The 576,716-nt window shown below is 36.8% G+C and overlaps 12 protein-coding genes and 1 long non-coding RNA gene across 27 annotated transcripts; 5 read left to right on the plus strand and 8 right to left on the minus strand.

Annotated features, from left to right (window-relative positions):
* Nucleotides 1-15,362: 15,362 nt before the first annotated feature.
* Nucleotides 15,363-140,061, minus strand: sipa1l1 (signal-induced proliferation-associated 1 like 1). Of its 5 annotated transcripts, XM_088648380.1 has the most exons (23): nt 139,808-140,061; nt 97,921-98,048; nt 85,098-85,376; nt 65,383-67,127; nt 61,986-62,116; nt 58,717-58,905; nt 58,114-58,288; nt 57,309-57,412; nt 56,597-56,754; nt 46,554-47,133; nt 43,938-44,212; nt 43,105-43,392; nt 42,662-42,817; nt 38,860-39,050; nt 34,754-34,860; nt 33,886-34,322; nt 30,260-30,481; nt 29,454-29,616; nt 27,396-27,621; nt 26,297-26,443; nt 25,769-25,877; nt 21,705-21,783; nt 15,363-21,364 (listed from the first exon to the last, which is right to left on the minus strand). In XM_088648380.1, exons 4-23 carry the CDS (start codon nt 66,863-66,865, stop codon nt 21,221-21,223), a joined length of 5,364 nt encoding a protein of 1,787 aa, XP_088504506.1. In that variant the 5' UTR covers nt 66,866-67,127; nt 85,098-85,376; nt 97,921-98,048; nt 139,808-140,061; the 3' UTR covers nt 15,363-21,220. The 5 variants fall into 5 exon arrangements, with proteins under 5 accessions (XP_088504506.1, XP_088504510.1, XP_088504505.1 ...); XM_088648384.1 differs by lacking the exon at nt 85,098-85,376 and having other exon boundaries at nt 38,860-39,002; XM_088648379.1 differs by lacking the exon at nt 85,098-85,376.
* Nucleotides 140,062-153,918: 13,857 nt separating this feature from the next.
* Nucleotides 153,919-156,264, minus strand: gpx2 (glutathione peroxidase 2). Its single transcript, XM_088648388.1, has 2 exons — nt 155,535-156,264; nt 153,919-154,514 (listed from the first exon to the last, which is right to left on the minus strand). The coding sequence occupies exons 1-2, from the start codon at nt 155,754-155,756 to the stop codon at nt 154,164-154,166; spliced, it is 573 nt and encodes a 190-aa protein (XP_088504514.1). The 5' UTR covers nt 155,757-156,264; the 3' UTR covers nt 153,919-154,163.
* Nucleotides 154,434-185,183, minus strand: rab15 (RAB15, member RAS oncogene family). Of its 2 annotated transcripts, XM_088648387.1 has the most exons (8): nt 184,792-185,183; nt 170,441-170,501; nt 169,517-169,577; nt 168,044-168,121; nt 166,853-166,942; nt 166,050-166,115; nt 163,060-163,222; nt 154,434-154,514 (listed from the first exon to the last, which is right to left on the minus strand). In XM_088648387.1, exons 1-7 carry the CDS (start codon nt 184,913-184,915, stop codon nt 163,064-163,066), a joined length of 639 nt encoding a protein of 212 aa, XP_088504513.1. In that variant the 5' UTR covers nt 184,916-185,183; the 3' UTR covers nt 154,434-154,514; nt 163,060-163,063. The 2 variants fall into 2 exon arrangements, with proteins under 2 accessions (XP_088504513.1, XP_088504512.1); XM_088648386.1 differs by lacking the exon at nt 154,434-154,514 and having other exon boundaries at nt 160,649-163,222.
* A 2,542-nt stretch (nt 185,184-187,725) lies between these two features.
* Nucleotides 187,726-203,706, plus strand: fntb (farnesyltransferase, CAAX box, subunit beta). Its single transcript, XM_088648385.1, has 12 exons — nt 187,726-187,948; nt 190,484-190,548; nt 193,852-193,924; nt 194,366-194,457; nt 195,454-195,600; nt 196,292-196,375; nt 198,685-198,771; nt 199,070-199,199; nt 200,390-200,522; nt 200,877-200,988; nt 201,882-201,996; nt 203,110-203,706. The coding sequence occupies exons 1-12, from the start codon at nt 187,850-187,852 to the stop codon at nt 203,227-203,229; spliced, it is 1,257 nt and encodes a 418-aa protein (XP_088504511.1). The 5' UTR covers nt 187,726-187,849; the 3' UTR covers nt 203,230-203,706.
* Nucleotides 193,756-196,272, minus strand: LOC148653413 (uncharacterized). The gene is made up of 3 exons (XR_015941661.1): nt 195,981-196,272; nt 194,941-194,995; nt 193,756-194,582 (listed from the first exon to the last, which is right to left on the minus strand). It is a non-coding gene; the product is annotated as an uncharacterized LOC148653413 (long non-coding RNA).
* A 1,592-nt stretch (nt 203,707-205,298) lies between the features above and the next one.
* Nucleotides 205,299-219,891, minus strand: max (myc associated factor X). Of its 4 annotated transcripts, none has more exons than XM_088648390.1 (5): nt 219,728-219,891; nt 219,431-219,457; nt 210,119-210,226; nt 207,452-207,575; nt 205,299-206,621 (listed from the first exon to the last, which is right to left on the minus strand). In XM_088648390.1, exons 1-5 carry the CDS (start codon nt 219,761-219,763, stop codon nt 206,440-206,442), a joined length of 477 nt encoding a protein of 158 aa, XP_088504516.1. In that variant the 5' UTR covers nt 219,764-219,891; the 3' UTR covers nt 205,299-206,439. The 4 variants fall into 4 exon arrangements, with proteins under 4 accessions (XP_088504516.1, XP_088504515.1, XP_088504518.1 ...); XM_088648389.1 differs by having other exon boundaries at nt 207,452-207,590; XM_088648392.1 differs by lacking the exon at nt 219,431-219,457 and having other exon boundaries at nt 219,728-219,889.
* A 13,060-nt stretch (nt 219,892-232,951) lies between these two features.
* srsf5b (serine and arginine rich splicing factor 5b) lies at nt 232,952-249,671 on the minus strand. Of its 4 annotated transcripts, XR_015941663.1 has the most exons (10): nt 249,357-249,668; nt 247,612-247,753; nt 246,697-246,767; nt 246,122-246,220; nt 244,895-244,964; nt 242,798-242,871; nt 241,606-241,710; nt 240,056-240,490; nt 234,969-235,552; nt 232,952-233,941 (listed from the first exon to the last, which is right to left on the minus strand). XR_015941663.1 is itself a non-coding variant. In XM_088648400.1 (8 exons), exons 2-8 carry the CDS (start codon nt 247,735-247,737, stop codon nt 240,250-240,252), a joined length of 786 nt encoding a protein of 261 aa, XP_088504526.1. In that variant the 5' UTR covers nt 247,738-247,750; nt 249,357-249,671; the 3' UTR covers nt 239,627-240,249. The 4 variants fall into 4 exon arrangements, 2 of the variants coding, with proteins under 2 accessions (XP_088504526.1, XP_088504525.1); XR_015941662.1 differs by lacking the exons at nt 232,952-233,941; nt 234,969-235,552 and adding an exon at nt 239,627-239,899; XM_088648400.1 differs by lacking the exons at nt 232,952-233,941; nt 234,969-235,552 and having other exon boundaries at nt 239,627-240,490; nt 247,612-247,750; nt 249,357-249,671.
* Nucleotides 233,461-239,310, plus strand: slc10a1 (solute carrier family 10 member 1). The gene is made up of 5 exons (XM_088648396.1): nt 233,461-233,891; nt 235,236-235,440; nt 236,086-236,264; nt 236,911-237,110; nt 238,197-239,310. Exons 1-5 carry the CDS (start codon nt 233,461-233,463, stop codon nt 238,253-238,255), a joined length of 1,074 nt encoding a protein of 357 aa, XP_088504522.1. The 3' UTR covers nt 238,256-239,310.
* A 1,329-nt stretch (nt 249,672-251,000) lies between the features above and the next one.
* On the minus strand, nt 251,001-279,480 carry susd6 (sushi domain containing 6). Its single transcript, XM_088648398.1, has 7 exons — nt 279,252-279,480; nt 272,159-272,318; nt 256,352-256,543; nt 255,642-255,836; nt 255,138-255,276; nt 254,355-254,728; nt 251,001-253,755 (listed from the first exon to the last, which is right to left on the minus strand). The coding sequence occupies exons 2-7, from the start codon at nt 272,277-272,279 to the stop codon at nt 253,730-253,732; spliced, it is 1,047 nt and encodes a 348-aa protein (XP_088504524.1). The 5' UTR covers nt 272,280-272,318; nt 279,252-279,480; the 3' UTR covers nt 251,001-253,729.
* A 180-nt stretch (nt 279,481-279,660) lies between these two features.
* acot20 (acyl-CoA thioesterase 20) lies at nt 279,661-294,585 on the plus strand. Of its 2 annotated transcripts, none has more exons than XM_088648395.1 (5): nt 279,661-280,106; nt 283,507-283,690; nt 288,138-288,614; nt 290,324-290,523; nt 291,752-294,585. In XM_088648395.1, the coding sequence occupies exons 2-5, from the start codon at nt 283,660-283,662 to the stop codon at nt 292,355-292,357; spliced, it is 1,314 nt and encodes a 437-aa protein (XP_088504521.1). In that variant the 5' UTR covers nt 279,661-280,106; nt 283,507-283,659; the 3' UTR covers nt 292,358-294,585. The 2 variants fall into 2 exon arrangements, with proteins under 2 accessions (XP_088504521.1, XP_088504520.1); XM_088648394.1 differs by lacking the exon at nt 279,661-280,106 and adding an exon at nt 283,112-283,327.
* Nucleotides 294,586-296,359: 1,774 nt separating this feature from the next.
* gpr176 (G protein-coupled receptor 176) lies at nt 296,360-315,838 on the plus strand. The gene is made up of 4 exons (XM_088648393.1): nt 296,360-296,789; nt 297,454-298,314; nt 307,562-307,814; nt 313,545-315,838. The coding sequence occupies exons 2-4, from the start codon at nt 298,080-298,082 to the stop codon at nt 314,656-314,658; spliced, it is 1,602 nt and encodes a 533-aa protein (XP_088504519.1). The 5' UTR covers nt 296,360-296,789; nt 297,454-298,079; the 3' UTR covers nt 314,659-315,838.
* Nucleotides 315,839-333,211: 17,373 nt separating this feature from the next.
* Nucleotides 333,212-436,673, plus strand: fsip1 (fibrous sheath interacting protein 1). Of its 2 annotated transcripts, none has more exons than XM_088648403.1 (12): nt 333,212-333,320; nt 334,156-334,334; nt 334,849-335,035; nt 335,867-335,911; nt 336,192-336,361; nt 336,468-336,549; nt 336,908-337,003; nt 338,096-338,232; nt 339,011-339,124; nt 351,992-352,159; nt 397,055-397,201; nt 434,457-436,673. In XM_088648403.1, exons 2-12 carry the CDS (start codon nt 334,167-334,169, stop codon nt 434,700-434,702), a joined length of 1,560 nt encoding a protein of 519 aa, XP_088504529.1. In that variant the 5' UTR covers nt 333,212-333,320; nt 334,156-334,166; the 3' UTR covers nt 434,703-436,673. The 2 variants fall into 2 exon arrangements, with proteins under 2 accessions (XP_088504529.1, XP_088504530.1); XM_088648404.1 differs by lacking the exon at nt 434,457-436,673 and adding an exon at nt 420,613-420,685.
* An 8,484-nt stretch (nt 436,674-445,157) lies between these two features.
* Nucleotides 445,158-458,423, minus strand: LOC148653421 (thrombospondin-1-like). Of its 2 annotated transcripts, none has more exons than XM_088648402.1 (23): nt 458,192-458,423; nt 457,958-458,050; nt 457,151-457,710; nt 456,833-456,908; nt 456,191-456,280; nt 455,816-455,925; nt 455,373-455,498; nt 454,501-454,597; nt 453,461-453,634; nt 453,176-453,352; nt 452,689-452,862; nt 452,196-452,323; nt 451,952-452,104; nt 451,496-451,714; nt 451,254-451,361; nt 450,542-450,701; nt 450,280-450,398; nt 449,167-449,401; nt 448,667-448,894; nt 448,286-448,557; nt 447,991-448,088; nt 447,691-447,830; nt 445,158-447,497 (listed from the first exon to the last, which is right to left on the minus strand). In XM_088648402.1, exons 2-23 carry the CDS (start codon nt 458,022-458,024, stop codon nt 447,490-447,492), a joined length of 3,519 nt encoding a protein of 1,172 aa, XP_088504528.1. In that variant the 5' UTR covers nt 458,025-458,050; nt 458,192-458,423; the 3' UTR covers nt 445,158-447,489. The 2 variants fall into 2 exon arrangements, with proteins under 2 accessions (XP_088504528.1, XP_088504527.1); XM_088648401.1 differs by having other exon boundaries at nt 455,816-455,928.
* Between the last annotated feature and the right edge of the window lie 118,293 nt (nt 458,424-576,716).

Below are 576,716 nucleotides of genomic sequence, written 5' to 3' on the forward strand. Positions count from 1 at the left end.
TTTCAATGCTTAAAGGCATATGAGAAATTTAGAAACTTACTGTATTTTAAAAAGTTTCTGAATGACTACAGAACAGCTCATCCATGAAAGCCTTATAACTGCATTCCAGACCAACCTGGGACTTTTAACAACATTTTTAACAGCTATGCTTTGTTTCCATGCCCCAATTCAGAATAATTAGATATTAAATTAAACCTAGGGCTATATTATGCTTCCTGTTCTCAGGATGTTGTTCAAGGCACATGACTAAAATCCACAGCAAAATAAATCACATTTAGGGCAACTGAACAGCTGCTTGTTTGTGTGACATTAAAAAGTGTCAAATATTGCCTCTTTGCAAAGAGTGATGGTTAGGAAGTATTCCATGGTTATGAGCTAATCCAGAGGTCATTTTTTCTCATTATAACCTTACCCCAAGGCACAATGTAATCAAGTTAATAGGTATTGATACTCTAAACCTGCGTTGGCACATTGAAGGCAAACTTAACCATCATACATGCTATGAGAAACCATGGCAAAGCAAAATGAAACATGGCATAGAAACAACATCGTAAAAAACTTAAACATTTTCAAATAGAATGTATCTGTCCACATTTGAGTCTAAGTGTATGATTACTTTCAGGGATGTTAAAAATTCATTAAATAACAGTGGCTCCTACGGTATGCTGAAAACATTCTCATAAGATTACCTCGGACTTATACATGCAAAACCAGCCAGCAACAGAGATCTCCTTTGGGAAGAAACTTACAATGTCCCCAATCAATTTATCACACACTTTGTCTGAATTGGCACGTGTCAGAGGCAAGTGAGTCAACTTGGATTTGAACTTCTGATTTCCAAGATGAAGGACTTAACCACGATTTTTTAAATCAAAATAGACATTCTTGAATGAGTTTTAAGAGAGGCTATTCCAATTTTAGATACTTTTATTGAATATAAAGGATTAACATTTCAGCTTTGTTCTTAATTGTGAGTTTTTACCACTAATGTTTTTTCCTGTAGCTTCAATGAACAAATAACATTTTTTTGGGTGTGGTTGGAGAACTGGTAGGTGGATGGACTTTTTTATTTCTTCGGTCTTGCCGTGGAGAATATAACAAAGGTAAATCTAAAATAAGACATAAAATCATTTGTTCTTTGCAAAACGAGCTTAGGTCTGCAGCTAAAAGTAAAACATTTGCAATCATTTGCTGCATGGTAACATTTAGGAACAAGTTAATATGGAAAATGTATTTTACTATTATACATTACTAAGGTCAATACAGTTTTTGGTCACAGGTGGATGACGTAAAATGATTGTTAAAGGAAATGGTACCGTATTGAAATAAAAACACCAAAAAATAATAAAATAGTCATTTTCTGCTCTCATATTGTAGTTAGAACTTTGACCTGACCACTCAAGAACATTCACTTAGCTTGTAGCTTTGGTTCACTGTCCTACTGAAAGGTGAATATTTGTCCCAGTTTTGGATCTTTAGTTGACTAAAGCAGACTTTCCTTTCGCATTTACATGTACTTTGCTTCATGCAACTGCCCTGCAGTCTTGGCAAACTCCCCAATTTCTGCTGATCAGACAAAGCCCCTTAACATACTGTCATGCTTTCACTTCCATGCTTGAGAGTAGGGATGTGTAGACTGAGTGATGCATGCACTGTATTGGGGTTGTACCTGATGTAATGCTGTACATTTAGACCAAAAATGTCCAATTTTGTCACATCTGACCACAGACCATTTTCAGTTTGCTCAGTAAATGTTTTTGTTCTGTAATGGCTTCCTTCTTGTCACTCATTGAAATTGCCAGCTCATGGATAATTTCTATCATCAGCTATTGAATTCTGTAGCTCTTTCAAAGTCACAGTTGGTGTCATAACTAGTTTCCTCCTTGCCTGACTGTTTAGTTTGGAGGGACAGCCTGATCTAAGCAGTATCAGGTATAATATTATAATTTCCATTGTCCAATGATCAGCTTTACTGTGCCCAGAGGGTGTCACTGCCTTTGATTTCTTATACTTTTTTCTCCTGTCCTGTGTCTTTCTGCAACTTTATCCGTCAATCGTATTAAATACTCCTTGGTCTTCATGGTTGAATCTTTGCTTGAATTCACTACCTGCCTGAGAAACCTTACAGAGAAAGGTGGATTTTGACATGAAAAACACAAAAACAACTATTTTTTTACATACAAAGAGGACATTCAATCAAATGTACAAATATAAGTTGTGTCATTGTGTGCACCTGAACTTATTTAGGCTTTCCATAGCAAAGGAGGTCAATTATTTGGATTTTCTTTGCAGTTTTTGTTGACATTAGACTTCGTTCACCCACAAAACTGGTCAGTTTCAACCTTCAGGTTTTGCTTAAAAATATGCCTGTTAAAAAACACACATCATTTGTAATCCAACAAATTGGGACATCTTTGGAAGGAAGTGAATACAGTATGTTTGCAAATCAGTGTACAAATAATGGTGAAAAACACTTTCAAACAGAAAATGAAATATGATATCTAAGAGAAAGAAACAGCTTTAGAAAAAAGTATTTATCTGACAGCAAATATAAGCAAAATCTGTTATTTTGCCAATTCCTTGATCTCTCTCTCTCTCTCACTTAAAACCCTTTATTGTGTAAATTAAACTAGATTCAAACAATTGTCTAAAAGTAGAAACTTAGGATCAGGGTCTTAAACAATAAAGCACATTTCTCAGGATTAAATAAAAATTAAAAAATGATAGCATTGGATACAGAATATAAACATCAGAAACTCACAATGACAAACAAAGGCTTATCTACCTTTTATTTTACCAAATCATGTCTTTCAAGCATAGTTTCTCAATTACAGTTTCTCTTGAATGGATACTATTAAAAAATCTGTCAGCATTCCACAAGAGTCATCTCAATCGCATTACCTTACAACTGTCCTGAGCCATCCTAAGATCATGCAGCACAGAATTCGAAGTCTCTTCATGCTTCTGCTCCTGTTATTGTAAGAACATCTTGATTGTGTCACAGATGATGGAAAGCATAAAAGATCAAAGCCCAGGAACATTTCAATTTGCTTATAGCAATGTAACCTTTGAGTTTAACCTTTATCACAATCGTCCAGCTTCTATCTAATGACTTTACCTGTTCTCCTCCCCGGAGTTCCCACACTCCTGGAATGTCACACGTCCAAAGCACATTAATTCCAAACCATCAGATTAAGAAATTGGGATGCATGGATGCACAGCATGATGTAATGTATTGAGAACAGTTTTTGATGTGGGCATTAATGTATAGTATGTCTCACCATTAGTGCTGCTAATGTGCTCAGTACCTGTGTTACCGCAATTACGTTCAATGTAGTAAGAGAATTGACATCTCCATAACCAAGAGCTAAAACATTTGTTGTCACGTTACAGTTTTCGCAGACCTGATGGAGAATTTCTCCTGGATTCCTTCACCACTTTACCTGCCATCGTCCACCCGAATCCACATCAACCCTTCAGACGAAAGCAATCACACTCAGACTGGCCATGTGCCCTCTGGCTAATGTCAGACTCATCCGCATGTTCCAGGAACTCATCAGCTGTAGACAATTTCATACAAACTCCACTCCTTGCATTTTTGTATTCATCTGTGACAGCCTGAAAAAACGCAATATTTCCAGCTTGTCAATCTGATGTGTTCCGCACATACAGTAACTCAACACTTGCCCAGTCTTGACCCAAATCCTTTTGCACAGGCTGCAATTGACAGGTATACATAAGGCAGATAGACAGGAGGGTATGTGGAGTCTTGCGTTATCTTTATACCAGTGCTGTTCCACTAGGGTATTCGTCACCAACTACAGTATTTGGGTCATTGTCGCATTCTCACATTTTATATAAGAAAAGCAGAGGTTCAAAAGAGTTGAAATATACAAATGGAGCATTTGCTGTATTCACAATGCACAGTCCTCCAGAAAGAGTTCAGTAAGGCACACCTGAACTTCCCTTCTCTCATGAAGCAAGCAAAACATTCCAGATAGGGAGCTACTCAATCCCTCTCCAAATATTAAGTCTGCCTTCATTTTAGTATGCTTATGGTAACTGTAGATGGGTGTCCTGTTATTTTAAATTCTGGAATTCTGTCCTTACAACAATGAATGCCCCCTTTAAGCAGTGAGAGGGATCATCCGCAAAAGCTGCTCAATGGAAGGCTGCCCATCTCAACCAGGCCATGAAATTAATTCCTAAAACCCAGAGTCTGTCTACACTGTTTCAACGACCTTGAAAACTATAGTCATAAATAAGATAATCTTAGCTCCAAGCACCTGCAGTACAGTGTCATGCCATATTTAGCCAGACTATCACATTGGACACAGGGACTCAGTCTGCCAGTATTGCACCTTGCTCTGTATGTTTCTTTACCTAAAAGCAAATCCAGTTCAGACAAAAGCTGTGGCACTTATGGTGTGACTTCCAAAACACACGAGGTTCCATATTTCTTCATACCATGGAATTTTATGCATAGAACATTTTGTTCCATAATAGGAAAAAAAAGTGTTGTAAAACAGGACAATTTATGGATTGAATTAAGGTTCTTGCTTCAAAAAAGGAAACGTTTTACACTGTACTCTTAGCACTGCACAGAACAAAGTCATATTTGTTACAAGTACAGTGAGTCCAGAAAACAGGAGGGTGATATTTTTTCCCTTTCCTGTACTTACTACTTTCCAAATCCTCTTCTGGCATGGATTAAAATGATACCTCCTGTAGCGTGCTGTGAGCAGGGATGTTTGACCATTCCTCCAAGCAATCTCTAGATCCTTCATATGCTTATGTTTGGTTTCCATTTGTGAACTGACTTAAGTTTTGAACTCAAGAAATGTGCAATAGAACAGTCAAGAGTATTTACAGTACTTTTGGAGATGTTAATTATTTCTTAGTCAGTTCAACTGAAGTTACAGTGAAAAAGGTTGGAGCTTCTTGGCAAAGGAAGCAGATTTCCTGGGTTTCTGGCTAAAATATCCTGGTACGTGTTGGAGTTCCTGATTCCCTCCATCTTAACGGGGATCCAGAATCCATATACAAGAAAGAACATCAAAACATAACAGATCCCCAACTATATTTCACAGTGGGATTGAATATTTTCTCAACATGAACTTCACCATTTTTAACACCAAACATAATATTAAGCCTATCCAAAATGTTCATTTTAGATTTTATCAGACTGTAAGACATGATTGCAACTGATATCCAGATGGTTTACCATCATAAGAGGCTGTAGTTTTGCAACATGGCTATCAATGCCAACAACATTAATGTAGGCAACAAATGGTACTTTTTTTTTTGTATCTGGAAGCTTGTCTCGCAGCTTGTTGTGTTGTGATGGGTGCAATTCATCTTTGCTTGAACCAGGACTAAATCACTGTTTTTTGCTGAATCAGACCACATACACCACCCCCTAGGCAGGGGCAATTTCTGAGATCTTCAGCCACAAAAGAATTCTGTGTGAAGAGGCCTGTTACAATGGCAAAATACACCACTATAAGTTGCAACTGTACCAGTAGCCCTACTTCTTAAGAATGGACACCTCAGTGAAAAGTGTTAGCTTTAGCTTTCTGTGGATTTTTTATAGCTATCCTCCAGCATATGGAGGTCAATGACCGTTTGCCTACAGTCTTTGGAGAGCTTTCTGACTTTAACTATGATAATGCATTCTACTGCTTAATGTATTCTGTATTTTACCTCCTTTTATAACTCAAGGAAATATGAAACCTCTGGAGGCTTCTGTATAGTTCTAGAGACTTCCATTTCAATACCAAAGTGCAGAATGTTAATGTAGTTCTCTTTTTGTTGTATTTTAATTTGAAGAAAAACCTAGAAGTTCAAATAAATGTGGCCTTTGTGTTTTATGGAATTATTTATGACAAATACTGGATGACTTTGCTCTGTGCAAAGCTATTATTATTACAGTATAATATTTTTAGAATTTGTTTAAAGACACATTATCCAAATCATAACTCACTGTCACATTTCTTGTTTCTATTTCAGCAAGGATATGACTAAATCTGTAAAGGTATACTGTGTATCAAAATAAACTTATCACACTATTTACAGTGCTGTACAAACATATTCTGACCTTGGCCAGTTTTCATATTTTGTTGCTTTAAACTTGCAGTCATGACACTGTGAAGTAGCAATTAGTATTTCTTAAATAACTAACCTACCCCACACATTCAAAGCAAAAGAATAAAATGAAAGAAGTAGATAATTAATGTGAAGGAAAAATTGAAAATTCATGATTGCAAAAGTATTCAAGCCATTTGCTGTGGCAAGCCCAAGTTAATTTACATGTAGGTGCACAAAATTACCGTAACAAGCCACATAAGTAGTTGAGTGGCCTCTGTCTGTATGCCATAATAGTGATGCAATTATTTCAGAATAAATACATTGTCTCTGTAAGGTCCTTCAGTCAGGTGGTGAATTTCCAGTACAGATTCAACCATGAAGACTAAAGACCTTACAAAGGAAATCAGGGACAAACGTAGAAAGGGAAATCCCAAGGAAAAGGTGAATCACCGGGGATGGTGGAGCCTTGTTAGGGATGCCACAGTGAGGCCAATGGCAGCCCTGAAAGAGTTCTATGGCTGTGATGGGTCAACCATATCCCAGTCACTCCACAAAGTGGCCTGGATGGCAAATTGGAAAACCCAGCTGAAGTATATTTAGCACATTCCAGAGATGAATATAGCTTAAATACCTACTGTAATACCTAGAGCTCATATTTACTGTAGCAAGCAAGTTTCAACGTTTTAAAGAGAGTCAAAGCAGCTACTTCCTTGCTGTTCGACAAGATTTAATAAATATTAGGTAAACATAAAACTAAATATGCCCAATAAACATAAATGTCTCATTTTGTAGCAACACTAATTTTATCACCTGTTGTACTGTACATTATTGTTGAACTGCGTTTCTTTTTAAATACCTACATAAAAATAAATACAGCCAAAAGAAAATAAGAAAGGGAGAGAGAACAAAGGGAGGAAGCCATCTGGTTGTCAGCGGTTTAATCATTCTTGACCCCCATCAAGATGATTTCTCCCAGAGTCTCAGCATTCATGTCTAATATCATCACTGTGGCACATCATCTACAGGCATAACTTCAGTTGGCTTTAAGAACAAAAGTTTTAATATTCCTGGAAGGTGCGTACAGGCTTCAATGTTAAGAGTCTGTGTCCTTTCAGTGGCAAAAAAATAATAAAATTATATATGAGAAAACTGCACGCCAATATCAGAGGTAGTCCTAAACAACGTCACCACCAGTCTTTAATCTTAGTATGCAGCTCCTGTTGAAGCCTGTCAATTTAGACTTGGCAAAACTGCACCAATAGCATTCTATCAATCAACTGCACTTGTATTATGGGACAACGTAGTGCAATGATTTCTTTATTTTAATTTATTTCTTATTTTGTCTTTTTCCATTACAGAAATAAAATGACTATTATTAACATGTGATGGTTGTTGTCAATAACTATAAGATATGCAACATAAAATCAGCACTACAGGCAGACTACGTAAATACTAGTTTACAGTGCCCATATTTTTAAAGTTAGTCATATCCAATTAAACTACAATGTACAGTTTAACTACATCTTTAACTTGCTACAAACTCACTTTCATAAATCCAGCAAATATTTAGAAGTATATAATGGGTAAGGTACTGTATAAACCAAGTGATATACAGTAGTATATAGATGAAATGTTGTGGGTGAGGCAGCTCATCTGAGTTACATAGAATAAAAATAGTATATAATCTAGGTATGAAATATATTTGAAAGACTACACACACCATAGAACAGACAAAGAATGACGCATGATCAAACTGGAAACTTGGAATGGCACGCCCCACCATTCCCCACCCAAAGACACAAGTGAGACATGACTCCATTTCCATTTGGTTTCTTCCAATACTGCATTGTGGTTTTGGATTCCCCAACCCTTGTGGACTACAAGGATGAAGGCTCTTGAGGAGGGAGAAATCTTTTCTTTTTTTCTATTTTGGAAGCTTGGACTTTATGTACAGTATGTTCACTAATGAGAGAGAGAGATGAAATAGCAAAAGAAAAGTTCTTTTTCATCTCATGCTGCTTTCACTGCATTATCCAAGAAACACTGTACAGTTAATGCAAAAGAGGTTTATTGTTCTGTAGGCAGTGGAATATGCCAAGTATATATTCCTGAATTGTGAAATGGTGCTGCAGTGGTTAGCATTGGAGCCCTTGAGGGGAGAATGGACACAGCCAAAGGTGTTTCCATCAAGTACTGACTTAGGGTCTGAACTTACAAAAATGGTAAATCCAATTTGTAAGCTTTCTTTGCAGATTGTGCTTACATTTAGCTTGTAACCATCAATCTCAGTGAGATAACAGTTTAAAATAAAAAATGAAAAAATATAAATATACATTATTTCTATATCATTACAGTTTAATATTTGTAGCAGTGCAATAACTTACTGTATGCAAGGCACTGAATACAATATGAACACTGGATATTATTTACATATTTGATATTATCTAAGGAATACTAGTAAATCCCACCTGACATTTGAGGACAAACATTCCTATAATAAACCTTGCAACAGTAATGGAGGAAAAAAACAACAACAAAAAAGCTAGTGAATGTGTAGATATAGTGCAAAGGTTTGCATACATACATAATTCCATAGCTTACATTGGCATATAGCGAATACAAAATGAATTTTTACTGCAGCTAATAAATCAGTAATCTCTCTTACATATAAGAGAAAATGGATAGCAGGCATCTCTTAAAACGACAGGACTGTAGATCAAGGACGTCAAGCTAAGTATGGATCAATCTCTGAAAAGTATGTGGCGTTTGCGCATACCACGATACATTCACTGCAAAAGCTGTCCATTTAATGTATTTACTCCCATACGGTATCTGTGAGTTCAGCAGAGTGCATTATGAAGCAAAAATGGAGAAGTCAGCAAATTAAGCACCAAAGATAAAGGCTGTTAGAGATTAACTGCTATGTCTTAATGCACTAGGCGGCATGGCGGCCTCCCTGGGTAGCAGCCACTTGTGGAGAGACAAATGGAAATCTTTTCTTGGGCAAGGAGGAAGTGCTGCAGTGCAGCAGAATTCCTTAACCCTTTAATTCAGCCAAATAACCCACAGCCGTCTAGAACATAAAAGAAGAAACTACCAAATCTGGAAACTATTATACTTCTTATTTTATCTCATCCCTCTGTTTCATTGAATTAGTGTCTCTTATTTTTATGGCTCACACCTATACGCAAACACATATTGTGTCTATATGTATGTTTACTCTGTTCTGTCACAAAACAAAATAAACAAATAAAAGGCAAGACTTCAGATGAGTCAGTTTCTTCCAGCCAGAGATCTTGCTGAGCAAGAGACAGTGTGTGAGACTATTGGTCCCAGACACTCTCAGGAAAACTTCAGAATTTCATAATCGTACCACAAAAAGACCCTTTATTAGAATCAATATTCATTTAGTGCAACAGCCAATTTGTTAATCTGTACTGTTCCGTGGATATACAGTGCCCTCTAGACGTATTCATGGCCCTAATGAAACAGGAACAAATAAAAATCCCTATTTTGGTCTCCTGTTTCCTTGAGACAGACATTCATTTGCAGCATTCATGCATAATCACATAGTCACTGATGTTGCGAGGTGGAGGAAAACCAGGACTACAATCCCTTTGTTGCAGCTGTTCCTTAAGAATTTGACAGTACAAAATAGCAGCTGATAAAATATTCATCGAGAACTTTCATTGAAATATAGGCGATTTTGTTGAGCCGCAGAGATGTGGAATTACTACAATAATAGACGCCGATTTCAAAACCCAAAGTAAAACATCTCTCCTGGGATGGAGCACTTTATGTGGCTGCTGGTTCGAGGGTTTGAAAGCACAAGCAAAGCAACTACACAACAGAATTCCCAGATTGGCTTTTCCCTCCTTGTGCAGTGAAGCGCTGCTTTTTGTAATCTAGTACAATTGTACATACCCAAGAATTTTGTGCAAGTAATTTAAGTAATTTAACCTTCTAACCTTTTAAAGAGCTGACTACATTTTTAAAGATAGAAGGAAAAACAATTTTTCTGTATGAATGATTTAACATGACAGATGGATAGAATGACAATGACAATGTCAAATGATAGGTCATACTGCATTTATTCTACTGCTGTTGTTTAGCTAAAAAAGATTGAATGAGAAACGTTTACCTTTTTGTCCGAGCAGAATAAATTGCAGTTTAGCTTTTGCATGTAATATAGTGCAAAACTAAGCAATTGCATTCATTCAAACAATAGTCTCACAAACTTTATACATATCAGCCTATTCATCTGGCTCTGCTGTATTTGTTAAGTACTAATGGACACAGACTGAGCCAAAGAAAATACATTTACCATCTGTCTTTGTAAACAGTAATGTATTCTCAAAGATGGGAGTAAATTGTAATAGCAAATCTAAGCTCTTCAAAATGGGGGATCAGAAACAGACAATGTTTAAAATATGTGTCTGAAATGCTTAAGTACCTTATTGCACACAGTATTTAGGTTAATAAAGTGAGTGTAATACTGAATGATACCAGTAGGTGGCACGTGTACATTTCTGCACATATTGTTTGGTAGGCCTAAAGTGTATGTACTTTAAATAAGGTTTGAGAGTTTGTTTTGGCTGCTCAGCGTGTCCAAGGAATGAAGTTAAGTTAGGAGCTCTTTATACTTTCATATTTGTCACATTTTTTTAAAAAAAAGATCACTGGGTAAAGTAGTACTTGTCCAATATAAATTCTTTAATGTTATAAAGATCATCATGCTTCATCATATGTGAGGAATAATGAACTGCTTTACCCTGACAAGAGCTTAGACATTTCAAAACAGAATAGAAAAAATGCCATGTGATCAAAGAGCTGGTGAAAAGAGCCCACGAGCTTTAGGACTAGAGTCTGTGTTCATCATGAATTTCAAGACATTATATTTAATGAGTCAGAACCCGCTACAGCTTAAGTGTGATGTGCTTCCCTCAGAAGTGGCCTTTTTTGTGTAATCTTCGGATTTCTCCTATGACGCTTTAGCGCCGCAGCTAATTAAAGGCAGCGCCATTCTGAGCTGCTGGGTCATTATCTTCACTTCTCCAGCTGCCTCCTCTACTAATCAGAGGAGGCTGCATGATTATGCCTCAGATGAGGGCTATGTTGCTAAGAAACAAGCTATAAATTTAGTGTGCATTCAAGAGCTCCAGCGTCTTCCCACTGTTCTTCCCCCTGTCTTTCTTTCTGCTTCCATATGGCTGTGGGTGTATAGTGCATTTAACACCTCTATGAGGTGCCCCATTGACCCCAGACCCATCAATAGAATCACACCTCCTTTAATGCCTATAGATTAACTCAGTGAACAGCTTCTTTAACTAGCTGCCAGGTCATTTTTAGATGCCACCACATTTAAATCTAAAAAAGTTATTTTTGATTGAACAAGGAAAAGAGAAAACAAGTTACTGCAAAACGATCCATATAGTCATGTCCTACAGTATTTGCCAAATGACCATTAATTGACCAATACACAGTAGAGCAGTATGGAATGAGATGTTTGAGTGGCTGTTGACTCCACTGAACCAAACCACGGATGCAGGCTGGACAAGTGGGTCTTATGAATGTTCATGTTAAACAAACAAGGAACAGAGAACACAGGTGGAAATTGCAAGGAGGTGCATGTAAGACTGAGAACAAGAGACACCTCTTTTCACAAGGGATAACATGAGTCTGAGCAAACAGACATTAAAGCTGACATGATGAGATCCTTCAGGAAACACTTTTTTAATTGATACAAGGATTTCAATAACAGCAACTGATGAGTGGAATGACCTGTTTTCATCTTCGTATGTTCTCTAACTTCATCACCCATTCATGACAATAACCCTTAGAATTTGTGATGCTAGAGAACCTCTATTAATTATTGGAAAACTGTTGTACTACTACTATATTTAATATAAATCGCCGGTAACCATATTTATGAAGCTTCTAAATTCCATATAACATGATAAGGCAGTTCTTTAAGAACAAAAAACAGAGAATAATGAGAAATTGCAAAAAGTAAACTTAGGAACGTATTCACAAACAAACTGAATATATTAAACAAAAATCTTCTTACTCAAAGACAAGAGACAACAATAAGCTCTGAAATCAGTCCTTTAAAACTAAAATCTACAGCAGCTACTGTAATCCATAGTTTGCATATTTCAATTACTATGCTACAATGCTGCAGTCTGCAAGTCTGTATTTTTATTTTTAAATACCCTTAAATGTTTTCCCCACAATACATGACACTAAGTGTAGTCTTTTGTCCCTGCCATCATCTTCAGATCTGTTAGAGATCAACCAGTCTAATAGGATCTGAGATACATTTTTACCAAAGTACAAGGCACAAGAGAAAAGCAGTGGAAAAGCCGTACCTACACACATTTAAATGATCTACCTGTGCTGTGATTTTCATGTGAATGATTAGAACAACACGTTGATATCATGAGTTGATAATGTGCGATGTCAAAACACATTGACGCATTTAGAAAGATTTTTTTTCCCCACCTTGGACCTAGGATATTCATAAATTCAATTTTGTATCCTAAGAGCTATTCTGTTCAGTGGCAGAGATTTCCCTGTGATTAACAAAAAGCAAAACATAAAGGCTTGCAGGCATTTCTGTGGGTGCACTTTACTGTATCAAAAATATTACGCCAGTACCAGTACATACAGTAGCTGCTGTAGTTAGAACTAAAACTATTAAGTCCTTAGGCTCTATAGCCAACTAAGTACACACAACAGAATTTAATACTGTGATTTAAACCTTTGGTTCAGAGTAAAATGACAGAAAAAAATATAATTATCCAGCAGATCCACAACAAAAGAGTATATTTCCAGTGCATTGATTTCATTAACTACAGAACACAGTCCAATTTATTCAGCACGCTGGCTTGAGATAATGCTTGTAATTTGTAGACAAACCAATGCAATTGAGTCTTAGCATTACAAGCGTCCAGTGGGCTCCATCTGTCCAAGTTTAAGTCCATTAGCAATACCTACTACATATTTAATGCCTCTATTTTGGTATAAAGAACCTCCCCATTTGAGTGATACTGGTTTATTCAATGGTTTGATGTACAGCTCAAGTCAGCCTCATTATTCTTAAAACTGACAATGTTAATTATCTTTATTGTTTACAATCCTCCACACGTACTGTAGGTCAGAGTCATTACAGGAAAAATGTGAAATGACATTTTTATAAAGTAAAGAGGAATTCATTAACCTCAGACTTGTTTCGTACAAATAACGGACTAAAACTAGGGCACAGCATACACAATATTCAGTGATCTGAAATAACCCAACATTCTGTGTCTGGAGAATGACGAGGACTGTTTCGAAGAATAATACTGTGGTGCAAAAGTAGAATTGACTGCAATTAGGTCAGAACCAGTAAAATGTAGAAATGCCCTTTTGACTTGAAGAACGGTGGCAAACTTTACCTCTCTTGTGAAATGCCATAATAATCTATTTGAGAGATCTATAAAGCGTGCTATGATTATGACGTTGCGATGAGACCATGTAAGAAAACTATCTTTTGGTACAGTATTTGAATTTGTATTAAAGTGCATCATTAGAAAAGAGTAGATTAAATATTACACCCTTAGGATTTAGAAGTCAATTAAAAAAAGATGAGATGCTTACCTCTGAAGGTGGACGGATTAATCAAATCATGAGCTTGACAGGAAGAAGAGATTTTCTGAGATGATGAACTTTCAGAGTTCAGGTGCAGAAAATTCCTTTAACTTGAGGCAGAACTGGAATCCATCAACACTGAAGAGCTGATGAAGCAGGTTCTCTCACACAACATGAATAATAAAAATCACCCATGCTCTATGTTAATATTGCACACTTTAAGCAACAATAGGCCACAAGAGAGAATCTCCTTGCTAACAAACAAGATTACCACTTGTTAGCAAAGTTCTGATACAGGTCAAATTTTTATTCTTAAAAACCCACAAGATTCTCAGTTGTACCACTAATGTTTTGCACTTATTACATTGACATTTGAATGGACATTATACATTTCAGAAAGGAGGAGTTCAACAACAACTTTCAAAATTTCTTCACTCTTTGCATTGACTCACTGTCAATTTCCTTGCCAGTTAATGAAAATGGTAAATTATATTGTAAACAAAAATTCAGTTTCTCTTTTGATTAACAGCTGTATTACAAATTAGAACTTAGCAACTGGTAGCATATAGAAGGCGTTTCAGACCAGAGCAAGGTAAGGATATATACTTATCAAGATAACGTGAGATCTACAGAAAACAATGACAATATAAGGATTACAATTGTCTTGATGATCAAGTACAAGCTTCTTACATAGCTTGTACAAAACTAGCAAAAAGTGATATAGAAGAACTACATAAAAATATAAAGAAATAAAGATCTTTAATAAAATAAAGACCTTTGTTTATAAAAATAAAGATCACATACAAAGTAAAATAACCTTGAAAACTAAACACTGCACATTTAAAGATTTCAGACGCTTTGTACAAAACAGCAATCAAGACCTGAACTACAAGGAGAAGTGTTTTGTTCTTCTCTGTACTGATTGCTGACTGTAGATTGCATTTATCAGCTGACACCTGTAGAGAAATACTTAACCACCAGAACTAGAATGCAAAAATAAAGAGAAAAAAACTTCAAATTATTTCTGACTACAAGAAACAAACATCAATATAAAGAAGACAACAAAAGGTCAAACGTCTTGACAGATTAACCAGATATTTGATAAATGTTCCTTGCACTATTACAGTGATTTGAGTACTACAGTATAATCAAAAACACACAAGAACATTAGTCAGGCTCTCCTAATGGAACATAAATTAATTTATTGACCTTGTCAGCATCTGAAGAGCACTTTATCCAATACTGCTTGCAAAGATTTATAGATAACGCCGATCAGAAGCCCATAAAACGCCAAAAATTACAGCAGGTTATTTTTTTTAAAGAAACTTTAATGCTGTGATCACTGCAAATGTATTTTTATTTAACCTCTACATTTTACAAAAGTCATAGAATATGTAAACAGTACTTTGTTAATTATACTCTTTAAGTGTGCATATCATTTGAATAAGATTTTAAGACATTTTCACTAGGAAAAAAAAATCAGAAAATACCAAAGCATTTTAAAGGCAGCATGTATAGAAAACAAGCTTAGATTATGTCCACTGACTTTATGTTTAAAAATATATACATTTCTGAAGCCACTTGGAGACCCACCATCAAGCTTCCATAAAGGGACAACGGAATAAAACCTAAAATAGCCAATGAGGTTCCACAAAAGTTTAGCTTTTAATAATCATTTGTACAAAACTGACAATGTGCAAAGAAAAGTAAAAACAGGAAAACATTCACATTTCTTTTTTTTAGCAATTTTGATTCTATTTCAACAGAAAGGCAGATCACCCTTGCAAATGCAACTGAACAAATCAACAGCTGAAAATCATGTAAGTTTTAGGTCTATTAAGAAATAACTCGATCACTAAAAACAGGAAAGCTCACTTCTTCAAAAGATGATTGCTTCTCATTGAAATAAAGTTGTAAGGTGCTTTGTCACATTTTACAAATGGCAATATGGAATATGAAAAAAACAGTTCAACCTAATATTTTAATCTGGACAACCTTCAAAATGAAAGACCTGTGAAACTCCACGCTCCTAGAAGAGAAGTGTCAGTAGTCTGTAGACAAAATAACGGTCTTTAGCAGAGTTATGATTCCTAGAACAGAACCATTGCTCTAAGAAACTTTCATCACTCTTGGTCAACAATTATAGAAGTGAGAAGATTCCATACCATGGACATGTGGTTTTTATGAAACCTGAATTCCCCCCCACCACCCAAGTCATTTTCTGAAGATTACTTTTCATGTTTTTTTAAACATGAAAACATTCTTGGCAGAGCCTGTAGTACATACTGCAGTGCAAAATTCTGCAGTGCTGCCTAACTTCAGTGTCAGCCAGAGCCTGTATTGCAAGTACAGTAAGTATCCTCAAAGCTTTTATAACAATACAACTATTCAGTAAATATATAGTTATTATGTATTTACTCAGTGAATGAAGCTATGATTTTTTTTTAATAGGAAGTTTCACAAAATGTTATAAAATATGTATAGTGAACACAAATTCTTAACAGCATTTTCCCAGTGGAATAGTTTTCTAATATTAGTCCATTTTGATATTTTTAATTTACCAAACAATACTGCAAATTATTACCAATTTGTTATACTCGTGTCTTTAATCCATGCTGTAAATGTGTCGTATGCTGTAAATGCTGTAAATGTTTTTTTTGTCAGAATTAAAAAAAACACACATTAGCATTACAGGATAACAAACCCAGCTGAACAGTTGCCTACAGTATGTTGGGCTTATTAAAATGCTCTGCACTTGGCATTTCAATTCTTTATCTGCTTTTGGCTATCTTTACTCTCATATCAACAGAAATAATAGCAACCAATACAAAAACAAACCCACAAAACAGATATTTTTGCAGTCTTGTTTTTCACTTGTGTGGGCTGAATGTGATTCATGATTACTGTTGAGCTGTGTGCTTATGTTATATTACAAGCATGGTTATATATAGCAGATATTTCTACATGAGCATTGCAGCAAAACAGCATACACTGGAGATAAGGTTATTTAACGAGGCCTGTTGGGTCACCAGTTTAAACCACAAACAAATCCACAGTTGCAAAAAACTGAAATAAAGAAATAAAAAGGGAATATCTATAGTTGGCTCAAAAGAACTAAAAACTAATTATTGAGATGACTTTTTCCAATCTTCTCTCTGTTCTTACCCCAGTTACTCGAACCCCACATGGGATCTTTTACAAGTCCAGAAAAATGCCATCATCTTCTCTGCTTTACAAATGAACAATTTCTCTCCTCAGGGCCAGCGGCTTTATAGAGAAACAAACCAAGACTATTGTTCTTCTTTGCCCTCCAAACCCAAGCTGCTTTAAATGTCTTAAAGATGAACTGCTCTCTACATTCAGTACCTGATGACTGCTCCTTGAGTGCTTATTCAACGCAGCAGCAGGGGAAAGCAGTCTGGTGAAATGAATAAACTTGGTCAGTTGTGGCCACCATGACAGAACACTCCTGACACTTGTTGTCATTTTGGCAAAAGAATGGATTAAGTATCTTATAAGAAGAATCAGAAAAGAAAAATAATTCCCAGTCCCAAACCTACTCTTTCTTCTACTACAACAATTATGTCTGTTTCAAGAACACCACCATTTTTAGATTCCCATCTCACAATTTCAATTTCAACAGCTTTCATCCTAAATGTTTAAAATTCAGCCTGGGATTATTTACATTTTGGACCTTTTCCATTTCAAATACTGGGATTAAATGTAAGAGGAAATGGAATTTTGTAATTTTTTCTAAAGAATACAGTATATCAAGGAATGCTTTGTAACAGGATATATAAAGGATAACCCTTTACACTCTAAGGTCTGGATAACAAAAAATTCATTGACCTGCTCATTTGAGGGCTGCCCAAGATAAGTAGAAAATATGTCATGAGGAACAGATCCTTTTTTATAATATTGCTTAAAGGTGTTAGATCCTGCCCTAACATTGTCTGTGGGCTGAGAATATAAAGAAGGTGTTCTTTTAACAGTGTTGGCAAATTATTTAAAATCAATTAAATAGTAACAGATAAAAAAAATGATTTCTTTGAATCTTCAAGGTGTCTTTAAAAAGAAAGCAAGACAACGCAGGTTAAAAGACATGACAGAAACACTGCCAAATGTTAGAGTGCATAAATTGATCAAACATGCCTTGAAATTCAAATTGAGGGACAGGCCTTTATTCCCCTGCCTGTGGTCCACAGTATAAATGAAATGAAAGCACCCCCTGTGGAAAAGTTTACAGTACATTAGTATCTAGAGTCATCATGATTGCTTTTTTCACAAGGTGCAGATTCACAGGACTGAAGGCACAACGTAAGAAGAAAATCACCTGACTAAATGCCACACAAATATTTTTCCTCATTTTTGATTCATGTGACTCCAGTCACCACAGTGTGAATGAATAAGTGATGAAAGCACTTCAGTTCCGATATATTGGTGACAATTCTGGTGAGATATTAGAGTTACAAGTGAAGTTTTCAGAGTGCCGCAGAGTTTGTGCGGTAGTCTTATGACAATCAATGGCCAGGACAAGCCAAGTCCCACCATAATGAACTTCTTCCTTACTTAACTTTAGAACGTCTATTCTAATGACCACGGAGAACAAAAAATGTTTTCATTTGATTTAATCAAATATATCAATTTTTGTAACGTAGCCCCCTCCCCCAATTTTGGAATCTCCAGCTGTTAATCAACCACGCTTCCTCCTTCAACACGGCACAGGAGGGATGAAAATGTGTGGTTCCCCCGATGTGTACACTCTCAGGAAACCCTGCCAGCCTTCACCCCTCTGTGGTGAAGTCGCCATTGAACAGAGGAGCTGCAGGTCTCTCCAGGAACACTGCTCGATCCCACACACCTGGAGAGCCACAGGAGCTGCCGCAACACAGCAAGCTGTGTACTGCAGCCAATGGAAATGGAAAATGGTTCAGGCCAGATGTGCCCTGCCACAAAGGAAATCCCAGTCACAGCTGGCTAAAGACAAAGCTCAGCCAGTGACTTACAGAATAGGAACCAATTTTAACCGTTCTGAGAAAGTGCTGTTACTGGCTTAGATGTCAGGAACCCTCTGAAAAACAACATAACTCAGTTGGATTCCACACAACAAAATATAATATTATCTGTCTCTCTGACCCACATGACCTTTTGAAGTGTTTCATCAGTTCTGCCTAGAGACAACTGTATTTCCTATCACAGCCCTAAACAGAAAACTACAAGATGACACATCCACACCCGAGTGAAGCATATCCAGCTCACGATCTCCAGAAAGGAGACATTTGCCACTTAAAGCAGTAAAGAACTTTGGCGGAGATAATTATGAATGGGAAAATAAAGCTTCAACTTTTGTCTTCATCTTAAAAGCACTCAATGGTTTTATCATGTCACATGAAATAAAATCAAACTGCAGTGATATCAGACTTGTTGTAACAACAGCTGTTCCGAGAACGTCAATGTATGATTACGAGCTGAGACAAAACAAGGATATCATTTAATGTTATCAACCTTGCAAGGATCAGATATTTCTCTGTGGATTTAAAATATATTCAATTTAGATTTTTTTTAACCATTTTGACTTTTATAGAGCACAGTACATATTTTTTATGTCAATATATGGTGCATCCGTTTTAACATCTTAAGACAGGAATTGCACAACTACAAATATTGCAAACATACTAAAAACATTTTTTGATAATAAGATCCATTTAGATTATACCAATGATCCATCTAAAATCACTTTTCTTTTATTTTAGACATTATTTGAAGCTTTACATGTTAGAACCAGATATCTTTTTTGTTTAGAATACAAAAAATACATTTGAAAATGATAAGTTCCATAACTAGCTTATCCATATACTGTATTAAAAGTCAAATATCAACATTCGTTACTGAAGTACTGACAAAGGACACTTTCAATTCATTACCTCCTTCAGAATTATACCACAGACCACTGAGATGCGCTGGCACAGTTTCTTTCACGTACTACTGAAAAACAGATGTAACACTAGAGCAACCTGTTGGCATAAAATAGTCCTAGAACTGTAAAGTAACCCCCTCTCAAGAAAAAGAAAATGATAACAAGAAGCTCCTCTGCTATTGCTTTTTAAGATTTAAATTACCATTACAATTTAATTACCAATTCTAGCCTTGATTCGCATCATCATCATTTTACTATATGGCACCCAAAGCAATATCTTTTTGCACAACAAAATGCAATAATGTGAACTGGAACGTTTTTGTTGTTTATGTGACATGAGAAGCTGGAGAGCAATGCAGAACTGTACAGCTGGAATGTACAGCAGGAATGCACTCAAAAAAACTGTGAAGTCAAACATATTACTAAAAACAGCTGCAGTCTAAGCCAATGGGGCATTGCACTGGCCACGTCACACCTCAATGTACTGAGGCCAAGAAAGCCTTAACATGTTGCCCAAAACTGCAGAGGGCATTAGATATTCTCCTTTATCTTTCCTAAAAAATTCAGAATGTCATAGCAGCTTTTTTCTGCCTGCATCATCAGACATGTATCAAGAAATAAATTGCTCTAATCATATGTTTAAGAACACCATCAACAAAAAAGAAAAAAATATACAAAAATATTCCCTCCTGTTGTACTATTAAAAACACAAGACCCTGTGGCTGCCAGCAACAAGTCCTCTGAGCTTGCACGACATTCTACAATGACCCGTGTCTGGAAGCTGGAAAACGTCTGGTCATTTTTCTTCACACTGAAATTATCGTAGCAGAAAACTGCGGACGTAAAAAAGCAACCAGGCAACGTTTGCATGTCATTTAGTCATGTCTGAGGTTTTCTCTGTCTTGTTGCAATCTCATTGGCTGAAAGACTTTCTGCCATTTTTAGAAAGAGTTTAGGGGGATCCAAAACTCCACGTTAACAGAGAAAAGGCAGCTCCCACAGTGAGAGAGCTTGATGTAAGCTTTCCCAAGGAACAGTTTATCTTCCAGACGTGCTGCTGATAAGAATGAAGGAAAACACAGTAATAGGTTTGCCAACAAAAACAACTTTGAACTTTATGATGAACGGAAGAGTGAACAATCCAGCTTTTGACGAATTACCAGTGGGATACTTCCATAACAGTTTTGTGAACCAATTTGTATGTAATTTACCATTCATTCCTGTAATGATCAGGTGCAAAATAAAAGAAGAACTTACTGAGCAGTCTTGAAAAAGAAACCTTCTGGTGAAAGGTTTATATTGTAAATAACAGACAATCTTCAGAGTTTGCGGCCTTTCACATTCAGCTATTTTCCATTTGGAAACAAGTAATAGGCCTCAAAAGAACCTTTTCTAAATTATTTTTTAAGTCATACCATAAATCTACATACATTAGTGCCTCAAATTAAGAGGCCTTAGCTCTCTTTCCAACTTCCCCTCATGCCCAGGGGTCTTCCTCTACATCTCTGGAAGCCACAGGACATTTCCTTCACACCCAGCCCTCACTGACAGCGCCTCTGTTCTCCCTCGGTCTGTTTGATCCACAGCTCAGTTCATGTCGATGGTGTTAAAAACCCACTCAGTGAATTTCTTCAGTTTGGCCGAAGCATTCTGAGACTCCTCCTGTAGCCTCTGGTTGTCCTCGCGGAGGCTCTGGACCTGGGCTTGCAAAAGCGCTTTGTCATCTTTTTCCTGTGTCAAAACACAGAAACCCCCTGGGTCAGTCTTACTGTGTCTCTGCTTGGTCAATCTCCCAAAAATCATCACAGTTCCTCTGAGACCCTAAGGCCCTTTCCCTCAAGCCACAATAGCACTGTAACACAACCAATGGATTTCAGTGAATAGACTGGATCTCTATAATAATTCAGCTAATTATTAATAAAGGTGGCAATCCACCCAGACCAAAGCACAAAACATTTAATTTAACTGAGAAGAGCAAAGAATGCTAAACAACAGTCCTGAAAAAGCCTGAGATTCTGCCAAAACTGTAATAACTTCGGTGGTCAAATGTGAGCACAGCGGGTCTTTGTACCTTTTTTAAATCTTCCTGAAGCAGTTTGACCATGGCTTCCAGCTGACTCACTTTCCCAGCGAGGCTGGAAGGAATTTCACTGCAAGTAAAGAAAACAAAGAATCTGGATGTTATGAAACCATGAATAATCAAAGAAAGGGCTCAACAAAGAATAGGCCGAACTGTACAGCGCCCGCTTCCTTACACTCCTTTGAGAAGGTATGTCAGCTCTACCCTGAAGGGAACAGTTTTCGCATTTCAAAGGCCATTCTGCTGGCCAGCAGCAAATTATACAGGTTTGCTGCAGACAAGACCAAGCTAATGTCTTGCCAAATGTGAAGTTCGTGCAATACAGTGCCTTGCGAAAGTATTCGGCCCCCTTGAACTTTTCAACCTTTTGCCACATTTCAGGCTTCAAACATAAAGATATAAATTTTTTATTTTATGTGAAGAATCACCAACAAGTGGGACACAATTGTGAAGTGGAACGAAATCTATTGGATTTTTGAAACTTTTTTAACTAATAAAAAAATGAAAAGTGGGGCGTGCAAAATTATTCGGCCCCCTTGCGTTAATACTTTGTAGAGCCACCTTTTGCTGCGATTACAGCTGCAAGTCGCTTGGGGTATGTCTCTATCAGTTTTGCACATCGAGAGACTGAAATTCTTGCCCATTCTTCCATGCAAAACAGCTCGAGCTCAGTGAGGTTGGATGGAGAGCGTTTGTGAACAGCAGTTTTCAGCTCTTTCCACAGATTCTCGATTGGATTCAGGTCTGGACTTTGACTTGGCCATTCAAACACCTGGATACGTTTATTTGTGAACCATTCCTTTGTAGATTTTGCTGTATGTTTGGGATCATTGTCTTGTTGGAAGATAAATCTCAATCCCAGTTTCAGGTCTTTTGCAGACTCCAACAGGTTTTCATCCAGAATGGTCCTGTATTTGGCTGCATCCATCTTCCCCCTCAATTTTAACCATCTTCCCTGTCCCTGCTGAAGAAAAGCAGGCCCAAACCATGATGCTGCCACCACCATGTTTGACAGTGGGGATGGTGTGTTGAGGGTGATGAGCTGTGTTGCTTTTACGCCAAACATATCGTTTTGCATTGTGGCCAAAAAGTTCGATTTTGGTTTCATCTGACCAGAGCACCTTCTTCCACATGTTTGGGGTGTCTCCCAGGTGGCTTGTGGCAAACTTTAGACGAGACTTTTTATGGATATCTTTGAGAAATGGCTTTCTTCTTGCCACTCTTCCATAAAGGCCAGATTTGTGCAGTGTAAGACTGATTGTTGTCCTATGGACAGACTCTCCCACCTCAGCTGTAGTTCTCTGCAGTTCATCCAGAGTGATCATGGGCCTCTTGGCTGCATCTCTGATCAGTCTTCTCCTTGTCTGAGCTGAAAGTTTAGAGGGACGGCCAGGTCTTGGTAGATTTGCAGTGGTCTGATACTCCTTCCATTTCAAGATGATCGCTTGCACAGTGCTCCTTGGGATTTTTGAAGCTTGGGAAATCGTTTTGTATCCAAATCCGGCTTTAAACTTCTCCACAACAGTATTACGGACCTGCCTGGTGTGTTCCTTGGTCTTCATGATGCTCTCTGCGCTTTCAACAGAACCTTGAGACTATCACAGAGCAGGTGCATTTATACAGAGACTTGATTACACACAGGTGGATTCTATTTATCACCATCAGTCATTTAGGACAACATTGGATCATTCAGAGATCCTCGCTGAACTTCTGGAGTGAGTTTGCTGCACTGAAAGTAAAGGGGCCGAATAATTTTGCACGCCCCACTTTTCATTTTTTTATTAGTTAAAAAAGTTTCAAAAATCCAATAGATTTCGTTCCACTTCACAATTGTGTCCCACTTGTTGGTGATTCTTCACATAAAATAAAAAATTTATATCTTTATGTTTGAAGCCTGAAATGTGGCAAAAGGTTGAAAAGTTCAAGGGGGCCGAATACTTTCGCAAGGCACTGTATATGCTAATCTACAAAACACTGAATGAGCCAAAAACAAGCAAGTTTCATTTTATGTGCACATAATGCAAGTGAACCCTCTGAAACAGCAAGTTAGACGTAACCTAAAGTGCAGGCCACTTTCCAGCAGTTTTAGTGGAACGTTTTGAATGCTGTTGACTACTTGCCATAGAAATATATAGTAAATTACAATCATAATTTTATTTGTAAAATAAGAAAAAAACTGGTCTCTGAGGATAGAAAAAGTCACATAATAGTGTACCCCTTACTTCTTGCTATTTGTAAGGTATAAATAAGTACAATAATTTATTTTTTAGAACTAATTATACTTGTGTTACTCCCTTTAGTTGGGAATCCCATTACTTTTGACACAGCAATTTTTATAGAAGAAAAATTTTAAAATTATGAGGTGGAGAATAGATTTAGACTTTACAGTCCCATAAATATATAAATATATACTGTATACAGTACATAATTTCTAGTCTTTTCATGAACAGCAAAGTATAACCATTTTCTGAATTTGGTATTTTGACACTATCTCACTAATACTTATATTAAAATATATTATTTTTGTTGAACTAGCTGTCAGGATGTTTCACTGATATACTGTATGCAGTATGCTTTCAAAATGTAAACAAAAAGGTGCAAAGCCCTCAAAACACAGTTTTTGTTTCCATCGGCAGGCAATATCCTTCACACAGAATTAACAGGACCTTCACTCTCATACAAACCAGCCCACAGAAGATCTGGCCCATGAGGAACACCCACAATCAGATCTGCATTCCTCTTATCCTCCCCTTCTACCCTAACATCCTTTCTATTCCCAAGTACAAAAAAAACTCCTCTGTTTTACAGAATGATTTGTATACAGACCCAGTAATCTTCTCATGTTTCATCCACCTAATCTAAACAGCCTTCATGTCCACAGTTCACTTAACTCTCCAAGGACATGCATCCTCACCAGGCACTTCTGGCTGTAACAGAAGTCAACCTACATCACCTGCAAAGACATATTCACACATATGCACGGCCACTCTGGCCATCTCAAGATCCAGAGTGCTTGTCCATTAATCTACTTTATTGCATCTCCTGTAGAAAGTGCCCTTTTGCAATGGAGAACCTGTAAGAAGACTGACCAAGCATTTCAATAAAAATTCAGGGAATGTCAGAGCAGTGAGGATCAAAAATCTCTCTAAGCCGATAACCTTTCCAGACAATGATTAAACTGACCTTTTACAGGATTCTACTAGAAAGACATCGTAAATTGAACCTTGGCTCACACTCCCCTCAATCAGCAAGTAATTTATTTCTAAATCTCTCCATTCATTTACACACTGCTGTCTCTCCTGGAATTCATCACTTAGGTTTCCACCTTCTCAGCTCCATTTTCACTTTCATTTTTCCCTGATCATACACAAGCCCTGTGTCTTGTATGTCTGCTCTCTTCCTCTCTCCTCCACAAACAAGGATACGCTACATGCCCTGAATGTTGTTTTTTCTTTTTTCTTTTCAGGGTTAAAATAACCTCTACTTGTCCATCATAACTTTGACTTGTAATGACACATGTCATCATCTCAAGGACGGGATTCTAGAAATGTATGTCAGCTCATGCTTTCTAACTTAGTATTCCTCCACACCTTGAGTGATACATTATTTGTATTACACTGACCTAGCTTCACCTAGGACTCATGCATCTAAACTTACACAGATAGGCTATAAGAAAGTGCCTCTATTTAACCTTGATCAGAAGAGACCGCAGGAAGATGGTTAGGGGCTACTTCACAGTCAAAAACTCATCAATGAGTCAGAGTCGCAGATACACCGAGGCCTGAAAACAGGCCATCGTCATGCAAAAGTTCATGGGTGTCTCAACAAAACTATCGGGCCATGCTGTGATAAACAAATCTCAAAGTAGTTGGATGAGGTTTAGCTACTACAGTACCAGCAAAACAAGTCAAATGAATCAAGCAACCTCTTCTCACCAATTATATAATTCATATGCATTTAATGCAACAGGTAAAAACAGCTCTCCTCAGACCTGAGAAACAGAGTCCTATTCAAAGCTATGAACCTACCATGAAAGAGTTAAAGGGAATATTTACCTGGGGGAATGTCTAGACTGAGGCTGAGGATCTGGCTGCTGAGGGCTGGACGCAGCACTCTCAGGTCTGTGGTTTACTTCTTTAGCAGCAAATAATGAGGCTCGCTGGTCTGGGGGAGAAAGAAACATGTAAATTTCAACCCTAAAAAGCAACAGCAGGGAGGACTTTTTTTGCATTTGCTTTGTTACTTCATCATTTGCATCTAAATGACAAGATGAATACTGACCCAATCAGTTTTTAGCAGTAATTCATAAGGATTTCTGAGTAAATACTTTTTAAAAAGTAAACAGATGTCTTGTTTTGAGGTCCGTTGCTGTGAGGATATTCTTGCAAAACATAAATCAAACGTTTCTTGAACTCAGGCTGCGATTTCCCAGAATTGAACTTTTTAAAAATGGCAGTGCTTGACAATTCAGTATCTGTGGAAAACTATTCAACAGCACTGCAATAACACTTGCATCTGCAACTATAGCTCAAGGGAGGTTTCTGTAATTTTGGATTTTTTTTTTGTTCTGATGATCTCCTTACCTTCAAAAGCTTTTGCAGCATCAACCAAGTGCGACCAGTCAAGGCCAGTATCGGTGTCTGGCAGGGGCATGAGGCAGGGTTCCTGCAGGGGCTGCCTTCTCCGGTCATGCAGCTCTGACAGAGAGGTGTCCGAGGCAGAAAGGTCTCCTGAAGACAGCATGACATTAAAGCCAATCATTACAAGCAAGCAAAGTCCCATACGTAACATACTGTATTACTTCAATTACATTACATCTTACAGGGACTTTGTGGACCCGGGTTTTAAGTTATTATTTAGCCTAAATAAGTAAAGGTTTATTCCATGCTGAAAAGAGAAGAAAGGAAACAACGTTTTTGGCTGTGGAGCCTTCTTCTTCACACCCGAGGGAGGCTCTACAGCCGAAATGTTGAGTTTCTTTTCTTCTCTTTTCAGCATGGAATAATGGAATAAACCTGTACTTGTTCCTTTGCAGCTTACGCATGCTAACGCAGCTACCTATTTGAACTAAATCAAGTCAGCCAAGTCAATTCCATATGTTTCAGTGTGTAAAATTGTCTCTTTTCCACACTAAAGAGCCGATATGTTTGAAATGGTCCATGTGTGTCAAATGTGAATATTTGAATACACTGACTTTCATTCGAACTCATTCTCCACCAACTTAACTTTCCTGATTAAAGAGTCATCAAAACATATTGTAGATTTTTTCAAGGTCTGTCCAGGTTCAGGATATAAAACCGTCACTTAAGATTTGGAAGGATTAAAAGCGATCTCTCCATGAACTGGATATTACATCACTGCACTGGCCAGTCAACAATAAAAGTGTGCTGGAACACATGGAGCTTTTTTTCTAACCAGTAACCAATATTTTTTAGTTACTGGGACCAAAAATGACCATTGGGATCATTTTGTTGTAGAAGTACTAGTTTCAGCACTTAAATAACATCACAAAGCCAAGAAAATAAAAAGTGACCCACTTGACGGCGATACTGAATGCATGTAAAGTTATGACTGTTTTCCTTAATCGGCAATACGTTACAATAGCTATTACAGGCAAGCCTCAACATAACAGAGGAAAAACAATTGCATTTTACAGATTTGTGTCCGGACCGGGGCATTTACCATGCAAAGACTTCACCCCCAGGGTGTATGAGGGGCGGCGGAGGGGCATATTTCTGGTGGTGGGGGAGCGGGGAACTGTGGAGCAGCTGAACAGCACATCATTGGGCAGCACCTGCTCCAGCAGGGAGCCCCCGAAAGTGGGGTCCCTCTGACCACTGTAGATGCTCTCGTCAGACAGAGTCCTGTGGATCGATCGCCTGCAGGAAGGCGTGCTGGGAAACGACGGCTGGAGAGGAGCAGGGAAAGCTAAATGTAACATGCTGCAAAATAAACTACGGAAATATTTGCTAGCACCTCAGAAAATGTCACAAGGTCAGACAGCATAACTAGTGCATAAATCATTAGAACATGGGCCACTGGTGATCTATTCTTCATGTATCCATCCTGAACGATTATCTGCTGAGATCAGGACAAGAGTCTGTCACATGTTAAAAATGTAAAACTAAAGGCCATGGTAGCAGCACAAAACGGCAAACGTTTACACAAAAACAAACCGATGATGTTTTACTCCAACACATTGAAGGTACTGCGCATTTAATTTCAACACTACATTGGTTTTGTTGACTACTGTAAGCTCTTTCTTTACTTTGACTAACCAAATACTAGTTTCTTTCTTTAAATTTACTAAACCTTTCCGCTTTTTAAAAAAAAAAAACAGTTTGTAGTTGTTCACTGCAGTACAATTATTCAGCACAGCTGGAGTCCTATGCGGATGTCTTCTTCAAAGTGCTTAAGGACAGGTCTATATAAAGATCGGCAGACTGCATTCTTATAGGAATGGTAACAGCTATGCACATTTCTATTTGACTACCATGTATAAAATGTCATTATGAAAAGCTGTCCTTTTAAATTGCCATTTAAAATTCTTAATTAGCAAGCAGTTCATCTACAGAATATATTCACATGTTAAATTTAGTTGGACATATTTGATTGCATTAAGAATTGCAGAATATATTCTGAAAACACTCTATTTAATAACCACTTCCTTTTTTATTAAGGGAACAAAGAATGTCAAATGTCTTCCATTCTGGCTAAATAAACATCTTTTACTTATTTTTAAGAACACAGTTAACATGTACTGTAAAAGACCGTTTTAGGAGAATGTTTTGTTTTTTTTACACTAAATTGCACAACTTTTTCTCAAAATTAAATGTCTAGAAGAAGCAAGCAAATTTACAAGCAAGTCTGATGATGGGACATGAGGTATGGCTTTAATCTGTCATGTCACTCTTTCACCTAAGCTCTGACCCACTGAGGTCAGAAGTGAATCCGATAACTGTGCGCAAAAGAGAATCTCTTCTCGCACCGCACTGTTTTGGAGCTGGTCTTTTCACACACTATATTGACATTTCCAGATTTTGTTTTTACTCAGAAAATGAGTAATTTTTATCATTTGAACACTGCAACCAGTTACAACACAAATGTCAACAGTAAAGGAGCTTCTTATCTACTGGTAACAGTATACTGCCTCCCATTTTCTAAAACGAAAATCTGTAATATGATAATCAGTCATTTCTTACTGTACTGTTTGACCATTTAAATCTGATGCATTTTTAAATTCATTTCTTCGGAATGAACTTGCTGGATGCTAAATTGCCATTGTAATTAAACATTAGAGGCATGTGAAGCAAAATTAACAGTTGGATTGTTTTCTGATTGTCTGGCTTTGTAAATATTAAAGCCCATGCAGTTTGATTTTATGCAACAGGTCAAAGACACAGTCATAACTCCGTTCTCGGAGGGACTCTATCCAGAAGGACTTCTAGGGCTCTATTATCAACAGCTGCAGACCTTTGAAAAGGGCTAAACTGCTCCAATTAAACTAAAGATCAGCGACATAATGCATATGAAAGTAGAGATGGAATGAAAGCCTGCAGACACTGTGGTCCTCCAGGACTAGCACTCGGTACAACTGCTACAGGCCTAAATTCAGTAATGCACAGCAGAATGGCAGGTGAATGCCCAGGCATGTTCACACAGAAATTCCTCCCCCCCAATTGTTTGAAGTCGTTCAGTACTGGGAGGACCCCTGAAAGTGCGAAGTACCGAAGGACGTACCTTGTGCTGCTCATCTCTGCAAGGGGGTGGGCTGTCCAGGGTGATCAGTTTCTTCAGATCCTCCTCCATTGTGGATTTGGTCAAGGGCTGTGGGGAATGCAGGTCCCTCATAGACGGGCGCATTTGGGACATGCCAGCCTCCAGACCATCACTTTGGTGTCGCCTGCAGCACCGCACATTTCTTTTTAGCATTTAAGCACGTTTCACACCAAACGTGGAATCAAAGTTAGAAGAATTTCACCAAACGAAGAAGGGATAATACAAAAAGATCAATTAACTCCAACGGGCTAATATAAAATGTAGACATTTAAATGTTGCTAGCAAGAATGGGATACACACAGCTGGAGCTGCAGCTTGGTGCATCATACGTAGGCATTTTAAAAATCTTAGGAAGTGGAAAAGATTTCAGTCTGGAGCCTGGACCTCATTCCAGTCAACAAAGTAAAAAAGATCTTCCTTGCAATGCTTTATATATCCACAAGGTGGAGCTTGTGCACATGCAATGGAGAATAGAGCTCAGAAAGATGTTCAGTAAATTCTGTGACAAAAGTATATGTGGAGTATAGAGTAGTGCTTAACGTGTTCAATATTAGGCAAAACCCAATACATTAATCTAAAGTCAACTCAAAGCTCTCCTAAAAATACAGAACAAATAGTACATATCATGGATTCTACATTATGAAATATCCCTCAAATAATGTTTCACAAAGAAACATTTTGGTATTTTACAACAGTGCATTCCTTTTCCTCGGGTTGATTCACACTGATATATTAACAACAACAATAACAACAAAAAAGGAGCTTACTTTCTTGTGTCCCCAAAGCCCACGGAGTTGATGGTGCCCCCTGGCTTCCTCCAGCCAATCAGGTACTTGCTGGTGGCGCCCTGACGGGGGTAGAAGGTCTTGGGGCCGGGCGACAGGGAGGACTGGGAGGAGGGGGAGGTGGCAGGAATGGACTCCTCTCGCGGGGAGCTGCGGCTGGAGCCCAGGATCACGGGGCTGCCCGAGTGCCGCGAGCTCAGAGTGCTGAGACCGGGGAGAGACAGAACACGCTCTGAAGTTAGACATTAGCCCTTATTGAGAACATCCTGTTGTGAGCAGCTTAATAGTGTTTTTTAAACACCAGGAACTGCTTTTTTGTGGTACAACTGTTATCTTAACAAGGTTCTCAAACTCAATTCCTGCAGGGTTTAGTGTCTTCTGGTTTCTGTTCCACCCACGTTCTCAGATAGCTGGCCTAATTATTTAATTAGCTGCATAACCGTGATACTCCTTACCAGGCTCTGAGGTGATTTATAGGTAAATGTAACTTGAATTAAGTGAATGTCTTGTGTAATCAACTGTAAAAGACCTTACAAAAGAAAAGATATAGAATACTATACAGTACATGACTACATTTGAAACTAATTTGGTTAATTGTTTGACTAGTCTGGTTAGAACAAAAACCAAAATAAACAACATCTTACAGGAACCCCTGATCTATGAAGATCCCTTTTCCCCCAGTGAGTTCAATCCTCCAGTTACCTCAGGATATAAGACTAGTCTCACTCATCTAAACATGGCCTTACCAGAACTTCCTAGCAATGAGAAAATCAACGACAATGAGAGCACTCTAGCTGCCATGCAGCAGCGATGGCCAATGAGATCCACAGGCCAACAAGTTTCATTGTTCTCTAGAATATCACAACTGTTAAGAATTTGGGAAGAAAAACAATAAACTGAGGTCTACTGTAGATTCCAAGGGCCTGATGAGGCTGCTAAATGACTGCTAAAAGGATAGTCCTCAAGTGTCCAGCAGTTTCTGATTTTGACTTCATTTATGCTTCCCATTTTTTGTTAATTTCTAGAGACCTTTGCTGTTTTTTGCACCAAAAAAAGTTTAAGGAGCAGTTAGAAACTTTGTATGTCTTTTTAACTGTAGCCACCCTTGAAGTTGCCCTTCTTGCCATCTTCAGGTTTCAAACAAGCATAAAAGTTTGCAAATACGGTGCACAGCTCTTCTCACACACTACACCTATAGCACTGTTATTGCTACTTCAATCATTTTTGTGTTCTGTTCACACAGCATGTGACTGTACAACATAACGCTTGGAATGTCTGGTGAATGGGGTTGTGTGGAGAAAAAGGGTTAATCTCCAAAAACGTACTCTTATTCTAGGCATGCTCTGAATACACCTTAGACTTCTCATTTTGAAACAGCAGACAAAGTATAAACAATGCTAAATTATACATACTGTATACACACAAAAAAGACTCATCAAAGGGAGTATTTGAAATAGTTGAGGGAATGTCTGTCTCTGGATTTGAAAGCACATATTAAAGCAGAAAAGCTGTTATCCCAAAGACGAAAACAAACCAAAAGCATTTAGAAGCATTTCTCCTTCAGATTTCCAGATGGAAAGCAATGATACCCATCCTTTGAAGAAAGTAACTGACAGGGACGGGCTCTCCTTTCTTAAACACGCTTGTGAGTTGAAATTTAATTTCTTCAAACATGATAGGACAGTAAAAAAAAAAACCTGATTCATTTATCATTAAAATTTTCCTATTTCATTTACAGAGGCGTATTTACCTGCACCTGTGCAGCCGCACAGAGAAAAAAAAAACGATATTGAAAGCTCTTAGAAACTGACAGCAAGCTGTGTACAAGAAAGGTTCAGCCCTCAGCAGGGTCCAAGTGCTCCAATTATACAGTGCTGCATATAGTGCATTAACATTAGCATTCCAATCATCTCCTAGCTGGGTAGAGCGCGGTGACTGACATTTCAGCACAGAATGATGAATGCACATTAATATGTAGCCCCCTCTCTGTCACTGGAAAGAAAATAGCCTGTGTGGCAGGATGTATCTGCAGCAGGAGAGGTGGAGCTACAGCAGGCAGTGATCACAGCAGCAGTTTGAAACGTCGTAGTTAAAGTCTCAACGCAATGCAAAGATAAAAAAAAAGAATAACAAAACTTTTAGAATCGGAAACAACTTTGGCATAAAAATAATTGGAACCTTGCGATCTGAAGGTATTTTATCGAAGCAGCGTGTTCTTTCACTTCATCCCTGCTGATTTACAGTCGACGGCCTTTTCTCATTACATCTGGAAGGGAGATAGGCTGCGACAGCGAGGGAGGGAGAGGGCTGTTGTGAGCCGAAGAATAAAGACAATACGGGGGTGCTGGGAGTGGAAGCACAGAGATACTGCAGGGGATTTGGGTCAGTTATGTAACTGCACAACTGGGATATCCAATTCCTTAACACACTCAAGAAACAAAACAATCGAATGGGAGGTGCACCATCACAGTATATCTGTGAAGTGTGAAATCCATAGAAAGGACCTTTTAAACTATACAAGAAAATAATTGACAATAACTCAGTTGAGAGGTCAGTGTTGCATAAGTCTATTTACCACCACTGCCGGGAGTTACCTTGTAATGGGAGTCATGACTCTCAGTTCTCTTAACACAACAGACTGAGCTCTCGCCTGCTGAGCCCCTAAACATGAGAATGGACTATTGCACGACTGCAGTGAACCAAACTACAGCTGCATGATGCAAACTGTACAGCTTAATGATGGGAAAGAGAAAGGTACAATTATGAGAGAAAAGTACCTGAAATTAAATTAGAATTTAGCTTGAGTATTCGAGAGCTCTAAAATGTGTAGCATTGGTCAGTGGGGTACTGTATATGCGGAGTCCTACACAGGCTTTACAGTCATTACATACTGAATTTGCACAAAAATCCTACTTTCAATTGCCTAAAAAGAACATCTACATTTTGAAATGAGGTGCTTTATGCAGTTAACGAAAGCAATAAGAGAAAAAGAACAACAAGGACAAATTCTCACTGATGTCAGTCCAATAAATGGGATCTGTTTTTTCTTTTTATAATAGTTTGGATCATCTACACTTAGTCAAAGCTTGAAGAAAAGAAAGGGGCCAAGTTTAGTGACACAGAGCAGTCCTTTTCAAAAGAAAAAAAAATGAAAAAGACAATGAGTATAACCTTGATAGTTTTCATGTTATTCTACCACTGCAGAGGCAAGGGAGAGCACAAATACAGAAATAATCTTCCATATGAATGTGTGCTTACAGTTTGGATTGCTTGGCATCAAATGTACTAGAAACCTGAGTGGCTAAATTCTATCATGCATTTATGTGTTTTCCAGTAACTACTGTAGCAGACAGCTCCAGTTTAAAAAAAAAAATCTCTGTCTTTATCTAAAGGTTCTAGCATGCTAACATATACTGTATTTGGAGACCTAGAAACCGTGCAAAATTTACCAGTGCCTAAATGGGAAACATATGTCTCGATGTTTATTGCAAACCAATACTAACAGAGTTTACTGCAGAAAAGAAAACCCTTTGTGTTTCAGTTGAACTGGATGGAACTTGTCTTATTCAGGGCAACAAGAAAGACCGTTCTGTGCTGCTGTGCAGTACCTGGAATGTGACGCCACATCGCTGAGGCTGTAGGTGCTGTTGTCCCGTACCAAAGGGTATGAGGAAGGGCTCTTCGTAGGCCCTTCGGTGGCAGTGCACGGAGGAACAGGGGACTCCGCGGCTGGGGGAGATCTTTCCAGTACCCTCCGGCCCCCCTCCACTGGGCTCTGCCATGGGGAGCCGGTCTTCTCTTTGGCACCCGGAGCCCCAGTGGTGAGAAGGGACACGGCACTGCCGTGGCTGGCGCCGTATGAGGTGGTGTCGATCCCGCTGTCCGCCGACGCGCCCTGCAGGTAGCCCCCGAAGCCGTTGAGCTCCGCGTCTGGCCTCTCGCCTGCCCCGCCTCCGATCTCGTACCACTTCTCATCGCTGTGAGCACTGGAGGCGTTGCTAGACAGAGTGTTGCTGCTGGAGTGGCTAGAATATGGAGCTTCTGGCTGTACAGCACAACGGAACAGATGGGGACGTGAGTCAAACAAAAGATGTCGAAAATGGTTTGGGAGGGTGAGTGTCAAATTCAATTGCTCAAGGATAAAAGTCGTGTTTCTGATTAAATCTGACCAAACCGTACCCAATTGTTCAAATATCTGAAAAGCCTGGACAATAGATTAGCCACTCTAGAAAAAAAAAAAACAGAACATGCAACTAAATGTACAGTACAACTGTGAAATGTAACAGGTACATAAACCTTCCACATAATTTTAAAGCTTTTGCAGTTATAAAATTAAATACAAATAAAACTGAAGTTTGTCATATATTATAAAGTGAGGTTTATAATGTACCTTAAAAGACCACCAATGGATTTATATGCTAGTGTACCTTGTACATTAAAAGGAGAAATGTGCTTGTTTTAGACCAATAGGCTTACCTGGCTGTTTTTGTTAGGAGAGAGGTGGATGACCTGCTCCTGTCGCTGGATACGTGGAGCACTAGATGGATCACGATAAGAGGGCCCAGACTTGGTGGCTGTGGACTCTGAAACACACAGGACCTCAGGGTTAGAACAGAGACAAGCTCATATAAAATCAGTGCCACTACCTAATTTCCAACTCACATCAGCTTTAGTCTTAGGAATGACCTGAAAGGCTGTCCAGGGTCATTTCTTTAACATGAGAACTACATATGTTACACAAAATTGTAAACAGTATAAAGAAGAAAATGCTTGTTTACTGTGAATTTCCTCTGTATATTTTTAAGATTTGATCTAATAAAAACTCACTATGATGAAAGCAAGGTGAAGGATAGGAGCCATTGTTATTTATAAATAACTATGATTTAATTGCATTGAGTTTTGATTACATTATTAAAGATTTACATAACTGCATACATTTGGGTTTTTTTTTGCCATTGGGATGTTGCAGTTGATCATCAATGCTATCTTCTTATAATGTTTTTTTAGAATAATTATTTTAATTAAGGTTTTGTAGGGTATGTACAGGCCCTTATTCTGCTGTAAGGTCACTGTGTTATGCATTGCAATGTGAAAAGAAATCATCTGTAATCTGCAGTTTGTCAAATACTGAGCCTAAGTTCAAAAGCATGGAGGGCTTCTCCAGGTTTAATATTAAAAATAAACTAAACAAACGAGTTCAGAGAGAAAGACTTAAAGCAATATAACCTCAAATAGTAGGCTGCAGAGCAACAGAAATCAGATCTCTTGGTCTTAACATGGAGATCTGAGGTAAACAAACACTCTTTGTTATATTACTGTTACATCACAGACATCACAGACAAACCGCCTCTACCTGCGAGACCCAAAAACACTCCTCATGAAACTCCAATTCTCTTCAGCAGGGACCTAATCTGCCATTCCCAACAAAATGAGATGAGAGCCCAGGCTTATATCCGGGATAAGGAGTAGAAAGAGGCCAAATGAATTATTTATCTTTGGCTGACACTAGTTTTAAATAGTGTTTTAAAGCAATAGTTTGGAGGTGTATATTAGTCACAATTACTATAAGCATACTATATAAGCAAAATACTATTACCCCAAAACCATGAATGTACTGATTTTTTATCATTTACAGATTTCATCACAGTACGCAATACAAATTACATTTTTCATAATCCCTTCTCATTTATAAAGAATAGATAATGTAAGTGTTTCTATAATGGAATATGATAATCAACAGTAAAATGCAAATTGGCAGACACTACTATATAGGGAACAGGAATGGGGAAGTACTTTTAAAAAAGAGAACAGGGGGCATGTTGAAAACATTTTATACTTTTTGTTAGATATTTCTGCTTCACTTGACACTACTGACCACAGGAGTTTAAATCATATGTAGCCTTGTGCTGTGAAGTTGTGCTTGTGAAGCTTGTTTATATTGGATGGGCTTGTTTCTTATCTTTAAACTCTAAGCCCATCTGTCTCAGTGGGCAAGTATAATTCTGAGAGGGATACTGTGTAGTGTCAGTGCTCCTCAATGTTCTATCATTGATCCTCTTCTTGTTCAGGCACTTAAGGAATCCATGACCAAACGTCAACCCCACCCAGTTGCATTGATGTTCTATCACCAGCTACCTTTAGGGGAATCTTGATAAAAACCAGCTTACGGCAGCTTGCGGATTCAAAGCCACATTCTCCTAAAAGAAGGGTCATATGCACATCTGGGGGACACCTTAACACCTTAAACCTCTCAGAATCACTCCATGAATTTAATGAAACTGTAATTAAAAAAGGCTCCTTTATCCTTCTTTTTATGGTATATTTCTTATTAACCTTAAGATTCCAAACTACCACTATCTGGAGTACCATTTACCTTGTTAACACCTGTTCAGAACACCTGAGTACAACTAGAGACGCAGTAATTCAGAACAAAAGAAATAAGTATTTTCAGCTTCTTGTTAACAAGAGAGGAATTTTAACTAGTGGAGCTATTTGCCAGGAGATTTCATAATTCCAGGCTCCACAGTGCATGAACAAATTAATGATCTGTAAAAGTCAATTTATGACTTCAAGGAGGTTTCTTTCCGATTCCATGATGGAACAAAGCAAAGCTTTGTTTTAAAAAGCTAAGCACAAACAGTATACAAGGAGGAAAAATAATTTACTGAGGACAAAATCAGTACAAAACACATCTGTTCAGAGAGCAGTGGTTAAAAAACCCACATAAAACATGAAATGGCACATAAAATAGACAGAGAGAGAGGCGGTCAGCTTATAAAAACCCAAAACTAAAGTGAAAAAAAGGAAAAGTCTAGTCTTAAATGTCTTATTTGAAGGCGTTTGGAAAAAGCTGGAGAAAAACTGAAAAGGAAAATGTGGAATGAAATGAAACTCTGGTAACGGATGGGAACACCCACTTTATAAAATATAAAATGAAAAAAGTGAAACGACTGGGAAAGCAGGGAACTCCACCCTGAAGGTAAGCAGGACAGACCAAGGGGGATAAGAAGTGATATTCCCAGACTCCACATATTCCAGATCTAGCTGTAAAAGGCCATAAGAATCAAAGCAAAAATCGATTTTATATTGATACTGCATTATGGTCTACTACCTACCATGTGTGATACCACACCACCTACTACCATCAAGAAAGAGCATTCACAACCTTCATCAGCATCTATCCTGCCTTCCTATTAAAGTTTTGACTTCAAACTCAAGATCATTAAAACACACAAGAAGAAGCTTTTGTGATGATCATTTTACCACACTGATGATTTTGCAGATTTGGCTCTATTAATGTGCTAGAAAAAAACACTAGAGGCATTGAAAAGAACATTAGGAAATTAGGTGTTAAATTTAGACACTTTAATTGTGTAATTTTCTCAGTTTAAAATGCAAAAAAACAAAATGAGTCCGATTGTTGCGGATGTACGCTTTCACAGAACGGGTGGGGGGGGTGAGAAGGTTGCTAAGGAAACCTGTAAAAACACGGATCTGAGGAATGAAGGATTCATGAAAGGCACGTGACGCAAAGTTAGTGCGCAGTGGGAGAGGGAGGAGGGGAGGTGGGGGGGTTCAAAGTTGATTTTATTCTAACAATAGAGTCAGCAGGGGATTCTGCCACTTTTCCCTACACAATGTTACCCCCATGCAGAATAATAGCAGGATTCCAACACTCAACAGATGGCTCTGAAAACAAAGCTTGGTATTATCTTCCAAACCAGATGCAAGGAACCGCAAGAGCCTCCAATTAACTATGTTAATTGCTAAAGCAGTCAGCATGACAAGAACATTTCTAACTGTATTCTAACTTTCCTAACCAATTGTGAGTGTTTTTTCTGAAATTTAAGGTTGAAAAGCAAAGAATGGTCTAAAATAAGCCATGAAATAAACACAAACTACAAAACTGAAAATTACTTGAAACAGCTGTACGTGATGATCTGGAGAAGCATTAGAACTTTTTTGGGGGTTTCTGTATTGTTGAACTAGTTGGGCACAGAACACTCAGCAAGCGTTTGACATACAGTATCTGTTGGCACTTCTCAGATATTGGGGCAGGCATTGCATGAAAAGAATTTCAGGCACGTAATTACTTTGAATACATAAAGGAATTAAATTATTATGAAGTCAAACAATGTACAACTGACTAAAACGACTACAGAAATCTGTAGTCACAATAAATAATGGAAGGTATCTGCAGAGGCCAAATTGCATTTGGAGGTATGATTCACCGGGCTCATGCTGCGGAGGATGTATATAAAGTACTTGACAAAGGCCAGTCCTAGCACCTTCATTTCTATTTAAAACATTCTGTACTGTAGCACCTGGACCAGGCAGCATGTAGCAGAAGGCACTACACTAATGGAACACTCACACACAGATCTGATAAGCAGCTGTGTGTGGGAGTGAGACACCTTAAATTAAATCTATCCCTTCTTATTATAGGAGGCATAATTAATGGAGCATTACGTATACACTCGCGTCTTCTTGATGATCAAATGACTGTCAGTACTAGCAGAACCAGTGGCCATGAACAATTCACCTGCCTAAAGACTTTTTCCAAACCACAGACACTGTCTCACCTGTTGGCGCTCTGTCTGCAGCAGTCCCAGTGCCACCTGCCTCTTCAGTCCTCTGCCAGCTCGGGGTGCTCTTGCCACTGCTGCCCATTTCCACCGTGCTCTGCCGATCCACCGAAAGAGGGGAGTGCCGGCTGCCACCAAACCTGTCAGGGAGCAGGAGTGAAATGGCGCACCTGTCTTCACGGGTTCCACTATTTCCAAAGGAGGAAAAAAGCAACTACAGTTCACTCCAAACATATTGGGGCAGCAAGGTCAACACTCCTCCTACTTATGTTTTAATCAATCAATTTGTATTTGTGATCATAAGATCGCTATGAATGCATATACAATAAATGTTTTATTTTGAGGCAATTTCGGGAATACATTTGATCATATTAGAACAAAAACATACTTTTTTTATGTTGAACCTGGTTGTTAGATTGAGTGTAAAAGTCAGTATTTGGTTGCATATCCATATAACTGCGTGAAGTTTGCCGCCACTGAGTTCAGCAAACTCTTTTTTTTTTGTAACTGTTTCAGATGCTTTGCTGCTGACACTTTGTGTTCTTTGACAATGGCTTCTTTTGGGTCATTGTCATGCTACACTGAGAAGCACCGCCCAAAGAATATGAAAGCATTTTTGTCTCTACAAGCTGACAAAATATTCTGTCAGGTTCAAATTCATTCTGCTGCTCAATAAAGATGGGTGAGCCAGTTCCAGAGTCGGGCACTTCACAAATGAAGTGGTGTTTTTTGGAGCTTTTGGAATTCCTTTCTTTGTCCATGCATTAACCTTTCCATCTCTTGGGATATCTTTGTACCTCTGAGCAAAATCAGAGGCCTGATGGAGGTAATACGAAGGTCTGATACACAAGACCACCTCTGGGAATGATGAATACAAGGTCAAAAAGTAATGTGTCCTGGTTCTGACATGGCAATCAATGAGCAGCTTGTCCCATTCTGAAAGACGACTCAGTAAAATACATATATACAGTGCCTTGCGAAAGTATTCGGCCCCCTTGAACTTTTCAACCTTTTGCCACATTTCAGGCTTCAAACATAAAGATATAAATTTTTTATTTTATGTGAAGAATCACCAACAAGTGGGACACAACTGTGAAGTGGAACGAAATCTATTGGATTTTTGAAACTTTTTTAACTAATAAAAAAATGAAAAGTGGGGCGTGCAAAATTATTCGGCCCCTTTACTTTCAGTGCAGCAAACTCACTCCAGAAGTTCAGCGAGGATCTCTGAATGATCCAATGTTGTCCTAAATGACTGATGGTGATAAATAGAATCCACCTGTGTGTAATCAAGTCTCTGTATAAATGCACCTGCTCTGTGATAGTCTCAAGGTTCTGTTGAAAGCGCAGAGAGCATCATGAAGACCAAGGAACACACCAGGCAGGTCCGTAATACTGTTGTGGAGAAGTTTAAAGCCGGATTTGGATACAAAAAGATTTCCCAAGCTTCAAACATCCCAAGGAGCACTGTGCAAGCGATCATCTTGAAATGGAAGGAGTATCAGACCACTGCAAATCTACCAAGACCTGGCCGTCCCTCTAAACTTTCAGCTCAGACAAGGAGAAGACTGATCAGAGATGCAGCCAAGAGGCCCATGATCACTCTGGATGAACTGCAGAGAACTACGGCTGAGGTGGGAGAGTCTGTCCATAGGACAACAATCAGTCTTACACTGCACAAATCTGGCCTTTATGGAAGAGTGGCAAGAAGAAAGCCATTTCTCAAAGATATCCATAAAAAGTCTCGTCTAAAGTTTGCCACAAGCCACCTGGGAGACACCCCAAACATGTGGAAGAAGGTGCTCTGGTCAGATGAAACCAAAATCGAACTTTTTGGCCACAATGCAAAACGATATGTTTGGCGTAAAAGCAACACAGCTCATCACCCTCAACACACCATCCCCACTGTCAAACATGGTGGTGGCAGCATCATGGTTTGGGCCTGCTTTTCTTCAGCAGGGACAGGGAAGATGGTTAAAATTGAGGGGAAGATGGATGCAGCCAAATACAGGACCATTCTGGATGAAAACCTGTTGGAGTCTGCAAAAGACCTGAAACTGGGACGGAGATTTATCTTCCAACAAGACAATGATCCCAAACATACAGCAAAATCTACAAAGGAATGGTTCACAAATAAACGTATCCAGGTGTTTGAATGGCCAAGTCAAAGTCCAGACCTGAATCCAATCGAGAATCTGTGGAAAGAGCTGAAAACTGCTGTTCACAAACGCTCTCCATCCAACCTCACTGAGCTCGAGCTGTTTTGCAAGGAAGAATGGGCAAGAATTTCAGTCTCTCGATGTGCAAAACTGATAGAGACATACCCCAAGCGACTTGCAGCTGTAATCGCAGCAAAAGGTGGCTCTACAAAGTATTAACGCAAGGGGGCCGAATAATTTTGCACGCCCCACTTTTCATTTTTTTATTAGTTAAAAAAGTTTCAAAAATCCAATAGATTTCGTTCCACTTCACAATTGTGTCCCACTTGTTGGTGATTCTTCACATAAAATAAAAAATTTATATCTTTATGTTTGAAGCCTGAAATGTGGCAAAAGGTTGAAAAGTTCAAGGGGGCCGAATACTTTTGCAAGGCACTGTAATGTAAATTAATTCCTATATAGAGCCTTTCATACATGGACATCTCAGAATGCTTTAGCAAAATTAAAATATGGTGTAAATCCAATGCAACTACTTTATATCCTATGCTTTCAAAGCTTAAAGTGTACCCAGGAAATCAAGCAGAAGAGGCAAGACTGAAAACTAGATGAAATGATGTATTAATAAAGAATGCAACATCTTATATTTAGAAAGGTAGATGACTAAATAAAAGGCATTTTAACAAAGTCATTAATAATTTGTAGCCTGCTCTCACAAACTTAGGTCTTTTCTCAGTGAGGAAATTTTTCGTATTACATAATTCTAAACAGAATGTTTAAAGAAGGCACAGTCAGCACTAGCATCTTCATTAATTTTATAGATGTTTCCTTATAAAGTCAAAGCATTTACATGAACAAATTTGCCAAATTAACCTCAAAGAGACTTGCAGTCACACACCTTTAAAACCAGAACAGTGGAAGGAGTCAATGCAATGCAACAGTTCTGCACTTTTGTTTATTTTCTTTAACTACCATGTGTGCAACAGGAACAAACACTGGACATTCCTGTGGTTTATCAATGTCACAGGAGTTTGCTGAAGCTCTCTGCCTTTTTTCCCCCCAAACAGTTCTAAATCCCTACTGCTTTTGTTTTTTGTTTTGCTTTTCAAGTGAATGCAATAAAAATGTCTGGTTTCTAGTTAAGTGAGTGTTTTTTAAACAGACGCAATACAATTCCAAGTGCTGGGAAAGAAAGAAATATAATAAAAAATAAAAGGCTAACTAGATTCTGTTCCCAGACATTCTGAGAACAGAAGAAATCAACACAATAGTTTGACTTTTCCCCATATAATTTTAAGACGCTGTTCCTTTGGATCTGCTTTTGCCAGTTCATAATTTATTGCACTTTATGACCTGAGCAAAATGCAATGCTTCCTTGAATGGAATGAGTTGAAGAATTATATAAGATGTAATTATAACAAATAAATGACAAGTAGGAAACTTTACCTAAGGCTTTTACTGTGGACTGGGTTGCACAGAGCTTAAAAGCTAATATTTTAATTCTAGAAGGTTGTCCTTCAAGTATTTATGAAATAATTGCTGAAAATGAAATGGAAAAGACTGCAGCAGAATAGCATGTTTCACGGCAAGGTTCCAGAATGAAAACTGCACAGCAGAACAGATAAAGCCTGCCAGGACCTTACCCTTCAGGCATGGATTTCTGGCGCCAGTGTGAGCTGCCTCCTGAGCCAGTATCACTGGAGTAGGAGAGGCTGCTGGGAGAAGTCCTGTTGTGCTGTGCGCGACTCATCACAATTGAGGACACCAGAGCGTAGTTACTCTCAGAACCAGGAGAGAACCTAAGTTCAAACAAAAAGGAGATCTGTCCTTTTCCGCATTTAACATGCCTTTATCTGCATCTACAATGAACAGAACGGTGACAATGTTCAAAACAATTAGATGGCCCACAGATTAATTGCAGCCCTTCGCCGTTATTATGTGCCATACCATTAAATCGGTTTGTAATGGCACCCATGCTTAGACCATATGACTAAAATATTTGTAAACAAAAACGGCAATGCACATGCCAAACTCCTCTTTGTATCTTCATATCTAATCTTGAGAACCTACAAAACCTCGACCCTACCTTTTGGGGTCGAGCGGGCGCCCATCACTAGACACGCTCCGAGGGATGATGCCAGCTCTTTCTGGCCTGTCTGGAGGCTGGGCCTTGCCCATGCTGCCCCCGAGAGAGACAGCACGGCTGGGTGTGCCCCCATGGCTCTGTGGGGATGAGGTGAGGGACTGCTGAGGGCTGGAGGCTGTGCGCTGCCACTTGTTGTTGTTCCGGAAAGGGAACTTGTACTCATAGGGCACCCCCTCATTATTGGCCTTGTACTCCACCACTGGCATCCGGTACATCTCAGAGCAGCCTCTGCAAAGTTTAATGATTCGGGAAGCTTGAAAGAAACATTTTGAAGACTGGAACAAAAAGTTAATTTTCCATTTCTTTTAAGAATAAAGAGTAAAGGTTGCCAAAAAAGCTCTCACCAGACTGAGGCCAGTATTTACATACTAACAAGAGTATGCTGTACAGTGCCAAAAAGCTCAAATGCATTAGTCAGCTTTAAAAACAAAATGTTATATCTCCCTCTGCCCTTCTTTAATTCAAAGTTCAAGATAATGAGTCTTATTTTTACACTCTGTAAGTTTCCTTGCGTAAAAAATCAAATCCTAGCTTTCTAAGATAACATGCATGAGCACAACAGAAGCCCGGAATTCACCATCTTGATAGTGGGGGCCTTTGCTGGATCCTAATATACAATTAAATTAATTAAACATATCTGTTGATCTATGTAAAGAGGAAAAAAAGGCAGCAAAAACTTTTTTGCAGACATTTGTAACTACATTTGTATTTAATATTTGTATTAAAATCGATCTAGAGCTGCTGGAAGAGGTGGTATTTGCTTCCCAGCGTACCTGCGGGGAGTGGCATCATCATGTGGCGGGATGATGACCACCTTCACGGTCACCGATGTCCTCAACAGGTCGATCATCTGCTCGTGAGACAGCGTGGCCACAGCGACCTTGCAGATCTCCACCAGCCGGCTGCCCTGGCGCAGCCCGGCCTGCCACGCATACCCGTAGGGCTCAACTTCGGCCACAATGCCCTCATAGTTCACATGGAAGCCCAACTGACCCAGCCCATTGCGCCGCAGCGTCATCTCCGTGGTCTCACACCCTTTTGTCAGGAACTGAAACCAAAGCATTTGTTTAAGGCAGGGTCTGTAAACGAGCTGAATGAAATACTCTAGGCCAGAATTCATATCTAGCTCAAGTGTCAGGCAGTCAGAATCAGTACTTCAAAATTGGATGTGATCTCCTGCACCAAATAAAGTCCAAGACCTAGTTACTATATTGAGAGAGAAAAAAAAATGCTGGATAAACAGGATTAACTTCATGAAGTCCTCCAGTGAGTTTACTGTCACTCACCGTTTTGCTGACAAAGGTAACCAAGCTGGTGCATGCTATGCATAATTGTGTAGACGCTGTCAAGAAACCTACTAGAGTCCTGGCCAAGAGTTAATGAGACATTAAATGACTGCTGATCACTCCCCAGGGTATCAGTGCTTTCTGGGCATCAGAAATAATTAAAGAAATCTAGAATATGGGAGAATTTACAGATCGTATAAAAAATTAGCAATTTCACATTTTTATAATGTATTTTTTCACAGTTGATCCATGTTTTGTGCCACAACAAACGTCAAAATGTCAATGAATTGTCAGGCATATCAGCTTATGATATAACAAGAAAAGTCATGAAACAATAATGACAGTTTGGATTTTTTTTTATATTTAACATGTGACTTGAACCCCAGAGCCCATTACCCACTGCAGTCAGCAAGTTCTTAAGTCTGAAAACTTCTTAAAAAAGCAACTTCTTAAGTCTGTAAAACAGTGAGGGAAGCCATAAGGAAAGCACTTGTAGTAAGTGTTCCTCATAGCCTAGAACTGCATACAACTGAAGTAAAAAATAAAAGGGTTTAGAAGCAAGGCAGAGAGTGCAATACTGCCCTTGGCTTTGATATGAGGCAGAATGCTAAAACCACTGCATTTGTCACTGGGATTGTGGAATTCCCGTTTGCTTTTAAAAATCTAGAACTGTCTCACAACTGATAATTAACTGGATCATCAGTATAATCGTCACATTAGCTCAAGAGGGATGTCAACCAAATGGATTTATCAGTCTGTCCATAATGAATAGTGATACATGAGAACACAAATGGAAACTATGTGGAAGTGCACAAAACAGACAACAGGAGGACTTATTGCCAGCAGCCATATCACCCTGCAACTCACAACTGGCAACCCACTGAAGCTAAGCAGGTGTGAGCCTGGTCAGTACCTGGATGGGAGACCTCCTGGGAAAAACTAAGGTTGCTGCTGGAAGAGGTGTTAGTGGGGCCAGCGGGGGGCGCTCACCCTGCGGTTCATGTGGGTCCTAATGCCCCAGTATAGTGACGGGGACACTATACTGTAAACAGGCGCCGTCCTTCGGATGAGACGTAAAACCGAGGTCCTGACTCTCTGTGGTCATTAAAAAATCCCAGGGCGCTTCTCGAAAAGAGTAGGGGTGTAACCCCGGTGTCCTGGCTAAATTTCCAATTGGCCCTTACTAATCATGGCCTCCTAATAATCCCCCTCTATGAATTGGCTACATTACTCTGCTCTCCTCCCCACTGATAGCTGATGTGTGGTGAGCGTTCTGGCGCACTATGGCTGCCGTCGCATCATCCAGGTGGATGCTGCACATTGGTGGTGGTGGAGTGGAGTCCCCATTACCTGTAAAGCGCTTTGAGTGGAGTGTCCAGAAAAGCGCTATATAAGTGTAAGCAATTATTATTATTATTATTATTATTTCAAGACCATTAACCATTCTAAAACAGAGGATTAGGGGACCAAACGGACTAGATGGACCCAAAGTGCCAGGAGCACTATTATTAAGACCTGGAGTAAAAAGGTCTTACAACACCATACGTCACATGGGTCTTATTAACTTTCAAGGCATTGACTGAAGACCTTCCTGCAAGATTTAACAACAAACAAATACAAACATTTTCATCAACTCTTTGTGTAATTCAGAATGGAAATATCCTCAAAGGACTGTGATACTGATGAAATATAAAAATCTATTTTTATAGTTAAGATCAGTTAGTGCCGTGCATTTGAAAGAAAAAACCTAACTAAAGGCAAGTATTTTATGTAGCTGTAGCATAATAGAACTAAGTAAAAACAGACTATTATCTACCTGTTTAAGGTTCATGACCCCAGGTTATAAAAAGGTAGTCATAGCGGGAACCCAGCATTTGCAATGTTTAAATACTGTAATTCTACCCCCAGACACTACAAACAGAGGCCCTCTGTTGTTCTGAAAATTATCCAATTCAGAAAATAATAGCTTACGGTTACATTTTATATATCTGATGACAGTTTAAATGGAAGGGCACTCTAACTTCATTTGAAGAGGCACATTTATTCTTCAGCCTTTTGAAATATATGTACTGTATACTGTACTCAGAGAGATGAAATACCTACCTCCAGGCGCTTGATGACCTCTCTGAAGTCCTCGGTGTTATTGTTCACTGAACGCAGCGAGATGCACTCCCCTCTCTCGTAGAAGACCTTCAGGGAGGCGGGGCTGCTCAGGGTCCAGCCGATAACGTCTCGCACAGAGCAGTTGAAGACCACGCTCTTCGCCTCCTGGTCGATGAGAACCATGAACTCGTTGGAGATGGCCAGTAGGCAGTCCAGCTCCGAGCCACAGCTGTAGTCTTCGGCATGTACCGGCCAAGAGATGGACCCCGAGCTGCGCAGCTCAGCCCCGCTGTACGGGCGACTCTTCTCCTTGCGCTTGGACGCCAGAGAGATGAAGGGGAACTTGCCCGAGGGGTCGATGGGGGTACTCGTGACATGCCGTTCAGCCAGGTCCCTCAGGTACTCCTGGCGTGTGCGCGTAGCCATGGCCCTGAATTTTTCCGACTTGTGTGCAGCGTTTTCCGCGTTGATGACCTTAGCTAACAGGAAGTCCCGGAACACAGTGGATTTGGGAAAGGTCACGTTCTTAGGGATTGGAGGCCCAAAGGAAGGCACATCTCGGGATCGAGCAACAGCCACACTGCAAGACAGAAGGACATGCTTAATCCCGAAGACCCTCAGCTCAATTTATTTGAAGAAAGCTGCGGCACTATTTTACAATTAGTTTCATTTACTTTGTCACCAGTTATTTTCTTCTGTTAATGCTCTGCTGTTTGTAATCACCAAATATTAACCAGCTAAGCTTACTGCTACAATTTTCACGCAAGCACAAGAGAGATGAAAGCAATACACACCAGCCATCCACAATGTGTACTGCATGGTCATTGTGTAATTTTCAGTTCTGAATGAAAAAAGCATACAGCACAGCTAAGGCATCAAAAAAGGACTGATGTAGCTACTAATCATAAATCTGCAAACCCCAAAGTAACTGGCACGCCACAGTGGTCACTGTTGCACAACAAAAACCTTCCGATGGCACTTACGCAATTCTGTGCTAGCAGCTGAGCAGTCTCTATCCCAATCAGGTAATGAAAACAAATCAGTCTGAACCAGCAATATTTAGACTACAAAGTGCAACAAGTATCCTGAATACAGGAGTTTACATGCTTACCTTCAAAATAACTCCTCTAGCAGAATTTTAAAAAACATTTCAGAACAGTCACTTATAAAAATACTCATTGTGAATTGTGAAAGGGCACAACTTCAGAATTTATTTTGCTTAGGGAAATTCTGAAGTTTGAAACCGTACAACCCTTGGTATATTAGTGCCACTTAAAAGTTCTAAAAAAACACATGGACACGACTACACAGACACCTTAAGCAAGAACTTGCATTTGTTTCAAAAACACTCCTCTGCAGGGTATGTTCTAACAAAATTGGAATGCCACAAAATGACAGATGATGACAACATTATAGTATATCACACAAACTGTATCTGCAGCTAATATATTGTGCCTAAGACAATAGCAGGGGAACCCAACAGGCATTTTCAAATTTTATAGATATACCAAATGCAGCTAAATCGTTATCACATGTACTTAATGCCACTGTTACTACATACCTAAGACAAATAACCATCATGACCAATTCAAGTGGGCTGTGTTTGGATAAAATCAACAAAAAGACCCTGATGGTGCCCTGCACCAGGGCTTGTAATGTCTCTAGACCATATTAGTAGGATTTAATGTTCACCCCAAGTGAAGACTTTTACCAGTGAAGTACCTCTGGAAACCAAATAAGGAGGATTATGTAAAGATATACTGCAACAAAAAAACTAAATATTTCCTTTGAACATTTAACAACTACTGTCTTGATGACACCTATGACAACTTACATTTAATAAAAGGGAATTACACATTGCATACTGTAAGTAAGATAAAACTAGGAAATTTATAACCAAGAATGTGAATGTTTTTTTTTTTTGCTTTTGTATACATCTTTAATGTTATACAATATCCAGGCAGATAAAAATCAAAATATTCTGAAAGCAGATTTTTTTCTTTTTACCATCCCATACTCTTAAGGTCTTTCCTAAATTACGATTTACACAATGAGGATTCAAATGGGGGCTGATTGGGATAAAACAACATTCTTTTTTAATAATGTGGAACACGCTATTGCACTGCCTTAACTTTCCCCTTATTTCATGTTTGTGGGATTCCTTTACAAGGTTTGCCGCCTCAACAAAGGTACCGCTACATTACTGCATATAAAATGTGGTCACATGGAGTGAGTTTGCCACCCCCACACACACACAAACCCCTATCCACACACCCACACATGCTTCCTTTCATTAATCTGCTGGAACGGACATCTAAAGCTTCCTGTATTGTCTGGTATGCAAAGAACCCAGTGCTGGATCTGTGGAGGGAAGGAATGAAATCTAGTTTGTTTTGACAATGTTTCTGGAAAAAAAAAACTGGGCTTCAAACTTGTCAAAGAGACAGGGGAAAATAGCGTTCCAATCCAGAGACCCCAGACCAGAAGTGTTTAACTCTCTGAAGGTAGCTTTGGTTACACAGCCCTGGAAGACATGAATACTGCTACCTCCTAAACCAGGAGGAATGCCAAAGCCCTGCTCAGGCAGAATAAATAACAAAAGCATGAGAAAGTAGAAACACTTTCGTCCAACACAGCACGGTAGCTTTTAGTTGGGTACCCCACAGAGGAGTTGCAGGAGAATGTCAATGAATGGCAGGGACCTTCATATTAAAGCCCACTTATTTAACAAATAAAACAAGAGGCTCCATCATTCTAAAAAAAGGGTCATCACTGTGTGCCAGACAATTACTTTGTATCAGTCTATATCTGACTGTAGGAGAGAAATTCCCTTCTGCAAACAACTGAAAACCCTGAGAGTTGAAAAGATGCAGACACTGAATTAAAAGAAAAGTTACTGTTACTTTGACTTAAGTTTTTCACAACCAGTACCAATTACATTATGTTTTGGTTCATCTGTTTGATTTGTTGTATTTCATTAACATGTCACATCATGGAAAAATGTATTACAACTCAACCCCCTGGAATACGTGTTTGGCAGTAAGACTACAAAATAATCAATATGGATTTAGAAATGGTAGGTCATGCTACAAATTCTCTGAACACTCAACAGCAGTAATGGAACAAACAAATAGAGCATATTTATAGTTTGTTTGAATTTTCGGAAGGCTATTGCTCAAGTTCCTTATAAAAGAACCAGATTAGGGACAACTAATGAGTGAATTCTCACAATGCGGTGGTGTAAAATCAGAAGAATTTAGACCACTGATTCTTCCACATTTATATCATACAGATTATAATCAAATTCACAGATTATAAAAAACAAACTACTGAATAAATATAATATTGGAAACACTGAGCATGAAACTCAGTATTTATGGAAATATTTTTTTATGTAGATATATTTATATTTAAGACTGGAACAAAAACACAAAAGGCAAACAAAGGATACACTCTTAGGATACACTGTTAATAGCAGATTTTAATTAAAATACAAACAGCAGAACCTCATTCAGAATACTATCCACAACTCTGGTCATCACCTTACATAAATAATCTGGAATATTCTCAATAATATTCTAGAATTACATAACTAATCTGGAAGCTGTCTAGATATATTCCCAGTCTTGTAGGTATGTCATGTCCTAAATGAATAGGCTAAATGAAAAGAAAATGTTTAGTCTTAAACAGAGAAAACTGTGAGGGAACATGACTCAAGCAAAGCATTCAAAAATCTGAAATACCCCCGATAACAATTACTAAAGGGAAAAGACAAAAGCGTATTTCAATAAATACTCTTTCATATATACTGCATATACCATACAAGTACTGTTTTAGCATTTCTGATATTTTGCTTTATTGCTTCAAGCAATTGAGTTAATGTTGACCTTTGACCCTTTAGTCTTAATATGGCCTTTACATGAGCTCAAGAGGCCTGTATGATGAGGTGGGCTACCGAATGGGGAAGCAACATAAACTCTTCTATTTCTATATATTTCTATTCACCTGTGTTAATCAAACAGTGCTCAATTGAGTAATTAAAAGTATTAGAGAGAGTTCTAAAACAGCATGGATTGGAAGATCCAAGGTTGCACACATCTAGTTGAGTAGTAAGGACTTGTATGTCCCTGAGGGATAACACTGAGTATCTAAAAAAAAGCTGCAAAGTGAACTACATTCAAGCTCTTGTCTACAAATCTGAAAGGCTGCTGAATAAAACCACTGCCCACAAGTTGTCTTTAGATTACTGTCCAACACGTCTCAAAATAAGCAGAAATGCCAGCAGCCCCATTTAAATCCACTGACATTTGGCTATATTAGATTCCTCTGCTGAGATGAATGCATATACCACATATTCCACACTTGGCTACGACAGGTTATAATTATTTACAATCACAGAGTGCAGCGGTCAAACCCGTTCCACTTAGGAAGCCCTGTTCCCTTTCAGATGCCAGTTTCCCAGGGAGCTCTACTGCTGTGGTGACAAGTGCAGAGAACAGAGATGTACTTGTACCTAGACAGAGGTAAGGTTCTTTGGTGAAGAACAGGGCGAAAGAAAAAAAAAAACTCAGCAAGGCTTTGGAACATGGCATGTCACTTGTCAACACAATCCAGACACCAGCTCCTCTGGGGAAAGGTGCAGTTGGCAGGAAACAAGGCTGCAGGCTTGCAGTTTCGCTCAATACGGTGATTTTGTCTGCAATAGGTTTTTGTCTATTTAAAATGCCACACGGTGCACTTAGCAAGGGAACAAGGCTCCCCAGGGGAACAATTAGACTAGTGCGTAATAAACCTGATTAGCAATTAGCATCCCCATTAGCTTGATGTTCTTGAGCAAAAGAAAGAACAATGGTGCTAGAAGTGACAGTCTGCCTTGTTTGCTGCTACTTCATGATTACAAAGCGTCCCTTTTTCTGTAGGGCTTAGAAAAAAAATAACATTTTAATTTGCTCTACTTCCATTTCTACTTGGTGAATTTCAGAGACTCTTCTATAAAGTAGACAAAAAAAAACATCTGCTAAATTAGTTTGAAGATGGTCTTTTATCGATGTCAGGGAAATTTCCCTATTAATCGAGAGATTTGCTTCCACAATAATTCGACCCTTTATGGCTATATTTTTCCCCCCCCCAAACACAAGCCTCCTAAAACAAAAACTCATGTATCCAAGAAACCTAGATCTGCCTCCACAACCACATAATTCATTTAACTCCCCTTTACCAACCATCCAATCAGTTAAGGAAAATTATTTGGACAAAATAATGAGTATCTTCTTTATTATTAAAGCCATAGTATTGCAAACAACTATTACTGTAAACTGAAGAGAAATTACTAATTTTACTAAAAAGATTCTTCAAAGGAAACCAACGCAATTTGATTTACAATAAAGGCAGGAAACTGAACACTGCAACCTTCCTCTTAGTGCCTAAAAGGGTCTTTAAAAAACTAAATAAATCATTATTTCTTTGCATTCCCATTGTTATTAAGTTTTTATATTGCATAATAGCAGTTTAACGTCCACCTTAGCAAGAATTTTACTGGTGTAAATCTGACATTTCACACAAATCTTTATTTAAAATACAAAATCCAAAAAAAAATTACATTTCAAACTGCAGAATATAACTTAAGTAAGCTAAAGCCATGCCAATATCATAGCCTGTGAGGTTTATCTGAGGTGTGAATGTTGTTTGTGAAATTGTCACTATAAAATACAACTTGGTGTTCAAGAGCACAAAGAAGCATTTTCATACACAGGAACAGTACAAATCCTGAATTGTCAAACTACATCAGAAAGTCAGTGGTGCTATACCTATCCCACGTCTATCAGTTACAAATCCTGCGTAAAGTATATTCCATCCTAGGGAATGCTTAACACCCTTAGATTAATTAATCATTTTCACTCACCTCAGAATGCAGTTACAGATTTCCCAATTTAAAAACAAACAGGTTTAAGTTTAAGGTTTAAGAACAAGATGGTTTTTGTTCATATGTCTATGTTCTGCTGTTTTCTTTTTGTTGTCTGCTGTGAAACAAATTGCCCCCTTGGGGATAATAAAAACCCTCTCTCTCAATCAAACTCTGAAATATTTTAAACCACCATGTACATGTACACATTTAAATAGTGAGCAGACTGACTGAGTAGGACTGCTTGGATAACATTTTGAGCTGAAAATGCCGAAAAGCATTGAGCAAGCAACTATATAAACTGCCATTAAAAAGGACATGATTTTAATTAACACAAGAACAGAAAATAACTACCATGCCCTGCTTGAGTTTCTGTTGGCTATCACCATGATTTATGGCTCCCTCTCCATGGAAAACACTGCAGAGTGAGACATTCAGCACAAAAAACCTTTTCGGTAATCCAGAGACACTAGGAAACTAGGAACTGTGAAGGACCGAGCACATCCTGAAGGACAGAGAATCACCACACTGGCCTGGGACCATCACATCAGTCTGTGTAATCATTCTAGACTGTAGAAGCTACAGCATTAAAATCTGCAGGAAGAAATAACCTGAGTATCAGTGCAGTGACTGCAGTGTGCCTTGTGCATAAAAATGAAGCACTCGAAGGCCATTCGGACATAAGAGGTTGACAGCTTTCTTAGTTCCCAGACGGGAACTGTTTTGCAGGGGGGACAAAAAAAGATGGACACAAGACATAATACTTTTAACACAACATGAATCTATAAAAATAAAAAAAACAGTCCAACATAAAATACATAAAAAGTGAGCGAAACAGATACTTAAAATACATACAGGTACATGATGAAAATAAAATATATCAATCAATTAATTACTTGCGCAAACTGAGCAGCCGTAGGAATAAAAGAGAACATCGTTCTATTGCACTTTAATCTAGGTAGTCTAAATCAACACCCTGATGCAAGGAGCTCAAACTTACTGTGCAAGGGGCAGTCATGGCAGTCAGTGCTTATACTGGCCTTCCACACTATTATGTAGATGTCAGCCAGCTGTAGCTGTTGTGCAGCAAAATCTCTACTGGCTACCTTCACTATCCTCCTCACTCTGATTTCATGACAAATACTAAAGTTACCAAAAAGCAGGCTACCAGTGAATGTTAAAACAGATTTAATCAAAGTTTTATGGAATAAAGTCATTGTACTACACTCAATTAAAAGAGCAAAGTTTTCTCAAGAAGAATAGTTGCTGACAGCTCTTCTTACATATGGCATCTGTATTTTCCTCAACGGTTAACTTGTCCTTCGACGGTTAAAGAGGCATTTCAACAACAGAGCCAGGCTATTTGTAACTGCTGAAAATGTCATGCTCCAAAATGACTGTTGATTTGACAACTGGTGGTTGCTTTCTATAATCAACAGATTATAGTTGTTAGACCATTCAACAAAAGAATCCGACAGAGTCCTATAGTCAGTGTCTACATCTTGGAGGAGATAAGGACAGCGTCATCATCAACTTTAATGAAGTTTAATGTTCCAAACCACTGTACTGTACGTACAGTTGTATGCAAAAGTTTGTTTGCCAAATTACATGTTTTGTTGATTTTCTAAGTGAAAAGAACACCATCTCTGCAGCAGCAAACTTAAACTTGACATATTTCTGCTAATTTTAATGCACAGTTACTATTTATTTGCTGAATTTAACAGATTGAAAAAAATAAAATAGTGAATGTGGCAAGTACAAAAGTTTGGGCCCCCTATCAGTCAGTACTTAGTAACACCCCCTTTAGTCAGAAATAACAGCCTCCAAATGTTTCTTGTAGCCAGCTAACAGTCTTTCTATTCATGTTTTGGAATTTTTTGCCACTAGTTTTCCCACTACATTTCTAGTTCAGAAATATTCTTAGGTTGTCTTGCATGCACTGCATGTTTGAGATCTACCCACAGATTTTCAGCAATATTAAAGTCTGGGGACTGTAAAGGCCATTCCAAAACCTTCATCTTTTGTTTCTTGAAGTAGTTTATGGTTGATTTTGAGGTATGTTTTGGATCATTGTCTTGTCGTAATATCTAACCTCTTTTCAGCTTCAGTTTCTTCACTGACTGTGGGACATTAGCTTCCAGGATTTGTTGATACTTAGTAGAATCCATTCTTCCCTCTACCCACACAATATTTCCAGTGCCACTGGCTGCCACACAACCCCAAAGCATAATAGATCCACCCCAATGCTTGACAATTGGCAAGGTTTTCTTTTCTTCAAATGCTTCTCCTTTTTTTCTCCAAACGTACCTTTGGTGATTGTAGCCAAAGAGTTCAATTATGACTTCATCGGACCACAGTACTTGGTTCCAAACTGCCTCTGGCTTATCCAAGTCTTGTGTTATATACTTCAGACGTTGACTTTTGCGATGAGATCGCAGGTAAGGTTTCCATCTGATGACTCTTCCATGCAGGTCATGTTTGTGCAAGCAACGCCACACAGTAGTGCACCACTACTCCTGTCCCAGCTGAACCTTCCTGCAGGTCCTTTGCAGTGATACGGGGATTTTGTTTTGCATTCCTGACCAGTCTAAGAGCAGTTCTATTGGAGATTTTTCTTGGTTTTCCAGATTGTCTTCACTTAAACAGCTCCCCTTAACTTCTATTTCTTAATGACATTTCAGAGAGTGGAAATTGCAAGCAGGAAGCGTTTAGATATCTTTTTATAGCCTTCCACTGCTTTGTAAGAGTCAATTATCTTTATTTTCTGATCCTCAGTCAGCTGCTTAGAGGAGCCCATGGTTGTTGAGTGTAAGCACAACACCCTGAGAGGTTCGAAGAGTCAGAGAATTTATTAAGCTCTGAATTGTCATCACCTGACTTAGATTAAGGCCTAACGAGTCAATTAAGTTCCGAGACCTTACAAAAAAAAAACAACACTAGTGGATCAACTGGAAGGGTGTCCAAACTTTTGTACATGCCACATTTAATGTTTTATTTTTTTCAATCTGTAAATTAAGCAAATAAGCAGTAACTGTGCTTATTTTGCATTAATATGTCAAGTTAAAGTTTGTTCACTGCAGAGGTTGTGTTAACTTCTTTTCACTTTTTAAAAAAACATGTAATTTGGCCAGGGGTGCCCAAACTTTTGCATTAAACTGTATAAAGAATGTACAGGATGGAGGATAGCAGAATGATTGCACATGATGGAAGAATCAAACCGCCCTGACATAGAAACACGTCTCTGACAGCAGGTGAGAGGTGGTGTGTTTTAGTTCCAATGACTGTAGCTTTGCCCATGACAGACCTAGTGGAAAATGCCATGATGACCATTATGCTGACTGTTGCTTTGATGAAGCCAACCAGCGGGGTCGATGAAATTCAATCATGTGAGAAGGTACACCTTTAATACCAGAAAACCTCTGATAGAGACTGAGGGCAACCTTACTGCAAAGAGGTACAGAGACAAAGTCCTATAAATAACAATGTTTCTGTTCCTACCTGCCAATACTTAAGTATTTCTTAATAGGGCAATGCAAGCTCCAATACAATATCCATGGAATCAACTTGCCCTCATCACCAACAGGAGACAACTGTGAGTGGCAAATCCTTACCAGCCGGCTGCAGCTACACAATAAGAGTGGCAGAATATTCCACAGCAGTCTCTCCAATGGATAATTAAGTCACTGTTGCAAGACCGTGTTAATGTTCAGGAAAAGTCATATCTTAAATTAGCTTTGTAATGTTTTTATTTTGACAGTGTGTCATACTTCAATCTAAAATTCTCTGAGCTTCATTTTTTCACAATTTCAGTGATTTTGATATCTAAATTTAAAACATTTGATTAACTATATTAGGTCTGAATGTTTCAGTTAAATACAGACATTTTTTTTAAATGGCGATTCCATTTCATCAAAGCTTTTATCCTGGTTTCTTTATAACCAGGATACAACAGAACATTTCTAAAACTATTGCATAACTAAAAATCCAAATTTACAGTCAAGTGAAATTGTATTTTCAACTATTGGGAAAACTTCAAAATGGCATAACCTGTTGCCTATGCACATTATTTATAAAATAGTAGCTGGATTGTGCTAAAATGAACCCAAAATTCAACTTCGTGCTCCATGGTTCTATGCTTTACCTGTAGCAGGTGTTGTCTGAGCAGGGGTTGTGTACCCGGACAATTACAAAGACGTGCTGAAAATGGGAGCGGATGTTCTTGGGGGTGAAGGGTTGGGCCCCAGGTTCCTGAAACACGATGGTCACGATGTCGTTCCCGATGTGACGTTTCCTCAGCAGCTGCAAGACCAGGAAACCTGTATCGGGTGCTTGTGTAGGGAGACTTTTTCAAATGGAACTATGAGCACTTCTTCTGAAACCTTAAATCCACTTCCTTTACAGATGGTGCTGCCTTGTCATTCTAAACCCAAACTGAGGTTACATTATACTGAGTAAATTATTACTAAGCAAATTATATAAATGTCTCTGTTGTGCAGAGCACAAAATATCACGGTGTGAAAATAAAAAATCTAACTATTGCAAGCAAGATCCAGCTTATGTAGAAAAGCAATTCTATTTAAATGCATTTCACCCTAACTTAAAAGACTTTACATGCAAAGGAAAACCTCACTGGAAGTATTCTAACAAACTAAAGAAGGGACTAGGAGGAAATAAAGGAGTGGACTGCAGTTACACATCGTCTACAAACAAGTTGAATGCTTTTTCCCTTTTAACTGAAACTCACTGAAAAAAAACTACATTCTTGATCCTTGCCTGTGAAACATCCCTGAGTATTCAAGTACACTTAGGCCTGATATGTGAAATACTACTGAATAAATGGGGTATAATGTTACCTGCTGTTTATTGTTAGGCGTATAGGGCAGCATGGTGGACACATGGAACATGATCTCATAGTCTTTATATGTCGTGTAGAGAGAGTGGGTCCCAGTGGAATCCGCTGTAATTAAGCAAGACAGGAGTTTCAATTCCACTTTATCACCACTAATGCTGGTATTTTTACATCTTCTGCACTTCTTTATCTCTCTTTGATTCTCAAAGAGAATAATCTCACCACCCCATTTCCTACCTCAAATTTCAAAACACAAACAGGTCAATGGCACTATACTTATAATCTATAATTACAATCAGAGTCATTGCTAAAACTCATTTTTGCTATAAACAGAGTAGTGGATCATGCTTGACAACTGTAGCACCAGTAAATACATTATTGCATTAGGAAGAGCTGCATTTTCAACTGTGTGGAAAGACCAAGGTAGTGCAATGAAAGGGCATTTGTTCAGTAAAGCCACTTGTAACAAACAGCAGCAAAGAAAAACAAGTATCCAAAAGACACTTGTTTCTGTGATTCTACAGAAAGCATTACATTTCTGACTCCATGATTCAATAAACTATTGAGAGTGTGTCTTAGAAGACTGCCTGTCAGGGTTATGTGATGTATTATGGAAATTTCATTTTCATCCTTTAGTTATTTATGGTTAGCAATTATCTAATTAAGCACCTGTACATGTCAACAGGTTTCAGATAAAATCTCTTCCTGACCTCACCTGTTCCCAGTCACAGCACACAGCAACTCTTAATTCTCTGAGCATCACCTCAGGCTGTAGCCTAACCCCCCCACCAGGCCCAGGCAGGACGTACTCTTGGTGTCGAGCTGTGCCCGGTACTTGGTGAAGCCCTTCAGTCGAACCCGCTCCCCCAGCAGCTGCAGGAACTCCTCCATGGCTGGTCCTGCTGACTCGTTGTTGTACATTTCCTCCTCGCTGCTCTGGCCCGCCTTGCAGTACATGATGCCCACCTTCAACTGAAAGCTAAGCTAAGGAAGGAGAACGCAAACAGACCAGTTAGGCTGATACAAAGAAAAGACTTATTCTTCTCAAGTCGGAGGCATCATTTTAACCCATGAAATACAAGGGATGCTTACATTTCAATGCAGCATGAAATTCAGCATGATTTTTTTAAAGTTATATTTTTTGCAGCACAATATATAAAAAAATCTATGCATACACTGTGCATATAAAGCAGCTCCGTTTTCTACATTCACCTATCCCATCTGTTCAACAACCCCATGCCGCAATTCTTTACTTTACTTCAATCATCTTGAATTCTAGACATGACACCAGGAGCTATTATCGTGTGAAGGTAGTTCGACAAGGCAACAAAAACTCCGCTTGTTGTTATCTCACTAAACAGAAGATGCATTTCTTTTGGGGAAAAAACAAACAGTGTTAATGTTTTTCCTACCCCCTGCTCATCTAGCTTCATCAGCTGCTCAGTAACCTTGGGCGTGTTGAGGGCGAGGCGTAGGCAGTGTACATTGAGCTCTGGCACAAGGTACTCCAGCACCTCTTTAAGAGGAAGCCCACGCGCTGTGCCATGCTTCGAAGTGGAGGGCACCGCATCCTCCAGGATGGACCCCCTCAATGTGGTCAGCTGGATTAAAAACACAGAGGTCAGCAAGTGAGAGGTTACAGAGCCATAAAGGAGAAGGGGAATGCCATTCAGTGAGACCAAGTATCAGTGGATCATGTAAAGCACATGACCTTCATCTTTTATGATTCAGAAAATGAATAGAATTGAACAGAGACTGAAGGAACAAAATGTCTTCTGTGTGATCATCTGTATCTCTGGGAATTTACCTCAATCACCTTTGCTAGGCCACATGATAAATGTAAACCCCATGAAAGCAATCCCTATTGAAGACATTTCTGGGTCCAGCACTATCAACAAAGGGCAACAGTTCTCACTTTACAACAGCCAAACAACTTGAGGTCACGGACTGCTACGAGGGTGTGGAACAGCCAGGAACTACTGTGCTTTGTTCTGCAAACCATTAAATGGATTATTGTGACCTGACAATAATGTGTATTATTCAGGATTGATTTTGGAACCCAATAGAAAAAGTATGTTCATAGTAGACTGAACTGTATATGAACTCTGGTCTCATATGCTGCTAGAAGGCAAAGACGTCTCTCTTGCACACCCTGACTCCAAACCACCAGCACAAAACAAAGGGATATTGTGCCCATGGTAAAAAGCCTCTTCCTGTGACATAAGAAAATCTACATTAAACCCGGCATCCAATTTTTGGGTAAAACAATTTTAGGTGAGAAGAGGCAATTTATTGTTTTCCAGGCTGCAGCTTTATATTCTCACCTGCAAGAAACCCTCTTCTCTCATGGGAGTGAAAGCAGATAGCAAAGATCCTGTTTTTCTAATAGATGGCCTACTTTAACCCTAACCTAATAAGATCCAGAATAATGGTACTGAAAGGCAGACTTCTCTTCTTTTGCAAACTACAGCAAAAAATGATGAGGCCTTAACAGCAGTTGACACTGCAGTGTGCTTACAAGGACAAACAGTTGCACTGTGTGAGTGAAGTAGATTGTTACCATTACTGATCTTATATCAGTCACTTAACACATGATGTCATGTTATAACTCTCCTCACATTCATCATGATGATGAAGAAGATCACTTTACTGGCCATATACAATTTCTTGTATTCGGAATTTGTCTTTTCGCATACCCCAACTTGCTCTCCATGAGACATACAGACAGGGAGAGGAGCTTGGGGTCAGAGCGCAAAGACAAATGTACTATCATGCAGTTCTATACAATGCTTAAAACAAAAAGATCTTTCCAGTCTTTCCATATCAAATTGCCCACTGTTTGCACATTTCAAGGAAATCCGTTCAGGTTAAATTTGCATTCCATAAAATGATTTGATAATGCATTTTATTTAAAAAATATTTTAAATAGCATACAAATATACACATATATTATAGATTTATATACTGTTTACAATCTGACCTTTAAGAAAATTGAGATACTACATTGCCCTGCAAAAGCAACTAGACTTTCTTATGGTAATACAAATTACAAAGGCAGGCATATGCATCTGTTTAAATGTAAAAAAAATTTCCAAAACCTAAAGATTCAAAGGACTTCTAAGGGTAAGAAAGCAAATGTCAACATGTTATGTGGAAAAAAAACAGAATTACTGATTGCATACATATTCAGACCTGTGATATTTGGTATCATGATCTTGATGAAAAGCAGAACTATAACACACTGCTGCCAACACCATGCTTGACAACAGGGACAGTGTTGACTGAGTGATGTACATTGCTGGGATTGCACAAGATCCAGTTTTATATAAAAAAGTTCCAATTTTGACATCTGACTACAAAACCATGTTTGCACTATAATTTAACTATAACGTGCCTTTTTGCAAACCCATGAAGGATATGAAAGTTTCATACAAGCCCCCTTTGTGGAGTGACTAGGATATTTTAAGACATGGACATTTTCTCCTGTCTCAGCCACTAAACTCTCGAACTGTTGTGATCACACATAGAAGCATCCCTAACCAGTTTCTTCCGAGCTCAGCTGATCAGTCTGGAGGGACATCCTGATTTACAGTAGGCAGAATCTGGGTGGCTTCTACTTCTTAATGATTGGCATCACTATGCTCAAATAAATATTAAGGGTTGTTTTACGACCTCCTGATCTGTGCCTTTATACAACAATCCCTGAGTTGTTCTGTAAGCTACTTGGTCTCCACGGTTGAATCAGTTCTTCCAATTCACTATCTGACTGAGGGACCATACAGAGAGGTACGTACATTTTTAATCCTGGGGCTGAATAAAGTATTTGGAATTGAATTGAATTAAACCACTATAATTGCTCACAGACAGAGGCAACATGTCAAACTGTATGGCTTGTTAGGGTAATTTTGTATACCAAATTTATTTAGGTTTGTCACAGCAAAGGGTCAGAATACTTGTGCAATCATGACTTTTCCATTTTTCTTTCTTGCTTTGTGGTGTGTGGAGTAGGTTGTATATATAACAAATGTTAATTGGTACTTCAACATGTCATGATGGCAATGAAATATGAAAACTGGGCAAGGGCCTGAATACTTTACAAAACACTTTAAATATCACATTAAATTGTTTTGTGTTTTAAATGTTTTAAAGGAAAGCTAACAAAAATAATTTTAATAAAATCTATATCAATATATAGAGCTATAAACTCAAAGCTAGACTCAAATTTAATTTTAGACCAGGGAAATTTTATAAACTTGCTGGACTATATAAAATGGTATAGCATATTAACCAGGTTAAACAAATAAGACATGCATAGTCAATTAACAATGTTTTTTTCCCCTACTCTGAGACATGGCAGGCTACCTCAGACTAAATTACTTAAAGTCTTATTTCTTTCTTGATGGGTGTCAGAATTACATTTCAGTTCAAGTCACTGCAATTTATAAATCAGGAGTAACACCTTTATCTTATGTTGTTGTTCTGTTAAGACTAATCATGGAATTACGCTGACTGAATCAGTTTGCTAAATTGTAATTATTGCAACTTTCACAGAATTCTCTTCAGATTTACTTCAGAAGAGGCTCCATGGATTCAGGAAAGTGTATCTGGAGCAGTGCCATTATCTGACAATGCTCTCCCTTACTGCTTAAGGCCCTGCAGGAGGCTGCAGTGTGGTTCCTACCTCACTGGTCCGGAAGATGACACGGAAATTGTACTGCTGTCCATGATCCTTATTGTCTTCGAGTTTCTCTCGGCGGAGACTCACGGCCACTGGCCCAATACTCTCATCCACCCCAAAGTAATTCCAGTGCTCTGGGAGGAGAGAACAGAGTGAGACACCAAGGGAAGACAAATCAGAGAAATAATAAGACAAGAGCCTGTCTTCCCTGTACACCAGAAAAGTGGTTAAATTAAAGACAGTGGGAAGTGATAGATAGGAATACAGGGCCCTAAAAACAGTCAACAGTTTAGACCCAGGAAATTGGGGAAAACGTGGCGATTAGAGCTGATGGATTGAATACAAGTGAATTCATTGGTAAGAACTGAAGGAAGAGGTATAGGACGTCGGTTAGAAATGAGGGAGTTTAATGCAAATTGCTACAGAGTTATAGAGTAAGAGAAAGAGATTCTTCTGCCTGCACTATGATGAACCAGATCGCTCCTTCTTGCCGGATTTCACTCCTTCTTAACAAGACTGGCAGCACAATTTTCTTTTCACTTGTGTTTTCACCCAGTCAGTGCAAGAATTAAAAAGGTATTGCTTTCATCAAGGAGCCAGAGACAGGCTGAGATGAGAGCTGAACTGCTAAGTAATGGGGCAAATTGTCTTCATGTCTATTTATTATGAGCGAACTGAAGGGAAACAGGACCCAGAGGGGCTGTTAGACACTCAGAACTAATTGCAGGCGATACCTAAGAGGAAAAACGATTCTGACAGGGTCTGTCCCTTGCACAGAGATTCCCTGAGGTATAGGAGTCAGGGGGAAATGGAACAGGCAATATGATATATGCTCCTCTGACAGAGCTTTCTTCCTGGGGCACAGACAAAAAGATGCCCGTGTTTCTTCAACTCAAAATATCTCCTGATGAACACAAGTCGTTTTTTCTAAAATGGTTAAATTATTCAATTTCTTAACTCTCTCATAAATGACTCACACTGGGTTAGGGGTTCCACATAATGTATATGATCTATCACATGATCTATGTGTTCAATCACAGAATCACAAACGTCAGGACTGTGAACAGTTCCCCATCCTCAAAAGAACGGTTACCCTTACTCGGTTAATTTTGATTACAGTACCTAAATACCTAAAGAATTAGGTGGCATAGGAGCTTAAAAAACATGTATTTAGATATCTCCTCCTGCAAGTTTTTAATCACATAAAAATTAACAGTTTTAAAATGCTGAAGCTTGCAATTTACGTCTGTCAATACAAAAGGCTGTAAAAAACAATGTTTAATCCAAGAACATCTACTGCATCACTAGTTATTTCATACTTTTTAAAATTTGTAAATGATAACATTTTTCAACAAATTCATAAATTAGTGCAAAATGTCTTAAAACCCAATTTAAAATGGGTCATTAGGAACCAACGTTCCTGAATGTTCCATGTACACAAAAGGTTTAGAACTGATTTTTAATGAGCTAAGAGACTTGATGATGAAGGAAGGAAGATCTTTATTTCTACCCGTCATAAGCAGTCGCTGCCTAGAAGTAGTGATGAAATTCAAAATGTACTGACGTCAAAGTTACGGTGCTCCCACCTAAACTACACCATTACTTATTACATGTTATTATTACCCATTACAAGCCGGACAGATACTCAATTGTAACTTTCAGGCACTGGCCCACTAAAAACTAAGCTAGAAAAATAATGTTACAAGACAGGCAGCTCAGCTCACCTGAAAGTCTAAATGTGCTTCCCTTCAAGCACTTGAGAAGATGAACAACAGATACGGAGACAAATATTTTTAAATACAATTAGACTAATTTCGGTGTTCACCATTGACTGTGCTCAAGGCTGATTACCGTATATAATACAACTAGAGGAAACTGATGCACCTTTTTCTCTAAAAACCACTAAAAAGAGCAGAGATATTTAGGACAATTTAAATTCATCTTTGAAAAATCCTTATCACTGAAATATTCAAGTGAAATTTTAACATAGACTGTACTTGTTGATCATATGAAGTTTGTCTGTGATCCCTTACGTATTCTCTGTCCATAAGGTACTATTGTGATCTTCTGACATGTTAACAGACTTGGCTAGTTTTTAGAGATAGGTTTTCTTTTCTTTGGCCACTATTCTATACAAGGATATTCCTTGTCCTCGCTTAGCAAGTGCTCAAGGAGGAGTACTAAAGGAGAACTGTAATCTTGGCCTCTCACAGCAGCTGAAAAACTTGTGGTTGGTGGTTGGATGGTCTCAGCACCACTAAAAAGATGCTGGTTTTCTGATATGTGACTATGCATTCCCTCTTCTGGCATCACTGGACTCCCATTTTGATATTTTTTCCTGTGTTATAATATACGTTTTTATGTGGCCTTAGGGAGGAACCAAAAAGAAGGAGGGTATCCACTCATAGCATGGGGGTTATCATTTATATGTTTTTACTTTTCTCAAAAAAATGTAACATTTTATACAAAAAGGTTCAGAAAAATAAAACAGAGAACTCAGAGTGGTATACTGAAACCAAACAGCATTATTATATTTATTCAGAGAATACAGCAGGGAAATTTACTAGGAAAGAAGAAGAAAGAGCTATCCATGGCCAAAGTATGAGTTTGATAAATCAATGTGTGCTTGAAAACCTACTGTAATAGTACTACTTCAAAGACAGACACTACTGAGACATGTTATGGTCTCAAGAGTCTCTCTCCTATCTTGCATGCAGAAGTCACTAACATCGAAAACATTCCATTATTTTTAGAGCTACCTGTAGCTGTAGGAAAAGAATAAAAAGCCACTGTTTATCACAGCATCACATTATACTTCTGTCCTTTAAAAGCAAAATCATTGCATCTCAACACTGCTTCACAGTGAAGCAGAACTCCATCCCCAAAGGCTAGGATGAGTCGAGAAGAAAAAAATAAATAAAATTCAATTTCTAGTACTTTGAAAGCTTCTTACACATAATTTACAAATTGTCAATTGTTCTAGTAACCGCTTGTGGCAAACTGTAAGCTAAGTTTTCAACATGATTTTGAAAGTGGGTTTTAATTAGGGGTTCAGAATGTATTCTTCCCCTCTCAAATTGGCAGAACCAAAGAACATGTGAAACATGTTAACTGGGAGTGTTGTCGTAATTGGAATACAGAGAAAAGCCAGGTAAGAATGTGGTCACTATTCTACTTAACATGAAAAGTGCCAGTGTAACATAGATCAGATAAAAAAGTAAAACATTTCTAGAGTAACATGTCATCCTTCGGCTCTGTGCAGTTTATTTTTGTATTTTTCACTAGCTATTCAAATTCGGGAAATCCTTACGCAATCGCTTAATGCTGAAGAAGTCACCTTCACAGGTATTTCGAATGCTAGATTTAAATTTACTGGTGTGACAGAACCCTGGACACTCACCTCTCAGATAGAAGAACTTCCTGTAGTAGTAGCAGCCAAGGTCAACATGCTCTACAATGTATCTCTTGACCCGGTCATTGTGTAGTGACTGGCTATCCTTGGGCACCTCCAGCACTGCAACTCCAGCATTAGTGCAGTGGGAGCTAAGAGAGGACTCAAAGGGGCTGGGCTCCCCTCCACTGCTGCCCGTTGCTCCCCCACTTCCGATAGTGCCCAGTTTGGACAAGCTTATTTTGCGTTCACCCTCTCCTCCAATCTCATTGCGGAAGCAGGGGCAGCTCAGCACCAGATCATTGCTCTTGTCATCCCCCGGGTCCAGACTGGGGTTATCCTTGGAGTTGAGCTCCTCCTGGCTGCCAGAGGGGGAGCTGTAGGCCCCACTCTGGCCCGAGGAAAGGGAAGAGGATGTGGAGGCTGCGGCCGCAGCAGCAGAGGCGCCGGTCGTGGTATTTCGGCGCTTGACAGCAGTCTGCCTGTTCTGCACTGCCTCATTCAGATCAAACAAGATGCTCTGGACGTCATAGTGGGCAAACCCTTTCTGGCAAGTCCACGGCTTTGGAGGAGGGCCGCCATCATCCGACCTCCCATCCTCCACATCAGAGCCTGCCCGAGAAGAATCGCCTTCAGCCCTGACGCTCCGCAGCTTACGGAATATCGAGTCGCCCCCCGTCTCCGACTTGGAGCGCCTCTTCAGGGGCTTTTCGCGGTCCTTCAGCCTGCTCGACGGGCTCCCCCGTTGTGCCCCAGATGACATGTGCCCATCTGGCAGGTCAAAACCACTCGCCTGTTTCTGTGCCACAGTGAGCAGCTCTCCCAGCTTCTCAGGCGCTGGACTGCGCTGGTCTGGCTTGTCTCCCTGGTAGCCCTTCAGCATGTCAAAGAAGCTTTCGCCAGAGGCTCCATGCTTGTCTATGGAAGAGGTGCTGCCATACTCCCGGTGTAAGGGGGACCACTTAAAACCAGAAGAACCCCATTCCTCCCCCCCATCACCACTGCCATCGAGTTCGCTAATGGTGATGTCGCTGTTGCTCCGCTGGCGAATTCGGCGCATGCCTTTGCGGGGTGAGCCCAGATAGCCGTCAGGCGAAAGGAAGCGACCATCCGTGCTGCTGGAGCTTCCACTCTGAGTTTTGTTCTTCAGAGTGTTCTGGATGTTACGCAGCATGTTCGAATCCTGTGGACTCATCAGGTGACCCAGTTTGGCCGATAAGCTGCTCTGAACCCCACCAGCAGTACTTGGCGAATCCGTTTCCACAGTCACATGCCAAACTCCTCCATCCTTCCGAGGGGGCCAGTCGGCAACCCTTGCCCGTACCCCCATTTTGGGGACCCCTGGGGTGCATCCTGAAAGGTGGGCGCTCTCGCTGCGGGGGGGTGGCGCCCCTCCGTTTGGTAGACGCAGGCGCCGGGTGTAGAATTCATCGGTGGCAGGGACGGACCCACCCACAGCCCGCTCAGTCTGTGAACGCTTCAAGCTGGTCATGGTCCCTAGTTGGCCTGGTGTTCAGAAGGAGACCATGTCTGCCAGTCAGGTAAGGCCACGCCCTCTGCACACAGCTCCCCAAGATCATGGGCCGCCACACAACTATCAAGGGGAGAGAGATTGAAGCGGCTTTCCTCTAGGTGAGCTCAATCCTGTGTGCGGTACTGCTGCATGCTGCGGTCTGTCCCACCTTTATTGCAACTGCTCACTATTTGAGTCTCTGGCACTGGATTTGTCCCATAGCACTACTGAAAACTCCAACCTTAAAAATAGAAAAGCAAAAGACAAAGTTAATTTAAACAGATATGCACAGTGCTGGTATATTGTTAGACATATAGGACCTATTTTATTCTAATTCCTGAAAATCAATAATAATAAGAACAAAGTAAAAAGGGCTTAAAATACTATATCAGCCTGAATTGCCATATATTATAACATTTGGTTCAGCTTTAAGATAACTGAATGCTATTTATGTCCTTTTAAACCACTGTTATAGGTCACAGGTATAGGTCAAATAATTACGTGGAGTCTCTCAATCAGAAATGTACATTATTCATTTCATAATAATACAAATAATGGAAGCACAGAAATCCTAAAACTGAATGAAGTGTCTTCTAAGTTTGTTTTATTTTCTGGGGTGGGGGGGGGGGGAACTGAGCAATTAAAGAAGAACAAAAACGCAAGAGAGACAGAGAAAACCACCAAGGTAATATTCAATCATAAAAAGAACAAATTAACATTGCCTGTGAATTCATTTTTAGGACCACACTTTAGGTTTTCTAATATTCCCCGCTTAGGTTATGTTTAATTTGAAATATTTTAACATGATTTAACCTTTCAAAACAATTGCATTACCTTATGAAAATGAGAAATTATACAGAAGGAATATCCTACTCATGCTCAGTATGAAAATTAATTTAATCAAAATACAAAAGTGAAGCTCAAACCTGCAGCTCACAACAAAAATGTTTATATATATTAAAATATAAATATACTTATATATTTCTATCATCCTTTTTTCATGTGCAATTTCACTGTAATGAACAGCTCTCACAACATTTTGTGATTGCTTTGCAAGGCGTATCTACCCCTGACACAGAAGTTTCATCTCTAAACCTCTATGACAAAGCTGATTTTGCTGCTTAAACATAACCTGCGAAGTTCTCAAGGGTAATATTCAGCACCCTGGATAGCTCTCAGTAGACTGGTCCTACACAAATCCTAGACAGCATCAACACTGCTCTCCAAACTGATGATGGTTTGTTTGAACTTGGGTTGTGCAACAAGGAATCCGGACACACCGGGTCAAGATGGAGCCAATGCAGACAGCACTTGGTGGATTCAGCAAAAGAAAACCTAAACGTGCCAGAGATTAGGTTCACCATTGATTAGTGGTGTGCCTGCCTTCACAAGAGTGGCATATTCTGGTTTGCTTGAGTATAAATTCTATATGTAAATACAGACTCTTAAGTTCACTGGAGAAGGTTTTTTGAAATTCACAGTTGACCAACAAACCCCATTGTTTCACAGTTTGAATTGAAAGTGGAGTTTTAAGAACATTTTCTCACCCATTCTGTTACCTATCATGTCACATACTGTGTAATTATAATAATAATAATAATTGCTTACACTTATATAGTGCTTTTCTGGACACTCCACTCAAAGCGCTTTACAGGTAATGGGGACTCCCCTCCACCACCACCAATGTGCAGCATCTACCTGGATGATACGACGGCAGCCATAGTGCGCCAGAACGCTCACCACACATCAGCTATCAGTGGGGAGGAGAGCAGAGTAATGAAGCCAATTCATAGATGGGGATTATTAGGAGGCCATGATTGGTAAGGGCCAATGGGAAATTTGGCCAGGACGCCGGGGTTACACCCCTACTCTTTTCGAGAAACGCCCTGGGATTTTTAATGACCACAGAGAGTCAGGACCTTGGTTTTACGTCTCATCCGAAGGACGGCGCCTGTTTACAGTATAGTGTCCCCATCACTATACTGGGATATTAGGACCCACATGGACCATGGGGTGAGCGCCCCCTGCTGGCCCCACTAACACCTCTTCCAGCAGCAACCTTAGTTTTTCCCAGGAGGTCTCCCATCCAGGTACTGACCAGGCTCACACCTGCTTAGCTTCAGTGGGCTGCCAGTTGTGAGCTGCATTGGTGATATGGCTGCTGGCATAAGAGCAATGTACAAGAGAGGATCAGTGTCAGGGATAATAAGTCACCCCTTACAGATTAGTCGTTTAATTTCCGGTTTAAGTTTAGTTGAAGCTAAGTAAAATTCTAATCCCTCAATTTATATAGGAGTGCTAAAGTAACATCTTCAAGCAATGTGCACTTTGAACATTTCCACAAGAGTGTATTTTGTGATTCATTTGAAAGGGATATCAGCTTCTCACATAGGTAATATTTTAGTCTGTTATGTTTTTCCACTCCTCATTATTCATTAAAAAGATATTCAACTCAAATGTGCAATTTAAGCAAATTTTCAGAGAACCTGCACAAAACCAATGGCTGTAAGCATAAAAGCAAAACAGATTCCAAGAAAGAAAAAAGCATCTGTGTACAATATCTTGCAGTTATTTACATAATTACTGTTGCAGCACTGACTAAAATTTGCAGTTTATGACATAGTGACTGCTCAGAATAAAAATCCCTTCTGGATTTGAACATAATTCAGATCTGTTTTTAGGCACCTACATATCTGTATCAATTACCTTTTCATATGCAACTTAGCTGACAAACAGTATCACGTCAGAAGTTAATAAATGGATACGTCTTCAAAAATGTCTAAAAGGTTGATCTGATCATATTTGATGAGAATATTAAGTTTAACCCTAATATTATAATATATATATATATAATGCAGGGCCTGTAAAATGTGTTTCCAAATAACATTTGATCTACAGAGAGATAAGAAGTGTTTTGGGAATGTTGAAAAGTCTGATTTTTTTTTGCTCTGTGGTGGGGAAGTCACAGAAAACAGGAGTGGATGTTCTGTGGTAGGATTATTGGAGATTCTATGTAAAAGGAAAAGCATATATTATAACAAGAGAGTTAATAGAACACTTGTGATATTTCATGCTTAGATTAAAAGTGTAGGAATTTATGAAGCCCAATATCTGGCTAGATGGGGGCATTGTAGGGCAGTGGTTAAGTCTCTGGTCTCCTAACTGGTGAATTATGAGTTCAAGTCCTTGCTGTTGTATCTTCACCAAGGTACGTTACCCCAGCTGCTCTAGTCCAACCAGCTGGATAAATTGGGACCAGTGTTGTTGGGGGTAATCCCCAAGTGGACTGGCATCCCACCTGATAAGGGTTGTCACATGCTCTTTCATCCACTGTCTTAGAAACCAGGATTAGCTCTGGGCCGATGAACCACTGTGGCTCAGATATGGAAATCATGTAACATCTGGTTGGACATCACTCCTGCTGTAAGACTATTCCCTTAGGTACAGCAATTCTCTTCAAAGCTCATCAGCTAAGCAGTCTAAGACACAGCTTTCATTTGTATTAAGAAGTAAAAACTTTGAATTAATATTATGTGCAATTTACTTTGCAAGCTCAGGTGACTCTGCAATAAATATCAAGTGAATACTATTGTTTTCACATTAAATATAGCGAGTATGACAAACTGGAACGACAAAGTAAAAGAAACTAAGCATGGCTTTAGTAGAACATCACATCAATTCAGAGTTCAGACAAAGAATAATTCAGAATTCAGAGTTCAGAACTGCCTTTGATAAAAGGCAAAAAGTTACCACATTCTTTTGCTGGACAAACTGATAGTGAAGATATTATGTACACAAATCCGAGTTTTCAGAAACATCAACATAAGTCATAAATGCATTCTGAAAGGTGGAAAATGTTTAAAATAAAAGTTTCAGATGTTAATATTAAAGGCCTTTTGGATGGATTTGAAGTGTTATGTAACTAGAAAAAACACTATGTGTATCATAGCAACCAACTGCCTATTAGTTTCAATTGCTGCACTGGGGTTAAAAGTGTTATGGAATAAACACAGAGCAAATCCAAACAATAATTAAGATGTAACCACAATATTATATAATATTTAATATATATATTAAATAATCTCAGTCATCAAAAAACATCTAATCAAAATGGTGATAGTAATACTTAAAATAATACTACAAAAAAGTAAAATTTTATAAGTAGCTTTATTTTAAGCAACATTTATATTACAGACTTTGAAAGTTGCATTATGTAACTGTCTGGTATCTGATATAACAATAACTCCTGTGAAATACAATTGAACCCACCTCAGAATATGTGACATAAAACTGAGCATCTTACTTAACCTCGAGATTTTCTAACACCACGAAGCATAAATATACTTGTTTTTCCAGCTCTGGTTTGCCTGGCTTGAGTATACTGTACCATGGTTATCACTGTCAAGACTTCTACATATGGCAAAATGTCTGCTTTTTGCAGTGCTATTATAGTGGTAAGAGATGATTTATTAAAAGACAATTACAGCAAAATCTAGACTTTGGTGGATTAATGCAAGAAGAACATGGTAATTAGTTCAACTGATCTTATTTTTAACAAAAACACTGTTAAAAGAACAAAGATATGGTTAAATTGTAATTTAAAAGAAAATATATTTTTTATTGCCCATTCTACTGTAATCGCAGTAAAATCTAGATTTTGGTGAACTAATGCAAGAGGAAGAACATGGCAATTAGTGAAACTGATCTTATTTTAAACGAAAACACTGTTAAGAGAACAACTATTGTTTCGTCATTTAATATCTCAGCAAAATCTTTTTATGCTAGAAAAGATGGGTGCCTGTCTGTAGCCTCTGTTAGTCTACTATACTTAATTTTAGGATTTAAAAAGTACAAAAAGGCATATCTAACTGTAATCCAATGATGTGTTCTGTTCTTGTCAACAAAGCATTATTGTCCAGTTTGAGCTCCTTCCCTGGTGGAGCTAGAGGTCATTTACCAAAGTCTTACTCAAGGAAAAGTCTGCATCTCTTAGTATACAACACGTGAATGTAAAGGTTTACAACACAACATTTCCTAAGTGCATGCTTTTATCCATAGCATTTAATCTAACAACAGCAATCTTAACAACAGTAACAGGATTTATTGCTCAATTTGCAGCCTCATTGCAGAGGACACTGTTCCCAAAGGAAAACGTGCAAGGTCATACCCATTAAAGAGAATTTCAGATTGAAGTTCGTTCTAAGGAAGAAAACAACAGATGTCCTCAATCAAATTAAGATTAATTTAGTATTTTTGATTTGCATCAATCAGTTCACTACATCAAAACCAACAAAATAAAAGTTTTAATTGCAAATTGAAAAATTCCTTGTATATTACAATCCAATCTGGCCTGTAATAAGTGGTATATTTAGGAACATTAAAATAGTAAAGGATACGAATATTTTCGGGTTTGTGAAATTTTACTAACTCCAAACTAACTCCAGTATCAAGAATGACTCTATGCTGTAAATGGAGAAAAAGAACATCAAGACAAACTCTTAATCAAAGCTACTTTGATCTTCAGTATTCAAATCCTGACCGTCTCTACCTGCTTAAGATGTTTAATTACCACCACTTCTGGCTATCTGAAATATGAAAGATTCCCTCCAAGATGAAAAACAAAATATTGCCCCCTTTACATATGATTACAATATACAGGTAAAATGTAATTTAAGAAGCCTTTACGTATCCTTTATGAAATAATATCACCGCCCAAATGCCAGGTTCTGGTCTGAAACTCTGTACTACAGAAAAGGTGTTGAAAAACAAAAATGTGGGGGAAAAAAGAAATGTGGGAAAAGCGCAGATGATCCAATTTAGCTAAACCTGAAACATCCTGTCTTTAACTTGCGTCCCCTAGTACTTTTCAGATCTCCCTCTCTTCGGGGACCCTTGCTTTTGAGTCCCTGTCCTTAATTTAGACAAATAAACAAAAAAAGGTCTCCAGCATAAGCCGTGCCCTGGTAAGTACTAGAGAACATGTTGCCAAGAGCTTTTATTTATTTAGTGGTGCACGGCAGTGGCGCACTTCATTTTAGTGCTGTGTGGCACGTATCCCGACAGAGGTGGGCCGCTGCCTAAAAGCAGCATCCCACATCCGCCAATTCAAAGTAGGCCATTTTACGACCCAAAGCAGAGCTTTTGTTTCCCACTGTCCCGGATCACACTTCCAAAGACAATCAGCCAGGGCTCCTGTGCGACAAGCTGTAATTGCTTCCCCCTCTGTTTCTAAGTTGAGTATTTTGGCTGGGACTTTGACACTACAGGGTCACCTTGTTTGTCAAAGAGGTATGTAGCACACTCTGTCTTGCTGAGCCCTGGTTTCTGCTCTAGGGTGGCGGACACAATGTCCCCTCTGTACTGCCCTGCTGGAGTCCCTGTGCTGCACTCAGGCCCTCCTCTTCAGCACAGAGAAACCATTGATAGGAGCCTGGCTCTGGGCACACAGAAGTTGCTGAAAGGAGTAAATCAACCGCCTCTGAGAGAGAGAGAGAGAGAGAGGGACAAGCAGACTGAGAACAGGAGAAAAAAAACAAAGAGAGAAATACAAAACTGAAGATTTTATTTTCATCTAGCCTCCTTAATTATCATTACAATTCACATCATTGTACCACATTTACTGTCATTCCTCATGTTCCCTGTACTATTAGAGAGGCAAGCCATTCCTGTCAACCTGTAAAAAGTGTATGTAAATTGCATTAACATGAGACTTTCAAAGCTTTCTTGTCCTTTATACTCAAACAGCATGAAAAAGAGAGGTCCATAAATATCATTCTGTCAATATTTAACCCATGATTTAAAAACAAAATTAGCAGGAAAAGCAAGGCCCTTACCCACAGTAGATTTTAACCTATTACATAGGATGCACATAATATTGTGAAAAATGTTATTCTCACATATATTCACAAATTTCATAATTTTGTGAATGAATGCCATAGTAATGAACTGATATCTGACATAACTGTCCTCTTTCATCAATCAAACATCTTATCTAATGTCACCTTTGGATGAAACGTGTAGCAGTTAGTTTACAGAGCTTCACCAAAGAATAGTTAAATTCAAAAAGAGGCCATTCTCCCCATACTGTATATTCTGTTTGGAAGTTAGGAGATAAAGGTTCCAAGGATCTCATCCAGCCATTTCTTTCAAAAGTCAGGGTATTAGCTTCAATAACATGGCTGGGAAGCTTGTTCCATACTCTCACTACTCTTAGGGTAAAGAAGTGCCTCCTTCTCTCAGTTTTAAATGCACATGTGCGTAGTTTCTGCATCAGGTCTTCTTACAATGTTTTCTTTTTGAGAGTTTTCAAGTTGCTTCAGCCTGTAAAGTGAAGGATATATCTTTACGCTCCAGAATTCATCTCTTCGCATTTTCCTGGACATTTCATCCAGACAAAATATATTTTCTATAATGTGGTAACCAAAATTATCAAGACGAAGTGGGTGATGTGTCAGGAAAAACAGAAAAAGAAAATTCTGTTTAGCATGGCTGACAGCTTTCTGAGACAGCAAACATTTCTTTTAATAAAAATGTTTAAAGGATTTAAAACAGATTTCAGGAGAAAATAACCTACGGGGCAGGGAACATATGAGAGGAAGGATGAAAAGCTGCCAGTCGGAATTCAGAACAAAAAGCAAACAAGGACAAGGAAGCGAGAAAAGGACAAGGAAAGTTTGTGAATGTTTGTGTGAAAGTTTATTAGGGGAAAACGATGTACAACTGTAATGGCTCCAAACAGGTAGATGTCCTTATTTGGCAGCTGCGATTAGCAGGTCATCTCCGGTTTAACAGCCGGAGAGCACAGTGTATGCCCGGCGGAGATTAAGCACTCTGCTTCACTCTTTTAAATAGATACTCAAGACTCTGCTTCCTTTCAAACTCTGAGGGGCAGTAATTTCTTCACTGTCAGGAAAATACCCCCGCAGAGTTTTAAATCTCTTCCTTTAAAAGCGTCAAAAAAGATCGTTATTATTTTCCTTCCACAAAGTTCATTACCACTTTTGTGACATCTGAGAAGTTGAACATGGTATCACGAGGTATAAAAGCCTGGCAACGTGAGAAGAAATGCAATGTCAGACACCGGAGAATCACCTCATTTGACTCGGCAGGAGAGATAAATACTGCTGCTCATAGAAGCTTGTTTTCATTCTTATATTTGTTAAGTCTCTTACGCACACTAAGCATTTCCGATTTCATTTAAGTAATACCTGCAGAATTTCTGCACTTTGAGCATATGTGTAGTAGTTTTGTTACTTTATATACTGTAGCTGCCATCTGGCTGTGGAATACCAGTCCAGGTTCTTTTCACCCCGTGAAGAAAATGAATTTAAACAGCAAAAAAATGTTTGATCTTAAATTTTTGGTTTATATGAAAGAGGAAACATCAAAAAGGGATGCAGTGATTAAGGGAAAGGGCTTGCAATCAAGAGGTTCCCATTTCAACCCCAGCTACTTATTTGACTCACGATATGCTACCATATGGAAATGCAACTTTTTGAGCTCTGCAGTAGTGATTCACTTGCTAGTCTAAGTCATGCTGGATACAAGTGTCTGCAAAAGCACTAATTGCACAAGTCACAAATAAATGCCGGATAACAACATTTAGATTAAGCAGCCTTAATTACTTACTGTGAATCAGTATTAGAAGGCATAGCACTTGTAAATTCAAGAGCTAGAGGCTTTTAGTGTTCTTCATCACAGAAAAGATGAACTGGAGTTCAATTTCGTTATTTTGCTGTTTACCATGCATAATATGCTTAGAGTACATTCCCAAACATTTATTTATTTTCTCATTGAATTACTCACAGAATATTTTTTCATGAAGGCTTGGCAAAACCGGTACTGAACAACATAAAAACCTAGTGTATTTGGAAGTGAAAAGATAACTCCCTACTTTTGATCTAAGAGCCAACAAATTCAATAAAGAGGTCTAATAAGGTGAGCAGAGAGCCAGTAAATTTAATACAGAGAGCTCAGAAGTGAGCCTGTGAAAAGCAAATCCAACAAGCCTAATAGTAATGTGTGAGCAAACCACTGAGATGAAAAGGTGAATGCCTTGAATTCCTCTGCCGATGAGAGCGGTCAAATTCTTTGTTGTGCAGAAATGAGATGAATTAGCTGTGAACTCCAAGTCCACATTTTGTCACCAAACAGAGAAAGAGAACTCTGATACAGACTCAATCAGCCAGCTGCAGCTCTAGCTCAATGAATCAATGCCACACACACACACACAACATAAAAGCCTCTACCACAAATGAGAAGTCTAATCCTAAATGATCAAGTGGGCACACATTTTCTCACACAAAATATGTACATATATACATTTACAGTTATGGAGATAATATGTACATTTACACTAAGAATTGTATTCTACTCCTCTTTGATGCGTGTTGCAAAATACCCCAAATTATTTTATTTTACAATATGCTCATGCAGCATACTGTGAGATCTTGATATGAACACAAAGACGCTCAAACTTTCGCAGACTGCAAATCTGTCTTCACCCTAGCCCTGTAATAATGCTGCCTGGCATTTGTTGGGTATAAACTGATTTTTTTATATAAACATATACTGCCAATTCAAGGTTCTTGGAATACTGGTCCAGCAAAGCAGTAGTTAGGGTCTAGCAATGATCATATACAAAAAGGATTGTTAATTTGCAACAGTTGTTAAAAATGATTAAATCGCTTGTAAAACTTGATTATTTCTTTACTCTAGTCTAGAGCACCCCAGAGTTCTATTCCCATCTAAACATGTAAAACGCCCTTTTAGTATTTTTAGCTCAACATTATCTTTCCTTTCAAGTGTGAAATTGAAAACATACTCAACACTCCTTGTCATCTCTGTCACAGGAGGAAATGGAACACTCTGGCTAATCTCTTCATATTACGGCTAAGCAGCAGATTAAGTTCCTGTGTTTGTGGGCACTTGACCAGAGATCTATGGGTTCTGCTATTTATACAGATAAAAGTACAAGAGTCACTGTGCAGCACACTGTAGTGTAATACAATAATGACACCAGACAAGTCTGAATTCCTTCCAGATAAAAGAAAAATATTATCCCAACATCCCTTTAGCTAAGCAGCCCAAAATACACGCAACAGCCCAACAGAATCAAAACATTTTGGGTAATACTTTAGCATTTGTGTTTATGCTACTCATATCTCTTCAAGCAGTCTCAGAGTTGGATTTTTATATTTCAATAAAAGAAATTCGACATCTGTATAAAATCCACAAGTGTCTTAAATACTCCACAAGCTAAGCTAAAAAGTCTTGAATTTATCAAGTACACAAGTTCATGTTTGGGTTTGTTTTATGCTTAAATAAAAGACAAGACCTTATTAGCAATGTGAATTGCCTCAGAGGCCTTAATTACAAGCATGTTTTATTTACATAAATTCCTTTTTCATAATCAAGTTCTCTCCAAACAGTAACAGTTTGTAATCTCACAGTGATTACAAAAACAAAGTGAGCTTATTCTTAAGGTCTCTCCGTTTTGCAAGCCACTGCATGCCTTTGATCTAGGTGCAAGTTTCTCTTTCCCCGAGCGTCTCTTAAATGGACAGTATTTCACTGTTCAATGTTTCTGAAAAAATCTTCTCAGACATCTTCCTTTCACAAGACCGAGAGATCAGTAAAACTAATTATTTACTCTTGAAACCTCTGATGTTTCTTTGGGAATTATCAGTGATTCTGAATTGGTTTGTCAGTTAAGATTGGGTTGAAGGTGTCTTGACATTTTAGTCTTCACTTCTTAAAATAAAAAAGGACATTTTTTTTAAGAGACCTCACCTCACTGAACAGAAAGTGGACCCAGGAAAGGGGCATTATTGTCCTCTCCCTACGAGTTCAACAGGGTAAAACAGTAAAGTCAATGCAAGAGAAGATGGAAGCCGCCTCAAATCGAAGGTAAAAAAAACTGGAATCTCAACATCTGCAGTGCAAATGAAACCAAACTCTCCACCTCCCTGCACTTCCCCGGAGCTCCAACATAAACCTGTCATTTTAAACAAATTGGGGAATCTAGTAACTCATGACAAATACACAAAACTTTTGGCAGACAAGCAATAACTGGATGCAACCTCAAAAAACGTCAGTGTGGAAGAGAGGATGTGGGTGGGAGGTGGCAGGGAAGCAGCGAGTCAGGACAGCCCAAGAGACGCTGAAAGTGAAAAGGTCAGAGCTGGCTTGCAAACTGCCTGTGTTAACAATAACAAACAAAAAGAATCAGATCAATATTTAGGGGTTTTCATTATCTCGTTGGGGGTTGCTCTTGTTCATATCTTCTGTTAAGAATTGAACAATGTTCCTATATAAAGTGTAACAAAATAAAACGATTAAAGCAGTTAAAAGAAATTTCAAGTTTTAATGCAAAACGAAAGGTTAATCCTTCTCATTTAAAAAAAACGAAAGAAATGAATATGAGGAACAATGCTACGAATGCAAATTCACATTTTCTAGCACATTTCTGCATGTATGTAAATGTGCTTTTATACAATATTTTAAGCAAAGCTGCTTCTATTTGGCTCTAATAACCATGTGATACATAACAAAAGTCAAAATGCTTATTGTAGTGCTGTCTTGAATTAAAACTATTATGTGGCACTAAAGATCAAATTGAATATCATGCATCAGTAACTAACAATTTATATAAAAGAATAAGAAGAAACATCAGTAAGTGCATTATTTCCAAAACCATCATTCATTTCTTCACTTTACATTCTTCTATTCTGTAGTATATAAACAGTCAAGAAAATGTAGCTGTAGCTGACAGTCATCCTGCAATTTCATATGATATAGACCCGCACAGTTAAATAACCATTGCAAAATCCTGCAAACATACCCTGTAATATTTTATCTTAAAGTGTGGAGACCAGGACTGTCACAATAATTGAAGAGTAACATGCTGATCACACTGTGATATTTATATGTCAAATATGTACTGTACATGATCAAAAACAAATCCTTTTAAATTCAAACATGGCTCCTATGAAAATGCAAAGCGAAACATTGGGCCACTAGGTAAACAAAACAACAGTATATACACTTACGCAAACAAACTGAGCTATTTTCCCCATGATACATTGGCACAAAACCTGGCACAAATGTATTGAACAAGAAAAGAATTCAAACATTTTCAAAGTTTTGTGGGAGCCATTTCAGTCTAGCTGCTTTGCCTGGGGAAACCCTCTGGTTTCAGGATAAAATGTCATATTATTCTTGTGGAAGACCATGCATATGCCACTGAAAACGAAATTCTGAGCTGGATGTGGTTTATGTGGTCTTGCTCTCTCAAGACTCACACATGACAAACAGGACCCAACGAATGAATAAAAATCTCTGCACCATTTCATTCCCCTGGTGCTGCCAATATATTAATCTACAACACCGCATGCATGTAAAGCATACTGACATATCAGTCACTGAGCACTAGAGATGGAACAGAAGCAGCACATTATTATCCAGGTTTAAAATCTAGCCACTCACAGATTTCCTGAAAGAAGTTCAGAAGACACATATTACTCATATTCAAGTATTTAGACTGTATTCTACACCAGCTGAGCACAATAAACTGTGAAACCTGACTAGGTTAGGTCTCTATATTAAGTTACCAATACTCTTAGAAAAGGCTTTAAAGACTGCTGAAAAGTATTTTTTCAACTTTGCAAATATGACTGTATAGGATATTTGCAAGATCAAAAAAGTAAAACATCTAACCTTGAAGAACACGGATCCAGAAGAGCAGAACACTGTGATACTGCATCCTTGGGGCTTTTTCTAATTTTAAAATGCTTCCACTTTCAACCTGTATTTAAATATAACTTGAATTTAAATTTGGTTTTAAAGGCAAACCCAGTGGTGTGAAGAGGTCACTTTCACAAGCTGAAATACACTATTCATGAAGCTTGTCTAACCCCTTCTCAAGTAATACATAAACATTTATCCTAAAAAGTCCAATTTAGCTCCTGTTTAAGCCTAATGCCTCCATTTAAAAAGGCTAAAAAAGGAAACGTGGAAATTGTTTAGCAATGCAGCTGTCCACAAATTGACAGCTGACACCTCAGGGTCTTCTTTTCTCCATTGTTTGCTTTCTGTTGCCCTTCCATTATTTTATCATGTTCTATTTCAGCTGTAATGTCACTTGTTCCATTTTCACACTCAAATTACTGTTATGAACTCAAACAAGTACAGAGTGAGACAATCAAAGCACTGTTAAGTTTGAGCAACAGTTAAGTAAAAGCGGTTTTCAATTCAGGCTCTATGCACAACAAAAGTAAGTTTCTTGAGAAATGAATTTTCCTGTACTAGTCTAAATTCAAAGCATAAAATACAAATGTGAAAAATGCACTAAATCATAAAATATAATTGTTTTCAGAAATTATTACAGTGTTGTAGTGGTGCAACTAATGATAATTTTAGAGAATAAAGCCTTACATTGCTCCAACTGTATTGTTATGGCACATCATTTGTTTTAATTACAGATAATTCTCTGTGGATTTTAAGTGTTCTTGACCGAGAACCTTATGTTACTCACCCCCCTACTGAAGATACAGTTTCTTCAAAGGCTTCGGTAATTAATCCTGCACTTACTTTAGAATTTGACAAAGTGTTTATACTTTTATATTTACAACATATACAACACATGGAGACAGATGTTAACACATCGAACAATTAGGAAATTGTATTGCCTCCAACTTTCTGAATTCAGATTGCGACACAACTTATTTATGAATTCTGGCAGTCATTAGCTAAAACCTACTGTGTGAGTCTTGAGCAGTGAACCTACTGTGCTTAGTCAATCTCCAGAAACCACTGGAAGCTGACACTTGAACCTTTTTACATTTTCTTTTAACAGCCATCTGAAGGAACAGCAGTACAATGTATTGCTGATTTTAAAACAGGCTCTGTGTTCTGCCACAAATCAAAACACAGAATTAACTCCAAGGAAATGAGAATCTGAACACTGTCTTTTATGTGTAAATGGTTTGCTTTCACAAAACAATTTTGAATGATCAGAGAATTAATTAACTAATTGGACATCAAAAATACAATCTGAAATAGCATTGAGCTGTGACAAGGATTCCACCTTTGGTTATTAGGTGTATTTCCTAGAGTTTTCCCAATAATTTTCAATTCAATTCACGCAGGGGCATAATTTTACTGCAGGAAGACTTCACCACCACATCCTTGGCTGGTACTGCTGATGTTCTTTGCACTATGTATATTACAAAAAAATCAACATAACAATTGTTAGTCTGTAGAGCACACTACAATTGGTCTGTGATGTCAATAAAATATTTTTAGCCACATATCTATTATGAGGTAGACACCCCGGGTCTTGCAGTATTTTACTCTGCAAATACAGCTGCATTGTGCCTGAGAACAAGAACCTTACAAAGACCTGAGACTCGAGGTGTGCTGAGGATGTAGCTCCTGGGTGAGATATTTCCTGTTCGGCATGATAAACTCAGTTCAGCGGTTCAACTAACAGAATTTGAAATTGACCTGCGGGCCCCCATTGGTCCATAACAACATTGAATAATTTGTGAATCGATGATTGGTTAGATGGAATGGGTTCGGAGTTCATTTTATTTTGGTGGATTTTGTTTCGCTGTTGAGCCACTCAGCGGGTCATTTCTGGCGCAAGTTTACGGTTGGGTAGCATCAAAATGTGTGACAGAAAATATGATAGTGCAGCGCAGAAACAAAAAGCACAGTTTTTCACAGGATTGAAAAGAGCAGTGTGAGCAGGATCTACTTAAAAAGATCCCCAGATTGAAAGGTTATTTCAAGTCTGCTGGATCATCATCCAGTCAGCCTGAGCCAGACCCCGACCCCCAGCTTACTGCTAACGTTGCAGCCAGTGCTACAACAACCAGTGCTGATAGGTTAGCTGCAGCTAGCCCTAGCCTGGGCGCAGTCCACATCGACACTGATCCTGACGACAAGCCAGCTCCCGCAGCTGAATCAGAGGAATATGACTCAAAGGCAGAGCCAACTGAAATGCCACAATCTCCACAAGACCAACGAGCCATGTCCGAGCCGCCGCCATGGCTGTTACACCTGCTGCCATTGAGCTAACAGAGGTAGCTGAAGAGAGGACACAAGAGCCGTAGGACACAACAGCAGCTCCTGGTTCCTATAGCTCGGATCCAGCATGCTGGGGTAAAATAGATGAACAGATGCAGGCAAACTGGGCTAAAATGGGTTTAAGATGAAGGACTGAGAACAGGAGGGATTTCCTAACACCGTCATGAGTGTTGGATGTAACGAACAACCCATGTTCTGGAAGCCATCTCACTGCCCTACTCCAAAAAACAACCTGACGATTGTCTTGAAGCTGTTCTGAATGGGTCTGTCATTTAAAACCCTGTTCTCACATTCAAAACCTCATTTCAATACACTTCAGGAAGTTGTCATTTTTGGTACAAAAGTATTTTTTAGTATAAAACGGCAAAGTAACAACATTTTGTAGACGGCAGTGTGAACAGACGGTCACAAAAATGAATTTGCCTTTCAAAGTGAATTGCTAGCAGTTTGATGCAAAATAATGCATTTCCATTTAAGAAGAGCAGGTGCATAAGAGTGTCTGAAAGAGACTCTGAGCACGGTAAAATTTACCATAAATGAATCCAAAATGTTTATCTCAAAGACAATTTTTTTAAAGCCAACCATTACACATCACTGAATATAAAAGCTAGTCTCATGCTACAGTCTCTAGTTAGACTTTGTCCTGTTTTTCTGCCTTTCTTCAAGCCCAGTTAAACCCTCACAGTACACACATGTTTTACTCTTATGCAACCCAACTCTGAAACACCCTTGTGCTGAGTGTTGCAAGCATTTAGGCATTACTCATACTCAGGACACCTTTCAGCTCCGGCCTCAACCTATCATCTTAAATGGGTCAAGTCAACTTGCTCTAATGGAACTTTCTGATCTTCAGTGAAGCACGGAAGGCTTGCATTATTTACAATTACAGGGTCAGAGAACCTCCTTCATTCAACTGCACAAGATATTTGTAGCTCACTTAAATATGTGTTCACCAACAAACAATTCTCACCTTAGCATCCACTTGGAGTGGTCACAAACGAATACAAAATCACAGGTTACCTCCAATATATTTACGAAGAGAAAATTCAAAATGAAATACATTATGAAATATGAAATGCTTCTCAAGAGCATATTACATTTTTAGAATAGAACAGCATTCATAAGGCCTCCCCTAAAGTTATCTTTCACTTCATATAAATGGAATTACAGCTTCAAAAGTCACCTCTAAAGTATCAAATATGAAAAAGACATCCCCTATGTTTCTTAAAGGAATTAACAATACAGCCAAGAACACGCACGCTATCGTCGCCTAATATACTCGGAATAATAGTTCCTATTTCAATAAATTAAAACAGAAAAAAACTCTGAAATGTTTTTAAGGAAGCAATGTATAATTCCCGAGAATCTTATTTTCTAGAAGTCTCAATTCCAGTTTTAACTGCCAACAGCCGCAGCTGTTTTATTAAGGATAAAGAGAAAGGAAAACTCAGACTTGTGTATTTACTGGCCTAATTTTTTCCAACATCTCCTTTTTTTCCCCCATTTAAACCTCATTAATAATTATGGGGAATATGGCCTTTGGTACCAAACTGAATCCAGTATCTTGTGAGCATCTGATTTCATCTGAAGCATTTTCCAAAATCAAGTTTCCATTGGCAAAGTGAATGTGGCTTTCACTTCATTCCAGATTACAGAGCAATGCTTTGTTTCAAAACAACTCAACACAAAGGAGGATTCAATTTGAACTAGAGTACAAACCCACCCTAAGACTTCAATAGTCAAAACTTTCATAAGCCCTATTCCATGACCTTGCAGGATCCAGCCAACTCACCAATTTTTCTAATTGATTAAGCAGAGCAGTGGCAGGCTGAGGGCAACAGTGCTTCCCTGTGTTATTGTCATACACAGGTGGTCTGGGAGTAAGAACATGCAAACTACAGCACATGTCCCCATGCAAATATAAACGTGGACTAATATCTTCCAAGTGTCAGGAATTAAACATGTATTTGTTATTGAGCAAGTAGACTCCCCTTGAGAAAATCATTCTCATTTCCAAAGGGCCCTAGCAACACTGACAAGGCAACAAGCGCAGAGAAGACAAAAATAGCAGTGATACCCAGCAGTATAATTAACAGAGTGGCTGAAAAACAGCCTGCACCATGTAATTCAGAGGGTTTGAGAAGCAAAGGCTGGTGAGGTGCCAAAGATCAGGCTTTTCAAGAAGCTGCTATCAAATCCATTTAAGACTGCAGTAATTCGCAATCAAAACAAAGCAAAGCATTCTTTTTAAAAACATTCTTCACTGCAAGATTGCACAGCTATCAGTGCCAAAACATAACTGAAAGTAACCTGGAGTGTCTTGAAGTAGCTGGCTTTTCATCATGTACATCATGACCATTATGCTGTGCCACATATCAGCTGAACAAATACTGCTAACAACCTATTGCACACTGAAAGCCACGTTTGAACCAAGCTATTTTTCTGCACTGTTACATAACGTTATCAGTCGCTTTCCCTAAAAAAATTTCAAGTAATTTATTTTATTAATAAATAAGCATACACTAGTCTTTATGCAAACAGGTCAAACAAAGAAAAGCTATTTCCATCTTAGCTCTGCCGCAAGCACAAGTCAATTCTGATTTATCCTCTGACAGTTAGTATTGAGCCTCTGCCAACAATCATTCATTTTACTTATCTTAGCTAAAACTCAAACCTTCAACAAAGCAGCATAAACAGCCCACAAACTAATATATTCATTATAAGTAAGGGGGACTAAAAGGTAAAAACCTTCATTGTTTTTCAAAACATCTTTTCACTGGAAGAAAAAAATTTGAGGAAATATCCGTGTTCCTCTATTTCCAAATTCATGTGGCTCTGTAGTGCATTTAAATATAGAAGTAAAAAAAAAGATCTTCCATAAATTAAAGGTCTTTATGCACCAACCTTAACTTCAGAACAGCTGGACCTGCTCCTCTTTCAAATAAACGTGGGAGAAATAGAGGTGGGTTACCGAACAAGAAAAAACTCAAACCCTTCAGCGGCAAATGAAGCACATCACATCTGGAAAATGTCCCCTTCTCCATTCTTCCACTAACTCTGCCTCTCCCTGGAAAGATGTACGCTATGAATGGAGGTGCAAAGAGCCAGGACAAACACTCACCCTGTTCCTTTCCCCTTCAGTTTTCCCTGGGCCTTGCTTCCTGAGATCTCAAACTCGAGAGTCTGGAAAAGGCTGGGCTTCCAACTTGTTGTCAGAGTTTCCTCAGGAATCTTACCGAGACACCAGCGCTCAATGAAGCCAGGCAGTTACCAGCCCGTGAGTCATCCTGAGCTGTGTAAACACAGCTGAACAACGGGAAACAGCTCGGTCTCTTATGCCATCCTCCTCCAGCAGGCTTTGCACTGTTCAGCCTGGGAGCCAGTCTTCTGGGCATTTCACCTGAGTATGCAGAAATCACACTTCTTGTACTATCCCACACAGGGTTACTCCTTGTCATTTGCTTTAACTAGGGAAAAGCAGCAGTTAGTTCCAAGAAAAGAGCTTTTAGTAATAGGAATTGAGAACTGCCAAAGTTTCAAGACAACAATCTCATTGAAAAAAACATTATTTAAGGGGTCAGAAATGGTTAGCCCACTTTGTTGACCTAAGGCCTTGAGTGGCCTTAACCAGCTCGGCATGACCCAATTACGAATTTTTATAAAGCAGCATAACAGTAACAGAAAGACATTTTCTCTCTAACATACGATGCAGCAGTGAAAACAGACCTTAGATACGTATTCAGATAAAACACCACATAAGCAAAACGTTTAATTTGATTAAAAGTAGTAGCTCCGACTCTGAAGTTATCAGGACCCAATAGTAGCAAATATTAAGAATGTTGTATCTGAAAAAAAGAATACCTGAACCAGAATTTAAACTCCTAGTAAGTTTTAAGCAGAAAATTAAATTTGAAGGGGACTGGTACTGGTGAAAACACAGGCTGATCTGGCAGTATCTGTGTCAAATCCCATTTAAGTATTCCGAGGTAACAGCGGCTGATGGACACAGATAAAATCATTTAAAAAACAACAGAACATGTAAATAGTTATTTTACTTCTGTAAATGTTTTCTCTAACACATACTCAACTAAACCACTGTGGTCATTAAATTACATCTATTTAGGAAATTCAATTGACTTCACACCTTTACAGAAATGTCACAACACATAAGCACCGATATCACCTAGTTTCAACATTCCTTTCTGACTGCGGACAAAGTTGAAAATATTGTATCATTAGTTCTGTGGGAAGAATACTTCTGCTAGACTGACAGATGTTACAACAATGCCTTATTTGTACATTCGAATTGGGTACCTAGCAGAACAATGCATACACGTCCACTGGGTGGAGCCATGACTAATTTTTTCTTCCACACAACCACTCATGACCAACCCGTAAGGTCATCATGCTAATCCTTCTTCTACCGGGAATATGAGCTGTCATGAGTGCTCTGAGCAAGCCCTATTCCTCAATTTGTGCATCTTCAATTACATAACATTTCAAAACCTTGCCTTTTCCAAACTGTGCTGCTTGAAAAGTCAGAAGTCAGAAGAGTAGTTCTGCTGTGGAAAGTTAGTAGGAAGAGTTGCCTAAGACATCCAAAAGAGCCAGCGAACAGCACGTGGGGGTTCAAAACTATAAAAACAGTAACTGCTGTCATCTGATAACAAGTGTGAATGCCCATTGTGACCAGACACAAGAGCAAAGAAATCCTTCCTGTTTACATAAGAGCCAAAGGGAAACATCTTCTTACAAACAGCATAATTTCGCAAGCTTGACTTAAAATTGTTTTGAGAAATACAGTATAGGAACACACAACTATGGTGCTTAACTGATTCTCTGTGCTGTAACAAATCTTTTTTTAATGTGTAAAAGATCTATTAGATTAGATCTATACTTTAAAATCATAATATACAGTATATGAACTACAGGATCAGGTTTTTTATTAATAAAACAAAACAAAATGATATTGCATCCCCAGAAAAGGCAATTCTAAATAGCTGGCAGCAACCAAAATTGAGCACAGCGATGCAGGACAAAGCCTCAGACTGAAATGAAATCATTTTTCACTCCGTGCCATAAGTGATAGATGATAGCTTCTCCTGTGCAATAAGAGGCACTTACTTTCTCATGTGAGCCAGTGTGAAAAGCTAGTGCAGTGGTCTGACATGCATTTAGGAAGATGGCTTTAAAGGGAGCCAACCCACTCCAGAAATAGGCTTTGCAGAGCACCAGACAAGTTTCACAAAGTACTGTGAGGTTACAGTACATCGAGCAACTCTTAACTATGGGTAAAAAAAAACTAAGAAAGTCAAATGTTAAAAAGAAGCCTGAGAAAAATCAAATCTAAAACGCAATTAAAAGAAGAGACCTAAACTGTCCACCATGCACCTGCGGGATGAAAAAAGGGAATTCTGGAATAAAGGAACTGGGGTGTTAACTCACTTAATTTATTTCACTTATTCTTTACCACATCTTACTGGAAAAGAAAATCAATTATTTTCAATGCAGGGAAACTTGCTGTTTCATTTCAAATATACCTTCTCTGGATATGTCAATCAGTGACTAGGAGAAAGTAGAAAAACTGTACCACTTGTCATCATTCAAAATGCCAATCTGTCACAATTAAAATGGGCACTCACTTAATCACTTTACTTCAATATTTACAGTATAATCGCTAAAAGCACAGTTGGTGTAATTGCTTAACCTCCCAGGTAATAACTTACCTTTTTAAAATATAAAAATAGTTAAGTCAGCTTGTTTTTAAAGCTCTGACATGACAGATGGCACTCGACAACTGGCAGGAATGAGACTTTTTTCAAAAAGTCCCACAGACCATACCGACTAACTCAGCAGCACCCCATAACATCTGAAAGGATTTTTTCTTGTCATTCCCATTCTTCTCAAAAAAGGCTGTTATCCATATGTGGATGTTCTGGATGAGATGTCAAAAGAAGACATGACTTAGTTTAATGGAAAGGGACTTTTTGTATTAATCTCTGGTCAACAATCGTCAGTCTGCGGCTTAAACATCCAACCCACCCACTCCATTCTGTATGCTCTCATACACTGACATGCACTCAGCTAGCAAGTCTTTTATTAAATCTTGAACTTCCCTCTGTTCTCAATGAGACAAGAAAATTACACGCTTCCCTAAAACAGCTGCTTGTTTGCCCTCTCTAACCATTAATCAACCTGGTGTCTCCTTCAAAACCGGGCTATGTCCTGAAATGAGTTGCAACTCAAAAGTAGCTTGCAGTGTGAGCAAGCAACTTTTCTGGAAGAAATAAGGGCATGGGCCCCTTTTTCCAAAACACACCGAACAGTAAACTGGGCTCGATACATTCAAAAACACTTCCCAAAATACAGATTAGATCAGATGTATAAACAAAAGCACACACTATTATTTAAATATCTTGAGGCTTAAGAAATTGAAAGGGAAACAGAAGATCTAAAACTATGCCTTCTCTAAGTCAATATACTCTCTTACAACTGGAAACTTCAACTGCAGGCTTTAGAAAGTCAAATTTGCCAAGAAAGGTAAATGATGAAGACGTGTATGTCATGTAGACCCACATATAAAGTATTTTAGAGCATGGTAGTTTCTTTTTAACACTACTTTCACATTTCAAGGAATTTCCATGACATAAATCAAATCATTCAAATGTAAAAAGGTTTTGAAATGGCTGATAAAAATTAACAATGTGCATTAATTAGAACATCTTGTTCTGTGTTTTTATAAGCTACCTGTCCTTTAAGACATTCATCAAGAATGGATTCATCATCCATCCATTTTTTAACCACTTTATTCAGTACTGCTGAGGGGCCAGAACCTACAGTATGCCAGCACACAACAGGCGCAAGGCTGGATCACCCTGGATGGAATGTCAATCCATCGCAGAGCACACACTCACAACTGGACCATTTTTTCTATAAGCCGATTAAACCTACCAGTATGTCTTTAGTTTGTAGGAAGGAAACTGGAGCACCTGCGGTAAATACACGCTAACACAGGGAGAACGCACACAAACCCTACTGAACCCAGAGCAGCGCGGCATCAATGCTAACAGCTGTGCCCCCATGCTGCCCCTTTTAGGATACGTTTCTTGCAAATTTCAAAGGAGAAAGACCCAAAAAAATCAGGTCATGAAGAACGGGGATGCACGTCTTCGGAATTACAGTCAGCGCAAAAGCACAGGGATTTTCTGACACTATAGATTTTAATTCTGCAATGTTCTGGACTAGACTTTTTAGAATCTGTCTGGATTCCAACGATTATGGTCTGAATCCTTGTCAGCCATATCTATCAAGGATACTCTGTGTAATTTCAGTCACAGCGTGAGACAGAGATGAGCACCGGCTAACTACCACTTGACAGAGACCAGATGATACAATTCACAAGGTAAAGGATAATTGTTTGAAATTTGCGGGGGGGGGGGGGATTTAGCATCATATAAAAACAGTCTAGAACAGTTTAATAAGTTTCAAGTGGGCAGTAAATCCCACTAAAATAAGCCTTTTAAGACCTCTTTCATAAAGAAAAATGGCTTATCACAGTGCAATGAGTTTTTTTAAGCTACTGTTTGCAATCGTAATGCAGCAAGAAAGTGAGAGGTTAAACACAACAAGCAAGATTCCCAAGGACGACAATTGCTTTGCAATGTGCTATAACAGTATACTGAAATGAGCCTGTCATGAAAACAAACCATTTTTTTCTTGTTTAATTACTGGAGACTTTTTATGGAGCTGTGTACACTTCAGTGTTTAACAAACAGCTGTTTAAACATTCAGCTGAGGCCAGACACGGCAGCTGTCTGGCTGCTGGCCAGTGGCTGCTCTTCCTCTTGCTGGGAGTGTGGGGATGCATGCAGGCCACACACCACACCAGGCCTCCCGGAAACAGAGAGGATTGTTTCCTACCAGTCAATCTCAGTGCACCAAATATCATCTGTATATAAAACAGGCACAAACTGCAGATCAGAGCATTGGGAAAGATAAAAACACTGTAAAAATCTATAAAGTCTGTTACCCTTTCTCATCCTGCATTCAAACAAGAAATGGATTAAATAAATGGGTTTGGTTACACAATTAATATTATTGATATGGGTCAACTTTTTCTGTAAAGCATCCAAATGTTCACATGTAAACTCATCATTCAAATTAAACAGTAAAAAGTAACAGTAATCATCCTGGAATGGCTAACAATATAGGACAGCACGATAGCACTAATGAACACATACAAAGGAGCACTAATATTCTAAGAGAGAGCAAGTGATCAAGCTGTCCACACACCACATTTAGCAAGAATGAGCTTCTTGAAGTTAATTTAAAATCCCCACAGACTTGGGCTCATTGTCAATGAGAATGGCTTATCGCATTTTTCTTGTTTTGGTCCCATTTAGTCATATGGAGTTTTAAAGGAGCAGAAACTTAGTAACGTACAAAGAGAAATTCTCAGCACATTTTTCTTTGATAGGTCACTCACAGCCAGTCAAGTCAAACCTCTAAGACCTCACAGGTTATAAGTCTAGAAGCGTATCAAGAAATAATAGCTGTTCCTATGGAACGTCTCCCCTAGCACTCTGTAATAAGATCTGAAAAGTAAAGGGAAAGCAAAACTGCAAGTGAGTAATATTTTTACATCAAATGAAAAATAAATTGTTACAAATTAAAAGGTGCAAAGGTCAAGAATAGCCAACAAGTGACTGGTATGGCCCACTGTGAAGGGAGAAAAAAACATGTATATTGAATGTGGTAATTTTAAAAGTCAAGAAGAATCCTGTTTGTAAAGTCAATGAAGCAATCTTTAGCAAGCCTTTTGTGTTTGGTTAATTGGCTCCCATTTCCTTTTCTCTATCTCTAGATTTGAATTGGTTAGCAAAAGGAAATATGCAGCATTCTCTATCGCCTCATTTACAGCAATATTTGTGTATTAGTAGGTCATATCTTTCACATGGTTGTTTAAAACAAAATGTACTTTCTGGCAAGAGTTCAATAAACAGAAACCAAACTGCAATAAATAAAACAAAAAACAGATGTTAAATTCATGGTTATCAATGTCCACAAATACTTTAATTCTTTGACATAAAGGTATAAAAGAGGGATTTCATAGTGCTATTGCCATTAAGTCCTTAATTTTGTGATCTCCCATTTTACAACACACAAATTAAGATCTGTTTGTCAGATCCAACACCTTGTCATGTAATATAAACATGAGTGACAAAATCAATTTCATAAGGCAATAGTCAAGAGAAAGGACAGCAAATAAAGCTCATAACAGCTTTGTTTCAACTTAGCGAGTACTGACGTTAATGCAGTGAAACTAAGCTGACAAAACTGTTTTGGCATTAACTCCTGTGTGTGTGGGCAGGAGCTTTGTCCCTAGTACAGGACCAAAACAAAAAATAATTGGGTTTTTTCATCAATGAGCAAGAAGAGGTTTCATGAATGCTCCAAAACATTTATTAGGAGTCCACTTAATATGGAGTTATCTCCCTTCATTGGTTTAATTGTAATTGAAAGATATGTATGCTTGTGCAAGACAAATTGTCAATGTCCATACCTACAGATTAAAAAAAAAACATTTACTGGATAAAGTAGTCTTGATAAAACAACCCTAAATGACCATTGGCAAAACTTTTCATGCAACAAGTGGTTTAATACAAATAATCCCACATAATTTTTTTAAAGGATTTTCTCCTTTCAAAAAAGGCAGATTAGCCTTTTCCCCTCAGGACCTTAAAAACAAGTCCATCCTCGAATGCTGTTATTATGGTACCTATTGCCTGTAATTTTCTCATGCCGATAACCTCCGACTCCATAATGCTCTCTTTTCATTTTTATTCTACAAAGCTTTAGTTGTCAAGGAAACGAACATCAATAACGCATATTTTTCATACAGTTTGAGAGGCTGTGTCAGAACATGATTTTTTCACTGAGCTGGGGAAGAATTAAAGGAATGGTAAAGCCACATTGCATAAGAGAGTTCAGGGGTACCATGGGGTACCAGTAGGTCACTCAAATCCAGAGTGATCAAAGGCAATGGTTTAAAAAGCATTCCCTGTATTCCCAATATCGCTATTGATTTATGAGTACAATTCATACAATGAATTGTGAATTCAGTTATGGATTAATGATAGACTGACAACACTAAGGACAGAAAACCATCTAGATGAATAATGGAATACTAGAAACACTATTAGATTTTAGGTTATCCAAATAAGCAAGTGTTAAGATGTTGTGTGTACACCATGCCAATGCAAAGTCACTAAATAGGGCATCAGGCCATCACATGCAGCCAGTGCCACATATACCTGCCACCGAAGAGAGTCTACCAGCTTCTGAAAATCTGCAATCTCCAGAAGGGATGTGGCACCATTCATCCATGAGAAAGCCATAAATGGCTAATGGAGATAGAAAACACCATAACAGGTGTCTTTCCAGAATATGCCATAAATGCTCATTTAGATTCAGATCTGGTGACTGAGAAGGCCATGGCATATAAATAACATCAGTGCTCACTCATCAAATCACTGGACAACCCACACCGGGCTCTGTGGATGAGGGCATTGTCACCCTGAAAGGTACAACTCCAAGAGGGAAACAAATACTGCAACATGGGTGAAGATAATCACTCAATGTTATTAAGTAGTCAATAGCATCGATCATGCCTTCTCAGATAATGACCACACCCAAAACATGCCAGCAAAAAGTGTACCACAACATTCAAGAACCACCAGAATTCTTCACTGTTGGAACCAAGCAGGAACTCAAGAGTTTTGGAGTTCTTAGCCACACTTTTGTGGAAGCACTTGATTTCAACATACATGGCGTTTCCATTTATTTGGCCACACTTTTTGGTTTGATAGTAAAGGGAAAAACACAGCAGTGAAACATTTAGCAGATACAGAAGAAACACAAGTCGAGTCAATCATAAAAAAAACAAATATTATGATATCATGGACTCTGTAGACTCACTCATAAATATTGCATTATCAACTTGCAACTCGGCAAGTTCATTGTGCATGACAGCAGTCCCTCGCCTTTCAAGAATAAAAAAGCAAGTCAAGTGAGACGAGCTACACAAAGCTGGCAGAGAGCCATCCTTGCTATACTCTGGAGTGCTACTGAAAAAGGTCACCACATCCTACTAGTGTGTGACTTCACAGGATCCTTACAGCACAGCAACAGAGTGGACTTTTTTTGTGACACCTTTTTGTTTCAATGTTGGTATCACTGAATATCTAAATTATCAAAATCTTTGTAATACAGAAAACATTAGACCAGCAAAAGTAGCCAATATGGTGATATCTTTCAGAAAAAAGTATACCTGGAGTGGAGTTGAAATCATAATGAATATTAGACACAGATCATTGTTTACATCTTTAAATTGCAAGATCTGATGCTGCATATTTCGAGGTTAATTTGCATCACAAACCTATTAAAAGCTTTCTTCTCTCTATTAAACAAATTGCTTTTCCAATGCACTTACGTGCAATTCTTTCCAAAAAAAAGCATTTTAATCAATTTATTCTCAAACAGCCAAGTAGTTTACATCAGAACCTTCCACATCCACACCTGAAACTGTCTGTTTTTCCAAAAAAGCTGCTTGCTTTTGTTTGTATAAAGCACAACTGTAAACCGAGTACTGCGTTGAATGTTTTTGTCGAGTATAGGCCCCAGGTCGAGGAAGAGAATTTAAGAGCTTCAGTGATTGCTTCAGTACCTGCTAATTTCAAAGCTGTGGGTGTCATGCGAAAGCACATTTGCTTTAGACAAAGGCCAATACACCATCATTAGGACTTCATTCTGCAGTATTGTGAGAGAGCCAAGGGTGGGCGAATTTCATCTAATCTCTGCCTTGGGGAATCAGGAGATCTGTCAGTCGACTGGGAGTCCACAGATGGCCCAGCGCGTGAAAAATCAGTTGGATGCTCAGCACATTCATACACAACCACAGACATACTCACACAGAGCTGGACTCAAGCCAAAGTTTAAAGAGTCAATCTTCTCAGTTATAAATCCTGCAGGAATTATGTCACCTTACAGCATTATTTTGATCCCAAACAAATGGGAAAAACCTGGGTTAAATAAGTCGAAGCTACTTTAAGCACGTTAGCTGCGTTGCTTGTATACACACATCTGTGTGGGCTGTTATGTACACGTATCGCTACAGCCACTAAGCTAAAAAGGACACATGAGTAGCTAATTGATCCAAAGATCGTATCCAGCCAGGTTCACAAAAACCACCAGGGTACAAGCTTCAAAAACATCACTGGATAATCTTTTTTCATATTCCCATAACCCAGTGGGTAAGAACTGCCTTCTGTTCTCAGTTTTAAATCCCCTTCCACTTGTGACCTCTGGTTCATGTTTTGGTGTTTGCGGTTAAGAAACCCACACAGTACGTTGTCGGTACTTTTGAGGATTTTGAAAACTTTTGACAGGTCCCCACGAAAGCATCTCCACTAAAGACCAAAAAGGTTTAGTTCCTTCAGCCTGTCAGTGCATGACATTCCCTTAAAACCCCAGAAGGTATCTGGTTGCTCTTAGGATGAGGATCCCAAGCTCTTAAAGGGTCTTAACATGATCAATTTTTCCAAAAATTAAATAGGATTTTCAGACATCCTAAAAGGGTGGATTCAATCATCAATCTCAAACATATACCTTAAAGTGAAATGGGTTTCAGTTTAAAAACTAACACATATTAAAGGATGCAAGTGTATTGCAGGGTACACGTACATGCATGTACTCCCACACGCACACAGAGGGCACCAGAGAAGTGCTATCAGGCCGCCACCTTCATAAAATGCGTAAAACTGGTTGCAACAGTGACACCTGTCAATAAGGCCCACTTTCAATCTTCCAGTTTTCAAAAGAAACAAAGAAACAGCCCTTTAAAGTAAAGGACTTTAAAGTCCAATTCAGATATATCTACAGCAAATCAAGTGTACAAATGTATCTACTGCAGAACAAGACTGATAGATAATGAGCCACACAGTCACAAACTCTTTTAAAAGCTTGGGTGGAAAAAACAGCCCAGTGTAAGCCTTTAGCAGCAGCCACAGGTTTCATCATTTTCTCACTAACTGCCCCTTAGACCTGTAATGATTCAGACGCATCACCTTCCCTGCCACAGCCTTTATTAACAAAGAAGAACTACTGTATTTCCATCGATCAGCCATTGTTCAGCGATTTTGCACAACGGCTCTTTTGTTTGAGCAAACTTTTGAAAGTTCAGATCAGCTGTGGATGCATTAATGTGAACACCCCCGCCCCCCTCCTGCCACCTCCTCACCCTCCTTTGTAAAGTTGAGCTCTCAACTTTAATTTGATGGTATGAGTGTTAATTAAAATGATGAGATGAAAGAAGGGACAATGGCAGTCCAAAGCATAAATTCAACTAGTGCAAATAAAGCTGCAAGGTTTTTTTGGGGGGGAACACTGCGTGTGTCCAATTACATAGTAAAGAATTTATGTAAAAAAACAGACATTCTGCAGTTCAGCATTTTCACTGACAAACTGCAAATATTCAGTGTCTGCTGCTGTCTGAAGATTGTTTTATACCAAGACATTTAGAATCCCTAATAAGCGAGTGATTTGAAAAAAAAGCAGTAAACGGACTTTATATATATTTTCACAAAGAAGAACATAGGGTTTGTGAATGGAGAAAATGGAAAATCAAGCACATTTCACCACTAGAAGCAATTCCTTGCAAAACACCCACTCACAGCCAGACGGTTTTTATTACGGTATTAAATATGTACAACATTATTCCAAACTCCTGCATAAATACGCCATGAGATTATTTTCCGATTATTCCTGCCAAAAAACAACTCTTATGTAACAATTATGGCAAAAAAAAACACTTCATGTACATGTTTGTGGTGCTAAATGTTTTATTAAATCAGCTTCTCATACTGTGGAGAACAAAATGTATCCCAGGAGATTAACACTAACAGTATGGAAGGGAACATTTTTTTTTCTCTGTAGACTGGAGAAAACCTGCTAACCATGTCATACGGTCTGGTTCGAACACTGCTTGAAGCACAAGACTACACTGAAATAGGTACTGGTAAAACAAAAGAAAGCAAAGTATCTCTTCAAAGAATGGGAGAGAGAGAACATAACCAATCCAAAGACTCAAGATTTAGATATGATGTCGATATACACATGCTAACTAAGGTGCAGTGGAAAAAATATCAAATGTGGCAGGCACAAATGTTCATTTGAATGAACACTATTTCATTTAAAGACGCGACGGAGAATCTGTGTGAAAATGCATCGTAAGCTCTGCAATACCATGTTTAGAAACACCAGTTTCTGAGAGACGGATCTCTAAGGACATATTCCTCAACAATCCTGCTGTACCAGCTGGCTTCAATACTATACTTCATGTGTCAATCCCAGATTAAAAACAAGACACTGGGCTGAGTAAATGCAAATTTTTGTTTCTGCAGTCTTCACTTTCCGTGCACAGATTATATTTGCATTGTAATCCTTTGGCATGATCATAAATCACACAATTTCAAATTACAAGATTTTGTGGATTAAATATTGTACTGGGTTAAATATTACACCTTTCGTGCAAAGCATAAAGGAAACATACAGGAAAAACTGGTTTATAGCAGTAACAAATTATAATCAGATTTACTGTGAATTACTACAACCTTCATAAATTCTTTTTTTTTAATATTAGAATTAGAATATGTATCATCTACTTACCACATGTTTTTAACCATTTGAAAATTCAGATGAGGTTCTGGATAGTAGGACAAACTACAGATCTGTGTGCATAACACGAGAACCGAAGCACATGAATGCCATTTTTTATTACACCAGTCATTTTCACAAACTGGAAATGCAAGTCTACAATTTGCAGAGCCTTCACACAAACCTAAGTAAAACAATTTCCTTGTGCAAAGTGAAATAATTATATGAAATAAATGACAATCCTCAGTCAAATTAAATAAATTAGAGACTTTGCAACTACTGTGTTACTATCTCTTGTATTGAAATGCACCAATCACCCAGGAGATGCATCTCTATAAGTAGAACAAAACCTCTGTACTTATGGACAGACCTGGTCAGAATTATCCAGTTTAAACAAAGCTAGTCTGAAACTTGCTTAGGTTTTGAATTCCTCTCCTTCGTGCTTAACAGTTAATCCTCTGAAATTTCAAGTTACTAAAAATATTAATGTTTGGTACACACAGATTAACAAAGCAGATTATAAATATCATCATAGTCAATGCAAAACTATGTATAGACTAAATTAATATCAATGATGTGGGCACAAAAAAAAATAAAAGAAAGGAAAATAGTTAAAAATAGTTTGGTGATGAGAGTTTCCTATCCTTTTAGTCTCAAGTCACAATAAAAGCAGGGTACATTCGAGTTCCAATGTGCATCAAGGAACAAAGCAGAGAGCCTTGCAGCAGAAGAGAAACATCCCGAGGTCCAGAAACATGGTGAGTCAGTGAATTTCTGACAGGACTGAAGGCATGTGGACTTAGCCTGCAGGTAGCGGACAAAAAAAATGCAAACTTGAGTAAATGAAGGGCACCAAGTACATGGAAAATAAGGACAACCACACAGGAAAGACATCAGTAAAGGGCAACGGCAGGTGGAAATGCATACTGCATTGTTTCATGAGCATGGTACTGATGCTATCCATACATCATGGACTTCTCAATCATCCAATTTGAACCCAATCAAGCACTCATGGGTTAGAAGTGGGTATATTCTGAAGCAATGCCTTATCCACCTCCACCAACCAGGCTTGGGCTGATCATGTTTGCAGTACAAGAAAGGTACTGCACCCCTCCTTCTGATAGTGGTTGAAATGCCCAATTAATTGACATTGATGTTTTCAGGTTTTTTGTCCACTTCCTGTACGGCGGTTATGTTTTTCAAATGATTTAAGTGCGGTCTGAAAACCATACCTCTATCCTAAATACAGCGCACTGCAGTCTTGGTGGTATCTGCCAGTATTCGGTCAGTTGTGTAACTCACAGGAAGGTTCAAGCCTCAATCCAGGCTCATCTTTGCTCTTTTATCCTTTCTGATGGATCTGAAAGAAAAGGAGGAACCAATAAAAATTTAACAGGAGCAAAGTCTGAGGTAACTAAATTAATAAATCAGGGATCTCCATACAGACTATAAAAGCCATCACTGACAGAACTTTGTTCTCCATCCGGAATTAACTTGCGTTGACTGGAATATACTTGCTAGGTATTTAATGTGTGCCAAGAACTACAGTAAATAGCGTATGCTGCTCATGTAGAAAAGTACCAAATACAACTATTTCCACTTCCAATTTTCTGTGGTTAAAAAAACACATTTAAAATGACTGACTAGGCATTTACTATATTACTCTTAATGTGCGTTTGGGCATCTATATTTTAACCAGATTTTGAACATATTAATACTCCTTTTTTCATGCATTTCAAGAAAATCCAGATCAGAAATTTGCTTTTAAAAATCTTTTTTTTTAATTATATAGGCACATACAACTGAACCGTATTACTGCAACATTTATGAAGGCTGCCAAAGACCAGGTCAAGCTCATTCACTATATATAGTATCTTATAATGTCTTCAGAAGGTTTCAGCAAACATGTCCTGTCATTTGAAATTACAAGAAAACTTTCATTAACTAAGTGGTGTTGAACTAACAAGAGGAGCTACAAGATATAAAACCTTCATGTAGAGTTCTGCAATGAGGGTTATGCATCACTCCTGTCCACTCCACTGAAAAAGATTTATGTAGCAAGGAACTTCCAAAATAGAAATACAATTCTCACACAGTTGAGGCAAGCAAAAACACGCAAAAGCATGTCAAATCTGGGCACAACTTCAGCACAACCTTCAGTGGCATGTAATGATGAAAAACCTATGAGGTTTAAGGTCAAAATGTGTATTGTTACATGAGAACGGAAAATCATTTTCTAGCAGCTTATATCATAAGAATGAGTAGGAATGTACTATTTTGAAAGGCAGTATCAATGCCCACAAGTACATTAAGACAAATACAAAAGAAACCACAACTTGAAACACCAAAAGAGACAAAAAATATTAAATATTTCAAAATGCAATGAAACAATGATAACATTACATGTAGTATCAACTAGCTAATATATAAATGAAGAAACTCTGGATGAATGGTCAAGTCTCAAGAAATTGTCCTTTCAGGATACTCAGGAAGAGAGTCCTCTCAGGAAAGTGTTTTTTGATCTTTATTACTTCTGTACTACACATACATTTGATTTTGATCTTTCCCCATAAGATTACTATTAAATTTAAAATCAATTTTCTGAATGAGTCCTGAAGGAACCCTGTGGTATCGTACACATTTTAAGTGCTTGTTTAAAATGTCATCAAAACACATCACCCTTCTTAAGCATATTTGTTCCAAATATTTGAAGAAACTAAAGCAGGAAATAAGAGCCATATAAACTTGTTAATTGCATGATTCATTGCATGACATTTTCTACAACATGAATAAAAAGGTTCTTCTATCATAAATCTGTAGCTTTGTAAACACAGGAACACCAATGTTCAAAAATTGTCTACTTGAATTACTGACCACAATAATATAAAGAAAAGAGATCAAGAGGCCACATGTACACTCTACTCCACACTAAAAAGATTCAGTTGTCTTTAGTCTGTCGAAGTACAACATTCCTGCAGGCAGGAATTAGATTGCTCCTCTTTATACTTCCTATAAATCAGCAACAATTTTTCTTGAAGCATAGTGACCAAAACTGGACGCAAACTTAAATGCACTATATAATTCTCAATGGCTTCCCTTGATTTAAATTCATACTGCTCATTCATACTTTATCATTTCTCTATACTGTCTCGTAAAAGAAAGTGGTGACGAGTCACAAAACTCCCCTATTTCTGCAGTGTTGGATCATTTGGTTAATTAAATAATAGAAATACATATCCTTGTGTTATACATTCGTAACATGAAGATTTCGTTCCATTTTTTGGACCAAACTTAAGAGACTTGCAGACGTTTTCTCTGCAGCATATGGAGAAATGTCGAAGAGAGCAGGGATGAGATACAAAGGTCTGGGGAAAGGCAAAGAAAAAGTGAGAAGGGGTGGGTAATAAGGACAAGCATGGTGGCACAGTAGTTAGCATTGTTGCCTCACTGATCTGAGGCCTTTGGCTTAATCCTGGCCTTGGGGTGATATCTGTGTGGAGTTCTCCTCAGCTTCGCGTGGGTTTCCTCCAGGTGCTCAGGTTTTCTCCCACAGTCCCAAGTTAATTTGCTTATAGGAAAATTGGCCCTGGTTTGAATATGTGTGTGTCTGCCTGAGATGGACTGGTGTCTCACCCAGGGTGTACCCTGCCTTGTGCCTGTTGCTTGCCGGGACAGACTCCAGCTTTTCCATGACCCTGAACTGGAAAAAGTGGTTAGAAAATGGATTGATGGGTAAATATTAAAAGAGGGCTAAAAGATGGAAATCTGGACATCAAATTTAAAGGAAAATACAGCTGTTAGCAACATTTTAATGAATAAAGATACTTAGGGGGAAACTAGTAGTCAATCCTTGAGTTGGGTGAATGCATTGATCTAGTTCAAGTACAATTTTGTTTTTTGATGCCTTTCTGATGTAGAAGTTGAGAAGAAGAATCTCTGTGAAAGGATGTAGACAGATCTGTCAGGTGCGATTACAGCTAGGAGAAGTAAAATGGGGAACTTGGACAGATGTTTGATTGCCACTGTACTGATAAAACTCACTCAGAACATTAGGACAAGACCTATTTGGGGTTTTCTTGTATGATATTTCCTATCCAGAGATAAATGTTATATTGACAGAAAATGGAGCAAGCTTAAGGAGGGAGTGTATTATGAGTCATGTTAAGAAGCCTTTATAACCCTGCATGCTAAAGTCTAGTTCTCCCATGTAATACATAATAGAAGAGACTATATTTCCAAGAATGTGTTTGGAATGAGATGGATGGTTGATGGTTGAAAGGCTGGGTTATTAGGCATAGATGTTGTCGATTACAGCAGTTTCTCAGGACATAACACAAAGGGCTAGTGAAACACAGTACAGTCTTTTGTGCCTACTGAAAAATGTGATGCTTCAAAGAGTGACTGGTGAAGAAATAGTTTTTTGGGAAAGCAGAGGATTTATGGGAAGGTACAAACTGTTGATTTGAAGTTTTTTTAATGGTTGGCAAGTAGTTTAGCCTTTCATCCTGAAAAAGCACATTTTTCTCTGTGTTATGACAGTCCTGAAATTTTGCTCTGCACACTGTGATCACTCCTGAAAAAAAAGCACCACAACACTCATACATAAAAGGAAAAATGTTCTGTTCATCCACTCCTGACAGTAGACATCAAACATAATGAAGACAGGCTGACTGTGATCAGCCACCCCCACTGTCAAAACTGTTCTAAAAATCAATACTTTAAATTTAAAAACAATCAATTGTTGTTATTTCACTTGCTTGATGTTAAAAAAAACTACAAAAAAGACTATAATGAGCAGATTTGTGACATTTTTAGGATTTATATTACAACTGCGTAAATGAACAATTTACAATTTTCTAGTCAATGTATATAATAAAAATGTAATAAACAAAATTAGCTTCCTTTAATAAGCTCATGGATGAGACTAACTTATAAATAGTGCCTCATAATTCAAACTACTTTTCTAATACATTGTTGAAAGACAATACTAAAACAGGCACACACTGCTGAGGGAAAGATTACCTTCTATCAAAGCACCCTTTTGTGTCTTTGATTTGAGTGATAAATGTTCACATGATTTAATCCCTCCTTCTCATTTTAGTGGCTGTAAACTGGAGTAGGGTTGGTAATTAAAGCAGGTAAAAACCAGCCCTTCTGTTATTGAACACACATCACTGTATGACATGCACTGGCCATGCAGTTTAAATTCCTTTTAGGGTACTGAGAAAAGATCTGCAGTATTGTCAGATTGGATCTGGTTTGTAAGGCTATCAATCTGCAGTCCTTGTGGGGCCAGTGACTTTTGGTATGCATTGATCTTTAAGCTCTTAATCACTTAATGAATCCACTTTAATTATTTCCTTAAATGAACACCTTTTGAACATTGCTTCCAGCCCTTATACGGCTAAAAGTTTAAAATGGAAACATAGTTCAAGATACTGTACTTGTAATGCAAAACTCATGTAGACCTAAAACAGAAACAGACAATATGTTCAACTGGAGCAATTAGCTAGGAAACTATCAGAGATGGGCATCACAGAAGAAAAGTTAGACCTGAAAGCCAAGGAAATTTGACCGCTTGCACTGAACACTGAATGCAATTACTTCGCCACAGGACACTGAAGCCTACCGTACTGATCCTGAAAATACCCGGCAAAGATCACAATCCAGCAGACTACAGTATATGAGCTCAGGGGTATCCCATCATGATTAAATTTATCAGACAATGGAACAGAAATCGGACTACTGGGCAAGACTGTAAAGAATTTCAGTGAACTGGGCATTTCAAACATTTGGGAGAAGACAAAAGAACAGAGAAGCAGGTAATCACAGATACTAGAAAAACCTTAAAGGTTCACGTTGGTGGTTTCTAAGATTGAAAACAAATTACAAATGAAACTCTCACATCTCCCAGTGATGCACAGGTTTTTTCCATTCTGATGCTGCACAGCTCTTCCAGGTTTCCACAAAGCATTGAATTCCAGATGAATGACAGAAACAAACAAAAGGACTGATATTCACATCTAACTTGCTCCAAAACGTTTTAAGTAAAGCTGAAGAATACATCCATCCATTATTTTCCTCTCCATTGTATAACTGTATTTCCTCTCGAGAACTTTGGCAGAACAGTTTTCCCTAGTATAGCTAAAGCCCAGATTTCACTTTATGTAGCCGTGTATCTTGCAACATTGGTAGAAAAGTTTTGCTTCGTTGAATATCAAGGACATTTACATATGTATTTTTATACCCTGCTCTTATGCAAGGTTGGCTTTTATGCTGGAAGGAAATGGTGCATGACATGAAGTGTAATTAAAACAAACTGAATCGGAACACACTGAGTGCCTTTCCAGAACAAAAGCTGAAAATAACCCAAATAATTCACTAGATAGCACAATTTGTTTCCAAAACAACTAATGTGTAAGGATTATACAGTGTTAAATCCTCGGCAAAGCAAAACATATCTAGTGGTGAGAAGATTTTCTGATTTTTAGACTACATAGAAAATTTAATCTCGCTTCAAGACACCATTGTCAAGTGCCAAATTGAAGTACTGAATTAATAAAAATCAAATCTTTTCTCTTAAATTCCTAAAGATTTTATGATAGAGTTAATCAATGCTAAACCTTCACATTAAAAAGGTCTAAAACCATTTTTTTTTATATGGTGCACGTCCTTGTTCCTTTGCTCTGTCCAAGTTCTGCATTTTTTTTCCAGATTCACTGAACACATCACAGCAGCAGAATGCTCCAGTATTTCCACTTATAAGCCTCATGAATGATGTGTATCCAAGTACTTTTGATTGTCTCTCACTCACACCCACGCACGTTCAAACTAAAATCATGCTTACAAACCACAGTCCAGCAATCAAATCTCTGAGAGTTTATACTCACTGCCTTTCATGCTGTTGTAGAGCAAATCCCATCTATGCTACTTAAACTTACAGCACAGCTTTCTAACCACTGAGCAGCAAAATTCAACTGCCTGCCCCCAACCACAGCCGAGAACACTAACCACAGAGCTCCTTAAACCCAATGCCACCCACACAGCCTCCTCAGCTGAATCCACCCATCAAACAAGCTCATTAATGTTGCACGGCAGTGCTAACCACTGATCCACTCAAGCCCACTGTGCAGTTATCATCGCAAAATCAAACTTTGTGGTCCACAGGCCATAATCTATCAATAAGATGTAGTCAAATTTATCCCAAAAATATGCCAGTCATTTACCCAAGACATCAATGTCCACTAACAAACACTGACAACACAGAAACTCCACATGTGCTACGCTGAAACTAAAGGGAGCAAACAAGGGGGTGCAAATAGGACTCCCACTGCATAACAATTTTACTCTATTATACATTTAAGAGCAGAAGGCTCATGTACAGATTGTACTTAGAAGCTGTATTGCTATTCTGCTCCATATTTTAACTCCATGCTTCTGTATATTTACTCAAAACACAGTACCTGCACAAGTACTGTATCTATGTCTCATAAAACCTAAGGGTCAGATTCTTTCTCAATGGAAGTCCTATTGGTTCAATATTAACCCACTGAAGGTAAGCAGGTGTGAACCTGGTCAGTACCTGGATGAGAGACCTCCTGGGAAAGCTAAGGTTGCTGCTGGAAGAGGTGTTAGTGGGGCCAGTAGGGGGCGCTCAACCTGCGGTCTCTGTGGCTCTAATGCCGCAGTATAGTGATGGGGACACTATACTGTAAAAAGGGTCCGTCCTTCAGATGAGACGTACAACAGAGGTCCTGACTCTCTTTGGTCATTAAAAATTCCAAGGCGTTTTTTGAAAAGTGTAGGGGTGTTATCTCGGTGTGCTGGGCAAATTTCCCATAGGCCTTTACCAAATCATGGCCTCCTAATAATCCCCATCTATAACTTGGCTTCATCACTATTTTCTCCTCACCGATAGCTGTGTGGCGACCAGACTGGTGAACTCTGGCTACCGGAGCATCATCCAGGTGGGGGCTACACACAGGTCATTGATGGGAGTCCCCATTAGGCACATTGTGTGGAGTGCCCAGAAAAGTGCTTTATAAGGGTAAGGAATAATAAGAACAACACCAAACCCGTTTTATGCCATCATCTGGCTATCATTGTTATCATCTGGTTCAACAGGCTGCCAGCTGATGAATCCTTCTAGATGATCCTAAAGCTTGACTTTTTAATAATGGGCATGGCAGGATTATGAACTAGCACTTTACTTGCTAGCAGTACCACACATTCAGAAAGAGTTAACTGCACATCACCCTGTCTCTGATCTGGACCAGCAGAGGAAGGATCCAGTCAGAGCAATGAATCACCCGGCGGGGACTTGTAAGGCGAGCGGCACTGCATCACAGCTGCGAAGGAGACCGCCAAACCCAGGAAAGGCACAACGTACAGGAGAAGCTGGGAAAGCAGAACACAAGGCTCCTCCAGAGAACAGTCTGTCTGCATTCTTTATGGAGGCAGGGGAGAAATCATATCTTGTGGTAGGGCGGTCCTGTTAAAGCCATAGCACTGAGAGCCTTCCCACCAAAGCCAAAACCACACTTTACTGACGCTTTCACGGCAAAGCTGCCAAAGTTATCAAAAGAGGCAAAATCTGTTCTTTGCATTCTTGAACAGCAGCAGGACTAATGGTTTTGTTTGAGTTGGCCACTCTGATTCTGTTTTTTTTTTTCTGTTTTCGTTAAAATTGAGGATTCGATGCCATTAACCTTCTCAAACCATACCAATGTTGATTTCTTACAGCCAGCCTGTTCTCTTCACCATTCAAACACTGCCGTATCACCAGACTCTAAATCACGATTACTCAGAACCTCCTCTTGAAGTCCTGGAAATAACACCCAACAGGTAAAGAAATCAAAATAATGTTTAAAGAACCTAACAACAAACCTAGATTCAGAAAAGGACACCCATTGTTAACTAGACACGCATACCTGTTAAAAACGGTTTTAACCAAAGAAAACCACAACCATAGCGACTGCTCTAGGCAAGGGAAAAAGGAAATAAAAAATCACCTGCTGGCAAGTGATTAAATACATTTCTACTCCTGTTATGCATTCCAAATCTTCTATTTTGTGGTTCAGAATAACCTTTATAATAGCTCATTTCAACTCTGGCTCTGGGATTTCTGAATGAGGGTGCAAACTGAAACAGATGGAGCAAGGTAGTGACATAAGGGTAATATTTAATTATTCAAATCTGAATACCTCCTGGAAGACGTGCAAATGAGCAATGCAACACATAAGCTAAGGAAATAGCTAGGGAAACCACATAACCTTGATATTCTAACTAAAAGACAGAGTGTTTCATCACATTCTCTCCAATTTGGGACTACATATCATTATTCTATTGTGTATAGCATAAAAACACAAAAGAAAAGTTTTCTAAAAAATCTAGTCAAAAAAGGTCAAATCGGTGTTAAACACATGACATTTATTTTCAAGCGTATCTCACTGCCCACTGAGACACTAATGAACTAAAGGGTTACACTCCACACACAGGCAGGAACCAAAAGAGCACAAGAATGTAATTTATTTAAATTCCACTAACAGACAGGACTTTTGCCCCCTCTACATTCTTGTGCACTGTGCTTTATATTATTCACTGAACAGAACAGCTGAGGAATCACATTTGTGGTGTAAAAAGAAAGGGCTGACATTATAATCAAGGCACTCAGATGGAAATAATATTTATCAACAATGTGCCTATTCACTGGTTTCTGGAAAGTCGATGAAATACTTGAACCAGTCTCAAGTGTGAAATGGGCCAAAAGAAACAGACAATATGCCCCTGCAATCTTTAAATGGGTCTGAGAAATACAAATGAAGTTGCTTTGAAGTCTTGTTTCATTATATGGAGAATATCATTTAACCTTTAATGCAATAATTTACAAAAATAGTAAACCTCTCAATTTTCCTAGGAGATCACTTCTGTACTTAACATCACATTTTACAGTGCAGAACATCTAGATCAGTCTGGAGCTTAGAATATTTGAAAGCCCGGGTTTGTGAACCCAGTGAGTGCTTTACTTGGTGTCTCTAACTTGTCTCAAAATACAGTACTGGCAGCACTATCTGAGAGACCACCTCTTCAGTAATCTCCCCCCTGGAAACAGCATGCCTTAATGAAGCTTACTGGAAGACTTTATTTCCCCAATAGTGAAAACAGCTGTTCGGGTGCAAAAGCCAGGTTTTAAAAAAAATACCAAAATAAACTGCTCATGTCGAGGTCTGTTGCACAGTAACTACAGTGACATATGCTAAGAGCAGTCAATGATATGCACGTAAATGATATTCATGTACAGAAACTACATTATAACTAATATTCTATTATAAATGACCATATACATATTCAATGAAATAGGAACTATATGATCATCAGCATTTCAATATAAATGAATTACTGTTTATGTACATATATCTCACTATTTGAGATAATGCCATTATTATTCATTATTTATTTACATTGAAAAAAAATTGTTCTGTGAGGAGCATCGACTATACAAATTAATCAAATTGAATAATGAATAACCACAGATAAATAATACATTTTAAGGTTTCTCTCCAATTTCTATTTTATGCTTAATGGCTGAAATATCAGGAACGCCCAACAACAAAATATGGAACTGCTGTGAGCTCAGCCCTCTTTTTTTCAAGCAGAATCTGATTGAGCAGAGGTTGTAATAAGACCAAAGGTATGCAGAAACAGAACTGTCTATCGCACCTCTTTCAGAATTCAACAAAACTGATATCTAGAGACTGTTGTGGCCAAGTAGAGCAATAAAAAAGTCTCTCATGTATCTCAAAACAGTAATGCAGTACTTACTACAGACACAGACTATTCATTTGACAAGGGGCTCCTAAACGAAACCTCAGGCACTGTTGTGTAGGTGTTTAAATATAGGAATTAAATCTATGTAATATTTTACAATTACCGTCTATTTGCATGATGAAATTCATGAAAAACTGGACTGCCACATTCAAAGCATCTTACATCTGAGCATGCATTTTCCTTAGAAATGTGTGAATAACACCTTTCAGCTTTTACACAAAGCCTGTACAGACTTAACCACAGCCAAAATCTTTTATGAATATTCACTTCAAAGCTAATTAATTACGGGGTATCGGACAGCGAGCTGAATCACACTGAAGAAGGGCTTGAAGAGGGCAGGTGCAGATATTTCAACACCTTATTCTTTTCAAGAACATTCCCAGACATTTGCACAGCCATCTCAACACCTTCATATTATAAATGCTGCAAAAGTACCCGAGTATGTTTATAAGCATCATTTAAACAGCATGCTGTTCAAATTATACCCATTATTTGGATATTCAATAGTAAATCTGAATGCTGCTTAAATTACCATACCTTAAATAAACTATTCTCATATGTGTTGATAATCTTCCAACACGCCACAAAAGTTCCTTTATAATAGATATGCCACACCACTATTATATAAGATCTGCAGTGAAACACTTAGGTTTGAAGGCTTCTTAATTTAGTTAAAACAGTGGTAGCACAGTGGTAGTGGTATGTTCAATCTTATTTAATTGAACTGCTATTACATTAGCATTACATCTTTTAAATTTTCTCTTTCACAGCTTCAAGCCTGATTGTTAGTTTACATGTCCCTCAGAGGAACACAGAATGTTTATAATCGATTTGTTTTTAAGCACCCAAAGTTAAAGACTGTGTAAACCTAAAGCTAATGTGAGGTATCATTATTCTGCACTGGTTGTCAAGGAAACAAGCAGCCACACTTTTGTACATTGTATGCCTGGGAACTTTTTGTATGCTGGGAACTATTATATCTGACACGGGCCATAAAGCCACTAGCAAATTCAGCCTGGAATAAATTGTTCGATACAAAGGAACGCTGCCAGTAAGCAAAACCTGGAATACCACCTCGAGTTAATTGTGTTTATTCATTCCAGGCACATGGGTAAGGCTGGAAATTTTATATAAAAGAAAACATAAGTACATTACCATTAAAAATCCTGGTTTCTTTTGAAAGTTAGCTTTTGTAAGCCTCCATTTCTCAAATGAACTCAACACAGACTACCTAAAGTAGAACAAATAATTTATCTAATCATTATTACAATTGGTTTATTGTTCGTGCATGCAGTAACTCATATGGATAGATAAGCCCAACTTTTTTTTTAAACTAGCAACAGCCTTCTGTGATCCAGAGCTGAAAGAAACAGCATCAGGAGTGAATCCATGTCATCCAAGTCACTGCACTGCAGCACAGTCACATTCACCTGGGTTCAAAAGTGCAGCCGTCTGCATAAATTATTTTCATCAGCTGGGAAATTGATGAGACAATGAAAGACTCGCTGAACACCACCTCTCCACCCTTATGAGTAAGATACTGCAGAGAGGTAGGGATTAAACTGAAGACAAGTGAAGAAAAGAAAACTGTGCCATTTGTATGCTGATGTACTACTTACAGTACTTTCCCAGAGCAACTCACGTGAGCAGAAACTTTACTTTCAATTTATTAGGAAAAAACATGGATGTTTGTAAAGAGGTTCAATGTAAAATCAGGAAATATGAATTAGTCTAAGATTTTCTTGGAGTTTCTCATATAAAGAATCTGCAACTGTAATTTCTTGTAAACATCCTTTGCAGAAAACTAGAAAACTGAGGTGTCCATTTTCTCCTGAATTGTGACCAGGGGTTACGGAGATTCACACACAGGTTTCTAGGAATGATTAACCTTGGGAATACTGCAAAGACCACCCTGCAAAAATGTAGCAAAGGATAGCAGTGTTTTTTTTTTTGTGGGCATCATATTATTTAAGATAATAACTCTGTCCTGAATCCTCCATAAGATCCCTCTGAAACACAGTAATGCTCTGTTAATGAACCCACTATATCAACCATAGATGTTAATCATTAATGCAAACTGGGATTTTCAGGTTGCTGCTCCTAATAAAATCTCCCAATCACTTTTGGGCTGAAACCCACATAGCTTAATGTCTCTTTTTTTAAGTTAATAACGCAAACCGCAAAGTAAGCAGTCCAGTCAGCAAAATGTACAAAATACAGTTTTTAACCTACTTTGCTTAGAGACTTACATTTAATGAAGCATCTCAAAAAGTGCTTCTTAACACACTTGAATGGTTCTCTGGAAAAAAAAACTAAACCTTCAATCCCTCTTCCCCATTTGGAGAATCTGAGCCAAGAATATGGTTTTGCTGTGATCCAGAAATCCATGGCTGGTGCTCTGATTTCAAAGGGATATTCCCACTGCTTAGCCCTAACAACTGGCCTGAAGTGTCTATTATCCGAAGAAAAACTACAGTACCAAATTAAACAACTACAGTTCCCCGCTGCATCCTCACCTGCCTGCAAGCTGCAAATATTAGAGCAGGTTAGAATATATACTGGGGCTACAGCTCCAATACCGGGCCAGAATGTCAACAGGTCAAGGTTATGGTCTAAAGCTAAGCCAAGCACTCGCATTCCTGATCTCAATCCACACTTTACACTGAGGACAAACTCGTGGTGTGGAAATTTATTACGTGCTTGGATTCCAGAAAGGATGTGGAACCTTGGAATAGCTCAAACAGGAAAAAATGGAACACTGGCAGAAACACAAGAAACAAACAATGCGAGTGATCCTTCCATTTATTAGTAATATCAAGCTTCAGTCACAAAGCACTTCAGTGATCCTATTCATGGATTTTTTTAGTTACATTCATAAAGCTTTCATGGCTGAAAAAAAAACATGTCCAAGGTCTGAGGTGCTAAGTGGTAGGAAGTGCATAACTATGTCCTGCAGACAGGAATATTCTCGTACCCAGTAAAGACAGACTAAAAAGGCATCATTGTGCTTGCTTACAGTAAAGACTAAGATGTAGCTTTTGGCTTTGGTCAGATGTCCTTCTGCCTTTGCAAAGTGAGAAAAATCATCAGCGAGCAGGGAGACAGTTTGACTGATGCCAGCAGCCATATCACCCTGCAACCCACAACTGGCAGCCCACTGAAGCTAAGCAGGTGTGAGCCTGGTCAGTACCTGGATGGGAGACCTCCTGGGAAAAACTAAGGTTGCTGCTGGAAGAGGTGTTAGTGGGGCCAGCAGGGGGCGCTCACCCTGCGGTCCATGTGGGTCCTAATGCCCCAGTATAGTGACGGGGACACTATACTGTAAACAGGCGCCGTCCTTCGGATGAGACGTAAAACCGAGGTCCTGACTCTCTGTGGTCATTAAAAATCCCAGGGCGCTTCTCGAAAAGAGTAGGGGTGTAACCCCGGTGTCCTGGCCAAATTTCCAATTGGCCCTTACTAATCATGGCCTCCTAATAATCCCCCTCTATGAATTGGCTACATTACTCTGCTCTCCTCCCCACTGATAGCTGATGTGTGGTGAGCGTTCTGGCGCACTATGGCTGCCGTCGCATCATCCAGGTGGATGCTGCACATTGGTGGTGGTGGAGGGGAGTCCCCATTACCTGTAAAGCGCTTTGAGTGGAGTGTCCAGAAAAGCGCTATATAAGTGTAAGCAATTATTATTATTATTATGATGTGAGACAAACCCCACACAAACACACTTCAATAAAAGCACTAGGATCCAATTTGCTCTCTGATGCCTTTCCCTAAACAGCTATCCTTCAAGTTTGTTGTCAGGTTTTAAAAGGTCAAAAAGTTATAAAGCCACACATGCAGAACCAAAGGCATCTGGGCAGTTCCTGACAAAATAAAACAATGAACAGCAGGGAATGGGGTTTCCTTTCTCTCTGAGCCATGCTGTGCTGACTCTGTACACTCCAAACAATCAAACCTGCTGCATACACAGAACACATCTTAGTCAGTTACAGAAACAAAAGCCCAACAGTCTCTTTTGTGAAAGACGTGAAGTGGATAAAAAAAAACTTCCAATTATTAAATACGTCTAATGGAATTGATGCATTTTCAAAAATGTGAATATCTGCATAGTGAGCAGAAGCTGCAAACAATTAATTACCATCTCAAATGAGATTGAAGAAATTAAGAAGGCATTTTACAACCCTAAATTCTTTCCCCTTAGCAAACAATGAACTTTTCAGGTTTGGTTGTCAGTAATTGGGTTTATCCCACATCCTGTGTAGTCCTGTTACTTTCTGCTTCATATTTCCATTTTGATGAACATATGAGCGGTTTCTTTTTTTCCTGCTTTATAATGCAGATAAAAGCAATGTATGTGTATGCCACCATCTGCACTACAGCCCACAAGTTAAAATCATATAATTACTGGTTCATATACCCCTCCAGATAGGAAGTAACGGCAATACTTTATTATATTTTTCTATGTGAAAAATGCCAAGCCTGCAGCAAAAGAATCAGACTATATATCCTCTTTTCCTTATCATATAATAACTTAAAACCCGAAATAAAACACTTTAAAGCTGAAACGTGGTCTGCTTGCACCATTACCATTCTTTATAAAAACATCCTATCAAGTTGTCTATTATGCCTTAGATTTAATTGTTGTTATATGCTTCAGTTTGGCTTACAGTTCAGTGTTTTTTTAGCCGAACTGGGTACTTTCAGCAAAAATGGAGGCCTGGAATTGTATTAAAATGCTGTCCCCCTTCCAAATGGTAGGTAGGTAAGTTAGGTCCCCTTTTCAGGCCATAAAGGCCCCTGAGGGAAATGGGGGCAAGGGCCACCATTTTTCGCAACCATCTGACACTGGGAGTGGAGGTGATGTGGTCAGCATCACGCTCCGGCTGGCCTATTACCCCCAGAAGGATTAACCCCGGTACTCACTTGGAAAGCAGGCTGAATGGACCTGGGAGCCGTCTGGAAGGAATTACAGCAAACTACATCACCTGCCCCTACCTGGGATTGAACCCGGGACCTTCCAGTCAGGAGCTAGACGCCCTTGCCGTCTGAGCTACCACGGCTCCCCCTGTTCCAAATGGACCTGCTGCACCTAGCCATCAGAAACCTTATGTCAACATTGAATTTCAAATTTCCAATCACTTAGCAATTCAAAAGTTTTTGTTAAAGCAGGACTTAATTTGAGGTACTCTTCCTGTCCTAAACAGGAACTGTATTGGATTTCCTAACTGGTGTTTAAGAGTGTAGGGATAGCACATGGTCATGCCCAACTAAGCATAACTATGTGGCTTTCCAAGAGCTCGGTTCTGCATCCTTCCCTCCACCCCATCATCACTCTTGCAGAAAACCCCCTGGTCGTCTCCACCTACTGCAGATGTTCTGATAGCCCTATCTTCATGAGCAGGCTGTTGCTGCCTGCAAACCAATCCCAAATGTTAAACTGAGCACGCATGAAACCCCTCGATGCCAGAGTTAGTCCTGAGCACTAAAAGTCTATGCATATAGCCCAGTTTAGTACCCTACAGAAATAAAAAGATGATAGGTGCTTTGAGATGCTTATACACATTCTGCACATCTTTACTGTGCTCATCAGGCATGACATCATTAAAAGAGGCCGGGGTGTTTTCACCTCCAAATCACCGCAAGGAGGTGTCTTCACAGAGCAGCACAATCATCGGGCGAGATCATACAAACAGCAATTACAACAGCAACATGTCTCATGATTCATATCACCTGTCAGTCACAGCGGATTCCGATACCAGTTTTATTTTACAAGAATACTATTAGAAAATTATACTACTACACTGCAGTGTAGACAATTTGAACACAATTCATAAAGGACATATAGTACATGTTAAAAGTCTAAATTATGCACTGGTAATACCTCATGTATAGTTTTGGTAACTCCAATGCAAAGCAGATATTGCTGCACTGGTCCAACCTCATTCCTGATCCTTTATAGGACCTAAAGGAAATATTCTACACTAACAAGATGAAGGAACTCAATCTTTTTCATCATAAATGGAGAATCTTGCAAAGGGTCCTGGTTCAATTATTCAAAATCATTAAGGTAACTAACTTAATCAACAATGAAACCTGAACCAGAGAACAACAGTAGAGACATTCAAGCAGAATGGAGACCAGGAGGAACTTTTTTGTAGTGCAAGTTGTGGGGGCCAGCCACGTGGTCAAAGCTGACACTCACGGCTTCTTGAGATCCTCAGATTAAATATCTACTTATCACCAAACCAGACTGAAGTTAAGCAACATAGAAGCCACTGTAAATGATTAACATTACTGTTAAGAGTAGTTCTAAATATAGTGCTCCTTGCTCTCTTGGTGAACTGCATTCATAGCAATATTTTAATAGAGAAACTGAACTAAAAACCTTACCTTGATTCTTGTCTCCCTGTTAAGAAGCTGACTAAGTATCATCTAGCACCTGCAGTAAATAACGACTGAGTGTTAACGACATTGTCTCAGCCAACACATTTCCCAGTTTCCACTAAGTCCATTATTGCTGGGAAATACCTGAAATCTAGTCTCACACACTGATCCTTGGCAGTTCCAAACAGGACATACTATCCAACTGCAATCTTTTCATCCAAGATTTACAATTATCTATGAAAGTTTATTACAGCATATGACAGAAGCTTTCCTGTTCTGAGAAGTACACGAGAAAAACAAGAAGAGAATAGTCGCACTAATGGAAAAGTTTTTTCCAGGTTACACAGCTTAAAAATGCATCAACAAGTGCGGCTTCGGTAAGGACACAGAAAAACGTCCAGCATTTCATGGCACTTGTGAAAAAAGAGTCAACTAACAACCATTGAGTATTAGATCAATATAATCTTGACACTACTCTATAATATAATCACTATAAATACAACAATATAATCTTGATCTTCTCCTACTGCCTATTTTGCCATTAGCAAATTCCAGGAAACAGCTAGCCATAGCTTCCATCAAAGGCAGGGATGGAATAACTCCAAACTCTTAAGTATGTGACCATTGTTTCCATATTTATTTTTAACCAAGCCCACCTCTGCCTTGTTTATCTCATGTTTGTTTTCCACCCTTAACCCCTGTACAACCAGTTTACTTTATAACTACTTAAGGATTCCCAGCCAAGATCAAGCACTATGTGTAGCTATGGAGTCTAATTCAAAATGTTCTGGACACATGCTGGATGTGAAGGCTTAAAACAGTGACCCCTCCTGAAATCACTTCAGTAGGGAGTGCCTTACTGGCTCAACAAGCTAAATCTCAAAGCCTGGTTGTAGAAGTTCTCATTAACTTAACATTAAAACTGGCCCTGCAGTACCTCGACTGAATAGGACAGAGATGTCTGGGAGTTCCCTGACTGGTCACATAACAGTAACCAGTGTTAAGTGGCTGCACGATTGTATGGTACCAGTGCAATTGGTGCATGTTCTCACGGTAGCAGTTAAGATGTACCATGTCCATTTCAGTTTATCAGTGAAAAAAATCTGACAGCTTCCTGTCTTACAGCAATTGTCTTCAAACAAAAGAGGTTTTCTTCAACTGACAGACAAGTTTTAATTTTTGTTAAAAAAAAGAAACGAAAGCTCATTTTCAGCCATGTCTTATTCAGCTGTATTAGCAACCCATGGGACCTGTAGTGATATTACCACTGGTATCACAGGACTGCCAAAATAACACATCAAACACCAGACTCCTAACATAAACCCCAATATGTGTTTAGGAGTACTATCAGTCTCCCAGGTACCTCTGCCCTGTTACATCCCGATGCATTAAAAACCTACTCGCCCTGATGTTGCACAAGTGGCTGGACTGGAATCTCCTGTTACCGAAAACCAGGTCCAGCCCAACCAAGTGACACATTCTGCATGTTCAGACAGCTCCTCTGTGGTTGTTGCTGTTATCTCAGCAAGGCAACAACTTGTCACTGGGGATGTGAAATATCCCTTTTAATATATCTTCTTCTACCAGTCACATGACTTTCACAGCATGTTGACCATCTGAAACGAAAATTACAACCTGTCTGGTTTCACTGCAGGGGCTCAAAACCATTTATCTTTCAGCTCAGAGAGGCACACAGTTATTGCTTCAAGAAACCGATTGAACACAATGTCCCATGACTACAGGCCGCACACTGGACAATTTTAAGTGGACTACATTCAGGAAAAGAAATGAGAGGTACTCGAAAAATAAACATTAATTTTCTTGTGTAAACACCTGTTCCTTTTTTTTAAAGACCAGGATGACCAGCTTTCAGGAGAAAACGGAAATGAAAAAAAAACATCAGCAAGTCTCAATAAAATAACATTTTTCTTCCTTTTTCAGCATCGCATTCTAGCATCTTGATGTTCATTAATATGTTTGCTCATCCAATAAAGAAAGATAAATGCCTTGGTCTTAATAAAATGCATTAGCTTCCTTTCTGACACTAGCTAATAAAAACACACTGGCCAATACAATTTATGCAGGATTCGTTGAAGAAAGAATTGGAACAGACTCCTGGACAATGCACTTAGCTGTGATTAACATCAGCCGTTAACAACTGGGGCAGAAACCTATGTAGAAGCATTTAAAGGAGACATCTAATTGAAAAAATAAATTTAAACTTCCTGACAAGGCAAAGTGCTTTCTGTAAAAAGAAATTTGACAGAATCGATGCACAGGCCGCAAAAAAGTGCCGACTGCTCAAGGAATGAGTGAGAAGAGGTAGGACCTAAGCTGCAGCAGACTCCCACACAACCTCACAACCTGCGCCAGCTTCACTGGAACCTCCCCCACTCTCCAGGGTCACATTCCTCCTGCCATCTTCCTACCCTGCAGCCACAGGAAGACCTACAGACCGCGGCGCTCACTGCAGAGCTCAAACAGAAATCCAAATCCCAGCTCATCAAGTCTTCATTCTTCCGGGGCAGTCAGGTACAGGAGGACAGTTCCTTCGTCAATGGAGCCTCTTTCTCCATCTCGTGACCTGCTTTCAACTCCAGCCCATGGCCTCAAGTCTAACAGGCTGTTTTTTTTTTTAACTTTAAATCAGAGAAGACTGGGGAAAAAAAAGTCTGCGTTTCTTGCTTGCCACAAGCACAGAGCCCGATGGATATTCACCCAAGGATTTTACTGTACTTTCTAGAAGCTGCCCAAGGGAGTGAGTAAAAACACTGAGCAGCTAAAGGCACCATGCCTAAATTTTACCCATACAATTAGCCCTTGTCTTTCACAACAATTTACTGTGAAAAAATACAAACATGAACGAACAGGCAGTGCACTTCCCTCTTCATCATTCTCTCTCTGTTGGACCGAGCCTCCTCAACAAATACCTTTAATACCTTCTTAAATACACAACATTGTTACTTTCAATCTCTTTCACAGTGCTTGCTGTTTGCTATTTATGTACAGTATATACTTTTTTTCTTAGCAACGCCGGTTTTTATTATGTTTTGTTGCCCCCCAGGGATTAATAAAATATTTTGAATTGAATTCTCTGTACAACCTAGAAGAATTTACAAATTGGAAAAGGATATACAGCTTGATACAATAACTTTTACTATACAACAGTGTTTTCAGATAATTCTGTCATACGCTAGAGAAACACAAAACATATTTTTGAAGTCCACTGCTTCTCCTATTGTTCATACCATTAATGTAAATTGAATGATTTACATTAACAGTATGAACAATGTACAGGCATTTGGTTTGCAAATTGTTTATATGAGAAAGAGGTGAAGTGTTTAAAGAGAAATCATTAAAAAACTGATTCTGTATTCATGTTAAACATACAAGTACTCTTGTTCCATAATTATACAAAGTAGGAATACTGAACAGAGGCTTATAAAAAAAAATAATCAGCCACTCATAGACACCCTATGTGAGAAGCGGGCAGCTCTTCTACAGTGTAGTTACTGTGGTGGTGCAGTAACTACTGCACCACCACAGTAAAAAAATTTTAAAGTTAGCTGCCATTAAAATGATTTTATCACAAGTTGTACTGTACTGCTCTGCTGAACAGCAAATTCACTGTATTTCAGCAACCTTTTAATATATAAAACCTAATCATTCATCTGTGTTCTTATTAATCAGCAGTTATTCTGCTCTTGCGTTATCTGTGCACATTACCAACAGAATGTGTGGCACTAAAATACAAGGTAACTCTTCCTGTAGACAGTTCTTGTGTTACTCAACAAAAGAGAATATGGAATCCACAGTTTCTTGCTAATTGCTAGGCCCTTTTTTTTACAAACTTAAAAGACATAAAGGGGAAAGTCTGCTTTTGGTTCTGATATTACAGACGAAGGAGCAAAAAAAAGCCAAGATTTAAATTCTAGGCTGAGACTTTGAATTAGCATATATTTGAATTCCCTTTATTGCCACTATTTAAATAAAAAAATAAAATCGAGATATCCAAACTAAACTTTTTTTATGCTTTTTTTCCCAAACTTTCGGCGGCACTGGTTAATTATGAATTGTGATTATACATGTAATGAAATCATTAGTTCTCAGAAAATACAATCAATTCTACAAAAATGAGTAGTAGGCAAGGAACAAAATCTGTGTTTAACAATTTTGTTTTAAACATGAGGAGCTACACACTTCCTTAAAGAGCTTTACTTAATTCATGCAGAACATATGTCTTCTTCCTTGTGCTTCTCTTTTTTAAAATGCCAAATTCATAAACTCCCAACACAGACAGCTTCCATCAAGGCAACACAAACGATAGGAAGGTTTAGCCTCCGATAACCTAGCACACTACAGCTTTCTACTAAGGTTTGTTATTTGGTTTGTACAAGCATGTTGTTGGCTCTTGTGTGCTGCCATGTTTCAGTTTAAAAAAACTAGAAACGTACTGTACTACTACAAAGCTCGTGGCTCGTTAACAAACTCTGTGATTTGCAATTACACAACTCAGCGATACCCTGTGTGCGCTTCGCCCCTCCCTGTTCCCTGGGCTCCCAGGTAGTTAATCATAGAGAGACTCATTCTAATGCACAGCCGCATCCCACAATTCTCATAAAGTCCTTGACAAGGCAGTTCCACTGTATGCCTCAGGCAGACCCAATATATCCAAAGGGACGTGTTGTTTATCAAAGTACTGTAACTGCAGGGGCTGGTTAAGTGGGTACTGATGCTACAGTACCCCACCACGTGCCAAGTTAATGGTGCTACTAAGAACTTTTTCCCCCTCTAGAGTTGCTAAATTGAGGAAAAAATAAAAAAAATCCAATTAATGGATATGGCATTAAAAACACAGCACTTAGATAAAACATGTTACTAATTACTACAATTCAAGAAGAGACCAAGCAATCAGTCTTTTAGTAATCATAAGCCAGATTACAGTTTGCCTGGCCTACTTAAAGTTTTGCCTGCATGCTTTTAACTTTTATGAGTTTAAGTGAGCTTGTTTTGTTAATTTGTTTTTGTGGTGCATACAATGCAGGGTTAGAAAAGTTGAGATTCGCTGACAAAGAAGGTAATGAGTCTTAGAGAAGGTACAATGCATGGTGATAATACCTGTTTCAGACCTACTGATGAGCTTTCCATCTCTTAGTCCAACTTTACCCAACTACAACAACTGAATGGATTGTACCACTTCCTAGTTACAACTGCCATCTTGCCTACTTAAGATTTATCTAAGGCAGATAAAACAGTTTGCACAGCTCCCCTAACAGAATGAAGTACAGATCAGTCCGGATAAGTGGCTGACATAACTATTACTAAAAAACCCAACACCTGTTATTGATAAAATAAATAACAGAGTAAGCTTTTTAGAAACAGTCCTACATATGGCCAAGAATATTTCTGGTAGGAGAATTTGTGGTTTATATTTTCCCCATTTGACACAATAAAAACTACAATTGTCCACACAGTACTAAAGAACAGCCCAAAATTGACCTTAATAAAGTTTCACAAAAATATAAGTGTCTCATCAATATATCTGCACGGTGGACACTTCTATGGATTTAGTAAAAATTTCAAAAAGATCAAATCAAACATAAATCAAAATGACATCCAGTGTGTGGGAGTCTTATGTAATTTAAGAATCAGCCTAGAAGGAAAAAAGCTTTGACAAACAATCCACTTGCAATTGCAATGATCCAGGAGACATCTCTTCTATTTCTCATTAACAGACTAAAACACTTACATAACTAGATGATGATTCTTAGCATTAATAATAATGTTAATTATATATTATATATTATATAAATATATTAAACATGATCAGTTCTCATTTTTCTATAAAAAATGTAGTGAAAACTAAGTCAGAACAATGGTTTTCTCTTAATTTGCTCAAGCATCTTCGTTGTTCTACTCCCTGTAAAGCTGGCACACCTAGGAACGTAGACTGACTTCAGTTACTTAAGGAACAAGTAATAGGTTTATTCCATGCTGAAAAAAGAAAAGAGAAAACACAACGTTTCGGTTGTGAAGCCTTCTTTAGGTGACACCTGCAGAAGTGCCATTAGAGCAGTGAATTAAAAGGCTCAAAATGATCTTGTAAGGGATTAAATGAAGTAGACTAGAGTGGGGAGATTCAGCTCATTATTTAAACATCTGCTTGAAATGGTGCAGATTTCCCCAACTCAAAAAGTTTCCAACTGCTTTATTAAAAATTCAAGATTGTAATGAAAACCCGATCTGCAAACGTTACTCAAAATGCTTTAATAAATTGAAAAAGTGTGCAGTACTATAATTAAAATGGAGTGCTCATTATGTATAACACAGAGACGTTTGTCAAGACAAGGGTGTTAAAAGACCTGTGTAATGTGATTTGAGTACAGAGAGTTCATTTAACTTTCCATACCAACAACAGACACAGTTCTTTGGCTACAGTGCTAAATAGCCCCCATAAATGTTTTAAGTCTCCTACTACGTGCCCTCTTAATAAATACATAAGCAGCTCACAAAACACTTCATGTGACTCACCCAGTATTGCACCCGAGACAGTGATGCGGTAGCAGGTGGCTCTAACATGCTATTACACTGCACAACACAAGCTGTTACTTAGGTAGAGACCCTTGAGGGTAAATACTCGTCTGTTTTTTATAGGGTACCTTCCAGCTGTTTCATGACACTCAAGATGCAATAAAATGTCTTAATCACACATAAGACCCATGAATGCACAACGACTGTCTTACTCACTCACTGAAACAGACGTGGCGTTAGACATATGCAGCCTGTCAAAGTGAAGTAGTGTTGTTTCTGATTAATTTTTATTATAATCCAATTCCTATAAACTACAGCAGACTAATGTACCTGACTTTTACAAACCAGTTAATCATCACAGATGGTTGTGAACACAGTTGCACTGAATTGTCTTTCTGGGCCCGAGGCGAAAGAAACATTTTGATTTTCACTTCCATTTGTTAGTTTACGAGAGGTTCCTACTGTACACACAGGCCCAGAATGTATTGGAACTCATTTCATTTCTTTTCTTCAGGAGCAATAAAAATCCAATTAAGAAAAAGCACCATTAATGTGTAACCTTCATGGAATACAGTAAGTGTGGTTTCAGTACACAAGCCTGTTGACTATTTCAGTTTTTTTAGCCAAAACCAGGAACAAGCACTCATGATCATACAAATGCAAATTTTACAAATGTATGTCAAGCTACAGAACCATCAGAAAAGCCAACCTAAATCATTAAGTTGTCTTGTCACTCTTTTTACTTATTCAACAGACTCCCTCTTCAACACACAAGATTTTAATTAACTTTGCATTACAATTATGAAGTCCCATTGCACTCAGGAATATGTGGCCTGTAAATAAGTTTTAAACTTAAGAGGAGAAAATAAATTCTGAGCTACAAGATAAAATCTAATGTAATTCCTACAAATTATGGCAATTAGGTACACAAAATACAACCTCAAAGATTACAGGCTACATGTTGCACCATAGCCAAGTACTTAGAAGCTACCTGCTATAGCAGTGCACCCCTGCCCATCGCACTGAAAAAAATAAGGACTACTAAAGATGACGTATCAGTATTATTCAAAGAGTACAAACTGTGAAAAGTATTATTTACAGTACACACTGGTGTCACATCCACTGTGTAGACCTCAGCCTGCCTGACTCACCACAGTCTTCCATATACATAAGTATATAAGTAGTTGCTGAAAATTTATGGATGAAGGAATATTTACATTACATACCTGTTTCTACTGCATAAGTCTTCATTTATTTTCCTTTTTCTTTGCAACTGAATCTTTCCTGAACCGAGCAGGAACAGGGTGAATAGTGAAGTGAAGCCATGTTGTAGGCCACAGAGCACATTATTTTGTTATTTTATACCTTTTTTATTTACCTTTATCAGTTAGACTGTGTTACTTCCTTAAATTATTATTCTAGTTATTGTATTTGTAATTTTAAGGGAGAAACATTTTATGTTTGCCATTGAACATAACCGCCTGCTTATCATTTACGGAAATATTTAGTGACCACTGTTTTCCCACTGTTTGCTATAAGTGGCATTTTCAGGAATTTAACCCTAGTGTTTGGTAAATGTGACCTGTACATACTTCAACATCTTAGTTGGACATTTCTTAAGTTAAGGTGTGGTTATTAACTAAAAAAATAAGAAAAAAAACTACTAACATTACAGACGAAATTACTGTAAATCCAGGCACATCCTACTTTACAGAATTACACCAGGTTGTTTTTTACCAACTTACAAAATGCAGAACTGTCTCAATTCTGAGCAAGGACCAAATCATTGGGGATAGAATTATCCGATCTCTAAATGAAATGCAAAAACTGTCACCTGTGGGACTCAAGTTGTATATAAACCTGTACTGCTGTAGTCAGTCATTGAGCCTATTCTGTTAATATCCATCAGCACATAATGCCTTGAGTTCTTCTGTCTGATGGGTAAAGAACATCTTTTCATGTCCATGAGCCACAAGATTTTTCAGCCACAAAAGTTCATTTTTCCGAGTGACTCCTCAGCTGTACATACACCAGTGACTGATGTCTTCTACCAACCTAGTGAAGCTCAACATTATCAGACGTATATAAAGAAGTTTAATATTAAGCAGCATCTTTAAAATCTTTCAGCTCCAACAGTGCCTGACAACAGCATACTTAAAAAGGACAGCAAAAAAGCAGACATCAAAACAATATAGCCAAATGAGTAATAACAGCTGAGGGTATTTTATATAAAATACTTTATCTTAGGTGATTAGGGTTTGCACCAAGAAATTACATTCCTTAAGTCATCACATCTCCTGTCTGTGGGGTAAAGAAAAAGGGTTTGGAAAGGACACCTGTTCGTGACCATGACCCACCAAGAGATATGAAGTTACTTTGTAATCCAACCTACAAGACCTGCTTGAACTCTCCTTACCACACTCAAACAAGCACAAAATGATGAGAAAACAAACACACTATGAGCTGTTCTTCACCTTAGGTGAACCGGATGTATAAATAATACTGTTAACTATGCTAAGCAAGAAATGTTCAGTTACAAAAACAGTATTCTTGCAAATTGTTGGAAAATATGGAAAATAGAACCTATAACAATTTTAAGTGTTCGCAAATATTCAGCTAAATATTATGAAATTAATTCATAATAATTCATGCTTAGATGGTGTCCTCATAAAGTGTCTTAGTCCAGTTATTACAGTTCTTGAATTAGGTTGTTTTTGACTAAATCTGGTTCATATTTTATCATAGCAGCACGACCTTTCCTTTAAAAAATGGAGACTGTACCCCTCTGTTAGATCAAAGATGAATACTACGGGGCACACATTTCGTATTCGTATGTATTTTTCAGTTAATATACTATGATTTTTGCAGATTTTCTCATGTCATTGACTTATTTAAAGCTTAAAAAACTATAATCTTGTACAGAATGGCTGTGGTCAGTGTGTCACCGCGAACCCTGAACAGCACCGTGTCGGTGTGGCCACAGCGAAGAAGTTGGTAGTCTGTCACACTGATATGCAGCCTGATGTGTACTTTTAGCAACTACCGGACAGTATAGTTTCCTTAGTCCATTCAGTCTAAAATCAGTCTATCTGCTTCAGATGCTCCCTGTGCTGGCTAGGTTTACACACTACTGAAAGACAAAATATCAGAGAAAATCATTTTTCTAATTCCCCAGTATATTCCACCAAGAGAGACTGAAACTTATATTGCGGCAAATCAAGAACAACTCAAAATATACAGAAATTGTACTTTAAAATTAACTAAGAATGAAGAGAAGTCAATTCTGTAGGCTGGTCCAATTTACACAAATCAGTATTTATTGATATACTTGGCTAATGCCTTAATCCAAAGCAGTGTACATTTTTACACATATTATACAGCTGGGCACTTAACTGAAGAAGTCTGACTGAAGTACCTTACTCTAGGGTACTAGGATACAGCATTGTCACAGCCAGGATTTGAACCCTCAGCCTCCCAGTTATGAGTCCAGAGGCTTAAACAGTCTAAACAGAATTTTTAATGGTTCAATTTCCGTATGTACACATAACTGAAGACTTTTAGTTCAGCACATATGAAATTAACTTACTATGTCATTCAGGTATGGAATGTCAATTGTACAAAATATGTCCTAGATTACCCTATTTAAACGAGCATCAAAAATGTAAATATCATACCTAAAGCTTTTATCTTTTCAGGATTTGAAGCAAAATATATTTGTCTTGCAGTTACTAGGTTAAATGGGTAATTACTGGGTAGCAGGTCTAACAGGAAGTATAGTAAAAGTTTTATCATTCACATGGAATAGGATACATGCCACTTGAAAGCTTCTAGTTTCCGATCCTAAAAAGGGTAATTCTGCAGCTTTCCATCTCCTGTAGCACCATGACATATCTGTTAACAGTCTTGAGTGAAACTCTCAAGCAAACTGACAAATCTCCTCCTGGCTTCATCAGCCTGACCTGAATTTCCACAGACAGCACTAGGCCGAGTGGTTATGTAAGAAAATACTATACAGTCCTCAGCTGTACACACACCTATGACCGGCATCTTCTGCCAACCACTGTAGCTCAGCAACATATTAAAAACACTTTTTAGGACTTTTTTTTTAAATACTTGTATAAATATTAGCTTGATTTGCGTTGAAGTTAAGTGGCATCAGAAAAACATGTTATCCCTTTCAGTGCCTGACAACATCATGAAGGAGAGCAAATCAGCAATTTCAATACAGCTAAACAAGTAATCACAGCTGAGAGCACTGTAGGTCATTTTTATAAAATACTGCCGTGAGTAAAGTATCCTGACAAGAGCTGGCACTGAGAAATGACACACAGCTACCATAATGAGCACTCATCTCCATCATACCCAGCCCAGATGTGTACAGCTTCTACAGTTATAGCCTTGAGAAACCCAGGGCACAGCAGAGCTCTCACAGATAACCTACTCAAAACTTCTAACACTGCCCACTGTACACCCACCATGCCAAGACCAGTTTCACATGAGATGCTCTAAAGGCTTTCTCCATGTATCAACACTTTTTTCATTATCTTCAACAATGTACTCGCCGTCTGTAAACAGCTCTTGGCCACAACATTCTTTTGTTGTTTGAATTTTATATTCACACCAAACGGTGTTCTGCTATTCAGAATCTCTATGTAGAAAGTGCAATTCTGAAGGTGAAACAAAATGCTGCATCACCAGGCAAAAAAGAAATAAACCTGAACACCCCCAGGAAAAAGAATGTTGCTGGCTGGTGTATTGCGACAATGCAGAGTAGTGTTTAGTGCTCTAGACTCCTAACAGGAAGGGTTTAGATACAACTCCTGAGTGGGGGACTACTGTTGCTCCCTTTAACAAGGCACTTGACTAAGACTGCTTCAGTAAAAATTCCAGCTGTTTCAATGGGCACAAACAGAAATCACTTTGAACTATATAAACCATTAGTAGCAGTTTTTACTTGACACATAACTAACTTTACTGAAAGCTAAAGTTTCAGTAAACAGTGGTCAAACAGTGGTTCAGTGGTCAAACACGATTTCTCATCCAACCCTATAAGGAGAAACCACAGGATATCAGTCCACCTATTGTGAGCCACTTCTCTGATGTAAAATTATGGATCTCATGGTTAAAGGCACTCAACCCTACAAACTGTTAGATGTGGTCTACTGCAGCCTTGAAAATCGAAATGTTTCTTTCACAATATTCCCTTGAATTTTAAACCTAGCTTTATAGTTCCTCCATTTTTAAACTCCAATAAAAATCAGACTGGAATAAAGAAGTGAGTTTAAGATGCAGCTTATATCCACAGTAAAAAATATGTTGACTCCACAGCAATTGATATAGTAAGTTACAACACCAGCGCTGTTTAAAGCTCACAGAAATAAAAAGCAGTGCATAGTTTGCTTGTGTCCTTCTAGACTAACACACACATCACTTCACACCTGCCTGTTCAAACAGTGAAAAAAACAATCATTAATCCCCACAGTAAATGTTTACTTAGTGTTTCTGTAAATTGAAAGGTACACACATGTGGAGGGGGGGGGGCAGGGGGGGGCAGCTAGGTTTGATTGTTGTTCTGTTTGCACAGCTTTCCTCAGCCCTTCAGAGCTGAAAGAGATGACCTCATCTCCATTGTGCACACTGAGCTCCGGCCTATCCTATCAGCTGGCACTCACAGACCACCCCGCCCTCACAGGCACCTGGGATTCCAAAGGTTGATTAGAAAACGTTATCAAAGACATTGCCGCTTCCACCAAGACTTGCCAGTGGGCAGGATATACCTTTGCCTTATTACTTGCATGGCTCGGCTTCTTTTTACCGCTTAGTCAGTTATACTAGCAATCCAATGAAGTATGACTTTCCCCAAATATTGAACACTTGTTTGTAGTACTCTGTAACCCTTCTGCTAGTAGGTCAGCCTTGGAGGTGGAAAGGTACAGACACATGCTGTTAATCTTTTACTTGCCAAAAAATACAATTCAGTTTGCATTCCATTCCACAATCTGGCACACTGTCCATACTGTTCACTGAGAGAAGATTCCAATGGTGAACAGTTCTGATTGATACGGTCTACTGCTAAGAAAGAGAATGATTCGGGAGTTTGCATTAAGTTAAGATTCCAGTGGTGTGATTTTGGAGTGGGGACTAAGAAAAGAATGGCACCTCCTACAGTACAGTGTCCCCTATTGGGACGGTAGTTTGGAAGTTTCAGTCCAAAGTCACTGACGGATCCAACATTCCCACTTAAAGCAGCAAACCGGATTTTCCTAGAGGTCTCTCATGCCAGTACTGACCAGGCCCATCCTTGTTTAGCTTCCGAGCTCTGACAAGATCGGGCTACAAGGAGATAATGCCATTGCCAAGCCTCTATCTTCCCTATGGCAGCAAAAACCAAACCATCGCTTTCCTTTCTACAGGCCAAACGTCTAAGCACTTAGCTCGTCAAATCAATGGCCTAAACCTCATGCCCAATGTCTGGAAGCATTTGCTCTGCCAATACTAGGCGCTTTAGCACTGTGCTGGAGGCAAAGTAGAAGCCACCCATTCCAATGCCTACTGGAGCAAAACAATGTACTTTCCAATGCACAACAAAAGCAGGACATTTTGAGCGGAATAATCCCTTATACTGCAAGCTGCATTTTGAGGGACACATTCCGACCACCCTACATCATTATCTTCTCTTGAATAAGAGCTTTTGTACGCTGAAAGGGCTTTCAGCCAACCGCCATTTGCTGGTATCAGCAAGTCTATAATAAAATGCATAGTATATTAGCAACTAGCAAACGGTGGCAATTTCCTTATAAAAAATTATTCCAGCTGAAATGTTTTGAATCTTAAAGTAGTCTGGGGAATATTAATGCACACACACTGACATTTCACAGGGAATTAAAGTTTACACATCGATTAACGTATATAATCAAAAATGTCCTTTTAAGAGCCTGAGGTTCATTGGTCAAGCTATCTACTACAATATGAAATGATCAGGTGTAAGATTTGTTAAACTGAGTTATATAACTGTTGCAAGATATCTTTTCAGAAATTCACACCTTTCAGTCTTCTAAGCTAGTACACATGGAACCATCAAAATTTCAGCAAAGTAAGTATCAATAAGAACTCTAGAAGAAAAGCCTAGCAAGCATTTGCAATGTGTACAGCTCATAATTAGAAATACTGTACAAATACAGTGGTGACTCGAAATTATTTCAAGCATTTTTTGTCAACAGGTGATAAAAAAAACAATAGACAATGCAGAACCCTTTAAACAAGATAAATCACTTAAATGCTTAAAACAACAAATGCAAGTAAAAAGTCAATGTGGACAAAAGATTCAGAAGTGCAAATCTCAAAGGTTTAGAATGCAACAGGCAGGTCTACTTCTGATTTTGTTTCAGAGCAAATAATTGATTATTACATTTAGTTTATTGAATTTTATCCATACTAAATGAAGTCTGCACAGGTCATACTACTCTCATACAAAATTAAAATAATACAATTTTATTAATGAGCACTTTTCCAGCAAACTTAAAGCACTTATAATACACAACAGACACAAAAAAGAAGGGGAAAAACCTCAAGTTAACTGTGAAATCAAGAGTAAAACTTCCTTACAAATAATTTAAAACGCTGACAGTCGCAGTCCCCAATGGATTTTGGCATTCAGTCCTACACACATGGTGCAGTATACGAGAAGGGTCTATGCCCAATGCACAGAGCCTGAACGTCTCAAAATCAACAGATTTCAGATTGAGAGGACTATACGTGAGCAATAAATCTAGAGGTACATGTACATAGGCAGACCTTGATATCCACTGTAAATTTCAGTGGAAGCCAATGAAATTTGGATATAAGCATGAGTTAATTACTGAAGTAGATTAGTACTATTTAGTACACAAACCATATAATTCTGGACATACTGAAAAATTGTTGATAGTCTTGGTCCTGGCAGACCCCTGTATTCTCTCCTGGTTTTTTGTCCAGCTACATTCTTGAAGTCTTTTTTGAGGTCTGTTTTCTTAAATTCCTTTCAGCTCTTAAAAATTTAATGGGAATTTGTGTTTGGTCTGCGACCCTATGCACATTAGTGAATTTCAGACCAGCCCTCAGTCAAGTTGGTGAGCTGAACTGCAACCTATTGGACTGACGCAAATGGAGAAACACTCACCGTGGAAACATCCGACACATTGTCATTCCCACCAGTGTTTGTTCAGCATAAACTGGTCACATAATAAGAGCCTGTTATTCACAAACAATGGAGCAAAATCTTAATTACAAAGTTGAAGAGAGACTTCATAAACTTCTGTATGCTAGCATTGTTGGAAATATTTTTTGAAACCGAGGCCCGATTGCAGAAAACAAAGCAAATGAGTTACAGACACCAACTAGAACCAGTAATCAAGGAAGTTGGAATGAAACCGATCAGAACAAAAAACAGCAGACAAAGGGGTCCTCCTGTAACACAATTGAGAGCCATACTAAAACATATAAACCAGTATGTAAGGCACTGCATTAATCTACTCCTGATGAAACAGAGGCAAGTATCAACATGCAGTGAAACAAGTGTTTGAATCAAAAGATCTGACTAAGAAGCTGCAAGTGAATACAAACAAGTACAGGTCACAACAGAGAACCCTGTGGAACACCACTAATAAACTACCCACTTTTTATTGCTTGGACACTCGTATCAGTGATTCTTGAATTGTTCTTTATTCTTATTTTGTGTTGTATTATAACATTGCATCATGTTAAATTCCAAACATTTCCTGCTAAATCACTCTACAATTTCCAATCTTTGAAACATTTTTACATTTCACTTTGGATAAGGCCATTAGGTCAATATTATTATAAATGACTAACAGTTCAGTTGAACATTAAACAAAAAGCAAAGACCAAAATAGGTATAGAGATAAAGAGATTGGTCCTAAAAAACTCTTGGCTAGCTCCACCTCTTAACTGAACGTCTACAACAGGATGACTGACCAGCATGTACAAATAAGATTTAGTGTGGCAGTGAAGAATATGTGACATTTCATTAAATGCCCTGTCTAGTTTCTGACTGCAGCTGCCACTATTTGCCCTCAAAACACGTTCATGAACCAATCATGTATTCTGTGTCAGTCTGAAAATTTGCCAATCACTTCACGCAATGCTAACTGGCAGTGTTATATCTATTTCTATATTATTATATATCTATTTCATTGTTTAAAAGAGCATTTCCTTCGGTACACAACAGAAGAATACTGTCTAATAACAGCTAAGTGAAACATCCCAGCCGACAGTTCAGTTCACATGTGCAAATTAAAATTAATTGTCGCTCCTAAGGTATTCTAACCTGAATAAACAGCGTTTGAGATTAGGTCTTCCACTTCTTGCAGACATAAGGACACTGTCACAAAGTTCGCCTCAGAAATGCTTTGTAATGAGGGAACAGCGTGTGCTGCTTTCTAGATTTCCACCCCTGAAGGGCACAACTGATGAAGAGATGCTGCACATCTGACAGATTTCCATTGCAAAGTAATGACTTTTACTCACCTTTCATAAATTACATGACAAACCTAACAATTACATTCAGCAATTCATTATTAACAATTAGTGTAATTGCTGCATGCTTATTTAAATTGGAAGCCACTTAATAAAACCATATTTTGTTAATGCAGCTTTTCAGCTGGCCTACTTCCATCACTGCACCCAGTTTCACCACTTCCATAACTTCCATAATGTGTACAGATTTCATCCTATTTATTTTTACCCCTTTGGATGTGACGCAATGTGAAGTCAAAAGGAATAGTCAAAGGGGAATAATGGGGAATTGGCATCCATGAAAATACAATGTAATTTGCCATGCTCATTCAAATCTAGCGCCTGTCCGAAGTATTGTTTTATATTATATAACAAGTATTTAAACATTAACTGAAGTGCTAGTAATTTTATTATGCAGACCTCAACGTCTACTTTACAGAACACGCGCTTAAAAAATTAAGACTGAAGTCCCTGACTCGCATGCAACTAAAATAAGAACATACAATGGGTCAGTTTAAGTGCCAGCATTTTGGTTTGGCGATTTAAATGGCAGTAACACTGACAACAGGAGATCTGTAAGCCTGCTCTGAACTACAGTACAGGTGCCAAGTGCACTTTGCCTCAGATACGAGCTGGCTGCTTTTTGGAAAGTGTCTGCTATATTTAAAAAGTTCTCAATGCATTGTAAGGTTAAAAAAAGGGAACAGAATACACAATGCTGTTGTGCGACATTCTTCAGAATTTGGAAAACCTTTGAGGTTTTTCAAAGCTTTGTCATTTTTTTACTGCACATATTTGAAGATCAGCAGCACTTGAAGCAACCTCCACTTTGATGTTCAACTCACTGAAACTTTAGATTACCAAGCAAACCCACAAAAAGAAGAGATGTTTGAATCTTTTCCAAATACCACACAAATAAACATAAAAGAGGCAGAGAGATTGGAACATGCTTTTATAAGCTCAGCTGTGATGCTTACTAAATTTAGTCCCTTTTGGAGGAAGGGGGAGGAAGGAAAACAATTATTTAAAACAGAACAATTTATCACAAGATAACACTTAGTAATTCATGCCTTTTCAGAGAAAGCTCACCAGCAGATGTATGGTTGTCAAATTTCAAAGCTTCTTGCTCCAGAGCAAATTGTGTTCCCAATTCTTTGTAAGCTTCTGCAGAAAAATCAAGGTCCTAATTTAGCCAAGGAGACAGGGTTGGCATGAAATATAGCTCAAGTTTTCACTTAAAATAAATTTTCACTGGATTTTACCTGAAAGATCGAAAAATGAAAAAGTCTGTACTGGAGCAAATATCTTGGAAATTATGCTGCTGGCATTTGTAAAGTCCCTCCTCTCATCTTGAAGACGTTCTCGAGGACAAAAGGCTCCAGTGACCAACCTTGCTACCACACATGACCTCATGGTAAGCAGACAGTTTGATTCAGGTCTATACAGAACAATTCAAACATTATGGAATCCACTTCAACACAAAAGTGTTAAAGCTATTTTTGGTGTGAAGGGCATCTACAGTTACTTTGACCAAACCTTTAACACTCGTGCAAATGAAAACAGTGCTGCCTAAAGCAAACCAGTCACATTATTTAAAAACAATGAAAACAACTTGTGCGGTATTAATGTATATAGAGCATGTAGCATTTCATTCAGACATGCAGCATCAGTAGAACGTTACTGTTCATTGAAGACACTTGGCACAATATTTCATTTTCTCTGCGATTTATTCATTCCCCTGTGCTCAGCTTCAACATCTAACCTTTTTACATTTAATACCATGTTCAGAAACAGAAAGAAAAGGTGCTGTTCTAATAGGTGCACTTTGGAGTTTTTTGGTGTTTATTTATTCAGCAATAATGATGACAGAGTAAGATCCAGGATTCAGCCTGTTGCAAAACTGAAGACATATGTACTTATGTGCATATTTGACCAATTGTCTACAACAAAAGCTAGAGTACTCACATAAACCACTAAATACAAATTTATGTACAAAGGATATGTTTTAGGAATAAGAACAAGCCCTAGAAAACCATTGGGCTCTGATATTCTAAAGCTTGGCAACCACAGATTTAGCATTTCCTGATTGCAAACAGAGTATGCTACTATAAATCCAGTTACACAGGCTTCTCCTTAAAATTTCCAGATTAAGTCTGTATTAAGACTGTATAAACTATTATCAGGCATAATGCAAGAAAAAAAGCAACAGAATTATGATATTGCGAATAACACTTCACCGAAACACTATGACCGCAATTGTTTACTTAGCCTAAGTAAACAATTTTAAGATATAAAGCTTTTTGATTCAGATGCTTCTACAAAACGACTTGTTCATAGAGACAGAGAACCTGTTCACGTTTGCAGATGCAAAACCAGTTGAAAAAAGATGCAACGCTCCATAAACCTTTCATCGTGAAATATTGTCATGCAATGAACAAATAAAATCTTGAAACCACTGTTTCCTTCACAATTTACACAAACTGCCCAGAATACATGAGGCAGACATTCAAGACAAAGCCGATATTTAAACTGTACCAAGCAATGGTCAATGTATCAGCACTTTAAAATGATGTCTCAAAACAAAAACTACAATTCTTAATTCACCTATCTTTTCCTGCTATCAGTCAATAGAAAATAATGTATAAATCATTACATTTTTACAGCTTTTTTAATCCCGAAGGATTCCAAAATGCTTTCCGAACAGGAAGAGCCCACTTCATTCACCACTGAAATCCACCTGGCATTCCCTAGCAGCCATTATGTGCCAGGAGGCCCACTACACAGCAGGTCAGGAAGAGAAGTGAAAAATAGAAAACACTGCAACTATTATTTTAAGGGAGAACTTTTTTAAGAGAGAATGTGGCCAAACTGAACTAGAATGGATCAGAATTTAGCCAGGTGGTCACTGAAATCACATACCTCCTCTTACAAACAGTGCCACTGGATCTTTAATGACCTTGCAGTCAGGATTTTGTTTTAACATCTATGGATTTGTTCCTGAGCAGCAGAGCATCACATCTAGTACTAATCCAGGGTGTGAATCATCTAAACAATGCATCACCGTGAATCTGCTTTCAGACACTACACCACTCTGGTCTGGTGTTAACAAAATTACATTGAGCCATCTGACTGGAATGAAGGTGACTGACACACACAGATATGTCAGACGTTACATTCAATTTCCCAGGCTTATGCTGCAGGGTATTAGTATTTTTATTCACATGAAGTGTCTCTGCATTTTCAACTTACAGCTCCCTAATTAATTACACTGAATTTACCTCACCTATCCAGAAAAATGACTCTCTTGTAAATCACTAGCGATGTCTCTAACGTCCATTCTATTACACTGTTCATAAAGACCTCAGCCTTCTTCTCAATAGGTGAAAATAAGATTCAATGAGTTAAAAAGGCTTGTTAGATATGTAGCAACACAAAATAAGCAAACAACACAAATTTGGCACAATGGACTCCTACCCTCAAGAAAAAGATACAATAATGATGCTTGCAACTAAAAAATCTAAACCATCTGAACTGTACTGATCCCCACACTCAGCAAACGTCAATAGTTAAATTGGGATCTAAGCCTAATGACAGTTTAAACTGTCATATCTTCAGCTTGTTTTACCACTCTCTATACTTTAAAAACTGCCTATACTATGCCTTCACTATGATTTTACTGGGCTCCACTACACTTTACTATGGCAGTTTTTACCTGGTATGCCTCAACAAAGTTTCACAAGGAACAACAACAACCCAGGACTAGAGTCATGTACAATCTAATCTGCCATGTATCATATTGGCAGAGACCATCAGGAAATGACTCTGAAATCTTTTTCTATGCTATTAAAGGGAAAGAATCATTCACATCTTCAATTTTTCTAAGAAGCCATTTTATACCTGATGATTCCATAATGGTGGAGCTACAGATTGTGCTGAGATTTTACCCCAAAAAAATAGCATCCATTAGGCAAGTCTATAATTACAGAGCCTCTGAGATTCTACGACGTTTTTCAACAACAGTGTCACAGAAGCTAATTAATGGCACAAATCTGCCTTCTGTTTGACAAGTAATCACAAATGCTCAATTTTTAATTATTTTATAAACAATTTGCTGGCACTTCAATGAATGTTGTTTCTTCTAACAGTTAAGAACAAACAGGCACTTGTTATGACAGAAAACAAGTGCTTCTCCAATGACAGTTTAAATATGAGCTGACCAGTGCTCCTCAACTCCAAGGTTTGAAAAACAACACCAGAACAAACATTTCCCCATACAGGACACTCCATGGAGGAAGCACTTTGAAGCACTATTATATTAATTAACTAGGTCATCTGAATCTATTGCATCAAATGTTCTGAGAACGTTAGTTGTTTTCAATAGTAAAAATATGATCAGGCATAGCTATTTAGAAAAATAAAAAGAGAAGTAAAAATAAGTAGTTTCCTGAGGAAGACCAGGGTCTGGTTAAAGATTATTTTACCTTACCCATTCATTACAAATCATGTCACTTAATGGTACCTTCTTAGTGCAGGCAAGTGAGAGGGTTCTGGCATTTGGAAACAAATCTTCAAATTCTATTTTTTTTAAATGCTTAGGACTAAAAATTGATTTAAATGGAGCCTAAGTATAAATCTAGTATCCCAAACTGAGTATGGATATGAAGAGATTTCTTTTTGCTTTTCCAAGCCAAGTGTTATTTGCAACAGTGTTTGCTAGAAGTCTTCCCCTGAGGTCATCGGTCCACTCAGAGAATGAGCACAGTAAAAAGTGAAGCACACAAGCCATCTGGGAGTCTGAGGGAAGGAGTGGGCCGACTATACCAGCTGAGAGCCACTTCCTATCAGTTTCGCTCATTATTCAGATATCCTCTCCACCTGTTACTTCCTTTCAGCACTGAAGGATTAGGGGACTGGTGCTGCAGGCATAATGAGGAATTCCCAGTATGATAAAACATTCAAAATAGCTGTCATCAGGACTCACAGGCCCCAAATTTACTGCTGTCTTTTAAATTCTGTATCCAAAACAGTAGCAAAGCTCCCTTTAAGCCTAAAGCATGAAAACAAGACTCTGCAGCATACTAAAAGAAGCATCAATGGGAGAGTCAGATGGAATCCTTCTCTTTTACTGAAGAAGCAGATTTTGTCTGTTAACTTTATATCTGGGGTTCACAGCACTGGATTTTGCCTCCATTAAAGCTTTATCCTACCATAAAAGCTTTAGCCCATCAGCGTTTCTTAATTAAATCAACAGATAACTTGATTTCAGGGGGATTTCAATCATTCTTGACAAATGGGATTTTAAAGGGATTATTGGTTTGCTCTTGTTGTGCAGGGGGTATGGCATGGGATTCACGAGAAGGTCGCAAAACTCTTTCAGGGCATCAAAGTGATTAAGCAAAGCACAAGTAACCCCAAAGCCCTGCTAGAATTAAATGGAAGGAAGGAAAGAACTTCTTCAAGACTGAAACAGCTGCCCGCAATGTATTCAGATATTTAAATTGAGAACAATGTTCTCGGTCCAAGTCATCATTCATCTATCCATCACCAGAAGACCGCTCGTCCTGCTGAGGGTTGTGAAAAGCCAATGTCTATCCCAGAAGTACAGGGAACATGGCAGGACAGACAGCAGACATCTGCTTCAGGAGGATACCAATCAATCAGAGGGCCACTGAACGAGGTACAATGTGGAACAGATTATCCACCCCAGCCCGAATGTCTTGGGAGGGTGGCTAGGAACCCACAGCCAAAACCAAATGAACATGAGAAAAGCCTGCAAACTCTGGATATCTAGATGCCTGAAACTGGAATAAAACCTAGGACCTTGAAGCTTTTACTGGAAGAGCCATTTTGAGGTAAAAGTGTTAAATGCCACAGCAGTGAGTAGCCCATAAGCTTGATGTGGTTCTGAGGTCAAAATGACAGGATCAAGAATCTCCTGTAAGCACACATTAGAAAGGCTCCCATAAACAAGGAACACTCTCTGACAAATCTTAAAAAGAATTGTTTTGGTATTTGTGGAATACAATTGTTTTTAAGAAAATGGGTTTTGGCAGGTTTGGTTTGGCAACAATTCAGACATTCCAGCAAGAATTTCAATTTTTTATATATTACCAAGAAAACAAAACACCACGAGCCCCACAGCATTTTTATTAAACGAGTAAAATACAATCTCTGTTTCTTTTACTTAATTTCTTGCTTGGTGAATTTCCCATTACGTGTAGACTGTTTGAAACTCTGTTTCTGCTTATATTATTTGTCATGCTAACTTACCAATGCAGAGCAAACATTCTGACTTCTCAAAGCTGAATTTGAAGGGGAAAATTTGTGGACTTGTATTTACTTTTTTCAAAGATTTTTCAACGGTATCCATTGCTTTTAAGGGTACTAATTTACTTACATTTCCTCAAAGTGCCACTTCCTATCTACTTTGATAAACGAAGGCTAGGGATAGTTTACATTCCAAGTTAAAACCTGTTAAAGACATATCACACATTTAAAAAAAACATAGTAACTGAAAAAGGCTAGTAAAGATACTGCCAGAAAATGCATACAATATAATCTAGTGTTTTAAATACCAGACAAGCCTGAAAAACAACACTGCCTTATTCTGAGAACCAAGGGCAAGGGGGTGTTGTACATATATCAAATCTGTTGTATACTAAAAAAAATGTGCGCTTCTTGGAATTTCAGGCAGCAACTTCAAATAATGTTATGCAATTCTGGTCAGTATACAGTTACATTTATCTTACATTTGCTGTTACTACAAGAGCCATTTCATTTTATCCATATCACAAAATCTGCACATGCTTTTATTGAACCTGGAATTGAAAACTTGTGGACAAAAATTCAATAAAGATTTATCACCTACACTTCACACTCAGTGCAGAAATTCTGTGACTTTTGCAAGAATTCAGCACTTGTTTATTGCTCATCTGTCATTGACTAAGTCTTCATTTAGCAATGGGAGAGTGTTGTACAAGACATGCACAGCCACCTACACTCCCTATTACATTGAGCTAATTAACATTTAAATGTGAATTACTACTAGTTCACTGCATCTTTCACATTCTTATTGAAATTGTAAGCACCGATTTTCTGGTAATTCTGCAAGAACAAGCCTATTTCTGGCTGTATCAAACATATCCATACAGGACAAAGTAAGATGTTAATGTATATGAATTATAATAAGGTTACTTGTAAAAAGAAACTAATATTATTGTAGATAATGAATTTAAATTTCATGCCACATTTTTATTATTGTTTCATCACATAATCCAGTTTAATTGGATGTTCATTTTTTTTTTTTAGTTTGAAGATGTTTTCATCACTAAAACATTAATGTTGTTTCCTGGGCAGCTCTTTCCTGATCCTATTTAACCTAAGAAATGCAACTAACTCTTCCAAGCACCCTGTGACTAGATTAGAGTGCAACAGATAGGCAGAAAAGACTGTCAATTTTACAATACTCTCTGAACAGCACTGTGCCCTATACATGTAAAATTGTGATGGACATTCCACAGAATTTAGAACAGTCTGTGCCCATTTGTGAAGGAATCTTACCTTAGCTCTGCACTATGTTCATTACCTACTTATTTCAGTGATGAGTCGTAAAGCAGAAATGTGTCTTCTCAACTTGCTCTATAATAAATAAACTGGTAGATGTGACAGGTACTGATAAGGCTATCCAATCAAAATAAGCTTGATGCAGGTAACTATTACCCATTTGGCACCGAGATAAAAAATGAGCCTACTAGAACAGTGGGTTAAGAAACTGAAAGACTTAAAATCGACAAACTGACCTTTATTGTGTTGGCGAGAAGCCACATGGTAGAGAAATTAAAAGGAAAAACACAGTGAGGCACATATTCAGAGAGATTTGTTGCAGGTAGCAGGTATACTTCCCTTCGCTCAACACATCCTCAAAAACTGAGCCAGGAGCATTATTAGTCATAAACTGGGGAGAACAGTATTGTACAAAGTTCCACCCTCACTCTCTTCCTTACTGGAGTACTATAAGCCTGTGCCCCTCTCTGATTACAGCACTTTCACTAAACCGCCCACGCACAGGAAAGCAATGAGAGAGGTGTAACTGACCTGAAAATTGCTCCTGGGGAGTTATTTAATCCTGATAACCTAAAGGACAAAAATAAGTGCACCCTACCTAGAATTCCAGTGGATCCATTACTAAAGTAAAAATAAATCAACCCCTGGCTGAACAAACCAACAAAATGAATTGGGGAAAAAATGTTCTAATGTTATAAAATGCAACATTAAAAAAGTAGCAGTCCCATCCACTATATATTATCCAACCACCTCCATCTTTGGGGCAGAAATGACTGATCATAAGGAAATAACTGTGTATTTAATATCCTGAGCTGAGCTCTCTTTAAAAACTGTCATTTAGGCAACCTTATCAATCTAAGATAAGATTATTTTTCTAATAATCAATAGACGTCCTCTATAATCCCTATCAGCAACAGACTGCAAGCCAATCACTAACAATACTCACAACCTGCTGAAACTGTGTGCTGTGTGAAAAGAAGTTACCCATTGAAAGAAAAAAATCAAGACCTCAAAATGTTTCAGAATGTATTGGCTTCTGGGTTTTCAAATCTTTTATTTCAGTCCCCGGAGACATACGTATGGTAACCTCTATATACCTAGTGTTATGTACCTACTGTATGACTAATGCTGTAATCCTGTTATAATGGATTGGATTCCTTACAAGCCTTATTACACATTCTGAAAAATCTGAATCCAATTTTTCTATATAACTTCAACCTGCGACTTATTAAAGACCAGAGTGAATTAAAAATGTCTAGCAGAACTATGCAAGAGTCACAATAAATCATGTACTAAATGAAATATTTTAACCCATCTTCATCTTCAGATGTGAAATGTATAGACATTTCACAAGAGTACACACTCATTCTCGGACTAATGAGTAATAACTTGGAGTTATTTTAGAACTGTACATAAAACGATGGTTTTACTCGTCCATGTGTCAGACTGATGTATTGTGAGGAACGGATACAACTAGACAAAATATTACAACACGTGCCCTTTAACCTGACGAGTACAAACCCGTGTCCATCCTCAGCCAGAATCACTCTGTGGCTCTAAGATTTGATAAGATTTGCAAAAGGAGTCTGTGCTCTATTACCCAGCTCCATAATTCATGCAATATTACATCTTTGGTCTAAAGGTCGCTGTCAAAATTCCCCGTTACTATTGATATGAAATATGCTAGCTAAAACAGAATTTATACAGCGTTTACACGAAACATTAATCAAAGATCGAATGGAGAAGTGCTAAACTGTCACTCTGTCCCTCTAATTGTAAGACATTGGTCATGACGTAGAAACAAAGCTAGCAATGTTAAAGAACGGGTAAATTAGAATAGATTATGACCAAAATAAAAAAACCGCATGTATAAGGAATACGTATAAACAAGACACGTATTGAAGAAGCATCAAAACCATTAAATCTCGACACAAAACACAAAGTGGAACCTGACACTTCACACCAAAATGACTTTCAGAAAGCGATTAAAGCGGGATGCACCCACAACCAGAAACCTGTTGTACATTCATTAGTGTTAGACTAAGTCAAGCGTGGCAAGAAAAAATAATGCATTAAAAAACTCAAACTTCTAAAACCCTCGGTTCCCCTTGGCACGCAGCACAAAGGAGCTTACCATCTCACCGGTAGTGGCACGTAATGATTGTCTAGGTTATTCATTACTACGTGAACTTCTATCCGTTTCCATCCCACATTAGCGTGGTCAGTATCGACCATCACACAGAGAGCCCCATCCATCGCTCCCAGGCGCTGCAGTTCACGGGCAACCCGTTTCCAACTCACCTTTTTTCTGCTTCTCCAGCCGTTTTTTGTCTGTGCACAAAATCCTATACGTCTCCTCTGCACTAACAAACGGTCCGACCCTGTAAAAATATGGACTGGAGTCCGCTCATCTTACGCTTCTCTCCATAACATCCCCGATTTTCCCCCCTCCCCAGTAAAAGTCCAGTTTGTCCCAGTATCTCGATGCAGTTGCAACTTGGAAGTTCGTACAAAGTTGCAGCTCCGCCTCGCTCTGCAGCTGCTGGAGAGATGAGGTCACTGCAATTCAGCTCCCCCCTCCCACTCCTATCGCAAATATCTCGCGAGGGCGGGAGAGCGAGATTTGGCTTAAACGAAAAGAAAAGAAGGGGAAAAAAACGGGGGATAGAGAAAGCTATTGAAAGCGTTGCTCTGGCAACTGCAAAACTGCACCGCTGCAGTCAGCGTGCAACTGGTGTTTTTGTCGGGATTTGCTACGCTTTCTTAAAAACATCAAGAGAAGCCTGGCAGATGCTGGTCACAATCACCGTGGAAGAAAAATGCACATCTGTCGGGGACCCCTGCTATCGCTGGCTTGCTGTCGTTGTTTATTACGATGTTTATGCGACTGCACCTGCATCTTTCCGTTAATTCCAGCTAAAATGAATAAACGCAGAGTGGTAAATTTGCGTTTAAAAATTAATAAAAAGTAACTTATTCTCGCTGCATTGTTGCTCACAAGAGGACTAACGCCCACGCTTCTCTTTTTCGTAAAATCAAATTCATAGTATTTAAAAGAAAGTTACGGTGGAAAGGTTAGAACTGTGAAGGAAATACAGTACTTCAGCGTAATAATGCACTTCTCGTGTCCCACCCATGAACTTGCCGTAGGCTTGTGAAGAGCTGTTTAAAGCCTTCCCTTACACATTCCTGCATTAACTGTTTTCCAATACATTAGTTCAAGTGGTATGACTGGTTTTGCCAAGCGTCTGATGAAATAAAATTTAAATTGTTTACTATTTTTAATGGGATAGAACTGGGAATACAAAGAGGACTTCTTATTTGTAATCCTTTTTGCATTCTTATATTCTGTGGTTATGGCAGACCACTAAGAAAAACAAAAGAAGTTAAAAGAAGGCTAGGTTTTGTTTTGTGCAAAACAGATGGGATTCGCCTTTCATTATTTCCTTTAAACAAGTTGTAGGAAGAGATATAGAAACACAGTAATGCATTCCTGATTTTCTCTGATCCATCTAGTTTTTAGCCTCTTCAACATGTGGTAACAGCCTTTCCAAATGAGTCCTTTTTTAAGTCTGAAAATGATAACAGATACAAAATGCTTTGCATTCATTTCTTTTTAGAAAAAAAAGTTCATCCCTGATCAATGCTACTTGATTTAACATCATTTCCAAAACTTATATTTTAAATATAACATTTTTTATTGTGCCTTTATGTGCCTCCTTGCCTTTGGAATGATCTTCCAGAGCTCTACTTTATAAAGAATTTTTTTTTTCATCTACATAATAAAGTATTTAGAGTATTTAGAACAAATACTCCTATCCAATTTTTAATTAAATTGGGAGCATTGAATATCAGCTTTCTTTGCTGGTATTCAATTGACTGGACAATTGCAGACTTGACTGCTATATTGAAACTGATAATAAAGCACTAATTGGCATTCGAACTGAAATAGACAAATGTCCCCCAAGCCTGGATTGTTTATTCCAGTGGAAATTCTTATAAACAGGATCGGCATGAGCTTTGTGTGCCATTTAATCAACCAACACATGATTATAATTAGTGTAAAAATGTCTATGACATTACAAATGAAGTGCCAACATTGTGACCTGCCTACATTTTCGGGCGAGCTAATATTGTGAATTTAATTGGTTCTTGCATAATGCTAACCAACACGTGTTCTGGTTGGGCACACTGACTCACACTTCACACTGTACCATCTGAAAGCATCTCCAGTCCTGTACACAAGCACATGTTTCCCAGACAGCCGTGCTACACATCTGTGGATTTTTAGTTTTATTTCATCCTCAAATATGATTGATAAAAGTAAAGTTCAGAACTCATCTGAAGAAACTGTTGAAAAGAAATGTAGTAGAAAAGCTCATTATTGCATTAGAAGTGGGGGGGGAAATAAAATTCATACTGAGTTGCTCATGCAACTGTACTAACAATTCTTAAAGAAAAGAGCATATGCAGTGAAAGTAAACATGCACTCTCAGGTTGAATTCCATATCTGAACGTTAGTAAGGATGGAAAATGAAGGATGTCTCTGGAAAAATTCAATTTACAGCACCTTGGAAAGCAATCTGAACAGCGTCCACACCAGAAGGTCACCAGCTGAATTTTTTTTTTCTGCAGTCCTTTGGATTCTCAGAAACTGTTAAGCCCCTGCATATTGGAGAGCCTATATAGGAAGGCCACAACCCTTACCGAAGGACACTTTTAATTGCTGAGATGTTCTGCAGGCACAAGCATGTATTCCAGTGTTTATTTGAACAAATCTGTCTGAAAAATTGACATGAGCTCTTTCCTTGTATATGTGTGCAAGTGACAGATGATAAGATAAAATACATTACTGTAGCACATAAGGTACCACATGCAACACAGAATCCTAGATATAGTACAGAAGTATTCACCAGTTCAAAGAGAACTATAAGCTCTCCCTAAACGACACAATTCTCCTAAATCACATTATGCCACGTCTCAGCTTTTGCGGACTAAGCCTTGTTTAAATCGGCATGAATTATGTTACCAGAAATATAGAAGACTCCGAAAATAAAGAGAGGTGTGTAGATTTTACTCAGTGTTCATTTCTTTAGAAAAAAAATCATTTTAGGAAGGCTGTATGAAGATTGTCTTGATATATCAAGGATGAACATATGCGGATGATGACTCATGACGGGCACCTTTGCTACTGTACAACCGATATTTCACCCACTTCAGAAACACATTTTTCCTGATCTTCTGAAAAGCTTCTATGCCTGAAACAAGTTACGACAAAAAAAATGTACAGTACTTCGTAGAACTACATGCTATATAGGTTTATTGACACGGATTACCGTCCTTTTAGAGATTAAGCACAGTCAAACATAAATCAATTGATTTGGTTTTAAAGTGTAGCCGCCCAGCAAAAAAACGTCTTGAAGCACTCTACAGTAAGTGATTTTCATCTCTGCTCCTGGAAAGGAGGGGCAAAAGGTGTCGATTATCATTTCAGACAAAGGAAAACTCATCCTTAACTCTTCTTCCCTAACTCTAAAGCAAGTGCGTTTGTGATTTGTCTATGTGCATTTTTTTATTTAAAAAAAAGTAAACGTGGTTAACAGCGGCAACGTCTAAGAACGTTTCTGGAATAGTGTGCTGCTCCCTCTAGAGTCTGACAAAATGATTGCATGCTTGACCTTTCCTCTGTCTGTGGAATTCCTATGTAAAGCCGTGCTGGATACTGCGAAGAATGCATCCATTCATCAACTTTTCTTGCTTGGCAGTCGCACTAATGCAAAATGACATGAAAATGTGACAGGTTGTTTATACCAAAACAGAGTCGTTGTAGGAAACTACAAGTGGCTTTGATAAGTCAGTATTTCCTATGACAAACGTTTTGTCTGGCAACGAAATCCCAATTCCACTGCGCGTCTATGTTAAAATAAGGCATTCACAGGAGGAAGAAAAGTCAAAGTAAAAAGGTGCTCTGTCATTTTAATGTATTTCATAGCAGTCCTACGTTGATTAAGAAAGTCCCAAAGTATTCCAGCATGTATTTATTAGCATTACTTTCCCAAATAATTGGAATCAAACTATTATTTTGAAACTGAATACTCACCTTTGCAAAATCCAATAACCTTCAAGGCTGAACTGCAAGACTCTATGTTCTCCAGAGTCAGTATAGTAAAAGTGGAACTTTCATATCTGACCACATCAAATGTGCTTTTTAACAACAAAATTATTTCCTCATTTCAAACATGGAGAAAGTGAATCTAGTCTTTAACAACTAAATATTTCCTCATTATCAAATTTGAAATTTGTAGAGAATATTGAGTTGCCATTTTGTTTGTGCAAAAATTAATGGAAATTTAGTGTATATATATATAAAACAACATGGCTATTTCTTATGAACTACTTAACATTTGTCCATAACTTAACCAGAAAACAAAAAAACAGTCACACAAAATACATTTGATTAGATTTACCTCCACACAGCCTTGAAGGCATTTTTACTGTATAATTTCAATATCCAAATTAAGCTATATCGTGTTATGTAGTTCAGTTCTCAAATGTTTTTGTGGTGCTGTCTTGTTAAAGGAGCATTCAGCTGTGATGGCTGATCACTCTTAGACCACTCCATTAACATCTTCACAATTTATAACATCACAACATATGATGTCATAGATACTGTATATCATTAGTATGATGAAGACAGTTTTACATCTTAAAATACCATCCAAAATGTCAAATGTTTACAGTACCCACATTGTGGGAAATTTCTAGTGCTTCAGAGCACCTGGGTGGTGTCCTGAAATGTAAAAATGATCTGGTTGTAGCCCTTCCTATCCATTGCAATGCAGGAGCCGAATGCATGAGACGCTTCATTTTGTAACTCTGCTTCTCACTGCTCATCTTTATTTTACATTCCTTCCTAATGCGGCTAAAGAAGATCTGTGATGTAAATAATCAGCGCGGGGGTTGTTCTGCAGTAATCCAATGAAAGATGCATTTAATCTTCTCTCTGGCTGTTTCTGTAGCAGGCCCACTTAACAGAAGATCTCAGTCTCAGTGACTGTCCTCTCTTTTCCAGCTGGCAGTCATCCTCTTTCTCTCTCCCTACTGTCACACCCCCCTGCCTGCTGCTTCATTTAGAAGAGTGGTCTGCAGTTGGGCCCGGGCTGCTACTCCTGCTTTAACACATGGATACTGCCACCTCGCCTTCCAATCCTGGGGCCTTTGACATGAGCTAAACTGATAATCAGCACAAGGAGTGACTGTTAGTGTCACTGTTCCTTGCTGAGAGCAGAAAAAAAGAACAGTAGAATGCAGGTAATTAAAATCCTTCTTTTTATTAAAATGTAAGAGAGGACATGGCTCTCAAAAAATATGTAAAACACACAAATATCTGAGCACGGCGGCTTTGATTGCTATTGCACCTCCTGGAACAGACCATTACAGTACGTGACGAAAGTACTTTCCCTCCCTCCAAACAAAGAAAACTTTGCAGACTAACAGTCAAGCAAGAGCAAAATCACAAGAGTTTTTTTTACACAAAATTGAAGTGAAATTCAAGTAATTATTTACCTAAATGTATTGAAATAAACACCCTTGTGTTTTCCAGACTAAAACTGTATGCCTGCAGCTATAGGTCCAGGCAACAATACCACTCATCAGCCCCCTCTGCAGAGCTATTTTCATTCATACTGTAGCTTCACACTGAGGCCGTCAAAATCAAAACATCTACCAGAATTGCTTTCTGTTCTCCACAGGCTTTGTCTTCTACTCAAAGGAATGCTGCCATTAAGTACCGAGATTGTATTTTGTGACTGGTTAAGTATTTCAAAGTTTTTTTAATTCGTGGCTTAGTCCTAAAATATAAGAGGTAGGTTTTTTGGCTTGTTGCGTCAATTTTCTTCTGTCAGGAAATTTCCTCTCCATTGAGTACATTCTAAATTGTTGCAATTTTATTTTTTCCTAGACAAAAACAACGAACATTTTTGTGAATAACAACAGTTTTAAAAATAATAAAATTCCGAAGTCTACACTGTGGCTTTCATCTAGAATAAATCATTTTGTACATTCAAAAATTAATACGTTATGGAGAACATGGTTTACAGATCCTAATATTTATTCCTGATGGGAAATACTAATACTCCAATTTCCTAAATGTTGACTTTTTACTTCTGTATTTAGTGTTCCAGCAAATTAATTTGATTTATCAAAATATTTCTGTATTATTCTGAATATGCCCACAGGAAATATACTTTGTATCTTTTTCTTCCTTCATAGTTTTAAAAAAATTGTAATACATTGAGAAATTAAGAATCTTTATAAAATTAAATTTACTAAATAAACTTTGAACTCTGTATGAATGTATAAGATCTGACTGGGTTTACTTGGTGAAGCTGTTGAAAAGGTGCTGTTCTGATAATAATCCTGTTTAATAATCCTCTCCCTCTTTCATTTTCTGTATATGTGTAGGTAGGTAATTTCCATATCTGGGCCACAGCTTATCCTGGTTTCCATGGCATTAGGCAGACAAGAGAGCATGTGATTCTCAACCCTCCTGGACAGGATGCTGCTCCCAGCTGGGTGGACTAGGGTAGAACACCTCACTCAAGGTACAGTAGCAGTAGGGTCTGCAGAGAGGACCTGAACCCTCAGCCCACAAGATATGAGATCAGAGACTTCACACACAATGCCCATGATAGACCGTATTGCTCGTGGGAAGATCTGTTGTATTAGGATGTTCTGTCAAATTAATTTAAGGTACTGGGAACCAAAATACAAGTCAGCAGCTCTAAAGATGTCCATCATTTTTTAAAGGATTTTCTTTTGTACAGCCAGATACATTTTGTTCAGGCAAAGTACTACCTCATTCTTATTTAACTTCAAAATATCTAAAGTAATTCTTACGTTTCTTCAGTTATCTTACAGCTGCTCTTACCCAATGTTTATAAATAGAAAGTACTTTTTTAATATATAATGCCCTTCACTGATAAACCTAAAATAAACTGGCGCAGTATATATTTTGTTAAGACAGATATATCATCAGTTTGCAGATTAAATTAAGTCATCTGGCAGAATAATCATGAGAAAAAGCATTTGTAGTCTCCAAAGAGTTGGTGGGTCTATAACTATTTTTGCCATGTGTCAAAAGCCTATCTACTCTGATGTTTTTGCAACATTCCATCTTTGTAGAGACTGAATCATATTTTATTCATTGGCCTAGATTTAAAATGGGCCTGAAGAAAGCCTGGTTCTGCCCTGGTTAATCTGATGCCAAGAGAAATAGAAAAATTCCAACCCCGAAAACACCAAGTTTATAGTATGTGAAGCCAGTGGAAGCATAAGACCAATGAATGTCTTGATTAATAATAAATGCTGTATGAAAGTTAATTTTAGGTACTTAGAGACTAGACCAGAGATTCCAAACTCCATTCCCTGAGGGCTACAAGTCAGAAGATTTTATAGGTCTCTGTCATCAATCAACAGCCTGAGATCAGAGAAAATACGCTTAAATTGGTCCAGATAAGTGTTAACAAGACTAATTTAACCCTTTCCTTTACCAAGTTGTTGGTACTGTAATTTATTTAAAGCACTTGAGCTTTTGCTCTGTGAAGATAAGGGTGGATAATGTCAGACAGAGGCCCAGTTTTGATTAAATGTACAGTCCAAAACTGGGTAATACATTTTCTGAAGAAATACTTATGGTAGATGTTTAAGTAAGCTCAATCTTTGCAACAGTGCTATCAAGTGTTACTGGAGTTAGAAAGAATGGCATCTTTGACAGTTAAAATAGAAGAGACCTCATCTCTGGAGGTGCACACCGACACCAGGACCACTGGAGTTGGAAAGCTGCTTGTCTTTTATTTTGACATAAGGCAGGAACTATTGGTTATTTTCCATACCATATGCAAAAAAAGAAAGTGACTTTGTTTCACCGAGAGAACAGAAACTAAGGGACAGACTTTGAAAGTAGAGTTAAAGGTGTCCTGTTTTCATTTCTCATGATAAGATCTTGCTGCTGGACTATCACTTTAAAAATAGAGTATCCATCATTTTAGCTTGCAAGAAGAATAACAATGATACACAGTTCTGTATAGTATAATTAGGTTGAAAGAAATATAAAAAATAAACCTAAACAGGTAATAATATCACCTTTCCTTTTTCAATCTTCATGGTTTTTAATGGAGCTGGAATTTTCAGACATCAGAACCATCCAGTACATTACAGCTTTCATTGCCATTCACAAATGCTTTATGTAACATTTTTATAAAACTAAGTGATGTCAGCTGCTACAGTTTTATTTTATACCCTCTTGTATCAGGAGGGGGACAAAAGTGGGAGTAATTTGTTGTTCGACTCGCTGTGAGATCTGCTTTAAAGGAGGCTTATCACCATCGCAGGAGTGACATGTCTCTCACTGTCAAGCTGCAGGTTGACAAACACCCTGCAGATCCTAGAGATGACTATCCTGCTGCATGTTGGCTATTTCCACATTGCCGTATGGGACATCCAAGTTACAGTCAATCAGTTATCTGATGTCATAGTGCAGATTTAAATCAGAGATGCCTAAACTGTAGGACTCAGCTGACCCTTAAGCAAATTGCTTTATTGGTTGAGCCACTGCATGACTGTTTTTAAACTGTTTTAACTGTAATTGTTTAAAGTTTCACACTATAACTACAATAGTTTAGTGGCAGAAATCTTCTCGTAACAGTGTCAAACCACAAACAATTCCAATTTTAAAAACTCATACATTCAAATATTGTTCTCTGATCTCCTCTAGAGCAAACAAATAAGGAATAAAGTTAAATTTATTAAACATTCTTATTTATAACTACCTCCTTATCTTTCACAGAAGATTTATTCTTGGAAAATATGTAAATTCATTTCTTTCTTGAAAGTTTTTTTTTCATAAACTCCCACTCAGAATCCTTCAGTAAAATTTGCATCTGAGAAAAATTAAATAAAATTAAAGTTTTAAAGTTTTTGTTCTAAAGAAGCATTGAATCCATTCACTAATTAAAGTAATTCATCAAACAGAAGTAGGGGATTATAGCATCTTGACCTGATCTCCCGGGATTTATAATTTATTCATTAACCTTTGAAAAGGGGTGGCTGAATTTCATTGATATTGGGATCAGCAAGTTACATAGAGCTAAACTTGACAGCTAAACACTTGTCAGGTGGCTTTAACGACATTCTAATATTAACCTGAGCACAACCGTAATGATCTCAGACCTTTAAAATGATGTTGAGCTGAAGAGTAGAGAAGGCTTTGATGTATAAAGACAAGTGCAAGTTTAATCTATTTTTATAAGATACAAAAACACTTGCCACTGCATTTGAGCATTGTGAGCAGTTTTCCAAATAAGCCTCAAAGTGTGGAGATCACTTTTTCACCTACAGTAAGTTTTTAAGTCTAGTAGTCTGCAGTCTGAAAATAATTATGCAGATGGTCTAGATGTGATATGATGGTCCTGGGACAGTGTGGTGACCTTCTGTCTACCAGGATGTGTTCTGTCCTTGATAGAGCTGGTTTCTGGGTTCTTCTGGACCAGTCTAGTGATGAAAATTTCATTCTTCAGGCAACTTTTCTCAAGAGACAGGCCACAGTCAATCATACTGGTGGAAACCAGATGCTCTTCATTGCGCAAGCAGGGAACTGTCATATCTTTCACTCTCCTTCTGTTAATAAAATTATCGAATGGCTGTTTAAACAGAGTTTTGATCCAATCATTTTAACTCAACTTAAAATCTGTAACAGTGAACATGAGGTTATTTTTCTGAAATCACGTGACTTGAGGTCAGCATTTTGCTAGCCAAAAGAACAACACTGCTCAAATAATCAACAAACCTAACTGCTCAGTATAAAATTTAAATAGCTTTAAATATGTGCCTAATGAGCTATTCATGTAAGGCCATTGCATTTGTATTGTGCATCAGGATAATCTGTACCTCATGGGTTCTATTGCTACTAATGTAAAACACAATGTCGCCTTTGTTAACTATACAATGTTGAAAACTCATCCTCAGAGAAAGGTTAATTAACCAAAATTAAAGGTCTAGATCTTAATGGATCCACATTCAAGGGCTAGTGGTTTCAAGGCAGATATGGTCAAGTCAGAGCAACATGGAGCCCCCTGGAAACCAGGGGCAGTTGAGGCAGTGTGAACATGGCATGCTGGTGTGGTTTACACCATAGAGATCTTGTGTTTACCATGATATACATTGACGGTTTGTTGGGGGGGTGGGATGGGGTGGGGGACAGTAAAATGATACAAAACATTTGCAATTGGTTAGGAGAAAAGATGGTTAAACCTGGAGAAGCTCATATTTATGATACCTAAGGAGCTTAAGATTCTGTATGACTCACTCTTGTGTGACTGCGCTGCGAGGAGGTGGGAGTGAAATGACATCACTCTGTTCTCTCAAAGTGCCTTGAAGCAGGACCCCCCGCCCACACACACACACCCCCACAAACTGCGTATCAGCTGAAAATAAAACAGAACATCTTTTTCGGGCTGTCCTGAGGAAACATTTTTTTATATGAAAATGCAGCAGAAGTGGAAGCACATGCAGCCAATAAGGTTGCTGATATCGGCTAAGGTATGACAGGATTTAAATAGGTGGACAAAGACTTCTTGGTACTGGCTGTCATTTGGCGACAGTCCTTTTTCTCAATTTCAGCCCTTTCCAACCCAGTGTGGGACAAGGTCCAACTCCTGGGATGAAGCGATAGCAGGGATAAAGGGCGGGTGATTAATCCACAACTTTTTCCTTGCAATTGTAACGTGATTCAGGAGAGAACATTGAAAGGAGATTAGTGATGGAGTTGTTTAATTATTTTTACCTTTTTTATTCAGCCTGGGTATTCAAGGTATTCAAGTGGCTTTCCTCTCTCGATCTCTTAGCAATTCCTTTTCCTTCCTTTTGTATGTGATGATCTATGTCTTGTGCAAACATTATGCTGTGATTTTAGGATGCTATTCACCCCACCCTGTTCATTAATCCTGCTGCTTTAATCCGCTCTGATGTAAAGCTGTTATCTGCTGAGAAAATATATCTTCAGTGCAGTCTCCATTTGCAACAGTGAAGCAGGCAGTGAAAATGCGACAGAGAGAATACCCTCTGCTGAGCAAAGCAGGAGATTTTTAATTAAGGCCAGAGCTCTAGGAGATGTTAGAAGCCAAAGTGTTAAGCTTGAGGGAATTCTCATTTCCACTGCTCAGTTTGAGAGCCTTACAGTTTTTATTATAATTCACAAGTGCACGTAACACTAAGTAGTCAAGCAATTCTGAGTAAAATATCCAGAATCTAGTGATTTGCTCTGGATAATCAAATGTGAGCAATCCTTTAACTCTCTTGCAGCTGTCCAGATGGGAAAGCCCAGGGGGACTCCTTAGCCAGAAGATGAAGGAAGAAACAGTAACATATATGTAACATTAAAATGCCAAGAACTGGTTTGACTTGGCTGACAACCCCTAGGCACCAAAAAGAATATTGCAGTTAATGTGCTGTGGCGATGTTTGACAGGATTCTAATTACGAAGCAAGCACTCTGCTCTGTTAGTAATAAGAAAGAAGGATATTCTGGAATTAAATTGTTGTAAAAGAATTAACAATATGATCATCCTGTCACAGCAATGATTATTAAGGGCAAAAATGTGGCATCTCCTCTTTGCATTTTTTGGTGATTGCAATTGATCATTTCAAGAGGGAACTATCCACATGCACCCCATCCGCATGCATTATGTGAAGTACAGGGCATTCAAAAATCAAACTCCATAAAAAAGATATCCCAATTACAAAAATACTTACACATCTTATTTCTGGATTAAAGCACTTAGGTAGAAAGTGTTAAAAAGCAAATGCGCACCAGCTATTGAAAACCAGAACAGTACAATTACTTGGCACAGCTGATAATACTAGGCAGATCAAGACAGAAATCATTGTCTATGCCTTTTATTCAGGTACAGTGTGACTGCTAAAATGTGACATCCAGTTCTTTGTCTGTGCCTTTTTGTTTTTGGCCTAGATTCATATACAAAAGGAACACAATCCTCCTGAAAGGGCAGACAGGGAGGCCTATGTGAAAGAAACAGAGATAATTAAATAAGACCCTTGATGTACCTTGGGGTTTTTCTGTTTAAACCCATTTCCTACCAAATGTACAGTATGTTGTCTTCACGTTTGTTTGTTCTTTTCAGTAAAAGGGCTTTGGAGAGCTTTATTCAGTTATTTTTTCCTTAAGAAATTTTACTCCAATTCCAGAACGAATTAAAAAAACACTCCAGTTGTCCTATTTGTTTTCATTTGGCTGAAGGAAAGACTCCTGCAAACAAATGCATTATAGTACAATTGATCAATTTATACTAAATTAAGTTCTCAAACTGCTTTATGATAACACTTATGTGGATAAAGTCAGAGGATTGAGAAAAGATAAAAGGATAAATACATTTAAAAACACCAACCACAAATACAGTATTTTTAAACATTAATTCAACTGCAATACAGCAAGATAAAAAATTGTGCGGGATTATGAAAATATTTTCCTTAATATTAATCCTTAGTATTATTTCTGTATCTGATTGTTTAAAAACCTAAATTCTATAAACACAGAATAAATCCAGCCTACTGTATAGTTACAAATCCTGCAAGTAATTCAATGAGTATGAGAGACTGCTTTAACTCATTTCAATCAATAATGTGAAGAAATGCAATCACCCAGATCACATAATTACAAACAGAACTTCCTTACAAGTTATGTGAGTATGAAAGATGTTTCTAATCTTTTCGGATTGTTCTGTCCAACTCGGTTTCATGTAAAAAAAATACAGTTTAGACGCATAATGATCACATCCTGCTATTCACTTTGAACAGCATTGAACTGAAAGGACATGTTAATCTTGTTATACAGCATAAAGACTGTAAATTAACTTTACAAAGCGAAACATCTACCTGGCTGCAAAACCTAAACTTACAGCTTTCACTGGAACTGATGCTGAAGTGGAGAATAAGAAGTAAATTAAAGCCCAGCCTTAAATAAGGTCTCAGTGGACTTTTACTAATGATGTGATGAGAGAGGATAAGAGGTTTCTCATTCTTCTGTCTATGTACCAGCTGCTTGAGACAGGGACCAAGTACATGTATGAAAGACTTGCATAGCTAAAGTAATAATGTTGTGGCTTTCAATAATGTTTTATGTTTAATATAAACTAATATGTTATGTGTGGATGATGTGGATATCATGTGTGGATGGTGGCTTGGTGCTTGGGGTCCTGGGTTCAATTCCAGACCTGGGGTGGTATCTGTACAGAGTCTGTATGGAGTTTGTACTGGGTGTTCTTCAGTGTTCGCATGAGTTTTGTCTGGGTGCTCTGGTTTCCTCCCACAGCCATTCTGGTAGGTTAATTGACTTCTGGAAGCCCTGGTGTGAGTGTGCATGTCTTTGTTTGTGTCTGTCCTGTAGTGGACTGGTGTCCCATCTAGAGTGTTTCTACCTTGTGCCTGTTGCTTGCTGGGATAGGCACCAGCTCCCCCATAACCATGTATAGGATAAAGTGATTAGAAAATGGATAGATGGATGTTATGTGTGGTTTCATAATATAGCATCCCTAAAGGGATATTACCACAATGGAACAAAGTGACAAAGGCTGCAGAAAAAAAGCTCCCTGTAGCTGAAACCGTGTTATTCACTAATTAATTTGGTTTAATAAATATCAGTAACTTCATTATTAATGATTATAATGACAAAGCTAATATTCCCCAGATTAGACGTATTCATTTTCCAAACTAACTAAAGGGATAGGTGATTAGGTTTCAATTAAACTGCTCATGTTCCCATGGCTTCCATTCTTTACTGGAGTTGTTGAAAACAACTATCAGATTACACAGTCAAATAAAGCACTCCTGAATGTAGGTCTCATACAAATATATGTGTGTATTTTATGGGTCATTACTTACCTCCTAAAATTTGTTTTTGCTTCAGTGAGGAACTACATTCAATCATTATTATAAATATTCTAGCTTTATTGTAAACTGTAAACTATTTGTAAAAGGAGAAAAATGTTTTAAACTCACAGACTTTCTTTAAAAAGCACATCAAAGCCCTACCCCTTCATGATAATGTGAAATGAGTATTAAATCTTGGACTCAAAGGCAATGTTAAAGTTGCCCCACGTTTTGATAAACAGAAATGTTACATTAAAGATGAATAAAAAATCTTAAAATGTTGGCTGTTGAATGTAATTGCTTTGTAAAGATACGGGCTATTATTGACCTTCTGGCTGTGTGTAATACAAATCTCAAATATTAATTTTAACCAGTAGTTGAATCACCAAATATATTATTTACACAAGGTCATTGATTGTATGTAATGGGGAGTGCGTAGTGTTCTATTATAAATTTACAATAATCCAGAGCTTGGGTTAGCTACATTTTTTATTCAGATAAAGTGGTGTTACAGAATGGTTTCCAGCAGTAAATTCCATAGTGTTTGAATCTTTACAAGGTTTCAAGTATTCTTCCCAAGGCATTTAGAACAATACTGTCATGTAGTAAGATTCAAGTGCACGAGGAAGCCAATTTTCTACTAGTCCATGTTGACGATATAAGGCCGGTGACTGACAAGCAGAGAAAACCCCTTTCTTTTTTTTCTATTTCTATTTCTATTTGGGTAGTTTCAACAGTCGTAGGATGTCAGGTTCGATGTCAATGGTTTTAAAGTTTTTGCTGTAGCGTTTGAAGGGTTCTCCTTCGGGTCCGATCAGAAACTTCTCGAAATTCCAGGAGATGTCTGTCCTGTTGATCGGGCTCCAGATGAGGAACCTGGGATCTTGGATGAAGGTAGTCGGGTCATCATCAGGGTATGGGAGTTTGTCTTTCAAATAGGCAAATACAGGGTGAGTGTCCTTCCCATTCACCTGACATTTCTCAAACATGGTGAAGTTGGGCTGGAACCCTCTTCCTGGCCGAACATGCTTCAGTGAGTTCAGGATTTCCTCATTGTGGCAGTTTTCCTGCCAAGAGGAAGGACACCTTGTGAACATTTCATTGTTCCATCTTATTAACCAGCCATCCATTTTCTAACCACTATATTAAATACAGGGCCCAGGGCCTATTCTGGCAAGCAACAGGCTGTTATTCATCACTTTAATTCAAATAATTATAAAAAGGAATAGCTGGGTCTTGTTGCATGATATTACATTTCTCACCATTTGGATTTCAAAAAGGACAATTAACTGAACTCCAAAACTCGGTGCAGTTTTGAACTAGCATTGTTTTTGTAGGAGTGAGGAAGAATTCCTGATGCTTTCCCTGTATGGACATTATTATTATGAATGATTAATGTTGATAATATTAACATTGACAACATTTTCAGACTGTTGTTCTTTCAAATCTGTTCTTACCATTTTTGACCACTTTCAAAGGTTTACAAATAGTTTATAAATATGGTTTAGAATCTTCACAAATTCCAATAACCTGTTTTTTAGTAAATGATTCTCTGATAAATTTATGGAAGAAAATTCGTATATTGCACATATAATATTTAATAATAAATACAAAATAATTTACCATGGTGTGTTTTATCTTTCTAAATGCTCAAATTGCACTTTTCAGTTTTGATAGCACGTATACTGTTGAAATTGTATGAATCTTTATTTCATTATTAAATGTAAATGGTTTCACATGAGTTATGGCTATTACTTCCCTTTATTCATTCTTGAATTACATGATTAAATGACAAGAAACACACAAGGAAAACCCAGCACGCAATGCAAAACGATACATAAAAATAAACTTTGACATCTCCCAAAGAGATGTTGCCTGGATTACAGGCCCTTCTTCAATCCTTGTTTTTCTTATAGCAGATATATTTTTCCTGTTTTAATAAAAATCATGCAGTTTCAGTATTTTCCGTTTCTCTCCAACTTTAAATACTGACCCCTGTAGAAGAACTATGTTCCCATACAGTTACAGTATGTGGAAACCTGTAATCAACAACATCTGGACCCTTAGTCACAGCATGTCTCACCAACCTGGTATCCAAACTGATTGCAGGGAAAGCCCAGCACCACCAGCCGATGAGGATATCTGCTCTGGAGGTCATTCAGATGGGTGTAATCCCTGGTGGTCGTTCCTCAGAGAGACGCCACATTCTCTATCAGGACCACCCTGCCTCTAAAGACGTTGAAATCCACGATCTCTCCCTCCAGTGTCTTGGCGGTGAGGTCATAGAAGGTCTTCGCAATGTAAGCCATCGTTTCAGCTGGGCATGGAAACTCTAGAATGCTATTCTCTGAGAAAATCTGTCTTGTTTAAATCCTTCTGCAGGTGATCACCTGACTTCAGGTACACAAGGTCTTTGTTTGGTTTCAAATGACCATTGCAGAAATCCGATATGAACCTCCTGAATGGCCAATAGAAGGAAGTGGGGTGACTTCAATTTTGCTAAATCATCACTACTTCGAAGTTAAAAAGAAATATATAAAAAACCACACCAACTCTAATGTTCTAGAATGTCCCATGAACATGTGTTGCTGGTCACAGTTTGGGGCATGATTTTGAGAACAATTTTCACAGCAAAGGTATAAAACAGAAACGTTGCAGGATTTCAACACCGATTTGTGCTGTGTTATTATTAGAGCTTTTCAAACAAAAAATCTGAAAACCTTTTTGAGCCTAAATGTTTACCGTAATGTACTTTTAAGACATTAGTTGTAGCTGTTTGGTTTCAATCAAAGCAGTACTAATGAGGTTTTATTCATAGTTCTACATTATTTAAAGTTATCTTTACATTTCTGTATGAAGACACCACACTTTTTTTGGCTAGTTTCTTTTAATAGTACAATAAAAATCCCAGTATGTGTAAACACTTAATATCAATATTAAACTAAATATCAAAATAGCAACAACAAACTGTTTTATGGATATTTTACGTATGTCAGGAAGAAACTGCTCAGACCCTTTAACACAGGACATAAGACAGGACTCATTCATCATTAACTGTTTAAGGCAGGTGTGGCCTTTGTAAAAGTTTGTGAGCTCTGTTTGTTTGTCAGTTTAACAGTTTGCAAAGCATTTCCCATTCCATACTATGCATTTCCTTCAGTTATATTACAGAAACACAAACATATATATTTTGTGGTAGTGCAGGTGGGTCAGGTGGGTCAGGCTCACACCTGAATAAGGCTCCACGGCTGAAACATTGTGTTTTCTCTCTTCTTTTTTTCAGCATGGAATAAACCTATTACTTGTTCAAATATATTTTGAACTCTTTAAATCTTCAGGTGGAAAATAACTTGACTACACAAAACTAGGATGAACAAAGTTCTGAGAGTGAGATACAGCCTCTTTGTTACATTTATTACTGTAAATCACATACAGCAGATGTGTTATGGGAATGCAAGGGGATTTGGCAATTGTATGTGTGACTAACTGTAATTACTACAAAGCTAGCAAACCATCATAATTGGGCATGATTTTTGCCTTCAATTGGGTCCCACTGGGTTGGTTTCAAGATGATTATACAGTGCATTCAGAGGTGAATCTGCTGTTATACATTATTATGGAGGAGATAAATGGTGAATAATTTTTATACCACAAATGATTATACAGTGTACTCTGCATTCTCCGGTTCCTGACCTCATTTCTTTTTGTTCCAAGTGGTACAAAGCCATGAGTTTTTTTTTTGTTCTTGTCGGCAAGATTAAAAGTCTTATTATACAGGTTAGCAGATAAAATCATTGATAAAATACATCACACAAAAATATATTTCTGACATCTCTGGATCTCTCCTTTAGATCAGGCACTTGCTTTGTACATCATATACCTTGGGCTGTGCAGTAATTCAATGACAGGTATCAGTTTCTTTGTTATAAAACATTCATTCTTTCAGAGAACTGTGCTGTTCTCCTCAGATGATGCGTTAAAAAATGCATGAGCACAGGGAACACACTATATCCACAAAATACTTTCTACACCAAGGTGTCTCATATAATTACAACTCTCAAGGCTTTTTTTAGATGTTTATACATACCAGAATAAAGATGTTTAGAGCTGGCCAGAATCATGCAATGCAGATTGTGATTATTGCATACAATTACAATGACTGTTTACTTCCAGCTGTTTCAAAAATGTGCTTGCTCAACAAACATTTAAATAAGACTATTGCCACTAGCAGTGAAACATTGGCAAAAAATAGCATCATTTTAATATTGGGTCAGATTTTCTATTTTAAATGCTACTAGATTACGCCTCTTAAGGAAGAGGAAATGTTGCATAAAAGTTACATATAGAACAGTAAATAGCAACATTGAAGTACTGCACAGAAGTACTATAGAAGTACTGAAGGCACATTGTTTTTGGGGGAAGCAACAGTATACTGTAACTCATATGAACAAGTAGGAAGCCCTATCGTTTTTTTCTCAGAGGCTTGTTAACTCATGATAATTGTAGCACATCTACAGCTGAGGTGACTTTTAAGAAGGGATGAAAGAAGCAATAACTTTTAAAGAACAGGAACAGGAAGACCAATTCCTGATCTTGACCCCTCTGATAGTGTGAAAATGAAAGCAGTACCGATTTTGAGGTTCATACTAGCAAAAGCACACTTGATTGTCTGTGATTTTGGTTTAAGTGATATTTGATGTATACAGTTTGAGCATCTATATCTATACACAGTACTCTACAAGCCCATAGTTTTTATCTTGTTTTTTGTGTTTTATTTCTTTTTGGTCATTGTGATGTTAGGCTGCCCATTTTCCATTGCAGTTTAGTGAAAAAAAAATTCAAAGATGGAATTGACTGGCTCTGGACTAAACAGAAGTCCACTATTAGTCCCATATCCTAGTGTTGAAGGCTGCATGTGTCAGAGTATTCGAAGTTCTCTTTAAATCAGCAGCACCTGAAGAGCTGGGTGTAGCTGATAGACTCCAGCTCCAGTTAAGAAAGTTACCAGTTGGTTTAGCCTGTTAAGAGCAGAATTGGAATGAAACACACACCAGCCCTCCAGGACCAGGACAACCATACATACTTCTGAAATTTGTAAACTGAAGGTGGAGGCAAAGATAATAGAGTGAAAACAGATTAATAATACTTAAAACAAACTTTAATATAGTACTGTACCTGTCTTTGGCAGACATGTCTGTCAGTAATATAGTTTTAAAGCACAAACTGTATAAAGTATGCTGTATAAAGTTTTGAACAGCAATGACCTCTGGTGGTCAAAAATATCAGAGTACATTTATACAACTCTCTTTGCAAAGTTTCCTTTTGGATCTCCGTCTTGGTTCTTGAAAAGGTATCGAGTCCCTGGTTCATAAAAACTGCATCAAGTTTATCAGAACTATCAGCTCTTACTATTCCTCTAACAGAAAGTTGACCAAAATGCAATGACAGTTCACATGGTCCAGGTTTCAGTGGAGAACGTAAATAGTAAATGTTCTAAATAAAAAGCACCACACAAGGTGCAAAGTCCAAGGTAAAACTAACTTCTTTCCATCAAATTATTTGAAGGTTATTAAATAATGCCTTAAATTAATACAAGCAATTAATTAATACAATCATATAACCTGACAACTGGAGGAATGCGACAACTTACTCATTTATATTTAATTAATGCTTAGGTTGCAACAGCAAACAAAAATAGCGTTTATAAAATTAACTAGGATGACTGAAAGAGGTCTGATATAACATTTCAGCTTCAGGTATGTTAATATTATAATGCAAAGCTAGACTCTAGCTGAAATTGACACTTATTAGAATGACAGTTTAGAAGCCATGATTGAACTTGTATTTAAATGCATAGAATTTACTGAATTTGTATTTAGATTTTCGTGCACTGGTGCTACAAACTGGTAAATAAGGATTACCACACCACATGAACATGCATGATCATTCATCAATAATGGCCTCGAGGTCCAGTACAGTGAGGGGGTTTGAGGTGTTGCAGCACAGTTCCAGGGAACAGTTCCTGCCATGGGAATCTTTTGAAGTTTCAGGTTATACTTCATCACATAACTGAGTAGGCTGAATTGGCTATGAGAAATTACCTTATGGCTGTGTGCTCTTAAATCAGTCTAAATCCTGTGCTTTCAAGAAAGGCTCCATCCTTCTGTAGAAAATGATACTTCCCAGCACCAGTTTAAGAGCAGCTTTTGGACAATGGATAAGTGTATGAATATGTGATAGGAACTCCATTTGTCTGAAGAGTGATTAATTTCTCTTACATGCCATCAAAACAAAAACAGAAGATGGAGACTAGTTATAGGGACACACTTATAAAGGTAAATATACACATATTGATTACAAAGGGGAAGGCCACCATACCAATATCCCTCAGTGTTCAATTCAACGGATTTTGGAGGCTGAACAAGGTAAGGTCTGGACAATACTAGGGTAGGAGACACCTAACAAAAATCAGGTTGCTGTAAGTGGTGTATTTGTACCAGTAGGTGGCACTCTTCCCTCTATTTAAAAATTCCAAAACCAATGCACCTGTTTGGTCACAGGGGATACTGTGTTATATGAGGTTCTATCCTTCAGATGAAACACTAATCCAAGATCTTGACTACATAGCTGTGCTAAGGAGACTAATTAGAAGAGCAGTCATTCTTCAATGGCTTACCTTGGGCATACCTTTATTTAACCCTTAATTCATCTAGTCAAGTATTTCCTCAGTTTTCCACATGATGTACTTTATAGTGAGGTTGCTGGCACACAACAGCTGCTGTTGGTCACTTAGGTAGGTGTTGCACTTCTGTTATAGATGAAGAGGGTTCCCTTCCATATTTAAGGGCTTTGGGATAACAATGTGGTATATCAATGCAAGGTATTATTGTTGACATAACAAACACATTTTGTAACTTCAATTCATCATAAACAACTACATATACATATTACTATGTCAGCTGTAAAGTGACCAATGAAGTTCTCAACTCATTTCTCAAAACATGGACAACAAGATTAATTTAGCTGTCCTCAATTCATCAAAGCAGGGGTTCTTAACTGGTTGAGGCTTCAGTCCACCATGCTCTCACTGCATTCACAATCATGGCAGATGTTCATGCATTGTCCACAACCACAGAACCTGAATGGCCATTTAGTAGTGTACTGTATGAGGGATTCATTATGCCTACAATAGCCCAATTAGTCATATTTCATGTTCTTTAATTGTAAGAATTTCACAGTCTTCAACATGTCCTTTACAGACTGATGAATAAGTAAACCTGTATAATATGCTCAAATATATTTTCTGTTACTGTATGTAGTCCACATGTGATTTTTTACCCTTTTCCTTTTTCACAATACACACAACAAATTGTTTACGTACAAATTCTTTACATAAAGCAATGTTGTATGTTTAGATATGTCCTAAATGTTGCAAAACAGACACCTTTTGAACATAACCATAGTGAAATATTTATTTGGATGCGTTTATTTTTAAATTGCGGCAAATAATGCATCTATGAAGATTATATCATAATCTCAAATGCATTTTTATATTTTCACAAATACCAAGATAAAATCCAACAGTATTTATAAACTGAGCACTTTTATCAGAAATGAGCTGTAAGAACACAGAAATACATTTTCTACAGTATAACCAGGGTTTCCATTCAACAATACACACTCTTATATAGATGGAATTAATCTAATAATAATCAATTCTTTACCAGCATAAAATACTAGGATGAACTGGTTCAAAAAGAGAATTTTTTGGCCTTCGTGTCAGATGTCAAAGTTATAGTTATATAGGTAAATGCACCCTTTATATCCATCAGAAATGAATGAAAAAAAATCACAAAACATGATTCTAGGTGGTGCAATTTTGTGATACTGTGAAAAGAATACTTGAAAAAATGTCTGTCTTATAGGAGGCTACAACAAGAATGTAATGGCATCCCTCACATGTGCCAAGATTAAATATGATCATTTAAAAAAAGTGATTATTTTGAACTTTTGGACCCAAAAATGTTTTGAAATCTAAATATTTATTCAATGTTTTATAAATAAGACACAGCTAATAAAATAAGTATGCAACAATGAATACATATACAATTTCACCTTTTTACATCCATACAATTTCCAGAAGTATTTCTGCTAGAAACATTACAAATTTTTAGAAAATGTTGCAAATTGTGTGGTAATAATAGTTTATTTCAAGCAAACACCAAAATAAAGGATTGTGTAGCCTCCCCCCACGTTTAACTGCCTTGAGATAAAAGAACATAATTTCCTTTGAAATCTTCAATGCTGTTAACTGATTCAGAAGTTACTTTTACATGCAGTTTTATTTAGGGTAATTTCAGTATTTCTTAACACTATCCATTGAACTGATTGTTCCACTGCCGACACTCATGATTACAATGGAGAATTGAGCTTTAGCTCAGTTGTCCAAAGGGTAATATACTTAGATAACATTTTAAACAGATTTACAGTGGCATGAACAGACACCTCATAAGATGGCTTTCATTGTGAACAAAACATATTCAGAAGACATAAATTGGAAAAGGACACAGAGTTAATGCTATCAGCTAGTCCACTGAATCATAGAACACTTTAACACAGTTAAGATCTTAAACAGTGAAACTGATTCCAATACAAAGGAATAGATAGACAAAACAGAAGGCTGGAGTTATGATAAAACAGGAGGAGGGTACGGTATGCTTCTCCAGAAGGACATTTGAAGCAGTCGTCCCTTCATTTCAAAGGTCTTAGAAAATCTGATCTTTGCAAAATTTCCATGTTCTTGGAAGTTAGTAAAAAAAGACAAAAATCAACTATAAAGTTACTTCATACATTTCACTTGCATTCTGACACTTCAGTCCATGCATCCAATACAGGGCTGGTGGAGAGCCGTTGTCCATTCTACCAAGCAATGAACACAAGGCAGGATACAACGTGGATGGGATGCCAGTCCATCTCGGGGCACATACAGTCATGAACACACATATACAGTACTCACACCAAGGCCATTTTTCCCAGAAGCCAATTAATTCATTTTTGGACTGTGGGAGGAAACAGGAGTGCCCAGAGGAAATCCACACAAACATAGGAAGAACATACGAACTCCACACTAAGAGCACCTCAGGAATTGAACCCAGGGTCCCAGTGCTGTAAGGTAGTAATGCTAACAACTGTGCCGCCCCATTCTGACACTTAACACAGTGCAATGTTATTTTTAACATTGTGTGCTGCTCTAGCTTATTCTTGTGAACACCTAGAACTTGAGAACATTTTCTACAGCAGAGAAGTGCTGCCCTCTAGTGGCTAAATATGCAAACTGTGGGACTGCATTATTAGGCAAACATTTTTTGATCATTCCATCTAGGTCACAGTGGTTAGAATTATAACTTACAAGCAAGGAAATGTGTGAAGTAAATGTATACTGTAAAATAATAGAGAAAAGGAGCGATACATGAGTAAGGCAGAACATAAAAATGAAGCATGTAATTCTTTGAACAAAAAACACAAATTATGACTGAATAAAATGTAGATGTTTTTTCTAAATATACAGCAGTTGCAGCAAGTAAGATCAACTCAGGGCATTTGTTTGTTTACCTTCCTAACACCAGCATGCTTTTTGAGAGTTAACACTTCTGTCCCTCTTGTTGTCATCATCCTCTAAGTCAGCAATATAGAGTTCATCGTTGATGGAGGCCCTCAATCCATCAAGCTCTTTCTTGTGGGCCTGCAGAACTAGCTCTGTTAATCGTGTGAAGGACTGTTGGAAATAGAAAAAAGATTGATCATCAAATGCAAGTCTCACATTTTAACACTAAAAAGGTTACCCACGTCCTAGCTCCCATGTAGATAAAAAAACATTCACTAGTGTTCCACACAATAAGGACACATGGAAAAGTCCTGCATAAGTCTGGGGTCAATATTCTTTGGGACTGTCTTTGAAATAGGTCCCACAGGATCTTCCCTGTGGAAGTCCTGGAGCTGCCTGCTGGAGACTTTTGATAATATAAGCCCGTGCATGTTTTTTGTACAAGTTAGGTAATAACGACTGAGCAAGTATGCCGATGGATCTTTTAATGTTATAAATGTAAAAAAGTGCAGGAGAAACAACTTATTTAATACATTTGGGGACTTAGAATGACAAGCTACATAGGAGCTCTCTGACCCCCTTCTGAGGAAGGTCCATGAACAAATGTCTACTCTTCACATTAAAAAGTTCAAGTCCTTGTTAGATCCATCCCGGTTTCTAAGGAGGAGGCATTAGGAGGACTAGAGAGCATGGGAGTCCCTCCGTATCACACAGGTTACCTCTCACCCCAGCAATGCTCTCTCTCATACAGCGGTGAGGAGGAGAGGGGTAAATCCTTTTCCATACAGTTTTCACTTGTGTCCTCTGGTTCTGAAGAAGTCCAGTGCAGTGACTATTAATACTTAAATCATTAATTATCTCATTTAGACAGTCAGAGTATTGACAATCCTTTGAGTCTGAGAATGTACCTGGTCCCTCTTCCATGGAGTGATTCCAGAGCAGCAACAGCTCTACTGTACAGTGGTGACCAAAAGTGTTGCAAATTTGACTAAATTACTAATAATACTGGAATCTAAATCATGGATATAAATTAAGAACAGCTGTGGTCCTAACACCAAGATCCTTGAGACACTGCACTAATTATATCACCCCAGTCTGAGCATCTGAACCTGTTCACCAACGTATTCCTAATCCAACTGCATGCACTACCTTGGATGTCTACTGAATGATAATGAATTGGTGTTTTTTAACTTATACCATATTCTATGACTGTTTGGCTATTTCTCATTCCTTGCTCAAAGAAATTTAACAAGTTCATGAAGCAAGACCTAACTTCCATTTTGGCAGTCACCCAGAATCCCGTTGTCATACGGATTATCCTGTAGTGTCACAGAAATTATGGTTTCTGTAACCTTATAAATAACAGTAATTAGATACATTTGTCAAAAATTACTTGGTTCAGTTTTGTTGCCCTCTTAGTGAATAGTTACATATTTCCTTTTCTTTGTCTAAACGTTTCCCATTATTATCTCTGAGACACTGTTTTATCCACTTCTCTTGCTGTGGCAATACTGAAAAATGTTTACAATTGAGCCTGTGTTGCAAGATTCATCTCTCCCTGCATTATAACCTTCAGATGTCATCACTGAACACAAATTTCCCATTTTCATCTTCGAGGCAATTTACTTCATTCTTCATTGTTGTTTTGCTATTCTAATGCCAAAAGAACCTGCCCTTGTAATTCATTATATTTCTTTAATTGGAAAAAAATATTGTTGTTTTTTTTGGAACAAGTAATAAGTTTATTCCATGCTGAAAAGAGAAGAAAGAAAACACAACATTGTGTTTTCTTTCTTCTCTTTTCAGCATGGAATAAACCTATTACTTGATCCTTTGCAGCCTTTGACGCAGCAACCCATCTGAACTACTGTACTTATGTTATTTTTTGCTCCTTTTATATTTAACCCATTTTATAAAGTGCTTTCTTTCTATTTTTTCATGAGTGGGTTATGACTGGACTACAGATTTTTTATTCATTTACTTATGGGATTAATCTGTTATGTGCTTCAAGCTGAATCTCTTTAAAATGCTGCTACAGTATCTATTATTCACTGAATCACTAACTGTCCTTTTACTTACTTTCCTAAACATTTGTCTCATTTCTTCATAGTCTGCTTTCCATAAAATCTAATCTTGTATCTATGAGTACAATTTCAAATTCTACTTAAAGAATACACCATCACAGTTTTCGAATGGTTCTCTCACATCTGTTTTCCTAGGTCTACTTAGATCATTAGAAAAGACTAGATCAACGCAGGCATTCCCTCTATGAGGTGCTCTGAAAAACATAAGAAAGCAGTCACTAACTATCTAGCATTTTCGTTTCAGCTGCTGATACTGTATATTTTCCTGATTTAAGGTGTACGAGGACAAATAATATCTCCCACGAAAATTATTTCTATCTTTACATATATGTTTCTCATTTCATTATAAAAGAAAGCATTAGAATTAATATCTGAATTAGGTTGCCTGTGGAAGGCTCCTAAGACTATGCAATTTGAACGTGTTTTGTAAGTCTGACCCATATAATTTCGGAGACACATGACCCATTTGGATTAGCTTCATTTGCCTGATTGCTCTTTGTGATGTACAGTGCTTCACCCCCATCTATTAATTCTTTACAGTCTCTCCAAGATGCCAAGTACCCATTAACACTGTATATTTCATCATCACTCTCCATTTGCCATGTTTCAGTGATTCCAATTAAATGATAATAGCATGCTAATGCAGTAGCTTTATCTTCTGTATGTTGCTCCTAGTGCTCTTGGCATTTAGGTATGAGCACTTAATCACCTGGTCCTTTGATGTTTTCGCCTAAAGTCTCTTTTGACTCAATTCTCTATGTAATTCTCTGGCAGTTTTTCTTTGGATTCTCTCCCCTTCCATTAAAGTTGCTTCTTACAGAACTGCAGTTTGAGACTGTGTTTGATAAACAATTCTCTTTTATACACAGTATACTTAGAGTAAAAGGTTGCAAATGAACAATGTTTTTTCTTACTTCCTTAATATTATGATTAGTACAGGCACTTGTCTCAAAGAAGTCCATTCCATATGTCTTGGCAAGCTGTAAAAATAAGAATTAAAATAATTAATAATGTGGAACCTTTCATATGTGGCACACCGGTACTGAGAGTGTTCAAGTAACTGATCCAAATTTCAGTATCATAATAGTTACTGAGTAACTGATCAAAATAGTATCATAACAGTAATTTTGAAATGGAAGAGAAGGACCGTTCCTAATTTATTTTAACAATTTAAATTTAAATTAAAAGCCATATTACTATTTCTTTTATGTAATACTTGCAGTGTGTCCTGTTCATCTCTCACTGGTTGTTGACCAAGCTGACCAGAACAAAATGATGAGGGGCCCAGAAAAGTTATTTCTTTCCTATAGGATCTTTGGGTTTTTGACAGAAATTTTATTGCTAAAATTCACATGTAGTAATTACTTAATAACTTTACTCCTGTGGGTACTCGGTTCCAATTTACACAGAATGTTCTTTTGTAACTTCACAATCTGACATGCATCCATAGATATTTTTATAAATATAAAATTTAGTATTGTTAATCAAGTGATGCACAGTAATCTGCTTTTATGCCATATAAGCACAGAACTGTATACCATGAGGTACTGGAAATTCAACAAATCAATAGTACTAATCACATCTTAAATGCCTCTTAGCATATACACAGTTAGTCATACCTGATAGTCCAAATGTATAAAAGGTGTTCAAGTCGTAAAAGTGTTTTTGATTTTTGTTTCTTGTACTTAATGAATAGAATCAAAGTATTATATCTGACCTTGTTTCCCTGCTCTGTGGCCACCTGTCTTTTGTCTTCCTCATCAGATTTGTTTCCAACAAGGATCTTCTGAACTTTCTCTGGAGCATACTGAAATAAGACAGGGCGAAGCAAAAGTGTCTCATTTACCATGCAAATAATCTAAAACACTGACCCTTTTAGATCTGAGCGAAACCACCACCTGTGGTACCTGTTGTTATTCATGATGATAAACAAAAAAACGTATTATAATTACACTAGATACCTGTAGTGGCTACAGGAAGGGTACTCTTGCTGACAGCTGGTTAATTGATACTAGTTTTCACTCATTTGATTTCTCATTAATATAGAGTAGCTCTTGTAGATGTGTGTTTAAATCAACCCTCAGTCCCATTAAAAGACAGGACATGTGAACTTCTCAGTCTGAAAGCGATCTCTGCTCAGTTCAATTTGTAGTATAATTTATTTTTTAAAGAGGACATTAATAAAAGTTTATGTTTGCTAAAGAGACAAATATTTCGGTTGATAAAGGAAACTGAATGACGGTGTTAAACACATATGAAAAAAAATTAGAAGTGGGAGCCTTGTCACATTGTTGGGTAGAAGAACAAGCACTATTTTTAATCAATAATGAAAACTTTGGCTCAACTTGTATAGATGTGGTGTACACTAGTCTACACTCCCTCTCCAAATGAGTTTTACCTTGTATGAAGTGGTTAGAGGGCAGCTGAGGTTAAGTATAGTGCTCAAGGGGGCTAATTTAGCCTGAAGAGCTACTGTATATACTGTACAGTAACAGCAATCTCTATTGGCACTGATTGGTAAATGGAGAAAAATAAGAAACACAATAACATGATTGTACACTCCTTTTAGCATGCTAGGGCTTCAGTTAAGGATAATTCAATTTAATAGCAAATTATTTCTGGATAATGGTGTAACTGAAGATCATAAAAACTTTCATTACACCATTGTTTGTTGTTCTGTTTTAAAAAATAATATGTGTGGATTGATATGTGAATGAAACTCAATGAAAAAAAAATGTGTTGCATATAGCCATATTGTACAGTATTCCATATACTAACTGCACTGGAATACACTGTATTAATGTGAAGAAAATATGTTGTAAATTTCAGGAAAGGTAGGACAGACAGATAGGTGGACACACATACAGACAGACAGGCATCAGCAGCACAGCAGAAATTAAGACCTCACCTCATCAACATCGCTAACCCACTTCATGATATGTTGAAAGGAGCGCTCGCTTGTGATATCGTACACTAAAAAGATCCCCTGGCAAATCAAGAATAAAATCATTAACTGAACAATCATGCTGCTCTAGACACAATAGAAGCATTTCAGTATCAGCGTCTTACTGATGACATTTAGAGTACAGTTGACAAGAAACCAAGACATGGTCCTCACTGACTGCAATTCGAACCTTTTCCAATTAGGGTGCTCGAGGATCACAGTCCAGCAGGTCTGATAGGGCTCTAGCAAACTGTAAGCTCAATCAGGCAATTGCGATTTCGATTTCAAAGGTGATTGAACCTACCGGAACTAAAAAGGTCAGAGCAGCAGCTCTCAGTGTATGGCGCCACGGGAAAGAAAACTGTTGTGTTTTCAAATTTATTTTATGGTGAAACGTGTCATCACTCCAACCTGATTTCCAATTTTGAAGTAAGAAAATCAGCACCAGCCCTCTTATGAACGTATTTATGTATATATGTATATAAATACATTCATGAACATGCACTGATGCAACAGTTTCTGCAACAGTGTTTTGCACTGTTTTGCAAATGTAGTTGTGAAGGTACCGAATACGAATTTCAAATAATTAAAGGTAAATGACCAAAGTTTATTAAGCGCACTTATCTGTTCGTTATGTTCGATTTCCGTTCTATCATAACAGTGTAAAATAATTACTATGCGGTGGTCCTCGGAAAGCTTGCAAACTAACAAATTAACGTGCGGCCTGCAGACTCAGAAAGGTTGGGATCTGATCAAGATTCCATCTTTACTGCAGCCATTTTAATTAGTGCCATGGCATCTATGTTAAACGGATCATAGCAACCACGGTGCCAAGCAAGAAAGGTTTCATTGTATATTTGATGTCCTACGTGTTTCAAACAAATCGCCTACAGTAGCTTCCATTAATGAAAAGCTGTTTTTTAAAAAGTTATTTTGGGGCTCGGTCACTGCTGTAAGTGAAGCTGCAAAAGGAAAGACGCATGTGACTTCGCTCTGCATGTCAAAATTGTTTGATATTCGCTGCCTCACAGAGCTGGCAAATGCAACAGTATCCTTGGTTTCCTGGGCTCTAAGAATGTTAGATATACATTTATATGTAATTGCCTTATTATTTCAATATTTCTTCATTATTACACATAATGTTCATTAATCAGAATTGAACAGCAACGTTGAATGTAAAAGATAAAAAGCAGCAATTAATTAAGGCTATAAAGTATTACATGTTTCGACGTTCGCACAAATGCTAGCAAGAACATAAAACAGCGCAGCAAAAGGTCTACCTATAAGTTTACATCATGTAACGATCTTTATTTTCTTTCTTCAAAACTTGGCATTCAGATTTTTTTCTGCCAATTATAATGCTCATGGCCCTAATTATAAAAAAGACTTGTAGTTCCACGTTCATGGTCATTACTTGCATGACCCCAATGAAATCACCTGTGCTCTCCTATAATACTGTTTGGTGATGGTCTGGTAGCGCTCTTGTCCAGCAGTGTCCCTGTCAGAGACACAAAGCTCAATGTCAGGCTGATTCAATAACAAGCCATACAACAGCCTAGTGTGTGAGGTTTTTGGGGTGTTGGCCTTGGTTTTGCTGCTACCCAAGAAGGAGATTCCCCAGGACAGCACACACCATTAAATGTCACAGAGTGATTATTCAGCCCTAAGGAAATATATTGCACAATATTTTATTACCCATATTGCTGTTCACTAAAAAAGATGGAAGATAGAAAAAAGAGTTAAGTAAGAAAACACAAGAGATTTTAATAAAAGATGAGTTTTCAAAAAAATACTGAGTAAGATTGTGCTCCAAAGAAGATGCTTTAAATAATTATTAAATAATTAACAGTTAATATAAACAAAAAACAGCCACTAAATGATATTAAAGAGTACAATTTAGGTTTTAATCTAATTTTTAAACATTTAAGACAACCATGAAAGAGGCATATCTAGACAATAGGCAAAGCAACAAAGTTTTTTTCTGAACACTTTAGAATATTTCCATAGAAAACAAGAGCATTGCACAGATGCTGTATTTGTCTGGGTAACAAGCTGCAGATCCACAGCGTGGGTGATTATGCTATAATGCAGCATAATTAAAAACAGAAAGCTGATCCTTGTCATCATAGAATAGTTTTCATATCTGTGTTTAATTTATCATCAGAAATTAGGTAGAAAACAGATGATCAGAAGATATATAAAAGGATATGCAAAATGAAAATTAAACACCAGATACATGAGATCAACAATTGCTCAAATACGTATTATTAATTCTTCTTGAGTTTTATTGATTTGTTTTGATTCAAATACTTATTTAATTGATAATCCATATATTTATTTATTCCATATCTGATTACTTACCATATTTGTATTCTTACTTTGATTCCATCTACTTCTAATGTCTTCATTTTGAAATCAACCCCTATAACAGAGGATGAAAAAAGAGAATTTTAACCACCACCGCAAGAGTTGGTCTGAACAGAGGCATGGACATTCTCAAAAAATGGAGGGAGTTCACTGTGGTACTTCTCTTTTTCAAATAATCAACTAGTAACCATGCAAGACAGTGATGCTGCTAGTTGCTGTTTTTGATTTCCAAGGACCATGAAAAACTGGCATGGAAACCAGTTTGTGTAGACTGTTCCATACACCCGCAGCTTTTTGCATAACAAAACTGCTTTCCTAAAGTCAACACCAAATCAGCCTGTACCTGATTTCCCTTTCTGCAATCTGGCCCAGTGTGTGAGCTGAAATTAAAGTCAACATTTGTTTGACTTTGGTCAGTGCAATTCATTCATTTAAATACTTTAGTCAAAACTTTCCAAAGTTCCCTTTTAAAGATAATCAAATTTTTAACCAGTCCGTACAAGATATGACTTACAGCCCTAAGACTGCTTGTTTGTTCTCTTCCCTGGACTATGTGGAATTTTATCACCATTATCTGTTTTTTAATGTAAACGAATTTTCTATGTCTTTGACTTTGATGTTTGCACCACATTATAAAACTTAGTTCAGAGAAACAATTATTTTTTCCTACTGGGATAGATTTCATCATATACTGTATATCCAAAAATGACTTAGATTACTTGATTAAAGGGTAGAAGAAATGTCCGTTAATGCTAAGTACTCCCTCTTCACTAAAGGAGTTTCCATGGAGACAATTCCCCTCTGTGAATCATGAATAGATGTAGAATAAAAAAAACATTAAAATATATCCCTTGCCCAGGCATGACTTCACTTTCAAACCTTAACATTTTCACTGCCACACTTTTAGCTTATGCCAGTGATATTTTAAATCAGACTGGGTAGATTTTCAAATTCTTCCCTATTGCATGTGTTATTTCTGTAGGTTACCTGCCAGGAAATATAGCTGAAGTGTTAGTGGAATGGATTTAACTGGGTATTGTTTATTAAGTATTTAATATACCATGAGATTTGTGAGAGCATAGCTCTAATTTTATTGTTTTAACTGAAGGTACTTAACCACAACACCCAGTGCATTGCATGTCACTAAAATACAACAGAGTACTGCATCATTACAGCTGCGGGGGACTTGAATCAGTCTAAAAAGTGAAATGTTTGATAACTAATAGAGCTTAGTTTAATACGATTTTAAAGTGTTGGTACTCGTTGGGAGTTCAAGCACACTTTTTGTGATGACATTTTAGGTGGTAATTAAGAAAATACAAAGCAAACATTCTAAAATAATTCTGTCAGAATTACAACATGTCAGAGCCTCCATCATTCCATGTTTTCTTTGTGGCTATTGAACTCAATTACAAGGACTTTGGTTTGACAATAAAGCTTTGCAAATATGATCTGATGAAAAAGCTCTATGGTCAGTTGGTTTCTAGCCAGAGGCTTTGAATAGTAATGAGAAGATTAATTCACTTTTTAATAGCTCACGGTGCAAAGGTTGCTTGGATACATCCTGAAATTAGACTTATAGAGCACACTAAAACTGTTCGCAGCATGTAGTTGCTACATCAAAGTCAACATGTATATAAAACAAAATTTACATTTAGTCATTTAATTAGGAGTCTTTCGAAAGCTATCTAGTTTACAATACAGTGGTATTTGTGCAAGCCTCTTGATAAAGTCTCTTGCAAATTGATTAAAGAAATCTTTTTTTAAATATGCTTTTAAAGTTTTTTTTTAATTATATCCTACCAATGTCCACAGAAATAGCTCATTTATTTAAAAATTAAAAGTATACAGTAGGAAAATAAACCATTTTTAAAAATAGTCCATCTGTTCACTCTGGCTCAAATCTGTATTGGCGTGGTCAGCTAGGCAAAATAACTTTTATTTCTACTAAACTTGTAAAGCATTATTTTAAAAAAATTGAGTCTCATTATTTAATATGATCAGTTGTATATCTTTGTCTTCCCAAACAGAACAAGAAACTGCAAAATGGGCCTTTATCTTTGACAGTGTATTATAAACCCTATAAACCCATTTTTGTTCCTTAATATGTATACAACAGATGACTCAGCCCAGGAAAACACAAAGTTTGAACTTGGGACTCAAAATTAAATGTCAAAAAAAGATTGTAGCTTGAGGTTCTGACTGAACAAAAAATTGATTTTTAAAGGATTTCCTGTCGTTCTACAGTATTTTGCCCTATGGCGCACATTTCTCAGCCACTCAAAGTGAAGTTTAAAGTACCGATTCATTTTCTCATTTCAAAGACATACAACACAACTTGTTTTTTTTCTGTTTAAATGCATGAAATAATGCATTTAAATAAGGTAATCAGATTAAGGATATCTGCACTTATTGAAATATTTCAGATCTTGCCAGGTAGTCCAACAAAATGTCATATAATCACCTGTGCCAACCAGGACAACTATTTCAATTAATTTCCTGACAGACACGCTGGAAAAGGTAAGAAAGCTCAATGAAACTTTTATGATTTGCTTCTTTTGTTCTCCTAATGCTCAGCGAATGAAGGCTTGAGCATATCTTTGAACACAATGAACTGCTCCTTCCAGATAACATGATCCTTTTCTAAATAAAATTATCAAATGGCTTCCCAGAATAGCATCATTTTTTCTGCATAACATTTGAGTGTGAAAGAGTCATTGTCAATAAAAGCACAAGTTCACCTTGATAAGGAAGTAATGCATCTTCATAGATGAGTTTTCAATAGAGTTTTCAAGAGCACAGCGAGGTTCTAATGAGCAATTAAAAAGGTGAATAACAAGAGGGGGGATTTTGTGGAATTAAATAATAATATATAACAAATTTATTTTATTCCTGAACTATATTCCTGAAGAGGTGCTGAATATAAAATAAGCGAATATTTAATAAATGAACCAGAACAATCTTTCAGAAGATACTTCACACATGGACAGAGAATAATTCTAATTATTTCTTGCTATAAACATTTTCAACAAATTTAAAAATATAAATATATGGCACATTTTACTGAACCAAGGTCCAGACAAAATGTTCCTTGCAGCTGACATTCAGAAAGTAGTATTATCTCATCTTGACACTACATCAGCACATGCTGCCTTAGAGTCTTCATTCCTTGATTAAGAATGCTACACAGGTTCTCAACATTCCTGAAACAGTTCCTAACTGGCCTCCAGTCTCAAAAATAGTGTAAAGTCCTGGGTTCGGTTTAGGGTTTTAGGCATTCATGTGTAGGAAAACAGAGCTTTCACTGGTCGATTATCAAACTTTATTGATAAAAAAAAAACTAGCAGACCAAGCAAGAAGAAGAAAAAGAATAACGGACACAGCGTGAGCCTGCATTCTCTCCTCAACTGTCCACACCACACTTTTCCCTGGGTCTGAGATTAAATAAAACTTCACTCACACCAAACTAAATACCACACACAAAACACTGAACACGTTAACCCAAATATGTCTCACAATAGCAATGAGTCAGTGCCAATGAAAGGGTGAAATAAAAAAAGATTGTTTTGTTCTAATGATTCTTTCCGACACCTTAAAACCCTGGTATTTTCCTATCCAAAGGCCAGGACTCTACTCTCAGTATGTCCACTGCACAAGGAAATGTCAACAGCGCCCCCCTGCAGTGTTCTGACAGACACACTGGTGTGTCAACACAATCCACCAGGGATGGAGCTGCTTGTCTAACATTCATTTAGACAACTGTGGAGTTTTGCTGGACATTTCTAAACACCAATAAAAAACGTATTTCAATATTTGTCAATGTAAAAGAGTCTCCTATTCATCTTCCACTTTATTGAGGTCAGATTACACGAAGACTTTCACATGAGCCTGTACATTATTTACTTCCTACTTTGCAAAAGGCACGATGATAACCCAAACCAATCATAAAATGAGAACAGGAAGCTTTTTGGCTCTAGCTTACTAAAATTTAATATCTTGAGTTAAGAATGTCAAGGAGGTTGTCCCCTTTTTTTGTTGTTATTTACCTACTGTCATCAAACTGAGATCACCTTTAAGACAGTGACAAAGATATCTGTAGGACAATATTTCTTCCAGGATGTTATCTGTATGACCCCTCTATGCCAAGAGTCTCAGCCGATCGATAACATACCAACAATGCTTATCTCTAAAGAAATCTGTAGGTTTTTTAGCTGAGTATAAATTGTGCTGGTTATACATTGAAGAAAAACATGCAGCCTGCATAACCTGTGTATCATGAGCATTAATAAAAAACAAATTAATGTAGAACAAAATCCCAAAAGAGCAATGATATCAGAAATGAAATTCATAACTTAATGCTTTGTGTACAAAATATATTTTTTTATTCTTGTTCTATAAATCCATTAAAAAATAAACATTTTTGGGATTTAGCTTCTTGCATAACTATCTCTATATGATATGTACACAGGTAACGGAACAAATATTGAGTGTTTCTGTCATACAACTAATTTGAAAATTATTTAGATGTAAGCAGTTTTTTTTTCCTCAAACATCAAGTTTCCATTAATATGTCAAAATAACGATTAACTGAACTGACCTAAAAACACTCTTTTTGGACTTTTTTCCAGGAACTAAAATAGGATCACAAAGCATTGCTTCCAGAAGATTTGCTATAAACATATTCCAAAAATATACTGATGGAAAAAAGAAACATACAGTAACATCTCCTCCACACTCTGGCCGTCCTGTCCTGTCTGCGTGGAACAGGCTGAAGAGTGACTCATCCGTGAAGAGGACCTGATGCCAGTGCTGACGAGACCATCGCAGCCCCCGTCTGGCCCAAGCCAGTCTGGTGTGACATCTAGGAGGTGTGTGCAGAGGCCCTCTGAGAGCTCGCCTTGCTCTAAGGCCAGCAGAATGGAGCCTCACTGTCCTGTCACTGATGCGGGCATTGTGTCTTCTGGCAGTTTCAGCAGCAGTACGGGTGGCAGATCTGAAATGATCTCTCAGATGGACCAGTCTAATGTGTCAGTCCTGCTCTGGTGTGGTCACTCGAGGGTGACCAGATCTTGGATGGTCATCTGTCTTGCTGGTCTGCTGAAACTTGAACTTGAACTTTATTGCCATATGTAACCGGTACTGGTACAATGGAATTCTTACTTACAGAAAGTCTCTCGATTGTAAAACAAGTGTAAAAAACAAAACAAAGTGCAAACAGTGCATCAAGACAATATACAAACAAACAGTAGACAATGTACAAGTAAACATATAGACAGTTTGAATGTAAACAATACAGACGTGTAAACAATGACTGGAGATGTGCAAAAGATAAGAAATCATAATGAGGTAGATGGTGATGGTGTAGGTGTGGTCCGAGGGGGATGGCTAAATGTGTTCGCCAATCTCACTGCTTGTGGATAGAAGCTATTGAAGAATCTAGTGGTGTCCGTATGCTCTTATATCTCTTGCCTGAGGGCAGTGGGGTGAAGAGCTCATGCCCGGGCTGGTGACTGTCCTCTGTGATAGCCAGAATTCTACCACGGCAGCGGTCCTCATAGAGCTGTTTAATCTCGGTGAGACCGCAGCCGATGATCTTCTGGGCCATATTGACCATTCTCTGCCGTGCCTTTCTTTCTCGCGAAGAGGTGTTGCCATACCACATGGTGATCCCGTTGGTGAGGACGCTCTCGATGGTGCAGCGGTAGAAGTTCACCAACACATGTATTGGCATCCCCCATCGCTTGAGGCACCTCAAGAAATAAAGGCGCTGCTGAGCCTTCCTCATGATAGAGTCAGTGTTCACAGTCCAGGTTAGATCTCCTTCTCTGCAATTGGGACACAGTGGAGCGGCTCACTCCATAGTGGCTGGCAATGCTGGCACATGACATGCCTGTCTGCAGCACACCCATGGCCCTCTCCCTTGCTTCTGGTGACATTCAAGGCATTATGGAATGCACAGAAAACTGACTAACTGTGGCCTTTTTCTTGCAGTGACCTAAACTTCGAATTAAGGTCTTTTTAAAGGTGATCTGATCAGGCATTCTTCCACCTTGACCTTGTTGGGTAAAAGTGCACCTAACAAGCTTTCGTGTGATTGGCAAGTTGCAATGCCTCACTGCACAAGCTGTTTTGCTGGTCAGAGGGTTTAAAACAAATTGACAACTTTGTGAAAGTACATAAGCTACAGTATAACTACTGTATAGTATTCACGTTCCAGAAAGTGTTGCGTTTCTTTTTTCCCCATCAGTATATATTCAGCACAAGCCAACAATGGCAGAAGCCATTCAGTTCAAGAGGGAAGGGTGCATACAGAAAATCCTAATATTTGCTCAAAATAACTTCTGAGCAAATACTGCAAGGAATGAAGGTTACAGTCGGCCATCAGCATTGGCAATAATAATTATAACACTGATAAACTTTAAAGGTAGAGTGATGCACACTTCCCTACATAAATGCCACATGATATCAGTGGACACCCAGCGATCAATAAGGTGCAAAAGGAATCCCAGTGTCAATTAAGCTATAATAAAATTGTGCCAAATTGTCAACTTCATGTCTCTTTGAAAGATACATCAGCTAACTTTTGCATTTTTTTTCTTGTTTCAGTTTGGCTCTATGAACTTATTAAACAATGTCACTTTACAGCAGGTTGAGAGCGTGGACTTTATATTTATTTCTATTAAAAAGCAATCCAGTTGAGCAATTCCAAACAAACACAGAATGTTGTTTAATTTTGAATTATTATTTTTTATATAATTAAAAAAATGCATAATACAAAAAAGGATATGCCTAAGTTATACAGAGGAAGAAAACAAAGATTATGTTTAAAAACGACATAAACGAATGTACAATCCATTTTCAATGTGTCCAGTGTGTCACTTCCTCTCTTGACTGAAAAGTAGAGCGTCATTTACTTACATTAAGCATCTAGGACCAGTAAACATGAACACCTTACTTATATTGCTGCCCTGGAGTCTGTCCCAAGAAGATCAATCAGCTACAGTATATTCCTGGGTTTAAAGGAACATCCTACATTGACAGGCTAAAAACCATTTTAATGAAAACCCTTCATAGTTTCGTTCAAATATTCACAAATCTTCAAAGACATTGACAAAGTCAGCCAAACATCTGTCTTCAGAATAAACAAAAAACACGAACCAGGGAACATACAATAAAACTATGTGAAAGTGCATTTAAAACTCAGAACATACAGTAAGGCAGTTTTTTATACACAAAGGGATGTGGGGGTCTGAAATGAGCTTCCCAGCCATATCGTTGAAGATGACACCCTGGCTTCTTTCAAGATACAGCTGGATGAAATCCTCAGATCACTTAGCTACTAACTACTAAATAAGCCAGGTGGACTGAATGTTCTCCTCTTGACTGTAACTGTTCCTATTTCTGTTCTGTCCAGGCTTTTCTGCATTCATTTACAGATTGCTGAAGCAGGCCTTGGTTGGTTTTTTCCCTTGTTCTCGTGTTAATTTAACTCTTATCATCTTGAAAGAACAGCTACTTGCATATATTCTTAATCTATTAATTTTAACTTCAAACCCAAAACACTGACCGCCTGTATTAATTCACATGACTTGAGCTCAATAGTTTGTCAAACCACAGAATGATACCAGTCAGTCTATGATATTGTTTACCTTATCTCCAATGTATTTAAATGAAAACAAAATTAAATATGTGTAATACCCTACTGGGCAACTGATGTAAATCTTAGACTGCTGCACTTTCACTGTGCATCAGCATGTTTCGTATCTTACGATTAGCATCTCTTAACATTTTAAGAATATCACAGCTTTGTGCATTTTATAATAACGATTTTGATAAAGTCTAATAAATCTGCTAAAAAAATGTATCTTCCAATCAAGACTTTTTAAATGTTTTAATTCTTTAATATTTTTAGTCGGTTATGAAGTGTAAACGAAAAGATGTCTTCACATCTCTCCATAAAACGTAAACAGAGAAAATTATCATTTACAGACAATTGTTTCTTTGACATTTCAAATTTTCCAAAAGCCTAACTCCACTTTTAGATGGTATCAGCATTCCATCTTCTTGTCTTTTAACAACAAAAGGATTTACAGTGTTATCCTCGGAAATCACAGAAGAATGAAAATGAATTAAATTGCCTTTGCAAATTATCTCTGGTGTGCTTTACAGGACTGACAGACGTACCGCTAGAGCACACAAAAGAAAACACGTTCAACTAGAAGCAGAAGCACAACTGCTAAATTAGATGTTTCAGTTGTGAGTGAGGTTGATAATCGTGAGATTTTCCTTCCTTGTTATGCAGAATATCTATAGAGATCAGCCAATTATGTGACAAAAGAGAAATATACCACAGGTCAAATGGTTAACATGTGGAAAAGCAAACTATTAATACATTACTGGCTTTTTACATCCGGCACTGCTTTTGTGAAATGGTGGATTTAAAGTTGCAGTCTTGGAGAATTTTTTGCAAGTGTTTCTTTCTAGGAAACTATAACCAAGCATGTTACTACCAAGTCAGCATAGTGTGGCTCAGGAGAAAGGTTTAGGTTTGCACAGCTTCAGTGACTGCCATTTCAAACATTCCACCACGAGTACAGATCCGCTGACAGTGCAGGCGACATCAGAAATAACTGCCTTTTTGGTCTATTAATGTCTCTCAGTAGAAACGTGCTTGATTAAATTCTAGAGAGGCACACAGGTACATATTTATATACATAAAAACTGCAACACTAAATGTCTGTTTTCCAGGAGATAGTCATTTGACTTTTAAAGAGTTGTAATTTTTGTCGAGATATTTATATTTTGGCTATGATTTTGGATGTCATGCATGTAGTAGGCTAATAATAATATAATTACTGTAACAACCTCATTATATCCTTTAGCAGTAATATAAACATTATTTATTAATATAAATATTGCTTGGCGTCATGGGTAAAACATTGATGTTCTCATAGAAAAGTAGCATTAAGACCCTAAAAACATTAAGCAGACAGCAAGTGTATTTCTGTTGCATGGTTTAACATTAGTTTACTTGCACTTTCACACATTCAGTTTGGGATTATTGAAAAGATTGTGGTTTATGCATCCTCACTGTTTCAACAGAAACCACAGTTATTCTGCTTAAAATATGTGGGGTGTAAAGACTCTTAGCAGGAGTATCTGTTATTCAGAAACTGAACCAGTGCTTGGAAATTTTAAAATGTAAAATTTTTAATTATTTATCTTTAAACTGTGTAGAAGAATGTTTACATTTAGTGTTGGATAATAAAATGAAGCTTTCATTCATGTGCTGTTGATGCATTTTCAGTGTTTTGTACACATTATTCTACTAATAAAGAAATCAGCAACAATCTAATTTACCACATTGTCTTAAGAAGGGATATTACATACACAGAGTAAGACCTTCTTAGGTTGGAATATATATTTGTATATATCCTTTCTTTCTTAAAAGGTACCTTTTAACAAAATGCACACATGGACATTTTTGCAGCTAATAAATCTAGTATAAACAAATTTGTCAAAATTGAGTGCTGGCAAAATTTCTCATTACGTTGTCCCTTGAAGAATCAATAGTAAAAGGGTTACTTGCAACAATAAAAAAATATATACTCTTTGTGGATTAAATTGTTTATCCAATGCTACAGCACCAGGCCAGCCTTTCTATAAATCAGGAGTATTCTGTTTTATGTTATGGTAGAAGAAACCAAGGTTAAAGATGAGAGAAACACTCAAAAGTTCAAAGAATATGTATAAAAATATAGCAGAAGATCTGGCATCTTGGTCAGGAATATAATAGAAGATAAATGTCAGGTTATTGACCAAAATGTCAAATAGGCTACATCTCCTATTGCTATAGACAACAGTATACTGTTGTACCTTCCAAGTGAGTGTTACACTATTCTTTCCTTCATTATAGTTTCTGCTTCTTGGCTACACTGCAGCACTCTTAACCTTAACTAAAAGATGAGAGAAAGTCATGTGGCACATTTAAAGCTCAAAAAACAAACAACTTTCTCTTTATTCATCACAGATACTGAACAATACTATGCACAGTAGTTATTAAAAAAGAATATTGAAGCTGCAAGGGGACATAATGTCAATTATGAACTTATTCATCTGCCAGAGACCATTTTGAATGTAGTTCTTTATCCACAACTCTCTCACTCTACTTAATACTTACAGTGTCATTACACGATTTATAGTGAGAAAAAGCATTCACTCATTCAACACAAGACCAGCTCTTTTAGGTAGCCATGCCACGAAGAAAGCTACTGTTATTTGCATTTTAATTGTTCCATAGGGCCACTATACTTTATTTGGCTTAGAATTTAACTTTATTGTTATTTCAGAAACTAAAAAAAAACAACAAATCTTGTGGTGCGGCGGCTCTGTGGCTAAGGATCTGCTCCTGTGGCTGAAAGGTTGCCGGTTTGAATCCCACAGCTGGCAGAAGAAACCTACTCCGTTGGGCACTGAGCAAGGCCCTTAACCCCACCTGCTCCAGGGGCACCATATAAATGCCTCACCCTGCGGTCTGACCCCAAGCTTCTCTCCCTGTCTGTGTGTCTCATGGAGAGCAAGTTGAGGTATGTGAAAAGACAAGTCCCTAATACAACAAAGTGATTTTATCTTAAAAATGAGTACTTGCCTTGTTGCCACTCTTAAATGAAAATACAGTATGGTCTTAATTGGTTCAAAAAGGAATGAAACAGGTGGGATAATACAGGAATGGAGGGCACTGGTTCAGTCATGAAAATAGTACAGGTGGCACCATTTTTACATGGAAAAACACATTCACGTTGTTGAATCCCATACCATTATTTCTTTTAAGGAGCGCCTGCAAGAGTTTCCCGGCTCAAATAGCTAGCAACCAACCGGGCAAACTGGATCGAAAGATCTTCTCTTGTTTGTAACCTTGTCTTTGGTCCTTTTCATTCTTTCCACACCTATGGATCTTGCTGTTTCCAATGAATGTTGTTCTCTAGTTATTCCATGTTTGAAAATAATTTCCAGTATGATGCTGTAAACTCTACTAAATTATGTATGCTACTCATCCTATGATTAGAAGTTGTTTTATTCATTTAGAAATGTACATTGCCTTTTCTTATTCAAACCTAGTTATCTCAGATAAAGTGTTGAGGTCAATTATTAGTAACACTAACTCTGTAAAAGAATTATCTCCAATATAAAAATCGCCACAGTCTGCAAACAGAATTGCTTTAGATTACAAATGCTTGCTCCAAAGCCCGAAGCTTTAGATTAATGGGAAAAACAATAATTTAGAGGACACTGGAAGAGGTATTTTCTTACACCAACAAGTAATTTATTTAATTGCACTCTAATGCCACCCCTCAATTCACTGAATTTAGAAGCCTCCTCTAGTCTTTGTTTGCCCTCAAATTCTGGCTGACAATAGCTAGTTAACACTGATGCATTTCCTGTGCGCATCTCCTCTCCCAATGTGCAAGAGACCATGTGCCATGACAATTACTGCAGGCGGGGTACAAAGCAAAACTGATGTTACCATGGAGAAATATTTTTTTAAGAAATAAGAAGCTGACTGTTTAAAGGGACTCATACAAGTTTTGACATCTAAGGGAAAAAAAACAACAAAGGGTCTTGTAAACTTAATGCAATACATATGTTAGTAAAGTTTCCTAGAAATAATCTTGAGATATGGGAACCCTCTGGAAACTTGGATGTGAATGTTGACAATATCTTATAATGGTTATGACTTTGATTTAGGAGCCTCTACATTTAGAAATGTGTAATGACTTATCACTTAAAAACCATCTAGATGAACTTACAGTTTTGGAACACAATGGCATTGTTTTTTTAAAAAATAATATTAAATTTAAACAATTCTTTTTACATATTTGCTTTGAGACACCCGATTCAAATCTGAAAATTACATACTGTGATCTACAGTTGTATTAAGGCGTTGTGAGTTTGTTCTACATAGTGTTTGCTGGGCAGGTAGTTCCTCCATATTCTGCCCCCACTCAAATGTACATTAGTAGTACTGCATCTTGCGTATTACATTCTAGCTACTGCATGCCACACTGCAGACTATCTTGTTTCCTGTGAAATGTATTCTGGATCTATATTTCACGTCTGTCTGGGCAATACTGTTCAGATGCATGGGAATCCATTCAATTCAAACAATACAACAATCACACTGATGAAAAGGGTATGAAAGAGTTTTCATAACTACAAGATTCAAACTCTCGGTTTAAATTACAACACAGCAGTTATTCTTCATCGTTGGCATGTCTTCTTTGGTTGTCATGGATGCACGCTTTTAATATGTAGGGTAAGATACGGTATCATCAAAGTGCATTCTACTCTTCTAATACTTTATTGATTGCCAAATCATCAACATATACCTGAGCTCCAGGATCAGGCTACTTAAGTCTTAATATTTGAAGCCCATGTTTGTAAAAGCCACAGTTGTGTATAAAAAACAAACGCTTACTAATTACCAACACATTAAATATTCCCATTTTTCATTATTTCATCAGAGGCCTACAGCTGATGGCTTTCACAGGAAACAAGCAAAATCTCCACTAAGAAGTTCATTAGTACTTTGGCTAAAACCTCACAATTGTCACCATAAGTCTTCAAACCTGAGAAGGTTGTGATGGATCACCTGCAAGTTTATTTCCTTCTGTTTTAAAAATAGAAAAGGATTCTGATGAAGGTTTCTTGTTTCCATCAGAAAATACCGATTCTACTCACATTGCCTGAAACAGTGTCTTCACTATGCTGTAAATAGAATGTAGTTTCCTTTAACAATCTAACGGAAAGTTGGCTCACTTTAACCCACAAGGATGGGTGTGATTTTGAGGTATTTTAATGAATACCAAAAACAGAATACGTTAGCAACATAGAATGCTGAGCTATGCCACTGAGTGAATTGCAAAGAAACAAGTACACGATAATTCCATACAAGGAGGTGATTTTAAAAAGGGTACTTTATAAGAGGAGAGAACAATTAAAAAGGTTGAATCAGTAACAATTAACCAACCAAGAGTCTGGCTGGAAAGATCACTTCAGGGATATAAAGTCCAAGAGTGAGAAGCCCTGCTCTGCTTCTGACTATGGCAATCACCTTTTCCTGTATTAAAGTATTGTGTAGTTGAGGTAATCATGCAAGCTGCTTAGATAAATGAAAGGGCTCCAGTATGTTAGTGTTTATAAACATAGATGGACTGGGATCAACTGGATTATCCATTTGGTAGAATACTGGCCTGTATATATAGACTGAGTTACCTGCCACAGTCTGCAAACAGACTGGTGTCAGAATTAAATACACAAGATCCCCGAGGTTTAATTCCACCTTAATTCACATTATACTATCAAAATGTTCACCACAACCATGGGCTACATGTATATCTTAAACACACCAAGAAGAATAAGGCTCCACACCCAAAATGTTGCTTTCCATTCTTCTGCTTTTCAGTGTGGAATTAACTTCCACTTGTTCCTTTATAGCTCTCCAGTCATAAATTTATATTTGGCTTTAATCATGTTATGGTGAATTAAAGCACACTGGTGTTGTAATTAAAACTGTGACTAACCTCTTTGCTTGTTATGGTAGGTTGCTGTTTGACAGCTTTGACTGATGAGTTTAACCAGACTCATAGCAGGGTAGCACTTCTATTTTATTTATTTTTTAAATTAGATAACATTGTGGGCAACGTGGAAAAAAAAGCAGACCTTTCAGAAATAACATGTTGAAGTTGTTTCTTTTGCCTAAAGCTAAAGAACAGTAAAACTTTATTCCATTTTTCATGAAAGAATGGTCGTCTAACGGATAACAGATTTAATTTCGAAATGAGAAAAATTTTAAGGATTCTTTAACTCCAGGTCGGTTTACTCTTATGACATCACACCGGCAATCTGAGCCTTCACTAGAAACATCGTTTGGTTTCAGTCATAAAAAAAAAAACCTTTTAAAATGCTAATATCAAATTATCATACAAAAAAAAAACTAATAGGTCTACTTATAATAATATTAATGTCTGTAAAAAACAGTTAGGTCAATACTTATAAAATAACATTTACATTAAGATTTTTTTTTGCCTTAATCAGAATCATAACGCGCAATCAGAAACCCAGTCCAATGAAACCTGGTTTATTTATATATTTCTTTCATACGTAAAAGAATTGCCGGTGTATCCCCCATTTCCAGGTAAAACAAAACATTTTTTTATTTCTCGCTAAGGGGGCAATGTAAACTGATATCTTTTTTATTTTAAATGTGACTCCGCCATCTATGGCTTTGAAAACATGCATGAAAGTAGAGGGGATGCGTACAAAATACGGGGAAGGTGCTTTCTTACCTATTGTAGAAATATGTGAAGAATGAAATTCATTGTCCGTGAATCTGCACAGCAAACAGGTTTTCCCAACCCCGGAATCTCCGAGAAGCAGCAGCCTGAACAGTACATCATACTGCTTAGCCATAGTGTACTAGGGGAAAGAGGTTAACTCTGCAACGAATCACTAATGCCGGCAAATTTATCTCCCATATCTGCCAAAATGTAAACAAAAGCCTTCAAGAGCCGATGTTTCCCAGAACCCTCTGGTTGCCTGTCCTTTTCTGTCAGTGCATCATCACAATACGCGGTGGTTTTCTTGGTTGTTAAAAGGGTGGATCCAATTTTCACGTTGTCTTACTGGGGTATGGAGAGCCAAGGATGAAAACCTGCCGTGGCTGTTTCGGCATCAATGACATCGCGCGAAATGGGAGGGGGAAAACGAGAAGGGGGGGGATATACCTGAGCAAAACATGTGGGTTTTTTTAATGACCCTTAAGGCATTCTTTATTTTTCAATATAACAGACTTAATGTATGCATTGTATCAGGTTTCTGGATTTTGTTGCTATATTGTCACCTTTCGCATTAAATAAGAGCACCACATTCCGTAGAGCGGAACTGTGTTGACGACCTTAAGTGTAATCAGTTTGGAAACGCAAAAACTGTCCTTTGGACCATTCTGTACTTTATTCCTTTAAACACCCTGTAATATTGACAATTAATCAATTCTGGATATAATGCGTTTATTTTAATTCAATTATAATCACTTAAATAATCAATAGCAGTAGTGAAAACGCATTATTCAATATGTTGGGCTTCACTTCTCACCTGACATTTCTAGAATAACAGCGGTATTAGCGCTCCTACTAATCTTAAAACTAATCATACCACACTTGCATATTTTTAACATCCACTGAAAACGATCAATATGCGTAAACTGGTGTGTCAATGGTTGTATTAACTGGATTGCAATAGATTATTTTTGCTAGAGAAGAGTTCAATTTAGGGCAACAGAATTATTATTGCATTGCGAAAAAGCTCCTCCACCTAAACTCTTTGAGCAATCCATGAGAAGACCTCTAAAAGGACACCTGAAACAATCTCCCGACACCAAATTACTTCGAGGTGAAGATGTAGAAAAACTGGCTGGCACATCGGACTTGTGCCTTTAGCTAAACTCATCAGACGTTCGTGTACTCGTGTTGAAAGTGCACGTCTGACAGGTGAAACTTCACATTGGTAAGAATGGGAAACATAACATTTTTTTGTATTTCTCTGTCTGTTCCGGGTTTTTGCTCCATTTGAGTTTATCGCAGGTCAATGTGTTTCCGTTTACCTCTTTGGGCATATTTTACAATTGGCTTTGGACGACTTGAATGACTATTGTAACGCAACGGGGGCTCAGGCGGGCGCCCTTGCCGCATCTGGTCGGCCCCATCCCGACTGGAGGCTCGAACCCGGGACTTCCGCGTCTCTCTGCAGCGACCTAGCCCCGTGAGCCAAAGAGAGATCTCCCTACAGCCCAGTAGCTGTGGTCCTGCTATCACAGGGAAGGGCGGTGACGTCACCCGCTCTGGTACGCCGGCTCTTACACACAGTGCTTGTCGGCCGTAAGCGTTACACTATTCTTTGTGGATATTGACAGTTTATATATTAAACCTAGTTAATGTTCGCGTCTTTGTTGCAAGTGTGCATTCGTAATAATAGTTAATTGTAATTTTAGTAGTTTTTTTTTTGCTCCTAAAGACATTTTTTAATAGTCCTTCGTTTTTGTAGATGCCTTGCGGTACGTTTACATACAGTAAGTGGTGCACTAGTAACATTCTGTAGATGAACTAACATATTGTTTGAATATTACTATTTTGCGCTGTGAAATTTGTCTGGTGACGTAGCAGACAATCTTGAAAAAACTGCCACACAATCTGGCAAAAAAAGAACTCAGTAGTTAAAGTGGTAGATATGGACAGTGCGTCTTACTGCAGACGGTTATTACTGTCCTTCACCTAACCTAGTAGAAAAATACAAAAATTGCAAGAATCCGTGTTGTGTCTGTTGGTTTATGAAGGAAAGCCCCATTGAGACCACAGGTCAATAGCACTGTCTTTATCTCCCGTTCTCCTCTGTAGATTTGTAACAAATTATCTCAGTTTACTCCAAGGTCGGCAATAAATAATTAATAACCAACAGAAAGTAATCTGGGGGCATTTTCCCCCAGATTAATCCAAACGCCAGGGCAGCTCTTTGATTTATAAATGTGGTTTCAATTCGAGAGGGTGCATCTGAGAAGTGCCTTTGGACAGAAAATTTAATAATACAGATTTTAGACATCGTCTTCTATTTAAAAGTGGATTAACAGAAAATGAGTGTAAAAATCACATTTAAAAGTTCGTATAAGTTGTGCACATTACATTTTTTACTCTTACAGCCCACTAATACCAAGTGTTTAATACGTTTTTTATCATTTGTATTTTAAAACGGGCAACTATTGTGTCTCCCATTGTGCATCAGCATTGCAATGTCATACTGTACCTTTAGTTATCGAAGGGTACTTTAATTTGGCTTTCAGTTACGAGTGGTTAAACTATTTTGGATATAACAGAATATGACCAGAATCGTGACTCATAATACACCCGTCCCGTGAATGTGTTAAAACATATTAGGATTATCCCTATATACAGTATTGCTGTGACTTTATAAAGACAATTATAAACATATAATATATAATACTGAACCCCGTAGCGTTACAATACCTTAATTAAAATATTTAAGATGTTTTGATTTCCATTATTGTTTCCTGTTAATAACATTAACTGAAAAATTCTCTGTACTTCAGTTAGCATTATAATTGTCACCACAGGGGGAGAACAACAACCTCTACAGTTCGTTATTGTACTCCAGTGGCCGTGTTGAAAAAAGCGTTTTGAAAACCACGACTGTCCTTGCTGACGTGCCGTACAGTATTTTCGCTTGTTGCCGCCCAGTTTATAGGAAGCCGAAAGAAAGTGGATCAGTTGTTTCAGAAGGAATTCAGAATTTTCATTTATAGTTACAGTTTTCACACATTTGTTTTCCATTTTAACTATGGAGGAGCCGATCTGCCCTTTGCGATGTCTTTCTGAAAACCATAAAATGGAAATGTTTAAGGACGACAATGTGGAAACGGTGACTTCAGTAGAACAGGTAGGTAATGTACCTGGTTAATGTTTTACTTTTGTAATTCTTTGGCAATCCCGACGTTCGTTAATTACATTTTTATTTAATTGGGATTTACTTCAAAATGCTTCTTATTAGATTGTTTTTTTATTGTGTTAATTGTGGGGGGTTTAGTGTCTACACGAGGGACACGTTGTGTTTTACCTGGAGCTTAGTTTTGTGCAGTTGAATTAAGCTTATCCCCGAGTTTAGCAGTGATTAGCTAAATACAGCTTGCTAAACCTTCGACGCACAGCATCTGCAAGGACATTAGCGCTGTTGTTGAGGGAATCTATAGGTTAGGAAATGTGCTTTGACTAAGTAATTCATCCATCCTGTTGCACACTGAACAAGAATCAAGAAACAATTATTTGAGTTTAAACCCCTTAATGTCCATTATATTGTGCTAACGTTAAGCCCATGACGGTTTATGTTGGGATAAGTCATGTTCCAGCACGGCAGGAAGCACGTGAATCGAAAACATTTCAAGAGCTTTGACCTGGCTCTGCTGATGACGTCATGTGTCGGGATCTGTCCAGCTGTTAACCTGGCAAGTGAAGTTCTCGAGTAAAACTCCCGCAATCTCCAGTTCAGTTTATTTCTCATATGCACAAGTGCAATGAAATGCTTATCTGCATGTATGCTCCAATACAAAGACATTAAGGAAACACCAAGCATAAACACAGAACAGCAGCAGCAACGACAACAAATACAACATAAAACTTTAATACAAGTCAACACAAGCAGTGGGCAAAAAAAAAAAAAAACATCACCGTGAGGCAGCGGTACATTTTACACCAATTGTATGAACTATGTGAAGACAATTAAAATGTTCTAGGGAAATGAGTCGTTACTGTACTAAAATTTAAATAGCATTAAAAAGAATGTATATCTCATCAGTTTTGTGTTGGAAGAGAAAACCAGTTTAGTGAAAGGGGGCATATTTTCCAAGAAAAGTCTTAGGTATACAATGATTTTATAATTTGTGTTCAGGATTTTATAACCTGTCTCACGCTGTCACAGTAAAAGTTGGTTAAGTACAAGTGGGAACATGTGGAAGATTGTTCACATGGACAGTGACAGTACACACCCATGCGGGCACTCCAGCAGTTCGATGTGACCATCTCTTGTGTCCATGATGACTTGCACGCATGAAATGTGATTCACAACTGCATAAAGTTTGTTCTCGTGTATCATATTTCCCTGTTCTTCAGTGTGAATACAGCTCAGTAAGCCAGCTAACATCAGAAGGAAGCTTCACATGTTTATCGTATTGTAACATATCTCAGGGGTTATGCTTTTTAACCTTCCTGCTGTGTTTAGTGTGTATTGGAAACATCACTAGTTGAGCTTAAATGTAGCGTAATCCACTCTTAATACATCTGCACCACTGAAATAATTATTGAGGTTAGTTTCACACCACTGTCGCAGAGAAACTTTACGTCAGAGGTGTGCAGCTGTAACCTTTGAGACATGCAAGATAGTTTGTTTTTCACTTGTGATTGAATTCATTATTTTTGCAGTTGGACCATTGTAAGCTGCTGACAATGCATAGTAAAAAGGAACTATTAAACGTATTGGACACAGTGCCCCTTGAGACCCAGAACCAAGAAGCCCAGCTTAATCATTTCATTGTTCACTTAAGAATATAAATGGGAGGAAGTAATTATGCTCCTTGATAATTTTCTGCATGACAGGCACTGTAGTTTGAGAGCACTATAAGTGTAAAATCCACCATTGCCTTATCTTAAAACTTCACTGCTCCCTATCCCGACTTAACTGCTTGAAGAGAGTAATCTTGTTTGTCCATACACTATCGTCACAAGACATGATCCCTTACTTGTCTTGTTGGAAAAACTGCCTGCGTTTCAGCTGCCAGTTATTTTAAAAGTTCTTCTGTCCCAAAGGCAACTGAAATCATTCAAAATTGAATTTGAAGATCTAATCATTTAAAAACTGAGTAATGTCCAGGTTCTAGGCCATAACCCTGTTCTTTGTAGTCTGGAATACTACAGCTCGACTTCCAGTCAGCCAGAGCTCTGCTTGTTTCTCTCCTGGGACTGCATTGCTTGGCACCTTCCTCTAGCTTCCTATATTTGCCCAGGTCAATTTCTTCATGCTCTCCTCCAGCACTTCTCCTCACCTTTCTTTTGTCTTCCTCCTACTTGTATCCCCTCACATCCTCTCCACATGCATTCTCTGCTCCCATGCCTGATCTGTCCCTCCTGCTCACTGCCATGAAGGAACAGACTTACCTGGAACATCAGCACTGCCTGTCCGTCCCCAGCACTTTCCTGGCCACACCAGTTTTGCAGCTCCTGCCATCTGTTCCTGCCTTGCAGCTATTGGTTTTTCTACTGCACTGCATTGCTACGATTGCATTTTACCAACATGTGCTTTGTTATACTACAATTTGACATGTACTGAATTCCTAAATGTATTATGCTGTTTACTCCTTTGTGGAATCGTACAATCCATTGTGTATTGTATACCAAAATGCATTGTATGCTTTGTGTTATGCAGAAAAAGGTCGAAGATAGCGTTCAGCAAGTGTTCAGTGCTTACCAGAAAAACCACAGATTAGCACAGTAAGTATTGGTCTGAATTGTTTTACTGCTCAGTTTCCTGTTGTGAAATCTAAAATCAGTTTTCCTATTTTATCCTTGTGATGTATAGTGATAGAGGCCATAACTCTAAAACGTGCTGCAGAGTAGCTTGATTGCAGCTGAAGCCTTAAGAGGAACAGGATACAGAAAAAAAGAAGGTTTTTAACTTAAAATTATTTCTTTTTCATAGGAGAACCATTCTATTAATGAGAGACCCACTTGGTTAAAAAAAGACCCATGTGTTTTGACATAATACCTTAAATCACACCTGCAAGCTCCATAACCAATCCACTTCAAATCAGTCAGGGTTCTGACAAACTATGAACACATGGTTCCTGTCTCTAATTTAAATTTTGTATTGTCATTCTTTGACAAAAAGCTGCTGTATTAAGACAGATTATTTTATAGTGATGAACTGTTCTCGCCTATCTAATAATATCCTACAGTGTGTACTGTATGTAAATTTGAACGTGCACTTAATTATTGTGTTATATAGATGTTTTAAAGTTGTACTTTTTAGCTGCTTTTATACAGGGTTTCGCTGTCTGCTTTATATTATAATGGTATTATTAAGGGTATATGTGATCATAGAAAATTAATTGCAAAAAGACAAAAAAATTAAGATGTCATCCTAGCCAGTACTACACATGTCCAGAATGAAGAGAATTAAGTGCATTATCAGCATAGAATGATAAATGTTGTGTATAATCGTAAATTACATAATAGTTTTTTGCAAATATCCCTGTCTAAAGTTTTGTGAAGATACAGCATTTATTCAACAGTATTATCAATCATTTCTCATCACAGTAATTCACGGTTAATTCTTGGGATTGTGAAGCTATAGTTTGTCGGCAGTAAAAATAAATAAAAAAATCCTTCATTTAGCAGGCTATCCATCTTTTAGAATTTCAAAAACTAAAAATTATCTTGGATTATGTTTTATATATATATTCTCAAATGTATCCTTAGACTATATAGTCCTGTGCTTGGTTTTATTAATTATCTTTCATTCAATACCAGGCTGACTCATGGGTTTCTATGGGAACTGTTATATAAAGTGAGCTCTGGTTCAATTGACATTGCTGTTGGAAGAGCATGACTCAGTCATTACTAGACCCAAATTGCACTCAGTCAGACAGTTTTTTTTAAAACAATCTTTGCTTGACTTTTTAAACATAAAGAAATTACCTGATTTCACACATGAGGAAAAATTGATTTTAAACTTTGGACTTTTTAAAAACTTTTAAGGTTCAAGAAACTTGAATCCTAAGATTCAGCTGCTCAGTTCTGATAGAAATCTGTAGTTTTAAAGGTAGATAAAAATGAGGTACAAAAGTAACTGAATTAATGCAATCCTTTTATTGTATCTAAAAGACAAATATGCATTCATATTACAGATTATGCTAAATAGTTATAGATAAAAAGTATGTGCTTTAAGTTCTTAAGAATCCCATTCAAGTTCATTTCAGAACCAGTAATGGTTCCATGACAAAAAAAGTTACTGCAAAATGCTATTTCGAACATGACAGCCTTGATTACAGCGACTAGCGCCCTTAACGTGTTAAATCGCTGCTTAAGAAAAATACAAATGACTGGTAATTCTCTGAAACATTGTTTGCATGAACTATAAACAGTTCTTTGTGATGTCTCTGCGAGTTGGCATTCATTTATTTCATTTATACCAAGGGTTTTTTGGGAATATAAAGTATCGATCCATCTGCAAATGAGTCGGTGGAAAATTGCCCTTATGACATGCATGGGCAATGAATTGCCTTGGTACTGCATGCCTACACACTTGTCCTGTTCCCAAGTGATTTGGCACATGCTGACATGAACTTTTTTACAGTTAAATGCCTCAGTGTGAATTTAGTCATTCGGATTTAACATTGAACAAGAAAGTAAAAATACTACTGTCTGTGCCACCAGTGCATACTGCTTGTATGAGGAATTCGACAGTGGGTGTTGTTCACTGACACGTTTTAGGATGCAGTGCTTTGCAAAAGTATCTCTCCTTCCTTCGTAATTGTAATGAATCATGAAGGATGTAAAAGATGTTTTTTTAAATGAATATTTTTCATTCAAATTTGAAAGCTCCAACTGAACACTTTTATTGCAAAACCGGAATTTGTTGCACACGTTTTGCAATTGCTGTATACATATAGACATATAATATATATACATACAGTACACATATGTACATATTTTGTGTTCAGTGCTGTTTGATAATGATCAAACATTTTTCAGATGGAATAACAGGAAGCAGTCAATGTTCTGTTACCGTGCAGTCCAACTTCTGCGGTGGCTTTCAATAAACTATAGGCTAAACACGACCTGTTGCATCTGCACTGGAGAAAGGGTTTTTGTAGTAAGAGTTACAGCTTATTGTAAATATCATCTTTAACCCTCATTTCTACAGTGATCGAAACTAATTTGTGCAAGCGGGGGTCTATTTCAATTCTTGTTCCCCCAAAACTATAGCTCATAACCAAGGCTACATGCACCTCGATTGTCCTTTTGTCTTAGAACACTAGTATAATCTTGTTGGTACTTAGTTTGTGCTACTAAATGTTTCCAGAGCAACCCCACATCCTTATGTATAATGGTCTATTATGTTAATTCTTTATTTACTTTGATACAAGGGTAATTAGAACTGTCTTATTATAGAGTTATAAATACTCTAATTTTAGCTAGCATCCATGTCTTTCTAATATGATACATAAAGTATGATGCATAAAGAATATAAATACTTTAGTATTTATTTTAGTTTTTGTATAAATTAATTTTATATGTTATATATTATATAATAATTATTTATATTCTAGTGTACATTGATGTAACCCATCATCAAGTTTCAAACATTTTGTTCAGACCTATTTTTCAAAATACCCCCAAGACTAGGGGAATAAGCAAGGCAACTATCATCATTCATCACTGTTACTGTTATTGTAGTTACTGCATCTAAAAACCTCGTGAAAAAGGAGGGTTAGCAGATCTTTTTCAGTTAACATTACATCTTAGGTCTGTTCATCCCTTCCCATCACAACTAAGAGCTTGATCGACTCCTTTTTCCAGCTTGTATAGTGATTAAAGATGTGGACTGAAATCCATCTGGAACAGACTTGAAATTCCAGACTTATTACACTGCAGATTTAAATTGGACTTGAACACGAAGTGACAAAGTTGTAGCTCTTTTCAGTTCTGCCTGTTTGCCAGCTAGCCTTCTCTCATATTCCTTTATTGAATTACATCTGGTACAAACCGATATACTGTTGCTTATTTTCTCAGACCTACTTTACAGCGGGAGCAGCACTATGTATATCTGAAGAGAGGTTTACGTTACCTTTCAGATGCCTACGAGGTAAGTTATTGTCAATCCTGGAGGCAGATACAGAGCTCACTAATGACCTTCTGCGTTTACTTAATGTCTGTAAATAGTATTCCAGCTTTCAAAAACTGCACTTCTGTAACAAATCTCCCCATCTAGCCTTATTTTTAAATTTGAAGGGTAGGGTATCATATATGATCTAGTAAATCAAATAACTAAGTCTGCCTCCAGTTCAAATCCATTTAAGGATAATAATGCAACAGTTTTAATATATAGTCATAACTGATAATCTATTTTTTCAACAATTTTCTTAATGCCTAAATATATATATTTTGATGGTCAGTATGATTTACCAATTTGCGAAGTAAATCTAACAACAGAAGTCATTTTGTTATGCTGTCCTTTGCCCTTTGGAGCTGTTTCTGGAATTCACTAACACATGTTCAAGCTTTTGCGTTTGATTATACTGTGCAGTGTCTTGATGCCAGCCGTCCTTGGCTCTGCTACTGGATCCTGCATAGCCTTGAGCTCCTAGATGAAACTGTCCCAGCCTCCATCGCCTCAGAGTGAGTAGAGAGAGCAAAGTGGACTGCAGCTGTTACAGATGACTCATCTCTGGGTCTCGGACACAGGGCTGGCCAGGCACGATTTCACCTGAGATTTTTTTCATGCGTTGTCTTGTTTTTTACTCCTAAAAACACAAGAGTGGGAAGAAACTTCACACCTGATTCTCTTTGCCCCATGTTGTTCTGCCGTTGAAACCCAGATGACAGAGTTGAGATTGGGAAAATATACTTTTACCTACACCTCGGAAATGCAGATTAATCTGTAACTGTTTATTTATCCACAGATAGATTAGATATAATTTCTTATTTCTTTAAGGTACCCATCTTATCTTAAAATTAAAACAGGTTTAAAATGTCAATGATTTGAAATATTACAGTATTCAAATTATGTTCTCCATTTAACAGCTTTATTTGCTCAATTTCTTGATTTTGTAGGCTTGAAACGTTTTCAAGATAAAACATTAAATAAAACCAACAACTCACCCTTTATAATGCTGTCTTCACTTAGTGGCAATCTTTTCTTCGGCAGTAAGCTGGACTGAGTTATAAAGAGGACAGCATACAGAAAGGAAGGTATAGAATGGTTTAGCAAGACCATTCTAAAACTTTCCCCAAACTTTAACAAACAATAACGAACGAGAACTGTAACTTATTATGTCACACCAATTTACCTTTCATTTTCTGGGATCACTTTTTTTCTTTTTCATTTTAACAATGAACACAAGCCCACATGTTCATAGTAATACTTTTGATATATTACTTACCCCTAAGAATCAGAAATTTATGGCATAAACTATACAGTATCATAATAACATCTTTTTAAGCATCTAAAATATTGTGATGTGCATCTCCAGTGTACAGCCCACTCCTACTGCATATTTTCACAATGTTATTGTAGCTGTATGTATTCTATACCTGACGTGAACACAAATATAGAGGCTTGCAGCTGGTGTTTTAGCTGTGCAGTGCACTGAATATTCCTTCCTTGTCTTCTAGTGTCTGTAAATTCCTAGCAAAGTGTCAGAGTCCCAAGGGGGGCTTTGCAGGAGGGCCAGGTCAGCATGCCCACCTGGCACCTACATATGCTGCTGTCAATGCCCTCTGTATAATTGGCACAGAGGAGGCCTATAACGTCATTGACAGGTAAGACCTGGCTGAAGTCTTCAGGAAAGTTTTTTTTTTTTGTAACTGAATGTGATTGGTGTAAATTGGAAGAAAAGTTTGCAGAATAAGAAATTGCACATGTAGTACTTGCAAGTTAATCTTGAAGATAAGTAAAGATAAGTATGATGTAAATACTGACCACACTGATGGCACAGATGAAACAGATACAGTAGATGATATTATCCGCAAGGTTTCGGACATGAGCAATTACCACAGTCAGCTATGAGAGTAGAGAGTGGTGGTTTGACGTCCTGCAGGGTAGTACCTACTCTTATCCTTATCCATTAGTCTTTCTGGAGCTCCTTTGTGAGTATGACATTCGCTCAGTGTTCTTTTGAAGCACAGTTAAATGAATTTACCGTAAAATCCGAACTGCTCCCAGCACTATTTTAGTTGGACTTTCAAGTCTGTGTAGTCTGCATTTGAGGGCTACAAATTGCTGTCTTCAAAGCTGCCCAGAGTTCTCAGGTGGCATTCCTAGAAATACCGTATGTTAATGTTCCCCATTGAAACAGTTCTCTGGTAAAAAAAAATGAGGAGCATTAAACAAAAACAGATTAATAGAGCAAAAGTGACAAAAACTTTAGAAACAAATGAAGTGAGCGTTTGCATTCTGTACTCATTAATACAGTTCATGTAACGATACTGGAATACTTTCGTTTCTTACCAGACAAAGACTGCTAGACTTCTTGTATTCAGTGAAGCAGCCTGACGGCTCTTTCATAATGCACGTGGGTGGAGAAGTGGATGTCAGGTACGTCCTGTTGCCTTGGTTTCTGTTTTCAGCAGACTGCCTTATCAGCAACAAACAGAGTTACATACTGTTTTCCCCTTTGGTAAAAACAACAGGAATCCGCTGCTTGCTCTGACCAGCCTTTTTTTTATTTGCAGTGTGTTTAAATTTGTTAAGAAGCATTAGTGATGGAAAAACATTGAAGTCTTAATACAGTTGGTAATTAATTTTTAAATTAAGAATTCTAGCCCTAATAAGTTCTTTTGTTCTCCCCCTTTTCTGTATGCTGTGTGTATTTCTCTCTGTTCTGAGCCAAATCAGCTTTCCTTGAAGTTCTGTAGATTTTTTTGAGCTAATGATTTTTGTGATAGACTGGCATCCTGAGGACGCCAGTCCAGGGGGTATCCTAGCTCTAGCTCCTTTTTCTGCTCACCGTGATCCAGTAATAAAGGATAATTTTTTTTATGCTAAATATTTGCTTTGTAAATTTTCAAAACGTACCATGCATTTTAACCATACATATATTTTTCTGCATTGTTAATTACTGTATTGGGTTTGCATTATATTGGGTTGGCATACTGTACATAGATTAATCTGTGTAGCTTTTTAGCTTTTTTGTCTATATAGTTCTATTAATTAGCAATGGAAAGCTAAAGCTCTAAAAATGAATATGGGTAGGGCTTGTAAGCAAAAGTGTCCAGTAGCTGTCAGTTCCCTTACTTGATACAAGTGCAGGTCTCCTGATTAGGACCAGTCGCTAGCTGTCACAGCTTTCCCATCCACACTGCCTGGTGCTCAAAACAGAATCGGCCATTGTCTTGACTGCTGTCAGCTGGCCTCGCTCAGATGCAGGAATTCATAGCGTATCTATAAATGCAATCACATTCTCTGAGTTTCTCCAAGTTCACAGTCTTCTGTTCAGAATATTCCCACTACTCTAAGGTCACTTCAACAGACAAATAAAATGAAATCCTTGCTTACTGAAAGCTTACTGCGAACTGGCAACATTCCACCCACGGGCGCATATCCTTACCCTCAGAGCCACTGCACCGTACCCAGAGATACTGCTGGCACACAGAAATATACGTGGGGTTACTTGGGTGATTTTATGGTAGCCATTATGTACCAACAGCCCCATTGCACATTAAATCAGGTAGAGATTTGAGTAATTACTTTCCCAGTTGAATTAAAGTGGAACTGCTATACTATTTTTACATTTCTGGGTTGAAATGAGTCAGCAATGATGAGTGCATTTCACACTGTAATGAAACTACAAAGTACGCGATAATGTGTACAAGATACGATGTGCATCACAAAAGTTTCAATGAATTCGTAGCGCCAAATTGCCTTTATTGTCTGCTGTTCAGAATGAGACAACTAAACTTTCAATGACATAAAACCAGTCCTATTACATTGTAAACCTGCTTTAGACCATGCGACATTTTGCTACCATATTAAAAGTAAATATTTTCATGAAACTGACACATATAAGATGATATGCTTTTTAGATAGTTTTAAGTATTGGAAAAAAAAGATCAACCTGCCAACCAATTAAAATACATTTATCATTATTAACTTTGTAGGAGACCATGCTTCTCATTTGCTTACAGTAACTAGTTAGCAGGGACTGTCGCTTTCACGTGACAGGTTGCACAAACTCGGATCTCACCCATGGCAAGACCAGCGGTTTCATGTCTGCCTGCAGCTACATGGCTACATTTTACACTTAATCTGAAATTTGTGGAATTTTGCAGTACCTAGGTTTCATAACCTGTCTGAGAAATTGGGACTGCAGTTCCCCTTGTAAGGAGGAAATGTAAGGAGTCCAGATTAAATATACCCAAAGTGGAATTGAGCCAGAGCACAGCACTGGTGTCAACAACCCTACTCATGAATGTTGTAGAATCTTTAATTGCCAAGTAGTCAATCTTGTGTTAACATCTCATCTGAAGGTTAGCACCTCCTACAGCACAGAATGGTCCAGAGGCCACCTATTGGTCCAGCACCACCTGGATTTCCCCAAACGTCTCCCATCCCAGTACAAACCAGGCCCAGCCTTGTTTACAAGATCTGAGATCTGGTGAGGTTAAGAGATGGTAATGCTGCTCTCTAAGTCTAAAAATAAATGTCATAAGTATGGCATGTCTTTGAGCAAGCTGAAATGACTGCACTGGAAATCAACAGAAATATTTATATGAGTGCAGATAAAGGGATGCTGAAAAGTAAAAGGAAAGAAGAGAAAATACTTTTCAGCTGTGAGGTTTTTCAGGTCAGGTGTTGGTCTGGTTAATAAGGGCCACAGTGTCAGTGAACTGTTTCTTGTATTTCAGAAGTGCATACTGTGCTGCATCAGTGGCTTCTCTAACTAACATCATCACACCTACGCTATTTGAAGGAACTCCAAACTGGATTACTAGGTAAGGGAATCTGAAATGCCTTGGAAGCAATGACTAAAAACCCCAGCATTTTGTGCTTCACTCCTGACTAAACATTGTGTGAACAGTCCAGTAATTACTGCATTATTGCTTCTGGCTTGTGTGAATGCCTTGTGTTTTACTATTCATGTATTAAAGTCATAGTTGTATAGCATTTTTAATGCTGAGTCAAATTCCTCATTTTGAAGAACTTTGGACGGAGTTATTCATCCTTCTTAATTTACCAAGATAGTTTGGTCGGACTAATTAAGCCTCTGCTCTGTTTTCTTGTTTCTGTCAGTTGTCAGAACTGGGAGGGGGGTATTGGAGGAGTACCAGGTCTGGAGGCCCATGGTGGATACACCTTCTGTGGATTGGCAGCCATGGCCATTTTTCAAAAGGAGCATATGCTAGACCTCAAATCCTTGTTAGTAAGTCTTGGCCTGCATGCTTCCAAAATATATCTCTGTGTACTAGATACAAACATCAAAGTGCATGACTTAAATGGAGGTATAAATGGTGCATGTGGAAGTGCATTTAAAACTGAGAACAGGAGGCACTTCTTTACCCAAAGAGTTGTGGGTGTATGGAACAAGCTACCAGGGTGTGTTGTTGAAGCCGATTCTCTGGCTTTCTTCAAGAAACAGCTGAACAGGCTATTTCGGCTAAGTGGCCTTGTTTTTAACTGTTCTTATCTTAGTATATACGCTTGAAACTGCTATCCCTTCTACAATTAATCCATTATCTTTCATCTTTAGTGTGAAACTACACCTTGAAATAGAATAGGTCTGTCGGATGAAAAAGATTGTTTTTGAATTAATAATTACATCAGGAATTATGCTGCTTCCAGGTCTCAGAATAGTAACTTTTTTACTATTTGATGGGAAAAGGCTGTACTATTCTGGAGCCTGTGATGGGTTTCCACTGCTCTGTGTATCATCTGATAAATGCAGATTTGTTTGCATTACTTCTGTTTTAAAAAGTTCCCTTTTTTGAAGTTCCCTGGTTATGCAGTAGGAAATGCTGCAGTGAATGCAGTTGGGTCTCCTTTTTTTATTTTTAATCTTAGAAGTACAATGATTGGATGGTACTTGAAGACCCATCATACCTGTAAATGCAACGGAAGGGTCACATAAAACCTAAGACCATACTGAATGTTTCCCTATGTATCAAAATAAGATTAGCTTTTAAAACAGGCCTTTACATGATGCCAATAATACATGCACTCAGAGCCTAGTTGTAGTGGTGTTTCATAAGAAGTTGGGCTTGATTAATTCTCCTGGTTCTCCTCTAAACACGTTATTCTAATGAGGAACTTTATACATTTTCCTTAAATGATGCTTGAACCCACAACAAAATCAATTTGTTCTAATTCCAGTTTAACCCAGTAGAATTGATTTTTAAAACACTGAATTTAGATTGATTCCTGCAATTCTAAATATTGTGTGTTCTTTCCCAGCATCATTTCAGAGCAAATGTTTCTTATAATATAGTGACATGAACTGGGTACAGTTTTTTAACCAGGTCAAAATATAGCAATTTTATTATGGTTTAATAATTCATAATGTAACTAGAACAATGTGAATTCTTCTATTCTATGTGCTGTTTTTTTGGACTGTAGCGCTGGGTCACGAGCAGACAAATGCGTTTTGAGGGCGGATTCCAGGGCCGCTGTAACAAGCTTGTTGATGGCTGTTACTCATTTTGGCAAGCTGGGCTGCTCCCTCTTCTCCACAGATCTCTGTTCAAAGAAGGTATTAACATTTATCAGGACCTCAATCCATAATTGAGCTCAATATCGGGAATTTAACTCACATGTGTCTCTGTGGGGAAAAATAGACACAGGGTAAACCATTTGTCCTTCATTGTTTCTGTGAGGTGGGCTCAGAAAGCCTTATCAATGAATTAGGCAAAATTGTTGACACCTTTTGAAGCTTATGTGTCACTCAAAAATCTAATTTGCAGTTGTGTATGGCACTGAATTTGTGTTACAAACTTAAGATTCAAATCTGGTTGAGTCGGAGTTTTTTCGATTGGCCAATTGTGGTGGTGGGTACAAACTGGGATTAAAAAGTCAAAAGTTTGGAATTGTGAAAATTCTGTTGCAGGAGACAAAGCGCTGAGTATGACCAACTGGATGTTTGAGCAGCAGGCCCTACAGGAGTATATCCTGCTGTGCTGTCAGAACCCGAGCGGGGGGCTGCTGGATAAGCCGGGCAAGTGAGTATTGGCGAAACGTGCAGGGCTGCATAGTTGTAGAGCAGTACTTGGTGAACTATGTGCACTTGTACTGAAACACATAAGGCTGTACAGCTGTAAAGCAGTAGATGTTTAGCTTAGTAACAACTCTTTTAAACTGCACTCTGTGTAGATGCTGGAAATGCAGATTTTTCTGAGTAATTTATAGGAAGGTTTTCATAATTGAAAATGTTATCTGTATGTCTGCCTACTAGGTTATGCTGCTCAAATAAAAAAGGCAACCTTTAGCAGTGACACATATGTTCTTTTTAAATAGTCTGCAGTTTGATTTTTCTGCAACTTTTCAGTTCAAGGGTACAGAACCATTTTCTTGGAAAGGATAGTCCTTGCCTTTTAAGCATCGGAGCTTCTTCCTTAGAGAGGACACAGAAGCTCTCCTAGAGACTTGTAATCAATACATTCAGACTGGATTGGAAGAATGTTGTGGATCAGGTTACAGGTGTTCTCAGAGGGGCGTCAGCTGTCACAAAATTGTGTTGATGACAACATTGAAGAAACGGTTAACAAGAACCAGACTGACCTTTGAAAGTAGTTGAAAGGCTAAATATCTAAACGGCTGTCTTGATTAAATAACCTTTTAGATCTTTTGGAATAATTTTCATAGCTTAAATATTCATTTGAAATCTTTTTTCAACTTTTTATGCATTAATTGGCACACATGGAGAATTTGACTTGTCAGTGAAGGTCAGCTATCGTATATTAAAGCAGTTCTTCTAAACTGGAAAAAATATAATGATGCCGCTCACAGAAATTGGGCCTTAGTGCTAGTTTTTATATAATCAGTGCTTTCACTCATTCTTTAAATGCTCTTTTCCTCAATGCTGAATCTATTCTAATTATCCTCCTTTACCTAGATCTAGAGACTTCTACCATACCTGCTACTGCCTAAGTGGTCTTTCTATAGCACAGCATTTTGGAAGCAGGGAAATTTACCATGAACTTATCCTAGGCAATGATGAAAACCGATTGGTAAGTTTCCTGGTAAATGTTTTTGAAGTGCACTCCACTAAATCGGTGCTTTTACACAGGAACAGTTGTTCTGAAAAGAGTAGAAAAGAGGAGGTACTCTGTGAAATGTTGTGCTGTAAAGAGAGTTCTGTTGTTTAGCTACTAGCAACCAAACAAACAGGATGGGCCAAATGGTCTGGCGTGTTTGCTAATGTCAGTGAGCTCAGGACATATTCCCGGTATGAATGGAGAAGATTACCAAGGGACATTGCACACCATCCAGCAATGTCATCACACCACTGCTTTCCCAGAACTCATTATGAGGTTTTAACTCATATGTTACGCACAGTGTGAACTTTAAAGTGCTGCAGTAAATCTTTTTTGTGATGGAGCCCCTTTTCACCTGCTTTTGTACATGGTGAGTTCATAGTACACCACAGCCTTTGCATGGCAATACATCTTTATAATACAAAGCACATAAGCTCTAGCTATTCCCAAGACAGGAATATTGCAGGTGGTGACATTATGTAGAATCTATTGGAAACCTAGAATAATGAATTTGAAATACATATGTGGTGCTACAGCACGTATAAAAAACACCTCTCTGCGTTTTTTACTTTAGATTGCCAGCAAACAAAATAATTACTGACTACATACAGCTTCTCTGGTGTACCCAGAAAGTGCTCTGTTCTTGACAAGGTGCTGGCAAACAACCTCCACTTAATGATACGAAGTCTTAAATAATTGTATAGACATAACACAAAATGAAGGTTGAGGTACACAAAGAAATGATTTAATATAAACCACTTGAGAATCATTGCAGTAGTATATGTACAATACAGTGCTTCTTACAGGTTCCAGAATTTCAGATTCACAAATACAAACACATGATATTCAGTATATACAAACTTTTACATCTCCATCTAGTGGTTTAAGTAGAATACTACCTGAAGTGAAATTGCCATTCAACCTTGAAATTAAGCCAGGCAAGCAGTATGTTTAAGCCTGACCCAGTGATGAGATGTTTATATGACATTTTAGTATTGAATTAAATCTTTTATTTTAAAGTGCTGTATGTTTTCTCCTTTAGCAAGATTGGATATGAAGCATTTCTCACTTTCTGTGTCCTAACAGGCACCGACCCACCCCGTCTATAATATCTGCCCAGAAAAGGTGGCTCAAGCCATAAGATATTTTCATCAGATGCCAGTCCCAGAGCAGAGAGCTACCACCTCCAGCACTCACAACCTCTAACAGACTGCAGGGGATATGTCCTTTCCTTGGGTTTGTAAGAAATGTAATATACAGAGTTTACTTCATACTGGCCTGGAACATAGCTGTCATTGTATTTGTGTATGGACATGTCAGGGAATGTCTACCAATGTAAAAGCTTTAACATAGGAAAAGAATGGCCATGCTTTCTTTTTGACTCCTTGGAGTAGGGCAAAACTTACTTCAGTAGCAGCCAATTTATTTTTAGAATGTATTACTAATAAACTTTTGGAATCCAACTATTTTCTCAGAAGTACAGTGTTTCAGTTTAATGTTTTGGATACCTTGATCTCAATTTGCAAACAGGTATATACTGTACATTACTGTTTACTGCTGAGCCCTTCTTGGACCCTTAATGTATATAAACTACTTCCAAAAGTGCTGATTTAATTTACAACTGCATTTTCCAGGTGTCCCTCTTGAAATATTTTTAATTAAACCTTTTGTTTTGGAAAAACACTTCCCGATTGCTCTCTTCTCTAAGTCACGTAAGATTCTTTTAACGTTTAAACATTTCGCATAGCTGAAAGCTAAACAGACAAGTATTTTTTTCCAGTGACATTTTTGCTAAGATCCACTTATTATAATTATTATTACATTCTGTATGTGCAGAACTTTTAAGCTAAAAATCTAGCACCTTCTAAACCATGAGGATTTAGTTTTGGTTTGTATCCATTTCCTGCAGAAAATTTAAGGGCCCAAAGCTATAAAGTATTTTTAATGAAGGACCAGTTTCACAATTTCCAATTCTATTTAAGAAGTATTTTCCACACTGTGGTCTTGAAAACAGAGACTGATATAACATTTTGATTTAACACAAGAAGGAACTGGATAAACCCTTAGCTCCTCAAATCATGCCGACTTTCCTGTTTAGTAAATCCCACTTAGTGCCTAGGTCCTGCAGTGGCCAAAAAGCCTAATATAGATCAGTTTCACACAAAAATAAGGTTCATACTAATACAGATCTAAGGAATAAAAACTTTTAATGCTAAGAAACAAGAATAAGAAGTTAATTCCACACCAGCATATAGAAAACATTTTTGCTTTTGAACCTTTTTTAGGTGTAATGGTGACAAAGAAGGGGCACAAGAATATAAAGCAAAAGAAAGCATGTAAGAATGGACACAAGAGGTGTGAAAGTATCAAAACAAGTCAAACTCTGGGGGACAAGATGTGAAAAGTTGAAATTCATAAATGAATGAAGAGAACATGCATAAAGAAGTAATTTAACATTAAGAGCTAGTGAAAAGTGTTATCCACGTTTAAGGATTTAGCATACAAACCGTGCCATTTGTGCCTGGATCTAACTACTTGCTAAAAACATGTTCATCTGCATTCTCAGTAAGGATGTTGAAGGGAAATCTGGTTTCATTTTAGTTTACACTACACCCAGTTTACAATTAATTATGTCATTATAATAAGCTATACTCTAAAGGAGCTCTAAAAGGCCCCAGAGAAATGCACAGATGATTCAATGGGCATGATGCATCAGTTTAATACCTCTCCTTTTTATAGCAGGGCAAGTATAGATGTTTTATAACCCAGGATGCTATTTCACAATGTCCAACCTGCCCAGTTGACTGGTATTATGGAACATAATCCAATTATATAATATCAGTGACATAATACATTCTGAAATGGGGAAATTTGGATTATTTTGGTAAAGTTTACACACTTTAAAAATGAAATAGAAATATTTGTGGCAAAGCTTATATATCAGGTACAGACATATTACGGCTCCACAAAAAATAAATTGGAAAGGTGTCAAGTAAGCGCATGCTGTCATAGCACGTACACTAAAACACAAGTGGAGAATGTAGCTACAAGACAAGCGACAAGGCTACACTGCCATTTGCAGTTCTTCCCAATTTGTCAGTGGCAATGTTTCAAATTTTGACCTTTTAATTACAAGTTCCAATTGCCAAACTCAAGCTGCAGTTTCTCTTGGCATTTAATAAGAAAAGCACAAAATTTACAAAATAAATGTAATACACAGGAGTCATATAGAATCATCCCGCCACTGCCCAAAGACCACCAAACACACCAGCACATAAGGATAAAATAGTTTTATTTATAGTCTCATAGTAAAGGTAGGCCTCAACTTGCAAGACAATTGTTGGCAGTATGTACAACATACCTGTAATTTCCATGGAATGGAATCAAACATGAACAAAGATCTATTTAGTACACTCTAAGTCCTATCGAAAAAAAAGGAAAAAAGACATACATATACACATCCCCTAGACAGACAAAACGCTTCTAGAGGCAGTCTTGTTTGTAGAATTTAAATCAGCAACATTAATAGGAGTTTACAGTGTAATGCACAACACACTGACATGGACAATTTTTTTCTTTAATAAAAAGGTATCTACCTTCAACTGCATTGATGAAACATTCAATAACTATTATATATCTGGGAGAACTATATGTAGCATTTCAGTAACTTCCCATGGTTTCATGAGAATAATGTAAAATACAAAACCTGTGAACCTGTGAAGAAAGATTCCAAATGATGATCTTGAAATCAGTTAGCCTATGACATATACCACAATCTAATTGTTTAACTAGCTCAAACTAAGGGACAAAGCACAATTTAAACTGCTTTGGAAGTCATTAAATACATCACTTTCAATATAGGGCTTTTTTTAAAAACATTTTTAAATGTAGTCTGATAACCATCTATGGGTCCAGTGGTGGGCTGCTCATTTTTAAAGTAACTTTGTATTTAGTGGAAAAGTACAAATATTAAAAAAAGGTCAACCGCGCCATGACAATTATTAGAGTACGTGTAAATTTCACAACGCTTTACCTCCTAACAGGTTCATACATATTATCAAAAAGTAGTATTTTGTTTTTGCTTTATTTGAAGCTGTACATCGGTCTCCCTGGGATGCTGCTACGACTACCGTGAGGATATAAAAGCATCAAGTCCGTAATAGCAAAGCTGCCACACTTGGGTCGAATAGTTGTTGCTGCTGAGAAATGAGTGCTGTATCGTCAGAAAGAGGGAGAAGGAAAAGAAAAACTGAAAGCCCCCTGCTCCCTGCTCCCTGCTCCCTCCCCCACCACCACACACACCTGTGGGCTTTTGTCCCTCTCCTGAGCCAGCGTGAAGGGCTGAAAGACAAACTGAAAACGGGAAGTACAAGAGAGTCTCTAGTAAAAGCACACCAGTTTCTTTCTGTGTTGCGCTTAGTTGGCATCAACGCGTGGCTTCTTCCTTCTCCCGTCCGACTCGGAATCCGAGCTGGAGTCGGAGCCGCCGTCGAAGGCCGACACGGCGCTGCCTTTCGGGTTGGTGTACAAGCTGCTGTCCGACGACGAATAGCTGGCCTGGAGCTGCGTGTTCCCCTTTGCCTTCTCCAGTGCACGAACTGTGTGAAACAATCAAAAACGAGCAGCTTTCAGGACATGTTTTCACAACGGCTCATTTGGAAGAACAGAGAATCAACTAGTTTACCTTTTACACCTTGTTCAAAGTAGACCGCATGCAACAGTGACTTCATATAAGGAACCTGGTTCTAATACTGCTCACGTCACTGTATCGTGTATATCACTGTAATTTTGTCCTCTGTTTTTCTTTCTCACTTTTTACCCAACTCGGCATAAAACAGGTTAAAAAATAGGTCTAGATTCCATTTAGGAGAAAGGTGTTCATTGTCCTTTTAATACTGGGTGTTTTCTTCATCATTATAACTTTTAAATACGTTTGTGATTACACTAGATCTTCGTTTTCTTTAAAAGAACAGTGTCAGATGTCTCAATAAACTAGCAAAAATTGTATATGGTTTGTTGGTAAAATGCTGGATGGGAATGCATGTTAAATAGGATCTAGGTTTAGTGATTGGCATCACCTGTAAATGCGGATCAGCGGATTGATGAGGAAAATACAACAGATGGTCATGACATTAAAAGAAAAAAGCCAAAAGGCCCGTATAAAGGATGCCACTTAAAAAATTCAGCAGAGTAAACAAAGAATATTAATCAAGCGAAATTACAAAAGAAACGTTTTAAAATCCATGTCTTTCTGAAACCATACATTTGTTTACATAGCAATGTATATGAAAAGAGAAAATGTGTGTTTCAACATCAGTTAACATCCAAGCTCGAGGGGGAAAATAAAACTGGCAAGGGAAGTTAGGTCGGTCACAGAGATCAACGCATCCTGCTACCTGCAACGCGCAGCAGCCCTGCACTCCCTCACCTTGTTGCTCCAGCAGAGCGTTTTGCCTCTTCAGGTCGTCGATGTCTTGCTGGTGTGTATGGTTTTTCCGTCTCATGTACTGGATATACTCTGTGGCTTTGTCTAGGATTTGAGCTCGGGATGCCTGTTTGATAGATTGCTGTCAGCAACAAGTTATAAACTAAAACACACAACGCAGGGTTATATTTTCCTTAGCTCATTACTACAAAATAACTTTTATTTCATAGGCCACTCTTACAATAACTATGACATGTTTAGGACATTTAGACATTTCCCTCCTCTTAGAGACATGTGTAACAGTTCCGTTCAAGGAAATAACCAGCTTACTGCTGTTCAGGAGATAATTATATGTTACACCATTCTGAGCCTCTTTACCTAAGGTGCATTGCAGTCTCAAATTAAGGAACAAGGTAGATTTCATATTCATTCTAGCTTTATGAAGCTGTGGTTTATCAGCAGAAAGACATGCCTTTTCACTCTTATCAGAACAATTTATTTAAAAACAATGTTGCTGATTTTCAGCTAACTGCCGTCTTCAACAGAAGAAAAGGCTTTATGAATGAAATGTTCTGAAAGAAAATCCTAACAAAAGGGCAGTTAATGCTAGTTCTGGCACTTGGCCAGACAAAATCCAAAAAAATTCAGGTTTAGTCACTACTGTACTGTCTGAGATAAAAGGGCAAGTATCTTTAAAGATTGTCACTTTAAAGAACTTTAATCTGATTAACATTTTTAAATGTTTTTTCTACTGCTGCCCAGCATTTTTTAAAATACTTAATTGCAAGCCATGAACATATATAATGCATTTCATAATATAAAAAAATGGGACAGTCCAAATTAAAATACTCATTCATTACTTAAAACTATTTCCAAATATTTGTACAACTTTGTTAAATGTGAATCATGCAACTGTATTTATAAAATGACACATATAGTCCTTGTCCCATCTTACCTTTAAAAGTGGACCCATTGGTTGTAGCTGGCACAGTTTAGGTTAAGTGCCATCTAAATACCTCTGTCTTTAATCTGAAACTGGTTTCAATCTCGCACTCTGTTGTCAAAAGGAGAATTTTCTACAGTGCAAACTCATTTTTAAACTGAGTTTGTCACACACTGTAACTCAAACTGATACACTGAAATAAAGAGTGTTAATATCATACAGCAGAACATAAATTCCATTAGAACATATTATAAAACCATACATTTTCAAGATGTACTTTGTCAACTTAGATTGAAAAACAGGAATGTAAAACTGAATTCCTTGAAGCTTTCATTCATTCATCACCATTCCTCTTACTATTCAGCCTTCTACTTTTTCTTGATGGGTTTTAATCCAGCAGATAAACTCTGCTACCTGTAGTTCAGTCAGATAAATGTTTAAATATTGCCCTGGTCCATAGTCTTAAGTGTGCATACATGAAGAAACCAATGACAGTGTAGTGTAATATACCTTGAGACTCTAAATAGGAGTTCTCAAATTCCAAAGAGACCCCTTAATAAGTTCAAAAACTGTAATAAAAATATGGTACGAGTATCTTTAATAATGTCTTATCTATTTTATGTGAGGAAATGGCGATGTCTAAGGCCTGTGAAAATGGTATTTTCTCCCTGGCAGGCTTTAACAACTTTAATAATGAAGTGAGCAATGCAGGGTTAGGAGGGTGTGAAACCACCATTTCAGTGGAAATTCCTTTATTGCCGTCTTTTTACAGTGAGCACAGCACAAATATACTGCTTCACTTGTTGAAAGGAAAAGGGTTACAATTAAAAGAGCTACATACAGTATGTTAGAAATGTCTCAATGTATGCATCACTATGAATAAACAGTTATTTGTTTATTGCAACAATACAAGTGGTTAGATTAACCCAATAAGTCTTCCAACACTTGATTCTCTCATTTTTAAGTTGTGCAGCAAAACTAATGTGTTCCTAAGACCAGAACTCTGAAGGTTAAATGATTTTTTTCCCCAAAGGTATAACAATTCACTAAGCCTAACAATTCTAACTTCAACAGATATAAAATATTAATATTTAATTATATTAGAGGTTTTCAAGGCCCTCTTTAAACACCTGTCTAAAGGAGTGATATCAATGATAAGATAATGTTTTTATGTTTAACAGTCATATAGTGATTCACAGTTCTAGCTATTGCTGCACTCAACCACAAAGTTTAAAAACATTTAAGTAGTAATGACTGGTTACCAGAAAGTTACAAGTACCTTAAAGGTACACAAAGTTGGAAATTAATTTTACAAATCCAGGAATGTTTGCTAGTACCATTTTTGTGATGTAAAGTGAAAAAAAAAAACTAATTCCTGTGAGAGAACAAGAAGAATTTATAGATGGTCTAAACAAAGCACAAAACTTCCAATTCCTTAAAATCAACCAAACAGAAATGTTACTAATGGAGGCAATGAAACCTTGTTGTTTTAATTGGGAACCAAATTTACAAAGGGATCAGCACGAACTGCCCTCTTCTTAATTGAAATGCTGTTATAGCTCTTCTTTTCCAGAAAGTGCACTACAGTTTTCAGGTGAACACAGCATGCTTTTCCTTTATAAAAATGGTGGTGGGGGCAGTAATCATAAAAATGTGCTGTACTCACAAACATTCCTGGTTTTACAGTGTACAAAATAATGGATCAGTAGTCCTGCCACTGTACTAACCTTTTCCCCTTGCAAAGCAGGCACAGAGTCTCGTAAACTGTGAAAGCTGTCTTTGATGTGGTCCCTACGTTTGCGCTCCAGCGCATTATGGTGTGCCCGTTTGTCTGCCTGAAATGAAAATGTTACATTTATTACAACCCTGTAAAATTAAAGAATTACTGAAGCCACAAAATGTGTCAAAGTACCTGGAGGGTTCCAGTTTGTGATAACAATGGATTTTGCTTTAATGGCCAATGGACAATTACATAAAGCCTGCAAACAGATTTTCCTTCCAATACTCCTGCATGCATCAGACTCCACTTTGACGCATATCTGATCAGATCAAATGAAATGATCAAAATTCTCCACAATTCTTTATTTCACAGTTAATATTACAGAACCTTTCTTTTTGATTTGGAACTTAATATATCCTTTTAAATCAGAAAATAAAAAGAAAAAGCACTGACACAATTATTGACACCCAAGACTCAATATTTGGTAGCACAGCCTTTGGTCAAAATAACTGCAATCAAGTGCTTCCTGTAGCCATCGATGAGCTTCTGTATTGGCAGTTTGGGCCACTCTTCCTGTGCCAACTGCTCCAGTTCTCCCAGATTTGAAGGGTGTCTTCTCCCAACTGCTGTTTTCAGATCTCTCCACAGGTTTTCAATGGGATTTAGATCTGGACACATTGCTGGCCACTTCAGAACAGTCCAGCGTTTTGTCTTGAACCATCCCTGGGTGCTTTCTGAAGTGTTTGGGATCGTTGTCGTGCCGGAAGACCCATGACCTTCGACAGATACCCAGCTTTCTGACACTGGGTATGACATCGCACTCCAAAATGCCTTGGTATTCTCCTGATTTCATGATGCTATACACATGTTCAAGGCACCCATTGCCAGTGGCAGCAAAGCAAACCCAAACCATCACAGACCCTCCTCCATGTTTTAATGTAGGGAAGGTGATCTTTTCTTTGAAGGCTTCATTTTGTTTTCTGTAAACATAGATCGTGTGCTTTACCAAAAAGCTAATTTGGTCTCATCTGTCTACAGGACATTCTCCCAGAAGGATTTTGGCATGTTCAGGTGTTTTGGAAAATTGCAGTTGGGCTTTCTTATGTCTCTCTCTCAGCAGTGGGGTCCTCCTGGGTCTCCTACCATATAGCCTCCTTTCATTGAGTTGGTGATGGTGCGAGTTGAACTATCATACTTTGTGACTGAAGGTCAGCTTGAATCTGTGTAGTAGTTGATCGAGGTGCTTTCTCCATCATTCGAACAATCCTTCACTGCAATCTTTGATCAAGTTTTCTCTTGCAGCCACGTCCTGGGAGGTTTGCTACAGTGCCATGGGCCTTGGACTTCTTCATAACATTACATACAGTGGAAACAGGAACATCAAGATCTCTGGAGATGGACTTGTAGCCTTGAGATTGTCCAAGCTTGGCTACAATCTTGTGTCTGACCTCCTCGGACAATTCTTTGGTTTTCTTTCTTTTCTCCATGCTCATTGTGGTACACACAATGACACAAAACAGGAGAAGTCCTTCGCTATATTCAAACTGGTTGAATGAGTGATTTTTATATTGCAGGCACATGCAACTCACCACAGATGAGTTCAATTCCAAAGTTAAGGAGAATCACCTGCTTGAAATCTAATTATCTCTAACTACTTGTAGAAGGTGCCAATAATATTGTCTGGGCCATTTCAGGATTTCCTGTGGAATAAGCTAAAATGTAGTAAATTATTCAGCTTTTTTATTTTGTTTCACTGCAAACCAAAGAAATACATATGTGGAGAATAAAAATACAATATTTTTGGCCACAACTGTGCAATACGTAAAGACCATATATGAGAAAGAAAAAATTAAAGTGTGACAAAGCAATGTATCATGGCTGCTCCATGCCAAGCAGGTGGACAGTAACAGGAAACGGGAAAAACAGTGACTTATATTTAAACAGATTATGTTATGAGTGCAAGAGAGACAGCACGTGATACATGGGGAAGGGCTATGTGATTTAGTTCATACTGTAACTGGGAGGGCAAGAATGATTCTGGCCAAACTTGTCAAACTGCTTTATAATGAAAAAGGCAACTTAGAGTTTAATAATCATCCTCTAGTAGAAACAAATGTTAAGGAGTTAGAAACATTTTACTTGGAGCCCTCTTATAAATGCACCTTTCACAGTATCTTAACACAAAATAACCACATACAGGTTAGGTAAGAAAAATTAAAATCACATTTCAACTGTTTCTACAGCATCAGTAAAAAAACTAAACTTGTTAAAAACATCCCCCAGTACAGAATAGCAAGACACCCTCCAATAATACAAACTCAGTACAACTGTTCACTTGCCTGAGAGAATCACACGTACCCAAGCTATCATACATGCAAACCAATGCAACGTAGAAAGGTGTATTTTAGGACGCAGATACCCATTCATCCCTAAGGTTTCACAAGACATATGGAACAGAAATGCATATTAACCGACATCATCATTGTCCATTTTCTACTCTCATGAATCTGGTGGACCTCACCAATGTAAAGCGCATGTAAAAAACATAGAAAAGCAGAAGACAGCCCTTTTATCTTCACTCTTGCTTTTCACCTGATAAACAAATTCAGACTTTGCTGTTCAGAAATAGGTCTTTTACACATTCCAACTAAGCTCTTCGCACCTCAAACCCATCTTGACTCTCAACACGTTTATCCTTCAACCCAGACCGGCAATCTATGTGCCCTGTAAGTACAATCACAGTGGGACAAAGTAGCATTGCAAACCGAGTATTTGGCTGTAATTAACTGTGCACCGAGCAGTTTGCTTCAAAGTAGAATTATGTTGACTTTCTCGGGAACTAGACAGAACTTTTTATTAAATCTGTCAAAATGTCAACCACTAGACAGTTTTTGGGAAGGAATATACCAATAAACCTACATGTTAACTCCCTCAGGACAACTAATAAAAAAAAATCCCCCAATTATAAAACTAAACATTTTTTTCCTTTCTGAAATAGCTACATCTCTGCTGTAGTTCAGGATTACTGTTCATAGCATGGAAGACAGCTCTAAAGTCCCACGTTCCATTTTATTCAGGACAGTCTGAATAGATTCTGTTCAACAGGACAAAAACGATCCATATCTGAATATTTAAAATGTAATTACAAACAGCTTTTCAGCAAATAATTGTATTCAACAAGGTTTCGAATTCTCACTACTTCTGGTCCAACTTCATCATCATCACCTTGAGGTTAAGGGCACAACTTAACTGTAGTGAATGCCAGCTGTTGATAAATGAAAAACAGCTGCTTTGAGCAAAGGTTTACTAGTGGCCCACCTATCACTTTACACAAGTCATGTTTGCTTTCTTTTTACCACCTGGGGTACGCTGGTATCCCAATACACTAGAGCTATACCAGGGTGGAGGCTGATGCAGTGTACAAAGGCTTAATAAAATGGTTACAAAAGAATAGATGTAAAGTGTAAAATGCTCTGTGCATGGGCAAGAGAAGTAAAACTCACACCAGCTGCTCCAATTGTTCCAGGCCATGTACACATTTTGTACAGATATGTACACAAGTTTAAGAAGACTGCCCTGACATTCCCCATTTTAAATATGTAAGTCCATACTGTGAATGAGCAGAGTAAGAAAACAAAGGGGAAGGAGAGCATGAGAATATCTAAAAACTGTACATTCCACTGACAGCCATCCTATTGAAGTAATCATAGTTAAAAAGCAGACAAGTCAGTTAGCCAGAATCATTCATTTTTACAGCCCGATTCACATTTCAAAGCCGAAACATGGGGCTCTCATCTATAAATGTAGAGTCTTAGACAACATGCTCTCAGAACCTGTCTTCAAAAAACACGGATGGATCCTCAACAAACTGCAGTGAGATTGAAAAAATACAAATTCATCCATCGCGACAGAACTGTAAAGTACAACTTTAAACAGCAGAGCTTTTGCACCTTTGACGCAGATGCATGCCATTTAAGTATGTCAATCATGGAAAAAAGCACCATCAGACCAGGATCTGTCATTAGTTAATTGTAAGAACTGTACCATAGCAAGTGTTGCTGAGCGATAGAACAAAGTTGGCTAAGAACCTGTCTGTGGACATTAAAAATCCAGTTCTTCTCTCTGCAGAACATGAGACACCTGTCTTGCTGTTCAGGACAAAATTTAAAGGAAGTCTGCCTACGTCCACTCCATCTATCACCACATCTGTCCACTGACTTCCTTGCTTGGTCATGAGTATTGGCCGTATGGTACAACTACACTACAGGTTCATTAAAACAGCTTCATGACAAATACCTGTAGCTGTTAGGTTCTCAGCTAATTTTCATACAGGAGTCAGGAGAGTAAGCTAAGATTCCTGCTCTTCTCTGATTTAGGTTCTCAATTTCAAGTCCTTAGTAGTTTTAAGTCTTGCAACATCTTCGGTTGCATAATTCAGAAGTATTTCAAATGGTTTCTGATACTACCTGAAAAAAAAAAAAGTATTATTCCACAGAGATGAAAATCTCTTCCTACAGAATAGATGAGTGGTCTCCATGATTGAAAATGCTGTTGCAGGAGGAGACTTTTCCTTATTTCCATCTTGATCAACAAGGTTTTGATAAAAACTGACAAAACACCAGTATTCTAAAAAAATAGGGACATTTTAGAAAAGCTCATTAGCTTTTTGGTGGTGCAAAATATTGTTCCACTATTAGCAAAACGGTTTTGAGGATCATATTCTAAAATAATTGAAATCCAAATAGTTCGAGGACAACAGATTCAGTCAAGTAATGGAACTTTATTCCACAACTTCGGGAGGCAAGTTCTGGAAAATGGAGGAGGGGCTGACATTTTTCCGTTTTGTTACTGAGGACTAGTCTTTATAACAAAATATTCCTTTGACAAAAACGTAGCAAGCTTTTCAAAATATTACAGAATTAAAATATTACTATCAAACACTTTCATCAGCCATATAAGCCATATACAAGTCACTTCACATTTCAAACATTTTATGGTTTATTGCCTGCTAATTTTACAAGGCTCAGATGCGATTGTAATAATGACAATGCCGCAACAGAACATACCGCCTTATTCTTCTTTTCATATTTTTTCAAAAAGTATGGAAAGAACGTGAAATAACAGTATTCTTAATAGGTCGGAAGGAATGTCATTTTGAACTCATTAATCATCACATCTCCCACTGTGGCTTATTAAACATATTTCATGACTCAGAAATAAAATGCATGTCACAAGAACAACACTTGAATGTATGGTATTTCCTCAAAACAGCACAAGAAAAACTTTACACTTTCATTTATGTAAAGTACTAGCCAGAAGTTTTTAAGAACTTCTTTATACAATTTGTTTGAAAGCAACTACCATGGTTTTCAAAATTAGACTTAAAATTCTAAGTTTTAACCCAGAAATTAGATCAAATTCCAAGATAACCACCAACTGCAAATCGCAAGCCCGTTACTTTGTTTAGTTTCCATCAGGTAGAATCAACATTTCAGAAAACTGGATTATACCGACTACTCCACATGTCATTTGAGAACTGAAAATACAGAGCAGTATTTACCATTAGTTTTCCTCACAAAGTAATGAAATAATTTTTAAATGTACTGATGCATTCTAATGACTAATATTCCAAATTTTGACTAATATCCAAATGTACAAAAATGTGTAATTCACTGCAATTCCCTTTGAAGATGGAGGCAGGCATTTGCATGCAAAATAGTAGCTCAAAGCTATATATATTCACAGAAACATTTTATATAAAGATATACAACAGCTTTTAGCAGATTACCACAAGGAGTATACTAAGCAATAGTACCAAGGGTTTACAGAATAGTAAACTGTAAGCAACAAAACCTCATTATACATCTCGGTTGTGCTCATATTGCAAAATAAGATCTCAGGATCTCACAATGTTTTGTGGTGCCTGCTCTCCGCTGCAGAGAGGAAATCCCTTTTTGCTTCACATCACATCCTTTTCAATCTAATTTAACATATGGTAAGCTGTGTTTGAGGCAACACTTTGAATTAACACAAAATATAAAAAGGTTATGAATGAACTGAGGTCAAGAAGCAATGATAACTGCTACTAACCTGTTACAAAACAAATCCAAAAGTGCCATTCTATTTGGGGACGATCAAAGGAACTACCGTTTTTCAAATGACCATAAGGTGCCTGTTACTGAACTGGCACAAATTAACCTGAGAAACCCACTGCATGCAAGTTAAGCAACACCATATGATGGGCAGTGTGTAAAAACTATTTCTATCCCCTTTTTGTAATATCATTCTACAGCATTCTTCCGCTGCACTGAAAGTCCAGCCTTACAATTCAATCTATGGTTTACACAGAAATCCATTTTATTATTTTAAAAAAATACCGCAGGAGTACTGCTAAGAACACTATTTAAAAAGTTCCAAACAGCTTGTTTTTCAGTAATGGTATGAATGATCAAATTAACTAACCTGAATTAAATTTAAAACTACACAGCAACTGTGAATTATTTGACTAATGCAAACCATACTAACAGAGCCCAGATTCCCATTGGGAATGTTTTGTGTTAATTTTTTTTTACTGGGTGTATAGCTCACTGACTTTAACCACTTGGTTTCACTGTTGTTTTAGACTGAGTCACAATCACAAGGCAACAAAATGTTTAACAAGACTTTGGGGTCTTCATAAACCTTTATCAAGGATTACTGCCTTAGGGGAGTCCTGACTCAAGGTCACCAAAGTCCTGGCCAAAAGGAACAGCAGTTATCTGTTGGAAATCTGTTGGAAATATGATGTGGTAGTGACCTGAATAACATCATTTCACAGACACACCTCTTTATTCCATATGATCGATACCTTGGCTTAACATTTAGCTAACTAATCAATAGGTCCAACATTCCCTTGGGTCAACACCTTCCTCCAATGTTTCTAGACCACTATAATGGTTTTAACATTTCTACTTTTGTCAGTGTGACCACTTTCCTTTATGACTGCAGCACCTGTAGCAATTATATTCCACGATTACTCTTTAACCTGAATCTACTGAATTGATAAATCCTGATTCACATGGACAAATATATCTTGAGAAGGGGCGTTTGAAGGGCATACTAACTTTATTCCATCGTTATGTTCATATTTAATGCTTCATATCAAGGTCTTCAAAATATACTTAAACACAAATCACGTTATGAACTTCTGTATCCTTACGAGTCAGGTAACTGTTCTGAACTTGGGTCTGGTTGCTAGACAAAGCTGTCTCCTAACAATTCCATCGGCTAGAGTAAAACAAATTTTTTTTTTTTTACTATATTCTACCATTCTAGTTCCTGAAGTTCCAATATTAGGTTAAGTGCCTCAATTCCACAACTTTTCTGTCACATTTCTTAGTTTAACTCATTCATTTTTGGCCCTTTTCTCCTAACCTGCCTTTTTTGAGCAGCTACCTTCCACATTTAGTTACTATACTACCAAATACAATAATCCTTTAACAACTTAAGTACCCTATTACAGAACTACAGTGCTTTCATGAATCTATATAATTGCACTTACTGCTTGCATTTAATTACTTTCTTTGTTGAACCCAATAGTAATTCAGATTTCCTTTAAAAACCTCTTAATAAAAGAATCAGAATCAGAAGAATGTCTATTTAACAGGACAACTCAAGGGGTACGTGAATGAGGACTCTCCAATGCTTTTATTTTCACATGCTGACCCTCAATCAACTTGAGAGTGAATCCCTAAATGAGCACTCTGTGCATAAGTTTTAAACTATTTGGTTTATAGGTGAACAAATACCAAATCACATCTCCTTGAGAGAAATGGTAAAGCAGACTACATCACAACAATGGAATAATACGTTTTTTTAATGTCATTTAGAAAATCAAATTGTAGCCTTATTCTATTCTAAAATATACCTTAGAATGTGACACAATCTAAGGCATAATAAGCAAAGCAGGCTTTATATAGTATTTTAAAAGGTATAATAACACTAATTCTGAATTTGATTTTTTTTATCGTTTCACAAAAAACATAAGCAGAGACCGGAAGAGCAACTTGTTATGTGTATTTTAACTATCGTTTTCAGTGTGTAATTGTGTTCTTGAATTTACAGAGTTAGTGCTAAGCATATCTTCTCTTTTCCTGTTAAGTGTATTACGCATGCGTTTTATGCCATTTAAAAAACACTTGTAAATAAAATGCATTGACAGAATGGAAGAGGGAACGTGCAAATCTAAACTGTAGGTACACAAAATGGCACGGACAGACTGCAATGTAGTCCCCGGTCTTTTAAAGACAAATCGTAGTACACCGATTTAAACATCAAAGTGACTGCACAGACACGTCAAATAATACAACAGCAACCGATCGTTTATTGCGCCGTCAATGTGAAACGGTGTTGAACACCAACGCAACTGAAGCACCTTTAACTTGCCCTGAACACCTTGTATTTCTGCTGGCCACTTCGTTTTTTTATGCTTATCATCTTTAATATTTTCTTTGCTGAAAGGTTAAACATCCTCTATTAATCCCCTCCAAAGATCGTAACCTGCATTCCAATTAAGCACTGTTTAAAGCAGTATCTACCGGTGCACCGAGATAATGGAGTGCTAAACCGAGCATTTAAATTCATGCAGAAAAAAAGGTATTCCCTAAGAAAATATTTAATTATACGTTGTCGATCTCTTCGGTATGTGCAGCTTAACTATTCCATTAAAGCAGGAAACGTTACTGCTGAACAGTAGCCTGATGTGCTTTTCGGGTTTTGAAAACAGCCTAATCTGATCTTCACGAAACGAAAGGATATGGTCGGTTCCTACTCATCGAAGCACAGGCAGATCCAGTTCAATCTGTGTATCTGACCTTTTTCCTTCTGATGTGTAAAGCGATCTTGAGCCAAAAACGGAGAAGAAACAGGCAATTTTCGTCTAGGCTAAAAATGGTACGCGCTGTGTCTTGTGGGTTGGGGATTACCCTTTGATGCGTAGAAAAATATTTCACTGTAAATTGGAGTTAAGCAAAACGGGCGTTAAGCAAAACAACGTGAGTTTTTATTTCTACGTCGTTGATTCAAACTCTTCTACGTGTTTTATTTTTTCATAGGCTTGTGCGGTGGCCTAGTAGGAGTAGCTGTACAACAAGGATGGTTCTCTAATCAGGCTGCTCTTCCGTCACCGATGTAGGTGTCCCCTGCAATTCAGGATCGCTGTCTCTACAGCCAACTCCTCTTTTCCTTTTACCCACCCGGAAATTATACTGAAATGTCAATGCAGTAGCAATTTTCATTTTAAAAAGTCTAAACGTGACAAAACGTTCCGTATATTACGCACCACAGAGTGAAATCTCGGTGATTCTTCCTGTAAAAAAAAACAAAACAGAAAAGTACAATTGTATAATTGTGAGTTAAGTAATTGCTTTAACTCCTACATATGTTGCTTGTATGTAAAAATAGACTCCTTTTCGATATGTTTTAAAGCCGAAACCGCGGAACGTCTCATTCAGTACTGCTAGTCTCTTCCTAGAACTCTACCAACCAGCAGTCCGACAGCAGCTCAAAATTCAGAAAAACACAAGGCGTTTTAATTCTAAATATTTAATATTCTTCGAAATATCTATCTTCCACTTACGTCACTATCGACCTCGATGTCATCGTTGTCGCTCATTCTTCGGTAAAATATTTGTTCTAATTAAGAAAAAGCTAAAAAAAATAAAATCAAGTACAAACCGAAACGAACAAACAAGCGAATCTCACTGCAGGGACGAAACGAGATCAACGGACTCTCCACACGTGACTCGCCTACACACGGACATTTACACACCGTGACACGCATGTGCGACAGCGCTTGGAATGCTGGGAAATGTGTTTTTCGAATAACAAAGCCTCTTTCCGTAATACACAAACATTACTTACTGGACTACATGACCCATACTCCCTGCAAATGGGCGCTTCCAAGGGACGTAAAACATGGACTTACCATGGACTTACACTCGCAGAAGGCGAGTGGGATGTGTAGTTTACTCAAAAAAATGAAATCGAGGGGCCATGATAGAGACACGTGGATGGCCATTTGCAAGCCAAGTTCTAGCTTGCTTGTCAAAATGCTGTGGGTGATGGCGGTCGTCCATTAGTAACGTGTTGCATAATACTTTTTGTTTATAATTATAGTGCTGTTGCTGTCATCCATTCAAGACAGCTTACCTGATACAAGTGTAAGTCATATTTGGGGAAGTCCCAAATATATATATTTTTTCTGGGTTATAATTCACATGATTGTAGATGGGCATCCAAATATGCCTGTGAAATAAATTATATTATTTAAAATTATAATTTCTAAAATTACATATAAGCTACATTTTCATTGTAGGTGGGAACATGACTTGTTGGAATTAAATACAGAAATCTCTATCTTGAAAAAGTGACAGAATAAAACAAAGGGTAAGAGGAGTATTGAAATCTCTTGGCACCAGAGAATACACTGGACATAAAATGTGATCAGATGCACTCCATAATAAAGTGAAAGGATGTGACAATATATAAAGAAGGGCATGAGATCAATTAGAAGTAGAAAACCCACCTGCCCACACATTTTAAAACCAACAGGCCTTCGCTGGGGATTTTTACACTGTATGAACTCAGGAAGCTTCTAGCAAAAAAAGGTTGCCATCAAAGTAATGCTTTGGAACTTGCATACAGTCACATATATTGAATCTGGATCTGATCCAAGCCAATATTTAAAAACCACAACAACAACAATAATAATAAAAATAAATGCCATTACTTTCAGCTTTTTACATTTTGAGGGACAGCTTCTCAGTCCTCGAAATCAAACTCCAGTGTCAGGCAAAAAGCAAGAACATACATTTTAAATATTAAAATAAAGTGGTGCTGGACCAGAAGAGCAAATCGTACTGTATATAAAAGGGATCTAGGTGTTTATTATGGCTCATCACTTTTTCCAGCTAAACAGTACAGGGGACACTCCATTCAAAGCACTTTTACAGGTAACGGAGACTCTTGTTCAACACCACCAATCTGTAGCGTCCACCTGGATGATGCGATGGCAGCCAGAGTGCACCAGTGCACTCACCACACATTAATTGGTAAAGACCAGGGGGAAATTTGGCCAGGGTGCCAGGGTAACAGCACTACTCCTCTCAAGACACTCCCTGGGATTTTTAATCCCAGTCAGGACCTCAGTTTTACGTTTTATGCAAACGAAAGTGCCTTTTTCCAGTATAGTGTCCCCCTACTGGAGCATTAGGACCCAGACAGACTGCAGGATGAATGTTCCCTAGCGGCCTCACTAACACCTCTTCCAGCTGCAAGCTTAGCTTTCCCAGGTACTGGCCAGGCTCACAGGTGCTTCACTTCAGGGGTTGCCAGTTGTGAGTTGCAGGGTGAAATAGCTATGGCTATGTTAAAATTATACAGTGCCTGTACCTCATCTGGAATATTGTGTGGAGTTTTGGTTAGCACGTCACAAGAAAGCCATTACAGCTCTAGAGGGCAACCAGACTAATCCCCTGTCAAAAGGGAATGCTGTACTGACAGATTAAGGAAAGTGAATGATTTTAGACTAGAACAGAGAAGATTACGAGGGTAATGGTTACAGTTATTCAAAAACCTGAAAGTCATTCAACAAGTCAGCTCAGGGGACATCTTCAAGGTCATTGATGACAGAAAACACAAAGCAATTCACTACATAGAGAACGTGCTTTCAAGTCATGATGTTGAAGCTGATTCAATAGGTTTCTTTAAGAGAGGGAGAAATAGAATTCTCAGATCATTAAACTAAAAGTAACTGAAAGGACAAGATGGGCATCCTGTCATTTGTAAACTTTCAGTCACCTGTCTCTGTAAGATCATTCAGCCAGGCATTGAATTTCAAGCAAAGATTCAAACATGAAGATCACGGAGCTTTCAAATGAATTCAGAGATAGAGTTGCATTGAGGCACTGATCTGGAGAAGGGTATAACACAGTTCAAACACACTTAATTCTCTGGTTGGTGAAGTTAATCGTTAAGAAGTGGAAGGCAACCGGATACCAAACCGAGCACCCGGGAAAGGAGGAAACATGTTTGTCTTGGTCACTCAACTTACTGGGCTTGCAAACTGAAAGAGAAAACATCTCAAATCCTGCATGGGGTTTTCAACAGCACCTAATTCATACTGCAAACATGTGGTAAAAGGCTTTGTAGTCAGACAAGAACGTTGTGGTCTAAACACAAAGTGTTAAATCTGGTGCAAACCCAACATAATGCATCACTCAGTCAAAACCATCCCTGCTGACAAGAATGGTGCTGGCAGCATTTTGTTATAGTTCTGCTTATCAACAGGGACTGGGAAGCTTATTGAGACAGATGGGAATATAGATGGAGCAAAATGCTAGTAAACTTCAGAGGAAAACCTACTTCAGAGCCAAAAATTCGCCTTTCACCAGGACAATGATCCAAAACACAAGCCCAAAGCTACACTGGAGTGTCTTAAAAATAAGATTGTGAATGTTCTTGAGTGTCTCAGTCAAACACCTCACCTTTATGCTATCGAGAATCTGTGCAAAGACTTGAAAACTGCTGTCCATGAGCAATGCCCACACAACTTGAGAGAGCTTTTAAAAATCTGCATAGAAGAATAGGTAAAACCTAAACTGAAACTGCAATATAATTATGACCTAATTCATGTGTACTGTATGGCATTTTGTGGATAATTTTGATTTAAGAACCTTATTCAAGGGTATAACATCAGCAGTGTCCAACACAAGATGTGATCCCTTGATACTTCAGTCCAGAGACCTAACCCTTCCTCCATGTTTCTATCCGAATAAGAAGAATCAAGGGACAGGAACTAAAAATGAATGTAAACCTCTGTAATTAATTACTATTTAACTTATAATGGTTTTATGCTTAGCTGTTAAGAAAAAGGAGAATTTCTGTGTGTCTATCAATAAACATAAATGTGTTTCTTGTGGTAAATACCATCAGACTTGGGCTTCTTCAATAAATTAGAACAAAACACTAAAAAAACAAATATTCCAAGAGATTTGTAGCTTGATAAGAAGATTATAGAGTAGATTGTAGGGGTGGAAGGTGGCATCAATAAAGCCCAGTGCAAATACACACAAAATCCTCTCAGTGAAGTTAGCTGTGCAAAAATATATTATTCTCCACCAGTTGTTTTTACAAAGTGAGAGTTTTGCAAAATAGTTATCCCAGCCCACTCATTTTTGGGTCTTTCAGTGCAAGCCAACTCACAAAGAGTTTCCAGAGGATTTCAATACGAAAACAGTAGGGGCTTAATGATTCATCATGGCATCCCACTTTGTTATGTTTCTCAGAATGAATATGTAATGCAATGCAGGTACTGTAATAACCATGTCTTCTACTTAAACATTTGATGCCCATACAGTGTGTTGTCTTCCTTTCACTTATCAAATGGATCACTGAGTTTCCAAAAAAGCTAAGCTTTTAAGCATTTGAAAAAAAATAAAAGCTCAAAGTGAGGGAGCATGAAACACTGACAGACAAACCTGTAATGAATGGACTAATGACTATTACACATTGTTAACTGGTCATAATCCCTTGAAGTAAATAAATAACTTTTGACGGCAAGTTTGTTAAGGAGTATGTTATATATATATAACATATTTTGAGGGATAACTACAGTTTTATGTTTTCAGAACGATGATGTAAGATTTCCCTTAATAGTATAGCAGTTTCTCAAGAGTTTCAACACCCAACAACCCTCTGGAACGCCCTGTATCGTACTACTGATATTACTTGAACGAATAACATGAGATGTCTGGAGCTATGGATATTTTTCATGTCCTTTTTCTTGTTTCTGTGTTAAGCATGCTTTTTCATTCTCTACCACAGAAAGCTCAGTAGAATTTATAAAGTAATTTGTGTCATTTAGCAGAAGGTGTGAAATCACTATGACTGAATGCCGTGGGAGAGAAAACCTTTATTTCTTCCTTGAACAGCATGTACAGATTATTTCATCATATCTTCCTTGTGCATTGGCAACAGGCTGTGTCGGTCAATGTTGAAAGAAAGCTTCTGTGCTTCTGTGCATTTTGCCAAACAGCAAATGACAAGAAGGAAATACCAGCCTAGCCTCTAGTGTTTAAACTTTCATATTGTATATTTTGTTCCTAATCACTGCCTACTCTATTTAAAAAAATGCCAGAATAGTACACATACGTACACCTCCGTGCAGCAATGTAACTCATGTATTTTTAGGTGTCATTGTTGTCAGACAACATTTTACTTTTATCCTTGACACATAGTTTTTCCATTTGCCTCAGCTTTCTTTTTTAACATGAAAGTAGAAAATGTGAAAGTGTTACATTTCTAGGAAGGAAACCACAGTGTTATGGATGAACAGGTTTATGTTTTAATAAATGTCTTCTGAAACCAGCAGTCATTCAAATAGCCTTATCTCCAAATCTCCCCAACATCAATTTCAGAGGTTTAATACTTAAAAAACAGAGACTAAACAATATTGCTGCTATTAATCATCACAGTGTTCTAAAATCCCATAAGCATTGATTTAGTATTTTCATTGTTGTTGCTGTTTTCAAAATCCCTTTGTTTCGTTCACCATGGTCTATTCGATGACACTGAGACCACAGAGTTGAAAATGGCTTCACTGCCCACCTGTTTTACTCAGGTAAATCCAGTGACGAGGTCACGCCACCAAAACTAGCTGTATTCTACCTTCCTCCTAGTGCAAATGATGGAATTTTCATTAATTTTGGTAATATCCATTTTACGCCCATATTGCTTTTTATGAAATGAAAAGGTAGAAACCCTGTGTTGTCACAAAGTTTATATAATTATGAGACCCCAGACGGCAGCCCTGTGTCCCCTCCACCATCACTGGTCTCTTTAGGTACTGTAACATCTTCAGTATTTTTAAAGGCCCCCTATATTTCACCTGTGTTAAAAAACTGGTGGTTTTATAAATTAACTCTGGCTCAGTGGCACCAGCAGGCAATTCCACCATATAATTAAATAAATAAACAATTATTTAATCCTAATTCATTACATTAATTTTAATTTAATGAAAAATTGACATAACTTCTTCCAGTTTTCTGGTCTGATATAAGCATAACAAATGGATGGCAGTCTGAAGCAATCTAATATCTTTTATATTTAAAGAATAGCAGGACCAGCAAAAATGCATCCAAGCAACAGAATAGATATGGTAAAGGAGGAAAGAGCTGATTTTAACTCTGAATTTGACTCAGATTTCTAAGTATCTCTATTTAATGAGACAATATTTGGATAAAAGGTTTAACATAACATAAACATTGCTCTATAGAATGTAGCATTTATGAACCCTACACTCGGCATTCTTCATAGTGTGAACAGTAGATCACACTGAACAAATCCAAAAGGAGTATTAAGTATTTCAAACGAATATTTACTTGATGCAACAATTGATGACAAAGATTGCTAATACAGAGAATATTAGTCTACTGTGTTGTGTTAATTTATATAAGCACAAGTCAAACATCTTTTTGTGAATCAATGGGCGCTTTCTTAAAATGTACATTTCCTTTATTAAGAAAATCAGTTCAGACAGCTTGTGTTTTTGAAAAACAGTGCAAATATTTACTTATAGGCTTATTTGCTGTTTGGGATCATCCATTAAGCTCAGGCTTTAATAGCACAGTACAATACTATAGTTATCTGTGGTGTTATAGGCCAAAGAGTGTTAATCCAGGAATATTAGACAGACATTTGTAATCCTGTAAATCCTAAATGTTGTGGCAATGTCTCTCTGCTGTTGTTAAGATCATTATTTAGTTTCTGATGTTGCTAGTCATGGACAAATGTATATGTACAGTATGCCATTAGTACATCTTTTGTTCTCACATCTTGAATGTTGCACTAACTTTCCACTCTGGTGTCAAACACAGTCCGGTTTTCAACTGGCATTGAACCTTGCAATAGGCTATGTGCAGAGCAGTTAATGGGAAGCTGATCAGAGGAACCTGTTGTGGCACCATGGAGACCACACCCTGGACACAGACACGGGCAGATTTCAGAACCCTAACAAGAATGCTTCTGACTGACAGGTGGAAAAGGGAGACCTGCTGGTTTTGGGGCCAGTTATGGATCTGAGAAGGTTTTGTTCCCATTGGCCACAGAAAGAAATCGAAAAAGCCAAAAGTTTGCTGTCAGGAACAGAGAAATTTATTTTTCAAACATTCAAAATACAGATTCATAACTTAAAATTACCTCTCTTCAACAATGTGATTTCCGCATTGAGGTGAAAACCTTCCTTAAATATTCAAATAAAAATCAAAGAAAAAACATTAAACAAGTGTTTAATTTTTAGTATAGTACAATGTGCTACGTGCTTATATCCTTTTATTGTCATTATCCTGTATTTGGCCTTATAGTGCTTAATACCTCCATGGTCTGAATGCTTGTATTGTCGTTACTGCGCCTCTTGAGTGAGTGTCAATTTAGTCTGCATACACAAGGGGGCGCTTGCACCCTGTGGGTTACCTCTGCATTTATTTATTTTTTAATTCAGACACAGTAAGGGGACATATCAAGCACATCACACTGAAGGAAAACACTCCATTTGCAAATATCCCAATACAACAATAACAATACAAACTCTACAGTATATTACTTAAGTATTATTTAAAAATAATCCCTATGTTTGTGTTTAAAATACAAAATAGCATAATATTCTGCATCTTTAACGACACAATGTAAGTAAACGTTTTACGAAGAGTATCAAGAGCAGGAAAATATGTTCAACATTTCAATACTCCAAGTTGGAGCACAGTTTGTTTTCCTTGATTAATCATATGTTGCTGACCTGCATTTTAAAACACAAATGTTAAAAAGAAATTCTAACTGAAGAGCAGGAATTTATAAGAATTTTCATCTCTTCAACAAGGACCTTTAAGAAGATTGTACCTGTTTCTTGTTCATTTAAAACAAATATTGAAAATTGCTTCAAATCAGGACAATTGCTTTGTATTAATATAAAATTGTGTTTTAGAAATCTGTCTGGGAAGGAGTCTTCCTTGCATATAGCAAATTGCATATTTTTGGTGGATATTGTAGTAAATCTTGTGTTTTTGCGTGAGAGTCAGATGACCAACCTTTTCAGTCAGCTGTTAGTGTGCAAGCCCTGGAGTGCACCACATATTCTTGCTCTCCTGTACTCCACATGAACCCAATGACCCTTCTGGATATCTGCTGAGATCTAGGTCAATTGCAACATGGAGGATTTCTAGGCAACGTCTGCCATTTCTAGTCTGCAATGCCTCAAGATATTGGTGAAAACAACTCACCTGAATATCAGAGAAAAGGTACAATTGTACACAGCCCACGTTTCGCAAGCAAGTCAAGCCCCTTTGTCAATCCCAAACATTCAATCTGCAATCATCTAAGAGCAGATAATATAACCAGGGTTGCTGACTTTGCACTTCAGACTGGCTTGACTGAATGCTTGAAAGAATGCTAGGAAACAGAACAACTTCTCCTTGCAAATTTCCCTAAAGTAAAATCAACAGATTGTGAACAAGTCATTTCAACCCCACTGTTATTGATTTATCCTTCCTTTCTATGGTTACAAAAATGATGTAGGCTACTGTATATTAGTGATGAACAACGCAATGTCAGACAAAAGAGATAATAGAACCATTTGCCTTTGTTGTGCCACATCAAAAAGCTCAGCAAATTGTAAAAAAAAGGTAAAGAGAGACAAAGTAAAACTGCGATAATGAAGTTATTGCACTTGCATTGTTAATTCACAAAGCTACAAGTGCAAAACAGCAAACAGCAAAGCTACAAGCAAAATGTCTACAGTAAACTTCTGTAAAACAGGACAAGGATAAATTCCCCCAGTGAATAAATACTGTATGTAAGTCTTAATAAAGATTTATGAATTCACAAAAGAAGATTAGTGTGAATAAAGCTAATGGGTGTCCAGGACACTGTTTACTGTCTGCGCAATTGAAGATGGCAATATTTTATGCTAACAATGTACATTTTGATTTCCTTTTTTCTTGATATCTAGGTATTCTAAATGACTCTGATAAGATGTTCAAGAAAAAAGGACAGATATATCTGCATCTTGGCCTTCCAGCTTGGGTAGTATTTGCAACCCAATTTAATTCCCTGATTGGGAAAACAAGGGTATAAAAGCACACTTTCAAACGAGATTCTCTTTGAACATTCAAGAGCACACAGAGAGCAGAATATCAGCCAACAAGGCAATTATTTTTGAGCATCACCTTTTAAACATTTCTATCAAAATGAAGAAAGTTGTAACTAATTTCCAAAAGATTTCTATTCAACGTATATCCCAGGCTTTGAATTCTCTGTGGAAGATTTTAATTTTCATATAGATTGGGAAAAATCACCAGGGACTCAGCAGTTCAAAGTGAATAGTAGACATGGCTAACAATTACTTCCTTTCTCAGTTTGCTGTTTTTCTCAGTTTGCTACTAGAGACAAAGAAGAAAAAGAACATCATCACTACAAGTAGTCTAATGATCTAACCCTAGATGTGAGTTCAACACGTCATTTTAAGTTTTAAAAAACACTTATTTTTATTCAAGAACCACAACAAATCCTGCCTTACAGATGAATTTTCAAAATGAGGTTCAAACCTATATTCAAAAATGTTTTGAAAAATATATCCCCTGTACTCATTCCAGTACAGGGAGTTAGTTTAAAATAGGATAGAGTGATAAGTCAGTTGTCATATAAAGAAATCCCCATTGTTTTTACAAATAATCTAAATGACACAAAAATACTTTTTAAATACCATAAGAATAACAGCACAGCATGATCATACAGTACACAAAATAAGAGGTGGCCCTGTTTCACATGTTATTAGAAGGGGGACTTGCAAAGAATCTCAACTAAATGATTCCTGTTACCAGAAATGTAATAACATTTCTTTCAGTTAATAACATTTACACACTGTTATTTCTGTCTTTGTGTTCACTTGAGCTTTTAATGATTCCTGCCTTGTAAAAGCACAGAAGAAATGAGTCTGTTAAGCTATGTCGACTTATGTTAAAGAAAGTTAAAACTGCCAAAGGGGAAAGAGAGACAACTCTTCCTTTCACTGCAGTTAGAGCATTACGTAAAACAGACGCAATTTAAAAGTCTGTAAAAAGCAATCAGATTTTGTGCCTCATTATTCCTTATTTTTGATACCTAGATCTTGCCTGGGAAGTTTTTCATGTGGCGTTTGTAGCCCTTGTCCCTGAGCTCTTAATGACTGAACAGCAGGAGCATTACTAACTACTCGGTTATGTAAACTGACAAGCTGGCAGTGCCAAGGGAAAGAGCTCCACAGTTTCACAGCCACAATCGAGCTCTGCCCAGACAATTGCCCTATTTGATGTGGAGCCGATTTCCCACGCTCGTCTTCCTCTCATTTTTAAAAAAGAAGCCACTGATAGTTCTTCATTGTAAATGCAAAAAGCATTAGATGATATAGAAAAAAAAACATTGAACCTTTGCTTGAAATTCACTATCTTAATAAGGGACCTTGGAGTATTTATTCTGAAGTCATTTAAAACACTATCACTGCACATGGACAGAGACTACTCAAGGAATGGTGTGACGAAGTAGTTCTGTGCAACTGATTTAGGTGTCTCATAATAAAGGGGATTTGCTTATGCATTCAACATGTTTTATTTTTTGCTGGCATTTAACATGTAAACATTCAGGTTTTTTACTTTACATTCATTCATTATTCACTTTAAAAAAGTGCTATAATTTGTAACTCAACAATACGGGACATCATTGGAAGGAAATTAATATGCTTATAAGGTACTGAGGATTTAAGACCTGGTGTGACTTTTGTATTGTCCCTTTTCTGGCACTTCTGAGACAGATCAAAGTTAATTGCCCCTTCCTCTCTATAGTGTATAAACATTCTTCCAAGCAACAGCATATGGGATATTGTTTACAGTTTCAGAATTAGTGTAGATACTGTATATTTGCAGTATGTTAACTTACTAGACAACATTTATATAATTTATTCATGACTATTAAATTTACTGATCTCAATATCTGTATTTAAAAAATGTGTAGAACCATTTGAAGAGAGGGCCATTAACAAAGTGGTCAGCCAAAACGAAAACTGGAATGTATTTCTCCCACTGCCTACAAAGCAATCTTATCTCCTCACTAAAGTTCTTACATTTTATAGTGTTTGACTAGGAAATCTGTTGGGACTTTGTCCATGAAATTGACATTTCTTCACAGCACAAAATGTTAGGAATCTATTTTTAATTTTAAACAAAAAGTAAACAAATTGAATTAAATGAAACAGTTAACTGTCAACGTGTCTACTGTCTTATACAGTAAAAAAAAAGCTTCTGCCATCTGATGGTGCATTTCTGAGATGAAAACAGTATACTGAAATTATTTGCTTAAAAATACTTTGCTTTTAGTCACTGGAAAAAAAAGTTTCAGGTATGGATTTCCAGTTACACAGTACTTCAGAGGAATTAATGTTACTGGACTGGATCAGGCACCTTATATACTGTATAAAAACCCTTAGGGCAAGGTGGAAGTTTAAGGATTTCAGACATCATATGAATGGATTTTAAAATATCACTTTTTACAAAAGAAGTATACACTCTTTCATGTGACCACTCTGCCATGTGATAAGACAGCCCATTGCTTGCTGTGAGCAAAGTTTTGGTGAAGAATGTGTGATTGCGGAGATGCAATTACATGCAGTCTACAGAACAAGAAAGACTAACAGCACACAGCAAGAGACAGAGCATGCACAATGAAGGTAGGAAATAGTTTTGGTCTATTTTGAAAGTTATGGACTCAAAGTTGTAGTGTTATAAAAAAGACACATAGACATTTCATCTTTTGCTTTTTATCCTTTTTTTTTTAAACTTAGTACATAACATTCTTGCCTTAAAGTAAAAAATTCGGTCTTAATCTAAACTATAACAAAATGCTTTTGATTTTTTTCCCCACGATTTAGGAAAATGATTTGTCAAATGATCAATTGAACCTGCAAAACTATTTATTGTTTTATAAGTTGTAATATTAGACCTCTTACTGTATATTGCAAAATATATTAATAGTCTGGTTTGGATTCATTTGTTGTATTGAAAATCACACAGTTCTGCACTGTTTCCACAAACTTATTTTTCTTTACCTATCCCTAAATGCCTTGAAACAAGTTGCTACTTTAAGGGTTTTAATACAAAAAAAGCAGGTGAGAAGATATTTTATTTATTAAATTGAGTAAATGGTCATTTTAATTTAAAAAAAAGTCATTTTACTGGTAGCAATAATAGAAGCATTTACTTTTAGTGCAAAATTGTTATTAAGTGCAAAAGGTGCAAACATCAACATCAGAGTCTTTGTGCTCATTTGGATTTGGAGTAAATTCCTTCTTCTGGTCACTTAACAATAACCTGAATAGTTGAGTCTGATGGTAAAATCACTTTGCCAAGGAGTACCTGTGGAACAATGAGTGTTCTACATTGGCAGCACATCCAATCAAGCACAGAAGCTGAATGTCATGGCAACATGGCTTTATGGAGCTCTAGCAGAGTTTTTCACAGAAAGGCTTAGAACTCACTGCAGAACAGAAACATAAAAATCCAAGGCACAGGAGCTAGTGTCAGAAAGAGGAGGACAGTTTTTACTAGTGATCTACTGAGAAGGTAAGGTGATCACCAGGATCAAAACAAGCACTGTTTTTAGTCTCAATGTTTTCTTCTGAGCCATTGGAATGGGTTTGGTACAGCGATCTGAGCTGTTATTAAAAAACAACAACTCTAAGAAGGCTTTAACATAAAGGAAAAAAGGACAGGGACTGATACGCAGAATTACCCAGAAATAAAAGGTGACATTCTGTACTTTTGCCTCATATTCATCTTTTCATCTCAAATCTGAACTGCTTGAGTACACAGCAAAAAAAGCAAATGTTGACTTCAGTGTCTCGGTACTTATGGATGGCACTTTATAATAGATAGATTTCTTAAAAGAACCTTAAAAATGAGGTGGATGAGTTAAAAATAGCAATATGTATCCGATCCTATGAGTTGTTGTTCTGAATGTCAGTATTTTGAGCAATTTTATGTTATCATGCCAATATGTCAGTCAAAAACTAGTATAAAAGTATAAATTATTCTTTACAATGTCTAGCATCATGTCAGTGAATGTGTGCTGGTGTACAAACTGTGAATGGCTGTCATAGAGACTGAGGGCAGTGTGCCCAGGAGTAGCAATGTTTTGTTGAAACAGTTTGAACAGTGGGATGAAACAGCGATGAAAGGCTTCTAACACAGTGCCTGTTCTCAGAAATAGTAGAAGCATTCATATCTTCTTTTCATTACTTAAAAATAACTAAAAAATAAGAAAGCCAGTCAAGACAGAAAGGCTAGTTCCGTAGGTCTATGTTTGTAAAATAGTAGATTGAAAAGATGCAGATTTCTTTGAAAGTCTTTTTAAGGCAACATTCAGCTCATGGGCTGCTGACTGGTCAAAATAATAGATTGAGCTCCCTGTATGTAAAGGAACAAGTAAACGTTTATTCCATGCCGAAAAAAGAGAAGAAAAGAAACACAACATTTGGGCTGTGGAGCCTTCTTTGGGTGTGTAACTTGGTCCTTTCTAGCCTATGCACACTGACGCAGCTACTGTACCTACTTGAACTACTCCCTGTATGTAGGTTTAAAGAAACATTAATTGATAAGAGTTATGATGTAGGCCTTGTCTGAAAACCATATTACAATTCTAAACATATTTTCTGTAAGATAAAGAGCAACTATATGAAGCTCTTTAACTGTATAAATATGGAAAATATTAATGAACCAACAAAAATGGAAAAAGAAGTATATTGAAACAATGGTGACAGTAAGCTTATTTCATTTTCACATGCATACATTTCTTGTTGGCATAAATGTATAAATGTTTTGGGAAGTTTTAATTCACTGGCAAGAAAGCACTGGACAGTGTCACATGGTTTTGAGTCTGAAAATAAATCAGAGCTTCCTGCTAGAGGATATGAACAAAGTGATGTTTTTCTAATCTTATGGCTTGCCTTCCATATTCATTTAAAAAAATACTAGTACAGGATACACAATGTGAACTATGAGAGTTAAAATCGTAGAATATTTTTGTGCCATGAGGTAACATGCTTGTTTAAAACTGTATTAATGAACTACTTTACTGTATTTCTGGCACCTTGAATGATATTGAACCTTTTTATTGCTTTCAGATTGCTGTTAAAACCTTCCATTATAAAGGTTCCAAATCTCCATATTCTTCTAACCACAACTATTAATAGATGAATACTGTTTGATTTTTGTCTTTAAAGGTCAATAATTAATGGTCAATTTCTGGATGGACAACATGATAAATCAGACAGAGTTGCAGTATACTGGTGACAGTCTTTGGTACCAGAACCACCTCCTCAATGTCTCAGTGTCCAATGTCTCATGGACCTTCCAGTCACCTTTTTCACCGGCTATGGACAAGGCCATTAGTGCCATTACCATCTTCATTCTGTTCATCACCATGATTTCCCTGGGTTGTACCATGGAGATCTCCAAGATTAAAACCCACATTCTGAAACCCAAGGGTGTAGGCATCGCTGTGGTAGCCCAGTATGGCGTTATGCCCATCACAGCCTTTGCTTTGGCCAAAATGTTTCAGCTTGGTGCTATTGAAGCAGTGACCGTTCTCATCTGTGGTTGCTGTCCAGGAGGAAACTTGTCCAACATCTTTGCTCTTGCTATGAATGGAGATATGAACCTCAGGTACAGTCATCCATGACATCACCTTTCTCATCAACCGCTGGTTATCATCTCTGTAAAAATAACACCATTTAATATGTTGACCCCTTCTTTTATGGGGTCTCTACTTTCCACAGCAAATTCATAGTTTTTGTAGTGCTCATTTGTTTTGGCGGCATCTGTTACTTTGCATTTTATCTACATAAAGTAAACATGTACTCATGTTGCATTTGTTGCATTTCAGCTTGTACAGAAGATCTTGAATTTCCTAATCAAAGTATCCATTATGGGTACCTCCTGTTTTTAACTGCAAATTTACTTCTACAACCATCATGGGTCCAGAGCATATACTGTATTGTAATTGTAAGGGCAAAAGTTGCAAATGCTCCAACATTAAAATCAATTAAGGTACAGAAATGCAAAACAAAATACATGATTTAAGTACATCAAAAAGAGTAATAACACAACTCTAAATACTAAGAAATACAGGATAATGCTGCAGTTACACCAGTAAAAATCAGTAGTCACCTGTGTGTATTTTTGTTATTAAATAAGCAAAAAATTGATGATCAATTCAGCTGATGACATTTCCATTGTCTCACTGTGATGGACTTACAGTGGCAAAACTTAAGATAAATTATTTGTAAAGCTTGGGGTCTCTTAAGGCTAGTGAATATAAAAACTTGCAGTTTAAAGAAAAATTCCTAGTATCAGTTACTTTTTACATTTCCACAAAGTATAAACATATTTTCAAACCTCACAAAGGTCAATAAATTAATAACTGCTTTGTGAATAATCTTATAGCCATATGACATATATTTAGTGCCTGAATGCAATATTACATGTTCAATAACCCAACCCATAACGTTAGTTACACGTACTGTAGAAATTAACCTATACCAACAAGTTTATTTTCGTTAAGTTTTTAATGATTAATTATCTTAGCATTTATTATTTCAGGCAAATCAAGTTTGTAAAAAGGCTAGTCCAGGCTCAATATGGATGCTTTTTTGTCTTTGAGCAACCATAAAAAGGCCACAGAGTTGAGATTTTTAGGATAGAAATATCGTAGCGCTGTGGCACGGTGGTTAGCACTGTTACCTTGCAGGACTGGAACTCCGGGTTCAATTCCTGGGGTGCCATCTGTGAGGAGTTTGTATGTTCTCCCCATGTTCACTTCCGGGTTTCCTCCCTCAGTCCAAAGACATGCTGGTAGGTTAATTGGCTTCTGTGAAAGTGGCCCTGGTGCGAATGCGTGTAAGTTTGTGTTTACATGTGCCTTGTAATGGACTGGCGTCCGATCCAGGCTTTATCAGGGAAAACAGATTGATAAGCTAAGAAAGGCTGTTTCTTGTGCCTCCTTTCCAGTATTGTGATGACAACATGCTCCACAGTGCTGGCCCTGGGAATGATGCCACTGCTGCTATATCTCTATTGTCAGGGATTCTCGAATTTGGAGAATGCAGTTCCCTATGGAGGCATCACCATGGCCCTGGTCATGACACTGGTCCCCTGTGCCATTGGGATAGCCATCAATGCCCGGGTGCCACGCTATTCGCAGATCATTGTGCGGGTAAAATGAATCCACCTCTCACTCACACCATTGTGCCAAACCCATTTGACTTCCACACTGCCTACACATTCTGTTCGTTTGCTTCACTGAACAACCTCCAGTGTAGGGCAATCTGCAGAAAGAAATGTGTGAAATGAAAAGGGGTCTTAAATTTACCTTTTCTATACAAAGTCTGTCTGGGGATATCATTTCAAAGTTAAAAAGCTATTTTCACCTAAATTAAAGTCCAGTTCGCTGCAAGCCACAAGAAGGCATCAGTCAAGTCTGAAACTGCTTTTCCTAAAATCAAAGCACTGCAAACCTCCCCGGTTTAACTGTTGCTCAGTGGTTCAGTCTCTTCCACGTATTCTCGTTTTGCTTACGTTTTTAATGAACAAGCCTAGAATGTGTTGAAAGGGATGAATGTGCTTCAAATATGAATTTTCAATACATACTTAACATTAAAAATCTAAACACAGACTTATTGCTGGTTTTATTCCAATTTCATATCCTATAAACTTTCCAGAAATGCAAATAATGGATTTAACAGGTATAAAAGCAGGATCGGTAACACTGACAGTAACGTAGACATGGATCAAAACCTAACGATGGCAATGGCTGATCTGTTTTCGGCGGTCTTGATGCTCAGTGGCTCTGTTGTTCCAGGTGGGGCTGGGTGCTCTGCTGATGGCCTCAGTGGCAATAGGAATCCTCTCTGGCATTACAATAGGGAGAACTGTCTGGGTGGTCCTGTCTCCTTCGCTCATAGCCACAGCTTCCCTAATGCCACTCACTGGCTACCTGCTGGGGTACATCTTGTCCTCCATCTTCTGCCTCAACGAGCAGTAAGAGAAAGTCTTTTTACATAACCCTAATCTTAACCCTATTTTTGACATTTTACAGCTGAAAACTACATCGAACATTTCTGGAATTGGAAAAAAAAAACGTACATACATACAGTTTCTAGACACATTAAAAACTCATAATACGTGACAAAACACATGTATGTATTTTATACAGTTTCTCTTTCCGACCCTTAACAGAAAATATCACATACACTCTGCTGGTAGCAACTTGTACAAAAAAAATATTTTTCAGAATAATTACAAAGATTGTGAAATTATTATGTAATTAAAGTTCTGGAAAAAAATCCTGAATTGGCTGAAGGAAATATATTAAGTTACCATAGCATTATTTCCATTTAATATATGCAATACCAAACCTTGTCTGCAAAAATAAACTTAAGATATCTTAACATTCACCAACTGCTTTTCAATTTGTATTGTGAGGAACTCCTTTGCTCTTGAAATGACTCACTACACAGTTACATAACACACAATGTACACATTCAAGGCCTGGTTTCAGTTTCAGTTCATTTGCCATCATCACTCATGAAGCCCAGACGCTGGTTTTTAATAAGTTACCATCTTAAAATTGTCTTCCAATTTCATTGCACAAAACCAGTGAGTTACTCTTCCCTCCCTTCCTCAGGTGTAAAAGGACAGTGTCCATGGAGACAGGCTGTCAGAATATCCAGCTGTGCTCAACCATCCTTAAAGTGGCATTCCCCCCAGAAGTAATTGGACCCTTGTACCTGTTCCCACTCATATACATCCTTTTCCAGTCTGGGGAGGCCATGGTCTTAATAATTGCCTTCAGATGTTACCGAAGGCTTAGGCTTCCTGTAGAAGGTAAGTCATTTAGTAATGAACATCAGAAAACAAGTTCTCATATTCTTATGAAAATCTGACAATAGTTTTACAGGAGGAAGCAGTCCTACTGGCTGGAGTTCAGTTCATTCTCCCCTGGTATAGCAGGAACACCTAGCAATAATGCCTGTGATATTCATGAAAATGTTAAAAATTTAAATTCTTTGTTAATGTGAAAAATATTTCACTTATGTTTTGGAGACTTCACATATTTAGTCGTGTTCTGAAAATGTAAATAAGACAAACACAGGAATGTAGAAACATTGTGTGTTATACAGGCATTTCTCAGCTTGCATTTAGCTGGCTAACAAACTTTCAACTCAAGTAGCCATGATCAGAACTAGGGGCATTAGTGAATTTAAAAAGCAGACTGGTCAAAGTTATGGACTGCCAGGTTTCTACTGTGATCCAATTTCCCCACAAGCTTTCTTTAAAGAGCACATTAGTCAATTCCGTTACTAAACTCCTTTTATTACTTCACCTATTTACTTAGTAATCAACTGGTCAAGTAGAATGTTTATTGGCAGAGTGAGAAATACCAGGGTATGGTACAGTACATTGCTGTGAGTGAGAGGTAGATACTTTTAATTATTGTGTTATCATGTAAGCAGTTGGGGCTTTTATGAAGGAAAGAAACTGTGTGTCTGTATAAATGTTTACATGACTCACAAGTCAATGTCATGGAGTGACTTTGGGGATCTATAGTAAATCTGAACAAAACATCAAAAGTAGTTATGAGTAAAAGCGCATAAAACATTATCAGAGAAAGACCAAAAACTACCAATAATGACTATCTAGTACTAAGTGTAGCACTTTCCGTTACCTTTAAATCCTAGCAATGACAAGACAAAAAGGAATTCTGTTCTGTGATCTTCTATCAGACTTCCAATTTAGGCAGTCTGCTGTACATCACTGACCCAAAAGAGCTACTGCACAGCAAGGCATGCAGGACAGGATTTCATCCAATACGTGGCTTAATATACCCGCTCAACACGGCAATTATAATAACAGCAATCAATGATCAATAAATAAGATTATTTCATCTTGCTTTCTTTCCTCCCACTTCAGAGCCACAAAAGACGACCTATGTGTCTGTCGACATCAATGCAGAAGAAATGAAGATATGAGGCTCCCATAAATACACAAGCAAATACGCCAGAGCAAGGTCAAACTGCATGCTAACAAATATATTTAAGTGAACACCCTTACTTTTTGTGAATCTCTAAGGATTTCGCTTAATAGTGCAAGAATAATGTCTGTTTTGTGAAGATATTTTCATGCAGCAGTGGCCTTATGAGGGGGCTGGACTGTAGAATGTAGAATACTTCATTGCACTGACCTTATTGTCTCTCAATTGTCCTCAGTTACACAAAGAATAAAACATGAGGTCTTTGATATGGACAAACCTGGCTATGTCACACCTGAACTATGAAATGGGAAAGTGAGATCAAAGTATCTGTTACTTCATAGTGTACTCACAGTTGGTCTAGAAAATCTCTTTAATAATTTCAGTGAAAATACAGAAAGCATAAAAGCACCATTTAAATATACAAAATAAATATGGGGTTCCTGGTTTATATAATGTTTTCTTCATCAATGTTTTACGTGGAGAAAATATAATTTGTCGGTATAATATGACCATCGAAGCTCTTAACAAATAATTTCTTTCCATAACTTCTGTAATTGGAACAATTTATACAAAACAGCAAAGGATATGGTATTTCAAATTAGTTCTAAAATGTTAAATTCACCCAGGCTTTGTTCCTGTTTATGGAACATTTTTTATAAATCCCATCTTTCAAACACTTAACCAAACTTGTGGACTGTAATTGTATATAAAGTTTCTCTATCAGTTATTAATGTAGCAGAATTAGTTCTTATTATTAATTACAGGGCATTAGATATAATAAACCAGAACTGTTATGTACCTGAATTAAAATCCTTGGGTTGTTGTTTTTTTTAAGAAATAGTATGCGATTTTCAAATTGGTATTTTCATTTCTGCACGTCTGAACTTGTATTTGCATTGTTAATAAGAGAACAACCACCGTCTGTTAACACCTGATTTCCAAATCACAGATGGAAGACAAAGTCCCACAGGATTTTACTAAAAATATTTTGTTGTTGTTGAAACAGCCTCTAGAACTGGACATTAAACATTAAAGTTATCCTTTGTGTAAAAATGCATAATTTCAAGATTCTTTCCCCATCAAATGTGCTGTAACTTCAAGTTTTATGAATTTCTAGTGTACTTCATTCCCATTAGTACATCCTTTCTATAAAGAATACAAAATGTTTAAGAAGTGTCATTTTAAATTTGTTACACATGATTGACTGCATAAGTAGACTAACTGAAGCCTTTTCCTGATTCTGACACCTTAAACAGAGATCCGATACATACAATAGGATAATATGTGGAACACCAACTTATTCAAACTCCTTATCCTTGATCAAAAAGCTTTAAAAGTTGTAACCCTAAGAGATACAGAACGACACTGGTTTGTATGTTTGTATTTATTCTTAAGTTGCACATAAAGAATATTTTACAATGTTAACTGAAACATTTTCCAGGATATGATGTAAAATGAATCGAACCATCAACTGCTCAAGTTGATTTTTATATCAAACAGCATGGGAAAACACAGAACCATTAAAAAAACCCCAAACATTATTTTACATCCCTCCAGCAGAGAGGAAGAACTGTTTGCCGAAAGTTTTCTCACAGGTCCATCAAGTCCTATCGGTTATTGAAAACGGCAGGTTTGAAATCAGCTTGCAGATGCGGGAAACAAAGATACAAATACAGAACCTTACAATCAATTTTAAATATGAAGTCAGAAAACAACAAATCTCACAGGGATTTTTGTTTATTGTGTTTAAATCAGTGAGCCCACAACCACTAGATTTCCAGCCCCTAAGTGGTCTTACCTCGTGCTGGCGAAGTGGTAAGATGTCAGTTCTCTCAGTCCACAGCACACTCCAAACCCCGTGACTGAGGACTACGGGCAGCGCCACCCGCGCCTGCATCAACAGCACGTCCGCAGAGCCCAGGGACAGAAGGCCCGTTAGAAGAGTGCGGACCTGGGCCAACGCAGTCCAGAGGCTGTGAGCCGCGGCGGGGCTCAGTGGCCACCCTCGGAGCGCGGCGAGTGCGACTCGGAGCGGGGCCGCGGACACTCGCCTGCGGGCGGAGAGCTGGAATGAGCCCGGGAGCCGTGCTTTGAGTCCTTGTCGCGGGTGGGAGAACCACTGGCCGACCGGGAGCGGCTGGTGGACCTGGAGCTCCGGGACCTGGAGCGGCTCCGGGAGCGAGAGCTGGACCTGGAGCGAGAGGAGCTGTCGGATCGCGAGCGAGTCCTAGACCTGCAGGAAAAGTGTCCCATTTTAGCAGGGGTCAGAAAATGAGAGAAGTGCATGCAGCCTCTTCGCCAGCAACCGTATCAACCTGCAACTCACAACTGACAACCCACTGAAGCTAAGCAGGCGTGAGCTGGGTCAGTACCTGGACAGAGATTAAAAACTAAGGTTGCTGCTGGAAGAGGTGTTAGTGAGGCCAGCAGGGCGGTGCTCACCCTGCGGTTTATGCCTCAGTAAAGTGATGGGCACGCTGTGCTGTAAACAGGTGCCGTCCTTCGGGTGAGACGTAAACCCGAGGTCCTGACTCTGTGGTCATTAAAAATCCCAGGGCGTTTCTCGAAAAGAGAAGGGGTTTAAGGCCAGCGTCCTGGCCAAAGTTTCCATTGCCCCTTACCAATCATGTCCTCCAAATAATAATCCCCCTCTATGAATTGGCTTCATTACTCTGCTCTCCTCCCCACTGATGGTGGTGAGCGTTCTGGCGCACTATGGCTGCCGTTGCATCATCCAGGTGTGGCTGCACATTGGTGGTGGTGGAGGGGAGTCCCCATTACCTGTAAAGCGCTTTGAGTACAGTATCCAGAAAAGCGCTATATAAGTGTAAGCAATTATTATTATTATTATTTTTTGCTTCCTGTGTCACAGAGGTTTCTGTGCTCCAAACCTGAAACAGCCTTGCAAAGTGCTAGAAGGACCCACAAACTCATGTGCTTATGAATGTAGTTTGATCCAGTGCCTCCCAAAGAGAAGTGGCCCATTTTGCTATGTTAAATCAGTGAGCCCAATCTCTCCAAATTCTCAGAATCTCCAATGACCTAAGTGCATGACTCAATTGCCTACAGGGCCAAACCAACCTTACAATTGTAACTGAAGACAGTTAAGCTTCTCGATCATGCAATGCTGTTTTATCCTGTATAATTACACACTATATAACTAAGTGGAAGGCTCCAGTCTTCTTGCAACTTCAAAAGACATCTAATTGGGTTTGATTGGCTACTCTATAAAATACCCCCCCGAGTTTACTCAGTGATCCCTGCTCACTGACCAAACATGCTCTCTCCCCTGGTCACCCATGGCACAGACAAGAACCACCACCAAGAGGAGCGGAGGAAAAGACTCACCTCCTTTTCAGTTCTGTGAGTTTGATTTTTCGCCCATTGATTTCTTTTCCAGACAGCTTTTCAAGAGCATTTTTCAAATCGCTGTAAGAGGCAAACTCTACCACCCTGTAGAGCAAGTAAAGCACTGTTAACCAACCATATGCTCCTCTCAGAAGATTAAAGTCAAGAGAAATATTACAAATACAGATGAAGTGTTCTAACACCACCAATTAAGGATTAAACAGGACAACAAATTTTAACATTTGTTTATGAAAACAAAGCAAGCAGGCAGCTTATTTGGACAAAATATTAATGTTTTTTTTTTAATACTACTATACTATACTACTTCTATCTGTAAGAGCTAATAGTATTTTTCTCATCTCAGTTCGCAGCTAGGAACCCTGTGATCTCACGCAAGGCAGGCTCCTCCAACTACCTACCTTCCCCTTTTCACCATAAAGACAAGCAACTCAGCCCCCTACCAGAGGCTAAGCACCAACTCGAAAGGTGACGTGTCCCTTAGTGACAGGGCTACACATGTGGTGCTGTGAGCTGAGAGTCCTTGCTGACTTAACCCACAATAACCACAATGGTTGTCCAGTTCATTCTGTCCTGCAGTTTGGGGAATTGCAGTCATAGTTAATTAATGATATGTCACAGGCTCAAGCCCATGTGCCAGTAAAGCCAACTGGAGCTCCTGGGAAGCGCAGTCTCTTTTAATGCTCCGTATTTCAACTGCATATTACAGACTGAAGGATCTTATATAGTGTTAAGACAATTTACAGAAAAGCTGAAGAAATATTTTGCTTTATGACTTGGTATATAGAATCATTTTTACTCATACACTGCATTACCTATGCTTGGCCTTCAAGGGAATGAAGTAGTGGAGACGTTCTCAGTTCCACAGTAAAAACTGCTTTTTACCTCCGAGTTAACGGTAAGTGTAGCACTTTGTATGTGCCATTAATGCATGCAATACTTATGCAAATGAAAAGGTTACAAACAAGAGAAGGCCATTTGACCCATCTAGCCCATTTTGTTGTAAGTAGCTAATCTTATGCAGCTGTTTATTGTAAGAATGCAGGGTATTGGCTTCAAAAACGTGGCTGGACAGCTTGCTCTATACACCCAAAAACCAGTATATAAATGTAATTAATATACAGTATGCAAGACAATAATGCATCATTAGACATAAGACATAAATAAATCTTACCCTTCATTAAGTTTAGGTCTGTGGGCATCCGCAAAAGTAACCTCTCCAGCCTGTCTCATGAAATCTTTCAGATCCTACATACAAGACCAGACTAGTTAGGGATGGTTTAATGTAAAAAGGTGTAGAATCAATGTATGTATTCATGGCTAACTAAAAGAATGTTAGGTATACAAAGATACAGCCTACCCTAGCTGGGGAAAGGGGTCCAAGAATTACCCAGATTAAGATTTCAGCTATTTTTGTTAAACAGATACTTTTAATTTATTTAAAAATAAATGTGACTCAGCACAGTTGTGAGCTAGTAATCTATATAAATATAATCATATTTACTCATGTTATGGTGCTACCCAGATCACTACTAGTTCCAACTTAAAATTAGCAATGAAGTGATTTCAATTAAAGGTAGTATTTATTACTTTTAGTTCTTAATTTTCTAGACAAAATAATTTTCAAAAGAAAGTTTTTCATAAAACAATCTAACAGCAGCACTGTCCAGTACTTATTTGTTCTGAAGGGCCAGGATAGTGCACCTTCCAGAGCTCCTGATCAGTGACATACAGTGTACAAGAACATTAAGTAACATCATAAATCTATAAAAACTAAGTACTTTCTTGGAAAATATATTGAAGAAATAGCTGCAACACACATTCTTATATTTTACATATAATCTTGAGAACACATTCACTTTAACTAGACCATAGGACTGAACAAGCCAAACTCTCAAGGCATTATTATTTACCTTTTCCCTTCCCAAAATTTGCCAAGGTTTGTCTATTTAGATCCTTAAACATCAATATCGCACACATTATTTACTTTCAGAAAGTCCTTTTAACACTGGCATGAAAACCTTCCAGTAAAACACAATAGAAGACAGTTACTTTTCGTGAGGCCAGAACACAGAACACAAATGCATAGTATGAAATAATGACCAGGAATTTAAAAAATGCAATAGCAGCATGTCCAAATATAAGAAAAAACTACTTGATTCAGAATATTTTACTTTATAAGAGTGTGGTGCAGCTATATCTTTCAAAGCAGCTCAGGGCAAAAATTTGGAATATTGAATTTAACCAAGCTTACATTCTTGGACCCCAAAGTTAGCACTATTGCATTTGAATTCTGAAAATTGCAAGCTGCATTAAAACATTTCTATTACTTCCTTTTTAATTTCCCCATAGGAAATGTAATTTAGCCCCAAATTAGCAGGGTGTCAGTCTTTTCCACCCTTCACTCAGTTTTACTGTCTGGCTGGCTCTGCAGCTGACGAAGGAAAGGTGGAAGTGTTCACTAATACCTTGGACCAAGACACGGGGTCTCCTAAAAAAAAGCTCGCACCTCGAATTTTCCTGTGTCACCTGGAACCAACTCGCACCACGCGGGGAAGGATTGGAGCTTCTCAAATTAACGAATCGATCAACACACACTCTCCCTCTCTGGCGCTTGCTTGATCGCAGCAAAGGGAACCAGACGGCACTTTTTGAAGGAAGTGCAGCCCGCGACTTTACAGCGAGGACCCAGCAAGAGCTCAAACGATCTGCAGGAGGCCCCCCGTGTCAACTAGGTGTGGTAGTAGCACAGACTGGCTGGTATGAACCACGTTCAACCCAGAGAGACCGACACTGAGGCCCTGAACTCCACGCCCGAAGGCAATCTCTTCCATACGAAACAACAGAGGCTGGCAAATAAAGGGGTTAACACGTGGTTAAAACAGAGGCAACAAGTAAAGAAAAAAAACTTCATAAATTAAAAAAGATGAATGTTCTAATGGACCCTTACATAAAATGTAATCTTTAATCCTGCTTATTTAAGGAAGAACTGTAACTGCTTGATCTGATACCAAGTCAGTGCACATGAGAACAGCCTTGTCAACAGTTTTCATATTATTTTAACTGTACAAATGTTAACAGTTGTGTTTTCCTTTCTGCCTGCCATTTAAAAAACAACCATTTTTTACTTTTACATAATGCTTTTATGAGTTACTGAAAATCACAATCTTCTTATGTTTTTAATAATTACGTTACACTTTGGAGATTTCTGAATAAAACAAACTCTGACAACTAATACTGACCTTAGGTAAAAGACTGAAATTAAACGCACCTGCCAGCTGACTCTGGAGGACAGATTTTCCACGATGAGCCTGTTTTCTGTACGAAGAGGAGGAGGATTCCTACGGGGAGGGGAATAAATTAACTGAAACATTAATATAATATAGTGTGACATGAAAAAGAAAGTACACCCCCTTATAATTCTATAGTTTTACATGTTTAGACATATTTGACCTTCAACTAGTCCTCACCAAGTTCTAACTGCAGATAAATCTAACCTCATGTGACCGATAATAAACACAAATTTCAATAAGTACTTTTAATAAGGTGGTAGGTCCCTTTTTAGGCCTTAAAGGCCCATGGGGAATGGGGGGCAAGGGCCACCATTTTTCTCTACCAACCGACACAGCTGGGCTATTACCCCCAGAAGGATTAACCCTGGTACTCACTTGGAAAGCAGGCTGAGTGGACCTGGGAGCCGTCCGGAAGGAATTAGAACAAGCTACATCGCTTGCCCCTACCTGGGATTGAACCCAGGCAAGGGCGTCTAGCTCTTGACTTTTAATAAAGTACTTTGTATTATTAAACAAGAAAATCAGCCCAGTATGGTCTACTATGGACCAGATCAATAAGAATCTCCAGAGACCTTTAGGTATCTAATTGAATGTGTTGCGCATGGCCAAATAAAAACTGATATTTGTTTTAAAAAATAGTTCATAATGAAATGGTAAATTTGTGTAAGCATGTATATGCGATTTACCCTTTGATTTCCCATTTGAATTCCCCAAAACTCCATATCCATGCAGGGAGGAATGAAGACAAAACACAATTAAGCCAAGGCAAGACATCCGTGTCTTTCCTCACTGTGAGCCCAGGACTGTAATGTGGCATGGAAGCCTTGACCCTGCTCTCACTGACGGCAAGTAACCAAGGCACCCAATCAGGGCAAAAAAGAAGCGCCAGAGGGTTTAAACTCTCAACTACACGAGAGGCAGAGAGTTTAATATTGACTTTGCCTGTGGTGTGCTACATCTTGGCATTGTATAATTGAGGATTATAGGTAGCCATCACACAGCAACAAAGTAAACAATCATAGCTCATAATTTGTTATCCATAGATCCATTTTCTAACTGCTTCATCCAATTCAGAGCTGTGGGGGAGCCGAAGCCTATCCTGGGGAGTAACAAGCATAAAGCAGGACATGCCCTTATTAACTACCTGTTGAGAAAATGCTTAGAGCCCAAAGAGAATAGGCAGGCCTGAGGCCAGGGCTGCATACCTCCGACTGTCCCGCGGCCTTTCGCTGTAGCGGTCCGGGAAGCGTCCTCCTCGTCCTCTCCCTCCACGCAGCCGCACGCGGGCATGCTCGATTGTAACTCTGACGGGGAAAAAAAATAGGGTGCATTAACTCTCCGTAAAATTATCTTTGGGCCTCCTCTCCTCCTACAACCAGAGTGACACAATCCAGCTTTCTGAAGGCCACTTTCACCTGAACCAAACTGATGGTCTATACTGCAGTCTTCCATTAAAAAAGGCAAATAAAAATGGACACTTTTAAAATGTTACATTTAAATGACCATATTTATAATTCTGTTCTCTTTTTCTTTCAAATTAATATTCTGTTCTACAAGACGAGAAAAAATAAAGACAGTGATTGCTGTCAGGACGCATTCTGACAATACCTCCCTGGAATTTCAGCAAGTCACACACGCCAATACTAAACAATACTCTACCAACTAAAAACTGATTTTTCTGCTCTTATCCTTGCTATTCTAGGATCTTAACCCAAATCTCATTTGGTAGGAACAACCACATTATATCCAGGTGGAATGTATTAGATTCAATCCAGCTGACCTCTCATTGCAGAGCTCTTTCCCGTCCAGTTCATACACTGCATCTTCTGCGTCACGAGGGTCATCAAATTCCTGCAATCAGCAAGCACCATCAGCGCAAGAGTGGAGACAATGTACTCTGCTGGGCTCACCTCATTGTCCGATGTTATTCCGTTACAAACAGGATTGACAGCACATAAAGTCAAACAGTCCAAAAGCCAAAATATAGGCTTTTGGCCATGTTTTTAAACAATAAGAACTTCATGTAAAATAATGAACAGTTTGGCATCAACATACTTTCCTGAGTGAATTCAACTCCAAAGAAAAAAGCTAAATCAGACTTCAACTTTGTCAATATACTGTATGTAAAACCTGCTCAGAGAGCTTGACTTGGGTATCAGGGTAAAGATGTACAGTGTGAATGTATGCCTACATTCCAATGTTTGCTCGAAACTCCTCCTTCCCACATAGAGCAGTCTCACATTGCTGAAAATCCTGAGTTACATATAATGTGTACTGTGCTTCTACATAACACCTTGTTTTACACTGTATTCTAAAAAACATAATCTACACTAAATAGTGTTCTGCACCAGTATTTGTTTCCAGTTCTGTAACTGACTCCTGAAGGTAAGTCCCTGTGAATAGCGCACAATCTCAAATAAAAAAAAAATATTTTTTTTATGTTTAAGATGCCTTTGCAAACTGGAATAATTGTGGTTGTTCAATGTGCTAACACTGTCTACAGAATTTGAAGAATGATGGATAAATGGATTACTGAATAATGAATTTGATTTCAGTCCTATAATTGCAATTACAGCTCAATAAATGGCATCCCACTACCATTACAGAGAATAATTCACACAAATTTTCATATTGTCTATAAAAAGGGGTGTGCATTCTGAAGACGGTTCTAAACCAGACCACACAGAAAACCTACCACAAAACCGAAGCCACGCTTCAAGTCGATGTCCCGAATTCTCCCGTACCCCTTAAAAAATTTCTCGACATCCTTCTCCCGAGCTGAGGGGTTAAGACGGCCAATGAAAACACGACAGCCACTCATCTTCAGGGGTTTCCTGCTGTCAATCACATAAAATCAAATGATATTTAAAAAGCTTTGCAAACTAAGTTTGACATCTTCATCATCCCCAACACGACCACCCCATGACCTCTGTCTCTGTTAGATTCTCAAACTGGCTTTAAGATCTAAATATGTGCATTCAAAACATACCTGGTCATCAATCATCATATATGGCCATCTAGAATATAATTAAATATAGAAAAACTTTTTAGTGCTCACCATGTAACCAGGTTACTGTAGTCACACAAAACTGTGCAGCCTTCACCAATTACCATTTGCAAAGTAAGAATTATATAACAAATGCTATATTTTTATAAATTCATGCCTACATAACTTTTATTAAATTAAGGGAAACAGTTCTAAGACTGTTAGCAATTGTATCTCAAAACAAAAAATGGGAATGTTCTGTTTTCTTTTCACAGAAGAACAGAAATCCAGCTGTCTTTGTAACTATAAAGGTTTAAATAATTGCAGTTCACATAAACAACTACAGTACAGATACACATATTTCATTGAATATATTAACTGTGATGCTTAAACAAAACGTGCCACTCTTTCAACTCTATAGGATAGCAAATGGAAATGGGTTCTTAGAATGCACCCAATTAGCAATTGTAATAAGAATATAGGCTGAAGCTAAACTATCAATTCATTATGCTCAAAGCTACATTGCACAACATATAAGCAATTACATCTCTTCCAGAAGCCAACACAGGCCCAGTATCTGAAAAGCCAAAAGTCAGGGATGGCTTAGCTTTACCGTTCCTTACATAGATGCAAAGCATGAAATCATGAAAGAAGCAACATATCCAGCCTTAACGTAATACATATAGATAAAAATATCTTATTCTCAGATTGTTCATTAGTTTCATAGAACATGTACTCTCACTTTATTTTAAACTATATTAAACGTTATCATTTTCTGAGCAGCAATAACCTTGTTCAGAAATGACAGCAATTATGTATAATCCACATTCATTTGCAGCTAATTCTAAACATCTGAGGTCGAGACAGTAATGCAAAACAGGTTAAATTAAAATGACCTACTTTCCCGTGCCATTGTATTCAACGTAGCAGTACAGGCTAACTAAAACTACGTAGATAGTAATAAAGAAACCATCCCACTCATTCCACCCCAAGCAGTCAAAACAAATAATGACAAATAAAAACTAAGAGAATTCAAAGCCACGTTAGATTTCATAAAAATATGTTTTCCTATAGATAGCGTGCTAAAATTAAAAAAATAGTTACCTATTTATCAGCCAGAAATGGACTTAATATCCAGGCTAGATTTCACACGTAAAATACTCTTTTGGAAAATATTACGTTAAGTATTCTTTTCTTACAGAACAGTGATTATTTGGCCGACAAACCTTTAATGTTAGTATGTTACTGCCACACCATTAAGGCCACGCACAAATTTATCAAAATGCCTGGAGTAAACTGCAATGACATAAATACGTTTAAAAAAAAAAACAAAGACAGTATCTAAATGATAGACGCAAGGTCTTTAAAAAAAATCAAAGGCATTAGTAACCACACGCCTATCAGAAACATGAAAGCTTAACTGTCGTCTAAATTGTTAAAACACAGTTGCTTACCTTCTGTTAAATAACCTCTTAAATGACGCACAGCTGCAAACACAAAATGGAGCCTGAACTATACAAGTCCACCCACTTCTTCTCCTCAGCCATTGGCTGAAAATGCTAACCCATCGGCAACAGCATTTCTGGCTCTCAATTCGTGATCTACAAGCAGCAGCTACGGAAAATGATAATATAGATATTTGCCACACCAGTAAAATGTGCTAGATTTAATTAGTATTTCGACTAAATCGCCGTTGACTATCGCATAGAACTCTAAAAAATTTGAAATGTTAAATAATTTTACATTATATGTAATGGTTGCAGTTAATTATGGTAGTCTAGAAACAGATATTGTCCCATTATAGTGTATATTCCTGTATTTGAGCCTCCGCCATGTTTTGTACGGTGTGCTGAGACACCTAACACAATGCTTTTTCCTCCACGTGGGCCATGCAAAGACTCATGTTACCCACTAGATGGAACTGCAAGCTTCATAAACCAGCATGTTGATCCAACACTAATATTTAGGAAAGCAGCTCTTCTTACACTAGTTAAATAGGTTTCTATTGAATGTGAAATCATCTAGACAACAGTTAACTTAAGCACCTCCATTCCACACAGCTACATGATATTGCATATTGTATAAAGTTAAGGATCAATACATTAATTGCTTAACTGAGGTGTTAAGGATCACTTATAATCAAGTGTCAATTATAACCAATTGTCAATCATTAGCATGAGCAAAGACTAGAAAGACTGAAATAGAAGTGCTGAACCCAATTGCAGGTCCCAAACCTGGTTCAGGAGGCAGCTTGCAAATATGCCAGATGTCACTTATTAAATGCTGCGTTTAATCAATAACAGAAAAAATTCCATACCCATGAGCAGAAACCAAAATTGGCCAGGTGTTCCAATGAGGCAACCTGGTAGCTCAGTTAAGTAATTAAGCCTACATGAAATAAAAAGCAGCAGGTGTTGGCCTCCAGGCCCATGATTAGGAATCCCTAATCATTTAGCACCACCACAAGGTCAAAGACTAAGGCAATGATGGTTGAATTGCATCATAAGAACTATTATAGTTACATTCCTGGAATGCCATAAGGACTATTGCTAGCTAGGAGAAGTTACAGGTCAGAGCTGAAGGATCAGCATAAGTATTACATTGGAATTTAGCAGAAACCAGTGGGGAAATCGGGCAAGCTACTGAATATTGGGATAAGTTGTTAGCAGGATAATTGTCAAGAAAAAACAAAAGACAAAATATAACCTTTGTCTTGAAAGTCCAAAGTAAAGCCAACAATCTGCTGGTGTGTATGGCAGGATGTGCAGAGGTGTACATGGATCATAAAGAGGACAAAAATAAGTGTATCATGAGCCATCTGGATGGCCAAAATATGATTAGCTGTCCTTGTGTGGTGTCAGTTGTCACTTTACCAATGCCATCTGGTGGTCTATAAAGGAAGTGGCCATGGTCTCAAAAATCCCAAGGGATGAAGAATCCCACTTAGCAGGAATGGGCCATCTGCAGCCAGTAACCTCCCAAAACATCCCCCATTCAACAGCTTCCATTTTGATATTTAATAATCAAAACATTATTTTCCACCACTCAGTATATCATTCCTATCAAACTTCTTGTTGGACTCAAATGTAAAAACACAATTGCACACTTCAAAAGAAATTTTTAATTAGAAATAGTTATATACACAGTAGAATTAAATTAAACTTTATACAAATATTAAAATACTATCTTCACACCCAATGCAATGTACAGGGTCCCAAAGAAAAACAAAAAATTGAAAGATTTTAAAGAATAATGATTAGCATTCTGTACATCATTAATTACACAATTTTCCATTGTCAAATTTGTCATTAAAACCAGTTTTTCCATTTTGAAAACATACAAGTACCAAGTCCAGATATGTCCATTAGTGGTGCCAAGAACATTAAATGACAAGTATTGGAAATGTGATCTTTAAATAATTGCAGCAAATCACTGTACAAGAGCAGTAGGTTCTTTAAATTTCACAACTTTTTAATGAATTAAAAGACAAACATCTTTAGGCTCTCAGGTTAAATAAAGTGAATAAACCTCTTTCTGAAGTTGCTTTCTTTGATAATGCTTTGGGAAATATTGTGTACACAGTCATACCACCAGCTAGGATATTTCTACTTAAGTTTGATTATTTAAAAAAAAAATCCTGTTGGTATTGAAGACAGTGCTAATGCATAGAAAAGAAAAGTAAGGCCATCAGAGCACATTAGAGAATATCCTTAAGTCTGTATCTTGTAAGATCATATATTAAGAGCAAGTCTGCATATATGAAGCTACTGTACATAACTTAAGGCCATATTGGCCATTGTTGATTACTCTGCCTTTCAAGGCATCTCAGGTAATCGGAAAACAAAGCAAATAGCTGACCCACCTTTGACTTGCACCAGCCTGAGGATATAAAAGAGCACATTTCATATGGCCTGAAGCATGAGTATCACAAAATTAGCACTTTAAAGACCAAGAAAAACTTCCTAGCCAACCTCAAGCCCTGAGAAGCTAAAATAATGTTACAATACAGCACTGTGCATTAAAGTAGCAATTACAATAAATGGTAAGTATATGAGCCATGCTTTTGACGTCTCGGAGAGGGAGAGCCTCTTCATTCGCACTTTATGAGCGCAGTGACAGGAAATAATTGTGTCTTGGAGACATAACCTAACTCAAAGGGCATATGGAAAAACAAACAAACATATTTGGAAAAAAAAAGTTGTACTGCACTATAATTTTTGTAACACCATGTTGATCAATAACCTATATTGATAAAAATAACTTACTTTTCTTTTTATACAAGGACTGAATTGTAAACATGTTGCAGATTACAAAAATATTCATTAATTAAAATTCAAGACAAAAAATGGCCATTACCTATTCTGACAATTAATCGTTAAAAAAAAAAAATCAACCCAGGCATTTAGAAATTGTACATTAATGTATGGGGCATTTTAGGTACAACTCCACAGCCGAAAAAAGTGGAAACTGTTTCAGTTGTATAATTCACAGAGAGTTCAAATAAATACCGATGTCAGATGTCAGTCAGAATTGCACGGATTTGGTCATTTAAAAGTGGTCACTGGTTAGGACAGGCCAATATGATCCTACAATGCTTATTCTAAGAAATCCCTGGGGGTAGAAAGATGCAAGGCTTATTTGCTTCTATATTCCTCTTTATGAGGAAATTAAAAATCAGCATCAAGAACGTCTACAAGGTAAGGGAAAGCTCTTGGAGAACTTTCCCTCATCCCTATACCCAACCCTCTAGGACCCAATCTCCATTCCGTTTCCTTGCCTTAAAAGACAAAGAAAGCACAATCATGTGATGGGAGATATTTGAATTTTGTGTAAACACACAAAGAACATTAATAGAACAGGGGAACAGCTGCTTTCCACAAGAATTAAAAATGGATCCCTTTCTTTACAAAACACTGAACTGTTTTTAGGCCAATAGCCTGAGATCAGTTTTTCTTTTGTAAGACAGCCATCTTCATTGCAAAAATTGGTGTGGTAATCCATCTCCAGCAAACACAGGCAGGGTTTAGTTTCTACTACAGGGCAGGAGATTTAATATACCCGTAACACTGAAAGTAAAATGATGGGGGGAAAACAGCTTTTGTAAGTAAAGAAATCCTCAGATTTCTTTGTGGATTAATACATTTTTTAAACAGTTTGTGTACTCTGTTAAAAGTGTACATATGCTGTGAGTAATCTCAGATACTGCAATGCGTGCCAATGTGGTGACTGAGCCTTCATGCATCATTCATAGGGTACCGATACACACATCTGTAGCTTTGATGCTTCTGTGAAGTGTGGTGTACATGCAAGATAGGGTGAGGGTCTTTAACAGGCACCCGTGATTCAAGATCATGATAAAATAATGTTCACAAGGTCAGAAAAGTTATATATTATCATATGAGAAATTAAATTTGGCAGATACAGATTTCAGCAGAAAACCTTGTAGACTGAGTGTGTTTTACATTTCTACAACTAATATAAATCACTGATATACATCACAGCCTCAAAGGTTATCTTTGTGAAAGCGTGTGGGCAAAAACAATAAAAAGGTCTCTGTTTATAGGTTTTTAAGCTTCAACAACTCAGTGCCTGCTGTTTGCTTGAAGCTTTCACCAAAAGGTGAGGTAAGCCGATCCCTCGAAGGCTTAGACTACAGTAAGAGCTCTTCATGGCGAGGAGCAAATCTCCGCGGGGAAAGTCTGTGTGCTGTCCTTTGGATTGCTGGCTGTGGGCGATTCAAACAAAGGCTTCAAACACCACAGCCTAGGTAAACCACAGAGGCAGCAGCAATGACGGTCTCAGTGAAGACTGCTGGCTTTAGCCGACTTCATGCTTCCTTTAGTAAAGGAATATCTAAAGGAAAAAGAGAGAAAACATTTTAAATATGCTTTGATTATTATGAGGCTATCCAGACATTAATATATCTTTAAATGATTTTACACTTTTGTAATCTTTAAAAACATTTTTTCAGTGCAAAAAGCAGGATTATAATTATAACACTGAATTCCGGCATGCATAATGTGCATTTTTATGCTCTCTTTCTGCCATCTCTCTACAGTATTTATGTATAAATACCTACAATTAGCCAGACTTCACATCATGGAACTGCCCATATAGAAGCTAACAGGTAAAGCAGTGTAACGGAACCAAAACTGGATAGAATTAGAAAAGGAAAATTCTAAAAGGATGTAGAGGTTTAGGCTGAGGGAAACTGAGAAAGCAACAGATTACTTGGGTAAGCAGTTAAGCGTCTATCCAAATAAGGGAAGGAGTATTTCATCAGCATTTGTGATGTTGAATCTGTCATTGATTTGCTCATTGAAGACTACAATTTAAATATTAAATGTATAAAAAGCTCCTTAAAGAAAGGACAATACTAAGAGTGCCAAGCTATTATGAAACAGTGTGACAGAGTCTTATAATTGTCATCTTTGAGACAGTAAAGAATTTACCATCAGCAAAATCCTCTGTGGAAGTAAGGGAGAGCAGGCTGTGCTGATCGCTGCTCTCCGAGTCCTGGCGCTGGGGTCGAGGGGCAGCACCAGGGGGTTCAGGAGCCCAGGAAGAGGATGAAGAAGATGAGGGCACCTGGTGTACCAGAACAGTCTCAGAGTGGTGAGAGGTGGAGGGGAGGCTGCACTCTGGCTGGACGGGGTCCTCTTCCTCAGCCTGGGGGCCCTCTGAAAGCACGATCTGCACGCGGGACTCCGAGGGCGGGACAAAGGCACCGCCACTGCCATACACTGCTTCCTCATAAGAGGGAAGAGATACTTGCACCCCCTCCACCACAATGGAGACTGGCTCACCAGACACACCCTGCTCACGCCTGCGCATGTAGGAGAAAAACTAGTTAGGGCAAGTTGAAAATTAACCTGAGCAAAAAGGTATACACAATTATGCCTGAAGTTGGTAGCTTCTTATGTTAAGTAAGCCAAGCTTTTTAAAGCTTGGAAGAGGAAACCTCATGTGACAAAACAAAAGTCTCTTGTATCGGAGTCTGATATCAGACCTGGTAAATGTAGTAGCTTGTATTAGGAGAAGAAGTAAATGAGATCGGTATGTAAACTGAGAACCTACAATGAGAACTCTAATTCCTGTGTTGGGAAAACTGGAGTCCTGCTAAGCTAAAAATATTTGTTTTGGCATTGGTGAAATTGCCTATCACACCTTTTTGTTTTAGAAGTGGGATTTATTAGCTGTGGGGAAGAATTTGAGAATGAGGTGCTGGTTTGTACCTGTTGTGATGAAAGGATTTGAGTTTTGGCTGCAGCAGTACAAACAAGACAACCAGCAGGAGAATGAGGGCAACAGAGCTGGCTGTAGAGGCCACGATGGATAGAGTTGGCACACCCAGTGGCGAATGTGACTCTTTATCTAAAAGACGGAGAGATACAAGAAAGCATTTGCAGTGTGCTAGTAATAAGTTAAAACTAAGAGGCATGTAATGAAGCAAAATATTTTTCATAAGAAAACACCAGCCCATGTGTTAAAATACATGTTGATATACAGTCTCATTATCAAAACCCTATTTGTGATAATAAGGACTTGAAGCTAGCTGCATTCTAAAGGAAATAAATTCAGCAATTGAGATTCCATACATCTTTAGGACTTCTTCTAATGCCAGTATGTAAACATGGTAAACTGCAATGCCACAGAAAGGTTTAGCTCTTCATGGCAAACTAGAATCCAGCCTTTCTGACAGCTTGTTTTACTGCAGAAGATTGAAACAATAGACTGACCTGGGCCCAGCAGACAGCTGATCTCCATAGTGGGGTCCCACTCTCCATTCTGGCAGGTGAGGTATTTGTACTCTCCCTTCAATGCATAACCCTCGTCACAGAAATATTCAATCACAGTGCCCTGGGCCAGCCGATGACAGGGAGAGGGGTGGCATGTGTATCCCCCATTCTCTGGCTCAAAAGGTGGTCGGCATACTGCAAACAGAAAGGCTCTTAAAAGGAAGGCAGATTGACTGATGCATCCTTATAAACAAACCAATGTTTAATATATTTTTATAATTGGACATTATATGTATAGTGCTCTATTCATGAAATGGCACTGAAAACAATAACCTTTGTTTTTCCTGATATATTGCATCAACACAAACATCAGCTTTAATACATTTAGAAAGTCATTTTTCGGAACCAGGAACCCTTATTTTCCTTAACTCTACATAATAGTTAAAATATTTTAGCAAAAATTCTCTTTACAGAAAACCAAATGTGACAAAAAAAATCATTTATACTTTGCTTTGACTTTGCTTTTTTTCTCTAAAATTTCATAGAAGAAGCACCAAAAAAAGTGCAAGATTGTAGAAATGTTGGCCTTACTGGTCATTAACTGAGTAATGAGAAGAGAGTCTCATTCAGAGAGGAGGGAAACAGGACCTAAGTGCATGCTGCTATATAACACCAGTCTGAGGGGGAGTGCTCAAGGAAACCTGGCTCACCATCTGCACGGATGCAGCGAGGGGGGTTGTCGGACCAGCTCCCCCCAGAGGTGCAGGTGATGGCACTGGGTCCTTCAATGGTGAAGCCCACCTCGCAGCTGTACTGCAGCGCTGTACCAACAGGGAACGAGCCCCGGTTCGTCTCGGTCAGATTTACTGAGCCATGAGGAATGGGCAATGGCCTGGAACATCCTGTTCAGATAAATAAATCAGTGAGGTTAGCATTGACAGGACTCAAAATTCGTTGCATCCATTTAAAACCAGAAAAAAAAACAGTTGATTCTGAGATGACTACTTTATCTACCAAAAACAGGAAGCTTTATCATTCTAGAGTGGTTTAAGTTTGCCTCTCCTTGGTAGCCCTATATTACTCCCTTTGTATATGGTGTATTTGGTGAACATTATACTACCTTAAGCATCTATATACCAGCATTATATCCATTTTCTCATGTATTTAATTTTTTTTTAATATTCTTAAATTCTTACACAAAATTTAAAGCTGTTAAACATTCTGAATTAAATGGTACCATAATCAACAGCAGTTGTTTGCTGTCATTTTATTGATCAATAATAAACAAGTGCATCTTTACAATACAGAAAGCAATCTAATGCTGTTTTGAAATAACTAGAAATGATGAAAGAAGAATAAACAGGAGACCACAGACTATACTGTACAAATTTTCAGATTAGCATTTAGACGTGAGATCTGAAAACAGCCTGGTGGGGAATAAACAAAAAAGATGAAAAAGAATAGCATCAAAAAAGGAATATTTCCAATTAGCCTTAAGGGGCTGTCATTAAGTACAAAGTAAAGTATTAAGTATAATATTAAGGGCAAAAGGTTAGGAACCTTCTCAAAGAATTCCTAGAAAAAGTAGCACCCTGGATTGTTTTTGTCTCAATATACAGAATAAAAGATTGAACTAGACCTATTTTTCCTAGTATCTGATTTAATGTATGTAATCAAACAGATCACTTTCATTGCTGTGTTGTAATCAACTCAACATGATACATTTTATTCTTTTGTTAGTGTGGTTCTTAAAGGAGATTAAGGCCTTTATTACAAAAAGTCCATTAAACTTGTGCCCGTCTTTGCTTTGACAATTGTAAAAGGAGTGTCAAAGCTGGTAATGAGATGCACAAATATGAATCACTAAAAGTAAACCATTAGTGCTTTGAAAGTACTTAAAAGTTGCTTTTTAAGGCACTATTGTATAAACCATACTGAAGAATTTCTACTTAAGCCTTTGGTGATTTCCAGATCACACAAGGGCTGACCAATGTAGCAAAAAACATTTCAATTTAACATATTAATCCAGGAAAAAAAAAACAGTCCTTGAGGTTTTACAACACTAAAGGTGGTCAAATAGAGGTTGAAAATTACTGAAAATTCAAAAGTTGAAATGGGGTTTGAAAATTGTCTCTTATCATAGAATTGTACAGAAGTCATTAGTATAAAGTCAGTCAGAATTTTACATTACCAAATTAAAACCCTTCTTGTGCATTTACCTAAATATTAGATAATTTTTTTGATCTAAGCAATAAGTTAACTGGTCTTAAGGGTGGCAAAGTGGTATGGCAGCTGCTGCCTTAGTGTCTTTTTGGTAGTGGGCTCAATACTAGACTGGCAAACCTTATGGATATATTTGCATGTTTTCCCCTGTACAGTATGTTTGTGTTTCTGACGACCTTCCAAACACATGCTGGATAGTTAACTAGTGCCTCTAAATTTATCAATGTGTGTGTGCCATACAGGGCACTTTCCTGCCTTCCACCTGGTACAACACAGAGCCTATCCCAGAAGCTGCAAACCTTACCAGGATTAAGAGGCTTTTCCGACGATGGATTTGTCTCAAAGACATAGTTAATCTTCTAAAAAGAAGCCTTAGATTTTATTTGGCGACTTCAAAACATATTACACCTCTACTTTAAATATGCAGCCAAAGAGCAACTACATGTCTCAGCATGTAAAGGTTTCAAAATTTCCACCATAGAACACTTTCATAAAAACTTTGCGCATATCAAAACTTTCAGTGTAAACCCTGTAGACGGAGTACACAAGGGACTAGGTAAAAGGTGACTTACAGTACCATTTTACATTATTTTTCTAAAGAAACTTCCCTTGGAAGTTTTTCACATAAGCCAAAGTCTAATTTTGAATTTATGAAAAAAAATCAAATTTATGCAAAATGGAATTCTGTTAGAACAATGTCATCAGCATTAATAGAACACTGACCATTGTATATTTCACACTGCACTCTAAGTTTTCTTAAAGTGATAAAAATAATCTATTATGTATAAAAGTATCAACGCATTTTGGTTAACAGAACAAATCAAAAACCTGTTTTCAGAATTACAACATATGCTATCGGATTAATCTGAAGATGTGCTAAAGAGCAGAGCAGAGCCTAGTGATGGATACTACATTCTGATTAAAACAGAAGGTATAAGACACCACAATTTTCAAAACCAGATCAGTGCTGCTAATAGTTTCTTTTCACTGGTCAGTGAGCTCACCTTAGAGGTCAATAATATCTCTGTTAGAATAACAAAAATAGATCCCTAATCTAGATTTAAATCTAAACTACACCCCAAAAACAATGCTTTTGTAAATATTTTTGTTTTTCCCTTTTCTGTTTTCATCTTTCCTAATCCTTCAGATTTAGAAGTCAAGCTGTCTTTCTAATGACAAAAAAAACATGCCTTCAATAATCCTGGTGCCCCAATAGAGTGGATTTACTTCTGGTGGGGTTGATTCAGTGGCTACAGATACACATCATGGACATTAGGTTAATCATCTTGTGGTTTTGTCGTTGGCTACATATGAACAGACTGCCAGCATATTTCTATTCCACGTTACTTTTTCAGGCAGGACTCTAAACCTGAGCTAAGAAGGAGGGGAGGTGTTACCCAGTTAATCCCTTAGTAATTTAGCAATGTTGGATATAGGATTTAAACCTATTTTTCAGGTTTTCAGAGTCCATTATAGTGATATTATATCATATTTGAATTCAGAAAACACTCTTTTCTCCATGACCTGGTTTAATTTGATCATTTAGCAGCAGTACAAGGATTTCAATGGATATTTGTAGAAAAAAAGTAAAATAGCCTGTGGACTGAATTCCCTGCGTCAAAAAGGATTAAATATACAATGAATAATCTGGCTACTTTTTTGTTCCATAAATTAAAATACAGTATAGGCTATCAACTGCTGTGCTTAACCTTTAAGGCATAACAAAATGTTTTTGTAAAGAACAAATCCTATTTCATAGAATCATCATCATCCAGACAGGATGTTTCTAGATCGAAAAACAAAACTGAAATGTTAATTCAAAACATTTAGACAAACTCTAAGGAATGTCTTGAATATATCCTTTTAAACTTCACAGCATTCAGCTATTGTACAAAAGTTCAACATTTCACCATTACTAGCTTCAAGACATAATATGGATGTTCCCTCCAATAATGCACTGAGAAACCTCATGCTAAATGGTCATGCGTGGCAATCTGCAGTTCAGATAACCTGTGATTCCATGTGTGGAAGTATCTCCACCGTTGTGTGCATTCTTTCTGTATGCAAAAGTGAAAAGGGGAACTTTTGCCGTTCTAAAAAACGTGAACAAGATACTCTTATTCCAGTAAACGGACAGACTTTCAATCAATTGTCTCCACGCTAACACACTTTCATAACAGGAAGCGTGGGGGAAGCAACAAGTCTATGCATATAAACTTGCATAAGAAAGCAGACTGATGCTTGACTGTCGCACTGTGCTGTGGCCTGACAAAACATTTGTTCGGTCTGTCAAACAGACACTGAAGCTCACGTTTCAGCTATTAGGATGGGTGTATGAGCAAGCTTAACTGGAAAGTTTTGGTTAGCTGGGTTAAACCTACATCTTCAAATTACTTCATAATAATTATTCAAAGAATCTTTTGTCATAACCAACCAGCAGACAAACCCCGTGTAACCCCCAAGATTACAATACCTCCCATCTTTTACAAGTGCATTAGCTAATTATCTGCAGCTTCTACCGCCTTGAAACAAAAACACAAAGATGAAAGAAGGTATGCCTGTTTACATTACAAGGGAGAAAATACAGAAGAGCAGAGTTTTCTTTGTTAGTCACCCCCCACTGCCAGTTACAGAGAAGCAGATGGTCTTCTGCTGATTGCCCCCCACCCAAATTCACACCAAGGGCAAGACCCTCCCCATAGGAGACAGCTGTGCAGCATAAATACTTCTTTTAGCTTTCGGTATAACAATGGGTCTATCACTCCAGGTTTCTCAGTTTAAGAAGCCCAATGTCTGTTTTAGAAAAATCAAAAAGACCCTCTACTACAGTCTAGTGTCATGCATTACAAGGATTTGTAGCAAAGGAGAGAAAGATTCAGAACAAAAGTACATGAAAGTTAACTGTATAGTACATCAGTAAAGTAGGGTTGGTGCATTAATCATGTTGTTTGGAGCATGCACTAGAACATACCAGTGTCATTCCTAGAACAGCAAGTCACAAGTCAGGTTTGACTCGCCACATCAAACCCTGAGCTAAACACCTCACTTGGATGAAACAATTATGAACAATGAGAGACTACATGAGGAACAAGCAATGCACCTAAATGCTACAATTTCTGTCATCTCTGGAAAGACTAATTTAGGGGACAAAGGCCTACAACTACAGTTGTGATTATGTAGGGATTGCTGTGAACTTATTACTAAAGTCACATTTATGAGATCCCTTCGATGACAAAAGGGTGAATACTGGTGGGGAAAAAAAGGGATACAAACTAAAGCTTTTATTAAGCTTATAAAATAATAAAAAGGGGTTGTGGGACATTTGCTTACAAGCTAAACTGTTCAACAAAAATAGAAAATGCAATATTAGTTCACATCCTTAGGATTAGCTAGAAATATGATGGGGTAGAAATGGACAATGATTATGACCAAATATGAGAATTATTTTATCATATAAACGAGACTCCCATTAATCATGGTCCTTTGGGCAAATATACTGTTGTAATTGCAGCCATATCACCCTGCAACTCACAACTGGTAACCCACTGAAGTTAAGCAGGTGTGAGCCTGGTCAGTACCTGGATGGGAGACCTCCTGGGAAAGCTAAGGTTGCTGCTGGAAGAGAAGAGGTGTTAGTAGGGCCAGCAGGGGGTGCTCACTCTGCGGCCCATGTGGGTCCTTATGCCCCAGTACAGTGACGGTAAACAGGCGCCGTCCTTTGGATGAGACGTAAAACCGAGGTCCTGACTTTCTGTGGTCATTAAAAATCCCAAGGTGTTTCTTGAAAAGAGTAGGGGTGTAACCACGGTGTCATGGCCAAATTTCCCATTGGCCCTTACTGATCATGGCCTCCTAATAATCCCCATCGATAAATCGGCTTCATTACTCTGCTCTCCTCCCCACTGATAGCTGATGTGTGGTGAGCGTTCTGGCGCACTATGGCTGCCGTTGCATCATCCACGTGTGGCTGCACATTGGTGGTGGTGGTGGAGGGGAGTCCCCATTACCTGTAAAGCGCTTTGAGTGGAGTGTCCAGAAAAGCACTATATAAGTGTAAGCAATTATTATTATTATTAATTGATTAGCTGATAGCAATAGACTGGAATGAAAAAAAAGAAAAAAAATGGTAGAAGTGGTCAGTTCAGCTTCTTTGAAATCTGAGGCATGTGTTTAACAAAGCTGATTAAAAAAAAATAATTAAGAGTTGGAGGGTAAACACACCACTCAAACAAAATGCCCTTTGTTGAGACCTAATGGCATACTTCTAGTTACTTGGTCTGTGCACGATAATGTATTATGTTAACCTGGTGTAAAACAGAAAGTTTATGCATTATCATATATAAGGAGCAATATGCAATAATGCATATTTGTAGATCTATAATTTAGTTTTGTAGTCAGCCCTTTTATCCAGATACAAGGCTTTTATTAGAATAAATAACCAGTGGAAAGAAAAACCAAAAGCAAGCTCTTGATAAGAAAAAGGAATTCATATTTACTCTGCTTGATGAGCCATGCTCCTAGTCCAACCCGTTTTTGAAAACTTTTAAAATGTAGAGTAATAGTAATCAATACAGATGGTTAGAAGAGAATTGAAATTGGTTTCCTAGTGTTTAAGCCACTAGACAATACAAATTAAATACAAAACGTTAAAACTTAGCCAAAAACCCTGGAGTAAAACAGTTAGGCAGACATAGAAGTGCAATGCCTGTGCTGCACAGAGTGTCCCGAGTTGTAAAAAAATAAAGAAGGTAAGAGATCTTTAAAACAATTCAGTGGCTTCTCACAGGCCATGACAACTCATGCCAGCTTCAAAAACAGATCAGTCAATTCTTCCTGATTAATACAACCATTTCATTTTAGCCACCAGATGGCTAAACTGTCGTTTTACTTGTCATGATGAGCTGCCTACTTTGTTCCATCGTTTTCCTTTCTAATTTGTTTTGGGCAATTTAATTAAATCATGGCAGATCAGGTGAGTAGCTGCATCAGCATGCGCAGGCTGCAAAGGAGCAAGTTTTAGGTTTATTCCATGCTGAAAAGAGAAGAAAACAACGTTTCGGACGTGTTATTAAATCATAGGCTAACTAAAATGATTTATTAGAGGGATATATATATATGGATTTCTTTTTTTCCTTGGATGCAATACCCTGATTTAGGGCAACCAAGCAGCTGTTGGCACACTCCAAATGTTTTCAGCAAAAAAAAGAAATCAAAGGACAGTAGAGATCAGTGTTATTCACATGTAGACATTTCAGCACAAAACTAAAAGTAAAACATATTGTTACCACATGCCACTTGTCATGTTAGAATATTCCTAGCATCAGCATTTCTTTAACTATTTTACTGCAGTGGCAATCCAAATATCCAAGGACATTTGGCTGACATTTATTTTTTACAATTCACACTGCTGCTGGAATGACACAACCGAGTAACTGCTTTCGTTATGCATATTCAGGTCCGTCCGTCACTGGCATACTGGGGATCACATGCTTACAATTTGGGGACAGTAAAAAAAAATGAAAGGAGTGTTATATTCTTTCAGAAGAGAAGAGGCTTCTGTGAAATAAACGTGGTCACTGGAAAATGCCGTCTGTTGTGTGGGATATTTAGAGTCACTAAATCCTTAAGAACAGGAAAATGTGTTCAATTGCTTATTAAACTGTAAGCAATTTACAAAATTGAAAAGGATCTCTCAGGCATGACAAGGATCCGTCTGGCAGTTTCACATCTTCTTACAACGAACAGCTGACAGCAGTCACTCCGTTTGCTATGATGACAAATTAGTAGTTTTATTGAAAGCCAGAAGATAAATGGCACTTTTGCAACTGCAACTCACTGGGTTCATTCCATTTAACATTTAAAGCATTTTAATTTCTCTGATCACATCAGAAAGACTACTCGGTTGTAGGAACAATAAAATGGCGGAAGCTGGGATCTCATTTGGTATGCACTGCAACTGAACCTCACAAGTCATCTTAGAAGATGAGAATTTAAGAGTTAAATTTTCAATTTAATAAGATCAAGAAAGCAGTTCAGTCTCAAAGGTCCCTAGGAGATCTGGAGCAATATGGTCATCCACAGCCATCTACACTGGTTTTATTTTGCATCAATTCTTCTAGTAATGAGAATTCATCTATTAGTAGAGCACTGTGTTAACGATGATAAAATAATCATCCTGTTCATCTGTGTAATCCTGAACCCCACTTCTCCAACACTCCTCCAAGCAGGAGCTTCCTGGGATAGCATCCAAATATCTCCTAATGAGGAGAAGAGTCCAGTTAAAAATAATTCTAGCATATTCATAGGTAGCCAAGAATCAATGTGGCCTAAACAGCCTAGAAAAGTAACAAACTTTATAGGTCCCTAGAGAAGGCATACCTCATTTGTTAAATACTTATTAGAGACATGGGAAATGATAGCCTTTTCTATATAATCCTTCTCCGTCTGTCTCTTTCACACTTGGCAGTTGCAGCAGTGATAAACTGTCCAACTTCTGAGCCACTATACCTTTTATGTAATACGCCTTTATTGGTACACGAGGATCAGAGCAAAAAACAATCCCCTTTAATACCGGGAGCAAGAATGAGATTATTTCCCCAAAGCTCCATCAGCTTATTTTTTTACAGTGATCCCAAACTAAAAAAAAATGTAATCATTTTATATCTTGCTTCAGTGTTGTTCCATATACAAGACACAAAACGCACACTACATTAAACTGTCAATTAAGTCAGTTCATTATTTTCTTCTCTAGGGAATTCCTCTCCACTTACATTGAAACCCAAAAATAAATAAAGTCTTGGATTTTACAAGAAACCAGAAGAAAAGCAATAAAATCACTATAGCATTAATGACCACAGCATTATAATTCTAAAACAGGATGCTTCTTCAAGGAAGAACTGCCTCTTCAAAACTGATAGAGACTTAAAAACAAAGGCTACAGGTTACCAATTAAAATAAAAGAATAATATTCAATACCACAAATTCAATGTCTGTTAAAGTACAGTGTTGCAATTATACAGTAGAGTATTGTGTATTTTAGAAATTCAGGCTTCTGTTTCACAAAAAACATTCACCCTGAACACAGTAATGTTTTATTCTAAAGGTCAGTTTACACGCATGTCCACATGGTGGATGTACTACATCTATATAAATCCTTTAATGCATTACACAGCTTCATATTTTGAAGTACATTAAAACTACTGCAATCAATGCAACAAGAACTATTACTATATTAAAAACCATCCATTATTATTGCATGGTATTTTCTCTGTACAAAGGAATGGATTGATAGCATTCATGTAGCAGGGAGAATACAAATCCTCATAATTATTCCCTCCCAACAAGACAGCTACAGTATATGTGGTCAGGATTTCCACTTGCTTTGATATTCTAAGCAGTTTTGGGGATCTTTCATCCTTGGTAATTATAATATGATGGCGAGAGAGCTTTTTTTTAAAGAAAAGTCACAAGAAATAACAGTATCATGTATGTCTTAATGCAGATTTTTTTCCAAATCCATACTAAAAACTATACTGAATCTTATGAAAGATCATGAACCTTGAACTTCATTAAGATGCCTTTTGAGGTTCGGGAACTGTTCTCAATTCTCAAACAAGGAATATATTAATTGGGAATAAACATTGCAAGCACTACTGGAATAATATTTACATGAAAAGAACAAATCTCTATAAAATGAAAGTTGAAATCTAAAACATTAATTCAAGATAAAGCTATATGTTGTTTTTTAGCTCTGGGTGTCTTGACTTGGAAGGTGACCAGCCTGGGGAAAAAACAAAAAAAAATAGACAAAATGCCCTATTCAATTAATAATCAGCCTGATGTGTAAGTAGAAGCTAGCAAGCATTACCTTCTTTAGTACAGGTACCATATTAAATCATGGGAGCTATATACTGGATAGAGTCCGTGTTTCCCTTTCATAATCTACCAGCATCAGCAAACAATGCAGTAATATCCCACAGTATTCATGTTATCTGAAATGTGTCACCCACAAGCAGAGATTCTTTGCAACACTGAAAATAAAAATAAATTTGTAATTTTAGCCCAGGCAGCCCATACTAATGTGAAATGTCTGCAGAGATCAATACTGAATCTATTAAATCAGCAGACAAATAGCAATTACAAAATGCATAGATCTACGGCAGCTCAGAAAGATTCGTCTTCACTCAGAAACTAAACATAATGCAATTGACAATTTTCAATACCAGCAAACCAAACACAAAAAAAATTAACATGGAATCTGAACTCAAGGTTAAGCATGAAGGCCAGTATTCAACAGCACATTCTTCCAAACAATTTTGAATACTGAAGTATTTAAGCAAAATAAATGCTGTATTTACAGATAGCTATTTGTAGAAAAAAATAGATTTTTGTCTGTAGACATACATTAAGAAGTTCATTTATACAGAAGGCTCCATCATTTGGATTATCTGATAAGTGGATATTACAAAAACCAAAACCACCACTCTCTCTCCTGGAATAAATTTAAAAAATGGTCAAATACTACTCATCTTGCAAGTGAGTTGGTATACAAACTCTCAGACCCTGAAATCAAAAGTATAGAATTTCAATAGAAGTGCCATTATCTCAGCTTACCACATTGCGTTCAAGGAAGGTAAGACTTAAGAGTATATTAAGGTGATGTACCCTGTAAAGAGCTTTGATGCACTCATCTTGAAAGTGGCTTCCTCATTTTGGGAACCTTGCTCCAATTTTATGAGGTGGGCCCACTGTAGAGACACTCCTGACAGAGTAGTTAGGCAGGGTATATGGCTCCATTTCTTATGGAATGGACAATATAGAATAGCTAGTTTTCTGTCATCCCAAACCCCACAGAACCACCCTCAGGTCTCTGCAGCTGGGGGACCAGTTAGCACTGAGCTCTCACACAATCTGTTCCCCCCCCAACTATATAAAAGTTACCAATATTAGCTGAGATAATGACAATATCACTAGTGTAATTGAAAGAAATCAAGTACTTGAAACTGTTTGAGAAAAACAAGCAAAAATAAGCAAATGATCTCTTGATGAGCCATTGCTGACAACAGCAGGTCTCCAACACAGATGAACACCTACAATAGTTAAGTGAATGCTGGAGCAAAATAAAATGGGGTGTCTACACTTCAACCCTGACCAGGATAATTACACATCACTTTGTGGTGTTGGAACGGTTCTTCCAATTCATTCGAAACAAGAAGAGGCCATCTGCCCATCACACCTGTTTTAGCAGCTAATTGAGCCAAGGATGTTATCCAGCCTTTTCTTAAGCAAATCCAAGGCATTTGCTGCAAATACATGGTTCAGTGGCCTGTTACTTAAGAGCATAAATGTTAAAAACAAGAGGTACTGGAGTAGTTCTGAAGCACCATTTTAAAGGGTACAAAAGCAGTATCTCAAGAAGGATTCCTACATCCCTTGCAAAATCTTTGCTACACAATCCAAGATGAAATCCCAGTTTGGGTTGGCAGTTATTCCTGGATACCAGTCAGACAGAAGTATGTCTAGAGGACAGCTATTCTGAAACCAAAGCACGGTCTTTCTGCCAAGCTTAGAATAAATGTAGCTTTTCATCATGCAATGGTAGAAATATTAGGTCACATTTAAGGTTTCAAATCTCCCCGTGTCACAATCACCATAACACTTACCTGGCAGAAAATTAAATTTCCTATTTGTTTTTTTTTCCATCCTTACTTTCCTGGAGTAACAATTCCAGAATTCTGGAACAGCATGATCACGAACATTGAAGCCAAGCTTTCCACTTCAGGTTTTGGAGCTGTACCCTGACCACAGGGCTCAAAATTATTTATATGAATCATATTTTACTGCCATCTTTCAAATTAGAAATACAGAATGTAGGGGTTTTAGAAGGACTACGTTCATATTTGTTGATCATCTTATAGGCGAGCAAATGAAAGTTGGAAATTGAGAAGGAGAGCGTGCCAGAGTTAGAGAGACATGAAACATGATAGAGACAAGAAGCTCTGCTATAATTAGTAAAAATATTCAGCCATTTCCAGCTCAGTCGCCAACAAAAGCCACCTTCCCTGCGGGAGCTCAGCCCCTTTCAGATGGTAATGAAACAAGGCTCTCTGGGGAACAAGGCATGGGACAAGGTGGTGTGAGGAGAGCAGCTGTTTCCTCCCACAGATGGCAAGGGGCTAGCTGGATCAGAAAATGGGACAGACTCCTTTTATCACTTACTCATCTCTCACTTAGCCTCAAAAGCAACAGCTCTGGTCAATGAAAGAAGCCATCTTATCTATCGCTCTCAAGAACATATAGTGATAGACATATTCAGTCACTCGGAAACCAGTCTTCTTCTCAACAGTATATTTAATTTTACATAGGGTCTTCCTTAATTTTAACAATTTCACTCCTCCTTGCTACATGGCACTAATATTTATGTGCCATTAATATGAAGATCATTAATTGTATGTCATCTTGAAAGAACTTATCTTAACTTATTATTACCCATGTAATGTTACTATTCTCCTCTTTTTCCATTTACAGTGTGGAATACATGTGCAATATTTAAGAGTGACAGAACAGCTGCATTCCTGGTACGTGTCTGTCTGCAATGTGTAGATATGATCTTTTTTCAAACTGTTAGTCTTACCACACACGTATATAATAACTGTTGCAGAACAAATTAATAGAGAAAAGAGAACTCCACAGAGCACTCTTCCACTTTCTAGCTCTGTACATTTTGCTACCTTTGGGCTGGAACCTTTTAATATAAAGGCAATTCTGTGCATTTAGAAAATCTGTTTTTTAACATCTGCAAAACCCAGAAAGCTTATATTGCCCACATCCTATTCTAGGTAGGAAGTTAAATGAGAAGCAAAACAAACATAAGGTTTGTATTCCTGCCAAAGGCATAATCTTTCTCTTTTGAAAGTGCCCAACATAAAATGTCGGTCTTAAGTGTTAAGTTATATCACTTATTAAATACCCAGTCAGATCCTGGGGCGTACAGAACACATCTATGAAGATGTAATCCATAAATAGTGTACCTGTTGACTGATTAGGGCACCTTTAAATATACAAAAGGGAAAGATGCAAGCATAGAACTTCCAGAAGTTCTGGAATGGCCAAACATCACTCTGTAAGTGGTGAAAGACATCACTTACGAAGAAAGCAAGACGTCCCTGCCTAGCAAGAAAAAAACTACCATCTTTTCATCCACATCACTGGTAAGCTGCAGCAACAACTTAAAATGAGCAAATCAAATCCTGAGGTCCTCCTCACCTTACAACAATCCAGCAGGGCAACACACTGCTTCTGCAATAGCCTTCTTGCAATATGAGAATATGACAGTTATTCCACAGATGCCCTACTTGCCAGAATTGAGCGCAATTGAACATTTTTGGGATGAGAGCAGATAATATGGCATCTAGGGCTCAGAAACCAGAAAACAGGCAAACACCTGACCAGGTGCAAAGAGAAGACCGTATCCACCATCTAGTGTTCTGTACAGACCCCATGTTGAACACAAATGTGAAACTAAAACCAGTTTTACCCATGTATTTGGTCCTCAGTATAATTACATTAGTAACATTATTCTTATCTCAATTCAGATCTATTAAGTAATGATTATAGTTCATTTCCTTTTATATTTCAATGTCATTAGTGCCCTAAAATAGATGCATTTAAAAGCACTATTTATTTGCAGCTACATGTATACCCTGTTCTTATAAATTCCAATTTGAAACCTGACTATTCACTAGCATCATTATTTTTAGACAGATATGTAGGAATTGTCCAAAATCTTTGGGTAATGATTCTGAAACAAGTATATAAGCAATAAAATGCTTTTAGAAAATCAACAACTGGTTAATAATTCAGCAGACAAGAATTATCTGCAAAAGCTAGGTTGTACTCTGCACAAAGAGCCTCAATCAGAAGACTTAACTATAGATGAGCAGAAGAACGTTCACAAAGATAAGATGCAATTTAAGAGAGAGAATGGTGGTTTAATGGAATAAATTAACAAGTCACTTTGTGGGTGGCTATTCATTATGATGCCATCTTCTGATTACAGGCTTGGAGAACTGCCATACAATCTCACTTGATTTAAAACATTACATTTTGAACATAAGTGCATACATTGTGAAAGAAAAAGCTGGGAGAAAGAAAAAAATATATAAACCCAACGATCCAGCAAAAAAGGCTATATAGCTATATAGTTAATAGGATATAGTATTGGAACAAGGTCACTTAGAATAATTGTAATTGATTAGGTATACCTGTATAAATTTAACAATCAACTATAAAAAGTAGTTGTTCGATCATTTATGTCACTCTTGATAAAGACTTGAAATCCATTTTCAAATGAATTGAAAATGAAATCCTTTTCTTTGGCTCGTTTGCTGTTTTTGATTTTAAATTCATCACAATACCTTGATGCTTCATTATGTTATATGAAAAGCAAAAGCACATTTTAAGGAATTTGCTTAACTATTGGGCACAGATTTAAAAAAAGGGAGAAGCCCTAATGATGTTAGTTTTGTCAGGCAGTAGAATTAAATTCTACATTTCTAACAGCTTTAGAAGTAAGTTTGCAAACTGTATAACACACTCCAAAAAATTATTCCATCCTTGGAAAGTAATTACTTAATTAAAATACATGGGAAAATGAATAATAAAATAGTTAACACCTTAAAATCCTTCATAAATTGGATGTGGAGCAGGTTTCCTGTTAAACAGGGCTTACATTAGATGGTTGCAAAAACTTTGTCCAAGTTAAAGCAAGTGTGAGAGCAAAAACAGCTGCCTTGTTATTTTTGACTTAAATTCAGTGATTGATTGCATCCCCACATCCTGTTCTCTGCTTCCCTTCTTATGTTCTTTAGCTTTTCACTTCCTGTGTAACCTGACACTGACGGGCAGCAGATGGACCCTCCTGGCACACAGTCTGTTAAGAAGGAGTGCTCCAGTTTCAAGGTCAAGGGTCAATAAATCATGTTAGACACTGCCTTTTCTTGCACTTGCATGTTGATGCAAAGAGATCCTAACATGTGCCTGTTTTAGAATTCAGGTGCCACAATTCCAGAACTAAACCCTGGTGTAAAGTCACTTAACAGGGCACGAGGCCACCATGAGCAACCAGTCCATGTATGCCTTAATGCACCATAGCACAGGGTCTACCAGCATCTGAAATTATGCACGGGGGGGGTATCTATCAGCTCATGACGGGAATAGTTCTTCCAGATTAGCCCTTAAATACTCAATTGGGTTCAGATCTGGTGAGCGTGTGTTTTAACATGAACATCCTAGGCAGCAAGAAAAAAAAAATAGACTTAACGTATTTCAAGTACAGGTATACCCCATGTACTGAATCTTACTTTTGCAATACCTGCGTATGAGTAATATAAGCAATATGTTGAAAACCACAATGAATGGTTAAATTTATTGTGAGTAATACAACTAAATAAACACAGGCAGCACACTGAAACTCGGGAAATATGGAGTGCTAAATTCCTTTTTGGAAACGTGTCTGCTTCCTCATTCTGCTCCAGAATACAGCTGTAATAAGAATGTTTTTGTTCAAATTACCTTAATCAAAGCAATGTGCTGTACAGGAAGAATAATACATTATGGACTGTTTTGGATAATATATTGCACCAAAGAATATTAACCCTAAAGACTTTCAGTTTCTGACAAGGTATAAAACGAACAGGTTTTTCATTCAAACCACTGAAACAGCATTCTAAAATAAAAATAAGCAAATCACTCACATCCGCTATATTAAAATTAGTAATAGTGAAAGCAATCACTAAGTAGCCTTAGTATTAGTGAAAAAACTTCTATACATAGCTGTAACATCAGAATACATAGACTCATCTACAGTACTACAAATTCTAGATAAATCCTGTATATTTCAATAAAAAGAAACCTGAAATGCAATCATCCAACTATAGTTATCCTTCCATGGAAAAAAAACTCCTATTTACTTATTTAGTAAAGAAATGCTACTGATCATCTTTACTTTTGTTAGATTTTTTTTCCCAGGCATCCCTTCCTTTACAGAACATAAATTAATCCAATTTCAACACATGAAAGAAACTCAAAAGTACAGGTTTCACTCCAGCTTTTCTTACCTGAAAAGATGGCAAACATCCCTGTGAGTGCGAGTTGCGAGTGTGGGGTGTAGGTTGTAAAATATGTTTCTTTCACAGTTCCATTTAGTACTGACAGCTAGAACAAAAGTAGGCTATAGCCGTGGGAGTGAGAAACCAGACAAAGTGAGTAATGCTGTGCAAAGTGTTTCTTCTTACCTGATGCCAGCCCTTGGGAGACAAAGGCAAGAAGCAGCAGCAGAGCTAGTGGGATTCCGTCATTAACAGGAGGGAGAGGGATGAGGGCTCTTGTCTTAGGTGCTACCATTCCATTGCACATCTTTTTCTGACTGCAAGGCAGGAACCTTTCAGGCTAAACCTGTGAAGAATGAGACACACTTAAGTCTACACACGGACACCAGAAGCAAAACGGCTACAATGGAAATAGCACATCTAACATCTCCCACTACCTCCTTAGATCACTTTCACTTAAGCTATTAAAATAGCTACATGGGTCAAATGGTCTTCCATCTGTAACAATTCATACATTAAAAAAAAACACCTTCAGAAAACATAAGGTACAAAGCTATCCAGGAAACGTAAATGCATGCAATATGACTTCAAAAACAATCACATACAATCTCAACAATATCAAGTTGTTTTTTTTTTAATCCTTAGTGTGTCTAGGTTCAACTGTATACATATTTATATATTTTGGTGCAACATCAATTAAACAACAAAACAAGGTCACAGAAAGTAATTAGAAATCTTAACGCAAGATAGAATCTCCTAAATAGTTGCAGTATGCGCATATACAGTACTATGCCTATGTATTGGGTGGCAACATAAATAAAAGGTTCTAAAATTACATTCTTATATCTGAAGTTTCAGAGACGCATACAAACCAGGAGAAACAGCACGAGATCTATTCCAAGCATGACTCTTGACAAAAGGTTTGCTCTATGATACTCTCTATTAACCTACTGTATACTACTTAATATAGAATATTAACAAATACCTCTTTTTCTAGCATGCTTTATAGCAATTATACTTTTTATTTGCAATACAAGTTGTTTATTAAACTAACATGGCTTTTTGCTATTTTAAAAAGGTTTGGTAACTTAGATGCCTCCCACATTCGCCTGAAAAACTAAACTTTAAGATTGCCATTTATTAGCCTTGCAATGGTAGGAGCATGGTCAAAATAAAAAAAAGCCATCTCACCATGACAATGAGTTTATGTTAAAATATTTTCTATATTTATATTTGTATATTTTAAAATTAAAAGGAGAATAACACAGAAAATGAGCCGCTAAGACCCAAGCTATTCCATTGTATAAAGAGAACAATCATACTGGAAAAAAACAATAATTTAAGGAAGCTCAACTGAGCATAATTCAATTTTCTTATTTATTAATTGCATGAAAGCTGAATAACTTTTGTACCAGACGCCTTAGTATTTAGCAATGCAAGTACAACAAAATTCCAAGAGGGGGAAAAAAATATCTGAATCATAGAAAGGAAACCAGTGACCATAAACAGACAATTAATCAGTCCTTGCAAGAACACATGAAATCACACTAAATACTTACCACGTTTCTTTGTACATTTTGGAACAAAGGCCAATCAAAGAAGTATTTATTGGCCAGACTAAGGTTTAGAGGAAATGAGACAACAGTTTGCCCTTTTTGTTCCACAACAGGAAAATGTTTGCAAAAAAAACCCATTCTTTGGCAACACTGTTAAATTATACCCCCACCCTCTGCTCCCCAGAGTCAACTGCTGTTTTCTAACTTCAGCCATAGCATTCTTAAATACAGTAAGTCTGCCTGTGTCCCATTTGCAGTTTCTCTGGTGTAGCTAATTTGGCAAACTTCTAAGATGTGCTGAAAAACCATTAAAAAAATGTATATACTTAAGTGCCAGCTAATGATTCAAAATAACCCTTTTTTTTTTACAATCTGTTCCATTAAAATTATTTGAATATTGACCACCTGCAGATATATATAACCCTGTAGAAAAAGGATATAATGACATCAACATCATATGGCACTCCACGTCTTAATATATATACAAACATTGTGACATCTTTCATGTTGCTTAGTTAATCCGTATTAACATTGTCTTATCACAACAGAATATTTAGTACTCCTTTTAATCAGCTACATTTGTCTGACTTGAGGACTTTCAGTCCACAAATAAACTATAACGCTTCCTCGACTATATCACGCAACACCTTTAAAATATGAAAAAAGCCTCCGTTGGGTAGGAGATAGTAAACAGTTAAACACTGTGTGGTAACATTGGACTTCCCAAGTTATCTATAGTGTAGCAGGAGAATGGCAGAGGAAGCAGGTATTGTTGCGTTTTATACTTCATACACCTGATATTTCATAATAACTTGAGGTGCTGTGAAACTCGTAAAAAGTCCAACGTAGGTTGATTATGCCATCAAGATTGTGTGTAAAAAAAGCTGTGAGAAAATGAATAATTTCCTTGAATGTAAAAAAAGCTTTTCATCCCAAAGCAGTCTACTGTATATACACATAAGAGTGACTCATTTTATCCAATACTGAAGTGCAGCACCCACCCAGGCGATACAGAGCAGAAAAGGAAGAACATCATTTTTTTTTAGAAGTCAGATTATAAAAACCCAGTGTGAAACTTTAGCTAAGAAGCTAGGGTTAACATTCCTACACTAAGAAGTTCTACAACATATTTAATGACAAAATACTCAAGCCCTCAGTAAGTGCAGCATCTAAAGGACTGTGGCTACTGTGCTACAATGTCTCCAGTCGTTACTCCAGGATATTAGCTGGGAAATTCCAAGTAACAACACCACTTATAGCAGTAATCTAGTTTGCCTTGAAGCACTGACCAGGGTCCCTCTTGCTTAGCTTTCGAGATCAGGCAAGAAGGCGATAAATGGGACAAAAACAGAGATTCTCCAAGACAAGACTTTCAGACCTAAGTTACTATATCATGCAATATCGAGAGTAGTGCAATCATTTTTTTAAGAATTTCAAGGACCATCATAGTTGCTTTGTAAAAGAGCCAACAATGAAAAACAACAATTTTATGAAGCAAAGGAATATTTATAGGATAACCATCAATTCATAGTCCAGGCTTAGTCTGTATTGAACAGATAGTCAGTGTGTACTAATGATAAGATGTAAAAACAATGCTGAGCTGAAGAAATCAAAGTAGAGGCATAGCTACTGGGCAGAATTCCTTATTAGAAGGCAGTGAACAGAATCATAAGTGTTTTTGCATTAACCAGATTAGTTAATCAAATAAACACCTTCATTATGGGGGTTTAAAAAAAATTACAAGGAAGAGGTATGCTGGTCTAGACTAACTTCTGTTTTTTGTTTAGGCTATACATACATGCTTATAAATTTCTTAATAAAAGAGTTTAGACTAGCAGAAAAGTCTCAACATGTGTTTAAGTGATTAACGTCCTTGGTCAACTAAGAAGTCTTTGTTAGGAACCGTAAGGATTATAACAGCAAAGATCACTAAATTTCTCAACTACCTCTGTGTAATTTAACAGGACACTGTAATATAACTAAATAATACAACATCATATCTTCATTCAATTAAAACAAAGCCTAGTGTCGGGCCACATGGAAATAACAATAAACCTATAACTCTGTCAGAAGATTAAACCCAAGGAAGTCTAAAATGCTGATCTTCAAAAAATATGTCCCCATGAGGGCCGTTTCCCTAGGAATATGTTGACAGAGATAGCTCTTCAAACCAATATGAGGATCAGAAGCCCAGCCTTAATATTTTCTTAGATAAGTGCTTGCATTTCAGAATTAAAGTGTCCCACTCAAAGAAACTTCCAATCAACTGTTTGGCCATCTGGGAGCCCTTTGATACAGAGTGTAGTATTTGTTTTGTCAGTGTGTGAAACTCTTCACAGACAATTTGTTCCACAGGAGAAACAGTTCCACACCCAGCTCTGGAATGACACAAAGGCAGCTGCCACTTCCTTGTTTTGGTTCCAGGGAATACATCACATGACCCAATAGGGTTCTGCTTAGATTAACTCTTGCCTGACTCTAGCTTCTGCCCTCAAAAGGCCAATATAGCCCCAAAACACCAAGGCTACAAGGCAACAAAAGAGCTTTCAAATCGGGCAAAGTTAAAAAAAAAAAATATTTTGAATTACAATAAATTTACACTGAAGCTAAAATGTGTACCAGTCCCAGACTGTCCAAGTAGCATTTGGCATTACAGACCTCAAAGGGAATGTGGAATGAGAGTCAGTGGCTACAAACAGAAAGAATCCGTTTAGCAGCCAACAGATGCTAAGAGATTGCTATCTGAGAGGGCTGAGCTAATGCTTCAGGCTTATGTGGAGCCAATTCTGCCCTGTGGCATTATGGAATAAGAGGGCAGTGAAACAGTGAAGAAAGCCCCTTTGTTGCAGTGTATTATATCACATTAACTCTGCAGGGTTGCCTTCGTTGTTTTACCCTCCAGACAAGTAACCTGAGGTGCTGTCCTAAAGTGTCAAAGTAGCCAAAAGCTTTTCAGAACCTCAAACTTTGGAGGCAAACTGCCTTTAATCCCCTAAACTACACCTGGTGGCTAGGATTGTATCTGATTTTGCTCATTTAAAAAGTTCTCAATTATGCCTTAAAATAAGACAATCAATTAAACAAAAAGCTCATCTTAAAATAAGCAATGAAAATAAATGCAACCATACCCGACTACAGCAATATTAAACTGCAGTTTAAAAACCCCAAAGGAGCTTTTAGACAAATTTGGAATTTTAGTAGTACAATAGCTCTAAGGCTTTCATGCTGGACATTAAAGCCATCTTCATCATATATATTGAATCCATACAATAAATATGACAATATATTTAATCTAAACTTGAATGAGTTATCCATCAAAGTCAAAACTATACCTGTCTCAGTGCTCGTGGTCATCATCCATTATGTAACAAGGGGTCAAAGGGTGTTTTGAGTCTGAAGTTGAAAGGCCAAAGGTTGTGTCCAAGCTGCATTGAACAGACACCCAAAGACTGTCCTTATTTAGGACTTTGAAGGCTTTTCTACCATTTGTCTCTGTGATGCCCAATACACCACAGGCCTTGTAAAAGTAATCTTTAATCATTAATCTTATCAGCTTCTTCCAAGCAATCATCTCAGCACCAGTTTAACTAAATGCACCATTGTCTCCAATAGCAGTACAATGTCTGCTGTCACTGTAGAGTTCATGATGTGCTAGGGTAGCTTTAGCTCACTTCTCAAGTCTACGGTCATTTGCAGTTGAAAAGAGGCCAATAGCTGGCCTTAATGCATAACAAGATGGTTCTTCAGCTCTAACAAAGTGGTAGTATTTAGATCCTGATACGCAAACTACCACTGATCGCTTTGAATAAAACTGTCTGCAGCAGTCTAGAGAACATGATCATAATGCAAGCAATGGTTGACCTTTCCCCAGCACCTTTGTACAGCAGGTAAGCATATACTGTCTGTACTAATAGTTCTGGAATTTTCTAGAAGTTGATTTCGAACTGCACATCATCACGGTACGGTATTTGGATAGTAATAATACAAGAAAGGTTACAAATGATAGGAGGCTATAGAAAACAATTTGCCCATACATCCTTCAGGGTACCCAGATAGAGGTGAGGGCAATGATCACTTGGCCTCCAGAACAGGCACTCTAGTCTTCAGCACATAGTAAATGGGTATATCATTTTGCCAACCTTCTGGGACACAGGGCTAACACAGCATAATATTTAAGGCATCACAAGCTCATAATGCATGAAAGTATCAAGCCCTTGGAAATCCACACTAGTCCGATATAGGAACAGCATGGAATTGAACTGGTTTACTCCTTCCTATCTGGCACATATTGCATTTAATACACTAGATTTTAATGGATGGACCTTCTGGAAGCCAAAGTCTCACTGAATATTTTGAAAAGGATTTTGGTGCATTTGACTTTCCAGCAAAAGCACATTACAGGAGATCATTAAAAACTGAAATTCTGTTCGACAATCTGCGTTTCTGGCATTACGGTGCAGGGAACAATATGGAAAGGATGTTTCACTCAGAGGATTCTTTTTCCAGCAAAATCAAATTGCTACATGAACCATAAAACACACACATCTCCATCATATTACTTAAAAAACATGAATTGTAAATCAACTAGAATGAGATGAGCATACAACTATATACTTTCATTTTGTGCCTTAGTAAATTTCAATCACGATATACATAATTCAGTTAAAATATCCCACTCTGCACTGTATATTTGGATAGTGATATTTCGTTTTTTTTTAAGCCAGATACATTGATTTTTGTAAACTGGATTCTACATAGGCAGTTAAACGATTTTATACAACGCTCACAAGCATTTCAGACCAAATTTAAACTACACTTCCAAAAGATTGTAGCTACAGCCGATCAATGGAAATACTACATAGCATACTGCAACAGATGCACGATTTCAGCCTGTGTTCATCTACTGTGGGTTGGTAGATAAATTATATTAATACACATCAGCCTGAACAGGAAACAAACGCTTGAAAATGTTCAGTGAGGGAAAATAGAGAAAAATATGAAGGTGAACATCATCAGCAATAATACTATTGCGAATTTGTATACAAAAATAAAGTAAAAAAAATGTATTGTGTAATTTCTTAAAGGGGCTGAACAGTCTGTTTTAACAGTGACAGCCTGACTATAAATACGAGTCCCGAGGTGGTAGGACAGCACAACCACTTACTGTTCAAAAGCAATGATCTACACACTGCAGCATAAAACCACCAGCATTTAACTTTTCACAAGTATAGCTGGCTTTGAACTAAAGAGCAAGAGTACTATTAAGCTCTAAGCGATTTAAAAGCAGAGTAATCAGTTGCGGCACACGAGCAGGAGATGCTACAAAAAGACGCGTGAGGATGGACTGTCAAGACACAAAAACCTGGGTACTACATTATACACATCAGCATAAAACAGAGGTATAGAGGATATAGTGCAAGGGGGAAAATACTAATTCCAATACTATTCAAAACATGAAAAAGCAACTGTGGATGGGTAATACGGAGATCACTTCACTTAATGCGGTTAAAGATACCACATCCTCGTTTTCATGTAACCAAAGACCGACATGTTAGATTTCTGATATACGTCTTTCTTGTCACATACTCCGACTCCAGTCTGATGGTAGGGTATAATATTCACTCCTCACGGGCGCCGAGACAGACAGGCCTGAAACAGGAACAACAACAAATAGCTCGACTAGCGAGACACCGAAAAAAGAAAAAGGCTTTTTATTCACTCACCAACACACCGCAAAGCCTCAGGGCCACCCCTCTTCTCACTCACCGCCGGGACATATACCCCGAATGTATGAGAAAGAGAGAATTACCCTTTCGCCCCGTTTTCAAGGTAACAAACCCGGAATAAGTCGTTATCTTTCTCCTCCGCCTCCGTAAGTGGAATCATAGGCAAAATGCAATAGCGGAAATGGACACCCTGCATTTATCTAACCACAGCAGCTGCCTCGCTCTCGCCCAGTCTCCATGGGAACTGACAAGGGCCTGCAGGCAAAGAGGTTGGAGGCTGGGGGAGTGCGCGCGCAACGTCAGGTCTCTTAGCAACACTTGACAGATCAGCTGGTAGCCCAGATGCTGTCGTCACAGCATTGCGCTATTGTGCTCTGTATGAGTCTGACAGGAGAGGGTTGTTGGATTGTATTCGAACACCACACCAGTACCACATTTATATGGGTATATGAGTACCATAGCAGCATTTCCCATTCCTGAAGACTGTGAAACCCGATGATTAACGACAATGACAGTGAGATAGCCCCGGGAGACAGGGAATACCTACAAGTTAGCCAGTAGGGGCGGTCTTACAATGAACGTTACCGCAGAGTCCAAGTCACTTTGTACTAATGTATCTTAAACTATTTTAGGCGTGATAATTATCTTTTAAACATATAAACAGAGCTTTTTGAGCTCTGACGCAGATTCGTACTTTGATTAAATTTAACATGAAACGAATTAAATTCGGGACAGCACAGTGGCGCAGTGGTTAGCATTGCTATCTGCGTGGAGTTTGTATATTCTCCCTGTGATATCGTGGATTTTCTCCGAGTGACCCAATTTCCTCCCACAGTCCAAAAACAATGGCAGGTTAGTGGACTTTGGTGTGAGGGTGTGCATGTCTGTGTTTGTGTGGCTTCCATGCAATGGACTGGTGTCCGTCCAAGGTAGAAAAGGTTAGAGAGTGGGTGGATGGTATTATATTTGCATTGCTTGTACTTTGCTTTTTCTGTCTATGATTTATCAATGTATGATAATAACTTCTGTAGCCTTACGCCAGTTCCATTAGCCTTATAATATATAATTATAATTTTGAGGGTGGGGTTAAAAACACCAACAAACTGGAGTGCTTCAAGGGGAAACAAAAGAATGCCACTTCCCCAATCTGAAAAAAAAAAACAGGTTAATTTTTGTAAAACATTTGATTGAAACAGGCCAGTATATTACTAGCTTAATTTGAGGAAAAATTACTTAATTGATATGCCCTTGATTTACCGATGTAATAGAAATTTGTCTTAGTTCGTCGTGGGCCTATTCTTAAGAATAAGGAAAAAAAATTCAACCCTGTCAGTCAGAACTGCTTAAACTTCGTCTTGGGAACTTCATAATAACTGGATGGGAAACTTAACGAATTTTTAGTCTTATAATATCTCAACTCAAAGATTCATGTACAGGATTAAAAAGAAAGTAGTTTATATATACATGTGACCTCAATTACAACGTGCGTCTGTACGTATCATTCTGAATTTTGCTTCGTCCGCAGCAACGTCAACGTCAACATGTAATCTGAGAAATGTTCTGTGTAGTGTTCTGAGGAGTGTGAGCTCACCAGACATGATTAGATTAAAATGGATAGTCTTCAGTATAATAGGTTACAACCAGTAATATTTTTAATCTAATATGATTAAAAATGTCAACGCCGTTATTTTTTAGGGAATTTATGTAGTTCCACAAAACATTTACAAAGTGCGTTGGCTCAAGAGAAGAGCCTGTACGAAAAATCCAAAGGCCAAACGACACCTGTCGATCCGACACCGGTACTGCGTAGAGGCCTGATTCAAATACTGTAAGAAATATAATTCGAATTATAGTTGTGGAGAATATGGATTTACTACAATTACTGAGAAATAGTTTAAGGCACAGGACATTGCTTTCTCAAGGGGAAAGTTCAAACTTGCATTCAGGACTGCTTGGGGAGGACATGCACGTATAAGAAAATCAGTATCAATAATCAAGTATTGATTTGGATCCCCTTTCTAGTAAAAGTAATGACACTGCCACACCAATCTGACCTTAAGGGTCATTGAACATAAGTACTGCCTACTAAGAATTCATATCATATTATCCATATCAATAAATGAATTGAAGACAGTAATGTATAATAGTAAGAATAATTCAAGTGGGTAGCTGGCTCAGCATGCGTAAGCTGCAAAGGAACAAGTAATAGGTTAATTCCATTCTGAAAACAGTTAGAATAATAATTGTTTACACATAAATAGCGCTTTTCTGGACACTCACCTCAAAGCACTTTACAGGTAATGGGGACTCCCCTCCACCACCACCGATGTGAAGCACCTATCTGGATGATGCAATGGCAGCCATAGTGCGCCAGAACCCTCACCAAACACCAGCTATCAGTGGAGAGGAGAAAAGAGTGATGAAGCCAATTCCTAGAGGGTGATTATTAGGAGGTCATTATTGGTAAAGGCCAATGGGAAATTTTGGCCAGGACACTGAGGTAACACCACTACTCTTATTAAAGACCACAAAGAGTCTGGACCTCGGTTTTACATCTCATCCAAAGGACAGCGCCTGTTTACAATATAGTGTCCCCGTCACTTTACTGGGGCATTAGGACCCACACAGACCACAGGGTGAGCACCCCCTGCTGGCCTCACTAATACCTCTTTCAGGTAGCAATCTTAATTTTTCCCAGGAGGTCTCCCATCCAGGTACTGACCAGGCTCACACCTGCTGAGCTTCAGTGGGTTGTCAGTTGTGAGTTGCAGCAGGGTGATATGGCTGCTGGAAAACAAATCACGCCGAGTAAATGATTAATGAGTAAAATACAAACTACATATGTGTACAAAGTAAATAGGGAGTCTGGAAAAAACTCCTCAGCTCCTCAGAAACTTTTTGCTTGTTTTCAAAAAGTGGCTGGATGAGATACGTGTATCTCTGAGGTACTAATAATCATATATGTTAGATGGCTCAAATGGTCTCTGTTTTTTTTGTAACATTATTCTTTATACTTTATACTTTATTCTTTATTCTTTATACATTATACTTTCAATAACCACTTATTCAATTCAGGGTCATGGTGGCCTGGAGCCTATTCCAGGAACATTGGGTGCAAGACAGGATACACCCTGATAGGATGCCAGTGCTTTGCAGGGCATTCACAGGCACAAACATGCACACTCCCACCAGATCCAATTGTATAGAGGCCAATTGGCCTAGCAGAGTGTCTATGGACTGTGGGAGAATGCCAGAGCATATGGGGGAAACCCACGCTACATAGAGAGAAGATGCTAACTCCATTCCAGGAACTGAACCTAGGGCCCCAGCGCTGGAAGACAGTACCGCACCACCATGCCTCCCAACATTGCTTATGTCATATGGACATAATGCATTGGCTCAAATAAAGTCTGACAAAAGTGCATCTGAATTCTCATTTGTACCTTAATTTTGATATTTTTGCATGGCTCATTCTATCAGGTCCCACTGTTATTTATCTCACTTTTATTGATTTTATTACTGGTGTGTGTTTAGGATGGTTTATGAAGGTGTTAGGTGGATTCTGTCTATTATCGGTTTTATGTTGTGTATTTGTATTTCATGTCTTTAATTGTATAAGCGCACCAAACCAAATTCCATGCAACGGGTTGTTTTGGCAATAAAGTGTTGAACTTGATCTTGATAACATATTGTTATATTATGTTAAATAATCCCAAAAGGCATTGCTGCCAATTATATCAACATAAACTAGCATTATCTTAAGAAATGTCACAATGCGTTCCTTCATTACCGTATTGTGAAGTGTGGGAGCATGTATTGGCTGCTGTTAGAGAGGGAGGGAGAGGTGGAGGAAGAGAGTGGGAGGGCAGAAGGATGAATTCCTGAGTGTTGCCACTCACTGAGCGAAGGTCACGAGAAGGACTGACAGAAGACCGAAGGAACTGAGAGTTCAGGGAGTTTTTTTTTTTTAGAGGTTTTTGTGAAGATTCTCAGAGGGAGAGACTTTTTTTTGGGGGGGAAATCTGAGAATCGTCTGAGAGAGTGTTTTGGAGACGTCTGTTGTTTGGGGGCTGGTAAGGCAGTGTAACTGCTCGGCCATGACAGAGAGGCAACTTCAGGAAGAAGTTGAGTCAGTAGCTCAAAGAAGAGCTTAGGCGTTTGTTTTAATTTATCATTTATTTGGGTGTGGTATTTTGAATTCCCTGCAGTGTAAAATTGTGTTTGTTGACCTGGACCCACTTATTTTTTACAGATCATGTTATGACACAACCACAGGAAAGCAAAGACAAGGAAAACAGTGGAAGAGAAGACTACAGCCAGAGGACCTATATCAAATTATACATATCAATAAATGAAATAAAAGATATATAGGCTTAGACTTACTGCGGGTCCTGGGGGAGACTCCATGAATTTCTCTTCTACTTTACAGAAAAAAGGTAATAAGGTCTTTTATTCGATTTGAACATTTTCTGTGCAGTAGTAATGTTTCTAAAGTCTGTAGTAATTACATGTTTTGCCAGTTCTGGTTTCGGCTATATTTTAGACTATATTTTAGTCAAACATGGTTATTCCTTAGTGTTGTCTTGCTAAGGCAAATCTAATTTCTAAGAGGATCCATATATTTTTACGGATAATCAGATAAAATTATCATCACATACTCCTTTACAAATCCATTGGGTTGTAATATTAAAGGTTGTTTACCATTGACGTTGTTAATGGTACATGTTACATACCCATTGAATGTGCTGTTTTTTCTAGTTTTTCTGAATCTACTGTGACTCTAGTCGGGAAGGAAGTCCAGTCTTGATTATGTTTTTAATTCCATTACTACCATTAGACATGCTTTGATTTGTTTGCAAGTGATTGTCTTAAACTGTTTAAGTGTTTAACTGTTTAATATAGAATGTCTTGTCTCAGCTATGTTTTAAGCAAGTAATGAGGATTCTTTGATTATTAGATGAAATAGCCAAGGGCAATCGAACATGCTCATCACGTTTCATAAGGTTTTGATTGTCAACTTTACTCATTCAATATTACAACTTACAAACACCTGTCATAATTTGAATTTTACATTGTTATCTTGCTAAGCAAAATTAATCTCCAATTAAAAAAGATTTAATTTTTTTCATGATTGCCAAAAATCTGCATGTTGTTACATTGTTCTGTTCAGTGTTATTTCTAGTTCTTTGGTTCCAATAAAACAACAAAACAACATAACTGTCACGTATTAATTTTGTATACAGCTCCATATGCTTTACTAATCATTAAATCAAACTATGAGAGTCTCCATATATGAACATGCAAACTAGTTCGCGGTCTACGTATCGCGGTACATGCATGTGTACCGCCGTATACCATGGTACGTTTTTCAGAGGTGTAACCAACCCTATAATATATATATACAAATATATAAGAATATATTTGACTGGGGGGTACACCTGTCAAATTGTAACACAGGTGTCCTAAGGCTCCTGTGGCCCATAAGGGCAACAGCTTGCTTTGTTTTGATTTCCAGAATGAATACAAACCGCGAAAGCAGGGCCTCATGATCCTTCTGGCTTTTTGGCATTTAATCTAAAATTATATTATATAATATGGGAATACTGTATATCAAATATCAGTGTTATAATTATGTTATAGTTAAACAACAGAATTTACCCTTAAAGGAGAATCTTAAAGAGTTCAATTTTAATTTTTAGGGTTTTAGAACAAATGTTGAAATCAACTAAACATAAACATCCTAATGCATGCTGAAATATGTCAAAGGAGCCTAACTCAAAATGAGAAAGTTACAAGGCACTACTGACAGCTGTCCTCAAGATCATCTGTGGGTGACAGGGCCTTCTCTAGCTGTACCCCAGATCTCAGGATTTGTATCCACAGTGATATCAGAGACACCTACCCTGAGTGCATATAAATCTAAACTCAAAACCTTTTTTTTCAGAAGGCTGTTATTTAGTGTCTGTCTCTGCTTTGTTTTCTAATTTCTGTAGCACTTCCAACTGCTTGTCTTTCTCATACTGTATGTATTAACTTTGTAATCTGTGGTCCTTATAACTGTTTTTACACCTACTGTATTGCTTTGAGATCCTACCTTAAAAGGTGCTATTATAAAATAAACCTTTTGTTATTGTTATAGAGAAAAATGATCAGATTTTCCCTGGTTCAGTTTGCTTGTTTTTAAGTAACACCTGCTCCTTTTCTAAAACTTTTTGCTCATGTGCATTTTTGTGTTTTTACATGTATTTACATCTCTAACACTTTAACATTCTAAATTTTCATTTGCCTTAATAAGACCAAATTATAGTTTCAGCCTTAAAAAGCTTAGGTTTTCTCTGTTGTTTCTTGTCCTACAGAGCTTCTTTAACTGTGAAGCTCCCAGCATTTTACATAACTCTATGCACAGTTTTAAACTGTTATTACTGATCACCGACTTATTGCACTTGACATGGCTTAATTCACCCTTTCCTGAACATCTATGACAAGCAAAGCTAGTGCTGACTCTAAAGCGATCTTCTGAAATTTCACTGTGTAAATGAATAAGGACTTAGATTGCTCATGTAAACACAAAATAATTGCTCTCTGAAAATGCTTTTTCTTGTTCGTTTTGGAGACCTAGATCGAAACTGATTTGAGATGTCAAAAAACATTTATTTTCTATTTGTGTTTCTGCTCCAGAAAAATTGTGCATTTTCTACATTGCTTTGTTTCTCGATATTTTAACTTTATATTTAGGCTCAGATTTCAACTATTAATCTTAAACTAATAACTATCAGTAAATACTGATATTTTGCACCCCATTACCACAAAAATATATTTGTATTGTAGCTGGGATTCACTTTTTCCTGTACGTCTCTCCCTACTCTCTCACCCATTACGATTCGGACACGGAATGGTTAAGATGGCAACAACTCAAGCACGCAGAGGGAAGGCGGGGTTGTCTTCCCGCCTCCATTACTAAAAAGCCAAATAGGAGTGGCTTATGCGACATACAGAGTTGTGTAACTGACAGTTTGAGGTAAGCCTATCGTGTAAATTTCGCTTTGTTGCTGATAGGTTTAGCCTTCGAAACTCAGCCCCAAAGTCATGTGACTGATTTTCCGCCCTGTTTCATTGGTTAAACGCAAGGATCAGAAGCACCGCCTGGTTAACTGAGATGTGTAGTTTTTAATTCAATTTGAATTTTAACTGTACGTACTGAGTTCGTATTTGGTCAGGGCTTTAAAAAGAGGGAGCGCCAAAAGTCTTCTGTGCCGTCGTCGTGGAAGAATGTTCACTTCGAACGCTTGCCCAGCATACGAAAGAAGCTCGCAGGGAGTAGTCTTGTAGTTTCAGACTGACTTGCTGCTTGCCTAATTGTCTGAATACAAGTATGATTACAACAAAGAGCAGACCATTTAGCCAGTTTAGCCAATCTGGTAATTAGTAACACTCATCCAAGGATCTCATTCAGCTGTTTCCTGAAGGAAGCCAGGGTTTAATAACTTTTTTAATGAAATCTTCATTTTCTCACATGGCTTTGGTGAAACAAGTAATGATTCAGGCACACTAGTTTAGAAAATATTTCTTAACAGTAACAATACACACACTAAACAACACACAGCATAAGCACAGAACATACAAGTTACCACTATGTACAAATTTACAAATAAGACATTCCAGTGGCCTAACATCCTAATCGCCCAGAAAACTCCAGACTGTTACCATGTATTGAAATTCTTGAAAATGTATTGTCTTGAAAATGGCTACAAATCCCAAAAATTAGAGATGAGCTGCCTTCTAAACTAAACAGAATACAACCTGCAGTTAAATCTCTCTCTCTGCAAACCTGGATACCACCAGATGAATGGGATGACACTTCCATAGTCACCTATGGCTGCAACAATATCCTAACATTTTGTTTGCCTTTTTGTAGCTTCCTTACATTGTATAAAAGATGTAAAAAGTTTCAGCATAACCAACAGCATCATCTTCACAAGCATCCTCTTCTAGCTTGGTTTCCTATTTTGTTTTTATAGTTTGTTTCTTCTACCTGCATACATTACCCCACACATGTCTATATTGAATTCCTGTCAAGGGTTTGCCCAGTTTTAAATTATATGTAAATCATTTTGAATGTTATTTGCTGCTTCATCAGTTTTTCCAATTTTGGTAGCATATGCAGATTTGACTAGTTTATAAAACCGGACCAGAATCTAGATCATTGATTTAAACTAGGAAGAGCAGTAAAAGGGTGCCGGATTTCCTTGGTATGCCTCTAATTACACTGTCTCAATTTAATCTTTCACACTGTATCTGTACTATATTTTCTTTTCTATTTATCAATCTAAACACACACATCCCCTACCACCTGTATTTTGAGACTGTATTGCTTTATGTAGTACAGTACGTTATAGGAAGCTAAACCAGTTTTGGTTTGTTTTTAATTCTTCCTGTTACTTTAACCTATGTGGTCTTTTAGGACTTGTAAGTTCCACCAGTAGAAATCATCTATGAACTGTGAATCTGGGCTTCAAAGAGTAAGAAGAGGAAGATTATCAGTGAGCGACGACATTAGACTGCAGAGTTGAGGTGGAAACTGGCTAGGGATTGTCTCCGAAAGGATCAAGTGTGAAAAGTGTCCTACAGTACATGAGAACTTTTTATACAAAAATAACAATCCAGGGCTTTATAGGTGAAACAGTCAAAGTAACCTTTCACCGTCCGTTGCACCTAACCTGTCACAGTTTCCAGAAGCACAGCATTCCAAGAAAGAACTGAAACCAGAAGCTTGCTCTGGCTTCTGATTGCACTTCTAATTACAACATATTGTCATTAGATATATTTTAAATTGATGATGTTTGTATGTCCTAGATTAACCAAGACATTTTCTTTTGGTTTCAGTCCTCTTTTGTGCGACTTCCATGAGTTCCCGAGTCAGACTCCAGATTCTCCCCAGCCCTAAGTGCTTGTTTGATGAGCCGGTGACAGTGAAAGTGGAGGGACTTTCTGCCTACCAGGAGGTCCAGTTAAGAGCGAGACTCACTGATCAGAAAAATGTGATTTTTCAGTCTTCAGCCACATACAGGGCGGATGTGAGCGGAAAAATTGATTTATCCAGCTCTCCAACTCTGGGTGGTAGCTTCTCTGGTGTTGAGCCCATGGGTCTGTTCTGGTCTCTGAAACCAGAAACTCCTCATAAGAAACTGGTGAAGAAGGAGATACTCACCCCATGTCTTGTTCACATTGAGTTGTACAGCTCTGGAAGACAGAGAGAGATGCTTGCCAAGGAGATCAATGAAAGGCACTTTATGGCTGAGGGGGTGCGCAGATTACCCATTAAACATGGAAGAATTCATGGAACCCTCTTTCTGCCACCTGGTAAGAACACATTTTCTTGTATGAACAGAAAAAAGCAGAAGAAAGTGCTGAGGCCCGGGACTGTTTTTGTCATTTTCTAGACATAGTTTTTTCTACTTTTCTATATTGTTTCCCTAAAAAAATGATTCCCTTCCAGAATTCTTTGACGTTACATACTGTAGGTATCTATAATAAAATAGGTTTAATTTTAATATTTTAAGAAATATTATGAACCTTTCCCAACCATAACAACTTAATTAGTCAAACCAGTTTCCCCAACCATGTTCCTCAACAACATAAATGAGTCCTTGAGCATTGGAATGATACCAATGGTCTTAGAAATGGCTTACCTAAACACCCTAAACACTTTCATCCAATATCTAACTTGCCATACAATATAACAATCACCTCATTGAAAATCTCTTTGAACTCTGCCAGTATGGTTTCATACAATTATATAGCACAGAAACTGCCTTTGTTAATGTTAATAAAGATCTTCTGATGGTAGCTGATTCTGGTTCTCTGTCTATCCTACTTCTCCTAGCCCTTAGCTGCTTTTGAAACTGTTAATCATAACATTTTACTCTCCCATCTTGAGACTGTGTTTGGAGCTTCTAACAACACTCTTAAATGGTTCAACTCTTATCTCACTCACTCATCTCAGACACTTCATTTCTCTTGGGGGTTTTAGTTCTGAAGTTGGGTTTTTTAAATCCAGCGTTCCCCAAGGTTCAATACTGTGCCTACTACTATTCAGCATCTGCATGGCTCAAAATGTTCTTCACAAACTGCGATGACTGAGGGTAACCCTCAGATAGTAACCCTATCTGTGGATAGCACCGTTTTTTAATTTCAATTAAAATTGAAGACTTTTTGGGTGGTAATCGATCTTGGTTTGAATTTTGACCCAGATTTGCAGAATATTGTTAAAACATCATTCTTCCACCTCAGCAGCATTGCTAGACTGTGTCCTATGTTTTCTTTTCAACACATTTATTTTTTTCTGGAATTAATTGGTACAATGTCCTGCTTGATGAGGTACTGAGTATAAATCCACACTGAAAGCACTCCAATATGTTCACTCCAGAATTTGGCTATCAGAATCCTGACCAGGTTGCGTGCAAGTGATCACTTTACCTCTGTCTTAGAGTCTTTGCACTAGCTTTCTATTAGGTTTTGAATCAACTTAGAATTTGGGCTCTCAACCCACTAGGTACTACACACACCAAGATTTGACAGGCTCTCCTAGCCACATGCAATTCATTAACGTTAATAAGCATAGTATTTAAGCCCCTTGGCACCATTGCTTATGGCTGAGTTATTGAGCTGCCCTCACTCTCAGTTTGCCCTGTTCTGTGACTTCTGTGTTTTGGTCACATCTTGCTTTCTTGTGATCCTCCTCAGTCCTGCTTCTGTTCCCGGTCCATTTCCTGCTTACTGGCGGTCTGTACAGGCCTGGTCCAGCTTCCTGATTATCCTCTCAGCTATACTGCCCCTTCACTCCTTGTGCATCCACCTCCCTGTCAATTAAACAGCCTGGATCATGCATCTTAATCTCTTTATTACTCAAAACACCACAAACTACCTACCATCTGGCCACAACTAACATACAAGCTAACCAAAAAAAAAGTTACAAAGAAATCAACATTTCTTATCATATCTTGGTACAGTATGCTGTGTGCCTTCTAGCTGACCTTTGTCTCAGGCTGTTTTTTTTCTGTTTTCTGCAGGCAAGGGCCCTTTTCCAGGTGTCGTGGACTTGTATACTGTTGGGGTTGGTCTGTCAGAGACCCGAGCCTGTCTTCTTGCAAATCAAGGTTTCGTGGTGTTTGCTCTGGCCCCATATGGCCAGGGGACACCTAGCAATGTCAGCAGTCTTCATCTGGAATACTTTGAAGATGCATTGAGTTTCCTGAGCAGACGACCAGAGGTTGGAAGTCAGGTTTTCTTTTCAACGCCAGATTGGTACTCTATATTACAGACCTCTTATGGGTACTGTATATTACAGACCTATACGTAGTACAAACATTATTACTGTACTATTCTCTTTAATACCCACATTTTTAAATACCCTTTATTGCAGGGTAGAAACTAATAATTCATTTTTATATTTTTTGGTTTCAATATTATTATATTTTTATATGATTATTCTACATTGTTTTTCATATACTTGCATTTGTTTTAATTGTTATTTAATTTCCATTTCAAGAACAACACAAAAAACACAAAATTGTCAGTGAAACAAAAACTAAAATGACAGCAAATCCAGTGTAGTGTCTTTCCATTTGTAATGTTAGTTACTCTGCTCTAAATACAAATAACAAGGAGATGCTGTGTTTTGAATATTATTTATAGATAAAAGGTCAGAAGGTTATAGAGCACATCACATTTCGACACACTGAAGATAAAAATGTGTGAGAAAAAGAAAATAAGATCCCAATACTCAATAACAAGAGTAATGTATTTTACACTCAGTGTACTGTATATACAGTATATGTGTATATTGGGGATTTGTTAAATACTGTATGTCATTTGTATTTGCTTCTGCCTTCCTAATGGCTTCCACCATTTTCCTAAATACAGATAGTTTATAGTATACTTAATTTTTTGTAAGAAAAAGATAAAAGGAAAGGAAAGTTTTGTTGTATATTTGAACATGAGGCAACATTCTATATAACTGTACAGGTCTATTTTTCTGCTTATTGTATTTCTGCTATTGCTAGCAGCCATATCACCCTGCAGCTCTCAACAGGCTACCCACTGAAGCTAAGCAGGCTTGAGCCTGGTCAGTGGGTGCCGTCTTTCGGCTGAAACGTTAAACTGAGGTCCTGACTCTCCCTGGTCATTAAAGATCCCCGGACATTTCTCAATAAGAGTAGGGAGTTATCCCGGTGTTTGGGCCAAATTTCCCCCCTCGACCTTTACCGTAGTCTCCAAATTGTCACCATACTGTATATGATCGGCTTGCTCTTGCCCTGCAATGGACTGGCACCCCATCCAGGGTGTACCCTGCCTTGCGCTTGTTGCTTGCTGGGTAGGCTCTGGCTTTCCGCGACACCGCATGGTATAAAGCAGTTTGGCAAATTACATGACATTACATGTTTTTCTGCATCTTTGCATTGTGTTGTTACTTAGCATGCTTTTTTTTCCCTCCAAAGGTCAAAGGTCCCGGGATAGGTATCCTGTCAATTTCTAAAAGTGGAGATCTGGCTCTGTCTATGTCATCATTCCTATCTGGGATCTCGGCCACCGTCTGCATCAATGGCTGTAATGCCAATGTGATGTTTCCTCTGCATTACAAAGACACAGTCATTCCTCCCTTGATGTTTGATGCAAACAGAGCAGTCCTCACTGAGTCTGGAGCTCTGGATGTCAAGCATAGCATCTGGAACCCGATGGCACCAGAGAACCGAAGAATGCTGATTCCCATTGAGCGAGCAGATTGCAGATTCCTGTTTGTGGCGGCTGAGGATGACAGGAACTGGGACAGTCGTTTCTTTGCAGAGCAGGCAGCCAAGCGCCTGACCGAGTACGGAAAAGACAACTTTGAAGTGGTTCTGTATCCTGGTTCGGGGCATTATTTAGATGTCCCCTACATGCCTCACTGTTTCTCATCTTTGCACGCAGCTATTGGAAAATATGTAGTGTGGGGTGGTGAGCCCAAGAGTCATGCGGAGGCACAGGTAGATCTCTGGGGGAAGATCCAGGCATTTTTCAGGGAGCACCTTGATACATCATGTAGCTTCGGTAAGGCAAAGCTGTAAACTGGAACCCCTATATGCCCCTCTGTGTGAAATAAGCCCTCCAATCCAAATAGACCCCAATGAGAAAATATTGGATCTAAAGTACAGTGACCTGTAAAAGTATTCAGCCCTTACCTATAGTGTCTTATTTGCTGAAATTACAAAATAATTTTAAATGCAATATTGTATTCAAGAATTGAATGCTCCAACTGAAGTCTTTCAAGGGTGAGGTGATTAACAGTTAATGTCAGTAAAAACTAAAGACAAAAAATGCAATTGGTTGATTTCAGTTTTGGTGGAAACACCTTTGTTAGCAATTACAGCTTCTGGGTAAGTGTATATCAACATTGTATACTGGCTTCATGCAACTTTTACCAATTATTCTAGGCAGATTTGCTTAAGCTCTCTGATATAGCTTGTTGATTGTTTTGATCGCTTATTGACAGCAGCGTTGTATTTTAAGTCATTGTCCTTCTGAAAGGTAGTTTCTTTTGTCATAGTTTTAGGTCTGAAGCAGGTTTCCCCTAAGAATTACCAGTATTTTGCTCCGTCAGTGTTCCCCTCAATCTTGACAAGCTTATTCTTAAAAGTATTATTACATTTATAAATACATAATTGTTCTATTTTCTATAAAACATTTTATTTAATTAAGGTATTGAACATACAAATGTCGAAGTGCGCTTTACTGTATCAACAAGGAGTCATAATGCCGCTAGAGGGGGCTGTGCTACTTTACCGACGGTCTGCTGCTGTTTCAAGGTTTGCGGTAGTTTCCCGAAGTCTCATTATCAACGCTGTTGTGCAAGGAAATTGATGATGGGAAAACGTGTTCTAGTGGGGTTTGTAGATGCGTTATCTATTACTATATTAAAAAAACTAACATAAAAAAGTAGTAAAGACAAAACTTGATCCTCTGTCATTATATTTGTAAAATGCATCAGTTGCTGTAACGCTCTAAGTATTCCGTCAGAGCACAACGCCATATGAAAACAGTGCATTGTTAAAGTGCACGGTGCATATTGTCCAAGAAAGACGGTTTATGACAAGCATGTGTGAAGGTCTCAGTGTGGCACAGGATTAGAGCCCGAGTGGTCACAGTTATTATGACCTCATGGTGAGGGGTGGGAGGGAGAGAATCTTTGACTGCTCGGAGAGGTCTGTCCATTTCCCTTGTTTACTGTACCTAAAGGTCAAGTCAAGTCACCATCAGGATTGTGAAGGCTAATCCCAAAGTACACTTTGCTGAAACTGGCCAGCCGCTCTTAACATTATTGGCTGAAATCTACAGCTGAGCTTCCATTTAAGCTGTTCTTAAAGCAAAGCATGAAAATGTGCAGTTAAAAGAAATATTGTCTAAAATAATATATATATATATTACTTTAAAAAATTGAAACTACCAAACCTCCAGTATTCCTGTTTTTTCATCACTTACAGTGAGTTGTCATTTTTTTTCTTTAATTTCAAAATTCCTAATTTTTTAAATAAAATTAAAGTCCTAAGAGTATTTTTGACTTTAATAAAGAACAAATTATAATGAATTAATTATATGAAAATATTGTTAAATATTTTAAATGATGTGACACAAAGTCTAAGATGAAGAATGTGTGATCCTTTCTACAACTAAGTGTTTAATTTAGTGTATTTAAGAGCTTTATAAAATATATGAGTAAAGGCTTAAATTATTTTTATTCCCTTTTGCAAACACTCTGAGCCTCCTTTTGAAGTTTTGTATAGTCTGGGATTCTTAAAACAGACAAAAAACCTGTGAACTTTGTGATTAATGAGGCAATGATTATATTATATTTTTAAAATCATATTATTTTTTTTTAATCAATCTATTTGTGTTATCAAAAACCTTCGGGATGTGTCTTGTCAACTAAATTGGAAATTAATACAATGAGATCTCACATAGCAATAACGATCTGGGATTAACAGAACATTACAGTAAGACAGACTTCTTCAATTGTAAAGAACTAGGACAGAATAAGGCAGGAATAATTAAAGATTCTCATTAATCTCATTAATGTCATTTTGTGATGTGAGGAATAAGAAGCTGATAATGCAGTGATTTTTTTTTCATTGTAAAGAAAATAAAAAGAATGTGTATAATGTACAGTAGCAAGGTGAGTCGTGGTGACAGTCTTTCATGTTGAAAATAGGTTTCTGAACACACTAACACCAAGGCTCAATGAAATAAATTGTGTTCCTCAAAGGCAGGCTGAAGGGGTCTGTAGCCTGCTCTCATCTTTCTCAGGCTCCTAGTGAACCTTTTTATCTGGGTTGCACTGCTTATCCAACCTGTCAATTCAAACCAGGTGGTCCTCTATCATGAAGGCTCTTATTCCTGTTTTTATTTTCTACTGAATCTCAACTCCTTTAGAGTCTGCTAACCAGCTCTTTCACATTTTAAAAAGCAAGTTCATGGGTCATTATTTGGTAAAACGTTGCCTTTCTTTGATCCTTTTCAATGTCACACCAGCGTCTTGCTACTTAATTGCACTTTGGAAATTTTCTTCAGAACAATATGAAGCTAATTGCAGTATGTGAATAGAATAGTTGCAAATAGGGGATAAGAATAATTATAAAATAAGAAGTGTGAATAGAATATCAAAAATCAAATCCTGACACCAACTCTCTATGCAAGCGAATTCTAAACTCAACAATCATTTCATCCACTGTAGTCATGGACACAATTACAGTGTTTTACTATTATTTACAGATATTTCCAATTTTCTGTGTACCAGAGTTCTGTACAGACACAGAAAACACAGACCTCTCTTTAAAATTGAAACAAAAAACACCTTAAAAGGGCAATGAGGGAATCTGTGTCTTATCAAATAAGAATCTGGTCTAAGACTAAATCACTCTGTAGAACACATGCTAAATCAATGCAAACTTATTTCCCAGATGATTCCAAAATAATCAACTGGTCCATTTTCCCTTAGGTTAGGGAGAGTAAGGTGCTTAAGTGTTTAGTTGACCTGCTCAAACAAGGCATATGAAAACTGCACCATGGAACAATGACATTTCATACATAAGCAAAGGGAACCACATGGAGACATTCATTGGACAACGACTGTACATACTGTATTGACCACGGGCTTCGGTACGGAATGGAACAGGCGTGGGACTCAGGGAACGGGGTTGAACAACACATTTAATAACCAGAACCGGGGAAAGGTACACACAGGGACAGAGGTTACAGCGCTGCATCTACACACACACACAAAGGCAAGAGCCTGTCTCTCAGCCTCCGTCCACTATATGCAGTCTCGTAGTCCCGCCCCAGGCGCTGTTTTCAGGCTGCCTTGCGTGCCCTTGGCTAAAGCGCCCCGTGTGGCGCTACAATACCATACCCGAGGTTGTTACATGGTGTCTTAATTAAATTGCCTTTTGAATCCTTAATGGTTTGTAATGATTATGATACAGAACTATATGAAACTTTTGGCTCTATTTGAATATTTACCAAATTTTGTTGCAAACACGGTCAAAGATTTTCATAATATTGTTGCTCAATTACACAACCTCTGTGGCCACTCCTCTGGTATAAAACAAACACTATACATGAGATGTTTTCTGCCTGTTTCATTTTATGATTTTCATTTAATGATTTTTCCCTCAAGGTTTTGTATTTAGTGTATGTCTGTGACACGTTTAGATTTATGTGACAGAATTCTGTACAAAGGATCCATTGACATACACTGACTGTGCTCATTCTGGACAGCTGGAAAACTGTGAATAAGTTAACAGGAATTTCTCTTCTGCATGTTATCTTCGTTCTATGATGTCTGAAGGACGTTTTGGGCGAATATAATGACCTTCAGAGAGCAACTCAGATTGCTCAAGGATTACAGTTCTCCCCGATGCACCTTCCGGGTGTAACAGAAAACACTGGGTGTGAATATCAAAACAGTCCTGCGCACACAAAGTTTACATTAAATGTCTTACAAAAAGCCTGATATGTTTTGTTTATGAACGAATGACAATTCACAGTGTCAGAAGACGCATATTATTTTTCGCTCAACGTTTGGCAATTTTAATTTTGGGGGAGTTTCTTGTTTCAGAAATTCACAATACTGCTATAGGAACTGAACACGTAAAATATAACAAAAATATAGATTTTGTTATTTAAATTAAACAGCAATTGTTGGTGTTAAAGGCTATCATCTACACCCATTAACTTCTTTAAACCAAAGTGCTTATTTGATCATTTGATGCGTCATTCTGAATATAAACAGTTATTATGGATGACAACGGGATATTTGAAATTAGCACAGATATTCCATGAATAGACACATTTTAAGCTCAGTAGTACTACAGTTCACATCTTTGCTCCCCCATCTCAATACGACTGTTGAAGGAGGAGCTCCATACTACTCAGACTGCATTTTGAGAAGGAACTGAACCACAAAAACATGTTTTGAACCTTTCAGACGATAGAATGACAGATACGGTAAGCTGTGAAACAATTAAAAATGAATACGTTTTTGTTTTCTAATAAGCAGCAGATAACTGCTGTAAAAATGCATTCCGGGTTTTCAAATATTTGACTCCTAACACGTATCATTGGTTATGATCGTGTGTCCTTATAGCTTTAGCGCAATTAATGTGTGAATTTAGAGCAGTAGTTAAATTATCATATTTTTTCTGGAAATAAATGGATTGAACGGGTATGTTCTATATTGACTGAATGTGCTTACCTATTTATTGAACCTCGATTAAGAGAAAGAAACAATCAATCAGTAAAAATAGCAACGAGGAAAAACTATGTGATTCATAACCTACTGTAACTGTTTATAAATATAATTTATTTTCCGTTACTCAACGGCTCATTTAATCAGTTCAAAAATGAAATTAAATGTTTAGTGGTTGTTTCTAACTAATCATGCTTACATGCGGTAAACAGGTTCTCCTTGGTGTTTAGGCTGTATGTATAATTTTATACATGACGCTTTTCGTGTTAGTGTTAAAAATAGTATTATCTCAGACTTATAATATCCGGCATAAAAAGGAGAAAGCTTTTCCGAAGTTTATAGTTTCACATCTGTCTTTGTCAGCGGATAAGCTTTTGTTAGGTGCAAGGTGCCGTGTGGTGATATTTTCTCTCCATCACATAGGCTTTGTAAAGCCAACACAATGCGGAAAAGGAAGGAACGGATACAAAAAGAGGGAATCTGTGACATGAAGATGTGGTTTTCTCCAATAAATACAACAGATGCATGTCTCCTGGCAACACCAACTGACGAAAGATGGCACCTCTGCCTCAGACTCTGGGTGGAAGCATAAAGATTAAGGGAGAGCGAAGACGCCCAAGTGGGCTGCACGGTTAAAATGCTGCTATGTAGTGTTGATGTGGGCAAATGCACGTTTTACTCATCACTTCGAACCCTTGCATGGGCTGAAGACTGCAAGACACTGCCCTGTTTTTAGTCTTCACGTGATAAAAGCTAGCAAAGAAAGGCAGTCTCTAAACCGCAGAAAAATGTGCGGAGATTTACACCTATCTTTGCAACTTTCAAATAAAATCGCAGCGGCTTTTCGTCTTTTTCGACACGTTTTTCTACTGGCAGATAAAAGATTTAGAATAATTTTGAACGTATACTTTTGGATTACAAGAGTAGGTCAACTGAAGTATTTGGAAGACAATAATAGAAAAAAAAACCAAACCATGCTTAAAGATGTCATTTATTTTAACAAACATGTAATTCGTTTCTTTTTGTGAGAGCAAATTAGAAGCACAAAAATGGAAGAAGATAATATGGGCAGTTGGGACTCAATAACTGGAAATGGAAGTGAATTTTTCACCCCAGCAAACAGGATTATGGATTTCCAAAATACTTCCAATTCGGTGCTTTACTGGGACAACAAAACTACGAAAGAGATTTTACCTTTGGAAAGACAAAGATACAGCCAAGAGCAAACTTACAGGGACTTTACTACGTCTATGCAGGTTGTCATCTTCTTAGGATCTCTGTTAGGTGAGTGAAAAGAAATGTAATATTTTTATGTTCTAAGGTTTGTGTTGGTAAATAAAAACTTACTGACCAATACATACAGTACTGAGACATGCGCTGGTTTTCATTTTCTGTTACTAGTTGGATACATTATATACATTTTTGTGTTTATAGAAACGCAGTGATCTTCTCTTGAAGTGTACAGTACGACTGCTTAAGTGAGACAAGTGTCAGTGCTTTAGGTAGTAAAATCTAAATATATTGCACTTTATGGTTTGACTGTATCATTTCAGATACAATACATGAGGGGTGTTTCCTTTTTTTTTGGCCTTTGTCGAAATCCATTTTTATTTCTTCATCCAGTATCTTCATGTCAGTAAATCAATAATCCATCATCATCTTTCATGCTAAGTTTTTGTCTCAGGTGCACAAAATACAATAAGGTGCTCTTATTGTATTTTGGTATGGTAAAACAGTGTAACAGCATCAAAGCTGGTAGCAGGAATGTGTATTTTTTTAGTTTAGGAAGTGTTGTATATAATATAATATAATAACCTATGACATTACATATAAAATAAAGCAAACTATTTGAATAATTAGTTCGGCACATAACGTACATGTGGATGAAAAGTACAGACCTGACGTATAAAGAAAGAATATGATGTATTCATGCCACATGCACGTTGGATGATGTTATTATTTGTCCCATAGATGTAATACAGAATATGTACTATAATTTCATGTTAAACTGCTTCACTATAATGCCACTCAATATAGACATTTAGCAAGACTGGGGCTACCTTAAGGAGAGTAAAATGAGTTCGTGAAATTAGTTTCTATTACAGGTATTTTTTTCATATTTTAAAATATCAGTTTATAAAGATAGGTATTTATAAACTTAGGTTTCCTGTGACATTTCTGAAACAATAAAGCTGTTTCTTTGACTACAGGGCCAGCACATGGGATCTTTCATTTTTTGGTGAAAAAAATATCCCACTCTGTTCCATTTAAGATATTTGCAGATATTTATTGTTTTCAATGTTCTAATTTTACTATTACTGCTACAAGGGGAAAACGTTTGAATGCTTTGCAAGTCGTGCAGTAGATCTTAACAAACTAACATTAAAAATATTTATAAGGCCGCATAGGCCATACCTATGCCTATGTTAAATTTTTAATGCTTAGAATCTTTCCAGAATCCTGTTTTATATCCTATTGATTCCATTATTAATAGGGTTTTTGTCCTTTTAACAAGATAACATAATTCTATAAAATGAGATGGAAAGTGAGGTGGAGAAACACATTGGTGTTACACAACATTCAGAGTGTAGTGCTTTCCTGTACTATAGTGCTTATACAGCATCGTGCAACTCCTGCTTGCTTTGCCACTACAGTTCCTTCCAATTTACTGTAACCAATTTTTCAAGACTTCTCTTGAAAACCTGAACAAGCATTGACATGAGGCAGTCCACAATATGACTTTTCCTGTACAATATGCCTCTTGTCTGAGAAAAAAGTAAAGACATTAGGCGATCAAGTAGAAGTCTGGTTTCCAAGGAACATTTTACAGCTGGCCTGTGTTGAAAGCATAAAATAATGCATGGGTCAGTAAACAATGAATTTATAGCCTGGCCACCTACAGTACAACAGTCACATGATCACTTCAAACAGGACATTAGAAATGAATGTATACAGTCAAACAATGTAAATGTTTCCGAGTACAGTGGGTACAGCCCTTGGAGACGGAGTTCAGCATAAAAGCTGGTATAAAATATAAAGCTAATCAGTTGAATTGACTGAAAGTGGTGCTTTGGTGGTGGCTACTTTCTGTCATGAGCAGAACCTTAACACTTTCAGTGTAGGAATTCGGGGGTTTGACACTGTTTAAAATGTGTACTGCTAATATCCAACCATGAGTCTACAGCAGCAACAGCTAACTTGATGACTTTATCCAATGGACATTGAGGATTCTGAAAAAAATGAATGAATCTGATCTCCTATTTCTATCCCCAAAGGCTGAGATTTCATTTTTCTGCATATATACAAAATAGAGTGCAGAGTGCAGCAGAGGAATGGGAACTACAGTAAGTCTAATTGAAAAAATGAACAAAAAATGTTTGAATGTTTTTCAGACAGCATTACAACTGAAAAGAGATTTTGAAAAGAGTTCCTGTTTTGCTGTACTGATGTAATGGGCAGCACCTCACACTGGAAACAACTGACAAATTGTTTTGTCATGGTGAGATAGTTAGTAATGCCAGATGCAGATCTGGAGAAGAATGATATCCCGGTTTCCTCCCACAGTCCAAAGACATACTGGTAGATTAATTGGCTTCTGGGAAAATTGGCCCTGTTTTTAGTGTGTGCGTTATTGTGTTTGTGTCTGTGTGCCCTTCCAAGGACTGACATCCTGACCTGGGTGTGTCCTGCCTTGTGTCCACTGGCTGGTAGAGGCTCTGACTCCCTCACAATCCTGTAGTGGTTAAAAACTACAGTAGCTATAAAATTAGATGATGGATAGATGAATATGGTGTGTATACACTTTAGTGAAGCAGCAGGAGACATTTTGCCTAGCAAAATAATAATAATAATAATAAACTTTATTTTATATAGCGCCTTTAAAGGTGGCTTCTCAAAGTGCTTTACGGGATGACAGCAACAATAAATAAGAAGAATACATAAGATAAAACACAATTACAATATATAGAGGAGACCGTGGATGGTGATACTAAGAAAAGAGGGGTGAAGAATGGAACCAGTTAAGTAAAGGCTTTTCTGAAGAAGAGGGTTTTGAGTCTGGATTTGAAGGAGTGTAGAGAAGGTGACTCTCTGATATCCTTGGGGAGAGAGTTCCAGAGCTTGGGGGCATAACAGGAGAAGGCCCTGTCACCCATACAATGTAGACAGGCTTTGGGGACAGGAAGGAGAGCAGAATTAGAAGAGTGAAGGTTGTGACATGGGGAGTAGGGCGATGATAGTTCAGACAGGTACTGAGGTGCCAAGCCATGCAGAGCCTTATAGGTGAGCATGAGGATTTTAAAGTCTACACAGAATTTGACCGGAAGCCAGTGCAAGGACTCCAGGATAGGAGTAATGTGAATACTTGTACTTGACCTGGTCAGGATTCTGGCTGCTGAATTTTGGACATACTGCAGTTTGTTCAGAGTAGATTTAGATACCCCAGCGAGTAGAACATTACAGTAGTCAATTCGAGAGAACACAAATGTGTTGATCAGCTTTTCAGCCACAGTTAATGATAGCATAGGGCGTAGTCTAGCGATATTTCTATAAAAGATGCTAAGTATGCAAAATATAGGTGTATATCCATTATACTAAAGATAGGAACAACAAAGAATACTGATATAAAAACAACAATTAGATCCACTTTCTTTTCTGTACAGTTTTATCTGTTTTCTTCTTCACATTGCTATTCTGATTTCAAATAAAGGACTGGCTTATGGGAAGGAAGCAGCATTACCAGATATTTTTATTTTTAATGTTTTATTCAGTTGCATCATTTAATGGAAACATATTGTCACTCCTGGAATAATATTTCTCATTTAACTTTGCAGAGTTACACAAAGAAAACACAAAAAAATGACAAGTTGTTTTGACAGTCTGTTCGTGGAGATATATAAGTTGGAATCCAATTAGATGAGAAAATACAGTCAAATGCCATAAACAGTGTTATCAGATTCCATAATTGGGCTGTTTCTCCTGATCAGATTAGCTTTAATGAGACTTGTGCACCTGGGTCTCACATCTCAAATCTACCTCTTATCAAATCTCCCAGCTGTATGTTGAAACTGTCTGCCAGACACAAGGTAGGTAAACATAAGACTGAATTTGGTGTAGGTTTAATACTTGTATTGATTCATGAGGGAACAGAGTACCATATAAAATGGAGAAATTAAGCTGTGTAGGAAGAATTGTATGCAATGAAAAGTCCAGACATCTACCATCAGTCACAAGAATACCATTGACAAAATAATCAGAAACAATTTAATAATGGAGCAAGCATAATCTGTAAATACCATTATATATGGGAATCTCCATATAATCTGAAAAACAAAGCACTTAATGTTTCATACTTAATTCAATTGTACGCTTAATGCTTAATTTAAATGTAATACCATGTGACCATAATATATATAGTGAAAATAAAGTGTATTTAATTGGAGGCAATAGTAAAATTATCCAATGCTTGTGAAGACCATATTTATAAGATTATGTACAGATTTGGTCTCCTAGTTCTAGTCTCCATAGTCCTTGATAAAGACAAGTGGTGGTGGACTTGGCCTATAAATATAATCATCTTGTAAGAGACTTCTTCAAGAATCCATCTGAAATATTAGACCACACCTCAGAAGGCCTAGCAGACAAAATGTTGTGTTTCTTTTTTCTCTTTTTCAGCATGGAATTAACCTTTACTTGTTTCTTTGCAACCAGTGCACACTGATGCAGCTTCTTACTTGAATATATAATTATCACATGGACAGGCAGAAGCATCTTAATAGTAGCACATCTTAATCATTACACAAAACAATCTGGTCACTGAAGGCCATAATTATGTGCTCAACAGGAAACAAAGACAATGTCATTGAGTGTGTATTTTACTTGTTTGAAATTATACAGTGCTGTAGTATTAAGATAATGTTGTCATTGATTCTCTTTCTTTTATTTTAACCATATCAAAAGAAAATAGAATAATTAGATTGTACAGTTTTATCAATTTCAGAAAAGTGAGACATTATTTGGCATGCTGCACTGTTCTGCCTCTAGATTTGTGTGATCAGATTCACATTTGAAAAGATTTATACATTGACTTGCTGGCAAATGCTTGTTTTTTATGTCTTACAATTCAGACGTAAACAGCTTGGTTTTAAAAGTGTTGTGAAGCTCTACCCCATTACAAAGCAATAGGCATGGTGGAGTCCCTTTAAAAATAAAGGCAAAAGCACCTCTCCATTGTTTCATCATTATGAATTGATTCATGATAGACCTGAAATGCTTCTGAAATCCAAAAATCCATCAGTTACTCTAGTTAATACTTTACCTGTACCCTACCTACCATGTGTAATGGCATGGCATGGTCACTACTGGGGAACAAAGTGGTGTGGATGGTGAGTGTTACTGCTGGGAGATTGGATTCTGGGGTTTGATTCTAGACTGGAGAACCTTTTGTGTTGCTCTACCTGTTTGTAGGCTCTACCTGTGTTCGCATGAGTTTTCTCTATATGCTGTGGTTTTCCCCCTTTCGTCTAAAGACATGCACTTCAGATTACTTAGGGTCCTTACAAATTTCCCTTCATATCTGTGTGTCAATGAATAAATGTGCATAAGTGGTGTTGGTAGGACTTTCTCCAGTTTCGAGTAACGTCTCACTTCTATATGATGTGGGCCTCCTCCTATATGTTAAGTGCTACACAAGTGCTAGAAATGATTGTAACAAGTCCTGGGACTCTTCTTTCCTGACCGTTGACTTCCTTGAAGTGATATGCCCTCATCTTTCCTTTCTCTACTGATTTAGCAGACACGCATTATGGCTTAAGCCTACTAAATCAATTTATGTTCGTTTATTTGTTACTCCCAAAATGTAAAAAACCTTCAAAAGTCATTACAGTACATTTTGTTATGTGCATAATTAATTTACTGAAATTACCGAATGTTTTGTAACAGGAATCATGGAAACAGTTTCCATGCATGATTGTGTTATTGGAGATCATAGCACCCTGATAGTGTATCATGCTGATTTTCTAAATGAGTAATCTAAATGGAGGCTCTAGTTCTGTGCATGTGTTTTAGGCAATTTCTAAATAAACCTGGAGACATTTGGAAAAAAGATGATGAGAATGAAAGAGGTGAAATGTATTATTGCATGCAGGTACTGAAATGCATTTTGGGATAATGGTAGCTTTTAAAGCATGAATTCTAAAGTGGACCCTATAGCTTCAGAGCACTGGGACTAAGAGCTCACATAAAATATAAATGTCAGCTAATTAAATTAATCACACACTCTAGGGGACTTCACTGCAATTTCACTGAAACTCCTTGACTTTTTCCAGAAAATGCAGAAAATGTGTTGCAGGATATAATTATATTTGTAGTTTTTTTAATGCTAAGCACAAAGATTTTTATTTCAGCTGAAACCGTGCTAATCTGTTTTTTAGAACATAGCATCCCAGGGCATTTCCATGTGTGTTTATGAGTGGTCATAGAGAGAGAGTATTTGCTCCTCTATGGACAGCATGTTTACTCCATTGTATTTTTTGGACAATCAGTCTGTATAAACCTATGCACATTTTGCACATATTTTATTGTTTTTACAGTGACTATGATCAGCACATTTTCACACACCTATGTATTTATTTATTTTTATTTATTTTGTTTGTCTTTTGTTTTATAACTATTCTGATGTCTGTTTTGCTTGTCTTGGGCTGGACTGCTGTAACACATCAATTTCCCTACGGGATTAATAAAGTATTATCTATCTATTTTCCCTGAGGGGGTAATTTATTAATATGACATAAACAGAAAGAAATAATCATTTTGCATTGCATTTTTGAGGCTTTCTGTTATGTTATTTTTTATTTTGTGTTTCATCTGCATTTATTTATTAGGTTTACTTAATGTTTTGAGTATTGCACCTACCATGTGAAAATGCATGGACAACCAAAGAAAAATTAGTATTAAAGTCATGTGGAGGAATGAGTACCTGGTCAGGTTTTCATATTTGGGTTCTGCATAATTTTCTACCTGTTATTAATGCATCACAGTAGCACATGTGACAAACAGGTCTATTCTTGAGCTAATCCAGGAGATACTTAAATGCACTCGAGCAGAGCGGTGTTCAAGTATTTTAACTGAAACCAGCAGAGACTTAACCCCACAGGACATCACTTTATTAACATAATTAAAGTGGCAAGTATATCAGATATATTTTAATGGTGTTAATATTCTGTAACCACTAGGTGACACAAGGAATGCACACATTACACCTCTACTGAGAATCATATCACTACATAGTACAGGCTATTGTGAAATATGGAGCAACTGATGTGTTTTATAACACTAAACAATTTTTCTATTTAGCAGTGTGTGAAGTGTCACTGCATAAAAACATGAAAAGATGCTGACACAATGCTTTCTAATTTGTAATCACATCTGTTTTTGTACATAAGGTTTCCCCAGTGTTTTGATCTGTGGAACTTGGGGCTTGATTTTAAAACTTGTGCACATATTCATAGCTGTCAAATATGTTTTTCTATCTCTGTGTTAAAACATTTATCCATTTCAAATGTGATATAGAGATGAAATAGAGATTAAATATTTTGGTCCTTGTCTAGCTCAACTCACTTACCTGTGGGGACAGCAGTTTAACAGTAGGGATGAGGCTGACTGAACTTCCCTCATTATTGGGAGGATTGAGCCAGGGAGCTGCTATAAGGGTGAAGATAGGGTGAGGGACGTGAAAGAGATTTGCATTTCAGGGGGGTGTGATGGATACAGGTAACTGCCAAAATAAAGGAAATACCAACATAAAGTGTCTTAACAGGGCATTGGGCCACCACAAGCTACCAGCACAGCTTCAAAGCACCTTGGCATTGATACTACAAGTGTCTGGAATTCCACTGGAGGGATGTAACACCATTGTTACACAAATTCAAGACACCACTCCAGAATCTCCCATAAGTGTTTCATTGGATTGAGATCTGGTGACTGGACATATGGTTTACATTGCCTTTGTGCTCATCAAACCATGCTATAATAATAATAATAATAATAATAATAATAATAATAATAATAATAATAATAATTGCTTACACTTATAGAGCGCTTTTCTGGACACTCCACTCAAAGCGCTTTACAGGTAATGGGGACTCCCCTCCACCACCACCAATGTGCAGCATCCACCTGGATGATGCGACGGCAGCCATAGTGCGCCAGAACGCTCACCACACATCAGCTATCAGTGGGGAGGAGAGCAGAGTAATGAAGCCAATTCATAGAGGGGGATTATTAGGAGGCCATGATTGGTAAGGGCCAATGGGAAATTTGGCCAGGACGCCGGGGTTACACCCCTACCCTTTTCGAGAAACGCCTGTCACCACTTGTGCCCTTGGATGTGGGCATTGTCATCCTGGAAGATTCTACTCTCATCAAGATAGAAGTGTTTCACCATAGGTTGAACGTGATCACTCAGAATGGCTTTGTCATTATTAAAAGTTTTCTTGCCCTCTAATGGGTTGCATGGACCTAAACCATCCAGGGAAAATGCACCCCATACCATAAGAGCTGGTGGAACCCTTCACTGCGAAAACAAGCACTTGAGCTTATAGGCTTCTTTTGGCATGTGCCACACATGTAGTTATCTGCTTGTTGAGAACAGGCTGAAGGATGTCTCATCTGACTTTGTTCCACTACTCAATAGACCACTATCTGTGTTCTTTGCACAACCCTATTTGCAAAAGTTATACACTGCAACACAACCATGGTATCCCTCTCTGTGACATTCTCAACAGTGTGTACTTGATGAAACTGCCTTAGATTGACATTTGCAGTCAGTTGATTGAGAGTTGCTAGTCTGTTTTGCTCATCTGTCTTGAACCAATGCATCCGGACATTATGGTCGAGAAGTATGCGCTTTTGTTCACAGATGCCTCTAGGTGACGATATTTTTTCCTCAGACTTCAATCCATCACCACCTTAGCCACAGTTCCTCGTGAGACATCAGCAAGTTGCGCAGTCTTCATCACTGAAGCTCCTGCCAAACCTGCCCCAGCAATCACCCCTCTCTCAGAGCCACTGAGATCTCTTCTTCTAGCCATGGCAGCCAAAATAATGGGCAATTATTATATAAATATGAATATTGATTAATATTATTAATAATTATTTTTATACCTGACCCTAAACACAATATTGGAATGTTAATTGGTTACAGTAACCACACCAATGTGGAAGCACCTGTATACCCTGTATCCCTTACTTAATAATTTCCTTTATTTTGGCAATTTCCTGCATATACAGTACATAAATATAGAACATTGCAAGTTGGCAAGATTAAAATCTTGTCCCATAGTTCAGTTAAAAACACCAATAGTTGTGACATTACTTATTATAATTTTAAGTAACCTTGTAAATGACAGATCCCATCTGTATGTAAATGCAATGTACTGAAAATTTTCTTGTGCTGTGCAATGATGTGTTATTTTCAATGTAATGTTATTGTAAATGATTTAAAGAAAGATGTGCCTTCATGTTTCTTCTACAGGTAATGCCATGGTGTTGTGGTCAACTTGTCGAACGACAGTGTTCAAATCTGTGACCAACCGCTTCATTAAGAACCTGGCCTGTTCTGGGATTTGTGCCAATTTGGTGTGTGTGCCTTTTGATATTGTCCTGAGCGCCAGCCCTCGCTGCTGCTGGTGGGTCTACACTCTGCTGTTTTGTAAAGTTATCAAGTTCCTCCACAAGGTCTTCTGTTCGGTGACCATTCTCAGCTTCACTGCCATTGCCCTCGACAGGTAAGCTGACTGAGCCAAATGTGCTGAGAAATATATTGTGTGGATTCACGCTAGTATTTTTGTTTAATTATTGTACCTAATGCTTTATACTGTATCTCAGAAAGGATATGAATGTGTTACAAATGGGGGGTTATGAAAATAGTGAAAGTCAAGAGATTGACCGAGTGATAAGGAAATTCAATAAGTAAAATAATTATTCATAACCCCCATCTTGTAAGTGCTTTTTCCAGAATATACCTGAACGGTTGGTATAATTAGAGGCATGTGAATTCTTTGTTCTCTGGCACAGCTTGGGTGAGAGGAGTAATAATGCAGCCACACTTGATTAAACATTTATTAATGATGACTAGACAGAAACTACGCTGCACACAACAAAATATACAACACACAAGTTACTCTATGTACAGTATTTACAAACATGGCAGTTCAGAGGCCGAACATTCTGGTCACTCGGAAAACCCCTTTTAATGCCTTAAACTTTGAATGCCTACAGAGGCCAAATAAGAGATGAGCTGCATTTCTACATAAATGTGATACAACCTGCAGTTAAATCTCTCTCTCTGCACCCCGGATGCCACAAAATAAATGGGAGCTTATCTCCCTATCCTAAAAATGCACCCTAAGCAGGAAAGAAAATTTCCAACTGTGGTATCTTTTACCCAGGAAACCCAAGTTCCCTAAAAACACAGAATAGTAAGCTCTCTCGAGCAAGGCTCAAATACTGAGCTCAAGTCAGGTTTTGTTTGGATGATCATAAAGTAGTCCCAACTCCTCCGGACTCTTGTTTCTCTTCTCTCTTCTTCCCAGCTTCTTGTTCTCTCTCTGTGCTCTTAACGTGATCATATAGTGTGTGTTTCTGTACTGCTTATTGACAATCATTAACCCACAAGGTTGGTATTCCAAGGTAAACTTTACAATTGTTTTTGTGTAGGGCCCACCCCAGACCTCAGCAAACATCCTCTCTGCTTTGAAGCTAGAAGTGTTTACTCTTTGAGTGTCACAGACTTTCTCTAAAATCTAAGAGACACCTCTCAGTCACCTAAAGCTGTAACAAATGAGAATAGGTCTGAGTAATTTGGCATAGGTTAGTGGTAAATTAGCATTTTTTAATTGTTACCTCATATTGGGGACAGATCAGTACCAGGAAAGGAAAACTCTTAAGGAAAACTAGGACACTACTGTAAAGGGTTTTTACATTATTAGGCAGAACTAACTCTTCCGTCTTAGGCCCAGCCTGTGGTCATTAAAGATTAAGGCACTGGAGATAAGAGTACCAGTGATGTCCTGGATCAGCTCCAAGCTGGGCTTACACAGCCTGGGCTACGTTAAGTTACCCAAATAATTCAGTTTGTTGATATGTTCTCATTTGTGTTCACCTTTTTAGGTGCTGGATTTCAATAGTTTATGATTTGGGTCCCTTCCTGTATGAATAACACTACATAAATGCAAGGAATTATTATTATGTTTCGAAATATTGAGATGTGTTTTGTTAGTGTTCCTTAATGACTAGAGTATCACTTGATGTCTAAGTAACAGATATTTGAGGATATTTGTTTTAGACTCACTGTCAAACTGTTAACTGCTTCAGTACTCCAGATGTCACGGATTCCAGGGGAACAGTCTCCTTGTCCCAGGGTTTAAAAATACACAACAGATTCTGATGTATTAGTAACAAGCATGTGACAGTAAGACAGACGTTTTCTGATCTAGAAGGTTGTTTGTGTTTTAAAGCAAAATATAACCCTTCAAACGTATCTTGCAGTTAGTTAATGGCCTTCTGACTAATTCACTTGAGAATTTGCATTATCAAGTAAGCAAATAAAAATGACCATTAGCCCAATCCACACACACAGCAGCCTAAAAAATACAGTACATGATAAAACAGTACATATAGTACAGTTAATTTCAAGTGCGCTTTGTGACAAAAACACTGTAAAATGTTATGAGGTGAATATTGTTTCCACTGTACTGCAAGTTCTGTCTGTGTCCATTGCACTGTATTTCCACTGTTTTTTAATCTCAGTTTAAAGGTTTGAAAGAAACTAGGCAGTGTGCTCATAAATAAAAGATAAGGAAATAAAGCCATCTGTTGTTTAATGCAAAGAGCTCTGCACTGCAGAAAGGAGGAATTTATGGCAGGAAGCACTGCAGTCTTTTTAATTATTTTTCACCACCCTTTAGCACATAAAGTACATTAAATACAACTCTCCTGCAAGAGCTGTTACAGATTGGGTTTATGAGGCTCCTAATGGTTCCTAAGGTCCAGCCTTCTACAAGAAAGGAAGGCAGCCCCTGGGAAATTCTGTCTGCCAGGTCCAGTTGCTGTAAAATTTCACTTAGAACTGGATTAAAAAACAGCACACTATTTAACCTAACATTTTCATTTAAGAATGTCTGTTCTGCATTCACTCAGTCAGCAGGCTGCAGTATGGAGGAGTGGTTAGGACTGTGGACCAGAGAGCTTTCGAATAACATGTGAAACACTGCAGCCGTACATTTTAGAAAGGAACTTCATTTCAATTTCCTTTGGTAAGATGCTAATGTGTACAAGTGACTTTGGATGAAAGCATTAGCCAAATAAACCTTTTGTAATAAATCTTTTTGCTTCACATGAGATATTCTGCAGCCAGGCAAAGGTCTGTAACATTGGAAATTCGCTATTCTACTTTCAAAGATATACACTAGATATCGATATTTGCTAGCAATAGAAAACCTAAATTTCTGTAAGTGAATTTTAGCCTACTGAAGCAGCAGAAAATATTCTCTGAGCCTTTTCTCTAGATAATACAAAAGTATATTATTTGTATTTTTATTAGGTTTTCAAGAAAAATGCCTGACCAACAACTATGGTGTCAGTAATTGATGTGATATTTTAAAAGATTAATGCATTTTTTTTCTCACCGTGTATCAGAACAGCAGTAAGATCCTCTAGGGGATATTTAAATTTGAGCAGGATTCTTCAAACATTAGGGTTTCCTGGGGTACTGTTGCTATGAGTCTAAAACTGATTTTCAGCATTGAAGCAAACTGGAAAAAAAGTGAAAAAATGCAAATTCTGATTCAGGAAACTGATGTCTGTGAAATGAAGAAGAACAGTTTTTCTCACTGTATGCAGTGAAGACATATTCTTAAACTGTGATTTGTGTTGTGATTTTACTAATTGGAATTGCTGATGAGTTCTCAGCACTTGTAGGATAATGGTTCATTACAGTAAATAGTTCTGGTTTAATTACAAGCTAACAGCTTAATGTGCTATTTTCTGTGGAAAAAGATGAGTGAATTTACTTTTTTAATAAAGAGCTAGTTTTGGATCAGTTTTTATTGCATTTTTGGGGAAAAAGAAGATAACTTATAAGTATAAGATAAGTATAAGTATAAGATAACTTATAGGTATAAGATCACCAAACTGGAAAAGCATACTATATGCATACTTTATGTTGAGTACACAGTACCAACTGAATAGATGGGTTAATGTGTCAAATAAGTAGTATTAAAGATATCAAGATATCAAGAGACCACAAGACAATACCATATCAATCTGAGTGAACTACAAAATAGCATTCCTTTTTCTGTTCATTAGAAACATCATCAAATGTTGTGCAGTAAGTAACTACATAATTACTGACATCAATTTCTTGGACAACAGCCAAAAATACAATCTACTGTATTCTTCAATGCAGGTATACTGTACTTCTAGTTGCACTTTAAATGACAAAAGTAAGAGTGTTAACTCATTGAAACACGTTTTCTGAAAATTTTGTTTCTGACTCAGTTTGGGAATAGTTACTGAATGGTGCAATATAAAATACAAGCAGCCAAAAGTCTTGAAAAATAAAATTGAAGACAGGAGCAAATTATCACTGATCCTAAAGCTGACTCATGCTCCAAAATCCAGCAGTGAGTGTAAAAAATGTAGGAGGAGTGTGGAAATGCTAACCCTAACCCTACAGTAGCTGGAGTTTCAACTCCATTTCTGCAATCTGACCCTGAATCCTCCAGTCATCTGAATTGAAATATTCCTCAAACTAAAATATATGAGTGTAAAACAATCAAAGCCAGTGATAAAACGTTTTGGAAATGTATCTTCTTCAAACATTTGTCTTCTTTAGGCAATTTTTCAGTTAGCTGAGAAATACTATTGAAATGGTACCTAAATGTGAATCAGGTTTAGGCCAGTGTAGGGTTAGGGTTACAAGAACCTTGAATGTTAAATGCAGTAATAATTCTGTTTGCATTTTAAATGACAAAATTAAGAGTGTTTACCCGTTAAAACAGGTTCCTGAAAACATTTAATCTGAGTCAGTTTCGCAATACAGTTACTGAGCGGTGCAATACACAATACAAGCAGCTAAATGTCTCGAAAAATAAAATTGAAGAGAGGAGCAAATTATCACAGATCCTGTGATCCTGACTTAGGCCCCCAAATCCAGCAGTGAGCATAAGAAATGTCAGAGTGGTGTGGGATTCAACTAGACCATTTCTGGAAACTGTCCCTGAATCCTCCAGTCATCAGAATTGACTTGTTTCCTAAATCAACAAATATGAGTGTACTGTAAAACAATCAAAGCCAGTGATAAAACCTTTTGGAAATGAATCTTCTTCAAACATTGTCTTCCTTAGGAATTTTTCAGTTTGCTTGCACATACTATTAAAATGGCACTTAAATTTGATTTTTTTTATACCAGTTGAGGGTTAGGGTCTCAAGAACCTTTAAATGTTAAATGGCGTTATACTGTACTTCTAGTTGCACTTTAAATGGCAAAATTAAGAGTGGTTTCCCATTAAGACAGGTTTTCTGAAAGCTCTTCATCTGATTCAGTTTGGGAATACTGTTAACTGACCAGTGCAATAGAAAATACAAGCAGACAAAAGTCTCAAAAATTAAAATTGAAGATTGAAGCAAATTATCACTCATCCTAGTTATGCCTAGAATTGAGAATTGAGTATCAAAGATGTACAGTATATGTAGTGTGGGAATGCTAACCCTAGCCCTAGGAGATTTCTGCATTATGTAGCCCTGCAGTCATCAGATTTGACATGGTTTCTCAAATAGAAAACAAATGTGTTTTAAACAATCAAAACCATTTATAAAACCTCATGGAAATTTATCTCCTTCAGGAAAGTTTTCAGTCAGCAGAAAAATGGTTTTAAAATGCGCATCCATTTTAGGCATTGACTGTCCTCATGTTTGCAAAGTTTTTTATTTAGAAAAGATTTGTGTTTATGGTTCCAGTGGAAAAAGAGAAGTTGATAATAGTCTGATAAACATTCCATGGACTAATGTAAACATGTTCAGCACAGTTGTATTTTTGGCTTTATCTTCTCCTAAAAGGTGAACATAGAGGCTGTGATGAATACAAAGAATTGTAAAGCATCCTGCATAGTACAGTTTAAACAAATTGTTTGACAAATTCAGTGGAAAATCTTTGTGATAATTTAATAATTTATATACTTATCAATAATTTGTTTGATTTTGCAGTGTTATTTAGCATTGCCTGTTATTAGGTTGGATTGTGCTGCAGAGTGGTTTGACTGCATCATGTGACTATATTTTGCATAATGCCAGAGTGGAGAGTGACACAGATTGAAGAGGAGGATGTTAGGAGTATTGCTCAAAAGATCTTCCTTTAGGGGTTGTTTGTGATATGTTCGGAAAATGATATAAGATGTTTTTTCATGTGCTTTAAAGAATGATAGAATTCTAATTTTATAACCTTTTTTAAATTTCAGGTATTATTCAGTTCTGTATCCACTGGAAAGGAAGATTTCTGATGCCAAGTCCAGGGACCTCGTCATCTATATTTGGGTTCATGCACTGGTGGCCAGTGCTCCAGTGTTTGCGGTGACCAATGTCACGGACATTTATGCCATGTCCATGTGCACAGATTCCTTGAGCTACTCCCTGGGTCACCTGGTCTACGTCATTGTTTACAACGTGACCACGGTCATCCTGCCTGTCGCTGTGGTCTTTTTCTTCATGCTTCTCATTCGCCGCGCCTTGAGCGCCAGCCAGAAAAAGAAGGTGATCATCGCTGCGCTGCGGACTCCTCAGAACACCATCTCTATCCCCTACGTCTCCCAGCGCGAGGCCGAGCTGCACTCCATGCTGCTGTCCATGGTGCTGACTTTCATCGTGTGTAGCATCCCTTACATGATGCTCATCGTGTACAGGACCATTCTCAACATCTCAGAGATATCCGTGTTTCTGCTGCTCACTGCTATTTGGCTGCCGAAGATCTCGCTGCTGACGAACCCTCTGCTGTTTTTGACCATCAACAAGTCTGTGCGCAAATGCCTTGTGGGTACCATCGCGCAGCTTCACCGGCGCTACAGCCGGAGGAATATTGTCAACTCAGGGGGTATAGCAGATGCCACCGCAGAGCCCAACGTACGGTCTGGGAGCCAGCTTCTGGAGATGTTTAACATTGGGCAGCAGCAGATTTTCAAGCCAACGGAGGAGGATGAGGAAAACGAGACAAAGTCAATTGGCTCGGGAGACTTCCGGCCGAAGGCGATCCCAAGTACAAGCCTGGAGATCAAGCAGGCTGCTGTCCAGAAGTTCTCTCCTCCGCACAGCAGCACGGACTCTGCAGCCCAGGTGGCCCCGGCCACCCCTTCCGACGTGGAGGACGTGAACGACAAGTACGCCACTCACTTTGGCTTCGGGCCCTTTGAGTTGCCTCCTCAATGGCTGTCAGAGACTCGGAATAGTAAAAAACGGCTGCTCCCTCCTCTGGGCAACACCCCTGAGGAACTCATCCAGACTAAGCAGCCGAAACTGAGAACAGAGAGAAAAATCAGCAGAAACAATAAAGTCAGTATTTTTCCAAGGGTGGACTCATAATAAGAGAACTGTCAGATTATTGTTGATGCAAGTGTCTAGAGTTTTGTATCGAAAGAAAAAGAACTACATTTGGTGTTTCTTTTATTCCTCCACAGCAAAAGTATGCACTTGTCCATACTTAGGGGAACATTGCTTAACAGTTTCCTAAGCAAATATCTTTATTACTCTCTTTTTGTATTGATTTTTACACACTTAAAACACAATGCTCATTTACTTTTGTGTTTAGATAGCTGGTCCAATGTGTTTTTATTTTTCAAAAGCCTACCGTTTGTATTTAACAAAAATGTTTTGCACCCAAAGTAAATTGACATGGTCTCTTATTCACAGACAGCCGTATGCTGAACCTAAACAGATTAGCGGAGTTTAAGATGCGCATCAGGACCACGACTTCATAATCAGTACTGTAGGTTTGCCCATTTTGTCTTATCTCCTGTCCCTAAAATCAGTGGCTTGCAAAATAAAACAGAAACAGGCTAAACAGCTTGGGCTTATTGATTTTACAGTAGGCTTCAGTAAATGTTCACTTTAACCTATATTGCATCTTCAGTGGTTTTTAATTATTTAATTTTTCTAATCTAGCAATTTGAGTTGGATCAACACAGAACCTTTCAGAAAGAAAAAAATAGAATGGGATATTAGAATTACCCAATGACAGAGAAATCACTGAAATAACTCAAATGAAATATGTAGTATAATTGGCTTCTGGGAAAATTAGGGTTCAGTGCAAGGGTTTGGGTGTCTGTGTTCATGTGTGCCCGGAACTGGCATCCTGTCCAGCATGTATCTGGGCTTGTGCCTGTTGCTTGTTGGGATAGACTCTGACTCCCCTGTGACCCTGAATTGGATGATGCGTTTAGCAAACTGGTGGATTGATATGCAATATCTTATTTGTTGGAACACACAGTAAGATTAGTGCTCAGAGTAGCACATTTGCATTCATTAATTACAGTTAATAGAATTTCTTCTCTTCAGGTAAAGTTGCCTGTGGATTGTTGGTCATAGATTAATACTGTTATTTGGAATATACTTGTACAAGCTAAAATGTGACATTTATTGACCTCTTGGTTTTTGTGCCAACAGTTTCTCAATACTGAAGTGCTTTGATCACATGTACTTACACAAGTGGATGCATTTGTAATATACGCATATGTAAGTATAAAACCAAATGTGGACCAAGTAACTTTTGGACTTTTGTGTTTTTTTTTCTGCTGTCTATTTCTGGGAGAGGGGTCAGTAGTTTTTCAGTTACAGTGTGACAATCTTGTATTTGCAGCAGAACGTCTGGTGATGTGTGCTACATAGTGTATTATTAAAAGTGTTTAATAGAATTGTTCTTCAGCAAACAACAGAATTAATAAAGGATAACTGAGAAAAAAAAAGCATGAAATTTGATTTCAAAATGAACAGGAAGGCGGTGGTGATACATTTAGTTGAATTTTAAAAGTTGATAAAAGTTGATTTTTTATTGGCCTGTCATGGTGAAATTCTCTTTAGTATAGTAGGAATGTAGGAATGTTTAAAACTAATGTTTTCATATGTATTTAGGCATACAAAAAGAATGGGCAAATTGTACAGTTCAGTTCAGATTGTAGTTGAATTGCAGTTTTCTCCAGTAAGAAAAATAAAAATAACAAATTGTGGAAAGTTTTATTAAAGCTTTCTTGATCTTCATCTTTTGGTAACAGGTACTGTAACTTTCTCAGCACCACTGCAAAGTAATAATGCATAGCCTGAGTAGTAACCTCCATCAAAGCTTCGGATTGTGATTCTGGGATTCATAATTATGTGCTATTTACTGATTGAATTAAGTATGTTACAACAGGGCATCTTCCTGGTCACAGGGGTCCATTTTAAGTGAAAAAATTAGCCCAATCATAATAAAAAATATAAATAATTGAAAAGAGACCTCACAAAGGGAATCATTTTCATAATTTGAAAATCAGTCCTGAAAATCTGAAGAACTCTCGCAATTACAGACTTGAAATATGCAGCCACGATCTCAGAGATCTTTAAAACAAAGAATTTTCTGCTCCTGTATTTTACAGTCTGTAGTTTTACAGTATTTGTATAATTAAGCTGCCTGACATAGGACATCAGTGTGCATTCAATTTCTAATGTTTATGGACATTTTTGTGAGTGTATTGTATTATCTGTGATTTTTTAACAATTGAAATAAATTGAACCTTACAGGGTGTATCCACATAAAACTAAAAGTTTCTCGAGAAAGGGGAATAATGTAAAAATTAATCACTTCTTTATCACAAATATATTTGAGCACTAATCAGGGAATGCTAAATTAGGCAAGACACCACAGACTCACTAATGATCAGACTGAAAATACAGTAGTTTTTTAAACAGTAGATTAAAAGTTTGGATATATTTAATCTTAATTAAAGCCTCTAGGATTTAGATGCTGTGGCATTTAAATCAGCCATGTAAAAAAATCTGCAATATCTGTTTTTACCTGCTTTAAAACGTGTTTACTTGTTAAAAATAAATTAGAATTATGAGAATTACGTTATGAAAAAAATGTTTACTTTGTAGAGTGATAGAAGGATTGAGACAAGATGAAGTAATATCAGATTTACGTTTACACCTTAATGCCATGTAGCAATGAGACCTAAGGATGACATGATTAGTTTTTCTCTTTGTCATACTTGCTGGTTACCTTCAAGAGATCAAAGCATAGCTGTGAACCACTGGCACCTGTTGATGCTGTACTTCAACACTGCACTACAGAAAGCACTACAGATTTGTTTTCACTGCTCCTGTGATGCAGCTACCAAGTTCTGTTTTATACATATATGACTGTTAAAATCAATAACATTTTTACTGACACACTCTTTCATTTATCAATAATGTGTATCTAACCGATCAATACAATGAGTACTCAAAGGAGTGAGAAAACAGATATTTATTGTATGCTGTAAAAAATATAGTGGTGCAGTGATTATCATTGCTGCCTCACAGTCCCTGAGCCCTGGGTTCAATTCTGGACATCTGTGTGGAGTTTGTATGTTCTCCCCATAATTGCATGTTTTTTTTCTGAATGTTCCAGTTTTCTATCTGGTAAGTTAATCAGCTTCTGGGAAAATTGGCACTGGTTTGAGTGTGTGTGCGTCTGTGCCCTGTGCCCTGTGATCTAGTGTGTACTCCGCCTTGTACCCTATGTTGGTTTCTTGCCAAATCTTCAACTCCCATGTGACCCAGAATTGGCTGAAGCAGAAATGTGTGTAGAGTTGTAAAAATATATTTAACATTGTTTATTCCCCTTTTAAGTTTTAGATTAAGGAACATTGTTAATACTTATAATTTACACTGATATACATTTTTTTCTTCTCAGAAAATGGTCTTTGTGCAGTTTGAAAGACCTCTATTTACAAATGTCTATATCAGCATGCAGCAGCAGCAGCAATGAAACTTAAAAATTGGGCCCTGAGGGAACATAAGTTAGAAATGTGTTAGACAATTCGGTTGAAAAAGTATGTTCTTCAGTCAGCCGGTATTTCCAAACAGCAGGGAGTGTGGCTCTTACCAGCAAATACATAACTTTGTTTCAGTATTGATTTGGCAGTGAAAGTAAGAACAGGTTTGAAAATTGAAAGGAAATACAATGTTTTCTCATGCAGAGAGATCACAGTCCTGGGCCTGGTGACCCACACGCCAGCTGGTTTTCGTTCTATCCCACTTTCATTCGAGAATTGAAGCCTTACTTGATCTAAGAAGGCGCTGCAATTGATCATTTGAATTTTGTGTTTAGTCATGAGTTTGTGATCTTATTTGACTTACAAAATACATCAGCTGTAAGCTCCAACATGGTCAAAGAGCTTGGAACAAACAGTTCCAATTAATCTTATAATAAGTAAATGAAGGGTTTGATTGTGCAGCTGAGGGCTCAGCTGGAGCAAAAACCAACAGGTGCTTGGGTCACCAGGCCCAGGACTGAGAATTGCTAGGGGGTAAATTTGCACAGTACATGCTTGGAGCCCGTGAGAGACCGGGGTGGAATCTCAGCTGGAGCAGAGCTGCACTTATCACGCTTTCACCTACATTGCAACATGTACAGTAAACATTTTATACATAACCATATTTCAGTCTCAGAAATGCAAGATTAGAGACAATTATATTATTAGATGAGAGTGGCCATTTTTCCCTTGTTGACTGTTAACTGGCAAAGGCCAAACTGTAACCTTTGTTTTCTTGTGAAACCGGTGGGCTCTCTTCTTCCTTCCAGTAACAGCATTCTTCTCAGTGAATGTCAGTGAAGGAGGTATCACTAAATAAAAGCGAAATCACTAGTCTTTGGTTTGGCTCCAGTCCTCTGCTGTGTGGGAGTCAGGGGCAGAAAGATGACATTACTGTTGAAAGTGATGTTAATGGACCAGCATGACACACTTTCCAGTATGTTGATCAGAGACACTGTGATGTAAGAGTGCTATACTTCAGAAGAAAAGTTAGCCCAGGGTTCTGACTGCTTGGTCATTAAGGATCCAATGGCACTGTAAGTAAGGTTAGGGATGTAGAAGTTCCACTTTAGTTAGGTCGGAATTCTAACCCCTCAACCTGATTAGTTGTGTAGTGTGCCTGCAGATGACCGTCTTTGTCATCCAGGTGGGCACTGCACCTTGGTGGTGGATGAAGTCACCTAACTTTCATATGTTAAAGCACATTGTTATCCTTTAAGATGAAAAACACTGTGTAAAACCAGACTATCATTATCCTTGCAGACCGAGTTAGTCTGCTGCTTTATTTGTGGGGGCACAAAGACTAAGATCAGGAAGTCTACATTGTTGTTCCTATCGTCAGGAAAGATGCATACTAAATTTATCCCAATCCTTCATGTGAAAATATTTAAAAATATTTATAGTGCTACAGTTCTATTTCTTTCTTATTTTTCTAGTTATTTTATTAAACGCATATTGTTTTAAAGAATGCATTCATTTGAACTCAGAGGAAATTGCTTTTCTGTGGTTCACTGAAGGGGTTTTCTGTAGAGGAAATATGAGCCTTCACCTCAGGAAATGTATTCATCATGTATTTAAGCACTAAATTCAGTGGATTGCACAAGATTTGTTTCAGTTCCAATAACTAAGCAGATCTCACAAGATGTTCATTTGGAACAGATACAAGCCCTAATTGTTTTCTACTTACACTGTACAATCAATAAGCTGCAAAGAAGTTCAGCCACCACTTCATCATTAATATCTTATTTGTGGGCCAGATACCATTATTGCTCCACATCAGAATCACATCAGAAACATTTCCTTTATAACATTACATTATTTCTGCTGTATTCAATTTCGGAGCCTTGCTATCATGTTAAGGTTTTCATAATGTCTAATTAATAGCAAAGTATTTTAAAAAACAGTTAATTAAAGTTCACCAGAGTGCTCAATATAAAACGTTTTCAAAATTGATAATTTAATAAGTAATGCAAAACATTGTATTATCATGTACAGTATACAACTCATGTGACAGAGATTGAACTATGTCTACCACAGATTGCAGTGCAGTTAATGCCAGAGAACACTGTAAAGCAAAGAAAAATGGTTTAAAGGTGAAACCACGACATCTTTACAAAGTCAAATGTGAAAGATTTTACTCTGAATTTCAATAATATTGCAACAGCATAGACAAATAATATAAGATTCTGTAAGTGTTGTCCCCTGCATTTTAATGTTGTTGTATGCTAAATGTTCCGTTCTGCAATTTAATGCTTGTTCTCAGTAACCTCTTGCCGTTGCACTGATTAAACTGGAGCAGGTTTAAATAGGCTCCATATGTTGCAGACCTTCCAGTGCCTGAGTCATCTGTAGGCAGATTATACCTTCTCCCCAGTAATTAAGCAGGTGTCAGAATAAATTGTTGTCACAACCATGGGCAGAAGGGCTAAGAGCTGTGACTTCCTGCTGCAAGTAGTGTTTGGGAACCAGTAGGTGGTCCCTGTGTATCCTTGTGGACCAGAAAAAATTTCCAAAACACTGTCTCAATATGATTACATGGGACACTCTGCTGTAGGAGGTACCATCTTTAGGATGAGGCATTCAACTGAAGTGATTATTATAAACCCACAGCTATTTTCAAAAGAGTAGGGGTGTTAACAACAATGCCCTGACAACTTTACATTCTGGATTTCAAAGGAGTTCTTTGAATTCCTTTGGGTTGAAAACTGTTAAATAAATTATTATTACTTATTGACTGCACAATTACCCTCGCGTTTCCAAAAAGCAGGCCTTGGGTGGCACATTTGAAACAGTAAATGTTATTTAACAGGTAGAAGCTACTCTGTAGCTACACTGTGAAGTCAAACTAGACTTTCTGTGTTGACACTTAAACAGGAGTGTTCTCCTTTTCCCCTCTATTCATAAACCCTGGATTCCTCAGCAGACTGAGAAAAACAGAAAACTTTACAAGTCTGGTGCAACCTTTGTGGTGAGTGCACATAAATATTTGCATTTTATGTCTGTGAAATTGGCACTTATGGATAGAATGCTTATGTTATTACTGATATGGTTTGCCTTATCCTATCATGTTTCTCCTCGGCATCTTCTTTTAGACACTAAGAAGGTTTCTAAGCCTTTTTGCTTTAATAGCCCACAAGGGGTGAATGTATTAAAACAGTTTTCTGCTTTTCATCACAATCTTATTTCAGAGTCTCTACGACCCACTGACCTTTCTCCAAGATGGTCCTCAAGGTGAAGTGTCTCCTTGGATACAATGCCATGGGGAATTTTTAACTACCCAGTTTGGGTTCTAGTTCTTTCAGACTTATGCTTTAGAGAAGGTATAAACTTACTATTGTTTTGGACTTAACAGTGAAATAGAAACCAGAGGACAAGCAGTTAATATGCAGAAGTGCATTTAAAACTGAGAAGAGGAAGCACTTCAATATCCTAACGGCTGTGGGAGTATGGAACAACCAACGTAACCATGTTGTTGAAGCTGATATCCAGGCTTCTTTTGCAAGAAATTGGATTAGATCCTTGGATCTTGGATCTTGGACCTTGGATCCTGTGACTAACAAGCTAAACAGGCCTCTAATTTGTAGGCATTTTTCCGTTTCCCTTTTGCACTGCTCAAATGAATCCTTATTGGGGTGGATTTAAAATGGTTAGTTTAGAAGATCTGGCTTGTAACTGAAACCAATTGGATAAAGTGAAACTCAGTATAAGAATAAGATCCACATGAAGTTCTTGATTAAACATACAAAAATGCTGAACACTGAATCCTCAGAGAAGTATTATCCAGTTATACTTGTACATTTATAATAATAATAATTGCTTACACTTATATAGCGCTTTTCTGGACACTCCACTCAAAGCGCTTTACAGGTAATGGGGACTCCCCTCCACCACCACCAATGTGCAGCATCCACCTGGATGATGCGACGGCAGCCATAGTGCGCCAGAACGCTCACCACACATCAGATATCAGTGGGGAGGAGAGCAGAGTAATGTACCCAATTCATAGAGGGGGATTATTAGGAGGCCATGATTGGTAAGGGCCAATGGGAAATTTGGCCATTTGTATTTGCAATTGTGAAGAACTTCTTTATAAAAATACAATTTAAAGAAAGACTGTTAAAAAAGCCTCACAATACCATCAATTAAAGATTACATAGGTATTGTATTTCACTTCTTTAAAAAAAAACATCCTCAGCCAGGCACAGGAGTGTTCAATTAGACACCTAATTGCACTGTTCACTAAAATATGCACTTCAGCTCTTCACTAAGCACCAGGTCTTCATTAACAACCCATGACTGTCATGCTCGTAAACCCCTCCTCTTAAGGACGCTCTAGCCCTTCCTTGTTTTCAGCTGATCTCCTGCACCTGCCTCCTGTTCCTGCCCCCTGTCCTGTAAAAGCCAGGCGTTCCTGCCAATCTGGGCTCAGCTTTGGAAGATGGACGCCTGGAAGCCCACCTATCTGCGAGGCCTGACCATCTGGGTCCGGGATCAAGGAGCGTCTAGTCCTGTTACCCCCTTTTTATTCCCCCGACCCTCTCCGGCTTTTAACTCTGTTTGTCTGTCAGGATGGATCACCCAGTCTTGGACATTTGCTGCACTTTTGGATTTGCCTCGGATTCCCTCGGACTGTTTGGCTCAACCACACCTCCCCCGAACACCAGCGCACCATGGACACGCCCCCTGTTTTCCTTCCAGCCCCTTGCATGCCTTTTTCCCTGTGTTTTCTTCACTCCCCCTGGATCGTGTTGTCTGCATAGGGTCCTGAAAGAATGCTTAGTGACAATGACTTTTAAAATCACTAACTTTCCCAGCTCATCTGATTTGGCCAGTGATGCCTCTCTGTAACCAGCACTTTCATTGGACTCATTACTTACTCATTATTACTTTGGACTCCTAAGTTCCATCTAAGTTTCCTCTCTCAGCTGGGGGGAGAAGATTCACTGCTACATTGCAAAGTAATGATCTACTCGTCTAGGTGCTAATGACTCTAATCAGCCCAGGTTCAGCTGGCAAGCTCTTTTCCTTAGTAGCACAGGCTAAAACAGACTAAAACAAACTGTAATTTTTTAAAAACAGACTATAAATTCCTATTGTCCCTGGCAAACTAACACACAACCCACCTGTTCATTGCCTGTGAGGCCCCTCACTTCAGCCTAAGCTATATTTTTTTTCAAGCATCCCTTCCTCGCCAAGGCCTGTAATCTAGCCCAATCCATTGCTCCTTTCAGACTGGAGCCTAGACACAGGCCAAAACCTTTTCCTCCTAGCTGGTCTTTTAAGCCACATAACCAGTCCAGATCAGTTGTTAATTCCATGCAGGACCTATCCCAACAACCCCTTTTCTTCATGTGGAATTTCACCCCTTCTAAGTGCCAATGACTCATTCAGGATCACTGGACTTTCCAATTCACAAGTGTCCATTTTGATGTTGGGTGACTTAATTAGAAAAAGCCACCTGTCATTACCTCACTGCACATATTATCTTGTTTTTTAATTGTGTTTAGTTGTGGAAACCTTAAAACAAACAAGGAAGTAGTTAACCCCCCCAAAAAAAGGGTGTTAGTTCTGAAGAGCAGTTCCAGCATGAGAATCCATAGCAATAGCACATGACAGAAACAGGAAAAAATTCAGACAAAGTCAGTATTACAGAGACAACTCCGGAAGCTGGCTTTGATAGAAAAACTGGCTGTAATTGTTATCAACAATAGCATCACCAGTTGCTCCACATTTGAAAATATACTGAAATATTTTCAAAACCTAAAACACATTCCAAAACGTACTGGACATTGAGTACCTGATCAACAATATGAAACAAGCCAAAAAACAACATACCGTTTGAGTCAGACATTGTACCATAATAAAAGCAGTGCATTGGATTTTTAGTTTTTGAAGTGCATATCCTGTGCTGCCAGGCTTCATTTTGTTTTGGTTTTTTCCCTGCTGTAATTTTCCCTTGGCAGAAGAGCACTCTCTGCTGCTCCTGCAAAAGAAATATTTCTACTAGCTAGTTTCTGAGATTGGCAATGAGTCATTATCCTATACACAAAGAGAGAAAATGCAGTATTGAAAATAGCAAAGTGCAGATTCAATGAATCTTATTGTAGTATTGGCACATCTTGCCTAGTGCTTTATTTGTATGCATGAAAGTAAAACTTGTTATTTTACTTCTACAAAGGTAGAAAGAGGGATTTGAGTTGTTAATGTCCATGACGTATGTTCATTCAATGCTATTGTTCATAAAAAATGATTAATCTTTAAAGTTCCATCAGTCACCTGATCAGGTTTTGAGTGGATGTTATGTTTCCTGTAAAGCTTACTGAAATCTTTTTTTTCTCACTGAGAACAAAAACCTTATTTAAAGGATTTAGTGCATGTTCCTAATTCCAAGTCTCAGCACTTGTTACTTAAGGTATTGAAAAGGGATAACAAATGCCTTTGTTCTTTTAAAATGTCACTAGGGTTTTTTGTTTAAAAAAAAGTAAGTCACGAGGAAGGACTTGATTTTCAGAGATGTTGCAAAATGTTCTAATGCTATAATGTGCTGTGAAGTAGTAGCATATTGATGATCATGCAATGAATAGGTACAAACAATATTAATCCGAAAATAAATGATTAATTGAGTTGCTTGGCAACAGATAATTCTGCAGCAGCAAGATTTTCTGCTATGCATAGGTGTTGCTTAATTGATGTTTCCTCATTGCTCTCAAATATCTAATGTCTCTCAAACAGTCATTATTTTTGGCAAAGGAACACTGAGGTAACAGAAGGACCATCTCAATTATGAATTCAGCACTTCTGCTGTATGACAGGGTATAAAAACAGACTATAATGTTTGTAATTCAGGGCTCATTGGGATGACAAAAATGATTTAATGCATATAAATTAAATTCCAAAATGATCAGTCAAAGGATGAAGATCTACGGTTGATCCTCTTTTGTGCAACTCAACGAAAAACATAAATTGCAAAAGCAAAATCTGGACTTCTTTATTAAAATCACACTCAGACAAAGCTAACAAAGACTGGGTCAGTCTCAGCCATAAAATTCATTTGGACTTCACGGAGAACTACAATACTATTTTTATATTTTGGGGTTTGAAAGAACCAGCATTGAAGAGTGCATTTCAAACCGTTAAAAAGGTAAAATGTACACAGTCACATATAAGACCTCCAATTTACATCACAAAATAGATGAAGTTTCCAGGTATGTACAGCACCATATCCTGTGACTCAGAATGATGCAACAAAACGTCTGGTGATGTGAAGCAGCCCTTTTACATTGTAAACAAGCAGGCTTGTGAGTACATCTTTTTTAAACCAATAGAAATATTGAGTTCGATTTTGAGATGGCTTTGCTGATTAGTGGGACTTACTTGTCCCACTCTGCATGCAGGTCACGTTGGAAAATTTCTGCAGTGAAATATCTGCTGCACAATCTGTACTAATTTCCTCGTACATTACATTAGTCATCACAGTCACTAGTGAGCAGGAAGGGATCACGTGAGCTCTCACTCTCGGCCCTGGCGAGACCAAGGATTTGCGATAACGTGGCAACTTATAGTACCTTCACAAAGTTCAAGATTTAATAATCAGTCTGAGAAATTGGGACTGTAGTTCCCCTTCAAGAGAGAGGTAAGCACGAAAATATCCAAGGTAAATCAAGACAGAATTCTCTTTGAGGATCATCAGAATTCCAAAGACTAGCTATGAGCAGTGGCACCATTTCATTGATAGTCAGTTCACAAGAGAATGAGTATCTCTCCAGTGAAAACTGCTCATCTCACGTCTCTACACAACATGTATTTAACTTCAATAGCACCCTGAAGTGGTGTGTAATAGATAGCTGTGAAGGCAATCTGTTCAATGCTGTTATGAGCGCAGGATCGTGGTTTAGTAGGAGACCTGTTTATTAAATTATAATAGTCCAGCCAGAACTAGTGGGAAGTCTTAAGAAGGCACATTGCCTCAGTGATTTCTTGAGGGCCTACTCAGATGAGTGCTTCTGTTTCAATACACTCTCCAGGAAAATAACACGTGGTTGGATATATTAATTCAAAATTTTCATTGTTTTAGTATGGAACATTCATGCTGAAGAAAGCCAGCAGCTATCCACAAAATAAAGTTTCTTAAGGTTCTGAGAATTGCTTCTGGCGGAACATTCTGTTCAGTGACTGCTTTTTTCCTTATCATCTATCCTATGATCGACAGGACAGAATTTTAAACACCCAAAATATCCATCTGAAGGTCCAGTTTTAGAAAGTAGAATGAGGGTTACAGAAGCGCTGACCTTTCCATAGGTGTGTTTGAAATATGAGGATTTTTATGTAACAAGTAGAAACATAACAATACATATGAAAGGTTTTCACTCCTTTTTTCCCTTTCATACCCATCTCTTAATCTGGATTTTACTTTTTCTGTGAAGCTCTTCATGTGGTTTTAAGCCTCCTTGTCAATATGAAACACCAAAGTGGGTCTGATGTGGGTATATTCGCATTTACATGTAGTTAATGTTTTGTAAAATATTTGAATCCTTATTTTACTGTACATAAACACCATATTATTTATACTGTATATACTGTAGTGAAAGTGAAATTGATATTTTTTTGCAGATTTCTGGGGTTTACCAAAATTAAAGCAGCATAATTGATCAAATGCTATCGAAGCCACAATTTACTGTATGCTGTTATTTTTAATCTGATGTTTAACTCTACTGCTTGTGTTTGTGTAAGAGGGTTAAATATGGTCAATTTACTTACCCAAACACATTCTCTTCATTTTTAACTTTGAAATAATCAAAAGTTAACACAGCTTTGTACGTCTGCAATTTGGTGTAGTAATATAGGAACATGAGGCTGTAAGGTGATCTTGGAGACTTAACCATTAAACACAGCAGGTACTCAACATCCCATTATAAGAGAAAAATTGTCTTCATTTGTCAAAAATGTCATTTTGATTCATGTTATATAGAACGGAACTGTCCTAATTTGTTTCTTGGAACACAAATAATCATTAACTGTTAAGTGCTTATAATATACTCTGTTCTTTTATACTTTTTTAACCTGAATCAATGTTTTTTCCTACTCATTGCTTTTTGCTATGGCTAGGTAAAGGCACATTCGACAGCTGGCCTCACAATCAATTCACAATTACGTCCCAGGTGGGACTAAAACATAGACCACAGAGACTTCTGCCAGCTTCATGCAAGCAACTAAAAATAGTCAATGATGAGGAGAAAGCACTATTGTTACCTGAGGTGAAAAGGCAGAAGCATGAGGTAATTTTGAAAAAGAACATTATCTTCCTGCTTCCCTTGATGTTGTCCTGCTGAGAGTGTATTACCAAATCAAAGGATTAGAGTAATAACCTCTCAGGTGCTCCATCTCTCTCGAAACCTTGACAACATACAGCGATGTCACAATGTCCTGGTGAAACAGTGCACTTGAATGATAAAATGGCTATGTGGTTTCAAAGCAACTTGGATCTTGTTATCTGTGAGGGCCAAAATAAAGTCTGACAACAACATAAGAAAAGGCACAAATGAAAATCGAAAGTGTTTTGCAAATATATGGCTTGAAGAAATCAAGAGCCATAGCACAGATCTTTAGTTTATTCCACACAGCCACAACTTGTGATTTGAAGGAGTGTATAAAATTCTGACTCATGAATCTAATTGTATTGGTGATCTGTCTGCATCATATACGACACTGGATTTTAACTTAAAAACACAATGAATACATTTGGATATTTTGTTTGTCTGGTAGCTTCTTTGAAACTTGTTTGAAGGAGTGGTGTGGATTTGTGTAACAATCCTTTAAATAACTCCAATGAATCTAGAATGTCCCAGTCTAGGATGATTTCTTTTATTTTTACACACACTCCACTTTGTAAGTGTCAATAATTTCAAGATTCAGATCGTCAGAATTGATTACCTGCTTGTGGGAGAGTAAAAAGGACACACTGCTGATGAGACAATCTGCAGAGACATTGTCATTTGAATCATAGTGCCACATGCCTGGTAGAGGAATGAGTATTAACCAGAAGAGCAGTGTGTCTCTTACTGGTGTTACAGTAAGCCAACAAGCAACTGGCACGTCAGAGGAGCTGCTGTTATCTGGTAATCTGGTCTTGGATGAGTCCTGGTTTAATTATCCAAACCTTACAATGAGCAGCATCCAGCTGGTTTTCTTCCACTGCAATAGGAATCTCAGTTATTAGTTAGCAATTGACAGGATGACCTAGGATCAAAGCAGTGACATCAGGCATGCACTGAGTGAAAGCCATTACTAGTCACTCAGGAGTTAGTGATAAAATATTTTAGCAATATACTGTAGATATGACATCCTGATATCTGCATTCTTACATAAATGGCGATGACAAAGAGAAAGACTTATTTAAAAAAAATCAAAAAGTGAATCTCTCCTTGTTACAGAATTACAGAAAACAATATATGTCTGCGGACCACAATACAGTACTATTTGCAATTACTAATTCTGTAATACAGACTGGGCTGAGCTAAAAAACAAGTGACTTCAGACCACCTGTCACGCCCTCTGCAGTCAGAGGGCGCTCCTTCTCTGTCCTGTCTCTCATTTCCAGTTCTTTGCTGTCCTTCCGATGTTTCTCTCTCCCTGGGGCTATATATTTCCAGGTCTTTCATTCTGCCTTTGCTCAGCACTGACATTTGGATGTCCTGAAACCCGCCTGAAAACCACCAGGTTGCCCCACGTCCCCTACCTGAGGGCATAGGTTTCTATACGGCATTTCCTGAACAGCTGAGCCCGGGCTAATCCCTGTTTCGCTGCTACGCATAGGGTCTTTTCCGCTCTCCTGCCAGTCTACGGTTTGTCCCTTCCAACATCCGTGACACCACCACTATGATGCTCAGGTGGAACTTAAAAAAATATTGGATATGTCGTGCTTTGGCTGCCATACACACTCATTCTGAAAAAAACAGTTGCATCAATAAGCCAAAGAAAAAATAATGATGATAATAGTAACACTTCAGAAAAAGCAGGCTCAATTTGAAGGAATTTTTGTTTATTTGTATACATTCAAGAGCTCTTGCTGTTCTCTTATGCCTACTAATAGCAAGCATGAAAGAGAGGAAGAGAAACAGAGCTCATTCTGCTGATGATCATAGAAAACCACTCTTCAGCTGCAGAATAACAGAATCTCCATGGCAACAACATTCACTTACCCTCCAGACCATGCAGTAATCACTCTTGAATGTAATAGTAGTCTTCTCTGGAGAGCAGCACATTAAAATATTTTTTTTATTTATGTGCAACAAAGGACCCTGAGCAATATACACTCTCTCCATGGTTCTAATTGTATTCTAATTAATTTATTAATGGCAAGCAGTCGATAGAGGAGCTGAGAGTGTAACTCTTCTGAAAATATTCTTACTCCTGAAACGTCTCTAATGAAGGGCTTTCCTCAACATAAACTTCAACTTTGCCAAACAATAATGTTTTTAAACATTTTCATTTGGAATAAAAAGTCATTTGTCACACAGAGTCTATGCAGAATCCTGTACTCAAACCTAAGCAGGTAATGGATCTGTTTCCATAATGGGAATAAATGTTTATCCAAATGTATTTTTGGTATTTTAGATTGTTGGTATTTTCTCCTCAATAATAATACTTGAATTTTTTATTTAGTGTGTTTTATTTACCGTATGTGCATGAAGCTTTGGATTACTTGAATGTTAGTCTAGTTTTTTGTGTAGAGACCTAGACCAAATCTAGACAGCTGAAATATGGAAGTACAGGTGCTTTTACGTCCATGATGTAAAGACCGCCACAAGAGTTTAAAATAAGACAGGAGCCCTTGGCTAAATTCGAATTCTTAGTTCAACCAATTTTAGTGCTGTGAGTTCTATCTGGCATGCATGTTGAAAACAAAAATGTCAATTTTGCCAAGAAACAAGTAAAGATTAATTTCATGCCACAGAAATAAAGAAACTTAACACGGAGACACCTGAAGAAGGCTATGAACTGAAACATTGTTTTTTCTACTTTTCAGGGCGGTGTTTTACTTGTTCTTGTTCCTTTGTTGCAAACATCCTGCTAAAGCAATACTACTTTATACTCCCTCATTCTTCCGGAAATGGTTTGGTTTAGATAAAATTGCAACACAGATAGTACCTATAGAGGTCTTCAGAGGCCTATTGTTACTGGTCTTGCCTTTTACTGTTCTGATCCCACCGACTTCATTGCAGTGTTTGGCACTACATAGGAAGCCACTTCAAACGCAAGTGTCACGAAGCATTCTTTCAGGACCCTATGCAGACAGCACAATCCGGGGAGGAGTGAGGAAAACACAGGGAAAAAAGTATGCAAAGGGGCTGGAAGGAAAACAGGGGGCATGTTCTAGGTGCGCTGGTGTTCAGGGGTGTGTGTCCGAGGCAAACAGTCCAAAGGGTGTCCACAGGGAAATCCTTTACGAAGCAAATGTCCAGAGCCGGGTGGTCCATCCAAGACAAAGATGAACAGAGTTAAAAGCCGGGGTGGATCCGGCGAATGGTCGGTGGAATAAAAGGGGGGTAATGGGACCAGATGCTCCAGTCCCAGACCCAGAAGGACAGGACGCCGTTGTAAAGCCTGTGCTGTCGAGTCGCTCCTGGACTCACGGAAAGGCGGGCTTCCAGGCGTCCATCTTCCAATGCTGAGCCCAGATTGGCAGGAATGCCTGGCTTTTATAGGACGGGGGGCAGGAACTAGAACACTAAACTAGGAAGGGCTGGAGCATCCTTTAGAGGAGGGGTTTACGAGTGTGACAGCAAGTGTCAAAAATGACCCCACAACCCCTAACCCCTGAGTATCTGGACTGATTCCTCAATCACCAGTAATCTAACTCAACTTGACTAACCACCATACAAGGTGCATACAATGTATGTGATGAAACGCTGAACTTTTTGAAAGGTTTGGAATACGTTTTAAATGGGACTTTATCATTTTGTTTTAAATAAAAACAAAAACAGGTATACCATAAAAGGGAGAAATACTCATAATTTGTTTTGTTCACTAATTTGCTTTGCTATTTTATTTTTGTGTACATTTATGCCATTTGTGATGTTTTTATAAAGCACAAATAACCTGACTCATTGGTGTTATGAAGCGTAGGTGGTGTTAAAGAAAGTGCCAGTGGTGTTATCACAACATGTTTCCTGTAGTAGCTCAAATATTTATTTGAATTAATATAAACACACTTGCTGCCCAATACAGTAGTTGAAATGTTTTTATCTGTATTTTTTTTTCTTTCTGATGTTTCAATTTATACTTAGACACAGTATCTACAGTATGTATGGTACATTTATTAAATTGTTCCTTTTATCTTACAAATTTACCTAACAGTGTGGTTTATTTCAGCTGGTGGCCAATGCACCAAAGTTAGCTGTAAAAGCAATGATAAAATGCTCCTCAACCTCTGTTGCATTACAAATGGAAATAATATACATTTTCCCTTTGCTATTCAAATGTTTAAAGATAAGGAAGGCAAACATTTGCACAGCAGCAGGAATAATGAATCCTGTTTATGGATGTTGTCTGATGAATACAGATAACATGAAACAAATGAAATCAGTGTTTAACTAATAAACACTGAAAAAGGTCACAACAGGGTCTTGAGTTTACATTGACCTTGGGCCTTTCCAAAGGCTGTCTTCAAAATCAACCTGCTCAACGTTTTCCTTATTGGCACATACTGAATGTTATTGATGCCATGTACTGTATGCTCTGTTTTATTAAACCCGCCCCACAAACCTTTAAAAACATTGAGTAACGTCAATACTCAGAAACTTTGTACCTTTACTGCCAAGGCTTCAGAAAAATAATATGAAGGAAACAATTTAATGGTAAAATTATTTTTATGTAATTTAATTCTAATTATTAAAGAACGTCGTTTTTATCCTGTGGGTTTTCTCCATATAGTATGCTCTAGTTTCCTTCTACCTTCCAAAGACATGCTGAACAGTCAATTGGTGTCTCTAAAGAGTTCTGGTGTGACTGGCGAGGAACTGCCCTCCTGTCCTGGCCCTGCCTTGGGTCCTATTCTGTTGGGATAGGCTCTTACTATCCTTACCAGCAATATGAGCCTTCTGATCATGGAAAGATGGAACTCTAACAAACAACAAAAATAGTCTTATTAACATAACATATAATGGTGGTGTCCTTGAATCCTTGATTCATCCTGAAAGAAGACTGCTGGGAAGTCCACATACAGAAAGGTGTTTCTCACCCCATATCTGTGAGCACTGAGCCCATGTGGCTGTTTGGCCATCTAGTTTGCAATGATTATTTATATATATATATTAGCCAGCAGCCATATCACTCTAAAGCTCACAACTAGCAACCCATTGAAACTAAGCAGGTATGAGCCGGGTCAGTACTTGGATGGGAGACCTCCTGGGAAAAACTAAGGTTGCTGCTGGAAGAGATTTTAGTGGGGCCAGCAGGGGGCGCTCACCCTGCGGTCCATGTGGGTCCTAATGCCCCAGTATAGTGACGGGGACACTCTACTGTAAACAGGCACTGTCCTTTGGATGAGACAAAAAACCAAGGTCCTGACCAGGGTGTTTCTTGAAAAGAGTAGGGGTGTTTCCCAATGGCCCTTACCAATCATGGCCTCCTAATAATCCCCATCTATGAATTGGCTTCATTACTCTGCTCTCCTTCCCACTGATAGCTGATGTGTGGTGAGCGTTCTGGCGCACTGGGTGGATGCTGCACATTGGTAGTGGTGGAGGGCAGTCCCCATTACCTGTAAAGCGCTTTGAGTGGAGTGTCCAGAAAAGCGCTATATAAGTGTAAGCAATTATTATTAATTATATAACAACGATTTGCCAAAACATAAAAGATCAAAATAAAGACTAACAGTAGCAGAAAACTGTAACAAATCAGCAAAAACATTATTTCTCAAGGCTCCTTCGTTATAAAGAATAGGATTACAGTGTGTACACCGTATTAAACCGAAAGAGACTACAGCCAAACACTAACTATTGTACTCAAAGGTGTACAGGAATATTTTCAAACATAAGGAGAAAAATAAGGAGAGTGTCTCGCAACGGAAAGATGCTAATAAAGCTTTAGATATTTTGAATAGCAACAACATCCGGGCTTTTGAGCGTCGTTGGATACAGGATCAACAGGAGCTCTGGCTAAGAAGTATAACTGAAGAAGTTGTGGGCATTGAAGCAGGTATTTTTAATTTGCGTAGATCTTCACGTTTTGAATGTTTTACCAATTATTAAGTTAGCAGTTCTTGTTATTTTTATAAGACCTTTGCTTCTGCACTTTTCGAAGAAAAAAACAAGAAGCAGAATGTACAACGTTATATCATTGTTGTAATTCCCGGAAACATTTTTGAATTTACTTTGTAATTAAAAACAGCACCAGGAGATCATTTGGGAGATTCAGTCATTTCCCATTGGATTTTATACACCTTTGCTTATTTTAAATATACATACAGTTTTGGGGGTTTCTGTTATTCAAACCATACTTTAGTTTATTTTTGCATGTTGATTCAGTAAAATGTGAAATTTCAGTGTCGTAGGGTTTGTTTTCTCCCTTCTTTTAATAATATAACTCGCATGAAGGTTCGCTCATTTTAAGTGTGGTGGAATATCGCCACACTTAAAATTAGCTTCTGTTTTTCTCGTCGTTCCAAACTAACCGGAACCGGAGCTTTCTATGAGAATTGGACAAGCTTTTTAACGTGAAAATGTATATATAAAACGAAATAATTCTGTATATACCCACAGACATATAGAGTTTATAAGTTCAGATATGTACATATTTATAAGACAAAGTACACCATTAATTTAACGTTGTGGACAAGTAATACCGTCGTCTGTGTCACCAAATTTGTTCTCTTAAGCAGAATGAAATGGGCATCTAGGAAACATCCTTTTTCCGTTATATCATTAGTGGTGGTGATTTTCCCACTGATCTTTGAGTGTTTTTTTTGTTGCCTTTTTTTTGTTTGTTTGTTTTCTTTGCATTTTGAAGTTTAAATGTAGTTAATTGTGTTCAGGTTAGGATGCAATGGACATCAGGAAAGGCAGTTTAGACGCAATCTCAAGGCCAGCATCTAGCTGTCGCTCCCGCCCGGGGAGCCGTGCCTCAGGCGCCGCTCTGCAGGAGAGAGGTCGGGTCAGCAGCTCCAGTTCGGGGTCTCTGGTGGTTCTCACCCCAGAAGCAGCAGAAGTGCAGGTACAGTTTGCCGCCTTTCTGTTCCTCACATTCAATGTGTGTGACCGAAGTTCGCCACCTTTCTTGTGCAAGCAGTTAAACAAGCAATGAGCTACCTATACAATAGATACTGTATTAAAATTCAACTTCTCTTCTTAGACCTGACTCGTCTATCAACTTTTAGATATCAAACACAAAACTATAAAAGTGCAATAATGACTTCATCCAGATAGGAGGTTATGGTAGGTTGTCAAAGTTAGTACTAATAGAAGAGTGCAGATCATGGGGATCTTAGACAGAAGGCCGTTAAATAATTACTTTTCTACATTCAGTCTTGTTTGCTTACTTTAACTGCTTCAGATTTTTAATAGAATTTGACAGAAATACAGGTTGCATAAAATGTAACAGAGTGGACAAAATGAGACTGAAATAAGTGAAAGTTCTGTAAACCCAATGTATGCTATATACAGTAGCTGCAAGTTAAACGAGCCAACACTAAGCTACTGTATGCCTGACCTTCCATTTCTTCCTTTAGGACAATATGATTGTTTTGGAAAACATTAGCTTCTCTTCAGATTCTTCTGATGACTCAGATGATGAATTGAGATCTGAGTTTGATCATCTTGCTGCAAACAGAGAAGGAGGCAACAATCACATGAGCTTTGTTCCTGAAGAAAAGGGAGATTCAGACATATATGGGAAATACCCCTGTAAAAACATAGGTATGGTGGTATACTGTATATGAGTTGGTTTGCAGTATGAGAATGGAGAAACACCTTGCAGATTGCTGTAGGTTATGTAGTTAAATTAATCATAATTATCAATACTTTGAAAAAATGCAGTATACAGTATTTAGTTTCGATATGAGAGACTTGCTTTAGATCTTTAAATTATTCAGAGTGATTAACCTAGTTTGCAACATAATTTTCTAACCACTCACTCTGCAGAAAACAGATTTATATGTAGAAACATAGATTAAGAAGGTTTAAGACATCTTACATAAACTAAGGGATCTATTATTGTAAGTCATCCATAAAGTTACTAATTATGGTTTAAATGGACCATGCAACTTGATGACAATGATAACAGTCTATGTTGAATCATTTACCATTTTGTTCTGAAGTAAACATTACAATTGTTATATAATGTAATATCTGTTGTATTAATAGAATGTAGATAGATTGTTTAAAAAATTAAATGGATATACTTAAAGTATTGCAGAAGCTTACTAAGTGATTATAAAAATATAGTTTTGATAAGAATTAGTGCTTATTTAAAGATAGTGAGTATTGCAATAAAAAGAAAAATCTTAACATAAAGATTGTTACTGATTTGATAAATTTACATTAGCTCTTTTACCAATAACAGGTAGTGGAGTTCAGTGAATCTCCAATGGAAGAGTTAGTTGCATAATTTTATGTTGAATTTACATATAGCTTCTCTTAGTGAATGATTTAGATGATCTTGAAAATTATGGTATGACAAGCCAATGTCTTCAGTTCATAAAAAGTATTCATGTATTGGTGTGTATTTTTTTTTTATTTTACTTTCAGAAACTAATACCAGCCTGGAAGAGTTAGAAGACAATGGTGATGAAAGTAAGAAAATATTTATTGTTTATCTTGTTGTATTTATTTAACAGTGTTCTTTCAATGTATAATAAAAGATAGTGTTAAATATAAACTATGATAGCTATGCTATCTTTTCTGAGGCTATACACTGTACATAGAAGTAGCACAGTACTAATCAGACCTACTGTGTGCATACATAAAAAATAAATAATTTGCCGAATCTTTTATAATTTTACAACAGCTTTGTTATTTTTTACTTATGCCATTCAGCAATTTTTGTTCTCCTAAACTGAATAAAATGTTCTAGATTCCTTAAAGTTTGATGAGTCGGATGAAGAGAATGAAGATCCAGAGCTCCGGAAGGCCATTAGGAAGATGAAGAAGCTGGACAACATACTGGCACAGAAAGTTTCACGGGAAAGAGAAGTGAAGAAACACGGAAAGAAAATGCGACTGAAACTATGGGAAGAACTACAGGTAACGAGGTCTAATTTAAAAAGCTTGTCTTTCTGAGCCAACCTGTGCTATACGCCTTTGCTTGAATTAATTAACTAATTCTGATGAGGTTTTCTTTTCCTTGAAGAGTACAAAGCTGGAAGGGGTTTCAGAGAGTCACGACGAAGCAGAAAATACAAAACTATTTTTGGCTTTGACTTCTTCAAAAAGTATGTTTTTGTTTCTCTTTTAACATTTACATTAATTAAAACAACGTTTTCTTTGCCTTTCTTTAATATTTAAATGGGAACATCTGAGTGTCATTTTATTTTTAGCCAAGTAGGCACAGAATCTTGGTAAGTGTTGGTTTCCTGTTCTGTCAACCTAGTAATCTATTAATGCTCTATCTTTTAATTATATTTAGGTAATTCTGTCACCTAGAGAACACATTTTATTGCTTCTTGCTTTGAGTGATGTACAGTGATGTTCTGCATGCAACTTTCACGTCAGTCTGTTAAAAAAGAAAAATGTATATGATGTATGATTTAACTTATCAATCCATTTATTACGTTTATTTTTTCAAATCAGTTTCAGGTTCCAGCGAAGATGTGGATTTTGTACCTGTATTTGATACACAAATTCCAGTTGAAGAGTATGGCCAGAGAATCAAGCCTTCTGAGCAAAGTAAGTAAGCTGCCTCTTCAGAACAGGATATCTCTGCATATCAAAAACATATCTGTGAATATTGTACAGTAGTTCGTTTTACAGACCTCTGGAAAAAAACTCAACTTCCATGACACCTTATACAGTTTTTGGATTAAATATTTTATAAGGGTACATTTTTCCATAAAAAATAAAAAAAGAGAAGATAGCAAAGGTAATTATTATGGTCATGGTGATGCAAGAAGCTTAAATTAAATCAATGCTATGATATCCTGTTGCTGCAGTGTCTCAAATTAAAGGCAGAGATTAAAGCACATTAATCTAGTGCACTTTCCAGGGGCTTCCAGTAGATGGCAATATCATATCAGCAAATAAGTGAGGTTCTCAGCCTTAATAGTCTTAGTCAGTTTTATGGATGTTGTGCGTCAGTTAATTGCAAAGTAACATTTTCAGTAAATTAATAATTTAACAAGTAGAGGTTAATTCCACACTGAAAAATAAAAATATAGAAGAAAAACTCAGCATTTCTTCAGTCTTTAGTATACTTCTTTTCAGTGTGGAATAAAGCTTAATTCAAATTGTATGTCTTTGTTTTTACTTTTCAGCACCAAAACAACCTGCACTTGTTAATTTATTGAAATTATCTTCTTTTTCATTTTAGGTTATTGGGCTCATATTATGTATTTTTCTCATGGAACATTTAAAATATTTATAATAGATGAAAGAAAAAATGCACTTAGTAAGAATCTGGGTCACATACAGTAATTAAGAGACTGCAATCACATCAAAAATGTTTATTAATGCGTAGCAGATTAGGTTAAATTAGAAATTTCTGCATTGCTCAAAATGACTAATTATGTTTAATATCTAAAAAGTTTAATCTAACCAGAACATTTTATGAATAGCTTTAATATATGACATACAGTATCTTTGAGGAAGTGCATGTTGGACTAATGTGCTCGACAGGCTAATAATGTTAGACTCTTCTGTTTTTTCTTTATTGAATTAAAAGGTGACAGTTCATTTAATCTAAGCAGATGGAACAGAATTATTTTAGTGCCGGACAGTTTTAAAGAATGGAGTAAAAACATTGGTCTGTGATTCTTATTTCAGTTCATGACAACCAGTGTAAAAGTACAGAAACTTCAAGAGTGTGTCCAGATGAAGACAAATCAGATCTGGCAGCCAGGGGACAATGTGATTTCAACAGAGGCAAGAAAAAACAAGACTTTGTGAAGAAAAATATTGAGGTATTTCAAGGGTCATAATGCCAATCACTGTGCTAAAAGACTTTTCAGTGTATTGTATGTTATTTATTAAAAATCTGTGTGTTTTCTAATTTCATGACATTTAAACATTGTTGTATTAAATGATTCTCTGTTCTACTTAAACTGATTAATAATTTCCACACTGGATATGAGGATTTCTTGGAGTCTACCATGATTTTCTTCCCCATTCTAGTTGCCCAATCTGCTAGTTGATTTTTTAAGGCACAGTTCAAGTGGCATTTATCAAACCAATCATCTTCAGCATTGCACAAATATCAAGCAGAACACAAATGTACCACAGAAGTCCATTATCAGTTACTACATATAAAAAACAAATCAAATAGGCCACACAATGGGATTATGCAAATTACATAAAATAGTATTCCAAATATTTTTTCTTAACTACAATACTAGCACTCAATGCTGTTTTACTATAAGGAACAAACAAAACTTTTCATATCAACTTTTGATACACAACGTTTAATAAACCTTTTTAACAAAAATCTTTTAATATCATAGTACAATCTAGTGTATCAGTGTGTTGTTTTATAGTGGCATACAAATGTAAAAACTATGAGTATTTCGAAATGGCCTTTGCTGGATTAAGATGATAAATTAGAAAGTAAAACATCTATTCAAAACAAGCAATCAAATCTAGAATATTTTCATTCTGTGTGATAGTAGAAGCCAGTGGAATTGTAACTGTTATAAATTTAATTAACTTTTTATTCTTATTTCCTTATTTTCAAAAACATGACAGATGGCTAAGGATGCAGGGAATCAAGTGCTTATGACAGATGAAGAAAAGAAAAGACTGGCTGAACTTCTAAAAGACATTGACAAAGATGGAAACACAGAGCTTCCAAATGATGAGGTACTTTTTGATTGCCTACACATGGATAGAATTAAACAGAATCTTAGGCTGCCAAATTCCAACATGTAACCCCACAACAATGAGCATGTTATCATTCAGATAAGTTGGCAGAGGGCTATGTGTAAATTTAATATATTGTAATTGGACATTGTAGAGTTTCTTTCTGTCAGTAGCCTTAAGATAAATACATTGCTTCTCATCAGGAAAAAGATATATTAAGTCGACAGTGTATATATCTAATTTCAAACCTCCACGAGTGAGTATATGTAGGAAAATGAAGACAACTATGACTGTTTTTATTGACAACAGAAGAAAACATCTATACAATTATTGTATAGTGGAATCAACTGAAGTGACCATTTTATGGTAATTAATCCCTTGTCTCGCAGAATAAAAGCAAACACTACAGTAGCTTCCTAAACACAACACAACTATATAATATTTACCAGTCAGAAAGAAGAGAGCTTGGGAAACTAAAATTATTTACATGTATGCTAGATATTGGACAATTGAGTGACGCATATTCTCTAAACCCAATAAGGTCAGGGAGCTTGAATTACTAGCTGGCTTTGTTTAATGGTTTGGAAGAACCTAGATTTAATCCGAAATCCTGTTATTAACAGGAGGACTCATCACAACAAGTTCCTATTGCAAGTGAATCTTTGTTCTTATCCAGCAAAATTGTGTTTACATTTGATGGAAGAAAGAAGCTATCAGATAAACCTTTTAATGTAGGTAGATGTGTTGCTTTCTCATATTACCTTTTCTTATGATAGAGATTTCCACTTAACGTACTACTTAAAATACCATAAATTTACTGCAAAAGCTACCGCAAATTAGCCACATGCTATGACAAACAACTTTTAAGCAGCGATCAATGAGAAATGTTACCCTCAGAAAATCATTCATGCTAAATAAATAATAGAACATAAGAACAGTTACAAATTAGAGGAAGCCACTTGGGTGCATTCAGTCTATTTGGTAGTTGGTGGCTAATTGATTCAAGTATCTCATCCAGCATCCTGCATCCATTCTTTACCTTTGGATAAAGAAGTACCTCCTCTTCTCAGTTTTAAGTGCACCTCTGCTTATATTTCACTTGTGTCGCCTGGTTTGTGTTTACATGTTCAATCTATAAAGGGTCATTGGGTTGAATTTTTCAGTGCCATTGAAGATTCAGGAAAAAGGGGACCTTGCATCAGGTGCCCTTGTTGTCTTAAGACTATAAAAATTCAGGTCCTTCAATGTGTCTGTGCTGTACAGCCCTGCAATGTATCTAATTTTTTTTCTATGGACAAATTTCAGAGCAGCAGTAGCTTGGTGGCCAACATCATACACAATATTCTAAATGAGACCTTATTAGTGCATTATGTAATTTAACTTGATTTATTTGAATTCAGTTCTATGCTTTTCAGTATATTATCCGCATTTAGTATATTGTCTGCAAACTTGACTAGTTTAGATAGTATGCCAGAATCTAGGTCACATACATAAATAAGGATAAGAACACAACGTTTCGGCTGTGAAGCCTTCTTCAGGTGGGAGAAGGCTTCACAGCCGAAACGTTGTGTTTTTCTCTCTACTCTTTTCAGCATGGAATAAACCTATTACTTGTTCCTTTGCAGACTACACATGCTGAGGCAGCTACCCACCTGAACTAAATAACGATAAGCATTAGTCCTATTATAGATTCCTTATAAAAAATCTTATTAACTACTTTTTTTTTTCTCTGCTTTTTTCTAATACACATTCTAAAACATATGATTTGAGCCTAAGTGTAACCAGAATTGTAACCCTACCCCCTACCCTATGGTAATTTGTAGGATTCTAACCAAAACGTTTATGATGTACTCGGATGTTCTCTTCATGGTATGAGGCTGGGGGTTTCCTATCTTGTTTCTTGACAGCTCTGTTTGGTTTTCTATGTTTCTTAAAAGCACCAGCAATTGAAGAACTATCATAATTTATTTAATTGAAAAACTTAAGTCAAAAATTAGTTTTTTTGGGTTGTTGTGACCTGAGCAAGAATGAAAAGCTGCAGACACACAGGCCATCCAGAATCGGAACTGGACACCCTTGTATTAGAGTATGGTAAATGGCAATTTCAGCATGCCATGCTATTGTACGTTTAAGGGATTAAGACTGGATGGCTTTGTCCTAAATGATAATACCCATGTTTTGTGTATATATGTTCTGCAGTATATAAGAAAGCAACAAAACCATGAGCAATGATAATCATGGTTTCCATAAAAGGTTAGTATGTTTGAGTGAGTACATTACTTTTCAGTCTTGACCTACTTGCATTTGGCCAATTTTCTGTTTAACAGAAAACCTGTGACAAATGGTAATTTATGATGCAATTTTCAGTTTACTATTGCAAACAGAAATTGGTACTGAACATAATGATCTTGGATGAAGTGTGAGAGGATAAATTGCACAGTAACACATGCTTTGACTGTGCTTCCAATAGATGAGAACTCACTCGGCTTTGGGAAGCATTTGTAAAAGGACATAATCTTGATTTATCTTCTGGCTTCAGATATTAAAAAAAAGCAAATTCGGAGCGCCATCAGACAATTAGAGTTTGTTGAGAGCTATTACTCTGCTAGGAATTATTACTGGTTTAAACTGGAGTAGGGTCTTGAGTGACACAACATGTAAAGTTTTCTGTGACCTTTGAGGTTAGGGATCCCTCTAATCAAGAGACTACTGGGTCAAAATTGAGTTATGTCATTAACCACTGAATAGGATTACCCAGGGACACACAATCTGACAGATGCTGCAAGAGTTTGAGTTATAATAATATTTCCTTGCATTAAATTGGCCATTTTATCTCTAAGGATAAACTGTTTATATACAGGAGAGGAACCTCCCCATCCACCACTGAAGTGCAGCCCCCTTGTGTGCACTCTGTTTGCTTTGAAAACAGGAAAAACAGTTAAAAAACTCACGCTCACTATAAATCGCAGATTTTATAGCATTGTCCACTGAAGTGCAAAGGTATTTGCACAGCAATTGATTTTGTCCTTTTAACCTGTCAATTTGGCATTTGCTGTTTCTGTCGCACTTGGTGTTATACTGCATATTTTATATTCTGTTTAAAAGTTATGTCATAGTATAGGCCAAGAATCAAATAAACAGTCAAAAAATTATTTATTCTACTTACTGTTCCTGTATTATAATTTCTGCTATAAGAATTGTTACGATAATTTATCACTTACCAAAGACTGTAATCTTCTTATACGGTATATCTTATATAGTTCTTAGATAGCTAATTAAACTGATTTGTTGGTTAAAATTTCTTTAATTTAGAATACATTTGCATAAATTAAGGTTCTCAATATTATAATTTCCTAGATTCCTTAAACAATTTAAGAAAGGGATATTTTATCAATATTATTCTGTCTATATTTTGTGAAGGAGATTCAGATTTTCATTCAGCAGCTTGTGGAGTATATTGTGTCTTGACAATGTTTTGTGACTTCTGTACTATGTTATGTTTCCAGGGATCCAGATGCTCCATGCTTTGTGTTAGTTCCTGTAAGGCATGACTTTCATGCAAATTCAGCCTTATACATTTTTTCCATTGTGTCATGGATGTTGAATTTGGAGATGGTTTCAGAATTTATTTCTACATAATGAAAAACAGCTATTCATGATATTATTTATTATTAAATGATAATAACAATTAGGCACAATATGTTCATATGTATTTTTCTTGTAGTCCTTCAAGAAGTGTAAAACATATAAATTGAAAAATCCATTTAAATGGATTTACTGTTTTTAAGTTAGTCATATTGCTTTCTTTTATTATTTCGTGGTTCTATATGCTTGTTTTTTGGAGACCTTGTGATGGCTAATATTAAAAGAAAGCAGAACCATTTTGTCTGAAGAATTTCTTTTTGAAATATATGAGTAAAACATATATTTTACTCAGAGCATAGTAAAATGCGAATATGTCATATGAAAAGTCTTTAAAGTCTGTTTAAAACATATACAGTAACAGAAAATCATAGAATATGCCATAAAAGCTGTATGAACAACAATATCACTAGGTAGTCTAATGTTATGTAATACTGTATACAATTAACATGTTGCTTTCTTTGAAGAGATACAGTACTTTATCTGCTTTTGTGGGGTGAGGCAGTGTGTGTTCATACAAATGCATAATCTGAATACTATTTTTGTGAAGATTTGTTCTGGAACCCAATGTTCTTTTGGACGAAATCCTTTCACATGATTTCTATGATCTCAGTTTAAGTCCTGAAGGGTAGAAGTGTAGTGATGACGCTAATTCTGAACCAAGGGAAACGTATATTATAATGTAGTACAGATGCATAGAGTAATTTGTCTTGCTGTCCTTGATTGAAGAGACTACTGTATCATAGCATCCTTTTGTAGGACAGATGGAAAGATGTCCCAGGACTTTTAAATACAGTATTTTTTTCTGGGTTTTGTTAAGATCTGTGGTAGATCTACAGTATGACTTCAAGGGTTATCACCCACACATTAATGAATCATCAAAATTCCAGTTTATATAATTTTCTAACAAAAATTTGCCCTTTGACTTTCTGCCTTTATCATTTCAACTTACTGGTTGATACTGTAAGAGACCGTAAGAGGGTCTGTGAATTATTGCACATTTACCCAGGGAAAGCTTGGGCTTGTCTTTATTATCAATTAAACTGATACATTAAAATTCTGTTCTAAGCTGGTGTTGGATATAAATTTATTTATATTTATTTTTTATTTAATATGACCGATCTTAATTTATTCTTCAGCTGTTGTGCGACTCTGTATTTGATAAAGCAGTTCGAAAATGGATGGATGATCTTAAGTGATCTGAGCCTATCTGCTCAGAGGTGGAGCTAAGTTAGGGCTGTTTAGAACAGTAATGGGGTAATGGGAGGGAGACCTCTAAGGAAAACCAGGTTGCTGCTGTAAATGGTTTTGGTAGAACAGTAGGTTGTAATTTAAAACAAACATTAAACTGAAGTGCTGACTACCTGGTCATTAAAAATTCTTAGACACTGTAAGAGTACTGTAGGTGTATTAATCACAGTGTCCTGTCTGAATTCCTCTTTGTGGGTGCACAATCTGCTTGCCTACATTTCCCCTTAATTTAAGTGGTGAAGTAGTTTCTTACTTCTCCGCCCGATCTGCCATGTAGTGGGGCTGTTGTTGCTGAATGGATGTGACCCTGAGTCCCTGTCTATAAATAAAATGTTTTTGGATCCATTGGGATGAAAAGTACTATGCAAGTGCAAGCAATTATTTTTATTTATTAAAGGAGTTTGTTTTTGTATTTTGGGATCCACACTTCCAGATGGTTAGTTTTATTTCTTAGTGAAGTGCTAAATGGAAGTGTCTGTTTTCTGCGTTATTGAGTAATGACAATGTTTAGGCATGAGCAAGCATTTGCGTTTTATCCAGCTCTCCAGTTTGCCTGACGTCTGGTGGCTTTTCTGTAGCCGCACTACTATTCCTGATCTGCTGGAAACACATGCTTTAACAGTTTATTTAATTTTGGTGGTTTAGTGTTCAATAAACAAGTACTTGGGATTTACTTCAGAGCAGTACACACATGAAAGTGTCTATGAGAAAACCACAGTTCTGATCTAAACATCAGTAATATTTAAGTTGTTGAGCTGTTAAATGTGTGTAATATAAATGTATATACACATGTTTTAAATCTTTCTTTTTGTGCTGCAACATCTTTTGTTTTCCTTGAAATTTTTCAATATTAGTACCAGGAAGTGATAAAACTGTGTCCGTCAGTCATTTGTTCTACATCTTCTTATTATGCTTCATAAATGTTAAATCTATTATTGATGAATAAACAATAAAAGTTGGTACCTTATCAAAGATCATGCAGTATGTGTAGAATTGTTTCAAAGCTATATATGTTTTAAAAGCAATTTTGCTTTCCAGCTACTTCCCACCAAAGTAAAGTGTACATGACATAGTTTACTTATACATTTAACTTTTGTATGAAGTGTGTGGTGCAGTAGACATGTAATAGGTCTAAATAATGATGTTATTAATAATTAGATATTATGATTCACAAAAGTCCCTGCAATGAACTGGCCTCACCTTGCGCCCATTGCTTGCTGGGATAGGCTCCTATTCCCCAAAACCATAAATTGGATGTAATGAATTGAAAATGGATGGATGAACAAAAGTGATGATATGCAGTTAATTTAAAATGCAACAAAATAGATAGTGCTCAAAAATGTCCATTATTACTCAGCATAATATAGAGAGGAACAAGTAATATGTTTACTGTGAACAAGAAGGTTGCGCCCTCCCTTGACCACCCTCAGCAACCATCCACACCAGGCACTTTCCCTTGCAACAGAGCTCACTGTATCACCTGCAAGTATACATCCAACATCACACTCATTCAAGGCCCCTCAGGACAATTCTGCATCACCCAGAGGGCATCTTGTACCTCTAGCAACCTTATTTACTGTATCTCTTGCAGTAAATGCCCAGCCATCTACATTGGGGAAACGGGAAGGAGACTCGGAGACCGCTTCAGGGAACATGTCAGGGCTGTGAAGATTAAAGATCTCTCCAAGCCCATTGTTTCTCATTTCACCTCTGACGGCCATTCTAACCTCTTCGCCTGTGTTCCCAAAGACGGTTTTCCTAACTCATACATCAGAAAGACTACCGAAACCAAACTTATCCTGCAGCTAGGATCACACATTCCCCCTTCTCTTAACGACAGACTACTCTTCTTTTAAATTTTCTCCATTCATTGGAAGTTTCATTTCACACCTCTCTACACCTATTCTGACTTCACACCTCTTGATTGGCCTCTCTTTCTGTCCCCTGCTCCCGCCTCTCACTCCTCCTCCCTCCCTGCCTTTGTTCTCCAGCTACATTACCTTTGCCTACTACCTTGTCTCTCTCACACCTGAAGAAGGCTCCACAGCCAAAACGTTGTATTTTATTTCTTCTTTTTTTCAGCATGGAATAAACCTATTACTTGTTCCTTTGCAGCCTACGCATGCTGACGCAGCTACCCACCTGAAATAATATACAGAGTTCTTTCAGTACTCCACCTCAGTTTTAAAGTTAGATTTATGCTTTCAAACCATCTGCTGTTATTTTAGAATGTGTGTAATCTTGAGAAGCATGGGAGACAAGGAGAGGAGTAAAAATGAAAGCGGCAGTGAAAATTACAGAAAGAGTGGAAGGTACAGAAAAGGGAAGTGGGATAGCATTGCTTTCTGTCAAGAGGTGTGTTTTTTTAATGCTAACATGCATAGTAACATACTAGCATAGGGGTAAAGAATTCTCTGAAAAAGAGGAATTGTGCTGGCCTTGAATGAAGAATCCAGTTTGGAGTTTAATGAAATGCATGTGGTAGAAAAGAGTAAGTTGTCTTTTTCTCAGTACTGTGATACTCCAATTTTTGGAGATGGGACATATTGACTCTCTTTAATTATCTTGATCAAAAGTAATTTAATTTCTTTTCACACATTACCAATAAATGTATTTGATGTTGGGGTTTTTGCTCTACAGTATTTTATACAACAAGACAAACCACCAGTGACAGATGAAACTCATTTCAGGCTAATGTGATAATACACATTTATAGCCAATGTGTTATTTACCTCAAGCAATCGTTAATGTTTAAACTTTCTGGCACCTGGCTAATGGCTATTATATTGGAAGGTCATGCAAATATGATGACGTCAGGCTATAAAATTTATGGTTGCTCTTGCAATTTTGTCATATTGGTTTTATGAACCTACAGTAGAACTGAGTGAACCAGACATGTACACATTCTCTAGAAGTTCAGTTAAGACTTCCTGTTATTGTTAAGTCTGCTCTTATTAATGATGAAGAGTTTGCCAAGCTCTAAAGTGTTTTGGGACAGAATCTTGAGCAAAATTACTGAACTTGACCATGGAGCCATACCAGTGGAGGAAAGTTGGCAAAAACAAAGATAATGTAAATATATCAGTCTTCTTACTGGAGAAAATATATAAAAGTTTCCTCCTTCCCGTTATTTCATACATGCCAAACACAAGAAAATGGTGCACATTTTACAACTGTGTTAAAAGTAAACCAAGCATGATTTTTGAAAAGGCATGGTCTCATACAAAATTCTGAACATTGTTAAGCATTATGATGGGGGAGGTGTTCCTCTCTTTAAATAAACAATTTGGTATATAATAAAAACTTGTCATTGCTCTTAAACTGATGGACATGTCCAATGTAAAATACGAAGAAAAGTAATACAGATCTATCTGTTTACATACAGTATGAGAGTTAACGTAGGGGTTTTCTCCTTCCTATGTACCATATAGCTTGTTGGCACATAAATGCAGGATTGAATTGTTTATTTTTAAGTTGTTATGTCTTATGTGTGCCACTGAAAGGTGCACAGTTGATTACCATGTGTTGCAAACCAAGCATGTTTTTTTAATTTAAAAATTGAAGGAAAATCAATTACTACTTTTCCTTAATAGGAGCAGCACTAATTCACACTAACACTAAGTTCTTATTAGATAGGGCAGTGGTTCTCAAACTGTGGTACGCGTACCGGCAGTGGTACGTGGCGTGCCGCCAGGTGGTACGCCAAATGACCCTGGGACTGTGTTGTGTGCGCTGAAAAAATCGGGACGGGTTTTCATATTTTGTATTTTTATACGTGTCGAATGCGCAGCCTACGTACTACGATACAGTGCGCGCTAATACGTCAGTGGACACAAGAGATACTCTGTAATTCTATACCACTCTATAGGAATGCGTACTACGGACGCAAGTGACCAATTGAATTTAAAAAAAGCTACTGTATCTCCAGAAAATAGGGAGAAATGAGAATGTGCGTGATTTTGGAACAATGCCAACGTTGTAAACACAGGAATGCATAGAAATGCGTGCTACGAACGCTGGTAATCTTGTGAGCACAGGAAAGCGTGAAAAATATTTAAGAACTGTTCTAAGTTAATTTGAGAAAAATACACCGAGCGTCTCTGTGTTTCTCTCCCATGCGCATGAAATAAATACTTAAAATAAACACTGAAATAAAAACGGAAACGTGGAAAAATGCACGCTTGCGGATTGCTAAAGCAGGTAAGCCCCACACTATTATGTGTGGAGAAAAAGCTTCTGAACAGATCGACCTGCTGCCCCCCCCAAAAGACACAGTCATTCATAGAATTATTGAAATGAAATATTATATCAAAAGTACGCGTTAAGATGAGCAGATGTTTTTCACTGCAATTAGATGAGTCTGTAGTGGATTTGGCCAATTTGCTCGTTTACGTTAGATACGAGTTTGAGGGTACGTCCCGTGTAGACTTTATGTTCTGTAAGCCGCTACCAACAGGAACTACAGGAGAGCACGTATTTCAGCTTCTGAATGAATTTATCGGAGAGAATGGCATCGACTGGATAAAATGTGTCGGAGTTTGTACAGACGGTGCTAGAGCAATGACAAGCCAACACAGTGGTGTAGTTGCACGAATTAGAGAGGTTGCTCCAGAAATTAATGGTTTCATTGCAACATCCACCGCGAGACCTTTGCCGTCAAGAAAATGCCTGACGATTTAAAATCTGTTAGACTGTTGTGAATTGTATCAAGGCTCGAAAAATTAATTCACATCTGCTTTGCTCAACTAAACAGGCTCACCCCTCTCACTGAAAAGGTGCTTTTTTATTTTTATGTGTTGTTTTTTTTTCTGTAAAACACTGAGAAGCCACATTTTAATATATCAAACAAAGTTTATTATTATAATATTTATTATTTGTATGTGTGAGTGTGTGTGCACATGCGCTCATGTTGGTCATTGATAATTTCTGGGATTTCTATGAGATGATGACTTGTAGGTGGTACTTGGATGCTTTGGTTGGATTAGGGGTGGTACTTGGTCCAAAAAGTTTGAGAACCACTGAGATAGGGAATTGATCACATAATGAAATCAGTTTTGGCTTAAGATACTTACCTTTAATTTCTGTTTACTGAAGAATCTAAGTTAATGAGGACGACAACAGTAACTGCTATAGCACATGCATAACTGTATTTATATGCCAGTAACTTAGTCCTTATTGAAGTTCAGTATATATGTAAAATGATAGAAGAATTCAGCACCCTGGACAGTTCTAGGCACAAATGTGCTTCAGCCATTTGCCTATCCATTCTGCTTGACATCACTAAAACCTTAAGTCAATCTCAAGTTTTAGTTAATTTCTTGCAGAGATTCATATAATACCATGACTGTGCAGATTAAGGACACTTTATACTTTTGCTTTTATGTACCATGCATTTCTGCATTTGTTTTTTTAAACTTGATATGAACTTATTTCTGATACAATCTTTGTAGCTTTACAGATTCAACCTACTATATACTATGTATGTACTGTAACCTTCCAATAACAAGTAAATCAAGTACTGTAAATCAAAACATGAAATATATTCACTCTAACTCATAAAAAAACAGTGCTTTCTAGATGACTTGCAAACACCTAATGTACATTTTTGGGAAATGTTATTTCTTTATTAGTGACTGGATTTGATCAATTGTATAGTACAGTTAACATAAACTTGTAAAAATAAGATTCCACTAGTAAATTAAAAGCATTAATATTGTTTTTCTGTTTTTGCTTTCTACCTTTTATACTATCAACATGATTAATAACAGCGCAAAGGAACAATTTTTTCTTTTTTCTAATTTTTGAAGATAAAAGCACATATGTGCCACAGTGTGTGATGTCACTGATATCACTGTAAAAGGTCCCTGATAAAGTCATAGCGATAACTAATAATTCCATTGCCTTTCTAATTTTGTATTAACTCAGTTGTTTCCAATATGTCACCTCTGAAATAATTCACAATAAATTGGATTTGTTGACTATGAAGATAGACTCTGTTTCATTAAGGCCAGGGCTAAATTTAAGTACAGGAGTTGCAATTAAAGCAAGAGTCATGTACTTCATGACAGTTAATATTAATTTATAGCTTTTCACATAATATGCACAATAAATCATAAATCCTTAGCCCAAAACGGATAATTCAGGATATATAGAAATTATTAACAGAAACACAAAATTATAATTATATTTTTTAAAATAACTGAAGAAAAAGTTAATATAGAAAAAAATGCACAGTAAAGTAAAACATAATTAAATGCACATCTGGTTTATTTTAGCTTCCTACCCTTATCTTTGATATCCTTTGCTGTCTTACAATAGACACTTACAAATGACAAATTACATGCTGTGCTATGACACTCTAATCTGTAGTGATTCAACTCTTTATCTTTCTGTAATTAAAAATGTGGAATTTAGTGCTTATTTACCTTCTAAACCACAAGAAAATAACTTTTCTTTTATTTTGTTTTAAATTAGAAAAGCTGCATCAGTGCTTTCACATTGAAAACATTCTTGAAGCTCTACCCCCACCTGCTGGAAAAGATCCTGTATAGCATTACAGACCTGTCGGAGCAGTGCAGCCACGAATTTTAATGTTTTTTTATGTTACATGTGGCAAACGTGAATAGTTAACTTTGATTGCAAAAAACCTACAAACTGCCAGAAAATTAACATTAATTTTATTAGAGCTATGATCTTGGTTTCATGAATGCATTCTTGCTGTGTGGTTGGTTTTATACAGGGAACCTAATGATGTAACTTGTGGTATAGAGCTTTGTGGTAGAAGATAATATTCTAGATTTTGGGTTCCTTTTGGTTTGAACAAAGACACAAGGTGGTCATGTACAAGAGATGTTGTGGTTACATTTACTTTCTGCTGGGAAAAAATAAAAACTTATTGGTTGTCAAAATACCAAGTTTTAGTTTAGTTCTTGAAGTTAACTTGCATGAGCTCATAGATTTGCTCCTTTGTGGTAAGAAGTGGATAATACATTCATGGAATAAATTATTTATTAATTAGGAATCAAATCTTATTGTTGTTGGAGATTTTTAAAGATGTTTGGATTTTACTATTCGGTGCAGCCCATTTTAGGATTTGTACTACATGAATATCTGCATCTTATAATTCTAGAAATAAAACTCTGCTTCAGGTTTTAACAATCAGCACTGGATTTGAGAAAGTAGGTCAATATTAATGTTAAAACAAAAACGTCTGGAAAAATACAAGTTTTTGTGCAATGAGAACATTAGGCACAATTTCAAAATGAGGCCTGCCAACTTTTTTTTATTAATCCTAATAGCATGAGCCTTCAGTACAAAGGCAAGAAATCTGATTAGGAAGAAGTGTATTCATTTCTGGATTGTTATTTATAACTTACCAATACACATGAAATTGAATTTTAACTTGTATGGTGAATGATAACTTGATCAGTCACCTGCCAATCACTTCTTTTCTTAAAGATATTTTACACATTAAATTGTAATTTTACAATGTCGTACACAGTACACTGTCGTATACAGTACATAAACCATAGTTCAACAATGTAGGGATAAAGTCTCAAGTTGTTGTTTTATAAATATTTAAAACACTTTTGTTATCAAAGAGTGGGAGGCTTCCATTATAGAGAAAACTATGTGCAACATGCAACATTGGTAGTTGTGTTGGGTCTTAAGTTTCAGTATTTCTGTTACAGAGTAAGAGTGCATGTAGTTGAAATGTATTTGATAGCATGTGTCTATTCAGTGTTTCACTAGGAACAATCTAGAATAGAATTCTAGATCGGATTACAAAAGATTTTCTTTTCTTTTCCTTTATTTTGTTTTAACTGATCAACTATGCTGGCTCACTGTTTTGCAGAAATACCTTTTACCATATATTGTATTCTGTTTTTGCCAAACCTTTAAGATTCATTTCATCATCAAATACATTTGTGTGGTCTATAAAAGGATGTTTAATAATTTATTTTTTCTCTTCAGGGCGACCCTACTCTGTGGGCTTTACGAATAGCAGCTGGGGAGGGCTATACCCCAGAACCGACTGAACTTGACCAGCTCCTTGAAATTGACTCCAAACTTCAGGTCTTGCTGTCTCCTGAGGACTTCCTGTCTCTGCACAGTCCTTACTCCAACCGCAGTGTACTTCTGGTATGTACTGTTATATGAGTCAGTGTCTGATGGACATTACAGAATGTGATTTAGCAATATTTTCTTGGATGAAGTCATTCACCTATCTGTTACTAAACACTCGCACAAACCATACGAGAGTTTATCAGCATTACACTATCTTTCCATTAAATTAGTTTCAGTGATCTAAGCGTATGTTGAATTCCTAGCTGGAACCAGATTTCATCTGTTAAATTCATACAAGCATTTAAGTGCATTAGCGTTACTTTGGTTTGGTGATAAAATGAAGTCTCCATTTCTGCCTCTCTAATAAACTACATTTCTTGATGTCTGTTATAATGTGGAAGCCTTTGATGCAGTGAACCCTGTTGGGCAAAGCCCCCTACAGCATGTGTAAAAGCTCGATAAGCAGGGCATATTCTGTTTTTCATCTTGATTTTCAGCACTCTGACATTCACCCAGTTTTAATCACTTCACAGTCTAATCTGTTTTCTCGCTAATAATGTGCTTAAATGCATAAGCAACAGTCAATGTGTGTCATGGTCAGTCTGTGCATGAACAATTAATCAGTATAATGCCAGCATCTGTTCAAATTGTGCTTTCTTTTGTTATATCTGTATTTTTTATTAGTAAACATTAAGGATAATTTATGGATTTGAATACATTTTCATTTTCAAGTTTTAATTTTCAGACACTTTTAGAAACTAAAAGTTACAAATACATTTTGTGGTACTAAGAATGATTTTCATTAATTTTAACTGACTGCAGATGATTAAAGAAATATGCGTAAGATGAACTTTTTCAAACAACAAGCTGTTGTTTTTGGTCCAAATGATTAATAGATTTCAAGAACTGGAAGGAAAGCATGCCATTAGCTTTGGGCAAAAGTATTATAAAATCATCACATGGCTTTTGGGTGTTTTTCTTGGATGTTGACAAGTTTCAGTGTTTGACTCTTTTTTTTTTTCCTTTTGCAAGGTAAACTAATATGCTTTTTGCTTGTATAAAATTCTGCCCCTGATCATCTGCTGTGGTGATAGAAAGGGACTTCAGGAATGTGCACATTTGCAGGTTAGAAATAGTGTAATTAATTGGACATAGTTTTAAGGGCACATGAAGCAACAAAACAACAAAGGTTAGTTTCTTTGCTTCAAATTATTATTTCCAAATATATTTCAGATTATTAAGTACATTTTCATTAATTTAATTAAAATAATACATTTCTAAGACCAAATGTAAAACTAGAATATTATTTTGAGAACTCTTGGATGGTTCCTAACTTCTAATTGATCTTTTATGTGTCTTTTTAAAGTTGTTTATATGAGACAGTATTTGAGATATTTTGAAATGGTGCCTTTGGACCTGTCTTTTGCAACATCCTGCTTGGTTCATCAGCCATTTAAACAAAGATTTACATAAGTCATTTCTCTGATCATCAAAACATTATGTGGAGCCATGAAGATAAGTGATTCTACTAATGTTTGCAATTACTAGCAATATCAGCAACAGACAATAAATTACTACATAAATTGCTTATATTTTTAAATGAAGGTTGTATTGACATTTCTTCAGTATACTGTACTTGTTGAAGACATGGCTCGTCACATCTAGAAAGTAACTCCTGAAATAAGACTAGTTCCTTTGTGTTAGGCTGTTTATAATGTGTTGTATGATGGATGTCTTGTGTGTTTGTGAGCCTTCTTCAGGTGTGAGGCTGTTGTACTTTGTAGGTATACTGTGTTAGTGGGTTATTTGTAAACTAGGTTTATGAGGCCTAACTCAAGGAAAACTGATTGAGATTCATCCAATTGTATTAGAGATTCCCTATGGTGTCATTAGGGAGGCTGGATGCATTTCTAAGAAGAATTACTGTAGGTCCCAGGGTAAGTTAACCAGTCTTTAAAAGGACCTGAATATTCAAAATAGTGTTTTCTGCAAGGGAGTTAGAACTACTTTGACAGGGGAGATATCAGCAGTCATTTGAATTGATCTGAACTTTACGAGAATAAATAAAATAACTGGTCCACTAGCAAGGAAGGAAAGTAATGTTCTTCCCATGTACCCATCCATGTTGTCACATCTTCATTAACTTCATAAGTGCTATTCAACTTGTTTTGTTGAGGTCTGTTGTAGGTCTGGGTAGAATAAAAAATTCTGACTTTGATAAAAAACATTTGGTGATTAGTATAAAGAAAAGGAATTCTGCTCTAAATTAAGCATCAGGAAATACCTTCTTCTGGGAAATTACACACATTGGAATTAAGTTTTTAATTAAGTTTGTCAGTAGCAGCAACCCCAATGTATTTAAAATTGTCTACAACATACATTGTCATTAACTCTACAGTGATGTCATGTTTTTTGCTGTTAACATGAATTTGGTTTACATTCTTTATGGGTGTGGATACTAAGAGGGGAAATAACAGCTGGCTTGAAACAAAATGTCAGAGACACTACACTTCTCTTCTTTTTAATACTATATTTGTTTTCTGCTTAATGTTAACTAATTATATAATTATCAATGTTATTTTATTAGTTCTTTATGAAAGAGCAATATTATGAAAGAGAGCATCTTTTCAGCTTTAAGGACTTGAAAAAAGGTAGTATGGGCATTATTGTTAAATTTTGCTAACAAGTGATTCTTTAACTTCACAAATTGATTTTGATTAAATTACACTATTAGTATTAAACCACAGATACTTATCTTTTATTATTTTGAAGATCTCTAGAGTTTACAAAAATACACTTCTCTTCTTATCTTTTTTACCGGAAAATGTAATGTTCTGAATTAAATCATATTACTAGGCTGTTGATAAAAGTACATTTAAGGCCTGTCTTTCCAAGAAGACCTTCATCTGACAAGATACAATTCTTGTGAAAATTCTTTGTATTTAATTTTGAAGAAAGAAAGAAATTTGGTAACACAGGGTTCAGATTCCTGGGAGGCCTTTAATAAAGTCTCTAGACTCCTTTGAATTTTAAAAGCACCAGGAAATCTTCCAAAGTCTGACTTATCTGGCAGTGATGTTATGAAATTTTGCAGATGTTCCAAAAAGATCCAGCTATATGTTAATAAACGATTACGTTATGTTAAAATTTAGTTTCACCCTGCAGTTATGAGTAATATTGAAAAGTTGGATTTGCTCTGTAAAACTGTTGTTTTGTGGAGCATGATAACTTCTAAAAAGGTGTGAAGTCTGATAGAGATATTTTCAAATTAAGGTGATGATTACTTGATTTTTTTGAGTGTGTTAGAAACAAGATGAAAGCAGAAACTGTTGCCAAACTACAGCAGTTTGTTTGGAGGGTAAGGGAAATACCAGTGTCTTTGGAAAGGGAGTGGAGAAGTTGAGAAGCAGTTTATTGCTGCCAGTATAAACATTTATTTCAAAGATATTTAAATTCTTCATTTTGTTTCTCTGGCTGCAAATCACTCTCTTGTGGGCTGTGAATTCTGAAAAAAAGATCCTGTTGGCTGAGTTGTTTGTTGAAAAATTAAATCATTAAAAACTTAATAAACTAAAGCACTGTCCAGTGTACAAATTTTCTGGCACTCTGGTATTCAAAGTGTCTGAAGCCCAGTTTTAAATGGCCCTTTCATGGACGAGCACATGCCTTTCTAAATTAATGGAAATTCTGAATAGCTGGAAAATTTAGCTCAAAGAATGGTGAGAATGAACAATGTACAGCTACAACATACTGAAGTTATTAAATCGTAACCTGAAATGTTCATTTTCTCATGTCTGAAAATGTTAGGTTTAGAGAAGCTATCTACTTATAGACTAATCAACATTTTGCCCTGTAGCAAAAGTACTCTTGAAATTGAAATCTTGCCCAAGGTAAAGGTTTCTGAAGTGCCTTTTCTGTTTACTGTTTCCTTTAGTTTGGTGGGATTTTGTTTTTTATGATCCATGACAAGTAGTGGAGAGTGTAAATGGAATCTTGTTTGAGGTCATGTGCAGCCGTTTTGACCTGAAGAAACTGTGTGGTGGTTGGAAGTGATAGACAAAGGTAGAAAAGCTAAAAACAGAGGTCAAACAAGTCATTTAAAAGCCATCAGTATTGCACAGAATGGATTGTCGAAAACAGTGCTTTATTTTTTTCAGCTTTAAGTAGAAGCAGATGTTGTGCTTTTTGTGAACACGTTTAAAGGTAGGTTCCGTTGTCAATAAATTCATTTCATATACAGCTGCTCTGTTTCTTCTCAGCTGTGGCACATCCAAGAGAAGCAGTAAAAGTAAATATGCTTTTTTTGTGGTTGCCTTTTTTCTCTGCAGTAGCTTTTGCCAGTTAAACACTTAATTCAAACCATTCAGAGGACAGAGAAGCCCAGCTGAGCACAAGGGTACCCCCCTACAAAATTCCAAGTTAAGAAATGTGGGTACTCTCCATTGCCCTGAGTTTTCTGTACAAGTAAATTCATATAAAAATAATAATTATTACAAAATGTTTGTTTAATTAAACTTAAAACTTCTAGATTCTGATAAAAAGTACTTCATTTCCAAACATACTGTAGGAACTGGAGAATGTTAGAATGAGGTACCTCTCAGTTATTTGCTTTAAATGGCAAAAATGAATAAGTCTGCTTGTTGAAAAATGTCTTATTGATAAAATAATTTTGAGTAGTTAAAATACTAAAGCTATTTGTGTAGGTTGCCCAATATTTCAGATATTTCCTGTTCAAGGCTTGCCTTTGTCAGTAGATGGACAGGAATAAAATTGCTAAAATGGCAGTACACACTGTAACTGGTTGAGCACAGCAAAGCTTGAATCAGTCAGGATATCCTCAGCCAGTGCATCTTAGTCCCTGGGATTTGCAATGTACCTGTGAGCTTGCAGTATTGACATCACTCTTCCAGTGCTAACTCATCTGTAAGACACAGTATAGTTTGCAGCTTGTCAAATGGCAAGTTAGCTCCACAATGGGTAAATTGAAGTAGAGCTTCCATGTTGCTGAAGTGTTCATTTCACTTAGGTTGACGGAGAGCTTGTATTTTTTATTTGAGGTAATTAGGAATTGGTAATTTCAAGTTGGAGAGGGTTACAAAATTTACAGATAATTATTGATTACAATTTTAAGAATTCTATATTGGTATCGTTGTCAGACTTTAATTGAGACACTGTTTGATAAAGGTCTGCTTGGAGAATGTTTGACCCCTATTTACCTTGTTCCTACAGGCTTTAAAAATAACTTTAAAAAGAATACGTGTATTATTTTTTATTGATGTAATTTTAGCATGACAAATCTGTCATGTTGTTATGATTATAAAAGATTTCTACATTTTGAGTAGCATTAACTTTTGAGGACAAATATTACCATTGTAACAAATTGGAGGCAACTGTTCTTTCCATCTTTCTTATTTTGATGGTAGTGCATCAAAATTCAAGTACTTTCAAGAAGCTTATGATTTTTTTTTCCAGAATAATCATACAGCCTTGCATAAGGGAAATGTTTCCTGTTTTCATACATGAATACACTTGCACTTGATTTCAATTGTGCTCTGTTCTAGATTTGTGTGTTCATTTTGAAGTAAACATTGACTTCCTGTTCCATGATATTCAATTTTGTACTTGCAAAATACTGTATTCCTGTATTTCCAAATGTTTCCAGTTTAAAGCTATTCAGTTCTGTTAAGCCCTACAAATACAATATAAATTTAAGGACTTTATATACCTGTAACTGGGCTCTTCCCAGTGTATTTAGTAGAGTATTGAAAATAAATTGAAATATATTTACACAGATTCTAATTATATATCATTAGGTTTTACTTAACATTGTTTAAATTAGACTCATACTTAGTATGACGTATCCTCAGTAACTCAGCTGTCTATTTTTATAATTTTTTGATGTCCTTCAGATGTAGTAACAGTTACCATATCAAGGCTCAAGTAACAAGCTGTAGGAAGTTTTGGTCAGTTGCTATAAAAAGACTTAGCGTAGAAAACGGCATTATTTAGATATAATTAAGCTAAATAAAGATTATGGCTGACGGTAATCATCTCGCTTTATGGATGCAAATCTCGAAGTGCCATCACCCCCAGCACATGGGTCAACTGCTACAGTCAGGCCCCATTTTTAATTTTGTATTTCTCTTAATATTTGATTTGCTAGACAGCTCCTGGCATTTATTTTAAAATATCATGGATCATGAAATTACAAAAAAACAGACTTTATGCTATTATTATTTTGTCAGCATTTAAATATATATTTTTAAAGCAGTGTGGTCCCTCTGGTTCCCTAGCCAAACTGGATTTTTATAACACGGTGAGTATGAGCAGCTCTCTAGTTCTTAAGACTCACCGAAGTCCCAACTGCATAAATAAAAAATATACTAGTATTGTACTTCCTAAAGATCTTAAACCAAATAGTCAATTATGGATATTTGGGATTTGAACCATTGTCATAGCGTGTACAGAGTTTCAAGTTTTGAAGTTAATGTTACAAATAGTAGCTTGGGTAGCTGTACAATCAATACCCTTTTCCTTGCCCGACGAGAACAGGTAATCTTTTATTTCCCATTGTTTTAGTATGACTGACGTTTTTTTTTAGATTTGCAGTCATATTAACTTGGAGCCTCATCTAAAACAAAATCCAGCAGGCAGTATGTATGTTAATTCCAGGTGCAGCCTCTTCATTAGTTTGAAATCTGCACAGAGTACATTTGAGTTATGCTTTAAATCCTGTAATTCTGGAATGCTTGTAATTCTTGCAAATGTCACCCCTTAATGTCTTTAAGAAGTTATTTTTATATTAAATAGATTAATTAACTTTCAACTAAGTTTGCATTTGTTACTTTGTAGTACATTTTTGGAGAAGGTGACTTGATGCCATTACTAATACACACGTTAGAAGGAGGAGAACTGAACAATGTTTTCCTTATACTTGTCCCAATCTATATACTGTATCATGTAGTTCCATACTTTGGACTGGTAGTTTATATAATATTGTTAAAGCAGAACATTTAATTCACAGAGGAAATGTATGCATCCAGCTGATTTAATAACACATTCCAGTGCATTTCTCCCAGTAGGAATTTTTTTTGGAACTGATGTTTTTAGGTATTAGATTACTTCTTCAGGAGGCTTGTGGTGTATCGTGCACTACAGCAATGGAAAGTCTTTCCCGTTTGGACTCATAGCATAATTACAAGGCACCCCAGGAAGTCCTTTAGGTTACAGAGTGTGGATGACTGCCAGTCACTGAAGTGGCAGAATATTTCAACATTTCTCTTTGCAATGGCAATTAGAGGAAACATATAAGTTTGTTTCAGAATATTCATTTACAACCTTTAAAGCTGTTTGATTTAAGTACATAAATATATGTGTTTGCACCATACCGTAGGATTAAGTAAGTAGGTATCAACACCGAAGAAGGCTTCACGGCCAAAATGTGTTCCTTTTCTTCTCTTTTCAAGGAATAAACCTTTACTTGTTTCTTTGCTATCTAATTCTTTGGTGAGGAACTTAAAAGAATAATGTTTTTCCTATTACTTGTGATAAAAAGGTGTAGTTTTTTTAAATGCTTAACCATAGTCTTACATTTTTTTTATCTGTAATCCTCTCATGTACTTAAGGGTGGTCTTAGAATATTTTGTTGTGTCGTGCCTTTAGTAGACATACAACTTTAATAATTCTAGGAGGGTTTTTCCCAAAGCTGCACATGATGTTCATCATATACCTGAGGGACACAGCAGCAGCCTTCATTTGAAGTTATTTTAAAATGTTTTACTGTGATATAAATCAGAAGTATCTGGAGCTGGATGTGTATAAAAACCCATGTTGTGAAATAACTCATAAACACGACGAGCCAGCTATTCACATGGAGACATGGAGACCAATATCTTTCAAGCTAACCTTTAAATTCCAATAATTATTTTAGGAAAGACAAAAAACACATCAAATACTCAAGATAAATGCTATATTTTGTGCAGCAAGCAGTGAGCATGTTCTGATACCCGTTAAAACTTCAATAGTGAATTATTTAAAAGAAAGCATAATCTTTTTTCACTCACATTTAATACATACAGAATTAAAGCTAAACTGTTATTTTTCTTGTGTTTAATGTTGAATAGTTATTGCATGTGCCTTTGTGTGCAATAGACCACACTTTCTAAAAGAGTATCCCTTGGATTTTCTGGTCCAAAAAGATGTACACTTTCTCTTGATTGATTACCTCATCAGCCTTACAGTCTCTTAATGGCCACCTGTCTAAATTCTGAGTAATTCCATCTTTCCTTAGTGTTCTTCAGTTTCTTCAGTCCTCAACTTATCCATCAGTTAAATGTGTATTTCACCAACTATTGTGGTATTACTTTTATTCAATAGGAGATACTTCATAGAAATACATTTGGAAACTGATCATATATGTGTGTGTGTTTACCAAAACTCACTCTGTTTAAGAATGCAGACCCATGGAGCATTCAGTTTTGGATCCCTACGCAGGACTAGAAATATTATCTCATGAGGGCCTGATCATACAGCACATTCCATACTGGATGAAGAAGTGATGACTGTGATAATCCCACTTCTGATTATCTTACGCCTTTCCAGCATGCTCTCAAAAGAACAAAACTGTGAGCACATAATCAATTTTGATATTATGTTTTTCATTTTAAAACACATGGAATATCTATTTTCATGATGTGCATTCCAGTGCCTTAAGGAAAATGACTTATAATATCATTGTTCTTTGATGTTGACCAAAGTAATATTTTAGTGCATACCGTTATTAATTTGTCAGATGTCTTTACAAATACCTTTTTCTTTGTAAAAAAGTAGAACCTGATCAAATATTACTTCATGTAGGTACATTTTTTAAATGCTCAGAACTTTAAAGATTAAACCCTATAACATACTTTGGGCTGCTTTCTGTAGTATGCATTTTTCATGATAGAAGGAATACCATAACATGAGTAAGAATAACTATGGTAATGTCCAGTCTTTAATAAAATCTGATATTAACACTCTTTCTAAGAATATGTATAAACACTGATTCTAATGACAAATAAAATATGAAATGCAATTTAGAAATTAAAAAATAATTTTGAGAAGAACTTGAGTGTTAAACATACTGTAAAACTTGCAGATTGCTGCATAAAAACAAATTTGATGTCACTCAGAATTTACTTCAGCTTTCTTTAATTTCTAAAGTACAGTACTTTATAATTTGTATAATCATTATCATTTTTATGAATGAAGCATAAATGTTGAAAGTTCTTCATGAGAATGCATTTCTTAGTCTTTTGTTCCTGCAAATCTGCAATGAATCAAAGTTAAAGCAAAATTTTGTGCACAGGGACAAGAGGATTTCAATACATATTTGTTGCATTTTTCACAATTTATTGTACTTCTCATATATCCAGTACTAGTCAGTTGAATACAGTGAACTATTTTTAAAACAACAGGATGCTTGTCTTAGACATCAAATATTTTCCCTCTGTTTATGGGAATTTCACATTATACATTTGTTATACATAATATTACACATATTATACATCACAATTACTTGATGTAGGTAGATTTTCATCACTGCAAGGTAAAAGTTCATTTCTCCTTGGTTAATATTGTATAGGGTTTGATTTTATAACTACTCTATTTTGACTTTTTTACAGGTTTGTACCTACCAGTAGGTAAAATCTAAAGATTATTAAAGAAGTTTTATATGAAAAAGGAATTGTGCCTTTTGAGCATTACAAGAAATGGAGCAAGTTTCTCCTTTTGGATGTGTTCAAATAAAGCCAACTACCAGTAAGAGCTGATAATTTAAGAGGTTTGTGGCCCTCAAAGTTCTATTTATCAGTTCCCTTCCTCTCTTTGAGTTTGATGTACCTTTAAATAAAGTAATGTTCCCAGATAAAAAAACACAGATTTGTGCAAGTGAACTAGTATGGAAAACTGATTACACAGGTAATCAGATACCAATACTTGTCTGATTAGAATCTTAAGCGTTCTCTGTATACTTTATTTCTGCAATGCCTTATGAAAATCTAAGGGAAAAGTGTATCTTGACTCAAAACCTGGTCCTATAAATTCACAAGATTCATGATTATTTGATCTTGAAGGCATTTTCCAAATTAATAAGCGTAAATTTGTTCATATTCTGAAAATGTTGAATGTTAATGTGAATGGTTGGGCACGTTTGGCAGGAGATTTGCTAATGTTTCACCAGCAACAGTGTTAAAGTTGATGGAAAGGGACAGACATCATCAGTAAGGGGCAATGGTGGGTGGAAGTGCATACTACAGGGTTGTGAGATACAGTAAGTACATTGATTCAAAATGCAAGGCAGAACAGGCAAACAGCCACAAATCAATTGACTGCAAGTTTCAACCTGAAGCATATGCAGCCAGTTTAATCCAAAATGGTCCACAGAGGGGGATACCATTTAAGCATTCTGATTGTTTGGTAATGTTGTGGGTTACATTGTCTTTGCATGATTTGGGTGCACTCATTCCTTAGAAGGCAAGGTCAATTAAAATTACTACTTAATGGTATTGAGTAATCATTCTAACCTCATGTCGCAGTATTTCTTTCCTACCTAGAGGAGTGTATTCCAGGATGCTAGAGCCTAATTGAATGAGCATGTGTGGTTACCCAGTGGCTTGATAAGCATGACACTGATGTTTCCATCAGAAGTTTGTCAACAATTTGAACCCAATTGAGTATTTATGGTACAGTCCAGAAGAAGGCATGAGATAGTGTTTTCCATCTCAGTCAATCAGGTGCAAGTTGATTGATTTTGATGTGGAAAAATTGTGCCACATCCCTGCTGCAAGATTCCAGATGTTATGGAGCATAGCAGCCATACTGGCTGTGTGTGTTGTCCTAACACTTTATTACGATGTGACTGTACTGTACGTTAGTGTGTGGTTTTTTGCCCAGTACCTGGTAGAACATTTAAAACCTGAAGAAGGCTCCACGGACGAAACGTTGTGTTTTCTTTCTTCTTTTTTTCAGCATGGAATAAACCTATTACTTGTTCATTTAAAACTATTGTTTAGAACTTTCCAGTCTTCTAAAATAGTTTTGAAAACCTCAAAGAATATAGTTTAGAATTTATTGTATTGCTGAGATAACCTGCAAATCCAGTTTTTCTGGACTCCTTTTGTTTGTGTCAAGTGTTTGACAATTTGGAAAACAAATAGCCATGCTCGGTTTGTAATAGGTGAAAAGGGAGTGAGAATGTGGAGGTATAAGAGAGTGTGTAACTACATCTGTGTGGACACTAATGCACATTAATAGTGCATTAGGTCATGGGGTTTCACTAGTGTCTAGAGGGTCTAATATAACTCTTAAAAGTAAACTGGAACCTTGAGTTTGAATAATAATTTCATACAGATCAGAAAAAAATGGAAGAGTAAAACATTTGGGTATTTAGAGGACTACTGGACTAGGAAAAAATGCATTATATCTAAATTACTACTTGTGTTTCACTGATTTTGTACCACATGTTTAATAGAAGTAGACAAATAAGGGGGAAATATTGATTATAAAAAGTTATTAATGATATACACAATAGTGTATTAGTGGTAAAAATACAAGCCATTATACATTTTTAGGTTTGCATTCCTATTACACTAATTCTATATTAAAACTATGAATACGTAGCTTATTCTAATGATACTATAAGAGACTATATATTTAGCCAATGTTTTGATAAATTGAAAAGTGTTCATAGAAAGTTGCACAAGTGTGTTTCAAATATGATTTGCAAAAGAAAACGAGAAAAAAGACACTATTTGTTTCCAAAATTAAGCAGAAGTGGTTAGAACTTTCCAAGCAGTATGTTAAGAAGCCTGCTTCTTTTAGAAGCCTACTCTTTTAGTGCTGTTAAAGTGTAAATATTTAGCAAGTGACTTGTGTCACTCTTAAAATAGTGGAGATTACTACTGCACATGGTAAACCCATATGGAGAAAGTCAGGAAACAACTTCACAACTTCATAATGCATGCACCACCCAACTGTTAAATTTTAAGATGGTTGAAATAGTGTTTTGAAGTTATCTACATTTGGTAAGCTACGTTTGGTAGCTGTATTTTATAGAAGGACTTAAACAACCAGCCCTGTGATTCAATGCCAATACAACATGAAAATAATAACAAATATAAATACATCAGTAAGAGAAAGTTCATTTGAATGAGAAATCATTGCAGTGTATTCATGACTCACTGTACAAGAAATAAAGTACTGTACTCTGAGACCTTACCTAACACACTGAAAAGACACAAAATCTTAACAAAAGATTTGATTGCCCTATAAATATTCAAAAGTGCTAATATTTTATCATCACCATGTTTTATTGTTTCTAAGAATTTTCTTTGACTGCAGATTAAATAATTCATGAATTTATGGCTGGTCCAATTATTTTCTGTTCAACTTTTGACTAAGCAATCTCTTGTACCCTTTTAGTGCTGTTAAAGTGTAAATATTTATCAAGTGATCAAATACATCTGTAAACCATTATGGACAGACATTTGTTTTCCCATGTTCAAAAGTAGAAAGCAGTAAGATAACCTTTAGGTGTAACTCTTAATAAATGTGTGGGACATTTCAGACTACCTTTGGATGTGATTCAACTGAGTGATTCATTTGGTTTCATGACCTTCAAAAACAAAAAAGCTTTTCTTGTCAGAGTTTACTGTACCGTAGTTATTTCTCTTTTTGTGCAGATATGTTCTTTCAGGGCAGTGCATCGGGTTATAATCAGAACACTGGAGAAAGACTGTGGGATTTTTTAATTATCACATTTGTTGACACAGTTAATGGTATTCATGGATAGATATTTTTAAATGATTTAGTAAAAACTAATGTGTTACTAGCTTTCTATTCCACCAATAATTTTAGTTCACCTGTTGCAGTTATGGTTTATGTTAATTCAAAACAAATAGTATTTTTGAATGTAGAAGAGACAAAAACATAAAATGCTTTAGTATTTTTCCTTAAAATATAATGAATATGACTTAAGAAAGACATAAAATATTAGGTTGCTTAGAAGACCTAAGTGCATTGTGTAAAAGTGAGATATTTGTGAGCTAAACGTTAAAAGCTTGTTTAGTCCAGCTCCAACATTTATTGACCAATATTCTACAAGTGATATATAATAGATTGATATTAGAAACAAATGTTTCTGATTTTGAATTTATATTAAATTGAATTTGGAAAAAAGTTTAATAGAATGTGAATCTTTAAGAAATTATGTTGATTGAGTTGGGCTGCAGAAAAGCCTACAGGATTTTCCAGCCTAGTTAATGGTCCTGTTTACACTTTATCATTTTCACAGAACTTGTATTATTGTTCCAACTTGGCTGGCTATTTTTACAATGGGGCTATAAAGCCACTGGACTATGTTTTGCTGGTGCAGTGGAAAAAACCTTTTACCGCATCAGACATCATAGAGTACTGAGATAGTGAGTCATACTCCTCTATAACAGGCAACATCATCATTGTGTCAACGGTACAATAAGGTCTTCACATAGACAAAAGTGGAACTTCTGTAAGATTACTTATTTGAGATATTTTTAAACTTTGGAAGGTAAATTGCTGGAGTTTACCAAGCATATTTGCAAAATGACATGGGACCTTATTGACTGACGTCAGCCCCTTTACAGTTAAAACTTTCTTGTACAGTTCTGTCTGTACTGTACTACAAGCACTGACTAAATGAAAATTGATATATTTGTATTAGTATAATTGTTATGACTGTATTTGGACACCCCCAAGAACTTTCATTATGGAATCCCTTGACTAGTGTGTAATAAGGATAACGGGCTAGATGGGTGGAATAAAATTGTATTTTTTGTACCCTCTTTTACTGTATGTTCTTATGCATGCATTTAGGAGTATAAAATATTCATCTTCAACAGTGACATCAATTAACTAGACAAGCAATACATCAGATTTGTTTAGTGTTATTGGCATAAAACCCAATGGTTTTCTCCACATATCTAAATCCCAAATATTGTCTATGTTAATACATTTTAATTTTTAAAAAGAAGTTTTAAAATTTCTTTACGTTGAGAAGCTTCAACTAGGTTTTTATTTGTGTGACTTCAGATATACCTTCATTCTGAACCATTCTTCTTGCCCTATGGTTATAATACTTTTCTGCTATCCTGTACATGTCTACTACATTGTCAACTGTGTTCATACCGTATGCACAGTAGCTAGTCCAGCTGGAAGAGGTTTCAGTATCCCTCTGTTTTATTTGACCCTTGCGTCCTACACCTTGATTTTGAGTGTCTCTCAGTAATTAGAATTGGCATATTTGGAATTGTGATATTAACCTTACATTCAAAATCCTTAAATGCATGCAGCAGCACACTGGCCTTTCCTTGCTGTTGGCATTGGTTCTGATGTGGAGCGCAACAAGTGACTCAAACTCCAAGAATGCCAGGATCCTGTACTCTTCCACCTGTAGAAGGTACTTTATATCCTGGCTGTGGTAACTGCCTTCCAGTGACTTTTTTAATTATAACAACTCAACAAGCTTGGTTTTGCAAGTTTACAACACAGTGAAAATGTTTACATACTCTTTACATAACATTTACAGTTGTAATGGTGCTTTTAGATAGTCTGAAGGGGTCTTCTTTTCTTTTTAATAAAAAAAAATACAATATATAAATGAGGAAAAAAAAGGCATTTCACACCCCATAATCCTAGGTACCCCCTCCAAGTAGTCTGTTTAAATTAACATTTAAATAAGATCAGACAGCTGCAATTGAAGTACTGGGCCATGCAATAGGAATCTGACTGCATCAGCAGCAGAACTCCAAACCCCCACTATGCTGTCCCTGGCAACATGGATCTGAGCAGTAGAGAGTTATATATAAATAATGTAAAAATGGGCCAGAATCCAGTGATGCCAGGGGAGGGAATGCGGAGCCTCCCTATTCGGTGGCAGTATCTTTTTAGCTGCGGTCAGTCCAGTCAACCAGATCTGTGTCTGCTGCTCTGTGAGGCCAAGACAGGAGTTATCATTAAACAAATGTTCTTGATGACAGCAAGGAAGAAACAATATCCTTGTTTAGAATATTGAGCCAAGAAGAAGAATCTTGCTTACAAAACTCAATCACATCTGAGACATCTGGAGACTCCTAAAAAGTGCCTGTAGGCGCCCTATGAACAGAGTATACATAAGTGACTATGGACACACCACATGAAGTAACATCTAAATGGTATCATGTATGCTCTGTGAAGACATTTGAAGTAAAGAATTCTGTGATTAGGAATTTTGGAATTTAAATTGTCCTAAATATTGTTCCAAGATTTTTTGTTTTCATACAGTATGTAACATTCAGATTTCTGTCCCAAGTAATGGCAGCTGGGTTAAGCCATGAACAGAAGAAATGTAATTAGAGGAAGCCAATCCCTTTGCTTTGCCCAAGACGTTGACCATATTGACCACTGGGTGCATGGCCAGCCTTGCCCTCCCAGGGGGATCCATAAGTAATCGTTGCGGTACAGAGATGTACAGTAAGTACACCTGAGACAGAAAGCTTATATTGAGCAGGCAAATCCTGGAACAAATTAAATCTGGCCTCGTTAAATATATCTGTCACAATTGGAAACCTTTTATTTGTCCTAAGTGGAAAGGATAAAGGGGAATTACCTGTTTATGATTAAGGAAAATTAGAGTATAGACATGCCACATCTTCTGAAATTTTGTGAATCTATAGTCTCTTAGGGCAACAACTGGTATAAATGAAATCATAAAGTTTGAACGGAGTGATGTGTTTCTTCAAGTGGACAACAAGATATGGGAGTGTCAGGAAACTAGTCTTAAACTAGTAAGTGGTCAGTGCTTCCAAAACAAAAGAATAGAAATGGCAGAGTTAACCCCCCACAGATCTCTCAAGTGTCAGGTTAGTGAATTTTATATATTGTCACATCCCTTTCTTTTCATTTAGAACTTAAACCCAATTAATTTAAGATAATACTTCTGCGTAGATACATTTATGAAGGAATTTGGTAAGATATCTCAGTATCAAAGAATGGTTTTAATTGATAAGTATTGCACCAAAAAACGAGTAGTAATGCTTAGTAACCATTTCAAGGGAATTTTTCTTTTTTGTCATTATCTGTAAAAGTATGAGTTTAAAAAGCACTGCTTATCCCTGTGTCTAAGAGATCTTTTAGAAATGGCCAGCTTCAGTCAAATGAAAATTCCTTCACCTTATATTATGAAAACTGCATGCTGTAATATATAAGACTTTGAAACATTTTAGAATGAACAAATGTTTACCAAACATTTGTCAACCAGATACTGTATGATGATTTGCTACTGCTGTTTTATAACTGATTGCTATTGCTATACCAATCACTTATGATTTCTTGAAGAAATTTTACAGTTCTAAAAACTATACTTATCAATTTGATTTGCCCTAGAGCAACTTTTTTACATACCTGCAAGAAGACTTTGGCTTGCAAGGTCTAGAAAACATTCTTTTTACAATTATTTTAAAAGGCAACACTTGTGTGTCATTTTGCTAGCTGTTGGCTGCACATATGGTGCACAAGTGAGCATATGGAAAATTATGCTGGAGATAATTTCTCAAAGAATGCACTCCCCATGTGGAATTACTTTTGAAAACACAACTTAGGTGAGTCTTGCTGCTATGTGTTTGATTTTTTCAGACAAACAATGTATACATTTTGATAATGTGTTCCATGTGCAAGGTAATAGTTACTTTGATAACCTGCATCACTGAGGGAAGCTAATTTCTCTTTATTCTGTTGTGTGGGATTGTACTGTATATTAATGGTGATATTTGCAAGGATTGTGCAGGATATTTATTTATTGAAGCCACAATGTTGACAAAGGAATAGCAGGAGGTCAGGTTGGAAGATGGATACTTAAGTATGTAAGGTGTAATACACTGTCCTGTCATTTCTGTTTTATCTGCTGCAGTGATACCCTGTGATTTCTATTCACACTGTTTTTCTCAACAAACTAAGCATTCCAGTAAAAAATACCCTGTAAAGACCTCTTGCATTTGATTGTGGCGCAAATTAGTCTGACAAAACATTTAATTCAGCTGAATTTGGAGTCTTAAAAAATAGTTGCTGAATTATTCTAATACAGTGAAACCATGATAAAAGAATTGTAAAGCTGAAAAGGATAACATGAAAAAATGGAAATTATTTCAGGCTTAAGTAAATGCAAGCTATAAACACAATTAAACCGGAAAACATCTAAATGTGGCCATGTTTCATAAGGGGGGAGGATCACATTTAAGTTATCTAACAAAAAATCATGTTCCTTTGTTTCCACATAGTACAGATAGTTATGCACTGTAAGCCTGGTTTACATAATTTCAGTTAAATCCTTCAGATTTAGTTTTTTATAAGACTGAACTTTGTCTTGGCCAGTCCAAAACTTTCCCATTTTTTCCCTGATAAACCTGGTTGTATTAGCAGTGTGTTTTGAGTCATTGTCTAGCTGCATGATAGACCATTCGGCAAATGAGCCTAAATGCATTTTCTTGTACATAGGAAGACAAGGTGTTTTTGTACACTTCTGAAGTCATTCTGGTGCTATAGTCATTAGTTACATCATCAATAAAGGTGAGTGAGGCAGTTTCAGAGGTGGCCATGCATCTATTTTTGGTGCTGATGAGAGGTTTACATCTTCTGGTGTAGCCTTTGTAATTCTTCTGTAAAAGTTGTCTGTGAAGAGTAGATTTTGATACCTTCACCCCTGCACTGTGGAAGTCTTTGGCGATTTCAGCAACAGTTGTTTTAGAGTTTTTCTTCACAGCTCTGGTAACTTTTCTATCATGCAGTTGCTCATTGCCATTTGCTAAGTATACCAGTGGTTTCTTTCTTTTTCAGCATCCATATTGCTTTCTTTTCTTTTATAGACAATTCTCCACTTCATGTTGGTTTAGGCTTACTGACTCCAAAGGCAGACACCAAAGGGAAGAGCAAAGGCTAAATCCAAAACTACACATTCACAGTCTGTATACATGAACAGTGGAACAGGAAACAGCTGACCAATAGGAAACACCTGGCAGCCAATTGTCCGGTTACTTATGCTCACCTGAAATGGGGGGATTGGATATAAAAGGTGTTATTATTCTAAAATGATACAGCAAGTAATTACAGAATTACCCAGAAATAAAATGTGACATTCTTTACGGGTACCTCATATTTATCTTTTCATCTCAAACCAGAATTGCTTAAGTATACAGCAAGAATAGCGATTTTGAATTCCCACTCCTATGGAGTGCACTGTAAATCTCACCAATCCTCTACAGTTTAGAGGAAAACCTGTTAGTACCAGTTATTACAGACTTCCAGGGAGGCCCCCCTGCTGAAAAATAATGTCTATAGGTAGTAAGTATTTGCTAGGTATTGTTTCTAAGTGCATTAGCACCGGATTAGCCCACTTATGTTCTGTAAGTCCTTAACAATCTCCCATGTCCTTGGGTCACGTGAATTTAACATTCCACTGCAAATAGACCATTATTTAGTAGTACATTTTACAGAAACAAGTATAGTAATTGTCATTGGATTTCTTTTAGATAAATGTCTACTATGTACATGAGGTACATAGTACAGTATGAGTCAGCATTGAAGTTTTTTTAAAGCTAGTACCATTGCTTTTTTCATGGAATGTGTGGATGCGATCCTGAGGTCAATTTGCCAGTAAACAATGAGCTAGATGCTGAATGTCCCCCTCTTGTTTACAGACTTTGATCCTGTTCAATAAATCCTTACCATTACTTGTGTGTTGTCAGTTCAGAACCTACTTTACCTGGTATATACTGTAGGTCTAAAGCAAATAGCAATATATAGTAAATAGGTGTGACAGAAAGGAATCTAAAGATATACACACATAATAAGTAAAATTATGGCACTAACAAGACGTGACAATATAGGCAAATGCCTTTAAACTTGTGGTTTTGTGTTCCCTGAATAAAAATGTATTTTATTGCCCTTGATAAAGACTATAATTGCAAAATGGATGTGTTAATAAAAGATGTTCTTGGCTCTAAGCTAAATGGTAGAGATCTTATATATTAGTAAAATCCAGTGGGTTTTTTTGTCTCCCAGTGGTGTGGAATATGGAAATTGTAATAAACTTCCAAGGGTGGCTTGGCAGGCCTCAGAATCTTTTAGGACTGTGTGTTTTGCATTTTATAAGCTCCTTTTAAAAACAGCTTCTCCAATATAATAAGACACTTGCAATATTTCAGTGCCACACATATTACAGTTCAAACTATTTGTCCTTTATGATGTTAAATCGTTAGCAGATGCAAAATCTGAGGTCACTTAATTGGCCTAGTTGATCGCTGTCCTGGCATACTACTGTTTATAGCCTGATCTCAATACAAAGTGTCCTGCCCAGATTTACAGTGTGACACCATTACAATATGGTTGCTTGGTATGCAGTTTCTTTTTCTGTTTTTTTTCATTCCCTCCTTTTTCAGCAAAGCTACATAATTTTACTAAGGTGATAATTATTTCAGTCTGTTTCGCTGTAAATATTGGCAGTCCTGCATGAATTCAATTTACTGTAAGCTGTAATTTGTATTTTCAAGAGGAAAATTTGTTTTACTGGACAGCAGTTTTTAACAGACAAGCAGCAGTGGATCCTGGTTTTAAAAATATAATCCAAATGGTGGCCACCCTTTTTAATGACTAGTGTCTTTCCCTGTCTAGATATTTACTGCACCATAGACAGAGCAGTGTATCATTTATGGTGACTTTTTATATGTTCATTGGCTCTTTTCTGCAAGTCTTAAATAGTAGCGCTCCTACCTAAGGGCTAGATTACTGTATGGGCTTCTATAGAAAAGCATAATTAAGAAATCTTGATGTCAGATTATTATTGTGAAAGGTGAAACCTTAACGGATGTGCCACGTTCCATATATTTATATATTTTGTCTATCTAGCAAGTTGTTTTGAATGACAAAATATGAATGTTAATGACCTCAGCAGTTTCACAACACTGGTAACACTAGGTTCTTGGATATAAAGCAGCCATGGACAGGTGTTTCATCTCTTTTAGGGCTCTTCAGACACACTGTAGCTATAATTTCACCACTGAAACAGGTTGGTTGAACAAATGTAGTTATGGAATGTATGTACTTTTGATATTATGGAACTTAATATAATATGGGACAGCAATGACTAAATTAAATGTTTAAGTTTAATTGTTGTTCAAATGTTTAATTTTAATTAAGGTGCAAAGTGTACCGGTGGGCTGAGTTGTATTTTAACGATTTTATGACAGTCTGATGCACATTTGGTTAAATAGAACATTTTAAAATGCCCAGCTTCCTTCCTGATATCATCAATATAGGAAGATTGATAGAAATTCACCCCAAGTGTGAATGTCTGTCATAGTGGTATAATGCTTTTGAAAGTCAGTCGGTTCACTAGAGGGTCATTTGGCATCTGAAATGTATTTCTTGAATCACACGGGTTTGTGGGTGTTAGGACTGATGATTTAGTGTTTAGTGTATAATGACTGGCTTCCACACCCATCTAACTCCTATAATTCCCATTCAGATTGTTTTTATTTAATTTATGGACTGACTTTGGTCAACAGCCATAGACACCGTGTTTTGCTTCTGACTATACAATATTGTTGCAGTGTTACTGTATGTGGATTTTTCCATGCTAAATCAAACATCAGTCCTTCCCTTGCAGAACAGTCCACCATAGTTTAGGAGTAAGTCAATGCATTTAATGGTCTCTCCCATTTTAAATCTTTGGGAAAGCTGATTGTAGGTTCATCTACAAATGATGAGGTCTCAACTTGCCTTTGGAGGGTAATGACAGGTAGTATGAATCTGACTCCAGGTTACAGTATGTTAACTCTCAGGATAAATGACTTGAGTGGTAAACACAAGATACTTTAATACTTTGTTTTGGAACATCCATATTATACCAGGTGTTGTATATTTGCGATTAGTTTTCTGATGTTATGACAGGGAAGTTCTTTTAGCTTTTTTCATATTTTGTTTTTATACTGCAAAGTATTTTGATAAAAATGTACTTTTTTCTGATGGCAGCATTTCCTTAACTTTCTGTACAACATGACAAATTGCATATACAGTATACAAAAAGGCAGACCCTTTGTTTAAACATTATAGTACTGTTAAACATTATCTGTTATGGTAGAGCTGATCCCAAAGTAAGAGTTTGCAGACGAAAATGGAATACCATGGGCCAGATACCTTTGGATTAAATTGGGGTGGTTCTTTAATTCTCTTCTATTTATTTTGTGTGTTGCTTCTCTGTCAAATATTAAACATGTTGCTGTCTTCGGAGACCTAGATAAAATATTTGAGAATAAATATTATTTGAAAAATTCTCAGAGCGGTATCCTTTTGCTTAAGTAATTGGATTGATTAAATATCCATAACAGTGTTTCAACTGATGATCATGTATGTGGGAATTTTATTATTCATTTTATTTGGACATTTTTAGTTTTTGCTACCATACAACTGTAAGACAGCCTTTAAGGAGGACAGCATTATGCACTGATAATATATGAAGTTTTACAATGATTACATTCAAATGATCTTACACCATCCTTAACATAAACCTTAGAAATGGCTTGGCACTTGACGTTTGAATATTATGGTTACATTATACTTTACTCACTGAATACTCCAGTGAAAAGATAATTATGTACTATATTTATATTTTATATTTTACAGTGTTACTTTTCACAGAGATTTTGAGAGGCATGCAATGTACTTTAGCTGACTTGGATACACTCCATAAACTTTCCCAAATGTCTTTGTCATGTCAAAATGTGTGTCATTCATAGTCCATGGTCACTTTCCTTGTGACCTCTTTTTCTGTTGCCATTCTTGGTTATCTATGACTGCATGTGTCTAGGCATGCAAAAAAGCTTTGTAGTTTCTTTAAAAGGAAGAAACATATAAGACTAAACTTAATTTGAAAGCCAAAATGAATCTTTACATTTTACTATAGTTTTGAAAATAATGTTAAAATCTATCTCAACAAACTCATTTTGTGCACCACATAATAAGTATAAATTTTGTGTCTTGGAACAAAGTGGCCACTGTATTTTCAGAGCTCATTTCTCAGATGACACTTAAATTTGGCCACTCCAAACATTTATGACTCCAGCAAACAAGTGAGAAAAAAGTGGCAAGACATTTTTTCATGCATATATCTGGATCATTTTCAGTTTTGTAATTGCATATCAGCTATACAGTATTGTATGTAATATCCTCTCAGTACAGGGCACATTCGAAAATAATAAGATCTTAAATACATCTGTTTTACATAATGCAATGCCACATTATGCCACAGGGGGGAATTTCACCCCAGAAATAGTTTTCAGAAAAATGGTCTTTTCCCCTGAAGTTTTTATCATTTGTGAGAAAGAACAGAAGGAGCAAAATTGTGAAAATGACCTTGTCACTGGAAAAAAATAAATATGGAAAAAAATGGGATTTCATTCACAAAATTCTTGAAGCTTTTTTGCAGTTGATCTAATTTAAAAATCTCTCTTCTTTTTTACCTGAATAAATTTGGAACTTGCAGTTATGTGTTGCTACTTGAACAATCATCTCAAGGATTCGGTGGCTCAGTGTTTCACCTGACTTGATTCTTGGATTACCATCACAAACACAGAACAAAGGAGTTAGTTAACACTATCCTGTGTAACATTGTCCTAATTTGCCCAAGCTCATTCAGATGTTGTTGATGAGTAACAGAACAGGGAAATGAGACTTCCTATCAAAATTAGGATTAAATGTAAAGTAACATAAATTTGTTTAAATAGTTGCAAAAAATAGCATAGGGGTTAGACTACTAAAGCTAAAAAGAAAGCTTAAGTAACAGGATATACAGTATATATGTGTTTCTGTATACTATGTTATTCCTCCTTCATACCGGTAAGCATACTGGTAAGCATACACCACTACTTTAAAGGACTAAGTCATCAAAAATATAGTCCATTAAAAAACTACTCTATTTGTAGATTGATTCCAGAATATTCTTATAGACTTTTTCAGCTGACAGAACCTTTTGAGCCAAAACAAAAACATTTTGCAACTACAATTTTAATTTAAAAAATGAACAATTATATGAAATAAAATGTGATGTATGGCAGCCGACAAAAGACCTCCATCAGTCTTTCTCCTTTCAAATAACGCACAATGACTGGAGCAGATTCACCATCATCCTTCTTCAGCCTTGTCCTGAGAAAAACTGCTTTGTGGCCCTTGTAGCAGTAACTACTGTAGCGTTAGTAGCCCCCCCACCAGTTTGCACCACCACCATCACTCACTTTAGCTCATCTAAAGGCTTTTCAATGTGACATGAAGGTGACTAACTTGACCTTAGTCACCTACTCTAACATCCCAGGAAGAAGATTCCAGCCCAGAATCTATAATCTCAAAGCAGATAGAGCATAAAGGTTTTATTTACAGAGCTCTACTTTCTACTGATCTATCTTCTAATTCACACCTGATCCTGGTGACTACATACAGTACCAAAAGTAACAGAGGAAGGTAGTTAAACAAGGGGAGCTTAATTATAGGCAACCAACTTAATAGCACTGGTGCACTGTGCTGAGTTACTGACCACATAAACATCTACTAAACCTCATTTCACCACAGAGGGAATTCCCTCAGAACTAGTTTTCGCCACCCCGGGATCTTTATATAATTATTTGAAACTTGAATAGATTGGACTGGATAGGTCTGCAAGGTAGCAGAAGCATATTGGTTGTAATTAAGAAAATGGACATTTATTGCACCTTTTGTTATACTTTCAAAGGGTTCGTTTACAATTCTCATTAATAGCACTACACCACTAGAATGCAATCAGATTTCATTACATAATGCAGTTTTTCTAGCTTGTCAAATAGCTCCCATTTGGTTCCTGTAAATTATCTTAAAGACCCTAGGATCACACATTTATACCCATATACGGATTCTCAAATTCCATTATTAATGAAGTTATGCTTAAATGCATATATAATATTAGTGCAGAAAAAATGAACTTATTTAAAACAGAGCTTATGAAAATACAGCTTAGGTTTTTGTTACACCCACCTGATTTACAATAGCCAGTTTGTATGTGTTCACATCTTGACTTTCACACCCTGTGACAGCACACAGGGGAGAATAAGGAAGTGTGTGCCAACTCCTCTGACCTACCCATCTCTGAGTCATTCAGCTTTTAACACATCACTGGCTATGCAGTCGTAGCTTTGCTTCAATCCTGGTCAACTAATTTTACTTTAACTTCTGTGGTGCTCAGTCAATTTCCAGGAAACTAATGCTTGTTTTTTATCTTAATTTCCCACCTACACTACAAGCAGCATATACCAAACATCAACTTCAGCAGGCATGTGACAAGAATGTAAGATGACTATAAGATACTGTATGTATGACAAGTGAGCCTTCTCCCACTGCTGGACATTACACTGTAGATATGCAAAAAAACTGATTTCCTGTAAGATGGACATCCCACAGACTTCCTGAAAGGGATATTTAATCTTTTACCATTTATCACCTACCTTAATTTTCTCCAACACAATTAAGTGCTGTTAAATAAGTACAGACTGGAGAAAGGAGTCTACCCATTCAAAATTAGAATTTACCTTCATAAAAACATTCATTCAAATAGGTATAAGAATTAACCACAGTTCAGACTAGTACAATAATATAGCAAGAAGATTTTAACATGCAAAATGAAGTCCTGGTTTACTATTTGGAATTTTCACATGAGTTCTTAAACTTGTTTTGGTAAAATGTTTTGGTTGTAAATCAGTTTCTTGTATAAACTGCTTTAGGTCCTAGATTTGTTAACATTTTGTTGTCTACATACTGTATATATGTCGAGATAGGTAAGAAAATACTAATGTAAGGCTCTTTTCTTTTATGTTCATAATATATAACAAGAATGACATATACAGTGCTGTAACTTTTAGAATTGAAAAATGTATCTATAATTAAGCAAAAGCAATTTATCTCTGTGTGATCTTAATACATTTCTCAAATCCTTTGTGTTTTAACAGTTTATTTTGGGGAAAAGCCTTTTTCACAGTTTTAATCTCTGTAAACTTAGATCTCTGTGTGCCAGACCACCCACAAACTATGAATTTACTATGACCTCGGATTTATTTTCTAATTCTTTAGGAATGTTAAGTGATTAGGATATGTAATTTTGCAGGAATACACCCAACCACATTATAAGCTAAAATGTATCAGATAGAAAAGATACAGTATTACAGCTGAAGAAACAGTGGCATACGCAAGCAAATTTCATTTTTAACCATGCTCTGTTCTTAAGGAGTACAATGTGATTACATTCATGTCAGCTGGATAGCACGTAATTTTAGCCGTGGTTTAGTAAATCAGCTAAAGATGTTCAGTTTAATACTGTTTTTAAGGTGGACTGCTTCACTGATAATAGCATCTGTTGGTTTCTTTATATTATGTAACCCTTAAAATTGTAGCAGAATATTCGGTCTGTTATATGAATTTTGTTGTGAACAAAGGGGAGCTCTTTAATTGTGAAGGCTTGTAGTCTGTTTTTGTACTCTGTGCAGAAAAGTTGCTAGGATCCCCTGGTGCCTGCAGGAGATTAGGGGAAGCAATAGCATAAGGGTGACCAGATTAATTAGAAACAATAACATCATCAGTGCTACTGTAGGGAATACCGAGAGCTTTTGCCACAGTTTGCGGTGTCTTTAATTCAGGGTTATATTCTTTGGCAGGTTGCCTTCTTCCACGTGGCATGATCCAAATAAAAAAAAAGGCCTTTCAGCTTTCCCTGTTCCAGGTTACCTTGCAAATACAAGTTGAGCAAATGGTTTCACAATTCTGAGAACTAAGTAATTCAAGTTCCAAATAATTTAAATGCTCTACTGAGGACTTGAACACACGTTTTTTTACTGGAGCTATAGAACAAACTCTGTTTAGATTGATTACCTGTTTCAAAGAACAATATTTTCTCTTTATACTATATAAGTTATCCAAAAATCTGCTTTTATGCAATGTTCATATACAGTGCCTTGCAAGATTATGTAAGAAGTTACCATCAAAATAAAAAACAAACAGGAAATGTTTGAAATTCATAGACATTTTATTCAATGCCTTACTGTTTTTTCATATTATTTTCAGTACTTCAGTACTACAGTATTATGTTAAATACCTAGGCATTACTGTACAGTGTATATGAAACACTAAAATTAACTTTTTTAATATTTAATAACCAAATATGAATGAAACACATGCACATAATGTTATTTGTTGTCAACATATTAATGAACTGATATTTTAATTAACCATTAAAAGTATTATAAAAGTACATAATAACTTACAAAAAAGTTCACTTATAGCACCAAGTAGAACAATAATGGCATTTGGAACTGCAAAGTAACTTTTTCTTCACTCAAAAACATTTCATGGATTGGCACTTTTGCTCATGCACTTAAATCCTTTTCTATTCCCTGTAGATAGCTGAGTAGCTGCTTATCTGAGAGATATTTCTATGTTCACTGTGGCCTCTTCTAATCCTACGAATCCTTTCTGTCATTCTGTGAACTATGATCTTGCATTCAGTGAATTAAAATTCCTTGTCTTGTACGTAGATGATAAAACCCATCACCTCTCATATCCATGACCACGGCCAAAACATTGCGAGCAACTCCTCTTCCTCTATCAGCCTCAGTGTCAGGAACCCGAACTGTTACACTTTGCTGAACTGGCAAAAATGATTTGTTAGATTGTCTTCATTTTCTTGCTTGCTGCTCCGCATTAACCTTGACATCTTGTTGACTACTAAAAGCATTTCACTTGTTAACACGTAGACGGCACAAAGACGTGTGAGCCCAAATCCTTCTTCCTCTTCATCCTTACTAAAACTATTGCCACACATAACATGAGTATGCCACCCACTGTCTTGACACTGATGATCTCCACGAGTAGGTTTGGAGCACACACACGTAAATCACATGACATACTTCCCTCAGATGATATACACTGTTCTGCAAATGTTTTTTCGCTTTTCGTGGTGGGCTCAGGTTGAGCTTGGAAAACAATTTCACCCCCTCTCATTATTTACAGTATATTATCACACTTGAGTCAACAATCTCTTCTAATTCTTCCTCCTTTTTAAAATATCTTGTGGGAGATTTGATGCTTTTAAAACCAACTTTCATTTTGCAGCCAAAAAGCGTCAAGATAACCTCTGTGTACTAGCATGGTATGCTATTTTTCATTAACTGGACAAAGACTTTCAGTCCAATATCCATTTTTCCCATCCTGCATCCATGTTGTGATCATATTTAATATCTTGATTCGCTCTTTTGATGCTCCCCTGGTTTTGACTGTGGCAGTGTTTCCTGTGCACACTTTTCAGTTCAGGCCACTATTCCTTGAGGCTTGAAACAATGCTATTAGCAAACTCTCTACCATTGTCAGGCTGCTAGACAGACAGAGCTCCTATAAGAGTAAATACTGAATATCAATCTGTAATCCACCTCTTCAGCTCTTTTGGTCTTGAGAGCTTTACGAACAACAAATTTTGCAAACTGATCCGAAGATGTCACCCAGTCATTTCTTTAAAGAAGTGGGGGTGTCATTTTTTTAGCAATATGGCTTAGAAGAGCCAGCTTGAATTTTGTCTAAGACTTCATGAATTTCCTTTGCCATTTTTGTGTTTAATCCCCCTAATTTGGTATCAGTTGTGAAGTAGCCTAGTTTACTAATTTAATCAGAATCTATAGGTTAATAAGCAGCTGTCTTAATACTGTAATCTGTGGTACTCCATTAGTTCATCTGAATTTTTCACCTCTTATCCATTAACCTGTTATGAAAACAAGTACATTAATTGTTTTTTGATATTTTGTTTTTCACTTTAATTCTTTTTTTTTTGTCTCTGTTCCTTTTGTGCAGTACCCAGCATATTTTATTTGGATTTCTTTTTAATTTACAGTTAATGTTTTCGAATGTCGCTGTAGATCCTTTCCCTTGGTCAGATGGAAATCCTTCAGATATCCATTATATATGCACAGATAGCCTTTACCATATAAAGGTTTCTTTGAATAAACTGATGGGCCCTGATTTCAGATTCTTACCATGGACGCTGAATTTGTTTTGTTTGAAAAGTTTGCCTTTTTTGCCAATGATATTTGTCCCCAAAAGGACATTAACATCTTCACTTTCCTATTTGCTGTTTTGTGATCAACATTTATATTGAATTTTCAAACATAGATTAATAAATAAAAATCAGATAAGAACAAACATCAATGCTACAATCAACATTACAGTATCAATACAATAATAACATTTAATCTAAAGAACGTGTAATATTAGATTAGATTAGATCTATATTCATAGACATAAATATAGAATACACTGTACAGTATGTGTATTTACTCTTTTGAACATGCATATTTCTAATAGCTTTGGAAATTCCTTCTCAAGATTGGATGGTTTTAAGATTTGTCCTATTAATTCCAGCAGTTGTTTATTCTAAGCTCCGTTTGCTATTTTGAAAAAGAAAATAATAAAACAACAAAATTAGACTTAACATTGTTAAAGAGATTATCCTGTATTATAAATAACTTTCCTAGGTTTTCAAATGGTAATTTCTTCATCAGTTTTTTTGTGTGCAGCATTGATAGTCACCATAGTATTTAAGCTGCCACAAAACCTCATTGAGTTGTTTCTGCATGGAGATACTGTAAAATGTCTGTGAATGAGCTTTATTTAACCCCAAACAGCTTGTGGAGTACATTCATACAGTATAATACTGTCTCACACGTTTAGGTCCGTAAAATACATTTCTTAGCAGATAATGATTCTTAGCATCATTATCAATTTTTCACTACTTATGATATTCAGATATATACTGTACTTCTAAAAGACACTACAATTTTGAAAAAAAAAAGTTTTGTTCTGTGTACAAACCTGAATAAAATAAAGAAATTGCTTAGTTTGGAGTATAATATAGTGTATAACATAATGAGTATAACATAATATTATGGTCTTTGTCATTGCTTTGTATGTGAATTTACATTTTAACAGGTGTAATGTTTACAAAAGATAAAGCAAAAGTGAATGTTTATTTTTGATGAAGACAGTTTCTGGAAGGCTTCTGGCTAATTAACTGTAATTTTTAAGTAAGTTTAACTTTGTGAAAGTTTTTTTTTAATGGGCTTGAGCTTGTCAGTATTGTAGCTTTAGAGAGAACACATCAAAAACCTTCACTGTGGCCACAAGCAATTTTTGTTGTTGTGCGTGCTTTTCAAGAAAGCAATGGAAACAGATGAAAAATTATATGTTTGCTATTTGGAGATTTAAATATAACACTTTATAACATACTCTGCAGAATCAGTGCTAAAAAAATCATAAGCTCCTTCAGTCATCATTTTAAAGTAAAACACCCTGAGTGCCTTGTGGCTTGAATATAACTAAATGCATGTTCTTTTTTTTTCTTTTTTAAGAATGTCACTTTTCCCATTATTTTTATGTCATTATGTCATTTTTAAGTGGAGCTCCTGATGGTGCTTATTGCAGCAGACAATTTACAATAAGTTGAAAGCTTAACTTTGAACCAGTTTTCAGAACTCTGACTATAAGTATGCTTTTCTGTCACAACATATTTAATAACAGCCTACACTTCTTAAAATATAGTACCTACAGAAGAATATACACTTCTGACAAATTTTGTTCAAGAAAAAAGTATATTTACACAGTAAGATTATTTTGGACAGATTAATTAGCGTTGTTAAAGTCAGTGGTTTGGTAATTGTTCTTGAACTCTTTGGGTAAAAAAAATCATTATTTTTCCTTGGAAATTGGAATTTTGGAATACTGGAAAACATAGCAACAGAAGGCAGTCTCACCTAATAGACAGAATCTACTGCTTTGCAACAAAAATATTAATTTACAAAGGACACTAAATCCTGTACTAAGATCTTGTACTAAAGTTTGTTGTATTACTATTATTTTATCAGTATACAGTACCAAAAAAGCAGGCTAACGTTTAATGACACCGAGTACACAGAGTTTAGTTGTAAGAATAATATAATTCATTTGATGAAGTGGTGAGAAAATACATGGATGGATGAATTATTCTTCACTCTAACCTGAAGAGGCGCTGTATTTTAATTACTGTTAACTTAAGGTACTTGTATTTCCACCATATTGGTTTCACTGAATTGCAGTGCTTTCTAGACTTATTTATGCACCACGTAAAATAGGAACAAAAATATCATTAGCAGAAATGAAATATCATAAGCAGAGTTATTGATTGGATAATGTGCCTCACTTAAAAAATTCTAATGCTGTTATAATGTAATTATAATAGCACAGCACATAATCAATCCAAAAAACAAAAGAGACACTTTTATTCACACTTCCCACTATTGCTTCAGAGAAAATAAAAACAAAATTGACAGCAAAATTCTGCTCTTTGGAAGTGCAGTGGAAACCTCTATAACTATGTAGAGTGCTATTTTCCATGGTATGCAAGGAACAGATACACAGAAAACATCATGCTCCATCATGGCTACAGAAAGACAGAAAAATTGCTGGCAAATGATTTTTGACTACCACAGGCAGGGGATGGCTATAAAAGAATCTATAAAAAAGATCAATCTACCGTATCACATTATACTGTAGCGTCCATTATTTAGACATTTAATGCTACTGGTGTGTGGAAGCTCTCATGGGGATAGGATGAAAGTACCTTACATTAGATCTTACCACTACCAGCTGTGAAATAAGTGTTTTAGTATGCAACCATAAATCAAAAGGTTACTTTTGGAGATCTCCAATACATACAGTACTGGCATCGCCAGGATAAAAAGTGCCAAAAACTACCATTCGAAATTGTCTTCATGAATGTGGCATTCATAACTGTGTTGCAAGGAAAAGGCCTCTTTTGAAGGTGAAACACAAAATGAGATAACTCAGACTTGCATGGCAAATGAAATCAAGTTGTATAATCAGATGAAATGAAAATTTAAGTTTTTGGGGCATGCTTATGAGCATTATGTTTGGCGTAAAAAAGATTAAGATTGTGTTGAGAAATTATTTTGGAGGTATGAGTAACTTTAGAGAGCATTGTATTTAATTACACAACAGGTCCAACCTATTTGTAATTTTTTAAATAGTTTAAATGTCTTTGATGTTTTTGGCCTTTTGAACTTATGTTTTCTATTTAATTTAGTCTTTATACGGTAACTCAGATCTCTGGAACAACACATTATTTAAACTTTGAATAATGAAAATCGTGATTATTGAAAAAAGTAATCCCTAAATGTCTTTCTTTCTCATGATATCAGCATTTTAATTTCAAGAATATACTATGGCAGAGTGTTCAAACTGGAACTTTAGGGGTTCTGTGGTTTGGAAAGTGTCTCCTGCAATGCAAATCATCCAAAGATGAATGTAGCAAAACACAACTACTCTATTATCAATGAATCACACTGCCTTTTGTCACATATTCAGTAAAAATGTCAGTACAACTACTGTATTATTAATAAATCACACTGGCTTATGTCACATAATCAGTAACAGTGTCAGTGCAGACTCATTTTATACCCTGATTCAGTTTTTATATGATAGTAAGCTGTGACATCAGGGCTTAGAGAAACAGACACAAGCACCAGATTTGGTAAGGTTAAAAATGTCCTGTCCTAGATGTTTTGTGAAGTAATGCAATGACAGTATAAATTAAAATACATAAATCCTTGTACTTATATAGTGGTTTTCTGGAAACTCCACTCAAAGTTCTTTACAGTTAATGGGGAATTCCGTCCACCATTAATAATGTGTAACCCCAACCTGGATGATGCGACATCACCAGTATGCTCACCACACATATACAGTATACTGTACATGTAGTGTGACTGAGAGGGTTCCCTCTTGTTCACTAGCATTGTGATCCTTAATGCCTAAATGAGCTTTCGTGGCATAAAAAATATCTCTTTGCAATAACATTTTAAATTGAAAAAGATAAGACGACTTTCCTTATTGCAAGTTTACAAAGATGTAAGCACAGTTTTAAACTTGGAGAGTCCATATTTTAAAATAAAAAGCAAACAGTCAAACAGTAGCTCTGTAATTTACCTCAGTCAAAAAATGCATTTAAAATTAAATAGTAGGAAAAATCTTAATCCCTTGTTGGTTGTGTTCACTAGTAATGTACCACAGTTAGAAGAGGGTATCCATATTGAGCTCTAAGTTAGTTTTAACAGGTAACAGAATTTAGTGCAGCAACTAGTATTTAATTAGTAAACTGCAGCTGAAAACACATTTTGGGCACCTCCAGCATGGGGCATGGCAGCTTTTTTCCACCAGGCAAGCTGTGTAACCATAACCAGAGTTTAAAAAGGGAGTATAGCAGGAAAGGGATGATTGATTCAAACAGAGATGTGGGAATTTGGAAAGGGTCAACTTTTTAACTTTTTAACCGGATCTAATCTATGGTTAAAACCACTCTTACAGCAGTGCTATTGTTTCTTCAACATCTGTGTTTCCAAAGATGGCACCTCCTACAGTACAGTACAGGCTACTGCTGAATTGTTTCATTGCTTTTATTTTCCAGATGTTCAGATCTTTTGCTTTGTAATTTACTATAAATGCTAGCAGAACATTTGTTTGGTACACTAGATAGGAACCTATGGCCTTTTGTGTGCAGTGTGCAGATGATCTTGTGTAAGGTTAAATCTGTCTGCTTCAGATCACGTGAAAATGTGTTAAGTCAGTTTAATTAGGTGATTTATTCGTCTTCTTTGTGCAGATAGATGAATGAAAAACAGAAGGCACTTGGTCCCTGAGGATCCAGAACTGTACACGTAGCTTTGCATTAAATGTTTACATTAACAAGAAACAACACAGCTAAGTATATTGTATTCAATACATTCTGTTCTCTATAAGGAGGAAGCCTTTAGTTTTAAGCATCATTACATAAAATACTAGCACATTAGGATATCAACATGAAGCAATGACCTAAGAAGACAAGAAATGTTTGGGTTTAGATCTTATCATTTGATTGTTTCTCTTCCTACAATCACAGTCTTCCAGGGAAAACATTGATGTGTCTGCGTGCCAAAGAGCTCCCAGTAGGCTCCCCAAATTATGGTTTGTTTGGTTTAAAATTGTCTGACATTTTTTACGTTCCTTTGATTCGTTAGCAGTTAAGAGTTCAATTAACATCTGAAATTCAACAAAGGCTTATCATGTACAAACGACCCCTACTTGTTTATGTTTAATGAATATAAAGTATGTAGTGTAGGGGCTACCATGATATTTTCAAGCTTATCAATTCAGTGCTTTATTATTTGCATACGTGTATTTGACTGCATGTCTGAGTGAATGAAATGCACATTATTAAGTGTGATTTGTCTTTGCAAATAAAGGCTACAGAAAGGAGTTACAGTAGTGTTGTATTCTTTTAAAAAAGTATTTTTTTTTCTAAACAATTAAGCCCGGGGTGCAGGAAATGCCATGTTCCCTTTATACGCTGGGTTTTTCCCATGCTTTACAGATGCTCTGAAAGAGTTAGAAGTACTAGACTGCATTAAAGGATAAATAGTTTGGATCACAACTGTATTGACACCATCATGACATAAGTTCAAAATGTATCTTTATGGTTGAGAGTATAATTTTGGTGAATCCTATCTTGAAATTACATTACGTTGAGCCAATACAGTATTCTCATGTCAAGGAACAGGTTCAAGCAATACCTCATTTTACTGTGAAAAGCTATTATATATGATATTATATAAGGTATATAATATCAGTATTCATTTTTTCAGATTATAGAAAATGTTTTTGCGTTTAAGACAGAAAACAAACATTGTAACTACAATATTTCTAACTAAAAACCTGGGTTGACTCATTTTCTTAGATAGCTTTGCTTTGTGAGCAAGTAAACAATCTGACAACAACATAAATAAATTGTGATTTTCTCAGACTTAACAACACAAAATATATTTTTTAATAAGGGTCCTATGTTATCTTTTTGTATAATTATATAAAAAGTAATCTCAATTAAAATGAATTTTTTTTTTGTTTTAGATGCAGATAGCATTTTCCTTGCAATTAGCACTTTAGTTTTTGAGAAGAAATGAAGACAAGCCAAAAATACTTTAATGGTGCCATAAAGACTGGGAGTCTTGTAAAATGGGTGCCAAGAGCATATAGGAAAGTATGTAATAAAGGGACCTTTATAAAATACATGAGGCAGCATGAATTGATGCCAAACAGATGCAAAAAAGATGAAGTCAGACTAAAGGATTTATTCAATTAAAATCACATTTGAAATAAGATTTCATTATGCAGTGAGACATAATAGATGAAATTGTTAATCCTTCTCAATGAAAGTTTTCCTAGTGAGATTTTAAGGAACCTTTTACCTTGAAATGCAATGGTTAGCTTTGAGAAAAGTCAAGTCATTACCATACATTACAATTCTTTGAAAAGACATGATTCATATTTTTTGTCCTAAGGTAACTCAATACAGTGTGGAAGTGAAAATACTGTGCAAAAGTGATGCATACAGTATATACATTTGAAACATTTCTAAAATTACTGTATATGTTGAAGTTTATGCTCCACCTTTTAAAGGTTTCCCTGTGTATTGTTGATTATGGTTTAGAGCACGGCTGTAGTGATCATGAGCAATAAGCAAAAATTTGCTATAGGCAAAATAGAGATTTTCTTTGTAATATTGTCTTTATAAGGTGTATTTCGTAGTATATAGATGAGTCAAAGCCTTTAGATTCAATAAACTGCTTTATACAGTACTGTACTGTATATGCGTGTTACATACAGTACTGACCCTTATTTGTAAAGCTGAGCCTTTAGTTATCTCATTTAAGGTTTACCTGCAGTGTGGTTCACCTCAATAAGGTGATGAAGAATTGTTAATTCTAATTTTCTCTCCAGAATGTGAAATGTATGGATCAATTTCAAGGCGCCACATTCAGAAGTAATCACTTGTACAGCATAGTATTACAGTACTATACATTTATAATATTCTGTAAAATAACTCAAAGGATATTTGAGAATTTGCAGATGTCCTTGAACCAATCATTCTAACAAAACCACAATGACCATACTGTATCTATCATTCTATAGTTCCGTTCATTTATTCCTCTGTCTGCCTGTTAATTAATGTGTTACATATTTTCTTAGAATTTTAATAAAAACCATACTCTAATGGCCTTATGGCAAAGAAACGCCTAATTTTAAGGAGCACTCTGTCCATAAATGTAGTTGCTTTACTGTTCATGTAAGATATTCTGACATGATATTTGCAGGTTGTGTGCTGTTTATTGCCTTTCTGAAATATATTAGAGTGGTAATGGGTACACATGGGCAATAACACCACAGGAGTGAGTCTGCATTGCAAGGGGGTCTGCACACTAAAGTAGCTTATTATTCTTTAAGCCAGACGTAAACATTTACAGCCTTTTCAATAAATGAAGTTATTTCCTCCTTTGTTTCTATTAATGACTTTCAGCCTGCAAATGAAAAGTGAAATTTTCAGATAAAAAGAAGACTTTTGCAAATGTTCTTGATAGTAAAATAAAACTATTTGGTTCACTTACAGTTTCATGCAATATTTTGTAATAATTGTTTTTGATTTCTTGATAAATAAAGTATTTTTAATTGTTTTGTCCAATTCATATGTACTATTTGGCCCTGCTCCTTAAAACTCCTATTTAACTCATTACTGTAAGTCATCAATTGCTGGACAGAGCCATTGTGCTCAGGTGGTTAGAGACCTGAAACTACAGTATTAAGAGAAGATCAAGAATGCAATGCTTCCATACTGCTATATCCTTGAGTAAGGTACCCCAGCTGTATAAAGGGGTATGGTATAAGGTTCCTTTCATCTCACTTACAGAAGCCAGATATGTCAGAACTAGAGAGCACACCATGGCTGTGGTAAACTGTGCCAAAGCATTTATCTCTTGAGCCAACAGCCACTCAATTTACCAGAGAATTAACGGATGCCATTTGGGTTTTTTTCAATTTCAATGTTGCAGTTTTAGTTTGAACCTTCATCTTTTTGCATATTTTTTTACTTTTATGTTTTATTGTTATGCAATTATAGTCTGCTTTGTTAACCTTATTTACTGTTTTTTGTGCTTGTCTGCTCTGCTTTGGTGGTCTTTTTGTGTAGTTTTACAGGCTGTTGGTCACAGATTTGTACTCTGATGACTAAACCAGAAAAAAAATGTTAAGACTTAAATATCTGATGTTTTATAAAATAGTATGAATTGCAGTTCAGGGCAAAGGTTTTACCATAATTAGCTTCACTTTAAACATCTCCTTCTCATTGGCTTCTTCAGTAATTTGGCCAAATCCTTATTAATGCAACATACAGTAGATGCAAAATGTATTAAAGTTTATATGGCTTAACTCACCTAGCTGAGGAAATGGGAGCCTGTCCTGGAGGGCCCCTCCTCTCTGGATGAAGAATGAGCCAAGGAGCTGCTACAAGGGTAAAGAACAGTGGATAGTTCTTTGAAACCCAGTTTCAGTGGTTCCCCAAAATCCCAGTTAATGTTGCATATGAGCTTATTTATCGTAACTCGCCTGGTTGGGGGACTAGCAGTCTCTGCGTGTGAGGAACAGACTGACAGAGACAAAAGAGATAAAAGGACACCCATAACACATAGGCAGAATATGTGAATTACAGAATCTAAATATGATGTATACTATAGATATATAATTTAGAGGACCAGGACAGATTTTATTTATAAGTGGAAGCTCCAAAGAACAGATAATGTATATGACTAATGAGAAATGTTAAAAAAACAAAAACAGGCTTTATACACTGAAATATATAAATAAATAAATATCCTGACCACTCTTGTCTGTTTGATATGACTAGATCCCCCTCAAAGACTAAACCATTATACTTCAAAAGGTCTCCACTGAGGCAATGCAGATGGGAACTTGATGAGTAGAAGAGTTGAGAACATGTTCCCAGTGTTCGTGGGCTGGAGCTGGGCACAGGCACTGGGGCAGTGAGTGCTGTAAAAGAGGATGCCTGGACACAGTGCAGATTGATGCCATGTGCTCACACCCACACCAACAGAGCAGATTGAGGGTCAATGACCAGGGGGCTCCTACATGGAAAGCAGAAATGAGTGCTGGAGAAGGGGAGGGGACAAAACAATGAAGATAGGCTGGGGCTGAAGATTTAGTGGGTTGCTAGGCCACCCGAAAACTAATCAAAAGGGGAAGAGAGGAGCGTGGAGATTACATAAAGGTGGGAAAGGGGTACAGGGAAAATGTGAAGACCTGAAGGAGAAGAGCCAGAACTGAAGAGCAGACATTGTGGCAAGTGCAGGGTGCCAGTTGTTGTCCAGAGCATAGAGAAGTAGAGATTGAGGAGCAGGTGAAGCACAAAACAATTCGTGCCCTGGCTTGAAGGAGGTAGCAATGGTCATAAATGCAAGGAGACGGTGCTGTGGGAGCCTAGCAAGGAGATACAGTGGGTATAGAAAGTCACCACCCCCTTTCAAAATTTGTACCTTTTGTTGCATGACATTCTGAAAATAAAAACAAATCAGGCTTGTTCCATTTCTATTTACACAAAGTAACCCACATTAGCTAAGTGAAAATAATATTCTAAGACATTCTGAAAATTTGTAAACTTGTTTAGGAATAACCAGACACCTGACAGATCACACATCAAACGAATTGGCTCCCACCTGTGATCAATTGTGGTGATTTTGATTAGTTCAGAATAAAAGCAGCTGTTTCTAGAGGATTCCACTGCTTGGAAGTGCATTTCAAAGCAACGAATCCACAATGAGTGGAAAGGTGCTTTCAAAAGAACTTCGAGATAAAGTTGTGGAAAGGCACAAGTCAGGAGATGGGTATAAAAAGATTTCAAAAGCTTTAAGTATTCCATGGAGCACAGTCAAGACCATCATTAAGAAGTGGAAGGCGTATGGCACCACACAGACCTTGCCTAGATCAGGCTGTCCCTCCAATCTGGATGATCAAGCAAAAAGGAGACTGATCAGAGAGACTACCAAGAGGCAACTTTGAATGAGCTACAAGCCTTTATGGCAAAGACTAGTAATTCTGTGCATGTGACAACAATATCACAAGCGCTCCACAAATCTGGCCTGTATGGGAGGGTGGCAAGAATAAGCCACTCCTTAAAAAACCCACATCAAGTCTTGTTTATGTTTTGCAAAAAAGCACTTTAAAGATTCTGTGGCCAAGTGGCAAATGGAACTGTAGATAAGAGACCAAAATCGAACTTTTTGGCCAGGATGCAAAACACGGTAAAGCACAATGGTGGCAACATCCTGTTGGATGGTGCAAAATACAGGCAAATTCTTGAAGAAAACCTGCAGCCCTCAGCAATAAAGTTGAAAGTGGGAAGATGGTATACCTGTACCTTTCAACATGACAATGACCCAAAGTACCCCGACAAAGCAACCATACAGTGGCTGAAGGACAGGAAGGTGAATGTCCTTCTTGTTCTTCTTGCCTTAGTCAGAGCCCCGACCTAAATCCCATCGAAAATCTTTGGAATGACTTGAAGAGGGCAGTCCATCAACAGTCACCACGCAGTTTGACTGAGCTTGAACAATTCTGTACGGAGTAATGGGCAAATATTCCCCCCTCTAGATGTGCGAAGTTGGTAGAGATGTACAGTATCCAAACATACTCAAGCCTGTAATTCAAGCAAAAGATGCTTTCACCAAGTATTAACTCAGGGGGTGTTTGCTTATTCAACCCAGTTATTCTGCTTTTTTTCAAATGTTTTCTTTTTTCACCTGTTGCAAGGTACAATTTGTAAATAAAAAAGTCTGATTTTATTCGTCGTCTTTTTGGGCTTTAGGGCGACAAAAGGTGAAGGTGGTGACTGTCTTTACGCACTGTACATTGCAACAATGAAACAATGAAAGGTAAGGTCTAGCAACGATGAGTAAAAGAGATATCCGTCACTAGTAAGAGCAAATCAACAAATGTGAGAAAGAACTGCAAAGGGGGTGGGTGCATGGTGGCAAATATTTGTGTAGAAGAGCAGAAATGAGCAAGATTAAAAATTGGCGTCCTCCCGAACATCTGTTAAAAACACCATTTCTGTCAGCTGTGTTTCTTACAAGTGCAACCATTAAACTAATAATACCAGAATTTGAACCATTCCTGCCAATTTAGACCCACATTCTGATTATATCAATACCTTGATGAATGTTCTCAGTATGTCACTGAAATTTATTTTAAAGCTTATATTTAAAAATAAAGTGAAAATTAGCCATGCATTTACTTTGCTTTACCCATTAACCAAGTGTAGCTCCATTTATAGTTTTACATGGAAACTCATTAAACATCATGAGCTTGGCTTGATGTCTAAAAAGTGTCCTTTTAAATTCTGCCATGGAATACAGCCCTCACTACTTCCTTGCAGTAGGTTGTTTTCATTTCATGAATAGATCTTCCAGCAATGAAATGCTCCTGTTCCTGAATGGAAACTTGTGCTTTTAATATGCCACATCAACGCTTTGTCATGTGATACACTATTTTAAACAGCAATATTATTTTCTTTACATTAAGTATTATAATAAGTCTGTAGTGCTATAAAATGTTTTGTCCTTCATAAAAAAAAACTTGCAAGAAAGTTTTCCTTTTGGTATTTGTTTTACAGTTTAATATTTCAAGTAGTAGCATGAGCTCTTAATAAAAAAAACACTGCTCTGTTAATTCAGGATGTTCATTTGTATAAAAGCCTGCTATTGGTTTATACACAAATAGGTATAACACAAAAAATTTTAAATGTAAATCCCATATTTATTACCCTCTTCTTTCTCTAAACATATTAAGAGACCAATGTAAACAAATCTATACTTTATGGTCAGGTCAGACTGATTTTAAAAGATAAAAGTCTTATGATATATTTCACCTGTGATAACTTTCTGTAGGAAACGTTCTAACTAGCCGACTTCTTGTTCCTATGGTTAACACAGTGGTGATAATGTTGCACTGTGCAGTTTTGCTACAGTTGTTTCTGGCAAGTACAGTACAGTATGTCTATAGAAGACAGATGGGCCCCATATTAAAGCAAAGAAATATAACACTCTGTCAAATGGATCTTTTTACATTATTGCCATGATATGGCAGTTCTTTTGCAGTTCAGAGCACCCAGGCCTCATATATATATATTATTTTTGGTTCAAGTATAATTTTGCATTTTGTGAGGTTTGTGCTGCACTATATCCTAGAATTGTCATGACCAACTCTTAAGGAGCTAATTTGAAGCAATTCTTTGAAATTAAAAATATTAGATATTACATTTAGTTTTAAATGATTTGATTATCACCGAAAGACAACTTAGTGTGCTGTTTTTCAGTTGTTAGAGCTCCTTTGGAAACCCTTTGTCTGGAATTGTCCATTGTTATGATAAAACTAAAATAAATGAGAAAAGAAACTGAAAAAAAACATAAAGATGCTTTCAACTATTAAGAAAGAAAATATTGGATTTGATAAACTAGTAATATTTCAAGTATTTGTATTCCACAATTGTATTGTATTCCACAATTCATTCAAAACATATAGAAAAGAGCTAACTAGCTAAACAAACAGTAATATGAAAACAGAATGGTAATTAAAAGGAAAAAAGTCATTTCCAGCAAAGGGAAAAAGCAGATATATTAGATGCTATGAAACCTGTTATGAAAGTAGACCACAACCAGCTTGAGGGAAACCCTAATGTAAGAGCTTCTGTGGTCATTCCAGAATTATTTAAGCACAGATTTTTGTCCAAGTATATTGGTCACACACATATATGGTCTTTAGTAATTATTTTGGCAGATGGATCACATTAAGGCTATATTGTGAGAGTTTGTATAAAGGCCAGTAACAGAGAATAGACAGCTTTGCCTGTGGTTTTTATGGGTGGAGTAATTGGATGATGCCAGTTATGGCAGCCTTTTCCTCTGTACTGTTTCTACAAGTTGCTTTTTATAACTTGACCCTAATGTGTTCTGACGTAGCTTTAGTAAAAATACAGACTGGTTTGGCACTCCCCACAACAACAACAATAATAATAATAATAATAATAATAATAATAATAATAATAATAATAATAATAATATTAGCAATAATAATAATATAATTATTTGCAAAGTGGAAGGCTTGGCAAGTTGCTAACCTGAGCAGCGGCCATACTGTAGTTGAAAGTCATGAATGATTCTCTTTGACCTCATATTATGTTTCATGTTTCAATTTTCGCACGTTCCATCTTAACTAGAATCAGATCTGAAGCAGGAGCAGCAGCCAAAAAAGCAGGGGATTAGAACAACATTAGCTAGTGTTTATTAAGGTCATGGCCTAGCAGTTGTTGACTTTTTAGAATGATTAACACGAGATGGATAGTTGGCAGGTGCTGATTGATCCAAATGCATCGTTACAGTGCACCTACTGCATTACTTATGGAAATTATCTATCAGTTATAAAATAAATTATCTATCATGATATAATAATAATAATCTGGATAAATGCAAAGTCCTGCATATTGTTTCATTTTGAGTAATCCCTTTAGATTAGTATATAGATCTGTGTCAAGTTCACATGTAAAAGTGTCAGGGCATTCTCAAGGTACTGTATACTGTAGGTATATGAATCAAGCACCATTGGCAGTCATTTGCTGCCTCTTCTGTTTTGGCAGCACAGACATATTTCAGGGTATGCCAGATTTATCTGCGTGACACAGAGCAATATCCAGGCTTGTCCAAAGTTTAGAGTTCAATGATGTCATTTTCTTTTTAACAAGGCTGAATGCTTTCTTCACATGCATATCCAGACATTTGCTGCAGCAGGTGTTTTTAAGACGGGTCCTGGAGGATCCCTGTGTCTCCTGGTTTTCTTCTCAGCTAAGTGCCTGATTGGTACTTTCTGCTCTTCCAGAACAATTATTTGAAATATTATTTGATTTAAAATAACAAAAATGAATTCTACAAATCTTTGTTCAGATTTTTTCAGTTCTTTATCCCAATATTTCTTTATTATAGCCACACACAGATAGTGCTATTCTAAGAAGAATTAGGCTTTATTTATGCATTCTTTGTAAAACGAAGGGCCGAAAGTCAGAATTTCCTAAAAGCTCTCTACATAATTTTATTTTGTATTTTCATGCTTTTTTTCTCCTTAGCAGCCCTCCCTCCTTTAATTCATCCCTTGTTTTGTTTTTCATTGGCTCAGTGGTTAAGCTCCATTCCTACTACCCCATACGCAGAAACCTAATGGGAAGAAATTGTAAATAAGCAAGACTGGCCAAATATACTGTAGCGATGCAAGGCAGAAATGTGAAGGCTTGTGTGAAAGTCAAGACTCATGGATACCCAGAGACCCTCCCACTCCATTTAAATGGTTATTTCAAGTGCCTTAGGCTTAGGCTGTAATTTTGGTCAGATAAGTGCATATTTCAAATTGAGAAATCAACTGTTTACCTTAAACTCTTTGCTAGCAGATAAATATAGCTATCTCCTAAATTACATGAAATTATATAATGCCAGGATATCCCCTGGCTTGGCTATTTTCTACTTTGGTTGAACAATCACAAAAGAATGTTGAAAAAACCTTCTGACAAAATACACAAAATAAGAAATCATCAATTATTTTAAAAATAATCTAGGCAAGAAAATGACGTCAAACCTTAATGTATATTTTTTAAGAGGCTGGCTTCTGTTGTCAGTGGAGAAGCTGGATTCTTTAAAAAAAAGCAAATAAAACAATATTATTTTGTCCCAAAAACAGATTTTTGCTGAGGAACCTATAGTTAGTGGCACAAGTAGGGCAATAAAACTAGATTTTACAGATTGTTTTGCCCAATTATGTCAACATATTCTTTGCTCAGGAACTGTTCCAGAACACAAGGTTAACCATATTTATGACAGGCTGATTCAGGCCTATCATCATTCACACTACTTGAAGTCCATGGTATTTAAAGATGAATGATATCTAACAACAAATTTCAAATGTAGAGTATGCTTTGGTTGTCAATAATATCCTGGGAAAAGTGAGATTGCTTGTGTGGTTAGAAGCGAAGCATAAACAGTAGAATGGTTTTGTTGTGTCTGCTACTGTATGAATGAGAAATTATGTTGTACTCCTGACAAATGAGAATGTCTGTTTTTTATGTCATTATTTTGTGCAACCTGTCTTCTTATTTAACTATCTTATCTATACAAATTGGAATTTCTGAATGTTTATATGCATTTAGAATTACACTTACTAGGTTATGTACTCAGCATGTGGAATACCTGTATCATGCACAAGAATCTTGTAACCTGCAGAATGATCAAACAATTCTCAAAGCACCCCTTAGCAATCCATACACAATCTGGTATATCCCTGTTGAATGACAAAAATATTGTAACGTTCCTTTCTGTTTTTTTCTCTTAACCATGATTTACCACCATTCCTGATAGAATTATTGGCTAAATAATAATTATTTTGCTGAAAATGCTGCTGTATACAGGAATTATCTCTATTATTTACATAGAGTACATAGTTTGGCTATACCATAGGCCCACATCATTTACTATCTAATATTTGGAACTAGTATTCACCAATAAATATTTCATTAACCCAGAACAATCCTTTATTTGTTGTGTTTTTTTTAATCACAAGTGTTTTTATTTTGTATACCCCCTAGTGTTTTAGTACTGCAGGAACTGGGCAGCTCAACTCATTGACTTGGACCTTGGGTTTGTACCAGTACTTTAAGACTCAGTGCACAGTGAATCGTAGAAACCCTGGCTGACTTAAAACTCACTTAACCCTGGCAGCATTCTTCCAATCAAGCATAGCTGTTTGGGAGCTAATTATAGTCTTTCAAAATCAGAACAGTGATCTATGGTTGTAGGGCCCATGCTGTTTGTCAATTGAGATAGTTAAATCATAACAGTTCTCTTCCAATTTTTTTTAATATATACTTTTATTTAAATTGTAAGACAAGTAGCTTGGCATAGAAAAGCAGATTACTCATTTACCAAAAGCTCTTTTATATTTAACTGTTTATTCAGTTGTCAGAATTAGGATCTCTAACAGCACCAGTTGCACAACATGTGACAAGTCTAATGACTTGTTTACATGAAATGTTGTGACCTGGAGTAAATTGTGTTGGAATGTTCAGGCTGAGCTTGCTAATAATGCTGACTGGAATCTGGGCTCATGTCTGTACAAGAGAAATTGTTATTCATCTTAGTCTATAACAGGTCATAGCATCACAAATAATCACAGAAAGCTTTGCTATTCCTTATGGTTTGTCAATTTCAAACCTTGACGCAACCAGAGAAGTGATCCCTTTCTGCTCTTGTTTCTTATATTTCTTAAATTGTGCTCAATGCAAAATACAGCCTTAATGTATCAAAAACTTTAGTCATATTATTTGATTTATTTTGTTTCTACACCTAATAGAAGTAATCAGGCCTAAATGGGGTTTCATCTCTTCAAATGTTGAAGAGGAAACATTAAAAAAATGATAAAAAGCATAAGTATTATGACCATGTATTACATTTGAGGGCAGGTATTTTATAGCAGAAGTCATCCTCAACTGACCAAACATTCCTTATTTAAATGCCTTGGAACTGATAACTAGTTTATAGCAAAATCTAGAGAGATCTTTTTTCTGGAAACCCAGGTCCAGAAAGTTAGATTTAGAAAAGTGTGGTAATTAGGAACAAAAAGAAACTCTAGTTTTGTCCATCTTACAATCTGTCCTGGGTTTCTTCAAAGTCAACTGGAACTGACTGTACACTATGTCTTAATCTTAAGAAATGAAAAGAAAAACTTTTCAATTATGCATAAAGGGAGATATGATGAAGTAACTTAAATCCCAAGTTTCATCTCATTCTTTTTTTCATGTTAATATTGAAAGTATGACCCCTTTAAGAAAAAGAGGTGTCTGTTTATTGTTAGGGTCCTGGGACTGCTTTAGATGACTACAGGGACACACTGCCAGGAGAGAAGGTTCTTCAGGACATGAAGGAGATACGGGGTCAAGAGAGTCGACTGAAAGAGATTGAGCAGCAGCTGGAACATCTGGACCAAAATCTGGAAAGTGCTGTGAGTATAAAAAATAAAATCAGAAGCTCATTATGCAATAATCACATGCACATGGGCAAAATTTCTGCATTTAGCATTCAGATTCCTTAAAGGTTTGGGTGAAGGCATCAGTAGCAACCTTTAGTCATCAATCAACCTTCAGACTGATCAAGTATTTCATTTTTACTTTAAGCACACAGTATATAGAGCTCTTGTATGTAAAATGAGCACCTTAGGAATAAATGGAATTCACTTTTCCCACTGTCTTTGTAATCATTCGTGTATATATCAACCTGTATCAACCTCCCACTTGGCTGTCTGCATCAACCATGCATCAGGCCAAGCTGTCAGAGATAGTTGTGTGTGATTTAATACTATTCTGTGTTTTTTCTGTTCTTGCAGTCACATAAATCCCAAGCCATCTATGAGTGTCTATTTTATTACACATAAAAAGTGTGATTACATTTTTTTCTCTTTGTGGTGAAGTGAACAGGGAACCTCATTAGCTGCAAATAGTGGTGTAATCGTGATGTACTGCAGTGTAGTTGATCTCACTCTGTTACATGCTGAGAAAGACAAATTTAAAGGGATATACAGTAGATTACACTATTAGAATACAATGTTGTGAACGTTTACTTATCATTGTGCACTTTGCTTGCGTCTTAAAACATTTGAAGCTTGGCTTTGATGGTAATGTAATGTTAATGGCAAATAACAGTTGTCCTAAAACAAATGTTGTCTCTGTTTTGTAAAATTAATACTGGAAACCTAATTTTGTTACCTTATTATTATTCTTTATAGAATCTTACAATGAAGAGAGCATGTGGCTGTCTAGTACGTTCTGTCCTTACTGTAGTTTGTGAAACTTGATTACTTTCTTATAAGGAATGAATGAACATTCAGTAAAGGATTTTTGGAAAAACATCTTCAGATTTCAGTCAAGAATACTGGTCTCACCCCATTCATTTTCAGTTCCAGACACCAAAAATAAAAGTTCATACCTAACGTTGTGGTAGATCAATTAGTTCTGATCTAAGGCTGAGATAAAATAAAACAGCTGTTAAGAAGGATAAAGCAATTACCAACAACAATGGAATTAACGACTTTTAAGAATAAAGACTTGGCCATAACTAGTGCTATGGAAAGCTGTTTTCATGTGTTTTCAAAGTACTGTACAAGAACAAAGGCTTGTCTAATATTTGCATTACTGTACTGTACATGCATTCTCTCAGGAGATCTGCATCTTGTGGTGTTGAAATCGCCTTTCTTTGGAGAGAAAATAATTTTAACAAAAATGTTTCTTGCATCAGCACCATTTAAATCAAACATTCTTTTTCCATAATCCTTTCATCAAAGAGTCCTGAATAATAATATTAAATTTAGTCTATTGTTAATACAGTAAGCAGCAAACTCAAATTAAAACCAGCATCATTTTTAGAGTATATAATTTGTCTAGTTCAATATTCTTATGAATTAGATGGGCTGTTATTTACCCAAACAGATTCCACAGTCTTATTTATAAGCTATTTAATTCATTTTGTGACCCCAGCACAAGGATTCTTCGTTGCTTTTAAAAGCTTGCTGTGATGCCTTTACAAATTCCTCTACCTAGAAGCCCCTTGGAAACCATTCACTGCTGTCTCGTAATGTGAGCCTCTGTGACATTACTGACACAGAAACTCTCTGCTTCCCAAAGCCCCTGTTGCCAAGTGTTAAACGATGGAATTTTTCAGGGACAAAAGATGATGGATTTGTTTTCTGCGTTCTCTGACATTTGTGACTTTAATTTAGTGTGTAGTGAGAATGTAGGGGCATTGAATTCCAGAATTTTGCCGTGTCATTGTTCAAAGGGCATTCGCTTACAGACCCACACAATGAGTCCAAAGAAATACCTGCTTCATCACTACCTACTTATATGCACATTTTTACAATGGGCTTCTCTCTTGGAAAAAAAAAAAGAATGCTATCCTGGGACTCTTACCAATTTTCAATCATAATAAGGCTTTTTTTTCCCTTTCAGTGTTTATTTGTATACATTTCTAATGATAACAAGGAAATCAAAGATTCTTTTTCAACTTAATAAAGATACATAAAATAACAATTTATCATTATTTTTATCTTTAACTTTTTTAAGTTAAACAACTAGTTTAAATTTTTTCTGCACTAATTTAACATTTAATCCTACAAAACATGAGGTTACACTATATGTAACAAAAGGAATTGTTAATTAAGAGCTAAGTTTATTTATTTGATCAACACAGTACGAGTATAAATTGTATAATATAACTTTCACAATTAAGCCACTTAAATTAATAACAAAGTCTAAAATATTTAAGTACTTTTTGTTTGACAGAAATATTTGAAGCATCAGTATGGTATTCTCATTAAATACAGAATTCAGAAATTACTTTCTACTTTCTAGGGTTATTAAAATGCCATAATGTATACCGAATACAGTACATGTTCTGTACAAAAATTAAATTAACACATAATAAATAGTGTCTTTATAATCATATACATAAGGACTTTAATGTAAAATCAGAAATATTTAGCTAAGGTCCTGGATAAGAATAGGTTGTATAACATATTGTATGATGAGGCATGTGCAGTAAGTGAAACTGTACAAAACAGGATACCTGTTTTTTGTCAGTATTCCTGACCTATGAAAAGCTTTAGGTTAGTAGAATATCAAATTACATAAAAGTGGTTGCAGGTCTCGGGAACTGGCATTTCTAAAATATTTAGATAGTTAATTTTTCTATATATACTGTATATTGCAAATAAAGCTCCTGCTTTAACATTTTGTTCAGTTACTGAAGAAAAGGAGACAACAAATTACATACTGTATAACCAAGTACAATTAATGATACATGTATTGGACAGTTACAGTGTCTGTATCTTAATAAATGACCTAATTACTATGGGTAAACAAATGTACACAGAGAATAATTATTTCCAGTTTCATATAACACTTACACATATACTGTAGATCCCATGATATGCAATCAAGCCACCCAGAATGAACACATTTTTAATTCAGGCATACAGTATAGCAATTGAAAGGACCACCATTTTCCCTGTACCCAATATTTTTAGACAGGGGAACTAAGAATGCATAGCTGTTCATACAGTCCTATAAAATCCCCTTAAAAGTACTTGGACCTGATTTTCAGTTGTTAATATTGCTATTTATCCTTGCCATAAAAGACAGCCAATTTTGTAGATGACTTATAATGCATTCCTTTGCTTTGTTGTGAATTTAATCATTCGGCAGAGTTCATGTTTCACCATTTCAAGTCTAAATTGTTAATAGTTTGTCTTCCCATTATGAATGCACTTTTAATTTTAACCGTGCAATTATGGCTGTATGTCAGCTGTATCTAAAGATGCCAGGGTGAGGGTATTTTTTCTTAGAAAGACAGATTTATCTGTAGTGCCCCTTTGTACATTATCTTGAATTCGGCCAAGAGGTGAAGCTTGAAATTGTGGTGATTACATGGAGTACAAAAGCAGGAAAACAACAAGCAAATTCCACAAATAAGCTAATTAAGGAAAGATAGGAGGGAGACTTCCTTTTCAACCCACCTTTGAAAGCTTTCTGTAGAATTAGGAGTGCCCTCTTATCTACAAACCTTCAGAACTGTTCTTAACTAAAGAAAAATGTCTGTTATATTAAATGCTAAAACCTGTTTACACAAGTATTTACTGAGCATCAGTAACAAAAGTGCTTATAGAGCTCTAAAACTACTTTCTGTCTGATTTTCAGCAAGTTGGTAGGTTTATTTGGGTTGTTTTCCTGCTATGTTTACATTTTTGAGAAAATCAAAGCATTAACATATATCACATGGTAATTTTCTCACCAGTGCATGTACAGAAATTTTGTAATTATGGATGACAAGTTCATTTTTTACTGACTGAAAAGTAATCTAACCTTTATTAAATGAAAATGTTATTGTATGTTTTCAGCTCTTGTTTTAATTAAAAACGCAGCAGATATTTTTAATGCCTAATAATTGTCAAGCTCCTGAAAACGACAATACTGAAACTAAGTCAAGGGTAATTAAAATGTGAAAATCAATGCAGATTCCTTAATTATCAATAATAATAAATTCCAAATTTATATTGCTTTTTCATATTGTCTTTTAATGTGGTCTTTGATATGTGATATTTTGAACTGCTCTTTAGCTGTGTGCCATAGCTCAATTTTTATTGAACACATCAAAGGTATCTTATAAATGTTTCCAAAGAAATAGAAAATTAATTTTGAAACAGATTTCTGAGTAAAATATTTAGCTATAACATCTACTCAAATAAGAAATAAACTTGTCAATTCCTTTGACTGCAAGGGGGCAGTATTGAGTCATCATAAAGCAATTAGTGATGGGTAATAACACCAATTCTAGTATATAAAGAAATTCAAATTATATTCCTGAATATTGAAAGAATATCTGTTTTATCATCAGACCATTCATACTTCAAAACAAAAATGATTTCTCAATAAGACATAACCGCTTCTACAATAATAATGACATAAACACTTGTACAATAACAATAATAAACTTTATTTTATATAGCACCTTTAAAGGTGGCTTCTCAAAGTGCTTTACAGGATGACAACAACAATAAATAAGAAGAGTACACAAGATAAAACACAATTACAAATATATAGAGGAGACCGTGGATGGTGGTACTAAGAAAAGCAGAGGGGTGAAGAATGGAACCAGTTAAGTAAAGGCTTTTCTGAAGAAGAGGATTTTGAGTCTGGATTTGAAGGAGTGTAGGGAAGGTGACTCTCTGATATCCTTGGGGAGAGAGTTCCAGAGCTTGGGGGCATAACAGGAGAAGACCCTGTCACCCATACAATGTAGACGGGCTTTTGGGACAGGAAGGAGAGCAGAATTAGAAGAGCGAAGGTTGTGATGTGGGGAGATAATAGTTCAGACAGGTGCTGAGGTGCCAAGCCATGCAGAGCCTTATAGGTGAGCATGAGGATTTTAAAGTCTACACAGAATTTGACCGGAAGCCAGTGCAAGGACTCCAGGATAGGAGTAATGTGAACACTTGCACTTGACCTGGTCAGGATTCTGGCTGCTGAGTTTTGGACATACTGCAGTTTGTTCAGAGTAGATTAAGATACCCCAGCGAGTAGAGCATTACAGTAGTCAATTTGAGAGAACACAGAACACAGCTTTTCAGCCACAGTTAATGATAGCATAGGGCGTAGTCTAGCGATATTTCTGAGGTGAAAAAAAAAATGTTTTGACAGTATGCTGCACATGTGGGCCGAATGTTAAGCCAGAATTGAATATAACCCCAAGGTTTTTCAATTGCAATGCAAAAGATGTATCCAAAACAATGAAATTTAGTTTCTTGTGTCTGGTTTTGATCTTGATTCAGCCTCATTTACTTCCAATCATTTACAATACATTGTTTTCTTTTTGAATAGGTTTTCATTGAATAACAGACCGATGCTGAATTAATGGTACCACCCTTCACTTCAGGCTCAAGAACTTTTCATATGGTAGCTTAATGTTGTCATCAGTGTGTACAATATAAGCTTTTTTTCATGATCTTACAACATCCCTTAACTTTTTCTTCTTCCTTAATTTTTTACTTTTGGAATTTATGAAATAATCAAATTAAACAAGTAGTTTGTCACGCCCCACACTCTCCCTCGCAAACGACGTTACATTCCCGGAACCTCTGCTTCCCAATCTCATCCCTGATTGAACCCAGCACATTCTCACATGCATCAGATTCCTCAAATTCTCACTCCCTAACCAATCATCCAATCACACCCCTTTCCTTTCAGTATTTAAACCCCCTTCGCACACCTTCCCATGCTCACTATTGAGAAGCCTTTCTTAGTATTCTCCAGTGCGTGTTTCCAAACCTTTCGACTGATCTCCCGTTACGAATCTTCTGCTTCCGCCTCTTGACCTCGCCTTCTGGATTTTGTCTTTTGAATTGTTTTTGAATATCTCTCGTTACCGGACCCTCTGCCTCCCTTATTGACCCAGCCTTTGGATTTTGTCTCTTGGATTGTCCCTTTGCTACTCTGCGTCCTGTGGGATTCCGGTCACGCATAAGGATCCTCCTATTCCACGTATAGGTTCCCTGACATAGTTTACATAGCATAATCTTTATTTGAGAAGTACATGTAAAGCATTCCATGCTGAAAAGAGAAAAAAAGAAACACAACATTTCGACTGTGGAGCCTTCGTCTTCACATACTGACACAGCTACAGTACCAACTTGAACTACATAATCTTTATTTTGTCACTAATCGTGTGCTAATTTCCCATCTTATTAAAATAATTTGAAACAGGCACTTTGGCCATAATATGCAAACAGAGTAGTCACATACATTTTTAAATCTTTGTGTTATTTCCTAGCTATTTTTATCACACACATAGAGCCGGATGTTTTTGCAATTTCAGTTCTCATTTCTCTTAAATATCTAATTTTGATGGCATTGATGTTATTCACCAGGAGGGCTTTTGACTAGCACAATTCCAGATTTATCCCTAAGCAGAGATTTTATTTTCTCCACAAGACAAGGTTTCTTTCCAAGACTGGAAGTGATAATAAGTAAGATCCAGCTCTGGCGCAGATACTTTAAATGTGGCCTCCTAGTATCTCTTGGCTTTATTGAAAACTGTGGGATTTCCATAGATAAAAAGGCTTTACAAGGGGTGAGATTCTTTACATGCCAACCCCTCTGAAGTTTGGGAACAATAAAACCTCTCAAAATGGGATCCCCACAAGGTTTTTAATGGACTGTTGGAGTCTAACTACAAATGCTACTGTAACTGCTGAAGACATTAAATACAGTTTTAGGGGAGGCATTCCAATGACAACCTGGTAACCAAAACAATGAAGTACTTGACCGAATAACCCCACTGAAGAGTGCAGACTGTATTTTTTTTTTACAGTCTGTGTCCCACAGTAGGAAATTGAAGGGTAAACCTTAGTGTGTATAAAAACGCTGTCTAAACATTGTATATAAAATATTCCAGAGTAGAAACCATGCAAATGACAAGGTGCTCTGATGTTTTTTCAGTAGTTACCCATAATGCTGTAATTTTGCTACTGTACATCTCAGACAATTACAAGTAATTTGACTCCCATTCATCTCAAAATAAATGCTTTGCTATTTAAGTACTCCTTGCCTAGACAAGATGAAGCTAAGAATTAAACATCAGTATTGGTTAAGTCTGCATATGTTGTGAACATATTGCATCAAAGACTCTTCGATCAAATCAGGTCAGAGCTCTCTATACTCTGATAATTTCCCACACAAGCTTTGCTAGAGTTTGAGGTTGCACCTAGTGAACCTAGTGATCAGGGATGTGCCAAAGATGCTTGGCAGGAATGACATTTTGATTAATCAGAGCAAAGCATGTTAGCACATTTAACCTTGCTCAAATGGATGTGCTAATTGATATTAAGCTTAGATGTGACAGGGATGAACACACGGTTGTTGAACAAACCAATGACCATGAATTCCCTTTTCAAGAGACACCTTAAACATTAATAACATTAATTCTGTGATGACCTGGGAATAATTCTATGATATGCTGATGACATTTGGAATATTCTAAACATACGTTATTGTGATAGAACAGTTCTGGGAAGATTTCAAATGCACATTTAAATGTGCCATTGTGTGAAATTGAGGCTTATTTTTGTACTGTACCATAGAAATACATATTGCCAAGACTGAATTTATTTTTGTTGTTAATTGTGCTGTACTTAATAAGAACCTAATAAGAATCATGGTTTTCTTGTATTTGCTAGGATTTCATGTTTATTTATTTGTATGATTTATTGTCAGACTTGATGTTTTAATTCTTTTTGTTCATTTGGAGATGTTTTATAACCTGTAGTCCTTAGTGTGACCGTCGCGATTCCGCGCGGGCTTGTGCCCTCCGCCACCCGTTTCGTCCCGCAACACCTGGGGCGCGAACCCGGGTCTCTGGTGTAACGCAACAGGGAACCACCCGCATGAGCTAAAGGAGACCTCCCCCAGCCCAGGCAGCTGAGGTCCCTGCTACACGCAGGGAGGGCAGTGACGTCACCGTATCTGAATTAGCTCCGCTACATTCGGTGTTAATGTGATTTTCAACACATCACCAGTAATTAAAAAGACACAATAGTCATTGATGTTTAGATTTTGTTCTGCCTAAATAGGCAGATTTGGGACATTCTCTAAAAACAAATATGACTATTTGGTTTGTACTGCTACTTAAGTAAATTATTTTAATTTGCTATATTTGATTTGTAGTTAACAAGCCTAACTTAACCTCACCTGAGCCTCAAGGTAAAAGTAATTATAGTTTGCAGGTACTGTAACATAATGTATCCATGTTAAATTCCAATAATATAGTGGTATACTTAGGTTTTGCAGAATAGACTGAAGCACTAATAATTTTCTTTGCCAGTGATTTTCAAAACACATCAAACATTGCTTAATCATAAAATATACCTATAAAATAATTTATGTTCATTAGTGTCAAGTGAAAAATACCACATTGCATAAAAAAATAGTAAAACATTGCTGTACCAAATATAACGTGAATGCACTTGAAAGAAAGACAAATTGAATGATTAAAAATGCCTCTTACAGAGATTCGTATGATAAAAAAAATGCTAATTTAAACCATCAGTGAAAGAGCTTGGAGAATTTACAGAAATAATCGACAGTACAGTACGTGTTTTGCAACTTTGTAAAAGATTATGATTCCTGATTTCAAACAACTGCAGATTCATTTTGGAACAAACTGATTTTTATTCTGGTTCCTACTTACACTTGCCTTCGTCCTGACCATGATTATATCATACAGTAAATGAAGCTAAATGAATAGAGGACATGCTATTCTGTGTTATCCTACTTCAAAAGCTAATTTTAATACTGAAAAAGCTATGAATCACATTTTTGCTTCCACTGTTTTTTTTCCTTTTAGAGATGGACATTTTATTAAAATGCTGAAAGGAAAGGACTGCAAAACATTGACAAAATTCTGATGATTTCTATTGCCACTTACATGTACATCTGCATGCGGTTGTTGGACAAATTGTATATTAAATGTAATAATAAACATGGAGCGGTTCGCGTCCTTGTTTATTGTCTTTAGAATGTCACTTTAAGGTGTAATGTGTTGTAAAAAAATTACTATTAGGTTAGCTTCTGAGAAACAAAGCAAGAGCTCCTTTCAAATGCCAGATTTTTCCCTGGGTGACTGTCTCTGTGGAGTTTATACAGTATGTTCCTGTTCTCCCTCCCACTTCCTGGCTTCTGTACTGGCTTTTTAAATGGTTCACCCTTATTGTAGATTCTGATGGATTTTAAAAAAGATATATGTTCTTCTCAGTTTAATGTCTGATATGTCCCAGATCTGATACATCAGAATACAAATGGTGATATGTATAATATTGTGAAATGTGAGTAGGCACTAATCAATTGTGAGGCATTTCATTTGGTTTTTGGTTGCAGCTAGTGGCAAGGACATTTTTTTTTCTGGATTTCAGAACTTTTTACGTATTGCTTTGTGAGTGACATATATTAATTTTTATTTTTCTTAAAGTGTAAATTAAAGAAATGTATTCTATTTTTACAGGGTCTATTTAAAATGGAACGGGAAGTGTCTCCTTCATAACAGTTAGTTTTTAATTTGGTGATGTGAGCTGAATACATTGACAGAAAAACTACATTTTCCACCATTCCACACATGTTAAAGAATTCCATGAAGTAATATCCACAGATATCCATAATGTACATCATCTACAGCATAGTAGCCCAAGTAGGTAGCTGCATCAGTATATATAGATCGCAAAGGAACAAGTTAAGGTTTATTCCATGCCGAAAAGAGAAGAAAATAAACAACGTTTTGGCTGTGGAGCCTTCTTCAATCTACACCTAAAAATTGTATATTTTTATATTTTATTATAAAATAAAATAATCTGTTTTCTGATTTCAATTTATTCACAGTTACTAATAATCCTGTATACTGCATGCAATTTAAGAAATGATAATTCTGTGTTATATACAGTAGTATTGTGATTTACAGTACCTCATTTAGAGTTGTGGTAGCAACATGTTAAGAACATCCTGTCTCAACAATGTAATCATTGTATTTAATGAAATTGTCTCTAGTACAGTATGCATACAATACAGTATGATTAGTGCAGGAAAGCTCTAGTAAGGTTAATAAACATTTACTACTGTACTGATTTGTCTTACAACGACATGCTGCTGCATTATTTTTAGGTATTCACTGCATGGTAAATTGCAATATAAAAAAATCAGTTGTTTTGCTTATAGTGACTCCATGAAATTAATTGTTTACTGAGAATTTCCATGAAACCAGGCACATTAAAAAGCTGAGGTCCGATGAAGGCAACATTCCTAGTTATACTGTCAAGAAATATGACAAGAAATACAGTATGTAGACTAATCTAACTTAGATTTAAAAAAAACAGATAATGAATCTAGAATTCACCTAACACAAGTACCACCTGTTGTGACTGAATGCTCTTTAAAGCGGAACTGCAATGCTATTTTTATATTACAGTATAATGAATTGGCAATGATGAGTGCATTTCAAACCACAATGAAACTACCAAGTACATTGTAACAAGTAATAGGTTTATTCCATGCTGAAAAAAAGAAGAAAGAGAACACAACGTTTCGGCCGTGGAGCCTTCTTCAGGTGTGAGAGAGACAGGGCAGTAGGCAAAGGTAAAGTAGCGGGAGAACAAAGGTTGGGAGGGAGGAGGAGTGAGAGGCGGGAGCAGGGGACAGAAAGAGAGGCCAATCAAGAGGTGTGAAGTCAGAATGGGTGCAGAGAGGTGTAGATATTTGTTTAATATTGTTGTTTAATATTTTTATGAAACCGACACATACAAAGTGACATGTTTTTTAGATCCTTTAAGTATTGCAAAAAAACAGCAACCTGCCAACCAACTAAAATACATTCATATTAATTTTCAAGTTTTGCAAAAGTGCTTTATCATTTACATTGGTGGTTATTTTAAGGTCAATCACACCTAAAAGAAAAGTTCTAGCAGAACTTATATTTTTGGAGAATTTGCCATGCTCTATTCATGTACAATTACAGTACATAGTTTTTAAGACTTATTCAATAAGGCTTTTCAAAATATATATTTATGTACATGTGCTCCTTACAATGTTATTTTTTCTTTTTTAATCTTTTATTTTTTTAATTCTTAAGGAAATAATGGATTAAATAAAAAAAATGTTTTATATTGCTACAATGATTGGTATCTGTAATTATATTAATCCTTAGTGGCATCTAGTGGTGAATACAGATCACTTCATAGATTATGACAACTATAACATGACAAACTAAACACAGTATAATTTTGAGTCACTTTAGAGCTTATAACATTAGTTATAAAGTGTAGTCACTTTAGTCTGTTGTGTTATTTGCAACATTTAAAGTCAGCTTAAGGCACCTTTTTGTCAGGATAAAAAGTCTAATGATGTTTTCATTAGTCACAACAAATATATAACCAGTGTTATATTTAGATTTTGGTAATTGCATTTTATACTGTATATACAGTACCTTCCATATACTGTAAGTGTTGAGACAAAGAGGTCAAAATTGCTATTTCTGTACCTGTATATTCAAGCAATTTGGATTTGAGATTATGAATATGGGGCAAAAGTGTAGACTGTCAACTTTTATTTGTGGGTACTTCTGTGCTTATATATTGCACCTGTTCAGAATAATAACACTTTTTGTATTTAGAAATACGGTAGCACCTGTCCATTTCAGGTGGGTATAAGTATAACGATAATTGGTTCTGTGGTGTTTCTTATTGGTCAGGTGTTTTCTGTTACATCAATAGTGAACACATACTGTATAAGTGTTGTACTGTATGTGAATGTGTAGTGTTGGAGTTAACATTTGGAGTCAGGAGGCCTAAAACAGTATGAAAACTTAAGAACTGCCTATTAAAAAGAAAATAAAGTAATTTGAATGCTGAAAGAAAGAAGAATTCAATCAGAACCATAGCACAGAAACTGGACATAGCAAAATCAACAATCTGAAATATCTTACAATCAGCAACAACCAGGCTGGCCTAGGAAAGCAACTCCAATTGATGATAGAAAAAACTCTCAAACAACAGTCTCTGAAATTACAACCACTCCACAGTGCAGGAGTGAAGGTATCACAACCTACTCTTTGCAGAAGACTTCAACAGCAGAATGTACAAAAAATAGAATGGCTAGATTACAGTTTGCTAAAAAGTACGGAGATGAGCCAGTAGAGTTCTGGAACAAAGTGTTATGGACAGATGAGACAAAGATAAACCTTTTGATAGATAAACTATCAAAGTGATGGTAAAGTGAAAGTGTGGAGAATGGAATGAATTGTAGACGATCCAAAGCATACCACTTCATCTGTGAAACATGGTGGAGGTAGTGTCATGGCTTGGGCATGCCTTTGGAGCTGACTTCATCTTTATTGACTATATAATTAATGACTATAGCAGCAGGATGACTTTAGAAGTGTACAGAAACTCCTTGTCTGCTTATGTAAAAGAAAATACTTCCTGACTCATTGGCTGGAATTCAATCATGCAACAAGACAGTGACCCAAAACACACTGCCAATGCAACCAAGGAGTTCATCAGGGGAAAAGGGTGGGAAGTCTTAGACTGGTCAAGTCATTCTTCTGATATAAATCCAATAGAGCATACATTTCACTTGCTCAAAAGGAGACTGTAGTCAGAAACCCCCCAAAACAGTGAGTGAAAATTGCTGCAACAAAGGCTTGGCAAGCATTTCAAAAGGACAAACCAAGAGTTTGGTGATGTTAATGGATCACAGGTTTGATGCAGTTACAGTTTTGTGTGCAAAGGATTTGCAACCACATGCAGTTATATTTTTTATTCTTTTTAAATTTACTTTAAGTTACTTTGTCCCAGTACTTATGCTCAGCAAAAACGGATGGATGGAACACAAAAATTGGGATTATTCTAAAACATTTAAGCGTGCTGTAAATTATATGTGCAGAAATACCCAGAAAATAAAGGTGACAATCTGCACTTTTGCCACATATCTATTTTTTCACATCAAATCTGAATTGCTTAAGCATACTGCAAAAAACAACAATTTTGACTTCTGTGTCCCAACACTTATGAAGTGTCCTGTATATACTGACTGTATCATCCACCCTTTATGAGAAAGCCAGGTGTCCTTATGAATGATGGTCGAGGCCTGTCCTGAAAGCACAGGGTGGAAGGCAGGACTCCTCACTACCTAGATGGGACAGTTGTATATTGCAGGACCATAGATAATAGGACAATTTAGAATACCAGTTAGTCTTAACCAGCATGTGTCTGGGGTCAACAACAGAGAAAAGTACATGCTAACATGCGGAGAAAAGACATTCTCTGCAGATACAGTAGGTAGCAGTCAAATAGATGGTAGGCCTCTGCATTTGTAACTACAAGGTTGTAGACCTACATTCCGGGTGGGACAATACTCTTGTATCCTCCAGTAGGGTACTTCACTCAGATGCTTCAGTAAAATGTGCAAATGTATAAATGAGTACCAATGTAGGTCACTTTGAATAAAAGCATTAAGCTGTGTGGCAACATCTCTAAGTACCATGCTACTGTGTTGCCCTATTATTAATTTTAATAAACAATATTACTGTATAACCAGTAATAAACAGTACTTGATTATATTACAGTATATTCATGTCCTAAAATCTTTCATCCCTGTGAAAATGAAGGTCTCTTTAATTGAAGAGTAGTTAAAAATGATGCAATTGTACAGTATATGGTGATATAAAATGGACCTAAGCATGTAATTACAGTAATTAAAATGTATCATGGGTCTTAAGATTCAGAGGTTATGAACCAGTTACAGTGCTACAGCTTAGAATCAGATAGCAGGTCATTTGTACTGTAAGTCATAACATAAGATTGTGCAAATGTAAAACCCACTTCTTTCAATGTCTCTTCTGTCACTGAATATGTCTAATGTACAGAAAAACACTAAAGAAAGAAAACTAAAGATGGTCTTTCTGCTTTAGGTATTAATGAAGGCAAAATCTAATTTAATTTACCACCATTACATCCCATACAAAATTAAGCTTTGTTGTGTCTGGCCTTGGTTTATTGAATTTGTTCCCAGAAGGTAATTATGTAGAGCACCCTCTCTGTGGAGAAGCATCCCTTGGTTCACACAGCAGCTGAACAGCTTCATTTTACTTTAAAGCTGTTTGAAAAGAGGAAGAAAACAAGGCAGACGGCCTTAAATGTGCTCTTCTGGACCTAATCAGCCTGACTTATGCCTGTTTCACACTGCAATAGCTGCTACCTGGTTACAGCCAAACAAGGTCTGGCCTTGCTCTACTTGTTTAGCTGTTAAATTTACATGGTAATTGCTGTGGCTAAAGATATAATAGCTGGCCTTTGCCAAAATTAGGACTTTCTACAAAGATAACATTGACAAGGTTTGTGATCTGGTAAATCTGGAGAGTAAAGGATTTCTTCGTCTTTTCTCAAAGCCACAAAGTGGCATTTCTATAATTGAATGGAAGGGGATTTTAATATCCTGACATAGGCAGCAATTGTGTATTCCACTTGCAAATAAGTTTGCAGAACAATTAAAAAAAAGATAACAAAGGAGTAAAACCTCACAAGCACTTCATTTTAGCTGTTTCTGGTCCGGTGGCTACATCTGACTCCTTGGACACTAATGTTTGTGAAAGGAAAAGGTAGCTAAGAAGATTAAAAGTCTTGATTGTTTCCTCTTTGAATAGTACCTCCTGGTTAACACTGAGGTTATAAGACAAAGAAATCCTATTGGACCTCTTGTACTTCGAAAAAGACTTTCTACTGTTGTACTATTTTTTGAAACCTCAATTTTTTAACTTTTATATTGTCAAAAGTAATTGTTTTGTGGAACCTTTTATTTGATACTCTTTTGTTTGCTTGTTTCTGTGTCACTGAGATATCCTGTGAGCACATATAAAACAGATTACCAAACTTTACGTTTGATTACTTAGAGTTATGTTTGATTAAAAATCCATAATTTTTAATATGAGTCATGTTCTTCATCTGATTTGTATCCCAGATGTACTGTACAATACCTATACTGTAGAATTATATTAGAGCTACACCAGATAGAATATACAGTATTAATGAGGTTGGAGCCCCAATTCTGCTGTTTATGTAAGGAGCAATTTAGCCCATTAGTCAATATCTCTTTTGAAGATAGGGGAAAGCCTTTAGAATACAAGGAGACTATGCAAATTCCACACACAAGGTGTGCCAGAACAGAATCAAACCCTTTGCCCTAGGACTTTGAGGCCCCAGCTCTAACAAACTACACAACACTCATAATAATTACTATGGGTGTTCTCCAGTTATCTGTGTTGAAAACCAATATACATTAATTTAATATACGTTTAATACAACGTCAGTTGTGACCCATTGTTTTATTTTTTTAAACTAGACTTTACTGTAAATCACTGGAGGTTTAATCAATTACGATGTACTTCCTTGAGTTGTGGGACTTAAGCAAAGATGGATAAACAGCACCGGACAACACAATAGCCGTTGATACCCTTCTATGAGTTTTAGTATACCTTTAAGACAATGTAATGGATTATCATTAATAATATTAGGTGTTAAGGGAATGTTACTAAGAATCTAGCACTTTTTGAAGTTTTGGCATCAATATTTCACTTAGTTAATCCGCATGTTGTAGAATAATGCCAAACAATGAAATGTGTGGCAGTGCTGTGAATGTAGTGTGTTTTTCATTATTTCAAGATTTCCCAAAGCGCTTTGCAAACAAAACAAAAATCTAGATACTGTATGTACTTTATAGCAGAGTGAACACAAAGCCATAACATTGGATTGTCTTTTAACAAATCAACTTTAATGTTAACAACTGTGTAGGTCCTAGTCTACTTCAGTCTACTAAACTCAGTGCTACTAGAGTAGGTTATAAACACTTTCTTGTGAAGTACACAGGAAATTCCATAGGCACAGCTTTGTGTTGATGTGTTTCCATGGAGTGTTTACTTTATGCAAGTTTAGAAACTGATGTAAATGCTCAAAAATGAATCTAAAAGGGTAAAGTCAATGTTTATATTTTGGCTGACAAATGGAAATAATATCAAGCAACTTGCCGCAGCTCGGCTATAATTTTGTAGAAGTGTAGCTACAAAAGTGTAAGGCTAATCTCTTTTAAGTATTGAAACTTTGAAGCCAGACTTCAATTGGAATGTTGATCTAATTTAAGATTACTGCTTAACCACTGTGCATTAAACTTCAAAAATATCTTGGACCGTGCCCTTCGATGTCTGAAGGCACACAGCCATAGTACTTCCCTAGAAATATAAGACAAATGGCCAGCTGTATGTCACCCTCAGGGTGTTAGGGCTTCACTTACAAATTTTAGTTTGTAAAGAATATTTCAATTTTCTTTACCTGACCTAAACTGATAAAATAACTTGGCACTCATGTTCCTTTCAAAAAGCAAAAAAAGAAGGTCTTCAAAGATGGAAGAGTCACAGAGTGTGCTGTGTCACAATATCACATGAAGTCCTGTGTTCATGTGACCTTTCATTTAATAATATTCGGTTGTGTGCTGAGATTTAGCTCTTTTGTCTTGTACTTTGCTTACATACTCCTGGAAGCTCTAGGGGGTGATGATATTTGAATTATTGTACTTTTTAACTCAAGATACCATGCTGTTGTCTATTTTTAAGAAAAAAAAAAAGATTTTTCAGAACTGGGTACATAAAACTAGATATTTTAATAAATGAGAAACCTGTGCATTGCAATAAAAATTACATTACAATGACAGCATTTGCTGAATTCTTGAAATTGCAAGAAACGTAAAATTCTTCCCCCTGCTGATGCATAGAAACAGAAATACTAGTGTTGTTAATTCTATAGTAAAAGCCTTCGTAGCACTATCAGACCTGGGCTTTCTCTCAGCAGCTGTGCCACTGAGATGATTTTAATCCTCTTAAAATTCCACACCCAGGAGCAATGGAGGACAGGCTGTCTCCACAAAGGCCATCTTTCTGAAGCAGTAACAGTAAAGCTTTTCTAAAAGACCACAGTATGCTTGTAATTCTTTCCTTTGTTTTTACAGCAGTAAATATTTTTAAAATATGAATTTTATATTTCAGACTAGCTCCTCATGACACCTGTCATGCGTTACTGAAGCTAGAACAAACTGTACAGTATCTGAAACATGCTTTGACTGTAAAATTCCAGGTCCGTTGGGTAAAATTGAATGGGCAGTCACTTAAAAAATAGTTGATTTGGAAAAGGAGCAAAACCACTCCACAAAAAAATAAAAAAACTGAACTATTCTTATATCTTTTAATATAAGTATTAATATAAGTATTGTCATGGATTTAATTAAACAGGAAATAATGGATTACTAAAGTGTTTAAATATTGCATGTATTTTCCTAGTGTGAACTTTATTGTTAAAATCTAAGCACAATGTTATTTTATGATTTTAGGAATGTAAGGTTGCGTAACAGTTATTTTTAATAGTTTTCTAGCTTTTTGTATAGATTAAGAGCAAAATGATAGGTCTGCATTAAGCACAGGATAAATATTTATCTAGGGAAAAGTTTAAGCATATTTAACAAATGCTTTAACAAACGTTCTATCCATTCAGGTTCTGCCCATCCGAAGCAGATTTGAAATATTAGATACCGTGAAATCTACATTCATTTAATACTGAAGGGAAAAAGATGGGTAAAAATGATTAAAAGACGAGGGAGAGATCATCTTTTTTTCCGATCAGTTATCTGGTTATTTTGTTTAATTCTTTTTTTTGTGCTTAAGTATATGATAAGTGAGTGGAACACAATATTTAACTCAAGATAAAAAAATAATGGATTTACTTAATATGTATTTGACAACAGTTTTTTACTGTTTACAGTTTTTACTTCACAAGTAATGTTTAATCTTAAATGAATGTATTTTGACAGCGATTAGGTAAACAGATGTATCGTGAATGTATCGTGAAAGAAAATCAACTTTTGTTGCATCAAAGGAGAATAAAAAGTAGATACTTAATGTGTATACAGAGTGAGAAAAAATGAAGAAGAGACAAAGCATCTTAAGAAGGCTGTAATTTTTCAGCCTGTTTCTTCAAGTTTGACATGGACTCATCAGTCCTCTAATTTACAATAGAGTATGAAGAGTGACAAGTGACTTAAAGCTAAATACATATGTGGTCAAACTGCAGAGGTAATTTGCAGGCATATTATTTTAGGCTTTAAAAGGAAGACTTAACGAATTAAATAAACACATGCTTTTAAAAGAAGTGGATGTGGATAGTTTAAGGTAGATGAAAGAAAAGAAATGTACCTTATCTTCCCATTAAATATTTTAAAATGCCCTTGAAAATATCTTCAACTTCAACACTTTTATCATCTGACTCTGTAATTTTGAGAGCTTTCCTACTTTTTCATTATAAGCTGTTTGATCTCAGGACCAGAAAACCAGTACTTATGTAGTTCTTAAAAAGGCTATTCCTTAATTTTTTTAATTTTTTGCAAAAAGGAGCTGAACATATTGAGGCTTTAGGCATTGCGCTGTTTATATTTTAATAAATTTAGCACAGTAATAATTGTTAAATACTTTTTGTGTAAATAATTTTGAGTGCCTAATTTGAATAATTAAAAAATTGTTTTGAACAGATGACATTACTGTAATTAAGTGTGTAATATGAACCTGATTACATACAGTATACAGTTAATAATATGTAATCCCTACTTTTAGAAAAGCCATAAACAATATGCTGTATACAAAAACAGTAAGTGTGGAATGTGCAACAGTGTACTCTGAAACAAGTCCTAGTCCTGTATTCTGAATAATAAAATAGAAAGGCTACTGCCTTTGGAGTAGCTTCAAAGAGAATTGTGGTGAATAAATCCTGGAGCATCACCATGCTGAGCTGAGGAAGAGAGCTAGAATAGCCCCCTGTTTCTACCTAATGTTGCATCATTGGGGGGAATCAAGAAGCATTAGGAGAGGCACAGGAACATTCCAGTGATTTGTGTGAGTATGTGTTCATTTTCATGCGAGACAGAATGCAAGTGGATTGACTAAAAAGCCGAGCCCTGCAGGTAATAATTCTGCTCTTGGTCTGTAAATCCCCTTGCAAGCAGATGGGAAAAAGAGAGCTTTCATCTCTTTGGGAAATAAGTGAAAGTATAGAGCACCACTGAGATGTGCTTGCCTTTGTTAGTGTCTGGACAAGAAGACTGATGATTTTCACACTTTGGTGAGCTTCAGGGCTTTTTTGCTATCCACGTTCAGTTATATATTTAGTTTCTTTTTTTTTTCCATAAGACATTAATCTTACTAGTATTTGTATCTATCATTAGTACCTCACGTAAACACCACCAGTCAATTTGTACTGGAAATGTAATCATTCCCACCCTCTTTAAAAACTCAAAAGCACCTTCAGTGCGATAGCTCAACATTTTGATTGCAGTTAACATTTTTTACATGCACAGACCTTTTGTACACAATGAAATGCCAATATAGAAACATATCCAATTAAAACGAATTATATTAATGAGAATGTTATTCAAAGTTGTTTCAATTAATGCCTTGAATATTTTAATGATCCCTGACCTTAGTTTTGCTACTTTTTATTTCATTTAGAGCTAAAAAGACAAACCACTAGATTTCTGATTTCAAACAAAATACTTCATCAATGTGTTCTAAACTGTAGATTGCTTATACCATTAATAATCCAGTTTTTCCAGTTTCTTCCCCAGTTGTCTTTCCTTGTGAATGTTTTATCCCATTAACATTAGTATATTATGTTTTGAGACAGTTTGTTAGCAAGTTGTGTAAGATGATGAAGACGATAAGTGTATTAACAGTGTTCTAATGTCAGTCTTTATTAAAGCATGTTAAAGTTACCGTTTTCCATACTTGCATTGTGTCTTTTGTATTTAGTGTTAAAAAATGACCCATTCTGGATTCACAATAGTACCAAGATAAATCCCATTCATCTATATCTGTAGGTGCAATCTTGACCTTTTGTCTAAACTCGTAACTCTGAGGTCAGCAGTTCTCCCAGCTAGTGTCATTAACCATGATGGATTGTGTAGTACATCATGCTTCTGCTAACATCAGTGGATTGTCAAAGCCTCAATTTATATCTTCCCTTTTAATACAATCTAAACATGATTTTTAAATAAATTAATTCTTATTTCATTCCCTTAATGTGTCAAGGCTTTACTTTTATTATATGTACTTATGCAGCACAATTAAAAAGTTTTGGACATTATTTTAATGGTGTCTTTTTATTTGGTTTTAGGACATTTTAGAAATCATGAATAAAGTCTACTATGGCTCGTTTTGAATTTGTAGATTTTTTATTCATATTTATTGTTTTAAGGATAGAGATAAATGTCTTAATTAAGAATCTAAGGATATTTAATTTAATGTTTTATTGAAGATAATGATTTATAAAAAGGTTATTTGTACAGTCTTTTCAATCTGATCTGTAGTTCAAGGAGGACTCTACTCAGAGCTACTTTTTATCTACTCATTGGTCCAAGCTAAACAAAAATAAAATACAGGATGGCTTTTAAAACTTTAAAAGGGAAATTAAAACTACAGACTTAGATAAAGTCCTCTCATATCACTCCAGGAAGGAGTTGCTTCTTAACTTGCTTGCCAAATACAACACCTTACTAGGAACTTGCAGTGTTGGTGAAAATATAGCTTGGCATACCTCAGCAAGCAGTTAACCCCCAGGCTTTTAGAATTAATTGTTCCATGCAAGCTATAAAAGTGATTGATTAGGTCTGTTTTGTCCTTGACCCACTTAAAAGAGGTTAAAGTTCAGTGACCTCAGTGCAGAAGGATTCCAAACAATAAAAAACGTTTTTAACTCTCTTAGTCAGGGAAGATTCTAGGAATTTGAGCTTGGTGAGGCACAAATCTTAGTGTCTTATGAGTCTTTAGTCTTAGGAGTTGAAGGGTTGAAAAACAGGAAAGCCATGTTTTCCCAACCACTCTCCAGCTGTGTTACACATGTACAGAGGAACAGTGCTGTCGCCATGTTTAGATATTAAAGGATGAAAAGTACACATTCTTGTTACTTGTTGTCCCCTACAGTCATGTGAAACAGCATGGGAACTTAAAACTAAAGAAAAAAAAACAATATAGGTCCAAGATTTTCAATGTCACTTAACTTTGTAAGTAGATCGTAAAGATGCTGGTAAATCTATGTCTAAAATAGTCCAAAATATAGTTTCTGTTTTTTCTCATTTAGATTGCTTCAGTCCAGTATAGTGAAATATTAATTTACTGTTCCTAATGCCCTAAAACAGTTCTCAAGTAACTAAACAATCTAGTTGCTAGCAAAAACCTTTTCTGTTGTTGTTGAGGCCAGGAATGATTCAAATTACAGTAGCTATAAAACTGTTTCCAGCCTGGATAAAGTTATTACTTATCATTCAAACACATTCTATAATGAGATCAAGCCCCTTACTAAAAGAAAACTTCAAATCTCCCGTCAATTGTGAATTAGAAGCTTGGTACTTGATGGCAGATTTCCTCTGGGTAAAAACAAGAAACCTTGGGCAAACAAAAAAAAAACATCATCGTGTTGAGATGTAATTTGCAGTTGGTGGCTGGGTTGAAATTGTGTTCTGGCCCAATAAAGTAACAGAGGTTTTAGCTGGAACGAAATTTGTGAGACCCTGTTGCCCTCTGAAATGTGTCTGATCCCGCATCTCTACAAAAAAAAGTACATAAACAGAGAAAGCTTTTGAAGTCTTTCTTCCAGATGCTTTTATTTGTTTTTATGGTAACATGATGTAGAAAATATTTTTGAAACAAACAAAAGGTCCTGTACATCAGTTTATTGTTGTGTAGACAGACCTGCCCAATATCAAATCAAGTAGTTTTGTTTGATAGTGTTGCGTACCCTGAAATCTCTTTAGCTGTGAATTCACAGAAGGAGTAGTCATTCTTCTGTTAAATGCGAACAGTCTTTATCATGGGCACTTGTCTTATGGCTTTAATCCTTTTTTAGTGCATAGTGCAAGTTTTATTGTGCATAGTATTTGCTCAAAAAGATGAAGAAACATTTACTGTGAATTAAGTTCCTTAATTCCAGGAAACAATTTTAGTTTCCTTCCTGTTCAAGATCCTGGCTAAGGTGTTTTTATAATGAAGGGTTCTGAAAGTATACTGTAGGTTCTGAGGTTTTAGAAAAAGTGAATGACTTCATAGTAAGTGTATATACTGTCTATACAGTATTTAGGAAATTAGATGTAGTAGATTGTTATTAACTCCAATTATTCTACAAACCATTATGTGTAGAATAGTTTTAATTTCTTCTGATTTTGAGATTATGAATTATTGTCCTGGATTAATTTACAGTTATATATTGCACTGTTTTATTTGTTTGGCATACTAGTTCCTAATTTCTTGCAAAATATTAAAAGGGGAAAGAAAAGGGAAAGCTGTTTTGTGCAATAAACTACAGTACTAAAAAGAGTAGAATAAATGCAATATTTTCATTCTGGAATCAAAATAAAAACAAAGGCTGTGGTAGGAGGGTTATTATTGACATAAGGCCTTTTTTATTACTCATAGCCAGACGGCCTGAAAAAAGCACAATATGTGACTTCAATTTTTCTAATAATTCATACAGTGTATGTCCTTCATACAGTATACAGTATGCACCTTCCATCTGGACAGTAAGAGTTATTAAACACACAGTGTAAGAGACAGGGGAATTTGGGGGGCACTAAGCTAAAAGCGTACTACATTTTGTTTTCAAATGTGTAATTTAATTCAACCTGCTTCTGTACATATGGGATTCTTTGTTTATTTCCAAATAAAAAAAGTGATCCATGAACATTTTAGTGCTTCCCTCTTTCACGTTAAAGAAGCACCCATGCAGGAATGCAATGAGGGCTTTGCAGATGTCTTTGATAAAGCTACAAGATTATACAAGTATTTGAAAATGAGTTTTTTTTATTAGGATCAGTCTGAGTTGGATTTTGTTTGGAATTGTTCCAGGTGTTTGCTGCCATGGGAAAAGATTATTAGTGCATGCATGTGATAATATTCTACAGTACTGGATTAATGGCTGCTGGTAGCTGAATGGGACGTTTAGTTCAGTAATCTGTCCATTGCCAGTATTCTAAACTTGCCAATTATGGTATTTAATTGGGTGCACTTATGTTTTTAAAGCAACTCAATGTTTTCATGTTATCTTCAAAGAAATAGAAATATATCTATTTCTAAGGGGCCACAATTATTTAATTATAAGCATTCTCTATACTGTACAGTATAGAGTAAAATTGTGGAAGAAGCTGTGTCCTCCTCTGGAGTCCATCCTTTACCTTCTACAACTTTTCGTCACAGTTATTCTGGACAGTATTTTCATCACCACAATAAACTCCCAGATGAAGGTGTAGCCTACCCAGGGGAACAGCAAACTTTCCAGTCCCCTACAAGCAAAGCACTGCACTTGGAATGTTGTTGACATTTGAGGACTTTGACCCGGCCAATCAAAAATGAAACATTTCTTTTTCAGCCATTTTTTTCAAGTACCTGCATATATGTTTAGGATCATTCTCTTGCTGCTTAATCCACTTGTGGCTCAGCTTTAGTACTGTACTATAGATGAATGGAAACTGTAGCTTTGGTTGATAAATGGATAGTCTGACATTCTCCTCAAGAATTAACTGATACAGCACCATATTCTTGGTTCCATTAATGATTTTCACCACCATACTTAATGGTTGAAATGAGGTTCTTCTGTTGGAAGGCAACATGGCATCATGGTTTGTGCCATACAAACCATTTCTCACCATGGCCTCGTGATAGTCTGATAGTTGTGGTAGTCTTGTGGACCATCCAGGAGCTCTTTGGTGAATTTGAGACAGGAGGCAATGTTATTATAGAGCAATGTTTAGAATTTGTTTCTAACCTTCTACAGACTGCGATGATCAATTACTTAAATGTTTCCAAAGTTACTGTTCATTATATGGGAGAGGACTGCCATAAACTCTGTACTTGTTTACTTGTTTCCCAGTTATTTAACCACTTGATTTGAGCTGTACCTGATTTAAGCTATACAGTACCTTTATTATTGACTTATTATTTCATATACACTGACTCTTAATTATTAATTTCTACTTCATACACCAATGCATCTAAAAAAAACATTGAAGTGGCATCTCAAAAACATTTTCTCATTTCTGTACTACAGTTTATATGTGTTTTCCTGTGGTACACTGCAATCTGGTGCTTTGTAAAATGTCTTTATAAAGCTAGAGAAATCATTCTGGGGAGAGACAATATGTGTTTATGGTACATGGAGAGAAGTAACATAAACCAAACAAGAACTTCATTCATTTGAATTGAAAGCAAAATAAATACTGGAAAAATCATAATTTTGTTCTTTAACTCTAATTCTTTAACGGTGGAGATGTATAGCAAAAAAAATATTGTCATTCTTCTCAGTGAGGCAGTGTATTGATACAATGATCTAAAGTAACTATAAGTATTGATATGTTTACTTTAGAAATTTAGTGGTCAATTTACAAATAAATTTTGTTTTTGATGAAGTGAGGCTCATTACTTTGTTTTCAAGAGACACCGTTTACATGCTTTTCTATAAATGTACTCCTAGGCATATAGTCAAGTGTGTCTTCTTTTAAATCAAGCAAATTACACATACATTTTAGGCTGCAGCTGTGCTGAGTCTGTTATTAACATTGCACTTGTGAACTTCCCAGATACTCTTGCATTAAATACATCTGAATAGAGGCAGGTAAAAAGAATTCCATCCATTATTATGAGAGTTGTGCCCGAGGTTAGTTGGGCAAACAGAAGTATGTGCTCAAGTCATTGACCTTGTAACATGAGCAGCATACCTTCTGGTAAAGTAGCCCTGAGAAGTATGCCTGGCTTACAAAAAGACTGAATATTTTGAGTGTACAGGACGGTGGTCACAACACCCACAGTGACACATCGATCCAGAATGCCTTGATCATTTTATCAAAAGAACGAAAAAAAGAAAATTAAAGAACACTTTTCATTGTTGATGCAGTTCTCATTTGTGCACCAGAACCTTACATGTCTATTAGTACTGTAGGCAGAGTTTTAGACAAATGTCCTTAAGACAGTCTTATAAATGCACATTGCAAATATTTTTAACTTGTTTATCTGTTAACCCAGTAAAATCCAGAAAGACAATATATTTCATGTCTGTCATTAAAGATTCTGCAAGCACCCCATACACTGCACCAGAAAACACCAGTTAGATTAGGAAAAGTATTTTCTTATGAAGAGTTGCATCTCACAAGCTCAGGCTTGTTTTATCTCTACCAATATCAGTTGATCTCTTGTTAGACACAGCTGCTTAGTAGTACTTTTTAAAATGTGTTTATGAATTTTAAATATTTATATTATGAACTTGTGTATTTTTTTTTTACTGATATCCCAAGATAATTCTTTGAAAGCATTGATATTGCTCAAAAACATCTCGAACAAACGCGAAGTTGGATTTGAGTAAATCATTATTTTGGGGGGGGTAAAAACGGTTATTATCTGTTTAATGTTAATATCAGTAGTGACTGCTGAACATTAAGAGGAAATGGGAAATTTACAAAAGTGGTATTTAATTTGAAATCACTTAACTTGTATGCATATAATGCATAAAATAATATTTTAGTACCATCTATGTTCCCATTAGTCTTGCCAAGCTTCTCAGTCCCTAGAAGTAAGATGCAGAACTACAGTATAACATAATGCTGCCACCGCCATGCTTGACAGTAGGGATGGTGTTAACAGTACTCACTTACAGTAGGTCCATTTGGGCTTTGAGATACATTAATATTAATATACAGTATGTATATTATATACAGTATATAAATATGAGCAATATTAATTACTATTTCAAAGTGTCATGGCTGCTTTTTAGTAACAAAATGTGAAAACTGTAAAAGGGTCTGAGTATTTTTGCAAGGGACTGTTTCAATACATCAATACATCAATACATTAGCATGTATTTATACCGTTTCTATTATTTTTGAAAGTTTTGTGATTTAAATGATCATACTCAGAATGTTTTCAGTATAAATCCACTCCTTTCTCAAGAGAAGTACACATTTCATGTGGTAATCAACCACTTGTTAATTAGGCTTATCTATTTTTAAACACTCCTACTTATCTAAAAATCAAATTCTGAAGATAATGCAGTTTGGGGTTAGTTTAAATTGAAGAAGTGAGAATTGTCATCTACTGTTACTGCCCCAGAATTATTCTACAGATTATCAGTCTTTTATTACTAACCATGACACTGCCCACCACTGCACAGTCAATAAAAATTGTTCTTAATAATTGGATAATTTATTTGTCAACCATTGGTTGACGTTACTAATCCACAACATACCTTGTTCATGGTTTACTACAATATATCCACTTGGTCAATGATCTACGCGGTGGCTTTACTTCTGGTTTAAGGGTGGATATATTTGATTGTTGTACCAAGCCAGGAATTTTCAAAAATGACTCTGAAATGCAGTTAATGGCACAGCTTAATTAATATAGCAATTAATTGTGCTACCATGTCCTTGTTTGAAAAACAAAAAAACTGGCTGCACTTGATGTTCCCACAGCAATGTGCTTCAATAGAGAAAACAATGGTGTGCCATAGTCTATGACGCCAATGAGTTGGAGTGTGCAGTGAATGGTAATAGAGGCTGGCAGAAATTCAGAGAGCAGAAAATGGTGTAATTTTGACACTTTATTGAAGATGCAGTGTCAGTCAGTAAACTGTGGAATGACATGAATGTGACAGTGGGTTATGTCTGTTTCTATTGTCCTAAAAAGTTCTTTGCTAGTCACAGAAATTAAAACAATTCATGACCTATTCACCCACAACAGGCTTTGTAATGTAATTTGTTTCTAAATGTCTACTGTACATCTCTTAATGCTGCACATGTAGATGTTTTGTCTGTTACTTTCACTCACAGTTCTATCACCCCAAATTTTGTAAAGGTGTGCATTAATCACTTATATATTTTGATCTGGCATGTAACATGTACAGTATAAGACATGGGTAAGATCCAGAAAATAATCATTTGGTGGTATTTATTGAAGCCAGAAATAGGAATTAAGAAAATACTAATGTATATGTCCTTTATCCATGTATTTTGGAACATGTATCTTCAATTCTTAGATTAAAATAGCCTTGTATAATACATTGTAAAATGTAGTGATTCTGGAATATAGTGTGTTAGTTTTATTGTATTGTTGGGACTTAGCTTATATATATATATCATATACTGTAGTGTTTAAACTGTACAATTTAAATATGAACAATTTATATTTGTAAACCACTGAAGTCACAGCTCTTTTCAGTACATTGTTTTTTATTATAATTGTAAGACTGTTATTATAATTTTCAGTTAAACTCAGATTTTTGGATCTTTATTATTTAGTGGAGGTGATTAAAATAAATGTAATTCAAAATTGTATGGAAGCCATATATTCATACATTTTTGTTCCTCCAAGTAAAAACAGGGAATGAGCTAGGATAATGCTTTTTTCGTTATTTTGGTTCTGTGTTAAACCTGAATTTGATATCTGCTGACAGATGGTATTTCACCTTAATGTCCTTAATAATGACATTGAGCGCTTGCCAAACACTAGAAGAGACTGCAGACAGTGAGGGAGAAAACATGATTATGTCATCTAAAAGAAGCAATTCATCAGCTCTTATAAAACCCTATTGGGAGAGCCTGCCCTGTTCTGAATGACTGGATTCCTCACTTTACGAAACTTAAAAGCTGAAGAATAGAGAAAATGTTACAGTTTTTTTTGTATCATTTTTTAAAATTTACACTTTGAATAACTCCTGAGTATTTTCTCAAATCACTTTGAATACATTTTTCTTTTTTTTCATATTCAGTTTAGCTGAAATTTGATTTTCATGGTGCTTTACATAGTGTTAAAACAACAACACTGAAGTGATTTATTCAGCAATCTATCTGTGAAAGAATTCATAGTAATTACAATAGCATCAAAAAGCTAAATATTTTGTTTCTGATAATATAAGGCATAGTTTAGAGAACATACTCTAATTCTTCTGTACTTGTGTAGTTAGTTTGACGATAGACTATGAGAATATTCGGTTTCTGTTAGTATGGAAAATTAACAGACATCTAACAGCTTTTTATCTTATGAATAACTAAAGCAGAGCAAATGTGGCTTATAGCATTGGGTTGAAAGCCATGAAGAATTTCTGAGCTGCTGCTTCCTGCTTGGTCCTCATACTGTAAATCAGATGCATACTTTAACACAATATGCAGACTGAAAGTGAGACTGCTGTATTTTTATCAAGCCTCAGGCATCCTCTGTATCCTGCATCTGCCATGGCTTTCCATTATATTGTACAGAGATCGGTTTTAGGAAGTGGAAATTAGGTTTGCCTGTGTGATTAAATACAGCCTGCAATTTTCCAGTTGCACAACAGGGAATTTTATCAGACCCAGTAAAAAGCACAACTACTGGAGGCCAATTTATTCATGAAAACTTAAAAAAATAATTCACCAATTTGGTTGACTGTATGAGTGTTGAGTTTTTTTTAATCGCCTTATTAAAAACAATCATATCAAAGTTCTCCCTAGATTCTCATATAATGATTACAGAGAATAGCTTCCCAGGTAAGCATTAGCAATCTGTTCTAACTGTTTTAGTTATTTCCCTCATTTTTAGAGTGTTCACTTTTAATGGAGTAATATTGAATTATGCATATGAAAGTAAAATAAGTACACTTACGTTTGTCAATGCTTAAAAGCTGTCATAACTCCACAGCTATAATCGTTTTAAAAATTACACTCTTTTAATGGCAGCAAAGTGGTTAGTATTGCTACCTTGCAGCGGTGGTACCCTGGATTTGATTCCTGGGGTGCTGTCTGCGTGGAGTTTGTATGGTCTCCCTGTGTTACCATGGGTTTCATCTGGGTGCTTTGGTTTCCTTCCACAGTCCAAAGACATACTGCTAGATTAATTTGATTCTGTAAAATTGGTCCTGATGTGAATGTACTGTATGTTTTCTTGTCTGTGTACCCTGTGATGGACTGGTGTGCAATCCAGGGAGTACCCTGCCTTGCACCTGTTGCACCAGGATGGGCTCCAGCAGCCTCACAATACCATATTGGATAAAGCAGTTAGAGCTACTAACTTTCTACTTTCTAGCACTTTTCAGGCATATCTGCCTTTCATACCTGGAAAGAACAGAGTTTCACTTAAGCATCAGTGCACCACCAACCTCTCTGTTGGGAATACTGTATACAGTACTTATCTATTTCTTGAAAACCTCTCTGTATTTTCAGTATGTTCTAACATGTTGTCTTTTTTTTAATAAACGTAAACCCTCTACCTGGCCTGGGACACTTAAAAATACCCCTTGCAGTGTAGCTGCATCAGAGCAATAAGATAGGTGATGTTAGGGTCTCTTGACATCAGGTCATTAATTTATGCTGCGCGGTTGGTACAGCTGCCTTGTTCTGCTCTGAAAGGTATAAAAAGAGTTGATTTGTGTTGCAGACCACAGCTGGTGTCCTATTCCACACCTGCATGAGCTTATCTTCCGTGAGAGTGATGTGATTCTAAGGCAACCAGAGTCACCGCTCTGGGGAAGAGTTTCTTAGTCTGATCGAAGCAGTCTGTCAAACTGTCAGCTTACAATGAGTCCTTCAGATGGGTCTTCAGAAGGTGTGCTTGTGTCATGAAATTTTGACTTATTACAGCATCTGTGGAATGCAGCAACAGGCAAAACGTTTGTTATTTGTGAAGAACAAGTAAAATGTTATTTTTAAGTATTTAAAAGGTCACTATAATCCAGGTTTTGATCTCTGTAAAATCATGTCCTGCAGCAAACATTACAACATGGCGAACATGTGTGTGCTGGGGGAATTAGGTGGGGGAACTTCACATATAGTCTTTATTTTACGCATTTGTTCATTAATTACTGTTTCTGAGCATGCTGTTCAGTAGAAATGAAGTTGTAGGTTTTGATGTCAGTGCTTCTTACTTATCAAAAAAGCCATAAATAAATTAATTCAGTAGTTTAATTATATTTTTCTGTGGTGACTATGTTTCTTTCCTTTGCAAAAACAAAGTTAGAAGAAAAATATCTTACACTTAGCTTGTCTTGTATTGTGGATATAAAATAGTTCTTTACATTTACCACTGCAAACACATAATCATTGCTATAATATTTTGTTTTTAAATACAATAATATTTGATTGAATTATACCTGGTAAACAGAAAGTGCAATAGTTAAAGAAATATAGTTATGATTCTTGTATTTTCAACTGATTTCTTTTACATGAAACACACATTAACCATATCCTAAGGGATGGTGCAATCTACAGTATGATTTTCACACTTCTCTCTAGTATTTAGCATGTCCTTGAGTATGTTTTGTTCTTATCAGACACTGGATCACATCAGACTTAAATATGTCTTGTAGCTTCAGGTTTCCTTTGACTTTATTCAGACTAGGAAGGAGTGGGAAATTAATGTAATGCATCAATATATCTATAATATATCAAAAATATGTTGTTAAATTAAATGATACCTTATACAGAAGAAGGGCCCTGGATTCAATTTCGGCCCTGGGGTGCTGTCTGTGTGGAGTTTGTATGTTCTCTCCGTGTTCGTGTGGGTTTCCTCCAGGTGTTCTGGTTTCCTCCCACAGTCCAAAGACACACTGATAGGTTAATGGGCATCTGGGAAACCTGTTGTGAGTGAGTGCGTGTTTGTGACTGTGTGTGCCCTAAGGTAGATTGGCGTCCCATTCAGGGTGTACCTTGCCTTGCAGCCATTGCTTGCCAAGATACAATAGGCTCCAGCTGCCCCATGATCCTGAATTGCCTGAATCATTAGACAATGGATGGATTTTACAGATGTCTGGAATGAAAACAAAAATCCACATAGACAGGAAAGATCTCATAATAATACAAACATAAAAACATTTGCTTTAAGTTAATCCACTCAAGTGTTTTTTTTTCAGTTGATTAGCATGGAACTGGTAGACACATATTCTCCTTGTTAATCACTTAAACTACTCTGGGACATTTCTGTTCAGAAGCTGAATTTAATTTTCTTTGTTCTGAAAGGCTGCAGACTGTTGGACAGATTCCTGATGTCCTCAGTGGAATTTATACAGGTTTATGAATGTTGCAAAAGATTGGGATGACTAGTGTCAGAGGGGATATCCTCAGAGCCTTTACAATCCAGGGCTTTCACAGAGTACTGGTGGAAGTAAGTGATGTGAGTTGGTGTTGAGTTTATTCTAGTTTATGTTTGGGAAATAATTAATTTCCATATAATGTGCACATTAAAACCAAACTGATAACCCCAACAAAGGCAAGCTACACATTGACTTAAGGGTAGGTTCCCATATAACCTTTTTTTAGTCAGTTCCTTATACAGTACATGTGCATTGTGCCTATCAGAACTCCAGCTATCCTTTTTCTGTTTGGAAATCTGAAAGAAGAGGTCAGTCTGCCACCTGCTTTGAAGCACCTCTGCACCTTTCCAATTCTAATACTGTAAATCAGTGTGTAGGTGCAGTGGCGATTTGGGTTGAGACAGATTAGAAATGTCAATTTTGCACATGATATAGATTGTGTTACAGTTGTTAATTTCAGTTTCTTAAAAAAGTTGTAAGAAATTGTATAATACAAATTCATATTACATCTTTAATCATAGGATCATAGTAGCTGTTTGGTCTTTTTATTTAAGCATTTTATAACTTTTTTTTTACATTTTGTCATTTACTCTATACAAATTCTTTTTAATTGTTTAAAAAACTATAGTTACAAGCTAATTAGTTCAGTTGAATCCAAGCGCTCTTTTTCATGCCACATTTTGGCTGAAATACTGATTTCCCTACAGCACTCATAATGTTGTAATACTGCTTGTGGTGATCAAATCTCCTTAATATATCTCTTAGTCGTGGCTTAAAATAAGTCTTTCTTTCTGTAGCTATGTAAGAGAAGCCCTATCTTGTTTCTCTTGCACAGCTAGAGTAAGAAATACTTGTTTTGTACTGTATGTTGATCCATTATTTTATGGATCCTCAATGTTATCTTTTGTTTATATTAATGATGTATTTCTGTAGAATCAAATTAATGGCATAGTTTAAAAGTTGACAACAGTGGCTAGTCCTGGAGCTGATATCCATGCCAGGACTGGTGAAATCTAGCAGCTGTGTTTCTCATCAGTTCTGACAGTGATTTACTGCTGCGGGCCAGCGACACTGGGCTTCACCTCAAGAAACTCTTTCACAGGCCAGCACAAGGAAATAGCTGGATTGCTGCTTGGGGGGGAGGTTGCTGTGTGACATGGCACGAGAAGGCTTTAGCTGAGGTTAAAAACGCTTCCTTTGCGAGACTCCGTATGTCTGTATTCCTACAAAAACAACTGTGGGCAGATGGTTTTAAAAACACTCATTCCAACTGAAGTTGGAATAGCCAGATTGCTGTCATGTCTCCTTCTTGTCTTTAAAGTATTATAAAACATAGTCATGCTTTTGATTAATCATCTAATTACAATTAACTATTGCTAATCTGCAACAAAGTGAAATGTTTGATAAGAATCTTCTTTTTAATCGATCTAAAAAATTTTGGACTTCACAAACTCTTTATAATTACCGTAGTTCTCTTTGGTCCTGCAAAAGTTTTGAGATTCCTGGGAGCTGACAGTGGAAAAGCGTGTTTTAACACTTCCTTACTTTGCCCAAAAAATCCTCTTGGAGTGGAGGACATGGACTGAGTCTTGAATTCTATCATTTCACCTAGTTTTCCCGGCAGTTTAAAATAATCTTCTTCAAGAAAACTGCTAAGTTACATAATTGAAGAAAAAAATAATGGCATATCTTAGAATTACCACCTTGACCTGTGTTTTGCTTTTGCAAGATAATTATTATTTTAAGCAGCCCATGAGAATCTACAGTATAACCGCTTCTGGTATATTCAAAGTTTTAAAAAAAGGATGTCTTCAGATACAGCCGTAAGATAACTTCTGAATACACATTTGTTTGTTTTACAAATTCGAACCAAACTAAAGATTGGGATTTGTCACGAGAGGTGTGAAGAACCCTATGCAGGTCGGGTAGTGAAGAAATCCAATCAGGCAAGACGAAGTTGGTCAGGTAGGCAGGCAGTGTCGATATCCAAAGAGGCTGAAAAGAGGGTTCGCAAAGGTTTCAAGGATGAAGAGCTCAGGAAAACAGCAGACTGTTTAATACCAAGCAGTGAAGTGCGAGTTGAGGAAGGTTTAAATAGAAGGTGAGGTGAGAAGCGAGAGACGTGATAGGGTGATTAGGATGTCGTTTTCGGGAATTGGATCGGGCTGGTGTCTGATTGACTGAGGTCATGGGAATGCGCCATGGGAATTGTCAAAATTAGGAGACTGATTATGTGAGAGTGTGAAAGGATTGTGCAGCCCAAAAGAAATGTTACTATTTTTTTTCTCATAATTGCCTTTGTTGTCGTTGCTGTCATCTTTTGTTCTTTTTATTTTGTTTTGTATTTCTCAGATATTACCTCCTGTACTTCATAGCCTCCAGTCCTACAGGAAATATAGCAACAAAGGGCTTTGGATTTATCCACAATACAATTACTGGCCACTACTCAGAATACCTTTGATGAATGTTTTCAGTACAGGTTACAGAAGGGTGAAATAAACTTCCAAATGACACTGGATATAATAAAATGTTTGTAAGGCTGTCAAATGGCATGGCATGAATATCCATCAACTTACTGTATACAATTATAATTTAGTAACTGTCTAGTAATCCCTTTTGCTATGTGGACTGCCATTATAGGGAAACCTCCTTGGCAACAACTACCATTTACATGGTTACACCCATTTTGAAATCTCTTTCAGTTTTTATAGCAGTAGTCATCACATTTGTTGAACAAATACAGCTACTCATTTGTTAGCATGCGATTATACACGCTTGGTAAGAAAAAAAAGAGGAGCAAAGTGATACTAGACTTTGTTTTAGTTGGTTGGTAATGAAAATGCAGGCTAACTGGGCTTATGCTGGTGACTCAGTCGTTATGAAATTAAAATTTACTATCCTTTTTAATTTGGTTTACCTTTGATTTTCTTCTCCGCTATGTTCAGTACACATAATATAAAATAACAGATCAAAGGACAATGCTGATGTAACAATTAAGTAACAGGGCATATTTTAGTCAGGAGATGCAGAGGAATCACTAGCCATGTTCACTTCAGGAAATTAAAAGAAAGGGCAGTTTCCTTTAACTATGGTTAGATTCTCTGAACTATTGCCAGTTGTGTAAAGAATAGTTATTTTTCTTTTCTTTTTCATATGAGCCTTTAACCTTGTTTATTGTAAATTTTGTTTCATGTTTTCAGAATATTGTATAACCATGATAAGCAGAATTTATAATTTCAATAAATGTAATACTACTAATTTGTCTACCATTACTACTTCTACTACAACTTACAATAAAAAGTGTAGTTGATGATAATTTCATTGATGTTATACAATTCTGGCATGCCGTGCACTCTGTAATTCTGTGATTCAACAATAATTTAAAAAGAGCGATGTGAGACTACCTGCCCACTTGACATATTGTAAATCCTTAGAAGGTTAACTTTGAGAAGACTTTTTCATTTTCAGTCCACACTCCTCCAAGAAGAAACACCTCCTAGAGATCTTGAGCTCTGAGGCAGGTCTCAGAACAAAGTGCTGATCTTCCTGTAGAGGGTGAAGGTCAAGTCCCTTAGCAAGAAGCAGGACCCTGGGGGAAAGCTGACAACAGCAGGGGTATCCAGAAATGATGATGCCAGTGCCAGGAATTTGTTCAGGAGGTCCTGCTTTTGAGAAGCCTAATACTTGAGATTGAACTCAATGTCCTGTGTCAGCTGTGCTGTGAACAACTCCCTTCTCTCCAAGTAATTATAGGTTGTTGTCTGAATGGACAACTTGTCCTCCCCTCTCTTTTGATTTTTACAGCGTGTCATTAGCACTGAAGACTCTTTTAAATCATTGTCAGAAGAGACAAGCAGATAACTGTTTCTCAGGTTTCATTAGGCAGTTTATTTTCAGGTGTAGCTGGGGCACATTTGTAGGAATATTTCTGAATTTGAGTCGTGAAGTGTAAATGTCAGAATTTACTTTGCAGTGGTCTTATACCATTACACACTTTACCAACACTACACAACACGGTCTGGATGCTATTCATTAAAAGCAAACATTATTATTTCAGTTATGTTTTCTTTATTTTTGTTTTGGAAATGGCACAGTTATCTTATGACATTTCATATAGTGCGGCATTGCAAGAGTCATATAAAATACTGTATTCTAATTAAAAAACATAATAAAATATTTTATTGTGTAGTCTGGTTTGCATGTTAAAGATAAGATAAAAATAGATTTACTTGATCTTCGTAACATCAGAAGTGGGAGCCAACAGGTCTGTAACAAATGGTGTCTGTGTTGCAACCATTTTCTTTAACTTTGTCTTCAAAGACCCAAACTGAGAGTGGACTTGGTTACAAAATTATGTATAATGATCTGTTCACATTCTTCAAAAAACCCTGTGAAATTAGTTTTGATTTAAAAAAATAATGTTAATAAAAAATAAATTAAGTGTATAACTATTAAATAAGAAAGAGAAGACAATTTTTTGCAAAAAAACATTTCCCTGTAGCTACAAGCTAGCTGTCTTATTGTAGGGGAAGATACTGGACTATATAGATACACTTTAACTCCTGTTCTTTTTCTGTTCTGTGTACTGTACATCATTATCTGAATAAAAACCACAGCATTAGTAATGGAACAGCACCTTGCGTGAGAATTCAGGAAAGAATTTATGTTTCAGGGCAGACACCGTAACAGTATACGACATTTAAAAAACAGACCCATTATGAAGACAACCCATATAAATCAAGGAGATACCTAGAAAGTGACAGGTTGTATGGAAAAGATTTGGAATAGACTTAAAATGTGACAAAAAATAGAACTTCACAACTAGAATAGAATTTTTGATGGTCAAAAATATTTGTACAATATTACTTTATTTTCTGTAGGTAGTAGGATTAGTTTGTCTTTGAGTGATATGAGCAGCTTAACTTTTACAGTAGGAAAATACAGTATGTGGTTCAATCAAGAATTCCTCATTATTATATACCGTACAGAATATAGTTATATTCATACAGTATATGTGACAAAGTATTTGGTTTGCAAGTTGAGCTCAAAGGTTTAATTGTATCCCTCACAACTACACTTTCTTTTAAATGTTGCATTCCAGCAGTGCCTCAGACGTAATGGATGTGCTATTTCAGCTGTCATCAAGAAAACTTCCTTTTGCAATGATCTGCTTATGTGAAAGATTGCTATTCCAAAAACAGGCTGTTCTGACGGCAGTGTAAAAGGTTTTTTTATATGTATCGTCAAGAAAACCACCTGTTTTCCAAATGGAAGTGTTCAGGATGTATCAGCTATTAGCTTTGAAAACCAGCCAAGCTTCTAAACTGTCGGGATTCTGTAATGACCAAAGAACTTCATGTTTCAAATACCTACACATATTCCATTGCAGAGAAGAAAACCTGGAAAAAGCAAAGTAATGCCTGCAGCCGCCTGTGCATTGCGTACCTTAGTCAAAACACTGATCCATAAAACATTAAATGTAAATGCAGTGGGATAAAGAGTACCAGCAACTGCTGGAGTCTATCACCTGTTTAATTATTACATTGCTTTTTTGCTATCAGCTTTGATAGACCAAAAGAACAAATGCTGGTCCCTAGAGAATCAGGATAAATGTCCTGGCAAGCAACGGACACAAGGCAGGATATACAGTATAGACACAAACATGCATGCACTCACACCAGGGCCAAATCCACACAAACATGGTGAGAACGTATATCTCCACACAGATGGCTCTCCAGGTCTGGAATTGAATCCAGGGCCCAGTACTGTGAGGCAGCAATGCTAATCACTGCACCACCATGACAAAAAAGACATATAGGAAAAATGAATGAATATGTTATTTTACATATAAATTTGCTTGATTCTACCTCACTGTTGTTAGAAGGAATTGTACAATTATGTGTTCAAATGGAGAAGAGTGCTTAGAGAAATACTGCTCTATGATCTATACATATGATTATGATGTGCTAAGCTTCATTTCTTTGTTCTTTTGTAGCCTGAAAGGCCCAAATTAACTGAATTCCAGTTAAAATCTCTTCTGGAGGATTGCATCCAGGCCCAGAAGAGGGCAGAAAGTATTGACCAGTTAGAAGACCTATGTGCGGGTTCTGTCTCAGCCATCTCAAGCACCAGCTCATCATCAAAGAGTAGTTCAAGACTCTCACTATCTACCCCCTCTCAGCTGCTGCAGAATGTTTACTCTTCCGAAACAAGCAAATACGGAGATTTAGAGAGTCCATAGTGCCATGAAGATGACTCATAGCAGAGACAGATGATGGCTGGAAGGTTGTCTTGCAACATTGAAGAAAACACATACAACATATGGGTACACTTTTAATTTTTGTAATGTCAGATTGGAACATTAAGGTAATAGAAACGATTCATGCATTTATTTGCTGCCTTAAAACATGTTAGTGAATTGTTTGAAAGAGGTGAGGAAAGTATGTGACTCATAAGATACATTTTTTTTTTACGTGAAAGTGTGAAATCCTTTTAAGGGGTGTTTTGGCCGGGGAATGTACTGTTTTAAAAGTACTTCCTTCACCTTATTAGATGGGTTTCAGATTAACTGATTTCTAAAAATGTAAAGGTAATTAAAATGAGTCTTTTATAGTTATACTGTGCTATACTATACTTTGATTTATTATTTAAATATTTGTCTTTTTTTAAGCGACTAGAATTTTAGATAGCAAGTATTTCTGTCCTTTGGAAAAGAGAAACAACAGAGAGACTGGAAGGCCAAGAGAGAAGGAGGTGATTTCTGACTGCTGTGCTAATGAGAGGTCATACATGATTGGTGTGCACAGCACAAAGAGATTAAACACACCCTTGTCATGGGCGGGAAACCTGCCTTATTATAGCACTGACACTGGCAATGGGCTGTCTGTAGAGGCAGACATTCCACACATAGCAGCCTCAACAGGTGACCAGCCTCATACTCATAATGAAGTAATACTAGGTTGAAATGTTTTTTTTTCTATCCTCAAGGCCTACTATTGTAGCATAATATTTAGCATTTATTGATTGGTTTACATTTGTTGCAAATGCATGTACGTTAATTTGAATTGGATTAGTTGCAACATTAAAAAGTATAAAAAGATGTAAAGTAGATGGGTTAGTTGAAGGTATGTATCTTCTTGCTGAGGTGATATCAACTAGCATATTATTATTATTATCTGTAAATTTATTTGCAGTGTTTACAAGTGTATTGCTTTGCTTTTTTGCATAGTTATGGTTTCATTGCTATGACTTTTTCTCCACCCCCAAAAAAAATCTAGTTACAATATGGGTTATGGTTTTCAATGTCCTTGCTTACACATCAATAAGAAATTGTTACAACTATGCATACTGTATGTAAGAAAACTTTGTAAAACACAGGACATGGATTACAACTGACAATTGGCAAGATTTATACTACATTGCTTCAAAAAAAACAGGTGAACAGTGTAGAAGTCTAGTGGGCAAAGCCAAGAAACATAGTTTTGTGGTCTCCTGCTGGCAACAACTTTCTGTTGATTGCCAAATGTAGTAGGTGGTCTAAGGATCTTAAAATAGTTGGTATTCCCCCTGCACACCTTTGTATTTTTAGTTATATCCAATAAGAGCTGCCCTACTTTTAATCTGTGAGTCAGCACACTGTAAAGTATACCTATAAAGTTGTGTTATGTATTTCAGTACTTACAATGGTCAAAATGTAGCACATAAGCATGCAGACTATGTGACTGTCTGACTAGAGTTCCTCTTCAGCAATACATGGCACTTTTAAAAGTTTCAGTCTGTGACTGAATGAAAAAGAACATATTCAGAGAATGAAGATGCATTAAATAAATTTAAAGCACAATAAATAGTGAATTGCTCATTTTACCCATTTGTCAAACTACTGCAATCTTTTGCTAATGTAACTGCGATTCTTAATTTCATAGGAGAAAACAGTTTTATTATACGGCATTCAAATTACAACTGTTTATGCTGTAACCAGTTGTAGTTTATACAGTTATACAGCTTGTACAGTTGTAGCTAATCACCTGACTTCACCAATATATTTGAGTGAGATGAAAATCAAAACTCCCTGCTTGTTTAAATATAATCCCATTCAGCCATTTAAGCTTAATTATTAATTATGCTTTTGCCCAGAGCATTATACATGAACAGATGTGCTCCAAAAATATAATTGTCTCCTCAACAGAGGAAGCTCTTGCTGCCAATTCCCAAATAGTTTTATGGGATGTTTTCTTAAAAAATTGTCTTTACTAGTGAGTAGAAAACAATGTAGTGTTTGTGCTGATGTAACAAATACAAAATGAGATGCAATGTTTTTCAAATTCGGTTACACTAGTCTATCTCAATAGTGCTCCTTGCAGTAGCTTCAATTTGCAACATCTTGTTTTTATTTATCCACTAACACTCCTGAGTACACCCTACAGCTGCCTCATATTAGAACCAAATGTTCATCCAAAGACAAATAAACAACCCCGCTGCAGTTTAAGACCTGAAAGGTAAAGAAGGTTGCAGTGATTTAAATTGCCCGAGTGTGTGTTCTCATGTGTCCATAATAAACCATTTAATTGCTAATGTGGAATCTGTAAAAGAAAACCCTAAATGCTATACTCCTTTTTCACAGACCTGTTCAGCAGTTGTTGTCTTTATCAAGAAAAACAACATTGCAGTTGAGGAACTAAAGGATGAAAGCAGATAATGGGGAGTGGGGGCATTTCTTGTGACACAATTAGTCAATGTGTAATGTCTGTGTGTATGTGCACAGCCCTATTTAATGAAAGTAAATTTAATTACTCTAATACCATATGTAATACCATATTGACCTATAGAACTTGTAGTTGGGGGGTAGGTTTTGTTTTGCTACTAGTCCATCATAATCTTGTGTGTTACACAATTTAGTACCATAATAGGTGTACAAAAATGTTTTGACATTAATAAATATATAGTGTATAAATCTAATTCTTTGCGGATGTCTCTTAACCTCAGATTGTTAGTTGAAGACAAGCTTAGTAGTTAGTGGTTAGTATATATGTATATCTTAACTGTAAAAATAATTTTCTAAGTGGTTATTTCAGAAAACTAACCTGTAGACTGGACTATAGTACTGAGATGACACACTCTGTATTGCACAGTAATACAAAACTCAGTTTCTCTGTTGCTATTGTGTGTGTTTTCAGACAAGACAGGGATTGTAGCTTCCATGCTCTATTAAATCTTTGAAAAGCTTTGCTTCATTGAGGAGTTTTGCTTTAATTTTCTCTTTGTTCCTGCTAAATTATAGTAGCAGATGGTGTTCTCATCATTGGAGTCTAGCTAGTCAACATTGAAGTCAATCTGTCTTTGACATTATCATCCGGAATGCAATCATTGTTATCATCATGCTTTGCTGTCTTTGTTCAGTTCATCCCAATTGGCATTGTGAATGTAGAGACAACTCTTCAGATTGTTCCGATAGCTTTTTTTTATCATTCTTGGTTGCTGCTGTCATTGTCTCCAAACAGTGCGATCCAGATGTAGTCTGTGAAAACAAAATTCCAAAGTTTTGGATTTAAAAAAATTTGTTTGAATTATTCTTAACACACATGAAGCGCTTGAAAAGTGCATATTTTTAATTTAGGAACCAGTGATACAACTAACTTAATATTGTTAATTTTTCATATACATTTTACAGATGTAAAACTGTGTGTTCAAAAGAGGAATATAAAACTGGGCTTCCCAAACTACATTTTCTATATTATCAGTGTCAAATTCAATTAATGATAATATTAAATTAATTAGGAACAGGCAGAGGTAGATTCCATTCTGAAAAAATACAATGTTTTGGTTGGGGAACAATCTTCAGATGTGTAGGAAATTGAGCTGAAATATGAGGCAAAGAAATGGGTGAAGAGGACAAAAGAAAAAGAAAGTGAGAATGGCCATAGGAATTGAGAAATTGGGTCCAAAGAGACAGAAATCTAGGAGTTTAATTCTCGTGTAAGTATAAACGGCCACAATCTGTAAATGAATAGTCAGGGTTAGAAAGGCATTTTTATTAACAGCTGAGGAAAGGTTTGAACCTAATTTCAGAGTAATTTTGTCTTCTGGTGTCATTTTGGAAAACAAAATGGAGAACTATTGCTGAGAGAATGTTTGATTCTCACTGCTCTGAAATGCTATCATAGTCAGCCAGTCTTCTTTCTGTTTTGCCAATGTAAATGTCAGGGTGCTGTTTGTAAGTGAAGCAGTAAACAAGATTGCTGGACAAAAATGAACCCCTCTGGGTGCTTGAAATGGCCAGAAGAGCCATGTAGACTGTATGTGTGGATTTGTACTGTATTTGCAGGTGAGAAAATGGCTTCTGTCCCAATACAAAGTGCCTGGCTTTGATGCCTGCTGTGGACGGTGAAGGGAACTGTGGACAAGAAGGCTGTGTAGATGAGATGGTCAGTATTATGGGATAATTGCGGGTCTGCAAAAAAGGTTCCAGTTTTAAGGTCATTGTGCAAAATAGAGAAGTTTTCTTTGATGGCCTTGGGAATAGCAATTACAATGTGGTTTTGGATGTCGGAATTCCTTGTAGGAATTCTAATTAAATTAATCAGGTCTTTCTAATGTTTTATCTCTATATAAACTGTGCTATACTAAATATGTTCTGAGTGTTTTTGCGACAGTTTTGGGCTGTCCCATCTAATTGGAGAGCTGATTCACTTGAACTGCAAAATCAGATGCCTGGACAATCAGTCAAGTTACAGTAACTGCTCTGGTAAAACCTTAGAAATCCTTAAGAAGGCTGTCAGGGAAGTTTCATTTCAGTTAAGTTTTAGGTTTGTGTTTGTGACTTTGCAAGTGTTTGCTATTTTTGTGAATGAAGCAATGCATCAACACTGTTTTGAAGCTCTCTCTCAGCCCATAGTGGCGGAAATCTGTCAACATTATGTGTATAATTTACACTTTTTGCTGTGTTAAGAATTGTCATATTCTTATCCTGCTGAGAACCTTTCCAATGCACTTTTGTCACATTTGTCATACTCAGACAGTTATCTGCCATTCCTTTGCATAGCTCTCTGCTTCCAGCAGAATTTTAAGTAATGCCCCTGTATCTGGGAATCTCCATGTCCTTGCAGCTGTCAGGACTAGATAGATATTCATCAGTAGACGGTAGACATGGTGGGTACATTTTGCTCATTTTTTAGAGACTGAGTACCTGTGTTCCATAAGTACACATTCCTGATCTGGATTAAGTAACAGCACAGGTGTGCTCAGCAGGAACTGAATGCAGACAAGGTATGCGTGATCATATGAGTGTGTCCATGCTTTCTTAATTAGGGATTTTTTACAGGTTTTTTTCAGTTTTATGACTCTGAGTATTCCAATTTAAAACACTTCAAACGCTACTTCAAAAAGTAGCTTTATTTTAGCAAGCACACAACAGTGATATATTCAGTAGCAAGTGAATTTCAAACAGAATTTGGTAAGGCATTTCAATAATGTTTTGAAGGTGTTATAGAACTGTAAGAAAAAGTGCTTCATAATCACAGGTTACTTATATCATACCCTTTACAAGCTATAAAACAGGAATTTATTTTGAGTAAACAATATTAAATAAATTCATTATTATTGATTTCTGTCTTGTAGTCTGCTTATCAATATTGTCTTGATAAATTAATTCAACTTGTGGTTCAATTGTTACTATGTACTTTTTAAATGCTGATAAATTTTCCATCTCCACAAGTCCATACAGGTATACAGTAGTGTGAGGAGGAATCCCTGAATATAATATTTATCATGGATGGGTAGACAGATTTTTTTAATGTCTTACTATGTCATTTGCTACAATGCCACTTCATCATCACAAGCATCTCCTTTTCCACAGTTTGAAAGGTTGGTATCCTTACCCTACAAATGACATACAGTATGTTCATGGGAACCAGAAACAAAAAGGCAGGATTATCTTTCCTGAAGATGTCTGCAAAAAATGAAATTTAATTTATCTTAATTGTCATTGCATTGTAAGGTATAATGCAAATAATAGCTCTAATTGTTTATTAGCCTGGGTGAAAATTCAGGATATGCATTCTTTAAATAATGTGGAATGTAAGAGAATTGGATACATTTAAATTATTCGATTTTGTATTGTATTGGTCAAGCACCCAAATTCACCTGCTGCAATGCAGTCATTTTCAAAATGGTAAACACAGTTTTAAACACAATGTCACAAAACTTTCTTGTTTGGCCATTGATTAGGATCCTATCTGCAACTTCATCAATTTCCTATGTATCCCAGTTTGTTTTTACAGTGGGTCATGGGATTGATGACATTATCCAGGTAGTTTCAGGTCTTTTTATTACAGTATGACCTCCATCAATGAAAGAGTTTTGTGGTGTTAACACAAAGAAAGAACATTTTGTATGCCAGTTCAAATATTGCTTATAAGCTTCTTTTTAGCCTTTCAACACTTGCTTATATTGGTTAAGTAAACTGGTTAACTTGCTTCCTGATTATACAATGCATTTTCCTTGAAGTCATGGAATACAACTTATTCTACAACTGATTGGTGGTATACAGGTACAGTATATGCAGCATAGTGTGCTAAAATGTCTCAGTGTATACAGTATGTGGATTATAGTAAAATTTACAGCTATTTTTTACTTGTGGTCAATTGTGGTTACAGTCATGTCTTCTTTTAATCTCTGTACCCTACCTTTTAGAATGTACATTTGACATTCTTTTAGGATTGCTCTTGCTGTGCCATTTCCGCACTTTCAGTAAGTGGCTGTAGTCTGGCTAAATTGGGTGAGCCAGTAATTCTAACCCAGTTATGATTTTTTTCCATCTTTTGGTTACCCTTGAAAGAGGTATCAAACAAGAGAAGGCAGATGATATACAGTATATATATTATTTTTATAGCACTTAAATTAAATGTATTACTAAACAAACACCTAAAAAGGTCTTACTTTATCATTATCTTCACATTTGATTCTATCACCATGGTAACTTTCCAGGCAAAGACTCACTCATGAGCCATTAGTTTGATCCAAGAGAGTAAAGACTGGACAGGCACACATCTGGAAATGAAGACCTGAAAATAAATACAGTAAAATGTTATACCAGCACATAACTTGCATAAAATATGGTACAACAAACATTTCCCCTTACAAGAATAAAAAGATAATGTTCATTCCAGTTTTTATACTGTTGGTAAAATACTGTTTCAACACACTAGAAAATCCATAGTGCCTACAAGATTGATATAAATAAAAAGTACGATACATAAATAACTCCAGAGAATGAGCCATCACTAGAAGCACTAATGTATTTCATGTGTTTTCTCAGTTCTAACCATAATGTCTTCACAGCTCAAAAGAATTAGGAACAAAAAGCAGCACTGTTGGAGATTCTTTGATTCACATTTTCCTGGGACATAAAGCATACAAGATTTACCACTGTTTCTACAAATCAAATCGGAAAAATAATGGAAAATTTCAAAGTGAGACGTCCATATAAAACAAATCAATGGATTTCAGGACTGAAGATCTATAACACTTTTTTTTATAGACTCACTACGCCATCTCTTCCTATGAGATTTTTTATATTTCCCTCAGTTGTTTATATATGTATATAACTTTTAAGGATCAAACCACAATACCAAAAAAATGTGAAAAGGGCGATAAATAAAAATATCACTCCAATCACTACTTCTACATAAATGTTTGCATAGCAACACATACAAAGTTACAATTATCTACTGTATCTCGCCCATAATTCTATGCATCTATTTAAAAGGTTAGTAAGGTGGCCATAATCCCAAAATTCCTAGTATGCTTTAAATGGGGGGGTTGAAAGTGGCTTGTAACAAAAACAAATTAATGTGTAAATTAAGTGCTACAATTCTGTAAGAGGGCCGTAGGCTGAGACAAGATGGTGATTGCTACAGTACCTTCACCACATTCACCACAGAACAATGGGGAATGACCTGCCATCCACAATCACCTGACCAGCTGGAGAAATGCAATTGGGCAATCGGTCTTGTGACAGTTAAGGCTGTTAGGATGCTTCTAAGTTGGTTGTAAACATCTGCTGTCCAAGAGCAGGGCAGAGCTTCCAAGATGTATTGATCAGAGGGAAAACGGAGAGACTGATGGATAGGCATGTGTACTTTTAAAGGCTTTTTTTAAAGTTTTTGAAGTGTCTTGGATTTTTTTTCTTTTGATTTAGCTGCCAGGCTACTGATAGAAAGAACAGTTAAAGCTTGGAAAAAAGCCGCTTTGCGGCTTTGGATATATTTCTTGCACTGCAAAATAACAGAGTGTTGTCTTTTCAACCTTACAGCTGAGTTTTGCATCTCTGTTTTCAAATACCAAAAAAAGATCACTTCTACTTCCCTGAGTATGCCACAATTGTTAAAATTAACGTCAACAAATTAGAAATGAACAATAACCATTTTTGAAATTTGGGAAAAATTTCAAAGGTAGTCTTCTAAAATATGAATGGTGTGGGACAAAACCAAAACGTACAGTATGGCATACAGTAGTAAGGTTAAAACTCGCATACTTTGTCATATGTAGTGTCTAAATTGGGGCCAGCTGGCTTTTGAAAATCTCAAGATGAATGGTTCCACATATTGTCCTCTAAAATTAAAGCGAAAGTTGCATTTTCCGGCATTCTTCAAAATAGCAAATGAAGGGCAAAGGCAGGAAAAATTAAAACAATAAACTAAATGTTTTCATGTTCTTAAATTCTGGTCTGAATTTTTTTAAATAATGCAAGTGGTGTCTTTTTTGCATATAGTAAATTATGTTTTATAAACCTAAGGTTTCTGAGAGGTTAAGAAAAGGGATAATAGCATTCTCTGCGTAAGGTACTGTAGTCAGCACCTTTCCCAAAAACTGGAACTCTGCTCAGTGCACAGCAATGTTATATACAGTATATATGGTGTTTTAGATTTTAAATTTGTTTGAATTGTGCAGAGGGTTTCTGAACAAAAATGTCAAGTTACTATACCATATTACTATAATATTGTAATCTTTTAGTGTTATACACTATAATAAAGTCATCATCCTTCAGATTTTGGATGAATAAATAAGTTTTTCCTCAACAAAAACTAACTAGGCATTTGTAAGAGTCTAATTTTTGACATCTTGGACAAGACAAAGGAGAAAGGTAAGACTGGATGAAATATGCAGATTCCATTAGGCAAAAGCTGACTGTATATACAGTATAATACATATTGTATATGTGCATTAAGTGGGACAAATCAAATCAAAAAGCTACAAACTAGTACAAAAACTGCAGAGAGTTCAAATACTGTAGCTCAGAGAAAGGATCAGATGCGGGGAATGTCCAATTAGAAGGTCATTCGCCATAACCCTGTCAAGAAATGTGTGCGTGAAAGACGCACAAAGAATTAACTTAATTGATCATGGCAGCTAGCTGAGCAGATGAAGGGTAAAATAAAATGGGAGTGCTTGATCTGGAGGTCTGTTGTACGGCTGCAAACTTACAGTAGTGACATTCCTGGATAAGGGATAATCACCGCAAGCATCAGAAATGAGTGGCTTGGAGGCCAAATGGACACTCAGTGAATTAGCAGTGGTATCCTGCTGGATGTCTGCACAGAGAAATGGAATGCTTGGTGGGGCTTCGATGAATGAACGTCAGTGGCCTACTCGAAAACTGGCAGGAGAAGTAAGAATGGGTTCTGGAGCCAACTGGCTGCCCATGAATTAATGGTAGGAATCAGATTCATCAGGTTCAGTCTGAATGAAGGCACTAGATGTTTATGCTAAAAACATGACTTTATTTTATCTACATTACTAAATGATGAAAATCCCAAAGCTCCAGTATTGGGTTTGTTAAAAGACATTTGCTGGGAACTGACTCACTAGCATTACCTTCATGTTGCAGTGTACCCGTGGAATTAATGTTGTACAACTTTTACATTTATTTTTGTTAAATTGCTATCATGATGCAATGGGTATTGAGATGTTGCATTGTGTGCTATAGTAAAGGGTTTTATGTTGATGTGATACTAAAATTGATTTGACTCAAGACAGCACTGCTCAGACTATGGAATTTTGTCCTGAGTATTTTATAGATTTGATATTGTCTTATACAGTAAATTAATGTGTTGCCCAGATATGTGTTCTCTAGACTTTGCTTTGCTGTTACAGATCTCTAGCAATGTTTTTTTTCTTACTGTGTTCAGTTCTGTACCATTAAAACATCAAGGAAAATCGGAATAACTATGAATCCTGCATTATACACATCAACTGTGCTTTAGGGCATGACTTTTTAGTGATAACTACAGTATTGACAAGCTCTTTATGAAATTTAATTCTACAGAGCACTAAAATTGTTTAGTAAACTTAGAAGCTAAGTTTTGAAATTCATTTGGAATTAACTTTGCAATTAAGCACACTTTGATAACGTTATTTAGATTGAATAGTGTGCCTGTGCTTTTGTCTATGTGTACAGTACATTCTTCATTATGTTCTCACAGATTACAATTTTCTTACATGTCCTTTTTGTCTTTTATGCTAGGGCACAAGGTCCGTCTTGTATAATGTTGAAAAGAACAATTCTTCCAACAGCTAGAAAATTACTTAATTACCGACTAAAAAGCTTGTGAAGTGCAGCTAAATGTCTGTACGCAGATTAAGCAAAGATGTAACAAAACGTAGCATCCAAGTTGTGCAAAGAGAGGCATTTTCAGAAATATTACTTTTTTCTGAACTCTGTTTATTGTTCCATTGTATGTTACAAAATAAATGATATGAGTAAAAACAGCATGTTTCTGTATTGTAAAACTGATAAAAATGTTTACAGACAAGCATCTCTAATAGTAAAAACAAAAGAAAAAAAAAACAGAACAAAACATCCTCACATCAGTGTGCAAACAGTTTATACAGACAGAAACACTCACTCTGGGTCATGTTTCCTGATAAATTATTTTAAATAGCATATATCTACACAATTATGAAATTACCTGTTACAAATAGCATAGAGAAACTGAACAATAATTTATTCATTAAAAAAAGCTTTGGACAAACACAAAGCACAACATTTATAAAACAGTCTCCCATTCCATTTCTTAATGCTTGGGGAAAGGGGTATATTTATCTGCAAAAATATGTTTTTATACTATGTACAGCATTTGTTTTACTACAGTAGCGTTAAAAGAAGTTAACCAATTTGTTTTCTGCTGCTATATCCAAACTGTGTTTTGTTTTCATTATAAAACAATAATGAGGTAATAATTGTACATCAAAGTTTTCCTTTGTTATTTTTTCAAACCTTAATAAAAAAGAACAGGCACACTGGTCAAACATACCGTGCAGAAGAACACTGCCTCTAGATGCACTGAATAGGTTGCTGTTTTGAAAAGGTGGGTTGGGGAAGACAGGTTTTGACAGGAGAAAGCTACAGGTCTTGCATGCTAACAGAACCTGTAACATACAGGGCTAAAGACATTGACCCTGGTTTCCAGTTTTTTTACAAAGGTAATGGGGAATTAAGAAAAAAAGAAAAGTCAACTTAAATGTTAGAGCATCATTACAGAGCAAAGTTAATAAATAATGACTTTTATTTACAATCTTATATACTGCGTCTTATCTAGACTACAAATCAATCTGTATGGATAGTCCAGCACATCTGTTCCACTCCTAAAGCAGTCCTTCTTCATAAAGACAAGTAAACACACAGCAATAAATAACTAAATCTTTTTGTATACTTGTTGTTCCATTACTGGCTTTTCCACACAGGTTCCCCAATTGTTCTATTATCAGTATTGTTTTTTTTAAAGCCTCATTAGTTTTGATATTTCCTGTCATTCTTTGCTATATTTCACCATGATGTTCTGCAGAGGTAGGCAACCTTTGTGCTGATGTACGCCCCTCCCCAGTCCAGAAATTTGCTAGAAAACCAGACACTTTGAAATTCAGATTTAAAGAAAAAAAAAACATTTGTTTGACACAAAAGCAGTACATTTGCTTGAAAAGGTATTGCTGATTTAAATTGTATGTATTTTGTGCAGTTGATACAAAAATGCTGGACTGGCGGACATTCTCTTAGACTCATGGTTCTGCCCTAGGCCTGGCTTGCAGTCTCCTCCATTTTAATCTGATATGCCATGTTTAGTTGCTGTTAACAGAGGCTGATAGGGAGAACCAGTCTCACCCTGAGAATACTAGGTTCACTGAACTGAAGTAGTTACATCACCAGCCATAGTACCACTGCTGCATTCACTAATAACTGTGTTTAGGCTGTATAATGCCCATTACTCAATATGATCCATTTGGCTGAATTTGCCAAGAATATTTTTGTTATTTATTTCTGTAAGGGTTTCTTCAAAAGGGGGACGCTCTGAAGGAGATGTGTATGGGGAGCAGAAAACCAGTGCTCCTTAGCTTCACAATTATATATGTATTTTATATATATAAATGGGAAGCAAGCTGGCTCTTTTGAGAAAATATCTACACACACTCAGACACGCATACGTTTCAATAGTAACAGTCCCTCGGTGTTTTGTTCATCAACAATCAAGTCCAAGGGTCTCTGACCCTTTTAATCGTAAGAGGAAAAGTCTTATTGCCTTCTTCATCCCTGGAACAAATTTGTCCATTTAAAAAAAATTTAGTCCACAGCAGATCTGAGGTTGATCTTTTTTTAATAAAAAGGAAATACTCAGTCTTTCCGTGGGACCTCCATCTGGAAAAAGATATGCAGACGGGTTCTGAAGTGCATAGTCAACGGCTGGAAGATCTTCCCTCGCAGGGCGAAGAGCTTCGGAGAGCCATCTCTTGACCGAGTAAAGCAAGGGTGTGTCTGCTCTACCTGCTTTGGTGGAGGGGTCAAATGCTCATCTGGCAGTCAGCTGGTTTTTCTCCCAACGTCAATTTACCATGAAGCTGATCGCATGCTCTAGTTCCACCAATGTGCACGTTTCAGAGGGAAGCGTAATGAAAACAATGGTCCCAGGATGTTGTTTAAAATATATATTCATATTTATACAGAAAGGTGCAAAATCCAAAAAAGACTCTCTTCTCTGCAATTATGTATCTAAAAAGGAAAAAAGCAAAATGAACTTTTAGGTAACAAAATAACCATCAATACTTCTGTTCTGTGCCACTCCAATTAGGAGGTATACATCTAGCAGCACTGCTTCAAATTAAATGGTGTAAAAAGTTCTAAATGTTAATAAAGACTGCTATTATTAAAGATATAAAAAAGTAAAGATGCTTAAGGAACTTACCTCTGCATTCATATTTGAGGTCGGAGAAGTATACCATTTCTTGAGAAAATACGAACAGACCTAGCCTTCCACCTGCGTAAGTCTTGTCATAGATGCTTCCAGAGTCTGCCATGATTTTCTTGCCTTCATACATGACAACCCTAAAGTGGAGAAGGAAAGAGTTGTGAGATTAACTTGTTTGCTTAACTGATAGGAATGTTTTTTTTTTAAACTTTATTACATAAATAACTAAAAAACCTGGAAGAAATACTTAGCATACCGACATAACTGAACCACAATGTGCTTCTCAAATAGGCTTACCTAATGTGGCCAGTCTTTGGTCTGTGGGTAAGATGCCATCTGTAAGCAGTGAAGTCTTTCCAGCCAATATTTTTAGGGTCGTGCCACAGAGTGCGCACCTAAGAGGGAAAGGACACAACCATGCAAAATTACTTTCAGTACTTTTCCTGGAATAACCTCCAATTAAAAAACAACACAATATTTACAGCTTCATAATCTGTTATTAACACAATATTTAATTATGAGAGGTCATTTGAAGTGAACAATTATAGGAGCTATAGTATATCGTCACATTTAGCCAAGGTAATGCATGTACCTGTCCGAGAGTATCTCCAGTGTGCCAAAGGGCATTTCGCAGATGTTCTCCAGGTCCAGTGGTAGAATTGACAACTTTGATGGACAGTCCTGAGTATCCCTGGGCTTTTGTGGGAGTATGAGACCAGTAGGTCTGTGTGATCTGTTTCCACATCACCACGTAGAAGCGAGAGCTTGACTGGTATCCAAACACAAACCCAGCATAGTCATCATCACGGTCGGTGTTGATGAAGAAGGTGCCACTAAAATCCACTGCGTTGAATTCATCAAAACCTGAGAAGTAAGGAGTTAAAAGGTAAGTTTTACAATGACTTGTATTTTCATTGCCATAATACTTCCATTATGTATCACCTATAGTACAGTAAAGTTTCTGTAAACATACCAACAGCAATGCCAGGATCGCAGTTGACGGTCTGCACGAGCTCTTTGCCCTGGTGGCGCACCACCCAGTTAGGGTCAATCTGTGAAGTTCCCTTGGGGTCCAGGGGCACCATCTGGAATTTACGGAAGTCCGTCTCGGTGATTGCAAAGTTCTCAGGACAGACATCGTAGATGTCAGGTACGTTGTCTTGATCAAAGTCGTCTTTGCAAGCATCACCTCGTCCATCACCTGAAACAGATAAAAAATGCAAATACCTTAATGACAGATACTGTTTGTGTATGACAGATATATGTATGTGCTTATTAAGAGTGTGAACTAGTTATGTTTATTGAGGTTTAGACTGAAGACCTTAAATGACTTATTGCCTTGAATGTCTCACTACAAACACCAAAACAGTTGTGAGTTTCATTTAAGAAAAATACAGAGAGCTGTTTCTAGAAGAACTGTTGGGACAGATATATACAGTGTTAGAGAGAAAGTATTAAGCCCGAAGTTCTTACCATCAGAGTCTTTCTGGTCGGGATTGAAAGCCAGTCTGCAGTTGTCCTTGTCATCGGGAATGCCATCATTGTCATCATCATGGTCACAGGCATCACCTTTGCCATCTTTGTCATGATCAGCTTGGTTGGCATTGGGAATGTAGGGACAGTTGTCCAGGTTGTTCTGGTGGCCATCTTCATCTATGTCCTGGTTGCTATCGCATTTGTCTCCTACCCGATCAGAGTCAGCGTCAAGCTGTGAAATAAACCAGAGAGTTACTTTTCATTTTACCCCACTTGCTTGTCTGCATTAAGTAATTCACATGTATATGTATTCACATGTATTTTGTAAAATAAGTTAAGAAAGAGTTTTGAACAGGTAACACTATGTAGCTGTAAAAATTCATGTTTATCACACTGTCTTTTTTTGCACCTAATGGATCTTGGAGCTTTTCAACAGCATCTATAATCTTTGTCTGTCTTATCCTGCCAAGCCAGGCTTTTTCAATCCAGCTGCATATTTCATACTGTTGAAAATCATCTCTGCATTGCAAGGTGCTTCTAACAGGCATTCGAGTAATGACCCTCAGGCTATTAATCTCCAAGTCCTTACAGTTGGCAGGACTATACAGATAATAATTACACAGAAGGGTGGGGTACATTTTGCTCATTTTTCCCTGAGACCAAGTACCCATGTTCCACAAAATGTACACATTCCTGTCCTGGATTAGGTAACAGCACAGGTGTGCTCAGAAATAATTGAGTGAAGACAGGGTATGCATGACCATACAAGTGTGCCCACGTTTTAATTAGGAGTGTATGAAAGATGGTTTTCTTTTTCATTTTATAACTGAATACCCCATTAATAAGACTGCATGCCTTATATCTCTTCTTCTGCAGTCAACACTACATCACTTCATATTTTTTTGGTAAAAAGTTATGCTACAGTTTATTAATTTAAATGTAATTAAATTTAGTATAGAAATCAGTTTTGCTTATTATGCATTACTGTTGCAAAAAGATCCCACATACGTAGAGTACACATTTGCTATTGTACTATTTATTTTTTCTACATCTGATTTTCTATGTTTCTCAAACTGCCTGGGAGATTTAAAACAGAATAGAAAAAATTACCTGGTCTGGATTGTGTTCCAGAGGGCAGTTATCACACTGATCTCCAACGCCATCTAAGTCTGTGTCTCTCTGGTCCACATTGTACACATAAGGACAGTTATCCTTCTCATTCAGAATACCTGTAAAATAATCATGATTGTGGTCAGATTAATTGTTACAGGGTACAAAGAAAAACAGAAAATTGTCCTTTCAGATATAGCTAAATTCATTGTCTTGATCGGAGAAACTGGGGTATGGTTGCTATCCAAGAATGGTTTCTTACCATCACCATCGATGTCCACAGCACAAGCATCACCCTCTCCATTGTTGTCAGTGTCAATTTGATCAGGGTTGCTGTTGTATGGGCAGTTGTCACAGCGGTCTCCCACATCATCACGATCATAGTCATACTGCCTCGGGTTATAGATGAACTGGCAATTGTCCTGTTTTCAAGAAAGCATTTAGAATTTTTTAGTTTTGTTTCAAAGTCCTCTCTTGCTAAGCCCCTGGGAGTACTGCTGACTATCAAGTACATTTTTAAACATTAAGCTAATAATTAACAAGATAAAAGAAGCCAGTCTTTAAAAGGAATGTTTTGAAGCCAGAATAACCAAATTAAAGGAAAAGGACAACCATATTTTTAGTACCTCTATAAAACTTTCTACTGTGTTTAATGGATCATTGGCTCTGGGCTTCAAGTGTTGTACCTCTGTGCTGGAATGTGAGGCATGACTGAGGAAGCTAGTGTTTGCTTGCTGAAACATTTTTCCCCCTGCTTTTTTCATTCCTCTTTGCACGAATCCTGAATGTACAGACTTTGGGCTCTTGGCTTACTTCTCAAAACAAAGCTTGATCATTAAACTTTTTGGGCCGACTCTACTGCTTCCTGCTGCTGAATTGTGGTGCCAAGCATTCATTTAGCCTGTCTGTAGGGGGCTAGATTCTCACTGGCCACCAAGTTACAGGAGAAACATTTCTTCTGGTTCATGTCTTACCCTGTCATCTGGAATGCCATCATTATCATCATCACTGTCGCAGGCATCCCCTGTTCCATCCTTATCATAATCTTCCTGTCCGGAGTTGGGAAGGTTGGGACAGTTGTCCTGCAAATGACACATGGACATTTTTAAAATGTGAGCTGAGAGGTTAAAACAACTTAATACAGATTTTAGACATCTGCAGTCTGAAGTAAAATGAGCTTTCAATAAAAAAAAGCATTGTGAAATGAATGATTTACCTTCTTGCAGTGGTAGGTGGCATTTTCCACACAGACAAGGTCCTCATTGGGCCAGCCATCAAGGTCAGTGTCCTCCCCACAAATGTATCCATTGCCAGCGTACCCTGGCTTGCATTCACAGCGGAACATGGGGTCTGTGAAGTGCCCCAGGTAAATGCAGCGGGCGTTTTTGTTGCAGTCGTGGCTTCCATCAGCGCAAGGGTTTCGGGGTGTGCACACCTAGGAAGGACAATTTCATGTCAGTTCTCGCACTTTCTCCTTTTAAGCACTTGCTCTCTTAACCGCATATGCCGATTACTTTATTTTATGATTAGCTACAGAAGTTTCCTTTAGATCATGAAATAGGACACTTGTCTGCTGGTCAGCAAACATCTGATCAATTTCATTTTCATGGTGTAGGTGAGAATTCTAGCCTTTTTGGCATTAAACCTCTTCCTGCTTAAGGGTATTCCTCACCTGCTTTTTCGCCGTGGCATCCTCCACACCTCTACCATATGGCTGTAGGCCAGTGAAACGAGGTGGGCAGGGCAGACAGTTGTATCCTGGCTCTGTGTTTTCACATCTGTGGACGCCGTTAAACTCGAAACAGGCATCAGGAACCTCCTTACACTAAAAAGAGGTAGAGGAGAAATTTATTTTTATGGTACGGAGGTGAGATTCATTGCTAGTCAAACAGACAGAAAAGGGTCCTGAAGCTTACTTCATCGACATCTTCACAGTTGACTCCATCACCATGGTAACCTGTTGGGCAAGGCCCACACTTCCAGGAGCCGTCAGGAAAGCTTGTGCACTTTGATCCAGCAAAGCAGGGATTGGATAGACACCCATCTAAAAACAAGACATGCACACACATGAGTATAGAACAATATTCTAGCAGCACGGAGCATCTGTAAAACCTCAAATATAAGCGAGAGACTTGTTTCATGCCATTCCATTCCAAGATCAACATGGAGGAAATATTTCTAAGACAGCAATATTACATTTTTGAGTTAGATGTGTTTGGAATTTGAATTACTATTCAAATTCGCAAAAAGCACTAATTATTGTTTTGTTTGATGTAGGAACACCACCGCCCCTCACCTTAACTGAGAAAAGTTGCTATTTTGAAACCTGAAACAAATACTGTATTGACTGGGGAGCTTCCGAATCTGTTGGACGGTAGTAACGTATTCATTTTCTCCAGATTTACTCACCAATGGGACAGTCCTGCTTGTTGCAGAGCTGAGTTTCCCCAGCCTCACCAATGCAGTCCTTGCCACCATATGTAGGCGCAGGATCATTGCAGAGTCGCTTGCGAGTCTGAACACCTCCTCCACAGGTCACAGTGCAGGTGTCCCAGAGAGACCACGGTCCCCAGTTTCCATTGACTAAAAAAAAGAGCAAAGGTACATAAAGACTGATCAGAATAGCAAATTTAACAATACACTGGGATCCATTTCCTTTTCATTTAATTGGTAATGTGCCCGAAAGAGGTAGATTCTTTCAGGTTGCTGCCTAGTAAGATAAAAAGATAAAAGACCTATGTTCCCAGTTATGTAACAGCATTCCTGAGGTATTTGGTTTCCATATTATTGCTGTGGTCTCAAAAGGGAAGGCAAGGATTATAGTGTGGAATCGCAACAGTGTGGGCTTTTGTCACATTTAGGCATGGGAGTGTATTTATTTCTGACGACTACGTACTCGGACAAGGGGATTGCTTGCACTCCTTTGTCTGCCGGCCCTCTCCCATGCAGTCCTTGCCACCCATCTGAGGAGTCGGGGAATTGCACAGACGAATGCGCGTAATCACTCCAGTGCCACAGGTAACGGAGCAGGAAGACCAAGGAGACCAGTGACTCCAGCTTCCATCTTGCTTGACTGTAGGGGGAGGGAAAGCAAACATGTTCAACTACTGTTGCAACTGCACATTTCGGTCTGAAAAGTGGGAGGAAAACAGATTTTGGAAGTCATCAGAGTATAACTCACATCGCTTGTCACATTCCTGAAGGTAGCAGTCCCGTGTCTGCACAGAAGTGCCCTCGCAGAAGTTGTTGATACGATCGCAGGAGCGGCCACGCTGCTGAATCCCTCTTCCACAGGACACAGAACAATGAGTCCATTCAGACCAGGGAGACCAGCCATCCTCTGCAGAGTCGCTTGCTGGAAAGACAATGGAGAGCTCTTTCTATTTTCTTTTAGGATCTGAGAAGTGTTAGTATTTCCTTGAGTCACGATTGATATGGAAATCTAAGTAGATCAGTGCTCTATTACATCAAGAGTAATTACCATACAAGGCTTCAAATGACATATCACCAGTAGTCCTCACAAAGTATCGCATTTTAGCAGTAGCTTTTCATGTATGTGGTGTATATGTATATAGATTTTCTGGGAAATGCAAAATCGGAGTGTACAGTATGTACATCAATTTAACATCAACCCAGTTTCATGTAAACAAACATACTCTTGAACATTTTCATTGCACTTTTCCTAGGGTGAAAACTAGACTCAAATGTCAAATTACTCTCCTCCCCCCCAATTTAAGCCAAGTACTGTCACAGTGTTTCAGAGATCTGAGAACATTCACCAAAAATTGTAAGTTAAAAATAATGTATTTCTGGTACCGGAATCTAATTTTCTAAGGGGTTATATTTTTCTAAGCATTAAGCAGACTGTACTTTTAGGGAACAAGTAATAGGTTTATTCCATGCTGAAAAGAGAAGAAAGAAAACACAACGTTTCGTCCGTGGAGCCTTCTTCAGGTGTACTTTTGGGTTTGAAAATGTTGTTCCCCTGTCTGGTCTTTCTTTGTCTGCCCTCCAATAATTAATTTAAACATATCTGAAGAAATACTAGATCTTCTAACACTGGGGTTCAGACAATGAGACAAAGCACTGATGTTTGGTAAACAGGTAACAGTAAGGTTTAATATTAAAGTCTATTGATTTGTGAAGCATGCATAGTCAACAAAATCAGACATACAGTAGCAACCAATCTAGCTTATTTATAAAACACTGAATTCTACTTACGTGTGCCACATCTTGGACAGCATTCTCCATCAGGAACAGTAGCGTTAGCGCAGGGCATCAGAGGGCAGGAGATCTTGCGACACACTGTGGCAGAATTCTGCACAAAAAGAATGTTGGAATCAACCAAATTTGTTGAGGCTAAACTCTGGTGAGCAGAGAAGTGAACTCAATTGTTTACTTATGAAACAAACTGGCTCTATCAAAGCTAATTGCAGTGTTGTGAACAAAGAAGTGATCTTTGGCTTGAATCTGTGACTCCCGCTGAGCTACGGCTTTGCTTAGTGCACCTGCTGGAGGTCATACCAAACTGCACAGAAAAGGAAGCTGAAAGCACAGTGCTGGGGAATTTACTGACAGGGGTGAACCCCAATGACATTTATGAGGGCTTTATCCACTTAGAACTCTGCCAACACACTGCAGACCTTTAACTTTTTGGAGACTTTAAGCTGCAGGCTGGTGCTGTAAACTCTTTATAATTAAATAGCTGATTCTTCAAAATACTGAGAGACTGCCAAGTTAGGTAACACAGTAGGCAGTGAGGCATGGCAAACAGATTATAACAAAAAACACATCTGTAGGTAACATTATTTGTAAAATCTGGATTGAATCTCGACCTACAAGCTACAAAGTACAGCTTGTATTTGCTTAACCAACTTTTTTTTTGTCTGTTCAATGCTCATTTGCATAATTGAAAGACATGGCTGCTGAAGGGGTCTGCAAATAATAGCTGTCACATTATTTTCAAACAAATCATAAAAAACATTTAATAATGGTGCTAGTTATGGGAATTCTGCCATCAGCCTGTCATACCCATTACTCGCTACATTACAAAGCCTCTACTGTCTGTCTGAATTAGCTTCATTTGAATTTACCTGGCAAGTGCATTCAGTACAACCATCAACAGTCCATTCATCCTTATTGTTGTAGACTATGCCATTGTGGAGACACACACCATGCTTGATTTTAATTTGGTTTCTGATAAGTTCATTCTCTTCATGCTGAAAGAAAACAGAGCCCATGTTAAAAAGTATTTATTATTTATCAGTATGAGTTTCAGATTTAAAACTGATTAGTTACGACTTCTGTGCACAAAGTCAAGGTTTTGCATCCTACATGTCCCATCTGAGTATTGGTGAATGGCACATCTAAACGCGAAATTACATACTTAAGAATGCAAAGTAAAACTTACAACAAATCAACACAAAATAAGAACTTAGCTAGAACAAGCAAAACCTTCTTATTCCGGAAATACCTGGTGCAGAACATTTTGAATTGGATTACATGTATTGAAACTGCAGAGGTGCTGGACTCTTACCAGTTTGTGGAGATTTTCTGACAATTGGTGAACATAGACACTGAGTCCTTTAAGTTCCTTAAACATGTTGGCAAGATCTTCACAAGAGAACCCACACACAGACTGTATATCTGCTGGGACAAAATCATAAAAAAAGGTGTACAGTGAATCCACAGAGTCATACTGTGTATATACCTGTGTGTACTCTGCATAGTGTAGGAACAGCCACAGGAAAATAAGATGCATTTTCAATTTTTGTTACATTAGTTTTATAAAACAGTAAAATACAAACATAATAAATATCCTCTTGTCATATTTTAAAAAGTAGAGATAACAAAACTATTAGGAAATCCATTAATGTTTATCTGCATCCATTTCGTGTTTAAATTAAGTTACCTTTTGTTTTGTGTCCAATGTAGTCAGTCCTGATGGCTGGGCTAGATCCATTGACGGGGTTGTCCAAAATTATAGTATCCGTTAAAGGTGCTAAAAACAAAAACAAAAAAGTTTTTTAGAGAAGCTACGTGATAAAGACGTACAGTATGCAGTTTGAGTTCCTCGTAGTGGTCCACTTTTCAAAGGCAGCGTTGTTAAAAGTTTGGCTTGTCCTAATTTTTCATGAGAAACTAAAGCAGAAAGTGCCTCGTATGTCTAATTTGCAGTTTTGAACTGGTTCCTAAGGGGGATTGTAGGTACGATCTGGAGACAGTAGTACGATTTTGGTGGTTTAGAAAAGCATTAAAATATTCATAAACAAGAAATCTTTTTTATCTGGTGGCGTTTGTCAGCTTCGTTAAACAGTGTACCGTAATTAGTCTATTTTGCTTCTTATATACGCACGTCTGGCTGTGTTATTACTCCTGCACAGTTCCAGACAAATAGTTTCCATCTCTGCCTGGCAGCTACAGTACTATTTGCTGGTGGACGTTAGCTCGGAAAATTGAAATGCCAGCATGAAATTTGATTTGTGCCTTACAAAGGTAATCGAGAATGTTGCTTGAATGAGACAATTAAACCCTAGATAAAATGCACACTTACATCTGGAACATCCTTTATTCCTCAAAATCGCATCCAGAGTAGTTCCAAAAACAAAGCGTATATTCTGCAGCACACCCTGTGGAAATGACAAAGATCAGTTTACTACTTCCTATCATTAATTACTTAAGAAACGACGTCCTTTTGCTCCGAAAACATCCGGAATATTTAGAACTACTGTTTTACCCCAGGCTAATTCGTTCGTTTAGATTCTACTTTCTGTAAACTGGAAAAAAACGGTATGGTTAATAACTTCTTTTGGAATGAAACACTTTCAAGGGTACACAGAATATTCGTCTTCTGTAACCACTTGTATCTTACCATGAACCTGTCCTTCACCGCTCCTTTGCCGATCCTCAGGCGGGCAATGCTGGGTACGTCCTGAGTCAGGATTCTTTGAATGGACACGTCCAGTTCAGAGCTGTTGATTTCTTCGCAGCCCACGAAAAGTTGAGCCCGATCTTCCTGCACGAACAGTGTGATGTTCTTCCAGTGGCCCGTCGCCAGGTCCGCGTCTTCAATGGACACCACCTGCTGCTTGTTCTCCGTGGAGAAAACCAGGTCCAGCGTGTTAGCCTTCCCGTTAGAAACGATCTCAAAAATGGGTCCGGAGCCATCAATTTTTTCGACCGTCAGCAGACTGCCCCTGGTCCGCTTGAATTGTTTGAAGTTAACCAAGAGAAGAAAGCCCTTTTCGGTGTGAATGGCATCTATTAGGTCCCTGAAGGGGGTCTCGGGAACCGGGGGAATCAGGTCAGCGTCTAAAATCTTGTAAGCAGGGCTGTAAGGATCTGCGCCCTTCACGAGAGTCACCCCATTGTTTTTCTTGTGTACTCGCACCTTCTCGAACAGGTCAAAGACACTATTGTCGTCTCGGCTTTCTGTAGGGACAAGAACAATTGCAGTTGCATTCATAACATTTTACTTTTTTTGTTGTTGTTTAATGAGAAAGCCGTAAGGAATGAAAAAGCTCTCAAGGTCTGCTAGGATCAAAAATAATATAAATCACTTATCTGTAGGTTTATGTAGCGATTTAATTATTACATATAATTATGAATGAGACCTTAAAGCTAGCTGCATACTGAAGAATTAGAAAATGTAGGGAACGGTGCACGTTTTCATTCTCACCTGCGACTCGAGCCGCTCCACAATTCCAAGCCATTAGGAGCAAAAAGAGACCCCCTATCAACTGCATTGTGCGAACCTTTATTATTTGTCTTTCTGAAAAATAAAATATAAATTTGACCTTTGATTATGAATTGAGAAAAATACCAGTGAAATACTGCACAGTGGGTATGAGAATATTTTCGAAATACGTATTGACTTAAATATATAGAAAAAGTATATGATGAATCTACCTACCTGGGAAAAAAGGAAAGTAATAACTCTTAATAATAACTCTTCAGAGGCACACAAAAAAGATAATTCCAAAAGAATGAAAGTCGCAAGAAAATCCTCAAGTTTCTCAAAAGTTCACTTTCTTCTTCACGTCTAATAAATAACAACTCCCGAAAAAGTAGCAGTGAATTCTTCTTTTTGGCTAACTTCTTTGCAATACTTAATCGGATGCTCAAACCTAACTATTAGCACTTTGGTGAAAGTCCGGTTTAAATAGTTTCATGACATTCCTAAGAATGCTGCTGCTCCAATCACAGGCAAGCAGGAAAAAGGGACGAGCTTATCCACCTACCTCACAGCACGAAAAAAAAAGAGACGTACACATAAAAAACACACATTCCAGAACTGAAATTCCATACAAAGATACACTTTTTCATAGACGCAAACATGCCAAGCCCCCACTTCCTTTTCAAAGTACATTCGTCAATTTCCTCACATACTTCACTGACACTTCTTTTTTAAAGATGCTTTTTGACAATATTGATTTTTAAAAAGTAATAGTACGAGTTGGTAATGAACTTTAATGTACTGTAACAAAGATGTCTAAACTAAAGAAAACACGTTAAAGTAGAGATTAAAATAAAATGTTAGGACAAAAGCTGCAAATATTTTTTTATATAATATTATTGCTCCAAACAAAAATGTTTTACAATTAATAACGGCAAGTCCAACAAATTAAAGGATGCGCATAGTTCTTGGCTCTTAAATCCTTCTTGTTTTACATGTATTGTCCGCCAGGAGCCGTTGCGAATTCACAGGACTAAGCTTCATCTGTTCATTTTTGTTTGCTAGTTACAGAATTACAGAACCAACGTAGATCAAGCGATATGTTTTTTTTTTCTGCTTATGTACAGTAAATTAAATATGTTGTAGATTTTCTTCCCGGGATTGGCTACCATTGTTAACCTCACCTGGTTTTAAAATGTTGAAACACTTAATTTCAGATATCCTGTATCTTCAGAGTGATGCCCTTCTTACATTTTATTGTATGTAGTCAGGGATTATCCTATTTTCTTGCTTTTCAAAACGGTGTTGTATAGAAGTTGGGTTTGCAAAAAATGTTCACTTGTTCAACAGAGACAAAAGGTTTAGTTTTTCCGATAATATTAACGATTCCATTGGTTTCTGCCTACAATTAAGGAACATTAAGGAAACAAAATATTCTTGGTTTAGATTATGGACTAGATAAATGTGAGGGCTTGTTCAAAAATTGTTATTAGCAAAATAAAAATATGTATTTTATGTGTTGCTATTATGTTTATTTAGTTATTCTCAAAACCTTTGAAAAAAAAAACCAAATAACTCCTATCTAAATACCCAACAGCCAAACTTCGTTGTTTGGTAAGCTCTTCTGCATTTAATGTTATCTTACCGTACTTACAGTAAATATACTTAATAAATATTATTAATATTTTTCACATTTTATATTTTAGCTTCTTTCTCAAATTGTAAAAAGAAAAAGAAACCTATGCCCTTTGGATGTACTGTCAATACAAAATGGTTTTAAAAATGGTAATTTATAAATAGAAAAACTAATGGTAAAAACAATGGAGGTATAATGATGATGTCGTTTATGTCAAGAGAAATTAAAATACAATAAACTGAAGCTATACAAAATATTAATTTTAGGTTTTTTAATTAACTTTATAGAAACCACTAATTCTTAATACCCTGCAATTTCTGAAGAACTAATGGTATGAAGTTTTCTGCTGGTTTAAGCTTATAGCACCTGCACTTTTTAGAAAAAGGGAATGCTGTATATGCAGTAGAATTACATTGCATCTCTGCATTAGGGAATGGGTCTGGAGTCATTTCAACTAGTTAGGGTTCATTATGTTAGATTAACATTTTCATCCACTCACATTCCTTGCAATTTTTATCTAAATCAACTAATAGAAGTTTCTATTACCCAATTTTGTACAATTTGGTACCCCTTTATACCGCTGGGTGTGCTGGTGCAATCTGGGTAAAGTACCTGGGTTAAGAGAGCAGCAACAGTGAAGCCCTAACTACTATTCCACAGAAGTCTTTTAAAGTGAAAGCTAACAGGGTAAGCATAAATTCTGTACGCAGAATCTGTATTCAAAAACTGCACTTGCAGATAAAAATATACAGTATATCAATGTGCAATGCTGTTTTTTCTACTCGTCTTAAAAATGTATACATTTAAGCAATTTCATAAGGATTAAGACAACAGGTTATTGTCCATTCTTTGCAGCTGTTGCTGTTCAGTAGGTGGAAAGATACCTGTTGTGTAATGCTTATCCACAAAAAGAACGGTGATGCAATTTTCTCAGCATGGAAAATATAAAATCTGATGTTCACTGTCCCTGTTGTGTTTCAAAACATGCCCAGATGGCAGACACTAATGCACAGTAGTATTTCAGAGTGTTAGTTTCTCGATTGTCCCAGATGATCTTAATTGCCTATAAACCATGGATAATGCTGTGTGTTAATGAAGCTAAAACATTACCTACAGTATATTTATTACTCCTTTATATTGTGACCATTCAGGGGCTGATGCAGGGCCTGATGCAGATGATCATGCAGAAATTATGTTACTACCAGTGTAGAATGAGTTTCAGTGCATTGGTAACTACCATTATCTTTCTGAGGTGCTCATTTTAATATTCAACGGCTCTGCTCTACTGCTACTAGCTATTACTTTTTTTGTTGTTATTATTTGGATGAATTGCAATCAGATTGTGCTCACCTTGTTTGTATTCTGAATACAGATGTTCTGGAAGTTTGTGTTCATCTAAAGATAAACATGTTTGGTGGCCAACTAGTCTTCTTGCAAACAGCCAAACTTAAGATGCAGACCAAAGTGACCTTTTTTTCAGAATTTTAAATTCAAAACTAACAGGTTTCTTGGAATAGAAATGCACATTTTATTTTTTTAGAATTATTGTGATTATAAAATAACCAGATTGTATAATGAAATTGCGAGTTCATAACATTACAGTTCACGAGTAAAAACAGCTTTTAAGGAGGCTTTGATCTAGAAGCTTATCAATAAAGCAGCAGTTGATGATTAGTTCATATATTCTGTATGTATAGTACCGAACTTAACTAATATTAAGTTCATTTTAACTAATATATAATATCACATAAACCTACAATTAAAAAAATCATCTACTGTAACTTAATACAACAAAACTGGTGTACTTCTGTTTTCAAGTATTCCTAAACGTTTTTAGGAAGTAAAACATTCTAATGAAAATAAGATATACAACGCTTTAAAAAGTGATAGCTTTAGGAAAAGAGTGATATAGATGTAAATTACAGTGTAATAAAACTACTATAGGAAATAGTGACACATCCATTTACAATATTCAACAAGGAGAAATTTTCAGGGAATAAAATGTTTCTCTGGAAGAGAGGAAAGGAATTATGTAAATATAAACATTGAAGTCAGAAAGAAAAGCCTCGTTAGAACAGAGACAGGTGTGGCAAGGTATGTATTGGGTACCGGGAAGAGCAGCAGTCACCTAATAGAAAGACAACATTCTCCTCCAGCATGGGAGGAGCAGTCACAGGGAACGTGCCAGTGCTTGACTGTCAGCAGTCTCTCCATTCATGTGGAAAGACGACTAAAATAGAAAGTTTGTACTCTTGCCTGAATGCTGTGCAGTGTGATTAAAAGGTATGATTCACTTTCTGTAAATCAGCATCCCCTTTTTTTTAACAATAAAATGAATATGTGGAAAGGCAGTAGTTCAAAATAACCAAAAAGAACATAAAAAGCCCTTATAAGGCCATAGTCACAGAAAAACAAGGAATTCTTGCTGTCGTTTAACAGGGCTGAAAAACAGTCAGCTGGTGTACAGGAATGTTATGTTGTAGAGGTTAATTTAAAGATTAACGACACAAAAATAGCTCTGAACGTGCCTGGAAATATCTGATTTCTGACTTAATTACTTTTATGCCTGTCAGTTTGTCCATATTTCTTTTATGGTATTACAGCTGAAAGTTAGTAAGGTTGTTTGTGATGTGTTCTGTTTAATGTGGTTACTGTCAAGCCCAGACTGGGAACGGCTTCTGCCACATTCCCACGAGTGCTCGCATAAACCTGGGCTTGTGAGGACCAGGTTGGGCTAACTATTGGTTCACCCATCTTCCTTCCAGTCATCCAGTCAACTCTGAAATTAGGCACTGCATTTAAGTCCCAAAACCATGCTGGGTCAGAGCTCTGATATTGAGCTATCTGAGATAGTGCAGTCTCCTACCTGCTTAAGGAAGCTTGCTTTCATGAGACCCAAAAAGTCAACAACACCATCCTACTTCCTGATTAACACCTGCATTCAACGCTAATCCAGTGCCCTTCCTGTCAGCCTAAAAGCTCCAGGTTTTTGCTGTCAGCCTCACCATGCCAGACTTCCCTGCCAGCCTCACCCTACCAGCCTCCTTCAGTCAGCCTCCCCACACCACACTACACTTCCCTGCCAGCCTCACCCCACCAGCCTCCTTCAGTCAGCCTCACCACACCACACCACACCACACCACACTTCCCAGTCAGCCTCACCACACCACTCCCAGTCAGCCTCACCACACCAGGCTTCCCTGTCAGCCTCAGCTCGTCAACCTGCTTCCCCATCTGTCATACTTCACCAACCGAAGCTTCACAGAGAAACCCTAGCAGTTACTGTAGATCTCAGTTAGATGACCGCAGCAGTGCACAGCAACAAGCCATGGTGTAGCAGTTACAGATTAGTTTTATTTCATACAGTATGTGTAGTATTGTGTCATTGTATTGTTGAGTGTGATATTGCTTTTTCCAATTGGTTGTAACAAACTTTGCCCAATTATTGGCATAATAAACACTCATTTGCTGTTACATGTGGATTTTTTCACCTTCAACATTGCTCTCGCTTACAGTATGTTATGAATTATTATGGAATAACCTGACCTGTAATTTCCTTCTCAATGGCAGCTTCAAATATTAATCTAGTATGAAACAATGTGTTCACTATCTTTCATGTCTTCAATACTGTATATGATTATTGATGACATCTACAGAAAAATGAAGAAGCAGATCTTCTACAGTGGTACAGTAGTCCTCTAAAAAAGTCAAGGTGTATTCCAGAAAAAGTGGTTGTAAACCAGTTCTAAACAGAGCTGTTAAATGGTGTCTTTGCTTCATCATATCTGAAAATCACACTTCAATCAGATGTTCCATCTTAATTTGTACGAAACAAAATGTTCTCACTGCTGTTCAATAGCTGATTATGATTATATTTTGTGTTGCATTAATAGGGTACAGACCATGAGCACTCATAACTAAAGATTGCGTTTGGATATGATCCTTTTTGTAAGGTTACTCCTGCATTGTGCAACCTGCTGTCAGCTGTCAGTAAATTCCACAGCCATGAAAAGCAGACTATTGTGAAACATCAAAATAAAAGCCAGAAGATGGCTGTTTACCATAAAAAGTCAAATATCTCATATACTAGACAGCAAGAATGGTTATACCACATGATGATGAACTGCATGTCTTTGACTTACAGACTATTAATTGTAAGCACTTTAATATTTCAAATTGTAATTCGAAGGTTAGTTTCAGAGTTCTGAGCTCTGTTAAAAGTGGTGTGCATTTGAAAACTAATAGCTGAAGGTATGCTGATTTTATATGTCTTCAGTAGTAAAAATCCACACATTTATTTATTTTAAGCATTTGTTATCAATTCGATATTTCCAGGTTTCTACAGATTGAAAGATTGAGTCTCTGAAGTTGCTGATGGGAGTTTTTGTTTCCTTCTTTGATTTTCGACATGGAAATTTAAATTGTACCTCACTGAGAGAAACACTGCATATACTGTAGATATTTCAAGAAGGTTTGAAGTGCATATGATATCAGTCGGGGAAAGACATCGATGGATATTTCTGAGAATACCAGTGAAGCCTAACTTATTGACTTTCACGGTTGGAAGCACAAAGACCATTAATACTGCTATGTTATGTAGAGTTTGGCATAAACTTAAAGTCATTCAAAAACTGCATGTCCAATTGCTTATTTTAGAAGTCTTCACAATGTGCTATTCTTTTTTATCCTGAAACAATTTCCTTTTTGGTTAAAACATTTGGTTTAAAAATGTTCTTTTGAAAACTTCATTTTCCTACACAGGAATTAATTTATAACATGGAGAGTTACTCCTTTCACATTAATTGCCATAAATAGAGTGGAATAAACTATTTACCACTTGGCATTCAGGAAACTGGTCTGCAAAGTTCTTAAAATGCAAAGCTATGTAGTTCTAAAAATGCACGCAGTAATGGCAACTTATTATCAATTTGGTTCCCTTTGTGACTTTGTGGTCTCTATTAATGTGATTTGGGCTATTTTCGAGTCGGTTCACCCTCTCAGATTTGGTTGTGCTTCTTGCAGCTGTTTTAAAGTGTTTGAAAATACAAAGGAATTCCTCCTAATTGCCTCCTAATTGAATATTTACAGATGTGTTTCGTTTACTGGCATTTTGTTTTGAAAGCACCTCCTCTTGTAGCCCTAGGAAATTGTCTGCTCTGAAGCAGTGACACATACTGTACAGTATTCACTAATTCACTGTCCGCTTAGAAACTGGGATTTCCAAATGATTATTAATGATAAATCCAAACTTATATCCACACAGAGTGAGGTAAAAATCTATTATTTACAATGCTTAAGCATTGAGTGTCTAACAAAGGTCTATGAGTCAGTTATTAATCAGCACTGTGTGTCATCATCTCAGTGTAGCTGCCTTTCTGTGCCCTAAAGATAAGTGTATGCTATTCATGGGTAGGTCTGAACACACCAAGGACTAATACTTTAATGTGACTGGAAGGCTGACTTTTTTAATGAGGTTTGGGTAGGTAACTGCGTCGGCATGCGTAGACTGCAAAGGAACAGGTAAAGGTTTATTCAACGCTGAAAGGAAGAGTAGAGACACAATTTTTCGGCATTGCAGTCACAGCCTTTCAATCACATTAAAGCATTATTTCTTGGTGTGGTATTCATCAGATACTCTCCGCAGCACGAACGTTGTATCTCTATTCTTTTCAGCAAAATTTCTGTTTTGTAAAACAAGAAGTACCTATATTTTAATTGCTTCTTTTTATTTCCATAGCCACTGTTTTAGTTAGATTTTAAAATAATCAAGTACAGTGTATAAGAATAACTAATTATTATCTAAATATACAGTATGCTCTTTAGAAATTTAATTGTGATTTACCCCTGTTGAAACATTATAAAGTGTAGCAAAGTTTGTACAATTCTAACAGACAATTCGAAAAGACACTTATAAAAGTGTAAAGAGAGATGCAGGCAGACATGCCACAAGGAAAACTATGACAAAACAAAGTAAATTCTATAACAAGTTTATAACAATGTAAGTATCGTTATAACTGTATATCACTAAATGTCTAGTAACATACTGTATGTATTATAAACATGGTAAAGAAACAAACTGCTGTTCACAATTACCCTAATACATTTGTTATGTTTTTATGTTTATTTATAACACATGCTTTAAATTTAGATAATGCATTACAAATTAAATACTATATCTTTTGAGTAGCACTTGAGTTTAGAATTATTTGTTGACTTCATTTACATTAAGTGAATGTGAATTTCAGAGGTTGTAGTGATGAATAAGATCATCTACTATATACCGTATCTCTGCACTCCATCACAATGACTGATCAACTTCTGTTTCATTTCACATGAATTCAGTCTTCAGTTATTTATCCTTCAGGAATTCTGTTTTGTTCTGAATGCATCCTACTGACGGATTGTGTGCAGCCACACATTCACTCAGTCCAGTTGAAAGCTTATACAGGTGCAACATGTTGTGCTTTGACAGCTTAACCTCTGCATCCAACTAAAGATCACAATTTATTGGAAGTACATGAATCACTAAAGATGTAATTATATGATAAATCTTTCCAGGGCTGTGCAAAGGAATCCTTCTTTTTAATTTATTTTCTTATTTACACCAAAGTAAAAAAAAAGTCAGATACATACTGTATTAAACCAGTCAGTCATGTTTAATAATTGTCTATTGAGGGTAGTGGAGATGGTAGCAAAGACAGATGGGAATCCATCAAGTGTAGCAGTTCAGCTTCTACGTTAATGCCTAAAAACTGTGACCATCTGTCTCTTGTGCCTGTTTGGTTATCTGGATTTCTTGTTATTATATGCTGTGCTTTCAGCTGTCATTGATATCAGTGGAATCAGGACAGAAGAGATTTTATGTAATTCTTGTTCATTTCCACAAACCACGGAGAGATAAGAGCATGATGATGGTTGTTTCTACTGGAATAGGTCGACATAACAGACTGAGACACATTCTTCTGTTCATACTAGAGAGAGAGCAACGTAATGCATTTTTCAATTTTGTTGAACTCTGGCTGCAGTGTTGCATTTGGTTGGTGAAACACAAAATACTCATACAGTATACTGTAACGCTGTAGTTTTAATGTGAATTCCACACACCTGTTGAATGTAACTGCACAAATACAGACACAGTAAATGGTAAAACATTTAGAAGTCATTCGATTTACAGGACTGAGCAGCATATAGAGCAACAGATTCTGTTGTTAGTGCATAGCTCAACAATAGTAGATAATGATTTGCATAATAACAAATTATTGTGGAGATCCTACAAGATTTTCATCATGACTAAACTGCCGCTCTTCCATAGTGATAAAAAACCTACTGCTATGTGAATCAGAAAGTTTCATTCAACAGTGGTCAGCATTTATAAATGTAATTCGGATTGCCTCAGAACTAAAACTTATTGACAGTATTTAATCACATACAGTATACCTCTTGATTCCACAGAGCACCTTTGAAAGGTACTAAGCCATCTCTGTGAGATACACTTATCTTAAACAAAGAGCACTCTTGCTTTTTTCTTTCTTCGATGACGAGTATGATGGCCCAACAAAATCACAAATAAAGAAAATAAAGCAGCAGGTGAGATGAATGTCTGAGCTGAGCTGTAGTAGAATTTGTTGTAGATCTTACTATTGTTTTAAGTGTAGTTCTGTACATTACATACTACTGTTATAATGAAGAATAAAAAAAGGCAAAACAAAGCTGTGGTAGCTCAGACGGCAAGGGCATCTACAGTAGCTCCTGACTGGAAGGTCCCGGGTTCAATCCCAGGTAGGGGCAGGTGATGTATTTTGCTCTAATTCCTTCCAGACGGCTCCCAGGTCCACTCAGCCTGCTTTCCAAGTGAGTACCGGGGTTAATCCTTCTGGGGGTAATAGGCCAGCCGGAGCGTGATGCTGACCACATCACCTCCACTCCCAGTGTCCGATGGTTAAGAAAAATGGTGGCCCTTGCTCCCTATTCCTCCCAGGGGCCTTTATGGCCTGAAAAGTTGACCTACTGTAACCTACCTACCTATTTTGTACTTTGGAGAAAGTTCTGAATTTTATTCTATAATGTGTTAATTAGTACATGACAGTGTCCCATTGTGCCTTTTTTAAAAAAAAATACACATTATATTCTTAATTGAAATTGCAGGAAAAGAGTTTGACAATGTGATTTGGATGGAAGCGAAACCAGAATATTCAATTTATTTGAATGTTATAATATTAGGAATTTCCCTGTTGTATCACATATTCTTGATTCTGTAAATGTCTCCCCAACATACAGTATCACAGGTTTGGTTTACAAGTCAAACTTACCATAAATTAATCAACATCACTACTGAGGGTCAGACTCAAAAGTCACCACTTGTGTTTCGTCAGCCTGCGAACCCTGAGTGAATGCTCTTATGAAATTAGTGGAGAGGAGTTCACAGAGATAATGCAGGGAAGGGCAGAGCACTCATTTTCTGAGACTAACAATGTCAGGCAGTTACAGTACAAAGTATGTTCTTGTAAGTCTTCTGTTTGTAATTCGCAGCTTGTCAAATTGTAAAAAACACTGAGAAAAAATGAAAAACTCCTTTGAATTTCAACATGCTGAGGCTTGTTGTGGATAACAAAAAAATCTGCTTGTCTGATCTCGAAAAATTGTGAAAAGGGCAAACACCAAGCATTATTTAAAGCCAAATATGTTTCAAGGAGTAATGCTACAATATGAGGGCTATAGCATCTTTCCCATGCAGTTTGACTAGATTGACTAAAACAATCATTTATTCAAAATTTTGTAAAGCTGTTTTTATTTGTTTGATAACAGAAAACTCTTTACATTGCAAAAAAACTACAACAGACAAACCTGAGATAACCTGCTGTTCAGAAACATGTGGGCACATTCTTAGTATTTTGAAACACGTCTGAAACACAACCCCAACTTCAAGATGAACATTCAATTAGGCGTATCCAACAAACCTTGGCTCTGACGTTATATATTCATTTGTACACAAGTTTCTGACAAAAGTCATTTGTACCACACATTCAAGTCGGTACTTCTGGAGCCAGATGTCACAGTAGATAAATAAACCTGAATGACCTCGTGACTATACATTTCAGCATTAATGCAAACACCTTTTCTCAGGGGCATTTATTTTCTTTTTCAGAGAAACTAGGTATGGTTATAACAATGAAAAATGTCTTGCCATGCATCTTTTGTCACTTATATTCATCAGATAACATTAAGTATAAAAAAGGCTTGTGAACAACTATTATTTCCTAAAGACAGATCACACTTTCAAAATAATGCTAAAATGGGTAAGTGGTTAGTGTTACATAATAACACAATAAGGATGAATATATGGGTTTAAATCATATTTTTAAAGTGTTACTGTTCTGTTTTTGTTACAACATCAATTCTGCGACAAAATAAAAATGTCAGAATCTGAGTGTTTACTTTGTTAATCTCATAAATACTGACTGAACCTGTCAGATTACCTCTCATAAAACCATTTAATATGTTAAAGTATAATTTGACAAATGATGATTGAAATGCATTGTAAAAGCTGCCAAATAAAACATACAAAACCAGAGACAGTAAAAACATAATGATTATGTACCTGTCTTACAGAACAGCTGAACTAATGCAGTGGTCTGGAATTATGGTTATGGCTCTTGAAAAAATACAACATGCTTAATTCATGACTTCCCTGTGGTATTTTAAAATATCAGTCAATTCACCCAGTATTCATTGTGAATTTGAGACACCATTTGATCAACAGATTCTTTTATCACAATCTTATTAATTTAGCATGTTTCATGCACAAGTATCAAAGTGTTTATCAAGGAAATAAAATAGAATAGATAAACAGTCATTGAACAGATAAGCATCTTCATAAATTAACGGATGTGCACAGGTGTTATTCCTGTGGTATTTACTCACAAAGGACAAATTGTAGAAGTTGTTTTAATATCTTACTTTCCTAATACCTTCCCAGTGGCTTTCTAATATAGGATCACTTATAAATCGTATACTGACATTTATAACTCCAAAATTAGCTCTAACAACTTGTCTCTTTCAGTAATAATGAACTCATACATGTCTAATAATGCAGGGTACACCTAAAGTCAAACATCTCATAAATCCTGCTAAATAGTAAGGTGAGAATTCAGTTTCGAACCTAATTGCAGCAAAACTTTGTAGTCTTGTATAGTCTTGCTTTGTAGTCTTCCAAGATTTAGTTTGTTCTTTCCCTAATATGGGCAGTAGCCAAAGCAGCCGTCAGATCATAAACAGCAATTAGATACTGTTTGCCACTGCAAAAGCATCTGGGCCATTTGTTTTTCCTTCTGTGCAACTGCTGATAATGCGCATGACCTCTTGTCCTCTCTTTGCTTTCATTGTATACAGGAGGCCTGCAGCTCCTGCAGGGAAACTATGTAAGAGGAGATGGAGTGCAGCTCCTATTTTAGCCTTTTTGTTTAGCCAGAGCACCCAGGAACAATGGAGGTCATTGACAAGGCTCTTGTGACGTCACAGTGGATGGAATCTATAAACAGTGGAATGTTTAATAAGAAGGTTTCCAAGTTGTGGTGGTGACGTCCAGTTGAGTATCCTTGAAATATATGTGTTCAATTGTATAGATATGGAATATGCCAAAAAAAAAAACCTTCTCGTCTTTGATGAAATAAGCATTTTGTAAACTTTTTTTTTACCTTCCACGCAGAAAATAATGAATAATAAATAATAATGACAATGAAAAAATATTTTTAATGACTTCTCTGCCGGTAAACTACAACTATAACAGATTTCATGTCACACAGTGCAAAAACTATCTGGCAAATCATTTATTTCACATCTGTGTGAAATCTCTCCCTGGTGTTCCAAACAAATGAGCAGCACCACAGGCTTTCCTCCTGAGTCTGCACCTGTGCAGCTTGGGCTGTTGAAGGGTGATGTTGTCATCTTCCCCGGGTGTTTTCCTTATCTGAATTTACAGTAAGTTAATCACTCAGGGATGTGAGAAATATCCTTTCTATTACTGCAGTTCAGATACACTTTTATAGATCTAGAGTCCAATAATTTAACTCATCCTTTATAATATTTACTGACAGACATCTAGCTTTTTTTATCTCAGAATGTATGTGAGGTATGAGTGTAATTCTGGTTCTGTTCAGCAATAATTATCTCTTACAGCTGTCGTTATGTCCCTAGTAGCAAAATACGTTTTCCTAGTAGAATTGGTCATTTAGAAAATTTCACTCTGCTTAGTCCAGTATTAACATTAAAGGTTCAAAAAAAGACAAAACTCAGAAATTCATATATCCATCCAGAATCAGTAGTACTTCTCATCATGTAAACATGATCACTGTGGAATTGGTTTCTCATAAAGTCAATATTTATATACAAATTAATGGCCAAAAATCAGCTTTTCTTGTTCCATAAAATGGACCTAGTAGTTCAGGCCTTATATGGCTCCAATGTGAAAGAGTGTCCTCTTCTCATGTTTTTTATGACCTTTAAAATAATGCTTGTCTCTCCGATGATCTGTACTAGTTATGGGACTGTACACATTACCTTAACAATACAGCCTCACTAGTATTCAAAGAACCAGGTCTACATGCCATGTACATGAAGAGTTAAAAACCTTCACGAATGGCCCAATGTGCCTTTGTTATGCTCCTGTATTCAAAGGACAATTCCGGTAAAGACAGTGACACTGTTACAATGTTCTTAAATTATCATAGGATAAGCACATTGGGAATGGCAGTATTTCCAATGAAGGATATTATTGTAACAGAACAATGACAGTGTTCCTGTTCTTTACAGCAAGTCTTTATATCTGTTGTTGCCTTTCCAGATTTAATTCACACATTTTGCTCCTGATAACCGCCAATGTATATTTAACAAAGAAATATTTTTTTTATTGTACGATGACAACTGTAATCAGTTAAAAACACCCAGAAAACAAGCTACATTAGTGGACTTATCAAGTTCTTACTCTCTGTACCCATTTCCTTTTTCTTGAACAAAATGTCACATTCTGTGCTGTACGGTACTGTAATCTATGCTGACAAGCTTATTTTCTGCTCATTTGTATTTATGCACTTTTAGAACTGTCTTTAAATAACTGTTCTGACTATTTCAAGTGTTAATAATATCTGTCAAAATAACAGGTCAGGAATCGAGCCATAGGGTACACAATAGAGACTGTAACCAGGCAAACAGCATTTCAACATCTCAGTATTGTAAAAATCTAAACTCAAAAGGGTTTTTCTGTAAAACCTACTGTAGTTAGAACTTTCATTTTACCTTTAATCAATACTTGAATCAGCATTCTGTATTTGCCTAGCCACGCTCATTTTCATCAGTGGGCAATCAAATTAATTTCCACATTAAGCTTCTTTTTAAATTTATGTTGCTTTGATATTTCAGCCAAATGTATTTCCCCAAAATGTTACAGCAGAAATAAAAAATGAATAGAAGTGTTAAAATTGTATTAAAATTATATTACAAGGCATCACTTGGGGATGCTAAAGTAATAATATAGTGTCTTTAAAAGCAATCCTTGAAAAGCACGTTATACAAAACATAAAAAAAATAGTAAATATTAAAAGTCAGCAGTCACATGCACATGTTTAGGCTCGAACAGTCCCCTCCACTTTGTGATATTTTCCAGAAGGCAATAGGACAGGTAAAGAGAGTGACTCATTTTATTCACCCCTTAACTGTGTCTCCTCTAATAATTATCAATCCTGGTACAATCCTGCTTTGAGACTGGCTTAGGCTAAGCATTTCATGCGTCATCACTAAAACAGCCTTTAGCATCATTCCTCCACCAGCTTTTACCTTTTTGCTAGAAGTGCCAGGGATCAGCCCGGACCTGCAAAGCAATGTGCAACCACGCAGTATGGGAATCATCAAATACGGATATACCATATATAGATTGCTGTGCTGATAACCTCCAGTACAGAATGAATGTCAGTGAGTGGAAAATTGCAAAGGCAGTCATGCGTGGTCTGTCATCAGAAAACTCTCTCCAAAACAGATCTGTACAACCTGAGATTGTACACCAAATTGTACAGATTTTCATTGTTGTTCATTGTGATGTATAGAAGATGACATACCATTAAAGCTAAACAATTGAAGTTAAACAGGTGACCTGTTCAACAGCGAAGTGGAAAACATTTTCTGAGCATCCTGCAAGTGATCTGTATGCTGTCAATCTGTTTTTTTTTCTGTTTAGGTAGTTTTTGAAGACTTCTGGTTGTGTCGTCAGTTATCATATGTTATGAATTGAATTGAGTTTGTGAATTTGATAATTGCTGCCACAATATGCTACATGCCAGTAAATTTGTTTTGCATGGCTGCCCCTCTTAGTAAACAATATGTGCTGTTGCATATCTATATTTTCTTGATACAGGTACTACTACATAATAATATTAACAGATTTTAGTGCCAGCACTACATATTAAATTTAATAAAAAATGTAACAACTAATGTACAGTGGTAGAAAGCATGTGCCTTAAGATCTCTGATAGAAATTATTTCGAACAAAACTGCTTCCTTAAATATGCAAGTGTAGCCTTAAAGCTCAAAAAGTCAGATTGTTAAGTTCCCTAGATCACAATATGGTCTTTCATGAAACCAACAGATGAGTCAGAAAACTTTTACCAAAAGAAGGATGAGAAGTACTGTGCTTACAGTCCTAAAAAACTGAAGTCTGCATGTTTGTGGTTACATCACTTTCTGAATTCTTGGGGAAATTGTAAAAGCATGATACAGGTTTTTTTGTGGGTTGAAAAATAACTAAAGCCACATACACACTTATGCGCATATGAACAATGGGACACCATAATTTTGTACAGTGTGGGGGAATAATTTGACGTCAAGAAGGATTTTTTAGCTGAAATAAGAGGAAGTACTGCCATTTCTGTCTTTAACAGAATTTCAATAATGATGTCATCTGAGAAATACAGAACAATTGCAGTGTTCAAGTGTAATTGATAAACCAACATATATAAAGTACAGCAATTCTTTCATTTACTTGTAAATCCTTATAGTGTAATTCTTTGTAAAGCTCCTAGCATTTTTTTAGCACATAAAATGTAGCACTAAACATTGCCATAGAACATTCTGGCCTTTTTATTGGAAACATTGGCTTCTTTTCCAAAGATTATAGAACATATTTATCTTCCATGGCTTTGATTCCAAAGATTTATAAACCTTAAAGACAGTGTTCAAAAGACAGTTTTGACTGACTGAAACAAGGTTATTAAACCATAGTCTCCAAGAATCACTTCATCAGTAAAGATTGTTTATTGTGGAAATGTTTGTAAGGGGATGGTGAGTTGTGGTTACTGTTCAATATTCCCATTTTCAGCAGCAGGGAAGTGTCATACTAACAATTTACTGATAAAAAAGCAATGATGAGCAGGCATATGGAACGTTTTGTGGTGCTGTGGTCTGAAAAGGAGAATAGGATCATTTAGTAGTCAAATAACAACTATCCTGACCCACACATCAAACTCACATTCTAATAAAAGATTAACATTATATTCCTCAATGTGTAACCTTCTCAATAAAATCTAAAGTATAATCTGAATGGTCAAGTAGACAAATGTCTGTAGGGACTAAATAAAAGGGAATGATATAAAATATAGTGTTAAAATATCTTTATCATATCTGGGTAAACTGCTTTACAGGTAATTTCAGAAGCTTTTATAAATTAAGCTTTGTTCTATTTTCCATAAAATAAATAAAATATCGTCCATCTAAACATATCTTCCGTCTTAAACCCATCATGATGTAATTATACTGTGCTTACCTGTGGTCCTACAGTATTCTGATAGTGCACACATCTGTCTCAAATGCGGTATTGTTAGGCCAGTTTGAAAAGGAGGATGAAACAGGAAAAAGGTAGGTCAACTCAGTATGGCTAGCACTACCATATTCATTCCCAAAAGGCATTAGGTTACAATTTGAAGTATTGAAATATGTGTTAAAACAGAAGTACTATATGGTAAAAGGGACACATTTTTTAACAAATTGTCCTAATGTGCTGTAAACCTTATGAGCTACGTTTATGTACTTCATTGTTTATTTGTTAGTTTAATAATTAAAGACAAAAGATTAGTAAGCTAGTAATTTTGCCTAAAACCTTCCATTAACTAAATGTGTAATTGAGTGTTTTCACAAATGCATGAATGTAGTACCCAACATTACAGTATTTCTTTTAATTTACCATTGCTACTTCAAATGAGCTACAATATATACAGTATTTAACCTTTAAAATAAAATACAGTGAACTGTATGATTTATATTGCTTATACTCAGAAATCTTAATAAAGTAATACATCTCACTTATTAAACGGTAAAGAAAAGTGTACAAAAAAGTTTATACAGTATATGGGAATAGGAAGTGTATACAGTACAGTACATCACTAAAATAAGGAAATTGTTGCTTAAACACAATGTTCAGATTTATGTTTCCCTTCAAAACCTAAAGATGCAATAAATTATTGACAGCAACAATAAAAAGAATTCTAAGAACAATCATTGGAGATTTAAAATATTTTTTCTTCACTTATCATCAGTGTTTCCAATTATCAAGAATGAAGTAATTTCTTAAGCTGGATAAACAAAAGTAGTTCATTTAGTTAAACTGTTTTTGAACTTATTTTTTTTACATAAGCTGCGCTGTATCACTGCTGCTGTTGATATGGTTTCCAGCGGTTGCTATGGACATGAATTGTAACATCATGAAATTACTGTGTTAACATCCCTTAAGAAAGGAAATACCCCAGGCCAAGGGTTCAACGGAGAGTAAAGCAAGCTGCTATAGGCACAAATGAATGGTTCTAACATGCTTCTTTGATTTGGCTTCATTTTGTTGTGTGCAAGGTCACTTCTGGCACATTTCCTTAGCTGCAAGTCCTCAAGAGTGAGAAGAAATGTAGGAGCAGGGACATTTTGAAGATTTCCCTATTGTATGAACATTTTATTCTTTTGTTAGCTGAAGCTGAAGAGTTATAAAAATGAGGTATTGTAATCCTGGCCTCAGTTTACATTGGCCTACAAAGGACTGTCTGCTACTGCTGCTTTACTTTGATTTTTATGCTTTCACCAAGTACCAGCTGTTATATTTTTGCATTGTGTTTTTCTTAACACAATCAATCTCACTAGCACAACTGTAACACTGCAATCTAAGCCTCTTAAAACTTTAAAAATGCTTTCACTTTCAAGTATAAACACTACATGCTCTTCCTTCGGGTACTTTTGCCTGTGGGGGATGTTCCTGTGCTCAACTGGGGCTGTGAGGCATGTTTAAAGCAATTAAATTGACATGGTTCATAGGCAAACCTGATGGTGTCTGTTTTACGATGAATTTTTCTGCTTTCTTGTGGTTGGGTTGCTTCATCTTAATCTGCCTCCTAATTAGTTAACACACAAGTAAGACTTAAGGTTATCTTAAATGTTCTTTTTTTATATATTATGCTGTTACACATTCCTAAAAGAGATATGATAACTTTTAGAAAAATGACTCTAAAAATGACCCTAGCCATCATCATGTACTATAAATAAATAAATAAAATGATAAGCAACCTAGCATTTACAAATTACTTTTATTAGTACAATTCATCATTGCATCTTCACTGTTCACAGTAAAATATCCCAATATCCAACATTATTATATGCAGTATGTTCCCTTTCTGCATGCACCAACCTTTTTGTACATTGAAGTATTCTGAACTTCATTTGTTCAAACTTAATTTCATTTGAATCATATTGACTTTTAAAGTCATGTCCCTTCTGGATTCTTTTCATATACAATACTGTACACTGAGGCTAGTTTGAATGTATACCGATGTCAATGCTAAAGAGCCACCATTCTCTAACTTTTCTCTTATAACTCTTCCTTTGTCCTCCTCTATATTGTTTTCAGTCCTGTCAGGCAAAATAAATATATAGAATCAAAACTGCCAACAATTGGATTACTGAAGGAAATCCAATATCTTCACTATTCTACCTTTAGGGTATGAAAGATATCCTAAAGAAATCCTACAATTTATTCAGTGTCCTAACTAAAGGAAACTGCCAAGACATCGACAAGTGTACTACATCTCAGAATCTGTCATCATATTTCGGCTATTATGTTGGTTTCTGCATGTCACTAAGAATTTCCCCTTTCTTTATTTAAGCATGGTAACAGCTAGACTTTTGTTAAAATCAGGGCAGTATTCAGCAACAAATTAGATTAATAAGAAATATCATGTTTGTGTACATAAATCAAATCAGCTTTGAATGAGTCTTTGAAAGTCTAGCCCAATATCTCATTTGTAGATCTTTCTTCATTTTTGCTTTTATGTTTTCTGATATATATCTGAGAATGTATGTATATCTTTGATTCTTGTGGTATCCTCACCCCATTCCTGATTTGCGTTTTCTATTATTAGGCTGAGTAATTGTTCTCCACCCTTTAGATTATGAGCTGGAAGGAATTTTAGTTCTCTTAACAGTTTTGTGTGGTTTGGCATATGCACACAATCCAGGGTGTTATTTGTTACACCTTGTCAAATCTTTTTCCATAGTGAAATAATATAGAAGGAAAACCACAGACATTATTATTTACTCTTGCTTTTCTTTGTGCAATATCAATGTGGCATAGGAGAACAAACACAATATACCAAACCTTTTAATTACAAGAAAAACTCACTGACAGAACTGACATGTAAATACTTAACTTTTGTCTGTATAATATTAAATAAGCATAAGATAGGCACATCCTGCATATGAGCTTTACCAGACTTTCATTTTACAGTAAATACAGAGATAGTATGGTATGCTCAGTTTGGTATTTGAAAAAAAAATATCTGTGAAAGAGTACTGTCTGATTAAGACACATTTTTCTAATCCAATTAAGAAATTCATCTTCAGACCCTTGAAAAAAGAAAGGATTAGATTTTCCTATAGTGATCATCTTAATAGTTCAAATTCCTTGATTTTGTCATGAATCTTAAAATGCAGTTTAAACATTGATCTTTTTTCAGGATTTCCTTAAATTTGTTTTTTTCCTGTGATTACGTTTATTCCCAGAGATGTGAGATTAAGATTAAAGAAGAGATCGTTGGGCATTTTTTTATTTAAACCACATGATGCCATTTTGAAGGTAACACTTTATAATGATTTCCTCAGCAACAACTTCCTCTATGAGCAAGTGTTCAGAGAATGATAGGGGTTATCTAGCAAGCTGATTCATTATTAAACATGATTCTGAAGTTACTGATATGCTTTGGGTCTAAAGTAGAACAGTGACAGATAATGTTTTGATGGAGAACTAATTGCATACAGCGATTTCTAAACACAATGAAGCAGTATTGGTACTGTGCCTTGCATGATATTCTAAAGCAATTAGCTAATATTATACAGCTCTCTAGAATGTTCAAAAGAGATAAAATTCCCAATAGTGTTAAACATGAAATAATTCAATATATATATGATTGGTTAATCTAGAACTGATAAGGAGTGTATTTTCCTGTGAAAATACACATTTACAATAGTCTGATTCAGTGGAATGTTTTTCACTTTTTGGTAGAAAAATATGTCAACATTTTAAATTTGCTTTTGTAAATTTCTATGTTGTATAGTATGATGCTGATGTTCTTTTTACTTCCCACATCTATTTTTCAAAAGACACAGTATACATACAGAACACAAGAATCTAGAAAAGTGTGGGTTGGCTGTTTTTGTTTAACTCTAACTATATAGGATGTGCGTATCTTAAGATCACTTTATTAGCTACAGTATATACAACTTCTTGCATCAGGAATTTGTCTTTTCGCATACCCCAGCTTTCTCTCCATGAGACACACAGGTACACAGACAGGGAGAGAGAAGCTTGGGGTCAGAGCGCAGGGTCAGCCATTTATACTGGAGCAGTTGGGGTTAAGGGACTTGCTCAGGGCTCCAACGTTGGCCACGAGCCCCTTATGCTTGTTGAATATTATACAGATACTTTGGTTGTTTTAAGTCAAAAGTTCAGTATTTACATGTCAGTTCTGTCAGTGCGTTTTTCTTGTAATTAAAAACAAAACTGAACTCCAATTCCAATACCTCAGTCTGCATGAGACCCCCATTAGAAAACTGGAAAAGTATTCAATAGATTAGAGTGACTTGGTCTAACATTCCTGCCTTTTGGATCAAATTGATTTTTCTCCATCACCCTCTAATTTAAATTGAAGCTTTCAGGGGACGTACAATATTGTGCAAAAAAGGTTATATATTAAATGATTTTGTTTACCTTGAAAAACTTTATTAATTTGCTTTTATAAGATTTAAAAAAATGAATAAATATGTATTTATGCTACTGTATGCATTTATTTTTTAGTATTAGGTTCTAATAAACTTGGCCTATTAAAATAAATACATAATATATGTGCATCATAGTACTATTCAAATGTATTTTAATAAGAAAAAAGCCCAATTCCAGGGACAATGACAGTGAACACAGACCAGCTTCACACAGCTTCCTGAAGATAATGGATATCAGGAGACCATGTCTTCTACAGGGGGATGTGTACTGTTTTAGTTCATAGGAACATATTTCTTATAGTCCAATTTCTACACAAATGACATTCCATTACTCCCAGATTGACAGCTGTCCAGTCTCATTGTATATTTAATCTTTTACATCCAAAGTACTGCAGTTCTAAAGCTGATTAAAAAGAAGCAAAAAAAACAAGAAAACAAAATGTAGGTGTTTGCTGTCATTGGCTGTCTGCTAAATGTTAAACTTTGAGTATTGCTGAGTTGCCAAAATGCCAGCTTTGTTAATAATTCCAAGGCACAGTCATTTCTTCTGGTATTGTTCCTACAGCCATTGGACATGCTGCTATCTGTTTTGAACCAATAGCTTTTGGTGTTCCCTGTACAGTTCCCGGCAGTAACAGAATCTGAAAAGATTCTGTTTTTTGTTTTGTTTACTACTTAGTATTATGAAAGGATTTGTGAATAGCATGAATAATGTACGTTGGTAAACCAATTACCTTTTCATTACAGCAAAATTATCTCTGACTTCTGTGGGTGGTGTTTACAATGCTTTTTCTCATTTTGAGGTACAAATAATGGTAGGTGAAATGAAAAGGAAGTGTCTTTATAATTATAAGGCCTATTGTGGTTGGTAAGCGATGATGGTTGCTAGAAACTTCCGCCCCCTTATCACTACAGCGGGTCACAACACAAGACTGAACTTTCATGCTAAATTAAAAAAAAATGATTCCAATGATCACAATACAGCCAGAAATGTAATGTAATCATCGTATATGGCATTTGGCACCTTTATGATGTTATACTGATAAAAAAAGAGAAAGTACCCACAAGATCACTTTTGTGATCTTGAGGTTTTATGAAGTGTTATTGAGTGCTTGGCTTGGAAAGTGTCTGTCACTGAATCAACGCTTCCATACATAAACACTTTTACACATACTTAAATAGTCTCCTGCAATTATACATTGTGCTGAATTGACTTAGACCATATTCTTTTGCTTTGATGTTGTGTTTCCCTTGATTTTATTAACAGTTACTTAGTAGCATAACCCATGAGCATTTTCCATCCATAAAACATGAAATGATTGTGTAATACTGCTGCAGTTTTGTGTATATAATATTGCTGGTATAAAAAGTGTATTCTTGGTACTTACTGTAATTGCTATATACAGTACTTCACTAAAATGATGCAAGGGATAAATCCTAACAAAATAAGGTTTTGTTTTTTTTAGTGATATTTAAAAATATTCCAATTTAAAATGTTTCATCTTGTTGCTACATTTTAAGTTTGCTAATGTCCTACAGAAACTGGGAGATTCATAGTTCAGGAAAAAAAAATGTATGCCCAATATGGCATTTACCATACTTGGGTTTTGCTAAGACTGATGATAAAGCTAAACCAGTGTACCCACCAATACAGTATGGAGAGCATTTTGTGTTATCCTCTGGGATGAACAGCACTAAATAGCGTGTGTGCAGAGTATTATTACTATGTGTAGTTCAAGTTCCACAAATACAGTATAAGATGAAACTTTTTGGTGAAACTGAGAATAAATGTAACACATTCATTCAGTAAGTAATGTATTAGAAACATAGTTAGTAGCCCTAACCTAAATCTTAACTCTTAACCTAACCCATTATTGTAGATCCTCCATGTGGACTGCTAGAAGTTTAGGGTCATCTCCACTATGTATTGCAAGATTGATATGAAGACTCAAAGCAAATATTCTCTGTAAAAATGGAGTCTTGATCAATGAACACTTCAGTCACTGCTCACAAGTTGGTATCTGCATATTATTTATTGTCCTGGTGGCAACATCCCAGAATGTATCAGTAGTCTGAGTGTGGAAACTTTCAAAATATATATTTCTAATTGCCAAGAGAGAAAATAAATGGAAGTGTGAGGAAAAAACTGTAATTCTTAGATGCTGGGAAAAGATAATTTTCTGTGGTTTTTACAAGGAAAAAATGTTGAATGAAAATTCAGCACAGTGCTCCCTTAAATATTTTGTTTTTGGTTTATAGGAAGACACAAGAGCAGCATTGTTTAAATGATATCTGACACCGTGTTTGAAATAGCATAGACAGTTTCTGACTGGAAAATATCCTATCGTGTTTCCGTGGAATTGTGTGATGATGCTTGCGAGTTCAAAAACGTTTGCTTTTGTGTAAACTTCACAGTAAATGGGGCAGATTTACTGTTGTTTGCAAGCAGCTGGCATACCTCAAATAAAAGCCTTTCAGTTGTTAGGAAAGCAGGAATCTCTGACCTTTCAAAGGCTTCGTATTTGGAAACCTATCAACCATGTTTTGCCTCAGTGGGAGTGAAAGTGCAAGCTAACTAAGAATAGTGTTATTATTTATGTGTTTATCATCATTATAAAACTTTTTGTTTGTTTTAAACTTCCTTCTTTAATAGGCATGGCCCTAACTAGCTCCATTGGTACAGCATGAGACTTGTAGTCTCAGGGTAGTCGGTACGTGTCCCACGTTGTGCGACAGGTCCTCCATGTTGGAGGTTGGGCACAAGGCTAACAGCCCTGTCCTGTAAAAACCAAATGTTTCAGAAACAGCAACAGAATGTTGCTGCCCCTTCATACCGGAAGGCATAATGGGCAAACTTCCATCCATTTAATGGGCAGAAGAGGAGCTGATATTTTTTCCTATAAGCTATCCTCAAGTCACCTTGAGGTACACTAGAAACCCAAGACATCTTTCTTTATTAATTTGAGCAAGGGAAGTAGGTATTTAAGGGATTCAACGGTACCGTTAGCCCTGATTTTGACATGTATTCAAATCTGTGTCTGTGGATGACGATAATAAAAATACATATTATTGCATGTTATTACATGCCATTGTATGCAATCTAAAATTAGCACTGATAATTGTTAGAGTGACTTTAAGTAAAATAAGAAAATGTATAAATATAAAATATGAGAAAATACTTTGTAAATTCCTGAGTTTCAGTTTCATAAGTTTCATGAATGTATGCATTTCTAAAGGCCACATTTAGAGATTGATTCAACTGACACTACCACCTAAAAATCCACACCCCCTTCCATTTGGTAGATTGAAGAATAATAATTAATAATAATTGCTTACACGTATATAGCACTTTTCTGGACACTCCACTCAAAGCGCTTTACAGGTAATGGTGACTCCCTTCCACCACCACCAATGTGCAGCATCCACCTGGATGATGCGACGGCAGCCATAGTGCGCCAGAACGCCCACCACACATCAGCTATCAGTGGGGAGGAGAGCAGAGAAATGAACCCAATTAGAACGTGTTAGAAAATTCAAGATGGAGAACTAGATGTAGGTGTTGTGTCATACCGGACTGTAGCAACACTTTTATTGAACTTGACAATATCAGTTCTATGCGCTGTTTGAGAATAGAAAGATAATGTAATGGATATACAGTAGTGGATATAGTAAATCAAGTTATTATCTTAGTACAGGTATGTACTAACACCACTGATACAAGTGTGACCAATACTGTTATTTTCCAGAAATGTTTGTTGACTTTGATGTTAATGTGTCCATGTCTTCAGATCTCATAGGTCAACTGTTCATAGGACAGATAATTAAAACAATTGTCAGAGAAACTATTTCATTTCCAAGCACTTTCAAGCAACCAGTTTTAAGTTGATGCTTCCAGGTTGTATTCTGCATTGCTGTTTTAGATACATTTGGGGCAAAGAGTCCACAATGTTTTGGAAATATTTTGAATTAGGGGATGTGAGTGGATTGTGGATCACCACCAGTACCATGTTAACTACTGTATATTATAACCATGCTTATATTCCTTTCTGCTTTTGTATTTCTTTATACAATAATTTAAATTGTTTTACATCTTATGACAGAACAAAATCTATCTCCAGCCAGAATGCTTTAGAGAATAATATGGTTACATACCTACTGTATGTATAAACAGCATGATTTTTGCATTCAGACTTTAAAAGCATGCTGATCTACAGATGCAGAACTTTCAGAAAAGTTTTTTTAAAAAAAGGAAATGATATCAACAGACGGAGATCAACATGACTAGAATCTATAATTTAAATGTAAGCATGCAGTCTGTAATTTTCGTCTGGGAACAAAAAAATAAGCACATTTGATTATTTGACTTTTTCTTTACACAATGTTAAAAAATAAATCAGTTAACATACCCATCGGGCAATGCAAAGTAAATGAAAAGAAGATCTAACATTTGTTTAAACTTAATGTGTTTAAATTGAAAATTGATGACAATATAATTAAAAGCAGGGGAGGATTCCTGCTTCTGAAATCCAGTCCAACTTTGTTATTTCACTACCAGCAAAAGATGATGGTGCTGCTCAAAATCTTTATTTATTTACATCTTGCCATACTGCAACAAGAAATGACCTAGAGAGCTACAGTATTCAGTGTTCGACACAAGGATCACCCAACAAATAGGGACTTGCAATTTGCACTTAAGTAGATGCATTAATTTTGGGCTACCTTATTATAATGTAGCAATTGTTATACATCTACTTTGATGCAGTAGTCACTGCAACAATTTGATTTTGTAAGAATTAATTGCTTTTTTCTATGCAGTATATTGTGATTTGAGTTGTCTCTTTTCCTATTCTTACATCACTATACAGTATGTGCTTTAGTAGGGGGCATTATAATCAAAGGTCAATATCCATATGTTATTTGACCTTTTATGGTGTTTATACCTCTTTATTATTTTCCTAATGCAAAATCATTGTCATGAGCTACCAAACCCTGTACACCATTTTGCTAATTAGAGTCTGTATTTAAAAGTTTAACATTTCTTTCTGGCATTTCATTTTTTTACCTTTTTTTGAAAAGGAAAAAAATCGAATTTGCTGTTTTTGCAAGGATGTTACTGGTAAAAGTAATCAGAATTATTAAATCTGACGTAGCAATGAAATTAACCTCCCTATCAATTCTGGCCATTTACTGTACATTTAATGTTTGGAATTTGGTTTATACAGATCTTAGTGAAGGAGGAAGTCAGGGTGATAACTGACAGAGAGGAGAGGGATTGGCATGTAATTAAGACAAGGTAAATTTAAATGAACAAGAGGCTTTTTGTACGTGTTTTCAAGTGTTTGTCCATTTTTTGTCTACAACAAACATCACTGCATGTTGATATCTGGAAACTCTGAAAAACTCCTGCCATACAGATCCTACTGTGCTAAACAAAGCTGTCTACAATTCAACCTTTCAAGCAACAGAGATACAGTATATACTGTTTTTGAAAAATACCTTAGGTTGAATTCTACAGTACCTTGCACAAAGGCATTTCCAATGATTTGGTGCAAAATACATGCATTAGGGATACTCTGGTGACTTAACTGGGAATGAAGACCAAATAATGTAGAAGGCTGTACAGAAATGCATTTTAAAGGTCCATAGAATTTGTTTGAAGAAGGCAGCCCTGACAGACTTATGTTCTGAGGGCTCTGTTTGTCTGGTCCCTTGACAGGCTGGCAGAAATGTACGAATTGGACTCTTGAGTGAATCAGGCAGCTAGGCCTTGTCAAATAGCTTTGGGAGCACTTGAACTAAGAGCCGACTGCTGTTCTGGGTTTACTGTCTTGAAAATCTATTAAGACACTTCCCTGGACATTTTTTTTGTTCATGTTTATAACTGTGGTTAAAGCCACAGGGGGTATTTCAAAGAATGTTGTATCTGGGTTTCAGCAAAGTAATGGTTTGAACTAAATAAATATTAACCCAGTCTAATGGATATATCAGAAATTCAAGAAAATGTGTCTTGCGGGTGCTTGGTCTATTTCTATTTTAGAATAAATACAAGCTTTATAGCTTATTAAAATTAACTGATAATACATTGTTATACAGCAACGTCAACAGATTACTTAATAGTGAAACTATACTGAACACCATTTGTAATGCTAACATATTATTAATACTGTATATGTAAGGCAACTTACATTAAAAATATTTTTGAACTGTTAAACGTAGTTCGTATGTTAAATGTGCATTAAGATTCTTGTACATTATTAAGACTATTCTGGTGCATAGTAATATTAATCATGGTGCAGTTTCAAAAAGGTAATTCCAAGAATTATTTGTAAAAAATATGTGTCAGGTGTAGTGTACCCAGGGCACCAAACCAACAGCAGGGTCACCATAGCCAGATGTCCACAGAAAAATCATACAATCTTAACACAAGATCCTTTGAGCCACGCAAGCAGCACCACAGCCAGGCTAAAGGGATAGAGGACAGATTAAGAGTATGTGACAACTGATTGATCAGATCTGGATAAAACTGGACAAGATCAATAGGTCCATTATCTGATTTACGTACTGTATATCATTTCTCCTCTCAACAGGACTTGAGCTTGTACTATTTCCTTATTTTCTTCATACTTGTTTTTCGGCTCTTACTAATTGTAGTAATATCCCTTCTCTTTCTCATTAACAATCGGAGCCACCTTACTCTAGATTTTGGACCATAGGTGTTGGGCAATACCCTTGGTCTGTCACCTGAACCTACTTCTCAGATACACCACTGCAGACTCTAAGACCTGTAGATATTGATTGAGTGTGAAGCAGGTCTCAAGCATCTAATGTTTGGCTAATTACTTCAACACTTCCACACTTCCACACTTGGTGTATATATTACAAACTCCTTGCATGCAAAACCTGTTAGGCAGATTAATTTCAAATTTGATGGAGTACCTACAGTACTTAAGCCTGCCTCACCTACTGTTCATTTTGGTCTCTTGATGTATGCAAATATTGGTAACAATAATAATTAATAATTGCTTACACTTATATAGCGCTTTTCTGGACACTCCACTCAAAGCGCTTTACAGGTAATGGGGACTCCCCTCCACCACCACCAATGTGCAGCATCCACCTGGTAAATAGCAATAACACATATTGAAAATCGCAAAAACGTGTTTGGATATTTACTTAAACTCCAAACCTGATAGAAATGATTACCCTGATTATTCATTTGAAATATTTACAATGTATAATAGGAGTTCCTGTGTAAACCTGGACAGCTGCCTTTTCCATGTACATTTCCATTACCTATCAGACATCACAGGGCTTCCTTGGAAGGCTTAAAAACTGATAACGGCTTTCTAGTTAACCACTGGAATGAGTAACTATTGCCATAACAAAGGGGATGATTCTTATAAAACTCACACATATTTCATCGTTTCGTTTTTGTGTTCAGTGCTGTAAAATGAACTCAGGATAATCAATTTTATGGTTATATGACTGTTAATTTCTTTGCCAAGTGAAACAATGTGATGAAGGAATGTTTTTGTGTTTAAGAACTGTTTGACATCCTTTCCATTTATTTTGTAAGCAGTTGACCTCATGTTTGTTTAGATGTCAGAAAAGTCCTTCTTATGTTTGTCTGGTGGTAGAAAGAAAATATATTTCATCATTACTATGAGATCCAAGTTTTGTGTTGCACAGTTGCTGGTTTCAGAATCAAAATCTGAATCCTTGTCAAAATATGAACTTCAAGTTCTCATTATTATTAGTTTTCATTGTTACTGTAAATTGAACGTCTATTTTGAAATAGAATCTGTCAGGTTTTCCACATTGTTACCCCATACCAAATTTTAAAGTATCAAAAATCTTATAAATGTATACATTTTGTGACGATGAATATTATTAGAATACATATGGTTATTGTCCACACTCACTGCATTGATCCCAAATACTTTTGTAAGAAAGAACAACTTTTTTCTTATTTCAGTTTTATAATTGAAGCTTTGATTTATTTTCAGATATATTGTGTCATACACCATAAATTATAAATATGTTGTAATACATAATATTCTTTTTGCCTGTTACAAATTCAAGATAATTATTTTCTTCACAAAGTTTTGACAACAGTGACAGAAATCCCTAAGGCTCCTGCCTAGGCATTTAAAACTCTAATCCAACATGGTATTATTGGTGTTGAGTGTGGGCTTATATAAGTAACAATGTATCTTTATCTTTAAATTCTGTGTCTGTAATGTCTTAAACCCAGAGTGTCAGAGAACTTTTTGAACAGATTTAAATCCATAAAAGGCTTCAACTTCTTATTTTTGTAGTGTTTTCCAGAGTCTGAAGCTATTGCTAATATGACAACACAGAATGGTAGCATAAACTATAGCAATATAACAAATACAAAGTTGCTAGGGAGACAACCCTAACTTGTAACTGTAACAATTAACACATTATAAAAATTGTATTTTATTATCCCTACCTCTGTATTTAACAGTCTATACATTTTTTTTCATGTGTTGTCTGCATGTCTTTTTGCCCTGTGATGAATTCATATTCCTTGGTGCTTAGGAGCTTTTGTTTCGTCTTTTTTTTCCAGGCTCTGAATATCTGAGGAATGTTAAGTAGTGATGTGCTATTTTGATCATGAAAAAACTGGAAACACTGCCGATGTATTGAGCAGGAACCGTGCACACAGTCCTTGTTTCTCTTGTTATTTCATCTCACTTGAGAATTAAACTTGACACTACTGGGGTGGCCAGCCGTTTTCCTCTTTTGCTCTCCTGCTTATCTCATGTGAGTGGGAATCAGGAGCTGGGAAGCACAAAAACAAATTGGGCCTTCCAGGTGCTTTTCTCATTTAAAAAAAGAACACAAATCTGACATGTGCAGAAGTCATGCATGCCAAAATAAAGCAAAGAAGCCATGTATCTGTTAAAGGGCTTATTTTATTATGGGTGTGCTATTTCAGAGGAAGAATACAGTTTCATTGAAAACATTCATTAATACAATCACATGTCTACTATATGTATGTACAGTATGTTGAGGAGGTTAAAGGAGGAAGCACATTTTACCAGAAAAGCAATTTTCGTATAAAAGCAATGAATATTGAAAAAATATCATCTTTCCTCACAAAATCTGTTGGAACAAATGTTGGACTGGTAGATTGTTAAATAGTCTTAGAACCCCCAATCTTTTCTTGGAAAAGCAGTGCACATGATAACACAACTAACCTACTGTACCGAATGTTTTGCCCACCTTGCTTTGTTGGTTTTTTGGAGATATCTGGAAATAATAAAGCCAAAAAAACTAAAAGGGTTCAGTTAAGAAACTTTATTGTATGACTAATTTAGCCTTTAAAAATCTATTATTATTGTCATTTCCTTTGCCAATTAGGAGAAAACTGAAAATTACCTCAAGAGATCCATGGCAGCACTGGGTTAAGAAGGAAATCTTGGTAGGCCACATTTGGTCAACCACGAGTAAAATCAGTTTGGACACTGGGTCTAACAATTATTACACTACACTATACTACACTATTCTTACAAACAGCATCATGGAATCTTTCATAAAAAAAGTCATCAGGACCTTGGTTTTATGTCGCATACAATACGTAGGAAATCAGGCAGCATATTGGTGCAGTGGTCAGCATTGCCACCTCACAGCACTGCGGCCCTGGGTGCTATCTGCAGTTTCTTCCTACAGTTCAGACATACTGGTATATCAGTTGGCTTCTGGGAAAACTGGCCGTGGTGTAAAAGTGTGTGTATGTTTGTACTGTATCTGTCTGTCCTGTGTTTATCCTGCCTTCCGCCTGCTGCTTGCTGGGTTAGGCTCTGGCTCCCTTCCGTCCCTGAATTGGGTGAAGTGGAAAGAAAATGGATGGATGTAGAATATTCTCTGGAACAGTTAGCGAATGATATGGTCCTGATTCAAGCCAGCTTTCTTTCCCATTATTATTCAGATAAGTAACTATTACCAGGTTAAATACACAGAAATGATGTTTCACTGGTTTCTTTCACTGCTGTAATGCTGAAAAGTGAACATCTAAGTTTCAAATGGAATACGTTTTAATTTTATAATTGAACAACACACAAATAATTTAATGAACAATAAATACTGTACCGTACAGTATATGTATCAACTGGCTCCATTTATTTCTACATTTTTAATAAAAGGATCAATTGTGGACCCTTGGAACTTTTTGGAAGATGTTAGATCTTTAACAATTTTGTAACATGTTCATTTTCCATCTCTTCAGAACATTTTGTTCAGCATACCTGTACTGGCTTGTTCTTGCAAGATAAAAAAATATGTAAACAAATTGACCTTAATATCTGTCAGCTCATTTTTATAGTTGAATAACTGTCTGACTCTTCTAGCATAAGATACTGTAAGATTCAATGACCGCAACACTGTCTGTCTTACATTTGGGCTGGCTGCTTTCGCTTGAATGAAGATAATTGATGTGAACATGATATGTAACTGATTCTCATTTTATTCCTGACACCCATGGTTTAACTAAATTACTATTTAGAATATGTTTTTGTCCTGTACTTATTTCAAATTTCTTTTTGTATAAATACTGTATATTTCTGTTGCCTGGATTTTTGCTCTTCTTCAGTACATGTTCTAAGACTTTCTAGCATTTTATCATTCTGGTAATTTAATTTAATTGTAATTTCAGTCCTTGGAATAATGGAGATTTTGTTGTACAACTTTAAAAATCATTCCATTAATACCTGAAGGCTTTGTAAGTTAAGGGCAGTTAGATCACTTGTTAATTTCAAGTTGCAATCAGAATAAATATGGTGAAACATTTGGAAATGGAAATAAGCATGATCACATTGAGTAATGCTCATATTACCTTCAAACAAATACTTTCAAAAATGTTTTATTTTTTTGTTTTTATCTAAATTGTGGAGTTTCCAATTTGGGGGGGGGGGGGGTGTTAGTACCAACAGTTGCACTGCATGGAGAAAATGAGGAACTACAGGAATGCTCCTCTGACATGCCCATATACAATATCAGAACCATTTGTCCCTTTACATGCTGTAATCTCCCCAGTTCCTTATGGAACATGGCTCAGTGGACTGAGCCTGTTACAGAAGTGACATCACCCACCCTCTGAAATCTAGACAGTGTATAGCTCTGTCTTTGGCATGGCAGAGGTTTCCTCTGTCTAGGGATTGGCGCTGTGCTTGCTTAGAGTCCGTAAGGGACTGGAAACGAGTCCCAGCAGGGGCAGAGAGAGCTGTCAAATTTATAGGAGAGTTGGCACCAATTTGAATGAATGAGGCACCACTGCAATCCTGCAGGCACACTGTAGGTCCCAGAACTTGGTGCTCTGACAGCTGGGAGAACACCGGCCTATTAAGTGATGAAATGGAGTCAAGAGAAATAAAAGGTTTAACTGAGGAAGGATTATTATTTTCCTGGAAGATGCAGTTCATTACAGCATCCATAAATGATCTGCTTGAGGACAAAAACATTTTCTTGCCAAAAACGTAACGTTTATGCATTGTGTCGTTTTCAAAATATTAGATTCTTTTTAAGTGAGCCCTTTCAAAAATGGTCTTGTTGTCCAATTTTTGTTTTTTTTTCTTACGAATGCATTTATTGAATTAATTTTGAGTTTTCCTTTACGTTTATGCCTTACATTATTTCTGACTGTATGATTCACTAATTTGCAAATGTTGATTCAATTGAATCCAAATGTTGGGAAAGGTTATTACAGAAAAAAATGTCCTTGCTTGCACTACAGAATATTTCCCAGAACTGGAACTCACGCTGGGGTTGAAGAGTGGTCCCTATGACCACTGTTGAAATAAAAAACTAAGTTATATTCTTTACTCATTTAATTTTGAGGCTTCCAGACATTTACAATCAGATGCACTATACCTGTATATACAACGCTCTGTATGTGTCTGTGAGTATTAGCAAAGCAAAGCTAGTTGAATCGACTATTGTATTTATTATTAGCATTTTATAAAGTAAAAAAAAAACACAGATTATAATTCTCATGCTCACTTCCTTAAACGGTATACTTTGAAAAGGTTCATGTGTAGTTTCACAGTAGACAATTTCTCTGACATGTGCATTGTTAAGAAGAGCTACAGTATTTTGGCAAGACAGACTTTAATAAACAATTTACAGTAGATTTCAGAAATAAGACTAGAGATTCAGGTCTGTGCTCTCAGATGAAGAATGTCTTGAAAATTAGGTAGTTAAAAAGTACACAGGAAATGTCACAAATTCATGATTTAGAGTGGTAACAAATTAAATTTTTTTTATATATATTTAGACTTTGTAGATGTTAGATTCTTAAGCACTTTTTAAATGAATAAATTGTAAAATGACCATGCAAACATGCAGTATTGCATTATTCTGTAGTGATATTGTATAATCTTAATGATTAAGATTAGCATAGATTTCAGAATGCAATACAGGAATTTCATACTGTAGATCTTATTTGAAATGAAAATCCACTGTCAACATATACACGAAATGTTACACAAAAAACATAACTGAACTTGAGTGGAATGAGCTATTTTATTAGTCATTGTTGTACGCATGCACATTTTAAGAAAATGTACTTCCTGACATCCATTACATTTCTTATCAATTTATTTACCAATTTATTCCAGATCTGTCTTCAGCCCAGGTGGTGATTAATTTTAGTACACAGCAGAATAAAATTCTTTACTGTCCATTGAGTCAGCTCTTATAAGGGAAGCTCTTACAAAGAGAAATGTATCTTTCCCCATCCCCATTCAGATAATTCTAATTAATAAAGCCATACTTATACTCTTAATATACTGTACAGTATATGTCTATCTTTGAAAAAACTTCAGAAATCGGTGGCTCTGTGGCTAAGGATCTGCACCTGTGGCTGGAAGGTTGCCGGTTCAAATCCTGCAGCTGGCAGAGGAATCCTACACCGTTGGGCTCCTCAGCAAGGCCCTTAACCCCAACTGCTCCAGGGGTGCTGTACAATGGCAGACCCTGTGCTCTGACCCCAGGCTCTCTCTCTATCTGTGTGTGTCTCATGGAGAGCAAGCTGGGGTATGTGAAAAGATAATTCCTAATGCAAGAAATTGTAAAGGGTTAATAAAGTGATGTTATTATTATTAAATCAGATCAGTATAGTCATAAATGTTACTTGAAAATACTGAATATGGTGGTTTTTAACTTATTAACTACAAAGTGTCAATTAATATTGTTGTACATTGGGAGAGGAGTCTTATAAATGATTTATCTGACAATTAGGCTCTGACAGAGGTACTACACTTGGATGCAAAACTGTTAAACCTTAATGATTTATTGATATCTGCCTGTCCACAATGTTACCTGCAGGTACGTATTTTTTCCCATGAAACAGCCAGACACATGCTAGATTACAGGTTCTCATGTGTAGACTAAGTAATGTGCAGTATTTTTCACTCTTGTGGCAACATTTTATTTGTCTTTGAAATTTAGGGCTTTTTGTTTTTTAGTGTCATTTTCCTTTTTCTACATTTAAAAAAAAGTTTTGATGGTATTTGGGAAAAAATAGTTTAAATATTTATAATTAAATTTGCCCATATTTAAGACCAAGAAAAATGATCAGATAATGAAGGTGGAGAACAGAAAACATGTGTTACCCACATGTTACATTATTGTGTAAAAAATCTGGAGCTGTACTATTTTTGCAGGCATTGGCATGCAGACTAGCATGTTAAAATTTAGTGGTTAAAAATTTAGAGGAATCCTTTTTGAAAAGTTTTGTAAAAAATCAAAGATAAAACAATGCAAAACAAGTAAAACACTGAATGTCATTTACTGGCACAACTAAGAATTTAAAGAATTTTCCTTGCTTTGACTCCTCGCCACCCCTCTCACCACCCTTTTAGGAAAGAGTTTTATTGGTCTTTGACAGGAGTCTGAAATATTGCTCTTTCCTCTCAGGATGATCGGAAAAGCACTCCCCTGCATGCTAAGTCTGTTTTATTCCCAGCCAAAATGAGAAGCCACGTCAAGCTGAGTTATAATAACCCATTTTCCACGTTCTGGAACCGACTCCAGATTTGGGGTACATACAAGCTGCAGCACAGCAGACCACCCAGAGGGATCCTCAGCCAAAGTCCTCAGTCAGCAGTCAGGGACAGGGAACAAGGCTGGAAGTCTGCTGGGGAGCTTTTGACATTCTCAGGATATTTCCCCAATTTAAATAGTGCCTGTTACTGGCAAACGAATTTCCTATGTTTACCCCTCTTTTAAAACACCATACAACATTTCATTTTTGAGCGAAACCATGTAACTCATTCCCAACTTTCTGCCCTACAAAAAGTTTTTTACCACCTTCCAATTATTTCCTGTTTTGTTGAATTATGCATTATTTATACACACTGAATATTTTTAATCCAAAACCCAAAAGCCCCAAAATTCTAAAAGAAAAAAAAATGTATGGATTTCATATTGATCACGCTTGCTAAGGCAAAACTGGTGCAAGATCACAACATTACTTGAGCGGGTCACACACTACTTGAATGGCGTCTGACTGCATACAGTATTAATAGTTCACATGATCTCAAAATAAATACTCCTGGCTCTGTAAGTTCCTTTAGTCAGTTAGTGCACTTCAAGTAAAGATTTAATCATTAACACCAGAACAACTCAAGGGTGAAGATGTAGTAAGCAATGATCAAGGGAAGACTATATAACATTTAATTGATACATACAGAACATCACTTTGAAAAAGAACTAATGTACATACAGTACCACCCAGGCAGTGCCTAGATCGCACTAATCCTTCGTACTGAGTGGCTGGGCAAAAAAGGACAGATGATGTCAACTTTGAAATGGCTACAGAGCTACAATGGCTGAGATGAAAAAAAATATCCATAAGTTATCAATATCCCAGTCAGTCCACAAAACCAGCCTCTGTGGCAGAGTGGCGAACCCATTTCAAATCCCACAAGAAAACAGCAAAGCATTTAAGTGATACTGCAATACTGCAAACATGTGGCAAAAGGTTTTGTGGTCAGACGAGACAAAATTATAACTTTTTGGTCTAAATGAAAAACAGTTTGTCTGATGCAAACCCATAACAGCACGTCACCCAGTCAACACCGCCATACTGTCAAGCATGCTAATGGCAGCTTTGTGTAATCCGGATGTTTTACATAAGCAAAGACTGAGAAGCCTGTCAAGTTTGAGGGGTAGATGGTTGGAGCAAAGTATAGACAAATCTTAGACGAAAACCTTCCTCATACTGCTTAAGTCCTAAATCTGAAATAAACATTTACCTTTCAGGAGGACAGTGGTGTAAAGCTCAAGGCCAAAGCTACTCCAAAGTGACTTAACAAGGAAAAGGTGGATATGCTTGAGCTTGTCCAGTCAGAGCCCTGACTTGAATCAAAAAGTAAATTTGTAGCAAGACCTTAAAACTTCTGTCTGTCACCATTCCCCAACAAACTTGACCGAGCTTGAAAAATGTGGAAGTTGGAACAGACTTTCTAAAGCCATATTTTCTCTCAAGGATGATGCACCAAAGATTTGCACCAAATTTTGATTCAGGTTAGTAAATTTCTAGGCAATACTTTCGTTTTGTATAATTCTTTGCAATTTTACCTGACATTTACATCTTAATTACATCACATTGTGTTCAGCATTAAAGCTTTAATTTAAAAAATATTTACTTTTTAAAAATGTATATGATAATCTGTCATTCAGCAAAATGAGACATTAGTGGAAGAGGCTGCAGTCTTTTACAATGCAGTGTATGTGTTCAAGGTCATTAAGGACACACTAAAAAATAAATTCTCCAAACTATTTTGTGTAACTTATTACACCATCTTACAGCACACATAAAAATAGTACTGTACGTGTATCTTAAATTTACATGATAGCGAACGACATTAATTAGGCCACAAAAGAAATGCAATTTCATTTAAAATTCCAAAACAGAATACAGAATAATTGCCACAGACCTTCAAAGGCTTATAGAACTTTTGTCTCTAAATACCATTACTCCCCTACCAGGTAAGTAAAAAGTGAAAGTGAAAAAGGTAAAGTGAAAGGGTAATGCACTCTTCATAAATCTGTTGAAGAAATCATTGAATTTTTATTGTGACATTGAATGAACTTGGTATTTTTTCAACAATAGATTTAAAAAATGCCTTCAGAAAAGGCTTGATTGCCATCTTTACTGTAGTAGTCTAAGGGTATATTTTATGTAATCAAGCGGACTCGGATTAACTACTCTTTTTTAAATTTATTTTGCAAACCTTTTTTCTCCTTCCTACCCACACTGCACATATGCAAGAAAAACCAATAACACATTACTGCAAAATGCTCATTTCTGACATTTCTGACTTTTCCTTATGTATCAACTAACTATACTCTTTCCCTTTAATTTTTAAACCACAAGAATGACCAAAATTCTAACTAAGGAGCCGAAGTGGACTATTTAACTCAAAACACGTCCAGGGGGTTATTCTGCCTGCTGGATTGGAACTTGTTTCTGTTATGCTGCAGGCTTGCAGTCTGTGGTTACCCAGGGTGACTGAGAGTTTTTCCACAAGGAGTCACAGTTGTACCATGGCTTTAAGATGTTGTCAGGTTGACTTTTGGTTTGTCCTTTTTCCCCACTAATCAGGCACCCAATTATTCCATTTAACCCACCTCCATATTATTAGAGTACCGTAGCTCAATTGAAGCAGTGCTCTGTCATTGAACTCTCATCCAGCAGTACTGATCTGACCACACACCTCTCTGGATGTGTTAGCACACCCTTTTCAGATAGCTGATCCATGAACCGGTCTTAGTCTTGGAAATGGTCTGAGTGCTTGCCCAGTGTCATCTACCCCAGTCGGCAGCCTACCCCTGAAGCGACTACTTTAGCATCTAATAGTGGGCACCCGGGCTCTGCTGCAGCTTGTATGGCAATTCTGTAATTGCTCCTTGAAAACTGCTTGGCACAGTCTCTAGAGTAGACTCCTCTGAAGAGTGTGCACCTTAATCAACCTGGCTCCTGGTGCGCTCCTTGAATATAGCATTTGTTTTAGCATTTTTGTAGTTCTGTTTGTGGTACAATATCTTTTCCTTACAAACTGAAGAGTTCTTTTCAGTTTAATTCTATGTACTGTATTCTCTTTCCTTGCACCACAAAGAGAAGCAGGGTCCTCTCGGCCTCTTCATACTGCACTGGCACCTGAATCTCCCCTACCACTGTAATATAGTGTTTCCTGTATACAGAAGGACTGGAGTTTTCTATGTTTGTTGCAGTGGATATTCTGAAAGCTTTTCCTTATAAATGTGCTCTGGCATCAGATGCCCCCATATCAAGTTGCATGGTCACATTTTAGCTCCCAGCTGCACCTGGAATTAAATTCCTGTGTCGTATAGACCTGGGAAACGACAATTATTTCATCCGGTTCTACTTTTCCTTTAACAGAATCTGTGAGATACAGAAGTGTACATTCAATCAGTGTGTAATTAACTTTTTCACATTCTTTTCAAAATGTACCGTCTATCCATAGCTGTGGCATTTTTATGCTGAACTTTTCTGGTGATGTAGGCCTCCACATCGAGATCAAGGTTTCTGTGCTCTGTGAGTCAGTGATTCTGACTGTTGATGGGTGCAGGGCTATTGACAAAAGAGAGGTCAAGCTACTGTATGTGATATGCGCATCTCTTCCCTTCCTGTGCCTTTCATACAGTACGGTATCAACTTCTGAATTGAAATTTCAGAAGTAAACCAGAGTTCTCTAATGGACATTTTAACCACCCTGAACCTACTTTTCATTAGTAATCAATATAAGATCACTTTATTAGCCATATACAATTTCTTGCATTAGGAATTCATATTTTTTCGCATACACCAGCTTACTCTCCATGAGACACAGACACACAGACAGGGAGAAAAGGTTGGGGTCAGAGCACAGGGTCAGCCATTGTACAGCACCCCTGGAGCAGTTGGGGTTAAGGGCCTTGCTCAGGGGCCCACCGGAGTAGGATTCCTCTGCTGGCCACAGGATGTGAACCGGCAACCTTCCAGCCACAGGGACAGATCCTTAGCCACAGAGCCACTGTGCATGAACCTTCTCTGCTAAAATTTAAATATGTTATTTTTCCTTGATGGGTTTGGTAAGTAACAGTACTGAAATTGGGAAATGTCTCAGTATTTTCAGTCATGCAGACAGGAAGACCTGAATCTGACTAAACAACTGAACTGTGAACTTAGAGGTTTTTTATACAAATCAGGGCCAATTAATGCTTAATGTATAATAAGCTGAAAAAGAACTATTTGCTTTGCTTGTGAAATCTGTTGCCTGGGTCATAAATGTTTTGATAAGTTCAGGAAAAATGCTATCAAAATTAAATTTTTGGCTCTTGAAAAATCTAACAGACAATCAACAAAAATTCAACTAAAGAGATGGTAAAACATTAATAAACATTAATAAAACTAAATATAACTAAATGAAAAGGTTGAAAATTCTAAGGATTTAATGGCACAAATTGCCAAAGATTCTACACTGCAAAACCCCAGACAAGCTTGTAAATATCACTTATTAGAGCATTGCCTAATGATTATTGCTTAATTTACTTCATTAAGGGAAAATCAAGCATTTGCAACAGGTCCTCAGTGAGGCTGTACGAGTTGTAGACCACAATTTCTCTTCCTAGGCCTACGATCTGCTACTTTTACTTTTTAAGTCTGAAAGGTTTTTTTCCCCTAGGTCTCCTTTTCTTCTCTCTTTTCTCTTTTACTATTAAACTGAGAAACACTCTTTACAATAAACAAAACCCCAAGAGAGAATTCCCCAATCCATTAACAAAGTACTTCCTCATTACAGCCACTGGACAGAAAGTTGTTGACCTGGCACCAACCTCCTCACCTACTAGAGACCTTGGTAAGGATGGGGATTCCTCTTGATGGGGAGAAGAGGGCAAACTATCTCTCGACTCTCTCCGCTCTTCAAAATAGCCAGGGTTCTTAACTTGCCAGTGCAGGGTAAAGAAAGAAGGATCTTGTCCACTCTCACTAACTTCCAGACAGGTCATTTTTCCCCTCAGGTGCCAGCCATGATGCCAAACCCAGTCATAAATAAATTAATAAATCACAGCTGAATTATTTACACACAGGTGCTTGATATTTCATTGAGTCAGGCAGGTGGCCTCTAGTGGTGGGTCTATTGTCATTGCACCTGTGTTGGCTACCTACCTACCAGAGCTTTTGATTCCAGCCTCTCATTTCTGCTTGGTTTTTTTTTGTGAATTTGTATATACTGTACTGCATGTAGGGGAAGTAGTTTGACCCTTTTGTTCCAAACACAAAAGAAATCTGATATCACAGAAATCTGGAGGCCTTCACTGAATCTTTTTAGTTTCAAGGAAATGGGGCAGCTTTCTCCATCATCTTTTAAAAATCTTCCAATGTGATTTTAAGGAAAAGGGGGGAATGTTGCAAATTGCATTTGGTTCCGAAGGACATGGCTTGAAGAAACAAGTTTTAAAACGGCACACCTGCTTGAATTGTGAGTAATCAGATTTGTCTGCACTCTCTGTGCCTGTTGCACAAGAAATGGCCTCAAATATATATGATGCTGGGATGAGTAACAGAGAGATGATTATAGATCAGAGGAATGCTTCTGTTTGTCATTTATGATGGCAGACAGGATGCAATTAAAGAAAATGTTCTGGAATTTTTAATATATTTTATGTAGTCTTCTATATTCCAGAGTTGGAACAAATGGCTATCCATGTCCTCTATTATTTATTAGTTGCTTGAGTTTCCTGTGTCCCCCCACTAAACAAACAGAAATTTACAGCTTATTATACAGCACAGTTGTTTCACTGGCTACATTCTTGGCTGTGAGCTTATTGATTTTGGTTGTATATTATTTAGCCTTTGTATTTGTCAAAAATGCTCAACACTTTCCTGACTGAAATAATCATACATACTGTATAAATACTGTAGGTTTATATGCAAAATATTTTTATTTCTTAAGTATTCCTTTTTTCGTGTGGGGACAAAAATGTTAATGCATACTTTATTTAAATAACAATATGTAACATGTTTCCTGTATATTGTTATGTTTTAATCAGAATTTTCAGTAATGGCAGATTTTCTATCTGCCTGGTCAGGAGATGCAAATGTACTGTAGCTGAAGAGGTTTTAGTTATGATACACCTAGAAATACAGAGCTCATTGCAATTAAACTACACTGTACAATCTGACATTTTGCACTTAAATCAATTAACACAGTAATATTCCTGTTCTCCACCTAATCCACTGTATAGTGGGGCTGCTGATACAGAATGGCTGCACTGCGTCACCTGCATTTTAGTTATGCTACACTTCAGTGTTAGATTAAGTGGGTGCCTGTCTTTATGAGAAGCACTTTAGTATGAAACAAGTATTACAATTTGGTTCCTAATTAGTGAAAGCCTATAGGGATTTAAAGTTTATATTCTGATCACTTTAAAAATGTCTTCATAAAGGAAGACTGGGTAACTTACTGTAAAGTATTACCATCCTTCTAGACTGTTGTACTGGGACAGATAAGCCATTAACTTTTTGGCAATAATTCAATTCCTATGTCAACCAAGAATATGGCCTGACCTGTATTTTTGGGGAAAAAAATCCTTTCAAATATTTCTTCTGCACACATTGAATGGGGACATGGAATATTTTATCAACCAAACCAAATAAAAATCAAACCAACCAAATAAAAACATTCATGGAAACTATTAAGGTGCAAACCTATAAAAGTTTGCACTTTAATAGTTTCCATGAACATTTTTATGTCAAAAACTAATCGGAGAAACTGCACATGCTCAAAAGTTTGGCAGCAAATTAACACCAAACATTATAGGCATAATGCTAGCAACAAAAGGAGCTTCCTGTGAATATATAGTATGGTACATTCATAAAGGAAATTAGCTGTCTGTCATTTCTTTTTTTTAACTTTCAATATATGGTTAGTAATACCTAACTCCCTCTTTTTAAAATGTGCTTGCTCTATTAACTCCAAGCATGATTGGTATAATTGTAGTAAGCTTAACATTATCTGACACGTGTGTTCCTGAATATACAGTACAGTACCAAGAGAGCTGTGATAGAGTGCTTTTGTTCTTATAATTAACCTCCCTCTGTCTTAGGAACCACTATACTAATAGAAGCCAAACTTGATAAGCTTTAACTGTTCATGAAACCTCTTCCGATGTCAATCTTGCAGGTTTCTATGTTAGTGGGAAATCAACAGCTTAGTGTAATGCAGCCTATTATAAAAAACTGCTCCTGATCTAGAACTATACTGGATTACTCAACTCATTGTAGCTACTTACAGTATAGTATTGCCATTAAGTGTGACTCCAAATTTTCCACTGCTCGAGTTGATGAATATCAGAGACATGTAATGAAAGTATAAATCCTGGAAGCATTTTTCACACTGTCATTTCAGTGAGTAAGCATTTCTCGTCTATGATCTTGTGCAAAAACTATTTTTTGTGATAGGAGTCAGAGGTTAAATATATAAGACAGCCTGCAGATGTTGACAGTGTAATATTGTACAAGGTGGTGATGACAGTAAAAGCCAGAGGCTATGGTGTATTGTGTTATGTGCCTGTTTCAAAGATCAGATGTTGAGTGGAAAGGTACTTTGGATCTTTTTAGTATCTTGAATATAATTGGAAACCACACATTTCACGTTTTAATCAAATGACAGGCATTTGTCTACAGCTTTAGCCAACGGTAGGGAACATTAGTATTGTCAATAATTCCAAATTGATTTTTGAACAATTTGTCCTGGTGCAGATGTTCAAGCTGATATTATCTGGCACAATTCTCATGATGATTGTTGCTTTTCCTTTTCCAGATACCACCAAAATGAAAGTGTTTTGGCCTCATATTGAATTGCAGGACTCTGATATCCTGTGATGTTTTGTACAGTAATATGACAAAATATGGAATAAAGGAGTGTGTTATGGGCTTAGTGACCTATAAAATGATCCCTGTAGCTTTTCTCCAATAGAAAAGAGCTCGTCACAAAGGATTAATTAGAGACAATTTAAGAGCTTTCAGAGTTAATTTAGCACAGGTGTTGTTAGCAGAAGTCCTTTGGTCGATTTGTGTACTGTATATGGGTTTGGCAGACTAGAGGGATTTGTGTTGTAGATCAGGAATTTGTGTGTAAAATTAGATGTATCTTTAAAAAAACCTATAGGGAGCTAAGAAAGAAGATTTTGTTTTGGATGAGAGAATTTTCTGAACAATAAAGTCCTTTTGTTTTTGTTTTCTGGGATGGATTAACATCTGTGTAAAAGTAACTTAGGTCTGCAAAAGGAGTAGTTTTATAGTTGACAAAGAAGCTCAAGGACATCAATTTTATTTTATTGGAGTACAATCTTGCCTGATAGAGGACAAACTGGAAAGCTGCCAGTTGTGTGACCAGCAAACTCCAAAGTTGTCACAATATATAACTGATTTCTACTGTTGGTAAACTTTGGAATATTTTTGTGAAACTTATAGTCTGAAATGTTTGAATAATTTGGAAACTTCTATTGCTTTGAGCTAAAAGCAATGATTTTTTTTTCCAATTTACAGAATTGGTATCATTTCTCTTTTGCTGTTTCTGTTTAGATTATTGGCCCTGAAAACTCACTGTTCCTCAGAACTTCAACTGATCTGGTACAAATGGAAAAATGGATGGAAGCAATAATCACAACATACATTTTAAGGTAATTAAAATCAATACCTTAGATTAAGTACTGTGCATTCCATGAAACATTTTCTTAAAATCCAATCTTGATTTTCTTTAATTTAAGCTATTAAGGTTGTCGTGTAATTTTTTGACTTCCTGAGAACCTATTCTGTAGAAACGATAACAGGAAGGCATACTGTATTTGGATCAAATGATCATTTGGTTAAATACAACACATACCCTTTTAAAATATGCTAACTGTTAGCCGCAGAGGAATATCACGTCAGTTACATATAAACTGTGACTTCTAAGATGCCGACCACAAATGAAAGAGAAGTCTCACTAATGTGTAATTTGATTTGGTTAAATATTTCTACTCAAATGTCTGTTTAAAATCAGATTGGAACTTTCCTCCTTCCAGTAAATAAAAGAGAACCACATGCCAAAGAGGAGAATTCTGGAAGTAAAAATGTTTTTTTTTTCAGAAAGTAAGAAACATTTTACAATATTCCTTCTTTTTGCTTTCTTCCCTCTGTGGCAGTTTTCCTTTTATTCCAAAGTGTAAATGTGTATTCAGGTAGAATATTCTGTATCTGAAACGGCAAGATTATTTTTTCCATTACAAACAATTTAATATTGAAGTTTACATTTACCACACTCTGAAGGGATTTGTTTGTAATTTAATTTATAATTTTTTTTACTTAAAATCAATGTACAGTAATCTGCACTTATTAGTAGTACACCAGAACCTTTAATTTGCACAATTATCATGAATCAAGTGTAGGGATTTATATCTTATTTTCAGTTAGACAAGATAGATTCACTTTCCTCTGCTCTGTGGTTTTACATTATTGATAAGATAATTACTTGTGGAACAGCAACAATTCATTGTGGAACAATGTCTAATATCAAGGATGTAGCTATTAATGATTTTGGATATACTGTATAGTAAGTTATAAAGCAGATTCTTGATGCAAGAACAAAACAGTCAGCTCAAGCATCCAATCTAAATTTAATTGTACACCTGGCTGAACGAAACTTTTACAAAAGGGCAAAAAACTAAATTAAAATGAAGAAATGCTCTGCTTACTGTATATCATTGCTAAATCAATGATTTAGTATACACTTTTTTTTTAAAAAAGTGCCAGCGAATAAGCTTTATTCCCAAGCAGTTTGGCAGAATTGTACTGTAAAAGCAGAGAGCCAAAGTTATATACAATTGTTTCTTTTAACTTGATATCTGTTTCTGATATTTTCCCTTTGAAATGACTATGGTCTGTTTGTAAATTAGCTGTTTTTTTACATTCGTGTCATTTTTGTTATATATAAAATATCCATAATCTGGTATTAATTTCATAGTAATACTCCTTACTTAATAGAATACCTGGTCATCCTAACAAGCTGTATCCCAGGCTTACATTTCTGCAAATTCAAAGACCTATTGTCTTACTGTAACAATGCTAAAAGTTTTGTTTGTGATAAAACATAAAATTTGTGTACTGTCTCGTTTCACTGGCACCAGGTACAGAAGGATGGTTGCTTCTTTTCCATGAGTGTTATTTTCAGCCAAGTTTATGAAAGTGGATAATTTTCTGTCTGTGTTAACAGCAGACAATAAATAAATACACGAAATAGTTTGTTACTGGCTAAGGTTTTTCTTGGTTGCTTTCTTTTGCTGACACTATAGACAGGATGAAGAGTACCACCAAGTTCCTTGGAACCAGTGTTAACAAGCACCACCTGTGAACAGACTCAATAGCCGATTGGCAAAAGCATGATTTCTGTTAGTTTTCAAAAAAGTTAATTTTCTCTTTGAAAGGCTAAAACTGTCCTTCATTATCAGAATTCTTTGTAAAACCAATTATACAAGAGTTATTTGACTGCCTGTGACCTTTTCTCACAGAGAAACAATACTATGTGAGGATTAATAATACAGCAATTAAAGTGCAACACAGCATATAGAAATGTAAAGAAAATGACAAGCCATTAAATAAGGAAGATTTTTGGGATTTGCCTAACAGTCTACAGTTGAATGTTATAGTAAGAACAAAAAAAAACACTTTGAAAAGGGGTTTTCACGAAAATGTATATTTGGGGATCCAAAAACATACAAGTGAAGAAGTCGAGCAAAATTTCAGGAACTATAAAAGGTATGCTAGAAATTGAGGGAATAAACTCAGTGCTTTAAAAGATCAGGCTTTAGGGTTTACCAGACTGACTAAACTGGTAAAGACGCTTGCCTGAAAGCAGACTCTTTGTTCATGGGTATGAGTCTTGGGTCATGTCCCTAACCAACTACAGTGTATGGAGATTCCCCAAGTGGTGGTGCTCAAATTTGTGGGAGCGTAGGATTAGTCGTCCTTGTCTCCCTTAGCCAGCAATGACAGAGAAACGGGACCTTGCTTCTGATCTTAGGATCTTGCAGGAATGCAGTGATATTGGTGAAGGACGTGTCTCTCTAATGATTCCTCCTGATCTTCTGGAATGGAGCTGTGTTGTTTGTAACATATTGAAAGACGAATGCCTCAAAGGTGGATTGGTGGAATCTGACCTCTTTCTTCCCAGTGTGTGGTTGAAGGCTTAGTAGCTGTGAACCAAAGAATGAAAAATACGCCATTAGCATTTCCCAATATTGTGGGTAAAAATGATCAATGATTCTGCATTTAGTAAAGACAATTGCCAAGGTTCTCAAAAATTATATTTTTGTTAACCTGTTTCCATTGACAAATTTGAAATTAATGATTAAATTATTAATTACAATTACACTATATAAGTTTTCCCAAAAGATCCTAAAGTACTTCCCCTGTAGAAGGGCCCTATCATCCACCACAGGTGGATGGAATTACTGGAATTATTGGAACTGCAATTTCTCACTGTGATGCTCTTGTTTGAGCAAAATGGTCTTTTTTAATGTTTTATATTTAGCAATGGATAGTTTTATGAGGTACAATAGTGTATGAAGTACAAAAATATGAATGTGTACAGAATCTGAAATTATAAGGGATCCCCTAAACCACAAGAATTTCAATTGCATACTGTAATTGTAATGATTGTCCAAAACCAGTGCAGATCCAGAATTATTGTAAAAGTTTAAGATCACTTCAGAGTCAACACATTTGTCTCTGTATGTTCTCTCAGATGGATTTTGATTTTTAAGCCGCAACTCTTTTCAAGCAAATCAAAAACACCTTTCAGTTAGCAAACATTTTTGTGTTTAAATAAAGTGTTTATTAAAAGGCTATCACCTTATGAAATTTTATTGATGCCTTTTTGAAAAAGGCCTATGCATAAGTTAGGTGTTCATTGCAGTGTGCTTGTGCACTATCAGTGTTCATGTGACATACTGTATGCCAGTTGATTGACTAAAAGTTAACAGATGATTCTTACAGATGGTTGGATAGATGCAGACTGACAATATGCAAAAGACATGCCAATGTATTTTCTCTTAGCTGAGCAGCTCTTACAGAAGACTTTTGACTCTGTAGTTACTCTTGACAGGAGACTGTCGTGTTAGATTTTTGTAATTTAGGTTTCAGGGTTGCATGGCAGGAAATCTCTTGCTCTATCACAGAGTAAGTGTGATTAATGCCTATTAAAGCTAGAAAGACTTTGAGGACTTTAATTATGCATTATAGAGTATGATTATGGGGTGTTCATTTCTTTCTGGCAGTACATAATGTATTTTTCCTGTCACGGCGCCTTCTGGTGACTATCTTTTTCTTAAAGAAGAAATAAGCAACATTTGACTCTCAGATATTTCTTCAATAGGCATGTATGATTGTACTCATTATCAGCACATCCACATTCATTTAGTAATCTGTTCTTTCAAATCTAAGAACCTGTGTAAGACCATATCAAAATTGAAGGAGCCATATCATTAATATTGCTGAGATGGGTATGTGGCTCAAAAAACATTTAACGAAAAAACTTAGAGAAAAGCCAGATAAAACTGTTGATATTTACTCAACACAACTGTAGACTTAAAAAAAAAATGTTGGAGGTCCCCCATAAAAGCTTTTGCAAGGCTAACATTTCTAATTGGAGGAATCCTTTGAGGGGAATGAATTAAGAGGGTCTTGTAAAACAGGCCTTCCATGCAGCATCACTCCCTGTTCTAACCCACATCACAGACAGATGGCCAATGTATGTTTGTTTATAGGGAGAGGGGGGCCTTAAGCCAGATACTGTAGAAAGAGAAGCTAGCTGTTTTGCACTTTTATGAAGGAGTCAACAGTAGGTATGAATACATGACTGTTCTAATTTATATAAGATGGGCAGTACTGGTGAATCACCTTTACATACAGTACTTGTGGGGAATATAGTGCATACAAGCGATTGGATACTTAAAATGCACCAATGTTTTAGGTTTGCTGATAGATAAGGATGTCTAAACTGTATGCTGCACTATAGCCTTCTATCTATTAATAGTTCCAAAATATTACTTAAAATAGGACAAAATGGTGTGCTGATAGTATCATCACTATTGTGTTCCTTCCTGGTAGTAGATTATCTGTAGCATTACAGTGCCTAGGGTCCATGATTAGAAAGTAAGGAGTAAAAAAAAACATTTTTTCTTTTTGTTTTTACAGTCATGCTTGGTCTGTACAGTTCCAGTGCAGTGTTTACATAGAAGAAAGCTTATCATGCAGCAGACTGCTTCATTAAATACATAGTGTGCACAACTGCCTCCTAGTAACCTCTGGAAAAGCTCTTTAGTAGATATTGGGATAATGTTTGAATCCAGAGGATCTAATACTCTTGAATGTGTGACAGAAAACTGAGACGCTACCAGTCATACACAGTCCATTATAGGAATGTGGTCCAGTACAGACAGATAGGTGAGAGAGACATCAGTCCAAATTGTGCTGTTTTTAATATTAAAACATTACCAAGTGAATGGGATAAGATAACATGCGATCAGGAAATATCGTAGCTCTCTTTTTGACTTGGAAACCTTCAAGAATCCTATTTTTTATTGTTATTATTGAAGTCCCAGACTCGTAGGAAATATTTTGAATTCTTCAATGTTTGCATCTGGAAGACAAATTACTTCCTTGTGAAGAGAGACTATTTTTACTTCATGAATGTTTGATCTCTTCATGAACCATTTTTGCCCATCAAAATAAATTGGTCTATAAATTGTAGTAATGTGTTAATGGAGTGCATTGCTAACACTTTGAAATATGAACAATTAATTTAAGATCATAATAACAAGGAATATTATTTTAAGTCTGTGAATGAGTCTCATATGCCTCAGTTTTTTTTTTATGCTTTGTTTTTGAAAACTTTTCTTCTCATTGCTATCTGTTCTTAGGTAGAACTGATGTTCCGGGCTTCATCTTCTACAGTAAGTTATAAAACGCAGGTTGTAGTGGAAACTGTATTGCCTGCCTCACAGCTTCTTGATATCATCTGAGTCTGGACTGTAAGGCCTATACACATACTGTCCAAGATGCAGGCAAAAATTAGAACAAGTGCCTTTTGATTTTGCAATATCAGATAACGCAGCAAGTAAAAACACATGAATTTAATTTGACATGAAAGGGTTTGGCTCTTCAGTTAATCAAAATAAGCATCTTTACAGATTAAAAATAATAAAATCACATAAGCATAATGTGTCTAGGTTTGATATGAAGTTGTCTGAGTAAATACACATCTTAATATTCTACAGAATATTTTTTTATTTTAAATGTGTCGTCACTATGCTGTTATTACTGTATGTTGTATTTTTAACTGGTAGCTAAAGAAAAAGACACCCATTTTTTCAACTTTTTCACAATCAAGTCAAAAAAGATAACGGGACAAGAAATGTTCAAGTATCCAGAACAATCAGATAACAGAATCCCTTTTCACTGCAATGTCTTATCTCTTCTAGGGCAACCTGTATTAGACAAGAATATGGTAATTGTTTTGTTCAAGATATTCTTATCATGATAGAGGTTGTTTTCTGGGGCAAAGCCAATTAAAAAAAGACCTTCACCAGTCTGCCATATTAAATCAAAATATTAGTTCTATTACACAGATATTAAAAGGACCTGGGATGTCTCAATAATGAACTTCAGAAGAATGAATTAGAGAGGATTAAAAGTGAAGGATGCTTTACAAATTCAGTGTTTACATGCCAGCAGTGTAACCTAGGATTGTGTGACTGATGTGATAATTGGAAAGGGATAAGCCAAGCACTCACTAGCCCTGGGAAAATATCTCGGTCTAAGTCACAGTGCTGACAAATCATAAGCAGGGGTGGGAAAAGCAACCTTTACCGTCATGGGAGGGAAAGGCAGAAGAACAAAAATGTACACCAATGGATTCATGAATAGACAAAGTGAGAGTAAAAATGAACTTAGACAGGGCAGAGGTCATGTTTAACAAACATGCATATATGAAGATTGCTAGTGGAACAAAGCTTAAAGAAGGCCCTACTTGTGTGAATCTGGGACTATTAGTGACACCAAAATGGTGAAAAAGGAAAAATGGAATGGACTGCTTTCAGAAGGTTAAGCTATAGTCCTGAAAGGGAAAGTAGCCTTGCTCCTCAAAGAGTAATGGGCTTTGAGCAATGAGTTCACCCTGTGTTTGCATACATTCAGATCTAAATCTTGGGCAATGAATGCAGAAATGCTGACATACAATGAGCACATGTGTAAGAATAACAGTGGATAAATGAGCAAGAATGAGATGTGAATGTTTGCGATGGAACTAATATGAAAATGTGCTGGAAAAAATAAAATAAATAAGTGCTGGACAATTTTAACCAAGGTCCCAAGAGACGAAAGAGAACCACCAAGGGGGACTTCATGAAAGGTGGGAAAAGTGAAATTAAGATGTTTACATGAGTGAGATGGATGTGAAAAGCCAGCAAAAGGGTTATGTGGAGGGATCTTATACAGGCTTTAATTCAGTAGTGCAATGAATAGGATGGCTGCTGCTGATGCGATTCTTCACCTATATGATGCTGAGCCACTATCAAAACTTATTTAATAACAATGCATATAATAGTAAAGTGACTTGGCACTACATAAAGCAATGAAACGTTTAATGTTTTGATTTTCTTTATTTGTACTGTGTACATTGTACAGCAAAATGCTTAAGCTGAGTTAAGCTTCTGAATGTTATGCTGTCCTAATTTACATAATTCTCATACTATTTAGCAACAGGGAAAAATTCATTTAGTTTTAGTTTTGATGCAGGGTTTTAATTCAACCTATTGGTATGTAATGTACTGTAGTGTCTGTTATTATCTTTTAAATCTTTTTTTTCTGACAGACACAGGAACACAGATACTATACAAACGTTTTCTGAAAAATCAATCCAATGTGCCCTTAATACTAAAATCCCAAATTAACTACATCATTTTAAAATAAAATGCCTACTGTACATCATTCTGGGCTGTTTTTTTTAGTGTGGGGTGTTAGGATTGTTTATAAACATTAATTTATATAGTGTTCTTCAGTGTGCCTGAAAAATAGACACCACAGAGGCAATGATGTCATCCCTTTGCAATGTGTATAGCACTGAGCTCTCCTGGGGCAAGAGTCCTGGCCTTTTGTTGTAGCAGACTTCCGTACTGTCAGAGGAGTGACTCTTAAGCTGGAGTTACCCAGGAGCGACCATGATCAAAACCCGGTAGGAGATAAACTGCCAGCAGTACATCACAATAGTGATGAATTTTTAAATATCCATGTGGTATCATACTGGTGCAAACTTACTGATGTACAGCTAAAGTATGGACAAGAATGGCAAATGGATAGTATAAGTTTGTAGGATAAATAAAAATACCATACTGTATACTGTAGACTTGCAATTAAATATTATAAACTCATTCAGAAGGAGTTACTATTTTAGCTAATTTTTGTCCTTTTTAAATGTACGTCTCATGCCACTAAAACCCTTCCTTGTGTAAAATAAATGTCAAAATGCTCAGGTGTCTTTATATTCCTACACAATATCTACTGGTAATTCTTGCTTGAATCAACTTTATCAACTAAGTCGGAGCAAAGCCTTGCTGTATTTGAATATGTGTACCCAAAGTTGTTTAGAATTTGGTTCTCTAATCGAAACAGGATCATATTCACGAACAAATGGATCTTTGGTCAACTACGTTTTTAAGCAATTACTCCTGCAGTACAGGCTAAGCAGGGGGTTTATACAAAAAGCTTATTAAAACAAACCTACCCATAATGGCAGCCATAGATTTCTAATGTTCTCTTTTCTGTGCCATAATACTAGGCCACAGATAAGGTCTTAGGATAAGGACATCTATTACATTACTAAACTGAGAATGTTATATAATGCCTTAAATATCAAACAGCATTCTACTGTCTTACTGGGGCTGTTGAAGTGGGAATGCAATACCAGTCTTGATTTTCATCTTGAAACCTGAAACAAAGCTGTATTGTGGGCATGTTGTTCAGGGATTTATTACACTAGTTTATGCAAGCCAGCTTACAGTTCAACGTCTACTGTATTTGTCAAGAATAACTCTCTTACTCAATAGTAAATAAGTATTCCTCATTGGCCTGATCTCAGAATAGTGAGCATGAACAGAAATATAATGGGGATATTGTCTTTTGACAATTTGTCAAACGTTTGTTTGTAAGTCTGCCATACATGTACCTGTTAACAGGGTTTAAAAAAGTAAACTTGTTTACCCTTTAGAGGATGAGTTAGAAATAGCACCTGAGATTTTTCTTCCATACATGCAGACATCTACTAAAACAGATTCTGAACAGTGCAAGGAAATACAGTAGGTCCTGCTTATTTTAGTATTTTTTAATATTATTTTTCGTATGCATTCATTAATGGGGGGGGGGGGGAACAACATTTTTGGACTTACTGGTCAAACACAGTAAGTCCTAAATCACTCTTTGGTGGCCTGTATGTAGGACATGTAATCCATCCACAAGAATCAAATTATTTTAAGAATATTTATAATTTGCTTGGCAAACACTTTTATCCAAATATACTGTGTTATTTTGCCGAGATGGAGAAGATTCGATCTTTTACATATACTGTAGGTTTTGGTAAACTCATACAGTTTACAGACAAACAGCTTTCAGTAAAATCGTCATACAATCCAAGAGCCTGATGGCTGGCTATAGAAAAAAAGGAAAAAGCTGTCCAAATACCATTTATGAACGCTGGCCTTTCAACACTTCAGAATCAAGTGAAGAAAGAATATTTAATCAGAATATTTTTATATTTTACTCTCAAGCCTAACAGAAGGATTTCTGAAAAAATCCCTGGGGCTATCAAATATCTAGACAGGCTGCTACTGTGGCTGGCTTGACAAGACAACGGCTTCTCTAGTGCAGCTACCGTAATGTGCTAAAGATATTTTGGTAAGCCAGATTTCAAATGTGTGTGTGGGCCTTCTCCTAAGGATCATAGTGCTGCAAGATAGGCAAACACCTAACCTCATATGCATTTTCTCATCGCATTCCTAATAAGACATCAAACATATAAAAACTGTACTTCCAGGGATTTTTATTCTGATGCTCAAAACTGCCCATCCATTTTTGCAAAAAACATTTTCAAATCCGTGTGAAGGTAGTTGTGGTATTTTCATTTAGGGTAAGTATAGCTCTGAATATAATTTTATTTCTAGATGTACAGTAATTGACTCGGATATTTCTGAGTGCTTAGAAGTGAGTCAGACATCAGTCTTATGGATTTATGTTTCTATTAAAAGCAATCTAGTTAGTCTCCATAAACACTAAAAATGTAGTAGTTTTTTTTTTTCATTTTGTAAAATACAAAAGAAGTTACAGTCATTTTGATCTATTTCATTTAAGAGATTGTCTCTTCAGGGCCTACACCTCACTCAGTCTTTCAGCAGAAGTGACTACACCCTGTGGCCTAAATTCTGTTCAAGTGTGCTGCATTAAACTATTTCAAGGTGGGTTGTCTTTTGATGCATCGGATCTGTAAAAGTAAACTGTATGTAGGTCATCATTTTATCTCCTCAGATTAAATAGCAGGAACAGAACAACAAAGACAAGAAAGGAGAGTGAACTGGATTATACTTTACTAGCCTACTTTGTTTATTTAGTGTTCTAATACTGTATGTACAGTATTTCACTGAAGTAGTTTCTCACTCAGTGGGTATCAATACACATTAATGAAAGTTTATTCATATCAATCACTAAATGGTGTTATTCATAATTTTATTTACTTAGTTCTAAGGTATTGCATACATCATTTAATTCTTTTCTTACAGTATATTTAGAAAAATGATCACATAGTATTATGTCACTGAGCATTTTTTAAAATCCTTTTTTTTGGTCAGGTTTAGTCATTTGAACTTCTTGGTTGTGCATTTGAGTTCATACTTATGCTTTTGCTTGTAACTTTAGCTTATGTGTAAAGGTCTTGTTCCCATTAAGGTAACTGTGGTCACTTCCATCATGCTGAAAAATGATACACTGGCTGCCAGTAGACAGAGAAGACATTATCTTATTGGTAAAATATTTCATACACAGTAGTGTCTTCAGTAATGTCCAGTTAAAGCGTTGTGTTGCCATTTCTTCTCATATGTCATATTCACAAGCTTTCTCTCATACTGTAGTTCTTCTATTGGGCATTATTTGTTATATATTACCCTCTAAGAAAATAAGGTATTCTTGGATCCCTAAAAGGAAAATAAAACAAAAGTTTGCTTTGCTTTGAGTAGCTTGCTGTTGCTCTGCATTTGCTGTAATGACATATGATTTATGGCTCACTTAGAGGGACATACCTCCTGCAACACATACCTTTGTGATCTACAGGTACAGTTCTGTTTAACTCCTTGATTGTTACAAACTCAATAAACAAATAACTGTCTGTCAAAGTAATAAATTCAACGGGAAACCCTTGTGACTCTTAAAGAACAACCAATCAGGAGTCGCTGATTAGTAAGAGAGTGCAACTTACAGGTGGGCCAGTGATGTCAACACCTGACCATAAAACATATTTGATCAATTGGTCGGCTTTAATATTTAAGGCATCAGAGAGCTAAAAAGCCTGCTGGACTGTGGATGTCATCTATCGACATGGTGTTTCGTCAATCAGTATCTGAAACTGACATTTATCACTTTTCATATTATTCACCCTCCAGAGAGAATCTTTTATCATGTTTATGAGAAAAACTGTTATTTAATACACTTTAGAGAAATGATTGATAACATGACTAGCAAGTGAACCTGGTGCAACAGGGCAACAAGTTGTCTCCCATATTTGTCTTAAAATGTTTTTTAAAATAAAAATTTTGATTGACATTACCAATAAATTATGAGACAAATATGTATGGCTTATGTGATATAGATTTTCTAAATTAGTTCAAAAGAACAGTTTTGATTTTATTTTGTATAGTAAAAACAAAAACTGAAGATTTTGGAGTATGTGGTTTCCTAATGGTTGTCTCCTAACAAATTGTGTTAGATTACATAACCATTTGGTTGCAACTAAATCAGTGTCTGGGTCTCCTAATAACTCTATTTTCACTTGTATTTGTTAAATCTCAGCTCCTGTTTTTTGTTTTTGCTCCGAATGAAAGATGCTGTTTCAGGTTACCAAAGGAGTTCTGTGTCATTGAACAGCGTACTATAAAGACTCCCTTTGAGCACCAGTTTGGGGAAATAAATCTGAGCTGACTGATAAAAGACATGTTTTGATCTTCTACAAAGTGTGATGGGAATTGGATCTCTCTTAAGCCACAGTGTGTACCCAGTCATGAAAAGCCCAAAGCTGCTCTGCATTAACATCTTGGACATGCAAAAATTCAAAACATCCTGTTCGAATCGGGGGAAAAAAAGCAGGTATCCTAACAATCGCACAGAATAACACAAATGAGAAATGAACTTTTTACAGAGCCTCATTTTTAAATCCTAAATATTTAACATCTCTGAAATAACGAACATGAAGACGAAAGTTGTTGACTATTTTTTCCAGCTGTGGTCTTTTTGTTGAAACTCTTAAGAACATTTGTAGTGCATACTGCATTAATGTATGCTGTTATTTTCCTCCTTTAGCCTCCTCAGTTTTAACAAATCTTTCATTAGTTTTCCCAAGCTTGCATCAACAGACATAAACCTTTTTTTTTAACAAAAAAGACTGTTCTGAGAATATATTGATTGAGTACAGTAGATGAAGGCAATTTCCTACTCGGTTGTGCAGTATTCCTAGAAAATGAGACGTATAACTACTTTTGAAACAACTTAATTCTGCTGTAAATTGCTTTATCAACTTTCAAACAAGAGTTATTTATCAGTTAAGAAATACCAATGTTTTATTTAATCTGTGATCAAAGTGAAGGAGTATACACTATACACTATATACCTGTACATCATGTTATGAAATTTTTAGATACTTAGTATTATCTTCATCCTCTGTCCCAATAGTAATGTTCTAAAAACCTGTATGCTTCTCTTCTCTATTTAAATTCATTGTTTTGGGAATTGCGAGATTCAGTCATGAAGACTTGATGACAACCATATGTATGGCATGTAGTTGATTTTCTTCCATTGCCAAGTTGGATAAAGTATTCACCAAAAAAAAAGATTAATGGACATACCTTTTTTTTTCTTTCTGAAAAAGGGTTTTTGTAGGTTTAATTCTTACATTATTTTATATAGTATATTTCCAAGTTATGCATTTGTAGGTTGCTTAAATGTTTTGTACACTACCACTTCTTTTTCTTGAAAGGTAATAGCTTTTGTTTTGTAACAACTTTAAAAATTGAAAAGAAAGTGATTAAAATATTAAATATTCCTGCAATTACAAGGAGTCGTTTATATAACATTAGCTGATATTTTCAGTCCTTAATGAGTTCTCTGCTCCACTAGACCTGGTGATCTAGTGAATTTGATAAGCTGCCACTTGAGTTATTTTGGAGCAGCATGTTATAACAGTTATTGAGAGTTTAACCCAAGGGAGAAGTGGTGAGACGTTGAATCATTTTTGTTTTTCACCAGTCGTTAACTTGTAGAATTTGTCTTTCCAATATTTTTTTGCTTTTGGAAGCACAAGAAAGCAGGGGTATTTAGTGACTGTACATTTTGCTTTGCTTCACTGAGATCATTTCAGGAGCAGTAAGAATTTTGTTTCACCGAGTAGGAATTTCCTGCATACTGGACATTCCGAGCTCCAGGAGGACGATAGGTTAGGCAACTGATAATCCAGAATAAATCCAGGAGAAATTCGGCAGTTTACACACATTACAAATAGGAAAAGAGAGGGGTGCCAAGATATAATCTAAACAGTGAAATTGGTTAAAATGTTGTTAAGCATTGTAACATGGGTGGCCAGTTTAGTAAATAAAATGTTTGGTGGTACGGTCGTTTACTGGGACTTACTAGACAGAATGGTCATTGTCATAGCCTTATGTTAATGATTTGCAATTTATGGTTTTCAAATCCAGACATGAACCTTGGGCATCTGCTGTCCAGTGCCATAGAGAAAATGTTCTGTTTTTTTCTTTTATTAAAATAGAAACCACTTGGCCTTGGTGGCTTGGTTGTCAGCTCTACTGTGTACTCTGTCTTATCTAAGGTATGCCAATTGGTGAAGGCATTAGTGCCATTTGCTACTCTGCTTGTAAAATCAGGCTGTTCAATATAAAGAGAAAAATGGTCAAATTAATTATTCTATTTGTAGATTAAACCCACTACAGACTCTTCCTTTTTTAACACAAACCTCAAACACTGAAATTTAAAAATACTTTTTTTAGATTGGGGTCCAATCTTGGAGGGCGCTGTGTCTTGAAGTTCTTCTTGGAGCTAAACTTTAAATGATCAGGTTGAGCTAATCATTGGCTTAACTGGATTCATTAGATGGCTTTTCTCATATCCTGAGGTCCTACTGTGGTAAAGAATCCTCTAAAAACTGTTAGATTGCAGCTCTCCAGCTCCAAAGCTAGACCATTCTTTCAATTTCCTAAAGCCACCAGCACTTTCTTGTGATGTTAAATATTTAGACCATTTTGGTTAAGTTTCTAAAGGTATGGACTGATTTTCTGTCACAAGGTTTTGCTTATTCTCAATGTCATATTATGCTGGCTCCAAGATGATGTTTTCAGTACATGAATGTCAGTTAGCTGTCTGGACATTGTAAATGTAATTTTATTTAAACAGATATTGTCTCTTTATGATCTATCTGATGTATTATTTGGGTCACAAAACAATTTAACTTGTGAGCTTAAAATAAAAAGAATCAGAAGAGCTCTTCAATCATTATTTTGTTATTGTGCCAATGTATACAGTTAAATTAGGAAGCCTGCTCAAGTAAAAAAAACAATCCAGCCTACAGTATTAGTGTTCTTTATCTATGAGCCAGGTTATATAATGTTTTGTGACTATGCCTGACAGTGTATCCTATGCTATGGCCAAAAGCTGTCGAGAGATGAGTCATATGAGCCAAAGTGTAACGCTAATTTTCTGTGAAGTCTTCTGTATCTTGTCTGGAATCCTCTAAGAAAATCTGAGAATGAGACACTTTCCATTAGCATATTTAAGGATAGGAAGTCAAGGAAGAGGATGCCATTATAAATATGGAAACAACCCCATTTCTAAAATATCAAAATTAATTAAAATTCTTGAAATGAATTGCACTAAAAACATTTGGAGACTGGTACCGATGTGCTCAAGCTCCCTTCTACCAGCTAGACTTTGAAGGCAGATTTGGCCTTCAGAAGACTTTGAACATAAGTGAGACATTAACTGTTCCGTTTTTTCCTTTGTGTTATCTTGCCATTTGACAGACAGCATATTTTGAGGAAGAACACCACCTAGGAATTAAATATGTTAAAGGATGGTTATTGAGTGTATAGGTTTGGTGAAATTCAACTTTATCCACATGGCTGAGGTGAGTCGAAGGAGGCTGGGACCCCCATACAGAGTGAGGGGTGTCCAAGTTGCAGAGATGGAAGAGGGAGACATGAGGCAAAATGCACAAACAAGAAAGATTTGTTTATTGTATTTAAATAGGTTTGAGAAATCGGGCGTCGTTGATTTCAAACAGTTGAGACAAAAGGCATGGTTTTCATAATCTCTCCAAAACTTACTTTAAAAACGTCCATGAAGATAATGGCTTTACATGTTCTCATCAACCTCTTTTTTTTCTTATAATTTATAAGAATTATCAAACATAGTAGACAAAAAGTCATTGCCATAATATTAATGGGAATAAAGGTTAACTGTTTTTCAAGTGTCACTGTGAAAATGTTACTGTTATGGATAATAATGTTATTGTTTATGGATTTACAGTTAAAAATAATTGACTTTTGTATTTTCAATTATCAGATAATGGTATACCTTTGCTGTACCTAATCTGATGTCTGAGTGACTACAATATATGAGATTACAGGTCTTATTAATTCTCATGATGAAATGTTAATGTTAGTTGTAAATTCACTTTTCTAAGTCTATAATTTTTTTTGGACAGAACAGTGGATTTTAATTTGCAGATGCCCTTTCTCTCTGTATTTGGAATCTTGGTTATTAGAGGAATGTAAACTTGGTACCAACAAGTCACATCTTGCTCCTATTCCAACTTTTCATACTGTATGTAAACAAACCAGTTATGTAATTATTCAAAATTCAGTTCTGTGTTCCCTCTTTCTTAAAGCACTGGTCTGTTTTTTATCCCCCCTTCACTACCTCTAGAAGTTACTTTTCATGTCCCAGCACAATACTGAATTTTGTTTTCTGAGTAATTTATTACTGTGGACAACAATTGTTCTATTGTTAATGCTTAATAATTTAATACCAAGTATTCCTGTAGGATGACGAATTTAATACCACAAATTTTAAAAAATGTTGATTAAAAATCAGAAGTCTTTTTATGGCTAAAAAGAAACACCCGTGCAAGAATAAAAGAAAGATCAGCTCTTCCATATACCTGAATTAAGGAATCAGAACATTATTTTTTATTCTGGTTTAGCTACAAATCTTCAGAGTGTGACACTTCAAAATGGTTTCTAAATGCATCCCAAATCTAGGCCAGAGACCTCCAAGGCCAAATATGGCCTGACCTACTTGGCTAGGAAAAAGGTTTAAACAAGCGAAATTAAAACTAGTGATGGAAAAACTCAAAAACATTTTTCAACAGTTATTCCTTGAGGGAAAATACACAATTGCTCAGAGTTTTGTTTCTCAGTCTGAAAAATACTTGGGTTTGAATTTGAATTTTTGCAATCTAAAATTGTTGACTTTACCACTGGCTGTGCTTCTGCAGAGGCAGAGAAACATAAATCAGAGATTAATGGCTGATACCAGCAACCTGAAAAGCTACTGTCTGGTTAGACAGTGAGCAAAGCAGTTTGAATAATGAGCAGCTTTATGGATATTTCTATTTTTTAGGTTTAAGAGTTAGAGGGGGACTTCTATTGGCCTAAAAATGCTCTTTGCACCACCATTCTACTCTATGCAGGGGCGGTGCGGTGGCTCTGTGGCTAAGGATCTGCGCCTGTGGCTGTAAGGTTGCCGGTTCAATTCCGGCAGCTGGCAGAGGAATCCTGCTCCTTTGGGCTCCAGAGCAAGGCCCTTAACCCCAACTGCTCCAGGGGTGCCGTATAAATGGCATACCCTGCGCTCTGACCTCAAGCTTCTCTCCCTGTGTGTTTGTATGTCTCATGGAGAGCAAGTTGGGGTATGCAAAAAGATAAATTCCTAATGCAAGAAATTGTATATGGTTAATATGCACCAAAGGTTAACCCATTGACCTGCTGTATTTTATGTAGTTCAGGAATCCGGAGGTTTGCTTTCAATGATTTGATCTCCATGTGTTTCTCTTTGCACTTCTATCCTACAATATTTTACTAATGATAAATTAAGAATTTATTTACGATACTTGGTATTTATCAACAATGAGATTTAACATACCCATTGTACTGTATATAGGTAGAACTCTTCTTATGTACCTTAGCCAAAGAGAGAAACAGTAGCAAGAAACACCTAGTGCAATGTATATTATATAAAAGGGCATTTCTGAAGCATAGAATCAGCTATTGAATTAGTTGGTTAGATATGAGCCTCTCAGAATATACGATCCCCTCTTCTTGCACAGTAGAATAGAAAAGCAATGTCTGATCTTACGTGCCAGCTTTTAGAATACACAGTGCTGGGTTGGTTCATATGGCATCCAATGTGGGCCAAAGAGCTATTTGAATGACCAGGATCCCTTTGCCAATTGTGCCCAGTCCAGCTTGGTTCAGTTGGCAAGAATGATTGTGTGGATTCAACGTGGCATATTTCAGTTGTTAAGGTTAAACTGCAGCCTAGGTGGAGCTAATGTATCTTTGATTTATGTGGGCTATGGTTTTTATCCAAACTGACTTGCATTAGTATCTATTTATACAGCTGGCATATTCCTGCAGCTATTTGAGGGAAGCACCTTTCTTAAGGGTTCAACAGCAGTCAGTGCCCAGTATTCAGTCTTAGCTTTCTAGTTACAAGCCCAGAACCACTACTACACATTGCTGCCTAAGACTTACCAGATTATTTATTCATGTAGATACTGTATGTATGTACTTCGCTTTAAAAGGATGACACTAACCAGCCTTTAGAGTTTCAAACCTTATCACAGTAAAGTAAGAAAAAAACACCTTTTGTCTAAAATGTCACCAGTAGGTTTTGTTAATGCCTTCTATTAATTCTTCTAGAGTTCTGCATTTTTTTTCCATGTTCCACAATATGTGCAACATTGTGATGACCTTTGTGCTGATTTCACTGCATTGGAAAATGTAAGAAATCTGCCAGTGACAAGCATCCTGACCAAGGCCGAAAGCAACTGGTGATAGCAAGAAAACAAAAGACTTGTTTAGTCTAGTGACAATGCCCTGAGGATACAGGTCTTAAGCAAGCTTAGTAATTTAAGAATAGCCTTCTCATTACATCCATAAACAATTGTATTGGTCATATAAAATAGATTAATCTGGGGTCAAACAAGAGCTGATGCTATCTTCAAATGACTCTAGGGTATCTGAAAAGCTATTAGAATCACAGAAGAAAAATGCTTCAGTGGTAGTCTTTGTTACAATAAGGTAATTTGCAGTGTAAAACTAATAATCCTACTTCATTCATTAGCTCAAGAGCTAGTAAATGTGAAGGAATGCAAACTTTTCAACGCCTATACAGTAAGTAGATGTTATCAGAACTCAAATGGTTTTGAAGGAACGGAGCAAAAATGTTTTTCTTTTTCACAGACTGGGTTATTTATTAGAAGGATCCGTCTCTCTGGCTGTAAATCTGGCGCATGATTTTAAAGACAACATGAACATTTAAACACAGACTCGGAAAAAAATACATGTAAAACCTTGACTGACCTGTCAATTGTATACTGCAAGCATTGTAACTGATGGTGGGATTCCACCAAGCTGAACCAAGAAGGTTCCTGGCAGAGGATGTCTCCATCAAGAACTGGATTTATACATTTACTTTATGATATGAAAAAATCCACTGAATCACAGAGAGTGAAGAGGTGATAAAAATAGTAATAGTTGCTATCCAGGAATTGCTGTAACAGATTAGTAAAAAAGAGAAATGCTAATCTAAGGAAAATTAATAAAGCATGTTAATTTACTAATACCCCAGCACTTACATCATGGATAGAAAATTCACAGATGTTTCATAAATACTTGACATTTGACAGTAGTAAATGCCAAATATGTTGCATACTGTATATCTATATACAGTACCTATACTGTATCACATCACATTTAAGGCACATTATATATTCAGAAGTCACATTATTAGGTTGTTTTTCCAGTACAAAAGAACTACTATACAGTATGCCTTATAATACACGGCTAAAATAACTTTTTTTCTTTCTTGATCAGAAAATGTTTACAAATAATCATAGACTGGTATCTGACCTCTGTTTGTATTTTAATGATCATGACGTTCATGTACAAAGAGACCAGAGGTCACCAATCATGTGTGTTGTGTTGTCTGCTGTTGAATGATGCTATTTCTTTAAAATGCCTTTTACAAGAGGACATCATACAAAAAAAAAATCTAGATCATTAAATCTGTCCTGGAAGATTAACGATATGGAACTTGAACACTGAATTTTCTGCTATGTCATTTGCAAAGGAAATATCAATAACAACCATAAGTGGATTTGCAGATATCTAAGAAATCTCCAGGTTTTTTTCAGTATTTTTTGGGGCCATTTACTTATACCCTTTAGAAAGATTATTATGTGAACTTGGTTCCTTTATTGGCAAATTGAACCTAGGAAAATTGGCAAAGGAATATTTGGAAGACAATTTGGAGTCTAAATTGGTTTTTGTTTCTAATCGAGTGCTGAACTCTTATTTATCAGGCTAACCATGTGCAGGGTGCTGGTGGTGCAGTGCATGTTAAAATATTGTTTATGAATGCACTGCCTGAGTTAAAAGCTTTAAAAGCATTCCTGAAGTATGCCTTTGCCCTCCAGTCATAGTAAGTGTTTTGACAGATAATGTCACCCTTAGCTGGATTTTAAAAAATCACATCAGGTACAGGAAAACAATTCTTGATTCTTCTTGATTATTCGCTGAATTTCACCTTCTACCAGGAAAATAAATTTTCATTTGATTACTTTTAAACTAATACTTCATGTGCTTGTCTAATGCAATATGTACACAGTTAGGGTGCATCCATCTGAGATACAGTACTGCTGGGTTTTAACCAAGATACTCTAAGTTGCCGATTAGAGATTGTTAACACCTTGCTATGTGTAAGCTTCAGTGTTCGCTTATGTAAAGGAAGGAAAAGATGAGAATCATTTTAATCTCTTTGGATTTATAAAATACAGCAGTAAGCAGATGGCAGTCAGGCCAGACACAAGTTACTTGGGTTTCAAGTTGTCCTCTTAGGCTTTTCCAGCTTTCATAGATTAGATCCACTGAGTACGAAAAGAATCTAAACAAGCACTCCAGATTGAGCTCACTGCCATGATACTATATATCATTACTCTTGCTCCCCTGTGAGCTTTATATGGTAGCTGAGTTTTAATTTGGGATTTTCAAAATAGGAGAAAAATAGTGCTTTAGATATTAGAAAGATAAATCAAAGCTGATTTTACCACTAAAAGGAATGTTAAAACAGACAATTAAACAAGAGTGCAGAGATAAAGGCAAGATGTTATTCATAGTCAAATGAATGTCTGTTTTCTTTATGGTTCTTCAGACACATGAAAAAAATACTTTCAAACTGACATCCTGTGTGGTCTTCATGGGTTTGCATGATTTCAGGTTTTTAGATTTTATATTGTGTAGGATATTCTCCTTTCATGTGCTGAAGGACTGCTCAGGGTCATTTATGGTGCAAAGTTTCCACTAACAAAATATGTACAGTAGATCACCAAATCATCATCAAGTCTGAATAGGGCATTTTCATGAGCAAGGACACTGCACCACTGCCTTTGATAACTGCTCTAGCATGCATGTGTTATGTTTTCATGATGTTTTGTACTATTCCTTTACGTACAGGTCTTTTATAGGGCAGACTTCTAATGTTTTACTGCGAGACCATATTTTTCAAACATCTGTACATCTTGTGGCCTCTTCTGAAAGTAATTTTCAAATCTGGATACTATTTTAAATGAAAGGCTGGTAATGCTTCCACAGAAGGTAAACAACTTAAATTATATGAAATGCTCTTCCTGGCAGTTAATTTTATTAACCCGATTTGAAAACGGTGTGACTTTTTAAAAAAGTTAGCAACTTTTTTATTTTAAAAATAAGTCACCCAACCATTTAGTGAAACATCAGTGTCTTTAACATGGTCTGTTAGCTCCTTGTACACATAGATGTGTGCAGGAAATTCCTTTTACATAGCTGTTAGTGTCTCATTTTCAATTTCCAAATTTTTCATATTGGTCTGTGTAGCAAGTTTAAGACCATGTTTGGACTGACTCTATAAATTCTTTTGAGGATTTTGTACATTTTTTCAGTCTTCCCAGAGTCTGTGTCTCAAAAGGGATTCAGTTCCTTTAAACTGTATGTGAATGAAGTATAGAATCTCCCAGACCTTGCAGCTCTATTTTTGATTGAATTACAATTATATCATTTGGTCATATTGTGTCCAGGAGTTGATGTGGTATTCCATATTATTATTTACTTATTTGGCTGATGCCTCTAACAAAAGTTACTTGCATTTATAAGGCTGGTTATGTTACTGGAAAAAATGGGTGAAGGATCTTGCTCAAGAGAGCAGCATTAATGACGGCTCTAACCATTACTCCACATCACTGCCTGAAAATGGATTAATGGTAAAATGGAGTGAAATCAACATTTTACGACATATGCTTTAGTTATGACATTGTAAGGTTTAAATCTAAATGTTTTGCCATGGACTGCCCGTCTTTACCACCCAATTCATGCAAGAAAAATCCTCATTCACTAAATCAGTATTATTCTTAATCTTAATGTAGAGTAGCACAGCAAAGGGTATTATGTCAGAGATTTCTTTTTTTGGTTCATATAAGCAGAAGCCTGCCTTAAAGAATGAACTGCAATACTTAAAGGCAAACCCAACACCAGCTGTGGGAGTTGTATAAATCACAAACAGATGTGGTCAAAATGCTTTCCACGTGGAAAACTTCACCATATTGGTGCTTCTATTTTGCACTTAATCAAAGCAGATCTTCAGATAGAAGACATCTAGAGAAAGAATCTACTGTACACATGGTAAAAGACAACTGAATTAGAGGTAATGATCACGATGATAATGAAGCTTGATGCAGGTACTGTACAATAAAAGTTCTTACCTGCACACCCATTTCATTGCTGAAGAATCGTGTTTAGCAACAATCATGTGTTAAGTGAATGAGAGGTCATAAAAATGTGCAAAACAGAGAGGAGAGTTTGAATTGGACAGTGTTTTTTATTGACAGGATTTTTGGATATAATAAAATACCATTTTCTTCTAGGAAGGGTATAAATTACAATAAAATATTTTGGCTCCAAGAAGCTGAACTTTCTTCAAGTGGGGGGGGGGGGGATACTAAACTTACCATTGTGAGCTATGTATTAATGAGATCTGTTACATAACGGCTGGTAGAGCTTTGAAAAATGACTTTAACAGTGTGCAAATTCTTTTAGAATTAGGAAATCTTCTATCATTAGGGGACTAATGATACTGTAATGCTAATATGCTAATAATGCTGATTTGATTAATTTATTAAGCTTAAAGGTTTTCTGATGAAAGTACAGAATTTTCTTGTGCTAATTTTGTGGTGTTGACTTGCCTTTACTCACAGTATTCTTGATTTGTACTGTATATTCATATTTGTATTTATGCAGGGTGTCTTTTATAGTGGCAGAACAGAAGCTTGTGTAAAACAAGATCTGTGACCAAGCACTGACTGAGCAAGAGTTGGATTCATTGCACAACTTTAGCTTATGCTTAACTGAGCAACTTAATAGCTTGTACTGTAAATGATCTAATAGAGGCTTCGTGACAGAGTACAAACTGAAAATACTGTAGTTCTCTTTGCTTTTTCTTTGGCATAGACAGATTAAATGAATGGTTCTTGGAGAAAATAGCATTGATAAAGCTAAGAGTTATAGACATTTCAAATTGCCATCTTCAGAGTAACAAATATTCTTTGTTGTATAGTCTAGTTTATATGTAGCATTGCAGACCTGGTTGAGTTTGGAGACTGAAATGATTCATGAAATTTGTAAAGACCTTTTATTGTGCATCACTGGTGCTTTCCATGTTTAAATACTGAACTGAAAACCAAACAACCATACATAGGCTATGGCTTTCTAAGAGGATACTGAATATATATATATATCGCCATATTGATACCTAAAAGCTAAGTCTAATTTTAGTGGAATAATTTACTAGATTTGAACATGTATACTTCTGTCTTTGATACATTAAATGAGATTGTCAAAGGTTTGCCAGACGCATTTTAAAATGACAAATTAATTTCAGCTCATTAATTTCAGACAAATTATCATCCACCCATTTTCTAACCATTTCATCTAATACGGGGTCATACAACCTGGACAGGATGCCACTCAATCACAGGCATACAAAGAACAAAAGGGGCGATCAGAAGAATGCAACAGAACTCGCTTTTAGATCAAGTTGTGATTCACAATTTAAAAATGTACCGTACTAATGTTAGCACATAAGTACACAAAACATTGGGGAAAAAGGTGACTCAGAAGGAAAACACATTTAATATAGATGGTTATTTTGCTAGGATAAATGTAATTCAAAAGCTTTATCAAAGATTAACCAACAATCTACAGGACCAATCCTCCATCCATCCAATGCTAGATTAACTGATACATGAAATATACAGTAGGGCAAGTGGGGAGAATATTTCAAGATGTCTTTGGGCAGCCCCTTAGTAGATTTTTTCAGTGAATCCACAACAAAACGTTCTATATGCTCTACTTTTGAATACAGGTTGCAGACAATACACCACTTTCACATTTGCAGAGTCAATAAATTGCTTGACATTTGGTCTTCATTTTCAATGTAAATGAAATGAGGCAGAATCTTGAAATTCCTCATAGAATGATGAGCCTTCTGGAAAAGCTACAGTGGTCTACTACCAGTATGAAAGGTAAAACTGTGGGATTATAATTTAGGTTTTATACAGTACACTTGGAGTTAAATCTTAAGGGTGACAAATTGCGTGCTGCCTTTCAGAGTTTATAAACATTTGGGTTCCCAAAGAAAAGCCATTAAAATACTAGTGTCATGGTTTCTATTTTAAAAAAGGATTAACATGATCTGGATTAACACTGCTACCACTGGGCAGATACAGTGGTATAACTAAAAATCTAGAAATATACATTCTACTGTGTAAAGCCTGGCTAAACTCAGCAGACAAAACATACTGCTTTGGTTGACTATAGGCTGATGCAGTACATATGGTGTACATATGCAAGAGGGAAACACTGACAATTTCATGACTGTACCTGAACATCTGTGAAATACGTATAAAAAAAGAGGCATATGGTTACTGGAAATCAGTTTATATTGTGTGCTCCTTGAAGGCCAGGCAGACTTTTTCCCTGATCTAAATGTGGAACAGGTGGTAAGGTTCACACTTTTATCTTTGAATTGTTGTCTGTATGGATGATGAATATTATAGGCATGACAAATGTTGAAGAAAAAATCTATAAATTTCTAATAATGCATTTTAGTTTGATTGTCCATTATTCCATTATGTATATTTTTAAAACTTAATTAGAAATAAAAATGCTGAGTCTTTACTGAAAATCTGAGTAGTTTACACAGGTATTGCAGGTAGAGGTCAGTGTAAGACATTTTTTTAGTATTCTAAAATGTGATTACAGAGCATTCTGTTCTCAATTTATTTAGAATTTCTGTTATAAATGGGTTCATTTGCAGTTAGCATGACTGGAAAACTACTAATGTAGTGCCTATTAAAACTGAACCAAGTAATTAGAGAATAAAATGTCTTCCTTCTGTTGAGTGTCTGTGTTATGGAAACCACAATTAGAATTAGAAGATCACTTACAGTATGTGGGGGGAAAAAAGATCCTCAAGGATAGTTCTGATTTTACAATAGATACACTTAATGTATCCTATTACTTCTTTGATCGTGAAATAACTGTAATGCACACACATGCTATACAATATTTGGTGTATTTAGATATTTTCAGAAAGCTTTTGAAAATTGCAGGAAATGGACATTCAAAGGCAATGTTTGTGTTTAATACTATGCATTTGGATTACAAATCTGGTTAATAGCTGTCAGAGATAATGGGTAAAGGTTTGAATTGTGTAATATAATTAAGAGAGTACCACAAGAAGCTGTATTAGGACAACTGATTTTCATAATTTACAGTATCAAAGATGAATTATGATAAAAGATCAATGATCTTGATTAGGGATAGGCAATCCTAGTCCTGGAGTAAAGTCTGCAGATTTTCTAGGTTTCTTCAAAGCCCCAACACCTTCCCAAGAGCTGGGAAAGGTAATTCAATTGGTCTGATTATGCCAATACTGATTGGATTTATGTAAGTAAAAGCTGAGTTGGAATGAAAACTTATAGATACACTGGTCATCCAAGACAAGGTTTGCTCATAAAAGATCTAAATTCTGATACAGTTAGTAAAGTAGTAACATTTGCTGATTATATTGAAATATGAAGATTAGCAAGCCCAGTAGAAGCTGCAAAGGAATTTCAAAAATATTTAGACAGAATGCAAGACTGGGCAAATACCTAAAAGATGGCATCAATGTCAAAGCTAGACAACTATAAAGTAATACATGAGATAACATAAATTATAGTTATGATATGAGCTTCAGTAAGCTTGAAGTTTCTACATACAGTAGGTGTTTGTAAGTAGGAGTAAGTAGAAACATCATTTCCATCTTCTAGATACATAGGGTGGCAATGAAAAGGCAAACATAATGTTAGAATGTATAGTTAAAAGCATGCAATTTTAATCAAAGGGTATAGTGTTAAAACTGAACAATGGTTTAGTAATCTTGTTTGGGATATGCTGTATAATTTTACTTTGTTAATTTTAATACAAGTACATGTTACAATACAGATATTGTGGGTCTGGACTCTATCCAAAAAAGAGCATCCAGATACATTACCAATCTTAATGAAAATGACAGATTCTAAAAGCTGGAAATGTTTAATCCCTTTTTAGTCTTCTAGAACAGAAAAAAAACTGAAGGGATCTTGTTTAAATGTGAACTTAAGTCAATGTTTAATGGACATCTTTGGAGTCAACACTGTAACGCCAACAAGAGGATACAAGTGGAATGAATCTATGTGGAAGTGGAATTAAAATTGAGAACAGGAGGCACTTCTTTGCCCAAAGACTTGTGGCAATACAGAACAAGCTACCCAGTTATGTTTTTGAAGCCAACATCCTGGCTTCTTTCAAGAAACAGCTGGATGAGATCCTTGAATGAATTAGCTACCAGCAAACAAGCTAGATGGGCCAAATAGTTTCCTATAATTTGTAACATTTCTTATGATCTTATCTGTGGTATTTTAACTAAGGGTGACAAGTTATTAAAAGCTACAGTACATGGCCTGTAGTGCTATTAATGTTATAAGACAAGAATGAAAAGGAAGTCATTAAAACAAATACACAAATCTTGTACTATACAGTATGTGTGATACTTAAAATAATAAATTTATATTCTTAAACCAGTAATATATAATTTAAGAAAAGCTATTGTGATACTTATAATAGCAAGTCATTAAAGGTTAATTTTTAACAATTGTTTTCAAATTTTCTGAATGCTACTGTACATTGACACAATTGCAGGGTATAATTTGTGACCATGTTGTTGAGAGATGCCAAACAAAAGTTTTTTTTCTCATCCTTGCAGCCACATCTGTCAGGCTTCTGTCTGCCATGAGAAGTTTTTTAAGCTACATGATCATTTGTGGTCCCAGCAGACAATATAAAATAACATTATTTTCAAGGATAGTTTTTTCATATCTCATACTATGGGTTTAAAATCTTCCCCTTTAGGAGAGAAGCAAAGCAGTTTTATAACTGTGTTATAAGTAATAAAGCTGTAGAGGAGAGGTGAGTCGTTGAGCCCTCTTTAAACTGCTTGTATTTTCATTCAGACAGAGAAGAAACAAAACAGTGGCAACAATTTCTCTTTCAGCTAAGCACACCATGGGGACATGAGTTTTCCAGACAATTTCATGGTCAAGACTAGTGACCTTTTAAACTTTTCAGCAGCACTCAATATACCCAGAAGACTATCCCTTTTTTGGTCACACTGCACTGCAAATCTGTCTCCCCTTCTGTCCCTCAAGGTCGGAAAATGAAAATTCCACATGGCAATATAGCAGCACTTTCTGCACACATTGATAATCCTGCAGTTAGGCACTTCACATGATGCAGCCCATGTGTTTATTCTTTACATTACTGACATACTTGTCCATCTAAGCAGCAGTTAAAACCACCAACTTCCTTCTGTTGGATGATTTAACAATATGCAGTGCTGTTTTCTACATAGAACAAATTATTCAGTGTGAAGGTGAAATGTTCAAGACAACATAAAATATACCACTCAGATAATAGGTCAAACACTGTACATGGCTAAATTTTCTCCTGGAAAAAGTGATATCACACTTCTGTATCTGTATTGTATGTTACCAACCCAAAACTATACTCTGGAAATTGAATTTTTGATATGTTGAGAAAAATGGGAATACTCATGCATTCCCATGTGAGGAGTTGATGGAAAGGTCTTACTTTAAATGAATTGTTATACCACAAAATCTCATGCATTTGCCAATATAAACATTGCAATTCTACATACTATCAGTCTTTTTATTTCACCCATTCCATTGGATCATCAGCACAGCCAAATACTTTGTTTCAGTAAATCATATCAGAGGCAAGTCTGCTTCCAGGGCAGTTTTGGCTTCTCTTCTTGACTTATTTACTGCCACTAGGATGAATAGATGTAAAGTCAAACTGGTTTTATTTACCTTTTTGTGAGAAGGCAATGTTACAAGTTAACATGAATATTTATATGTGCCTGGGATTGATTTGGATGTTTCTACATTCTTTCAACATGGAAATGAAACTGCGTCAGCGAGGAAATTCTCTTGAAGGATAATGTGCCTTGTAGGAAGGTCTGCCTCAGACCGAACTGGTAGGTGCCCTTATTTTAATACAAAGACCTCTATTCCCTTTTGCTTTGCTTCTATGTTTTAAAATGAACCGATTGTAAACATTTTGTGTAATAGAATTGTGTTAGTCCAGGAAGGTTATTTTTTAAGTATTTGTTGGAATATATATTTTGGATATTTCTAGCACTGCAGGGGGATTTAAAATCCCAATGAGGGATTGGTAGAAACGGAAAATTCTATATATTTAGAATGTTGGCATTAATTTGGAATTTTTAGGATATGTACTACTTACACTGCAAAAACTTAAGTCTTGGCTCATAATTCAGATCAACAGTTCATATGATAAAATTTTATTTATTATTCTAGGCAAATAAACTAACCAGAACCTGAATCATTTCACAATACAATTCAGTTACCATTCTGTCCACTGACTTACCTCTTTAACTCTGGGGCCTGGACTGGATGCAAGTTCATCACTGGGCACACACAGACACAAACACAGATACACACCCCAGGGCCAGTTTTCTCACAAACCAATTAACCAACAAAGTATATCTTTGGACTGTGGGAGGAAACCAAAGCATCTTAAGAAAAACTACGCAAACCTATGGAGAACAGGTGGATGCTGCACATTGGTGGTGGTGGAGGGGAGTCCCCATTACCTGTAAAGCGCTTTGAGTGGAGTGTCCAGAAAAGCGCTATATAAGTTTAAGCAATTATTATTATTATTAACAGTTCAAAGGAGACATGAGTTATTTTAAAAATAGATGTTACGTTGGCAGCCTGGTGGCACAGTGGGTCGAATTGCTGTGTGGCAGTGCCAGGGCCCTGGGTTCAACCCTAGGGTGCTATCTGTGTGGAGATTGTATGTTCTTTCCATGTTCACAAGGGTTTCCTCCAATACTCCAAAAACATTCGTAGGTTAATTTGCTTCTAGGAAAATTGGCACTGATTGTCGTGAGTTTGTCTGTGTGTCCTGCAATGGACTGGCATCCTGTCTGGGTGTATAGACTGACTCCCCAATAGCCCTAAATTGGAAGAAGTGGTTATAAAATGGAGGTATGTATTAGGAGATGGTATACAGTGTATAAAACAGTATGTATTATGTGAATATTACAGTACTCCTACACACTTTATTATTAAGAAGGCTTGCTTTTATTTTGTTCTTGAAAATTTCCTCTATTAATTAAACACTAGGGCCAGACCCTCGAGTTAAAAAAAAAAATTGCCCACAAGCTGGACTATCTGTCCAGAATTGTTCTTCTTCTCCTGAGGGCTAAAGATAACTTACTCTGAAAGTATGAATGCAAAAGACCCACTGTAAAGTGACAGATCCACAGACCCAGAGCTTAAACAAGTTGGCCCCAACATCCTCAGCTATGCGCTGATAGAAACTGCTAAAACTACTTTCTGAAAGTCAGAATTCCAAAAGTTGAACACGCACAAAACTATTAAAATACTTTTATTTTCATTCCAAAACCATTTCAAACCTGGTATTCACATTCAATCAACGAATTTCCATGTACAGGAAACCACTCAATACTAAGAAAGGTATTCGTAGTGATTGAGGCTTTGTTGTATCTCATGGAATGATGAATGAAAAAAGGCTCTTACAAATGTAAAGATGAAAGATGACAGATTTATTTTTTTTACTTCTTATGTCCTGTTTATATCATTGCCTTCTAGACTAGGACTCGGATTAAGTAAAAAATTTCCTCCACTCTCAGAACTTTGTACTTGTTGAAATATCTCCATTAAGCGGAAGCAGACAGAAAGAGGCGATAAATTTTTGGTGGGTGTCTCAAAGCTTTAAATTAATCTGGGCCCGAATATATTAGAGGCAAAGAATGGAAACAAATGATTGCTACTTATTTGCAATTCACTTAATAAGATAAAGTAGGGTACTTAAGTAATCTTGGTGTAACAGTCCCAGAGAAGTGGATGTTTCTTTACTTTTTGGATCATAAAGTCACTGATAAGTATAGTATACTTTAAACACAATTGCTTTTAAATAAATGGATCTTGCCATCAGATGCAGAGTCATAGCTTAGAAATTGTGAGGAAGCAAAATCATAGTATAGTAATTTTTACAGTCACTTACTGGATCTTGGATGTTTAACAAATTATTTAATCTGATTAAGTAATGGATCCAAAAAAGTTAACTGCTGATGTCTTGGTTTATTTTAAGAAAATTTCAAAACATGGATTGAGTTTAATAGAAAGATGTACAATTCAGAAAGAATTTATAATTGTGGATTTTGTTTTTATAGCATTAGAGGATATACTGTAAATTAATCCACAAGACTGCCACATGCATATATTGTGTTTCTTAAATCACAGTATCAGTGTTCTTTGATCTACCTATATTGTGTTATGTATTTTAAAAATATGAAACCTTTTTAAATGTTTATTATGTTGTCATCACTAAAGAGCTGTTCATCACAATAGCTTATCTTTGTTTTAGTACAGAGAACAGTACTTTTCCATAGGCTTTGGGGGGTTTTGTTATCATTATTTAATAGTTTTTCTTTCCTGTATAAGAAACATTGTATTTAAAGCATTAAACCTCTTAAGTATGTGATAACACTTAATGAGATGCTATCCATGCTGTCGAAAAAGTGTATTTTTGGTAAGTATTGGAAAACATAATAAATGCTACTGTACTTGGTGAGCCGTCTGTTTGGGAGGGAGAGAGGGGAAAGTTATTTTAAGGAGGAGCAAAACATAGATTATACTATTAACGATGGTATTATCTAACAAAGATAATACAGACCAGTTGTTATCCCCTCTGCTACTGCCCATTCACCCCTAGCTCAAGCACTGAATACATTTCTGTATTTCAACTCTGAGTACAAGGCAAAAAGAGGTGTGCACTATCGCTGGTGAATGTGATATGTCTGCGTTTGATGCCTGTTTATTCACCTGCAATGAAGATAGGGTTACGTTCAATTTCTGCAATTTCTAAAGGTGAGGGAAAAAATAGACTGATGCGAAAAATGGGTGAAAACAATTAAAATCTAAGCAACATGTAGCCAGGATTCCACAAGCAGCAGTGCACAACTGGCTTAGTACTACTAGAGTTAGATGGGCAACATTGTGAAAATGGCACTGACCTGAAAGCCCCTTATTAAAATAACAGGTGAGCATCAGCTGATGCCTTCTGTGTCATGAATTATTTAACATTTTGAGGTATGCAATGCTACAGCTCTCTGGTGTATAGAAAACTGTAGAATATAGTCTTTATTATCCCTTGGTTTTCTTCAAGCATCAAAAGGGAGAGACAGAGACTATAACTACAGTACATTAGCTAAATGTTTGTAAAATAATAATTGTGAAATGGTTTTCTTTTTGTAATGGTCAGGATGGATAAGCAAACAACTGCTGTACAGTACTGTATGCATAACCACAGTAATGACAGTAGTGTTTTCTCATTTCTTTAAAATGAGATTTTGCATGGTTTCATAAGAATTTAAGCATAAAATTGCATCCCATTTTGTGTGAATGCCCCTGGCACAATGTTAAAGATTCCACCTTCTTGCATTAAAAGCCACAAGACATGCATTTTGAAATATTTCAATAAAAATGTAAAATGTTACTTCAGTAGTATTTTTTGCTTTCCGTAGACTGGATTTCATGACTTCTTTTTTTTCAGCTGAGACCTCATGGGATACATCATATTTTGACACAAGCTTATAGAAACCTTTCTTTAAAAAGCAAGTTAAATTTGTAAAGTACAGTATATCTGAATATAGACTTTGTTTTTTCTCCAATTCTCAAAACAATAACTGTTACTAAATTAAGTTAAGATTCATGATTACTTTCTCACTGTTATTTTATATGTAAGGAAATGATTTTTGACATTTGCCATTTCAACGGAACTTGCTCTCCATTCGTTGCCAGCAATGGCATACAATGGTAATTTTTTCTTACATTTCTTCATGGTAATCTCTGGTAATGGTAATCTCTCCAGAGTCAATCATTTCTAAATAAAAAATACCAACAATAAAAGCAAACAACAAATACTATGTTTCATTCATTAAATAACTTATTCTCACTGTAGTAAATCATAATTGTATAGGCTACAGTACTGTATATAAAGAAAAAATGGAATATTCCTATTGAAAAATTTAAGAACACAGGCATCTTTGAGATCACCAAAACAGATTTCAGTAAAATGTCTAACTATTTGAGTATTTGGAATTATTTTGAGAGCTGTTCTTTTTATACACTCAATATTGAAGTTGTGCATTCTGACATGTTTCCATTGAAATATTGTATGAACAACTGGATATTCATGATAAATTTACTTTTAGTTACAGTTCTTAAGGGGTTTTGAATAAATTTGGATGTTACCTTATTATTTATTATCCTTTCAACCTTTTTCTAAGAATGTAGCTAGAATGTTCTCTAGCATTTGTCACCGCATGAAATTTATAGCAAGCAATTTTCTTAGTAAGAAACACTCGGCAAGCTATCATTCTTAGAAGCAGCACATAAAATTGAATAAGTCTGCAAGCAATTGTGAAGCTCTTTATTCCTACAGGCCCTTCTGTAGTATACAAACTTCTTTCTCTCTATGAATTGGCTTCATTACTCTGCTCTCCTCCCCACTGATAGCTGATGTGTGGTGAGCGTTCTGGCGCACTATGGCTGCCGTCGCATCATCCAGGTGGATGGTGCACATTGGTGGTGGTGGAGGGGAGTCCCCATTACCTGAAAAAGCGCTTTGAGTGGAGTGTCCAGAAAAGCGCTATATAAGTGTAAGCAATTATTATTATTATTATTATTATTTCTACAAGTCCTTTTAAACTAGGCTACCTTCATGTTTTAGACGGAGTTAGCCTAGTTCAGAAAGCTAAGTGAAGATGTTTTGAAGAAGTAAGTGTATTAGGTTTATATCTACACAATGAGGTAAATTTGGAATATAATTAACAAGTATGTAAGAATTACTGCAGTTCAGTCTCAAGCCAAAGTTCATCCATTGCAGCATCTGATGGGCACTGAGTCTTAATTAATTATTTCCACTAGCTCACATTCTGGGCTCAGTTTCCACCTGCCTTTCAAGCCTGAATCAATACTGCAGTCTAAATGCCAGGTGTTTGCCTTTATAGAAATGTACTGTAATAAAAATGATTAGCATTAGAACACCACACAAAGCCCCAGCTGCTTGCTTTGGCAAATACATCCCGCTACTAGTTAGATTGCCCTAGTACATCCGTGTTTTCATAATGCTCGCTTAATCATGCGGAAGGAGAAATTACTCCCTTAAGGTAGATTAACCTTATTTGTTTGCTTAGCAGACATCCTTATCCTTTACAGATGTAATAACATTCCACAGATCAATGTTGTATAAATGTCACACTTTAGACATTAGCTGTGCAGCCACTTGGTGCAGTGAGTGAATTTTGGATGATCCATTAACATTTTCTAGTTATTGTGTTTCTGCTCGGGATAATTGCTTAGACATACAGTAGGTGTTGCTGAAGGGAGAGAGATGAGTGAGGCAGATGAATGCAAAAAAATATGAATGCCAGAGATTGCTAAGACGCATTGCGTAGCAAAGAGAATCTAATACTGAATTCATATATCCAACATTTGAACATACTAGCATACATATTCCCAAAATGGAAACCACAATGGAAAAGTGACTTTAGTTAGTAGTCACATCACCACTGTTCCCTTGACAACACAATTGGCCAGTAAATTAAACAGTATGATATGACAGCCAAATGACAAGACTGAAGTCATGCTTCTTGGCAGGCTCCAACAACTACAGTACTGTATGTAAAGCCAATGCAGTAACCCTATCTGTAGTAGTTCAGGTGCGTCAGCATGCGTAGGCTGCAAAGGAACAAGTAATAGGTTTATTCCATGCTGAAAAGAGAAGAAAGAAAACAACGTTGTACTTCCTTTGCAACCCTATCTGTGCATGGTACTGTATTTGAGTCTCTAAATTGAAGAACTTGGGGGTGATATTTGATCCAGGCTTGATGTTTGACCCACGTTTGCAACATACTGTATAGTCAAAATATCATTCTTCCATCTCCATAATATTGCCAGACTTCATCCCATGTTGTTGCTAACTGTCACTGAAAAGCTGGTCAACATTTTTATTTTCTCTCATATTGATTACTGTAACTCTCTATTCACTGGGGTATCTAAATCCACACTGAACAAATTACTGTATGTCCAGAATTCAGCAGACAGGATCCTGACCAGGTGTAGTGCAAGTGATCACATCACTCCTATCCTGGACTCCTTGCACTGGCTTCCTATCAGGTTTCATGTCGACTTCAAAATCCTCATTCCCACGTATAAGGCTCTGCGTGGCTTGGCACCTCAGTACCTGTCTGAGTCACTGTTGTCCTACTTCTAACCTTGCAACTTTCATTTGTCTAATTCTGGTCTCATGTCTATCCCCCAATCCATCTACACTCAGTGGGTGACAGTGCCTTCTTCTGCTATGCTACAAAGCTTTGGAATTCCATACCTAAGGATACCCTGGTCCTTTGTCTGCCCCTTTGCTTTCCTTCTGTACTGTTAACCCCCATCTACAATCTGCTCTTGCTGTGTATTTTTTTTCTGTAAAGTGCTTTGAGAAAGCTTTTAAAGGCTATATAAAATAAAAGTTGTTGTTATTATTTATGATGTCCTTTTTGCCAACTTTTCAGGACTCGGTCTTAGTTTGTTCACCTTCAACTAAGCCTTAGCTCTGACTCAGCGCTTTTGCTTGTTTATCAAGTATTGTCTCTAATTTAGTCTCTGGCTCGTTACCCTTATGTTTTTGAAATCTTCTCCAGCTTGACTCATTGCTTGTATCTTTTGATATCAATTCCTAGATTCCCCTTCAGCCTTGTTTTGTCTCCTGTGTTTGACCTGGGCTGCCCGACTCTTTTGACCCTCTCCAGCACTTGGACCTTACCCTTGTGTTTGGATTTCCCTCTTCGGATCTTCCTTTTGCGTTGTTTACATGTCAGCTGTATGCCTGCAGCTCCGTAGTCTTTGCGGGGCTGCCTGTGTTTGCAGCCCCGTCCGACTGTCTTGTCTCGCTGTCTACTTGCTTACCCACCTGCTTAAACCTGCAGTCTCACTTCTCTTTCACTGACTTCAGCAACATCCTGCACAAGGATGCTTTCTCCAATTTGGACCACTGCCCCCTTTGGGGATGTTGAGCAGTCCATTACAACTATTAGATTAATTTGTAGGCTACCAAAATGTTATGGAAAATAACATTTCTGGATGCAATAAAGCTGTTTCTTTGGTATGCATTGCCTTTAGTGCAGTATGTAGATTCACTCCTTTAAATAACTTTCATTTTTCAATTGACAGCACAAAAGAGTTGTACAGTATGCCAGCTTTGAGACTTTATGCTAAAATTGTTGGCAAGCTTTTGTGCCGAGCAGGCCAGAGTCAAATAAGGTTTCAGTGTCTGAGGCTTTCCTCCTGAAATGCAGACGTACTGTAGAAGATGTTTGGAACTGTCATAATTAGTTCAATACCAAATACCATTGTGGAGCTCATAATGTGATTCTTTGCGTGATTCTTCTTTCTGGAAAACCTTGCTAAACAAAAAAATGTCTCCAAGCTTAACACAAGAGCACTGCTGGTTTTAGGCAGAAGGAAAATAATGAGGGCTGCTGGTGTGAGAAGGGACTGTTTGTTCTTGCACAAATTTACACATTTGTTGTCTTTCCTACAATGCTCAAATTTGTGCAGGTTTAATACATGCAAGTACTGTATACTATACAATCCTATAGGTTCATTAGTTGATAATGACTCAGAAGTAATCAAATGCTAAGAATCTTGTTTTGTTGTTTTTCAGAATCGGGCTTTTGCTCATCAAACTGTTGAGACAGCTTACATGTTTTATTTAGAGGTATGTTTTCTCTTTACTTTCTCATAATTCTAAATATTTTAAGGAGTTTCTAAGGACACTACTGTCAGATGAATTCCAGAAGCCAGATCACATTTTATATACTTCTTGCCAAAGGCTGCAGTGAGGATTATTAACTTTTGGCTCACCAGCTTTTAGCTCACATAATGCGCAGTTTCTCGTCTTTTGACAAGACTACATACAAACTTTATAAGGGAGAGGGAGGAAAGGGCTCAAACCCATTATTATGGTTTTGGTTTGCTTTTGAAAGTACAAAACCCATCTGTTGGTGCTGCAGACATGTCTGGTTTTGAGAGGAAGAGTATTTTTATTATCCCCAAAGGGAAATTTGTTTTATAGCAGCAGACAATATAAAGAAAACACACAAACAAACAATACACATAAACATGAACGAGAGAATCATCTGTTAAGCAAGGGTATAGCCCCAGGTATAAATGAAAACATGAAACGGTTTGTTTTTAAATGGGGGGGGGGGGGGATCTGCATTCTGAGGGGAGTTACTGGGATTGCTGTAATTAAACTAGGGGTGTGAGGAGTCCTCTAGGACAGAATAAGCTTTAATCAAGACTTTTAATTGATAGATGTGTGGTAGGACTGAAAGATCAGCACTGTTTGCCTCAAACAGCAATGTTTGCCTCAAAGTTTAACGTGCAGTACAGACAAATTTCTAAATACTTGTATTTATCAACCATCTCCACTGATTCTCCCCTGGTGCAGGTTTGCGTGGGGGTCTGAGGGTCCTTTCTGAAATCAATTGCCATGTCTTTGGTCAACTTCAAATAGTTTTGTTCACACCAGGTGGCAAACATATGTACAATTGGCCCTTGCCCCCCCTCCCCATCTGCCTGCAGCAAATTAACAATAACTTTAATTATTAATTATGTGTTTAGAGTGGCAATTACTCTTAAAAATTATTTCTATACAGGGCAAAGTACAGTACATCCTTGGGAGTAACTAGTGGAAGAACACAGCTTTGGTTCTGGCTACATCCCCAATCATTAAAAGAAACGAATTAGTTACTTCATTAAATTAAAAATATTTCTAAAACTATACTGATTTAACAATAGACACAGAACTTCTATGAATAATTTAATTACCATTATTCAGACTGTTGGCTGTAATGCCACTATAGTGACAAGCACTTAGTCAACTAGCACAACCTCAACTCTTTAGAGCATAAAGCTCTACAAGCAGACTAACATATAATTATCTCAACAAATGAAGAAAATAGCTCTTAGTGGGGAGGCAAATCCAATTCTTAGGATATATAATGAAAAAATACAGATTTTAAATCAAAGTATTTAGCCATCCATGATCAAAATTCACTTATTCCAGTGAGGGTTAAGATTATGCAGACTCTCTCCAGATGCCTATGGTGTAAAGCAGAACTTAGAGAACATTCCCAGCAATAAAGATACATCATATACTGTACATATTGATTAAAAAATCAAATAATTCTTCATGAATCATAGACAACACTAGGGGAGAATTTCATTCAAGTATAAAATCCTCAAAGATATTGGGAAAGACAACCTAATGGACTTCTTCATTGAGGGGCAAGTGCATTCAAAATGGGGAAAAGACTCCGACTTGTAAAGAATTCTTTACAAGAAGCCATCAGTCTCATAAATTTTCTGAAATATCCAGTTACTCTATTAACTGGACAAAATCCACAATTCTACCACTAAGTGGGGATAGCTGGAATGCTTCAGCTCTAAAGCTACCCCTTCCTATTTTTACTTGGAAAGTTAGATATTTAGGAATTAATATTTCCCACAGGCTGTCAGACCTGTTCCAACTACACTTCAGTCTTCTTCTTAAAACAATAGAAGATGACTTACACCACTGGAAGAATGTATTTTTCTCTATAATTGTCAGAATATCAACTGTTAAAACAGTAATTCTCCCGAATGTTAATTACTGTATCTCTTCATAATGATTCCAACTTAACCCACCACTACCTGGATTCACTTATTAGGTTCTATAACAACCACCTTCTATTTGAAAAATAAAATAACCCAGGATTCAATAAGCCACTCTACAAAAATTACAAAGGACTAGAAGCAACCAATTTTGATCCAACTACAACACTGTACAGCATATAACTACATGGATTCACCTTAACCAAACAACCAATCTCTGGATTGAAGTAGAACAGTTGTAATACAAAACAATCTCAATTTTTGATTTACTGTTTCTTAGTGCATCAATAAAACATCACAACTGTTTCAAAAACACTATCTTCACAACTCTGTCAGCCTGGTGGAAAAACAATAAAATCTTTAACTCTGCATTGACACTGTGTAAATATACAGAACTCTAATCTGGCACAATCCTGACTTTCAAGTCAATGGAACTCTATGTATTTTTAATACATGGAACAAAAAAAGGCATCATTAATCTTCATCACATATTTGAGAATATTACCTTCGTCTATTTCACAAATGTGGTCCAGAAGTATGGTATTAGGAGGGAACAATGTGTGCTTAAATCTAAAATTAATATTACACATAAAAACCTACAAACATGCTTACTGATAGAAGAAATCAATAAAATAACGTGTAAGATTTTTTTCCCAAACTATACAAACTATTATCCTGTGTTGATAGCAATATCAATTCAGATTACAAAATAAGAAAATATTTAGTGGTTTCTTACGGGGCACAAATATACATAGACTTTTGGGTACAAATCTGTAGGAATTTTTCTCTACCTTCATTACTAACTAGTAATAGTAACTTACAACTCATTCAGTATAAAGTACATCACAGAGCAGATATTACACAGTGTAAAATGTACAAAATTACATTTATAAACGCTCCCACTAATGCTCCCACTGTGAACTGGATACCCTAGATAACTATTTTCATGCCATTTGGCTATGCCCACCTATTCGTCAATTTTGTCAAGAAGTCATTGATTGATCCCATCTTCTGAGGTGCACCATTCTCCTATCTTCATATTATCTCATTGTCCTCCCCACTGCTAAAAACATATCTTCTTAAATTGGAAATCTGGAGAAACACTAAACAGAGTGGCTTAGCCTTTTTACAGAATACATTTCAATGGAGGGAGTGAATCAAATTGAACATTTTGGGGGGAAAAAATGGGATCCATTTATTAATACTTTAAAATAGGATGTGCTTTAAAACAAATCTCTCTCATATGTACACATACACTGGAAAAAAGAAGAGAGGGGAGAAGGAAAGGGAAAGGAAGAAAAAGGAATAAGGAAGGAAAAAAGGGAACTAATCATTTCAGAACCTGTTTCTATCTCCCTGCCACGAGATGGAAAAGACAAATGAGAATAGGAGGCACTTCACAGAAAAGGTGTCAGGTCAATGGTAAAAGCTGTCAAGACATGTTGGAGCTAATGAAGCTATCTCCACTTCCTTCAAAAACAATTAGATAAGACCTATCTAACAACTAACAAAATAAGTTAATAATTGACTGTCCTTTGCAACTGATCCTTTGCAACTGGTCTTCAATAAAACCTGAGCATTCTTCAGTGGTGATTATATTGCATGCTGCCAATCTATAATTAATAATAATAATTGCTTACACTTATATAGCGCTTTTCTGGACACTCCACTCAAAGCACTTTACAGGTAATGGGGACTCCCCTCCACCACCACCAATGTGCAGCATCCACCTGGATGATGCGACGGCAGCCATAGTGCGCCAGAACGCTCACCACACATTAGCTATCAGTGGGGAGGAGAGCAGAGTAATGTAGCCAATTCATAGAGGGGGATTATTAGGAGGCCATGATTAGTAAGGGCCAATTGGAAATTTGGCCAGGACACCGGGGTTACACCCCTACTCTTTTCGAGAAGCGCCCTGGGATTTTTAATGACCACAGAGAGTCAGGACCTCGGTTTTACGTCTCATCCGAAGGACGGCGCCTGTTTACAGTATAGTGTCCCCATCACTATACTGGGGCATTAGGACCCACATGGACCGCAGGGTGAGCGCCCCCCGCTGGCCCCACTAACACCTCTTCCAGCAGCAACCTTAGTTTTTCCCAGGAGGTCTCCCATCCAGGTACTGACCAGGCTCACACCTGCTTAGCTTCAGTGGGTTGCCAGTTGTGAGTTGCAGGGTGATATGGCTGCTGGCATGCAGCAATCTAGGCAGCCTCCCATGAGTCAAACAAAAATAAAATACAGGTCTCATAAACTGAAAATGTGAAAGAAAGAAACAAAGGTTAATCACCCAATAAAACGAATTAATTGTCCTTTACATTTTTAACACGTTACTGTAATATCGTTCTACTGAGTTTAATCCAGGAGTGTGAGAGAATCGACCTGCTGAGCAATAGGCAACGGGAACCCAGAGGAACTGCAAGCTGTGTGCTGATAGGGACAGTGTTACGCGTTCCAGAAACTGGGCATAGTGAGCAGTGCAAAACAAAAGCGTGTTGCTATTGTAGGCTGGGGAAACAGAGAATCGCGCAGGCAAACACAGTTTTGAGTTTTTCCCAAATAAGCGAGGGTCGTAACCAGGAAAACACTATAGCAAAGCACAAAAGGAATGTCCAAGATACAGTATAGGTCAAGGAGACGAACCAGAGTCAGAGCCGTGAAAACACATTGTAGACAAACCGAAGGGATGACCCGCGAAGGTGGGGTAAACAACAAGCAAGCAGATGTCTGTGTAGCAACCAAGCATAACGTCGCAACAGATAAGGAAAAAGCAAGAAAGCTCGAGGGGCTCAATGTCGAAACTCAATGACAGAGCTAGCTCTGTCAGCTCAGAGTATTTATACTGAAGAGCAGTATAAATATCCTGAATGGGTGTGGCCGTAAATCAACTCCAGGTGCTCCTAGTTTCCAGGTTATTTGTTCCCACAGCGGCCAGCATATGCAGACAGGTGGACAAAGATGTAACTGCTACCCTGTCACAGCTATAGTAGCTTGCCCCGCAGAGCAGCAGCTGGGGCATACATGACAGTTACTGTACGGAAAGAAATTGGATGCTCTTGCATTCATGTTTGATGGATTATGACCTTTATAATAAATCTCAATCTGCTGGTATCTGTTGCAGGTACACTTCAATATGGGGCTAGAAAATATGCTAATTGATCAAAATGAACGGTACAATAAGCAGGTAAGCTGGTACTCAAATCTATATATATATATCCTTCTAGCTTTCTAACTTTCCTGTCTGATAATGTATGGATGCACAAAAAAAAACAATCTTTGTTGGCTCCCTGTTGCTAATACTGGGCATTGGATTTGACAGATCATGAGTGGAATAATGCACCATTGCTACACTTGAACTTGAAAGAGTTCAGCCAGGGGTTTTTGGATCTTATGGCTCTGATTCTGGGTCAGTGTTAAAAAAACATTCTGGTGTTTGACATTTTTTAATATTGCCAAGTCATCAAAAGGGCTTCTAGCTCTCATATACCCCACAGACATTCCAAACTCAAGGTTTCAGGAGTTCTTCATCTTGCAGTAGTCTGACTGTATGGAAGTGAGCCATTATTTTCCATCCGCATGCAATATTGCTTATATTTTGGGGGCTTAAACAAACTCTGTTTGGTATAGCTCATTTGATGTTTGGGTCTGGTAGCCCAAAAGATTTGGTCAAAAACAAAGTTAGGCACAGAATGTGTTGTGATTTTTCACAAATCTAAGTACTACTGTTATTGTTTATCTTCAAATGGCTTTGCAGACAGGACTGATCTGCAGAAATTAAGCCAAAAGAGAATAACTAGAAAGGTATGTGGTCTGTTTGCAGAACTGTAATGTTTTTCATATGTGGACAAAAATTACAAAATGGCGCTCGGCTTGTCTAAAAAAAAAAACCAAAACTTCTGCAGCCTGGCAGAGTAGCCTTCAGAAACTTAAGTGTTAGAAGATGATAGAGAGAAATGTCTGAGATCTGGTAATTGTGAAGGGACTGCACAACAAGAAAATTGGCAAAGTCCTATCTTGGAGCCTTCCAGTAGAACATCTGCTGTTGTGTTTTTTCTCTCCAGTTTCTCTCAGAAATAATATGTGCATTGCCCTGGGGGCAGGGAGCTCAGAACAGGCCAGTTCTGGTGGGATAAGGAAAGCCCAGGGCAACAATAAAATTAAATGCTTACACCTCAATACTAGAAGCATAAGGAATAAAATGCAAGATGTTGTAGTGACTACATTAACAGGTCACTTTTGTTTTTTTGGAATAGTACTGAAAAGATGGCATAAGAGCTCTGATTCCAATTTACGTGTCTGTCTTAAGAATTATTTTTGGTGCCAGTAGTGATCATACAGTACATCAGTTTCAAATTTCTTACTCAAAGAAAAATGCTGCTAAGATCATATAAATATCTGCATAAAAGCATAAATCATAATCATAAAAATATAAGAAGGGTTAGAAAAAAGAGGAGACTATTCAGCCCATCTAACCCATTTGGTAGTTAATTAAATGATCCAAGGATCTCATCCGTTCTTAAAACAGTCGCTAAAGGGAGAGTATTGGCTTTAACAGCAAGGTTAAAGTAACCTGTTCTATACCCCCACAAGCTTTGATGTAAAGAATTGCCTCCTGTTATTGGTTTTAAATGCACTTCAACATAGTTTCCACTTGTGCCCCCTGGTTACTGTTTCACCGTTCAACTAGTTGACTTGTAACGCTGTCATTGTGGTTGACATGTCTTTAAAGTGCTCTTTCCATTGAATTTATTTTTTTTGTCCTTTTTAATCCAGATGGTGTGTCTTTTTTTATACTCCTTCAGGTCTGCAGTTGATTTTGGTGAGTTATGTAATGTGTTGCCATAACCCTTAGTCAGGCAGCCTTTTCCACTTTCCTTTCCAGATTTCCAGTTTTCCTTGCCTTTTTTGTCACTTCTCCATCTCCCTCCACCTCTTACCTGTTTTATGTTCATAGATTATGCATTCCTGATCTTGTTCTCATAGCACATAGGTTCATGGATTTTTTTTTTTGTCCACTGCCATCCATTTATGTAATCTTGTCACATTGACAAGTACTGTCTTCCATCTCTTAGCAGGCCTCCATTATTAACGCCTGTTTCATATCTGTAAATTGTATATACAGAAGAGGTTGCCACGAGTTCCTTTTAATGGTGTTTACTGTTAGTCAATTGTAACGGTGGTAATATTTACCAATACAAAAGTGATACAATATAACTGTATAGGAATAAAACAATAACAAACTTAAAGCCATATATTGCAAATAAGCCTTTCACCCAAATAACAAAACTTTTGTTGCTAGAGTACAAATTTGCTTGGTCTGGTTTATAATAATTAAGAACACTATCGTGTGCTTTTGATGTTAAGCGAAATCATGCCTCGTGGCCTTTTACTCACGCAGTATGAAAGCTGACTTTAACAGGTTCCCAGAAAAAGGATTTAAATACAAAGATTAAAAGAAAGAGAAGACGATGATTACAGATTTATTACAAGGATATCAGTGAATAAATTCCAGGAATGTCACAGACATTTCATTAAGCAAATGTGTTTCATTCTTTCTAAACCTTGTTTTTTTGTTCGTAAAATGTGTTAGCATAAACAAATACTAGAAATAATATGGCCCAAACCTTTTTTTTTTACTTTCACTAACGTGAAACGCCCTTATGTTTTCCTTTGAAATAACACGGCAACATTTCTGAAGATAAACACATCCCCAGGGGTTAGATTATACAAGGAGGTTTTTTTAGATGGCATGCAAACCTGCTCTTTAGAGGGAACTACAGGGTTTGTAGGATTAAGAAATGAGCCAGTTTATCACTTCTTAACATGAATCATAACTTTTAATGATACATCGATATGGGATCAAGTGAAAGGATCCAGGACAATCAGATATGCCTAGAGTTTGTAAACCTTCTTATAGTCTCAGCCTACAGCTTCCTGTTTGCCAGCTACAGCATTTATCTTCAGATTTTCTGATGTGTCAGTCAAAAGTTTTTGTGGATTCCTTCTGAAATTCAATCTAGCAACCTTGCCCTAAGGTGCTTGATTACAGAAAAAATAACAGTTTACATCTCTTCGTAATTGTTTGGAATAAATACTTTAAAGTCATCTGACTTCATTTATTTCAACCTTATTGCTTAATAGGTCGGCACTAGACCTATGCATATTGTGCATTGTCATGCACAGTATGCCTGTCCCAGGCAGAATGCACCACCACATGTCGAAACCTGGTTATGGTCAATTAATGATTTGGACCAGCTTCAAACCATTGATATCTGGAGCATAGAGCTCAACCTGCTTTTTGAGTTCCTTTACTGGTTACACCACACAACAGTTGTGTGGTAGTTGAGGTGTTAAGAGGTTTTGGCTGAGGGTTTTGAAGACATGCTACATTTTCAAGGATGATGTGGCTCTCTTTTAAGATTTCTGCCAGTGTAGTTCCATTTCTCTCATAAGTTATGCAGTATTCACGTACTCACTTTAATTGTTAGTCAAAATCCAGCTCTTAAAATATATTTTAGGCCTATACAGTTTTTCAACATTTTAGAAGGTGAAAAAGTAATAGGCAATTGTCCATGATTTTATTAATAATCCTGGTCAACAAAACTAGTTTAAGAAAAGCTAATTGCTATCTCACTGATACACTTGTGTAAAGTGGTTTAATGAGGAATGACAGCAGCTGAAGATTGTGTAACAGTAGAAATGTTTATTGGATTTAGTGAAAACATTGGCTTAAACTGCTTGCTGAGAGCCAACTTCCTGGCTATTGGACAGGGAGGCCGGGACCTTGGTGAAAAGGTGACCAAGATGCAAAGGTGGAGATGGGGTGGAGGAGGGAATGTGAAAATGTGCGAGGAAGAGGAGAGGGTGATGTGTAATCTATATGGGATTACATTAGGATTAGTTGCAAGCTGCATCAACTGAGTTTAATTAGTTCAACTGCCTTCATCCCTCCCAAACATCTGTTAGAACTCCATTAAATGAAGATATAAACCAGCCCCTTTCCTACTAATGTCAGTGAATCATGTGTTACTGTATATGTTTGCAGGCTAATATTTGAGATTTCCTCAAACTCAGAACAGTGTACATTTCACACTTATACTGTATGATTCACTTATATTCTTTGCGGAAGCGGAAGCAGAAGCGGGGTGGGATAGCCCTTCGCTGGGGACGGCGATTTAAGCGGGGGAGAGTGTAACGCATACGGCTGACGGGCACTGTGTAAGAGCCGGCTTACCAGAGCGGTGACATCGCTGCCCTTCCCTGTGATAGCAGGACTACAGCTACTGGGCTGTAGGGAGATCTCTCTTTGGCTCACCGGGCTGGGTCCCTGTTGAGTGACGCGGGAGTCCCGGGTTCGAGCCCCCGATGGTGGGGGGCCGACCTAATGCAGCAAGGGCGCCCGCCTGAGCCCCCGTTGCGTTACAATATTTATAGTATGTATGTACAGTATATATTTGCATAAAGCTGAACATTGTTGATAAAAGGAGTGCTTTCACTCAGAGCTCATAGGTGGTTTTTCATGGCCATATTTAAACAACCAGAAAAAGTAACTCTTACAAATCATCTTCACTGATGTACAGTAGGTTCAAACTCTTAGAATAGTTTAAAGGTGGATCTTTTTAATAAGCTCCCAAAATAGTATTAATTTCATTGTTTGTCTTAAATCATCTTTCATAAAGAAAAATCTAAACTTAGATAAACTTACAACGTCCCTGAGAAAATTTAAATTGTGTATAATTATTGTATGTGTATATTTCAATTCAATTGTATGTGCCTTAAATTGTTTGACCCATTCTAATTTTAATCTTTTTGACTTTTTGAAAGATGTTTGTAGATGGAAATAAGTAATGACAATTAAAAAAAAACTTTCACAGTTAACAGTATTAAACAGTATTAAACAAATACCACCTTGATTCCAATCCATCAAAAAATGTTCTCAAAGCTTTTACAAAACAAGCAAATTGATATTACACTGACATCCTCCTTCTATTTGCTCTACAATTTACCGATTGGATTGAATCAAATATTCAATTTCAGAACAGAAGAAAACAGCAAAAGACTTTGCACATAATATTCTGAGCATCATTACTAAGTACGTTGGCTGGATATAGTTAAAGGTAAAAGTTTAAGCGAATGTTTGTTTCAAAGGAGTCATGAAACTTTTGCGCATTTGTTTAATGTTTGTCAAAGTCATGATACACCAAATGAAACCATCTGATGGAAAAAAGTGAATTATTCAACGAGCCCAAATTCCTTATGCATGAATTGTGGGAATCAGCCTTATTGTTTAGAATGTGTGCAGCTGGAAAACACTCTGAGTGTAAATAGTGAATTAAGTTCTGTACTTTATCATAATGACTGACTTTTTTTTCTTGGAAGCCTTACAAAATGCTCTTTTAAACAAAGACAAAAAATAATGCAGAAGAAAAAAAGGGGGATTGGGAGCTCCACAGGGTGAGGTGGTGCAGGAAGCAATTGCCTGAGCCATAAGCAGAATGAGGAACCATTTATGAAACAAGCAAGGGAAAATCATTTCTGCCATAGTTCTGGAAAAGTTGCCCATTTTGCATTCCAGATTTCACAGCCTAGCAATCTGTGGTTAATTAATTTTAAATTATATTTATGATTTGTGCAGATGGTTTCCACACATTTGTGTTTATAGACATCAATATGTACAGTATTTGTAATTTGATTTCCATGCTTTCTAATTAGAAGATTAGCATTTACAGAGCCTATAAGGAGATCAGAACTGCAGACGAGCGGCAGTCAGCATCTCCAGCTGTTATATAAGGCCTTGTGATGGAAAAATGTCCTGAATGGAATTTTTCTTTAAACGGTGATCCCAATTCACAAATAAGCTCATTTCTATTTTAATTTCTAAGGGGAATCTTATCTGATTCAGATGCATAAAGTATCTGACCAAAAAAGCAACTAAAAATGACATTTCAGTCACATTTCAGACTTCTCTTTTTAGCTTAAGCAAAAATGAAAATGTGAAGTTTTTCCTTCAGATTCTTTCCATGATCTGTCAGCTACAATGTCCAAATACTTTGCAATGAAGAAGATGTCATTGTGCTTATTAGTCCTTTTGAATTTTCCATAATTGTTAAATATGGCAGTGATGACTGAAATGCTACTAAAATGTGTTTTCTCTGGCATTCCAGAATGTCAAGAAATCAGCTGAAGACAATTTTACAGCTAGAATAAACACAGCAATGAATTGTCACTACATTCATCTTTATTGGTGTTTTATTCTATTAGTGTGGATGAAAGTGGTAACATATCACTGAACTTCGTCCAGATTGAAAAATGGCCTGCAGAAACCTCTCTTCAAGGCATGATGATAATACTCTGAGATTCAATTTGTTAAGATATTCATCTATTAAAATATATACAGTTGTTTGTGCTATTTAAGGAAAGGGCTTTCATGGCACCTTTAGCCACAACACAGCCTTTGACATTCCCCTCTTTGCATCAGTGTATATCCACAATAAACTACTGAAGCTAAGCAGATGTGAGCCTGGTCAGTACCTGGATGGGACACCTCCTGGGAAAAACTAAAGTTACTACTGGAAAAGGTGTTAGAGGGGACAGTAGGGGGTACTCACCCTGCAGCCTGTGTGGGTTCTAATGCCTCAATATAGTGATGGGGAACCACTATACTATGAAAAAACGCTGTCCTTCAGATGAGACATAAAACCGAGGTCCTGACTCTCTGTGGTCATTAAAAATCCCAGGATGTTTCTCAAAAAGAGTAAGGGTGTTACCCCAGTGTCCTGGCAAAAATTACCCATTGGCTTTTACCAACCATGGCCTCCTAATAATCCCCATTTATGAATTGGCTTCATCACTTTCTTCTCCTCCCCAGTGATAGCTGGTGTGTGGTGAGCGTTCTGGCACTCTATGGCTGCCGTCGCATCATCCAGGTGGATGCTGCACATTGGTGGTGGTGGAGGGATTTCCCATTACCTGTAAAGTGCTTTGACTGGAGTGCCCAGAAAAGCATTATTAAAGTGTAAGCAATTAGTATTATTATTATGATGTACATTGTCAAATAAGAAAAGGGTCTGTTGATGTTAGGGGAAAAAATGGAGAGGCCACCTGAGTGCTTTGTAGATAAATTTAGTGACACTGTCATCAGTAAAAGTAAAAGAGAAAAGGTTTCCCCAAAATAGTAAAGTAAGTTGAAGAGAGACTGATCCCAGTCCTCTTCCGTGATGTGGGACCCCAAAACTCCTACATCATGTGAAAAAGGATTCAATCACTCCTTGATAGCAGAGAGAACAGTTGGATGTGTCAGTGAGAAACATTAGAAAAAATACACGTAAAAGTGAGCATGCAATGCAGAAAGAATATGTCAATAAAAAAAGAAAGATGTACCTGGTAAATTGTACCAGATTGGACATCCTGGTACTTGTCTCTGGTAATCCTGGTATTGCTAATTTTATTGTGTTCCTGCCAATCACCAGAGAGTCATCAGAAAATAAATAATAGTACCAAATCGTAATAAATAATTTTCTTGCAGCTGTCATTCTGTCATGCTCACAGAAACCTACATGTATTTTGAAATCCTTTAAAATAATAGGATATTTTTAGCAGAGTGAAACGGATGCTGAGTGAAGAATCAGAGTCACAGAGTGCTTGGCAAAGGGTTCCAAGGAAAAGGCAAACAGAAGAGAGGACACTGTCTCTGATAGATATCTCACTCGATTACTGGCAGACACCTTGCTTACAGTAAATGGGGGTTAAAAAGAAAACTAAAAAAAGGTCAGGATAGTAGAGAAAAAATAAGTACCAGAATAGAAGTACCTAGTGGAAGATGTCTCAGTGTTTACTGTATAATGATCTCTTCATTTGTCCTTTCCAAAAGATAGTAATGATACAAATATTTGTAACAAGCCAAAACTAAGATAGGCTCCAGGAAGCACCTTTCCACTGATATCATTCTAGAAAGAAATCCAATTATTTCTGAAGGAACCTTATGTAAATATCTTAAGAAAACATTAACAGTTACAAACAACAGCTCTTCACACTGCCCTGGCTCATTTGGGTGATAAAGACACATACTGTATGTCAGAATGCTATTCATTGATTACAGCTCCTCATTTAACACAATACAGTAGTTCCTTCCAGACTAGTCAGGAAACTTAATGACCTGGGCATCAACACCTATCTATGCAACTGGATCATGGGTTTCCTGACAGGCAGACCACAGACTGTGAGGGTCAATGGAAAGCTTTCTTCCTCACTCACCATCAATATACAGTAGATGCCCCACAGGGCTGTGTGCTTAGCCCCTCTGCTGTTTTCCTTGTTTACCCAGGACTGCGTGGCCAGACACAGCTCTAACTCCATCTGCAAATATACTGATGACACTACCATCATTGGCCAAATCGCCACTAATGATGAGACAGCCTACAGGAATGAGGTCAGGAACCTAGTAGAGTGGTGCCTTGACAATGATCTCTCCCTCAACATCAGCAAAACCAAAGAGCTGGTCATCAATTTAAGAAAGCACGGTGGGAACCACACCCATTCACATCACTGGGGTGGCTGTTGAGATGGTTAGCAGCTTCACGTCCCTGGGTACTTTCATTACTAATGATTTAACATGGTCCCAGCATGTATCTGGAGCTACAAAGAAGACACAACAGTGCCTTTACTTCCTCAAACAGTTGAAAAAATTTGGACGGTCTTCAACTGTCCTTATCACATTTTACAGGTGCTTGATTGAGAATGTGCTCATGTACAGTATGACATTACAGTGTGGTTTGGCAGCAGATAGTTGTCTGACTGGAAAGCATTACAGGGGGTGATCAGGTTAGCCCAGTCCGTCATTGGAGTATTGGTCCCTTCTATTGTGGACATTTTTACAACTTGCTGTCTCAGAAAGGCTAGACGTATTGCTAAGGATTTTATAATACCAGTTTATAGCTGTATAATAAAAACATATTGGAATTCATGAAAAAAATACTAGAAAATATAATTTTGTTTATCTAGATTAAAACTAACTAAAAACTAAATATTAACGGAAATATTGATGTCATATGGTAGAAACTGTATACATCAATAAAATACAGTAAAACAAAATACAGTTCATAATAATTTCAGTTCTCAGTCAAAATTTTAAATTGGAAAATATTTTGAGACTAGTGACAGATTTTAGATTAAAAACAATCTTTATAGTATGATTCCAAACTGCTATCTGGGATCAATAAACTCAAATCTATTTACTCAAGATTTTTGTGTTTATTGATAATTTTACAGCCAGAAATTCTGTGATTGTTAATGCCATCAAAGTCTGTCATAAATTCTTTGACAGAAATTAATGCGCAGACAATTTCTCTCTGTGTTGCTTTCTAATTTATTGAAGAATATCTGTCTTTAATAATCATCTGTTTGCATTAAGTATGTAAAAAATAATTACAATAATAGTTGGGATTCTTGCACTGACTATTTTTCTAAAATAAGGATATAAAATGCAATATTTTCATTTTTGGAATCTTGTATGCATATGTGTGTATATCACCTCTCTGGCCAAAGATGAAGAAAAGCTTAAAGATGCTTTTCATTATATAAAATAACTTTTGAACACATCAACAATGATCTAACACTGGCAGGAATCTGTGATACAATTAAAACGTTTAACCTGACTTTATTAAACTAAACCTTATTTCTCCCAAAAAAATGCATTTTGTTATTTAAGTATTCTAATATCTTAGAGTCACCAAACAAATCACTGCATTCCTGTCTAGTTCAGACTAGCATGCCTTTGATCTGAAAGAAAAATACAAAATACTGTATGGGCACATGCAGTTAAAAGTACAATATCTTGACTTGAAAATGTGCTTGTGGCCTGATTGTCCTAGCTTGGTGCTATTTGTATTTAAGCTTACCACAGTGAAATTTCTTTAAGTCAATTTTATGTCAGAAGTTTATTAGCAAATTACAAACTGTTCAAATTACATGCTTGTTTTAAAAGTGGTCTTTTTGCCTTTAGGATCCCTCGAATTTCTAGTAGATAAAAAATGGAAACTGTTGACAATATTTCTAATGAAACAGTGGTTACAGTACTTTTTTCAATTAACTAAGGCCCCTGATCAAATGCATAATTTTGTGAAAACATAACTTTGTGAAAATCTATAATGTATGTCACGTGATGTTCTGCGAACCTGTTCGTTTCTGTAATCTAGTCAATTGTTAGGAAACTAAACAGGTTTATTGTTGAAAACATCAGAGGCTTAAATCAGTGTAATGCTTTGGGTTAAAACAAATACTGTTCCTTATTGGGGAAATTAATTACAGGATACAGTACATACCATGTGACCTGAAGTAGTGGGGACATATTTTTAAGCAAACAGAATATAAAGAATCTTAATTATCTTTTCTGCATTGTGTCCCTTCTAAAGTAGCATTTTCCTAGAATCGTAACTGAAACCCCATTGCACATAAGAAGGTTTACAAATTCTTTGAAAAGACAGAACTGGAACGTTTTAATGATTTTAATGTAAACAAGACATTGAATAAGGAATGCTATGACATTGATTTTCTATCTGAGGTTTATGAAGTTGTTTAAATAGCTCAAGTTGTGGCTTGAAAATTTCAGAGGTGGACATTTACAACAATAACACAGGTGCTGGAATTAATAATGAAAGTTCAGGAGAGAGACAAAACTCATTTTTTTACTAATAACCTGTTACAACATAACTACAGTATAACCATGAGTCAGATTTTCCTCCCCAGTGAACTCGGCTCATCAAGCTGTTGTCTAATCTAATAGCAAACACTCTATATCTGTTCTGTTTTCTTAGTCTCTCCAATCCTGTTCCCAGAACCCACCGTTCTCTGTCCTTCATATTCTGTTGTGCCCTGCTCATTCTGACTACAAGCTTAGTTATGACTTTGGCAGTTGTTTCTTGTGTTTTCTACTCACTTTCCAGGTCATAGAATAAAAAAATGTGTACTCTCTCCCTCTTTTGTTTGAAGCCTACATTGCAATGAAACTCCTTTCCAAACCAACCCTTCCACTCTCTTTAAAAATGGTTTCACATTACACCTTTAGATGTAAATCTAGCAGTTTCTGATTCTAGGTCTTTCTGTCCATATTCTCCTTGACCCCAAATTCTGCTTTTGACACTGTTAACCACGACATCTTACTTTCTTATCTTGAGACTGTGTCTAGAGTTTATGACATTGCTCTTAAATGGTTCAACTCTTAACTCACTGATCACATTTCAAATCAAGACTCAAACCTTCTTCTTTTAAAAGGACTTTTATTTAATTGGTTCTGTCTGACCCCTTGCTTTCTTAATTTTTGTATTCTAAATCCTTATTGTGATTATGTAAAACTGTCTTCTCTCATTGTGTGCTTTTTTACTGTAAAGCACTTTGGAAAGCCACTTTTGAAGGTGATATTTAAAATAAAGGTAATTATTACTACTGTAAGTCTAGTTAACCCTCTGTTTTAATGAATTCACAGCTCTGAATTCACTGCCTTTTCTTCCTCTTGATCCTCATCTCTGTGTGTTTGGATTTACTATTATGTCCAATGACATTATACAGTACTTTTCCACCTTCAAAGAAAAACAAAACGGACCAAACTGGAAAGGGATTATAATTTTTCCTCTTCAAATGGACTATTATATATCAGTAATTGAGAATGCTTTCTGTCTCCTCAATAGCTATGCCACCAACCAGAGACAGTTTCAAACTCCTCTTCTGCATTACTGAACTTGGTTACATCATTTCAAGACACTGAGTTTATCATTCTCCACAATCGGGTTTCTTGCCATGTGTTTCTCCAGGAAGCACTTGGATAAGAGATTGAAGTACTTCATCAACTCCAAAGTCCACTGACGTCCAGATCACCTGACTAAAAATTCTGAAGACACTGAATTTCAGATGACTATCATGTGTACATCTAGGCAGCTGTTGCCTCCTTTCCATTTTAGCTTTGGTCTCCAGAATGCATGCTCGGTATATTACATGCTAATCATGCAAGCTAAGGTTTGCAGATCATCCCTGTAGCCAGATGGGTTGAATGGAATTAAATGCAAAGCTACACAACTGGAGCAGGACTTTGATGGTGTTTCCCTGAAAGTTTTTGTCTGTTGTTCATCCTAGAAGGGAAAGTCGTCACTCTTTGATACATGTTCCTTATCTGGCTACATTCAGTGTGACGGTTTACCTAAAATCTAATGCGCTTTGGGGCCAGAGGCCAAAAGTAATATATCAGTCTAATACAACAACTGGAAAATACTTCAATGAAGATGTTATCCCATGTTCTGCTTATTATCCAGACACTGAATCAAACGTCATTGTAGCTTTGTCAGTTCTATAACAAGAGGATGTAGACAGCACGCCCTGTACTGTGCTGAAAGGTAATGACACTAACACAATCAATCTTATTGAAATGTAAGCTCTTTTAAATCCATTTTATAGTCCATATCAGTTCTTGATGCTAAGCAATGCAGGTCGTGGGGTATTTCTTTTTCTTTGCTTGATTTCTTTCCCTAATTTGTCAGTTATGGCCTTTTCTGTTTTCTCGAGAACTTCTCTTTCAGGTATTTTCTTACATTTGCAGAGGTTTTAATTTAAAATATTCAATATGGTTTAGCCCAGACATCTATAAGATATTTGATGTATAACCTAAATAACTTTGGCAACATACCCATCATTTCTGATGCCAGTATTTGAAGTCATTTTATTTTTTTTAACAAATCTGATGGTATGAGATCATTGTCTGTAGAGTCCCTGTGATTATTGATCACTGCTGGCCATCTGTTGGAGTTCCATTGTCCTTCAAAATGCTAATCCATCTTGTCAAGCCAACTTCATTCACTCATTAAGTCTTCAATCTTCTTTAGAAAACTGCTTCTGTGAGCACTTCTACAGGACTGTTTAGTGAATGTGAAGCACAGAAGAGATTCATTAAGAGAATAGGAAGGATAGAAAGCTTTTGGTCTCAATGGTTAAATAAATCAATTAATAAATATAAAAGGATAAACAAAGCACTTTCTAAAATAATTTAAAAGCAAGATGACACAATGAAAAAGAGTACAATAATCTGCAAGCACATTTTTAAAAAAGGATATTACAAAGACCACTCTAAAGAAAAAATAATTTTGCTATTAAACCTGAAGTAAGAAATTAAACATTGTTCAACATGATTGTAATGAACGATAGCTTATAGAGCATATTAAAAAAAAATATTTCACATGGCTTAGTGTTTACCAAGGAATATATCGCGGACAAATTGTATTGGGAAGAGAAAGCTTATAAACTTAAGATATGTCTACGTTTTCATGATTTTTTGCCAATTGAGCTAGAGGACACAAGAAAAGATATCCACAAGCCATTCATAAAACACTTCCAACTGTTACTATCGTCACTACATTATGTAAGACACATTAGCTGAAAAATTGCCATAGTATGCATCTAAAAAGAGAGATAAACCCAATTCTGGTAATTATAGAGCAATAACTTCTGTATGCCATCTGTATGACATTAGTGTGTTTGGAGATTTAGAAAATCTAGGTCAGCTTTACTAATGTGTTACATGTATATTTGTTTGAACAAACACCAGCAGTAATGGATACAAACAGAGCATTTAACAAGGTAACCAAACTTTTTGTGTAATCGTTTGAGATAATTTGCTAAGCCTTTGCTGCAGCCACTTTAAGAACTTGCCTATTCTTAGAATGTACTATTATTTTCAGGCCGTAAAAATGCATGCTCAGATGAGTTTAGATCTGGAGATTGACTTAGCCAGCCCAAGATTTTGCAATGCACAAGACCTTGTTAAAATATTACGTAGATAGATAGATACTTTATTGATCCTGTGAGGGAAAATGCAGTGCAACAGCAGCTTAACACAGACAACACAGCCACAGTGTAACGAATTATATAATAATAGTACAATACATACAATACAATACAAGAGTTACTCACAGTCCGGACACACAAAGAACAAACTAGAACAGAACAGTACACAGAAAAATCGTATCACACATATGAATATAAATATAGATGTAAATATAGATATAGATATAAATATATAAAAAAGTAAAAACGTTCTATTCATTTTTCCTATGAATTCATGTGGTTTCTTTTCTCTGGACAGATTCCAGAGCTGTTGAAGATATTACGTACATGATAACATAAATCTTCAACAGCTCTGGAATCTGTCCAGAGAAAAGAAACCACATGAATTCATAGGAAAAATGAATAGAACATTTTTACTCTTGAGCACAAAACAATCTTTTTCTGATGAAGTTCTTAATTGTATTGGTTGTATGTGTGGATCACTGCCATGCACCATGCTGGAGTGCGACCCAATAAGTATGAAAGCATTTTCTTCTGTACAAGTAGACAAAATGTTTCTGTAAACTTCAGAATTCATTCTGCTGCTTCCATCACTAGTTACCACCAGTAAAAGGAGTGATGTTGTTCTAGAGTTGGACATCTTTATCCAGTCTATGATATTACAAGACATTATCTCCACCATGTTTGCAGATTTGGTGATGGTCTTTGGGGCATATGAAGTTTATTTTCTTTCTCATTCTTTAACCTTTCTGTCACTTTCTGAAACCTAGCTTTACTTTGGTTTCGTCTGTCCAGAAAGCTTTACTCCAAAACTCTCCTTGGTCAGCTTTGTACTTCTGAACAAATTAAAGTAGCATAGTAAGTATAACAATGTAAAACTGCGCATTTAGGAAAATATGTACAAAAAATCTATTGCTGCTCTGGAATCGGTCCAGAGAAATGCAACGAGATACATTCCCAGGGTAAAATAATTTACCGTAGTTTTGATACTCTTGAACAGAGAAGACTATGAGGGAACATGATTTGAAGTATTCAAAATTCTCAAAGGCACTGACAAAGGCAAAACAATTGGAGTTCTTGAGAATCAGGAGTGAAACCTGAACCAGAAGACATAAATGAAAACTATGGGGAAGTGCATTCAAAAGTTAGAACAGGAGGCTCATTTTTTCTTTCTCGCAACAAAGGGTTGTGAGTGTTTGGAAATTGCCGCCCAGCCATGCTGTTGAAGCCGATGTCCTGGTTCCTTTCAAAAAACGCTAGGTGAGAACTTCCTCACATCACTTAGTAACTGGCACCTTAATGAGATAGTTGGGCTGAATCACTTCCCTTTGTTTGAAAATTGTTTTAATCTTGGGATTTTTAACAGCTGTACAAAATTGGGTTTTGATTATTTTAATGAGTGAGTCCTTTACATACCTGTATTTCTACAAACTTAATGTGGTTATATGAGACAATATGTTAACCCTTTGTTTTGTGATAAAAGTAGCAATAATAAAGTTCCACAAAATTCATGTAATGTAATTTAATCAGTTAATTCATTATCAGTTACTGTGTGTTAAAACAAATTTTGAAAAAATAAAAAAATATGTTGATTCAAGCATTTTATTTTCTTTTTTCTCCATAATAGGCTCATAGGCTCCTTCTCTGGAAATAACTACAGACCAATAAATGTTTTATAAGACCAAGAAATTGTAAATTAACACAACTGCCACATATTGTATCAAAATATTTCATGTTGCTTAGCAGCTAACATTGCTTTTTTGTGGCTTTGTTTGCCACTCAAGGTCTAGTTAATAAAATTATACATGTTTTAAAGAGTTTTATCTTATTTTATTTCCATGTGGCTGATGATTTTAATTTCACATCTTTCTAAGTAAGGCTGTAAAAGTTAAAAACTGATAAGTTCACAATCAAAAAACATATTGTTTGTAGTTTTAGAAAATTAATTGCACATGTCCCTATATAGCATTATGTATGTGCTATAACATCTTTTGTAGCAGTTATAAAGGAGATATGAAGTCATTATAATTCTAATTAAGTAATTATTTTGTTGTTTTATATCTGTTTTGTATAGCTAGTTACTAGTTTTCCTAAACTAGTTCCATAGCAACAGTAAGGCTATTGCATGTTCAGTTCTCCCTCTGCCAGGTACCAACCTTTTCAGTAGCATAAATTATTAATTTATACAGTGAGTGGCAAAGCCTGAATATGACCCTGAAAGCTATTGGTTGTAGACAAGAGCTGACTAAGTCAAACCACTAAAAAACTACAAAATCATTTTTATATATGAAGTATACTGAAGGGTCGTGTAAGTATGGGAGAAGCAACTGTACCTACACATGTTCGTTGATACACTGGCATCTTTCAGGCAGGATGAGATCCTTGGGACAATTAGGTACTATCGACTGTTAAACAGCAGGAGGTAAATGAACCACATTTCCCAGAATTCTGTGGTGCATTCTTACCAACTGCCCTCTCGCACTACTTAAAGGGTTGGATATGCCATATGGCCTCCTATTGTTTGTAACTATTCTTAGTAACTTTGTAATGCTTTCATGGTAACAACATGTCATGTTTCATAATTTTAAAAAATACAATTCAATTTATAGTGTACCTTTTTTGTAATTTTAATTGAAATCAAAGTTTAAAATCCAGTACCTTCCATAACAATTCAGACTGTAAAGTCAAAATTGCTGTATAGTCAAACAATGACCAGGTCAGTCGAGGCAAACAGCTGCTCTTGATGATAGAAAAATCATCAGACCTGTGAAGAAAAAGTTTAAAACAGCCGTCACTGTAATCACCAACAACCTCCGTAGTGCAGGTTGAAAGATATGCAGGAGTGAAAGCTATCACAAACTAATGTTTGCAGTAGACTTCGACAGCAGAATTATAAAGGCTACACAGAAAGATGTCTCTCATTAGCACCAGAAATAGAAAGGCCAGATTACAGTTTATACAAAAGTATCAAAGTGATATCAAGGTGAAAGTACAGATAGGAACCAAGTGAAAATAATCCAAAGCATACCACTTCCTCTGTGAAACATGGTGGAGGTAGTGTCATGGCTTTGGCATGCATGGTCACCTCTGGAACTGACTCACTCATCTTTTTAGACTGCAACAGCAGAATGATTTCAGAAGCGTACAGAAACACCTTGTCTGCCTATGTATAAGAAAATGCCTCCAGACACCTTGGCCAGTTCTTCATTCTGCAGCTTGTCAATGACCCAAAACACACTGCCAACACAACCAAGGAGTTCATCAGGGGGAAAAAAGTGGAAAGTTTTAGACTGGCCAAGATAATCTCCTGATTGAAATACAGTCCAACATTTCAGCTGCCGAAATTTCAGTTGTCTAAAAAGAGACTGAAGTCAGGACCCCCCCCCCCCCAAAACAAACAACAACTGAAAATGGTTGCAGCAAAGGCTTGGCAAAGCATCTAAAAAGAACAAACCAAGAATTTGGTGATGTCAATGGGACGCAGGCTTGAGGCAGGTCTTGCAACCAAATAATACGTTTTATACTATTTTAATTTACTTTTGTTATGCCCTCGGTCTCCTTGGAAACCGGGCGCATTCTCATGAGGAGCCAAATTTCACCCATTGCTGATTGGACTCCCTCAGACCAGTTGTACCTACCTCCTCCATCCAATTAACGGGTCCTTACACAACACGCCATTTAAACCTCACTCCGCCATGGATCGAGTGTTCCGTCATTGCGCTATTTTCCGACCTATGTTAGTGCACTCAGCAATATTAACCTGTGTCTCAGAAAGATACGCAGCCTGAAGTCTGCCTGAAAGACTCCCAGTCTGCCCTGAACCTGCTCTCCCTCTCTGCTGCCACCTGCTTTTGTGAACACTTGACCAGTGGCTTGGTTCCACGTTCCCTGCTTGTAATCCAGCACATTGTCCTGTGGAGTCCCATTCTCCATCTTCTTTCAACAAAAAGACTGTTTGTGTCTGTTCTGTTATAGCATTCTCCTCCAGCTTCTATACACCGTCCACCTGCTTTCGCCTCTCCCAGCCCTCATTGGGCTCCAGTTCTTGGATTCCTCTGTCAGTAACGCACAGCTTCTGCATCAGCACGCTGTGTTGTAACAGTTTTAAATTAATTTGTTCTTATGCACTTATGCTCACCTAAAATGGGGGGATGCAATACAAAAATTGGTATTATTCTAAAACATTGAAGCATATATGTACAGAAATACTCAGAAATAAAAGATGATGTTCTGTGCTTTCGCCATGTATTCATCTTTTCATCTCAATTGCTCAATTGCATCACATTGCTTGAGTATAGAGCGAAAACAATTTTGACTTTACTGTTGCAAAACTTATGGAGGGTGCTGTATGTGATACATCTGATTGTTGACTTTCTTTTGTGCATGTACTGATATACAGGCTGGGTTTATTAATGATTTGTCAAATATAGTTCTAATAAAAAAGTTGTTTTCTTAAATAATACACTTAAATAGGTACTCTGTATTTAATATCCATCCAAATATCTATTTCTGCTTTATCCAATTCAGGGTTGCTGGGGAACCAGAGCCTATCACAGCAAGTAACGCTCACAGGGTACACTCTGGATGGGCGTCCATCACAGTGAAAACACAGACACGCACAACACTCACACCAGGGCTAATTTTCCCAGAAGCCTATTAACCCACCTGTATGTTTGTGGAAACCAGAACACCCAGAGGAAACCAATCCAAACATGGACAGAACATACAGTACAAACTTCACACAGATAACACCCAGCTCCAGAATTGACTCCAGGGCCTTAGGAGGCAGCAAGGCTAATCACTGTGCCACAGTGCCACCCTGCCTTATATATACAGTATATAATAAACCTACTGTATAGCATGCAAAGGAACAAGTAATAGGTTTATTCCATGCTGAAAAAAAGAAGAAAGAGAACACAACATTTCGGCCATGGAGCCTTCTTCAGGTACCTGAAGAACCTGAAGGCAGCTACCCGCCTGAACTACTGTATAGCATGTTTTCTCCTATGTAGTAGAGATGTCTTGTTTGAAACCTCACATTTTCCATCTGAGACATTACAGAATCATATACATTTGAGAAGTAAGCCCTGAGCCTGAAATATCACCAACACTCATACACAAGCCTTCAGTTACATAATTTTTCCTCCTAGCAACATGGAAACTATTTTTTGGCATCTTGACATTTATCTTTCCATTTGTCAGTAATGCAGTTTAATATGGTTTCTTAGATTTTCCCATATTTGAAATAATGTTCCTAATATAGTTTCCTTATTTAACACTTCTGGTCATACATTTTACAGCCTTTCTCATTTTGATGAGAATGATGATGAAATTAAGCTAAAAAAAGAGTCTGAAGATTCTTACTGGTAGGTATGCAGCTGAGTTTTTATGAAATGACATGGAAACAGTGCATGCCTTGAATTTGATTAGGACATTTGTGTGCCTTAGTAATCCTCAGTTTTCTGCTCATTTTTAAGAGCCCGTTGCTTTATGTTTTTAATATACAACTGATTTAATTTAATATTTATGACAACCGTATTATGAGAAGGATACAAATTCACAAATGTCTTTTCAAAAGTTTCATATTTGACTAATTTTAGCAGTGCTAGGACTCATTCAGCTCACCAACTTATTTGAGAGGCTTTGCTGTAGCCATTTTGAGATCTTCCCAATTCTTGAGTCACATGAAGAAAGTGTTTTACATTTTCAAAAGTAAAAGACCTTTTACTGTAAGTTGTAACCTATACAGTATTTTTTATAAGAAAATATTTAGGTTAATTGCTTAATTGACAACTCAGGTTGGAACAAAGACCATCCTTTATGGACAGGAAAGTCTCCATTTAAACCAGAGATGACTCAAGGTCTGTAACTGCACACAAAATGGTAGAACAGACAAAGAAAACAGTGTGGGTCTACAGTAGGTGCGACAGAAATAGAAACAGCCAAAACATGGATGAAATTAACAATACTTGTTTACTATAACCAAAATATAAATACAAAGATATATAAAAACATATTTCTTTGAATGAAAAGATTCATTAGGTCCAGTAAGTAAATAATTAGCTTATAACAGATTTCAACAGAGGTCTTGTATCAAGGACAATCACAACTTCCATTATTATGATTTTATAATCATATATGATTATTTAAGAAAATCTGGGGCCATAAGTCAAATCCCTGAAAACTTGCTCTCATGACACTATACATTTTTTCAGGCTAAAGCAGGCTTTATATCTGAAACATGCATTTTCACGTGAAGAGTAGCACAACCAAACATAATTCACAGGAAAGGAAAGGCAAAAATAAAGACAAAATATTATTGTGAATGATATTTAGCAATTTCCTTGGAAAACTGATGTCAGATGTTTATATTGCAAGGGAAGAATGTAGTATACACTTTAACTTTAGGCAAACATTTATCAATTTTTTGTTAATAATGTCATGAACAAGATAGAAAGGTTTGCTTTTTAGAAGTGTCCTGTAAGACACTTTGAAAAACATGATTGGTAATACAGAGCTTTTAAATCTATAATACTTATATTAAATAAACATCATAGGTTAAGTAGGCCTGTGGCTTTTGATAAAATATTCTCAATATTATCTTTGTAGTATGGAAATGTAGATTTTAATGTGTTTCATACTTTTCAAAGTAGAATAATGTATACTGGAAATGATAAAATGTACTGCATCTTTGCATTAAATGGATGAAGTGTTTATTATTTGTACATAACAAATACTATTGTACTTGCTCCCTGCTTTTTTTAATGGTTCCTGTAAATAACAAATACAATGTTGATTAAGAATACAGAAATACCAATTCAAATTGCTATATTCTAATAAGAAGGGGTAGACTGCTGTAGCACTTAGTGCTGCAGCCCAACAGCTCCAGGGTCTGGGCTTGGTTCTAGATTGATTGAGTAGGTCTCCTCACAACTCCTAAAGAAAACCTGGCTATATTTTGACTGACTATTCAATATCTTCTCTTCCTCTGTGGCCCTGCAATGGACTACTACTCCATCCAGTTGGAGAGCAGCTTCGAGTTCTCAGTCCATAAGAATGTATCAATTTACAAATGCTTGAGTTCTGAGTTTACAAATCAAAGGAGAACATTTGTCCCATCAAGCCCATTTAGTATTTAGTAGTTTATTTATCCAAGGATCTCATCCAGCCATTTCTTGAAAGAAAACAGGGTATCCACTTTAACAATATGACTGGGTAGCTTGCTCCCTACTTCCATGGTTTACCCCTTGGGAAAAAAAAAATATTCTTGGCTTTGTCCCACCTTGCACTCTACATTTCTGTGATAAGCTCTTGCTCCCTGCTTTCTTCAGCATGAAAAGCAGCATCTTTACAGGTGAATTGTGAGTAAACTGTATCAATTGTTTTACTCTAATGTTCCAAAAATAATAAACCAAAACTACCAAAGAAAACTAAACTGCATCAAGAGCCTAAAATTATAATGCAATGGCATATTCTGTTGTAAAAACTATGACCAAATTTTTCAAGGATTTAAACTATCATTATGTGGAGATCCTCTGTGTTTTTTATTTTTTAAAATATTGGACGTAATTGCAGGCTTATCTCACAAGTGAACCTTGAAAGAAAGCATTGCAATATCTGAGTTGTTTAAACTCAAACAATGGAATAACCCAACTTGTTTATTAATTAGAAATGCAGTTTCCCCAGCAACAGCTATTAGGTTGCTATGGTTTCACAACATTTTGTGGGGCCAAATGTAATCAGAATAACTTGAGTATCAACTAATTTATGAAAACGTTAACAAAGTATGTACAATATATCTGTGGTAACTCTGGGTTTTATTATAAGTTTGTATCTGTTTTGGCTTGAAAATTTTTTTAATCTATATTCAGACACTATCTTTTTAAATTTAGTGAGCTCACCAGAAAAAAATCATCTTAGATTAGTTTTTTGAAAACATTTTGGCACTCAGCACTTTTTTTCTGAATAGGTTCCTTGTACTCCATGTCAGAATACAACTGTTCACTCAGTCACAACTCCCTATCACAAGAACTGCACAATTACTCCTATTAGTCTTTTAAGTGCATTTTTTCTTACCATAGCTAACAAATGAAACAACCAATTGGCATACAGTAGCCTCCAATTTATTCCCCTACTCTTGATGAACTATAGCCTTAAGTTGACTTAGCTTGAAAATACCTGTACACAGTTACTATTTTCTGATACAGTGAAACCAAAATACTTGTATAATTTTTAATATTATATGTATAGGAACATAAAAATGTTTCTAAATGCTCAATGTTCAGATTTCATAAGTTGGCAATCAAGTTTTGTGAACATTCCTTTGACTTGGGAAGCCTGAGGAATCACTTTCAGTAGAATGTTCTGAACATTCTCATCAGACACATTCTATCATCTCCCATATGGAAGCTCTCCAGTACCCACAATTTCTGATATAGTGTCTTTAGCTTATACCAGAAATGTTCTACTAGAACAATCAAACTAAGAGAGGGTATGACTAAACACTGTTTCATTTCAGAAACCATCATTTTTAACCCATTTTTAACAATGCATACCCTCTCTAGTTGTAAAGTTCACCTAGGAATGTAACTTAGGCCTGGACCAAATCAAAACTTCAACTGAACTTTCAAGCCTCTCATTAACACAAGTCTGCCATCAAATACTGGGGTTAGTCTTAACTGTATCATTTGCAGTTAGAACAAAAATTTTGATTTGATCTTTGCCTTAGCGTTGATAAAATATGAAATGCTTGAAAATGCATTTTTTCCTTTTGAAAAAAAATACTCCAGCATTTTGGATTTGAGATGAAAGATCACTCTTGTTTTAGATCAAAGGACTTTTAAAAAGATCTAAAATCTACATTTTTATGGAAACAATATTTGTTGCATTGTGTCAAAGCGTAACTCAATACTGTTACGTGTTGTCTAAATCTTGAAACATTTTATTGAATTACTTTGAAAATCCCTTAATGATGCTTAACTGTCAATCTGGTTACATAATGCAAATTCATACTGTTGCTTGGAAAATCCCTGCTTGAATAACAAAGAACATATGCATCAGTGTGTGATGGCTAATTTTCTTGATGTCGTTTTGGCAATTACATAGAATTCTTCATTACTTTCGTGTACCATTAGGTATGAAAAAACAACATTTATGGACGAATGGAGATGTGGTTACCCACAGATATGAGCACAAAGAGTCAAAGTAAACAATCCGCGTCTCTCACTTATCTCAACATGAGTGGGAGTAAAAAGAATACAGTTCTGAATTTGGAAGGATGTAATGTACTGTATGTAGCTGCCAAAGTCTGATGCCGTGTGAACAGTATGATACTGATTTATGTATGATACGGATTTAATTTTAACAGACAGGATACTATGACCACATCTTGATTTAAGCATTCACATCAGTGGATTTATTTTTTCAGTTATATTACACATTGAGCTTTTGATTTTATTCAAATGTGGGAATAAGGAAACTAAAAGTGGTAGGTCTAAATAGATTCATTCCATTTAGCATTTCCTTCTTAAATAGTAATGTAATATATCAGTTAATCTTAACATGATAATTGCTTTCTTACTGAACATTTTATTAAACAGTTTTGTTTTAAAATTCTTCTTTATGGAATACGTTGTTGAATCCATTTTAATGATGGACTCACTGATAGTAAATAGATGCTATATGTTCTCTTGTGGGTGAAAAAGGGACTACAGTGTCCCACTGGTCAGGTCAAACAGTAAGATTATTCCAATGAAACATTGAATTAGTTGTCTTTGATATTAAATTTTGTGAAACTTTTTTGTCTTTGATTTTCGTTTGGCAAAAAAGTATATTTAGAACATAAATCTTTATATTTCAGTACCACAGCAATACAAGCTGGTCATCTGGCATTCTGTGTGCTGCTAATATGTTTCATGTATTTAATCTATTTTAAAATGAAATATGTTAAAGTACAGGTACTGTATGAGACTAACCATTTAGTCTAACATGACTACCAGTGTGTGTTGAACTGCAAGGGCTTTGCATTGAAATAATATTTCAGCCACTGGAGCGGTGCAGTGGCTCTATGGCTAAGGATCTGCGCTTGTGGCTGGAAGGTTGCTGGTTTCTATCCTGCGGCCGGCAGAGAAATCCTACTCCGTTGGGCCCCTGAGCAAGGCCCTTAACCCCAAGTGCTCCAGGGGTGACGTATAAATGGCTGACACTGCACTCTGACTCCAAGAGTCACTCCCTGTGTGTGTGTCTCATGGAGAGCAAGTTCGGGTATGCGAAAACTCAACATCCTAATACAAGAATTTCTTCAGTATATGGCCAATAAAGTGATCTTGTCTTATTTAGTTCTTTTTTAATGTATTTGAGGTTTAATCTTTCAGTAATATACCACAGATTTCAATTACACACAGCCTACAATTACTGTAGGCTCAATAACTGTTTTGCAGAATGATCTCCAGCTTAATGAATTAATTTAAGGTGTGCTCACTTCTTGGGAAACAATAGATGTGATTATAAAAGAAAACCTTTTGACTCTCATTAAAATGTAATAGCTTGCACTGACCTGCACTAAGCCCTTTAATGTTTAGTTCTGAGCGACTGGCAAGAAATTGCAATAATTGGATTATACAATATACTGTGTTAGCCTAAAAAAACTAAACCTTGCCAAAACCAAAAGAATGTATCAAGAATGGTTGTCAGGTATTGTCAGGTATTCTTTCATTGGAAATTTTGTGCTGAATGGGGTCCTGAATGAGTATGGTTTCAGGCTTAAGTGGTGTGAGAGTCAGAAACACCTAATAAAATTTGGTTTTATTTGTTAATATGCCTGTGAAGAGTTTGTAAAGTTAAATCAGTTTCTGTCAAACTATTGCTTGTAGAATGATTTGGACAATATTTCCTTTTGTGGCAAAGCACAGTATATAGCTATATATGTGAGAAAAAAATGTTCAGGAAATGACTCTTTACTGAGGTATTATTTCTGCCCTAAAACACAGCCATGCCATCAAAAATTGTCTATGTGGGAATCCTAACCCTAACCCTAACCCTAGCTAAGGGTTTGGCTTGGTTAGTGTTAGGGTTAGGTCTCAGGGATTTGTCAAACACTTTAAACTCAAGGTATAAGGCTGAAAAGACCAAACAACATTGCTAAAATCAAAAGAATGTATGACGAATGGTAAAATTAATTTTTGTCAGGTATTCTTTCTTTGGAAACTTTGTGTTGAATGGAGTCCTAAATGAGTATGGGTCCAGGCTTAAGTGGTGTGAGAGTCAGAAATACCAAATAGATTTTGGTTTTGTTTGTTAATATGCCTGTGTAGTCAATGCTGATTGCAATAGTTTGTTAAGTTAAATCAAGTTTCCTTCAAACTTTTGCTTGTACAGCAATTCAGACAACATTCCTTTTTGAGGCAAAGCACTGTATATAGCCATATACTGTATGTGGCAAACACCCCCTGCTTGGATCAAGAGAGACCCTTTTTCTAGTCTATTGATACAGACATACTGTAAAGTAGAGAAGCAACACAAGTTTGATGATCTCAGTAAGGACACAAAAGCAATTATTCAAAAAATCATTATATTATTTGTATAATCTGACACTTTTTAACAAATTTAGCTAAGGGATGGCATGGCAGAAAGATTGGCAGTATTTTAGAATTTAAATAATATAACTGAAAATGTTTTAACTTTAAGATTATCTTTCAAGCCATCTCATGGAAAAAGTGGTTGAATCAAATGAAGAATGACAAGAACAGATTTTCCCCCCTCTGTTAGGAACATTTTACATCTCTTGTGTATTTTTCTTTAAATGCAAATTCTTTACAGATTCATTTTTAAGCGAAACTTGAGTAAAATTATATACTTTCAGTCTTTGAAACAACGTGATTCAAATGCTGCAATTCGAGAATGCTGAGATTAAACCGACTGCAGATCCCTCCCTCACAAACATTAGATCGTAGACTTGATTTTACACAATTGCACCACTGAACTACCCTGCTGATTCACTGGGTCTTTACAATGTACTATTGATGTTGCTTGGTACCTTTAGTTAGCTGTCTCTCCCTTAATTCTACCAAAGAAACTAGGCCAGCACTTGATTACCTTCATTATCTTATTTGACAGGTTAAAAATCAGATGTCTTTATCACATTAATTATGTGAGGGATTAAAGTGATTGTCTGGTTTCAAATGTTGGAATTAATACCTTTAATTCTCTGCTTTGTTTCAAAAATTGATTTTTATTGTGCTCTTCATTATTAAGGCAGCCTTGAAACAACAGTGAAGGAATCTCCGTTTTAGAGGAAAATGCTGATAATGTCTTCTGTGTACCTGACTGAGTATCTGTTATATGATTCAAAGGAAGACAACAGTCTTAGTGCTATCCATCCCCTGCCATTCATTTACACAAAATAATATAAACACAAAAGAATATAATGAAGCATTATTCTTTGTAAGTTGTTAGTTAAACCTGGATCAGTTTCTTCATCTATCCTTCTTTCTTGGAATTAATTATATATTAAATACATTATGGGGCACCTGTATGTCTCTCTAAATAGTTTTGCAGGTAAGAAATTATCTTCCCACGGAGAAGTGCAGGACAGAGAAAGAAGGATGAAATACATGTGGACAGTCATTTTCACGTTTAATGATCGAGAGCTGCAATATATAGCTTTCAAATGGTACAGCACAATCATAATGTTTCTCTCTCTGTGATGTCTTAGACATCTATAGTACAAAGAGTCACTAAGCTCATTTCATCAGAGTACAGATGCTAAGCAATGCAGACTCGGTAGTACTGTGTTGGGAAAGTACTGTTAGACTACTCAGTATCAGTCTGACACCTCATGTTTTGGGTGAAACATTAAGTTAAAGTCCTGACCATTTGGACCATTAGAGCTGGGGTGTTTCACACTACTCTACCTGATCTTCTGTGTAGTGGGGCTACTTTTGAGTGTGTCTTCCAAGTACTGTAGGTGGATGAAGTTGGGCTTTGGAAATTAAAAAACACTGTATACTGTACATGCTATTAACATGGGTATCTTTACCATATGTGTTGCATTTATGTCATTTGATTAAAGGTTTCTAAATTTAATTTTTCATAGTACAGTAATTAATTTATATAAGTGTAATGTCTTGACAGCTTTTAATTATGTGTGTCTAGATAATACATTCTACACTCATTGAAAAGGTCCAGTAAATTACTTGTTTTAACTACAACTTAGAGTTGCCATTCATACCACAGAAAACTCTCCAGGAGTATTTCATTACAAGTAGCACCTACAGTACAGTGTTTAGTTCCAATTGTGTTTTGGATTTTGGTATGGATAGTATGAGGGAGTCTACAGTATGTCACTGATTCGACTATGCAGTTGAAGTGTCCCAGAGAGGTTTCCTTTGGGTTTGGCCAATTTGTGGACCAACAGTATGTGGACCAAGAGTAGTGTCAGGGGAGCCGGTTCGGACTCCCGTGGAGTGCGTTATTAAAGACCCTAAGCGGATGGTAGAATCCCTAAAAGACAAAGGAGGAAGGTATAACGTGGTTAGGATGGGTTGACAAGACAGGGTGGCGGTGACTGTTGTGAGCAGATGCACGAGGGAAATACGGAAGCAACCAAATCCAAGGAAATCCAAAAAGGGAAGTCGGGGCGCAGTCCGTAATCCAAGGGCCGGGAGATCCATCCAAGATAAACAGTTACAAATGGGAACAGGGTCGGAACTGGCACAGGAACAGGAACTAAAAATATAACGGGACCGGGTGCTCTGAATCCCGGACCCAAGAGGTCAGGACGCCGGGGAATAAGGCCTGCCTTCGGGCTACCTGGAAAATAGGCAAGTCTTGTGGCGTCCATTTCCACTACTGAGCCCGCAACTGCAGAGACGCTAGGCTTTTAACCAAAAACCAAACAAGATGCACCAGGAGATAATAGAAACTAATCATAATCGAAAGGGGTAGGAGCTCCCTCTAGAGGAGGGATGTGGAAAGTAACAAGTAGTCATTGAGCCAAGATGGTTATTGACAGCCCAGTGATTCAGCACAGCAGGGATAATCAAGGCATATCTTATATACACAAACCCTCCAAACCAGATAGGGCTGAGCTTTGGGGAAAAGACCTACAAAGACTTAGGACTTAAGATGAAAAGACAGACAAACCAAAAATAAGCTCCCTGTTATCCAAAAGAGTTGTTTGTGGGGAAGTTTGTTTTAAATGACATGACCTGAAAAACAAGTTGCAATAAGATAAGATCACTTTATTAGCCATATACAATTTCTTGCATTAGGAATTCGTCTTTTCGCATACCCCAGCTTGCTCTCCATGAGACACAGACACAGAGAGAGAAGCTTGGCGTGGAGGGTCAGCCATTGTACAGCGCTTCTGGAGCAGTTGGGGTTAAGGGCCTTGCTCAGGGGCCCAACGGAGTAAGATTCCTCTGCTGGCCGCGGTACTTGAAGCGGCAACCTTCCGGTCACAGACACAGATCCTTAGCCACAGTGCCACCGCTCCGCCCCAATAAGGTCTTTACTACAGATAAAGATTTTGTACTGCCACAAGATGGTCGTCTGAAAGGTTTCATATTATAGATGGAGGAGGTGCCATTACAGTGATCTTTAAATAGGTCATCTCTGGATACACTGCAAGGTAAAATCGGTGCTCTTTTAGCCTCAATGCTAATAAACGGTTAACTAATAAATGGCTAATAAATCTTCTAGACCCTCTATAAAGAGGTTAAATGTTAAAACAAATATAAAAAATGTAAAAAGACTCAGAGACTCACACTTCATCACAAAACTCACAATACGCCCATGAACTTGTCAGTTCTTCACTCCTTTCTCCTTATGGTGAAGTGTATAACAGAGATTTAGCTCTATTTCTAGAAAGCATGTCTCTTGTGTCTAACATCTTCAAATTATCTCTGGGTCTCATTCAGTTAAAAACTTTTCCATAGGATGGATTTCACAATTTGATCTCAGTGTCTGTTTTCATCTTCTAAGAATCGGCAACATTATACAGTAGGCTTACAAGAAACACTTGCACATTTCAAATCTGCCAGCTATCTTTTGACGGGAGCCATTACAGTAGTGTTCATGCACATTTCATTCCTTCTTAAACCTTGTTTTTTCTCCTTCTGGTTATACATGTAGATAATCATCCAGTTAGCTTGCACTCAAAAATGGATAAATGAAAGGAGAAACTATACATCTTCAAAAGAAGGTGTAGTATCAGTAGTTCAGAACATCATAATGTGATAAACTCAGTTCCCTGTGAATATGTAAGCTTGCTAAGAATGCTACTTTGACTGACCTGTCAGTCTCCTTGTTTTTCTTTCATCTATGCCACATTGACAATGTCTTTGAACTGCTAATCAGACCCTTTATAGTTACATCAATCGTTTTCATACAGTATACAGTATATGACCCAAATGCCCCTTCACTTAGTGCCAGATATATCTCTTTATAGAATGTGAGGAATACAAGAGCATCAGTTATTTTGGCAAGATTAGTCTTCTGGCTTAGCTACCAAACTACTTTTTCACACACAGACAGCTACAGGTACTTGAAAATAAACAGAATTTTGTACTAACAAAAAAAAATGGAGAGTGCTTGTCATAGTAGACATTTGACCCCTTTACAATGCAAAAATTCAATATCCAATATTGAATATTATTTTTTGGATATCCTTAACATCCTTAGTTTTTGTAAAGACGGGTATCTTTTTGAAAACCAAAGTTAAAGATCAGCAAGCAAATGCCCATGAGTCAAAAATGTAGTCCACATTGACTATGTTGGTCAGACAAATTTGTTTATTCCTATTCTCCATAAACTCTGGAAAAAAGAAGGTGTTCATTATGGAAGTCTGATACAGTAAAATACTTTGTACAGTAAAATAAAAGTTTAAATTGGTTGGTACCTCAGCATTTGCAAATACTCAAAACACGTAGAAGCAGTATTTCTATTACACCTGGTTGTACAGTAGCTGTCCATCACCATGCAATGGATTAATCTTTTAATCCAGAAAATGTAGGATTATCCTATTTTGCTATTTATATTGAAATACAGGGTTAATTTAAACATGGTTAATTAATGGATGGCTAATTTAAACTTGTATTTTTTGTCTGTTTCCAATAAAGGAATGTATTGCTATGCTTAACAAACTGCTTAGCAAACATTTGGACAATGTTTCAAAGAGTGAAAGCCATCTGTCTTCAGTTATTATTCAGTGACCTTCCCATTCTAAAAGTAAAGCAAGATTAACAAGAAAGCTTCCACTATAAATGTATTAGGTCATTACTAATAATCAAATAAAAAAAATAAAATAATCAAATGAAAGAATTCTCATAAGGACATAGGATGTCTGACATAATTTGATGTTAAAGTCAATACATCATTTTTTGACATTACCATCTTTTGTCAGCACTTCCCATCATTGAAGAAAAAGCTTTTGTCATACCATATGATTCCTTTTTATTTCTTCAGCTAAAGCAACCAAAAAAAAGAAAACATTATATAATCATAATTTTGCCAAATAGATTTATGTACTGTGCACATCCTTGTTTTAAATTCTGCTTATAATGTACTGTATATTGAAATGAAATGTACTGTATCCTTGAAACTATCAATTGGTTTTCCAAAAAAAAAGTGCATACCAAGACAAATTTTAAAGAAATATAATGAACAATAGAAATCAGTCTAACTGCACATCCACATATCTGTTTTCCCGGAAAGTTAAGTAACTGCTGACATTACAGAATACAAATCACTAATTGTAATTTAGCTAAAGGGAAGGATGAAGAGGCTGGAAACATAATCTTAAATAGCACCAGTCTCTTATCAAGACTGCAACAACTTGTTAAGGATGTGCATTAAACCTTTCTTTCAAAACTAATACTTCTCTAGGGGTGGTGGAATTCAACTATTTAGTCTAGACGTATGTTAACATATACTACTGTCAATACAAACTTGGTAATTATATTTAGTACTGTATGTAATAGCATAATTAAAGACTTTAGGTTTTTCTTTATTTTAACAATATCAAAAATGTGCGAAAACAGATTAAAGATATTTGATTGAAATTATTTTTTCTTCTAATTATGTTTGTTCGGTCCTCTCTGTGAGGATTTATCAGTTATTTAAGTATGATACATTAATACTTAACTGTTTTGCAATTGGACACTGTTCTGCCAGCCCCTGTAGTCATCCCCTCCTGATGATTTCATGTCCAGCTGCAGTTGAGAGATTGTGCACTTGGGCATTGATAATTAGTCGGAGGAGGACTTCCGGAAACTTGTGTCCATTGTGGAATAAAACAATGACATTGTCTTTCCAGATTCTGCTCCACAAATGGCAGTGCAGTTTATACACTTTATACACTTAGGGAAATGTCTTTCTCTCACCATGAGTAAAGATGAGAATTGTTTCAGTAGCACAATGGCTACGGTGTTTAAAAGGCAAATGGTTCATATATCTTCATAATGCAAGTAAACTGTGCAATCTGAAGCAACACAATGAAACAGCGTCATCAATAAAATAAGAATATTACATGTAACTGTAATACAGAGTAACCTCTACTCAAAGCACCCAACAGGTAACAGGGACTCTCCTCCTTCACCAATGTGCAGCATCCTCCTGGATGATGTGATACAGCCATAGTGCGCCAGTATACTCTTCACATATCAGCTATCAGTGGGAAGGAAAACAGAGTGATGAAGCCAGTTCATAGATGGAGATTATTAGGAAGCCATGACTGGTTAAGGCCAATGGGAAATTTGGCCAGGACGCTGGGGTAACACCCCTACTCGTTTTGTGAAATACCCTGGGACTTTTAATAACTACAGAGAGTCAGGACATCCGAAGGATGGTTCATTTTTTACAGTATAGTGTCCCCATCACTATACTGGGGCATTAGGACCTACACAGACCGCAGGGTGAGTGCCCCCTACTGGCCCAACTATCAAGTCTTCCAGCAACAACCTTAATTTTTCCCTGGAGGTCTCTCATCCAGGCTCACACCTGCTTATCTTCAGTGGGTTGCCAGTTGTGAGTTGCTGATGATATACTGTAGCTGGTTATCAGATTACATAAAGGTATTGAATCATCTATTAGATGCTTTAACATAGGCTACTTCTGTGCAAAATAGGTGTGGCATCCTGTATTTGGTTGGGTTGGTTAACAGTTTGCTAAAAGTTTCTTCATATTTTTCAAGGTGAAAAAACACTACAGTTTAGATATTTCAGAGAATTCATCGCAACCTCAGGCGTTCGCTACAATAACAAGAAGTCTCATAAACAGTAGTATATTTCACTTATTAGTGCACATATTTTACTTTTTGTGCTTTTATACCATTTGTAGACTTGACATGAAAATGTAGTAAATTATGTCCTAAATCTTAATTACTGTCAGTTTAGACTGTGATATGTGTTTAAGTCTATGAATCCTGGAGACAGTGCCATGGAATGTCAGCCAGCACCTAATCTTCCTTTGGAACATGCTATTGAATTTCAAAGAAAATATGTAAACATCTACAGTGTCGTATGTCTACAGTGAACCAGAAATGCTCTTTGTTAGGCTTTACGACTTAAATATAAGGCACATTAAAGAACCTTAATGAAAGTGGCTCTGGAATCAAGGTTTCTGTGATTCAATCAATAACACTTTTAAGGATAATTCAGTCAAACCATTGGCATTGTACATCCCAGCTGGATAGAACTAAACCTAGCTCTGTTTGAAGTCTCTCCATTCACTCAGTTACAAATTTTGTTCGGTGATGGCTTGCTACAGTATATCGTTGAACTCATTTTCCAAGTATGAGTGAGGTTAACCATGTTTGTTGTTATTCTTATGAGCTCAAACTAGCATTGTGGCCCATTATTACATTGTGGCTTCTGAAGTTATTTTGTTTTTCCATATAAATGTTAACATTTCCCTCAATAAGCATTCACATCTACAGTGTATATATATACAAAACATTCTATGCCTTCATATGACTGTACTTTCTTCATTTAAATTTGTGTGCTTCTGCCCAGTTCCTTCCAGGAGAAAAAAAATCAGTTTGCAAAACAAAATTATCCTATTTTTGAACCAGTACATACAGTATGTAAAGAGTTCATGATCATTTTTAGTCACCCAATTGTGTTGATTCATTGAAATCAAATGTGAGTTACTAATTGTTTGATTACTTTCTGTTTTGATTTCTGGTAATGTGGTACATAGACAGATACCTGCACTGTTGCCGAGACTGCTGGAAACCTAGAATATACAGTAATCATCACTTGATGATATAATATTCTTTGTCATCCAAACCTCCTGCAGAATATGTATGTTTAATTTTCAGCCTTCCATTCCATAGCTGATATTAGGCTAATATTCAAGATATTTTGCAGCAGATTTTTCAGAGCAAATAGTTATGCCTGTCTTGCCACTTGGGCATCAGCTTGGAGTTTTCTCTAATGTGGTTCAACCAGACAACACAATTTTCATAACAATCTATTGAATGATCAAGAGATAAGCAGTAAAACCAACTAAAGAAGTTAGCTTCAAGTACTATATCACTAGATATATACTTTATTTAGTCATTCATCATTTTCTTACAATTAGTTCACTTTTGTTTTGTCCAAGATTTCAATTTATTGATTAAATCATTTGGCCTGATCAATGAAAATACCCATTAATTTTGAGACATCTATAAAAACCACAAGAAAGTGGGTAGGCTGTCACAAACTCGTGTAAATCATTCCAGATATTAACTTCAATTGCAAGAAGTCTGAAAAGGTAACGTGTACAGTATAATGTAAAATACTGGCTACTCTATTAAAAATTGATTAACTTTTTTGTATTCTCTTGCTTTTCCATTTTTTCTGTGGAGGCGTTTTCTGTGTGATAAACATTTAGGTGAGACTGTAACATCAGATCAAAGTTTAACCATCTGAAGATTTGTTTAAAAGTTCATTTTATTGCTTAACTGTAATTTGGGTGCCCTTGGTCAGAGCACAGGTACAATGGTGGGTCACATTGAACAACTAACTGCTAAATCCTTCCTGATCTTTAATTAAAGAAATAATTTTAGGTTCTTTTTAAAGGCAAACTTATTATTATAATGCATGTGCTGAAAGGTCAACTACTGTATAACATTCCATGGCTTATTAATTTAAAACTAGTATTAAAAGAAAAATAATATTATTAATAATAATTGCTTACACTTATATACAGTAGCACTTTTCTGGACACTCCACTCCAAGGGCTTTACAGGTAATGGGGACTCCCCTCCACAACCACAAATTATTAAATTATTATTATTAAAAGAAAAACAGAGAGAAGGTTGCATGGATAGTGTATTGATTATCAAATATTTTTCCATAACTCCAAGACCAGAGGTAGCTATAATTTAATCAGTCAGGGGCAATGTTAAAGGAAAGCAAACCAATATGATGCTATTTACAGTAGCTCTGTTAAGTGGTTGGCATCACTTCTGTCATTCTTGCTGCTTCATGTGATGCACATTATTGCTGAATAATGATTGACTGCTTTGATTGTGCCCTCATTCTGTCATCAGTTTCTTCTTTGTTAAATAAAGTCTTTAAGGATAATTAGTTCACTTATAAATGATTAAATTAGTTGGCTCCTTAGAACGCAAACAAAAAAAAAGGAAATTGGTTGCTTGCTCTCAATGACAGACCATTACTGATCTGTAAGTACCTTGTTTACAACATTAAACTTTTGGCAGTTGCTGGTCATTGTATCTTTGCTGTAGTAAACGTAATTTGCACAGGGATACTTACACTACAGAGTACATTTGGAGTGAGTTACTTCATCTACAGAAAAAAATCAAGTTAAAGGATTTTGATATGCAAACCATAAAATGAAACACTAAATACATTACAATAAAAACTCTTAATTCTAGAATGAAACAGAAACGTTGGATAATATTTTGACAGTATCTCTAACTAAAACA

This window comes from Lepisosteus platostomus, chromosome 10, assembly GCF_059453375.1.
Source record: "Lepisosteus platostomus isolate fLepPlt1 chromosome 10, fLepPlt1.hap1, whole genome shotgun sequence".
NCBI lineage: Eukaryota > Metazoa > Chordata > Actinopteri > Semionotiformes > Lepisosteidae > Lepisosteus > Lepisosteus platostomus.

Excerpts from the sequence above, each read along its gene's own strand:
- fsip1 (XM_088648403.1), top strand. The coding sequence starts at position 334,167 with ATGGACATCAGGAAAGGCAGTTTAGACGCAATCTCAAGGCCAGCATCT. Across the intron at positions 334,335-334,848 it reads CAGAAGCAGCAGAAGTGCAG|GACAATATGATTGTTTTGGA; the intron begins GTACAGTTTGCC and ends TTCTTCCTTTAG. Across the intron at positions 339,125-351,991 it reads CAGAGCTTCCAAATGATGAG|GGCGACCCTACTCTGTGGGC; the intron begins GTACTTTTTGAT and ends TTTTCTCTTCAG.
- rab15 (XM_088648387.1), bottom strand. The coding sequence starts at position 184,915 with ATGGCTAAGCAGTATGATGTACTGTTCAGGCTGCTGCTTCTCGGAGAT. Across the intron at positions 168,122-169,516 it reads AGTATTATAGGAGAGCACAG|GGGATCTTTTTAGTGTACGA; the intron begins GTGATTTCATTG and ends TTGATTTGCCAG. Across the intron at positions 163,223-166,049 it reads CTAATCATAATATTAAGGAA|TCCTTCACACGATTAACAGA; the intron begins GTAAGAAAAAAC and ends TATTTCCAACAG.
- susd6 (XM_088648398.1), bottom strand. The coding sequence starts at position 272,279 with ATGTGCAATGGAATGGTAGCACCTAAGACAAGAGCCCTCATCCCTCTC. Across the intron at positions 255,277-255,641 it reads CAGCTGTCTGCTGGGCCCAG|ATAAAGAGTCACATTCGCCA; the intron begins GTCAGTCTATTG and ends TCCGTCTTTTAG. Across the intron at positions 254,729-255,137 it reads AAATCCTTTCATCACAACAG|GCGTGAGCAGGGTGTGTCTG; the intron begins GTACAAACCAGC and ends CTACATGCGCAG.
- fntb (XM_088648385.1), top strand. The coding sequence starts at position 187,850 with ATGGAGGAGCCGATCTGCCCTTTGCGATGTCTTTCTGAAAACCATAAA. Across the intron at positions 199,200-200,389 it reads TAGACCTCAAATCCTTGTTA|CGCTGGGTCACGAGCAGACA; the intron begins GTAAGTCTTGGC and ends TTTGGACTGTAG. Across the intron at positions 201,997-203,109 it reads GCAATGATGAAAACCGATTG|GCACCGACCCACCCCGTCTA; the intron begins GTAAGTTTCCTG and ends GTGTCCTAACAG.
- sipa1l1 (XM_088648379.1), bottom strand. The coding sequence starts at position 66,865 with ATGACCAGCTTGAAGCGTTCACAGACTGAGCGGGCTGTGGGTGGGTCC. Across the intron at positions 44,213-46,553 it reads AGGTCATCAAGCGCCTGGAG|TTCCTGACAAAAGGGTGTGA; the intron begins GTAGGTATTTCA and ends CTTTGGTTTCAG. Across the intron at positions 34,323-34,753 it reads CTCCTAACAAAAACAGCCAG|CCAGAAGCTCCATATTCTAG; the intron begins GTAAGCCTATTG and ends TGTGCTGTACAG.
- gpr176 (XM_088648393.1), top strand. The coding sequence starts at position 298,080 with ATGGAAGAAGATAATATGGGCAGTTGGGACTCAATAACTGGAAATGGA. Across the intron at positions 298,315-307,561 it reads CTTCTTAGGATCTCTGTTAG|GTAATGCCATGGTGTTGTGG; the intron begins GTGAGTGAAAAG and ends TTTCTTCTACAG. Across the intron at positions 307,815-313,544 it reads ACTGCCATTGCCCTCGACAG|GTATTATTCAGTTCTGTATC; the intron begins GTAAGCTGACTG and ends TTTAAATTTCAG.
- acot20 (XM_088648395.1), top strand. The coding sequence starts at position 283,660 with ATGAATTTCTCTTCTACTTTACAGAAAAAAG. Across the intron at positions 283,691-288,137 it reads TTCTACTTTACAGAAAAAAG|TCCTCTTTTGTGCGACTTCC; the intron begins GTAATAAGGTCT and ends TTTTGGTTTCAG. Across the intron at positions 288,615-290,323 it reads AACCCTCTTTCTGCCACCTG|GCAAGGGCCCTTTTCCAGGT; the intron begins GTAAGAACACAT and ends TGTTTTCTGCAG.
- LOC148653421 (XM_088648401.1), bottom strand. The coding sequence starts at position 458,024 with ATGCAGTTGATAGGGGGTCTCTTTTTGCTCCTAATGGCTTGGAATTGT. Across the intron at positions 457,711-457,957 it reads TGGAGCGGCTCGAGTCGCAG|AAAGCCGAGACGACAATAGT; the intron begins GTGAGAATGAAA and ends TTGTCCCTACAG. Across the intron at positions 452,863-453,175 it reads CAAGCAATCCCCTTGTCCGA|TCAATGGAAACTGGGGACCG; the intron begins GTACGTAGTCGT and ends TCTTTTTTTTAG.
- max (XM_088648389.1), bottom strand. The coding sequence starts at position 219,763 with ATGAGCGACAACGATGACATCGAGGTCGATAGTGAC. Across the intron at positions 210,227-219,430 it reads CACCGAGATTTCACTCTGTG|GCAGACAAACGGGCACACCA; the intron begins GTGCGTAATATA and ends TTTTCATTTCAG. Across the intron at positions 206,622-207,451 it reads CGCTCTGCTGGAGCAACAAG|TTCGTGCACTGGAGAAGGCA; the intron begins GTGAGGGAGTGC and ends TGTTTCACACAG.
- slc10a1 (XM_088648396.1), top strand. The coding sequence starts at position 233,461 with ATGGTCAATTTCTGGATGGACAACATGATAAATCAGACAGAGTTGCAG. Across the intron at positions 235,441-236,085 it reads ATTCGCAGATCATTGTGCGG|GTGGGGCTGGGTGCTCTGCT; the intron begins GTAAAATGAATC and ends CTGTTGTTCCAG. Across the intron at positions 237,111-238,196 it reads GCTTAGGCTTCCTGTAGAAG|AGCCACAAAAGACGACCTAT; the intron begins GTAAGTCATTTA and ends CTCCCACTTCAG.
- srsf5b (XM_088648400.1), bottom strand. The coding sequence starts at position 247,737 with ATGAGTGGCTGTCGTGTTTTCATTGGCCGTCTTAACCCCTCAGCTCGG. Across the intron at positions 242,872-244,894 it reads CCTCCAGAGTCAGCTGGCAG|GATCTGAAAGATTTCATGAG; the intron begins GTGCGTTTAATT and ends TCTTGTATGTAG. Across the intron at positions 240,491-241,605 it reads CTCACAGAACTGAAAAGGAG|GTCTAGGACTCGCTCGCGAT; the intron begins GTGAGTCTTTTC and ends CTTTTCCTGCAG.